The following is a 530,202-nucleotide window of genomic DNA, read 5'->3' as shown; positions in this document are numbered from 1 at the left end:
TCGTTGCATCGACGCGGTCCGCGTTCTCAAAAAGCATTAACGTTATCCTCGTGTTACGTAATATCGTTCACCAAACGTTTCTTTTTTCTTTTCGAAGGAACAACAGAAAAACGTTTAACGAACCAATCTGCTGGAGGAATGAAGTCGTCGTGTCTCAAAGAAGCTATTCTGTGGTACTGTTTCTTGTCGTCCACTGTGTCCATACAAATCTCGTGAGAGTCTTTCGAAACTCACGCTGTTGTTCGTCAAAATAGAGGCATCGCTCTGACATAGTGTAAAAACGGGAAAAAGAAAGAAAAAAAAAAGAAAAGATAAATCATCATCGTACCAAAAAAAGAAAAAGTTCATCATAGACACCGATCACCTTATAAAACCTGCAAATAATAATCACGACGAGTGGCGAATCAAAAGATTCTGTACAAATGCGACGATCACTCGCGAAATCAAAAGAAATTCGAAATCTTGGATGGAAATAAATCTGCAACACATTTGGTTCTTTTTATCTAAGCGACGGTGAACGCAGAAGTGGTCGATGCGAATCCGAACGAAGTGTACGACGTCGAGAACCGAGGCTCCCGACCGTTGGAGAACCGACAGAATGGCGGCTTTTTCGCTCTCACAAGCGATCTTTTTCCCTAATTCGGCCCGTTATCGTTCACCGGCCATTATGTTCTCTTTGTTTTGTTTCAGTTTTTTTTTTTCGTATTTTTTCTTCATCCAAAAATATAAATTTTACTAATGTACAGTACACAATCCCCGTTCGCCGTAGAAAACGTTCAATCGAATTGCGGTACACCAGCTGCGCGTCAAAATCGTGGGAAACGATGTCCTTCCTACCAGACGAGGCACGATTTCTATTATATTTATAATATATTTCGTTCGTGCCTTCGGTCGTTGTCACGATTTCGACTCGCGAATGTCTTCAATTATACCCTATTGACTGCTGACAAATCGTTTATAGCTCGTCATCTATTTAACAAGAGAGAGAGAGAGAGAGAGAGAGAGAGAGAGACTCGACAACGACGTTCTCGACGGTAACGCGACAGTTGCTCGGCAGAAAGCTTCTTCTTCGAGGAGGAGAAGGAGGAGGAGGAAAAGCTGTTTTACTGGAGAATCGGAGAGTCTAATTAAACGGATGTTTGTTGCGTAACACTGATATACACATGCTCGAGGAGTATGCTTCGGCGAAGGGAACAAAACGTGGTCCAGAGTGTCTTGGAACGGCGAAGTCTCGTGACCGATCACGATTCGAGTGTCTCGTGAAATATATCGCGAAACTTTGATCGTTTCTTGTATTTTCTTATTTACCGTTGCTATTAACGTCTTGACAGCCAGACTCTGAGTAAGAATACGAATCGCATATGAATTGAAACCTTGTAAGTAAATGAAACAATCGTAAACTAGTTATGCTAATTGTAAGTAAAAAAAAGAAGTAACTTCTGAAAATCGAGACAAATTTCCTAATTAAATGTTCTGTTTCATTCTATCGATCCTTTGATATAAGAACGAACGAGGATTAGTTGACAAAGCTGAATAATATAATCTACTCGTCATCGGTATTCGATTGACAATATTTTCTCTTCTCAATGCCGGGCGTCACGAAATTAATATTATTATTTAATTCTCATCTCGCCAAAGTCTTTAGGTATCGGTCGTCCCAACCGTGACGATTCAACTTTCGATCATACTTATTTTCACCGCCCATTCTGTTCCGTTACTGTAACGAAACACGCGATATTTTCAACGACACCCTGGCAAGAAGTCGTAGACATGTCACAGAAGTCTTAGACACGTGGAAAAAGTGGATCGGTTTCAAGTCGCCGACATAACACCGCGTAATCCTCGCATCAGGTACGAATCAGCGACCGAGAAGAAGTTCAATCGACTACCAACAAACGCAGCCAAGTACGAGTAGTCCTCTTTTTCCTTCTTTTTTTTCTTTTTTTTTTTTTAAGAGAGAAAAAAAGCGAAACAACCGGAGTAAGAGAGTGAGAAAACGGAGGGTGAAGCGCGTGTTTTCCGAGAGACACGAAGGGGTGGTTGGTCGTTTTATCACGTTCGAGCCGCGTGAAACGGACGTCGCGACCGGAAAACCTCTGTCGACGAAAACACCGACGAAAAATCTCGAGTGGTTCTCGCGGTCGCGCTTGCGCGTCCTCCTCCGTTTTCCCATTCCTTTTCGCTCCGTTAATGCGATTAATTAGAAATTTTATATCGCGTAAAAAGCCTTGTCTCTGAGGTAGTGCATCATATAATATCAAATTACCCTGTACCGTAATTTTCCCACTTTTCGCGACACTTTTGTACGTGTGTACGTGTATAGAAGTACGTGTGCTTCGGATGGCCGCACGGATGGTTGGCTCGTACGTGCTACTGCCCCCCGTGCAAATTTATTTTCGCCGAAAGTTTCGGGCCACCGAGAACTCGATTCGCGCGTCGCGTCGCGGTCATTTTGAATCTTTGCGAATGTTTTAAGCGGCCGGTTGATCCTTTGAACCGTATTGCAAAAGCTTTCTTTTTCGTATCCACAAATTATAATAATCTATGCTAGTAGATTTTGTTCGTTTTACAATGCGGGAGAAAGTTTATGTAGAATTCTATTTTCTATCGTACGAGTCACGCGGAACTTAAATTCATTCGATTCGGTGTTTGAAGGCGAAGCCAAATTTCAATTTGGTAAGAAAATTTTTGCTCGTCGATGTCAATAAACTGAAAATTGTTAAGTGTATCAGTTTTCCCATTAAGGAAACCATACACATCGAAGAATTTATTTAAAAGAAATAGCCGAGAGATTGAAAGACTGAAAGCTTCGAAACTCTTTCTCGAGAAGTATACGGGGGAAATCTCGGTTGTCAAGATTGGTCGAACGATAGTCGTGCATCCTCTGCGAGAAATGCACTCTCGACATGATATCGACAGCAATCTAGATTATATAAAGAAAACTTTATTTGCTAATATTACTGAAAACGAAGAACCCCGTGTAAACCAGTTTGATCGTAACGACCATCGATCTTAAATTTATCGAGTATTGCACATGTCGCAAGAAATTCCATCCTGACTACCTAGTAGCAAAATCATGGAAAAACAATTCTTTCTTATCCTCTTCGGACTTAAGAAACGTTTTAAGGATAAAAAGGAAACACGATTAAGCACCTAAATTGCAATATCGCGAAATCGATTTTGGTAACTCGACAAATATTTTAATTTCCAATCCTCAAAACAAATTTGGTTCCGGGCGAAACCAAGCTTCGATCAAAAAATACCATTTCCGTAGATCAAAGTCTAGTGAACCGCCACCGGCGTAGCGAATCGATCTCTCGAGGCCTGATCGTCGCGGATCCATCCCTAAATCCTTGCACATTAGCGTTCGTGCGATGTGATCGTATCATTCGTTGTGACGCGTCGTCTCGCGTCGATTCGAGATCCGTTCCAAGACTTCCGTATGCAAAGATCGATGTATGTGAAGCGTGAGAAGAACGTATAACGCGGCTTGGCGTGCGTGTGGCTGGAAAGTTGGCTAGCGCAATGGCACGATAAAATAACACGTACTTTGCTAAATATCAAATGACTAGACTTGGTGTGTTTATATATTTCTGGAAAAATGTCCTCGTACGTAATACAATTATTAATATCCGTTTCGTGTAAACAGTTAAAGGTACATAGTATTAAACTGTTCGTCCTAAAATTTTGGTCATCTTATACCACTGTCAGAGAAAGAAATATTATATATATATTACAAATACATAAAAGAAGAAATAATACGGAATTAACATTGCACCGTACTGTAAGATAACGAAATCCTTATTTTCGTATGGAACCGAATTTTATCTTTGAAAACGTGTAAATTCTAACACGTAACCAATTTTCTAATCTCGCTATATCATTTCCTTCCACACAGATTCTACTTGTCATAATATTTAGATAACATCAATCTCTGCTAAGGTTCCATCTCTTCGATGGTATTGAGAAAAATATAATATTTGCACAAATATTCGCGGTCTACGGATAATCGATATGTGAGCAGTTCGACCAATAACAATAGATACACATACGCGCGCTATTTTCAAGCTTGTTCTATTGTATTTGTTATAACATGTAAATTGATCAGATGTATATTCGATCCGCTAGCCAACTTTGCAATCTCAAACGGTATACATTTGCGTGAAAACAATGAGCGAATAATAAAAGTAGGCTCGGGTCGCGTCCTCGAACGCCGATGGACCACTCCCGCCGTCAATTTTTCCACTCTTCGCAACGACAGAGGCGGTCGATCGTCCGTTTCCGGTTTCCAAGGGAGAACATCGAATACACGTGGCAAAGAGATTTCCGTTTCTTTATGTTAGCGTGTGTATGTGTGTATGTGTACGATTTCTATAAAGTGGTATACGATCGAACGGTAACGAAACGACCGTCTTTTCGCTTATCTAAACGTATATACACAGCGTGTCGACGATTTCTGTCTAATTTACATTACAGGCTAAGAAGAGTATAACAAATGCTATTTTACAATCGCCTTTATACAAGAAAATCGACGAGGGAATTTGCTTCGATCGCGGGCAATCGAACTGTCGGTAAAAAAAGGGGAGAGAAAGCAAGAAGAGAGAAAAGAGAGAGACAGTTCGTTTACGAAAGGAAATTCTTTCAACTTGCGATGCGAATGAAGCTTCGTTTCTCCTCGTCTTCGATAACTCTACGTATTTCTTCCTTTTCTTTCGTTTTTCTTTTTTTCTTTTCGTGATAACACGTTTGTGAAACGTTCTCTCGGCGTGACTTGTGCTTCTAGAAAACGTGTGATTCCCGCGTTTACAAAGTATATAATATATATACTCTAAAGTATCCTCTCTGTTCGAGTGGTTCCGCGATCGGTCGATAACGATCGAGCAAATCTATTTTATTTTATTTTTTTCTTATTTCTCCTTCTTCATCTTATGCTCCTTCTTCTTCTTCTTCTTCTTCTTATTCTTCTTCATCTTATTCTTTTCGTTACCAGCTACAGATTGGATTGTCTTAATCTAGAATCGCGTGGAGTTTGGACCAAGGGGTGGGACCACCCCTTTTTCGTACCCAGGGGGAGAAATATAGAGAACGTGCTCGATGGACGACGAAGATATATCGTCATGTCCTTGGTGGAGCATGAGGAGAGGAAAAGAGAGAGAGGGAGTCGGTTTGAGAAACACGTTTTTCTTGTTCGACTAGTTGGAGGAGTCCTAAAGCTAACGCTGTATCTTTGAACCCTTCGTAAAGTCTGCGAGAAAGAGGCTCGGTCTCTCAAACGAGATTACACGAGGACCTACGTAGTTAGAGCGAATCCTGCTGAAGTGCGTTCCGCCTGCGTCTGAACACGGTTCGTGAGACGATCCATCGCGACTGAGCGACGTTTGGCAATTTACGAATCTTTTTGCACAGTTACTATTTAGATTATAGCGAACGTGATTTGGAAATTTTATCATAGACAATGATAATTATCGTAAAGACGATTCTTTAGTTGCTTAATTTAAAAATAGTTGCACTTACGATCGAGATAACTCGCGATGCGACGTCGTCGTTCGATGCTTTCGAACGAGATATCTCGCGTGTCTACTTTTTAAGTACCTAAAAGTAACATTTTATTTGTTAAGTATCAACGTAAAAATATTTAAATTAAAATAAGAAAGAACAAAAATATCGTATGGCACTCTCGAAACAAATACAAATTTTAATTTGTACTCGATAAAAAAAATAAAATATTTCCTTTTTCGTTTTAAAAATATGTCAAAATACATATCCAACGTTTAATTACAGTTAACGTCGTTAAGCCGTTTACGACGCTTTGGGTGAGATATCACGAGTGTTTATTTCCACCGTTTACAACTTTTTGGAATAAACTTTTGGTATAAACCAAATTTTTGAACATCGCCTTGCAAGATATCCCGTTCATAGATTCAAAGGGAAGTTACACAACAAAAGAGTTACACACTTTTCGAATCTTGTTAGAAAAGTATCTACAAAGATTGCTGGACATGCAAGGGTGCAAGATACAATGAATATTTTTTCAAACGTAAAAAAATACTGATTTTTATTTCGTTACATTTTGTCGTTTATAGTGTTAGCTATGGTTAAAAAATTGATTCGATGAAAGACCAAAGCTGACTAACGATTAATCTCTTAAATAAGTATCGAAAGCTTTAAAACATGTTACACTGTCAAAAACATAACGTGTCGCGATGCAAATCCAACGATAGAAATGAAACATTTCTTAGAAAAAGAAAAGAAAAAAAAAACAAAGAGAAATCAATTTCTTTATCGTTTTCGATGAACGAAAATCTTTATCGCTACAAAAATGTTCTCCACGACTTTCGCGGAACTTCTCTACGAATTTCCACTCGACGAGGGAAGTTCGATCTCGTAAGCAGTCACTTTTCCGAAGCAAGTTTCTGGCTGGTGGAACGTTGTCAGCCGACGCCATATCTGCGAGCAAGCGTGATGGCCGGCCGGCGAAAAAAGCCACCCTCGAGGTAGCTATCAATCCCCGCAGCTCCCACCCTTACAAAGGCAGCCAGCTTGGCCAGAACCACCCTAAAGTCTCGCGAGAATATTTGCAGCGGATGCCCGCCCTTCCTCCCTCTGTCTTCGAATCCCTCGAAATTTCCACGCGAATCGCTCGGCTGTCATGCGTACCACAGCCACGCGTGAAAAATTCGATAAACGAATCTTGCCAGTCATCGATCGAGAGAGATATAAGAACGCCCGTAAGCGATAACAATACACAAATGGAAGTTTGAAATTATTTTCATGCTACGAGTAAAAAGACATAATATTCTTTTAGAATAGTTGAAATAAGAATATTTTATTTAATTTCGAAATATCGTAGATTCTATTCGAATTTGTTAGATTTTTTCAGATATCTAGATTTCTGAAACAATGATAGATTTTTAAAGGATTTTTACTTTCAAATTGGTTCCACTTCACTGGCCTATATCTAATTTGGATTAATAGTTTGAACTTTTGTCGAAGATTCCGGCTTTTCAATCGTTTTAAGTTCACAGTCCGCATAAAATTAAGGAAACTGTCGCTATCGATCGTTACATTCGTTGTTACTATAATACGCCAGTTTACCCTTCGATTCATATTTTCCTTTTTCGTAAGAAACATCTGCGTTACAAAGAAAATTGTGTTTCTTCCAATACGTCATTATCTTATTCATCTTTCTAAACGATTCCGTCGAGAAACTAAAATGCAACAATTAGCAGCTACTAACTTATTTGACGTAACATATGCGTCAGTAGCAGCGAATGTGTTACACTCTGTTTCCTCGCAACGGCACTCATAGGAAACGAAGTCATTCTTCAACTTAAAATTTCCAAATTTGAAAATTTATCGAGACAAATAACAAAGAAAATATTAACACCATGCTACTTATATACATTGGATAACCTACTTCGTTGATGTTCGTTCGCTGGTATATAAAATTTCAAATATTATCTTTTAAATGTATATTGCAATACGATATACTTGTAGCATTTCGTACATTGGATCGTCTAACGAACATGTTCGACGCCGATACGTTCATTTGTACACTGTCGTGAGTAGATGGATAATATACCCTGCGTGACCCGGGTCATGCGTATACGTCTATGACCACTAGATTAAACGCGATTGGAAGAAAGGACGATGAGCGTCCGCCTCGATCTTTGATACATCGCGTTCGCGCGACGATCGACGCGATTTTTCATCACTAAAATGTACCAAGTAAACACCTGTTTCAAGAAGTTTAAGCTTACGTGGAGTTTCTGACGCAATGAATGTTCATTAACCCCTCAAATCAGTTTCGCGTAGGTACAAGAAGCGTACGTCGTCATAACTTTATCGTTTATGGCAATTCGATGTATACGTATCAGTTTGTTAATACATTATCGTTTGTCTGTACGTATTTGTTAACACTTTGGCGGGCAAAACGATTGTGATCGTTTCTTAATAAAGATCATATACCGAAATTTAGTACATTATACGATACGATACGATACTGCGGATGTTTATGGGAAAATTCAAATATGATAAAAATCTATACAATGTGAAAAAATACATTTTCTTGGATATAAGTTTTTCGTCTTTGGTTGCGTTCATAGAAATCTGAATTTACATAATATATCCACTATCTAGGATCTAGATAATAATTTCAGTAACACGGTACTCTACTTATTGTACGTTGTATTACTACACAACAATTAGAAATGGGTTTTCAAGCACGTTGCAAAAATATCTACATGTCGGCGAAAGTGTTAAGAAACTTGCTGAATTTAGACGAATTAATTACCGACCGAATAATTCGCACGTTCGTGCGTAATTGCCGACTCGAGAGGTTAACGCGCAAAGTGCGCGAGAATTTGCGATCGTTCGTATTTAAAATAGCGAAAGATATTTGAAAGGATTCTTCGATTTCAATGGAACAACGAACGCTTCGCGCGCGTACTTTCCGTTACGAGGGTGTTTAATCGCAAATTCTGAACGAGAGTGTGCGTACTTGTTTTTTCGGTGACCCAAAGTAACGATCAGCAGTGTCCGCTAGTTGTCGAGATTTGGCAAGCTTCCAACGGGTAATTAATCGAATTAAAGCGGACTCGTTAACCTTTTATTCCCTTTTTTCAACTCCTGTTGCGCTGGTCCCTTAACAAGTTACCTGATCTCATTCGTGCAACCCTTTCCCTGTGACTCTGAGAAAGTGAGAGAACACAACTCTTTGAAAACGAATTATGGCTGAAACGTTGATTCTTTGTTTTTATTTTCTCGATAAACTAGATTACGTGCGGTACCTCTAAATTCGAAACAATAGAAAATCGAATACGTTAGATCATCGTATCGAATATCGAGGATATCGAACATGAACATTGCTAATCGGTATTTATACGTCCCAAACTGTTAAGTAAGACAGATATAGCAAGTACTTCTCGTCCTAGCCAGTTTACTTACTGCAACGAAGAGAACAAACGAATATGTACATCGGCTAAATAAAAGAGAACAGTTAAACTGTATTAAAATCATATTCATAATATGAAACTCGAAAACAAATTCCCATAATAATTCACATAAAACACGAACCTAAAATATTGCAATATGAAACAACGAAAAAACTATTCACTCTATATTTTTAGTAACACATTATCATACGACACCGAAGAATCGACCAGTAAGTAAATACATTCATTAATCGATCCAGAAAAAGAAAACAATTTATTCGAATAGCGCAGCAGTGCCGTATACGTAAGAATAAAATCATAACGTATGAAAAAAAAGTTACTTTGATATTAATTTAAAAACAAAAAAGAAAAAGATCCATCTAGGAACACTGCTGACCCGCTGAACTTGCAAAGTCACAATCCACGTGTGTTCGGAGCGACGCTGAACAAGCGTCGTCGATTATCTCGTTCGAATGTCATCGCGCGCCATCATGACGCGATCGCGATGAACGCAGTGATCGAGGTCGGCGATTCGCCGTACGGCAACGAACCGTCTCGTGTGATCGAGTATCGCGCGCGCGACCATCTCTGCAAGAGAGCGTCCGAAGAGATTGATCGGTTGGTTCACTCACTGGTGTCGGAGGTGTGCACGGGAGTGGTAGCCGGTGTGTTCGAAGGCTGATGCTGCGCTGGCTGCGTCGGTATCCCGAGGGAAGCGAGCAGCGGCCGGGACACTGCACCAGGGGTGGCTGTCGGTGGCGGCGGGCTCTCCTGGCCGACGAGCAAGCTCGCGGGCGGGAACCCGAAGAGCTGGGATCACTGGAGCCTCGGCCAATAGTTGCCGGTCAGGTCTGGTGTTTGAGATGGGATCTGCACGGGAACCGAGACGCCAGCCGATATCACACCTGCAATACGATTGTTTGTTTTCCGATTAAACGATCGATCTAGTTTCGTTCTGTGATTGACAGTATGACGTGGACAAGATTCTTGGTGGAACAGCGGACGTGACATTTACAATGGAACTTCTTAGGAGGCAAGTTGATCAACTCTGTTCCTTGTGGCATTTTTAATTTTGTTCACGCATGTTCACTGTCAACGTTCAATTCTTAAGGAACACTCGGCTTCACAAGCAGATCATGGGAAGAGATTGACATAAATAATGTATGTTGTAAGGTACGCTCAAATTGATATCATATTTGTTTACTTTACTGTCTATGGCGTTGATCGGGTTAGCTTTTGAAGCAAGGATCTGAAGAAAAAATCGAAGATTTGGGTCTTTAGATTTGCGAATCGTAAAATGAGATATTATAGAAACATACAATGGTTCACGAGAGTATTTGAACGCTTATGGTAGAAACATTCTACGTGCGAACTATCTGTACAAAAATTACAAACCGATCATTCTGACTTCAATAACTGCGCCTTTAACAATTACCTAAAAACACTCTTCGCTCTACTTACGAACGAGTCAGCTACAAAACAAACCGATACTTGTTCCACGTGAATCGTGGCGAAAGCGATACGTCAAGAGGCATTGCGGAAACCAGGGTGCTTAGCAATGGAAAGGATGGGACATCGGAACGCGTCAAAAGCAACGTTAACGAAAGCAAGAGAGAGAGAGTGAGAGAGAGAAGAAACACGCGGTGAAAGTTCCCCGCGCTTATGCACGTAAAACGATTATGATGGATAAGTTGCGGCTCGTTCCGCACGTAAGAAGCGAGAGAAAACGAGTAACAGAGGGAACCTGTTCGCGACAGGGGCCAGGAGATGAGGGAGCTAGAAAGGAAGAGGCGGATAGAAAAAGGGGACGAAGGAAAAGAGAAGAATCCGGTGCTAGGGAAGGGGGGAGACAAGAGGAATGCCGGCGCGTGTTCCGCAGTATTCCACCATTCTACGGCGTTCCACTTCATTCCTGTAGGTACGCCGCGCACCCCCGTATTTCCTCCCCTTTGGGTTCGCACGTTATTGAGCGCTCGCCCAGCCGAGGCGAGACCCAACCCATCCACATCCTCTGTTCGCCCCCCTGTATACCCTGAAGAGAGGAAGAGCCATCGAGAGAGCGAGAGAGATGGGTGAGAAAGAGAAAGGAGCAAGAAAGGGAGAGAGACAGGGACAGGAAAGAGAGAGAGAGAGCCAGGAGGGTCGAACCTCAGCGCACAGTTTTCGTTAAACGAGAAAGAACAGGGTGAGAGAGGGTCGTTGGCGGAAGAGGGACAAGTCGAAGAAGAAAGAAACAGAAGGCAAGAGGGTGACGGAGGGAAAGTGAGAATCGGGGAAAATGGAAAATTCAGCAGCCACGTTGTTGGATGGAATGGGTGCTTGGAAAACCACCGAACATACCCGGTCTTCGATTCTGCCCGCTGGCGCCCGTGCGAGATTTGTTTTAAAATCCTTTTACAATTCCGTGGACGAACGGCCAAGTGCTTAAACGAGCTACGGACACTGTTGCTTACCGTTCAGAGATGAGAAGATGGTTAGTACGTAATTTTGTTACGGCTACGTCCACCTTTAACATCTTTGGAATGTTCACTGTTTCGGTTTTTGCACACTTTAACCTGATGTAGTATCAGCTTGGTCCCAGCTACGTCCTTCTAGCTAACCATTTTTTGATCTCTGAACAACGTTCTGTAGCTCTCTAACCGTGCCTTGACAAGACACTTTATTCTGCCCTCGACGCGTAAGATACGCTGGCTGATCGATTTTAGAGAACCATTGATGTATTTCGGAAGATTTCTCAGAGGCTGGTGGTTCTGTTTGCCATTGACTTTGGCTAAACGGATTTGCTCGTATTCTGTTGGGAGCTTGAATTGATTTATTCTAAAAGTTTAGACTCACTGCCGAAGCATTCGAGGTGCAAAGCGAAAGGGATTGTTGGTTGGTAGTTTAGTCGACGTTTGAACGAAGAAAAAAAAGAAGCACGTTGAGGCAAATTAAATGATACGAAAAAATATATCGAAGCAGTTCACGCTTGATGTTACCTACACACGACATTATACTTTAACAATATTATGAACTAATTAAACGATAAACGCATTGGTTTCTGATATAACTGCTCCTATGTATAGAACGTAAGTGTACCTTCTTTCGAAACATCAAAAATGTATTCCTATCGTTAACGATAATTAATCGAGTAAAATAAATTCCCCCCGCAATTCAAAAAATATTTAACGTGCAAAGGGTGAAACCAACTTCGGCAGTGAGAAGGAACGAAGACACACGGTTCGTTAGGAAGGTGTGCGAGAATTTATTTGAACATTTTCCACGTCAATCGTACGGTTTCCGGCAGAACAAATTTCCTCGCGCCCATTAAACGTATTTTCCACTCGTGTCGTTCGCCACGGGTAACCAGAGTTCTCGCGAAGACGTTTATCCTTTTTCGTCGTTTGGCCACGACCGCGCGCACGGAATTCCCGAGTGTACGTAATCAACCGGCAGTTTCAATGTTACAGAATGAGCACGTTTCGCGAGTGCCGCGAGCACGCGACACGAATCGCAATTTTTTCTTCCCCATCGAGCTTCGTTGCCACCACTTCCGGTTTTCGACCAGATCTTTATCCGCCATCGAACTCGAAAGCTCGAACGAATGAAACGAGCGATCTTCAAATCCGCTTGTAAATGGGAAATTATTTCTTCCAGCAGGTCTTCGTGGAAAGTGAAATGTCCGGTACATCGTCCTTTGTTAAATGTTGTCCGAGCTATCGCGTGTGGTCGTGTTTGAAAGTTTTTGAAATATTTGGATCAATAAGAAGCTGTACACATATGTCGATTAACTACGCAAATCGACGAGTAGCGTGGCGGATTGGTTTTGTTAAGTTTACCTTGGAAATTAATATCGTTTATAGGGTGAGAAAGAAAATTGAAAAGAAATGTTCACAAGTCATTTGCTTTGTTCCTATTACGAAGGAGATAGAAAAATTAGAAAATCACGATATACAATCATCAAATAATTACGCGATATATACATATTTAGCTATTGACGTTCTTAACTAACCAATTCAGTTTACCTATAAATTAATCAAGATAGCGTCTAACCATACAGACCATTTACCAGTAACTATAACCTCCAACCGTTTAATAGATCCATCAAGCAATAACATCTGCGTCATTACTCTAACCAAACATCAAAGCAATCCTGTAAATCAACATTCCCTTGGTCTATCCGCCTTGAATATGTCCAACCGCGAGAGAACACGCAGAATCTTGGAAACTGGCGAAAGCCTCGGAAATTTAAATAATATCTCCGAAAGGAACCTTCCAAGCTACTTTCGACATTAAAACTATCGATGACAAAAGAACATGTTAAGAATCCAGTGACTACCAAGTGTGAATAACACACGACACCATCTCTGTTACAAATTCCTGAGAATTTCTGTCTACGTAGTAAGATATAGCAACCGCTATATTAACTACGAATTAAATAAGCCGTTCATCTGTAAAATCGGTTAGCCGCATAAAACGAAAAGCAGAGGAAATTGTGGAAATTACGCGAGATAAGCATCGATGAAATGCTTTGACGAAAAATGTTAAACGTTTCGAAAAATGAAGTTAAACTTCACTTTGACCTGCGAGCGGCACAAACGTACAAACTTTGCAAAATTTAGTGATAATTTGCTAATTTAATACTTATACATTGCAACGATCAACACTCACCAATCATATCATCGTGGTACATATTATCAATAGTCATTCGATTTTAGAGAACCATTGATGTATTTCGGAAGATTTCTCAGAGGCTGGTGGTTCTGTTTGCCATTGACTTTGGAAAATTTAGTGATAATTTACTAATTTAATACTTATACACTGCAACAATCAACACTCACCTATCATATCATCGTGGTACGTATTATCAATAGCCATAGTTAAATAGCCAACAACCCATGTGACCAACAATAAAATGCACCTTTCATTCGCACGATTTGCATTCATCCAGTCGAACGATCGTTTCAAGGTAGCGTACAACCTAGAAAAGAGGCGACTAACCGGAGCCCTATGTATACGATCGGTGGCGACCTTGATCAGCGTTTAAATGCCGTGGTGGAGACGAAGCGGATACCGGAGGATGGCCTTGAAGATTGAACAAGAACAAACAAACAATCCTTTAAAGCGGAAACTCACCAGTCGCGGTCGAGGTCGTCGGCTGGTAGGGTGCACCACCTGGTCCTGCAGGCTGTCCTCCTGGCGTGGTGGGGGTTCCACCATGAGAGGTCGGTATACCACGATGGGGTTGCGAGTGCGCAGCAGTGCTGTGTGCGTGGGAGTAAGACTGCGTCAGAGAGTGAAGAGGCTCGTGGAACACGTACGCCGGATATCCCTCGGCGCGTTGCTGAAGACAGCTTCCACCCATTGACCCGCCCAAGCTGCTCGACATCGAGCTGCCAACAGAGGAACGAGATCCGCGTCAAATCAAAATAACCAACATGTTCGATTTGTCTGAACGTCGTTTCTAGCGAATAGGTTGAGTAGCTTTCGTTATTAATAAGCTGTGGACGTTCAGGCAAATTTATATTGTTGTAGACACGAAGAGGTGGAACAGCGATCTGTTTCGCCTACTTGCAACGACCGATATTTTTCGATATATTTAAATATTGTATACGGTTTTACAATTTACGTGCATTTGGGAAATTTTTGTAACTCTAAATTCGTCATAAATATGTAAGAATCTATCAGGTCTAATTATTGCCAAAACGTGTTTTAAACTTATATAGAGGATAAGTTTCGAGGATTCAGGGGCCAACGTCGAGCTTTTATTCTTATTCTTGCCGAGAAGAATTTCGATTTGCTTTGAATCGCGTGGAAGGTTAAAAATAGCGAACTTTTTGGCAACTTTCGTGTAACGATTATATGCGAATTTTACGCGGTACACGATATTTGTTACGGTAATTTAATGAATATACAACGTAGCAAGTTGAATTCGATATTTGCAGAATTTAATTTGTTTCGACGAATATTCGATATCAAAGAGTCGCCAGCGCCTGGATTATGATGTTTTTGTTTTTGGAAATGACATTCGAAGATAAGCTTTTAGGAAGATTAAATTTTGACAAGGTCAGATATTTATGTACACAGCGCGATTTTCAATGAATCGTGAAATGTTGAACGTGAAAAATACAAGGTATTTGAGGATTGTTTGGGAAATTTAAACTCGACGCTACCGATATCTGTAATCTCTGCAACAATGCAACACCGATTAAAGCGTAGTACAATTGCCAAATCTTTAAACAACGGATCGCAGTTACCATACTATTGTTAGTCTACCACGGTTTACAAATGAAACGTAAAAGAACGAACTACACTCGTCAAAAAAGCCTGCCAATACGTAAAAAAAACATTTACCAATACTACGAGTTAACTTTCATAACACAGACTATTTCAAAAAATGAATCACTATAGAAAAATGCATTAAATTCTTCGAAATACACGGTTCGATAAATTAATTAAAAATCTCTCGATATACTTCAGGAAATCCTCATAAAGGGGCCCTAATTTTTAAGAGACAATAATTAAAAAATAACCAGTGTTGATTATTTAACTCGACAAACTGATAAAATATCTTTGCCTATATTTACAAAACTTTCGCAAAAAAACTCTGACTGTTACAATAAATAAACAACAATTGACTATTCTAAATTGACTACTCTAACTCTAAGAGATCGTTCCACTTATAATCCTTTCACCGTCCCGTAACAAACATCGTATTCAACCTCGACGAGAGAGCTCGATCCATACGCTCTTACAATACACAAAGTCTTTGCACCCCTGTATAACTATACCATACACGTAGACGGTTGGCGAAACAAAAGCGAAAGAGACGGTGACAGAATGATTACCTGTAAGTGTCAGGCATCGTAGCGATCGGCTGCGGTATCGACGAGTACATGGCGTTGAATCCGGCGTTTAAGGGTAACCGTGGCGTGGCAGGGGTCGCAGCTGGGGGCGCGGTGCTGCTACCACCCCCGCTGCTGCCTCCGCCGACTACCTGATCGACGGCTGCTCTCCTTTGGTTCCGTAATTTCTCCTCTCGACGCCACTTCGCCCTGCGATTACTGAACCACACCTGCAACCGACGCAATGACGGTGCTTTTGTCACGATAAGGGCGTCACTCCGCGCGATGTGTTCGCATTATCCGCACCTATTCATCCTCGCATCCATCCTTGCATTCTCTCGCCACCTCGCATTCTACTTTTTTCCACACTTATCCTCTCCGTGTCTCGTTCTTTCATCCCTCTAACCATCCACGTTCCTCTCTTTTCGTTCATCGTCGTTCCCTCCATCATCCATCGTCTCTACACACCCTCTCTTCTTCCCTCTCTTTCTTTCTCGTTCGTTCCTCGCTTCTATCTACCTCTATCGAACCCTCTCTACCCCTTCCTGTTTGTATTCTATCTCTCGACCTATTCTCCTTGTCCAGCCATCCGACAGCCGTAAAATCTAGATACCTTTTTCCAACCTCTTCCCCCTTCTGCCCGCCAACCCCGGGTAAGCTCACGCAGTCGAGTTTGCACGAGACTCTGCCGCAGTTTGTTAATTGCGATTGAGCAGTTGTCGGATGGAAAATTGAGTTACTGTGTGTTCTCAGTGGTGTGTACGTCTGTGCTCGTACGTCTCGCTATCTCGCATCGTTTCCCGCTGTTTCTTTCCCTTACGACCTATCCGACGCGCTTTTAGTATTACACAGAACCGACGATGAGCAAAATAGGAAATTTGTTGTATCGCGAGAAAGTAAGACAAATTGTGAATGAAAAGACACACGTGGATCGATTATATTCGATAGCTTATATTAAAAATTCCTCTCTAAATGCAGTGAGTGTCTTTCGGATCTTTTCACCGTCTGATTTTTAAGGGAAAAGTTTTACAGAATACAATTTCTGAAATACCAATGCTCTGTTTCCTTCCTAAATTCCAACAGAATATTTTGATCATCGTACAGTAATATAAATTAACGTGAAACATTCTACAATATTCGATTCTTTCAATTCAATTTCGACACACAGAGGAAGCTCTCTTTGAGCGATTTAAATTAATTTCAAATGTTCTACAGTATCCGTCTCCTTTCGCGTAACAAAATTTCATCTAAATTACGTTTTCTGGATGAATTATAGAGTCGTACGTAGTTACACTCTGAATATTCAAAATCGAAAACTGAGTGAAAGATCAAAAGATTCGTGACTTTTGGTGAAATTTGTTCACAAATGTTCCGCGTTTAACTGAATGCTGGTTATTTCAAGACGTACAACTCTAAGCTAAGCCAAGCCGCACGTTTAATAAGCTGTTCATTCGAGAAATACGAGGAAACGTTACCGAGGACTCGGGCCAATCGCAAAGTTCAACTTCTCATTGCCAACAAACGGTTAAACGATTCGTTTTCCATCCACATTTCCTAACATCAACAATCTTCTCTAAGTTGTATAATATATTCTCCGCAGATTATGAAACAGAACTCGTAAATTTCATATTGTACTTGTTACTTCACAATCGAATAAGCAGCATCAGTTCGTTGAATAAGGTTTGATTGAAATGATTTCGCGGAAAGAAATAGACAAGGATGAAGGGAAGTGCAATTATTGGAAGATGAAAAGAAAACAAGTGAAACAACAGATAGGTAATGGATGGCGGAATGGATGATGATACAACGAGGAGGATGTTTATCTAAAGTATTTAAAGATAGGAGAGAGATAACGAAAGAATCGATATATTTTTATGTTATCGTAGTTATTTATAAGTTTGTGTTTCATATCTCTTATGTTCCACTTATGATTTATGTTTGTAATTTATGTAAAAGCAAATCCAATTTCCAGGCTGAAATAAATAAAATATAGATACAGAAAGAAATCCAAAATAGGGTAATACTTAATAATTTATAGTCAAATATACTATACGTACATAGAAAATTACGATAAAGTTATATAACGTAAATAAGAAAAGTACGTAGATATTTCGATGCTTAATAAAAGTAAACGTCAATTTCGTCAACGATCTCTAGAAATTTTTAGTTCGTTGTAAAGGCAAAGAATCTGAAACCATTTTATTCGATTTGATAGTTTAATTCGACAGTGTCAACGATAAGATTGGAAACAAATCATTTGTTCCTTACGAATTGTACAGTAATTGTATATCTAGATAATGAAACGAAGAAATTTTCGGAAGATGCAGTTGATGAGTTCGGTTTCTGTGATACTGTCCAAATCGCGATGGCCACCGACGATATCTTCTAGCAAAGATCTCTCGCGCGAGCATCGCGGAAGATGGTCGTAATAACAAGTAATCTCGAGCAACAAATCGGAGCTTAAGTTCTTTGTTGCGCTTCCACGGATTTCCTGATTTCGAAGATACCTCGTCGCGATAAGAGGATTCCCTTTCCCTACGATATGTCGATTTCCCTTCCTGCTACCCTCCAATCACTCGTAGCACAAACACGCTCCGGATTACATCGTAATTTCTTCCCTCTAAATGTCCCGTATCATCCTCTCGTGTATAACAAATAAAATATTTACTCTATAATCGCGTTTATACCAAACAAACAAAGGAAATAAGTAAATAAATAGAACGAAATGAAAAAAAAAGTAGAAATTATATAGAAAAATAAAAAGAAGAAAGGAGGATAAAAGGGAGAGAAAATGGAATCAAGCCGGAATTGTTAAATTATGAAACGACTCGATTGCTCGGCTCATTTGCAAAGGGAGGGAAAAAACGCAACGAACATGCTCTTTCTCTTCTTTCCACTAGCAATGAAGAGACGCGCGCTTTTATTAATAGCTGACAATTGCTACGTCGGCTGTTCCGTTCGCGAACAGCCGCTTAAACGTTCGCGCGATAATGAGAATAACGATATAAAAATTCGATTGCCAACAATGAGCGCAACTTTCTCAATTATCATGCGCCACCGAGAACGCTAACAATAAGCCAGACCCGGCAAGGGGCGTTATTATTTTTTCTCCTCTTCCACCCCCGCGTTTCAACTCCCGTCCACCCCCCTCACTAACCCATGATTCTGACGCTAATTTGTACGTATTCATTCGAGCTATTGATGGAAAATAAAATAAACAGTAAAGAGAGAAGCCATGGGAGGAGGATCAATGATTTACCTCGGTATTGAAGTGTTTCACGGAATGGACAGTTTTGTAAGTGAAAAGTCTTGCAAGTCCTTCTTTCTCTCTAATATTAGAAATATTTCGAAACGATATTATGTAACTACCTTTAACATCATGCAATTTTTGTAATACTCTCGTCGTTTCTTAATTTCCAAAGCATCTCCCGATTGATCGCTATAATTCACATAATTTCTTTTTTCACGCCATTACCTATAACTTGATTTAAAGCTAATGTAACCAAGCTCGGATAATAATATGTTTGGATAGGAAAAAATTTTCCGAAGCTGGGAATCGCTATAATATCGTATTTAATAAGCATCAGAAATAAAACGGAATAATCTTGGTGCCTAAAATAGCCACCGAGAGTAACCAAATATTTTCTTCTCTTCCCATATTATTTCAATAGGCAGCGAGAAAATTCAAAATTCATTTCGCCCGCCGCGAAAAACGTGATCCTGCACACCCGGCGGCCCTCGATTGAACGAAATAAAAAACAGAAAAAAGAGGAGAGAAAAAGTAAAAAAGAATAAATTTCGTGGCGGCAGCGACGTGGCAAATCGTGTTCTAGCGGGCCACCGGCAAATATCCACCATTCGCCCGCAGCGGACTCCTTTCGCCCAATACCGTCGTTCCTCGTAAACTCGTCCTACCGCGTCCCGAAAACTCGTTTGAATCGATCCATTCGGAATTCCACGAACCGGGTACATCGCTCCCGTCCCTCGCGGCAGACCTTCTACTTTGATTGGCAATGTTTAGAAGATGGCGTCGCACGCGAATTTTAAGATCGTTTCGTGAAATTTTGGCTGGTTCTTCATGTATACACGATGCTGCTCCATAAAGTTTCATATATCTAGCGATAGGATTGTAAGAGCTTTTCCTGCTGTGTTAATATTTCTTACGTATTTTTCGCTTGCAATTTTTTTTCTTTTTTCTTTTTCTTTTTCTTTAGGAAGTAGAATGTCGTTCGATTGAGTATTACAGAAAGAAATAAAGAAAATTTGGGTATTATTTTATGTGGAATTTTCTTAATCCGATATGGATGAATATTGCGTTGACATAGCATTTCATTTGCAAGTTCTCTTCAATCAATCGAAATTAATTCCAACTTCGGTTTCAAGGATTTGATCCATGTATTTTTGTCACTATTTACAATCTAATCTAGTTACAATCGCCGTTGAATGGATTAGAATTAAAACACCGACTGAGAAGATACTTTTTTCATTTACCTCCAAACAACACGAGAAGACATTCGCTCGAATATCTTTGGGGCAGAACGAAAACTATCGAATAGAAATCTGAAACTGTATCGATCTACTACAAGAGATGCCTTTTTCGAAATATTCCTTGAGGGAAACTTTAAAAACTTCAAAATTTTCGACAGAGGTGACTTCATAATTTAAGATGGACCAAATGAGAAAAAAGATTTTCACACTTTATACGAAATTATCGATCAGCTAAGAGAAGTTGTACTTCTAAAGAAAGTTGTACTTCTACGGAAGTTTCGAAGACCTTTAAAACGAAAATTTTAAGAAATTACTTTTGCATTTTTTTTAACTAAAGAAAGAGGAAACTTAGACTCAACTCCTATTACTTTCTTGATCAACTACAAGAAGGGAGGATACCTCTATCGAAAGGTTCCTCAACCAAGTCGGGGAAAGTTTTTGGAACTGTACGATTCAAGAAGATTCATCTAGAATTAGTTAACTAAACGGAAAAAGAGAATATTCGTTGGACCCGGTTCATACTCCTCGAAACTATAAGATAACCAGGACCAAATTATACCACTGTTTTCCAACCTTTCTCGGATCGGAATTTCCAATTAGCCAAATGACGCATAAAAAGACATTCTTAATAGAATAATCGTTTCCTTTGATATATCAAATTTCATCCATCGATATATTACGACGATTACAATAGAAAATTACCACGTATTTATATCGAAATAAATAAATCTACAACTCCTCTGCAATAACATTTTCTACGTACAGGAGTCATCCTAATTCTACGAAGATAACCATAACAACCTTGCAGAAAAGACTTCGTAACCTCTTTTTACATCTCGTGTCCCAAAGAAACTGAAAATCTCATAACACGGAGAGAAAATACCACGAAATAATTTTTCCCAACTACCATCTACTACTATGACACATATTCGCGAGCATCCATCAAGAAGCGAGCGAAGATTCTTCTCCACTTCTTTCGATCGTCTTCGTTTTCTCTTAAAAGGCAAATGCCAAGGTTGACCGTGATGATCGAGGGACTTCGGCCATCGCGGCTTCACACGAGGGATTCTCCGCTCTCTGGCCAGCGCCATAGATGATAATCGGGCAGTGGCGGCGGTGTTGCGCGGCGCGGCGTGGCGAAACTCGTGCGAGTATCCAAGGTATAGGTGGAAAAGCGAGGAACAACCAATCAGAGGGCAACCTCCCTGGGGACGCGACGTTGCCATGGTTGCGTTCGAACCCTCTTAGGCCGTCTGTGCCGGATCCCTCACGGCTTGCTCGGGATATGCCGCGTGCGGCGTGGCGTTTCGTATCCGTGGCACACGGCCGTGTCGGCGAGTCCACCACGCCGTGTCCTGGCCAATGCCACGCTTTTGCTTTCTCTCCTCTGCACGTTGCTCTCTACCATACCTTCGTCGTCGTCCATCCGTTCTCCTCGTTCCACCGTTTGTTCGTCCATCCAACGACGTTCGACTCCGCGCTGCTGGTTCAATCGTTCCTTTTAGTCCCCTTTCACCCTCTTTCTCTTTCCATTTATCTCTACCCTTCTTTCTCTCCTTCTCTACCCTTCCTTCCCTCACCTCTTTATCCCTCTCTTTCGCTCTGCCTTTGCCTCTCGCACCGGCACTCCCGGTTTCCTGCACTTAGCAAGATCAATACCAGCCAACGAGGCTTGAAAACATGCGTCAACATGGTCTTGCACTGTTTGTACGTCCACATAACGCTCAGCGCCCGGTTACTACCACCGACGCGAAAGCCCGCCGGCCACTTCACCACCCCCTATCGTCGGGCCAGGTGAGGGAGGCCGGCCGGATAGCAAGAGGGTCGAACACAGGCCGAGCCAGAGGCACGGCGCGGCCAAACAATGTTCGATAAGGCTGCGTACATATTAGCTCGTATAACCGTGCGTCACCCCATGACTCGAGCAACGATGTTATATTAATTAATTACGACACACTCTCGCGCTCGCTCTCTGTCTCGCATCATTTCTCTACGTGTTATGTGTGTCTTGATGACATACATGATATGATTTACATCTCGATACGCGAATTATGAATGGCACGGACATAACGGTGGACCTTTGTCTTTAAGAGGAACAAAGATTTTGGACGATTCGTTTCTTTACGGGATATGTTGCGTCTGCTTAAACCATACGTTGTCTTTGATACTTGGATATTAGTAGCGAATACTACGAGCGTATGGAATTTATGGATAAATGGTATATCGGAATGTTGCTGTAATGATTGATCACGGATTATGATTGTTCGTAATAGTCACACGTTAAGTGTAGCTAACTATAAATCAGGAAATTCATCGTTTAAATTACAAATTCGTGATAATCGCTCATCATATACAGTTAACCACTGATTATGAGAAATCTGACCAGAAAGAATAAGTTTCACAGCTTTCATCCTAATTTCCAAAGACCAAGGTTTCTTTAAATTGTATATCCGGCATTTTAAGAACGTTTGCTCCAATGTATCCAAAGCCAAGGGAAATTAATGAAACGTATAAAAGTTCCAAGAGGAAACTATTGTTAATAAAATATGCTGCCTAAAATTGCTTTAGCCACAGCTTCCACGGATACTTTTTCAAGAATGCAACCAAGAAAAACTTCTCGCGGTTCGTTTTAGATTTTTACGAAACTTAATACACAGACGATGAAACAAGAAAAGTCGAATGGCGTTAAGACACACGGCGAAAAGGGTCTGAGAAGAAGACACGGGCATAAAGACGAAATCCCCCCGGGTGGTCTCGCAGATTCGTCGTCGGAGGTGTTTAACGTCCCCGCGCGTTGGCGGTCACGCGTTTAATGAAAGGGCATCGTCGCACTTAACAGCCGCCCTCTTCGTCGCTCACAGCTGTGTAGACGAGGAGAAGACGTCGCGTCGTCTAACCTCAAGAATGGTGGAAGAGGATCGACACGGAGGACGAGACGCGGTGAAAGAGAAAGAGAAAAGAAATTGGAACGAGTGAAAGAGAACGTGCTGCACGTGTAACGAAGAAAAGAGTAAGATGTAGAAAAAAGAAGAGGAAAAGAGAAAAGAGAGATAGAGAAGGAAGGAGAACGAAAGAAAGGATAAAAAGGGGAAGGGAGAAAAAGGGCGGTGGGTGGAGCGAACGAGAAAGAGGAAGCACACGCCGCATTCGCACATTCACACTCACCTGGATACGTGCCTCAGGCAATCCAATCTTCTCAGCGAGACGCTCCCGTGCAAACACGTCCGGGTAATGTGTCCGCTCGAATTCTAAAACGAAACCAGTTTGCAACAAGTGCTCGTTATTAAACGTGCCTCCGTTGGATAGCTGGCGCGTTTCACATTGTATATATATATATAATATATATTCTACTATATGCGTATGTGTAACGTATAGTATGATAAAAGAAAAATATATACACGTAGCTATACGTATAGAACTACATAATATTTGTTTGTATTCGTATATACGCTCGTGTACATACAATTTTATATTAATCGCGCATAATTTCGATTCACTGCGAGACAAGATTAAAAGGATAATTATCGACGATACTCGAACGCGAGGGCGCGACTTGAATGGCCGCGGATCCAATTAAAGCAGTCGTGCTGCTCCTGCTGGGCGTACGAAGAGAGGAAAGCCCGATATATTCGAGGAAAGCAGTAATTTACCTCGACCGTCTCTGAATATGCATGCATCGCCGCGAAACGGACGGAATATACAGAATCCCTGAGTGCGCGCGCGATCGTTCGACGTTTATATCGTTATTACCGGCTGAACGAAAATGGAGCTTTCGTCGAGGATGAGCACCGATGTTTGTTGATGTTTGTTAACGTGGAAACATGCAATTGAAAATGTACGCGCTACTATTTTTGACTATCTTCTTTTTTTCACTGGTGCTCGTAATTGTATAGCTGGATTTTCAATGATTAGAAGAGAGAACGTACGCGATTCGTAGCAATTTCAGTCGCTCAGAGTTTAAATTACAAATTTTGTACTCCCGTAGATGTTCGGAGAGGGTTAGCAATTTACGTTTTTCGCGGAACTAACTCGTTCGTTTTTTTTTTTCTTTTTTGAGATTTATTTAGGATATGGTGTACTTCGTGCTATTAATACCGCGTATACGTAGAACGTAGCATGTCCGATGATAAATTGAATTTATTCTCGTGCGCTAACCTTTCTCGAGGCTGTCGATTTGCTCGTTGGAAAAGGATGTTCGGTTGCGCTGCAACTTTCGTTTTAGCCTCAGTCGAACTTGCGAGTCCTCGTCACCGGACGAGTTGTGCTCCGAATTTCCATCTGACGTTGTTTCTTGCTGATGCGACAACAAAGAACCTGTATCTGAAAACAAATACGAAAATTCCTGTTTTACGTAACGAGCTCGAAAGACATAAAGACACTGCTCGAAATCCATAATACAAACATCTTTTCTTTGCATTCCGAAACTTCTTCTCTTTCCTCAACCAGCGCGGATAACGTTCGACTAAATTAGGGGTGGCAAGTGATTCCTCGCGCGAGAAGGAGAAAATTCGGGAAGGCAAACGGAGGAGAGAAGGATTCCCAGGACGAGATCCAATTAAGGATCGTCCTATTTCAGTATCGTTCCAGTGATTTTGCGATGGACGCGGACTAACGACGCGACGGTCCTCGACATTCCTAGAAACAACCACGAGCATACCAACGAATTAAGAATGGGACAGAAAGTGGCAGAGAGTAGCTATGGGAGACGTCCGCATAGTCGTCTCGCTCGATCATAGTGATCGTGTTGGTGCGTGTACAGGATGCTTCAGAAAATTGATGCTAAACTTTACAAACACGTAGCACTTACGAAAACAAGCAAAAAGGCTTAATATGTATAGGTCCAAATAGGGCGAGGCAGGGTTGTTTCAGTAGGTAAATTATTTGAGTCGAGCGAGGTAATTTGCTTCGTCCTTCGGTAAATTTGATTATGAGAAATTTTTCGAGCGATTTACAGTTGAAAAAGAGACGCTTTAACCATAATTTTCTTCGGGAACATGCCTTGATGTTATTATAAAAGGTTTGTCCAACCAGCTAATATTTTCAGTTGTAATTTTCGTAATTTAATAGCGCGTGTATATTATTTTATTCCTGCAAATTATTTTGTCATATATTTTATTTAATTTTTATATATACCTTCTTGCTAACTCAAATAATCCTACCATACGCTCTCTCTTTTCTTGCTGAACCTGAAGTACACGATATTTTCTTATTCTTTCATCATTATGTTAAAGACTAATAGTGTAGCACAACAATTTTGACTATATCGCGCGTAGTCCAGGAGTAAATTTTAAGATATCGATGTTCACCTGACTCAAATAGGCTCTATCTTATTATAAAGTCAAAAATAGGAACATTTCGACCGACGTTTATTAAGACTTTTTTTATTTGTTTTCTTGAGTACTACATGACCCTGAAGTTTGATAGCACTTTCTGAAACATCCTGTATGGAGACAGTCTGCTCCTCCAGTCGTCATCGTTGTCGTCGTCGTCGCCGCCGTTGTCGCCGTTGCCGTTGTCGTCTTCGTCGTCGTCGCCGTTGCCGTCGTCGTCGTTGTCGTCGTCAACGTTGACGGCTCCCGGTGAGCCACGATTACTTTCCGCCTCCGCGCACCGAACCCTCGCCTCTTTCCATCCCTCTCCCGATACCTTCCTGCCATTTCCCTTTCCCTCTGTCCGTGTCCGTCCCTCCGTACGCTACGTGTACCTATATATTTGCCCTTACGCTATATACATACGTATATATATGTATTTCTAAGTGTACCTATATATCGTCCGCTCGTCAGCTGCTCGCTTTCTCGTTCGCTCATCTCTCGCACATCGCGCACCCTCTATCTTCTCCACCGCCGCCTCCACCACGATCCTACGAAATCTCTCGCCCACTCCTATCTCTCTAGCCCCGTGGTACCGTTCTGCCAATTCGAAATACCGCCACCTTCGAACATGCTCTGCTTCGAACCAGATTATATTCCAAAAAAGATATCTCTATATTTTAGAGAAAATATTTTCTTCCTTTTTGAGTAAATATTATTCAATTACTGTTATTAATATTAGTACTAGACTCTACCTGGAACGAGAGTATATTTTATATTTTGTACCATTTTATTCTAGAAAATATTTTCTTCTTTTTTGTATTTTTTTTTTTTTTTCTATTTTTCTGTTTCTTTTTATTTTTTTTTTCCCCTTTTTAGTAATATTGAATGTGAAAAACGAGGTATAGGTGTACGTTTGTGTCAGTTTTGACAATTGAAGAAATACTGCCACCCTTGCAAGTATCAACATATGACATACCAGGGTAGAGCCCATCGCTACGACCAAACGAGAGTATATGCAATATTCTATCACATCCTCTTATATGGAGTATTTTCTCCTTCTTTGACTTTAATTTTCTAGGTGACGACGCATGATTGCGAGGGGAAGAAATGGGGTGTACGGCTCGATGACCATGCGAGAAGGTTCAGTGTCGGTCTGGCTACTTTAGACTGACCAGTTTGCGTTCTTGGAAAAGCGGTTTGTAATAGAGATTTTCAAGTGTAATCCAAATGTTAGAATCACAATTGTACATGAATTTATTTAATTAAGGAACCAAGGAAAAATTCGTGTATTAAATTGGACACAATTCCATATTTGATTATCGGGATACTTATTCGAGTGGTTATAAGAAAGCCAGATCAAAGATGGATAAACCAGAGAATTAGTGTTCTCGAGATGATTTACTGCTTCAATCGCTCTAAAACGAACTACCCAAATAATTCATCGATGAAAAAAAGATAACCTATTTTTCGAACGATTTACAAAATTTGATTAATCACACCAGCCCCCACAAAATATTTGTAGAAATTTATAGAACCGCCAATATTGCCTTAACAATTTCAAACAGTCACGATCAAATCGCATCAAATCACACACAGCCTACGGTATTCGTTATTAAAACAACCTTCGACCATCGGACTAGCTTAACAGTTTCGAGAATTTACTTATCTTGAATCGCGGTTACATTCGAAACCATCATCCGTGGAGCAATTTTGGTCATGATCAGGACCGCAAGCTCCGATTAACGTGATCCTATTAGGAGAAACGTCACGATCCAACGACACCAGGTATTTCCTTTATTCCGATACGTAAACCGATCCAATACACCGGTGGAAATACAACGGGACAATACGCAGGTTCGCGGAAAGGCTGTTAAGAACGGGACGAGGGTGTCGCGCGTACGAGCAGATTATAATACGTCGAGGGTGCTCCCTTGACTTCCACCTTGCCTCGAGACCATTGTCGATCCGCAGAAGAAGTGGATCAAGCATTGAGAGGACCTGGTTTCCTATGGCGTCTGATTCTATGGCTTTTCTCGACCGCGTGAAAGGCAAAGGAACCCCCAACTGAAGGTAACAATTCCGTTTATGAAAGGTAGAGGTATTGAAACAAGTTGTCGAAACATTTCGATTGACGAATGAATCTTAAGGGAGAAAAGAACTTTAGCTGTCGATTCTTGAGGATTTGTGGCGTAATGGGATAATTGTGAATAATAGACATTGTAAATAGGATTGGTTATATTCTTAAGTGTTTCGTGATCACTCGTATATATTTATATGTAGGATGATCGCAATAGCAACAAAAGTGATACTAATAACTGATGGTTTTCGTTTGAAACAAGTCTAAATTTTGTTAAAATGAAAGTTAGCTTAAGCTTCTATTACTTTTGAAAATTTCTTCTTCGAAGATCATCGTTAATTTCGAGTCGATTACAAAATTAATTCGGAAGATTGAGTATAAGTACGATTAAGGAGCAACTGCGAACTTTTAACCAGTACAAATACAGTCTCGTTTTCACTTTTGCATTATATGCACATCTTTTACATACAGTCCGTCCTAATTTTTTTTGTCAAACTTTACAAGTTTCGTACCTCAAGCTCTTTTACACGTTATAGTTCCAACGTTAAAAACAATGACAAGAGATGAAATGAAGTCCTTCGAAGCGACACATGAACAAGGAACGTGGGATGTCGTGCGTTACATTTAGCAATTAACGTATAATTGGGACTCACCGCTTCGTTTGAGCAGAGAATCGTCTCGACCATGAAGCTGGCTGCCGGGCAGCAGCGACTGGCCAGAGCCGGGGGTCGCTGCCGTTGGAATTCCAGTGGCCAAGGGATGATGAGAGGGCGTAGCGGAATACCAAGCCGGTGGCCAGCCTGCAGCCTGCCCATTGAACATCCGAAGCTTATCGTACACGCTCTCGGCACCCTGATGCGCCTGCACCGCCGCAGCCTGTTGCTCCTTCTGTGAGGCCAGGTTCCTCAGCACCCTGTTGATGGACGACACCTGCGAATAGTACATTAATTGCTATTAGCAAGTGAGTGGATAGAAGTAACGACAGCTAGCCAAAAAAGCTTTGAAGAACTTTGAACTTGTTGCAGATTAAATGGTATCGTGATGATTGAGCTTCTGGTAAAGATAGTAAAGTATAATAGCAATGAACGGTGAAGAATGCAACGATAATAAAAACAGTGCGAGAGGAAGTAAATTGAGTTTTCAGTTCCTGGTTTTTTTTGAACGGTAATATTTCGTAGAACAGTGTATCGTAGATTGACGTAGAGGCCAGTTTGTCCAGAATCAATCATTAGTAGAACGCAAATATATTGTGGTGGCTAGGTGGTAGACGGAGTTGAAAAAAGTTTGTTCGTTGTAAGTTACGTGGTATCGTTCGGCAGTGGCATTTGATTTTTGATTTACAGGGGAGTATCGTAGCTTGGTACAGAGGATTGCTCGGCAAGGACCAATCGTTGTTAGAACACTAACGCGTAACTGTAACGGTAGTCCAGATTGAAAGTAGTTTGTTTGCTGTAAGTTTGGTCATATCGTAAAACTGATTGGTTTTTGGTTTACCGAATGCTGGTAGTTTTTGGAAAATTGTTCCATGAAATGTTCGACGGCAATCGATCGTTATTAATAAATAAATTAGTTACTAACAAAAATAACGAAATCCATATCGATCGATCTAGTGTCATTCGTAATAACAAAGTGACGATCATTCGATCGATTACCATGAGGTGGTTTATTATTAAACGTGTTGGTTTATTAAGGAGACGAGTGATAAGATTGTAATAGTCAATTATATTAAAATTACTGTAAATACAAGTACAGGAATAGTGTATGCCAGTCATAATCGTCGCTCGCTCAATGCTATTGTTCAGCTATACGCTCGCTATTCGACTATGTGTTTCACCTAGAGAGCACGTTCATCTATTTGTATCAACCGGTGTTATTGTAAAAAGTTCAAATGTAACTCCGGTTGACAATTACAAATAACGGCAATAATATTTTGTCCGGAGTTCGTTTACCTTTGAACCTAGCAAAGCAAAACAACGTTGGTATTCCAAGCCACAATAATATGAGTTTCTCCTGATTCAAATCTTCCGTTGACTCACGTGCCGCTACAACCACAACACTGAGATGCAATTGGCGCCGAATTTATGTCCGACGAGCGAAGAAAAACGGCCAGTGGCAAGCTCGAGCAAGAAACAAAACAAAAGAGAAAAAGATGAGAAGAGCAGAGGAAACTTTTGAAAGTTTCATCTGGTTCTTTGCTAGCCGCTCGCGACAATCATTTCCATAGTTACATCGGTTGTCTCTCGTTCACCGCTTCCCATCATCTCTTTCTTCTGCGTTCTCTTTGCCGACCTTCACGCTGAGGGAGCGACTAGCAGATGAAAGGACACCGCCATCCAATTATTATTACATAAAACGGTTTCCATGGCTCTTCGCTCCCCTAACCAGCGCGGTGGTAACGCGGTCTTCTTCACCTTGTACCGCGACCGAACCACTGGCTAACTCTAAAGTTATAACGAGCCACGGGGGCGAGCCTTGTACTCTCGACTCTCGCACATAATAGTCTCGGTGTTCTACGCGCGCTCAATCTCTCCCGTTCTGCACCCCCCGAACCGCCCCTTGTGTAACCTCATCCCCCAAAACATCGACTCGTCGATGGTGCAGCAAGCAGCGAGTCGAACATAGCCGAACTCTCTCCCTCTGCCTCTCTCTCGCTATCTCTCTCTCTCTCTCTTTGCGCTGCACTTCTCCCATGGATCCCTTGGCTTGCTTCGATGTGGATGGAGGATATCGAGCGGAGCTTCTTAATTACTAGGCTTTCGCTGAAAGGTTCTATGAGAGAGGGGAAAAAAGGAAAGAGAGAAAAGGTAAAAGAGAGAGAGAGAGAGTAAAAGCCGATCCTTCTCGCGTGTGGCTCGACTTAAGACCTCTGCTGGAAATAATGGCTGTATGCCGTCGGGTGCCAACGACGTTGTTGCCTCGAGTATTCTGCGTATGTACTGAAGGCTGTACAGGTCAAATATATGTGTGTATAGGAGAGGAGTACGAGTTATTACGTGGAATAAAAGCCGGTAAATTCAATCGAGCTTTTTGTTTGCCGCCTCGACGAGATCGATGTTGGAGCACGCGGCGATAGGAACAAGTAATCTTAGCTTTGTAACAAGCGAAACACGTTTAACGCACACGATGGCAATCGAATCTTTAAGTGACATGTAAATAATTCAAGTGTAACGTGTATAGAGTCGTTTAATCGGTTAAAATTAAGGGTGTGCTATAGAAGGAAAGTAAGTACGTCATCAGTGGGAAAATTATATTAAGAACATTGGTTGAATCGCGTTAAAACGCTTCTTACAATATCAAAGATTCCACTTAACTTCGATAAAATTCTACATGAGCCATTCACAAGCCATATCAACTGATCAACTCCATATATTGAAAGACAGAGGAATACGATAACGGCACAAACAATTATCTAAATTCACTTTGGAATGTATGATCGACTTTCATGGAAGTAAGTCGTTTATTTGTATTTTTTCCACAAATTGAATATAATGTACCTAGTTCATAAAATTACGAAATTTATGGAAAGCGAACTGATCGATTTCACCTTAGAAGATTCTCTCGCACATCATGCCATAACATAATAGCTTCTTACGAAATTGTACAAATCCATCGACCAGTTCGAAACGAACGAAGCTCGACGTAATACGGAACCGCGTGTTCCTTAACCGGAATCAATCGAACGAGGAAGGAGGGTGGTAACTCGCAGCAGTAGACAGCGTGGAAAGTTCGTATCGCAAGATTCGTCTCAATCCTGCGGAATAATGGCTGCGGGAGAGGACGAGAGGAAAGGACGTTTCTAAACTAACTGCATACAGCATCCAGAGAGAGAGAAAGGTAGAGAGAGAGTTTCAGAGGCAGCCAGGCTAGGCTTTCCATCATCAAACCAAGCAACCTGGCTGTTCTACGCTCCGCTCCACTCGGCTCTCGCCGCACAACAGCCGCAGCACCGATGCAGACCATTACACGCGCGACCGGACACGAATAATTGTGCAACACGCTTAACTGATCCCATTCACCCTGATTCTACCCGCTTCCATCCGCTCGTCGGCGACTAACCCCGTCGCACCCCATTGCCGCGGACGATATGTACCCACCGCAACAACCAACGGCTACCACCACTACCATCATCGTCATTGCTATCATTACTGTTAACGTCGTTGCCGTTTCACGAGACAGTCGTCGTCGTCATCGATGAACCCGATCGAAGATTCCTCTGGAACGACTATTGATCTATTAGTTGTTGAGAGTACCAATTCCGTTTCGTCAATCTCGTTGCCCAGGTTTTGCTTTGGCTTGGTTTGAATTGGTTTCAGGAATTGAATGGCATTGGCTATTGGAAAGGATGTAGAGAAGTTTTAAAGATATTCTTCGATTCAAATGGCTTCAAGTTATGGGTTATGGATGGAATTGTAAAGCATGCACAGTTGGAAGGTATAGGAGAAAGCATGATAAGTTATATTTTGTGCTTTTTATTGGAGAGTAATGTTAAAGTTCGATAGTTTAACAAAGATGTTAGAAAGAAATTTCCTTTTTACGTCGCTATCCTGAATATTTCGAAAATATCGATTATCATGAAATATTTCTTATGAGGATATCGAGGCTTGCTATTGGCGGTTTGCAAAATTTTATGAAGGAGATATTTATTCATATTAAGATATATCGGAAATAGTTTATAGTATCCGATAATATCTTAAGCGATTTCGATAATTGCCAAAAATACTCAATAGAATAGTTTTATGTCTATGCAACGTGAATCTCTAAACTGAGTGATCCCGAGTATCTTAAAAATTGTATACTTGCTACGTAACAAAATATTTCAAATGAAAGCTGGATAATGTCAACGATATAATTTAATATTAATAATTTTCTCCAGAGTTAGTCGTCATTAATCAATAGCATATATGCGATATAAAACACAATCTAGAATAAATCCAGATCGAATTCCAGCATCATTCGCAGTTCTTCCCAATTATCATCGTACATCCACTGCGAGATCAGAGAGATTTTCCTCGAATATTTCACAAAACTGATCGACCGATCAAAATGGTCATACACATACACACACACACACACAATATCGAGATTTCCTCACTCTCAATATATATTCCCTCTACCGTCAACGATTCGACAGACAACAGACAATTCCATCACGAACCTGTTCTTCTACCAGCACCCTGTACGCTACACCTACAGAACCAGACTGTGTGATCATTATAACGATCCCAGCGTTAAAAGCTGAAACAACGTTCCGCGTGTTCGATCGAACCAGATTCCTTTCCCGAATATTGTCGTCGGATAAGCATCGGCAGAAGAGAACGGGTCTCTGTGTGTAACCACGCTGATTGATCACCATCCCCTTCACTAGGTGAACGAGGCAAAGCTCTGTTCCCAAAGAACCGATAGAAACGAACGGTTCCTTCGCGAGCCGACGGATAACGACTCGTACGCGTGCCGTCCCCTTCGGTATTCCTGGCAGACACCCGGAATCGTAAGGGGATGGTCGAGGGAAACGGCGGTTCTTCTTTTCGAAAGAAGACCTCTCCTAGAGGAAAGACACGACTTTTCGAAATATTCCTCGTCACGACAGATCGAACGTGCTGGGGATACATCGAATAAGAGAAGAAATGGTTTCAGAGCTCAGGTTCCCAATTTTTAGATCGTATCTTTTAAACGTGTCGCGAAGTTTGATAGGTGAAGATTTTCCATATATTTAACTATTAACTATTTAAATATTAAACCAAAAATTATATATTTTTCTTCTATGTTCAATATTTATCTTCTATGCATTTTCTTTATCTTACTACAAAAGGTTCTTTTGCTTTTACATTTGGGCAAGGAGTTGCAGTTTGTCTGACTATCATAAAAGGAGGTCGCCAATTTGTTCGGAATGTCGCTACCGATATTTTTTAGTATTTAATTAACACGTTGGCTGTCGTGAGCAGCACAACATGACGGAGAATTCACTGCGGATTATCTATCGCGGTAACCAACGTGTTAAATGTTAAATTTGAAATTATGCGAAAGAAGGTTGGGAAACACTGTTTCAGGGGATTGCGGAGAAGACCATGGAATATCGATATTCGCGAGGGTGGAAAGGATGTTTGGAAGACGGACCGAGGATTCTTGGGAAGAAGAGGGGAAACGACTAGCAGGACCAGAGGGTGGACAATACCGAGGCCCGCGTAATGGACCGATTACCCCTCCCAACCGATCGTATTGACGAGACTTTGATTAGGGTCGAGTGGCCAGATCCGACGGGTAAGTACCGACCCGGCTGCGCACCCTGATAAACCGCCACCACCATACAAAGCAACTCCGTGTCTAAGCGAATGAGCATCCCGTTGCTGGATCTCCCCACGCGAACGCTTGGAACGCGACTCCTGCCCCCGGAGTCATTGCGCTTTTCTTTCTCTGCTGGAATTGGCAGCGGTGCACGGTCATTTGCTAATTGCGCGTTGGAATGAGAGTGGAATAAAAGTGGAATGCTGGTGCGTTTGAGAGTACCGATGGAATGACTTTCGATGAAGTTGCCCAAGTGTTTGTACGTGAGTTGGTTCGAAGCCGAGAGTTTTCAGTTTGAAGAGCAAAGGAAAGAAGAATTTGAAGCTTGTTGCCACTGATTGCACTTGTTTATCGGTCATGCCGAGCAAGCGTTTCTCAGATTGATTTGGATTTCTGCGGATACATTGAAGTTATATTTAAAATATCATTTCCAGATTATTTGAGATAGTTCTAGGTTTCTGAATGTTTTGGAATAATCTGTATGTTGAGATAAATACTTGCATGATATTTCTTATTAATTGTTACATGTATTAAGCTAGTTTCATGTAAGACATTTTGTAACAGGTTCCTTAAAAAATTTCGGAAATTTTTTGGACCTGTGACTCCTTTTTAAATCGCGCCTGGCTATGCTTGAAGTGAATCTTAAGATATTTTCAAGCGAAACTACTGTATTCACAAATATTTTGTACTTACGCTTGGAATGTTGTCGTTGTTGCAAACACCTTCCTGCAGCAGTCGATCACGGATCTCCCAGGCGAAAATCGACGGGCATTCTCGTTTGTAATCGGCGATTTTGTTCACCACTGGTGTGGTCGCTACGCGTGGCTTGCTACCACCGATTGCACGTGGTTTGATCGAACCAGTCTCGTAATACCTAAAGAGCAAATCAATTTCTTGAAAAAATAATTAAAATATTTATTCATCTAAGTTATAATAAAGAAAAGGACAATAATAAAATACAAAATAAAAAAGAGTCAGTCTCTTTCAAAATTATAAGATTCCTAGCCAATTCAGAATTACTTTAATCTTTTGACAATCATACGAATGTTATATCAAAGTTTCTCAAAGTCTTTCGTCTTGAACGATGATCCTCCATGACTGACCTGCCGAGGATCTTGGAAACGCATCCATTGCTGACTTGCAGTATGCGCGAGATGTCGCAGGGCCTAGCACCACTGTGGGCCAGTTCGACGATCTTCTGCCTTGTCGAGTCTGGTAATGGTCGGCCGTTGACGTAAACACCGCCAAGCTGGTTAACCCCGCTGTGTCCTGCAGCCGAGCACCCAAATATTGAGTTCTGTCCGACCATAGAACCCCCGCCAATACCCGCACCACCCCCGTGCATCAAGTCCTCCTCTGTGAATCAAAACGCGCGCAATGTGTATTCTGTCACTTAGCCAGAGTGTCTGGTTGGATAAACACCAACCCATATGTATCCACGCGTACGCATCGTCCACGTTCTTATTAGTCTGATTGCACCGCATGCATCGTCATCAACATCGTCGTGGACATACATAGGCGATGACGAACCGCGTGCTACTGATAATCACCACATTGTCGATTCAATTCTCGATATAATGCGGCTACTAACATCATGGATTCAAGATCAGTAATTCGATTTTCCACTGAACGATTAATTCCTTTCATACGACCAAATATCGATGCGTAGCGGATCTTGTTTTTTTGGAAAGAGGAGGGGGAAAGGAATAGAATTAATATTGATAAAAGAGGATTTCTAATAAACGTTTAATACCTGTGATTTGAAAATTAATGTTTTGTTGGTGATTAATATCTTTTTTTTTATCAAATTTGTAAATAGTCGTTCTGTGGAACGGGTTAAAGTGGTTAAAATACAGTAGCGTGCAGAAGTTTTTAGCCAGATAGATTTCTTATATATTTTTATTTAAATTTCCTAAAGAGAGATATGCAATGGTATATAAAAAAGGTAAGAATATATCTCGATTATAAAATGACACAGACAAAAATGCATGTATTCTTCTGCGTGTTATTCCGTAGTTAATGTTTCTGGAGAGGAAGAATCATGGCGCTTGAAACTGCCTGGAAGATACAGTTGGACCGCAGAAGGTTAATCCTCGTACGTGTACTGTTCCAGAATAATATATGGCGTATACGCCATGTGATCGTTAAAATGGAAGGCAGAACTACAAATAACAGTAACGTTGAATTTGTTGTAAATCGTGTAACAATTTGCATAAGATAAACGCAAATATTCGCGACTTTTAATAATTACAATGCCCATAGAACGCGAGTCAATTGTAGACGATGAATATTTGAAAAAAAAAAAAAAAAGGAGCGCCATTGTTAATTCCGTTACGCAACACAGTCGGAACGATTGTAACTGTCTACAATTGCGGAGGTACAATTCCAAACACTAAAGAGTACACTGGCAATATTTGCATTGGTTAATCGATGAAAATAGCCGAAACCACAATTAACTCGTTTTTCGATGACACGCGTTCGTAAAAATCAATAGACTTTTGTTAAATTTAACAAGATAAACGACTGCAAATAATCAGGCCATTCGCGCACGTACCTCGGCGATTTATCAAAATATATTTTCAAAAATAAAACGGTAAAAATGAATTTATAAAAGGACGGATAAAAAGAACAGGAGACAAAGGCTAGCATTGAAGGACGTTAACATTCCCACCACCAAAGAATCTGTATTTAATAATAACTCTGTGCTATTACGGTGAATGCGTGTTTCAATAAACCACCGTTGCGATGAATGCATCAAATCGTGTATACCATTAATAATTTTTTAAAGATATAATTGGGCCTAAAATGAAGGAACGCAGTAGGAATAACATGACAAACGATTGCAAATAATCAGACTATTCACGCGCGGTACTTCCATCATTAAACAAGATGTATTTTCAAAAACAGAATAATAAAACAAAAATAATAAAAAGGAATTTAAAAAAGAGAACGCTGTAAAAGACAAGAAAGAACAACGTTATTTCGCTTTGCCATTACCAGGAAAACGAAACGATTTGAACGAAGCGCCACCCTCGAAGGACGTTAACGTTAACGTTCCCGCCGCCAAAGAATCTACATGGTTTTACAGGGCACGAAGAAACACAACGGGGTGGACGTGCAAAGTGGGCCTTTTGCTCTTTTGTCGCCCACCTTTCTCTAAATTTACGTGCTAACGCCGACAGCGTGCGAAGAATAAGGGCGGAACGAACCTTGCAGCCGTGACTACGGGGTGCACACGGCTGGGCGCAGGGACTACAGCGCGGCTGCCGTACTTGGCATTGCTGCTCGCGCTAAATGCATCTTGCAATTAACGAATTTAATTAATCTCCTGCTTTTGCGCGGCGCAAAACGACAAGAAATAGTTGAAACGCAATTTGAATGGTTTGCCGTGGCGCTGCGGCACCGTATGAAACCACTTTGTGTGTAACGTCGCAGGCACACTACGCGTTCTCATCAGCCTTTCCCCGGCATCACGAGAGGGCCGAAATTCCACGCGTTTCGTGCTTATTTCACGCTCAAAGTGGGCGTGTTTCCGCCTCTACAACTATCTGTCACTTTTCCTTCCTCGAATACCCTGCCGCTTCGCGATATTATATTACTGCAAACACAATGCCGGAAATATCGCGATTTTTTTTTTATTTTTGAAAGAACTGGCAAAAGACGGCTACAAAGGTACTCGTTTGCTGTTCTCTCGTTTTTTATATACATTTTCCTGGTAGAATTGAATTAATGATAAATTTCAAAGGTAAAAGCACGGAACTTGAAGGAAATAAATATTATTTTCGACTAATTTCTGTTAATACCTGCACGAATGCATTGTATATAGTACTTTGTCGTGTGGCGGTACGAATCATTCTTGGCTAAGCATTTAGATAATTTGCAATCGATCGTTCTCTATTTTCTCCACCTAGCTGTTTATCATGATGAAGTTACTAAATTAGACGTTTGATAAAGTACTTAATACCGCTAAATTTAAACTCTTATCATATGCACGCTATCGAAAGTTGTCTTTATATCGAACGTAACTTTCAAAAGTGAAACTCGTCAAAAAACACACACATAATCGTATGGATTCATGAAATAAAATCGCTAAGGCTTAGTTTATTAATCGTTATCTCGGGACCTTATCTGAACGTATGTCTTTAAGGGGCAAGGCAAACAAGAACTTTGCATAAAAAAATGGAGATATGTTAATGGATAATAGGCATTTCTACAGGGTACTTTGATGACAGCACTGAAAGCGATGGTGGACGACTTTGAATGGAGGCGCAATGTCTATTCAATTATGCATGCCGCGTAAAAGAAACGATAACGACATAACGTTAAGACTTTTTTCTTGATCCGATTAAAATGACGGCTATCCTTCGAAAACCCCGCTTCACCTTGCGACCACTCGATGAATATTCATTCGGCAACCACGCGAATACCCACGTATGTAAGTGTATTTACAAACGACACGCACTATTTTTCGATGCGTGTAACGCAAAAATCATGGGAAACATTTCCTGGCACATCACACGCCATATTCTAACATAACACTGGGTCTGAACATTCGTGTCTGTTACCGGCTATCTAATCATACAGAGTTCTTTCATTCAGCGAGAAAGAAGATTATCTCTCGCAAAGGAACACATTCTTCTTTATGCCAGCAAGATGTTGCCATATAAACCGTTACTGTTATGCGATCGGTTCGCGCATCAAACTGCCTTTGCCTCGCACGATAAATAATTTAATGATGGGCACAACGCACGGTCTAAGAAATCCTCTCCAAACCTCCTATAGAAATCTATCTTAGACAATCATCAACATGTTTTTTTCTCCTAACGTCCTCGGAAATACATGTATTGAAAATCACGACCTAGGAAATCGAGCAAAACTCAAGACTGTTCCATCGATATGGCTGCCCGATCCCCTCGCGGGGCCGCTGCTTTTACTGTGATACTTGTGTGTCGTAAAAATAAACGGTTGGGGGCATCGAAATCCCGACGTCGCGTCGCGTCGCCGCGAGAACACGCCGTCGTCTCCGCTTTGTGGGACGACACAAACCCGCCGCTGGTTTTTCACCAGTTTTAATTCATTACAAAGAGGGTGTGACTCGGACGCATACATACACGGCGAAAGAGAAACCGGCTGGAGGAACGCACAAAGTAGAAGGCTTTCTCTCTCCCTCTACTAGCTCCGCTCCTATCCTTTCCTCCTTGTTTCTCTCTCGTCTCGCGCGAGGAGAGCGAATCGTCCGTAGCACAGCGGCACCGACGACCCGTGCACACGCCGTCCGCACACATTCTTTATATATAATTTCGCGTTAATCTACGCGACGACCAGCGCAAAAGCGAGTCATGCCGCAAAGTGAGGCAAAAAGGTTCCACTTGGCTGAGCGTGAAACGGGACACAGATTAAATCCCATCCTGCCGGCGCACGACGTCGCGGCACCCTTCCTCTCCGTCCAACCACCCCCTCTCAGCTACAGCCCCTCCGTCGCCTCCCTACCTTCCGTTCCTCTCACCCTCCCTTCCCTCTCTCTCTCTCTCTCGCCGCGACCGACCTCCCTCGCCAAACAACCCCTAAACCTACCGTTCCTAACGCTACCGCCCTAGACAAGAGGGGTGGGAGGAGTGAAAATTCTGCCATTTCGTTCTGTTTAAGCGTGGAAATACTTGTGTGAGTCTGCTGTTTGTAGCGTATAAATACTGTCTTCGCAACGATTAATACAATTTCCACTCGTTTTGCACCTCGGAATATCTTGTAATAGCGCTTCGTTTGAGTCTATGGAACTTTGATATGTTAAGAGTTGGAGCAAGGAGTTGTAAGATGCAGATAAGATACGCGAGATTGATACGATTTTGCGATGATGACACTATGCGATTTTTTGACGCTATTTGTTTTTTTTAAAGAGTGTTACACGAGTATGTATACATATACACGTATATACGCGATTCAGTTAGCAAGGATAGAAAGCAAATGTACATATAGTGTCAGCACTGTGAAATCAGAAAAATGTTGCATGCCTCGTTTGTGCCGTACCTATCTGTGGAGCAACTTGTATATACTTGTTTCGGTTTTAGCTCTGTTAATCTTGGAATTTTCAAGCGCAACATTATCGTACTAATGTAGTAGTAGATTACATATTTCGGTGATATTTTTTTTTATGATACTTTCGTCAGAAAAAATAAGCTGATTTATAATTCAGTTTTTAGAAGATAAGCAAGCTGAATTAAGTAATTAAAATAGCGCTAATACATGGCAAAAAACTGTATGTGAATTTCAATTCGCACTTCACTCAACTATGCTCTACGATTGAAATACATGTGTATCAGGATAAAATATTAGCTAACCAACATAAATGACTAATAATTAAACCATATCTCAATCGCAAACATACCTCATCTCGTTAGCTCCTTTATCCAAACTATAAATTCTCCTGCTAAAAACGAGCTATATCCAAAAAATAGTCGCGTTATAGAGAGTACACGCAATTCACATTTTACTAGTGCGCGCGTGTACGGGCTAGAACGCAGGGAAAGTAATAACAGTGGCATACAGAAGGCGTTATCTCTCTACCATGCATTCGCCAGTGCTTCAACGATATCTACGTTCCACTTACGACATTCTTTATTTGGACAACAGTTCCTGGCGAAACTAACGCGAGACTAACGATAGCTTGTAAACCGTCGCGTCGTGTAGCTCCGTTTCGCATCTAATAATGTTCACTAACGCTACAGAGAGACTATGGCGAATTAGCAAATTTCCAGCGGGGTAACAGCGGCGAATGTATATATGCACACTCGTAAACAATGCGATACTAAACGATATATTTCTCCGTGAGAAACGGGAAAGTAAGCAGCAAATGGCTGGAAAGAAACACGATTGATCGTTATCCCATAATAGAAACAAAACAGGCCAGCGAACCGGTTAATACGCCACTTCAATTCCCAACGATGACGGGAACTTTACGTCAGGATGCTTGTTTAATGGAACGCAATAATATTACGCGCGTAATTAGCCAGTGCGTTTTCGAGTGGCATCCTTTCGAACGTTAAGAGTTTTCATGACCGGTTCACTCCATGTCGTAGACCGCACAGAGAGTTCGACACGGTGATATTTCCGACATAAAGTGCCGCCATTCTCGTTAAAATCATGTAAACTCCTCGAGCCGACGACCAATCTCTAGAAAAAGTTATCGAGCACTCCGAGATGCTCCGTTCGTTTAATGAATTAGAAGACTCTTGTTCTTGTCAGGTTTCGTTTTATTACGTTCGATATCGCAGTCTGAGTGTTGTTGATATAACCGTCGTCAATGTAGCATTTTAAGCTGAAAATGTTTTAATGATATACCCACACAGTTATATATATACACACGCATATCTTATGCATTCTAAAAGTTAATGTTCAAGTTAGCGATATTACATTGTTCGAATTAAATACTTTTACATAAGGACACAGCAGATAAAGTTTCATAGAGTTCAGTTAGTACTAGAAATAGCACGAGAAATTCAAATAAATTTTGAAGAACTATAAACGAATTTCATTTAGCACAATCCTTTAGCCGCGTACAAATATTTTTAGTTAAACGTTTACACAAACTTTTATATCTCAGTTCCAAAACTAGTGCTTTTCAGCTGGGAGACTCTCTACGCAAATAAAAAACTTGAATGGCAAACCTCGTCTACCCACCATGGCAGAATTCCTATACGATTAACAAGTTTCCGCGTCAACGAAACCTTCAAGATCAGATAACAGAATTTCCCCCTTTTTCCATCGCATTCATGCACCGTGCTAGAAAAGCGTGCTGTTGCCCCGAGAGAATCGCCCTTCCGTGGCTTAATAACGTTCAAAGACGTAACAAGCGGTAATCCCATTAAGCGAAGAGACCGCGGCGCGCGCGAAGAATATCCCGCGTGCGTGCACGTTCCGCTGGAAATACATATTTTCTTTTCATTCATGCATGTCACTGGCGTCAATGACGGAAGAGGAGAATAAGTAGCGCGAGAAAACCGGCGGTATGATGCGTTTTATTTAGTCCAAAAGAGAGGTAACACTCGTTAAACGTTATTATCACGTTGTCGGGATGAAGGATTGAAAGCGTGAGAGGAGAGAAACGAAGAGAAGAGAGGGCTCGCTCTGACAACTTGCTGGAAGCGTTATTCGGGCTAAATCCACGCCACGAGGAAGCAAGAGTTTCATCTGAGCGCGTCCTACCGCGACATCAAAGATGGCGTGCGAAGCATACATACTGTAATGAGTTGAATCGCGGGCAGAGAGAGATGTTCTACCTGTCCTCCTTACTCTAATGGGCTTAAAACGTACTCCATCTCGCTCGAGGTTCCTCCTCTGACGAATTCATTAAGGGCCAGTATTAAGAAGCAGCGTTGAATTAGCGAAAGCAACGCCATCCTAACGGCGTATACTCATTACCACGCGTCTTATTATTAAAGCCGCGAGGCATCGGATCTTCGTCGGTTTTCACCACCAACAGAAACCACGGAAACGCGCGCCCCCGCCCGCCGACATGGCATCGAAGTTAGTAGTCGGGTGATTACACTCGCGCGTTCCTTAATTATAATTGCGAAGTCGCTGGTAATGTAATTGGTATTTAAATGCGCGCCGGGTAATTTAAAGTCGCTGACGTACCTCTGTTTTCCCTTTAGTTGTCCTTTCCCTTTGCTTTTCTTTTCGATTTTGCTCTTGCCAAGTTGTTATATAGTTTGAGAGGCGTTGAAAGGTTCCGTCTTTCTCACCACTTTTAATTATCTATGTATAATGCTAATGGATATTTTGTTCATCAATTGGTTGATTTAAATATTGAAACTGTAAATACGAAGATTATACGTTGCTAAATATATGTATGCAAAAATTATTGAATAATAAATATTAAATATTTAATCCGAAATATATCTTTCAAATTACGTATTTAATATTACAAAATTAACATTAAATACGGAGTTTGTATGATAGGAGGGCTATTCAAAATGATTTTACGTATAATTGTTCTACTAATGAAGAACCACACAAGACAAACTTGATTGTTACTCGTTACAATACAGCTTCAGAACCAACAACGTTGCAGAATTGTTCTTCTCAAAAATTGTTCTCTCAGTCGTCTCAACTCGAAACTCAATTTCTTCGACTCACCATTATCCGACATCAGAAAATAACAAAACAAGTATACAGTACAGTCTGTCTATATAATGTAACAATTACCCAATTTCTTTTCTCTTCAACTAACTTTTCAATCATTCGAATTTTCTAAAATAAAGATACATACTCGAATATGTTACTTTATTTACGTTTATTGACGATGCGTTTACGTCAATTTCAAATTCTTAAATTTCCAAACATTCAAATATTCAATTATCCAAATATTCAAATCGTCGTTTCGTATTGTTAGTACACAACTTTTACACATCCATTCCATTTCTTGGACTTCGACGAATCCAACACTATGCTATTCTACTTAATTACTATATTGTTATACTGATCCCATCTAACTTACTTATGGGAATTAATTAGTTCCTAATTTACTCAGACCGACATTTTATCTTCCTATGCAAACAAAATTCCACTCATAAAGGGTAAAACCAGTCGATTCTTCGCACAATAGGAGAACTGACCAAAGACCCGGAAGGAAAACTGTTCCATCAATGGGGCTGTAGCATAAATTATGAAACTAACAGGAAATCTGGAGATGCATTACGAGCGATATCCTATTGCCTGGGCATGGATAATCCCGCGCCCTCGACATTTATTGCCCCTCGAAAAGCCAGCGCAGGTAATCTCCACAGCTTCGGCTGGCACGCGAGCCGACCGGCACACGAGCGCCCATAACCATTAACAAATCTTGTAACCTAGCACGAAATAAAGTGCTCTCGTGAATCGGCCGTTTGATTCCAATAGCTACGGGGGCTGCTTTTATGGAAGCAAGGAGAGATAGATGAAGGGGAAACACCGAGCCAAAGAACGAAGAGACGATAGAAAATCGTACAAGAAAGGACGGTGGTTGTGTGCATGTTCGTATGTGTATGCGTCCGCGCAAGCTCGTGCCGCAAGGGTATTGTAGTTGTAGGTCTCCTCTCGCGACTCTCTCCGATGCTCGAATGGTGCCCACACCACCACCCGAAGGGGAGAGAACTCTTCTGTGCTCGAACTCGGGTATTATGATCGTGGAACGTAATACGATCCGACCAAACTTCGGATAAACATACACGCCCCTGGTACAAACGGCCTGACCTGAGACCTGCCGCGCGAATCAATTTTAACGGACTGAAACTGAAGGGAATTTACCAGATTGATGCGTGGTTCTAGGTTTCGGGGTGGTGGAGAAACTGTTGTCTGCTTGTAGAAAAAACTACAATTTGGGGGGCGGGGTTTGAAGATTTATTTTAGCTAGGTTGAGTATGGCAAGCTGATTTTTTAGTCCTGCGGTTTTTCTTTTTGATAGTTTGTATAAAATCATAAGAGGGTAGTATATGTCATATCAAGTATTTTTAATCACTGAAGAAGGTGGATGTGGTATAAGAATAACATGAATATTTAAGAAAACCTAATCGAGGAAAGAAATGTAAGTTATCGATAATACAAAAATTGAACATTAAATATACATGTAGATTGTAACTGAAAGTATGCTTGCGCATTTTCGTCGACATTTATAAACAGAAAATACATAGCAATTAAACTTCAATTAAATACACAATCGTATTGTAAACTAAAAAAATATCAAGCAAGATGTGGAATCAGAACTAAAAATCGCGTAAAAAATCAATACAATGGAAAACGATTCGCGCCCTGAAGAACGCACGAATTAATCTGACCAACGTCGTGCACCGATTTGTAGCAAACAGAGGAGAGCAGCACGCACACAAATAGAACGCGAAACGAACGTTCACAAAGGAGAGACAAATTGGCGGTGTAGGCGCTCCGGTTATTAAAGCCAACGCCTGACCCAGCCTGACCCGAAGCAATACACCCCGATTGTGCCGAGTGTTGTAGTCGGATAGGAGGGGAAAGTCGGCTAGCACCGAATCGGCAGAAGCTTTTTAGGTAAAAGGCGCCACCCTTCGAGCGTCGAGTTCTCCGTTGAAGGGGCTGTTGGCCCGACAGAAGCCAAGGAAAGGCGTGTCGGGTTACCGGCTAACCCCGGGGGTAACCGCGAGCCCCACCTAAGCCCATAAGCGTACACGTATTTGCGCACCCCTTCGTATAACTCATTGCGAAGGTCACAAATTTCGCCCCGAAGGCTGCGGTGCGATCCGAACCACCTATGTGATCCTATGGGCCCACCCAGAAACATCGGCCAACCGTTAGCGGAAAGGTAACAAGATGTAAATTGAGACGCGTTTAGAAAGGATACACTGTTAATTAGGGTACTCCATGTTGCATTAAAGTAAAATAATATATAGCAAAGCTTTGCGGTTGCAGGAATGCTTGAGGATCGAGAATTTCTTAACACTAGAACTACCACACCGGTCAAATTGGCTGATTTTACAATTTTATTTTAAAATTCCTACTTTATGTTATATCCTTTCTTCCACAATGATGTAATGACATTCGCAACGATAACTAAAAGAATAATATAATGAATTTTATTTTGTTTTTTGTATATTCACACTCAAAATAATTTTGTATCAAAGCTACTGTACCAATACCAGTCAAAATGACTGGCACTTGTCAAAGTATAAAAGGGTCCTGCTTTTTGTTTATCGAACCCCAATTAGCCAGTTTCCTCGTTTTGTACAACTTCCCACACGTTTTTTAAATTTTCACTGCGTATCATTCAATATGATGATATCAGATATCAGGAAAATTCCGGATCGATCGCTAGATCGCTAGGTGCTAACACTAGAAATACCACACCAATCAAAACGACTGGTTCTACAATTTTATAAATGTGTCAATGATGGATTAATAATACCAAAAATGTACGACATAACATGGAATTCCTTCTGTAAGAAAGTAATAGGTCTATAAATATAAAAATATTCTACTATTACGTATTTTTTAAAGACCAGTCACTTTCACTGGTTTTGGTAGAATAGCTTCGTGTTAACTAACGGTAGTTCTAGTGTTAAGTATTCAGAATTAGCGACAGTTTAGAATATTTATTGTAGCGAGTACGGTTGGACTTGCACAAAGAAATTGGTTGGAATAAACAATACATTTTTGATAAGTTATGATTGGACTAACATCAGAATTACTGGCACCTAATGAATATTAAGTTAACTTCATTGAAAATATTGATTTTTTCTTATGACATATTTTTACACATCCGAGTATCCCATTTTCAATTGCATAAAAATTTGCAACATAACTCAAATACACAAATATCCATCTAATTATACATACTCAACTATTCCATAAGTTAATTGAAATATTAAATCAATATTATATTAAAGTTAATTGAAATATGCATTTTATCATCAAGAGTCTTGTTCATAGCAAGAATTCAGAAATCTGGTATAAAAATAAGAGGACCTATCTAGGTGGTCAAGTAGATCGAAACATCCAGAGAAGAGCTCGTGTTCGTCGGCATTTTGTATCAGAGCAAGGCTCAGAACTGATTCAAGGAACCGGGCCCTCGCGTCCCGGTTGGAGACAACTCGAAATCCATCCCGAAGATACGACCATCGTTCAACCCGACTGTGTATCGATAAAAAAGAAGAAAAGGAAATAAAATATCCCCGTGTCTCGGGTTTCACGGTACACGGTACAAAGTTGACGCTAACGATCGCTGACAATACGAAAGGCGACCGACGCTCGACCGCATTGTAACGGCCTTCTATTAGCACAGTCAACGAGATACAAGAGCCGGATCGTCCAGATACCGCATCTGAATGACAGATAATCGGCCACCTTTCAGTTTTCTGAGTCTCGTGATTTCCACTCTTTTTCTTATTCCTGCACGAAGAAGAACTTGTCTTCTTAACAGGTTTGAGAGACGTTCGTTACTCTTTTTCCTATGGAATTTTATTGTTGTTACTAAATAATATGTCAATAAAACGTCATGTTGATAAAGAAGAAAATAGTAATGTGGTAAAAATAAAAAATTGCTTTGAAATACGTGAAAGCTTGATTAATATAGCTTGTAAGGAAAACCAAATAAAGAGAAGAAAAGGCTAAACTCTCAGTTCATCGAAGCACAGATTACAATCGAACACTTTGGCGTGGGGATGTTGTGCAACAGTAATTCTATCTGTGGTGAATGAGTTTTGTAATATTTATAAATAGACGTGTATAAAATGACAATAGTGCATTTGTAAAACTTTCGTAATTAAAATTTGTTTTGGAACGGTTACGCATTAAAAATTGTTATACCACAGTAAAAGCAATATGTATGCTTTACGATTGACCTTAACTACTTGTCTTATAATATCGACCAGCCCACGCGATAGGAATTACATTTTAAATGTCAAAAACAGTTGTATTGAGTTTTAATTTTAATTTAATAAATTACGCACTTTCAAATGACTGACTCTAGACTCTAATTAATATAATAACCAAAAATCTTGCAAGATAAAGAATCAGCAGTCAATCGCTTATGCTTAATTCACCGCTCACACGCAAAATGACAAAACGAAAAACACAGAATCCAAAGCTAACTCAACTTATAAACCATAAAATTCAATAATCAATCGACGCTAGATACATAATAGATCTCCTTAATTTTGCCCATACTTCAAAAAAATATAATCGACAAATCAATAATAATATATAATATTATATAATGTGTAGTATGCATACACATATAATAACAATTGATCATATTACATATCAATACAATAAATAAATACCAGGTTTACATTTCCCTAATTCTATCCACAATACAAAGGAACATAACCCCGCATAAAAAAAGATGATAAAAAATATCAGGCAAAAAAAAGTTGACAAAAGCCCGAGAACTTTCGGGTCGTGGTGTTTTTAGCCGCGTAAATAAACAAGCTCGTTTGACCAACCTTTGTGTGGCATCTTCCAGAAGGGCGGTTCGGGGGTGGGCGAGCAAGGGTTAGCCACCCCCGCGCCCAACAGGGTTCTTGCCGCGTGCAGCGCCGCCGCCGCCGCTTCCCTGCTCCGCGCTGCCGTAGCACTTGGCGGGTAATCCGAAGCGCTGTCACTTCCGGCGATGCCGCCACCGCCACCGCCGCCTCCGCAAGGACGAAGGTGCAGGTTCAGCCGACCGCCGCCGACCGTTCCACCGCCTCCACCGCCTCCTCCGCCGCCGCCTCCGCCACCGCCGCCACCTCCGGCCACGCTAACACAGTGCTGAAAGGGAGAAATCAACGATTTCTTACGTCTACCATTGATTAATTGCTCGCGGATAAACGTTTGAGAATTGTTGAGAGTAATATTTGAAAGAAGAGACATTTACATCGTGATTAAGAAGTTTTGTATAAGAGTTATTTAAGCCTTTAGAATTTCTGGGGCAGATACTCTACACAGCAATAGGTCATGCGACACTTTGCATGAGATTTATATATCGTGTGTGTGTGTGTTTTCCTTAAGGCGCTAGATTTTCACAGATTTTGTTACATTTTTGTTTAATATTTGAAAATGTGATTGAGAATTTGTATGTAAAATTTATTCAAGAATCTCTTGTATCTTTGGATAAGATATCGTGCGACGCAATATCGTTCATGCAACGCTTTAGATAAAATACGCATAACAAAACATATAAATAAAAGTATGAATGAGTTTTATCGTAGCAGTTGTGCGTTGAGTGATTACAATACATTATTTTACAAAAATGTCCAGCTCTTCTAGTTCTATTTATAAAATTCATATTACATACTATCTAACTGGAGGGTCATTTACAATTATGTTACCAAGATATAGACAATTATGTACGCAAAAGACGCACGAAAGTCATTTAAAGAATAATATTTAAAATTTTGGCAAAGAGAACAGGAAAATCGGATATATATGCAAACCACGCTGAATGAAAAACAGATTAAATTCGATCGACGATAACGTAGTATCAGAAACAAGACTATTATCGAATATCAGTTTATTCGATAGTACAAATCAATAACACAAAAAATTGTTGAATACGGTTATCTGACATTGAAATTTACAACGTGATCGAGAAAAAGCATTCGAAAATAAAATTCGACACTATTGTGTCAGCGGTATAGCTAACACTATACCATATTTTATCTACTTTACTTTCATAAACTTCCATCGAATACTGAAAGCATTTTTACTCTATGTATATTTACGCGTTGTTAATGAGAATTTGTAATAAAGAGGCACTCTATGCACGAACCACTAAAAATGGCAAAAATTACGTGGAAAATAAGAAAAATAACGATCGCGCCGCAATCTTATAGCATCAACGACAACAGGAAGTCACAAGGACATAGAAGGCTAATGCATAAGATTTACAAGCGAGAGCTTGCACGCCGACGTTTCACAGAAACAACCTGGTGTTTATTCATACTAAACGAAGCACATGCTTCCGCCTTCGAGATTCTACTCCAACGTGAGCACGCTGCTTTTCATACATGTTTCTTGTTTCACTTTTTGTTCTAAATAAAGCAAACCAACTTCATTATAGCGTACAATGTTTTTTTGCCACCCATATATATAAGTATATAGTTAAAAAATATATATATATTCAAATTTGAAATACTACAAAATTAACTCCTTATCATACAAAGTTCACGGGGAAAAGCATTATAAGTATATTTTTGTCCATTTTCTAATTTTAATGATACTTTGTGATCAAAGGATTGTAATATGCTATATAATTATATACTTTATAATATACTATAATTTTAGTATAGATTAATTTTTTAAAAGTAAATAAAAGCTAATAAGTTGAAGTGGTGTTAAGTTGAAGTTCAAAAATCCAAAAAATAGAGAGAATCTTGGCAACATGGGATTGATTGACAACGTATGTATAGAATTTTTAAATTCTTTCCCTAAAAAACAGGAAATGTATATCTCTCCCTGTAGCTGTTACATTTATGATTAACTTCCTTTTTAACAAACTTGTTGAATGAAATTTTGCTGATTTCAACAAGAAAACATTTCTTTTTCAAAATTCGCCATAAAATTAACTCGACACAGAATAGTTCTTTTCGAATCTCGAGTAATATCCCGCTTCATGACTTCTCCTATATTTTCAATAGGGAAAAAGCAAACGCTGCGAACCGTGTTTCGCTTAAATTTCGTTTTCACGGAGGCTCACACCGTGGCAGCACGAGTCGACGAATGTCTCGCGTTTTCTACTGACGACTTTCGTTAAAGCTTAATTTCGACTCGAAGCTGACGGTTAAGCGGACCGTTGGAAACACAAGAATTACGTGTCAAGTGGCCCCCGATGGATTAAACGCGGATGGAGAACGTTAACGTTTGAACAGACTTCTTTTTCTTCTCTTTTACGCCAGTAAAAGCCTGATTTTAAACGAGCATTCGCAATTTACCGTCGCCGAGTACAGAAACAGGCAAAGAAGCGTATTTCCTCGGACTGTTCACACTCTTACACTTTAAATAGTCCGATCCGTTGAGATGCTTAGTTTGAATGTGAACACGGACGCGCGAACGCGTGTCGACATCCAGTGAAAAGCTGAAATAATTTCTTAACCTCGCGATGTTTCTCCAACAATGGCGTTGTTAGCCAAGCGGACGAACGTGAAATGTTGGTTATTACAAAACGCCGCTGGAATTTCTGACACTTCTGTCGACGAGACTTTCCGTTGGCATAAATTAATTAAAACCAGGATGTTGCGTACTGATTAAGTAGAAGATGATTGCCGTGCATTGTGCGATTTCAAGGCCTCGGAAGGGTGAGAGTACCGTGTTTGACAATTGTGTCAACGATCATTAAGAGAGGAAAGATATCTTAACAGAAGGAAGTTAATGAGCTAGAGATATTGACAATCAGGAGAAATATACGTTTACTTTTATGTACCTTCATTCATACATTCATTGTTGTATAGAGTGTATCTAACGTAAGAGGTTGTAATAATGATGATACTATAATAAAACATATTGTATCAAAGTAACTTGTAGAATTTTCATTTCTGACCTGAAGATCTAATACGAAAAAAATTGCCGCAGGTATTTCGTGAACTCGTATATTATTAAATTCGTTCGTTAAGGGTTGATAATAATTGGCTATCAATAAACAAATTACTCGAAGCATTCCTGTTGAAGAAAGATAAATGAAATATGCGAAAATAATTTGAACAAATTTGCATTTCTTTTAATCTCACAAATTTATTAACCTAAGCCAAAATCGACATAAACATCACCTACCCTTCCTCCAGTAAATCGTATCAGATTTATAAACTAAAAAATCCACAGTATTCAGGAAACGCAACAAAAATGTCTGGTCGTAAATCTGTCGGATTGATAATCGCGATACATTAAAAGCACACGTGCGAAACATTCGAAGGGAAAAAAAGTCAAATTTCGCCGGGCGACGGGCCGGGGTTTCGCGTAAAGGCAGATCAATGTTTCCGCATGAAACACATCGAGCCGACTATCAAAAATAACCGGCCGATATTGTTGCGAGCGATTTCATAAGCCAACGGTAAATCACGAGAACTCGATTTGATCTCTGTACTTCTGCACGCTCTTTCACGTGCCCTTCCACGCATACAAAACAGCGGCCGCTTCAAAGAACATAATTCAGGGGATTATCGCACGCGCGCGAAACGGGACAAATATTGGCACCGTCAAAACTGGTTCGCCGAAAGCAAATTTCAAAGTGTACCAGAAAATAAATAACGCTGTGGTGAATAATAAACATCGCGGTGTCGACGGTAAATTTTTCCATTTTTCCAAGCTTGATTACGCCGCGCATAAATTTATCGTTCGTCGCTCTCTACCGTTGTTTCGAAATTGCGATCGAAAAGCGGATCAAAAACACACGCGACGCGTTGTATTTTGCGTACGAAAAAAATTTTACTCGTTACAACGTCAGTTGCTATGTTAACATTATTTCTCATTGTTAGATTCTAATTGTTTATTTGAGGTTCTCATTCTCATCATCGATATGTGTTTGTAAGAGACACTCGCTGCGATATGAAAAACCATCAAATATCGTTACTAGATGTCACTACACTCTATAAAGCATTTTACATAATTGTTGTTTTATCATATGAAGAATCTAGATTAGAATGATCACTTTGATTAGGAAAATCATGCATATCTTATAACACTTATATTATTTTTATTCATTTACAATGTTCTACTAAACTAATAGCAATAAATAATCGCCTAAATTAATGTACATATATAATGATATAACACATCCTATACGAACAACACAACAAAATCAAAAGACTAAAACAAACAGATACCTTTTTCTGTGGATAAAAAAGAAATTCTTTGTCAAGATAAACCAGCGTCCTCTGATCATATACATAGCTATTAAAGTAGCCCTAGTAGAAAACTAAGTATATCGCGAAACCAGATCTGCAGAATTACATTCTAGCCCATTTACAACGCTAACAAAACGTCACATGATGCACAGTTCAAACGTGATCAGCGTGTGTTGACGCACGAAATCGTTTGTTCCGCTGAAAGCAAGAAGAGCTTTTACTATCGACCGTGTAATTTAACTCTTGCACAGCCGAGATGGTTGCGGTCAGCACAGTGTTTACATCGTCGGTAATATGCTCTTTGGCGATCGGAACAGCTCGTCCGAAGGCGAGTTTACAACGCGCGACGCGGACGCACACCTACGCGTATTCCACCGTCGCTTTCGTTCATCACGGTTAATCACGTCGCGGTTACGATAAGTGTTAATTATGGTTTTCGGTCCGCTTCGTAGATCATTAGCTCCTTTCATCTGCATCGCGGGAACGTCACGACGAAGGGGGTCACTGGACGGTTATAGACGACGATCCGGCTCGATCAAAATGTGCAAGCTGTATACCGACATCGACTGATTATAGGTTACAACGCATTGTATCGCACTAAACATCACATTTACTTCAAATACCCAGCGCGACTATCAGATTATGAAACGTAATACGGTACTATTTATCGCGTTCATTGCTCCTGCTATTGAAACTTTGTTCAGCAGAAACCACCAATCCAAAATCCACGAATTAAGAGTAATATATCGTTGACTCTCCTCTATTCCTGTATTACCTCATGATTTTAAATCGCAGATAATTGAAATTAAATATATTAATAACGAATTCGTTAATATATCTCCAATTTAAAAAAAAAAAAAGGAAGAAATTAATCGACACAGAGATACATACCTACATAAATGTATTATTCGGTGAGCCAGAATGCACCCGGTATAGTGTGTTAAGTATAAGCGTGTTTAAATTCTCACAGAAATTAAATCTGCACAAAATTTACTAATTATGTACTCGGTTTCTTCGGTCTCCTACGTCGCGTGTTTAGAAGAGTCTGCGACACATTAAATTACTTCGTTTCGTTAGCCAGTCAGTCTGAGACACTTTACGCGAAAAATTACCACGGGGTAAGGTTTCGTCGCTTTCTCACAACGGGACGAAAAAACAAGTTTCAAAGCGACGGGTCCAACGCGTAACGACATCCTCGACGCTCGATTTGCAATTAAATACAGGTGGGCGCACGCTTTTCCTTTCGGCAAAAACGACTTCCGGTGAAAAATATTTCGCGATTTTGTGGCCTCGTTAACGAGAGATCGTTAAATGCAGAGAGGATTTTTGTACATTAACCTAATGCCTGACAATTTTCGGTTCAGGACGCACAGTAAATAAACATGAAATTACGATGCCTCTGTTCGAGGACCGTCGGACGCGGAATGCGAAGGAAAGCGAGAAAACGAGCTGCAACTACTCTCGTTAGAAGCACACGACCCACGGCTAACTTCGTGCGGTACTGAACATCACATCTCTCCGACAGGTTGCATCTCGTTAGGCGGAATGAACGATAACTTCGAGACGATGCACTGATGGCACGCAAAACAACACTTCCCACGCGCATAATAGACCGTGCTAAAGACCTTCAACGCATTGCAAATTATAAGAAGATAAAAACTAAACTGTCATTATACGCGTGTGGATTTCTCATGGTGATTTTCACGATATGTATTAGACAAATTGTAAAATCTAATATGTTGAATACTTTCTCTTCTTTTCTGTTACTGACTTTCAATGCCGCTTCAGCGCAAATGTGGTTATTAGTGAAGATGATGATGATTAAAAATATTATAGGAATTTTGTTGTAGAACATCGTGAGTTTCAGAAAGAAACTAAAAATTTGTTTTCTCTCAATGAGATTTTCATTTACGGCTTCCCCAATCTGAAAACTAAACTCTGTATATCCAGGGCAATTTAAAAGAATCTATTTAACGACAATTGTAAATATCATATGTTGGTGAGTCATATTTAAAAATTAGATTGCGGTTAGGTTTCTTTGATTTTTTCTACACGCTAAGCCGTTAGTAGCCACAATTTGTAAAGAGAAGAAAGGTGCATAGAATTAGTAAATGATTTGGATCGGTAAATTTCCTGCGACAGGCCGGTTGTCTCTTCAGCCTGGAGCGGTTCAAGTACAACAAAGGGCTTTACGTGAAATCTCAGAGGTAGACGAAAGCGTTTCTTTGTCGAGCACTCGAAAGCAACGAGGGGACATCTGTTATTTTCCGAGATTGTATCACTTTCAATGAGCGCGCGCGATGTTTCTTTTTTCCCCACCTCTGGAGCTCGCTCGCAGACGAGTCGGCGTTCGTGTAAAAATAATAAAGGCGGACAGGTGTTCGCCGTGTCCGCGCGCCATCGTGGCCCGCGATCCCTAATTCCGCCGACGATGGCATAAATTATTCATAAAGGGAAAATTTGTTTTATTCGTTCGAAATATACTAGCACGTTCGCGCACGCGGTTCCGAAATTTTGAAAGTATAATGAGATGAAAATATCAACGGCGGAAGCTCAATCAACGCGAAACGGCGCCGTACGGAAATTCCAACCTGCCATCGTCGTTCCGTCGTTCTACAATTGATTTAACAGCGTGTTGTTCTTCGAAAGATGTCTCTCGCAAAACGAAGGAAGATCCATTTTCAAGATATGAAACGGTCGTTTGCTATTCGTAATACGACGAAGGTTTATTCTTTGATAATTACTAGACTTCATTTTGATACTTAATATAGCCGGCAAATTCTTCAATTTATCTTATCTAAATCACTTTATCAATAACAATCAGAGTAGATGTGCTTTACTTATTTGACATGTAACATCGTTTCAAATTCATCTATGCATTTATTACGTACAGACTTTTATCACATAATCTAGAATTCATTATAATTAGAATATTTAATCTTTAATTCTTTGCTACTTCAGACATTTAACCAAGCTCCTTATCAATGTTGTAACATAAAAAAAAATTGTAGTTTTTCAGCAACGATTTTGATGAAGAACTTTATAGTCTCCCGCCTCGTTTATCTTAATTTCAACGAATCACAGCGAATAACCTTAATTTCCTCGATTTCACGTGAAAAAGGTAATTTGGATGCTCGGCAAATTTTCGCCGGTAAATAACAAAGCGTAGCGGCTGCATTATTTAATCCCTCGAACGGTATAAACCCGATGCAATTCACTTTCAATTGACAGCGTTTTTTCCGCGATCACAATAAGCTACAGGAGTGTTAACAGCGCTATTGTGGCTCGCGCAATTTGTGGCTAAGCGTTATGCCGTCGGCATTTCAAGTTATTACGTCTATTCTGGTTTATTACAGTTTCTCATGGGCGAATCTACGCGAAAAAATTTAGTCCATTGACGATTCGGAACGAGCAATCAGTTTCATTGGCTCAAGGCGTAAAATAAGGTATAGTATCACTTGCGGCTATAGCAGTTGCAAAGCACTTTACTTAAAGGATTTACTGCTCACAGAAATGCACTTCGTTTTACGAACTCAGATCAACTGTTTGGTATTTTCGTAAATTATTAGCTTACGTTTCATCTGTGCTTTTTTTTTATAGAAAATATATCGCGGGATATAGTGAACAATTAGCGAGCTTGTGCGTGACGGTAAATTGATTGGAAAAAGTTGCACAACATAAAGTATAAAACAACTTATATGGTGATGATCGCAAGATTGTATTAATGTAAGTGGTTTAACGTAAAGCTTTGTTACAAAGAAATTTATTATAACGATAATATGAGAGGAAATCAATGTTACTTGAATTTAATAAAAATATGAAAAAATGTGGAAGAAAGGTAAAAGCACTTTGTATTTTTCTAACATATACAATATTATTAATGCTATTTTCTTTCCTTGTAACTGAAATACTTTCAAAGTTAACTATTTAACAACCTAGTAACGAATCCGTCGGCAATCAACGACACAAACTTTAAAGATGTAATTTTACGAAATAAATAACGTTTTATAACTTTTCACTATGAAATAGCAAAAGAATGCCATATCATTCAATTTCTATGTGATAATGTTTACAGAAGAGGAAATTTTTACAAGACATCATTGACCGCCGGATCCTGATAACCGACAAGTTTCATACCATACATGAATTTTTAAATTTCGCGCCTATTTCCAGTTAAATTGAAGAAGACGCAAAAGCAGTTGTAAATGTAACTTGCTTTAGGGATCAGCCGTTATAAGTGTTTGATAATTAACATCAGGCAAACTTACTTTTACATTCTTAAATATTAGGAAATACATGAAATTTACATAGAAGAGATAGGAAATCATATCACGGCTTAATTATGCATATGCATATGCACTGTAACTTCGCGCGTTCTAACCTGTGTCTTCCAATAACGTATGATCATCTCTATGAAAATTTACATTCACGACTGACACATCGAAATTTATCGAACGATTAAAACTAATAAACGTACCGTGTCGAGAATGGCCGTGGTCAGGCCGGATCCAGTCACCAGCTAAAAGCACAATCCGCAGCTACGTGTCTCCGCGGGATGTTCACAACACTTTTTGAACGCAGCTCGACCAGCGGAACTATTCGAGCGGCTCGATTCGCCACGACTTCGAAAACAGATGAATCTCGCTGTACGTATCGTAGATCTTCTTGGAAACGGTCTCACTGATCACTGAGAATTGCACAGTTTAAAACGGAAGTGGCGCGAAATGCTCGTAACGGAATTCACCACTGCAGCTTAGCTGCGAATCGATCTAAAACGAAGATTGCCTCCTGTGTTGCAAATCGGCACAGGGAAAATCGACAACCACGAAACGACAACGACGACGACAATGACGATGAACGATTCGTCGTTCACAGAAACACGAACGAGACCCGTGGTCTGCGATCGGAGACGAGGTTCGACGGAACGTGATAGAATGACCGCGTCGCGAGAACAACGTCGCTCTCTACCATCGGCAACGACTATTTCGGTATTTTCGGGCGGGCGAGTCTCGTATACTGTGTTTATCGGTCGTTATCGCGGCAAGCTGACCAAGGAAAACGAGAAGAGGACAATTGAACGTGAGCGTCGGTGAAGAGGAAAGAAACACGTGCAACTCGAAAACAGGGGTGCAGTGACGCGTCACTGCTGCGGTGCGCGGCGCCCGATTGACCATCAGAGTCTGCCTTCCTTCATGCGAAGATCCCTGCCGCACGATTTCGGCACCCCCACCCCTCACGCTCAACACACTCCCAACCGTACGATCTCCCTCTCTATCGGGCTGTCTTCTCTTTCCTTCTTCGTTTCTCTTTCTAACAGCAGGCTCAGCTAGCCCGACGAGGTTCCTGCGCTGCCGGGCAAAGTCGCCGAAGCCGAGGTGGCTGCGAGACCGACCAGCGTCCCGTTTCGCCTGAGCGTGTCTATGGGTGGAGCTAGCGACACGCTGGCGTGGTCGTGTCTCGTTTTCTCGTACATCCGACATTCCCCGTTTGCACCGATGCCGTTACAGTGGGGGAAATCGAACAAGCAACATCGTGCGACGTCGCAACGTTCTCGAGCCTTCACCAGCCAGTATTCGTGCCACAGAGCCGCTTTCAACGACGAGGATGTTGGAAATGGGCGGCGCTTCGTGGAGGTGGCGCCCTTTGTCGTTGGACCGCGCCACAGGACGCCATTGTCTGTTTGGCGGCGCAGCACCGCGCGGCGTGCGCGACGCACGTCGACGCCCGGCGTCGCGACGCCACTCTTGCACGCAACGCCGTCGCGGTCGTCGTCATCCTCCTGCCTCTTTTCTCTCTGCCTTCAGCTAGCCGCCCGAATTTCTGCGCCGAGAGGTAAGTCGACGATCCGTACGTATGCGCGTGTGTTTGTGCGTCGTTTACATGTTAGTCCTATACAGGTATGTGTGCATATGTGTGAGTTGTGTGCGCGCACGGACGTGAGGATGCGTGAACGAGATTCTCGTATGAACGTGTGTCGCAATTTGCTACTTTATTGCTCCTTTTCCTCCACCCTTCTTCTTTTCTCTGGTCTCTTTCCTACCATACATTTTCCTGTCTGTATAACCGTCTTGTACTGTTTACCCCGTCTTCCAACATAGACAAGCATTATTCTTTATGTACACCGCTTTTCACAAATATTTGTTACACATTGTTTCTTTTATATATTGCACGAACACATGTGGACTAAAGTTTTTTAACGTAAAGGCAACGCGAAGAAGTTTCTTAAACTGGAACTGGCGTCATTCGGAAGTATGCGAGACTGAACAATGTCAGTCTTCGAGTGCCACCTATGCACACATGCTTGTACTTGCAAGTTTCCTACCTTCCTCTAATTTCCTACTTCATGGAATACTGCCATCAATATGTGTATTTTACGCATACGTATACCAAAAATTCGTCCGTCAAAGAGAAACATTTTAATTTCCTACGTACGTACATTGCACTGCTTTCTTTTATCTCAAACAGTTTCTCTGTATGACAATAATTATTCTGTACTACTGATACTTTGTATAAATCGTCTAACCTATGTAAGTACTTACTGTATCATCCACATTGTATATACTTAATTACATAAGACGTGAACTTCAGATCGTGTCACAAGAAGGCAGCACACACGCGAAATAATTGTTCGGACACGTTCGATCGTATCGCGAAGTCGACATCGTTTTGCCCTAGAACAGGTGACTCCAATTACGGTCCAATTACCTGTGCGTTTAATTCTCGTCCGACGCGACGGTTGAGGCGTTAATTCGAGAGCGTGTACTTCGCAAAAAAAGGACAAAAGAAAAGAAAAAGAAGCAAGAGAGAGAATCGTTACCAATGACAAGCAACGTGTTAACACCCATACCAAGTATAATGGATCACGACAGAGTGTCGCACATGCATTTCGGATATAAATCTCCAACGATTGTTCCTTCCATTCGGCGACGTACTCGACGCATGAAAAGAAAAAGAGAAAAAACAGACGACTCCTATGGTCGTTAATTATTTTCGAGCGCGAGAGATGCATTCTCGTGCGTGTCCCGATTTTTCCTACCAATCATCGTTTCTCGTTTCGACGTTATTCAATGCCGGATGAATGGCCGATTTAATATTAATTATTGTTTATAATGAACAGCATATTTTCGTGTCACCTTCTCCATCTTCGTTAGTCTGTTGATCTAATTGAATATTTATAATTGTTTACGTTTCGAGCATGACCATGCTTCTCTCTGCGTTCGTCGGATGATAGATATTAAAGTATTCTAATTATACAGAAAGGATAATATAATGAGATATATTGTATTATGCGTATACTGTTATTTTTATTATCTGATAACCACGGAATAATATTGTAGTAAAATTTAATGACAAAATGAAAATACATATGTACTTTGTACATAGGTAACTACTATAGTGGTATGCAAGACTTTGGGTAGACAGATTTTTCACTTTATATTCGAAAAGATATATTTTAAGAAACTTTAATTTATATCATATGTCTATGTAACAATACTTTATTTATCGTACTATTTTCTTATATCCAGTACTATTCAAATTATTATTATTATCGTCCCCCCAATATTAGTTAACATTCTTCCAGACATTGTTCTTGAAATATGTACGTACAAAGTGAGAAATCTATCTAGCCAGAAAATTTTACACACCATTGTATATATCGTTACGAAAATAAAAATTTAGCAAGGAAAGAAAGCGACAATCTTACAGCAGCTTTTAGAACGACACGAGAACAATGTATGTAAAATTTTACACACCATTGTATATATCGTTACGAAAATAAAAATTTAGCAAGGGAAGAAAGCGACAATCTTACAGCAGCTTTTAGAACGACACGAGAACAATGTATTCGCAACAAGCAGTTTCCACTTCGTTAGTACGAACCTTTCTTTCACGTGCTAAAGAGCAGCACGATATACGGCCGCGACATCGTCTCATGTTTTTTCCTTAAACAGTCGGAGTTTAGCTAAAAAGCCAGCAACCTGCACTCGGCCGATTTTGCCTACACGTGAGTGGTCATACACCGCCCGAACTTTCCGAGGGAAGAACACCGAAGATACACCGCCAAGGACGGCCGATCTCACTAGCGACGCTACTTAATACGTGTACTCGACCGAGTGTGCAATTAATCACCGATCCGTGGGTAATTGGTGCCGGAGCACGGGAATCGATCAGGCCGGAGCATCGACGTGTGCACGGGCCATTCAACGAAAGTTCCGTCACACTATGTCCTGTCCTCCGAGACATCCGGTTGAAAGTGTTTCGTTCAGAGGCTACTGCGGGAAAAAAGGGACCGAAGAGTTCAAAAAATAGACAAGGATGTGACGTTTATACTCTCTGTCCAATGAGAAATCCAATGAGTTAGAAGAGGCAAATAAGATCACGTGACCAGATTCTAAAGAAAACTAGGATCAATTTTCAATTTTGGTATTTTACTTGGAGTAGAGAGTTACCTCTTCAAACTTCAAACTTCAGTTTAAAACTTGTAAAGTTAAAAATTGTAAAGATTATAATTCATTATATAATAATTATAAAACAATTGTTGGAATATCGTGTAATCAGTTATGCTTATCTCTTATCAATTGGATTCATTGGACAGAATAAGAACCTGGAAAATGTAACATAAAGTATAAATTATAATTACGCTTAGAATTGAAATTAATCTTATATAGAAAAAAAAAAAAATAAATAAATTGTAATTGCAGAACTAAAAAGGGAATAAATGAACTACCTTTGAATTATTTGATACTAATCCTTCGATCTCATCCATAGATTATCAACAACAATTATTAACGATACGTTTCGGAAAACTATTTCACGACTTCCTTAGCATAGAGAAATATTTTCCCAGAAACTTTCAACAATAAAATTATGCAAGCGGAAAAATCTGCTTGCAAGCAAAATTCTCGTATCATTTCACTGATCAAATTGTATCTGACTCGATTACGTACATAGACAGTCTTCTCAGATGAAAGGAGGAAACAGAGTACGAAAAGAGAGAGGAGAAGAGGAAAAGAGAGGAAGGTGGACGATTACCAGATATGTAACTAGATTAAAGTAGAACGGGTAGATGAGTAGCGGATAGATACCTATGTATATAATTATGTCTCGACGCTTGAGTGACACTTCTCATTTATTTCGGTCGTTGATCCCACAACTGAGCACCCTCTTTACGCGTGGCTCCCGATTAAAATGCTCCGTGAATACAAGCATGGATCAGACGATTCAAACGATACTTCCGCGTGTACTTCTTCCTCTGAATTGTTTGTAACCGTCTCTATATCAACACAGATACAAAAAACCCCATAATCATCTTCTTTCATTTCTTTTTGCCTCTTCTCGTACAGTTAATTTGTTTCCTAGAAATATTATCCGGGGTCTTTGGAAATGCAGTTTGCCTTTTTAACGAAATACCCATCTTAAGCAAAGTATTTACCATTTAATTCGAAGGATTCCTGTCAACAGGTTGCGAGCTTCTAAGCTTTATCCTATAGGTTTGGGTCCTGAATCTTTAAGAATGCTAAATGGCCATTATCGGCACCGGTTGGCTACAAAAGTGGGTTTTGTTGGAAAATTGGTTAAGTGGGTGAAAAATGACCGGTATAATCCGTATAACAAAATTCTATTCTTATATTTTGATTTTGTAATATGTAATTAATATAAAACATATTTGCATATTGTTCTTTTTGCATTCGTGCGGTGCTCGACTCACTGATAGATGTTGTTCATGTAAATATCATTTAAGTTTGGCTGAATCTTTATGTGTCACACTGACAATATGGAAAACAATTTAGTTTTTGAAAATATAAAAAATGTAGTCTTAATATTAAAGTACGTCTCAGTAATAACGAGGAAATCGCTTGATCCCTTGATATCCTTCCTTCTTTCTCGATAAATTTTCTATCAAAGACGCAAAGCTTCGTTCAAATCGAACTATATAATGGAACAGAAATCAATAGCATTTGTATCGGTAGGATTAGGTGGCTTCCGTGAAACGTGGGGCAGTCATATCGTTGTCAGAATTTCGACGCGGCTCTTTCGTCACGCCCCTCGTGTACCGTTCAGCTTATCCAGCGCGTACAATTGGATTTATCAAGTTAAAGTTGAAATCGACGGGAGCCATGCGTTCCTGTTGCAAACGACGACGACACGTACCATTGGGACGTCGACTGATGCTCGTGAAACGTGTATGTCAAACATCGGCCGTATCGGATAGTTTTGCTGCGGAAATTCCACTTGGCTTCTGACTGAAAGTTTATCTCAAAAGAGTGGGCCAAATCGATGTTCTATGGGTCAGTTGTCTGTAACGCTTCTCAATTATTGTGTTTACTTCTGTTCACCACTATTCATTATCTCTTTTTTTCAAGCTTTTCATAGATGTAATTATTCTTTCTCTGCATTTTTGCGAAGTTTAGAATACTTTGAAAAGTTGAACGACGTCTACTATAAATTGGCAATTAATAATTATTAAAAAGTAATTTTTTAAGATACCGATTTTTATATATATTTTTACATATCTTGTATGAGAAACTATTTGGTAGAATGTGAAAAACATTTAAGATAACATTCTATCAGATTACATAGATGTTACTTTTACTTTTCTACAAAATAAAAATCATAAATCACTATACAGTAGTTCATCTTTAAATATTTCCACCTAATAATCTTGATCGTACGGCATCAATCTAAAAAATGGGAAAAATATGATCTAATCATATCTAGCAAATAATAATTTCTAATTTCCTTTTATAGGCCATATTTCGTCGTGAACGCCACACCGTATCTTCGCCATATTGGCATACGAATTGTCACATTTGCAAATCTCTGGCGGCCGTGTATCGAGTTTTTCAATAAACCGCGAGTCTCGTGCCTCACATTATATATCCGGCGAAATCGGATGGCCGGAGGTCGGAAATGGACAATCTATTGTTTACGCGGATAATCTTATTAATGGTACGTTAATCCCTGTGTCCAGCGGTGTTCAAACAGCCGCGTTGCAGTTCGTTAACTTAATGGTTATTATTAGAATGAAACGCGGCTCGCTCGCGGCCCGACGCAATCCGGATAAGCCGAAAGGCAATAAAGAGAGAATTGTAAATGCTTCGGTTGAAAATGCTGCCAACAATACGAGGGCAGGGACTGGCAACGAGCTTTTCCATTCGCGTTAATCGTTCAAATAATACCCGTGGAATATGAAATTCACCTAGTCGGAAATGCTGATACCCGCCGAGAGTCAAGTTTTCATTCATGACAGCGAGACCGTGCAAATGATCCCCGGAAAAAATATTTTCCAACATCCGTTTTCTACGAGAACCGCCTGCTTTAAATGGCAGCCTCATTTCCTAATTATTAGGCTAATCTCACGGCATGTGAATTCGACATAACAACGTGGCAAATCCTACGAGAAATATGATCCAGTGGCTGGATCGTGGTTCGCTGCATGTACTTCCGGTGAGGACACCGGAAGTTTTCGGTGTCACGGGTAGCTGAATATATGGTGGCTTTGCCTGTTGTTTAGTGAATATTTTTGCATGCATCCATGTCATACGATTACAGATATCGGCGAAAAGACTATAAAGAATAAACTTTGCGCCTTTTTGTACCTTGATCGAATGGATCAGATAGCAACATATAAGATAAGATAAATTTCTTAAGAAAATATAGGGCACATTTTATTTTGGGAGCCTTGACCTACAGTAACTTCGCCCGAAAGAAACATAGTATATAAATATTTCGCCTAATCTCTCAGTGGTTACATAGCGGGCTAAAAGTGGGCCTACTCGGCGACCAAAAAATGTATCAGATTACCGAAAGACGAGTTTCGAGAAGGGAATCGATAGTAACTGACGAGGACATTTCGAATAAGAGAGAGAAGATGATCGGATGATTCGCCTTTCTATACTGTAATCTCAATTATTGGCACAATATAAAATCGTATAAATAGTTACAGGTTAATCGGATAATCAAATTTTTCACGTTTCATATATATATCATCACTTATTACATATAACATATTATATGTAGTATACTATAGTTTGTATTACACAGTATATTTTTAAGCTATAAAATTACAAACCTTTTTTAAACCAATTCCTTAAGATTATTTTTCTTTTGTACTCCATACTATTTGGTTAATTTATATCGTTTACCTAGCATCTTGATCTTTAATGGTAGGTTCAGAACTACAATCTAATCAAACACTAAACTCGTTGATATATAAAGAATATATTTAGAACATTAATTTTGTTTACATGATATCACTTGGAAGAAAGATAAATATTCTAACGATTGAAAATTCGAATAAGCAATGCTTGGTCTACTTGCATGTATTGGGTTAGGCGAATTCGCTCTTATACACATAGGCCGATTTAGCGAGGACGGGAACACAAGGCGCGGCATCGAAACGGCAAGTGCATTTCGCGGCAAACGAGCCTCCCGACATCTCGGTGTAATCAGACACCGATGCTGGGGAGTGCTGCAAATGTAATTGAAAACATTCGTGGTGCCTCTGATCCATGCCGCTCCCTTCTCGTTTTTTCTCGTTCTTTCGCCGCGGCGTACGCGCCTCCCCTCTGTCCCGTAATTAAAAGTCGTTTCCCCGTGATTTCTATCCCGTCCCGTTCCCGTTTCGCGTTTTACCTGTGAAACGTTTCTACTACCTGTTCCTCGTCCCAAACGCTCGTTCTCAATGCTCTTTTCACGATTGTGTTACGGCTTTGTGAAAACGCCAACTCGTTATACGTTCTATCCCTTTTTTTAATCAGTGGTAATACTGGCAGAAGATGGGATTCGTCGTTGAGAAGTCGCAGAAAATTGTTTTATCGAATTTTCCTTTTTACACGTGTAGCATGTTAAAGAAAGTTAATGGCGTTTTTACATACGGTTCGGTAGTATGGCTTTGTGGATTAACGAGCTACTTAATGTCGATAATAACAGGCTGAGTCTCGAGGAAAAAGAATGTCAAATAATACCGATGTATCGATAGGGGAAACATCGTCATGACATTTGTAGTCTGAATATTTTCATATTTTCTAGTGGCTTCAAAAATTTACGAATTTCCTTACTACGAATAAAGGAAACTTCTACGAACGACTATATCTTCATTTAATAAAATATCTAATAGTTCGTCGTCTACATAGTAAATAAATGAATTACATCGTCACATGTAACTAAAAATATTGGGTCGTAACTACAGATATAAACTAGACCAAAAATCTGTATCCGGAATAACCACATAATCTAGCAAAAACATAGAAGGAACGATCTACTCGATAGATCTCGTAAGCTTCGAACACTTGCCAAACGCTAAATAGCCATCGAAATAACCATCCACCGCAGTCTGCTTAAACGAAACAACAATAATACAAAAGGCGTATCATTGGTACCTCCAGTGTGCGCGACACAATACGCTGGGTACGCGCGTATCCGTGAAATCGTGTAACTTTTCAGAAACGGCTGTAGACCGTGCTCTCGGAGAGGAACGCGATAATGCGTTTCCAAGTAGCCGAAAGTAGGTGTAAATACGGGCGGATGATTTTTTTCCCTCGGCAATGGAATATTAGGTGAAAGGAGCCGACGAAGGCGGTTCCCTTTATTGCGAATATTCTCAATGGAAGAAGCTTTTTTTTCCACAAACCCCCTTTGGTGTTTCGTTGTATACCGACATGTACACACGTGAACGATCGAAGTGAAAGAGGAAAAGAGAAAAGAGAAAAAGAGAAAAGAGGAAAAAAAAGGTAGAGAAGAACGAGAAGAGAGGAGAGGAGAAAGGAGAGATCTCAAAAGGTATACGCAGAGTACCGCCTCTGATGAATGCCGCAACCAGTGGCCACCATGTTTTCCCTTCACTGGTCCGCCCTACTACGAAACATCCCCCTGCGCATCCCCCTGGCCGATTTTCCAACCCCTCGCCAAACCGCGATTGAACCCTTGTACACGTTGGTATGCGCATCAGAGGAATACATTTTGCAGACAGGCGGCGATGCACGAACCGGAGAGCGCAATATCGATAATAATTACGCTGCTGGTGGCGTTTGCCGAATAACTAACCGGACCAGCTTGTTGAACATCCTACACGCGTAATGGAACCCGAGGAGTCAACATGAAAGGATTATCCCTTGGCATTAGGCTTTCTTGAATATTTGCTTTCTTTTCCTCACTTTTGTATGTTGCACTTTGTTTTTTGTATTATATGTTGTGTATTGCTGTATTTTCAAAACTTTGGAGCTTTAGTGATTTTCGTGATCTATGTATTTAAACATGTTTGAAGTTTGCAATTAATTTCAACATTCAAGGAAACGTTGTTGAAATATTTTGACGAGTAATATATACAAATGTTAACGTTAGACAAATATCGGACAAAATAAGCATCCACTAAATCGATCTAATCAAATCCTCAGTACATAGTAGTCACCAACGCCAACCAAATCATCTTATTCGTCAAAACAACCTTTTAAAACTAATAAAATGACGGCTTCACTCTTCAATATATACTGTGTGTGCACACGTACGTATATGTACTTTGTAGGATAGAAAAGAAGCAAGCGGCAAAAAGAAAAGAATCGGGCAAGGAAAAAGAGGAAACCAAAGTTCGGATCAAAGCCACATAACATACATATTAACCAGAGACTGGCGGTCCGTTTGCAACGTGAAGCGCGCGCCGCGCGTTTGAGGAAGCGCGGAACGAGGAAGAGAAGCCGCGAGTAGAGGAGAACCGCCTTCAAAGAAAAAGAAAAGAAAGAAAAAAAAAAAAAGAAAAAAGGAAAAGAAAAAGCGACCGATAAACAAACCGTGGCGTTCGGATCGCGGGCGCTTTAATCTTTCTTTCGAGGCATCATCGGCCGCCTTTTGCGGCGTTCGATGAAAAGGAGGAACGGGCTAGGCTTTCTGCCCTCTACATCTCTTGCCCCAAAATCCCCTCCAAGTCCCTTTCCACTCATTATGGCAACATGCGGTAAGTATACTGGTGTTTAAGTCTCGCCGGTACCCTTCGAACCAAGGGTAGTTACAACGAGGGTACGGTGTTCAGTTATATGTATAAGTATATCGGTGCCCTGTAAAAAGTGCCATAGTATGGATACCATAGGCTGAAAACATGGTTCAGAAGCGCGCGCCAGCGTTTGAAGGCCAGAGAGACAAGGACAGGATTGGAAGAGCATCCCTTATTCTGTGGCGGCTCGTTGTACGGCTCGACGCATTCGAATGCTCTCACTCCCCTGATCCTGGGGATTCCAGGTGGTTTCTGACCCCCTCTTCTCTCCTTTGCGCGCTATACGCCCTCTCGAAAATTAGGTAGCCTGGATCCGATGCACACAGCTGCGATCCGTAACAGCGTCGAGGACCCAGGAGGATGCTGCTCGCGGATATCTGCGCGATTCTTTTTACTTTCTTCCTTTTTTCCTTTTTCGAGACGGTTCCGACGGCGTTGTGTTATTTCGTGCGTTTGATGTTTGGCGCCGGATACCGATTGGTCTGCATAAGTTGCGGATGTATTCATAGAAAAAGTAGGAGTTTGTTTAGGATGTAAGCAGGAATACTAATAGATTGAAATGCAATCTGAGCTTGATTACATAGGTTTTCTATTAACATTATTACCAATATTACCATTCTATTGCTATATAATTGATTACATGGTTAACGATAAAAAGTTTGCAAATGATGAGTTTTCTGTTGAACAGCTTATACATCGATATAAAAAGAGTGTCTCTTCGATTGGATTACTATTCTGACATCTTTAAGTTCGTATTATCCATCATTTAGGAGTAATTTATCGTATTCGATGTTACAAAGGCAACGCAAATGCGTAATTCTCACGTTGATCAATAAAAGTGCGATTTCTTAAAATTTACTTCTGTAAATCACATTTAAAAAAAAATAGCAAGAACCAAATGAAGACGCAAGACTGTGTACTCAATGTGTTCAAAATTTATTCTACATTCTCTCATCAGAATACGTATCTGACGAAATACACAGTGAGCGAGACTAAGGAAACTTAGGAAACACCCTATTACCCACAAATATCAGCCATTGTCGCGACCAGTGGGGAATCGAACCAGGTAACTCGGAATCCTGGACGACCTAGCTGTCCAGGTAGGAAAAAAAGCCGGTGTCGGTCCGCGCCGCCCAGAGATAATCCGCGTAGCGACGGTGGTGGGACTTACTTGCCCCATCCCCTCCGTGTGGAGCGGCGCGCTGCGATGTCCAACCCCTATAAGAGGCAACGATACCACGGCTGAAAAGCCGCTGCGAATAACGTGCTTACGCGTGATCATCCGACCGCGATCCTCAATGCCCGTGACAGATCAAGCTGCGCGCGCTTCTTCCTCTCTTTCTCTCCTAGCGAACAATCGTCGTGTTTGCCGACACAATTTCCACGGATTAAAATCGTGAGAGCAAGGAGAGCCGGCTAGAGGTTAAGATCCTTTCTTCGTACGTTTCCACGTGGACGCCGCCGTGTGCATCGTGACGGGAATTTTTCTGATCGCTTCGCCGAAGTTTGACTATTCCGAACTTTGTGAGCTTTCTCGAGAAAGAAGGAATGAGGTGATATTGAGCAGATTCGTGCAACTAGAGGTGTATGCTTACACATACATTACGGAAAGGTAAGTTTGGAATATATAGAAGATTACTTAGGATACATAGGTGCGTAGTCCACCGGCGTGGGCTGGTTATTTATCTGAAAAAGAATATCATATTACATTCTTTCAAAATTGTTGCCATTTTCTCTATAACGCGCCATTCACAAATAATTTTCTATATATTTTCTACATATATACTTTTAATGTTTCCAAATGCATAGAGAATTATATCTTAAAGCTACCTTACATCATCTCTTTAGACTTAATACTTAATACCATCACCTTCTACGCTACCTTAGCTTCTTATCTTAAAAAAAAACCAAGACCATCCACACTTCTTTCCACCTCTTTTCTTTACCATTTCACCAGCTTCGCCGTCATCCTATCTACCGAGGTAGTCTACACGAAAAGAAGAAAACAAAAAAGCACACGCACGTCGCCTTTAGAAATTCTGAAAAGTCGAGGGATCTCTGCGTTGACCACGATCGAGAGAGTCAAAGGCGTATTCGATCCTTCGTGGACGGTTGACGGGGTAACAGCGGACACATTCGATATCAGGGTCCTGATGAAGGCTTCTCGGATGTCGTGTCAGGCACTCTTGGAACCGAGAAGGGAAGAGAGGCAGGAATAAAATAGAAAGGGAGCTGGAGAGGAGGCCACATTCCTAGACGGCTTACCGATCGGTTATCGCAGCGGCCATCGCTCGTCTTCTCATATCCAAAGGTGGCGGATTTGTTTCTTCCTCCTATCCGACCCTTAAGCAGAGGCTTTCGCGCGGGGGTGGCGGTGGCCGCTGGTTACAAAGGCACCCTAGGGACGCAACAACGGTATCATCTTCAGGGGAACGTAAAGCTACCGAATTTTCGAATCGTTCGAACGTGTCGCTCCGGATTTTTTCCAGGCCGATGGCCACGTCCCATGGATATGAAGCTGTCTCGCGTTCTATTGTTTGAAGGCTCGCGCTGCCTTTGGATCCTTCCTTTGCCTCGTCCGATATGCTAAAAAGACAATGCGATCGAATTAATTGAAGAAGACGCTCGGAGAGAGCGGTTACGTTTCAGGGGCTGAGTAAATGTTTCGTTCTTGTTTCAAATTTCATCGGTACAATCACGATAATCGTGCCTCGTTCCAGGGCTGATAAAATCGTTAACAATTTTGTACGACACATATAATATATTTATAGAGGTTTGGATGGTAAGCGTGAAAATAGTTCTGTGAATCTCTGTGTGTCTTAAAAATTATCTTCTTGTTAACACTAGGTTTACGGGCGTTTCTTATATACCTATCTCTACGAGGACCCGTCAAATTGACGGGTAAACGAAAATACGTATTTTCTTTAGAAAATTGATTTATTCAAATTAAGTCTGAATTGAACAATACTAGGCTTCACGTTTAAATAAATTATTAATAAGTAAAAGGTCTTTTTTTTTAATTATCACGGAGATGATAACAATAACATTAACGGCATAGGGTAATTATATTTATTGAGCACATTTTTTACAAATATACTGAATTTTGTTTGTATATTTTCCGCATACGATCTTTTTTGCAATATATACAACAATTATTGCTTCTATTTTTTTTGCAGTAGCCCACTTGGCAACTTTTTCGCACTTCGGACGTTGAAAGTGACAGAAATGATCTTTGGCAAAATATGAACTCCTTTTTAGATAATTTCGATCCAGTGTACTCTTTACATAATATCCACGCGTTTATCGCTGCCAAATCTAAAATATTGAAAAAGAACTTTAAGAGGCCATCGCAAACTCCCTGCTTTCACACTATATTTGCGTGCCATCTGGTCAACGAAGTCCACATCAAACTTTGTTTTATTATAAAAAGCAATGGTTTCTGGAACACGTTTATAATTATCTTCTACTTGTATACCTGTATGTTTGGTGCTTAGAAGGAGGACTTTTACGTTAGGCTTACTTTTATACACAGTAAGCGTGCAGTTTTCTGATTTATATAAATTTGAAGAAAACAAAGTCACCTTGTCCTTTTCTCCCCCGAGCATAGAGTTTCATCTTTCCCCATACGAGGGAAACCATTCAAAATATATTTTGTTTGGACGTCAACTGCAAACCAAAACTTAATGTCAAATTTATGAGGCTTATTCGGCATATATTGCGTAAACTTGCATCGGGCTTTCGTTGGAAATAATTGTTCATCTATTGAGATATTTTCATATGACTTGTAACAAGCCTGGCTATTACTTATAAATCTGTTCTATCTGATCAATGATCTCGCTTCATATGCGCCCCGGGCATATAGAATTCTTAGAAAACTACGTAACTCAGCAACTATGATTGTCCGTCTTTTTTCAAAACTCGATGCGTCTCGGTTTCAGTGCAATCTTTTATGTGTTCCATTATGTGTCTGTCAATTATCAATTCGAAAGCACTAGTTACACAACCCGACATAATATATCTCTTAGCATAGCCAGTAGGTCCTGCGAGGGGTAGATCCTACCCCTAGATCCGCCTGTTTTCAGTTTCATCCACTGTATCCCGTCAATTGCAATTTCAATTTCACCCATTACATTTTGGGATGTGCTTGGAATACTCGTCCTTTCATCCTCGAAGTTAGAACTAGAAAAAATACGCATCCTTTTCTTGTTACGACACACTTTCAAGAAGTTTTCCTCTTCACTACCCGAAGGTCCTTCTATCTCTCCACTTTCAGTGTATTCAGAACTTTCACTGTCAGCTTCGCTTTGGCCTAATTCATATTGATCTTCTTCGGAGGTATCCTCAGAACAATCTTCATTGATGTTGACAATTATGTTCAATATCTTATTACATCTCCTGGATTTACTCATAATTGCTAGAAAGGGGGGGTTGATCAAAAAAAGAAAATACTGTGCCTGAATTCAATTATCCTATTGTAAATACCTACAATAAGCGGAGACAATAATGGGAAATGTCTACAATAACTGAAACTTTTGCAGTCTTTGAAAAACGGTTTGTTTATGAAATCAGCTAGCCCGTCAATTACGGGTTTCGTAGAGATAGGCATACTATATACAGATTTCAAAAATTAGAAAGCCTAGGAAAAAATAATTGTGTGTATAAATTCTTTAGATGAAATGATTAATTTACGATGCAAAATGGTTAAAATTAATGCTATGGTTTTTGAGATATTTCATTTCGAAGTTTGAAATCCGTAAAATTGACGGGTCCCGTAAACCTAGTGATAAAGGTGCTTTTACGTATCTTTCTCACATCACTTTTGCAGTGCTTGTGTTATGTAAACGATCGGCAAGAGAGAAGTCAATTCGCGAATATTTATGAAGCGACGATTACAACGAATAATAGCGAAACGAATCGAGAGAACGGTCCCCCAAATATCGTGTCCCCTTTTTGCCATTATAGGGAACCACCCATGCATGTGGTATTATCATACAAATATAATCCCTGTACGCCCTTACGCGAAATAATATTTGTCCCGATCGTCGTACGACCAATTATCTTAACTTACGCGATATGTCAACCCCTATATATACGTATCTACATGTGTACACGCTTCTATGCGCATATTGCGTGTGTGTAAAAGAGTTTCACGTACTCTTTACATCCTTCGACGTTGTTGACATAGCGAAATAAATAGCAATGACGACTTTTTCCATAGTTTTGACTGTATTGTTAAATAAAAGAATTAAAGATTCCTTTTATTATCGACTATACAGGGTGGTTGGTAACTGGTGGTACAAGCGGAAAGGGGGTGATTCTACGCGAAAAAAGAAGTCGAAAATATAGAATAAAAATCTTTCGTTTGAGGCTTTGTTTTCGAGAAAATCGACTTTGAATTTTCGCTCGGTACGCGTGCGGTATGTTATAACGGATCTCACTGCAGATCCTTGTCTCGATGGAAAAATTAAAAAAAAAAAAAAATTTTATTCTATATTTTCGACTTCTTTTTACGCGTAGAATCACCCCCTTTCCGCTTGTACCACCAGTTATCAACCACCCTGTATAACTAGCATCAAGCTAATACTTAAACCGCAATGCTTAACTCTGCCTCGTTTCTCAAATTTCCTTCTCGTTTCAATAAATAACAGTAAACCCTTAACGTTTAAACAAAAAATTGAAACGAGACATCGACGACGATTCTTTCGTATTTTCTCGATCTTACGAAAATGTTTTACAAAAGACAGAGAAGAAAGATATAGAAGAAATACGATTGACAATAGTCAAAAGGATGTAGCATGTTGCTTGAACTTAAGATATTGTTTAGCAAAGAAAATATAGGAGAAGCACGGTTGAAAATGATCGAGGGGTTTTGGCATGGTTAAGACGTGAGAATGTACGAGGCGCTATAAAACGCAGCTCGAGAACAGAAGGAATCTGTTGGAGAAGGATCATTGAGGGGGCACGTATAGGGAACACGATAACAACAGCGGACCATTCTCGGTTTCCCAACTCTTGGAAAACAGTTGGCTCCCTGATTGGTCATCTGTGTGTGATCGAGCACGTTACACATCGACGTGGAGTCGCACAACGACACGCGTTCTCCGTTTCTCTGTCCACGGGTTCCGCGCGGGCAAACGATCCGTGAAAATCTTCTAAATCAATTTCTGCGCCGGCATTTATCGAGTCGCGTCCCTCAATCTCGCTGGATTTAGGATGAAAACGAATGACCTTCGACGACCAGGATCGATAGACGCTTCTACGCGGATATCAGGCTCGTGCATTTGTCTCGATAGGAGGGAAAACGTCGATCCGAACTCGACTCTATCCTAAAACCCCAACCATCCCCTTCGTTCCTTATGCCCTCGTGGTTTAACATCCTTAACCGTAATTTTCTTGATTGCCCTTCTGCGTTATCGCACGACCACGATTGTAACGTCGTAATATTTTACGAATGAAAACCCGATAATGACATCGCCAGGTATTCCATTCTCGTAAGTTGAATTTAGAGTTTGTTAAATTTTGTGTTAGATGAAGAAATGTATTGCATACGTTTAACATGCTTATGGTTGATAGAATTTCTTTATATTTCCTTATGATTTTAGTTACACTGTTGATCGAATCATCCCTCTGTTAGACATTTCTAAAATCATAGAATTAGAAGTTAGTTAATACGATAAATTAACAACTACTTCAAATGTTCAAATCTTTAGATTAAAAACTGTTTAAATAGTTCAAATCGAACAAATTTTCCCCATAAATACGGTGGAGTCTCGGTTATCCGAGTTCTGTTTAATCGAAATCTCGTATTGTACGAGGTGCTTTGAACTTTACCATAACTTCATCTTTTTCAAATTTCAATTTTAAGTCGTATAGTACGAAAGCGTTAACAGTTAGGCACATCGTGAAAGCAGCGAATCAATCTTTCAACCGATTAAGCAATGAATTACACCTAAATACGAGCACAATATTACATTAGCAATATGTTTTCTATGATCTTATTATACGATTTATGAACGCTAATAAAACTTTCCGTATTATCCGAATTTTCGCTTATTCAAGGTATCTTGTCCGCATCACGTCGGTTACTCGAGATTCTACTGTACTTAAGTGTGTACTCTAACCAATTGGAAGACTTTCTTAAAGTTCCCCGCTATACCTTAACGCGATCTTTCCATACCGTATAAGAACGTTCAAGACAGAGAAAAACCTACTAATAGCCCCATCACCTCGTACACTCATCCCAGACCCAATGATCCACATCACAGCGAGCGTGGTTCCCTTCGTCTTAAGCGCTGCCAAAAGAACGTCCAATCGAGATTTAATTAAGAATTCTTCAAACTAGACAGCGTACGATGGTTTCGCGCGGCTCGCTCTGATATATCTAAAGTCTAAAGAATCAACGTCGCTGCCAGAAACGTAACATCGGAACAAGACGCGGCGCAGCATAGAATCAAAGAGGAACGACAGGAGGAAGACGTTTGGAGGTTCGCGGTTCGGGCCGGTAGCACGAACAAGGTAGCTTGGTTCGTTCTCGGCATCAAGCAAAGCATTCCTTGTGTCAGAACTTCACGACGATCCACCACTGTTAAAGAGAGAATCGAGCAGACGAGAGAAGGAAAGAAAGGTCAGCGGGATACTTCGACGAGGGGCTACTGGTTTCTCCGCGTGGACCTCTAAAACTTCTCCCGTGATTCGTTCCTTCGTCAAAAAAGTCGCTGCGTGCTCCCGTACGCTCGTAACGCGTCACAGCGTGAGTTTCATCCGCTTCTATCTACCACGTCCGTACGAATTTCAGCGGCATTTCGTCAGGTTCCGTATGAAAATCTAGTATAAGAAGAAGAAGAGAGAGAGAGAGAAGGAGCCGTACGGAACGCGGTAAGGCGACCGACCAGGTCGGTGGAACGATCTGAATTTTAAATCGTAGAACGAGAGACCCCGAAACAACATGGAACCTGCGAACGATCTTCCAGATCGTATTGATCGATTTGATTCGTTGAGGGGCCTTTAAAGTTACAGGTTTGGTAGAGCGGTGCTGATAGATTGGGAGGTTCGAATTTGTAGCAGAACGTCGATCTTTGATTGTGTGGTGAAATAGCCATATACGATAGTCGCAAGTGTAGCGTTGGTATTTTATGATAAATTAGTTGTTGTCTGGCATATTGGACGTAATTTTTTGATAAAGCATTTTAGTTGAATTACAACAAAACTGAGTTACGAAGAATTTTAGTATATAAATCTAATGTTGTCGAAGCACTACATCATTGGATTCTCTTTTCATTAAAACTAAAAATCTAACATCACGGAACTTATCAAGAAACAATTTATTGATAAGAAATAAGAGAACATCTCATTTTCCAGCATCGCGAACATGCTCACGACCGATTTTCCTCAATATGTGGTGTGAACACGGCATAAAAGGCACTGGCTGGCACGCAGGACCCAGTAAGGGAGCAGCTCTTCCCAGCTATACGGTCGCGTCCGTCGAATATGACAACAAGATCGGTCAGACCAGTGACAGGGGTGCGTTCGTACGCGTGTGTGTTGCATTCGAGGCGCAGGAAGGGCGAAAGACGCGGGGACGAGCCAGCCTCGTGCGAAAGAAAGAGAAAACTGAGTGGACATGGACAGACGGACCACCCCGTTTGCCGGCGATCATGTCCCGATCACGTAAACTAGCCGCCCCCTCATCCATCATGCCTTCGTCGTACATTGTCATGTGTGACCAGATCGATCTCTTTTTTCTTCCTGTACCTTCCTCCTCGTCCTCTTCGTCCTCTTCGTTCGAGACGCACCGGTTTTCCTCTTGCGTGTTCTCCATCTTGTTCCGCCAAAGGCGTCTTTCGCGGGCCCAACCTCTCGTTGCAAATTGGCAGGGAAAAATAAACCGCGAGAACGCTCGAGGCCGACGTAAATGTACCGAACAGGGGTGGTCAAGGTCTCAAGATCCATAATTAGAGTCAATATCTCCGGTTGTTCGTGATACTGCTTTAGATCGTTTGCACTTTGCTTGGATTAAAGAAGATTCTTTTGTACGAGTATCATTGGCGAGAGAATATTTGGTTTGTATAGAGTAGACTGCAGATGTTTATTAGATGACGATTTGCCATTTGGACTGTCACTCTCTCGGAATAGTTATAATTTCTTCATTTAGGAATCTTCTATTTTTCTGCGTGTCGTTCCATCTTTGTACAGGATGAAAAGACTAAAATCTATCTAACTGGAATTGATTTGTCTTTGATCATTTTTAATCTCATAATTGTAGAAGTTTCTTGTTAAGGGCCAACCCCCTAAAATCTGTCTGGAGTATCTGTACATTAAACAAATATAGTAAAACAATTGTACATCTGGATGAATACAGATTTTATTGATAATTATTACCGATGTGTATAAGTACTAACGATTTAATGATACATTTCGTTCAAGACGAATAATCCACCGAGATAATTTATAATTGTATCATGCACCATGTCCTAGTCTGTTTTAGATTGCACGGTCTGCTCACCCCAGGCTGGACAGTACATAGCTAATTGCTGATTGATCGTTTCTGAATAACGCAATTAATTGAACAAGAATCTTGTTGCTTGTACAAGAACACGAAGAATTAAAACATAACCTGAATTCCTACTTTTTGTTTTTCTTGCTGGCATGTCCATATTTTTTCATGTGACAATCTCGTTACCCATTATTTAACTCTGAATAATTAAATTTATCCCTCCGAAGCTCTCCTCGCAGTCTATAATTTCAAAATATTCTCTGACATTGTTATAACACTTTGCAATGATTAGTAAAATAGTAATAAAATTCAACTCACCAAAGTCACAGATTTAAACTAAACCTGAAAAAAAACACAGCATACATAACTTTGTCATTCTAAGTCAATAAAATTTCATTCGTAAAATTAAGATACACCTGCCAAAAGAAAGATTCCAAGGTATCTGACCCTAACCTGTTCACCAACAGTTTCACCATAACTTAAAAATTATTTACACAACTTCAAGAATCTCTTTTAGAAATCTGTAAATCCTGTAGGAAGGATGAACAGAGAGATATAGAGTGGAAGTACCGATGCAGCGGTCGATCACACAAAGGGTGAGAAACGAAGGGCAGAAAACGAATAAAGGAGACTCCCGACTACGGCACGTGCGAGGGCTGCGAACCGCAAAAGAGGCGGCTTATATTATTATAACCGTGGGCAGGTGGGCGAGGCACTCTATTGGCAGTGCTAACGAGGGATCGGTAATTATTACCCACGACTTAACTCTTAGCTGCTCGTGCAAAGACCTTTATTGTAATCGCTCACCCTTCGTCCATTCTTCTTCAAACCCGAATCTAGTTTGCGGGAATCCTATAACATGACTGTGGCTAAGGAATTAATACGCATTTACGGATAGAATTCCGACGCGCTCCTCGTATTTTCACAACTTCTTTCCCAAGTTCTGTACAGGTATTAGAAATGGGGATTAAACTTTATTGTTCAAGATAATTGGATACTAATAATTGGATCTATTAGTACCATCTTTTGATAAAAATGATCATAAATGGTTCTTCAAAGTTGTTGCGAAGATTTTACGATTTTGAGATTCGATAAAAATAAACGTTAAGTAATATAGCATGACTTAGTATAATTTTATGATGATAAAGATAACAATATCTCTTTAGATCTTGTTTAAATGTATGGATAGATATTGTATGTATACATTTATTCCAAGAATATTCCTTGAAAGATGGGATCTACTATTATTATGATAATAATTTATATAACAGAAGAGAGGAAATAATAAACGTTATTTAGATGTACTTATATAAAGGAATATTTACATTCATGAAGTGTAGAATATTTATATTCACAATATTTATATAATTATGAATATACACATATGTGTATTCGTAATTAAATATATACATATGTATATGTACGTCTATTGTTTATTGAGAACGATCATGTAACACTGGATTTCGTGAATGTGTTAAGGTTCATCGCATGGCAAGTTTGCGAGCAACCGGGTCGAACATCGTATCAGATGATTTTCACGTTTTGATGGAGTTGTTGACCCTTGTAAAGGTATCTGCGTGCCGCCACGATTATACACTTTCAGCGCGTTAGTGTGAATGTACGACTACCTGTCCGGTCAAGGTGGACGATCCATCATCGTGTCAACGGAGCGTTACACTATACGACCAGGAATTTCTAACATTCCCCCTCGTGTACGTATTCGTCCTCTATCGGGTTTAAACGATTTTTTTTTTTTTTTAAGCGGGCCAGATAAAGAATAGTAAAATAAAAAGGGTGCAATCTTATCGCGAACACGAGGATTAAAGGAAAAAAATAATATAAAATTGAAAGTGAAATCGTAAGAAGCACGAATATCGTTGAAACTTGTTTCATTCGTGCGCAGAAAAACGAAAGATATACGGTTGACAAAGAGATAATGAGTCATGACATGAGTGATGAAAGATGTTGTTGAGATTTCGCATCTACATTATTTTTATTTCTTAAACTAGCGATAATGTAAAGTCAATTACTTTTGACAGATCAAAGAATAATATTCCTAACTAAATATTCATGAAACAAACAACTTAATTCTCAAACTTTACCATGCAAGACTTCCAACGGTACTTCATTCTACAAACTCAAAAATCTCACGCAACGGAAGCATCTTTCAATTTTTGGTTAAAACCAAAAAGGATAATCGCTTATTTGTTACCTTCCCTAGGAACAAGCCTTCTGTTCTTGTTGGAGAGCCAAGTATCTGTCGAATTAACGTAAATCCTTTTTAAATAATAAATCTTCCGTTAAGTGTAATGAATCCGTGAAAAACGAGGATGACTGAGAAGTAGAAGGTGCCAGGATACGAGGCGTCTTTTGTAGAGGTTAGGACGACCAGTGGCGATAAACGGTGCCAGTGGTACAGACGTAGCTGTAAAATAGGCCAAGACTTTAGAACGATACTCGCTGCTTGCTGCTTAGCCTCGTTATTAACCAGGACTTGGATATTTGGATACCCTTAATCTCTTTTCTACGATTCTACTGAGTCTAACCTGCCTGACTGAACAATATCAAGTTGCCTACCGCGATGCCAGCGCTTCTCTGGACTCGCTATCTGATTTTAAAGGACACGCCACCGAAGATGATCCTCCGTTGACAAAAGGTGTCAAGACCGAACCTGAATCGTTGTCCGGAATTTTTCCTGAAATTGCCAGCGCCGTTTTACCGGGTAAGCCGGGCAGGACCATTTTTCTGCTGCTCGTTTGCGTGAGTTAGGTTAGACCTTGTAACGACATAAAGGTTTCCTGTAACATGAAGATAGATTTTTGTATTGTTACGTTCTTTTTTTTTTGAGAAACATAGATTTAGAAAATATCATATTAATTATTGTATATGAATCGATCAGGAGCATTACTGTTTAGAAGTTAATTTTATTCTATAATCGTAGATATTACTATTTACACTTGCAAATAATTAAAACAATAAATTCATTACACAGTCCTTCGATTTGAAGGTTTTCCGCTGAGAAAAATTTAATAAAACTTATTTTAATTTTAGATGCAATTGACACACGTGATAAAATAAATGATTGATCGAGTGCTTGCGTAAATATTGTGAAGGATAATAGAGATATAAGGAAACAGGAGTTATACAAGGTGTCTCACACAAACACGTGAAAATACCACGTTTTAATGAAACTTGAAACTACAAATATAATTTTCCGCTATTAATCATCATACCATAACTGCAGCTCGATGCTATGAGGCAAGAGAATAAAATCGTTTAAAACAAGATTCGTATCGACGAAAGTGGAAACCGCGGCAAAGAAACGGTAGAAATCAAGGTAAAAGACGATCACCATTCGCTTTCGTATACTCCCTTCCCCTCATTACTCACAATCAGTCGAACGTCTGCGCGGTTATGCATACGAAACACATAGCTGCGTATATCCTTATCCAGGCCAAGTTCATCAACTGGGAGAAAGAACACTGAACACCTAACAAGACCAAGAAAAAGAACGAAACGCAGAAGGAAAGACAGAAAGAAAAAAATATATACGCACACGGCAGCATCGTCGAGATCCTTCACGAGTCAGTTCGATGAGGAGAACGGCAGAGAAACGATACGCGATGAAGATAGACGAATACAGTGGAATCACGAAGGGAAGAGAGAAAGGAGGAGCCAGTTCAACGAGTTCTAAGGCGGTGGCGGCCTTAAAAAGATGTCGAACGCTTTGATGTTTGCCGCACGTCATCTTGTGCGCTACCTCTGCGCGCTGATCCACGCTACAACCAACGACTAGCGAGGGATTGCCGAAAGATCGCGATCAAGAGGGTAGAATCGCGTGCAGGTACCCTTTAGTCTTCGCAGTTCGCACGAATTTCCATCACCTTGATGGTTCACTCGTATATACTCTTTTTAAAGATGTGTCTTGTCGACGAATAGTTCACGAACACTGTTTGCAAATAGATGCTCGCAAACATTTATATTTATATATATATGTAGTCATGTAGTACACCTTTTGATTTGACCTGCAAGCTTGAGATGTTCGATTAACATTTATGTCCATGTCAAACATTTCACAAATTACACAGCTTAAAGAACTCATCTCGGAAAAACTGTTATTACCCTTTAACATGTTCCAAAAGAAATTTAAATATGTTCAACGAGCCTTCAATCGACTTTTTAACATTTTCAAAATGCATCTTTTTTTAAAAATAATCCCAAATATCGATAACTATATCAATGGTTCAATCATCGATATGGACCGTATTATACGGCCACGTGGAAGTTTTCCGCGTGATGCGAGTTCCGCTAAGCGGTATCGCGGCGGTCGATCGATTGCGAGGACATCAATACTCATTAACGTTCGTTGCATCGGCGTTCGGATCGTTCCGGACAAAGATTTCAGTGACTTGCCCGGTAACCATAACGGATGACCACACGGTGAACGTGCAGGTCTACAAGGGTTGATGACGATGCCAGGATCATTGGTAACACAAATTAAGGCGCAGTAGAGGAAGTTTTCATTGAAAGCTAGGAACCACAAAGAAGTAGTTGGAAAATGGACAAATATCTACGAGGCCATTTTCATGAATAGAACTATCCGAGATGTCAGACTTCTTGTAGCTACATATTTCAATTTCATTGTTCATTCATAGTTGATATTCAATTTTAAGACTTTTCAAGATATTCCTAAGTTTACTGTCGAAAAGAAGCAAACGGCTAATTGTTACTAACGTACATATTTTTACAACATGAACCATAAATTACATCCTCAGATTCATCCAATAACTATCATTCACTAGTAACTTAATACCCAATTTCTAACAAAGAAACATTTCTAAATTCCAGGAATACACAACAAAGATACTAACATATGAATTATACAAAACTCAAATAAATCCAAAACACCATACAAGACTTTCCAAATCACAGCTGGAATAACCTGGGCGTGTGCTTTCGAGGACTTTCCACGATCTCGAGAAATGAAGTGCTCATCGATACTGTTCTCCTGACAAATGTGCACATTGTCGGTGAACAGCGTGCTTCCAACTTCACAATTACACCGTTGCTTGGTTATTCGATGTAAAAGGAGAACCAGGATGCTTTCCATCGATGGGAGCCAGTCCGTTCTGGACGAACGGATCGTTGAATGCCGGCAGATTCTTTTTACGCTTCCTCCCCAGAGGATCGGTCGCTTCCTACGATTCGTCATCGGCAAAAACGTCTCTTCTCAATGACCGAACGTCGCTGAATGTGTCCCGCACGACGTATCCATGAACGGGTGCACCTGTAGCTACTGGCCGCTATTCCCGAAATAATTCGGGCCATAATAATAAGCCTGGAGCCGGAACGAACACAAGGACGACGGCCCATTGACTCCGTTTTTCGTACGAGTGAATAGGAACGAGACGAATTGTGCACACGATGAATCGGCACCATAGCTCTCTCGAAGCTAGTGGCTCCTTGAATGAAGATGTCGTCGCTGTTTCCGCAGAGAAATAACATCGATCCTGCGATTGTCCATAAATTATATCCTCCACTCCAGTTTGCTATTTCCCCGGCTATTCTTTTCTATTGATATTTGGAGATTTTTCCGGTTAGTTGTTTACTTACCTGCGCAGCTGAGTGTGATGGCATTTTTTAGCAAATTGTCAGCGTAAGAGGGGCCTGCGGTTAGTGCAGTCTTATTAGCTGTCTGGCGTTTATAAGGTGATTTTCTGGGTTGAAATTATTTACTTTGTAATAAATTTATTTTATGTATTATATTATATAAAGTTATTTTAATGTATTTATCTTAAGTATATCTAGATAATGACAATTATTCATTCGACTAATGAAAAACGGTTACCTTCCATGAATGTACACATAGTCTAACAGCAACGAGGTAGGAATACGGCTTGCAACGTCTTATTTTATTTGAGACAATCCCAACGGTTGACAATATCGAATAATTGGTTTCTCACATGCTGTGACACATAGCTATAGGTGCACTTCTAGTCGCAGGGGCAGCAGCGTGTAGAGATCTGGCTATTCCAAATTCAAGGTACGGATGCAAAATAATGTATCTGGACCTATGGCAAATAACTGGAGTTAAAGTAACTTTTATTTAGTTTTAGCGAAATGAATTAATTTTAACAAAATTGTTGCCTTATACAGATTTCCAAGTAATAAATGTTCAACTATATATACATATGCACGTTATCAAATTTTCAGCTTTGATTCCTTCTTTGCCAGAACGTCGCTAAAATATCCTAGATCACGCAAGTTGGCGTAACGAGGAAAAAGTCATAACGTTTAACTCCCCGCGAACAAAACATCCTGTACCCCAATATCGATAACTACCCAATTGTGCAGCCTCTGGAGGTTCGTTTCTGATGTAATCAGGGAATACGCAGGGGGTGCTACTAATTGTAATCGTATAATACAGTCGACCGAGGGGTAACGGGCATCGCAAAGAATTGATTCTGGTTACGTTAATATAATCAGAAATTCAGGACTTGCTCGTCCCTGCCCTTATGAAATATGTACCACGGGAGTTGACAATATTCGCGTCTTATTTATTTACCGCCCATAGCACGATCGCAGAAAATCAACGACTCGTTTCGAGCATTTGCTGCACTCTGCACGAAAATATATTTTGGCACGACAGTGGGAAGTTTTTAAGAATCAAAAAAGTGTCCATATCTTTGAAATGTTCGTATTTCAGTGCGTACAAGTGTTTATTCGATTATTGGTCAACTTATATGATATTTTTCAAAGTAATGTTATTTCTAAATTGAATATATTGATTAAATTTTGATTACCATGATTAATTGAGTCCTCTTGCACAGGTATAATACTTGCATAACATTAACAAGCTTTGCAATAAAACAAACGAAGAAACGAATTACACGACTATTCTGTACCATTGTGCAAGAAGCTGCTGTTTTTCCAAAAGCTAGCTATCCTTCCAAAAGAATATAGAACGTTAATGGTAAGAAATCACGAGAGGAAAGACTAATATTAAGCCACAGTTTCTAACATTTTGAACAAAGTTTGAATTCAATTTGTCCAGCGGAACTCTCATAAATTCCTAACCTATAAAAGTCTGACGGTAACCTCGCAATATCTAGTGCAACAAATAGCATGAAACGAGAAACGTTCCGCGAGAGAATCGCAACAAAGTAGTAAGTAGATGCGTAATGTCGAAAGAGGGCAGCTTGGCGGCAGTGTATTAAACATCAAAGACAAGAGTAGGAAAGAGAAAGGGAATCTGAATGGTGAGAGGAGGAGGTTGATAAAAGTGGGCAAGATCGCGCGCGCTTGAAAAGGCATCCATCGGCTTCTCTTTCAGCGGCGCGCATGAAACGAGCGCGCGGTATCGGCGCGGCGATGGAGCGGAGAGCGCGCGTAATCAATCAGTTTCATGGGAGCACGGAGGCCCGGCGCGTTAATGCCTGGTAGAAAACTGAATACACGCGCGGTTACCGCGCTCACCAGACGAGGATTCGGCCGAGTGCAACGCGCAAGATGAATACGGGACCGACTACGAATGCATGCTTGCACCAGCTACCGTTCGCTGCATAGTTGCCTCAATGCCCGGATCCCTGTGTGCACGTGTCTTCGTATATATATGCGGTGTCTCAGAATTATAGGTCAATTAGATTGGTGATGGTAAGGAATGAAATTATAGGAATATTTTTGTCTAAGGAATATGCAATTGATATTGCTTTACTTTCTTAGGAACACAGCTATACGCGCGTTATGGATACGAGTTGATACGTTTGGTAACGAGCATGACCTGTTTGGAATGAGCAGTTGTTAAGTGTGAAGTAAGAAACGGATTATTGTTTGATGATATATGAAGAATAAGAATATACTGTTCTTGCATTTTATTACAGTACTTTTCCAAATGTGATGAGAGAATAGAAAGTTGAGGTGTAAAGTGTTGTCCGTGATAATTGTAGCTGCTACTGGCTGTTGTAGATGTCGCTGCTGGGGTACTACTGATTTTCTTCCGTTTTTAATGCGTAGGAGAAAAATCAGACTCCAGTCGCCGGGATTTGAACCCGGGTTCCGAACGTTCGTAATCTAAGGCGCTAATCACTGCGCTGCCATCGCCCAACTCTAGTTAGTGTCCAGTGCTGGTATTTGCTGTTAAAATTGTCAATTCACGAATATTTGGTATGAAATACTGCAAAACTATAAATTTTACTGATATTTAAGGGACAAAAAAGGGAACAGCATACTTTACATATGAAACAATACATACACAATTTCCTATTTCAAATTTCACTGAAATATCATGAAAACGATCCATAAAGTTACAAAGTGGGTTGCTCATTGGCAAGTGCTCAAAACCTGCGCTCTTGAAGTTTCGTTATTAAAACTTAAAACCACGTTGTATGTATATATATGTACATACGTTTATCAGGCAAAAAATGTTATTTACAACTGCTCTTATCAGCCCTCATATAATGGACTAGTAGTTCTGAAACACCCTGTATATATGTACATGGTATGTTACGCCACTGACGAACGCATTGTGCCAGCGTAGCGAGTAAACGAGTCACGCTGCGTCACGTTCTGGCCCACCACCGCAGCAGCAGCAGCCCTTCTCCTTTTGTACGAACACCCCGCCGCTTTTCAGCCCGGCCAGAATTACGTTACGCCGCTTTACTATCGGCCAGTTTATATTCGAGGTTTATGCGGACCTCGGCTAGATACACGTGAATAGCGTTTTAATCGAATCGCGCCGCAGCCACGTAATGATATTTACTCCCTTCCTTTACCGTGCACTCCACGTTATAGAATGGGGGAAGACTCCCCCATTCGCCCCTTTTCCCCCGTTTTTTGATATGTCTTTGTTTTTTGTCCTCCCTTATTTGTTCTCTGTTCAGTTGTTTGTCCGCAGATTGGAAAATTGAAATCTTTTGGCTAGTTCCTTGGCCTTTGGTACCGAATTTTGAATTCTCCAGTTAGATTGGATATGATAGATTTGGTACTTGGTTTTTAGGTACTTGGATACTTGGTTCCTTTTGCACGATCGAACTAATGATTTTAATAAAATTTTACAAATTATAACTTGCAAGGTATTTATCATTTGATAAATATTCTTGTGTAAGATTAACGAATCTAGTAATAAAGTTAACGAAATTTTACAAGAATTATATAACGAAAAACTTATAAAGCTTCAAAGAAGAAGTCTACAATTTATAACCTATAACTTGTCAGTTTGCTAATATTATTAGTTGGTAAATTATTGTACAAAAGGATTCTGGTGTGAGTTCAAGTTATCACAAATATATATCAAAAACTCCAAAAATAGTGTGCCAATATATTAACTAATAATAACAACTCTATATGTTTATCTTTCTTACCTGATTTCAGCAGATAATAACTCTATACGTTTTTCTAACCTCATTTCAGCCACTCCAGACATCAATTCGTTGGCGTGCGAAAAGCGAATCGAATTCCAAGTTCGAGGACGGAGAAGATGAAAACTGTCGAAATATTCGCACATGCCTGCTCATAACTTAATGGAGTTGACAAGTCGTCGACGAGGATGATGGACTGCGCTAGATCCAGGGGATTCCTGCAACCCCAACGAGGGGCTAAAAACGGATTCGCCACGGGCAGCTGCGGCGACGCGACTCCTCTCGCCTTCTAGCTCATTTTCCTCCTCCTTATTTTTCGAGGGAAATCAACTCTCTCGCTTTCTCTCTCGTCCGTGTAATCGGTTTTTCTGTTGTGTCACTTGAACATGGCAGCCTTTGTGCACACGCGTGTTTTACACGAGACCCATGTCCAGAATTATGCACGGGACGACCCCTCGTCGGAACTTCGAGAAGCGAAAACCACTTTATTATATGCCCGTCGAAATTTTCATTCATACTCGTTTTACTTCGTCATGGTTCCTTAATACCGTTCGATGCTGAAATATAAACGCGAACGTGCGTAACTTATGCGTAATAGGTTCATTGTTTAGTCTATAGAATCTTCCTTGAGTGAAAAGTTAAGTGTTTAATAGATGATAATGATGATGATAGATAGATAGACTTATATAATTATTTTTTTAACCTTACTTCGATTACTCAAAGCATCAGTATAGTATTGTGAGATAGAGACAAACTGTATTAAATTAGTGGAACTACTTTTATGGAATCTGGTAAGCGATGGTTTTCACGTGTTCAATTATTTTTTGCTTTAATAAATGATGTCATAACGTATAACAGTGATATTAAAAAATAAAGATGACTTATATAGATAGTAAACAAAAATTGAACGTGATTTATAATTTTAGGAAGAGGAAATTTAGATCTACCGATATGGAAATGAATTTTGGTAAATTTATATCCGATGGTAATATATTGTTATCTTAGTTACAGTTGATAAAGTAGAACATGCTATACAAGTATGCTCACCTGATATGCATTTTATTCTAATGGTTATTTTAATGTCATTCCCAACGTTACCGATGCAGCAAAGAATAAGATTAGAATATCAGTAGCGGTTGGAATTAAAACTAAATTTTACGTATCAAACTATGAATAAAGTAGATGGTATAAATAAAGAGAAAGGATAGATAAGGATTATCAAGTATTCATAAGTAGCCGATGTAACAATTATCTTTCTACTAATACTATTAATTTATTAATCTTTCCACTTCGCTATTTTTTGTTCTTACTGCTTTTGTATGCGAAAGAAGAAGTAACTGTTAAATACAGTTTCTAGGCTTAGGTCTAGTGCAATTTTGAACTTACTTTCTAAAGTATCATTACATACCTTTACATAAACAATTTACACTAACATTTGATGTTACATTATGATTTATATTTCCACTTAAATACCAATAAGTATTCAATATTAACCATTTTCCTTTTCCAGAGTCACTTAACCCTTATATATAAGCTTATTGCATATTAACATATTCTTACATTCCATCAACCTGCAAGAAGTTCTACGGAAAAAGCAAAAGAATATGTGACGTGTTACGCCACTATAAAAGCGTCTTGCATATGTATTATTTAATTATAGAACTCTTCGATTAGTACGTGCTTCGCAAAGACAAGATCCAGTCGAGCCATACTCGATGATAAATGTAACGTCTAACGCTTGTCTCCAAATTGTATGAGGTAACACCTATGCGACAAGGTGAAACCGATTAAAAGGTGACATTAATCGAGTTACCTCGTGCAGCGAGTGCCTAATCGATCACAGACTTTCAATTTATTACGAAAGCCACGTCGAGGATTGTCGTCTGCATACTTGCGCGTCATTGAACGTTGTAGCGTGAGAAGCACGCTCAAGCGATGATGTTAGAAGACTGCATTTGTGATAACATTCGATTTCAAGGCCGCGAATGCACTCTCTTACCGATGCTCGTGCAACCGGTTCCTTCGGATTACATCGATAGTCTGGCAAAAGATGCGGCGCTTTCGCGTCACTGTTACTCATAAAGAAAAACGAAATTTCAAGCACATTCAGAGATGTTCTCGAAATGTTATTAATCGAAAACCATACGTGAAAAATAGAAGTCGTATTTTGCAGAGGAGTAATTTTAAAATTCAATATGTCCTTAAGCAATTCCATACCAAAATTATCTTTCCATTTGATTTTGCGATTAAACAGGTATCTTTCATTATTCTGAATATTTGGCAAACTATAAATTATTTCAACTACAAACTATATATATTTAACTATAAATCAATTGTTAATTCTCGTTAATCGTAAATTGCTATTTATCTCGTGGGTTGTTTGATAATCGCAAAAATTTTCTTAAGAAATTATAACCGTACTGTGCAAAATTTTCATCACGCAATAATGTCCAAAAAAAAGCGTGAACGAACTGTACATTTATGATCTTAAGTAATAAGAATTGTAAACCAGTACATACGTAAGTGTATACACGAATTTCAATTTTTATGTTTAAACGTAGACTTTCTTGATACATTCCCTGCCAAATTGCTAATGCATTTCGCATAATATATACATATTAGCATTAAACCGGCCCGGCCTTATTTCACACCGGTTGCTCGGCAAAAGGGCCGAATTCACTTTCACAAAGCCACACGAAGTGAAGTGGAAGACTCCTTTCGAAACGTGGCAACGAAATCCCGTCCCACGCCAGGACATAGCCAGATCATTGCCGATTCCATGGATAAGATCGAGTATAGTTAAATTGTTTCCATCAGCAAGGCGATCGTCTTTGTTTAAAAGCCCGAAACATATGTCTGTGAATAACCTGCCTGATGATGTATCGTGCTGAGACGCGGCTGCTCGTGACTAATGTGACCTTCACCCTTGCCTCGTTTCACCGACTGGTCATTTCTCTTCCAGTGGCCAGCTAACTTCTTGAACTAGCACCGCAGCCGGTCCGGTTGCCAATGTTTAGGTGATGGTATCACGAAAGAAGATTTCTTCGTTGTATCGTTGATACTCTGAGAATTTTTTACCGAATAATTTTTATCATAACGACAAACAAGAGGAGAAACGTCGAATATATTTTTATTGTATTTTATGTATCTTCTTATACATTTTATTTCGTGTATCTTCTTTGTTATTGAATAATCTGTTCTTCCATACTATTCTACGAAACAGCAAATACTTTCTAGCGGATCTTAAGCGCATTTTTAATACAGTAATAATGAAACGAAAGAAAAGTAGCAACCTGAGATATTTCTTTGTTAAGTCCTTAATCCTCAAATTTTTTGCTGCATAATTTTTTCTTCTCGAAAGTAATCCAATAACGACGGAACTGTAGACGAATAAGAAATATTTCACAAGATAAAATTAACGTGCCTTCCATAAACGATCCGTTTCTTCGTAAATATTAGAACACATCGTTGATGTAATAAAGACGATGAAGAGGAACAATGTGAAATATTTTACTTCGACGTGAGATTCCATGCTGGATCTCTAATAGCGTGCAGGTCTCTTGCTAAGCAGTGTTCCTTTTTGTGACTGCTGTTAGGTATGCTGCTAATCTGGTAATACAGCTTTTCAAGTAACGTCTTCGCGGTTATTACTGATTACTATCATATACGAGTGAAAGACAAGATGAAATATTTGATGTTCATAGGAGATATAATTTCAGTTTAATGACCGTTTTTCGTTCAATAATTTTTCTTCGATAGTAATTGATGACGCGGTATTACAAGCTTTCGCATCAGTGATTGGTACGTGATGAAATCGCGGAAGAAGAATAAGATGCAATGTTTCGTATATTTAGCACGTTCTTCGATATACATACACATGTACTTAGCTTGATCGTATATCTTTCGAAATTATCAAAAATTTAAATAAACCGACAATTTCTTGACACTGAATCGCACAGGAAAAAGAATTAATTGAAGTATTTAATCGAAACTCTATATAGTGATTATATAGTGATTGATTGGATAATAGATATTGGCCTTTGTAATAGGATTTTATATAATCCTTTGATTTCAAACAAACGCTATATCTTGAGAACATTATTATATGCAACTTTATAGACTATGCTAACAAGTAACCTTGTTTCAAATGATATTTTAATTACGATCTTATAGAATGAATTATGGATTACACTCATATTGAATAAGAATGGTTCATTGAAAATACCACGATCTTTAATAAGCTAGTATTTCCGGACAAATTTCAAGAGAAAATTTCGCTTGCTCGTTGTTCTCAATTTTTAATTGTACGTGATAAAAGTTGTTCAAAATTGAATTAAACACGAACTGTAGCAAATTACAAATAATTAATACCCGATCTATTCTCGACGATAGATCTGTATTGTTTTATATCCTTCGTAAACGTCATAAATTACAACAAATTCAACGTAAAGCCTCGTATATCTTGAAACGCGAAGTATCCCACAAAAGCAAAAGATGCTGCACCAAGGTCCAAAGACACAATGGGAAAAAGAGAAACGAAAAAGAGTCTGAAGATCACGTAACGTCGTTATTCAACGTTATTCAACTCGATTAAACGTGTTCCTTTGCACCGAACCACCAAGTTAATTCGCACGATATCCATAGTCATTTCTTTTCCGGCTGGTCGCGGTATCGGAACTTTCACGCTCGAAATGTTGGCTGGCCATTGCGAAATCAGATGATATTTACAGAAACGTGTCGGCTTTTCGCTTGTTCGCTTTATAAACCGATTATATCGTAGAAATTGTAAAGAACGATGACGCCGACACAACAGCCAACTGCCGGAAGAATTGCAGCTGGTGTACGTGTCGTTGGATGGGTAGTTAGTATTCTTCAAGGTCGCGATCGTTGGATGCTCGGAATACATAGGGCGTTTATAGAGGCGAGATAGGCCTCGAGCGTGGGCGTATCTCACTGCTATGCGCATCTTAATTAGATACGTGTATCGGGCATTGTGGTTCGTGTAAGGAACCCGAGTGTGTCAGCTATTTTTGGCCAATAAATTGAACTTTCCTCGCATCACAATGCCGCATACGAATAAAAATACGCTCCACGGGACTGCCTTGCAAGTGGAGGAATTTTGATGAAGTTTTCGAGAAATGGTTTTAAGGTTGAATTGTATATTGTACGAACAATGACTCACGAAAAAGGTTTGGATACTTGTAGAAACTCTGAACGTGCGCTGTGTACTATATAAAATATTTGAAATTTTATTAGCACTGTAATGAGATACAATTACAACTAAAATTTGATATGGTCTTAAATTTCCGCATCGGTAAGTAGATTTAGTTTACCGTAAAATGTTAATACAATATTTTGCCGTAGCAATTTTTAAGGCACTTGCATAAAGATTACACTCTTTATCTGAGTATTGAAATTCCCGAATATTTGAAATGTATATCAGTTGTCAGAATGGATTTCTCGCGCATTAAGATCTTCCTGATTACATAGACGTAGATACTTTCACAATCAAAAAGATTGACATAATTAACTGTCTCGACGAGACTTCTGTTGTCAACAGAATAGGAATCCCTTTCACCGATTATTTGCGCGCTTATGTAATTCACCACGAAATGTTGGAACGACAAATTTTCTCGGAAAAATTAACTTTTGATAGGAAGGATTGAATAAACAAGGCAACTTGCGATTCAAGCGTTAGGAAAATTAATATATAAACAAATTTCTATTAATAATATCGATGAACTCTCTGTGAACTTAATATTTCCTATATATCTCGTATAAAAATCGGAGTCAATTATTAAACTTACTAGAAAATAATCCCTAGACGTCAAAACGAGCTGCAGTATCCTTTCTCAAGTCAATTGTCTAAACGAGCAGCAAACTAGCGAGGAGGTGACTAGATGAAAAGATCGTTGATTCCATTTAGAATGAACGTGAGACCGGAAATAAGGGCCGAAGGTGCCGCGAATTAGGCTTCATTGTTATCAAAGAAACGACAGGAAGAGGAGCTATCGTAAGAAAGAAGCTTACGCATAATGGGGAAAATCAGATCGGCTGGTTATGAAATATGAGATCGTTTACCAACGTTGTCTTGCAACAGACTCGATGAAGTTTCAAAAGTGAATCGATTACCACATTTCTCATTCCCTGTTTTGTCGTGTGCATATTTACATCGTTTTTGTGTCACCTCGATTGCTACGGTAACACTCTTTCAACGCGTTATCGCCTCAAAATGCTTTGCAAATACATTTTTCTTCTATTTGTATTTAGTTTTCATATTCAATCGATGTGTAACACACGCGAAACGCAAACTGCATTGTTTTCTTCTGAAAGTAAATATAAACAATCTATCAACTTGTAAAAGTTAATAAATTATTTTCATTGAAATTGTGTACAATTTTTTTGGAATAATACATATTTTCTAGAAATATTACTGTGAGATAATAGAAAATTATTTCGATTTTATATCAGGTGAAAATCTGGCATTTCGTTTATATACCGTAAAAGCTTTTATGTAAAATATAACAAAACGTATTCGAGCTTTTATTGTCTTACGTGATACTTACCTTCGATATTATCCTCTTGTCGATACAGACACCTTGAATGCGTAATAGGAAACGATCTTAACATACTCGAATCTTAGTCATATATCTCCCGTTTAACGTCACAAAGATTTCATACATTTTAATCTTGAAAATCGATCAATTATCATAAATGAATTGGCCATCAGTAAAATATAAAACAGGTTATCCTTGAATCTCGCTTATCCGATCTTCTAATTAAAATCTCCTTTTCCTTGAAAATAAACATGAATATCAATATGGATTAAATTCCATCATTACCCACTATCTAGCGTGTATCTCTGACTGAAAAAGGAAACGTGTCATAAACACACTAACTCAATAGCGTTTATTCGTTACACTCAAACGCATAATATCCTGAAGCATCTACAAGTTGCATATTTATGCCCATAATGACGTTTATGTATCCCTCTTTTCTGGTTTTATGTAATCAGTCCGTTTTCCTTGTATGTTTTTCCCGACCAGACGGCCATAAATAACGCGTCTTGTCCCTCTTATTTTCATCCTCATCTTCGACATAAATCGACGATGGACACAGATTTTCCACCTGCTATAAAACTCGTTCTTCCCTGCGGTGCAGCGTTCAAGCGACACAAAATAGAAGCCACTAAGGACACGTATGATTCTGTGCCACCTAAGGATCCATATTATTCAGACAAGAATCGAAAAAAGGAAAAAAGACGAGGATGCATCTTATCTGTCGTTTACCACCCATCGCGAGACTGGAACCTTCATTCCTTCCCTCCACGTTATCCCAACTAGTCCACTTAGTGATCAATGTGTGCGTGAACGATCGTTTATTATCGTTTTATGTATGCAGGATGTTGTATGCAGTAGTGCCTTGTTAACTGACCGCAAGTTGGAAATGAATTTCGTTAATTGATACAAGGCTTAAGACATGCAACACTTAAAAGCAAGGATTCTATGTCAACGTGAAAGATGATAAAGATATTGTGAGTGATATTAGATTTAATCTAATACTATATTAATAATACTACGGAGATTATGAAGTCAGAATTGTGTGTGAAGAGTTGAATGTTAGAACTTGGGACAAGCGAAATGAAAGGAATAGAAAATTAAGGAAATTATGAAAATGAAGAAAAGTAAATCTTTCAGCAAGTCGTTATCAGATAGAAAACTTAAAGTAAGAAATTACCAATTGCTCAATCACTTAACAGATAAGAACTTTCTTTCAGCATTCCATACTAATATCGTTGTATTGACACATATCCCCATTTTCCAATGAAATATTTTTTTATCAGCTCTTTCATTTTTATGGTATTAAATCTTTTTTAGTCATTTGAAAGAATATTATGTACTATCAAATGATATCAAACTTTATATATTTGAACGCTGTACAAATACTTTCTATATTCAAAAATGGTCGTATTTTCTATTATGACTAGTTAAGAAATATGCATCATTTTATGCAGCAAGTATAACATCCTCATCTTAATAAATGCTGTATTTTTAGAATTAATTCTTATCTTAAAATTGACGATTTACTTTTTTAACAAATCCACGATACAATGCTCTGCTATACGAAGTCCCTTCTAAGAGATGGCAGGGATAACTATGGTCAGCTGGCAAGGCAGAATTCCGGCCAGTTAGCAAGGCACTTACTATACACAGGCGCGCGCGCGCATTCACCGGTGATCGTTCGCTCACAGCGAGTAGATACGAAATAGCGGCCGCAGTCGCGAAGGCTCGCTGCTCACGGTGAGATCGTGGTACGTCGGGATCGTCAACGGAGAACGGTGTCGATCGTGATCGATCGATCGATCGTTGTCGGTGGTGAACGCGGCGATTCCCAACGTGACAAGAAGAACGAACAGAAAGACACGCCACACGTGAGAATACATCGTTCAGGATCAGAACACGAAAAAGACAGATAGATAGACAGATAGATAGAGAGAAAGAGAGAGCGAGATAGAGAGAGAGAGAGAGAGAGAGACTGGTGATCTCGTTTTTTATCGATCGATTGTCCTCAAAGATTCGCAACATCGATCGATGGTCGCATTCACAACGATCGATTCAACGCGCGGGAAATAAAAGACCGCGTAAACTGCCGGTACGATTCTGCGCAATGACAACGTCTTATCCGCGCACAAACTATTAATATTTCTAACAAATTGCATGTATGAATTTGAAGAAAGTAAGTGGTAATTGGTTTGAATTTAATTGGAGACTGAGTGACATTGAGTGATCAAGTTTGATCGTTGATGTAATATATTATCAAAGTAAGGTTAAGCGGATGTTTGTCACTTGGTACGAGATAGAATAACTCAAAGTGCACGAGGAGTGTGTCTGAAAGAACCACAGTGGTGATTTAGTAGTGAGAAACGACGAGTCTCGAAAGAAATGCTGATACGTTCTGTTGGTGGATCTATATAGTTGCGGCAAGATTGCAAGAGTAACTGCGAACAAAGAGAGATGGAGAATCCTTAAGACATCCAGGTGAGCCTATCAATTGCTCTTTTTTAAGTCTATGCAGGTGTTGCAGTTTTATCGATTTGACGTCAATATTTTGTAAGGGGAAACTTGACTGCTCGGTCGAAGTAATCGAAGTAAGTCGATGCGCGATAATATCGACGGATAATGTCGAGACCAGGATCTCTTCTTGCATAATAATTTATCAATTACAATACATAATATGTATTAGTAGATTGACAGGTTAGAAGTATGTATTAGTTAGAAATTATTGTAGACATCTTTTTTACAATCTGATCATTTTTTATCAAATGGAATAATGAATTTATAATTTGCCAACTTGACTTGTGAAATTTCATTTGCGTTACTACCAAACAATGTTAATGTCATGCAAGGATACTTATTAATAGTTGTAATTTGGAACGTGGCTTCTTTCGTTAGTTTCATAATGTTAATAGAATTGTGCAAGATGACCCTGATCATTATATAGAATATAGAATAATATCGTTCATGGAAATATTTTTTTTATGTTGCTGATTATTTCTTAACAGGTAGGTGAGAAATTTAATTAAAGCTTCTTTGCTGTATGAGAGTTCGTTGTTATCGTCACATAAATAGTTTGGTCATCAGATACCCAGTCGCCTCTGCGGCGCCATGAATGAGAATTTGAGGGTTTCGTATCTTTTTATTTCATACTCATGTCCTGATCCATCTTTCGTGCACCTTGTTGCTTTTAGCATCGGGGTAAGGTCGGCTCTTGAAACGTATCCAATGTTCGGTCGTTTTCATGAAAATTCAATTGAGCACGAGTATCTTATTCAAATAAGGAAATGAAAGAAAGAAAGGGGACGAAGAAAAATATTCTGTATATGTAATATTGAATATGCTCGGTCGTGAGAATCAATGGTTGAAAAAACATGTGCTGCTTACAATGCATGTTTTCAAACTCACTATGTATACAAAACGATATTTTATTTTGTTAGATATTCTGACGTATAGTTTCGAGAATGATCAAGATAAACAAAATTTATGATAATATCATTTCATATATCCTATGTAAAGTAAATCTGAATAATTGAATCGATGTTTTAAAGTTCTGATAGCATTTTCATATAATTATGTTTGTGATCCATACACATTTGCATAGATATTTTAACTATCTTTCTAGAAATCTTTTATAGGTTTTTTTTTATTGATTTTCTCGATGTATTATTGATGGAACAATTTATGTTAATGAGGATATGATTTCTATTTAACAAAACAAAAACATTACTATATATTTACATACATGTATAATTTAATTATTAGTTTAACTAAATTACGACACAAGCCAAAGATAATTATTAACATTGCTTACGTATCAAATACAACTACGTACACATATGCCAACCAAAATTTTAGAATCAGTAAAGTATATAGTTTTCTATATTCAAATGTATCATTGTTCTCCTGCCAACTTTTGTATTAATTCGTCAATTGCATCAAGTGCCAACTACTCTTATAAACCTGATGTCCTTCAATTAATTTAACTCTAGAAAATTATTATTAAACTAACCTAAAGTCATCAAGTTTCTTCTAAAAAAATTCCAACATCCCTTGCAAGCTGTAGTTAAAAATTTTCTAGTTATTAACTATCTACAAATATAGACATTACACGTTATAAATACAATAACATAACATTAACCTATATTTAGACTCGCACGTATGTCTATAATGATATAAAAATCACTTTCAACGAACACCAAACGATTTCTTCATACGTTTCGAGCTCATGGAACCGATCTGTCAGCCACTTGGTAAAGTAGGTCTCCATTCAGGAAGTGAACTTACCGTCGAAATGAAGGTGCACATGTATACACGAGCTGCACGTGAGTCTACTGTTCGAACATTGCGTATCGACTTACCTAACGCGTTATTTAACCTCTCGCTACGCTAAACGTTGGATTACATTCCGCGGGACCATCGGATTGCATTCCGAAATTCTATCCGAATTGTTTGCGATGACCGATGCTCGAATGGCGAATCAATAGCTGCGGAATCGATTGCAAAAAGCTCGTCTATTAGGTTCGTTTTGATGCACCGTTAGCATTGACTAAAACCGTTAATCTGCGATGCACGCGAACCTTGTCGTATTTAAAATAATAGCAGTAGCCTCGCTACGTTTCTTCGTTCACTTTCGCTTTTCTCACTCAATCGTGTCGTCCTGCTAATGAAAAATGTCTTAAATTTGAAGAATGTACGAGATAACTGTTATCGATACTCGTGAATTTCTGCTCAATTTTACGTTTAAATTTTTCTTGAAATATCGCAAGACTTTTGATTGTTGAAACAAGAATGAGATTCAGATATGTGCAAAAAGGGCCAATTCACAGGAACAATATAAGAAGGTGAGAACGTGATAGTCGATTAGGGTTGGATATTTCAGTAATCGTTTCGTTATTACGTAGTACAGGGAAATTCTATTCATAAAGAAATTTAATTTTTATTACTGTTGCAAATAAATATGAATTATGTATAGTATTTGAACGTTCTATGTGTATGTGTATGGCAGCGGAGAAAAAGCTTAAAGCTTAATATTATGGAAAGCTTGTTATAAAGAATTGTTTGTTAATTTTACAATCTTTTCTTTTCTTTTGTATTGTTACATGTTCGAATTCAATCTCTTTCTGTTTTATCTGCAATAATTAGAAAATTCTGAAAATTATCTCGTGTTTAATAGAGACAGTACGTTTCGAGTACAGGCGTTTGTGAAATTGTATACTATTATTCGAAAGAATGAGCCTCCAAATATCTAGAAATAATTAGCTACTAAGCTGAAGACCTTAGAGCCCACTGAAAGTTGTATTGCGACAACATAGCCTTGGACTCGTTGTACTTAGGGGATTAACGGACTCATTCTCTAGCTGATTTCTATGTTTTCGTGTAATTATAAAAGAATTTCGACGTTATGAATGGCAACATTTGACTGTCAGAGATTTTTCTTTATAATAATATAATAATAATAATAATATAGTAATATATTATGCTACGTATATCAATGCTGCAAACTTCGCAACTTATTAATTAATAAAAATTATTAAATTATTTAAATGTAATGCTTATATATATGATTTTTGTCGAATAATGTTTCATATAGTAAGAACTCTCTCGTAGAATAGTGATTGCTAGAGTAATCATATCTGACAAGAATAATGTCTGGAAAGTTTGCAAGTAAGTCATTAATAATTTCGATTGCTTTCGATTTTCAAATAACAGTGGAGTACTTCGAACTCCGCTTGAGCACATGTGTTTAACACGTGCAAAAACAAGGCTTTTGATTTGAGCAGTAATATACAGATGTCTGGATTTACATGGAAGTTGCAAGGTAGATTAATAGCTCAACAGACTGTGCGAGTAAAATAGATCTTATGAAGAAAGGACAGGATGGGGATAAGCATTCCTTGGATGAAATTGAGCTTGAAATATAATGAAAAACGAGTGGAAATAAATCTTATGACTTATAGACAAATCTTACACTAATTTGCTCACAAAATATATGATAATTTTAACATTGAACGTTCAAAGATTCTTACATTTATCAGATAACACATTTAACAGATTTTTACATCTATAATAATTTAAGTTGAATTTTCTGTAATATCTCATTCAGTATGGAAAATTGCTCGATATGCGAAAGAATTTTGGAACAGAGGTCAAAATTTTCGAAATCGTACAAGGATATCTCTGCTGTCATTCGATAGGTGAATCGGATATGTTGGTCAAGGTAAATGTCTGCACATCTTTAACTTCTAACTAAAATAATATTCCAAAGACGTATTATCTCTAGGTCATTGGTTTTATAAATTAAATAATTTATAAATTTAAGGATACGGTATCTCCAGGTCATTGATAATGATATAAACAAAATGATAGAATAAAATCCTAAATATAATATCTATTTATGCACATTAAAATGAAAACAATTTCCCATTCGACGCTGAGAACTAAAATTCACGCGACAATTACGCAAATTCGTAACGCATCGAGCCAGAAGCAGTTGGTTTCGTAATCAATTATCACGATGAACTTTCATTGCCTTTATTATACTTTCTCCGTGGCAGTACAGCTCGATTAGGGGGGCACGCGCGTCATAATAGAAATTATTCCCTGTGTAAGTTGCTTAATAGACAGGATACGTTTACGGCGAGGCAACGATTTCGTTGACGGTGCTCGTTTGTGTATAAAACAGTATCTGCTGTTCGTACGCATGAGTGTCGTGATAGTATATACACCGTGTATACTTGTAGAAGAAAAATTGAACTAGAACAATGAGTCAGGAGTCCACGAAACCGTGTCAGCGCGAATTAGTTACGCGAAATTGGCAAATGTGAATCTTCTCTTTTGCTAATTGCATTTTTTCGGAAGCTTCGGTCGCTAAATCGCATTAACCACTGTTCCAGCGATTGTACAGAGATATTATGTCGTGTAGAGGTGATGGTACTGTCGGTGAATAGTAGTGATAGTACATGCGACTAGCGCTACTAAATCTGTTACCTGATTCGATATAGAAATAATGATCCATTTGTAAATAAAAATGCCATAAGATAAGAACGAAAGGAAATTCTGGTGTAACTCAAACGACTATGCGGTCGTTGCTGGTTTAATATTGGCTAGTTGTCAATAGAGGAAGATTAATTAAGATGAAGGATATGGAAATATTGACTATAGATTATAGATTCTAAAAATAAAGAAAAGAGATAAGGAGAACATAAAAGAACAATTTTCTAAAGTATACGATTTCAAGCTAATAGCAATATTTCACCATATGAAATTATATGTACTTTATTATCAATTTAAATGGTTTGTACATTACAAGAGATAAAAATTATTGTCATTAACCAAGAATAGAACACGAATCCTGTTAGTGTTGATTTATATTTTTAGAATATTTTCGCTAACTTATAAATTAAATTAAAATATGTGTATAGGTTTCGAGCATTTCTACCAATTTAACGCATTGCATAAATCAACCTGCAATCACTCTAAATCTCTAGCATTTGCGTCACGTGTGCAGATAATAACACGTGTCTACCAAGAAAACCATAACGAAATTGAAAAGAATCGTGCAACTGTTCAACCTTATTTTAATTCTCTTCTAAAACAAAGTAACCTACAGTTTACTATGAATCAACCAGAGTATATAGTATACATGTATAATGAACCAACACTAACCGTCGAGCGTGAGTTCATTAGGATCGACGCGTTATCCCAATCGATTCGTAGATCCGGCGATATGGAACAGCCGCAGGTGCAACAGAAACTATCAAAGAAAGAACGAGCTGTAAGGCTATAGAAAACTCGGACCACACGGTGTTCTCATTGCATTTATCACTGGCATCGCGACGCACTTTCACGCACATTCGTGTACCATACACTACCACATTCTTGCTATTGTACAATACAATGCTGTGTGATACTCCTTATCGTCTATCAAACAGACATTTTTTTGTTTCGACGAACGAATAATAAGATACTCGATGCTACTTTAAGTCTCTCGTTCCTTTTTCTCTTATATTATACTATGTTGTTACATATTATTTTCAGTATTATCTGTTGTTACTTATTCTAACAATAAAAAGTGTTTAATTGAAGAATTATTGTTAATTTTCTCGAAGAACATTGAAGTGATTAGTATTTTCTGCGATGTTTTTATTCTTCTAACAGCAACAGTTCTTTTAGGAACCGTGTCAAATAATTGTTAAATAAACTTTATTTACGATAAACTCCCTTTCTTCTCGCATCTCATTCCAAATCCCATTCCAAACCCATGTGCATGAAAATGCACGCGATAAAAATCCAATACTTAATTTAGAATATTGCGTTAGAATACCTGTTCTACGACTAATTTCTATTTCTAAAAAAAATTATTTCTAAAAAGATTTACAAACTGGGAGAAGCTACGAATAGCTGATATACCATAAAGAGAATATCTGAAGATTCGTTTAAGATTACTATCGTAGACATTTGCATGGTAATGTATTCGTAGTATACACGCAAGTATCAATACATGCGGATGTGTAAGCTCGCGATAGATTAAAAGGAAAAGCGAGACAGAACGATTTATAACACGTGGTACGATTGCGGGTGACCGTCCTTATACCAGTTACCCAGATTTTCAACCAGGAACAAGCGGTCTCGGAGTAGTACCGGCGAGCACGACAGGATTTTGCAAGAAAAATACCAGGAGCTTGTACTTTCAAGTCGTGTTAGCCAGGTAAATCGACGACCTTACGCGCGTCATTGGCCGCGATCGATCGGTTCGTTCGTTATCCGTGAAATATTGATACGGTTATCTGTATCAACATATCGTGAAACCGTATAAATAGAAACTGATTGGATCGCATCAATAAAATCGATTGTTACGTTGCTGTATAGAATAATTGATGAGGCAACAGCGCGATTTAACAAGATGAGTGAATGTTCGTTAGGGTGGTTTGATAATGTTCATACTTTTGTGGCGTTAATGGTTTGTACTGATTGGATGTTAATTGATACGAGGCGCTTGTATGAATTACAATAGGCATTGATTCATTAATACTAATTGCTGTGTATTCGACGTTAATTGGTTCTGATTGCTGATAACACGCGATAGACTATGATGTAAAGGAACGTGACAATTTGATACTGCGACTCGTAGATTGCAGTCTTCGTACGAAAGTAATAGAATTTGGAAGAAAATTGTTATTCTTGTGATTTTTGTCAGATTAAAAAGGATTCTCATGGTTGAAGGAATTAGAAAATGTCGGAAGCATTATTTGATCCTGTTTTATGATCATTGTCATTTTTGCTCGTAAATTCGATCGATAAAAGAGTATCGTGTTTAAACACTGTTATTTGCATATTTGAAATAACAATGTTTTCAAGTTATGTCATTTTCAAGGGAAAGAATTTAATCGATTGAATTATTGGAAATCTTTGCGCTGGAGAGAATGATTGCTAAATCGTTCACTCACTCATCCAAATAATTAAAAAGCGTAAAAAGAGTTAACAAATCTTTTGTAATACAGCGTGGCTATAAAATGAGAAAACGTTGCTCGAATGAACATAGAAACAAGATAAGAGACAATTTAGATGAATAAAGCGTGGCAGATATTATTCATAAATAATCGTAAGACGTACAATATAAATTGTTTTGAGGAAATAAAGAGGAATTATGCGTGTACAGGAATTTAGTTGAGAATATTTTTCGCGGTTCGGGGATTTCCGCTCTGCTTCGTCAGCTGTTACGTGGTAACAAATCAAGTATAAACCGCGAAATTGTTGCTCAACGCTAAAATGACTCGAGGTTAATGTCTCAAAGCCATTCACACCACTCGCAGAGCTCAAGAAAGCATTGTAATCATTATTTCCTCCGCGCTCGACGATTACCCAGTATTCTCTAGTAAAGTAACAATGCAACGTGTATCTTTTGGCAAACTCGTTAGACTCGTTGAATGTGCTAACCGCGAGTTACATTCACGTTATTCTCCAAAATTATCTCCTCTCTTTCCCACCATTTTCCTCTGTTTTTATTTTCTGCCTTTTATCCTTTTACATTCGAAGTTCATTGAGAAGAGTATAGCTGTAATTTATTTAAAAAATGATTTGATCGAACCAACCTTCTAATATCTTAAAACAATTCTTTGTTTTTTTACAATCGTGTCTGTGATAATACGTTTCTATAATACATAACGCAACATTTGTTCTCATTTACCCGTTTTCGCAATCGATAATATATACTCGTACAATATACATAATACATACATATAAGAAAAGCGTTGCAACAAGTCTTGTGAAAATTAGCTGCAACCTCTGTTATTGAATCGAAGGTATAAATATGCTCTCCTTTCAATCGCTTTAAAAAGCTATCAATCGATATTAGTGTTACGTGGACTTGCTCCTGTAATAATTCTCCGAGAGAATTCAATATCATAACGTAATAGGGAGATACATATTCCAATTTTTTTAATTCTCGAATTTTCAAACTTCTCAATTTTCAAGCTCTTAAATTTTCAAATTCTCAATTTTCCAAATTTCGTTTCGTCTTGCGTTTACTTGCTTTTATCCGTTACTTTACTTATGATCGTCAAAGAATCAATCAAATGCTGAGCATAAGATTACCAAAACCATTCAAACATCGATAATCGATATCGTCCGGATTGCACCAGCAGGATCGCAACGAACCTTAATAATCCTCGCGTTTACACAATGTTCCTTGAACAACGCTGAAGTAACCGCTCGGAAGACTAACTAACGGCCGCCTGCAAGACCGTACGAAAGCGGTTTCCTCCGAAACGTTGGGCTCTGAAAGTCTGTATTCAGCCGTTGCAAAATCGCTCGTGTATTCCCGATGGAAACGTGACCACTGACGCGATTGGCTTCTCATGCGGCACTAGATCTTCGCTTCTTCCAGTGCTGTTCCTTTGGAAGAGATCCATGGCGCAAGATGATCGTAAGCGTCGTCATGCAAATGTCACGGGATGTGTTGTCGAGTGGACAGAAGAGAATTGCACGTGCAACCTCGCACGAACAATTTTCTTCTTTTTATCCTTTTTCCGAATAATAACCACGATCGAACACAATGACATCGTAGAATAGCCGTAAACGGTCGAAATTATACGAAAGACTATAAAGGAAATTGACGACGAGGAGATGTGCGTTAAAAGTTGGCTCAAGGTTGACGAGAACTACCTTTTTTTGTTGAAATATTTTAGCAGGTATAAATAGCGATGTCTCATTTTGCCATTCAAATTCTTACTTACTAATGCGTTCTTTATCTTTTTTTTTCACTCGTGAAAAATGTCAACGATTATTGCTTTTTTGCTTTTGTAGGAAGATTGGCAAATCGAGATGTCTATTTTAATATTTAAATTTTTCGAATTTATTGCTTTAAAATTATTAACCTTTTCTTAATGTCACTAATTTTGATACGCGCCAGGCTGCTTTCTGAATTCTTCTCTTATTTACTCTTGTGAAAAATAGCGAAGAAATTTCGTTGATCTTTCCTAAGCAATCGCGTTAATACGATATGAACTAAGGGTCTACAGATGGAGGAGGAGATTGCTTTTTCTTCGTTGGGAGATTCGAAACGGTGGAGTATGCTAGAGTGTATGGATGCATGCAAGTATTCGCGGGAACGAGGTGCTCTTATACTCCACGGTTCTAAAGATACGCTTAAAATGTCTCCGTAAATGCCAGGTTGGTTCCCGAAGATGTAAAAGGTATACGAATATTCTTCTTTCGCCTGTCGTTCAGTAATGACAATGCAAAGAATAATAAGCGAGACTGCACCGTCAACCTGCAAAAATCTCGTCTTGCTTCGACTTTCGAGATAACAGCGAGGAAGATGATTTATAAATTAAGGACACAGTTTAAGACGTAGAAAACACGTCAAAAAGTATTAATATGTAAATAAAATATAAAATTCATTAAAACTGACGTTTCAAAAAATACATACGACGACTACAAGAAGCCACATCCTTATATTTGTTATAGCATCTACGTAGTAATTAAATCAAATACGAATATATTAAATCTCCTGCTATTTAATAGTATAATTTCGTATGATTGTAAAAACTTGATGCTATGAAAATGAAATTTCAATGATAAAAAAGGTCTTCGTTGAAAAATAGGTGTTTATGGCGATACTTTCCGTAGCCGGTGTAATTGCAGTAAAGTACAAGGAAATTTCGTCGCATATCCGAAATCTCGAGCTGTTTAACAATGGCGATATGCTACGGTTCGATGGTACAACGAAGGATATCGCGTAAAGTCGCTGACGGATATCATGGATACCATGGACTCGTTATCAATCAGTTGTATAAACGGTGGCATGTTCAATATTGACGTATGTGTAATTCCTGCGAGCGTGGCGCGTCGTAAACACAAATTGTTAGGATGCTAGCTAATGGATCATGGCTCGTTGGCGACGGATGACACCGGATTCACAGTATTGATTGTCGTGATACGACAACATGGAGGTGCGAAGTCGTTTATCATGGAACATTTAACGAATAATTTAATTGTAAAATAACGATATTGCTGCAAAGTGTATGTTTGTTTATTCGAGGACATATCATTGATAAACGTACGTTTTATTACAGAATTCTATGTGAAAGCGAGACTCGCGTATACGAATGAAAACAGATCGGAAAAACAGAAATATTCGTGTCGCTGAAAATATCATAAAACGTTCCAAAAAGATGTTTTCAATCGCGTTCTTTTTGAATTTTCCTTTAAATACACCGATCGTGCTCTAGAATTTCTCGATTAAATTTCGATAGATATAGAATCATAGTTATAGCATAGATATAGATATACATTGTTTTAAATTTTAGAAAAGAGGTTGTAAAAAAAATGTGGAATACGAAAGAAGCAAGGCTTTCAAAATAACTTACGTTTTATACAATTTCTTACTTCTATTCGTAAAAGAATTAACAAAGCTTTGAAAATCTTTGCAACGCCGTGTAAATATAATCGACTTGATCGTACATTAATATTTAATGTTCGTTAAGGATTTCAATCGACGTGTGTCTAATAGGGATTTTCGAAACGTCTACGAACGAGGTTACAAAGGTTCAGATGCAAGTGTTGCAAGTCACAAACATGAGTAATTTAATAAGTGAACTGCTCCAGTTATCATTATAATAGCGAGCGATTAACGTGGTCGCGTTGCCGAGCTCGAAACACAGGCCGCTGTTTGCAGACTGATTTCCTGGCTGTAAAATATCTATAATTTGTCTTGTCGCCAGATAAAAGGAACATTTGCTTTTCGAGACCGCGTTTGTCTCGCAATTAATTTACATACATACGGTACGTCGGTCGAGTGAATGACCTCGACCGCGTTATCCACCAAATTCTCTTATTCGGCTCCCAATTGAAAATGTTGCGTAAATATCGAGGTCTTATTAATGTTGAACGAACTAATAATAGAATGCTTGATTAGTACGTTTGTTATTTAACGTATCGAGGTTGGATAAAAAATAGAGAGTGGAAACGATGTCACGATATCTACAATTAACATACTTCGTGGATCACCGATGACCCATGGTTATCGGTTGCGAAACTTTCATTAGATAACAACAAATATTTTCTTGCTAGCTGTTTGATTACTATAGTTTAGTGCAATTAGATTTTCTTTTACACTTGACAAGCACACTATCGAAAAGTAAGCAATTCAGGTTATTTTGTTCGGAGATAACGCGAACATAAACTTTAGATGAATACTAAGATTCTAATATAAGTTTTCCTTATCTATACCTTTCAAAGATGTGGAGATCTCAATTGTTTTCCATATAAAGGATATTTAAAAAGTTATACAATAATAAAATTGGTCGAGCTATTAGCAATTATTATTATTAGCAATTTGTGTCAAGGATAAGTTGTGCAATTTTCACGATTATTTAAGGTCGAAGGTCGTAATTCATTTACGAAGATATAATTTGCAGATATAATTATTATAGCAAACAAATGTACGCTTTGTGATAAAAAGTACGAGTTGCTGACACAAAGTGCTGCACGCAAATGACTCCGTTTTAGATATATACGTGTTCCCCCTTTACGGCGTCATATTTCACGTGGCTTCGTGCTGTGATTTTTCCTCGATCTCTTTGCGTATGTTTTGTAATAAAAAGAGAAACATCATATTCTATCAGCCTGGATTCGAGAAACCAATTTAAATGTTCCTATCACGTGAAACTATGTACAAATGATAAAAAAAGTAATTCATTGATTGGTTCTATTTCCGATATATTTTTCCGTATTTCTTCCTTAGTTCGATATTTGTTACTGCGATTATTTAACGTGTTGTCAATTTATTCTTAATAATGTATCAAAATAGATATTCCAATATTTAATTCTTTATTTTTAGGAAAGTAGGAAGTAGAAATTTCCTACCGTATTAACGTAAGAAACTAGTTTCAAGTATATACTTAAATTTAGAATTTATCAGTTCTTAATAAAGCAATAAATTCGAGAAACGCAGAAGTAATATTATACGTTGCAGATTCTGCGACATGTTATCGGAAATTTTAGTCAACGATGCTTCTTGAGTTCATTTGTCAGAGATCATAGAGCTTAAGCGATTAAAAGGATGACGTGTATCGCATATACAATTATATATCATTAAATATGCATATTATTATGCATTGGAAATCGTATGCGCATATAACCTTTAACTTCCTTTCTTTCTGTTTCACATTTGACATTTGAGTATTAATTTTATGACATAATTAGTTATTAACTAATATTAAAACATGCAACCATAGTAGTTTTAATGAACTTAAATTCTCAGCAATCTTTGATTTAACATCTCAAACGCTTTTCTCTCTATTTAATGGATCAACGACTCAGTTCCTTGCAATTAGATTATAGACGTTTATGCATTTATGCAAAACTTATAAGCGAAAATAATAGACAAAAATAAGCAGAATATCGAATGTTTAATAATTATTATGATATTCAGTGAATTGCAACAAAATTTTTCAAGTTTACTATAAAATCGATCGTACAGTGGTTTAACAGAACTCAGTATCTCCATAAAATTATACTATCTTGAATAAAAATTCTATGAAACTGCATAATATGCCTTGACTTCAAAGAAAAGATACAAATAAAATTAATACGTTTACCGTCATACTATCAGCGCAAAGAGATATTACATTTTTTCGTATTCGTAAAAACATAAAATCGCATAAACACACACACACACACAGTTTATTCGTAGTATATCTATGCTTATTATATAACCATGATATAACAATATACAATCAACCTTTTGACTCTAATAAAAAAAAAAACTGGAATGATAGAAAGATACATTCAAGCGAACAATTAGGGACGACACCACAGGATCGTTGGTTCGATGGAATTAGTGCAACAAGTGTGCAGTGGCAACAAGTGTGGCGGTGATTGGAACGGCAACGTCGGCGGCTCGAGTTATCTTTGGCTGTCTTGCAACAAGTATTCAGTCAGTGACCCATAACAATTAGTTTCATGGTGGAAGGGATAGTCTCTACGATGTAGAGGGGAATGTCGATTAACGGAAGTGGAATAAACTTGGGTGATCCGGTAGGGTAAGTCCAGCTGGACTTCTTGACCCTAGTATAATTCGCACACCAACGATGGACATCGAGCCTCTCGCTTTGATTACGTTTGTATTTAAGAAGTTTATTGCAGAAAGAGATCTCCTTTTCTCATTTCAATGGATCTCGACTTTTTTCAACAAAATATTTATCATATTATACAATTGTTACTGGTGTTATTCATAATTATATCGCGGAAGAACTGCATTCGATCGAAACGTTTTCCAACATTGTTAATAGTTAACGATTGATATTAATTATTAAGAAAAGAAGGTTCTGCGCGTTAGCGAGTAAATGTCAAGTAAAAACGACTGAATGTAATACAATAACATTGTAACACGAGAGAAACAAGGCAAAAGTGCAATCATATAAAGATTGAGTAGATATTGTAACATCCCAGGAACCATCAGCGTAACGACATAATAATAGAACGATATTATATTCAACAACATAATGATGCCAACATAACGATATACAAGAATAATACTGCAATATAACAGCGTCCATATTAATAAACTCTACCAATGTAATGCAACGATCAGTAAAAAGTATCATTCTCATGTACAACACGATCGATACATGTAACGATACATTTAACTCGTACGCACAAATCCTACCAACGACACGAGAAAATTGTATCCCAGGCACGGACGCAATTTATTGAATCATCCATCAAACGAATTACCCAGCCGTTGTCAGAGACAGAATACAAGTAAGATCCCTATGCACTTGTGCATTGAAATCATGAATTTGTAATGCGACATTCGCAAAAGTTTTCACACAGAGTTCGTTCGTACATGCGTGCATGAATAAGATCGATCGAACGATCGACAAATAGAAGTAGATCGGTAACGGTGTACGTAAAAATTTATGCAGTTCTTTCATAGGTTTGTCACGTTGCACAATGGTTAATGAATGAAATTTAGTAGCTCAATGGTCTAGAAAGGATGATTTATTGGTTTATAGACTCCATAGATCTATTTTCCAATGAATTTAAGTGGCTCAACTGGCGATATAGTTCTAAAATTGTTAAAGGAGCTTCAAATTTATTTGATTAGATGTTGCCGCTACGCTTTTACACTAAATATTGTTAGTTTTAGAAAATTATTATTTTTTTTTGTTACTAACATTTATTATAAACTTATCGTGATTATTGTACATAAATATAGACTAAAATAATTAATTTTCTATTCTTATTCATTTTTAATATATCAAAACTTATTAGTAGAAAAATTCTGAATTATTTCAGTGAAGTAGTGGTACGAGCTACTTAATTTATTTTAATGCGCGCCGTCTATCTACAGTAGCAGACAAAAATTTAAGACGACTATTTTGAGGATTGTCGTTATATTATCGGTACTAAATAATCAACAATTCGAAGTTATCCTTGTAATTACATATATGCTCGTACTCTATCTACGAACGACCAAGAGACTTTTAAAACGTAAACGGTGCTCGAGAGGATAGGAAATAATTCGATCCTGTATTTGCTGAACATTCAAACACAATGGTAAATTGATATTTAAAATGAAATCTGTCCTATAAATAATCTGAACGTTTGTGTAACAACCATTTAGAGTCTTCATGATTTTCGTTTCAAAGGACATGGTCTGAAAGGTCTGTCCCGGAATAATCCAATATTCAGCCAGAAACTGTGAATTGTTTTCGCCGAAGAACAAGACTGTAGAGAGAACAAGTGCAACAGTATAACTGGACAGTACAAGATTTAGGAAAAGTATTATTTTCCGATGAATCGAAGTTTAATAGCGTATAATAGAATGAAATTCGATAACGAACAATTGCTTATTTGCTCATTTATTATCTACAACGCATTGCTTATTTATTGATTGTTTATTATCTATAATATAGCGCGATAATCTACCAGGAAAGTAGTCGTCTTAAATTCATGTCCGGTACTGTAGGTAAACAAGACTCTTTAACGAATGTCCCGATGCAAGTAGTTGAAAAGGACAGAGCCCTCAGATCTGTATGCGGAATAGACAATTAAACCACGTTATACCTGGCAAGAAACGCCAATGGCGTGTCCTATTAGCGTACATCGCATTTGCGAAATCAGTGACAAGTTTAAGTAATAATACGAGAAATTAAATTTATAACGAATATCGAGTGCGATCGATCGATGATCAGGTAAATTCGATACACTTGAAATACACGTGCAGCCGGCACGCGTCGCTGAGTAATGGCGCGAACGCGTGCGCAATCATTTATGCATTTCAGGCGTATTAGTAACGTTAAGTGCGTTACCGTTAACCAATGGAACAGTCGCCGAGGAAGAAAATTGATCGCGACCAGGTTGGACGGGACCGCGGATTCTATTTACGAATTGCGTGTCTCCCTTTCTAAATCCGTCATACGATAGCAATGCTGAGAATGAAGGGAACACGTCATTTTCATCTGCACCCGTGTTACCGAGGGACGAGATTGATGTGTTCGCCGAAGTGAAAGACAAGGGGCATTGTTGTAAGATGGATCAAAGTATCTTTACAGAGAATGAAGGATTAGATGATATGAGTCGAAGTATGTCTCAGGTCCGATACATGGAATATATACGTCGAATCTAGGCTAATGCGCATATTTATTCAAATTTATATTTTTATTAATGTCATTAGAAATATAGAGTTTAGATGAAAAACTTCTACTTGTGAAAGTTTTGCCTGTTTGACGTTATAGAAAATGCTCTATTTTGCTTGTCGTGTGCGTTTTGTGTACTTGTGTACCTTGAAGATTTCTTATAAATATCATGCTTTATGAGAGATGCCATGATCTTTTGTTATGTGCGTTCCATGTATTTCTACGACATCGAATTTCAATATCGTAGAAAGTACATTTTTGATAGCAGTTACTGATTTGATAAAAAGCAGTAAGGAAAAAGCTGGAAATTCCCTGTATAGCTATGCGTTTTTACGAGTCTGGGAAGTGACAAACTTGACTGTAAGGAATTCCTGGTACGCTGCTTGGAATTCGTGAGACATAACGGAGTTCTCATAATAGAGTTCTTGTAGGTTTGATATATTATACAGGGTGGACCACACAGGGAAGAGTTATAACCTGATATAATTCTGAGAACTTTTGGTGATCCCATGAAATCTTCGATTATTCATGCTTTAACACTATGAGTCACATGGAAGTTAGTGTTCGAAGAATAGGAAGTCATTTGTATGAGATGCTGCGTGTTTGAAGTTATCTACCTCTGCGCGTTTGAAGTTTTCAGGGTTGTCTGTGCCAGAAACCATGAGTTCAATAACTTTGACTCCACGAACTTACGGCTATTTATAACAAATTTAATCATAAAGATTAGTCACAAGAATCTCGTCTATTGTTTAGTTTCTTAGTGTTTTCATTATAATTCGCTTCTGAAGAAATATCGTAGATGATTATGCTTTAATCTGACAACTAAGTATTAACGATTCTAACGAATGAATAATTTAATACCAACATGAAGTTACCAGTAATAAGATAGAATAACATAGATAGACAAAGTAAAAACGAGTTCTAAAAAAATTCGAACAATTTCTGAGTTACACGTTAGATCGATTTAACGTATAAAAAAAGGTGATCTGGAAAATTATTTCAAGTCGCGATAATTCACTTTCAGTGCTTTATCATCAATCGCTTTATTTCCCCAAAGTAGGGAAAAGTTTGACGATTCGGATCGAACCTGTTAGATGAAATCCAGTTTCAACGACCTGTTCTCGTTTCTTTCATTCAGACGTACCATTTTAGGAGTAGACATTGAGAACCGTATTGGACACGAAGTTGATAGACCAGCAAATAACAGTCACGTCGTTTAAAGTGCACGTGCATCGTGATTCACGAGCGCTATAATTGTGACAATCATTTATTATACTTCTCTCTTTCCCTTTCTCTAAACTCTTTGTCTTTTAGAGAACGCAAGTCGCGTCTATAAGCCTTGAGACGTGCATACGAATTGCGAATTCAGTTAACTAGCCTCGATTTAGCTAAATCACGAGAATCGACTTGTTATGCTAGTAAATTAATGTACGGTGATGAAAGTGGGTGCGGGAAAGTCGATAATTATGCGGAGTGTCTAATGTAACGAATAATTTACATGTTTGCGGAGTCGCTAGGAAGGCAGGTTGCTGATTTCTGTAGAACTTCTGAAAAATTTAGCAATTTCGTGTGTACCTTTATGCTGAATTTAATGAGAAATTTTAGAAGAAAGTTCCATTTATTTAAAAATCTTTTATGATTTTGGCGAGCAGCCACATACAGCGGTATACGAATAAAAATTTCTCAGCAAACATAGATATCTAAACACAAGAATAACTATCTATCTTCTGAATCACATAGTGTATTACACTTGGCAAACTCTTCGCAGAAAATATCGCTTCTTTCCACGGTACAAAACACACTATTCTTCCTTCCATCATCCACACGATGATATCAATCTCGATTTCTATACACATTCCACAATCTCGACGTAGAGGAAGCGAAACCATTACAGCATAAACTCTCTGCAACCTAAGTAATTCTCCCATCGAATAACTTTTTATATCTCAACTGAACTAATATTACGCTATTGCTACTAATTAATATCGCAAGCGCGATAGTGCTTCTGCATAAAATACAGGTAGAGATCAAAGAAAGATCTTTGAAATTGCATATCAAAAATACGTAACGATTGTATTGTATAACACATAAGAATCAAGGTAGTCAAAAGTGGTTATCGATGTTGCTCAATTTTTAACAACGATTAAAATAAGATAGATTTCACGAACCAAAGTATTTTCAACAATACGAATGATTTGGATAATATTGTGAGAGAAAAAATGCACAAATACTACGTAATAATTTATGAAAATTAAATATCGTCGTGTAGTATATTTCAATCTATCGCGGTATAGGAAAAAGTATATTTTCAACAATACGAATGATTTGGATAATATTGTAAGAGAAAAAATGCACAAATACTACGTAATAATTTATGAAAATTAAATATCGTCGTGTAGTATATTTCAATCTATCGCGGTATAGGAAAAAGTATATAAAATTCGTGTTAGACGATGGTCGGTGAAAAAGACATCTCGCCCGAGAATAATTCGTCTGTGGCACCGCTTCCGGTGTCTAATTCATTGCGCAAAGATTCCTTTCGTGGTCCCAGCGACCACACGACCACGCTACTTAAGTAATTCCTCCCCATTTGCCTCTACGTCACGTAGATCTCTCGCTTCTTGTACCAACGACAACTGAATCGCAGCGCCCGCGAGCGCTCGATTGTTCTTTCAATCGTGATTTTTTTCATGACGCGGCTGCTCATCGCGTTATTGACGCGCGCGCGCACGGAAACGCATCGAATTTTGTAACGAAGGCTTCCTCTTCGACGATATTCCTCTTGGACTCTGTTGTGTCCTCAAAGCATCGTTTCTTCGACAAGGAAAGGCGAAAGGTACGTGCTTCGAGCGATTCGAGCGATCGTCATTGCGGTTAGGTGCTGTTTCGTATCGATGACAGTCGACACGTTCGTCGTAGTTGCTGTGACGTAAACGTTAGGATTGATCGTTAAAAAAAATTGCGATATCCTGGTTTCTTTTATTTTTACTTATTTTTATTTTTATTTTGAAAAATCGCTTTGCGAGAAGTGTTGTTTTAAAAAGCATCATAAATATACGTCGGAAGACCATATTTAAGATAGGTGAAAAGTTTTAGAACGTGGAAAGCGGGTAATTTTTTCATGACTATCACAACAGTATCTCTGACTTGAGTTTGACAATGTTACCAGATAATATGAAATCATTCGTTGATTCTTGGTACTTTTTTTTTATTATCTGTAACAAAATTCTATAAGAGATAAATATTTTCCATAAGTTTCTTTTATTCGATCGACTCGGACTTTCGACTTTCTAACGAATTACCTGATTCATTGTACGCAGTAGTCTTTAAATAACTCCTTAAATGTCATTTAATTAACATCATAAAAGCCATCGATAGATACGTAACAACGTTTTATAAAACAAATTATTCGCAAATGAACGGTTACGTGCGTATCCTCTGTGTCTCATGTTCAACGTTTCATTATTCCCCCACCGAAACTGCAATTTCTAATGTCTCGTGTGCTGTACCATCGAACGCACATCAATTCCAAGCGATTCTTGAGGAATAAAATACGGCGACACGCACGTGACTTACACACCCGCGAAATTACGAAATGTACCTTTCAGAAGACCACGACGTCGTTCATCTCGCTTTATGTCTGCCCCATACGATCGTTCGATGCATAACACTTATTACACAACGTTTGGTATAAGTATGCCTCTCTTGGAGCAGCATCGCAAGAATGAGCGTGCAGGGACATCCGATGGTGTTTACGATCGTTTAATTCCACGAGACTTTCTAACGTTACGCTCGAACGAAAGTAAATATTTATCGCGCGCCAATAGTCGAACCGGAATTACTTTCCTGTCTTAAATAGTTTGGAACAATAGTTTAAAACCTAACACCGTTACATCTATGACTAGGCAAAGTTGTTTATGATAAATCGATAAATTTCCCTTTCGCTATCCTTGAAATCCAATAAAGGAGAATGTCAATTAGGTTAGTGCACAATGCGTGCACCGTGCGAACTTCACCTGTTTAGTATGTCCGTGAACTTCTAATCATGGTGACAAACCACTTTCTTGCGCTTAATGGAGAATGGCGAAAGTGGAACCTGTTCCACTTCCGTTTCACTAATTTGGAAGCATCGACGTCCTCGACTGGGCGGATGCGCGCTGCATAATGTTCCATTGTACCATTCACGCTGGCTTTACGGCTGTTGAAAGCTGTATTTATACGCTCTTGTAGGCGTTAATTTTGCTTAATCCTATACTTTGCTGGAAATAATTAGAGTATTGCGTGTATCGACGATTAAATCGCTGTATATTACGTTGTTTAGTATACGAAGATTATAGGTGAAAAGTAAGGCACGTAGATTACGGATTTTTATGTACTTATAGGAAATTGGAAAGCGTAAGATTTCACAAAATGCACATACGTAGTATGAAAATATATATCAAATATCCAAGACATAGCGTTTTCTGTAATACTCGATAGGTTAAACAATTTTCGACCGAGGTTTTATTTTTCTAATTATATCAAAACTATGAATTTACATAAAAATCCGCAGTCTAACGATAAGCAATATTTCTGGTCTTTTATAGAAGAACGATTTTAAGATTTAATTTAACAATTTGTTGTCGCTCGATTCTACACCAAAACTATCTTCCCGTTTGATCTCGACGTTGTTTTATAATTTCTCGTACTGTAGAAACAATTTCTAACGCTCATAACTTTCAGTAGGGAGAAATCTCGATTTCTATTCAGTTTCTCTATTTCAAACGCTAGATCTTCTTCGTATCGACATATTGGACGTCAACGTCGAAAAGCAGTGCACTTTCACGCGGCTCGCCTTATTAAATATTAAAATGATAAAGGATGGGGTCACCTTGAGGCGCCGACAGTTCTACGCGATGAACCCTTTGTTGTAATCTTATGAATATGTATGGCAACTTTTGTTTGCAACACAGCTACTGTGAATCTAGGTATGTGGAACGATCTTCCTTTCGAGATAAATCGACAAATAGTTTCCTATTATGTAAGTCTATAACGCATAGGCGTCGATGTTCTTTTATCAAGGAAGGATGCTTAGAATATAATAGGTGACCAATCTTTTGATTACAGCTGGTAATAGTTTCTTCGAGAAGGATACTTTTGGGTAGATGCTTGTTACACATTTTGATAAATGTTTTCAGTAGAAAGGGTCTGAAAGTTTCATTTTCTTTCGATGTCACAAATATACTTTGGATCATTATGTAAAAAATGTTAAGAGATATATGGATTTTGTAAAATAAAAGATTCACGTCGATTTTAGAATGATTCTTATTAGTAGTAGCACAAATTGAGATGATTGATGAAATCATTCTGAACAATATCAGTGCAAAACGTGGAACGATTGTGAATATTTGTTGTATCTTCTTATTCATTTTTCGGCCCTTCATTCTGATATATGTCATCATAATTGCAGAAGAAATATCTAATTTCATATTTGTGTTTAGCATGCAATAATTGGCACGTAAGAAGCTGCTACAAGCATCTCATATAAAATGATATAATTCTGTCGATATTAACGAAAAACGAACAATAATTGCAATATCGTATTGTAAATAAAAAGAATTCAAAAATGCAAGTACACAGTCTAGATATATCGTGTGGAAGATTTCAATTCTACTTTCACTCTCATCTCGCAGTACCCGATTGTTAAGGCCTGTATTCATTCTGCTGTAACATTTTGTTACAGAATGCACTCGTAACACAATAAGTCATCATCGACGATAAATCGTGAACATTATGCTTCGTATTATTTTAATCCTAACGTTAGAACGAAGATGCAAGCGACCCTACATTATGACATTAATTCTATGAAATCTGAGCAACGTAGTATCAAAAATTCAGCGCAGTAGTTAATTAATAATTAATAGATGATTTTATGAACTTTGGATCCCACAGATCCTGTGAGATACACAGAGTAACTTTCGGCACTGAAATGATAAATATCGATTTCGCATAGCCTAAATTATACACCTTGTGTGTTGTATAATTTCTTGTACACTTACTTAACAGATGTTACATAATGGCTTATGAATGTACTCTTTTATTTCTTAGATAATTTAATATTAGATATAGATTTAATAAACTTTTTTTTTATTTACAATACAATATTACAATTATTGTTCGTTCTCCGTTAAAATTGACAGAATTATGTAATTCTATATGAGATGCTTGTAGCAACTTCTTACTTGCCAATTATTGTATGCTAAAAACAGATGTGAAATTAGATATTTCTTCTGAAAAAATGTTAGAAACTATGTTATTACTCAACGGTGGTTTAATTACTTCACGTGTCTCCATAGTAATTTCACTTTGAGATTATGACAGATTCTAAGGTAAAATTCTAATCTTAATTTTGCAAATAACTCCAATAGATGAATTAGCAAAGAGCGTGTCATGCTACTATAACATAGTATACATATAACATAGTAACAATATTAATTTCGTGAATGACATTCTACGACTTTCCGCGTTCTAACGATATCATAAATGCCAGAGATTTATTTTTCGTATTTTATCACGAGACAAATGTAACATTATAGCATAATACGTTCCATGAAACGTTATACTCCAAGAATGACGCTTTTAAACCAGAGAAGTTCTTATGCATTTCCGTTTCTTCGTCATTATGGCTACGCTCTTGAGAGAAACAATCACGTTTTACCGTATTAATTGATGCTCCAATACGGTACTTCGTTTGAAACGTTCTTCCTTTGAACTCATTTCCATTATTCATTTATTCAATACACACGTTTTCATGCAATAGCACCCAAATTCCCATAAATCAATCGGAAAAGAACAGGATTAATATTAAATACTAAAATAGCAACAAAAGTATAATTAAATATCATACAAACATATTTGAAAAATTCTTTACGAGGAATTTAATCCAAACTTAATCCGATTTACTGTTCATATGCAATGTATTTTTTCTCTTATTCGATTAGGAGAATTCTGATTATAAACAAAATACGATATAATTAAAAAGCTCGAAAATAATACGGATGCAACGGAATTAACAGAAATAGATGGTGTTGAAAAGCTACCATTGTAGACACTAAAAAACGAAAACGTGGTATTGACAATTATCTAAAACACGTAGATTTCTCAGATGCCGGGAATAATAGGAAAAGTTCAAATATACTGATGTAATGAAATGGTTTTATTGCGACGAAGACGTCAATAATGATGATTTTATGCAAATAGAAAGAGCAAACGTACGTGGTAATTGAGACGCGCTTCCTCCTGTTAAAGCATTCATGGCATTCGAGGAAAAACTTCGACGGTTCTAAGTACAAAAAGAATGTAAATCTATGCGGTTACTTATGTTGAAAAAATTATGTGACCTAGCAGCCAAAAAGATATTGGATCCATAAATATTTGAAGAATCTGTCAATTAATCTTAATTCACTATTTACTATACTACCATTAGTTTGGATAAGAGAGGCTCTACTATACATAAAAGTTAATGTTCAAAGATTATAAAATAATTTACTAAAACTATAAGATTGGAAACATATATTCACTAGAATTTTTCTTTCCATCTATTATAATCTAATTTTAATTTTTATACTTAGAGCCACGGTATAAATTAGGATGATTTACTTTGTGGATTAGTATAATCATCGAATACTGCATTTGCACATTTTCATTGAGACAACATACTAGAAAGTAGTCTTCCTCCAACATATTCGAGTCACGAACGCAAACATAAAATGTACACCCGAGCCAACCGCGTAATTGTTCACATTCCTTGGACAGAGAAACGTTCAACAAGTAATTACCAGCCGATATTCCTTCAGATGTAAATCGTTGCAAAACATTCGCGTCGCTAGGACGATTGCCAGATTGGAAGAAATCCAAGGGCCTAGCACAACCTTCATTCGTTACGCGATCTATGCATGAGCGAAAGCGTTTAACGATATTACTACGAAGCCTCGTTCTTAAAGTAGCTTTTTCATAGACGTCGTTAAATGGAGCAAAAAGAGGTAGGCGAAGGTTCGACGAATTAACCTTCAAGGCAAGTTTTTAGAGATTCTTAAAGCCTATTATTAGATTATTATGGAAAGTTTGTGGCATAATTAATGTGCTTCCTATTGGAATAGAATATTTTTTGCAATTTGAAAGGATAAAATTTTAAGGTGAATTTTTGTAACTAAAATTATATTTAAATTAAAAAAAAAGAACAGTGGTTGTTAAAGGTGCCTCTAAGCGAAATTAAACTAATGATACGTCAATCGAAAGAACTTGCTGAGAAAAGCATTTCAACAAACTTTTACTACCTTACTCCCATTATTAGGGTACTTATTAACCTAAACATTACAATCTATGTTTGGTTTCTTTTGTTCTACCCTATAAAAAATTGTGAAAAAATCTGAGCTACTATAGCCGTGGTGTTCCAACATTTTTTCAGTGCGGAATCTATTTTTTAAAAATTAGGAAGGATAATTGAAATCGAAAATAGCAATTTTGTATTAGCGTTATTAAATGACAACATCTATGTTTTTATAGTAGAAGCTACCTATAACGTTTATTAACTCATAATTTTTTCTGAATTTCCGGGATGAAGCGTAGTTAAAAAATTAAAAGTCATCATCTTTTATCTTTCCATGCCTGTAAGAGTGATTTATGATGTATTTATATAACTGATTTTTTTTTTTAGTTTTATTTTTATTAAATGAGCGAATCTTAAAGTGTCTCATCTTTTACTAATCTTCGTCGCTGTCAACGTTGATCACAGAATTTACTCGCTCAACATTGAAAGTTTTGTTGAGTATTTCAGCAAAGCTTGTAATGTGTGCTATATATCCAACATGTGATAAATAGTAAATTATCGCAGCGATATGCGAGCTAAAACACAAGAGTGCCATTACTGTTTGCACAATGCACATTCACAAAAGTGACTTTTTATTCTTTAGCAGCCATGTATTATTATTTTCCTTCAAACAACATTGCTCTATATTATTTTTTGAATCCATTACCTCTAGCAAGTATCACACTGCTTGAGATAATCGATCAGATCCAGCAAGAAAGATTTGTAAATTGTTATTTGGAGGAAAGTAATGATATGACACTATTAACACTGTCAACGCTAAATACAGTATAAAACGTACAAGTGCTGCATAAAGCGTATACAGAAAATATGTTCGAATTTATAATTATTTACAGCACTGAACATACCAAACTCAATTGACTGCCCGAAAATAGAAAGACATTTTTGTTCCTCACGCATCGCTGCGATAATTTATTATTTATCGCATTCTATATATAAAAATCATGTCGCGTACACGATAAGGCCTGCTGAAATACTCAACAAAACTTTCAATGTTGAGCGAGTAAATCTTGCGATCAACGTTAACAACGACGAAGATTAGTAAAAGGTGAGACATTTTAATATTTGCACATTTAATAAAAATAAAACTATCTAGAATTGCATATAATATTCATATGATATAATCTTTATATAAATTGTATAAATACAGAAATCTATACATTGTCTAACAACACTAATACAAACTTGGCATTTTTAAACATTTCTGATTTTTAAAAAATAGATTGGAAATAGTACAGGAAAAATGTGGAAAAATTGCCAGATATGTAACGTCACATGCCATAGCATCTCAGATTTTTTTCATAGTTCTCCATATGGTAGAACAAAAAATAAACCAAGCATAAGTTTTAAATCGTGTTTAGGTTAATAACTACCCTAATAACAGGGGCTAGATGGCTAAAACTTTGCCGGAATGGTTTTCCTAAGAAGCTCTTTCGATTGACGTGTCACAAGTTTAATTTGGCTTAGCGGTACACATTTTAACATGCTTATTCCACCATGCTCTTTAGAATACAGAGTGAACCGATAATTTCAATTATTGATTATTGGTCTTTTCAAAAGTTTGGAATTTTTAACATAAAATTTAATTACCTCTGCCAATATTTATAATCGGTCGATAGTTATTTTTTTTTTTTTTAATTGAAAGATTTCCAACAATTTCAGAATTATATTTAGTTAATATTTAAGTTCTTCAGGTTTACGTGTCTTCCTTGTTTTACTAGTTGTAAAATAACAGGATGTTTAGCCGATTTCAATGAGCTGTAGTAAAAGGTTATTAAACATTGAATATAAGAAAAAAAGAAAACAACGAAATTATTTCGCAAAAGATACTCAAAGTGGTATATCTGTTGCAGCAATGCAACATTGCAATCGTCTGGTCGCTATATCACGTACTCTTCTTATCACTTCCGGATTGTTTCAAAGATACGTTCCAATCATTTTTTGCGTCATATCATTAACTTGATTTTTCTCTAAAGATTATTCCTCGAATTTTTTCACCTGATATTTTAATCTTGAAAAAATTCCTCTTACGCAAATACGTAATTTAATAATTACGTCGTTAAACAATCAATAACCAGAGAAATTACAATAACCTGTTACTATCCTGTTAATGAATATCGATGAAGGTCGATCATACACACACACAAACACACTAAAAAATGACCACTAAAAAGAAAGGGGAAAAAAAGAAGAAAGGAAAGAAGGAAAGAAAAGGAAGGGAAGATGGTGAACGTATCAACATTTTACATATTAATTTCGTATTTTCGTATTAACTCATTTACGTATTTTTAATTCAATTTTACGTAGTAACTCATAATTTTTTCAGATTTTCCGGAATGACGCATAGTTAAAAAAATTAAAAGTCATCATCTTTTATTTATTTTATCATGATTTATGTATTTATATAACTAATTTTTGTTTTAGTTTTATTTTTATTAAATGAGCGAATCTTAAAGTGCCTTACCTTTTACTAATCTTCAACGCAATTTTACGTCTTCTCCAATTATCAATACGGAAGTAAATGGTTCGAGGCATTTCATTGTCAAACGCAGTCCGCGAGCGATATACCGTTAACACAGAGCGGTGCATAAATCGTAGCCTGCGTGCATAACGATCAATCGTGTCGCGTGGACATTCATCAAGATGAACGGGCTCGCGTGCACGCGGCCAACCGAGACGAACGATTGACCGCAGCCCGGAACCTTGCATATCCTCCTCGAGCCTGCAGAAGACAAAAAATCTACGGATCTTAAGTTAATTGAGAGGAGGATCAGACCGAGGCTGCATCAGTCTCGCAGAATACGCACAAATGCAAGAATTCGTAAGAACTTGAAAATATTAAGTGACATTCATAACGAATATCTTACGAATATTTTACGAATGAATAATAAATTATATAATAAATGTCGAAGGATCTCAAGTTCAAAGTCTTTAACTCAAAGCTTTAGAAGATATAAATGGACAAGTTCTTCTTCTCTGAGGAAACTTTCTACAGACCAAATGACTAAATTTTGAGAGATTGTTAATCAATGATATTCATCTGGTAATAAAACAATGTTATTAACGCTACAACTACCAATTGCGTAATAATGAGGAGTCACGGGCTGTTTGGTTTCGTAAATACTAAAACTGTCCAGGTATCATTGACAAAATTAACGTTGACTTTTATGACAGAAGCGAATATTTACGGCGAACTCCTTGTTTTGTTAGATTGTCCGAAAAGTGTCTTTCTTTTATAGACACGTGTTTTACAACAACGCATCTTTATAGAAACATGAAACCAAATCAGTCAAACGTTGCGATTTTTATCTTGATAAAACAAAATGTATCGTACGTAATTCGATAAAATAATATAAAACGGAAAATCCTGTACATCCACTATTTCCTTATAAAACGAAAGAAACTTTTGAAAGAAACGACCTAATGCATAGCAACTATTACGGTAGCAATATGATTCGTAAAGAAGGGGTTAGAACTTCTTGAAACATTTGTCCGGCCGATGGAGACCCGACTTCGCAAGTTGGAGAACCGCGTTAGACCAGCGTGTTTGCCCGGTAGACAGGTGGGGATGAAGGCCACGTACTGCTTCTGCAAATGCCTCGACGATGTGCACCTAGACCTACAAAACGAGATAACTCGTGGCGATCTACCGGCGGACTCGTTGCGTCGCGCGTGCACTCGCGGTTTCGAAGCGCCGGTAGATTCCAGCTGAGTACACGAGTTGTTCAGCCACTTGTAGGTTCATTTTAAGAAGGACTTGTAACATTTTGTGTAACTTGTATATCATATATGTATAATTTTAATGATAATCTGTTTTTATATTGAACAAGTTCTGATATCGCGGGATTAGTAGTTTCGATTAATTGTGGCGCGAAACTGTGAATGAAGTTGCCGATGGTGTGAGGAAGTTTGTGTCGTTTGCTACTTGTCTCGAGGATCGGTTCTGTAAGATGTTTCTTGATATTTTCTTTTCTTGATATTTCTATTGATTATAGTTTTTTCTAAACATTTTTTTTTTTGGAACAATTAGACCTTTTAAATGAATATTTAAAATATATTTGAATGCTTGCTCCGTTTTGTACGTAAAATTAATTTCTAATTGTATTTATTTTCATTTGTATATTTATTTATATTTGTTACATGATTGATATTTCAGTGTAGCGTGCCAACTTATATTTTGTAGAAAAGTATATTCAAAATGAAAGAAATTTCATTCGAAGATAAATGTTTAAAGTTTGTTATGTTTATACCTGGTACCATATAATGAGATAGAAATAATTAAGTATCTTAACAAAGAAATATCGAAAGTTTCTAATGAATGTAGAATCCGTATAAAAAGCACTTAGCAAAATTTCATATTCCAGTGAAACATATTTTAACGGTTCCTACAATGTCAGAGATTTTAGCGAAAGTTGTTACGATAAGAAACATCAGCGAAGGAATGTTAAGAATCTGCAAAGACGTTACAAAGCGAAACGCGGTCGGCTTAGGTATCCGCTAAATTGCAATCCTCTTATGTTTTATATTAGTGGAATCGATATTTACCGACGATTCCTATATAAGGAACTCATCTTCTTTCAGAACCACGCGTAAATGTTCATTCGTATTTAAAACTTCTATTCATCTCAGCATTTAGATCTTTGGAAATTTAAATTGTTCATTTTTATTTCCAATTTCATCAGAAATTGAATTTTAATCAAAACCTACTCAACAAATAAAAATCTCTGATCATTAAAGATTCTTTACATTCCATACCACTTTCTCCCAGCTTATTCTACGTATAACCAATTAAGATTCCTGATTTTCAAAAATTCTTTACACTTCCAGTTTCATCATACTTTGTATTCAATATTATCTCATTTTTTTTGTTTTTTTTTTAATTTATTCTCCATACAACTTCTCAATAAATACAGATTCCTGATCACTAAAAATCCTTTATGCTCTCTGCTTCTTCCATTCAACTTCACGCCTAATATTATTTCAGTCCAAAAAAAAAAAAATATATATATATATCCTCCATATAACTTTCTCAATAAAGAAAGATTCCAGCTCGCCAAAACTCCTTTATATTCCCAGCTTCTTCCATCCTAGTTCACAATATAAGATCACGCACTTGATATTATTTCAGTGTTGAAGCAATCTCATCGTATGTTTCCAGGTGGTTTCGCCGCAGGCAGCCGCGAGAGATGTGGTCACGCACGAGATTCTTGCTCCTGGCGTGGATGATCTCGTTGCTGGCTGGTGTACGGCTCAGCAACGGGTCGCAGAGGCCGCGTCTCGGCGGCGCCGTCAACATCTTCAGCCGTTACGGTTACCTCAGCATCAGCATGAGAGTGGTCCCCAGAAACGACACCGATACTTGGATCTTCCGAGAACCGACCCTAGATGTTTTCAGGAATCCAACCCCCATAACGACCAAACAACGCCAACAGGCAGCGGTGTTCGATGGAGACTTTCATATGGAGTTCTGCGATAATGTTCGTCAACTTCTGCAAGCTTACTTCCGGGACTTCACGTTTGAACGACTGGAAAGGCCATGGCGAGCGTTTAGCGCCAGCTGGTCCAAGGCGGCCATTGCTCGTCATTTGGGCATCAACTCGTCGTTCATCACCGGTGAACATTGTTACGTGCTGGTACGCGTTGCCAGGTTCCGTGAGAATCAGAAATTGGCTGTTACAGCAGACTCGATGATTCTGGACGAGGCTGTTCTCCGGGAAACAGAAAACGTCACGGTTGGAGATACTGCCAGCGTGGTTCGGTTCATCAAGCACTTCGGATCGCACTATATTGCTGCTTATGTCACTGGCAATTCTTTGTATCAGGTAAAGATGTTTGTGTTCATTGTTTTAGCGTATAGTTATTATTAAACGGTTTTGTTATTAAACCGTAAAACGTAGAAACTCTAAATCATAGAACTTAGAATATTCTAAGTAATAATTAGATCCTTGATCATCGATCATTTCATCTTACCAAACGTTCCTCCGTTCTTCTGGGAAAAATTACACAGACGATCCTTGGCGTGTAACAACAAATACTTTAGCCTTGGTACATCTCTTCTTGACTACTTGCGCAAGACCAATGATTTATGGGTGCATAAAATTTATTGCTTCAAGCTTTACTTCCGAGAATCAATTTGAATCTCTAGCTAGCACCATCGAACCATCTCCACTCACGTCGCGTTACAAAACGTTACCAAAGAAATCCTGCTTCAGTGGTTATTTGCTCCTCCCACGCAATCAAAATTATAGTCTGAAGAAACAGACGTGTGTACCCTTTTATCTGCCTCTTACCAATGTATAAACCTTAAAGACCACCTTCAAGGTTTACGAATAGAATGACGACACCAAATAATCTGATGAACACTCGGAATAAGTATTAGAAACAAGAACAGGATATGTAAAAATAAGTGGCCATCGTTAATTCGTTGATTACCTAGATTATTACAAACGTAAATCCTACGTGTCTCATACAGGATATGGTATGAGGAAGCAGAAGGCTAGTGATGCTTCAGGGAAAAATAAATTAGAAGATGGCAATAAAATTTGTTCGTCAACGACTTAACTTTCTTTTCTGTAATATTTTAATAAAAGTTTTTAAGTTGCACTGTAAAAAATGTTGATAATCTGAAAAGTCTGCAATTATATATAAGTACTTTCTCTATGTAGATTTACCTTTTTCACCTTTCCTTGATTCCTTGATACCTTGTGCTAAATTATATGTACCTACCTTAAAATTTTTAAAGTGTTTTTATTCCTTCTAGGTGTTCGTGTATACGCAACAAGCATATCTACGTATCAAAGAGCGGCTAAAGACTCGTGGTGTAGCAGATTTATCAAATATCGAGTTGAGCAACTATTTTTCGCCGTGGTACGCGGAGCACATGGGCTCGATACAAGCAGCGAGCGGAAACCGCACCGTCGAGGCTTGGGCGGTAGAACGGCTTCGAAACCAATACTACATTTTCTCGTATGCCAGCTTGCTGAAATTACACGGTGATGCGATGTTGCTAAAGCAACTGGACGGTTTGTTGGAGAACGAAGCGTTACTACAGCTTCAACTGAAGACGCTCGCGCCGATCTTCAAAGATCCTCAACGACGTGAGTGGTTCCTCGAGGTGATCGACAATTACTTTAAGTTATGGGAGGTGAACATGTGAAGTAGAACGAGACATGTCCCGAAAGGAGAACATTGATGCACCTCCGTTTCACTTACGTAAAATTACGTATCGGTATGATCTGTACGTGGAAGACCACGCGTTTACGCGTACATATTTAATTTAGAAGACGTCGGCCGATGACTTCGACGTGAAACGATCATTCGTCGTTGTGAAACGATTCCTAGTGCTCGAAGAGTCGTTAGTCACGGTCCGCTGGAAGTTCACTATTGTTTCTCCGTCAAACGGATGCTAGGTTTTCATAGAGAAACGCCCAACTACTATATTATTATTAAATAAGTATTTATTATATTATAATCGATAATAGAAAACATTTTTATACAAACGTTTTAAATATATATGTACATCACAAGCAATTTTCGTAAAAGTGACTGAAAAATGCGCGACGTCCTATTTCCATGTTTGTCGTTTCGCTTTTGATACCGGTTTAATAAATTTATGTTGCATTCCCGTTTAAGCTCTTCAAGGGCGTAGCGACAAACGCAGAAACAGAACTCGTGACCTTTTTTCTTCTTTCTCGCGTTGATTTTCTTCTCGAGCGTGTTCGAACTTTCATAAACCGATGTTTTTAAAAATAAATCTACGCATTGTGTATTTTATAATACGTTCTATCCTTACGAACTTATGGACGTTACCGTTTCTTTTTTTTTAATCGAAATGAATCGATATGAGTATTCGAGTATAAAAGAATGATTAGTTTGTATGTTTCGTACGAACGAGCAAAAGTTATTTTATTGGCACGATGGAACGACTGATGAATAGAACTTATAGAAAAAGTCAGTTTATTTGATCTTGTTAAGCATTAAATGTTATTATATCTTATTTTTATGGTTGCTTATCTTTTGTCTTTCCTCTTAAAGAACTATAACAATAAACGTAAAAAATTCATTAAAAAATTCCAGAACGTTTAATGTTTTTTAAAAGAAAATTATTTGATTGAAAATTAAAACTACACCTAGGTGTATTGTGAAAATTAATATTTTTATACTAAATTCGATTATATATTCTATATTCTGGAACTGACTTTTGAGCTGACGAAAGAAACTTGAAGAATGCGTACTCACATGTTCTTATAAAATTTTGTAGATACACTATATGTAAAAGTTTCTATTGCTTATGAGATCGCATCCAGGAGTGCGATTAAAATTCTACAAGATACAATCATTTAAATGAACTGCGTTTTATTATGTATATACAAAATTTTATATAAATCGATGAATTCGGATTCTTCAAGCTTCTCTACGAATTAACATATTACAAACAAAATATAACGATACTTATGAACGAAGTTCTGCGTAAAAAGACAGGTTTCTTTTTTAAATTTCATCGTTTCTAACTTGCATGACATTCTTCTAAGGAAATGCGCAACAATTGTAAGTGGATTGACCTATCTCCAGAAATATTGACTGTGGTAAGATTATTCAATTCTATTCATATACTATATTAATACTTAGATTCAAAATTCGAATATCACAATGTCTATTAACAGTGATATTGATTTAAAGTCGAGATAAAAGGAAATCTCATCACTAGCTACGTTTCGCTATAAATTCGTGAACGAACATTTGTGCATTAAGTTCAATCGGTCTTTTTAAAGGTGTGCAATTTTGCAGATGCTTGTTGCTCTCTACCTAATTTTCTTCCATTAACAACCAATATAACTGGAGTTTCGACGCGTATAGATTTGAAGTCAAAATCCTGAAAAAGTATATAGTTGTATAACCGTTAATTTTAAAAGAAGCATATATATCAGTACAATAATACTAACGTTATTGAGATAAGAAAACTTATGATGAATCACACATGGTTCAGGTATAGCAACAGAATCTCCTACGGTTACTCCACGACCTTTAGCAAGATTGTATACTGTTACAGCAATACACATTTTTTCTTCGTCCACGAGACAAAACGCGCTAAAATATTGGATACGTATTTGTTAATCATGATCATAAATTACAATCCTTGTTTTGTTGTAATTAAAGTAAGGAAACTGAAAAACAGACTTACAAAGGTACACAATCGGTGTCTTGTATCCAACATACTACTTTCCCAAATATAACTTTTTCTGGATTTAACCCAAGGACTAGGTCTTTAAGTAATACTAAATCTAATTTTACAGTCTTTTGGCCAGATGTGAAAGAGCCACCTTTGTATGGTCCCAAATGTTTAACATCCAATGCCTACATTTAATCAGAAACCTATAAATATGTATAGGTACCAGCATCATGTATTAAGTTTATAGAATCTTATAAAATGAAACACATCTTGAAATCACATTGTCATTATAAAAACAAATATATTATTTAAAAAATTTAGATACCCTTATCATTTGGTACAATCTTTTTGGTTTTACTCTTCCATTATTATTTACTGAATTTTGTACATCTTTTAAATATTGTAACAATTCATCCCTTTTGTTATGAGGTGTTTCCCATACTGGATCTAGTAGTATAGCCCTCTCAAAAGATTTTAATGCTAAACTATATTCTTCTTGATACTTTAAGGCCTGTTGTTGTAATTTATTTACATGAATACCAGAAATTAAAGTTCATTGATATTGTATCGGAGATAATAAAATGCTTACCACTGCCTTATTGTGAAATAAATCAGGATTACTTCCTGCTACAATATCTTTTTCCTAAAAACAATTTCAATATGTTTATTGCTAGCCAACGATGAAAGTTTAAAATTGTCATAATCTAACTTACTGCTTGTGTATAAGCTGACATGCAAAGTCGTAAAGTTGCAGGATTTTGTGCTATTGTAAAAAAGGAAGACAAATAAGCATTTCCTAAGATTGCCCAAGAAATACCATCTGATGTATCAAGACTGACTGCTTCCTTAGCATATTCCACTCCCTTCTGTATATTTTGTATTCGTTGTTCAGTATTAGGGACTGGTTCTTGTCTGAGTACCATCGATAAATTTCTTAAGGATACTTTATTCCTACCCTACAATATTTATTATTGCATTTCAATTATACGTTACACAATTATAAAGCAGGAAGATGGTAATGGATAAGAATAAGAAAAGAAATTTTACATGGCGTAGAGCTCCAACAAAACAATTTTTTGCTTGCTGAATATCATCGTTTTTCCAATAACATTCTCCTAATTCATTCCATGCTTCTACTAAGTTAGGTTCTAATTTTACTGCTTTTGTTAATAACTCTTCTGCTTGTGGTATAAAACGTTCTGTAACATTTAAAGCTTTTCCTTTTAGGTAATAATATTTTGCTCGTGATCCATCAATTTCATATCCTTTACATTCATCGAGTTTACTTAAAGTATCTTTCATTTCTTTTTCTACATCACCATTCTTTTTAATGGCATCTTCGATAGAATGATTTTCAAAATAGTGATCTCGAAAAAAATATAATGCATTTACTTTTTCCTAAAATAAATACATAAATAAGCGTCACAGAAATAGAAAATAAGGGTAAACGTAAATTTAACGATGAAATCATATCTTTCTATAAATATTAAAGCTCGTTTACTAAATTACAAGGAAACGGAGGAAAAAGGTTATTTTCTGCACATCAATAAAGGAAAAAATATAACTAAATCAATTAATTGTTTAAATTCTGTTATTAAAACGGTGTGTATACCGTCAATGCTACAATGGGGTCTTCTTTAACAATGTTTGCGGATTTCGCTCCTGCAACCACTTTATCATCTATAATTGCGGACATCTTTTAAAATACTTTCATAAACTGCTTATCACAGTAATTTCATTGTGCGTCAGATACACACTGAGTTTCTACTTTTATACATAATTTACAATGTTATACATGCGAACTAACGCTGCAACAGTAGAATACAATCTATCATTCGGAAACTGTCAAAATTTTAACGCTCGCAATACAACGGAAGAGGTTATATCGTAACATTAATGCAAACTAGTGTAAAGTACTATCCACAATAAAATTAAAATGATTCATTAGCGATTGATTTATTCTCAACAGATGAAATCACAATTGCTAAAACCTCAGTTCTGCAATATTACGACAATATCAGTATGATGAAAATAATACGTAAAAATAGTTTTCAATTTATGATTTTTCACATGTTTTTCACAAGTCTCGTTCACATAGTTCTCCTAAATTTAATTTTATAGATATAGTACAGGTATACATCGGGAGTGGCGCTACTGGCGCTTCTCCCACTGCCACCTGTCACGAACGTCTAACGAGTGTGACTAGTGCAATCGCGTACTCTGTGACCGAAGCTTCCCCAGAAGGCTGCATCGTCTCAGGATCGCCATTTTATGTGTTTGGCTCTGAGACTGGGACGGTGGGTGCGTGCGGTGCAAACTACAGAGCGTATTATCCGTGTATTATCCGCAAGATGTTACCCAAATACTTTTCGCCCGACATGTACAAGTAACGACAGGTGTCGGAGTGTGTGATCGGGCAGCGGAAGGCTCGGGCCGAAATGGTCCCGGAATAGTGAGCTGTGCGTGAGTGTGTTTTCATCGAGTAAGTGCGTCGCACACTGGCTTTTCATCGCTGTCATCAGTTTGTTGAATACCTGTGCCATTCGGAAAGTCACCTTTGGGTCAAATTACGGACGGCCTCTGGATTTCCTGCGACCACCCTTCGCCACCATCTACGATGAGTTCGCGCAACATACCCTCAGACAAGGTGAGTCTCTTGTCACTTGCTCTAATATGTCTACCGCACCCTTCCGCCTCCTCTTTCTCCTTTATCCTTCGCATCCAACGCAATCTCCAGTTACCGTTCGATAACCATCGTACAGCTACGTTTTACTTAGTCGTACTTTTATTCACTAAGTCACGGCCATTCGACCATCAATGCGTAAAATTATAGCTGGATCAATGAGATGCCACTTCGCGCCTATCGGCCGCCTTTTTCCTCGATTAAATAACGGATATACAATGTACACTGTACACCCTCGCACTAGCGATACACGTATCTCTTTTGTTTTTTTATTATACTTTATCTGTTTCCTCTAACTTGTTTTACTAGGAGCTATGTATTTCGTTGAAAACATAGAACTAAGATTTAGGCATGTTCGACTAAATGTCGAAAGTAAATCCCGCGCGGTAATTATTCCTATTAAAGAAATCGGAGTGAAAGGTGTTAGGAAGAGATACCACATACTGAAAACGACGTAAGATCTTTCTCCGTATATTTTACGAAATATCGTATACGTAAATCTTTAATAATTTATCTTTAAACATTTATTATATACATATAAATGTACGAGATTACTGAAAAAATTATGAATCTGCCAATTTGACTACCGTAGTAGGGATTCCAATGTTGAAACAGTTGAAACACCGTTGATCGATCGTTGATCGATAGTACGTACTTCGCGTTATAGGTATTTAAATGTATTTATTAACTTTATTCCCCTCGTATGGTCGTTCCATCGACTATTATCATAAACTTCCACCGGCGGCTAATTAATCAACAAAGGATTGTCTTTGATTGCAATCCTCGTCGTTGTAACGAGTTTCGCCGGTTTTCTTTCTTCTCGCGTCAAGAGCTCACGCTGCCGAGCCGTTCCATCCCGCCATCCCCCCTCCCCTCCGTCCTCTTCCACAGCAATGTAAATTAATCGTGTCGTGAAAGTCGTGAACGTTCTCCACGCTTTGTGAATTATACACCTACCATCGCCTACCATCATCGGCGCGGCCATTCGTCGCGTTTTTTTACAAAGTTGTCGCGTTACTCGTACCAAGTGCACTCGTAGTCGGTCCAACGAGACTGTTTAATTGGCACCAATCGCATCACAGGGACGGCTAGAGCACTTGATGCGTCGCGTACGCTGTCTATATCGAAAACGTAGTTTGAAGTCGATTCTAGAGATTTTTAAATTTTTTGTTTCTAGGGAAAATTGAACAGCGAGAGGTAATACACGTATGTAGTGGCCAGTCTTTTCTTTTTCATAGGTTACACGGTTGAAGTAATATTGTACATAAATATTTCGGAAGCTGATAGTTGATTTATTTAGTAACGTTGTTCTACTCAGTTTTTCTTTGTGTATGTATCCTTTGAGATGTTTTCTTCTTTTTTCGACATACTTTATTTATAAAAAATGCGGAACATAAAAGTTGGCAAAATAATGTTTATTGGAATATAACGTCGATTTTGTGAAATGGTACGCTTGAAGCTATTACGAAAGATTTTAGGAAATTAACGTTAATGTTAACATTTCTTGAGAATGCGATATTTCTGAAGAGATTTTTGTTTCTGATACAATCTTCTCAAATTTCAATATCTCTCGAAAATCTTTTGTTAAATGAAGAAATGCAGAATTATTCTCTAAAAAGACACGAAGCATTTGAACATGATGGTAATTATCTTACTCAAAATCAGATAGATTTCGCGCGAGCTATAAATTTCCAAGATAAAAAATGAATATTTCCTTCGGAAAATTATAGAAATAATGGTAATTACTATCCAAAAAGTGTGCTTTTTCTTATTAAATAGCTTTATACAATAGTTTAACGTTTACCAGAAAGTAAATAATAAAAGAAACTTAAAATATTACTCTTTCCTCTTAATAAGTTGTTATCTATGCCTGTCGGAGTAACAAATTACACCAATTAAACGAGACTTAGCTAGAAAACTAATTTTACCCGATTTTCGAATGCAAATATCGCGGTTTGCATAAATCGGTGTCCTTCCGTCTAATATCGATTCGTGTTCTTTCGCTTTTGTTTGGCGTTTCGTATCAAGACTCTCGATATTACTAAATGAAGGCTTGCGGCAAGGAAACGGGGCGCATGCGACCACGGGCTACTAAAGAATAGATCGACACACACGGCCTATTCCGCTAAAAATAGCGCGCATCCAAAATTCAGTAGCATCGATGGTGTGTAAAATAGATGCAAATATTTGCGTGGCCCCCTTTTCCACCGAATTATGCACGCCATTCCCGGCTATTTTCGTGTCCCACCATAACCATCCCCTTGTTTGTGATTAATCGCCGATGCGGTGTACACTTGGTCGTGCTCGACATGGTTTCGCGCGGTTTCGTGTTCAGAGGTGGAAAGAAACGCATTATCCGGTTGCACCTAACGGTGTAGATTATATTTCCTATGTGTGTATTTTGTCGAAAGACTGTCGCGATGACCGTTTCGTATCAGAGAGAGAGAGAGAGAGGGGGGGAGATCGTATTTGAAATTATTGGGTTGGCAACTAAATGATTGCAGAATTTGTCAATGCGTGGTATTGATAAAATCCGCAATCATTTAGTTGCCAACCCAATAATTTCAAATACGATCTCTCTCTCTCTCTCTCTCTCTCTCTCTCTCTCTCTCTCTCTCTCTCTCTCTGATACGAAACGGTCATCGCGATAGTCTTTCGACAATACATACATAGGAAATATAATCTACAACTACATCAATGCGTGGTATTGACAAAATCAGCAATCATTTAGTTGCCCACCCAATAGACAAATTTCTCGGTATAATTTGTCTATATATCATCGGGAAGATATTTAGAAGATACAGTTAGTCGTGAGAGTATTTATTCGATTATTTGAGCTATTTTGTAATAAATTATGATTTGCCAATGCGTATATCATTAGTTCTCGATTATTAGACTAGGTTACAGCGTTGTAAATGGTTGTGTTAAAGTCAAGTGTGTATAATACAAATCGATCGTCCGTACTTTCCGTAGCCGGTACTTAAAATAGACAAGAATTCCGGTAATTTATTCTGGTCTCGGTTCGCGATAATTGCAGAAAAATGAAATGGCAGGCTGTTCCGCTAGGCTGACGGCGAGTTTTCAATTAAGAAATGTTTTCCGCGGAGAATTGCGGGTCGTAGAAGCTTAGTTTCGTTACAATTAATCGTGCAAATTGGAATTCATGGCGAGCCACCATTCCAGCTCTGGATACCACCAGGACAAGTAACGCGACTCCTTTCACCCGCTATCCCGCCAAAGATACTCCGTCACTTAATTATTTCACCCTGTGGCCGACGCTTTTATGAGAAAACATTAAAATCTTCGCTTTCGGTCCGATATTCGTTAGTTTCAATGATATATCAAGATTAGGGTTCTCTTGCGAAATTATTCACGAATTAATAATATTAGCGAATTGACGAGGTATACGTAAGTTGTGGGTTATGGAGTTTTTTTTTTTTATTATTATTCCAACTCTTAGAAGCATTATCCCTTAAGTTTTATAATTAATTAACTTATAAGCTGATTCTTGAATATATTTTGTAATTTTTTAAATATATTTCTAATATATTTCACGATGTGTTTCGTAATATAATAAATTTCTTCTAATAATAAACGTACAACATCGTCTCGTGAAAAGTAGTGATGGATGATTGACTGACTATAATTCCCGATCCTTCATTCGTTAAAGTTATTTGTCGTATGCGTGGAATTTATTAAGTTTGTATCGGGCCTTGTGAAATATGTAAAGGCATGTACATATGTCATAGTTTTATTTAAAACTCGACTCTCGACGGAAAATGTTATTCTGGTGCTGTTTACAACAGCTACCACGTAATATTTACGTTTTCGAATAGCATACAGCAATACAAGCATCCGATAGATTGATTCATTGTATAGGGTCAGCTTTATTTTTTCGTCACCTTTGCAATGTTTATTTTGTGGATTGATATTCGGAAGTTATGTTTACACATGTATTATTCCTCTGTTCTTATACTCCAGTTTATCTTCGATGTATCGTTTTTGTTATGGTCCTTTTGTTATTTCGGATCCAGCGGTTCTTTCATCGCCCCAAAAAACTTTACAAATTTTGAAAGATGCAAACTATCCTTCTGTTACCTTCGTTCTTCTTGAGAAGCTTTTCATTAAAAACAAAAAGATAAAAAATGTGAATTTCCAACGAAACATTGAGAGGCAATTAGTTTTCGCAGTATTTTTCGCAAGATCGAAGCAGCTTTCAAAAATGGAAAACTAATCGATTTCGAAACAGTTGTGCATTATATGACGAAAAAAAAATTGATTCAGGTTTGAATTTGTATTAAATTTTCATATTTATGGAGAAAAAGAAACGCGAAAGTATTCCGATTCAAAGGACAAGAGCAAATTCACCTTCGAAAACTACGCTAATCGATAGATTGCGAATTTTCATGCATTTACGAGAAGATTGAGGATGCAAAAATATACAGGAAATTCACGCGATATGCAAAAATATATAAAACGTCTAAAATATATCGCTTCTTATAACATTCGGTAGATAAAATAATTTTCTACCTAATTCTCATTTTGTTTTAATTATACTGGCAAAAATACGAATTCCTAAAAATATCCACAGTCTACTACTGATCGATCATTTATTTCTTTACTAACGACCGTGCGTTCGTTTTCGAATTTCCCAACTTATTTTTCCAAGCAAGCTCGTATCGCTTTGAAAAAGAAGACCACGCATCCTCGGCTTCCATTTACCGTAGGTGGCAACCATATTTAGGGTCCGACGAGTCTAGACATAATTGGTCAAAGCACCTAAAACGAATGAAGCGTACAACTTGTAACCACGAACCGGCAAACGAACCTAATCCGACCAATTTTCTCTTCTACGTCATTAAAATCACTTAAAATGATTTACGTAGTTTCCAACCGCGCTGGCTACCAATTCTTTCGTTTTTCGCTGAATACGCTGCTTCGAATCGAGGTACGTGATTTATCAAGTTGATTCGAACGTCTCGTTTGGCATCGAGCTCGAAAAGACTCGAAGAACGCGTTCAGACGCGCCATTGTCGTGTGGCTATCGAGCAAAGCACGGTCAAGGTCGATTAAAGAACAAAAAGAATGTGTTTCTTTTCTTACGAGAGAGGAAAATGAAAAAAGAAAAGAAAGATAGGACCGTGGCGTGGAGAATATAGTGGTACAATGAAAATGATGTATATATCTGCAAACTCATAGAATAAACCGGTGGCGAATGCGGTTCCCTCTGCTATAGTTGTTACAAAAGATGTAATAGTGTATGGTCGTAAAATTAGACAGAATTTACAGTTTACGTGTTTCCAGGGCCGAAATAAATAATTTGAAACATTTTGTGGAAGATAAGGGGCTCGAGATTTCGACTAGTAACTATTTCTCAGCTTTTTCTTTTTACAGAACTTAAAGCAAAATTTGACTGAAAGTTACCTAAACCTGTCCAAAAAATGTATTGTTATCAAATTTATAAAATTGAACATTTTGATGGGTTTAGTAGTTGGAATTTTAAAAAGTAAAATCCTGGCTGGTCGAGATTATTAACATATTCTATTGTGCACAGATAAGGTGACTGATAAATGACACGGTTATATGATTACACGATCGTTTGTAAATTTATCGATTTCCAACTGTTTCCTTGCGGATATAAATCCTTGTTTATAAATTTCATTCTACTCGTAAACACGCGTGCTTATTATTCTGATTGTATCGAATCTATCAAAAATACCCATTTTTTTCTTTTTATGTAACCAATTTCTCGTTTCTTGCAATACACGCGATAATTCACGATCTCGTGTATACCTCTTCCGCCGACTATAACATTTTAACGTTTTCTCCTCGTGGGAATACACGTAACTTGCATAGAAAGGCGTGGCGGGGAAGGAAATATGGGTAGAAAAAGATCGAGTTGTCCGACGTATGGAAAGAGACCGTCCGGCAAACGGATCAAGGCGAATCAGCTTTTGTGAAACGTCTAAATCGATTTTCTGTGTCGGGTGTGCTTTTCTTCTCTGAACTGAAAATGTGTGTCGGCCGTGCTTGCGGGCTCGTTTCCTCTACGACGAGCTGACGATTCACTTCGTCCTTCTGAGCGAGTCGAGGGCAAACCTTTTCTGGATGAAACGATTCGATGACGTTGGAGATGAAAGGCCGCGTCGTTCTAGATGGTTGCTTGATAAATCCTTGGATTGCTTTGTGAAATAATATCGGTAGATACGAGTAACTCCTAGTCGATTTTGTTATCTCGGGAAAAATTATAATCGTCGTTGAGCTATGTGAATTATTTCCAAGTAAATATCTTCCAAATGAGATTATCGAGGACCTTTTTTTTTATTTCGGTTACAAAAGACATCGGCTGTTTCTGATATGTGAAAAATCACATGAGTTTTAATCGTAAGTCTCGAGATGAATTAAAAAGAAATATATTTGTAATATCGTCACGTGTGTTTAGTTTGCAACTTATGAATCTGATGTGTCCAAGCAACTCGTGGATTATAATTATAATAGGTATAGGTTCGTAAGATCCAATTTCATCAAGATTCTTCTTATTTTTTTTCAATGAAACTTTATATTTTCCATGCTACCCTTATGTAAGACATATGAAAATGGATACAGAGATACACAATTATATTATGATCTTCGAGTAATCTCGATATTTTTATATAAACGATACAAAGGTGCGATCTAATTTAGAAAAGAAGTGGACAAATATTAGGTTGTCCGAAAAGTTTCTTTCGTTGCATAAAGCGATAATAGATGAACAACAATTTCTGTTTTATATTATTTCACGTTTCGTTCTATTTCTATTATTATGTTCGTGCGTAATTCAATAAACTAATATGAAACAAAAAACATTGTGAATCTATTATTTCTTTGTAGAACGAAAGAAACTTTTCGGACAACTTAATATAAGAAAAAGAAAGATGCTAGTGATACAAGTTGTGAGCGTTTCAATTTTATAAGGATTTTATTAGAGCACCTTTTGCGTAAAAGAATGTCAAACAACACAAGAATTGGAAAAGAAGTAGCTTCGTGTTTTCTCCTTACTGGCACGTTCCTTGTAATGTAATTGAATTTAAAAGTTTAATACAATGCATTAAACTCTGATCGATGTTTCGGGAGAGCAGTTCTACATCCATACAAGGGAATAGAATGTAGTTGAAAAAAAAAATATATATATATATCTCGGCGTAATTGGAACTCGATCCACGCGTTTACGTATAATATATCGATGGTATCCGCGATTATAGGCAACGTATTGCCTTTTTTGAAAAACGTACAAATGCATTTCACGTAATGGCTGTACGATTTTCATCGGTGAATATTTCATAAAGCATCGAACGAATATCCGTGACAATAAAAATAAATGAAATACAATACTATTTCATCCTTCTTGTGTTTCAAATTTCGTTCAAATCACCGCCAAATGTTATTATATTTCTATTACCATATGCTCGAATTAGCAAACTTTGCCTTTTACGAAACTAAAAGTTAAAATTGGAATTCCCCTTTGAACTGTAACGGTCAAGATATTTTCAGATCATTCACATTCTCGTTAAAAAATTTTCAGTATCTTTTGCTTTCTGGGGGAAACAAATTTTCTGACATATTTTTTCGAGAAATAAAAATATTATAATTATGCCTCTCGTTTTTACCTATTACATGCGCTAGCTGCTATTTTAAAAAGCCTGAGAATTATTTGAAATTCGAATCTACGCATTTTTCAAAATAATGAAAGAGTTGGACGTACGCATAAAAAGCCCAGAAACATCATAATATTAAGCACCGGTCACAGTTGTAAAAGTTACCATGAAAAGAGGAAGATAAAAATACATACAAAACAGAAAATCCACCAGATATCCTGCTTTTGCGCTATTTCGAATTTATTCAGCGAATCGTTGCTGTATGGAAGCTGTATTCGATATGGCTGTTTCGTGGTTTTGTAACGTCGTTCTTCAACAAATTAGTAGTAAAAGAATAGTACAAAAAAAAAAAAAAGAAGAAAATCTGCCGAGTAATACCGCTTGCGCTAGGATGAATCAGCGTGATACTTTTTCATTTAAATGCTTTGTTTCTCGAAATTCATTGTTATTTTCGCCAAAGAATGATTATTAATTTTGTAAAGAGGGATATTCAGATACAAAGAGCGAACTTTTTATCCATGACGAAATGAAATAAAATATTGTGTGTTCGTTTGCCAATCTGAATGATAAACGGAAATAATCGGAAATTCTCTGTTAGTATTAATAATCATATTCGTGAAATAAAGCGCAGCTTTCACGGTAAAGAATATCGTAGATTAATTTAAAGTTTATTGTTTTCCTCTTCAAAATAACAATTTCAATAGCCTTGTAGGAAAACTGATTGTTTTAAATAATACGATTTTCGAATGACCTCGTTGCTTAAACGTCTTTTCCAACAGGGGGAAATGGTTTCCTTACAGTCGCCTTTTATGTATTTCGACCAAGTTTCGAAAGAAAAGTCGAATAAATATTGGACGGTGCTTCAACTGTAAAACATCTAAAAGTAGATTCGAACGAGATCCTTTAGTCTTTCACGACCTAGTTAAAACTGTTCGAAACTTCTGAATATAAACTCCCGTCTCTTTTCAGAATAATTCAAATGTTACGCGAAACACTTTACCCCGCTTCAACCCACGATTTTTCAGAAACGCGTAGGATAACAGTACATCTTCACGGTTTTAATAATACCAACTGTATTATCGTAAAAATGTTTTAAAGGCTCATAGTTAATATTATATGACATATATTGTTTCAGTGTTTTTTTTATGGTTTAAAAAGTATGACAAAGAAGAAAGAAAATTTCGATTAGGTTTTTCGTTACTGCGAATGATAATAACGACTCAACAGCCAGTACTCGCTTCATTGTACGGTGACTATAGTTACTTACTCACTATCGAGCGTCTGTCATACTATTTAACAACGATTCTAATAATTATTTACTGCCGAGTATTCTTTGCATGTTATAAGCAGACTGCTGATGTTCATGCATTACTGGGAGATTTGAGATTCCAAAAATCCACAGGGTGCGTATAATATGCAAAAATGTATGGGATATTTAATATACAGGGTGGTTGGTAACTGGTGGTACAAGCGGAAAGGGGGTGACCCTACGCGAAAAAAGAAGTCGAAAATATAGAATAAAAATTAAAAAATTTTTTAAATTAAAAAAATAACGTCAATCGAGACAACGATCTACAGTGAGACCCGTTATAACGAAACGTAATAAAGTGCACGCGTACCGAGCGAAAATTCAAAGTCGATTCTCTCGAAAACAAAGCCTCAAACGAAAAATTTTTATTCTATATTTTCGACTTCCTTTTTCGCGTAGAATCACCCCCTTTCCGCTTATACCACCAGTTAACAACCACCCTGTAGAACACTTACTATGGTATTTATAGTAGATGAAACAAATTCTATTTAAATTTCTATTTAATTTCTATTTAATAATTTCTATTTAATAATTTCTATTTAAATTCCACTTCTCTAGAACCAAACATACGATAATCATTTATTATTCACGTTATAGTACCACACCAGAATAATATACTTATAATTCTCTATGAGAATTGACTGTAAATTACTTCCAAATAAAAAAAAAAAAAAGAAACTTCTTCAATTACGTTCATAAAAACATAAAATTGCATAAATATCAGCAGTTTAATTATAAATCATGACAGTCGTTATATACATAAGTTATTACTTTATTTATCTATATTAAATCTCTTCTCTCCCAATCCGAAGATTGTTGACGAGCAATTGACGAGTGTTTCAAATATACGTATCCCAAGTACATTACGAATTTAAATTTTGAATCGAGTCTCGAGTATCCGTGATAACGAAAAATTACCTAAAGAGGATACGTGTTAAACGAAACATTAAGAATCGCTGTTAGGAGTCATACAATTTTCAGTATCTAGACGTTTGTAGCATCTGTTATATTACATCTGTTATATTGCATCTGTTAGATCGTAGAGTGTAAGCCATGTAACTGTAACTACGTTGATAATTCCATAATTAATACTATGACGACCGATGATGCCACGCTAGTGTCATACGAGTATTGACTACTAGGACACTTATATAATATAAGCGACACATTTTGTGTAACGTAGAACATAGTTACTTTAATACTTGGGTGGTTTACGATTACAAGAAACAAATCACATTACATGCTGGGGGTCGCAACGAACCGGCCAATCAGGTTACTTAACGAACTAGTTCAGAATCTATTTGCAAGAACAATAGGTAGAACAGTTAGGACAAGCATTGTTAGAATGTCTTCTAATACTGATAGACAGAAATATTGCTACTACTTAATAGTTTCCATCGTGTTTTATAACAAATGTGTTTACTGTTCGGAAAAGGTGAGAGAATAAATTTTATAGAAATTAAATATGTATATGAAATGGTTGATTAAACGTTCGTGAAGCCTATTTCTTGCGTCAATCATTCGTTTCAATTTGCCGAGTTGTCTAAAATAATAATTCTAATTATGTATTTTGAACGTTTTGCCATATCGCGCGAATGCACGAAACGAATAATTAAAGTACATGTTGCTGTTACTTGAAATATGATTAAACTAGTAACACAGTAATATACAATTTATATTTACACGTCTCGGCGAGCGTGGAGGAAAATATGAATTAAGGAAACAGGTCGGAAGCTTAATATTAATTAATACGACATTCCTACCATGAAAAGATATTTTTTTCTTTAGAAATAAAGAGCAGGAAGGCATTTCACACGTCACGCTTGTTCTTTCCAACCACCCAGTACTTATTAGCGCGATTCAGAGGTAATTCACATCCTGGAAGCCATTCAAAGTTCATCAAATATTAAATATTTTACCGGATATTAAAATCGTTCGAGTAAATAATCCTTTGATCATAGCGGCGGTCAAGTCTTTTTCTTTAATATCTCCATGATTTCCATCCTCCCACTCGTGACATTTGTAAGCTTTGAAAAATACATTAGTTTAATAACATAAATTCTATTCCGATCTCTGCGATTGAACAGTGTGCACCCGCGCATTTTCTGCTGAATGCACGATCGATAGAAATTGTAGGACGATGAAAAGCAATGAACGAGTTCCAAAATTGTATTAATTATTTATGCCGTAAGTAGAGCAAGGTGCACGAATTTCGTTTCCCGAAAGCTTTTGTAGCATTCATCCAGTACTAAGTCAATTTTTTAATCTGAATAAATTTGCATAATTACCTTGAAAGCTTAGTAACGAAGATACGTAATCAACGTTTTGTACAAGTTCATACAAAATAAATAGTATATATGTATAAGGATGCGTCTTTCAATTGTTAAAAAAGCTGTTCCTTTCAATTTCATCAAGGTTCTTCTTATTTTTTTCAATGAAACTTTATATTTTGCATGCTACCCTTTTATGTGAGACATATGAAAATGGATACAGAGATACACAATTATATTCGAGTAATCTCGATATTTTTATATAAACGATACAAAGGTGCAATCTAATTTAGAAAAGAAGTTGACAAAAAAGAGGATGCCAGTGATACAAGTTGTGAGCGTTTCAATTTTATAAGCATTTTATAAGGATTTCGTCGCCTTAATTTTAGTGAAAAAATATTTATATCATTGGTTTTTTATTTGCTTGAATGTTTTATTATAGAACTACACATACATAGGACAAAGCATGCATCTATACAGGAATCACGTAAAAATTTTTGTATTTATGATATAGATGTGCACAGCTCATGACATCATCTGAAGCACCGCTGTGTATCCAACTCAGTTCTCTCCCCTCGCGTCATTCGAAAATTCATTGCCACATCTTGATCCTTTTCACTTTCACTTGATGACTCGATGACGTTTCTAATTTCGTTGCCGGCTATCTACGTAGGGCAGCGAAATTAGGCAAACAAAGCCATTTTTTTGATATAATTGCAAGTTTCGATCGATAAGTGACGACCAGATTGCCACTTCGTGATGCAAAAATAGAAACAATATGCTACACATTATCAAAAGCAAATGGTAGAATTGCGTACTTTAGACGTTGAAATACTACTTCAGGTATCAAGAAATAATACAATGCGCTATTCGTGAAAAAAACAATGTTACAGAAAACTCAGGAAACGACGAATTCCTTTGTTCTTGCTTTCACTGAATTAGCAGCGTATCTATTTCAAATTCCAATTGTCGCTTACATGCTATAGCACTTAACGACAAAGATTGATCAGCAGGCGAGATATATCTACCTATTGTTAACTTATCGTTAACTAATTATTGTGCGCTTTTATATCGTACTTGTACCTATATTATACTTCGAACATTAATATTGCGCTAGATTATAGGATTATCAATATGATTGTATACTTTCTCTCGGAATTAACGTAACCTTACTGTACAATGTCTAACGTAACACGTAAAATCACCTGTGTTAAAGCCAATGATTTTCTTGTTGGTAATATTTACTTTTGTATTTTAATAATTCACCGAAACAACGAAGCTTCGAATATTATAGAAACAAATGTTTCTCGATGTTAAAACCCTGTGGCGCGTATTTTTAAACTACGTATACCCATTTACTTATAATTTCGTATTTCATTGAAAGTTCGATTCAGATAAAAAACATTTGAGACGCCTATTCGAGGTTATGCTCCAGTTACTAGAGCGCAAAACTCTACGGTTGGAAAACAAGGTCGGATCGGTCATCTGTTCGCGTAAACTTATTTCGTTATTTATAAAGCGCTCAACTCACTTCCAAAGTGTATTTCCCACGTATTAAATCACACCCTATATACACGAAACTTGTTGTTGTAGTCGTCCTTTCTCCCCTGGTTCTATTTTAATGCGGGTTCGCTTTCTTCTTCTTCTTCTCTCTTTTTTTTTTTCTTTTTTTTTTTTGCTCTGCGCACAAAACACGTGGCGTGTTTACACGCGTACTACGGAAAGCTCATTAATGGGGCCGTAGTACACATTCGAGAGGCACTGGTTCGGTGGCCACAACACAGTTCATAAGGAACCGGTCCTGTTTACCTTAAAAGCAAATAAAAACCTATCGCGGCACGCGTTCCTCGCGCGGAATATTCAGAACCGTTTGTCGGGTAAATATTGTAACACCTGCGCGCAGGTTGACAAAATAGTTACATGATCGGTCGGAATTGGGTCTCTCTCGACTCATACGCTTTGTGATTCGTCACAATAATGTAATGGGCTTTTGTGTACATATATGAGAGGAATGAGACGATCGTATGTTATAATATAATATAATAAACCTAATTATTTGAATTTAGGATATATTGAATTTTTTATATTTGTTTCGTATATCTTAGAATGTCTAGATTATCCAGATTGTTTGGTAACAATGTTTATTTTTACGAAATATTTTTAATCTCTGTTAATATCACTCTGTTATTTAATCACACGTTTAGTAGATAAAGTAGCATTTTATACGGGAATTATTTTTTGATATTCATGTTACTTTCATGCCGATAAATTTCCAACAATTCTTACCAATCCACCGTATCTTTCTACCGATCAATGCTTTATTAAACATCGTATCTACTCAACGAATATCGTAATCTACTTTTCCATATAAATCGAAAGCACGGAATAAAGCTAAAAGCGATTTTTTATTATCAAAAAATTACTTTTTTCTCTCCATTCTACTCTTACTCGGTATCGTCTAACTTAATTTTACTTTAAAATGTCGTGATATACGAAGGTTTAGAAAAACATTGATCGTTTTTGATCGGTAAATATCGACTTGCTAGCTCGAAAGCTATTGCGTGGTAATGCAAATTTCGTGAGTTAGGTCCTGTGAAATTCATGATACGTTAAGCATACATTGCCGGACTACATTCAACTGATTGCATCAGGAGCATATTCTCGTATCACAATTACTAGCTCAATTCGTTACCACTACGGGTTGCACAGCGACGGACAGGTGGATAAGCAAGTGGTATTCGCGATCGTTTTCGAACGCGATAATATCCGATATCGTAACGCGGCCGATATTTCTCCAATAACAGACTGGCACAATGAACCTCGAAGATCGTAACAGATGCCATTCAATTGGCGAAAAATGTACATCTGTTTTTCTTCCTACCAACTGTATGTAGTAAAAGCGGAGGAAACAATTGTACATTATCGTGACTATACGTTTCTTAGTTGGAAACACGATTCATAAATGTAGTTCAGTAGTTCACAGTGTTAACATGTTCATAGCAGGTTGGAGAAAAATATCGATTAGAGATTAAGTATTTCTTGCACTTTTGTACAATGTACACTGGCTCTCGAAAGTATTTGAATAATTATCATAGAATATTTTTCTGCATATATCGCGTATATTATACGTATGAGACATTTGGAAATTTCATCAGCTATGAAACCAATTTAAAAAGAGATATATTGTCAGTGTGTATTATACAGGGTGGGGTTGGTGTCGTAGTTCAACCGGGCAGAGGATGAATCTAGGTAAAAAAAAAATAAGTCGAAAATATAGAATAACATTTTTTCATAGAACCCTCTTTTTTAGAAAATTTTTTTTGGAAAATCGAGTTTCACATATTTTTCAAGTATGCTTTAACTTGACTAGATACGAGTGAATAATCAACGGGAGATTGTTATACAGGTGAAAATAGTTCAAAAATGTAAAATAAAGTTTTTCCACTAGAGGCCTCATTTTCTGGAAAATAAAGTTTAACATAATTAAATACAAGTTTAATTACGAACTGGTACCATACGCTCTCGTTATACATTTTCAAGCTGATCTCTCTCGAAAATGAAGCATCTTGTGAATAAATTTTATTCTGCATTTCTCACTTATTTTCAAATGTAGTTTAAACCCCTGTCGATTATTCATTCTTGTTCAAGCCGGAATTGACCAGATTAAAAATATTTAAGTGTACTTGTTGAACCTTCAAAGTCGATTTTCTCGAAGACGAAGCCTCGAATGAAAGAATACTATGCCAAATTTGTTTTTTATTTTTCCACCTAAAATTACCATCTGCCCGGTTGTACTACGATTACCGCCACACTTTGTATGAAACATTTTGAAATTTCATTGGCACTATAATGAGACGCGACTGCCACGATTATATTGGTAAAATTTGAAATCAATCCGAAGACGCGTACAGGACTTACAAGATATTTATCGCAAAGATATGTTTAATAAAAAAATTAATACGCGGAATGAACAATGGTCTTAAACATATAATTAGTGCTAAAAAATAATCCAACTAAATATCGTGGCTTATTAATACAAGGAATAATTGAACGATACTTTGCCGATTCTCTGTAAAGTATAAGTTTTGTAGTAAATAATTCGGAACTTCTATAATATATACATTTTCAGGTACCTTTCAAATTTTAATTGTCATATATATATATATGTATATATATATATATAATCATCAGTCGTGTCTCATTATGAAATTCCAAAATGTTTTATATAGCACACAGTGATACACACTCGTAAAAGATTTCTATAAATGTGCAAACAATTTCTCGTGCTACCATACAGTATATCATGGAATGTTACGATACTTGAATTCCGAATTTTATCGTACGAACGTGTTTTTCGTATTCCGAGAATGAGATTCGAGGAGTCGAAATAAATATTCGAGCAGTACAGAGGAACGCAGCGTACACTTAGAGAAGCGCTGACGTCAAGCACAAAGTCTTTGTCTGGCCAGTTCATCCGCCTTTCTACGTGTCTCTGTTTTCCTATCCTTGCTCTCCCTCGCTCGGTTCTTTTCTTTTGCTCTTCCTTTTTCTCTGGTTCTCGCAGCCGTTACGGTTACCGTTTTCCGTGGAACCACGCCACGATGAATCTTCCTCTGACCTCTCTCTCTTCTTCTTCTTCTTCTTCTTCTTCTTCTTCTTCTTCTTCTTCTTCTTCTCCTCTCGTCATTATCGTTTGCTTTGGAACCTTAAGTAATTAATAGCATAACGGAGATAACCCTTGTTTGTTCTTGCCAAGCATTTCGCTGTACTGTGTTACACTTTGAGGAGATTTCGCTTGGTATTGCGTGAAACATATTTTATACGTATGTAAATAAGAGCATACACGCGTCAGAGTATAATTTATTATTTATAATAGTTGATTATTATTATTGTTATTTATCGTGGTAATTAATTAGTGGGAGAATCTTTCGAACGACAAAAAGATTTTCGGTAGCGAGAAGAAGTTATCAAAGATGTAATGAATTAAAGATAATATAAATATGCTAATTTTCATAATCTCCAAATTATATTTTGAAATATTGTCCGTCATAATATTAAGATATTAAAATTATCTTAATAATTATACGCGTCTTTGGTTTTCATAAAATTGTCAATTTATCAACTATGTTTAAAACACGTACATTTTAGCAGATTCCTTTCGTTTTCAATCATGTTATATTAAAATCCTCCTGCTGTTTAGTCATAAAGTAATTTTAAAGGACGTACATTCTTGTGGCCCTAGCAAATTCTTCTCGCTTTCAACTATGTTATATTAAAGCCCTGCTGTTTAATCGTAATGTGATATTTAAAATAAAAAGTCAATGAAAACGTAGATTCGTAGTCGTAGGTTTTCTACACATAATAAATAATAAAATATATTATTGTAATGGTAGTAATCCCATAAAGAAGCAGTATCGCTTCTAGTTATTAATTCATCGATAATTTTCTTAAAATTAACGTACACTTTGTTCAAATTCACGTATCTCCATGTACCACAAACCAACCCAAATATTTAGATTCTTTTCGGAGCTATTCGGAAATCATATTGCACGACTCCTTATTTACCAATTTACCATTATGTACGTCATTTTCTAGCGATGACTGACCCTATGGAAGTAAATCGTTCGTTTCTTGAAAATTAAATATTAATTCCGCGCAAATGTAACGAAATTAAGGAATAAAGAAAATATGAAGTTGCCCAGACTAACTTTAACGTCTACATATGAACCGTGTAGTATATTTGGAGCTATCTTCGTCGTTGTCTTTCCGTATTTCTCCGGCCATGTGTTTCTTTGGCAACTAGGTTAGCCAAGATTGATAGGGAGGCGACATATAAACACTCTGGTATCTTCAGGTTATAAGTTTAGCGAAGGGAGGTCGCGGATCAGACGTTACGGCTTGGCAAGCAATTTACGAGGGTTTTTGCTCGGAACCGTTCCGCGTCCGCGGTGCAAAACCGCTCGAATTTCGCCCACTGTGTTTCACCGGCGTTACGTACCCGCATTCAGAACAGCCGTGAGATAACCTAAATTTCTTCTTTCACGATCTTCCATTTCTCTGGTATTTACGGGATACGCCGAATTATCCCGGCGAAACGTATTTTTACCTCGTTCTCCGGCCAGAATTTTCAAATTTAATACCCGCCGAGTTTCGTGCGTAGTTGGATTAAAAATTATGCAGTTGGAGAAAATGAACGGGCTGCGATATTTCAGGTGCCTGAAGAGCTTGACGCATGGCCTATTATCATGAGAGTTAGCGATAGCTAATATAGAACTTTCTCTGTGACGTTTATTTCAGCGGTGGCTTGGTTAACTTGATTCGGTGTGTGTTCCAGGGTTATTTATCGATAGCACTGATTTCTTTCTTTTTTTTCTACGTAAATTATGACAGAGCGAGATGGAAACTAGTTTTAGGTAATAATTATAGACGTCTTACTCCAATATTAGATGAAAATGATGGCTTCGTGTTTATTTTGTGCCAACGATCCAAGTGGAAAAATGTCTGTGATTAGCGATTAGAGTGATTATTAATGGCCTGAGGGGAAAATTACATGTTCGTGGTCAAAAGTTGACGCGTTAAGTACTGTCTTCGGTGTATTTATAGGAGTAAAGCAAAAGAAGAAAAAAAACAAGCCAAATAAGGACATTGAAAACGCGTGACTCGTAAATCAATCGAAACGTGCGAACTTTCACGTACGCGGTATTACTCAATAGCACGAGTAGCCATTAGTAAACGGCAACGATGCCGATTCTGTTGTATATACACGAGCGGTAAAATGACTCGTGGTAACGTTTTCATTGCCACAATTCCACGGAAGTTTTTCTACGCTTTCGTAAAAGTGTACCTGACCGCGCACAAAGAGAAAGTGTACGGACTACTTGCGCGGTTCTTGCGATATTTCGATTCTTATCCAGTACGTGGTCCGATTACTTTATTATACGTAATTACCTAGATGTTGAATTACCTAGACGAAATATATAAATTTATAGAAGCATGAAATTGCGAACAAAATTAAGGTAATATTTGAAAGAATCAACATATATTAGATTTGAAGAAAAAGGGAAATTCAAGATAATTTCATTCGCATTATTTCAAGTTTTGGTTCGAATTACAGAATTTGCAAATTTATAGAACCAAAGAATTACGAAATATCAAAGAATACTTTTAAACACGGTAAAAAGGAAATTTACAATAAAATTCTTTAATATTATTTTCGGTTTCAGATTTATTTCATTTTGGAATAATTTCTATTTCTTCCTAATTTACTAGAGCTTCTGGTCTTATTAGAAATATCTAGTAAATTAGAAAACGTGCTTTGATCGTGAAAACGAAACCTAATTGTGTCGCGTCTTCTGGTGTAAATTATGTTCGTCGTCGAAAGTCGGAAGCTTTCTATTGGGATAGCCTGATTCTCATCCGATATTATATTATCCGCGTGGAAATTGAATCTTTGTGTCACAGGTAGCAAGAAGTTACGGCTTGGTATACCTAACCGTGAAAATTGTTAGCCAATATTCGAACGTTTACCTAAATGGGAAACGCTTTGTGTCTAGGGGCAAACATTTAAACTAACTAAACAATGTTACGTGGTAACGGCTGCATTTGTTCGTAAAATATAATTAACGAAACATCTATTAGACAACTTGATACTGAATTCTTTTTAATATTCTATATACCTACGATCGATCGTATCGAATTAATTCGAAGTATTTTTCACTAGAAATATTATTATAATCGAATTCTCTCACGTTTTCTGACGTACGAAGAATGAATTATCGAAAGACATAGCGCGGGAAGACTCTTAATATTCTCCTATTAAACTTTACATATTTCGTTATGTTAATGGATCTCTTTGCTTGGATAAGTCACGGCCGATCGCGTGTATAATTAATCTACGGAATAATTCATTGTTTATTCTTCTGCTTGTATCTATACGATTTGGATTTTGTTGACGTCGTAAATGATTTATAAGAAATAAATTTTTCTTTTTTATTGATCGTAGTTGGTAACGTTTCATTCTTGGCTTTTTCGTATCATACGATAAAATGATAGAATACGTGTAGCTCGCTGTAATTGGGATTAAAGAGAAAATGGGGACAAGAATAAAAGGATTAGAAGCGGATGGGGGCTGGGTGAAGGTAATACTGGTAAAACCTGTACTTCTAACGCTTCTAACGTGACACATGATACGTACGTGCACGGTATCGTGAATTTCACATAGGTCATCGATATTACGTAATAATAAGTATTCGTGTAAAATATTCGATACACCCATCTTAGGTTTTCTGCTTTTTTATATTCATTTTCAAATTTCTTGTTTATATTTTATCAAGTTATCGTTGATTTTTGTTTTGTTATTTTTGAAATCTTTTATCAATTTCTCTATCGTAATTTAGATCTATCGTTAAAATTATCAAGTATGTAGTTGTATGTTGCAATTGAATGTCATGCAGTTTTTATACAACACATCATTAACGTACCTTTTTCTCGGCACATGTTCATTTTTGTTTATAGATGATCATACGTATAGTCTAGTTCTCTCTACATGGTGAATATTTTTTTAGATTAAGATGTTTGTAAGTAGCATGTTGCGGAATCGAAGTATAGAAATATGACGACTAGAAGTATAATATTGAAAAATAATTAGAAGTATAGGAAATTAAATTTCAACTACAGGAATATTGGAAAACAATCATATTCTTCGTTAATTACAATAATACAATTGCGCTAATTACCATTAATCGGGTTAATCTTAATTACAAACTACGTATTTTAAAAACTTCCTGACTATCAATTTTCTACTTCATTTTACTGTTTCCTTCTTGTAACCTTCGTCAAGCTATTAGCAACCATATATCAGTAACTAATTAACCCCTCCTTGTAACTATTTTCATATAACTTAACTACTTAAACAACGAACGTCAGTGTCACATAGCAGTTATGAATATTTATGCCATTCATTGTTTGTTTCGCGAATACGTACAGTAATTTACGAACGTATTCAAACAGCCTTTAAGACAGAATAATATTTTTGATATTGAACCGAACGATCTGGTTGTTTTTTTAGAAGTTAGATAAGTATACTGGGCGTGTGAAAAGAATTTTGAAAAAATTGCAGTTGGTTCGGAAGGAAATAGTACAGTAATGCATTTTTACAACTTTTTTATCTGAGAATGTAATAAAAATTTTTAAGATACTCTTTGTCAGCTGTACGTATGTACGCTGAAAATTTCATGGACATCGGTTGATGCAGAAACAAGGGACGGCCGTTGAAGGACGGTAAGAATCGTTAGATTTATTACGGTTGTAGGCCCAAAACTCGTGAAAAACTGAGATTTTCGCCATTTTCAAACATGTTTATAGCTGATGGCAACGTTAAGCGAGTTCGATGAAATTTTAAATAACTGTCATAAATGTACAAAAAGTATTTTTAAAATTTTCATTACAGCTCGGATAAAGAGATTGTAAAAAGGAGTTTCGCTATTTCCTTCGCGATTTCGGTCAATTGCAATTTGAAAGATCTTTTTTGTACACATCGTCTAGTAAACTAATTCATTTAACTTGTCGAAAAATATACAAGTCGTTTGGTTCAATATTACGAAAGTTACTCGGTGTCAAGGGATGTTCAAATAGCTCAAGTTTTCTGAGTCACTGTGTATGTATACGTTTATGGTAACTGTAGCAAAAGCAGAGAAAGTTCTGTTACTTAAACGCCTCCGAAAACTCGCAGTAATTTCTCCGGTCTGCAATTTCCTGTCATCGTTTCAGTCGCTACGTCCGTTTCCGCTATTGTTTCACGATGAACCGTGTGGTCATTCGTCGCAAGAATGATATATGTGTTGCGTTCTGTAGATACATATTTGCAAATATACATCACTCGGCACATCCTTGAAACTTTCGCCGAAGACCCAAGTTTCTACTGTCTCGAACAGTTTCTAACTTCCGGATGGAAACCATAACATTTTGGAACACTGTTCTATTATTTCGTTGATACATATAACGTTAGGAAAACCACGTAACTTCCATCGCTACGTTTCACGGTAAAATTATAACAAAGGTTGCTTTGGCGAGCAAACGTTAAAAAATTGTTAAAATAATTACTCGAATAATTATATTTGAGGTAGAAAACGTACTGTTCTTTGAATCTAGAGTTCTTTCAGCGATGAAATTTTCCGAATTAAATTGCGAGAAATTAAGCTAAAATTATTATTAACACGTTGTACAGAACGAATCTCTTTTTAGGACGTTGTTATTAAATCGAAGTAATTAACCAAAACATTAATAAATCTAATATCTATCATTCCGAAGTTTCTGCAAATTTATTCTCATTTCTCTGAAACAGCCAGTCGAGTTGAATTGAAATTTCAAACTCCATATTAGAGGGGCGTTGAAATTAATTTCAATAGAACGAAGTGACAAAGCGATAAACGTTACAACTTTATCGACCAATTGCATGCTTCGATTATGGAGATAATCGATCAACAATTGCAAGTTTCGTACTCGAATTACGCACGAACGATTCGATCAGCTAATGGCTATAACAATAACGCAAATGAAGCGGTATTAATAATGTACAAGACATGCCTTTCGTCGATATTAAATGCAGACAGTGGGAAAATTTGTTTGCTTGCTGGATAGCTTAACCGATTAGAGGATTTGACCGACGAGAAAATGACACGGACACGAATTCGGCCCTACTAATTCATTTTACTGATTCCTTTTCGCCGTACATAGTGATTAACATGTTGACTGTTCCGTCTGACTCATCCATGAGTCATGTTCTTCCGGCAGGACGTACACGATCATTGAATTGTGAGCTCGCTCTCTTTTTTCTTTTTCTTTTTTGAGGGGCATGAATTATGAACACGAATGTTACTTTCTTAACAGAAGAAAAATCTACTTTGTTTTGCACATCGAATTACGCAGAAGAAAGAAACGAATACGAAAAGAAAATTAATATAATATGCAATGCACCGTACAGTGCAAAATTACGAACATCTGGAACTTATTGTCGGATATTCTGTAACTGTTGTTCGGATTATTTTTTACTTTTAATCTTTTCGTATGAATCTCATATGTGTGTGTCTATATATACATATGTACATATGTAATTGAAACAATTTTATCTAATTTGTTTTTTGTACGATACAAAATTATTTAACTTATTCATTTTGCAAATGGTGTTTGCTAAATCATTTCACTCATATTAATCTCCTAATAATAATCTCCTTCAATCATACTGACCAATGAATTACATTTATTAATTAATTATTATCGGTATTATATATCATTTAATATCCACTGTATTTATCGATCGATTGAAGATTTAGATTTTTATATAAATACGAAGTGTAATCGTTACGTATAAAAGCATTCTATTTAGAGAATTAAACATTATTCCATAAGTTTATACTATTTTGTAGTATTTATAACTAGAAATTTTGGTTAAAATGACGTGGGAAACAAACTAAACTACCGGTTTTAATATAGTGACTGGAAAATTGCCTTTCAATTTATCCTGTGACAACAGGCAACCGTGTCGTTAATGAAATTACCGAACGCGCCGGTTATTTAATAACATGACATAAAGTCGCGGCGGAAAATTATGAAAGAGAATTACGAGCCGCCGAAGATAATCATCGATCGATGGACCATAATACTATAAGACGGAACCGGATTAACCTCGAACGGTATTTGTAGAGACTCGATCGCATGTATACTCGAAGTACCGTTCCCGTATACCGTATATCGTAACGCTGTGTTGTTATAACGTACTAAGTAGTTCAGCCAAGTCCCGCTTTCAACCTGCTGGAAAAGTTTATCCGTGGCACGCCGCTGTGTTCCAACCACATTCGTCATTTACAGTTTAACGCTCCGATCATTTCGTGAAAAATTAACGAAACGTCGGAGATTTCGACTTTTTACTGGAAAATACACATGAATAAGTAACAGACAACGATGACAAAGTAAAGAAATAGTTAGAAATTGTCACTCTAGCATGGTATTCGCATTGCAAAATATTCAACTAGAGTGACATTTTTTAGGAAATTTTGAGATCGCTGCGGGTGAAAATAACGGCCGTTTTTCACGGAAACAAAGCGTAAAAAATTTCGGTCTACTTGTTGATGCGTGACGTTTTTTGTGGATTTTGACGATACCCTTTTTTCAAATTTGCTACTCTCGCTCAAGTTTGCTCTACTGTCTGGTTCGCTCTGTATGCATTTGAATCGCGAGTATTGGATTGGGTTTGGGTCGGTTTTTATTCTACGTCGTGATCGTACAGAGAGCTGTAAGCGGCAAAATTCGCATTGGCTATGCCATCACCTGGTTCGCCAGTTACCGCACTGTACGATCGCGATCTTACGCGGATTTCTACACTCAACACCTTTATCGACCAAATATTCACAAGGCCGAATTTCCAAAACCGTCTATTTCCCTTAAAAGTGATCCTCGTTTTTGGCTTTAGCAAATTAAAATACTCCCGAAAGGACACATTCAGATAAAAAGTTTTGCAATCCGAATACTATACTTTGTCCAAAATTTTTATTTTTCTTTTTTTTGTATATTGCATCCACGTTTATTTGCCACCTGTTAATCTCTAACAATAAACAAGTCCTCTGGGTAAATGAACATGTACAGCTATGATCGTAGATCTTGTGGCTATTGGCTGGTGTCTTCTTTCTTTTATGGGATAGCTGATAGAGTTAGAATCTCTTACTATTGTCCGAAGATTTAAAGTGTTTGACTTTACGGTTGACTGTCTCCAATCAGTCGTTTTGCGAGACTATTTGGATGGTGTATATCATCAGTGATTGACAATTTTTCTTCTCTTTTTCTTTCTTTTTTTTATTCTGTTAGGGTAGTTTAAAAGTTTTATTCTCTGAAGCATTAGTTTTTAGAGAATTTATTTATCGATATTGGCACTGATATTAGCATACTGTATTTCAATTAATTCAATGGAGAGGAGTATGCCTTTGTAGGTAAGATATTATGTATCATTAAGCGTATAGTTATGACACGTATATGAACAGAGATTGCTTTAGAATTTTAAATTCCGTTCCAATGAATTTTTCATTACTTCTCTTTACGGAGACGGGATAGCGTTACGCGTGGAATATAATAAATAAATTTTTCCGCCGAGAACATTTATTAAGCACAGTCATCTTCTCCCGGACTTAAAATACACAACCACTTCAAATTCAGAAATTTATCTTTCTAAATATTTCTCTGTCCTAGATAGTCAAACAATTTAACAATATATATATACACACATATACATATATGTATACGATTAGGATTAAAGTTAGATGATATATATCACAAGAGATGAAAAAATCATACATAATAAATTCGATCTTTCTTCCCAAAATTCTATTTCCAGTCGCTAGTCTTAACAAAACACCCTCTATTTCTAGTCCGTCAAACTTAATAATTTGACTGCGAATTTTTATACATTTATGGAAAACGTATTCATGGAAAGGTGTAAAACCCCGTAGACTGTACATAGTACACAAAAAAACATATATAAAAAAATCCAAATTGTTATACTGTTTGGCATGCGAAACAAACATCTGCCTAAGTTTTAAGGCTTTCTTTACCTATCCCCACAAAAACATAAATTTCCACAGAAATGCGCATCTCATTAACCACACAGATAACGATAACACAGCCAATAATTATACAAACTTTATACAAATTGTTTCCAAAACGTGCGTCTAAATTTATCAAGATTCCATAAACCGTGATCTCATAGGGGTAACGGATTGATCCAGGCGATCTTAATATCCTGCAGTCGGAAGGGCCAGGCAACATTGTCTGTGTCTCGGCAGTTCGCCACGAGCCTCGGTATTAAATGGTTGACGAGCTACCCGGCAAAGTGACCGCCTATCGCGATAGACCATTCCAGCAGGACGTACACCGGCATAATACCCGGTCGCATAGATGCGTACGGAACAGCATCCTGCGGTCTACCGGTATTCATGGCACGCTTTGCGATTCAAATTCGTTAGACTAATGGCTGGACGTGTCGGTGGAGGGTCGGTCAATTTTGCGGCCTAACGGCTAAAAGTTGCTGGATACACGGGCTGCGTGCACCTTGGAATAAGGGTAATTTACAGGCGGCACAGCGGCTGTACGCAACTGGAGGAAAGTAGAAGAGTCGTTCTCGTGGTACTCTGTACGGTATTGTACAACGCTTGGGAACTTTGGAGTGGTAAACACTTAATTCGCGACAGACGCGTGCCATAGTTTCAACCTTGGTCTCCTAGAGAATTCTTCTTCCTACGCAAGCTCCACGCTGTTCTTTGTAATCTTGATGGTGACGCGGGATTAGGGACGAGGAAGATCGTTACGAGGGTAAGAAATACAGGGGATGACATATTGATGGGGTGAAGCGTACAGAGTGGATTCGTGATCGTTATCTGTGGTGTGCTTCAGAGGGGATTTGATGGGAGAAATTTGGATAATTGCTAGGACAATACATAAGGAATGCTATTGAACTGATCAATAATGGACGAATAATAATTGGCACAAAGAGATTTTCTTTCGCAGCTCGATATTCGCTAATAAATAAACTATCGAATTTTCTCCCTGTTTGTAGACTATTACGTTATTATAAATATTGGATTATTGATACGTTTGAATTGATCACAAACAGATAAGCTAGGTATTGAATCAATAATAAGTACGAATTTTGGCCATTAACGTGAATTACAATATTTCCACGTTAAAATTTAACGATTTTAATACATTTGGTGGGTGGTTAACACTCAACGATATAAATTCGAGTTGTTTCAATATTTAGTTTGTATTTCAACTCTATCAAACATGTAAAGCGTACTCGATATATATATCTGAAACTAATCGTTTTCAATCAAAGAAAACGGAGGTTTAATGACGCATGAGAAAAAGGAAAAATATATAATATATTTTGTTTGTGAGAGACGTCATAAATACTATCGCATAAACGTGTTCAAAGGAAATGTGCGCAACGTAACAGAACCGCTTGTAAAACATATTCTACGATATAAGTTTAAACATTTTTGCTTTATTTTTCCTCTGACTATGTTTTGTGCTTCCGAATAATTTCAAATGGTTATGTAAAATATTGGCGAATATATTAAAATGGAAATCGGCGTTTGGCAAAGAAACTGTTGCCTTTGAACTTGCGTACTTCCTGATTCATAAATTTATGATTTTTTTTTTTTTTAGGAGCAACAACGAAGATGATTGACTTTTACGATGAGATAAATTAGGATATAAATTAGAATCCAGATTCCTGACTTAATCTAACTCTTGATTCTTCTAGGGATTGAAGAGAAGATTACGCGTCCAAAATGAAAAAACTTTCTTTCTAAATTCATTCCCTTCTTTTTTCCTTCGTTCAAACTTTTACTACCTCGTAAACCGTGATAAAGTTGTCTGATGTTAACCTACGTTAAGAGTGTTCAGTAATCTTGGAATTTAATGGAGCAATGGTACAATTTATTGTTTTCGACTTTTGAGAGAACACGTCTCCTTCTTTCTTTTCCCGTAAACGCGGTATTTGAAAGAAAGCTAAATATAAAAAAATAGAATTTTTATAAATTCTTTGCTCAACCTAATTATTTTTACGATCACATCTCAACAATATTTCTAATATTAATATAATCGGAAATCGTAAGATTTTTAGCAATAAGTATACGAATGTTTTACTCGAAAAATGGAAACTCTTCTCAAACACGTTCATCGCCATTCCAGAAAGTTAATAGGAGAAATCTAGCAGGTTCGCGTATTCGAAATTAATAGACGCGTTCAGCAAAGTCTTATTTAAATATTCCACCCATAAAATCCAGTCGAATGCATCTGCCTGTTATTTGAACAAATTTACTTTTCCTCCCCTTTTTTTTGTACTTTTAAAAGAAGAAGGACAGAAAAACAGGAGGAGATCGATGAGATTCCTTCGAACGAATTTTCTCTTCTTGAAATACTTTTTACTCGATGCATTACACAAAGTCGTCAAGCAGAGAAATTTCATGTTCATCTCCCAGTTTTGTGCTCGTTTTTCCTCGTTCGTGAATTCGTGATTCGCTAACGGAATCGCGCGATGCTTGGCATTTTATCAGTAGCTTGTCATTTTCTATTTAACGATCATGTAATTGGAGCGACTCCAAGGTTAAGTGTGTTTCGAAACGACTGAATTTTCCCGCGAATCTTCGTCAAAATGTTGAAAGAAAAGTTAACTTTAATTTTATATAAGCGTGTAACACGGTACTGTTCTGTTTCCACATTTTTTAATAATTTTTACCACTGACCATTATTGGTAAGATTGAAGATAAATTTTAACAATTTTTAAATTTCGACAAATTTTATACCTGTCTAAAAGAAACGATGTGCATTTGTAATTTTTATAATAAAATTTTGTACATTAAAAAATTCGCTCTGTTTGAGCATGTCTTTTTGGAAACATCGTTAAATGTTGGTAATCTTCCTATTGCAAAATTTATGTATACACTGTCCTCTTCTTTCCCTCCAAAATCCATGATACCTGGGAAAAATTCACTATAAATATCATTTTTTACAAATGACAATAGTAACGAACGATATTTTTTAACACGACGAAGATTATTCACTCCTATATATACATTATTCTACTGAAGTAACTGTCGTAGATGAACGACATTCTAATTGATATTTCGTAACAATTTAGAAGCTTAAAAAGCAGATACTAGAAGACGATCAGAATATTGTAATTTTTCTGAAAGCGCAGATCAAAAAGTTACCTTCAAAACAGTGTTCGACATCGCGCTACTCTTTTTACATCAGGCCTGAGCTTTAAACTCTATTCAAAGTCTCCAGCATCCAAATCGAGCGACCATTCAAACTTGCTCCCCTAAATTATGCGCATACCTATCAACCGGCAGTTTTTCTTGCGGCGTATTCTTCGTTGAATATTGAGAGGTATAATAAGTCCTCTGGAACAGAGGCGGTTCTCTCGTATAGACGTTCGAAGGTCCTAGAAAAAGGGAGCCAAAGGAAGTGGCAGCTACCCACTTGGCCGTGGCCAAGAAATCAGGAAGAAAAAGACAGGGAGGAGGAATAAAAGGAAGAAAAAGAAGCGTAGATAAAGAGAGACGAGGGAGAAAAGGTGGAAGGCAGGCCCAGGGCATTAACGAAGAAAGCTTTCCGAGCGAACGGTTAAGTTAGCCTGGAATTTATGGCCGCGCCGAATCAGACGTGAAACACCCACGGCGAAAAGAGGAAATCAATTCGAGAGCCCTCCGACTGGTTCTGGCCTCGAACGGAAGTCGCGAATCCGACTGTTCCCGCAGGCACAAAACCTACGTCTTCCACCTTTCTCTCTTTTTCTCTCCTGCTATTTAAACGTGTAGAACTCGGTGTCTCGATCTGCTACGAAAAATTACCATGAGATCGTTCGAATGGAGAAGAAAGTATACGCAGAGTGGCAAAGAAAAAGTGGACGATATTTATAAAGTGTGATTTTGGATACGAAGAGAACGAAGTGTTTTATCGCTCACGAAGAGTTACAATCGATGGTTAGGTAAGAGAATTTCGTCGAGTTCTTATGTGATGGAGATACGATAATCGTCAGACTGGCAGCAAACAATTTATTGATTGATAGAAGATGGAAACGTGAAATTAAAGCTGGCAAACTAGTTTTGCGTGATAGGTGAGGCAAATGTGGTTTAGATATGTAGGAGATTTTATGGCGAAAGACTGGAACGGAGGCAGTGGTCTTTTATAAATGTTACGTAGACGAGATGTTAGTGAACAATCGGAAAAATGATGTGCCACTAATCAAAGAAAGCGGCACGAATATATATCTACGACTTAATACATTTTGAACGCAAAATGAAATGATGTTGATATAAGAATTCGAATTGTTGAATATTTTAGATAGATAATATTCACTAAGCTATTCGACTTGTTTACTATACTTCCTTTCGCTAAAAATACATTCAGTTTATTCTTAGCTATTGGGCAACGTTTAATTCGAACGATAGGAACGGAAGTGGAGATGCGACCCAGTTTAAGTGGGATAGAAACGGCGACGACGGTAGGGAAAAAAGTTTAACGAACTTAGCCAAGCACCGAAAGTAATTCGAGGATGATTAACTTTTCAAGTTTCCACGCGATGACGCAAAGTGTCGTCGTGTTCAAGTTCTCTTCCTATCCTCTACCATCTCGTAGCGTTCGCTGGAAATTTTCCTAGACATTCAGCTAGCTCTCTCGGTCTGGACAGCGAGTAATTTACATGATGCATCCTCCGAGATCTGTCGGCTACCTGTTTACGCGACCAAGTCTCTTCTGGATATTTAACACTTGCAGATTTCCTGATGGAATGTTAGTTCTAGATGGTAACTGATATTTTTATTCCATTTTTATATTCAGATCTATGGCTAGAGAAATTGCATGCATACATATCCTTCATTGCATATATATAAGTATGATAGATGACAGGAAATGTACATAGATCCATGTATCGCAGGAAATACACAAGAAAAAGAAATTATCTACAGTTTGATATCTTTATTGACATATATAACGTTGAAACGTAGTCGATGAATATGATTTACGATATCAACTTGTTTGCGGTTCGATGATATAATGCGATAATGAGTTTAATCGAGGTTGTTTTTTGTTCTCTATCGCGCTCGATATTAATCAAGGATGCAGTCTGATTTCCTGTTTGATAATATTAATCGACGCTAACGACATTGAGTATATAGAAAAGATTCGTTCTTTATGAATTTCTTTTCAGAAGATATTCGTTGCTACTGTTTCACACAATGTAATATAAGGAAAACTTTCGGGAACGATAATAAGCGAAATACTTTTACGTAATTTACATTTTTGTGAAACATAGCGGTGTCTTCGTCTTTTTATATTCTTGTTATGTTTAACTCTCGAATAATTGTTTCTCAGAAGGTTACTGTCCAAGTTTGCGCAGTAACAAATTGCATTGCAGCGATAAAACGTATTTGAACAACAACTCCCTGCGATAATGCGAGGTGCAGTAAAGTTCGAAGGTCGAATCGCATTCCAAGAACAGAGTTTTTGAAAATGTACCGTGCCGAGGGAAGATTACGAGAAAAGAAAATTACAACTGATTGCGGTTTTTCCATTTAGTCCACGATTGTTATATTCTAAGAAACTATATATATTGTTTGACGCTGCTGTAATCGATAATTATTATTCTAAGAAATAATAAAATAATCGTATGGTGCTGGTGTAATTGCACGTACATTTATTCATTCACTCACGCACACAGGACAAATGAACATAGTTGATTTGTGGCAACAGCTGGCAACAATTAACTGACTGGAAGTAATACTCGTTATCCTTTTATGCGACGTATTGTGCAATAATTTGGCTAGTGATATATCAAACTTAAATACTCCATTCGTTAACAAATCTGATTACATATATACTACTCGAATGAATTACCCTATTCCTTCCTATTCATCTAAATGAGCCTTCCCTATCTCGATCGGTTAAAGATTAAACAATCTGAAAATAAAGAAATAATTAAGCACGTCTATCATCAGACTTAATAGCTACGAACACGATATGCCGAAATTATTATTTCATATTAACAAAGAAAGTCAATATTATCACTTCGCACGCACAAAATGTTCATAATTTTCGAAAATGAAATTATCGTTTGAAGCTATCGTCGCTATACTGGAATGTAATTTGAAAAATTTACGTGACCATAAAAAATATGATCGCTGGCAATCTTTTAATCTTGCAATCTTTCATAATTATCCAACCGATATAACTTTGATGATTGCTTTCAAAATTCTACTTATCGTCTCTTTCTTTATTCCATGACCATAATCTCAAAATTAATCAACAAAATACAGTATGAAACGAGATATTTTTTTTTTTTTTACGAAAGCAACGTAAGTAACAGATGGTAATCTTTATTACACAGAAGGCAACATCGGCTCACGTCGATCATCGATAAGCTCTTTGTAGAACGAATTAATCACACGTACGATTATATGTATATTGATTGATAACATTACATACGTTTAGATTAATCCGAACGAAAAGTTTATCGCGGTTCATTGACGATGCGTTACTCTATACGTTCATTACACCTGGTAATGATATACTAGTTAATAATTTCATCAACTGTTTAACGATAACGCGTTGTTTAATAACAGAGCGACCAGGATGGAAAGTTCACTGTGGATAATCGCTGATATGCAGTACATCATATCACAGACTAGTTGATCGTATCGACGCGTTAATGATATCATGTATCGGTTAATGATACCACAAAGTGTTTCGGGATAGTAAATATCTCTTGATGAGAAAATTATTAATCGACACGAATCTTCCTCATGATTTATCGTTGAAAGTTCAGTAATGAAGGTATCTAAGCGATAAAAATGAAGATTAATGATAGTGTCTAATGACGCTGTGAACTTTTGATTAGTTTGAAATTAACCTTCCACTCAGTTTCATTTTCTACGTAATTTTGCGCATCTCTTATTGTGCAATTTTTAATATTGTTAAAACTATAGTGATTTAATTTTTCTTAGTATTACGTACTGGTCGTTGTGTTATTTTTAACAAATATTATTATTTTCAACGAAGTTATGAAGGATTCCTTCTCTTCATGGCACAACAGGAAATTAGTTTAATAGTAATAAAAATTATTACTAAAAATAATAGTAATATTAAAATATTATTATATATACTAAATATTGCTATTTTAGTAATTAAATACCAGTATTATTATTTTATAGTGATTAAATTATAATTTTTGTTACTGTTATTTTACTATCGATATATGTATTAATTTTGACTGAGAAATAATAATCACTAAAAGATATTTTTTAAACATATCGTAGGATTAATTAGCATTCGCACACTGTGATAACTGAAATAAAACGTGATGGGAATTTCTAAAGCTTTGTAGCTTAGATTTTAACTTCCACGGTACTGGGTTAATCCTTTGTTCCGCATATTCCTTTCTTTTTCATTTTTTGGCCCCCTACGTGTACAAACTTAGTTTGTATTTACTACTTGAACGCCGACAGATGAAGAATGGTAAAATGTTATGTATATAACTTTTACACAACCTGCAGTCTAGCCTTTGGTTGTATAAATTAAAATTAAAGTCAGGATTAAGATAGAACAAATGCAGATTACGTTTGTCCTCGTTCTGAACCAGAATCTAATTTAAAATTACAAGATTAACTCGATATCCTAAAGTCCTGCAGCAAGGGACTAAACTGCTTAACTGCTTAAATACTTTACACGTAACTTAACCAAGGAAACTGAGTTTTATTAAATCTAAAACAACGATTTATGATTTGCCACTTGTGACTTATATAAAATGTCGTTAATAATTTTGTTTCTACTCTTATTGTACCAAAAACTACTAATAATAATTATTAACAATTGTACTAATGTAAACGTAAATCTACTTTCGACAAGATCGAATCTTGAAATATTCCAACTGCACAGAGTCAGAGTTTCTTTTTTTTATCGATTTCATAATGTTCAAAGCGGCACGTAATCGAGAAAAATGACGAAAGGCGAGTATTTTATCGTACTTTATCGTCATATTCGGGGAAAAATGCAACCAAGAGATCGCGAAATCCGTGAAATTCCCTTCGCTTGCAGCTTCGATGACACCAACGAGGATCGCCGCTCTTGCAAATAGGGTCGGCGTTAATCCGACCGTGAAGATAATCGTTTTTCCGTTAGGGACGCCGTTGCTTCTCTTCCGGTATGTTGCATCAACGTGTCATGTAGATCTGATTACGTGGTCTCGCATACAGGGTGACTCCAAATCATCCAACCAAGATTATCGATACACGATACTAGGATAAGATACTAAGCTGCACTATCCACAGAGCTATTTCGAATATAAATTTAAACTGAAAGAATGTTTATGTGGTAATCTAGTAAATTTCTGGATAATATTTTGCAACAAATTTTCATATACGGTGTTATTTATTGAAGGTGATCATCGATGTGCAGTTTCGTTATTGTCTGGTTACGTGGTCCTCGCATACAAGGTGACTTCGCATTATCCAACTAGGATTATCGATACACGATACTAGGATAAGATACTGAGCTACAATATCGGCAGAATTATTTCGAATATAAATTTAGAACGAGAAATTAGAAGAATATTTATGTAGATATTGCAGCAAATTTCTGGATAATATTAGGTTGTCCGAAAAATGTCTTTCTTTTACAGACCCATCTTTTACAACGATGCATCTTTATACAAACATGAAACCTAATCTGTCGAAAGTTGTGATCTTTATTTTGATAGAATAAAATGGATCATACTTAATTCGATAAAATAATATAAAATGGAAAATGTCGTGCATCCACTATTTTCTTATAAAACGAAAGAAACTTTTCGGACGACCTAATACGTTGAAACCAATTTTTATATACAATCTTATTTATTGTATATATATATAACTATGATGTGATGATAATCATGATGCATTTTTATTATTTTTAGAACTCTTAACATTTAGAATAGATAATGACAAAAGGAAAATATCTCATTTCCTTTTATATATATCGGAAGTTTATTGTCAGGTACAGTATTAGGACTTTTAGAACGTGTGTAGGCGTAATATCAATGAGTCATACTATACAGGGTGTCTATAAATATATAGACGCTTAATGACCTCGAGGTAGTGAAACAGGTTCATATGTGCGTAAAATTCGAATGAAATTTGTTCTGAAAATCACGAAAAATTTAATTTTGCTGTTAAAATGGCTTGAAATAGATAGTTAGTCGAATCCAGTAGAAAATATGAACATGTACGGAAATAATATGTATTCTGAAGATGTAGCGTCATGAATACTTTACGAAGAAATGATAACGTGCCGTATGATGAACTATATGTCGATCCATTATTATACTTCACCTTTCATATTTTGTTAGAAGCATTTAATAAGACTCCATCAAACTTGAGGGGTCGAGTACCGCAAGATAGATCGTCGGAGACCAAAATTTAACCTGAATATTTTATTTAATCCGAGTCACTTATCAGTGTCATAAAAAAGACGACTATCGTCCGTAAACCTTTCTATTTCCATTCACAAAATTTTAATTCTTTTAGGGCTACCGTCACACAATCAATAATATCGTCAATATTTCGACGTTCTCAACAAAGATGCGGTTTGTGAATAAATATTGACAACATCATAATGAAACTGTTGCATTGACAATAAATATTGATCCTTTTAGTCGAAAACCTTGAAATATTGACAATATACATAATATAAATAAATATAATCCGATGGCATTAAAGACAAATACATCTATTGTTGAAATTCCGTTTAATCAATAATTTACTAAGGTACAACGTTGTGTATACGTAACGTCAAGCGTGAGAGGATTAATACGTTTTAAATAAAATTTTTCTTACTCTTCGTCATCGAGATAATTCACTCGTATTATCGCAGAAATAAATACAAAAAGGCGCGAAAAAGGCTAAGCCTACGCCATAAGAGAGATGTTCGCTAAATTTCCGTATCGATCGGCAACCGGTCGCTGACCCTCGTTGCAAAAAGCGAATCGTCGACGACGTGGACGCTATAAGCAGCTATGAATTCACGTGGGCGTTCCCATAGCCTGCATTACCACGAAAGAAATATCGTTCTCGTAATCTACCATCGATCTCATCCTCTTTTCTCCTTCAGCCTCAAGAAGAAGAAGAAAAAAGAAAGGACAAAAGAACTCCATTTTATTTCATGAGCTTCGTTAAACGTTCCGCGATAGATGTTTGTATTATCAACGGCAATTCTGGTCCATGTTTCGCTTCAATATCCATAGGTTACTTTTTAAATAAACATTGTTTTTCGTCTTCTCTCCTTTTCGTTATATTTCCTCTACTTTTTTTCTTTTCCATTTTTGTTTTTGTTTACCATCCTTTGTTTTCGCCACGTTGCCCGTAAATTTCTGCCAGTATTTTTGGAAGGTGTATACAGGACGCACGCGTACTTTCCAACGAAACAATGCCTCTATTTCCATCGTGTTTCTGGCACAACACCGGCTTTTCGTAAATTCGAACCATTAAATATGGAGGCGACGCGACGTCTATATTTACGGGGGCCGTGGTGTGCCACCGGTTGCCATCGATCGGACTATCAAGAATCGAATCTACGACAGGAGGCCACTTTGTCAATCGAAACTGTCTTCTAATGTCGAGCCTTGCGTTTCACCAAATATACCCAAGTTTATGCGCGCGTTTGTGTGTCGCGATAGAATACTGTACACTCTGTATCGATCCTGTTTTTGTTTATTTTCTTGCCGCTTTTTCGTTTAGGAAAATTGCGAATTTTTTGTTTCAATTAATTCGAACGTTCAAATCATCCAGAAGTCTATAATAAATGACCGACTTCTGGAAATTTTAATTCCCGTGAATTGTGAAGTCTATATAGACGACAAATTTCTGAAAATTGTAGACTCCGAGAATTTTTCAGCTTTAAACAGAAAAATACACACCGAACGCTTGATTCGATAGAAAGTAAGAAAAGCTTGAGTGTTTTAATGTTATTAAACATGTAACATGTTATTCGTAAAAATTTGAGAAACTTGATAAATTGAAAAAAAAAACGACAAGCTTTGAAAAAGAGTTCGTCATATGGATTTTAATTATAATTGTGAATTATTAATATATATATTTATTTCAAATAAGGAAAAAGAAAATGTAATATTTCGTATTGATTTTCAAGCACGACGCAAGGGACAGTTAATTAATATTTGCTTTAATTAACTTCGATATTTCGATAATTGTCGGAAAGTAATAAGCTACGTGTATAAAATTAAATTCACAGTTATTATGCTTGAGAATTATCGTCTATTTCGTCGAAGAGAATAAAGTACATTATTTTTCATTGTTCGTTTCGAGAAATGAAATTTTCATTCGAAAGAAGGGAAAGGAGAAAGCAACGTCGGTTTCGAAACATAGAAGCTGGCGTTCATCGACGACTATCCAAGCACGTTATTATTATCCTTCTGATTAGTGCCGCGCGAGATACTAAGAATAGCATCGAAAGTAAATTGATCGCGAAAGTTTCAGCGCAATGCATTTCTTAAGCGAGTAAAGTACTTTATCGTGTAAGTTCTCGTCGAGAAGGAGCTCTACTTTCCTTAGAAAGCAATAATAATGGGTCATGTATATACTTTGAAAGATACAAAGATTTGATTGGATTATAGATTTGCGATTCGATCTAATTTGAAAAGAAACGAAACTTAATATAACGGGTGTCCTATAACTATAATTATTGGCCGAGTATCTGGATTAGTTCGCCCAACTATTTTGCATAAATTATGCGAGCATCGATAACACATATCGTTTCTTCGACGAACGTGTTGGGTACGGATTTCGTGTTTTCGATGTGTGGCAGACAAGTACGTATTATGTAAATCTATTGGATGTAAGCTGTAGAGATCTGCGATGACATAACGTCGGTGTGAATGTTTGTTCTCAGAGGATGCAAGGAAGAACATTTACGAATTTGCTCCTGCGTAGTGAAATTTCGATCACGTTACAATTAACGTTGAACACTCGTTCGAATATCCAAAAGAACGCATTTTCAATGAGTTACCAATCTATAAGATTTCTTATATATAAGATTTAAGACAAAGATAATATATAAGACAATATATAAGACAAAGATATAAGATTTCTGTGAAAAATCGCGGACTGGTCGTTAATTCAAACCTATATCGATCATTCTAGTCTATCAAATTTTTCTGGTTGAAAAATTTTCTGGTTGGAATCTTCTAGTTGTAGATTGATAAATCATCGAAACCAATAAAACTTGTGTGAAAAATTAGGAACGGATCGTTTCTAATATGAAACTTCGTTGCAAGTGCTTTAAAGAAGTCTGATAATTCCATTTCCTTGTAGAGCTTTTAAAAACCACTCTTACCCAGTCACTTCATTCCGAGTAACAAAGTAGAACGCAAAGATACGAATCTCTGTCGAAAGGTAGAAAATTCGTGGTAGAAAGCAGCTCGGTTTATCCTCGTACCACCGTGCATTGTTAACGCGAGCTGGGCGCGTTGCTAAACCCGACGCTGCCTCTAAACACCGGATGTTCCGTGCAACGGCTCAAGAAAGCTCGCTTACGAAATCAGCTTGGTCGCGGCGGTTGAATCGGAAAAATCACAGACGTTAAACTCGGTCGACAGGAGTTGGTACGTCTACCGAGAAATTCTCCCTGGTTGCGTAATTCCTTCAACGTGCGTCAATCAGAGTGTCTTAAACCGGCTATAACACGTTCCGTTTTATCAGACTGCGAATGTTTATGCATTTATGGAAAATTTGTCGATGCAAGAATGTACACAAGGGTATATGAAATGCTCAGAGTGTTTGAAGTTATCGTTATAAATTATAACATGTATTTTAATATTTTAAGGAAACATTTTTTGTTTTTACGTTCATAAAGATAGGAAATTGTAAAAATATCCGTGATCTACTTGCTGAGATTATAAAATAATTCTTTTAGAAACAGAATTATATATTGGATGAAAAATTGTTGAAAAAATAATTTTCTCTCTTTATCTATCGTTATTATCGACGTAATTATTTCAACTAACTTATTGAGTGTGTTCGATAATTCAGGAATAGGTATAAAAGATTCGGTTAGATTTCTTCTCTCAGATCTATAGAAAACAAATGTGGAACAGGGATTCATCGAAAAGTTATTCACTCGATAATGGAATTTAATTTTTCAGAGAATTTAATGGAAAGATCGTATCTGAAATTATTCGGAGAAACTTATACCTCAAATAACCTGATTCTTTTAAATTGTGAGCCTCCTTAAAACAAACAATAATTTAGATTATTAAAATATAAATTGGATAAAGAAGAGTCTAGTTTCCAACGCAGTTCAACTTCTTTTGATCAGAGTTTCGTAAAAACATTTCCTAATGCCATCAAAATATCATCGATATAACTACGTATATAGCCTCTGTATCTCCATTTCCGTTTTTTTGCTAAACAATAACGGAAAACAGATTATTGGCTAGAATATTAATGAACGTAAGCGCGATATCGTACGTTCGAACGTTGTTTATTCACAACTTTCGTTTCTCCACTCGCTCGGTTCGTTTCAATTCATTCGTCGAATGTGGACTCGCCTTTAAGCTCGACTATTCGAACGATTAAAAAAAAAATAAGGGGGGGGAAGGAAGAGGATGGATAAAAAGGAGGAAGGAGGTGGAAAACTATTCCACTTTTCTTTATTCCGTGGCGCACGATGATCGTCTCGGATAAGAAAAGTGAAAACGCTTGCTCGCTCTCTCGCCGGCAATTGAAGTGATTCTACGTGGAAGTGGCTGTAACCGGATGGAATGCGTATTGTTGACGATCATCAAAGCCGTTCCAGGAATAACGAACCCCTCACTTTCACCCGTCATCGTTTCTTGCCATGGTTCCCCGGGGATAATTAACGACCAACAGGAAAGCTTCGATATCAGCCAAGCCTCTTCTTCTTTCTTCATCCTTCTACTCTCTATCTTCCCTTTGAACAGGTCCGCGATCTCAACGAGTTAATTATTCGTCGGCGATTGTTAATTAAATAAATTCCATTCCGCCGTGGCTGCTACTCGTCCATCGTTTCTTGTTTTCTCCTTTGAGATTGGTTTAATCGTTCAGCGATTATGTACGTTCGAAGGTTTCTTATTTTGTTTAAGAATATCGTCTTAATCGTTGAGAAATGGGATGGGGATAGGCATGCGTTTGCGTCATTCGATTCCAAGTCGTACGATAGAAGATTTTTCTTTTCTTTAAGGAGATCTTAATTTCGTCATTTAGAAGCTATTCACGATCGCGAATTTTTCTTATTTTAGCTTGCTTTTGTCCTCTTATCAACTTTCGTGGGATATTTAAGATTGATTATTACACGACGGATGATGAAGTCATTTTTCGCAAATGCGCCGATACTTGCAAACCGAACACATTTTTTATCTAAATCTAAATCAGAATATTACAATCACTCTTGCGTTTCGATAAGAAGAGATGTAAAATGCATTCTAAAAGAATTAAAAGGAATAAAAGTAGCTTAAAAATGAATTGTCTGAATGAAAGTATCTTACAAGTTGATTTAAACGAAATTAAGAAAATATCGTGGAATGAGGTAGAAGGAATAAAGCCGCTGATAAAAAACCATACGACTGTCGGGTTATCTTGTATAGATGCGACAACAATGTCGAGAAATATATTACGTTCGTAATTGATCGATCCTTTGATTGTTTTTCAGTAGCAATATAACGCTGTGTCCATGTCACGTTGACATCGAGACACGAGATAAGAGATAAAACGGTTTAAAAAGCGAGGATTAAAAACGTGACTGATCGTAGGATTTCTTTAAACTTCAGGGACAGCAGATGCGGCTATTAGATGCTATTATTTTCTATCTACGTCGCTATGAAAAACAGTTTAACTCGTTTTCAAAAACAAAGATCAAAGGTTAGTCACGATAGATTAGGGAACCATTATCGACGAAGAACGAGAAATAAATGGTTCGATTGTTCCAGGAATATTAATAACATCAGCTTATCAACAAATTCCTTATATGAATTAAAACTCATCGTGACTAATGAGTGGCGTTAGAACATGGAATGACCTTTGACCAGCAATGCAATTCTTTATCGCTATACTTCTAATATTTTTTCCTTTTACCCCATGTTGTTTGAAAATCTTTTAATAATTCCATTTATCGCCCCTCTACTTTGTTCTTCAGAAACAAAGAAACAAAACGAAGAAATCCCTTTATATAAGAAATTTTAAAAATGCAATAAAAACAACCGTCTTGCGATTGTCTTGAATGGCAAGTTTCTTGATAGAACGTGTTCTATGACGCAAATGGCAACGATGATCGTAGGTGACCCGCGTTGCTAAATATTTTCGAAAGATTAAAATAAGATAGATACATTGCATGGGTTAAAAAGGTTTTGATAATGTGGATGATCTGGATAATATGGTCGAAAAACGAAAACGAAAAGGCGCAGACACTACTTATAGTATTTTGCAAAATTAAACGTTGCGGTGTAGCGTATTTGAGTGTACTGCAGCGCTCAGGGCAAAATATGTAAAATTCACGTGGCAGTCAACGTGTTTATATTAAACGACCAATTCGAGAGAGGCAAGCTGTTCCTTCTGCGCTATATGCTACAAATGTGTATCTGTCGATATCGCGATGATACGTAAATACTCGGAATAATAAATGTGGATGTCAAGTGGCACGTTTCAAATATCCAAAGTATTTTGAATATTTGGTAACGGAAAGAATGCGAGGAGGAAACGAGGATACGACGAACGACGCAAATGCGAGCCGCATTTGCAAGTGAGTCTCAAAATATGACGGAGGGTAAAAATGTGATGCCATTAGACAGTCAAATGGAAGTTGGTGAATATTTAAAATATAATAGTGGGATGCAGCGTGAGAGAATGAAATGAATGGAACAAACGCGTTTTTATGTTTTTAATACATGGTTTAATTGCGACGGGAGGAGAATATATTGCGCAAGGCAATGACAAGGTATTTTATTAAATGTCTATGGTGATATAGTGTTCAAAGTAATTAGAGGATCGCTATGTGAAAGTTTCTATTTCCCTAACCAGCTAAATGAAGCGAGAAAGTTCTATAAGCTTAATATTAATTAACGTGTTTCTCGTATGATACTATAATAAACATGGGATATGCGACTATTATTAAAAAATATTCGTTTATCGTATTTCTCTTTTGCTATGATCTTGTGCTTTCAGCGTTACATATCTTGGGCATTTGGAAACAGAGCTTACGATTATTTAGTTTTATGGAAGATATAACGTAAAGGAATTAAATACGGAGTAAAATACATGTTTGCAAATATCCAAAATATGTCATTTTGAGGAGAAACGTAGCACAAAGGAAATATAACAAATTAAACGAGGGAACAAGAGAATGACGCAAATGCAGGGTTTGTTTCCAAATATTTACTAAACAATGGTGAGCGAAGATTTAATTGAAGATACTAAAACACCGCAGTACAATAGTACATGATGGATATAATGCAAGAAACTAACCGATTTAAGATAGTGGATAATGCATGTAACGTAAGCCGTGTTTCCAAATATTCATAAGATGCGATACAGAGAAAGTACGAAGTTACCATGTGAGAAGATGAAACAAATGCGAACTGTATTTCCAAGTATCTAAAATTATAGGTTTTCAAACTGCATTTCCAAACATCTGAGAGAAGAATAAAAATAGCGAGCAACAAATACAACGCATTGAAACAAGTATATGTCTCGAGAAAGCAACGAAACAGTCACAAAATAGCGTGTTTTATCATACGAAGTAAAAAATTCTGGATGAACACTGGTTTCGAAAAAAACGTTGGAAAATACGAAACGCGAATAAACGAAAATAACATGTAACAAGACGAAACAAATGCGAACTGTACTTTCAAGTATCCAAAATTATAGGTTCGAGTTATGTTTTCACACACTTGAGATTACAAAATAAATAAATAAATAGAAATAACGAACAACAATACAACGCTTTCAAACAAGCATACATCGCAAGCAAACAATGCAACAACTACAGAATTCTATGCCAAAGCTGTTGACGAACATGCGTTGCAATAAAACAAAGTATGTGCGTTGCCGTGTTTCCAAACAAAATTCAGTGCACAGCCAACGTACATACAGGGACACACAATACGACAGAATGAGATGGAAACGCGACGTGTAACCGCGTTTCCACGCGATTCGAGATAACGCAAGAACGCAACGCGGACAAATTGAATTAATCCAGAGAGCGGTGAAGACGCATAATAGAGTGGGCTTCCGCTAGGAAGAACGCTTGGGGTCGCATTCAAATCCAAGCGTTGGTGCATCCTAGCTTTATGGAAAGAGCTTCCACTATCACGTGCCATTTATCGATTTATCCAGAGAACGACGCACCAGCGACACGTATTACGGATCGTACGTCTCCTGTAGCACTCGTGATATTTTCTACACGGCTTCTACAAAATCGCCGTCAATCGATTTACAGAGGAATTTCTGGTTGTGTGCGTATTTTTTATTGGGGAATGGAGAAGAAGAAGAAGAAGAAGAAGAAAGAGCAGGAGGAATCAGGAGAAAGTAAAAGTGAAGAGAAATAAGAATTTCTTACTGTCTGCACAATTTTTTCATCCACAAAAAAGGAAGAAGAGAAAGGAAGACGAAGTAAGAAATAGAAAATAAAAGGAAGAAAAGGTAGAGAGAAATAAGTTTCTTCCTGTTTGAGCGGGTTCTCCATCGATGAAGAAAGAAGAAGAAGAGAAGGAGGAGGAAGTAAAAGGAAACTAATAACATTTACCTCTGTAAAGATCTTATCGATGACTCGTAGGAAGATCACCGAACACATGTAAAAGGACAAAAAGTCAAAGAACAAGAAAAAGTATATACAAGATAGAGAAGAGCAGAAAAAGTAGAAATGTCTACCTTTGTGCAGACTTTGCGAACGACAAAAGGAAAAAAGAGAAAAAAGTAAATCAATGATCCGAAGAAAGAACTAGGAAGTAGACAAGAAGGAGCAAAATAAGAATTTCTTCTTTTGCTTTTCAACTAATGCAGGAAGAAGAAAGATAAAAAAACGAAAAAGAAAGAACGAGGGGAATAAAAGATTCTTGTTCTACGGTTTCTTCTCGACGTCACCATGCGGCATGCAGCGACAAAAAGGGGAAAAATCCAAATAAGTAATCTCAATTTTGATCTTTCTGTTCGATGACGTCGTCAATCCGTCAGTAAATAATTTAAATTGTAAATAATAATTCGAGCAGAAATCGATAGAGGATTAGGAAAAATCGTTTGTATCTAAATCTAATCAGTTGAATGTTAGCTCACTCATTCACTGTACATTCTTGTTTGTTAATTCTGTTAATTAAATAGTGTTAATAAATGGTGTTTGTTAATTTAAATATGGAGAGTCTGAGCAAAGATACGTATAATTGTAATTTTCGATTAAAAAGTTTCTTGCTATAAGGAGAAATTTAAAAAAGATGACAATTCAAACCATCCTGTAATTTCGATTGTTCTATGTCAAGAATGTATTGTATTACATTGCTGTATAATTTATTTCGGCAACAAACTGCTACACTGGACCTTCTTTATCTTTGTAACGAAATCCATCCAAGTAACGGCGACTTGGTTGAAAAACGGATTTCTGACCAGATTTATTTCAAGGAAATTTTGATAGTTACACGAAAACTGTTCTTTACTAAATGTCAGCACAGTATCCGACGAAACGGAAGGGAGGATAAATGTTCCCTGTATGACTCTTATGAAAAAATCGAAAGATCGTTCCCAGCATCGGCACTATTTCACTTAAAATATTAGGTTGTCTGAAAAGTTTCTTTCGTTTTATAAGGAAATAATAGACGCACAATGTTTTTTGTTTTATATTAGTTTATTGAATTATGTACGAACATAATAATAGAAATATAACGAAATGGATCATACCTAATTCAATAAAATAATATAAAACAAATTGTTGTTCATCTATTGTCACCTTATGAAACGAAAGAAACTTTTCCGACAACCTAATACAAGTTATACAAAGAGACAAATAATCAAGATATTTAAATTAAGCCAGGAAATTAAACTGAGTCGGGAAAATACTAACAAACATTTGATAAACAGACTTTTCCTCGTGTCGGATTCCCCGATATCGTTTCAAAAAAGCTACACGTTCCTTATACGCGTTCCTTCATCTACGCCCCAAATCCGCGTTCAAACGCCGCGCTATGAAATGCGAGAACGTGGCTTGCAAAAGTACGTACCCGATCCGCGAACCTGCCCAACGAATTTTGATTTTTATCCCGAATTCTCATTCAAACGCCGCACTGTGCGACCATATAGATAGAAGAAGCAGGAAAAGGAAGTAGTAGGAAGATAAGAGTGGGTGGATGCCGAGCAAAGAGATTCGATAGCCTCCAAGAAGGTGTCACAACGTGTGGAGCACCAGATTCGCCCACGTCACGACTACTCGAGCGTCCTGAAATAGCATACTTTTCTTCATCGATCAGTCTCGACCGTCTGCACCAGCCAGCCCTCCTCTCGTTCGCTTGCAACCCCTCTTAACGAGAGAAGGCCGGGGGTCGAGGTTAACCAGTTCCTCACGGTTACTCGCGGTTAGATTATTCGAGAGGACAAGCTATTTGGGTGGTCTTATCAAATTACCCATCAAATGTTCCACGACGTTCCGTGGATTTCCAATTGAATCACTCTTACGTGTCGTTACCGCCTTCCTACTGGAATTTTATCTCTGAAACGAGTTATATAGGAACCACGACAGTCTCCGAATTTTTTAACCTGTTTTTTTTTTATAAGAGATAAGATTTGCAATTTTTCGAGAGATTTGATAAAAATGGAGAAATTGTTAAGCTTGGAATTGACAGATGAAATTGTTTTTCTTCCTTGACGAATATTTTTATATCTTGACAGATTCGCTATTGTCGACATATATGTTGCGTCGATTCGGTTAAGTTTCCGCTGATTTGAACGAAACTACTTGGAAAGGCAAATGATAGTGATACTTTTTATCGATACAAATGGAAATTTAGGGATTGGTAATTGTATTTTAATTGCAGCGAATGTACTTTTGTATCATAATATACAGTGGTAGATGGAAGAAAAATACGTTTAGAAAACGGAATTATATTTGACAAGAGCGATGAACAAAAATTGATTATTATAGTACTTGCCTTTCGGCTTACGATGGTCAGAAGTAAACATTGATATTGACGTATCACATCGATTACTTATGCTATCTTATATTCTAATTCTTATGCTAGTATCTTCTGCATAGTTATTTGCATTTAAAATTTATCGCGCAATGAACAAATACAATAACAGAACGACGAATAGATAAGAATAATAAAAGATGTTTAGTATAAAAGTTGCTAATATTCAAATGCCCAAATACCATTCTTAAAGCCTCTTTTATCTGCCATTATACGTATATGTAATATATATATTTCATTTTCCCTTGCATGAAATAACTTCTATTCATTTATTTTTTATTTAATCTTTACATTTATCATAATCGAGATTTTTTGGGGAATGGAAACGAGGTCAATTCAGAATTCTAACACGATATTTTATTAAATAATACGTTCAGAACGTAAAGAAAGGGATGAATTTAATGGAATGAGCGAAGGCGCAGTATGTGGCTCACAGACAGCGAGTTCGTTGGTTCTCCGTCAGAAAGAACATGAAAGGGACTTGAAAGCGCATTTTAAAGCAAATAAACACGTGTTTGGATGGCAGGTGTCCGTTTTCAAGCAAGTGTACCGGGTGAAAGAGGTCAGGAATTTATTTCTCCTTTCTTTGTGCTATTTGCACGCAGGATGTCGTATTTTAACCAAACCATAGCAAATATCGTTGAAACGTTTAATATGGTGGTTCCACGTAAAATGTAAATCGTACATGTTCTTTCACGCGAATGTACGTAAATTTCATTTGAATTACATTTTCAAGAGGAATAATAATAATTTATCTTTATGCTTGGTGAGATTCTTCTTTCTTTTAGCTAAATAAATTTTTGTTAATGCATGTAGGTACTTTCTCGTTTCAATTTTACGTTAAAATTTTTCTCGAAACATAACAATCTTCCTATTTGTCGAAACAAACATACGTAGTCATGACTTGTTAATATAATTGCTCTAATATTCTTTCGCATAATATCCTAACGCATTAAAAAATACGTAATTCTATTTTAAAGAATTAATGTGACCTCAACCTATGAGAAAACAAAATTATACAAAGTTACGTTCCTCTTAAAACCATTCAACTCTTCATGTGAAACATTTTTTGATATAATTAACGGTATAGTTAATAGTTCTAGTCTTGGGTAACTCACTTTGCCTATATATCTTTTCATATAATGTTTCTTCGCATTAACATCTCATTCTCGTATCGCTTATTTGCAATGAAACTTGTACCTTGTATAGTGCAAAATTTTAATGATAAATGCTCTATATGCATAGATATATGCAACACGCAACTTCCATAAATGTACGTAATTACGTTCCAAATGAAGTCTTCCCAAGATCATTATGTGCGCTTCACGTTACGTAGTATGTACATAAAAAAAGACTTTTTCAAACTCAACGCTGGGAAAAACGCGCTCGGCTTTTAAATTGCATCGTTCTTGTCGTAAACTAGCGTCACGTTGCGTATCGTTGGTAACCGGTGCAGTTGCGAGGTTTCGGTGTTTTACGTCACCGATCGAAACCATCGACGATTCCTCCTTTAAATCTAATTAAAAACTTGGAGAATGTTCGCGTCGTCACGTTGTCGTAATCAGGTTAATAAATTCTTCCACGCAATTTGTGACAAAAGTTGCGACACGCTGTGAATCACGAAAGTATTTCCCTCAGCGTTAATAGATTGTTGTTTCAAGGTTTAGAGTTATTTTATCGCAAGAAAGACACAGTCCTTTTATCTGCCGTCGCATTCGTTCTAACGTTTCGTTTCCATCAATTCTACGAATGATAATTTCATTCAATAATATTAAAATAACATTCGATAATAAATTTTCGAAATACCAGCGTGTTTCAATGAGATCAAAGAATATAACGATTATTGTTCTTCGTTCGACGTTTATAAAATATTCGGACATTTGAAAAAGATGATGCTTTTAATAAATCTACTTTCTCTCATAAGCAAACAATCTTTATCTTTTCGTTACAATATGAACCGTTCAGAAACCATATTGATCAACTCCATAAATTGCACTGACTCAAAGAGGCAATTGAGGTTTCAGACGATGAACAGTCCGTTCTTCGTTAAGTTGATTTTTTTATATTGATATTTTATCAAACTTGATATATGATGGTTTACGTACCTTGGTAACCAAAAAATTGATATACCGAAGAGATCTTTACTTGCGAGATAAAAAGATCTGTTCTAATTCTGCATGTTCTAACCACGGTGCAGAGCAGAATACGCAAAGTATGTTCGTTGGTCGAGTGAATTCGCGAGTACGTGTCAGGTCACCTATATTTAACGTGGAAAGAACGTCGCTAGGAAGAGGATTGGATAGATCCAGGGGTGGCTGAGTTATTGAGAACCGTATCTTCCTCTTCGCCATTCTACTAGTATTATAATACCGCTATAATACTGAAATTCTTTATAACTATTTCACGATCTTATCTATAAACAAAATTTGATTTTCCAACGCTATTGTTAGCCTTACCAACGTCTCCGAGCGACTTCGACGAAGCTTCGTCGTCTCCTTCCGTTAAATGGATCGCGGCAAACACGCCCAAGTTCTCGGAGCATTAATTAAGGGACAAGTTGACGCGATAAGACCGAAGGAGGCTTTTTCTCTCCCGTGGAAAAGGGCACGAATACATAGAAGGCGATCGTCGCTATTTTTAAAAGAATCGCCCACAGGGACGAGAGCTGAAGGTTCGAAGAGGCGTTGAAAAGGGACGGCCTCGGTAGAGTATACCGAGAAGCAATTAGGCCGCTCCCTAAGGACTGCACAAGAGTCAGCTAATCTCGAATCTCGACTTTTTTAAGAGGCCGCGATCAGAAGAATCAACGCGGTTCAGACCTCCACTTGACAGGCTCGCCAGAGGCTTCGTGACACGTTAATTGTACGCCATACATCTATTGAATTATGAACATCCTAATGAATCGTGTTAGCGCCCTTACACTCTCAAATTAATTTACATAATTCCGACTATCCTTTTACGATTTCGTACGACGCAATTCGTCTTGCAATGTCTTGCGACGTCTTACAGCGCGTTTTTTTTCTTTTCTCTTGTTTTGCATATCTGTGCAACTTATATCCTTACGTTGGCATATCTCTTACCTTTTCGAAGAATAGATATTGTTCGTTGTTGTAGCTTTAAAATTGACGGACGTTACTGCAAATTTTGTGAGTTGATATATGGATCTATCTAGCGACGATCTACTAATGCATAATTCAGAATAGCACGGTAATAAATGTGCGATATGACGCATAAAAGCTGTTCACATATAAGTGTAGCACTTTCAAGTTTTAAGCCATGTGGTACTATAGAGAAAATTAGGATATAAAGTAAGATACGCTCTAATATTATAGTGTGTCACGCGATACAGTACGCCAGACAGGGTGTGACACGTTATCTCGTGACGACCAACGTATTAACTAGCTACACTGAACGATCACTCGTGTTAGTTTAACAGTCTCACTACACATTGAAACGAAAAATTTAAGTTGCCTAGTTTATTAGCAAAATGGATTAACTATCAGATTTCGTGAACCTATATAATAATCTTATTTATAGAAATCTCTTACCTTCTACCGGTCGTTTCGTTTCCTCTAAGAACAAATTATATCATACGCTACATTTAGAAACACTAGAATGTCGAAACGTTGATGTATTTTAATTAACTCTTAATTTCGTGATTCGAGAACAGTCAATTTAGAGAGCAACCGGGTTAATAAGTCAGGTAACCCTTGAACTCTTGAAAGTAATGAAACAATGAAAAATAGTAAAAATAGTGAAATAATGAAGATAGTTGAAAATAGTGAAAAGGTAAAACTTGAAAATAAGCAAAGTCTCTAGTTTCATACAAAAGTTCTCCTATGTCCAGTTAATAATTGATTTACCCGCGAAATTCGAAATAGTTGACGCAAGGTGCATAAAAAAACGCGTTGGAAGCAATCACCAAAAACTGACACTATATATTATATAGCTAGTGTCAAGAGAATGTACATTCATGGCGGCTATATCTTAAGGCACATGGGTGAGGAACTCTCGTGTGTTATCGATGTTCGAGAAAAATACAGGATCGTTGATGGTTCGCGTTGCTTCCGAACGAACCAACGTATAATACGTTATGTAAGCTCATTGGCGACACCCTTTCGTCGGCGTGACGTCGTTTCAAGGAGAGATAGAGCAGCTCCGCGTGTTTGCATCGTCGCATAACCGGGCAACGTTTCGGTGACATAACCTAGATGGTACATAGCCGCACGGTCAGTTTTAGAGATGACGTTCTGTTTACCGATCATCTTAGAGAAGACACGGTTATCCTGTTTCGCTGTGGACCGATGTTATTCTCCGACAATAACTTTTTGGGCAAACAGTCTTTCCAAAGACATTATGGGTCCGAGCTCTTTTTGTATTTTTTTTCCTCTTTTTTTTTGTAAAGGTGCTTCATAATACCTGCTTTTATAGGATAGGTACTTTTACGATTTTACTTCAGTTGATCCCTTTTCCAAGTACTTTAGGAAATGGCAAATAAATATATTCGTAATTTCTTCGAGTATATTCCTTATATTTATATCTAATATTTTTAATAAATCAATGTTTTATTCTAATAAAATTTTCCCTTAACGTATTTTCTATTTTTATATATATTTCAAAGCTAAAGAAATATGATATTGGAAATAACGTGACACTACTTCAACTTTACACGTGGCAAAAATCTCAGCGCATTTTCATCAATGAGGATAGTAATTATCGATCGATATTGTCTCAAGATGTTGGAGAAACTGACAAACGATAGCGGTTCGTCCGATTTCATCGATTAACAAGGAGGATCTTGACCCAATTAGGTTGCCACCGGCTTTAAACTGATCGGCTTATCGAACGCTGATTACCTGTTTTCAAACTGAGCAGCTACCAATAATCCGTTATACATTTAACGGCCGTTAGACATTTGAACTTGGACAACATTTAATCCGACCTTTAATTATTATTCATGAACCGAAATGGTCTTTCGTTGTAACGTGATAAGCCATGAATCCTTTTTTAACGAGATTCTGGTTCCGGCTCCCACTTATTCTCTCATCTCTGTGCCAGCTGAAGTTGTTACAGCAACGCTGGCTGTTCATGGAACGATATTCATAGAAAAGGCTCCTTATGTCAGTGCGGATCTGTCTTCGACTCGATTTGTTTGAATTGTGTATTTTGGGGGATTATGTTCGAAACAAGTGTAACACAAATGACAAAATCTTTATTACTCGCATACTTTAAATTTAGTTCTCTAAAATTAAAGACCTTGCGAATGTAGGATTGAAGTTGAACTTCGTGCAATTTTCTCAAATTAAAATTAAGCTTCTGTTGGATCCGTACCGGTATAAAGTTACGTACTCGCTACTAATCACGCTTACGAATATTTCTCGTGACAAGCTCGATTATTCTGACAACCTACATAAATATTTTATATACCTACTAAACTGTGTTTGCATTTACACCGGTGACATTGACAGTTACCACCGGTTGCATATTATTTATTTATTGCCTGCAGTTGTTTGAATTTATTTCTCAATAAATCAGTTGGCCAATACGACGTTTTGTGATTTGTGATCAGGAATGGATTACATAAACAATACAAATGTGAACACTTCCGTGAATGTTCAATAATGTTCGAAGTCGAATGTCGCAATTAATTTTTGAATACGTTTACGCGCTACTACTGAAAGTCGATTAATCTTTTGCACTTCGTTATTGTTTGAAAATTACAATTCAGATATGAAAATAATCCCGATGTTCTCTAAAGGGAGTTATGCATCTTTGCATAAAAGAAACAGCATCGATCACGTTGACGAAAATTTTTACCTTGTTTATTGAATTATTTGTCTTTATCGAAAAATAAAGAATAAGGTGTTCCAACAATTAATCGAGTTTCGCGTTTAAATAGATAAACGCAGATAAATAGATAAAAATGGAACGAAAAGGGAAAAAAAGGAAACGGAAGTGGGCTTCTAGGGATTACGTATAAAAAGATACAAATCGGTGCATCAGAAAATAATATGGCGTTCATTAAGCGACCGGCTCTTTTCCCGACGTCCGTGAAATTGCCAGAGGTCTGAGCTTCCAGAAGAAAAATAATAATCTCTTCTTCTTCCTGTTTCCCCTGCTCTCTCCTCCTCTTTCTCTTTAATCAAGACGTGTCTAATGCACTTCCGCAAGAAAGCCACCGTACTACGAAAAGACTGTCTTTCCTTAGAACAGAAAACTTATTCCGCACGAGGCACGGCGAGAGGAATTCACTTCCTTAAACCTCAAAAAAATGCAGGATCCTGTACGACCAAAAACCAATTTGAAGCCTCCCTTTTAGCTCAGGTGGACACGGACACCGGAAGCTGAGACTAACTATCCTCGTTATCCAGGGATAAGGCGAAGGAGACTCGATACTTGTTGGAATTTCCCTGATACTCGTCGAATTTGATGGTTTTTTGTATTTTTGTACCTGATCAATTTTTTCAAAGGCTTTGAAAAATTTAAATTTAGTTAGAAGGATTGTTACCTGGGAGGTAACATAATTACTAGCCAGCGGATCTTTATTTTCTTAATATAAATAAATAAGGTGGTCCTTTATATTTTCAATAATGTTTATATCTCGGGGATTGTGGAAGTGTTTTTAAATGTAAAATGAACATTATGCAAGATTCACGTATCACATATTATTAGCATTATGTTTTTTGTCGTTATCTTGTGTCGAGTTGAAATTCTCTTTCAAATCGATATTTTATGCACTTTGATGGAATTTATTTTTAGAATAATCTATGTACATTTTATGCCACGAGACGGTAACTGTACGAATACTTACAATAATTTTGTCGAAGCACTGCACAAACATTTTTTACGCTGACCGTATATTCTTGCAGCGATACTCGCAGCCTGTTAATTAGAAACGAATGATAAATAAATAATTCATTAGCAAAAATGTCGACTAATAACTGATCTTTTATTATAAAGATACCAACAGAATTTTGGTGTGAATGAAAAATTTGTGGAGGAAAATATACGTACATATATTACTGAGGATTAAACTAAGCTCCTAAATGCAATTAACGAGTTATTTATTCATCTACATTTCGTTTAGTATTAACTGTAATTTCAAGTCTTCGTTACGTTCATTTATCCCTATAAACATATTAAGGTGATTTATGGATGAGAGCGTACACATTTCAATCAGTACACAATGTTGAAATCATTTATTTAAAGCGCATATTACATCCGTGAGTTTCTACACGTCCATTACGAGGCACTAATTATCTATGTACAATTGTTACATTCAACATTAATTCAATGAGAACTCGATATCATGCATAATCAATGGCTGCTTAAATAAATTCCTACACGTCTGCATTCGAATGGGTAGCTCCTGTTGATACTTCGTTTAAAAATAAGTACGTCGTGTCCGCGAGAAAGTCTCCTGCTATTCTTTTACTAAAATTGACGTTTACCGAAATTTTATTATCGTACATTTCAGACAATTAATATTTGTTATAACAAATTTCTCAACAATGCATTTTATGTATCACCGTTAAAATCGTTCTCACGAATGTTATTAAAATAAACAGAAATACACTCGCGATTCGATATTCGTATGAAATTCGTAGAATGGAGACAATAGAACGAAACATACAGTACAATTTTTGGTTTAACCTTATGAACTATAAACCTTCGACGCTGAATAATCATTTCGTTAATGAAGCTTGCCCATTGGCTGGAAATTAAAACACGAATACGCACACGGTAACCGCGAGACAATTCTCCGAAAAAGTCACCGCAAACGGTTAATATTTCACGAAATTTTAACCGGCGATCGTGGATTAAAGCTTCGTTTATATCACAGCCGTTCGTTGGTTACCGATAAAAATATTTGTCCCCTGGATAGCCGGATTATACTCGCCGTCGTTGTATTGTTCAATGAACATTAAACTCGCCTACATAAAAAAAGAATCTATACAAAAAAGCGAATATGAATTAATACTCACTTGATCTAAAATGGGTGATACGGAAAAAGAATTGAATTACTGTATGGTTTAATATAGACTTTTTATGTTATATATGTATGTAAATATTAAATTGATTTCTTTTTATCGAGAAATAGATTAACTTACCATTTATTCTTCCCTTTGGTTCCATTGACAAATCTATTCTTTTTTCACTGATTCACGTTTTAAATTTATAGTATCGTCGTGGCTGATTATAAAATGATCATAAAAAAAAAAACGAACAGATTTTTGATATAAAAGAGATATATATCGTAACTTCTGTGTTATTCACCTATACTGTGACCAGTGAAAGTATTTGAACATTTATAGAAACTTTTTATGAATACATTATATGTGTTATATATACTGGAATTTTATAAAATGTTTTTACAAATATTCTAACGCTTTGGTGAGCCACTCTATACATTCATTCATCGTCAAACAATTTGATAAACATCTTTCAGTTACGAACAATGAAACCAGCCAAACGTTAACTGCAACCGTCGCAAATGACGTTCGTCGGAACATCAACGTGGTCAGGATGTTCGCGTGATCATCGCCTAATGAATAAAGTATCGGTTAACCATCGCGGAGGCCTTTTATATCTATTATAATCCTAAAACGAAAATATCTCGCGGGTTTGCCTGCCAATCGACAGCGAACAATTCGATTCGATCGTAGGAAACACACTCCAACATACACACACTTGTACGGGTTTTCGATTGATACGGCTTGACAGGTATACAGGCTTTTGACGCATCATCGACAATAGTCTTCGTTTTCATTCTGCTATCTCATGGCGCGTGTGCTTCGTTTGTTGCTGGAAATTGAAATTTTCATGTCGATCCGCGCACCGCGATTCCGAAATACTAATGGATCCGAAAGAGCTGGGATAAAATAGCCGCTGCCTTAATTAACGAACAGCCACATAGCCTTTTTTTATTTTTCTTTTTTCCCCTTTTTTAACTCGCTCCCTTTTTCTTCCTCTGCTTTCCTTTCTCTGTTTTTCTTTCCTCTTTCTCTGTCGGCGCGGTGTTTCGACGTGGAAACGGACGTGGCCCGGTGAAACGAAAGCGCACGATATAAAACGCACAGTTAATTGTCGATTTCGACGGCGAACCGTAATCCAGCAGGGCGAGAGATCGAGCTTCATTTCCGACTCCGGAGCAGGCATCAGGAATCCGGCTAAACAAAGACGGGCCGGCAATTTGGCCGAGAAATCCTGAAGTCGGTCGGGAATCAAGCAGTCGGCTAACTCCATTACGAGTCACGGAAAGAGAAAACCCTTCGTGCAGTGTGTGCCAGCGTAGAATGGAATTTCACTTGGAGATCGAGAGAGATCCAAAGCCGAAACGTGTCGAGGAGGGTTAGGCTAGGAATGCTAGGGAGGAAGTAAGCAAGGCAACGAGTATTAGAATGAGAAGTTGCGGGTTCGTCGGGTATATGGCCTGATAGAGGTTTGCTTTCGTTGATGTCGCGCACGACGTTTCTAACCAGGAATTTCTAAGCGTGCTTTTCTTTTCGCCACGCGTTCCACTTGTCACACACGTTCATTCTCTATTGTAACAGGAATTTCGTGTGTACACGCGAGTATTGTCAAATATTGTCAAAAGAACGTAGCTATGTAAAAGCATGAAATGTTTTTTTACTGATAGAAACAGAAAGGTAGAAGAGAGGCTGGGAATATGTGTGGGTTACTCGTTTCACTCTTCGACCTAGGGACTCTCAGAATTGTAACGATATATTAATAACGAGACACATCATTCAATCGCAGTGGTTTTAACAAAAAGAACAGTAAAGACAACAGCTGTTATAGGAGGTGTTATAGTCTTCGTAATAACTTAATTTCCAATCATTGCTGAAGGCGACAGTACTGTCTATAGATGAAGACTTTAGTGTCTCATATTTCTATCCTACGTCATATTCATAACCCTTTCTTTCTTTCTTTACTTTTTTACCGGTTACTCCATAACTTAACACTAGAACTACCGATAGCTAACACGAAGCTATTTCTACCAAAACCAGTCAAAATCAATGGTCTTTAAAAAATACGTAATAATAGAATATATTTATATTTATTGATTTATTATTTTCTTACAGAAGGAATTCCATGTTATGTAGTACATTTTTTGATATTATTAATCCATTTAGAACCATGATTCCTAAACGAAGGTTGACACATTTATAAAAATTGTAGAACCAATCATTTTGACTGGTATTGGTATAAGTAGCGTTGATAGAAAATTATTTTGAGTTTGAAAATAAAATTCATTATATTATTCTTTTAGTTATCGTTGCGAAAGTCATTACATCATTGCGGGGAAAAAATATAACATGAAATAGGAATTTTAAAATAAAATTGTAAAACCAGTCGATCTGACTGGTGTGGTAGTTCTACTGTTGATAATAACTGATAAAAACTACAACGTGCTTAATATACTTTCATTACTGTTACACGCAATAAATGTCTGAGATTTTTTTAAGTCAAGCATACGATTAATTCATTTATACATGTCAGTTTAAAATTAAATTTAAATTAATTGTTCGAACGCCACACGCGTGTGACGTTGATAGCGAACGTATCGAGTATCATTCGTGACTCCACGATCAATCACCAATAGTCTCGCAACTTTAAAAAACTTGTCCTCGGTCAATCGTTCGAAATGCAAAGGAAATTGCTGCGCCTTTGCGTTCACGGTTCTCCCGGTTCTATTTACGAAGTTTATTCGACTCGATAAATGCCGATTACCCAGCGATGGCCAAAGTGCAGCTGACTTCAAAGTGGCTGAAAGTCACGGCCGACTCGTTGATACGATTTTTTCGATTCCGCCTCCGGCCAAGCCTTGCAAATATTTTGATTGGATCCCAACAGGCATCGACGTTCCCGCGGGTGGTCGCCCCATGCAAATTGTCTTCGTAAACGTTCCTGCAAATAACCGGTACGCGTTTTCCACCGATAACGAACATTCCGAGCTTGACCAAATGTCGTTTGCTCGATGCTGAGTTTGCACAGTAAAAGCATAAAGGAGGGAAAAGAAAAAACCAGCAACAAGAAAGAGTAACACGAGATCTCGATTCCACGCGAGGGTATCCAGTCAGCGGGAAAACACCAAGTTCCGTTTCTAATCCCGGCGTAACAAGCGCAATGCCCGCAGTCTGCAAGTTCCGAAAACACGAAACTCATTCTACACGTTTTCTACATACTACCGTCTACAAGTTCACCACGGTTACCTCTGTCGCCTTTCATTTTTCCTTTAATATATTATGAGAAAATCCGCTATTTTCTACTATACTCAGTATGATGCACATACATATTTTGCATCTTTTACCTCCCTTTTTACGAGAATATCCTGTTTTTCTTTTCTGATCTATGGCTTTATTGAGCGGGAACGAATGCGGAGAAAAAAGTGGTCGTGATGCAAAACTGATATTATTGACCCAGATATTTATAAGTTTCTTTTTATGTTTTAAATTGAATATACTAATGAAATCTTTAGTTTAGTCAGAACAGTAACGTTGAATGTAATCCTTGTACGAGAATAATGGACATATCTGGGTTAATATTAATTAGCGAATTTTTTCTAGTAAATTCTTTTCAATTAATTCGTATCGAATATAGAAATGATTACACGGCGCTTATCTATGATTTTCATTTTGTTTACAGGTAAGAAAAATGAAATCAGTGGACTATTCAACAGTTTGACTTAGGCTTAGGTTGTTTCTTCTTCTACAGGTAACATTTTTATAATATTTCTTGAAAAATTTTACACTGTAATCTTTATGCTGCAATTACAGTCGAATACTTCAGAGTTCCCTCCTGTTCGACTATGGTCCACCCTGTGGTTAAAGATTAAAGAATTATTTTCTTGTAAAATTGGCATTTGTCAAGAATAGCTGTAGAAATAAATTATACAGAGCGTGAAGGTTAATACATACGCCTATGACCTATACGAATATAGGCATTCTTTGCTTGGTACTTAGTTTGTTTATTTTAATCATCGATTTTTACGGATACGCCGCAATTCGTATATCCTATGAAGGATATGCATTTTCATCGTCGATTACTATTTATTATAATCAAATTTCATTTTCATCGATACGGCAAACAGAGCCTATTTGATATTCAACTACGTTAGAAGCTGCCGCTACGAGATTCAAGTTTAGTCTACGTGTCGTTAAAAATTTCTTCTTCTCCATTACGATAATCGCCAACGATATACATACTATAGCATAGCATGAAAATTGCAGGAAATGTCGAAGGTCGGGCAATTTTTCTAAAACCGACGCATTTCAAGAATAGTTGGCAAAGTTAATTACACTGTAAAGGTTACAGGGTTGAAACACGTTGATGGACGTGTACAACGTAAAGTATAAAACAACCGATGACCCTAAACTTCCGGCCGATGGTACCTATACGTATCCATTCACCCTGTACATTCTTCTAGCACGTATAGGAGCTTTCTCTTCTTTCGTTTTTCCTATTCCAGCCATTCTCCGCGGAAATCTTAGGAGAAACACGAGCGCGGTAATGCGAGCGTCGCGCGAAGCCAGACGGGTTGCAGCAGGCAGGCGCTCTCTGGCTGGCCTGTACCCGTGAAACACGAGCCAGACAGAGAAGTATAGAGGGAGAAGGTCGAAGTAGGGTGTGTATCGGAGGGAGAGTGATGGACTATGCTTAGGAGAGTGGGGGTTGACTGCAAGAGAGGAAGAGAGGAGTAGGAGCGAACGCGGTACGATCGATCGGCACTCCGGCAAGCAGCGGGGGTTCCCTGTATATAGACTGAGTTCTTCTGCACCCTGCACCACCACACCCACGCTCTCTACCTTCTTTCATCCTCCCCCATCATTCTCTTCTACCTTTCTTTATCCTTTCGATACTCTATCTGCGTCCTTCACAGTTGTCCCTTTCTTCTCGTAGCTCTTTGCTTCCCTCTTGCATTTTCTTTTCCTTTTTCTCCATAGATACAACCGTACATACGACGACTATTTCGCTTTATCTCTGTCTCTTTCTGTTACTTCTTCGCTCGTCGAAGGAGCTCTGTGACGAACGACGGACATAAGCAGAAGCAGCTGTTCCCAACAGACGTCGCTCTTCTTTTTCTCTTTCGATGTCTACTAGTAACCCCCTCTGGCCACTTCTCACCCCCCTCACCCTCTTCTTCCACACTGTTCGGCTTTCGTCTGCGGCGTCCCCATTTTCTCGGTTCGTCGGCGAAATCTCGTCTTCTCTCTCTCTCTCTCTCTTTAGCTACTCTTTTAGGTCTTATTTGCTCTCTGTCGCGTTGTCTGTCGGTCGGAGAATCGTAACGAAGTCGTAATGAAAGACCCTTACGCTCTCGCGTGTCACGAACCACGCGGAGGGGTTTCGAGAGGGAAAAAAACGCTCGCGGCGAAAAGCTGAAACGTTGGCCGACTAATTCCCCATCCGTTAGAGGGGAAAGAGAGAGGTTGGTTGGTTGGTTGGTTGGATAGTGCCTCCTCGACGATTACCAAATTCTGCCGTTTTTTTCTCTCTTCTTTCGTCCTCTGTCTCGTTCTCTCGCCTGCTTCTGTCTTTTCCTTCATCGTTACTGCGCGGTCGAACGAAACGCTCAGACACCGTGTGATTTATCGTGGCACACGCTTTCAGATGTAACTCGGGGGTTTTGGTTTAACGGACAGGGTAAAATTAAGCGAACAGTATGTAGGGCGAAATGCTTGTTACGTAATCGCTTGGCTTACAGTCTGCTGGTTCTTATAGGGAATAATAAAATGGCGTCCTAGTCATTTTTTGTAAGTCCCTATATGCGTATATGACAGAGTTGTAGGTTATAAATGTAGTATTAGGTTGTCCGAAAAGTTTCTTTCGTTTTATAAGGAAATAATAGATGCATAATGTTTTTTGTTTTATATTAGTTTATTGAATTATGCACGAACATAATAATAGAAATATAACGAAATGGATCATATCTAATTCAATAAAGTAATATAAAACAAATGGTTGTTCATCTATTATCACCTTATGAAACGAAAGAAACTTTTCGAACAACCTAATATATTGGTTTGTTCGCATCTTTATAATACTTTTAAAAAATATGACTTGGAGATACAAAATACTATCGGAAGAATATATATACTCTTTGTCTATAGAAATATCGTATATAAATACGAAGTATAATCTAGAAATACAAATCGCCTTGGAAAAGTTTATATGATTTTTATCTACACAAATATTGGACACCTTCAAAGTAATCAGTTTATATAGAGTCTTTGTTTACAGATAGCATTAATTCCTTATAATTCCACAAATAAAACCTGGACAATCCACGAACGCGTAACGTAGCGAGTGGAAACACGTAGTGTCCCCAATTCGAGCTATAAAACTGTCCTCCTAAAACGTGGACGTAACAACCAGAAATAACCTTAAACCGAGAATAAAGGAACTTGGACATAAAATTCTCTTTGATAAAAACAAAGAATTTGTTCGGTTATTCTATACATGCTTCTACATTTCAATTCTCTTTTATTTTTTTTTATAATATTATTCATCTAAAATATTATTTTCTTTATAATATTATTACATAGATATATTATAAGTCTCTGCTTAAGGGATGATCGATTTAATAGATTAAAATGTAACATCTGTAACACTATAGGTATTTGAAGATTTACTCTAGTCACACGCCATTGGGAAAAGGTTAACTCGATACTCACATCTATCGTACTAAAGAAACTAGCTTGAGAATGAAAAACGGGTGAAAAAATCAAACAAAGCAGACGAGAGTGTAAAATGCACGAAGTAAAGGGAAATCGCGGTATAGTAATGGTATAGGTGGTCGTAAACGCGAGAAATTCGTTTTCAGTCGGGTGGCTAAGGAAGACGTATGTAATAGCTTCTGAGAGAGCCCGTTGACACTGGATTCGCCGAGATTGTACGGAATCTTCTGCCCGTGCCACTTTGGATTTCCGTACTCGTATCAGCGGCTTAGAGGCTAATCCATTTACGCTTTATTGGGCGAGACCGCGTGGCCTTTGGCCGAACGAATTTCCGCTATCGCCGCCTCCGGCCTCAGACAGACGTAGTATGATAACGCGGTCGCGTCGTCTCGAACAAGGAAACGCTGTTTGTTCCTTATTATCTGGTGAAATATCGGGCCGGGAGCCGCTGAAAGCTCGTTACGACGCGATACGTTTGCTCGCCAACGAAATTACCGGTGACACCTTTATAAATGTTTCCATGGTTGTTCAAGCGTGCTAGGACCGCGAATACAAGCGAATACTCGGTCCAAAATGACGCTAGAGAGAGGAGAGACACACAGAGGAAGTTACGTAGTTAGAGAGTTATTTAACACGTTTCACTTGTCCAAAGAAAGACAAACGTTTTGATAGAACTTTAAATTTTTAGACGAGAATGTTTAACCAGAGAAAAGTACTTGTGCCGCGTTTCTGACAGTTACGAAAAGAGTATATTCTTGTTTGGCAAATAGATCTTTGCTTTCGCTAATTATAGTGGCACATGCTTTGCGTTTGACAAAGTGTTTATTAGTTTGGGAAGAATTAACGCTGACTTTCTAACACCCTGACAAGTTTTATGGCGATTATATAATTATTTAAAAACATTCGTGATTCTCAGTTCTTTTCACTCATCCACTCCGAAGATTTCCAATAAATGTGAAACAAACTGCGCATACTTCCTGTTGAAACGTATTTCGGTTTGTTTGTTTCTGTTAATTTCTGGAGCATAACCCAGAACTTCCGCAGGAATTCGTTGGCAATATGTACGGATGACCACTTCTTCCTGTGTTGGCCACAATTTTCTTGTACTTCTCTTCGTTTCTTTCTATCTCTTCCTCTCTCTCTCTCTTCATATCTAAATCTCAGAAGAAAATTTTATTTTATAGATCGCAACTGGTATTCCCTAAACTTCTTACCTTACACTTTGAGAAATTAATAGGTAAATCAACAACATATCCCACGTAAATATCGTAACAGAATTTCACAACTCCGTTGAAACTTTCTAAAAAGTTGTATTAAATTGAAATGAAATAACTTTCGCGTGCATAACTTTCGCAAGTCTAATTATTTTTGATGATTAATTTTTTCAGAAATTTGACACCGTTTTAAATGAAACTTTAAATGAAACTTTAAATGAAACTGCATAGTGTTTTATAAAAATCTTCTGTTACAGCAAACTGCAACGGATTTAACTTAGGCTTCGTTAATTTACACGATGCCATGGCGAAAGAGTCGTAGTTCGTTTTATTATACGAAACTGGCGAAAGAAGCAGCGGTTTACTCTTCGGTTGATTGAACGCAGTCGCGATACGAAACGCCTCGTTACCGGAAGTTCTCCGGCAGAGGCGTGGAAATATTCTTGGAAAGTTCACCGTGAAATCGATTGAATCCTACGAGCGTGCAAGACGAGAGAGAACTTTTCGACACGAATTTCTTCCTTCCCCCACTCTCCAACTACTTCTCCCCTCGTTTCTTAATTAATACAATAATAACTTCGATCGCCCCCGACGGTCGATGGAACTTCTTTTTTCTCGATCGTTCTAATTGAATTTTCCTTCCCATTCTCTTTTTTTTTTACCCCCCGTCTTTCGTCGAGTTCGCGCACTAACAATAAGTTTGACCCTATTCGACGCGTTTGCAATTTCAATGGCGATGCTTATCGAGGGAGAATCGGAGCGAGACTGCGACAAGCCCGCGTGATGAAATATTACCGAACCGATATATCCATTGAATTTCACTCGCTATCCGTTTGAGGAGAGCCGAAGTTTGTTCGAATGTTGGATTTCGAACGCTGCACAATTTATATAGACGCAGAGGATCGGCCATGAGATAGTCGGATTATAAAATCTGTCAACAATCGAAGCATTAGGACAAAGGGAATGAGAAATGGATGTACATAAAGGATAACAAACGTTAGCCAAACCTGTGAGAAGAAATTTTTGATACAGAGTAATTTAACGTAATATACGTTACATAAGCGAATTTATATTTTGTATTGCAGTCTTTGTTTTCTCATTTTCAATTTGTTGAAATAGCAATTAAGATTTGCAGTTTTTAGGTACGTTATTAGAGCCTGAGTAGATGTACAGTTGTTCTATGAGTAACGGTAAGTTGATTTACAGGATTGTTTCATATTCATATAGACTGTTAAAAAATAAAGATCCGATTCATAAAAGACTTGTAGTACTTAAGAGTAAAAGCGCAGGTGTTCGCAACACATTGAACGTATGTAGTCAATGAAAGCGAAATAGCGTTATCGCGGATTAAGCGAAGCATAAAAAAACATACGTTCGGTATGTCAAAATAGTAACACGAGACGATGTTAGTGTTGTTGCAGAGCTTGCGGGACGTGTAACGGTGCTCGTCGATACGAATCAGCAGTGAGATAATTTTCGAGCACTATTCTCGTCTCAAGTTACTCTTTCGACATACCGAACGCGTGCTTTTTCATGCATGACCGAATCCGCGATAACGCTATAAGGAGACTGAAATAAATTACCGTTACATTCAGAAATATTTGTTAAAAATCGCATCTATATTTACTCATTACCGAATCAAGAAAATACGTACAACGCTATTGCAAAACAAATTTCAACTGTCCGGATATTCTTAAATCTTATGTATGTCACAGAAACCACAAGAATCCTATCAGATTTAATTACATCGCATTACTAGGCTAATACTATCTTCAGCTTAATAACTTTCCATCGACTTTCTCCAGATCCATAGATCTATTTCAGATAGTTTCCGATACTTGAATTACTCTTGCATATTAAAATCGGAGCTAAGGCAATGGAGTTGATACTCGTATTAAAGTTGAAACTACTCGTGTTAAACCGATGTTTAGAAAGCAAGCAGAAACAACGAAAGTACATGGTATATAAAACACGAGCCGTAAACGTAAAACGATAAAACACAGTAAACGTGTTTTTTTTCTTTCTCTTCCTTTTCTTTTTTTTTTTTTTTTTTTTAAGTACGACAGTCGATCAACGAAAACAACGATCGCGCGCGCCACTTAAAACCGAATCGATATTCGGGTCCTCGTAATTCGAGTGGCTCCGTGATCGCGGCGCTATGTGGAACGTCGTTTATTCCTTGATTCGATTGCCGAAGCAACGTGTCGGTGGCTGTGTTAGCCTCGTTTCCGTCAAGAACTTGGGAAAGGTCGGGTCTAGGTCGCGTGCCTAGATTCGCGCGAGCGATCGAGCACAACTCGTGTCGTAACATCGACTTTTAATGAAACGTCTCGAACGCAGCGCTGCGGCTCGCTGCACGATTCTCTACTCTTAAGGCTGCCGCACGTTCAGTTTAATTTAACGTTACATTTTACATCCTCATTTTGCACAGTAGAATCGCCAATGATTTTGATCCAGGAATTTGTTATTTAAATTGTCATAGTTTGTGAGGGCTGTTTTACACGATTATGCAGTGACAGACAATAGGATGTTTGAAAGATAAATTATACGGAGAGACAATAATTTGTAGAATTATAATTGAGGAATAAGAGCAACGAATAGATATAGTATATATCATTAAAGAAGTGATTATATCGACATAATAGAAAAATTTCTAATATTCATATACACGAACATAAATTTCAAACTTTATTTTGCCCGCCATTGTATGTATTATTGTATGTAATTACAATATACATAGAATTTATATTTAATGTTTTTAATTCCAGACATACAATTACAAAATGTTACAGTATTATTTCGTACGATATACCTACCGACTTACAGTTTATTATGAAGATATCCGACCACGTTGCTATATTATTATTTAGTTATTATATTTCATTTAGCATATTTTGTTTGAAACTATGTAACAGAGAACAAAAAATAATTCTGACAAATATTTATCCTACGTTGAAAAATTATATTTTGGGAACTGATACAAAATATTTGGATAGTCAGATACCTTTTCCTTTCGGTAGCCAATTGTACTATGTGATTATTCGATTTGATTTTCATTCGATGATAAATCTAGATATTGGTTCAAACGATGTGAGACATCCTTTGTGGTTATTCTTTCTCTTTGGATGTCTACTAGAAGAAAAGTTGGCAGCTTTACGTTTACTTGCGCGCGATCATATTTACGCGATGAAAACATGAAAAAACTACGTTCAAGAAACAGTAAAGATGTTTCAGGAACCATATGCGTTGACGTAGATGCTTGTGTTAAAGAAAAGAAAAATCGGTGTTAAATCGGATTAAAATACCGTGTATAGACAAGTTACTGTAACAGCAACAAACTTGAATTTTGTCGATTCTAAGGCGCGCGAGAATTCTTACTGAATTCTTTAGTAGCAGGGACGTAGAATAATGACGTAGGATCATCGAAAAGCTGTTATTATTTTTATAAGCATCGGTGTAGGACTATGTAAGTAGCTTCGTGAAGAAACTAGCAGGTGAACATGTGTGATTTAGACATTGAAAACCTTTCATTTGATCTTGAAGGTTAAAATACTACTTGCTGTTGCGTGCTTCTGCAATGTAAAGCGTAACACTTTATATCTATAGCGCTATATTTTCTCGCAAAGAAAATATTTTCCAACCTTTTAATGTGATATTGTTAATGTTCCATAAGGTCTAGTTGTTGCATCATTTGCATTTTTCGTTTTACATTTTTCTAGCCTTTGATAGTATCAAACTTATATGGCATTGGGTGTTGTAATTTCATCTAACACGTGTGTTAACATTACTTTTTCTAATTGACAAAAACTAGCCTAATTATGTGACGACATTTTCTTCTTTATGATGTCACGTAACTAAAAAAGAAAAAGAAATGATATTCAACGTGTGAACATCCTTCATCACCCAATACCTGATCCTTTCTTTTTCTTAATATCCGGCCGTCGTCGGGGATACACGATGACGAACATACCAGCTGGTAGTGTAGTTCCTTAATACCGCCATAGTGATTCACAAGCTACCAATGCGTAAAACAAAAAACACATGGTTCAAGGAACTGTAGAACGATGGCTTCGTGCTTGAAATATTCATTGAAAAATTGCCCAACCAAATTTACATACGTTTTGTACACGAATAGAAACAGAATAATTCTTGGATATATACATTATGTTTTTATATACGTAACTGGGAATGTAGGGAGTAATCGACTAATCTAACAGGATCTGTTGGTGCACATTATTTACTCCCTTTGCTAAAGAAACATGCATATTCACGTTCCTTGGATCCATCAAACGTTAAGTAGTCAATGAATATTTATGTACGCACATTTCATTGGTGGCTTGATAACGCAAACTGGTATCTCGAATTAAGTCACTGGCTATGTGCCTCTTCATATTTCTAAATGCAAGTATTGTTCTATCGCAGACTCTGATTACCTTTTTCTTCCTTCTGTAGCAATTACGTACATTTAAATTGATTCATGATAATTATCTAAATGATAATTAGATCGTGAATATTTATGAAAATTCATATCTTTATGAAAACGACTAAAAAATTGAAATGTAAGTAGATGAAGTATTCTAAGGAGAATTCTATCTTGGATGTTTTATATATTCTTGCGTATTGCGTGTGCATCCTGTTTATTGCTGAATATTGAAATTTTCCATAGATCCACAAACACTCGCTGTCTGGTAATAACTATGTAGAACCAGTCAGATCATGTTTTTATCCTACATCTTACATTTGTAGAACAAGTAACATATTATACCTGCAGGCGTAGAATACGTGATCAACTTGTTATGCAAAAGAAGACTTGTAATGCCAATAGTACTCAAAGGATTAACGTCGTCGTATTTAACAAGACTTAACGTGCGCATTAGAGGCTATTCGCTAATTTTCAGAAATATTTTCTTGCTCAATATGTGCATATATTATTATACACAGAACTCAGCCTTCGTTTCAAACATTTTGTTGTCGCTATTTCTACTTTCTACATCTTTTAAACATTAAGCTTATGCAATATACGACTATATGGAATATCAGTACGCCTCTATATGTGTTAATTTAATTTTATTTGAAACAATCGTGTATTGCTAGCATTCAATGTGAAATATTTGCATGTAAATACAAATAGTCGTGCTTGTCTATCTTGACGCCAATATTGAATATACAAATAGGTCGTGCTTGTTTATCTTGACGCCAATATTGAATATACAAATACGAAATGTATGAATTTTGCACCAGAAACACCGATAGATCCATCGATTATGTAACGCATTGTAGAATTATATAGACGGAATTACAAGTTGTTGATTCCTCATAACGAAAGAAATTTTTAAGTTCTTTAACATTTAGTCATTTTCATTTCGAGGATATAAATATTTACTTGAAAACTTGCGCTTCAACTTGCAGAAAATAAAAACGTTCTACTTTGAGTTAGGAAACGATGAAAATGATACTTCGCCATTCTTAACCTCGAGATAGAAGTCTGTCGAAAATACGAAGCACGAAACTACATAATTAAAAAGAATTTGTCAGTTTCTTTTGTTAGAATAAATTAATATGTATACTCCAATTTCATCGTTATATTTATACGATTTAGATTTAAATATATATAATTATATCGTTTTTCCTAGTTCTCAATTTCTTCGCTATGAGTAAGATTAAAATTCGAAAAATGAAATTTTATCGACAATATAGGATTAGATTAATTAAATTCGGAAAATTACTTCGAGGAAAGGAATAATTTGCAATTGTGTGGCCATGGCTTGACATACGTTAAGACACCCCTGTCTTTGGTAGCGAGCACGTATCGAGTTCTTGGAGCTTCCTGTCGGTCGAGAGTTTCCGCAGAATTCGGGTCGCAATCAGGACGTATGAAATTTAATATCGAGGCATACGTTACGATGGAAGTCTATCGGATTTGCATGCGATAGCTGAAAGCCCCTGTCAGCACACTTCCATTCTGGCTATAAGTAATCGACCGAATGTATCGCGTCGACGTTCAACATACGATAAATATGCGCATATTTATGATTATGGATATATTAGATTTCTAATATCTGCACGTCGGTGTTCAAATGCAAAGGAAATAATAATCTTAAGAGATCTTTAAGAAACTCGTAATACCTTCGTGAATCGTCAGATTAAATCGAAAAAGAGATTTAATATTTATATCTGCGCTAATGTAGCGGGGAAAAAATTTATGATTCAAGTTAAATGAAATTTAGCTGGATATAATAATATTGAAATTATAGAAAAGTATATAGTCATAAAGAAATAAATGACTAACTTGAAGAAGGTTATATGCATATGAAAATATTTACCATGAGTTGCTCATGTAATCTGTTTAAGATATCTGCTGTATATTTTATCAGTTTCAATTTGATTATAATGCAACTAAAGAAGGATACTTCTGCTACACTTAATGTGTACAAGAAGTCAGACTACGAAGCAGACATGACAAGAAGCTGTTCGATAACGCTTGACGTCTACAAGATGAAATTGATCGCAGGAAAATTTAAATTTCCTTTCTAGAAGATCTAATTTCTTAGTAACAATAAAAACACCACGGCACGACTCGAGTATTATATAAAATTAATTCAAGTTCGAATGTCTCGCACCGCGAAAGAAAATAAAAGCATGCTCCATCTTTTCTTCTTGTAATAACATAACACTATCTGTACGTCTTTTAAACTGATTACGAGAACACAACGAATTCAAAGGGATCCTTTGCACCGCAAAAATATAGAAATAATAGTCATATTTCTCTTGTAATGATATAATACTACTTTAATGTCTTCCGAACCAGCCTCGAGAACTTTCCCAAACAAATCATAAACGCAGCTCACGATCAGATTCTCAACAGCTATAAATAACAGCGAGTGCGCGAACTTTTTACAAGAACAAAAATTTTCGACGCCGGTTCTCCGATAACAGAGAAGTTGGTTACGACCCGGCCAACAGCAGTCCGGTATCTCGATCGCGACAGTAATTACGTTTCTCCTTTGTTCGTCGTCGAGTTGTTAACTTAATCCTCCGAAGGACGATGTAGTCGGTAAGCGACATTCCGTTCTACGTGTTCGAAATCTCAATGGATGGGGACAATGTAAGTCGGAGAAATTAAACATCGATATTCGAAAGGCACGTGAATCGTAGCCCGTACGATAATTAACTTCGTTCGATCGTCAAACGAGGCTGCATTGTTCTCTTTTGTATTCGGGAGGAGAAAAAGATGAGGAAAATGGCAGAAGGACAATGAGAACGTCACGATGGATCGATACGGCGACCGTTTTGAAGATATCTTTCGATTTTAACTTTCTTTACTTGGATCAGGTTCGGTCAGTCTCTTTGATCTATTAACCGAGTAGTTGTTTGCCCGCGAATCACCTTTATAATCACGAAATTGAAGATTACCAGAGTAAATATTTTCGCGAGGAGAAAGAAGGATGGCAGATGAACGTTGGAAGAATTCTAAGAGAAGAAAGGAAGGGAGAAAGATGGTTGAAATATAAAAGAGAAAAAGAAGAGGAACGGAAAGAAGAAGAAAGAAATTGATTGGTGATTAGTTTGCTTCGTGGGTGTTAAATTTTGTAAAATTTACCAGGGTTAGAAAGTATAGTAGAACTGCGGTTTATCACGGTTGTGTATAGACTGTAGATTTTGATGCATTCTTAGGTAGTTTGAAAGTGCAAAATTGCACAAAATGTGCATAATATGACAAAATATATGCAATATGCAAAGTATAGTGCTTTCTATAATACTTGGTAGGTTTCAACTATATTCTCAAAAATATGAATTTGCATGGAAATCCGCAGTCTAGTTATATAGTTATCAGTTTAATGGAATAAGTTAATAAGTTTAGATTTAGATAGCATAAATATGTATGTATTAGGAGATAGTATTAGGTTGTTTCAAAAGTTTCCTTATATAATATATAATAAATAATATACAACAAAGAATATTGTACATCTATTATTTCCTTATGAAACGAAAGAAACTTTTGGGACAATCTAATACAAAGGGCATCTTGTAGCGTACTTAATGGAAGATGGCTAATTTGTATTCAACTAAACTTTCGAAAGATCTGAAACAATTTTGGAACACCTATTGATATATTTATTACGTCATGAAATCAGTTTTTAAGGCAAATGTTTAAAAGAATCCCCAGGAAAAATAAAAGTTCGTATCGAAGAACAATCGCGAATGAATAAATTAATAAGGACAAATCAATTTCTACTAGGTTTTAATTATTGTAAATGTAAATAAAAGCCACGGATGAAAAAGATGAGGCATTTTCTCTATCTTTTACAGAGAAATGATTTCAAGATTCGAAATATTCTAATCAATTTCACATATACACATCTATTTTCAAAAGGCTTATGTACATTTTCCAATATCAAGATATTCCGTTCTTCAACTACTTCACATTAAAATATTTCTTTTTAGTCAAGTCACAGAAAAGTCAGAAAATTAAACATACAAATTTATATAATTTATTTTCGATAGAAATGAAACGTCAGGTAAACAGATGAAGCACTCCAAAATAAAGGGATTATTATATTTAATTCGTTGACATTGTCTGCGCAAATAACGAATTAACTAGCCTTTCGCGGTTAATAGGTTAAACTTTGATCAAAGATAGACGGTGTCGCATATCGGCCAATCCTGTTATATAATTAAATATACATACAACGTTAGCAACTTCTTCACACACTCGACAAAATTTCTACGGCTTTCGAACGTAATTTATATCGTTGCACTTCGACAATACGTTGTAATTGTTTTCGTTCTCTCTTTCTGTTTGTTTTTTTAGCCCGTGATGAATAGGAAACAAGAATGCAGCAAAATTACAAGCTGTTAACCCTAATTGATCTCTGCGTTTTTGTCACCACGCACTGCTTATTAGCGACACTTCTAAGTCGAGTACGGCTGCACTCGAACACCTCTGTTGGACAACTTTGTTTTCTCGTTAGAGCCGCTAATATTTGAAACGATAATGAGCAGAGGCAACGAAGATCGTCGTTTTTGAAAACTTCCTGTATAATGATGAAAGTTGCAAACGTTCGTGTTACTAACATGCAATTTTAAGAGACGAATGGTTATGAATTAGGAAAATTAGAAGTTTTAATAGAACCTTCAAATCAGATGAAAGAGTTACGCGTTAAAGATTTTAATCTTGGAAAGGAAGGAAATTCGTGAAATTTGTCATACTTTTATTGCGTGCTACAGAGATATTGCTTTTATATTTCCCAAAATAATAAAAATCTACTATGCGTTCAGGCAAATACGATGGTACAACATTTCCACCATTTGTATTACTATTTACAGATATAACACGTTAATTGGTCGTATCAAATAACCAAATACTCGTGTTATTAAAAAAAAACTGCAGGACGGATAAAACCGACTGTTCTACGAATTTGTTAAAGTCGCCGATTTTTCATTTTTACCTTTTTCCCTTTTTTAAATTAATCGCGCATGTTAAACGAGCATTGTAGTCGCGAAACGGCCAATTCTATATCATAAATATTCCGTGGGATAAAAAATGGCCAAAATTTTTCCGTGTATATCGCTGTTTGACAGTTTGATCACGCACGCATCGATAAACGCAGCCGAATCGAAAGTCACGCTATGTGAACGAACATATTCGCCATCAAAGTACATATACAGCGAACAATTCCACGTGGGATAAAAAAATATCGATCGACCGACGAAATACAAATTTGGGTCTCCGGGACGTTGGAAGTCAGCCAGAAAGTGAAACTACCGGTTCTTCGGGTTGCCTATTGGCCTATTCGCCAGCGCGATGTTTTCAATTCGGATAATGGCGGTGTTCTGGGGATCGCTGGAATATTTTAGCCACAATGGCTCTGAAAACGCGTGGCAAGTGAAATCGGCCAGACCATTGTTTGTACCGTTATGGCAGAAGATTCGATTAGCGTTATTGCGTTGTGTTTCAATTTCCGGCCACCGCGATGTTCTGATTTTTCAGGATTGCTTACGTTTATTATTTTATTGAAAGCAAGATTGACCCAACTGACTTGCTCGCTCGAATTGGAAGGAAACTTACTCCAACAAATTACTCGCTTTTACTCGATAGAAAATTGTTGCGCGATTTACCACGTTCTATTTTATCGCTGTTTTTCTAATAGCGTGACGTTCGAATTTTATTTATGCGTTTCTGAAACTTCTTATTGGACTATTAAGGACTGTGTTAAAATTTCTATGTATTATATTATTTTTTATATTTATTAAATCAAATTGTACATATTATACTTATGTGTCGAATGCTTGAAATTGGAAATCGAAAAGGTCGAGAATCGTGTTAGGAATTGATATCGTTCGATATTTGTTCCTTCGTGTCATATTTAATTTTATTTTAACACAGATACGTAAACTTATTTTCAAGATGCATATGTATGTGTCAGACGAGAGGGATTACTCGTCATTTCGAACTGAAGTTTAACTTAAATTTTTGAGCTTAATTATCGATGTTAGTGATCGATAACTGGTCACCTTCAGATTCTTACAGGAAGTGTAAATTTCCTCGCATCATCACCTTGAGGGAAATTATCGTTCGTTACGAGGCTTAGTCGATTGGCCGCTGTTGGCAAGCGACGACCAGCACAGAAACATTCATACCGGATGGGACAGCATTAGTATTTATTAACCTAAGGTCGTTTCGTAATTGACGTAATTACCAGCTCGAGATATTCCGCGAAGATTGGGAAAATTACTTGTATCAACCATATCTACACTTTGTCACTGAGTCATTAAGAGACCGTTGGAATTTGATCAATGACAATTGAACGACACCTTCCTCCGCACGATTCTCATACCTCACATGATCTTCGCTCTCTTTGATTCTCGTCATTAGTTATTCTAATTTTCCTTCATCCTCTTAACGACCCAATTAATATAAACGATATTTATAATACCGTACGAATAATTCGTCGTAAGTGTAATAATAATCGACGATCAATTTACTAGCAGCGTCATCCATTTGAAAATGGCTTGCATTAAAAATTTCCTTCTTCGTTCCATCACCAACCAGCGAGTCGATAGATGCTATCAACGATTTCCTATTTCCAATTACCAATTAACGCATAATTTATATGATAATGCAACGATCGAGAAAGAACAAGCACGGTCATTCCCCTCCTATTTTCCATCCACTCTGTATTCGATTACCGAGCCTTCTCTTTTTTAACCTCTGCCCAGCAAAATTGCCGTATATCGTAACAGCCTTAATAATATCAACGATAACTCGCCAGCGTTCAAAAGTACAACGCTATTATTTATGCATCGACAACGAGTTAAATTCATCTCATCGTCTATTCCTATTTTGCTCTCTGTCTCTTTTTGTCTATATTTTGTTCTCTATTCTATGACCATAAATCATACACACACCACGGGAATCTAGAGCCGAATCTCAATTAGCGAACTTGCTCGCGAGTTAATAGCACGCGACATCGGTAGCCACTCTTCGACGTGTTCCTCGGCTGGTAAACGACATTGTCGTCCCACGTGATAATAAATCAGGCCCGCGGCCATCATTCGTAGCCGTTAGTTAACGTACACGGGAACTACAATTATTTTAATGATGCTGCCTACCGGCTGCCAATCCCATCTGGATTATTACCACTAGCGTGGCCATCGATGCCCGTGACATCAACGGGCTGCACGGGCCCCATCGATAATCTCGCAGCTAGATGGAATTTATTGATAAAATGCTTACTCGCGTGTATTCCGCCCCGACCAGATCGGCAAGTTGTATCGGCGCTACACGTGTATAATCCCTTGTTACGAATCGCTTGATGATTGGAGGGAGGCGGGGGACACGATTGCAACATCGTGTATATTGTGATGCGTTCGCATTAAAACGATCGTGGACGCGCTCGAAATGTCCAGGTGATCGATGCTCGCGCACCGTCTAATTTACACGCGTGCAACAAGATAATGGAAGCTTGTCGATATTGTCGCGGCTCGCGAGACGAGTTTTGTTTCGAGTGATAACGCCAGATTAATGAAATTGCGTAGGTATTGAGATAGAACGATATAGGTTGTATTAATTGGGCGTTGGCACCTTATTTGGCCGATTATCAAGCGCGGCGCATTGTTATCCATTAGTCACGGCAGACTTGTTACGTTTACCATGGACGTAAATGAATGTTGTAATTACAGAGATTTATTAACGGCGTCCTACGGCGTTTTTCGAATTTTACTGTTCATGTTTGAAATTAGCGAGCGTTCTATCACTTATAGTCGTGACTGTATGTATATTCTTCATTAAGGACAAGTAAGACAGGGTTACCTGATACACCTGTTAATATTACATGCATAAACATTAGTTACTCACGAGGTTAGCACCGAGAACTACTGATGAGGACAACGATGACCAGCTAACGAAGCTAAATCCTGGCCAATTATTATGGTACTATTGTACTGGAAAGCTTCTAGTTTGCCAGATTTGCATACGAATAACACCAAACAATAACACGTAGAATAACAGCAAACTTACGATCGCAAGTCTTCATTCCATTAACGGGAAATCATGTTCCATGCCGTAAAGAGGCATCCACAATGCGGATTGTAATAACGTCGACAACAATGGCCGTACAACATTTTTAGAAGCTTTCACAAACGGTCGGATCCTTCCTTTTGGACGAAAACCTACCCATTTCCGTCAATTGCTGCTTTCCGTTTCGCTGGAGCTGCGCATCAGATAATATCGATTATGCGCGCAACGTTAAACGTTTCCCTCTTCAAAGCACCACGGAGCTATTCTCGAGGCACTTTTCATCGGGAGCACGCCGAATGTAATCTTTGAGTGCATTGAAATCTAACCTTAAAAGCGTTTGGTATTATACACGGTGGAATTGCAGGCGCAACACGAGAGGAAAATTTCTGTCGCTGAATAGAAACGACTCTAATGCAGTTAGCTTGCTGTCGTTTCACGCTGGAAACGACAATTCCACGTCCATACACTACTCTGTACCGATCTAACTATATCCTATTCTGATGCATCTGAAACTGGGATTTTTGAAAAGGATACGGGTTTGGTTTATACGGCCAGGTGTTACTGGTCGTTTCGTGGAAAGCAGCCGTGCGGAGAACGTAACTCGAGTCGCTGAAAATCTGACCTGGTCGCCAACTCAGCTTCGTTTCCTGGGATAATCTCCACGAAAACATTTGTTCATGGTTCACGTTGATTGCTCGCTGCTCTTTTCGTCCCGCCTCTTTCACTGCTTTCGCATACCTACGCTTTGCGTTCAGTCTGTATCCCGTCCCCTTTTTGTTTCTTTGCCCGACGTTAGTCGTTGATGACCCCTCAGTTAGCTACGCCCGCTTTGCGGGATTCCGAGAAACATCAGATACACTCGCCATCGATCTGATATAACGATTCGCTTGAAATCTCTAAGCTACATGCGAGTACATCTTGAACTCGTTGCTTGCCTGGCGATAGTTGATTGCAGCTTTAGCAACTGCTAGAACCAGTTAGTTCATAGGATGAAAACGAGTATATTTGTTGTTTAACGTATCGCTTAACGATGCCTGTTACTTAACCATGGAGAAATCTTAGAAAAAGGTTTTTAGATCGGAATGCACAATATGAAATTGGGAAATAAAGCGTATCAGATTCAATCGATAATATTGGAATGGAATTAAAATGACATCAAATTTAGATGAAATAGAAGATTGAAACATCGTTTGTCATGAATATTCGGATAGAAAGTGAGAGATACATTCAAATAGTTGGCAGTGTATTAAAATAGTCTTCTTGGAGCTACGGTTGTGATCTGGCTTGGCTAATTTTATGTGATTTTCTTGAAACTGGCTACAATGCGGTTCTCTTACATTCGCTGAGCTTATTGAGTTCATTAGCGTATTTAAATACGGAATTCAATGTATTTGGTATAATCTTAGTTGAAATTATTTATGGTTGGGAATTCTTTTTCAGCATGGCGAACGTATAATCTTTTTTATTATACCTTTTTTATTCCCCACTCCCTAATTGACTAATAGTTCGTTACGCTTTAATGAGAAAATACGCGTACGATCATTACTGTCTGAAAAACGGCTTTTTATGCTAATTATCTGCGAAAACATTTTCTAAATGCGATAATTCTACAGAAACTTACCGTTTTATCTGGATTTTTATTTTCTCGAATTCTTTGTTCTAAAGTAACCTATATATTTAATTCTACAGAGTTGTCATCGCTCGTGAAAGAACAGCGCGTGAAAAAATGAACACCAAAGAAAAAGAGAGCCGCGCTGTGTAATAGTTTCGTTTTGTATGAGCATGATAAAAGCTTGCCGGTATTATGAAACATAGGAGCGTATCATCGTTAAAAAAAAAAAAGTATAGTACAATTGCCCCAGTATGTTACTTCTACCTCAACAAGGGAGTACTATATATATGTTAGAGACCACAACGCCTGCATGTATGTATATAGTGTGACCTATTTCAGTCTTTAATGAACCTTTCTTTACAAGTATATCGAACGGAAAAAAAGAAAAATATGCAGTCATAGTATTTCAAAGGGAACATTTTCAACTTCGCATAATGCTGAATATATGAATTGAAGTCACTTGAACGAGGGATGATTTACATCCATTCGACTGAACTAAAAATAGAAATAAATAAATTTTAAATACAAGTCGCCGCGTAAAGAACTTTTGCACCAGATGCGAAGATGAAATTTTTACAACAGATCTGTGCCAGGATCATTTGCAAAATTCTTGTAAGATACTGGCTGATAGCGAGCAAGCGTTTACACCAAACGTGGAAAATGAGATCTCTACAGTAGATCTATAGCAAGATATTTTTTACGAAATTCTTGTCAAAATATTGCTTACTAGGCAGTGAATGAGCAGACTTTTACACCAGATGCGAATATAAAATGCGTAAAATAGATCTGTACCAAGGTAATTCTTGTGAAATTCTTGTAAAAAAGGTGCTACTTAGCAGTAAATAAGCAGACTTGTCGTGCAGATATGTAGATAAAGCCTCTTAATATAAGATAACACGTCGGATAAGAGAATACGCCTGTTCCAGGTTTTTTTTTTACAAAATTCTTACAAAGAAAAGTAGCTACTCGGTGATAAATTACCAACGATAAACAAACGTATTTACGCCAGATGTGAGACTAAAATTCTTGCGATAGGTCCGTATGGAGATAAAAAGAATCTTTTAGAAATCCGCTACCTATAGGAGCGAGCAATAAACTTTTGCACCAGTGGAAATAAAATCCCTACAGTCGATCCGGCACAATCTCAATAAATCCAATGTAATTCCTTCCTATCCTTCGTTAAAACTATGTCACGTCGCGTCGTCGCGACGATCAGTTCCGATGGCGACGCGTCGATTACTTGGCGCCTGGTATTCACGGCGAAGTCTGAAAGAAGATCCGTGAGGAAGCCGTTGCGAGCCACCCTAAAGAAGAAGTGTAACTTCCACGAACAATGGCCGGTTGTTATCTTGACCGGCGCTTCGCCGTAATTTCTACGAAAGCCTCCACCACGCCAGTCGCTTATTTTTTTTCTTTTTTTTTTTCTTACCGTTCCTTTTCGCGTTTTGCCTTCTCGCCGCAGGCACGCATTGTGTTCGCGCCGTATCCTTTCCGTGAACACGATCACCGCAACAATGCGCTGCCATTGACTCTTCCCTCGATCGTTCGACCAGGATGTAAGAACGAAGGGCGAACAGAGATAGAGAAAGAGAAAGAAAGGGAGAGAGAGAGAGAAAGAGAGAGAGAATTTCGCCGAGTGTTCAACAGCGGATTCTCCACGAGTTTTCTAGTGTTCGGTGCACGTTGGGATAGTTCACCGGATTGCTACCATTTCGTGGAACGATTCGAGGCTGTAACGGATGCCGGTGAATTCTCGCGCAAATTCGCGCGAAATCGCGGCAAAGTAACTTCCTGCTTTTAATACTTCTCTGACTGGAGTGGTTTCGAGTGTGGATGATGGCGTTTAGATTGGATTCGGCTGAATCTCGAAATAAATATATGAAGCCAAGGAGTACTGCAAGGAGAGCGAAATTGCAGCTGTAGCTGGGAGATACGTGTATGTGTATGTGTGATGTTCGTTGTTAGGTTACGTGTTGAGATAAATAGAGAAAATCGAGGGAAAATATGAAATCATAGCTTTAAAGGTGGGATTTCTTATCAACGTACGAGCACATTCGGTTGGATACTACCGTTAGTTGCAGATTTCCTAACAGCAGATTACGCATGTTCACGCATCTATGGGAAATTCGAATGTGTAAAAATGCGCAAGTTTGATGGACAACGCGATGTATCGCTTTCTACATATTTCTTTTTTTCGTTCATTGCGTTAGAATTTTATATATAGTTTCTTAAACAACCAGTCGATTATGAAAGGAAATTGCAAGTATCCGCGTAATATTTTACTACCGCTGGCTCCATAATCTGTTTAATTATTCGATTACAATGGTTATACGAAGGTTATGAATACAAATCTGGATTTAAATTTAGATTCGAACGCTCTCAACTGCATTTAGAAACTTGGACTTAGAAACTCGGTGAAAGAAACTAAACAATCCTGGCACCTCATAGGCGCCTAACAACGTTGACGAAATAGATGGTATAATCGAGCTCATAATGCCTGTTAATTGTAATAAAGCATACTGCCGTACGGTAATTAGCATGCATGACGATCGTTGTACGAGACTTATGAAGATAATCAAGAAGCAAGGTTGCAAGTATCGGGCTTCACGGGTCATTAATTCGTCTTTGTTTATATCGCCATTATCTCTGTGCCGCGTATCTGCAAATAATGTGCCATTGTGCACGGATAAATCAGCTTTATCGCGACACGTTGAAAGGATTTCCATTTTTACCATCCTCTTCTCTCGGATAATAACACGTTGAACATCGTTCTGCGTACGATTATATTTTTCGTGATGCTCCATTTAGCCGCGTTTAATAACCCACGGATATTATTCTTCGAGGATTTCGAATGAGAAAATAATAAAATAGATAGATAGAGGAAAAGTGATCTCCTTAAAAAATATGACGATATCGCGTGAAATATTGGCCGAGATATCGCGAGCACGCTATCATTCATTTCCACGTTGGATCCCATTGTCCCTCCTTCGCTTATCTACCGGCCATCACCATATCACCCTGTGAATACGTACCGTGTTACTTTATTAGATCCGACTATTTTTACCGTTCACCGGAATAACCGTGTCCGTTACGTTCGTTATTAATTTTCAGGGACGGAATGGTGGCGATAAAATCGACGCGGATTTCTCCGCCGGATTTATTTCGTTCAACCGACTGATTTCAGTTAGAACGACTGTCTCGACTTTAGTGACGGAAAATTGATTCGTCATCCGCAGCCTTTTTATATCCGGTATATACCAATGTTTCTTTCTGCATTTTTATTGGTATCTATATTTTATTATACTTTAGAACGTAGTTAGGATGTGAAAGTAATAGAGGAAATTTCTGAAAAAGAAGCCTTTAAATCTATGATGGATATATTATTCATATGGAGATTATAGAGAAAGAAGGCGATAAATCAAATTTCCTATCTTTCGCAAGCAAGTAGTTTTAAAAATCAGTGTCTTTCGTCGATCAATCTCGTGTTATCAAAATTCTACTTTTATTTAGTTTTGCTAGAAACTTTTTAAATTCTTCGTCGTAATATTAATATATTACTACTTGAGCCAATAGTTACGTCGTTGGTATCCACGAAAACTTTAACATTTTGTCAATTATTCACCATGATATTAAAATATTGTTCGCCTTAATAATTACGTATACCTTTGGTACCTACAAAATTTTAACAAGTTATCGGCAACTTTTAAAAGATTTATTTATATCTTCGAGCTGAACGAGTTATTTTCGTTTTCAATTATTAAGATCAGTCATTAAATTAATATACACGTGCATTAAGTGGTTTGTCCGCGTTACCACGAATATTCTCACGTATTCCTTCTTTCGTTAATTTCCTTCCTTTCGTACGTATTACTTTGTATTCTCTTTATCTCATTATTTTATGCATTATCTCATTACTGTTCATTAAAATTTACCATTACAAAATCAGAAAGCTGCTTGCACAAACTCTTCGTTCAAAGTCGCCGCTTTTTAAACGATCGTGTAAAGGCGCTTCCGTTTCGCAGTTTCACAATCCAATTACAGTTTGGAATCAGCTATAGCGACTGCGATTAAAAGCGGCGTACTTTGTGCGTCGCTAACAAGTGGTGCCATGCGAAAATCTTCGCCTCGTTAAAATTACGTCAAAGTGGCTACTACTACCCTTCCTTCGACGTCGAAAATGAATTCCTTATTCTTGGCCTCGAGAGCAATGAGGCTTCTTCTCTCTGCGAGTTGAAAAGTTCTTCGCCGATACTGCGAAGTCTGGACATTACCGAGAAAATTCTTTTAAAATTAAATATATTAATAATAATTATTTTGGTAGAAGTTATTGAAATAGAAGTTTATAAATATAGTCTTTTAGAATTTTAGGGTAAAAAATAAATAGACGACTTATAGTTTGTAAAATTTACTTGTAAAATTCAATTTCATTATTAACAATCTTGTTAATGTTATGCAAAGATATTTATTAATAAGATCTACTAATAAAATAAGGAATACTAGTTACGGTATTTCTTTGAATTCCTTGTAACTTTTAACTTGTGAAATTTTGCTAATAATATTAGGTTTATAATAAGATGGCTGAGAAAGTAGTTCTTTAGATTTGTAACATAGTTGCAATATTTTTATAGTTCTTTCTCATGACGCGATGTGCGCGTCGGTCTTACAGATATTTTTTTGGAAAAGAACACATTTACATTTTCATAAACAAACACGTCAATTTTGATTCATAAAATTGTTTGACATTTCGATATTGAATTATCAATGAAACAGTGGCATAACGTGATATACGACCAACCATTAGCGAAGTATTATTCTATATTACGATATTTTTTCCCTTGTAAAGCCGACGATCAGTTCTCGATGACTCGTTGCATATTCGATACATGAATTGACTCTTGTATTGTTGATTCATTGTATCTTCGTAACACAACCATGTTGAAACCATGATTCGTTGTGAATCACGATCTTCTTGACAGAACAAAGAAGCGTATACGAGTCGGCTAGTTTGAGAAAGTTCATCAGTCGAAATTCCAGCATAGTGCCTCATCATCTTCCTCATTTTCTTGATCCAGCCAATCCCGATATTCTTCCTACCCTTCGATTCATCAGAATTAATTTCGTTATGATAATTTGTGATTTAAAAAAAATGGATCTTATAAATTCTTTGCACAATTACGGCCAATTGAAATTATTCATTTTACATTCTCAATCATCTACATAGTACGTTGACACACAAAAGAACAGAATTACTTATTCAGTTCTTGGAAACATCAAAAGTATCATTTAATAATTATTACTTATTTCTATTAAATAATTATTTCGCTAATAGATATGTACACATTTTGTTAGCGTCGAATTCTCATGAGAAAATTAACACCTTCACCAACGTGTAAACAACTAGATCCACGCTGAATTTAGAAAATAAAATTATAATAATATTGGAAATACTTAATAGCCAGGATAGTAATACAAATTTTAAGAGCTTCAGCTCGCAAAAGAACCAGCACAAGCGTCAAGTTGCGTTAATTTTTCCAAAATGAAAGAACACCTCAAGGTAACCGAGCTATAATCTGCCTTTCCAACCTCGTTACTCCTACAAAAAATAACCAAATAACCAAAGGAAGGAAAACAAAGAAAAAAAGGAAAAAGAAAGAAAACGCATTCATCGCATAGTTTTGACTCGCATCTCGTAAAAGAGCGTGACCGCAATAAAAAGCGACGCGCCGATGCATCCCTGCGCAGCAGTAAAGACGCCGGACGAGATATCCGACCAGGGAACAACAAACTGTTGGGATATTTCGTTCCTTGCGGAAGTGTGTCGGTGTTATCTCTGGTCGCTGGCCGACCGAGCCCAACCACGTTTGACTCCTGGCGACTTTCGTCTGAATAATTCCTGATATCTCGTTGACCCATCTTGGGAAACGCACATGCGAGAGAAACAGGGACACGGTAATGCGTTTGCGCGACAGTCTTCTGTGGCGCCTTCGCAGCGCAAGGAAAATGAGAGATCAGAGGCTGATCAACGCGCCACGCACTTTTTTTGAAGGAGTTTCACGTGCCTTCACGTTTCGTATCGTGGAGGACTGTGGAGTGCTATAGGAAACACTGCAATAATTAATTCTGCACCGGTAATAATGGGATGCAGAGTTCCAGACGAAATTTTCAATGTTAAATTCAGATAAATAAATGCGTATCAGACTCCGTGGTTTCCCCACTGAAAAGGACTCGCATCTACGAGGCTTTGACTGGCCAAATACCGTTTATCTCGTTTATCTCGTGCCTTTGGCGACCCGTATTACCGCCCACGTCAATATTTTGGTGACACTATTGCGAAAATTGTACGTTATAAATATTCATTTTATGTATTTTGTAACGTTTAGAATTTTAATAAATTACTTCTTAGGATCTTTTGATTCACTTTTATAAATCATTTTGAGATTTATTTTTCAAAATATTGCCTCATTTTCTAATAACAAATAACCCAGCCGAGGATCGCGAAAATTTAAGTTTCAAAATAATTATACTTTTCTAGTATAACGCATATAATATACCATCGAACTGTACTTTTTCTTATTTTTCTACTTATACTTACTTTTACTTACTTTTCTAATTATAATTTCTTTATATTTTTGTTCAGAAGATCATGGTTATACGTTATGAATGAAACCCTGCAATAACACTTTTTAGTATTTTTTTATTGCAAAACTGTGTACTTTCAAACAAATTACCATTTTTTTTACAACTTTCCGTTAAATTTTTATTTCCATTGCGAAAAAGCTTAAACATTCGGCAAAAGTATCATTTTTATAGCAGATTAGGGACTATAATAAGTACCTCAGCATTTTTTCACATTTGTTTAAAGCCTAAGACAATAAGAAATCAGGCCAGGGAACGAGAGACCCGTTATACAGACCACATTAATAAAAACCCATATTGCCAGCGAAGGGTTGACATGTGACATGCTTTTGTGGTCGGCATACTTTTTTGATAGCACTACCAACTAGTCGAAACAAGTTTGGGTTAATAAATATTTACCGCGCCATTCTACTTTGGAAACAAATTTTAAATGCTACCACTGTGTCGACATCCGATTGCAACGTGTTAATAATACAAAATAAGGATAGATACGAGTTGTTGAAGTTTCGGTTTTATATGACAATGTATATATTTTAATAATGATAAACCTGGTTGAAACTTCGCTTCCCTCGTTTAACATGAAAACGAGTATACTACGATAACGATAGTCCTGAATTCTTGAACTTTTGATTTCTTGATTTTATATGGCAATGAACGTGCTATAAATGTTACAAAGATGGAACTGAATTTTTGAAACTCTGGTTTCTTGCTTTTGGAATTGGATCACAAAAAGACGACGATAAATCTGAATTATCAAAGTCTTAGTTAAAACCTTACTAAGTCTTCATGATACTTCCAAATTCTGAAAGTTTTGATTTTGTTCTTATTTTATCTTTATTATCTTATTTATCTTTATTTGAATGTATCACGTCACATGGCACGTGCAAATTTTCGAAATACACTAACTGTTCGTTTTATAATCGTACAGAGAGCTAGGATGTAACATGAGATTAATCAGAATTACGAACGATATATCCAGTCAGCGTAGCCTGCTTTTGAAAAGGTTATTAAAACACAAAAATGAGTACTGGGAAATAAGGTCAAGCAGCGTATATATGCTCGTACGAACTTTTATTTTATTGTTCCTACATTTTCAGTGCTCTCATAATCCAGTGCGTACACGTTATGTGTATCGAAGTTATACATATTCACGCGGAGTATAAATCATGATAAATTATAATATATCGCAATAACAAGGTATAGTAATAGAATTTGTTATTTACTTCACTGATACCTACGTCTTCAATTAAAACGTGCGTCGATGTTGCAAGATGATAAGCAACAGAAATAGAAAAATAAAATAGAATATTCATACACCCGTCGTAAATCACTTTATGAATAAGATAAAACTAGTTCGTTCGAAATCGCGAAAACAAATATTTTGCGTTGCCCGAATGCTTGTCCTCTTTGGTGTATCTCTATATTTTCTCCAACATGTTTGAAAATCTTAGTCTAGAGATCTGGAAAATCCTAATCGTGTTTTCCGTGACTTAATAAAAAACAATCGTATCGAAATACATATTTCGATGTCGTCATTATAGAAACGTCTGGTTGAAAGATGACCCGGTTAAGGTGGAAGAGAGAAGGAAACAGCCTCTTTGTATTCTAATACCGTCTAAAGCGAGAAAGCATTCGAAAATCAAGAAAGTCCTACCTCGACTACTCGTCTACTTCAACAGAAACGAGAGTGGAATTCTAGATCCCAATAAAAGGATTCCTTTTCTCGAGTTACGTCAACAAAGCCTCCAGCTGTGACGTAGCACAAGGTCCTCGGCAATAACTTCTAGCGAGGCTCTCAATCGATAAAGCCTCCCACCTCGGTCAGGCCGAAAACCCCGTTCCCAGGATGCTATACTTTCTTGCCTCTAATAACAATTTCAGAAAAATTCCGCTCGCGATAATTCGCCTACGTTTTAAGTCAGCAGAGCGAGATTCCGTCTTTTTTCCTCTTTTTTTTTTTCTTTTTTTTATTTCGCGCGTTAACGTTTCTCTCGACGCGCTCGCTGGAGGGGAATATAATAACGTGAACGCGGCAGCAACGGCAACAGCAACGAGGCAACGGTACAGTAACAACGATAACGATGGAGAAAAAAAGAAGGAAGAAAGGAAGAAAGAGTGAAAAAAACGTAACACTCGAACGAATGTCGTATGAAATTATAATTGCATTCGACAGCGGAGGCGCTGCTGCCTCTCATTTATTAAGCAAGGCGCGCATTGACGTCATACGACTGTAGCTAAGCTACGGAAAACCTAGCTTCCGCAAAAACTTGACCGTACTGGCTGTTTCAAAGTTAACATTGGTTATTAGAGAGAGATACAGGATTCTTTATCAGGATCGGCATTGTTAGCTTATGGATGATTATCTTAGATTGGGTTATTGAGTATAATTGGGATTAGATTTAAATTGGACCGATTAATTTTATGGTCTTTTATTTTTTTGTTTTATATGTCTAATATTATCTTTTATTTAAGTCACGTTCTATGTCTTGTTTAATAAATGTCACTGATAACGTTTGTTAAATTAACTACAAAATACGAATTAAAATGAAGTATACTTTAAAATTTCGTAGATCTCTCATCGAGATCAAGTTATTATTTTATAAAATATCAAGCCACGTTTGTATTACAAATTCCGCACGCAATGCATATTTGAAAAGAGGAAGTTTGCCCGTAACGTTGAGTTCGAATTTACATGGTCAAGGGCGGTGAGGCGTCGATTAGAAAAGTGCATCTATATTTTTGCTATGTGAATGTTGCTATTGTTAAAAATCAAAACTATATATCCACTCAGCGAGTTGATAAAAATTAACGCGACGAGAAACAAATTGTGACGTGTTTCAAATCATATTACCTTCCCCAAAATGGACACAATATCATATTCACTGAAAAATAGAAAGTCCGTAGAAAACTAGATTATTCTTTCTGCAGCAGCGTAGCAAAATATTGCATCGTACAAAAATTAATCTCGATATACGAAAATAAAATAAAATCGCGACAACGACGTTTATAATTTAACTGCTCAATTTGGTCTGCTCCTAATCCACGTTTTGTCACGTCACATTTCGTATCTCGTTCTCGTAGGAGAATTTCTAGGATACTTCCACATAAAAAATACACACTTCTTTTACGATGCCCTATCATTCTACACTTCATCGACCCGTTTTCCCCTCGGACATCCCGCAGTTCTTCCATCGAACGCACAGAGGGATGATGATACAGCAGCGCGGCGCGCTTCGCTGTCCGCTCGTGCTGGGAAATCCCGAAGGTATCGACACACATTCACCGGTACCGGGTCGCGTTTTTCGACGAGCTTCTTCGACGGGCTGGTCCGTTTCGGGCGAAGGACGAGCACGGACACGCGCACCCGCGTCCCGAATCTGGGTCATGCCGTATGCATATGCGCATAAATGCACCCGGTTTTGCACCCGAATGCCCCAATGACCCAGTTTAGGAATCCCGACGTGGTGCGACGTAGCGTCGTAGCCTCGGCCCTGTGACGCGCGCTCTCCTCAAATCAAGGTAAACCACCCCCGATACAAGCTCCTACTCGCTATTAGGCCACTTGTCTCTTCTTTCTTTGTTCGCCGTTTGCTCGACCCATCCACCCGTAGAATCTCTCCGCGGTTGAGAGCAACATCTTTACCAGTGTCGCGATATTTGGTATACATATACAGCGATTACGAAATATTATGCAGAGTTTCAAAGGTGACCAAAAGGTGGTACAGGGGTAAAGAAAATACATATTACTCTCTCTCTAGCTTATCATCGCGCGTTATTATTGTACATATATTACTTATACACGGGTCACTTTCGACCAATGTTTCTCTTTGTGATCGTGTTCCTTTTCGCGTGGTTCCTTTGTACAGTCATTATTATATTCTGAATTGTATTTGAAGTTACTTTGTTAATGTAACATTTCTTTTTACAGGTTCTACGTTTTATCTTTGTAATACTTAATTGTTACAGTGCAATAATTACAAGTAATCAATAATTGTGTGTAATTTTATTATAATATCTTATAGCGTACAAAGGACATCTTTGACATCTTCATTGGTTTCAACAAATCAAAAATCTGTCTAACGATTATACCTCGGGAAAAGTGTATGAATCTTCAATTCACAATCATCTTATATTTAAATATTTAAAGCTATATTCGTTCTAGAGAACTATAAAATGCGTATTGCTACGAAAGGCGCATACACTCGAGTATTTATCTTCTCGCACTATTTTTTTCCGGCGATGGTAAAATCGATTAATCGAAAACCGATTGGAATTGTTATGCGCGATCGTTGTTCTATCCACACTATGTGTACAGGTTGTTAACGGTACACGTTACCTGTTTCCGCGTGAAACACCCTCTTTCTCCCGAGTATTTACGTAATCACGCGGTGACCTGTTTCAGCCGGCGCTTAAGTATGTAAATTGCGCGGAATTACTATTGTGCCGGCCGCGTTAAGCTTCTTATTCAAATTGTTGCTTTTAATCTTTTCCCGCTGGCCGATCTAACACGTTTCGGAACAACGCTGTCTCGATTAGTTTCTCGTAAGCTCTAGCCCCGTTTTCCATTCTCCGTTTCTCATATCTGACATCTGGATTTTGCTTCTTACGCCTCGATCCATTATAATGGATCTTGTAGTGGAACAACGATAATGCATTCTGATCTTAGACCAAACTGGATCGTATTTTCAATCGTTGCATTCTCGAGAGTGAAAATAGTGTATTTTGCTATTCGAGAACAGAAATACTAGCGTCCTGCTATTAAAATTTAGTTTAATAAAAATATGATGAACTTGACCGTTTGAAGAGATATTTGACACAAAAGTATGAAAATACAAATTTCTTCTGTAAAGATTAATTTATATATAAATAATTATTCTAATCATCGAACGATAATCTTTTTAGATACTACAATTAATTATCAGTTCGTTATGTTACAAACGTTTGTTTTAGTTTTCACTTGGAGGAAATCTGAAGGATCTACAAAGATCTTATTTACGATATTAATTATAAATCACGCATTACTTTTAAAATATATTAAAACGCGACTGATAATCTGTCTGAAAATACCACAATTATAAATCATTCCTTATAAATATAGTCGCCATTAATCTAGCACGAGCTACTCTACTTTTAGCGTAATGATTTATTGCATTTCACTCTCTGTAAAATTCGTACGTATTTTATTCCTGTTACCAATGAAGTACACCGGGTAAAAGTTCAAAAGGAAATTTGTCGATCCGCGCCGAGTTAACGTTTAAATACTTCTATAACGTGAAAAGTCAAACCTTTCTCTTTGAAGTGAAAGCAGCGAAAGCCAAATAACACGCTTTGAGGAAGATGATCAAATAGAAATGATCCGTACATGGATCAGCAAAATCCACTGACCATAATCAACTAGCACCACGGGGAGTTTACTTGTTATTCTGCTTGAAGTTTTGCTCGCATTCACTTGCGTCAGCAGGTTGTAGAACCAATGCAGCTCATATTGAAAATTGCGTGGCTTCGGACACTATCCGTAATTATCTTTAATGAAGCGCACCAATACATTCTCTTTAATTACTTTTTAATAATAATAGCGTTATTCTAATAGAATAATACCATTATTCTCTTTAGTTTTATATTATAATTATAATTATATTTATATTTTATATTTTATATTATAATTATATTATAATTATAATTTTTTATTACTTTGTAACATTAAATTCTGAAAGAGAAGAATATATTACAAATGATGAATATAGCGGTATCCTAACGTCTTAAACGTATCTCATTTTTATAATACGGTTATCTTTTACATAAGAGAATCGACATACTAATCGTTGACGAAACTTTACTAAACAGTAAACACTTTCTGCAACTTGTCAACCCTAAATGGTCAGATGAGTAGAGAGCACGTCTCGAGCCTTGAATGTCAGCGTGTCAGCAACACGATGGCAACATCGTGACATCGTCCGCGAGATACGATGAAAAACGATATCTGAACTTACCGAGCGAAATAGTGTCGCCTAGTAGCCAACACAAGCAAGAGCGACTGATTCTTGCATTGGCGTTTTACACTTCAAGCCAAGCCACTGTTCACTGTAACGTCTCGCACGAGTGCAACTCTCTGACCTAGAATTTTAAAGACGTATTTCTTAGATTTACCACTCTAACGTGACCATAATAAACCATAACCTTCGCGCAACGAATTCCAAAATAACGAAGCTGGTTTTATCATCATGAATCAGTTTCGTTACCTTGGATCTATTACAATTTCGCTACACAAAAGTTAATCATTCTCAGCCCACTACGGAATTCTGATCCACAACTGACTACCTTCTAACTATTTTTAACTCGATAAAAAGCAGCATCGTTGCTATTTTTCTTATGGAAAGTAAAGTAGGAAATAATTGATATCACAATAAAATATTTTAAGAATAGACGATAATAAAAGCTTCGCTCACGTTCTATTCTTTATTTTAAGATGTATACTATTTTAAAGACAACAATTTCCTAATAATAAGAAATAGCTAAGGACCTAAGTTTAATCGCCGATACACCGGTAACACGTGGGTTTGGAGCTATCCTTTCTCCCATAACTCAGCTAAGGATTATTTCACGCGTGTTTGCTTCATGGTTGAACGTCTTAATGGATTCACTATGCTTCACGCCATAATTAACCCAGAGAGGCATTAAGGATGAACGACTGTTTTGAAAGTGGCTTTGAACAGATGTCGAGTGAATTCGAGAAAAAAAGAAAAGCGGCGATCGGTATCAGTTTACAGCCGATCCCCGGACCACCGGTGTTTTTTCACCGAGAAGTAGGAAGATGATGAAATATGAGCCGTGCTTCTAGCCAGGTTACGCCTACGTCTGGTCGACTAAATAGGGTGATCCTTTGCGCGACGAGAGTCAAAGTATCATTTGCCAGTCAATAAAGGGAATTTTTGTAATCTTAATGAACCGGTTACACCCATATCCTGTGTAGCTCGATAGTTACACTGAATCATCCTTATTCTTCGAAGTTACGCTTACGAAATGCATTCGTTTTATCTCGGTATTATCGATAATAAATCAACGTTGAATTAATAATGCTGGAAATCTACTAAATTTTTTGTAAATTGCGGCTTGGTTTTTATAATATAGTTGTCAAACTAGTAAGCTAGTAACTTTCAAATGCTGGAGAAAGGAAATTTTTTCCAGTTCACCTTGTTTATTAGCGTGTATGTTAATTGCTAACAAGAATGATGCAAAAACTTAGGGATAGTGAAACTGAGGATGTTTCTTTGTTTTACCTTTCGTAAGTGCTGCATCCTGGATAGGCAAGTAATAAAGAAATACTAGGAGAATAAACGTCAGTTGTCGCTCTAATAATCCATACAGCGAACATTTGAACAAGGATTTTCATGTTTTCGTATGATTGAATTTAGTGACGAATGAATGATACGGGATACAGATTGAAATGTGTTCAAGTTTTTCGCTCGAGTCTTTATTTTGAATAAAAATACAACATTTGTTATAAAAGTTACATATGACAAAATGAATATATTACATCTTTTAACCTCGATTCACAAAAACGAATCGGGAATTTTCAAAAAGAGTAAAAATTAAATGGCGTAGTACCATGTCATAGATAACAAAAACACGAAAGGGGGGACAACATTTCTGATAATAGAAGTTACGAATTCATAATTTTTCCTGTCTCTCTCGCATCATTTTACGTCTTACTTTTGTTGCGACGAACGCTTTTCACGAAAGCAAATAGAAAAGGTATAACGAAGCGCGCGGCCACGTGCTCTGTTCGTTACGTTCGCTTAACGAGTGCTTTAACACTCGAACTGTGTAACGAGTACACTTAACTTATCTGCATTGATAAGCGGACCGTTAGATTTTTGCAACCTTGATCCTAATAAAGCTGATCGCGGCGCTTGCATCTAGTGTCGCGTTCGCATTGACCAAAATTGATTGCGAGCTTGTTCATTGATCATGAACTAGGCAGCATCTTAAGGCGCGTGCTCACTGGCGAACAGATCATAAATAATGAGATAGCCAATGCGCGATACTTTTTCGCGTGTGCTACTCTAATATGCTACTCTAATATGCTACTCTAATATGCTACTCTAATATGGAGCACATTCACCAAATGAACTAACCAGATAAATGGCAAATTTAAGTAAAGTAGAAATCCACTAATCCGAATTTCATTTACTTAGACGAAATTTTACTTAATGTCCGATTAACTGAACTTTTGCTTAATCGAGTTCACTTATCTGAACACGAGCTGTTATTATACGAATCCCAATTATAATAAAGCGTTTGTTCGCCGACTAGTTTAGAGTAGCGAATTTCTACTGTAATAAGTCGTCATCGAAAAAGTGTTCGCGAACAAGATTTTACGTCCGCTCTACGTAATAAAGTTGTAGTTTACAAACAGTATGAAAATAAATGACAAACAGAGCGAACAGAACAGATAGGAAGATGCATCCTCGATATGACAGTAGATGTAAAATATTTTTGTAGATTTCAAACTACGTAAAGTTCTTATGCATTTTACGAGTTCTGTTCACGAATACTGTTACATATTTGTTAGTGAGCACGCGCCTTAATGTACCGTCCATTGAATGAATGGCATCCGCTGATCATCAACTGGTTTGCAATTTACTGTCTACAAAAGTTTCCGCATTACCGACAAACGCAGTTTCACGATCCATTCGCGAACTAATAGCGCGCATCAGTATGGACGCGGCATAAAGTGCGCAGGAATTCCATTGAAAATAATATTGCAAAGCGTGTCACCTTGTAGCGAAACGTTTAACCTGAATGCTTCGTGGAAAAAAAGAAAATCGGTTACACTCGTTACAGAACGTTCGCAACAGAAAAATATTTCTACCGTGGCCCCGTTGTCTATTTCGAATCATCTCTCTCATTTCCGTCCCTTTTTTTTTATGAAATCTGTATTTCACGTCGCGTACCAGGGATGCGATAGTTTGTAACACGTTTGTCGTGCTCCATCGAACGCCTCGTGCGTGTTATCGATAAAAACGGAACCGAATATATCGGCCGAACATTATAGATTTTTTTTCTTTTTGTACACTAGACAAGAGACTCGAAACACAAATGGTTTTGCTTCGTTTCTATTTTTGTCGACGAGAGAACGTATTTATTTGGTTTTGGAAAATTTTAAAACGATCTGAAATTGCACAGTGAACAAAACGTTACTAACTCGTTGGAGTTCGTTACTCTGTTCTGTATACGTGTTTCGTGCATCGCAAGTCGTATCGACGCGAAATGGATAGAGTGGGCATTGGTTGCGTTTGACACGCTGAAATGCGTGCGAATAATTTACAGAAGAGCACGTATTGTGTTACTGTGTCCAATGTGATACTGAATACGCCAGAAGTAGAGAGATTGCATGTGAAAATGAAAATCTCTCAAAACTGCGAAACGATCGAACGATATTTTTTGCAAATATAAAATAGTCAATTTAAAGAGCTAAGTTAAATTATAGAAATAATCTAACAGTTATATATTCAACGATAAATATATACTCGAAATGATTAAACACGTAACTGAAAAATTTCCCTGTTTCTCATTTTATTTTATTGCTAGTAGCTGATCGATCAAACTGTTTATTCGCTTGAGTCTATGATATGAACGCAATCTATTTATAAACTCAAAAAGATCATTTTCCACGTCGAAGAGAATGCTATTTTATAGCAGATTCGTGTAATCAATTGAATACTGACCAGGAAACAGGACCGAGTTTTCGATTGTTAGGATTCCTGGTTCGAAATTCAGCTTCTGCAAACAGACCCGGGTTCCGTGTTACATGCGACAGCAAGGACGGTCATTCGGAATCGGTGCTCACGACACGATGCATAATACAAATTGGTGTTCTCGCGTCTGGTTTCTGGTCGACGAGTTCTCGCGACGATCGATGGTCCATGTTCGATTGTTCCCTCAGGACTGGTGCCACGTTGTTATTACAAACGACAGCTACGGGCGAGCTGTTGCTGTCGCTCCCCTTAATTAGTACTGGAATTGGTTTAAAATAGATTCCTCTATAATTCGTTGAAAACATTCCATAATAACGTAAATTACTATTTCTCTACTACTATTTCGTACCATTTCTTTTTCATCTCCTCCGAATTTTGTTTCTATATTAAGATATTATCAATCTGATCTCTACGACAAAGAATGGATTTACTATCGTTTTATTTTATTTGATTGACGTGTCATCCGTTTTCTGAAGAACTGTTATCTTGTTTTGTTTTTTTATTAATGTTTAAAGATAAAAAAATGTCTTGTTACATTTATTTCGACGATGGAACAAAAGTGTTCCGATTAAATAAAGATGTATTACAATATCAAAGGAGGATTAAGGAGTATGAATGAACATACACCAGTAAGCTAGGGTTTATCATACTTATCATAAGAACTCTTGATTCGTACGTATTAAGATTAAATATAGGATCTAAAGAATGATTTCAAGTGATATAATTATCACTGAATGAGTTCTTAATTTTTATAAACACGGGTTGCACCTTTTCGTCGTTCTCCTTTTGCAACGTTTAAAAGTTTCGCAGCTATAAATCGAGAAATCTGTAGTCACAATTTTTCTTTATAGCAATTTAATTCGTAAGAAATTATTTTATTCTCCGATATGGATGTTTTGCGTGTTCTTCAATACGCTTCACGATTCCAGCCACTTGACGCAGCGTATTCACGATGAATGCGAATGAAAGATATCCATCAATTGCACGCGAATGCACAACACCGCAGAAAAAGCTCTATTCTCTCGTTCCGTGGAAAAAGAGAGAAAATGAATCGCCATTCTCCTGTATCCCGTCACGATAATTAGGCAAAGGAGAACGGCGAAGAAAGAGAAGGTACCGCGAGTGTCGGGTTCGAGTTGTACGCTTCGCTCCGGCTTTCTTTCAAAGCTCCGAAACTCGTCGCGCAAATAAAGAGAAGGGCCACGACAAGGACGAAGGCCGCCGCTACGCATTCATCTTTTAAAGCGGCACTTTTCAAAGCGTCACATTACGAGCCATCCAACTGCGTTACAAGAACGCTCATTCCCTGTTTGAACATCACACGGAGGAAACACGTGATAAGTCAGATTTTTTTATTTTAAAATTGTATATTATCAAAGCCATTAATTTCGTTAAATTTTAATTATAGGCCTCTTTCGAGAAATATCTACATCAAAGCTATTGATTTCAATTTTCCGGAGAGATATTAATTTCAAGAGTATTCGTTATCATTCTACTGCAGAGGTTTATGCAAACGCATACTTCTATGAATACAAGTAAGAAAATGCAACTTAGAGATACAGAGCTCTCCACTCTCTGAATATTGTAACGGGTTCTTTAATATACTTTTGCATATTACATATCTACATTATGCACATCTTTGAACGTTTAAATTTCCCATAAATGCGTAATCATCCCCAGTTCAGTTATCATAGATTATATATTAAATATACCATTAGCTCTTTCATAAAAATTGTTCATAAAAATTCCTGGATTTGTCGGCTACTTTTAAAGTACACCAACATCTTTGGACATGGTTATTTTCCTTTCCAAACTATTGTATATCGCATGAAAATACACATAATACGTACAACGAAGCGCCTGTTTCACCCTTTCGCGCTACGTCCGTAACAACGACCACCGGCTACCCGCGTGCTCGTCGATATTTCCCATTTTTATTATTAATCTACAGCCTCGTTCGCCCTCGCTTGCTCGCCTTTTCTTAACAGAACGTACTTACACCCGTCCATCCATATTTAACGTCGTTCTCTGCCACGTGGGATACACTTCACCCTTCCTCCGTCCTGGGTAGTCGTTTTATCTTTGAGAACTAATTGTTACTGAACATGCGGTTGAACTTCTCCACGCAGAGAGGAGCCGGGAGGCCGGAAAGTGTTGTCAAGCTGAAACAGCTTTTTTCCCTCCACGGCTTTTTAAAAGCATCGAGTCGTGGATGACGCATCAGGTAGCACAACACGCTCCTTCTCCCTTGCACTCTCTCTTTACCTCGGTACCGTCGTCTAGCGAGCGTGTGCACGGTAAAAAACCGAGTATCGAATGCTACCGCATGAATAAGTCCCTTTGAAGTTTCCACCACCCACGGCTTCGTTCCGAAAAATCTCGCAGCTTCAACCCCTTTAAAACGACGCGTTCTCTCCGCGTCGACTACAGGTCCCCTCTGCGCGCCTTTAAGCTGAGTTCACACACAGGTGCGGCCAAGTTTATCATCCTCCCCTGTGATGCTTTCGTTCCACGGAACAACAGACTGAAACAGGAAGAGAAAAACGGTGAAAGAGAGATGCGGAGGTGGTGCACGTGTTTGAAAGTGTCGCGTGGGAGACGAGCTTTTGTTCGGAATTCCAGTAACTCGTCGTATCGCTAGAAATATTTGTCCGAAACCTGTCGCGCTAGCCACCGAGCTTCCGTTTCGTACGAATTAATTATAAAGTACGAACTAACGGCATTAGCGCGTGCCACTACCAACTTTTGCATACCATTAAATTCTATTTATGACCGCGCCGACTCTGACTGAATTCAGCACTTACCACGCGCTTGATTAATTTTCCATTGCCGCGCCGTCGGGACTGCAGAATCTCGGTAAGTATCTGTGATTTGTTATTGATCGAAGGATATTCGTAAATGTAGCTTCTTCGTGGGAGATTTGACGGTGCCTAAAATTTATATTATAATTAATAATTGAATAATATAATTGATAATTACGTATAATTCATAAATAATTCATAACGATAGTTGTAGGAATTTATTAATTGTGTACGTATTTATGTACAGTTTATTGATTATTCTATATATGAGTAAAATTTGAAACAGTGTTAATTAATTTTAATGTTTCGTTCATTGTTAATAATAATGTTAAACAGTATAGTAGTATAGAATGTTTATCAAAATTGGGAATGGCCAATTAAATATACATTAAAAATTAATAAATATGAACGTTTCCAACTAAAATTCAAATTGTCGTTACAAAAGAAAGTAATTTTTTATCGATCGCGTATCAATATCAACATGATATCAATATGATGTTGTGGAAAGTAACATCCGATGAGAAGTACAAGCTAAGTATTATAATAAATAAGCAGTCTGTTTATATTTTGCTTGTCCATCATTTGTATTGTTTCCCTTCTTTTTCTATATTTCATACAAACAACGATTAACTTTTTATTATACTCTGCTGCAGTTCCATGGAAATCATGTTTCGAAGCACAATTTAAAGTCGTGGAGTTGCATTGAATACTTATTACTGCAGTTGAATAAGAAACATGGAAAGTGTAACAGGAACGGTAAAACGCGATACAGTACGCGCACAAAAGAACTCATTGTAGAGGAAAAGGAGTACTAAAAATAAAATACGATGGAGTATTATTGCAGAAGAACACCATTGTAAAGGGAACGTTCAAAGAATGTTAGGTGAAATAACGTTATGTCGAAGCAATGAGTGTATCAGTGTTCGCACAAAGATCGATGCTTTTCGATCGATCCGTAATTTTTTTTTTTTTCTATTCTGATAACAAGTCGGCACGAGTCAGACTTGAATATTTAAGCAATCTAAACTGAGTCTAAGTCAGTAACATTTCTATACATAAAGAACCTACTGACTATACCATAAAGTAGAAATTTTGTAAAATATTCATCGAAATTAATCGGATGGATACGTGGTGCCTTCTCCTGTCGGAGCATTCGTGGCATTCGAAGAAGATTCTCGATAGTTCGAAGTACAAAAAGAACGTAATTCTATACATTCAACTCACCCAAGAAGATATGGAATCCATAAAAATGTAAAAAATCTGTCAATTGATCTAAATCTATATTTGAGAAAGTGAAATTTCATATTGGAAAATCGATTGTTCTATTATCCGAAAATCCGATTATCCGAACAATTTTATTCCTCTATTAGCTCGGATAAGGGATTTATAATAAATCAGTTCTCAAAACTCCTCAAGTTCTCGTTAAAATTATCTACAAACCATTTTCCGCTACATTATTATGCATTTATTTAGCTACCGTTTGCAACATCATCACGTTTCTTTATTCAATTTATGTGGTTGACCCTGTATGATTGCTAAACGAGTCGTACAATGTCGTACCTCGATAAATTTGAAATTTTCCGCGTCAGGTTCGGCGGTACGGAGAACAGGGGCGTAGTCGTAAGGGCACTGCTGTGGAAGGCTCACGTGCCAACGAGCGATTATTCGCAACCAGGTGACAATGATTTATGTCGTAGCAACGTTAGCGGCGGATTCTTGCGACCGCAGAAACCGCGATGGGTCACGAGCTGCACCCCCTTCCCTGTCTTTCTATCTCTTTCCCCGGATGACCGCACCGATCTGGCTTCGTCGGTAATTATTTATGTTGGCCGGTCTTCGCGCGAGATGGTAATTGAATTTGCGTCCGTAGAACGGCCGCTGACCGTAATTTGTCGACTGGTCAAAGGGAGAGAGGAAGACAGAGAAACGCAGACGATTAATACTATCTTAATTGTACTCGTCGCACGAACGAAACGTGGCTGCTGACGCGCTTAAAGAGCAATTGAAGTCTTTAGGGCAATCTTCGATCGCCTCGATGTCTGAATAATGAAGCTCTGTCGCCGATTTTTAGGAGAAATAATGCGAGATATTTTACGAAGGGTACCTAGCTATCCGTTGGAAATTTCGTGGATGGATTAGAATGGTTCGTTAACACGTAAATTGGTCGTAAGATAAATTTTGTGCTCTGCTTCGTGCATTATAGAACATTATAAATGTTAAAACACGCAGATACGTTTGATAAAACAAATGGCGATTTTTAAAAAAATGGGAACATCATTAATACATTTTTTTGTCAAATCGCTTTGCTCTTAGTTTATGATATTTTTAGATAGTATACTGCATTATAGGTCAGTAACTCTAGCGTTAAAAATGATTACTGGGCTGCGTTATTTATGTCCATCTATTCCTGTGACGACATCCCTCATCCAACGAAAACTGAGCGAAGAACCATGTCTAAGAACTAGAATTGATAGTTTCCAGCGGTGCCGAAGCATCAACCTAACCATCCTATAACTTATCTAAAATAAATTTACGTAACATCAGGCTGTCTCCGCTAAAAGTTGCAACATCGTCGACCATTAACCTCGCGTAAAATAAATCTCTTCTATAGTAAAAAAATCCGAACACCCATAACAACCCTGGAGTCAACTCATACTTTTATCGCCCATAGAAAAATTTCGCTTTTCCCTGTGTTTACCGCCTAAAGGCTACGGCTACGTGACCGTAACGTAAAAGTCAGGCTCAAGGGTTTAGGACAGAGGAGCTGGGACTAATTCCCTTTCATACCGCGTGTCCCTACGCAAAGATAGATAAGAACCATATATGTGTACTGTGAACAACCATAAATACCACTCGTGGCCCTTTCCTCCTCGGCTTTCCCCCCTCGACCAAGCTTTCTTTCTTCTTTTCGTTTTTCAATGTTATCCGAGCGTGTACTCTGCCTCCTCTTCTCTTTTCTGTCTTTGTCTTTGCAATGGCAAACCAAGCAAAGAGGAGGCGGCCTCTGTTGCGAACCCCTCGAAGTAAGAGAGATACGCCACGGAACGGGCGCGACATTTGCGATTCAAAGTGTTCGCAGCGGGGAAATGAAGATTAAGGGCGGAGGGTTTAAACGAACGAGAATTACGACACGTGTACTCGTGCAGTAGAGCACGAAGGGTGCTACGGATGATCTATAGCCGCCGCCCGACTCTTTTGTCCGGGTTCGTTTTGTAAGTCAATATCGCAGCCAGAGGCAAAGAATCGACCTCGTACTTATAACGCTAACTGGACAGCGACTCGCGTTCCTCCAAGTGTTTCGCAAACGAACCGATTGACAGATTAATGAAATTGTTCGGATCGATCGTAGTCGGATTTTCGACCCCTTGTTATTGGGAATCAAATGTGTACTCTGCGCGATGTGTATTCTTGGCTGTTAACGTTCTTACAGCGAATTTGTATAGATTATATTTATACATGTTCGATGATAATTGCATATACTCGTCACGGATATTTTTATTATTTTTTCTATCTTGTCTTTATATGTTCATTACTATCGGATTATTAATCTCGATTAGATCGTTGCGAGGATATCGAAGATTGCGGATGAAGAAACCTAAAAGATATTGGTTTTCTTAAGAATAATATTGTAGTTGTATGTATACTTATCAGAGATGTTCTGATTATCTTTGTAACTTATATATGTTTGTTTTTTATCGGTTTATCCATATGAAATTGAATCGTTGCATACTTAGTGAATTTTCATATTTGGCATCTTTTTAAAACCTGTCCATCCGTTTTTCGAAGTATTCTTACAGGAATCGATCACAAATCGCTATTATCGATATAATTGTTCCAATTGTCTCTCATATTGTCGTACGTTTGTAAACGAATTAAATAACGTTAACGAACAATTTACTTGGGAGTAATATCACGAGCAACGCTTGTTGGAAAAGTTCATAGAAGTATTAACAGCTATGTTTCTCTGTTTGCAGATAAATCTACGCCTCATTCTTGTCAGTGGTAAGACAAAAGAGTTCCTATTCAGTCCGAGCGACTCTGCGGGGGACATAGCGCACCATGTGTTTGAAAACTGGCCGGAAGGTACGTTTATTATTGCACTTGGCCCGAAGCGTATAACGAATCTGTATTCACTCATTAATCAGCAGTATTCTACATTTCCCGCAAAACGGTGTTTTCCACCCGAATAATAAAAAACAAAACAAACAAAATATAGAAGGAGGGTATATAAAATAAGATTCACGAAAATCAGACGATATTTGTCAACGACCGTCGTATCGTGTGTTCACGAGATAGTCATCCGAGATAATCGTGGAGAACAATGAACGCAAGACAGTCCGATTAAGCGTCCTGTCGCGTTAATTTATCACTCGAAACTTCCCTCGGCATGATGTGTCATCGAAATTCCCTTATCATCGAGAAACTCGATGGAAATGTCGCGTTTGTCAAGACTCGCTCCTACAATTATCCAAACAATATCCGGACAGTATATACCCAGCGTGATATATTAGAAGAGCGTATCTTTCTATCGATAAATTAAACGTAGTTTATTGTTCATCCGCACTATACGATACTATTTTACGCCTGTATTTTCATCGTCTATCACTGTCCAGCCACGTGAAGCATGAAAGTGCCGGAATTGAAAACACTCGCAGAAATATATAGGCCGTGAAACATCGCTATTCATCGTGAGATATATCAGGAGCACCGAGTACAATTCAATTAGGCATGGAAGAACGCGAGATGGTGAAACGAAAAATTTCGAAACACAGTGAGAAATTTGTTACCGTGATTTATCGCGCAACGAGATTTTCCTAAAAATTATGCCTGGTATAAAAGAATGAATAGCGAAAGGGAATTGATTGATGAGCGAAGTTTCGAATACACGAATATTATTTCTGTTATACTTTTATTATGTTTTATGACTGCTTTGATAGATTAACGAAGATAATTCGTTAATTGAGGAGATTCGTCTTATTGAAAATTCATCAGTTTCACGAAATTTATGCCACGTTGTAAGAATATAGAAAGCATAAAAGTTTTATCGTTGGTATAAGAAAGCGATCGATACTTTTGCGATAATCATCGTTAAGCCTATTAATTACATTCATCATTACTCGGTTTTAATTTGAAACGTTGTTTAGTAAAATCAATTTGAATTCAAGTACTTCACTGAAAAAGAAATTCCATAGAATGTCCCTAATTGAAAGTCAAATGTTGAACATCCAATACTATATATGAAATTTCCTTTTTATTGTTACTATCTTATCGCTTTTTCTAAAGCGTAAAAGGAAACAAAGCCACATGAGATATCTCGGCAACTAATATTACTAATTTCAATAAGCTTGAGTGAAAGAAAACCATCGAACGGTATAACTAGTAAAAAGGTGATCTAAATTCTTCCTTTCGCTTTATTTTTATTTTAGCATTTCTTTGCCCTCCTTTCTTTATGAACACATGATCCTCTTATACACATAGACGTTACTTACTCTTACATCGAAACAGAAGAGAAACAAAATTGGCTTGGCCTTTGTCTTCGTGCTTTAAATACTGTAAAAGGCGAATCAAGTGGACTTCCATTCTTCTAAGTAGCGTGTTTCAATGCAAATCTCTGGGATACTTGGCAAGTAACCCGTTTAATATTAAAATGCATTCAGCGACCGCATCTTCTGCTATCTCGAATTGTCGCGCCAGAATTACTTTGGTCCTGAATGGCAGGAAAGAAAAGTTGCATTACCGTTAATACAGTTTCATCAACTTAGGTGGCATTGCTCAGAAGTCTCGTAATTACCTGCCTTAAATTTCCGATATGTTACATTGTGGTCTAATTATTGTACCTTTCATGGAAATCTTCTTTTCTCCTCGATATCATTCGATATTTCATTATTATGTGGAATTACGTGCACGTATTATGTATCTATGTATATCAGTTTGTCTTGTGTTTCGTTATAATTTATTATTCATTTCTCCTTTCGTTATACTTGCTAGATTCATCCTCTGATAGAATTAAAAGTTTTACAGTAATTATGTAATAATATTCAAAAATGTTCATATAACACCAAATATATATAATTGTTTAAACACTATAGAATTTAAAAGAACCATTCAAAGGGACAAAAGTAATTTCTATTTTTAATTTCTAGTTCGAGACTACTACAATTCTTTGCGCATCTTTAACGCTAGAACTACTAGCGGCTAAAGTATAAAAATTGTACTAAGGAAATCAAACTCAAAGGTACATGAAAAATCACATGATGGAAAGGAAGATTTTACCAAACATCGTTCAAATACCCAACAACGCACTGTTGTAAATCTATTTCCCATGAAAAATTATCATTATTGATCATAGTTAACTACAGTTGACCCTTGAACAACGCGCGGATTATGGGCACAGACACTCCTCATAATCGAAAATCCACGTATGATATTTGATTCTCTGGAAACAGCTATATCTGTACGCATATGTATATAACAGTCTATTGAAAATTTTATTTTGCCCTACATATGTACATACACGTGTTATTGCTGTATTTTCGTAATAAAAGAAATCAAAGAAAAAAAAATGTTATTAAGAAAATTATAAATATACATATACATATTACAACATATACATACTAATATATACTTATATTATTTATACATATATTATATTTATACTGTGCTGATGTGACGATCGACACACGGCTGATCTCACGACAACGTCAATAATATGAGCATAGTCTGACCCGATAGTCTTTTTTTTTAAACGCTCTTCATCATCATCTCTTTCATCATCTGGTTTGTTACAAAGTCATGATTTATTACGCGGATTATGTGAGTAAATATGTATCTCCTACAACAACTGACCGAGAAAATAATCCGCGTATAATCAATTTCTCGTTGTTTGACGGTCAACTGTACTCTGGTAGTTCTAGTGTTAAGAAACCCAAAGCTACAAGTCCATTACAATCCGCCAAATACCTTGAAGAACCACGTTGCGCCATGTCACAACCGTATCCTTCACAATAGAGCCTCTCCAATTCCCTGTGCGTTCTATTCTATGCTCTGTTACATCGTCGTCGAGTAAATCCAGACGACGAACGGTAGAAAGAAAGTCGAGGGAAGGTTCACGTTCACGGAACGTGTGCCAGAAACCGGCTGATGGGATTATCAACGCGAAGCTTCCGCGTTTTTCGGTACAGCGGGCGCAGTTATATTTTTTTTCGCTTCGTCGTCGTCGACTCGGCCGATGAAAAACGTTGAAAATATTCGAGACAAGGTCGTAGCTCCGATATCTACTGGCGTCCATTTCTTTTTTCTCTTTGTCTTTTCAGATTGGGCGGAAGAGGCAGTCGCTAAAGCGGAGATCCTGCGGTTAATCTACCAGGGACGTTTTCTGCACAGCAATGTTACGCTCGGTGCTCTTGGGCTTCCTTTCGGGAAAACCACGGTGATGCATCTGGTCCCACGAGAGAACCTTCCCGAGCCTAATTCTCAAGGTAAATCATCGAACAGCCGGTACCGTGTTTACCCTATCGGGGGGGGGGGGGGGGGGGGACGACGACAAGCGATGCTCTCCACCTAAGGGGAAGAAGAAGAGCCTTTGTGCTATCAGCCAAGATTGAGCACGGTTTAATCCACAAACGGTGAATTCTCTCGAGCGAATATATTATAGTAGCAGTCGATCGTTTCAATCTTCAACAAGAGGTTTATTAGGGAAACTCTCGGATTTTTCTAACTATGGTTTCTCATACTTAAGGTATTTTATTATTTATTATATTATATAGGGCGCAGAGAGATATATTTATTAGGTAGTTATAATTATAGCGATTTTATGAAATAGTTGATTGTATACGAATCAAACGTCTTGCAAATAATTGACCGAGACCCAGTAGTATCAGATAGATGTAAATATGTCAGTTTTATTAGAATTACGATAGAGGACTATTTTTCGTTAGTACTACATCGTTTTTTTCCATTTCTTCTACAACATATCGTGGGGCTTATTGCTGAGGAATAGTTCTTTCTGGTATATTTATGTGTCCATTGCTTGCGATTGACTGTGATGAACGAAAGGGAATGAAAAGGCAGAAAAGAGAAGAGAAAGAGGGGAAAAACAAAAAGAAAAAAATAGAAGCGAAAGTAAAATGGAAATAGAAGGGGGAAAAGAGGAGGAAAATGAAGAAGGAGAAGAAGAAAGTGAAGGGAACTGGTAAGAACAGACGGGTAGAGAATAGATGGGATGAGAAAGAAAGGGAAGAAGAGGAAGGCAAGCCATTACTTTCGTTTGCTGTTTCTACTCGCTCCAGGGGTCGTGTCGTACGTAATATAAGACTGGTATATTCCGCTGCCTGACCTCATTTCGTCTGTTTACAGATCTGTAACTATTAAAACATTCCAAAAATTATAGCCAATTAGATGTATTATTAAATTAATCCAATTAATTTAATAACTGATACGACATATCATTTAATCCATTATACATTCAATTATCAAGTTGAAGAATGAAAAGTTTATGGCGTTATATAAATTTCAGTAAAATTTAAGTTTTATTTCCTCTCGATGCATTTTTCTCTATTTTCAAATTTGTAAGGGATGCATAGGTATCTTGTTTCTCATGGTTCAAGCTGTACGATATCAGACAAGTCGAAACGGGCTGATATCCGCCAGATGGAAGGGTTAAAGAACAGCCGTGAATACGCGTGCACCGTTACTTTATTTTATTGTACGCGGCTCACGTGCCTCACGGAATAAACATGCAACCCTGTTTATACACGCTCCAACTCATTGTTTTTCTTTCCCTGGGGCGTCCTCGTTAATCCTGTTACTTTTGTATATCCGGATGCATCCGAGATAAAAGCGATATTTTACGTTCTCTATAGCTACCATGTAAATTTCTACTCCTATTTTTCATCTTTGATTTTGTTAATCCACCTTCGTTTCTAGATTGTATTTTTAGCGATTGCTCTTAACGAATATTGTGCTTAGATTTGATGTTACGCAAAGCTGAAGTGTACAACATCGTTTACATGAATCGTTCGAGATTTAAGATCGTAATGTATATGTTGATTTTTGGTTTATATCGATGAAATCTATTACTTTAGGTAATAGAGATATCGAGTTTGATTCGATTGTAATAGAAAGGGAAAAGGTGAAATAAAATTGATTTTATCGCGATAGATAAAGAAGAGATGCAGCGAGTTCGAATTTAATAAAGAATATATCACGCATGGAATGAGGTATTCATTTATATAATTGTTGGGTTTACAATTTCAAGAAAATGTGCAACAGAGTATTTCATTGTTAGATTGTAAATTATAAGATCAATGCATTTGATAATCTTTTTATTTCTTGGAACTAGATCTAGATAGATTTCCTTAACACGTGAAAAAACTTTATGCTTAAGAAAACACTCCATCTTTAGGAACAAGAAAATCCATCCAAGAAAAACATCTATCCTATCTTTATTTCAAAATCTACTGCAATGCAAAGACGTATTAGTTGAAATTGCTTTTCTTAACTCTTTAAGATTTCATTCTTTCTATGGAAAGCTAGATATATCATTTTCATTCTCTTAATTTCGTTCTGTTAAAATTATTTCCAAATACTTGTTCCCAAGGCGTAAAATAATTATATTGTATATTCCATATCATAATATCACGAGCAACACCATCGTCTAAAGATCCCAATCTCATTTTTCCTAATTACAGGTCTTCTGCCTAATGGCGGATACATGCACGTTCAGCCTGACAACACTCTACATCCCGAATATGATTAACAAAACGTTCCAAAAAAAGAAAAAAAAATTCAATTCCACAATACTCCAAATCCCAGTGCGTGTCCATGATCATCGTTCCTGTACATCAATCCCTTCGCTATCTTGAGAAAAGAAATTACATGGCAGAACTCACGGTACTTAATTGCTGTTTACTTGCAGGTATTAACTTTGTTATTGTCGACGACACAACAAATATCATTTATGGTGCGGTAAGCACATACTTAACCCGTGTTTCCTCCGTAGAGAAATGAGAAAAAGGAAGAAAGAGAATCGAGCGTCTCGCTTTACGGTCCGCGGCCGGAAGTCGAGGACAACGGTCCTTTCGTGCACGCGGAAAAGGATCACGACTCTCTGCTTTTATGTTACATTTAGCTAGAAATGACAAACGTGTGCGTCACGCTGCGTAACGCGGATGTTAAACGTAAATCCGCCTGTATTCTTTTCATTTTATATTTTCCTTTACGAGTCTTGGAATAACCGTGTAATTTATCATCTTATCAGAAGGAATTTTTTATATTCTTTCTTTCTGCTTATCTGTCATTATAATAAAAAGGTTAATATATTTTGTTTTATGAAATGTTTTTGATATGAGTAATTTGTTTTTAATACAGCGGAGTAAATATTAGATAGCGATTAAACGTAATCAGTTTCGCTGAATAAATGGCGCACAAGATTATTTAGATAGGAGAAGAATAATCAATTAGTTTTATAAAACGTTTTTTTCATATAGTAGAGCTAAAATGGAGTAACAATTAAATTTAACCAATCTTACTAAATGATTTAGAAGATTATATACAGGGTGGTTGGTAACTGGTGGTACAAGCGAAAGGGGGTGATTCTACGCGAAAAAAGAAGTCGAAAATATAGAATAAAAATTTTTCGTTTGAGGCTTTGTTTTCGAGAAAATCCACTTTGAATTTTCGCTTGGTACGCGTGCACTTTATATCTCGTTATAACGGATCTCACTGTAGATCGTTGTCTCGATGGAAAAATTTAAAAAAAAGAAAGAATTAAAAAAAATTTTATTCTATATTTTCGACTTCTTTTTTCGCGTAGAATCACCCCCTTTCCGCTTGTACCACCAGTTACCAACCACCCTGTATATACGAGACATCTTCTTTAAGTCATATCATATAGTTTGGAGTTCTCTATATAATTAGAATGTTACTATTCTTCTATATATATATGTATAATATTCTAATTATATAGAGAACTCTAAACTATATGATATGACTTGAAGAGAAATCTTCTTCAAGTGGTATCATTTATTCCGAAACGCTCTATTTGATTAATGTACGACTGACCGAAATAACTTATCGATTTGAAAAGAATCAAGACGTAGTTTTCGCATATGGATATTGGGAGAGTTCGAATAACAAATGCGTCGCTTCTCTGTTACAGATCAGAGGCAAAAAAGTAAAGGTGGCGGGAGTAGTTGCTGCTCAGCTTCCTGTTGCATACTTTAAAGAAAACGTTGGCTGCCCTGGATATATTTTGAGGTCGTTCCGTGTGAGAGCCAGCTCCCACGTTCTTCTAGCTGAGCCATGGTTTCTAAGGTTTCGATGCTGATGTATCACTGTTAGTGGCTGAGCATTGTGAGCAGTGTAGCAAAACGAAGTTGTCGCACCCCTGTTGCTAATTCATCTAAATTACAAACGAAAGAAAAAGAAAGAAAAAAGAAAGAATTTACATTGGTTTGCCCGCATGCTAGAACGATGAAAGAGAAAACATCGTTCATCGTCCCAGATGAACAAATTCTCTCGTCGTCGTTAACATAGAAAAAAACATAAAAAGGAAAAAAGAAGAAAACAAAAATTATAGTGAAAATGTCTTGAAAGGCAAGATCCATATGTTCATAACGTCGCGCTAATTGGAGGAAATTTAAACGTGACCAATGCTAAACAATATGACCTACATAAAAGCTACATCCTATTTTGTTCGCTAGTAACCATGTACTCTTGACCGGTGTGTTTACACTGAAAATCTATTTATAATCCATCTCGCGACAGAAGATCGGCAAACACATTTTTAGGGATATCGATGACCCAGTTCAACTATGGACATTGGAACGCGTGACGTTGAGAAGCCGTTCAACCCTCCATGATCGAGAAAATCAAGAGGAAGTTACGCTACTTGTGGGGCATCGACGATTGATTCGGCTCTCGAAGCCTATTAATTACACGTGTAAAATGGGGCAAAAAGATAATTCCATTAAAATAAATTTTTCGTTGGGAAAGAGATTAGGACACGGTAGAGCCTTTCGAAAAGAATGGAGGACGATGGTACGCGTTCTTGAACGGCGCTACACGATGCTTAGAAACTCAACCACTATCCGATTATACTGCAGTGTTAAATAGTAATTATTATTGTAGACGGTATCCGTGTGTGTATGTGTGTGTGTGTGTTGCGTACGAATGAGTGTATTACGTTTGAAAGATCGACGGAAAGCGAGAATGACTGGAAAAGAACGAAAGAGAGAGAGAAAGAGAGAAAGAAATTTATGTTGTGATATGCAGGTAGTGAATATAATTATATATTATACATACTATTATTAAAATTATATATTATATATATATATATATGAAATTATATATATAAATATATAATGGTATGAGACATGTTGACAAGCAGTTAAACTCTCATACACAGGATAGACTTTATTATCATGAATTTAAAGTAATATTATGACGCCACTTCGAGAGTTTAGTATTCTGGAATAAGATTACAGAGGAAAATGAACATTGGATCTCTAATGGTAGTTATGATTAAATAAACACTCAAATATATTTCCTGTTAGCTCCTTCTTCTCCATTCCTGTTCCCTCCATTGTTTCCTTCGTCCTCGTAAAACCCCTGTTCCTCCCTTTATCCTCATCCCTCAGCCCGTTTCGATTCATCACAACCCTCTCCCTCGTCACTTTATTCTGTTTCCACCCGTCCATTTCCTCTTTTTTCCCTTTTTTTTTTTTTTTTTTACTTTTTTTTATATCGATCGGGCCTAGAAACGTCATTCATAGACCCAAACGATCAATTCATGTTATAGGTGAGAGTATACCCAATATCGCGAGTATTGATTATAGTTAGGTCCAACCAAACCATTTTACGATAAGTTGTAGCCTACTCTGTACTCAACTATACTACTGTATAATGTACTATGACTCTTACCAATGCATAATACGTGTATATATAATGTTCTTATGTAGTGAAATTCATCGTGAGGCGAAACGATGCCGGATGTTTATTTAATTTATTATCGTATGGAACGTCGACGGACAATGCGTTTCTTTACACATTCGAGATCGTCGGTATCTGCTTGACTCATAAACCTGTGTACCATAGAAATTCAACTTGGCGCATGTGTTTCTTAATTCATTATAGCCATCTTTTCTGAAAAATATAATAATTCTAAGGATGAAAAATTACGAACGAAATTGTTGTTAGTTCGAAATGTTCTTTACGATTTGCTTATCGCGTCTTATGAAATTTAAAGAAAGATTTTTATCACGTTGTTGACTGGTGACATTGAAAAATTAAAAATCGGATATATAGCAATCTCGGAAGGAGATTAGAAAAAATGATATAAAAATATCGTTATCGCACATAGTTGCTTTCTTATTCGGCTTATTCTTTCATATTCCTCAAGTATGTAGATACATAGTTCTTAATCGATCGAAACACGCGCATTTTTCCTTGTATAAGAAAATAATACGCCTATTTAAATAATTGGTACGTTGAGTGCATGCAGATACGATTATAGGTTTATGGGGATGGCTAGCACTATGATTTAGCATTTTAATGTCTGATTTCGCGATCGACTTATCATCAATCAATGTGTCGTCGTTTTCGTTTTTGTTCATATTTCCTTTCCGATTCCTTTTCTCGTCTTTTCTTTTCCTTTTTTGGTTTAAGTACTGTTAAGACATAGATTATCCGTATGAATGTTGTTTATAAAATTAACAAATTATTTAGCGAGTAAGTTTGAAAAATTGCGAATAAACACATCACACGTACACGTACACACTCATGAATATGGACTATACAGAAGTAAAACACGATGCCGATGGTACACGATCTTTTCAACTTTAATCAAGGAGATCGATCACAGAACACGAATAATAATTGTACTGGTGAAATTCTCGCAAAGGCGAAACCGATTTCCATTTATTTCGACATCACGAGGTAAAACGACACGTGTATAGAACACAGGAAAACAAAAAAAGGAAAGAAAGAAAGAAAGAAAGAAGTTGCTCTGTAATAAGCTTGTTGTATAGTTCCTTTGACGTTACAATATTACTTTAAAGTCTCGCTAAAGAAGAAACGAAGCGTGTTTGTTCGAAACACAAGATGAAAAAAAGATAACAAAGAAACAAACAGAATGGAACTCTGTCGTCGAAGTTAATAAGAATAGGACAACTTTCCCTCTGCTAGGTGAATCGTTCGAAATTTTACCTCGTCTATCGTAAGAGCTATTTTGAGCGTTGTGACACGATATGAAAATCGAACGCGCGATATATTCTTTGTATAAAAAAAAAAAAAAAAGGAAGGTGTTCCGACTAGGAAGAACATTCGACGACGAACGAAAACCCAGCTTTTACCATCTCCCCCCCTAAAAAAAAAGAACAAAAACGTGTTTACAAGATAGTTAATCACCATCGTCGCGAAAACCACCAAAAATCACTCCGTCTCTTTCTCTCTGTGTCTAAATATCGATGTCCGTTGTTCTTGTTTTACGTTCGTCGTACTTTACGAAGATGATCTCACACCGAACGCAAGGCGAATGAAAGAGAGAAGAAAAGAGAAAGAGAGAGAGAGAGAGAAATACACGTATCGCACCCACCACGAGAGCCGTATCGAGTCGAGAAAAAAAAAGGAAAATGGAAATGAAATTGTGAACGCCATGGAACTTCCGAGAGATCGCGAGGAGGGGAATTAATTGAAAAAACAAAAACGAAAAAAAACAAAGAAACTGTAATAGTGTATTATATATAAAACTATACGCCTGACTCTATTTGCTGTTTAAACGAGAAAGATGATAAATGAAAATAAAATGGTATTCTTAAATACAAAAAAAAAGTAATAATTATAATATTAATAATAATAATATTAATAATAATAATATTAATAATAATAATGAATAATTAATAATAATAATAAACAGTCTACGAGGAATATAACTTACACACACTTACATCATATCAAAATTTCTAGCGGTTAAGAATCAAATCATAGATTTATTTCTACACATAAACGCGTCTTTTCCGATCGAAATGCGAGCGCATAATACCATTGTACAACCAACGTACAAAAAAAGAAAAAAAGGAAAGAAAACACATTTTTGATTCTTCATTAACGAGCATCACGTGCATCATAACCGAGCAAAACTATTAACCAGTTGGCACCAACGCGAATATTCATTATTTACGACGCGAATCGTATGAAACTCGGGGATCGTTCGCGATCCTCGACTCGTCGTTTTCTCGCGTAAAATGAGCTGATTACAGGTTTTCATCGCGTATAACGTGGAAAACGAGGCTAGAGACCGGGCTGGAAAATTGTTGTTATTGTCGTATAGAATGGAGCAATGCGTGAACACAGCGAGACCGAACGTGATTTTACTCGAGATGTTCGATAATCTCTGATGTTTTGGTTTCTTTCGTTGTGTTCAAGCATAGGCGCGAGCGTGCCGCGGAGAAGAAGAAGAAGAAGCGGAAGAAGAAAGCTAGTTTGACGGAGAAGAACGGAATTTAATAAACCGTTGCGAGACCGCCAGGAAGATTTTTCATTTGCGAATCGAAAACCGTAGTCAATTCAGTTTACCACGAATTTCGATCAGACGTTGCATGCATTGGGATTTCTCGTCTCTCAGATAGAGCATTGTTATCGCTAGTCAGACAAATTTTATCGACCGCGGGAGCATATTGGCGGATCAACGAAACGATGATAATATATTAAACGCCGTAATATTCCAGATATTGTAAAGAACGTTATAATTTTATCGCTGTTCCGGCAAACTTAAAATAGATCGTTGTAAAATGCATCGATTAAACGACAAAATCAAAATAACATAACGATCGTCATATACGCGGCAAACAAACGGGAGTTTTACCTGAGACGAAGTAAAAAAAGGGGCGGAACAATGATCGTGACGAATATTAAGCTTCGTTCGTAAGCAAACATTCCAAAAATATTAAGAAAAAAGAAATCGAGTCCCACCTTCGTGTTTAAAAAACGTGAGCCCCCTGTCCCTCCCCCCTCTTATAACCCCCTGTTTTAATCAATCGTCCCACTTAAGCCGTGTTAAAGAAGAGAAATCGTATTAGAGATTCCGTGTTATTCGATGTTGAAAAGTAATCGTAGCACTTTACGATGTGATCGTAATCGATGGAACGGTTGTAATTAATGGCTGAAAATAATAATTTAAACGCAGGTGAAACACACGTGCGTGAATTCTTCCTCGCATGCCGTGTACACACGATCTTTATCGACGTCGAGATTCACGATTTAACGACAAAGATAAAAAAAAGCGAAAAAAAAGAAGAAGAAGAAGAAGAGAATAACGAAATGTACAAAGCAAACTATATAATTTTATACGGAAATCGGGATGTAATGATTTTACTTGAGATCCGTGAAACATTAAAAAAAGAATAATAAATTTCGTGCGCGACACTGAAATTCTACTTTAGAACCAAACGACGTATTGTTGTATAAAATTATTCTCTGACGACCTCTAAACTCTCTTCAAGTGACAAATAATCCTAATTCTTCGTTGCTTTGACGTTTCACAGTTTGAAAACAGTATTTTTCTAGGCAAATCGTTTGTATTCACGCGACACACACACACGCACGCACACAACACACACACAGACATGATCACATACGAATGCGCGAATTCGTGAAAATCGATTTCGAAGGAAAAAGAAAGGAATGCATCCACGCGATTTCATTAAATATATATTTTTTGTTTCGTTCCATATATTCGCTGAAATTGATCATCGATTCTTTCGTTTCGTTTGTTTTTCTGAAAAAAAACCTCTCGTTTCTTTCTTTTCTTTTCTTTTCTTTTTTTTTTTCTTTTTTTTCCCTGTGTATCTAGAAACTGCGTGAAATTTCAAAAACGATTGAAAGTTAAGAAGAAATCTACTTCACACGTGAGAATGTTTAATTTGCTCTCGGAGGGAAAACAGTTTCGAGCTAAAAATGTCTTTTAATCCTTTGACAAGAAGGAGATGTATAAAAGGTTTTCAACTGGCCGTCCTACATAGAATATGGCGAATGTTAAATATATTATTTGAAAGCTATCCTACGAATTGCCATAACTTATTGATGCGTGTAAATTGTAAACAAAGGATCCAACATTAACTAACGTTAAAGGTGTAAACAAAATGTAACACGCAATAATTTTTGTAGACCTTACGTTAATAAAACCGATGTTAATGAATTCTTCCATAAATTCCTATTGATTCGAATATGTAAAATAATTTCGAAGAAGGAAGTGGTAAATCTAATTAAAATAAAGAGGAAAGGGAAAGAAACACTAAACTTGTACTGACGATTAATTTACAATATCTGCGTGTTAATTTTACGATAATGTAATAGAAAAGGGGAAAAAAGAACGTTAAGAACGAACAATAGTAAAATGACACACTCATTTAATGTCTCATACATCCCTATTCTGTTTATGTACTTGCTGTACGAAGTTTCATTTTTTGCCAAGTGTCTCTATGTAATTGTATCATTTTAAACGCAGTCAAGTATCTTATCATACATGTAACATAGAATAAGGAGTATATCATGCCATAAAAGTGACAATGGTAAACGTTTCTAAACGAGAAATCATATAGTGATAACAACCATAATCATTCACCACAAGGATATCATATAACTGTGTACATGACATTCATTTCGTATTCTAACGCGTTGCTATTAAATTAACTAGCATTTCAAGTTCCATTCTGCTTTCTGATTTATAATGTTAATTTAAAGAAAAAAGAATTTTGAAACTATTCATATAATTAATTCTACTATAGAATAGATGTTACCTATTTTACCGCTACTTTTAGGTAACTAATTACATGTAAATAGTGTGACGAACAATTAAATTGAATGACAATGGATCTTAGACTTTTTTCAACGGATTTCGTGAACAGATACATATAATTTTGTTATCTGTTGCGCAAAGGAGAACAACCAATTTCTTACAATAGGGCACAGCATAATATATTGCAGCGTGGTTGGATATTTCTATACAGTAAAGTAATTTCTACGATATAGACTTGGTGTGCACTGTGAAGAACCGTCTTGTAATTGTTGATAATTTTTAATGAGAGTGGATGATAAGGTATATCCACATACTGTGCCGTCTTGTAATGAACTTGTCGATATAATATCAAATTTTTGAAAACTTATTGTTAAGCTTGCGTTACACACCTCATTTGTAAATATTAGATCATATTTTTGTCTGTAGCATAATGAGGATTTTAACTGCAATTTATTTAGTTCATAGTATAAGATAATAAAGCTGGAAAATATAATGGGACAAAAAGAGCGTTATCATTTCTCTAGTTTCTAATTACAAGTGATGTAGTTCTACATAGAATGGGATAACATTTTTTTATTATATATTCAGATCATTTTATTATCCTCCGAAGTTTTATTACTTCCCTACTATCAAATGATAAAGTTGATACTTCAAAACGATGGAAAGTTAAGGTTAAAGGTTATGTATAATAAAATACAGTTATACATAAAATTAATCATGTTTTTTATTATTTGCATATACTATTAATATGTATATTCTTTCCTAGCAAATAATAAGGAAAGTTATTAATAATTATATTCCATCCAACGAAACCAGTCGATAATATACAAAACGTAATTACTGCGGCTGTAGCTACTGGCTGTCGGTTAATAATACTTGAACGTTGCTTGTGTTACTAGTCGACGGCCAATAGGAAACAGGAAATGTTCTAATTTCACAGTACAGGTGGTGCACCATGCGGTCAAGTGCTGAAGCTGATCGACGCTAGCATATACAAGAACCAAAAAATTAGGGATCTGCCCTGTTTGGTTCCACATTAGTATAGACAAAAACCTGTTTAATTTTAAATTACTATTATATTATAATTATAAATTAATTTTACGGAAAAGTTCTTTTTACGGAAACTCTTTTATGAAAAATTTACTTTTCTGTCCGAGATAAGCAAATATGAGAATAACAAAATTGCGCAATAATTAAAGTAATTGCAACTTATTTAAGAAAGAGAAATTATTTACTTACTATATTTTTTTTTAGAGAAAAAAGAGAATATGCGGCGAATTTTCAAAAATGTACTCATATTTGGTAAAGTATAATATTTTGGCATAATAGTGACATTGAGATCATATTGTCACATATTTAGATATATTACGAAAAATGTACATCGAATGCTGATGAAGAACAAAATAAAATAATTGGCTGTACCAGAGGTTGTACTTTACTTTAGGTTACATAAAATTATTGACTTGTTTTTTACATATTATTACAGTTTTCGACGCGCAGAATACAGAAATGAAAATCTTAAGCTTAGAAATCTGGCGGTTGAAAAGTTATGCGTGTTAAATTTGATCCAAAACATGTCTTTATTTTCTCTTGTTATTTCTATGTTAATATTTATTATCGTATTCGCGTAAACTCACTTTTCTATTATTATCTAAAGTAAGAAATTCTAACTAATCAGATGTTACTTGCATAAATGATGCCAGTTGTAAACTTGCCAACATATTAATATGTGTATTCTGCCCTGCCTAGTGCAGTATTGCGTATCAGATCTAACGATCAGATGAATGTGGTCTCTCCCTCTCTGTTAGGATATAATAATACGTATCTACTTCGATCGTATGCCTAGTGCATTTTGTTGTGCTCCAAATATTAATTTCATATTTTGTGAACTCGAATAATACAAATTATTTTCAATAATATCAGAACCTTAAATATTTATTTCATACCTTTCGTCGAAATCTACGTAAATTCTATATTATTATTGGTAAGTATGCGAATTCTGATATGTATTAAAACTATCCATTACCGGTATTACGAACATTGTATTTCTTTTTCTATTGTACATATCAAAAAATCAAAATGTATTAAAAGATCAAACTTTATTTAAGTCACATAAATTTTTTGTATATTGACTAATCATTCGACATACATAATTGATACATATATGGTTATATGTTGGTCGTGTTTACTTGTTTGCTAGAATTTTCTTTCATATTTGTGCAGCATAAATGCGCATAATACGTTTTGTATAATTTATTATTTTCATTTGTTGTTTTAGGTAGCAAAATGTCTGTTCCTTTAAAACCAGAGCTTCTTGCACAATTGGAAGCATTTTTCAATACATGCATGATAAATCCTTCTTTGTTAAATCAGCCAGAATATTGTTTTATAAAAACGTTCATTGAATTTTTTGGAGGACGGATACCAAAAACAAATCAGCAATCAAGTAATGAACCACCAAGCAAAAAGTCAGAAGATGCAAATGCATCTAAAGAACCTGAACCAGAACCAGAACCGGAACCAGAAAGCGAAGAAAGTGATATTGATCTTGATATGAGTGGAGTAATTGGTAAAAATTTATCTAAAATTTTATCTTAATTTTCATTAATTTTTGTATTTAATCTTAATTTTTTGTATGCATCTTTAATAATATTGAGATTTAAATAGAATTTATATTAATATTTAATAATATTTCTAAATTACAATTGTAGAACCAGATGAAGATACTCCTCAAAAAATGGGAAATCCTACTTTGCAACCAACAGAAGAAGAAATTGCAGAATCTCAGGCTAAACGTTCCGAAGCTGTATCAGCTTTTATAGAAAAAGATTATGAAAAGGCTATAGAACTTTATACAGAAGCTATAGTATTAAATCCACAGGCATCGTTACTTTATGCCAAACGTGGACAAATTTTCATGTTAATGAAAAAGCCTAATGCCTGTATTCGTGATTGTAATCGTGCTTTGGAACTAAATCCGGATAGTGCAGCAGCTCACAAGTTTAGAGGAAGGGCCTATCACTTGCTTGGAAAATTCGAAGAAGCGGCTACTGATTTGAGACTTGCTTGTAAATTTGACTTTGATGAGCAAGCTGACGAGTGGTTACGAGAAGTTACACCAAACGTAAGTATCTTCCTTTTAAATCGTTACTATCTTTCTCATAATCTAATTTATTATTTCAATCACTTTGCATATTTTTCAAACTTTTTATTATTGAAAAGATTGCATGCTCACTTAATCAGAATACCTATCAATTAATCATATTGTAATTTTTCTTATAGTATTATTTTATGTAACTAAGATCAGTTAAATCCTGTTTGTTATATTGGATTAATATATCATACTTTTAGTTATCTATTAAATCTTATTTATTATATATATAAATAATCTGTATTTGGGATTGAGAATATCACATTTACACAAATGACAAGTATAATTTATATATTCCTATTTGAAAAATACATAAATTAAGTCTATTAAACCTCAATACTTAACTTACGTAGAATAACATAACAATTTGCTTACTTTCAAAAAAATCGATCACACATGTGAACAACAATAACAATGCAAAACAATTCATGATTTATATGAGGCATTTAATTTACACAAGGTACATTAAAAATCAAATTTTTTACTAAAACAAACAATATATTCATTCACATTGAAATATAGTTTATATATCAACATGGGAAGTTATTATCGAGTAATTAATTAATTTTTTTTAAATAAATATTTATAACTTTTAATAAGAACACGATTTGTAGCTTCAAAAAGAGATCATTCTTATCTCTTTCTTAATGGAAATATTTTTATTTATTTTATTTTACATACTTATAATATGTAACTGCTCTCATCGTATGTTGTTCTGATGGCTGAAAGTGTCACAGCATTGTGCTACAATTAGCACAACCATTACACTAAGTTCCAAAAAAGTCTATCGCGCGAGTTCACTGTATTTCCAACTTCTATATTTGTGTGTTAGACAATAGGACCCACCATTATTGTGATATGTTTTCCATAACTGTGTAATCAAAGCTGTATTGGAACACATTCAAAGGAAACACACTATTCTTTTCTCAGATTGGAATGGTAACACTCGTCCTATTTTCCAAACACAGGTTTCTTGAAATCTTCAATTCATTCCAATCCACTAATACACTTAAATATATGTTAAGCATATCATTAACCAACCGTATCATCTTCCTTATTGTGTCATTAGTACCCATATTATTTACCTACAAAACCAACAGTACATTTTCATACTTCACAGTATGTCTTCTCATCCTTAAATAAACTATTTAATATTATCGCGCAAAATAATGTTCCAGGAGAATTCTGTTTAGGTCTTGCATTCTCTTCTCTTCATGTATGATCCAGTTGGACTTTTATCTGAAGGCGATCCAAACCTAAGTTTTTGCTATTTCAGGAAAGAAACTTCTCTGTACTGCTTGAAGTAATGAACTTACACCAATGTTCGTTTCCTTTCACTCTTTCTCTTGTTTGTTTTGTACGATTTGCTCTCACCTCATATCTCATGTGGCATCAAGAGCTTTGTTTGAGAATGTAGGATTACACTCAACTAGGAGGACTTGTTTCATACTCGTGTATGACTTGCTCTACTGATTTCTTGTATTTGCCTACGAGCTCTGGCAAATCGTAAGCAATGGCAACATCGAGTCTATTGATCGGACATCCACGGAAGTACGTGCACGTAGAGCTTAGTAAAGGGAAATCATAAAGAGGATTTAATCGGAAGAAGTCTCGATAAACGTCTGGATCAGGCAAGTCATAGCGTGATATATTCTTCAAAGTACTTAAGCCCTCGTAGATATGGTAATCTTGTGGATTATCGGTAATCTTGTCACTGATCTCTTTTTTGTTTCCAAAGAATGTCTTGTGATTGTAGTACGTGGTTAGGTAGCAATCTACCATTTTAGCATGATTGCGCACTCGTACCTATAAGCATGAAGAAATATTTCATATTTAATCACCGATCAAAGACAACAGATTAAGAAGATGAAAAATCATATTAATGAAAAATCGATCGTAATAACTTACAGCGAATCTTCTGGCGCTCGCTATCTTATGCTCGACCCGTTTGTCGATGGCAGTACGTAAGTCACGTAGGAATGCACGTTCCTGAGCATACAATAATCTGGTAGGTGCACCAGCTTCGTATGGTAACGACCACAATGATGTGGAGTACATTATCGGTGGCTCAGCGCTGGACATCAGCGGGGATATATTCCAAATCAGAGCGCCTTGCACTCTCATCAGTTCTTCTGGTTTTACTTGATCAGCTTTGTTGAGAATGATGCGTGTCTGTGTGGAAGTTCACATTATCCTGGTGTTAACAGTGTCCAGATTTTAATATCGAAGCTTACCTGATGTTCCCTTCCTTTCAATTGATCAAGGATAGCCTCTGTTTCTGGCCCAACGTCTAACTTGGATGGATCGTATACTAGAAATATTATGTCTGCGCGGTCAATGAACCATTGACACGCATCGTTAAACGGGAACAAACGTTGGACTTGTTTTCGAATTTCTAAAATTCCTGGTATCTCGACGATATTGACCTATTAATGTAAAAAAATACATCATTGAAATAACAAATTTTTATAGAATGAAATTATTTAAAGAATATATTTACTTTTTCTAGCAATTTATTGTCAAGTCGTAAACCCTTAAGACGATCGAGCAATCCTTGGCCGAATTTTTGTAATCCGGAGAAAGTCCAGTCGGCGGCTAGCTGTGTGCCATCGAGGATCTCCTCTTCCTCTCCGTGCATAATAATATTGAAGTAGGCCGGAGATGGCTCGGCTCCTGTGTCATTTCCATTTGGCGTTTTGCATTGCTCCTCAAAGCACTCTCTCAAACCACCTAAACACTATCTGTATATTCATGCTCCTAGCATGCTTCTAGCACTAAATCTTTACATCAGCATTGTTTTACTATTTGAAGGCGTGATCACGGCCGACTTAGTTAAGCGTCAATATAAAGTAAGTCGAAGCATCCTCGCACAACAAATTCTCACTACTTTCTTCGTTTTCTCGCTACTTACGCACCTGTTCTTAACGATGTCTGGCTGTACTCGATATCGAGCAAATAGTTTATGATGGAAGATTTCCCACCGCTCCACGGACCCATGAAGAGGACTAGTGGCTTCGAAAATATTTCCGGATCTATAAAGTTAATGTTACATATTTAAATAGCGAATATTAGTACTTTGGTATTAGTAGTATTTTTGAATATTACTATTTCAAGGAATAATTTTTTTATCAATTAATAGTGACCTATCTCATTTTGTTTATTTTAATTATGCTTACCACCAAAGTGTCTATTGCTCAAGTCTCTATATTTATACAAAGACTCCAATGGTTGGATGGCATTGTCATAAACCCTCTTCAGTTCCTTTAGTATAACATCCGCGTGTTTCTGTATTGCTCGTTCTTTCTCTTCATTTTCTTCATCCAGTTTTAACAGCTGATTAATATGATCACGCGGTCGTAAATTCTCCGGTACCACTATCTCTCGGATCAAGTCTTCCTCTGGGGTAGGTTCTTCTTCGCTTTCTCCTGGTTCCTTCGAGCCTTCACCATCTCCTTCGCTTTCTTCGCCTTCTCCTACGCCTTCTTCTCCGCCTTCTTCTTCGCCTTCTTTTCCGCCAATTTCTCTCCTAGCACGAGACTTCGGCTTATCAGTTTCTTCCTCTGCTGATTTAGCTTCTTCTTCAGTTCCCTTCTCCGTCGACTTCTCCGCTTCTTCTTCTTCTTCCATTGATTTTGCAGTTTCTTCTTCCACTGATTTTACAGTTTCTTCTTCAACTGATTTTGCGGTTTCTTCTTCAGACTTACCTTCTTCAGCTTCTTCACTCTGTTTTGCTTCCTCCTCTGTTTGGCCTTCTGTACTTTCACCTTCACCTTCACCTTCTTTACTCTCTTCCTTTGCTTCTTCTCCGCTTACTTGTTGCTCCACTGATTGACCTTCCTCTTCAGTTTTACTATCTTGGTCTTTTTCACCTTCTTCTTTAGAAACTGCTTCTTCTGCCTTTTCCGCCTTCGAATCGGTCGCATCGTCTTCGGTTTTCTCTTCGTCAGACTTCACCTCCTCGGTCTTGGCTTCTTCGTCGGATTTCTCCTCGTCGATTTTCGCTTCTTCAGTCGATTCTCCTTCGGCTTGTGCTTCGTCGGATTTTCCATCGTCAGCCTGCGATTTTTCCTCGGATTTTCCTTCATCTACATCGATTTCAGCATCTCGTTGTACTTCTTCTTCTGATTTTCCAGCATCCGCTGGTTCTTCTTCCTCAGACTTTTCCATTTGTGCTGCCTCCTCCGATTTTTCCTCTTCACCAGATTTTACATCCTTATCCTCTTCAGTTCCTTCCTGAGCAGAATCTGCACCACCCTCTTCCGCTTGTTCCACAGATTCCTCCTTATCCTCCTCGGTTTCTTTGACTACTTCTCCGGACTTTTCATCTGGTTGCTCACTTTCACCTAGAAGCAATAATATGTTTTTTAATACTTTGGGAGTAGTAATGAATCTTGAAAGAAGAGACGTGATATTGTATTCTAGCTTCCTTTGTTTTATGATTCTACAAAAGCTCCAGGAATTTAATCTAATTTGTTAAGGTAAGAAATTTTATTGAGTTAAGATACTTTATTTAAGATAAGAAAAATTATATAAAAAGGCAAGAATAATTAGATAACAATCAAAAGAAGTATCTATGCTCATAAAGGAGCAGTATTGAGTATACAGTATTAGCTTGGTGTAATATTAATTACCTAACTTGAATGAATTTATAGATGTAAGAAGAAGATTAACAGGTTGATGCAAATACTGATCCTTTAACATTTACCTCCTTCTGCTTCACCTGTTTCGGCACTTTCTCCAGGTTCTTCTCCAGCTTCAGCACTTTGCACACCTTGTTCGGCACTTTCTGCGCCTCCAGTTTCTTCTACCGATTCTTGTTTATCTTCTTCTGTTGCCGCATCTTCCTTTGAAGGCTTACCTTCCTACAGCGAATGTCAAAAAACATTTTCGTGATCTTCATACATTAAAATGATAATTATTGATTTTAGAATGAAAAAGATACTTTGTCTTACTTCTTCGCTCGCAGGTTTTGCTTCATCTTCTTGATTCTCTTTATCGACGTCGGTCCCGGCCTCGGCACTGGTCTGCTCCAAAGATCCTTCAAACGAAAGATTCTAGAAATCGTTGTGCTCCAGTTGAATATCCCTCGACATTTTAACATTACCTGTACCGAGATCCTTCAACGCCTTCTCTATATATGGTCGACACAGATCCTCTGGCGGCACTTCTAGCTCTTCTTCGCTTTGCACTCCTGAAAACACGAGTTCAGTCTCAAAATTACTACAGGAATTTACGTATTTATTAGAAGAGAAGAAGTAGTACTCATGTTGAAAAGTGTAAAAGATTATTACTACGAATATTAGTTAATTATGAATTTATTGCACGTTTGAAGGAGCACTTGGTTTCCATTTCAAAATTATTGGAATTTCAATTCCTTTTCTTCAATTTTCTTTTTTTTTTTTTATTTATAAAAGAATAGATTGTGTATCTGAAATATAATATTTTATTGATACAATAACACTAAAGAACCATTGGTATATCCTGATGATCATTCATGAACGTATATGAGGTGTATATACAATAACAAGAAATGTTTATATGAAGTATTTTTCTTTTGTCCGAATTTTACACAAGATTTCACGGTTGGCTTGGTTCTATGCCGATTCTTTGAGTGCCAGGAATTTTCGTCGAGAGTTCTCACTATGCTAAACACGCGGTGCCAAAAGAAGGTGCGGAGTATTAGATAACCTAGCACGGAGCTTAGCAGGAGAGTTTAACGCCACGCGACCACCAAAAATATCTGACCCAGGTGACGCAAGATCTTGTCAGAGTCATTACACATCGTTTGGGTTGAACGCGTGCTCGAACAGTGACAGGTGTGCCGAAACAACAACCATGCTTGATCGTGATCTAAGCAACTAGGAAAAGATAAGTATCGTTCCTAAAAGATATTAAAAGTCCAATAGTAAAAGATCATAGATTTCCAAAGTTTGAGACGCAACCCACTAATGGATCAAATATTAAAATATGAGAGTAGTTTACATGTTTATCAGGAAAGTTTTACTCATCAAGAATCTTCGATAAATAATTTTAACTGAAAGAAGAATATCCGGTATATCCTATGGAATGTAATTTCTTGTCCAAGTAGATTTATTGCTTGATAAATTGAACTTGAACAAGTACAAATATTTTGATATTTAGAATGTTCAACGTGAAGTTCTTTAGAAGAAGATGGCTTTTGAAAACAACATATGAAAATAATAGTTCAATAGCCATTGTGAAAAGAAGAGGAAGATGATGAAAAGAAATGTACAATAATGGGAACACTGAAGATGATGATAAAGAATGGTTTTCGATTAAGAATGATGTTTTTAGAAATCTATTAGAGTAAGTAGATTTACAGAAGAGAAATTAAAGAAGAATGCAAATGCTGCCAAGTAAAGTTTTAAGAACACAGCAGAAGAGAGTTACCAAGTAATTAATCTGTGGTAGTACCTTGAAAATTTAAAGATGCATTAACATCTTGAATATATTCCAAACTGCGACGTTTTGATACCAGAACAATTATTGAGAAATATGGGGATCAGTTACCAGTTAGTATCCTTGTGCGAGTACAACAGTAAAAATTAATTGGATTAACTATCAATACCTTTATTACTGTAAATTATTTGACAGATAGAAATGTGTCAAAACGTAATATACAAACTGAAGGAAGATTTTATATACACATACATTCACTTTTACTACTATTGACAATTATTGATTATGTACTAAACATCTAGATCTAAGGCAACTAGAGGAAAATGAAGAAACTTCTACAATCTAAACATTACAACAAACCCTTAGGATCCATTAGACTAAAATTGTACTTCACATGCTGTGAAATCATTTCCAAATTTATTGAAAGGGAAAAGGACACAAATAAGCACAGTGTTTCAACGTTGAAGACTATGAATCCTATGAATAATGAAGATGACTTCAAATGAAATGTGTCAATACCCTCACACGTTTGTCTATGAAAACATGGTACGCCAGGATCTAGTTTTGGTGTTATAATATGTACCACCGTATATAAAATCTCGGTCGATGAAAATGTCGATATCATCTTTCTAGGCAGTACCTGGGAGGCCGGTTTCTAAGTTTAGCGACGAGTAGGCGGCTTTGAGCCGAGCAACACTTGAAAATATTTATATATTGGATGAGCGAAACGTATTTTTATCGGTTATTCGCAGCGAAAAAGTACAAATACTTTAGCCGAGATTCTTCGACGATACAGAATTCATTGATACCGTCGATGATGATATCAACGCATTGGAACAACAAATTGAAGAGCAACATCGACAGAAGATATACTAGTATACTAGAGATACTGGATATAATAGTTAATGATTATATAGCAACCAACGATTTCTTACTATGAAATAACTATGAAGAATTTATATGGAGTCAGGTTTCCTGTTCCTTAGTCGATGATGCAATTTTCAAAGTGAAATTTAGTTACTCTGTAGGTATAGATGAAAAGAAAATACGTAGCATGTATTGCTCATAAATTTTCATCATTACATCACACGTGTTGGTACTCTTGGCACGAGATCTTATCATTTTGCACGCTTTAGCCTTTTGTCTCCCACAAAATCAGAGGGAATCTTAACAAAGTTCTAACGATGCTTAATTATTTATTGAATTTTAACTTGACTTTACGAGACTCGTTAAATTATTTATGTAGCTTTTCTTCCTCTTTTATTTGTTTTTGTTCTATAGCGGATTTCAAGATTTTATTTTGATTTAGATTTACTGTTTCGTTACTGAATATTATGAGAACAAACAAAGAAGTAAATTATAAGTGAAGAGCTGCTACCGCTAATTTACAGGCGGAATATTAATTTTAGACTTTAGCGATCTGTAAGATAATATGTTGAAATTATGTATGTTGCAAAATAATCCTCGAAAATGTCAAGATACGGGTAATGGAAGTAGAGGTAAGCAGCTGTCGTTTGGCACAAGCATAGCCACCAAGGATAAAGATAGATTCTGAAGTCTTGTTCCGCGCACTGTGGCATGTATAGTCTTTAATCTTTTTGCTATAAAAGTTAAATTTACTTGAAAAGTGCATTGTTCATTTTTTCTTGACTTGCCATTGATCTATTATATTACTCTAATCATTTTTACAAGTACTCTTTCCTTATGAAAGAAAATTTTCATATAAAGATTTTTATAAAGAAATTAAATTGCTATTTAAAAATAATAAGAAAGATTGTGTTAATTATTATATTGGTTGATATAGATATAATTTATTTAAGAAATTGCACCTTGGTATAATACTATATTCTTTAATAATATTAATAGTGTCATGGCGTAAATGCACGTTTTTTTATAGTAATTTGTAAAAGTTTCAATATTATATGTTTACCATATATTTTACGAGCATGTCAATATATTTGACGAATATTAATTTATGAACTGTTCGTAAGTGGTAAACACGGATTCTGATTATCCTTCATTGTCCATTGCCATCAGCAAACATGTTAAGGTTTAGGTATCGCTTTAAACGGAATTCACGATCAAATTTGTAGAATTTAGAGCGAATCTGGCACGGATTTATGCCTGTTCTTATGTAATTATTTGCAAGTTGTTGACAGTCGGTTTCCATCGATTCCTAAAATAACAAATCCTTGAATCCACGATCAAAATCGTTTACTCGATCGTCGTCCCATTTCGCTTCGTTAATTTGACCGCAATACCATTATCGTTGTTCTCCAACTGCATTTCACATCTACAATAACCATTTCATATTGCATAAAAAAAGAAAAAAGAACGGAAAGAAAAAGAAATAAATAATAACCACTAAATGCCTAACATTTTAAATAAATATTCTTTTATATCTATCAAAACTATCGAAAACGAAAAATTTAGTTTATTTAAGAGATTAAAAGAGAACATAATAACACGTAATTCCTACCACTTCTTTCATTTCTTCAATTTACAAAGTGCAATCATTTTGTATTCTTTTTGATATAGATATATATTTATAATGTTTTTATAATATTTTCAAGAAAATGATTCTATTTTATTAAGAACCATTACTGATATGACGTATATGTACATAATTATTGGTACTATTTTAAAATGATTCTATTGCGTTAAGAATCACTATTGAACTATCGATACTATTCGAAGGAGTTTGTAAGACGTCACGATGTATCAAGGAAATAAAGTTAAACGTTGAAAGGAAGAACACGTGACGTTGAATGGAGAAGAGATGTTCGTTAACGGTATCGGCATAACAAACCAACGATGATGCAATGGATCGTAGGTTCATCGGTTCGATCACACGTTTGCTCGATGCTGAAGAGGCTTGACAAGCCAGGCAACCGATGACGCAGACCAGTGACTTTACGTAACATTGACCTTCATCAATCGTCACACGTTCGTCAGCGCGTCATCCATATCATCGACCGCTAAAACTTCTAGAAACTTGACCACACTGACACCTACGCGCTTGAAAAATCGATGATCTAGATCAATCCTAACAATTGGAAACGATAAAATCAAAAGATTCTCAGGTCCACGATCATCTTCACGAATAATATCGTGAATCATACTCGTGCAAAAGCAAGGTGTTGCTCTTCGTTTATAAAATTAACGACGAATAAACGTCGAATAAACGACGTCGCGTAGATACATTCTAAAAAAGCGTCTCGTGACAACTCGTTAAAAATAACGCGAAAACAAATGATGATGTCAATGCATGGATTTGTTTGGCAGCTCTGTTTCCGGTTAGAATTGAAACGAATCGATGGAGAAAATTCCGTAAAGGAGATTATGAATATATATACGATGAACGAGGTAGTCTCTTTAGAGAAAATCTTGGCACGAACACTTGGTTTTGAAATTCTACGAAACGATGCAACAATGAGGAGAAGAACCAATTCTCTTCTAAAAAGTTCTTGTTTAATTTCTTTTGTAAATTGGAAAACCGTTAAGAAAATCATGCACGAAAGAAAAAGAAGAATAGTACACAGAACATCCAGAATTCCATTAATTTTGAGTATCATATTTAATCGTCATAAAACATAGAACAAAATTAGAACCGGAAGCAGAGATACGTTGATCACTTTCTGATATAAATTTTTCTAAATAAAAACTTGGACGAGAAACTGCGTCAAAAACACTCAAAATAGATGAACTCCCTTGAATCAAACGATTGCGGAAAAATTGAAAAACAGGGATGAAGATGGTTCAAAGTCTCTTCCTAAAGGGACGATAAAACTTTGGAAGATAAACTGTATCAGATATAAAGATCAACTTTCTCAAATCGAACAATTGCACAAGAATCGGAAAACATGGATGATGATGATGATGATGATGATGATGATGATACAAGATCGCTTCCTGAAGGAACGATGAAATCTTGGAAAATAAACCGTAGCAGAAATACTCGAGAGATTAATTACTTCAAATGAAGCGTTCACGGAAGAATCGAAAGAGAAGAATGATGATACAAAGCGAACAGGGGAAGAGAAGCATCCTTGGAGGGAAGGGGCCCGATCGAGGGCTACTCACCCTGTAAGGCGACGGCTAGAAGGGCCAGCAAGAGGCCCACGAAGTACGCGGGTCTCAGCCGCGAGCCCGTCATCTCGTTTCACTAGGCACTACACGATGAGCCAGGGCTGGCAGCTCGTCTCACTCGATAGTCGCCTTCGACTCCAACTCGCCCGCGAGGAACTGGCATTGTCACTACCGCCAAACCCCGAAGTCGCCCCTCTACTTCTCACCCCACAGCCGGGACCACGCGAGCCATCATTTTCTCGTTTTTTCCCGCCTGATCGCGAGATTCCATTCGCGTAATTTTCGAATACCTATTGTTTTTGGTATTTGCTGGCAAGAAGAATTGCATGTTAAATTCCTTATGGAATTAGCGTTAAATGAAATAAAATTAAATTTCAATCGAGAAGATCTTAGTATGTCCGAAGGAAGGAAGAGTGTTTCTTCACACTTTCTCTAAGTGTTCTAGAAATTGGAGACACTTTTAATATATATATTATTGATGGAGAAAGGATATGCGCGTGAAGATTTGGATTATTACTTGGACTTTGTGTAATTAATTACGACGTGATGATATAAATGGAAGTAAATGATTCTATGCTGCAGAGAAGATCTAGAGTACATACAGGTATACTCTATAAATAATTACTCGATATTTGATGGAGTAAACATGTTTGTTTCGAAAGCGTTAGGAGAGAAAAAGAAGTGAATCTGAGCGAAGAAGATCGAAATCTTTAATGTTGATGTTGCTGATTTCGTAACGCGTTGATAGCGAGGATGATAGGTTTGAATAGAAGATACTATACTAGGATTTTAATGAAAGATTAAACCTGAATTGAGTTCTTTTGACAATTTACCAGGTTCCTTCTCTACTCGACTTCTTTACTCAAATCAATAGATTGATCAAAGCAACTCGTAGAAAGTTCTATAGTTACGAGATTTAACCAAAAAGTACGTCTTTTAAACGAGTCCAATGAAGCGTTGCTTTTATTCGAGGCTAGCAATAGTCTACAAAACGACAATTTGGTTTTTCTTGAAGTATGCAGAAGATGCCTGAGCACGACCACCACTGATTCACCGAATCATTATCTCGTACAATCCGTAGATACTGGTCGTAGAGTGGCAGTTTTAAAAATACCTCTTGGCGGCCCGGTTTTCTCGGGTTTGCAGGGTCTACCTGGCCGACAGACCGCTAAGACATTGACTAGCGACCGTGCACGAAGATCCTGCACACGTTTCGACCTGACTATCACGTCATCCTCAACCTCGTTTTCATCGTCGTCGTCTTCGTCGATCTTTTCTTCCTCCTCTTCCTGCGTGTTTTTTTTTTTTTTTTTTTTTTTTTAATATATGACGAAAGTCTGTCATCGACCGTTTTTCTGTTGCTATATTTTCTCATCGATGGTCACAGTATGTTACCCCCAGAATTTGGTAGGCCAGGTGAAGGAAAGTCGATGACGGAAATTCATGACGAGTATAAAGATAGAGGTTTATAAATAATCACGATGATCTCTCGCAGATATATTTTCTTTGTCTTCGCAATGAAAATTACGATGCTTTATCGAAGATCAAAGTTGTGTAGTTACTTAATACGAGCCAATTATATGCGCCGCAGTCGTAGAATTCCTAAAATACATGTGTGATATGGGGACAAGGTCGTCATGGAAATCGGCAGAAAGTTAGATGTTGATGAAAGTAGTACATCTTTGATCTCGAGGAATGTGTGTTGGTTTTGCTAGTCAAAATAAATCGAATATCTTAATCAAATAGTACCGAAATTGTAATACTTTGAGTCTTTAGAAAATAAGCCTCTGTGATTCTTATTTAGTGCATAGGAATTTGGAATAATTCGATTGTTTAATTTTCCATTTTCAACTTCTTTATATTGTTAAAGGTAGGAAAATCGAAGTATAATTTCATTCTCATTGAAAAAATTATATCCAATACATTGTTATATTTGATAATATGCTACGTAACTTATTATAGATTTTCATTGTCAATGAAAATAGCGTTATATCAAATAAACTCTCCTCTTGAAATATTCAGGATGCACGTGTAATAATTCTCAGTAGCATATACGCTACATCGTATACTCGCATTTGCAAATTCTGTATAACATTATCAAGTATCAGTGCTTGTATATTGTTATAGTTATATATATATATATAGTTACTTGTATATAGTTCCTTATAAAACTCGGAGTTTTATACAATGTACAAACACTGAAGCTCGGAATTTCATAAAAAATTCCCAATATATATATGATTAATATATATAATGTATAATAAATAATATACAATAAATAGAACATAAAAGATTATATCGAAAGCATCGTAAACACATAAGAGATAGTCAATTCTCAAAATTACAATCAAAATCACATATCAAATAACAATTTACATCTTCCTGGCTTCAATAACCAGATTAATACAAAGTACAAAAATAATTTTAATTGCCTGAATCTAAATTCCTAAAGCATATTCTAAAGTATTTTAAACAGATATAATACAACATGATATATAAAAATCTATTAAATTCTCCAATTATAATAGCAAAAGTCAGATCAGGACAAGACTTTAAGGACTCGTTCTATTAACAAGAACTCAAAGGCGCCATCTCCACCAATTTTTCAATTACTAAAATACTCTGTACTACTTCGAAATCACTAGAATAAAATTTCACATAACGTGGGCAGCAAGCTTCCAACGAAACGCTTCGTTCTGAAATTAAAGAACCGTGAACACGAGAACACGAAAGGTGGAAAGGGGACAAACTTTTGTGCGACGTAATATTAGCGGAATTCCAGACGTCTGTTATCGACGGTCCCAACGAGAGAACGTGGCTACGGCGCGTGTAGCAAAGAGAAGAGATTCACAGCGAAATGCGTGCTCGTTCGGACAGAGAGAAGCATCGAAACGACGGGCGCCTTTATATTTAGAAGCCCGGGTCGCCGCCGTATAAGGTGGTGCTTCCCTCGTGCAAAAGTTCTCGCGTTTGCTCGCTATCTCCCGTGCTCTCTCCTTTATCCTTTCTTCTTCTTATCTCTTTATCTTCTCTTATCTATAACATTATTCTATCAGGTTATCGATCTTATAGTATTGTTCAAAGATTCTGTCAGTTTAGGTAATAAAAATATAACAAGTGTTTTTAATATCTTCGTTTATTTCCTTATGTCTATGTGTCGTCTATTTAATTCTACGATTCTTTATATGAACTTTAATCATGGATATCTTTCCACCTTAATTATTATTGTCATGACAAAGAGTCATTTTATTTATTTATTGTTGAAATAAGACATTCGTAGTTATTATATAGAGCTAGTTTCTATTTAAGTCTATCACAATGTAGTTAAGAAACAATGCTATTGATAAGTAACGTAGAAACTGATAGCACTTCTGCATCCATCTAATTATAAATCGTTGTTGTCCTTTCTTCTTATCTTTGTATTATAAATGGCTCGTTACGGTCAAACTTCCATATTAAAATATAAATGTTGCGCTTCTATGCGATGGATAATTTCCATTATAACATTGAATATTTCTACCTATTATTCATTGATATTTAAATAAACTACGATAAAACACTCTGATTTGATATAGTTCCTCTATTATAAATATTCCTTCGAAACAGAGATTTCAATGTTTCATTATTCGTTATGATTTTGCGTAGCACGTGAGACAATGTAAAATTCTTTTCATTGACGCCAAAACGGTGGAATGTTTAGGTACGAGCGTAGATTTCATCATTGTAGCAACGATGGGGCATAGTTTAGTGCACACAAAATTTTCATGGTCTATTCGAAACGCTAACTGATCCTTGCCAAAGATAGGAGCTGAAGTGTAAAACTGAATTACAAATGGAAAGCTGTCGAGTATGTATGAAGTGTAAAAGAGGGAAGTATAACGAGAACGGGAAAAGTATCGATTTGAGAAACGAAGTTTACTGGCCAAATTGGCCGGTACACGATCTATAATAAGCTCGTAATCGTATGAGGTCACAATACGGCTTGGACAGACGTGTTTCACGTCATTATGATTTAGTATTTGGACAGGTTCCTGAACCTGGACAGATCCCTGAGTTACTCCTTTCACGGAACATAATGATTAGAGTACTTTGTTTGTGTTAGATCGCAAGCATCGTACAAAAATTCGTTCTTTTATATATTTTAATTAAAATAATATTCAAAATATATAAATTTAAATTAGACATTAAAAATAAAGATTCTTTCTATGTATTATTTTTACTTACTGTATTTATTATATTATTTTGTCTATTACATTCTGCGATAAACCGGTGTATTTTATATCAAATTTTCCTTTATAGGCTCGGAAGATCGAGGAACATAAGAGAAAGAAGGAACGCAAGATACAAGAAAAATTAGAGCGTGAGAGACAGGAAAGATTAAGGAAAGCTCGAGAAAGTGCAAAAGCTTATGAGGACAACACCCGTACTTCCCAAACTGATCATCCCGGAGATAGCCCTGGAATGGGAGACTTTTATAAATTTTTAAATGATCCAGACGTTCTCCAAGCTTTCCAGGTAAATATCTACTAATCAGTCCATTCGACGATATCGTTTATGCGTTAAAATAAACTTCTGTATCACATGGTTATATAGAAGTTAAATTATATAATTAAATTAAAATATATAAAACTCGTGATATCACTGCACTAATATAATTTTTCCTGGTAATTTTTGGAGTTTTTATAGCGTGGATTATCACTTTCGTGTCAGAACGAAACCTATTCTGATATTGGTATTATTAACTCCTCACTAAATTTTTCAATTAATTCTTCAATTAATTTTTCAGTAAATTTTTGAATTAATCTCTCGATTAATTTTCTAACTAATATTGATTTTTCTTTTGCAGGATCCTGAAGTCGCTGAGGCCTTCAAAGAAATTTCTACAAACCCAGCAAATATTTTGAAGTACCAAAACAATCCGACGATCATGGCGTTTATTAATAAGATGGCTTCGAAATTTGGCGGAGCTGGTAATATCCCAGGTGGTTTTCCTGGTATGATGGGTGGTATGCCCAGGGCCCCAGGAGCTGGAGCTCCAAAACCGAAACCACAGGACGACGTTGGCCTTGATTAAAGCTGGTGTGCTCGAAATTCCTTCTCAATTTACCTTCAGATGATTTGCAAGGCTCTGAATAATTGAGCTAAAGCGACCATTATATGGTGTCTTATTAAACTAATACTAACAAATTAACCGTGAGTTGGATTGTAAAAAGATATATCTTTGTTGCCATAAAGAAGATTTATTCGTTTCTCGATAAACTTGAGAAAGAAGCATAATTATAAAAATCCTATATAATATAGCTTAAAGTTAGAACTGTATTCTAAATATGGAATATATCGACATTTGTTATTCTGCAAACGTCCAACTGAACTTATAGATAATAATCGAATAGCATATATTCTATATCATATTAGTCTGCCGAACGATTTTACCATTTTGATTTCAAACTTATTTGATTGATTTTAAATTTGCAATGGAGAAGGAATTACTTTATGCCTTTTAATGCTTCTTTCTTAAATAATCCTTAATTTTTAGTTGTTCATTATATGGAAATGCATTCTAGAGTAACGAGTGATACTAGAATTCATTTCTATTAAACGTATACGTGTAGCTTTTTCATTTTTTCAAGTTTAATATTTTATACATTTAAGCTAATTGTCTACTTATGTTATAAAACGTTTGTTCACACATCAACGAAATATGTCAGCGTGTGCTATCACTTAACTCTAGATTTAATTTACATTATTATCTATGTTTAGTATTTTACGTATATAATAGGCATTTTGTTCACTTTGCTCGATAAACAGCTGATGCTTGACTCGATACGGAACGAATACGATTTCATATGATATAATCATAATGTTATTATGATATAATCATAATCATGAAAACCAATGGATTGTTTTTTTTAAGGCTAAATATTATATGCATCAAGTTAATGTGAAACGTAATGCTAGATCTCCGCTAGTCCTTGAAAAGTACAGCAGATCTAAATTGAATGTATGTATTGTATATACCTACGAAGAGAGAGACAAAGGAAGAAAGAAAGGATGATTTTTGGCAAACCAAATATCGCGAAGCAGTATGATATAAAACTAGGCACTCGCAATTACTCTATGTGATTTAGAGTTTTCCTAAGAGCTGAAGTTTTAAACGAACTTGATTAATCTGTTATGCAAGTTCGTTTATATATCGTACATATTAAGAAGTCCATTAATTTTTAAAGGATTTCTTTTAGTTATTAACCAGAAAGATTCTTTTTTCAATTATGATCTGATGAATATTGAACCAACAGTGTGAGTTGAGCAGTCAACAAACAATATACCGCTTCGAATGTGCATTTTTTAAATATAAACTGCTATACGATGTAACGCGAGTTCAATAAATGCATCATACAGTTCTGTGTAAATATCAACAATTCTTATTTACCACAGAAAAATTGACAAATAAATATGTACAAAAATGTTCGGATTAACGATAATCACATATACTTTGTTTTAAAAAGAAAGAGAGCTAAGAAAACAAGAAGAGAGCTACATCGTTGTGTCTTCGTATCTAACGATTTAAAAGAAAGGGTAACGCAATCTCAATGGCTAATAGTAACGCACTATTCGCATGACTTGCACAATAAATAATTTCCTACGCGTAAATTCTTATAAAAGATAATATTGCACGTAAAATGAAAAGGTACTGCACTCTTAGGGATAATTGATTAGAGATAATTAACTCGCTTTGATACACGTACAATTATACTAGGAAGTAATTTTTTTCCAACATCTCCAAGGTCAAATAATTTTCCTCATCATTTTAGCTAGTAACATATATGTATATCAGATACATAAAAAAATATTCTATTTATTGAATAGAAGTTATATTTCTATATTCACAAATCTACCAAATGCAATAATTTTGTAAAGTTGAAGACTAAAAAGTGTATAAGTAAGCTATCTAAACATTTACACTTGTAATGAGGGAAATAAGAATTGTAATCTTGAAGATGCTAAAAGTCCAACTCTCTACAATAAGATAAATAATGCCTCATCGTAACAATCCTTCGAAAAACAAGGATAAAAATAAAAAAAAAAAACGAGACGATCGATCAACTTATACGATATTTTCGATAAAACTCTTGCTCCTTTCGTATCATTCTAACGATCCAGGTTTGCGTCATTTTATCGTGCTAGGTTCTTCTAATTTTGAGCATGTGCAAGTTAGGATGCCATGGCACTTTCCTGAAAGTCGACGTTTTCGTCTCGTCAGGGGATGGAACTTCCTTGTCGGTATCGGCTGTCTCGCCCTCCTCGATTAATCTAAGTCCAGTAATACCCGTATCGTAGCTGAACATTCGACGATGTCGTTTTACATCTTGGTTATCGGCGTTCCAATCTCTTGTACCCGGATCGCTGACCACGCGTCGATGCTTTCTGTGATGATGATGGTGGTGTCGACGATGAGGATGATGATGATGGTGATGACGCATTTGCCTGGACGATCGTATAACGTGGGCCGAACATTGAATATCCACGGCTGGTGACGCGATGCAGAACAAAGAATTCGGATCGAAGTAGAGCCGATTGTCGACGAAAGGAACGAAACTCACTGAATTCGTCATCCACGAATTAGGACAGATTAATTTCTTTGGGCTTCTCTGGATCGTAGAGGACCATTCGTTGTCCTGCTGCAGGTTGATAGTTACCTTTCTGCGGCAATAAGAGCGACGCGATCTCCATTGCAATCTGTGAAAAAAATTATTTACCCCTTTTTATGAGGGAAAAGTTTGTAACGGATACCCTTTGGTGGAAGAAGGATATAAAAGAAGATTAGACTTCAATAAATATGAAATCAAACAATTTCTGTAGCATTTATATAGATACTTTAAGTTATTACGTAATTTTATGCTAAATATACAGGATATTTCAAAATTAAAATCAATATCCAAATACAAACATCGGGTTTTCATCATAAAAAAATTTCTTATATATAAAAATAAATATATTGCAAGATCCAATATAACTAAAATTTTTAGTTTTGAACGTATTTATTTGTAATTAGTTAAAATAATAATTAACAACACACCTAGAGGAACATGGATGTAGCGGTCTGTGTCGTCAGTTGAGCGGATGTTCTCCCCTTGGCATCCTATAGCATTTATTCCACGCTTCCAGTAGCAGTACACAACTATGAAACCGATAAAAAATCAACAGGGGCAACCCAATCCTGGATATAATGCCCCAGGCGAGAACCCCGAAGAATCTCAGCTGCAGTTCTTGCGAGATCCAATTTTGTGTGATCACAGTATCAAAGGCCCACAAAACGGAATTACTGAACAGCAGGAAAGTGATCACTTGCCTGGCTGGTTTCGCTATTATTTGGAAACGAGCTATGCAAGATCTCTTCGATGCTTCGGCGATCAATGTACTTTGAGCGAAACATTGGATTAGTTGCAGAATCGATGCTGTGAGTAGCATGATGTGTCTTCCTTGTGTTTCGTCGCTTTCGTCCTCTAGAAGAGCCAAGGAACAGGCAGAAACAACGATCGTGAAAATGGAGTATAATTGAACTCCGAAAAGAGCCACGTTTGATAATAAATTATCTAAAATGGCTGGTGCCCTTGACACTATGGACATCTGACGAACTTGAACAAGTCCACTGGCTGTCATTAAGGTACTCAATATTAAAATGCTGGTCAGTGTGCCACAAGTTAACCAGGATAAAGTCGACGAAGGAAAATGTTCGTCTTCTCTTACGACCAGAAATATCAGTATAACTACTATGCCAGCTACCATACATAGTATTCCTAGGAATAAACCTTTGCTGGAGCCATCGCAACCGACTTTGGTATGACTCGTCAGATCTTTGCTACCGTGGAACTTCTGCTTGTGTGACAACCGATTTCGACCCACGTTCTGACCCATTACAAAAGTTACTGCAGCAGCAATTAAACTGAAATCAAATTGGAAAGAATATAAAATTCAGATCACTTAAGATGTAGATTTTGTTTAAATATAGATTTTAAGGTATTATGATCTTGAATTATATATGGATCAGCGATATAAAATATACCTAAATTGCACAATAAACGGATATAAAAATGGCATGCTCGATGTCCATAATTGTCCGAGAGTGTTTGTATTCAAACATTCTTGTAATGCAATCACTTGGGAGATTTGTTCGTTCGAGATAGGTTGATATGGTTGGAAAACTTGCTTTTCTATTGGAGAATGATCTGAAAAAGATTAAATAAAAAATCAAAGAAACATATTTTTATATCGTACATTTTATAAATTGATATAATTTTTTACATGCACATTTATAATATTTATTTTCACATTAAAATAATGTTCATTACGTAAAACATACTTATCAGATCTCGAGAATGCCTTGTCAAAGACTCCGGAAATCCTCGAAGATTTAACGGAGAAGCAGAATTGTGGATACCTCGTTGAGCTAAATGAACAAAATATGTCCATTCTTGAGCAGAATCCCAAATCACTAGACGAACCCAGACAGCAATATTCGTGGCAGTTAGATGTATAAATCCAAACCTCGCTGCTAAACCGAATCTCTCCACAAGAACCTATAAATAAAATATAGTCAATTCCATCAGCTTGTTAATCCTACTTTCACTAGTTTATTTTGCACCGTGATAGTAAAAATTCAAAGACTTAAAAACATTTGGGTCAATTACGAACAGCTACGTATCTTGTTAGTAATCGCTGATAATCTTTAGAAATTGATATCTTCAAATATCGTAAAAGAGAACGTTATTGGATTTTCAAGAAGAAAATGAACCTATAAAAAATTTAGTAAAATTGCGTTCCTTTTTTATAATCGAACTTTCCATAGCTTAGTTCTTAAATTAGAGAGTTATAATTTACTTGATTAGTTATTACTGGAATACGTGCATTTGACACATTTGTTACTCTGCTTTTAAAAAACCACCTATATAAAATTATCCTAATTAAAATATCACATATTCATAAATATTATACAAACGAATATCTTATGTCACTAAAGAAATATGATACAAATCAAAGGAGCGATTAACTGCCACACGAATTTTATGTATTTTGTCGTAAAAGTCGCCATATATTGAAATATACAACATCATAACATTTAATTTATGCAAAATATTATATTGTATTTACACACTTTCTCTAACAATGTTATCTAAGTCATATATATAGGATGTGTATGCACATCGTTAAAAGTTGTTTAGTCTACGAAAATTCTAAAAAATTTAGTAACGAAAGTCACCGATGATCATCGTGTTAGCAAGCATCGTATTAAAGAAATATGTAAATCACTGTGGAAAACTTATTTCTAGTGAAAATATTTATCTCAAGTTAATTCATCTAATTAAAAATGGCTTATCAACAATAATTATCATATATGTAGATTGATATATCATTTACGTTTGATACCTTCGAATCAAACAGCAAAATGAAAGTAACGCATATCAGAAGGATGAACAACTAAAACGAAAAATTAGAAGTATCACCTCAATTAATCTGAAGATTTCGCTTTCGATAGCCTCGACCCAATTGATTCTACACAAACATCAATTAAGATCTGCTCACCTGCGAGTTTACGAAGAGAAAGTGCATCTGCAGAAACGTAAATAGCCCATGAAGTACCGGATGTACAAAGACAACGTCGCTCAAGCATTCCGCCCCTTGCATCATGGAATGCATCGCCATCTCTAAACCGTTGAAGACAAGAGTCGCCAAACCGAAAACTGTTCAAACGTGTTCATTTTTCAATGCTATCTTCCCTTAATCTTTTTTCGTATAAAATCAACATTGCCTTATAATATCGAATCACACTCCTGACATGAATTAACTCTTTTGCTATGGTTCCTTTAAAATCGAGAACTTTCAGCGAATAAATACCTTTGTAGATATTAGATTATTAATAAATAGTTTTATGGATATGTAATCTATCGATAGACCGTTTTTATAAACATGGAAAAATAAAGTAAAATACGCATGAACGTTTTATTACTTTAAATAATTAATTGTGACGCAATACGTATAGCTGGAAATAAAAATTATTTTAAGTTATAAGATGTATTTATACGCCTTTAGCATACGATTACTCGATATTTGAGAAACTCATCTGCGAAAAAGTTAAAAACTAAATACACAGAAGACTGACTTTTATACTTTCATCGAAGTTCAATTTTACAACTCTGACTTCTGTACTCCAAATGACAACTGAATACCATTAGTTGCTGAATGCAAAATTCTATCTAATGTTTCAATATAATGTTTCGTACTAAATGTTGCATTAAAGTAGTAAACAGTTGATCGATAAGGCAAAATGTTGATGGGCATTGAAGTGGTCAAAAACACTCACGGAGCGCTCCAACCCGAATGTAGAAACTTGTCGGTGCTGTTCTAGATCGCGAGATGTGAGCACGTTTCAATGATCCAAACCTAGTTAAAGACGCGCCACCAAGTTCCGCATCATCCATACCGGTTGCACCGGTACCGAGACTCCCGCAGCTGTCTATCAATACCCAAATATAGATACTGATGATCACTGCTATACTTCCTACGTACAAGTACATCAGGAATACGCCCTGCAAGTTCAAGTAGTAAAATAAACAAAATTACATTGAAACCTTAGAAAATATACATTTTTACACAATGTACATTCTACACGAATAAATGGAAAAGTTTGGGGAGAGAATGATATAAATTTGGAAAAGAATTTTTCGATATTTGAAGAATTCCCTTTTCTTAAATAATACAGGAATTGATTAATATGAAAGAACTCTGAAAGTAGATTCTATTAATGAGTTAAGAGTTAACAATCTAGAGTAATTATAAATGAGATAACAACAACACGAGTTATCACTTAAAAGACCATAGATCATTAATTGTATCTTAATTAAAACACAATTATATTGGCCCTGAAATCTATTTATATCTTTCTTTTATTAATAAGCTTGAAAAATTATATGTTTAAAAATTCTATGATTTTATAGTATATTTTACACGTTAATTTCTAAAATATTTCAATTGTCGCCGATATCAATGCTCCACTCATGAATACCATTATGATTCATCTTCGTCGCCAATATTTCTTTGACTAAAAGACTTAATTATCGTTATGAACTATGGTATAAGGAAAAGAACAAGAAGGCACATCCAGGAATACGAAAGACAGGTAGGAAGATAGAATACGGTCCTCGATACATCGTAATTCACAGACTGTAAAGCTAAAGAAATACATAACTTCACGAGTTCATCGTGCGCTGAAATACGGTTTGTGTCATAAGCAGCTCGGAAATCGTAACTACAATGTGGTTATCGTATGACGGTTGCCGTAATAACACAGTGTTTCAAGTCAAACTGATTCATAATTTAGTCAAGAGAGCATAATACAATTGGCGAAATTAATTACGAATGCCGTTTGAAATGAACAGAAATGACAAAAATGGTGACAGTAATTCATGTTTCTGTTCTCGATAGATTCATGATGCTTCCTTACGAATCGCGATAGTGCATTTTATTTATCGATATGACTATATCCATGATCATATAATAATCCTTGAGATACTATATATTCATGATTTTTGAATATGAATATACGTATAAAAGTATATGCAGGATGTTCCAGTCTTTTCCGGCTATACGTTATCGGTATATTCTATAAGTCAAGATAAGAAAGAAATATGATAGAAATAGAATATGATATAAATATGATATATGATATATGATATGCTAACGGAGGTATTATTAATGAGTTGTAACAAAAAAAAATCAATATTCGAAATGAGTAACGAACGTACGTTACTACGGTACTAGATATGAATAGATCAAATTAGACATAACACTTCTACGACTTCGACCTCAAAGAGTAATAAACGACAAGTTCAAAAAACAATAAATTTTATTTGTTGCCGCAGCCAATCTTGTGTTGACGGGAATAGTGAACATTTTGAAATGGAGTTGTAATTGGAATTGTAGAAATATTTTTTATACGTTTATATGACATTTTTTTCTTGTCTTAACCCATAGAATATACTAACAATGTATGGTCGGAAAAAACAGGGACATGCTGTAGTGTTTAATTCTATGATTATTACTTTCCTATTTTTATTACATCTTTACTTTAATTACTGCAAGAGTAATGAATTTAACATACAATAGCTATAATTCTCTTAAATTCTGTCTCATTTGAATTGTTTTACAGTATATCTATAACTATGTCGAATTAAAACTAAAAATTAAATCTATCTTTAAATGTATTTCACACGACGTAATCCATAATTATACGAATCACAAAATTATAGAAGAAAAATTATTATTACGTATTTTAATATGAAGAATAAACCTCGTTACTTTGTACAGAAAAACAAATTACAAGTATGGGATATCGTTTATTAGTAGAAGTATGTATATAGTAACATTTTTCATATGAAGATATTTACTTTCAAATAAATTTAAATGTAAAGGCAAGACAATTTTGTTACATATACATGTACCTATCTGATAGTACTAAATAATCAAGGGATCAAACGTTAGCTTAATATGAGAACGTGGGAAATTATTTGCAATCACGCTGAGGAAGTGGGACTAAGCCGCAAACCACTCAGAGGTCATAGAATCACATGGAATACAGGATACATTGTCATGGATCACCCTCATGTTGTGAGAACAAGCAAATCGAAGGGTCATATCACAGATCATCTCGAGGTCGTAAGATCCGCCTTTGTACACGATTATACAAGTCCATAGTCTACAACTCTGTAGATTAATTTCAGCAGCATTATGAAAACAAGCTGAGTAAATGGTACATTCATCATCATTCTGGGATTGTGAAACTATTTTTGGGTGAAAGCATATATAACACAGACCATTTTGATGTTGTAGAACCATTGAAGAAATTGGTCTTGGCAAAATTTGAAATTGCAACCGTACTACTTTGATAAAAATTTAATACAAAATAAAATTTCGATATTTATCTTTCCATCTTCGATGGAATCAAAGGACCATGTCACAAATCATCCTGATATCCTAGGACCATGGAACTTATCAAAATTTGAAATCGAAACCCTGTTACTTTAATAGAGATTTAACGCGATATGAAATGTCACTATGTATTCTTCCATTTCCTCTATAAATATTAATTCACACATGTGCAACTGCAAAACCATTCTATTATTTAAACCTCTAACGATTCAAATGAAAAATCACATGGGTATGTGTTTCACAGCTGTAAAGACGCAGTAATTGACTTAACTATCGTAAAACCTATAAACGTTTGCGTTTATAGCGTATTAAGAAAGAAACGTGATCTAGGATGAACAGTTCACCGGAATTATCCCATATTTAGCGTTATCGTACCGTTATCTAACCTGGAAATTTCAAAAAATCTTACACGGAACGATCGTAAAATCCACAAAGCACAGAAGAAAGTTCACTAAGTTTTATGTCTAACGACGTTATGGGAACGAACGTATACGCGGAAGAGCTCAGGTAAAAACTAGAGACTCTACATTCTGGATGCGACAGCAACACTAAAATGATAACCCAATGACGCACATGTTTCTCGGTAGCTAAATGAAATACTACCGAACGTGGTATGTTTATTTCACATGTTCACTTCGCAATTTGTCCCTTGCTATAATATTCGTATTTTATGGCTCGAATGCCTTCAACATCTGTTACTCTTTGACGTTTAGGATAAGTGCTAAATTTTCCAATTTTTATGATCGTAAGTTATCTGCATTAATAGTGATGCGTTTAGATAAATGAGTAGTCTAGATTAATAAACAGATCTTATTTAATATTGCCCGGTCGTCGAATTTTTATGTTTCAATTCTGCTCACATTTCAACAAAAGATTTCACGAAAAGATCTTTAATATTCGAAGAAAGATTTCGCATAAAATTGGAACAATATATACGAACAGAGATTCTCTCATACTTTCTTTAAACTCGAAATTTTGTAACACTAAGAAACACAATTAGATCGAGAGTGATCCAAAAAATGGAACAGGGTTCAAATCTAACGAATCCGTTTGAAATTAAAAAATCTCTCTGCATACCTGCAAACTGAGCAAAGGAACAGGAGTGTCCATGACCTCAGCCAAGCACAGAGCGATCATCAGCACCACGACAAGCTGGCCGTAAACGTTCGAGAGAATGATCCATAGTTGAGAACTGTAACAATCACCATAAAAATCGAACCGTCGACCGCGAGATCTTCACCTCATCATTTTTCACCATAAACATGAACTCCATTCATCGTGAGTTCATCATAGCCAATACTTATCTCTGCCTTCTGATAAATTACTGTTACCTATCTCGTATAATGCGCGGAACGTATCGTAATTTATAAAATTACAGTGTTTACCCAGTGAAATCGAAGACAACCATTACTTATTCCCTTTTTACATCGTTCGAAAATTAAATGTGTATAGATCCAATAAGCTGTTTGAGAAGAGAGGTCTTACAAGGGTTCAGAATGATCCAGTAGATCGCTCGTAGATCGTGTCCTAGAAAGGATCCTGGAGACCAGAGACCTGGATGGAGCGGCCCTTGTTGCTTCTGCAGTGTTTGTCTCGGCCTCGGTGTTCCTTTCACCCCTATTGGGGGCTCCTCCAGGTGCACCCTCCACGGTGCCACCCGTCGTGCTTCCTGTCTCGTTCAGGCTGTCCTTGTCGTGTTGTTCATTGCTGGCTGAAATTGTTAAAGAAAATCAATGAATGATCAAGGATCTTTAACGTATCGAGTGCGGGTGACTCCACAGTGATGTCATGTCATGGCTTGGGTGCTCTCGGAGACAGGTAACGTTACGTTGTCGCGTTAAGAAAAAATTTCACGCTGAGCGGCCACGTAACTTTGACTCCGCGACGCGTTAAACGACGTGTTAAACAGTATAATTTAGTTTAATTTTTATATTATTATAGATAATAGTTTAAATAGTAGTATATAATTTTTCAAGCATTCTTTTTAAATCGTTTAACAGGTAACTGTCAATAGTAATTGAGAATTCTGATGTTAAGAAACTCTCTGTTACATTTTGATATGCTGTTATATATTTATATTCGTTCAATATATTTCAATTATCTGCATACAAGAAAATTATTTTTCTTTTTGTTTTTTCTGCAGATACACTAAAATAAGATTTTTTAAATAATTTCATAATTTTTTCTGAAATATTCGATTTATTTTCAGAAATTTCTTTAGTATCGTATTGTTCATTTTCGTTCAGAGACGCAGGAACTAAGGATCGAAGAACACTAAAAAATGTACTTATTTGCATACAAAGCACTAGATACATAATTAGCAGAAGCTTGTACAATAATATATAAATATATAAAACGTATATATGTATAAGACATATAAATAATGTATATATAAGACAGTAACATATATCCAGGTGGGAAAGTGTAAATAAGAGAAACTGAAAGAAGAATGGCCACGAAACTTGGGGAGCATGAAAAATGCATCAGATTAGGCTACATACCATCAAATTACTACAGATTCGAAGAGTTGTTGATCTCAAATCTTTTTCAAGTCACATAAACAGACTGGAACATGGCCTTTTCACTTTCTTCATTATACAACTTTACTAATTAAGAAGACTGATGAAATTGTAGATCAATGAACCATAATATGCATACAGATGCTTGCATAAATTTTATATAATACGTATAAAGATTCTGATAATAAGCTAAATGGCTGCCAAAATTTTGGGAACTCTCTTTCATAAAAACATACTTTACATAATTAGCATTAAACTTGTCATTTTTAAAAGAATTCTCTACCTGGTGATTTTCTGTTGTGTAATCTTTTTCTGAAGTTTTCTATATCTTTTTTTTCGTTTTTATTACAAAATTTAGATTGTCATAACCATTTAGCTTCGACAATCAAGGTTAGCATCATATTGTTATTAACATTAAGCTTATTAGAGTTTTTTATTAAAGTTCATTATCGTTAAAGCTTTAAGATATTAAACTTATAGATTATTAAAAAAATGAAGATAATAGTATCAATTAATTAATATTAATATCAGTTAATGAATATTAAAATAGTAAAGTAAATAGTAAAACTTGCGTATTCAAAAGAAAAATCATTAAAATGTTATTTGTTACATCTAAACTCAGGTATTTAACTAAATATTCAACTACTTAATTTGTTTGAAAATTCGTGATTTCATTCTGCTCTTCTTTAACGTATCGCTTACTACTTTGCCCTATTTACTCATCATTTCAAAATTTATCCTGAAACCGAAATAAATTTACTTTTACAATGCTTAAAAAGGACTCTTGAGTTTAATTTACATAAAGCTACCTCTTTTTAAAATTTCATTAGCTTTAACAGTTGTATGTATAACACAGTAGCAAGGAATTATCATCATGATACACATATTTAAGATAAAGTGGATTTTCGAAACTGTTGCCCAAATTCCATTTGGAGACTCGTTAACTGAGTCTACTCTCCGTGGCCTTTTGGGTCAGTAGAGTAATACGAGCAACTTTCGCTAGAGGAATTCGTACATCCAACTGTTCCTTCGGTAATTTCGACTCGACTGATTTAAAAACGTTCTAAACGCGACGAAACGGATCCGAGAGTTAGAAAAGTCGATCGCTTTAACGAACAAGGTAAATAAAAAATTACTAATGTATTGTAAGCTAGAAACAATTATGACAGGCCAAAAGTGTAATGATATTCGTCATAACAGATAATATTGGAAATTAAATGATATTGATGATAAATCGAAATCTAAAGATATATCAAGGATTAGGAATGTAATTGTGACAAATCAATAGTATGTTATAACATTATACCTCATGATATTAGGTTGAAAAATTTGTAGCATTTCTGACAATTAATATCAAGTTTCATTATATGTATATTTAGCTCAGATGAAAGAAGATTGTTTTTATCTTAGAAGCTTACAAACACGACCAAATTTTTTCTAAAAAGTGATCATAAATCTACATAGATGAATATAAGTAAGCACTACATAGTAAAAATTTACCACTAAATATTCCTAAAATCGTAGAATTCATTAAATTGTCCAACAGACGATATAAGAAGCTAAATCCATAAAAATATATTAGCCGTGAATTTTTCTCAAATACCATCACCACTAAAATAATCTAATAGAATATGTCATAATAGTTGGAATTAAAAATCACAGCACTATTTCACGATTGAAACGCAAGTGACCATGAAGCGTTGATAAATTAAAGGAATTCATTTCTTTGAAAGCCGCATCGTAAATTCGTTAATTGATGCAACTACAATGCAAATAATTGTTTTCCTTTACATTTCTTATTCTTACTCTGATATCGATGTACATATATAGACGTTCTCGAGATTTGTTAAATCACTGGCAATTAACTGGACCCGCGCTACCGTATAATTGAGTCGTTTAAGGCAAAAGTGATGTAAGCCAGTTTTTCGCGTACTTCGTTTAACACCACATCTTGAAAGCGTAAACTTAATTCTAGTTTATGCAGAAGTGATGTAAGTATATCTTCATTGGTTTCCCGATGAATAGCAAATTAAGTGAGAGTCGCCCACTCGATCCCTTACAGGATTTTTAATTTATCTTCACTATCAAGTAATCGACTTTTTTGACTTACAATTAATTCCAAGGAAAACTGACCGTCTTTCTCTATACACATAAACCTGCTCGAGTACAAGAGAACGTCACTTCATTACGATCATAGAAATACATAGTTGAAATACTAATCTCACCTCCATTCACATTAACCTAACGTCAAACGATATTCAAACGATATTCCAGATAGATCATCTGGATTCTTATTGTTCCCCGACAGAGATTGAAATCGGTAAAGTAAAGAACGATCGTCGGTGGTTGTAAGGATTGTTCATAATGATCTGTAATAAATGGACAGTCATGAATACCGACTCGTTTCAAAATGTTCGATAAGCATATTCGCCGAAGAATATTCCGTTACTTCGTGATATAAATTATTATTACTTTTTCAAGCTGTAGGCGGTCTTCGTAAACAAATCAATAGTGCTATTGGTAGACTTCTACAGAGATGAATTCATGATTATGCAACGTCAGAACCTGAAGGTGAAGAGTCAACATTCGACAATTATTTTACGAAGATCATGAACAGTAACTCTGTATTCACATATCCATAGTACCGTTAATATTATTTTGCGGTACCATATACACTGGTCATGAGAATAAATAAAAATAGAGTATATGTTTAAATGATTGAGAAATACAACTTTGTCAATATAGCCTGTAATATAATTACTTGAAACAGATTCAGATCTGCGACTGGATAGTCTTGACCTCATTAATCCATTGGTATACTGATTTTTTCGCTTTAAACATTCCTATGTATATCTACTATTTTCTCTAAATCAAGATTATTATTTATTCTTATTAATAATAGATAAAAAATATTAAATGTTTGAGTTACTAAGAATTGAATTAAGAATGTAGACAAAACTACAATGTCTTAGACCGCCTGATAAATTGCTATATTTGTTAATGCGTTAAAGAATTACCAGAGAAAATAAATAACAAAAGGTTGCAATCTCTTAAAGATAACTGAAATAAAAATTGGTAGAAAATGCAGTACCCTACTATAATATCCTATACAGGATTAAAGAAAATGAGGCGCAGTGAGAACTTGATAGCAGTGACACGATGATGAATGGGCCAAGAAGAATAATACGAATTGGAAAGAAACACACAAGATCATTTGAAGTTTAAAATTAAAAATAAAAATTGTACTATATTATGAACGTAACTTTTATTCAAACGAAAGAAATGTAACATTTTTTATCGTAAATTGTGGATGCTATTGAATTATGAAAAAACTTGTTCTCTTTAATTTATAGATAAATAATAATTCATTATAGATAATTGATACCTTTGAATTATGGAAAAATAACACTTGGTGTGCTTGATTTATTGCTACATAATATGTACAGTAATGTATAAATGAAGAAACTTACAAAATATGTTAAGATATTCGAAAAAGCGTATCATTGGATTAGCGCGATTCTAAGTCGTAAAATATATATATAGAATCAATCATCAAAATACGCGGATATAATTTCAACGGTGAATTAGATTCGATGGAAATACTAAGAAAAGTTGGTATGAAATCATTGGCCTATTTAATCAAATGGGTAACAGAGCTCGGTGAAAATTATTTATCATAAAATACGCCCGTGTGTTTTCACACAAATTGTTATATATAACTAGCAATTAAAAAGTTCTAAGATATAGATATAGATAGTCATAGATCTTAAACGTTATGGCACAATAAATTTGCGGGAAGTAAATCCCACAGAATGTTGTATGGAATTAAATTTCTTTAAAAAGAATATTTACATCAAAATGGTGAGGTATAAAAAATATGAACAGAAACTGTTTCTTTAAAGAAAAAAAAGAAAGAAAAGTTAGCATTATAGAAAAAATAATGTTTATGTTGAAATATATCAGACTTTAATATTTTGTAGGAATTAAGTTAACTGTTATGCGAGAATAAGCAGATATGAGTATCTTTTTCAAACTGAGTATAAAATAACTAATCAATACCTAAAAATATATATTAAAATACTAAGAATTATTAGTAGAATAGTTATAGTAAATAAAGTAAGAATTTATAGTTAAATATAGAATATATTATATAATGCGTTTTATCGTTTTTGATCCGTTTATATGGCTTGGAAGGAATCGTCGGTATTATGAAGTGAAATGTGAAATTTTGTGACCCAGCTGGGTAGAAAAATTAGGTCGATACCGCGTAAATTTGAGACCTTACGGTTTATCTTGAAACACGGTCTGTCATTACGCTGTCGGAGAGTTGCAAAAAAGGTAGAAACTCGTCTGTCAGCTGGCAGAAAGATTCGAGAAATTCATTTTCTTTCTAACACCATGCTTGCAAAAAAATAGATTCTCCAAAGTTTTATTTCTATGTCATAAATCATGAAATCAATTGGCGCCTGTTATTAGCATTTTTGACAGCTTTTACAGAAAATGACTAACGATTCATTCAAATCATTTTCATTTCAATACGAATGATATTATAGAATAATTTTAAATAAAACAATAAATAATTCAATAAGTATACTGTTAAAAACACATAAACTACGTGTATTAAAATACATATACGCTTAAACAGAGCAAAGATATTAAATCATCCAATTACTAAGAATAATACATTTAACAAATAAATCTCAACTAACAATTCATTCGCTATTGTTAATATGAATGTTTCAGAAAAACAAAAACAACAAAAATGAAGAAAGATCGTTAAGCATAAACTCACAATCACATCATCAACATATGGCATACTACGTCATCAACTAATAACAATAAACTATCAATTCGACATTTATTATTATAATTCACCATATGCACGAGTCCAAGAGAAATCTATATAAAAAACAAAGAACCCGTTACTTACACCAACTGTTCGCGACGTTAATTAACATACAAAAATTTACCTCGCGGGGCTTTCTTAAAAGAAAACAATCGTCATCACAGGCACGCTTGAATCATCGTCCATGATAAACGTTGACGTGCGTTCCTATAGCAGAAGACAGGCAGCGTGCACCACGATATGCAACTGAACAAGAGAGATGTGCTCCAGAGACTACCACCAAACAGAATGGCTTGTAACCCAGAAACATGCCAGGAACATATCGACTGGTCTGGGACACAACACGGTGGTGGTAACCAAGATGATGATGAGAACTATGATGATAATGAAGATGACCGCCAGGATGATGATGCCGTTTCTCGTAGCCTCGTTTTCAATACTTCGACAAGACTATACGATCAACGTGTGCCGCTTAGCTTCTGTTACTTTGATATTTTCGCAATGATGGTGGCGGATACCGTAGGATATTTGAAATTTCCCGTGGAATTGGACAACGACCTGACCTAGATGCATCTTCACAAAATTGAATTCACAATCGGATCATATTATTTCTTTGTTTCGGCGAATAAGACGATATTATTATTCGTTATTCCCTTATTTCTCTATTTATTTATTTATTATTCCTTTTCGTAGGGTTTCTTGTATAATGAATAATTCTGATATTATTATACGAGATGTCAAGAAGGATTGGAAACTTCAAGAGTAAAAATCTTCAGTCAGATGGATTTTTCTGCGATTAATTTAGCATTCATAAAGAAAGATTCAGTTCTTATGCTATTAATTTATCTATCCTTGTTTTGATAAAAAGAAGAATGATCTTTCTGATTGAGTATTTTGGAACAATACTACGGCACATATGCGATAAAGAAATGTTTTATGATGTTTATTAATGAGATAATAACAAAGATTATAAAGGTCTGTTTGATTCAAAGATTGTAAGGTCTGAAAATATGCTCGATATAATTAACTTGCAATATCATTGTGTAAGGACTACAGATGTTTATGCATTTATTTAAAAATGCACAAAATGCCTATAATGTGCAAAAATATATAAAACCAAAAAAATAACATATTCATTAGACCACCTAGATTTCATTTCTTAATTAATTATACACTTATAAATGTATGAATTTGCATAATCATCCGGAATCAATTTTTCGTGTTAATCCACAACTTTCTAAAGATATCACTTCTAATACACAAAATTTTCCTCTTCTGACATCCTTTTCTAACGATTGATTTATCCACCGCTACAATAATTTGCATTCACTTCCGTGTTTATAAAGGAATTCCCTGTTAATATTCCACGCATCGAACATTCAATTAAAAGATCGCGTTTCGCGAGTCCTCTGTAATTTACAGAAATACCGTCCAGCACGTATGATGGCCAACCAAGCGGATCGAAACACGTTTGATATCATGACGATCAAGATGCGCGGAAGGAGCGATTAAAAGATCGTGTTGCAGGACATTCGGCGGTTTTGACACGCCAACGCGCACGAGTGAACCGAAGGCGACTTCTAGAGATTAATACGATCACGAGCATGCGATCCTGTTATGATCCGATTAATCGTTCGCCTCTTACGGCGTGGCTCACGTGAAATCTTGACTTATTACACCATAATGCACAGTTCATGACACAAGAACGCTAAGAGTCGAAAGTATTCGCCGCAGCCACCTGTTGTATGAATTATCGGTTCCATTCGTGACTCGAGGTCATCCACCTCTATGTACATACATATCTCGATTTCTTAACTTGGCTAATGCATGCTTAACAGATCTCATTAGAGGTATGAGTATGATAGATGTAGGAAATTGATAGGATGGAATTTTATATATATAAAACTACTATATTATATACTACTATTATACTACTATACTACTACTATAATACTAATATATTACTTTTTATATATATATATATATATATATATATATAAGTAACTTTAATAATAGAGCAATTTGTAAAAATCGAACGATCGATCGCAAATAAAAGATTCATTTATTCAGTTTCAAGCATTATTGCGTTAAGGCGTGGAAGAGCGGATCTTTAATAGTCTTTAATAGTCTTTAGAAAGTGTAAAATGATGTTTGGATTTTGTAAAGATTAAATGATAATATTTACAGCGGTAGTAAGGTGTAGCTGATCTTCAATGTATTCTTTGACCTTGATCAGGCTCTTGTTGAATCAATCATTCTGTTTAGAGAAAGCTGAATGAACAAATTCGTACAACCGAAAAGTGAGCGTTTTGGCAAAAGTTTAAATTGAAGTGGAAAAGTCTATAATTTAATTCATTAAAAAAGTATTTAATTGAAAAGTATGACAAAACACGTGTTCATTCAATGAAAGTTTTAGTCTGTTCACTGTTATATTATATATTGTAGACTAAGAATGTAAAGTCGTCATTAAAGTAAAAAAGGTTATTTACGTCGATGAAGATGAACTTAACAAAACGTCTAGGTTGACTTTCCATCAATTTAAAACGCACTTTTACTTCATGACAATGAGTCACTCATCGCAAATACCTTCGTGAAAAATAAAGAACCTGTTTTCTGTACCTTTCACTTGGTCACTTGAAAGTTCAAACCGAACTACCGATAGTATCTAAAATTTCTCTTTTCTCGATTCATCTCGCATAAAAAGTGACTTTGTGAATCGACTTCGAATAGAAATAAACTTATATGTTTATGGAAGTAAACAAGAATACTACCTCTAAGAATTTGCATTTTATAAATCCAAAATTTTAATGCCAGATAAATTGCTATTATACCTGCCAACTATAAGTGCCATATTGCCAAATATTAAACGATAATTTTCAATATAGATCTCTAACATCGATTTATCATGAAGAATCAGAATAAAATCTGAAGAATCTGAATTTCTCCTTTGGTATATGACATATATCTTCGAAGGTGTCAGGAAACTATGAAAGAGAATTTTCCACGGTATACACCAGCCTCATAAAATATCGTTCCAATCTCCTCAACTGATTGTATCTTCGCGGATTACGTGTTCCCTGAAAGGATGCCGATGATAACGCTTCTACTTTTCCTCTTTTTATACTTCAGCCATGCGAGACTAATCGTCTCGTTTTACGGCGCATAGAACTGAACGGCTCCGTGATCACCAAAAAAAACGACGACTACTACCCAATTTGATATTCCTCTAATTAAGATGCATTGCTTGTCAAGAGAGAAACAAAAATGGAAAAGAAACGAAAAAAATGTGGGAAGATGCAAAAGTATGTGAATAGTTGTTAACACTACAAGTAACACTAGGAAGATCATTCCACTTCTTTCGACTAATCATCGAATCGATAAAAGTTGTTATATTTCACAAAATTTTTACACTTGAAAGAAATACGTTTTTTTATGTTTTATATAAAATAATAACGTATTGTCTTTAACAAATTTTCGAAATATAGGACGGTTCTTTTCTACTCTTAAGATAAACATGAAAAAAGTTCTGGTAAATAAACGTAAAAATTTCACTTTGAACAAAAATATGAATGTTCCTTTCTGTTTTATACAGCAATTGATTTTTAGACAGGAGAGAAGCAATACTTAAAAAGGATATAAAAAAAAGAAATTCTGATATTTCTAGCGTTAAAATTCGATACCAAAGCGTGATAAATAATCGTGAAGATATAATAGCCTCGATAAAGAGGGAAAGAACCAGTTCCGACGTGTGACACGTGAAATTATGTTCGAAATTCATTTTCAGCGCTCAACTGGTTTCTTTGGAAAACGATCGTTCGCCACGTCGTCGTGCATCCGTTCGCAGGATAAAAATTCATGAAAGTTTGAATGAACGAGGCAACGACACACACGTTAAATCGATTTGGCCGCTCTTCACGATGCAACGAATCTGCTTTCACGCGACTTGCATCGATCGTGTGTATAAAGGACAATTTGTCGTTGATCAGGAAACGAGCGTTTCAATGCGATTTCGAAGCGAAAAATTGCGCTACTCCATGGAAAAGGACATTTTCCACGGATACCTTTCACCTCGTTTTACTCTTTGCTTTCACGATGTACGCATCCTTTGTGCGTGCTTCTGCAACGTATTCTCTTGATCGTAAACTTTGCTTGAACGAACGTATTCCTACTAAATATTGTGGTAATTTTATATTTCAAAATCGTTGGATTTCAAAAATTGTTGGATCGAATATTAAATTTGGAAAGTTGCTGAATGTGAATTAAAAAGCGAAAAATATAATATAATGTATTATAATGTATAAAATATGAAATAAATATATATCTAATAAAATATGATATAATGTATTAAGATTTTCTTATACTCGAATGAATGACTCCAACTAATCTTATTGGAATTATTGGAGTTATTCAAATATCAAAATACTGTAGTTAGAAGAATCGTAATTTATTGAATTAAAGTTTGAGGTATCTATAACATTATATCGGTCTGAAGACATCCAATTACATTTACTAATGAATAAGATCTGTGGCAGCTGAAAGGATTTGAAATGGGCACAAGACAAAAATTATGCGACATATAGAATATATGTATTTATGAGGACATTAGAGAAAGTTCGGAGGGAATTTTGGACGGCATTCACAGCGCGTGGAGTGTCAAATGTCATCCGCTTAATTACGTCCTAAACGACAATTAACGGCTAGAAAACACATATGTTACTTGTATAACACCTAATGCACACAATTAATTTTTCTACTTCCTTAACAACTTGTTCACAAAACTTTATCTGTGTTCATCGCGAAGGCTATGTGACATTTAACGCAAACGAAAACGGTATGTGGTATTAGATTAAAAGGCACGTTAACAACATTAACAGAAAAATCTTGAACATTCTTAAACCTTAATTCCTTCTCCTTCTGTTGAAAAGTTTAGAGTACGAGAAAATTTAAAGAAGCTTAAAGATGTTTAACGAAGGTTGAAATAAAAATGAATTCATTAAAACGGGACATAATCTCGTACTTCTAAACAATATCTTCTATTGAAATGGAGCTATCAACAGTTTTATTTCCAGAAAAAATAAAAGAATTTAATTGAATAATGAGCAAATTGCAACAATGCATGAACATGAGCTGATTTATATTCAGAATTTTCTTTTATTATCTCGTAACCAACATGCAATGAAAAATTATGCACTGAATAATTCATTAATATCCATACTCGCTTATGATCTAAACGAGATTTCCACGAATCTAATTTCGTAGATTTCGACATTAAATTTGACTTCAGCAATGCTAAAAATCACAACATCTAAGAAATATTTTTATCAAACGAATTAATCGTATAATAATAATATTCTCATGAGAAACTAAGTATCAAGTACAAAAAATTTCAGAGAACAACAACATAAATAATACCGAACTCACTCAACTAAAAAATTTATTTTCAGCAAAAGAATTACAACCGTTCAACAATACCCACATGAAACATCAAGCAAAACGGTACAAGAATTAAAATTCTCATACTTCGACTAACAGGAAAACGAAATATCACTAACAGCACAATACAGACGGCTGGAGTGAAGGATTTATCACCATTCTTTCCCATAAACGTCTCTAAAAAATGTTTTTCATCCGTAAGAAAATATTTCTGCAAAGTCTACAGACTCTCGTGTGCAAATGCAATTACACTGTTCTGGCACTCGAAAGCAATAGGGGACTATGATGCGCGAGCAAAAGTGGATAACTGTACTGAGGAAGCCGGTTACAGTAGATGGCAAAATAAAGATACAAATCCCTCGAGATGCGTCGTCTAACAACGGTAACGTGGTAATGTGTAACAGCGACAAAGCTGTCAGAAGGCCAATAATCACGGCGCCACATGTTGGATAAATCGATGTAAGTTTCGTGATTAATGATCTGGCTGATACATACCACTGTGGAAACGAAGTGGAACGAGAAAGTAAAGGGTCATCGAAGACAAAATGCTTCTTTGGATCACGCGTCAATGTTTCGTACAAAGGACACGTTGCTCTCCACTTTCTTTTCCATGAAACGAAACGCGCGAAGATCGTTCAACTTTGCGCCATTAACGACCGACGACATTCGTTCGTCATGCGAGATTATTCACGAGCCACAATTCACAAATCCTTGAATTTAGATTTTGTAAATTACAAATTTCTATTCATTCTTCCTTTTTAGAATTTTAGAAAGATTATTATATTTAATTATTTCTTTATTATTTATTAAATATTTATCTGATATTTTTCTCACCGAGAAGACCTTATTATTTCGACTTTGAGTGAATTATAGTTTATGTTACATGTTATATTACTGTAATCAGTATTAATTAGAAGAAAAAGATTAATCTCTCATTGAGCGTTAACTTTGAATGAATCGAGAAACGCTCGAGATTTTCTAAAATCATTCGTTCTACGCGTATCACTGTTATTCTCCCTCGAATATAAATAAAAGAAAGTCAATACGACATCGCATGGCTGGAGAAGTTGGGAGAAAATATTACCTGATAATTTAATATATTTATGTTAAAAGGTACTAAATCAACTTATTTTCTCGTTAAAACGATGTCTGTTGTCTTATCTCGGAAAACTATCATCTGTGGATCTCAATAAAGAAAGTTGGTACTGGAAGAAAACAACCGAAATTCATTTCGATAGTTCTCTTTCATTATAACATTTTTTTTTTTATCAATCCTTTCATCCTTTGAATGTAGCTGTCATTTATATTTACGCTACCCATCATATAATTTAATTTCATCATTAATTTCTACGTATAAAAAATTCACTAAACGCCATGATCAAAGATCCATGATACTTATCATACACGTCTACACCATAAAGGGGAGGAAAATAAGACAGATAAGGTGCAAAAACAGCGAAAGTTGAAACCGTCTATTCATTACCGCAGACAGCGATAAAAAGTACTGGAACTATGAGATCCATGAGAGCCATTCGACGTATTCTCAAATAGAATCCTCGTCATGGTGAAAACTCGATTACTGTGTTCCACGGGGGAAGATTGAAACACGACATACGTGCGACTTTAATCCTTAACCAGCGGTATGAAAATACCGCATAACAGGCAGGATGGGGTTAATAGGCTCTATGGCAGGCTTATTTGAAGAGTTTTTGCAGCCACTGAAAAGTTAAAGACCGGCATGTACCGTGAGTCATCACCGACATGCCATAATGCAGGTGTATTGTACACGTTAATTATCCATCAGTTAACAACGTTATAATATGTTTCATGGTACAAACGGTACTCTTTAGCAACGAAGATAGTTGGTTGACTAAAATGGAAACTCTTCTGTAGATCATAGTTCATCCACGCTACAGCAATTTTATTACATTTGGTAAATTCAAAGTCACAGAGTTGTAAAGCCAAGATTTTGCGAATTTCAATTTAATTTCTATTTCGATTTTTAGAAGTGTCATCTTTATAGCTTCATAATCGATTTAATTATAATTTTATTTTCTGAAGGAAAATAGCAGTAAGGAAAGATATCGATCGAAATAAACACAAATTATATCAATTCATATACGATAAATTCTTTATACTGATCCACGTACAAAATAATATTTTATTAGATTTATTTTGATCAGTTTCAACATCCAGATTCATAACACTGTTGCTGCAGAATAAATAAAAAATTTCCAAAAATGAAATTCACCTATCGCAGAAAACAACTGCAGCTCTTTAAAAAGGAAAGTAGGTTATTCCATTCGATCTATAGAAAATTAATCAATTGGAGAATTAAATGCTATTCACACTTCCAGCCTAGATTTCATCGAACACCTTGCCAGCTAGTTCCAATAACCGTTAACCATCGATCGAATTAGATATTAGTATCGAAAACAGTCCGACAAACAGAATATTGGTTAATGAATGCATCGCTAATAAAGAAAACCTCGCACGTATCAAGTGGACGAGACGCGTATACGCACGATTCACGTCGGATCTACCGCTAACTATTTCTTTTGGTCGCCGACCCGATACCGTACAGTGTACAACGACTAACGAACAGCTTGCATACAAATTCATCGCGTCTTGACAAACGAAACTATGTCGCGTGCAAAGTGTTATACCGTTGTACTTGAACAACCATCGTGTCGGATGATCTCACCGCAGTTGCATCTTTCACTCAACCGGATCACCGGAGATCGAAGAGATCACCGACTGAGAAGAGATTACCACCGATTTCCCTCTACTAGACCGAAAGTATCGTCGAATAAACGGCTGTATTAGCAGAACAGAACATGAAGAATCGGTCTCTCACCCTTTTTATCCATTGCCGAAGACGTGGAAACTGTTGAAGCTTCTTCAGGCACATCCACTGCTCGTTCCTCTTTGCCAGAAACGATTCCACCGATATTTCCCTTAAAATCCTCCTCCTTCGATATCAACGCCTCGTCGTTCTTACTATAATCAATAGTAGTTTGATCGTCAACTTTCTTCCATTCCGATAAATCCTTGTTGTCCGCCTCTGTAGCAAATCCCTCGAGACCAGCTATGTTCCGAATATCAGGCACCAGGGTCTCCTCGTCGTCCTCTCTTATCCGCCATTTAGCTCTTTGATGGTGTTCAGTGGTCCCGTTGTTCTCGCGAGCCGCGATTTCACTCACAGAATCCACCACCTCCTCGACCAGCTCCTCCTCCTGAAGCATGTACTCTCTTCTCTCATTCGGATTCTGGTAAACACGGTAAGGTCCTACCAAACCGACGATTCCTCTGGGCACCGCCACGGTTCTCTTCCAATCCGCATGCAGCTGATCAAACTCTCCCAAGTGGTTCGTGTACATTTCACCGAGACTGAAGAGACGTCGCGGTTCCGGTAGCTGTCGAGACGCGACCTGTAACCACCGGCGAAGTTCCTCTTGCCGTGAACAAACCTCCAGCTGTGCTTGCCTTTCCTCCGACGATTGTTCTTTGATCGGCTGCAGTTTCCTTTCGAAACAACACGTTTCGTTTAACTGGACTTTTTTTGGTTTTTTCACCACGCTATACAGGGGATCCTCATCTTCTTCGAGTATCGTCGAGTCTTGAAACGTTAATTTACTGTCTGTCGGTAGCCAAACGTATGGAAGCCCCCTTTGCTCCACTCGAGATACTTCGCAACCGCTTTTTCTTGGTTTTTCACTTTTCACGGCGCTTATCACGACCACTTTATTTTTTACGTTAGATGGTAAGTTGTTGGCAGAATCGTTGCTGTCGAGAACACTGTATATAGGCTCGCGAGTTGCAGTCTGAATCCACTTCGGTCTGTTCTTTGATTTAGTCGAGCACCTAAACTGCTGCGGATCAGCTGTTGGTGTCTTTCGTTCTGCGTTTGCAACGGGAATGTCAGTTAGTTCGGCCACCATGGTCAGGTGTTTCGATTACGATCTAGGTGATCAGGCTCGCCGGATGTCACGCTTAAATCGTGACAAACATATTCGAAGGCTATTCACCGGTCTTCCAGATCAAAATGACTTTGGGTGCGACCTGAACGTGTCAGCATTTACAGGACACCCACGATTAACGTGAATTTAGCACGAACTTATTGACATACAAAGTGCTTCTGATTTAAAACTTGAATGATTGATCTACGAGTAATTGCAATTTTTGGATCAATACACAGTAGCTCACAATAATATTCGAACACTTACAGAAATCTTTTATATATAAATTGTATATATTATTTTAATGAGATACTTTACCGATATTGGTAAAATTTAGTACCGATAACTCATTGTTTAAATCCTTTCCTGATCTCTAAGAAATACATATATACTTACACTAAATGTCTTGTAATTCCTACGTACAATTTCAAACCTGTTTCCAATATAGTTATAATAATCGAATCTCATTACAGTGTTAGTGAAATTTCAAAATGTTTCGTATAATACATATAATATATTCATAAAAGGTTTTTATAAGTGTTCGAATACCTTCGTGGACTACTGTAAATATAATCTTTCAAAATTTTGATAACTTTGATCGTTGCACTAAAATTTAAATCACCAACTAAAGAGACCCGTAATTGTAAAACATATGTTTCTTCGATGAAGCGAATTCCAGGTTCTTCTTTAGCAATTTCTTGCCAACTCCTTAAACGATTCTATCGATGAAATCGAGGCGCTGGAGACACTAACAGACACTTTTATATTTTTCTCGTATTTCTAAGCATTTTTGAAAGCTCCGTCTTCGACGAGTGCACCCGATCAAACACAAAAGGTAAATGTCGTTTCTTGGCTTTAGTTTTACCAGAAACAATGTCCCGTGGTCGTGGAGGTGGCTGGAGGTCGATCGTATGGATCTGGCTCTTGTTCGTGACCAGAATGACGAAAAAGGTTTCACATCCTTCATGGGAGCGATAGCTTTTACCTTTTCCATCATCTGGGTTAGGTGATTTTCCAGAAAACGTGTTTCGTTGACGTAACATCTCATTAATCAAGCTCGTCGTGGTTACGGGCCATTATCTGGATAAAATCGCTGCTTATATCGGCGAGAATAATCGTTACTTTAATAAAATGTTCAGCAACGATGACGTTCAAGATATCTATTTTATTCGTTCGTTAGATGTAATAAAAGAGAAGAATAATGGAAATTTGAGATGATATGATGATACGAAGAGTGATTCTCAATCTTAATGTAGATCAGAGATTCGCAAATTTGTTATAAATACATATCCCCAGATCATCAGAACTGATTTGAGATAAAATCTATATCTTTACTGAGTAGATAGTAAGTAAAAAGTTATAAAAGTTAATTTGCTGCGAATTTCTATCTATAACACGTCTGTTATATTTTACTTCGTGGCAAACAATAAAATTATAACTTAGTTAATCATAAAATTAAAGGAATGATACTTTTAAGAGTTGAAATACGTGATCAAATTCTCAAAGTTACGAATTACAACATTACAATTTTCAACTACCATATCTTTCCAAATTATTCAATCTTTTTCCAGAGCACCCTGTATATTCTTACAAATCTATCACCTCATCATTTGTTTTTCTTTCTATGTATTCTACTTTTACACACCAACAGCCACATAGGCATTTCATTCAAGGCAATTCTCACAAGTGGATATCAAATAATATATTACCATCCTAATTACAATCAAACCTAAAAATTAGTAAGTGCGATTATGTTTCCAGTATTAAAATATCTGCAATTACGATGACATATACAATGTGTCGTTTTCCTATGGAGAAGCAACTGTTATCATCGGAAAATTGCAGACAGAAGAAAGACCGTTAACCCTCGGTACCGATTATGGTAAAGTGGAAACACGGATTTTTCACGTGAGAACCATAAGTTTAGAAGAGACGTGACTGAAACTTCGAGACCCTTTATCCACGGGCAAAACTAACTTAGAGAAAGAGAGAGACGAGCCTCTAACAGGTGTTAGAGGTCGGAGCATTCTGCCCGATAATCACTAGCTAGCTATACCGATGTTCCAACGGCAAATTCTTCCGCGTTTTGCTTTAGGCGAGCATGTTCGTTCGTAAATAGCTGGACAGTAGATAATATACCGCTAGAAAAATTGATAAACGTCGGCCATTGTAGAAACTCGCGTATCATCGTGACAAGACGCTACACAGGGTGACCAATAAATTACAATGCATTTATTACAAAGATGATAGCACTGCAAGATGATACAATAAAATAGACTAAATTTATTTGAATGTAATTATTAACGTTAAATGAATAAATAAATTTTCTTCGTTCGTTCTCCCCATGATTACATAGGTAACATAGATTTACTTAGATGCAACTATTAAATTAACGTAACTGCGAATTTTTTGAGAATGATATAGTACTTTTTGAATAACGATGATGAAAATGCTTGACAAATTATGTCAGGTTTGATAACACATTTATATTATATCTAATATATCACAGTGCACTAACAAATATCATTACGTGTTTAAACTACAATTTATTAAAACGAAACAAATAGTTGATATAAATAATCGAACATATATTATCATAATCATTGGTAAGAAAGTACAGTAATAAAAAATGTATCGACGCGTTGTCATTACAAAGAACTTATAAGGACCGAATAGTTCAAAGAACTGCATTCCAATGTCACACTGGGAGACGTGCGATTCTTAAAACTCGCAATACAGTTATTGGTTGTATATTATAACGTCATGGAACTGTTATTTCAGAAACTAAACAACTTCTTCATTCAACACGACCTATGCTTCCAGTTCTATACAAATATCTCTATACAAGTAAGTAATAATGATTTCATATTTGAAACAATATTTTTCATTTATTCGATCACGAGAGTTCATTATCATGTCGATTATATCGTAATTTAATAAATACTTTGTGCGCAGATGTTTAAAAGTCCGTCACAATTAAACGCGTGTAACTCAATTAAAATTATTATTTAATCGCGTCGTGTGTCCACGTTGAAACAACAGCGTGACGGTAAACCTAGATTCGCTCTGCTAAACTTGGTAATTGTTATTCTCGTTTTCTATTTGATAACAGAAACTTTTTTAGACTGGATGCTCGACATTCGAAGTTTCTCTCTTCTTCACTTTTCTTTCTTAATCAAATTTTGGTAAAATAAAAGAATTTCTTGTAGCACCTATCCACACTTTGATGCAGAATTGGAAAAGTGGCTATGTTCTTATATAAACTTCAGAAATTGATTATTTTTTATTATATGAACTCTGCAAATTGACAAAAAGTTTATATAAATTAAAATCAACAAGGGTAAAGTTCGAACAAAAAAATAAGCAAGGATAAGAAGAAGAATGAATACAACAACATATAAGAAGGATAGGTCAGTGATTAAAAATCGATTGAAATTACCACGTGCCAAATCATATTACGCGACGAAAAACGAACACGTTTCTAGTTTAGTTCGGCTCGCAAAGAAGAAACCCGTTATGATTGAGGACAGTGTTGTATGAATTTCGAGAGACGTCATTATGGGTACCACTCTTAAAAACTGGACATTGAAAGACTTTCAGAAAGTTCTATAGAACATGGCTATCGTTACATTAAAACTAACGTCGTACGTTAAACACCTTCTGTCGGCGACTTTCGACGTTTACTTTCTCGATCAAACCTGATCACAAGACATAGCTAGATATTACATTCGTGAACACAATATTACTTTTATTCCAAGCAATAATTGTCTGAGATTCATTTAACTAACCACGTCAATTTGATATTTACTTATTTCGTTACTTAAAATAAATCTAAATTAATCTCAAAGTGCCACTCATATGAAATACTGGTATATAGAGGTACATAACGAACGCGTTCAGCATGACGACACAGTATTCTTATCAGGCATTGAAATCACTGGCATTGTATATCGTTAGTGACGTTAACATTATAATACATATTGCTAATACAATCATAATAATGTTAAAAATATTAGTCTTAATATGAAGAAGAATATTATAATATTATAATAAAACATTATAATACGAGATTAGTGAATGTTATTACGAATGCATAAAATACATGTTACTAAAATTTCTATTACCTCAATATAGACGCGGACAAAAATTTCAGTTCCTCCTAACGATTATTCAGAATGTCTTATAAACCAAAATCGATATCATAACTATTTTCAACCCCTACTTCTCATATTTTGCAGAGGATTGAATAGAGAATCATGATCTTTTATCAATTCACACAGAATTTTATGAGATAAGTTAGTCTGCACCAATACTTCTATTCATTACTCTATTTTTTTATTAATTTTAGGTTGAAAGTTAGGACAAACAAGAAATTCATCGTGATATATCGATCGTTTCGGTACATTGGTTCGATCGTGGCGATCGATCGCGCACGAGTGAACAGAAATTCTGAAAATAAAAGTCGGAGAGAAGCAAGCAAACGGTATATAACGGGCAAAATTCATTCTAGACCGATTATTTTCACTTCCGTGGAAAAGAAAAGGGAAAGTGCACGTCATTTCAGAACAAGAAACATCGAACATCTGTAATACGTAAAAAGAGATTCTTCATATGATCCGTTAAAATACACTCCGAAGAAGATAATTTTTCATTCATTAAAAACGATTACGAATAATCGTTAAGAATAATTTGAATTACATTTTTTCAAACATTTCCGTCAAATAAATTATCTCTTTATATGCCATATTCTATTATTATCATATTAAATTTATTAATGTAGTGAAGTTAATCTAGTTTTCAAACCATACAACGATTCACAGAATTATACGTACAGTCGAGAATTAAAAAAAATATATGAAATAATAAGATAATAATTTTGTAATGTAGAAACATGTGTATTTAATTTGCATACGAATAATTTCGTGGCTCACTGTACGTAGCTAATATCTATGTTCTACAAAATTGTGGCACTATAATAATATATAATATATAATAATAGTATATAATAAAATATTTTATTGACCGCAATGTATGAATGTATAAACTAAATATATAAACTCACTTGACTTTCCGGAGTTACATTCCTGGATGGGATGGAGAGTTCGTGGCATCGTTAAGTGAAATTTCTCGAATTTTTCATAGAACGGAATAATAGTTCACCAGCACTCGCGTTTGTAAAATCTATCATGAAGACATTCAAATTAATCGTTGTTCATCCGCGTTGTATCACAACGAATCTTCTGTCAGAATCGCTTAACTTCTGTCATTTCGACAACCATCACGAAACATCATATTTTTCTTGAAATTCTTGCTTCTCAATTCATTGTTTAGAACTCGAACGTTACTCTTGATTTACGTTGCTCTTAAAAATTTTCAAATTTGTTAGATTAATTTATATTTTGCAACATTACACTTAATTCTTCAACTACTTGAATATATGACTAAAGACATAAATTTTTATTATTTATTTACGCGTTATGAATTTTCAAGAGCGAAAATAGTAAAGTATCGACTACTTGAGTATATGATGAAGTATAAATTTTTACTGTTTATTTGCACATTATGGATTGTAAAGAGCAAAAGAAGCAAAGTATCGAAACGTCAAATTGATGCGTGCCACTAACGCACGTGCACTGACTATAGTCAATCAGAAATCACGTGCAAACTATCTTGCGGAGGAACGACCTCCGAGACTACGGCTTCCAATCTCTTGACTACGAATGATCGTCCTTCGGATAAATGGCGGCACTCGTGAACGCTCCGTGATCACAAGTGTTGACTACACTGAACTACGATGCTAAGATGAACCAAGTAAAACGGTCCCAGAGTTTAGTTCTAGGTAGGAGGAGCCTACATACTTACTTGCTTTCAATTCTCCTGGATACCTTCTCTCTTGCAACTTTAGAAAGAAAAAGAGTGAGAATATACCTAAGTGTGTGTCGAATATGCATGTGTGCGCGTGAAGGTAAGCTGCGAGTGGATATTATCTTCCTCTTTTTCGAAGGTAAGATAAGGAACGAGAGATTGGAAGTGCAAGAGAGAAAGTTGTAGAAATGATTACGATACAACAGCGAATATTTCAGAGGCATCCACTTTCGTTTTATCAAAAATTTGAAACTTGCTATTTATCGTAAACTTCACGTGTACAATAATGTAAATGCAGTTTTATAAACGACAATAATTCCATGTATATAAAATCTTGTACTTTTATTGACAAATTACAATATTGTTTAAATAATGTTCATTACATTGCTGGTCCAGGAAAACTGTAAATACACTTCATAAAGCTTGACTTTAGTATTGCAGTAAATCTAGAGTACATTAACGACAAGTGACCCATAAGGCTAAAGCTATTTCACATAATTTCCATAGTGATTTTACTGTTTTTATATACTAAATCAACATACTTTCATTGTGTTAGAAAATGAATTGCTGTTCGTTATATCAGATATAGATAAAAATTATCTTTTCATTTAAACACTGGTCATGCAAGAAAAAGGAAATAAATTAAATTATATTGAAACTTAAATATTGATATCAAAGATAAATCTTTATAATAAGATCAGTCTTTTTTATCCATGATCTTGTAGTGTTCAATGTTAATTCTCAAATGAAACATTTCTTAAGAAATTAATAACACCATAGTCTTTTCTTAAGATACATCTTCAGAAGGCAATTTTTCATCAAATAATCCGATAGTATCTCATTGTCACTTTTTTTTAGAACCAAAACCTGAGAAACCCATTATCGCTGCCATTTCATCTGAAGGTCCACCATTATCTTCATTTATTTCTTCAATTTTTCTTTTCTTGTCTTTCCTCTTCTCCTTTCTGTACTCTTTTATCTTCTCTTCCTGTGGACAATAAAAAATATTTGATTATGAAAAATTAGGTAATAAATAAAGTATACTTGCACAAAAGGAATACAAGGGATAAAACAAACCTCTTCCTTTAATTCTTTTACTCTCTGTTCTAAATCATAATCCTTCTTTTTTTCTTCTAATTTCTTTTTGTTCGTTGCAAAGCGTGCTTTAACCTGCTCTAATGTAGATCGTTCTATTTTCATTGACATACCCAAATTACGTTGATCTGAAAAATAATTATTTAAGCAATTAATATCTATTGAAGTATACAAAATAACATAATAATGTAGTAAAATACAAAATAATGTATATAATTGATTACGTTTTGTGCCATTGATGTGATCTAAGAAATTAATAGAATCCTTGACAACACAATCGCAAACATTGCAGTAGTACCTGTAAGTATAATACGTTTACAAGAATTACAATTTTATATCTCATATTTCATATAAAAGAGACTTTTTAAAATTTATTTTTACCCTCCAGTTTGTGATGATGGTGTATTTTTATTAATAACAACACTTTTTCCTAATTTAGATTCAAGATCAACTTTATAATCCCTTTGTTTGAGCAACTCTCTTTTTACTGCAGGTTGTTTTGGAATTCCCAACTCTTCTTCAGCAATTTCATCCTGAAGACGCTGAAGTGCTATTCTTTCGTACTCTTCTCTGTTCCATTTTCTCCTATGATCATCAGGTCGCTAAAAAAGTTAATTTACTACGTTACTTAAATAAACTGATACCAATAAAGCATAAAAGACATATAAAATCTTAGTTATGAATATGAAAAATTGTGCACTTTCCTTATATATATGCATATAAACACATATAAATATAGATTATAAGCTGTATTCATGATTTAATTTCCCTTTTTTTCTCATCATATCGAAATTAATAACTGCGTGTTTAAAATATTATTATTTTTACTACTTTAACATGAAAGTTAGGTTAGAAAATACAATAAACGGTGTTTTTAATCGAAATCGTACAAATTACTTTAATGATAGAAATACATTAACGGAATTTACTATGAAACTTCATATGTATGAAGATTATTTAAATCCTTACCATAGACATTTTCAAAATTCTTAATTTCAGTCAAGTCTATTACACATAGAAAAATAAATTATTTTCCTCACTTCGTTTTACTTGCACTAAGAGCACACTTCTATTGCGCCATTTTGTATTTGAGTATTCGTGAATTTAAATACACCTGCTTTTATGAAAAAATATTTTATAACATTTTATTATACTTAAAGCGCAGACATGATTAGAAATTCATTAACTTTCTCCCTTGTTATATTTTTTGACTGACAGTACCTTCATTAAAATTAACTTTTTACATATTCTGGAATTAATAGTTTATTGATTAAAATAAAATATTGAATAAAATAAAATAATATTTTGAACAATACTAAATTTTGTATTTATTTTTTTAATAATTTCTCACTCTTTTTTCAATAAGATATTGAAACAATATAGAAATAAATACCAATCGAATATGTTTGTATTTAACCTTAAAATTGTATAAAAAAAAATTACTTTAACTGGATTAAAAAATGTCTTATGATTAAAAATGAAGAGATATTTTCCAAAATAATTTTATTTGTAAAAATAAATTTGTACAATACTTTTGTACATTAGTTTTTATAGATATAGCATCTTTCCCAGTGTATAATAATCTTTATCACCTAAACTCTTTGTTTAAAAATTTAAACTATAAGATTTTGTACAATGCAATATGACAAACATTTATATATCTGAACAATGTTATACATTTTGTTCTTTTTATTTATGTTAATAGAAATTTTTTAAAGATATTGTATTCTACCATTTTTAAAATACAATTAACAATATAAGTAAATCCCTTGGCACCAATCTATATGATAGATATACGATATGACTTTTTTCACAATAAAAACAATGATTATTTTTAGATTTTATAAATCTAACATTGATATAACATATTAAATAAACTAAAACTTTGTTTCTACAACAATCGTATAACAGTTGTAGATAAAGCTACAATGTAGTTAAGATGTAAACATAAATATGAAGCTTTATATTTCTATTATCACAACAATTCTTTTTCTAATAAAACTCTGAGTAAAAGTTACTTGTAGAATTTCACATGAGATGGATAAATATTGTTTAATGATAAACCGTCTCGTTCGTAATAAACATTGTTATTCTAATAAATCTGGTGGTACATTATCTGGTAGTGTAATACCAAGTTTGGTTACCATAAATGATGCTACTTTGCAACCATATTCTAAGCAATATTTTGGTTTCCATCGAGCTAAAACGCCGGCTAGAAAACCAGCTGCCAAAGCATCACCAGCACCTGTAGTGTCTACAACAGGAGCCTTTGGTTTAATTGGTTGTACCTGAATAAGATATAAACGAATTTTCATTCAATCTTGTAACTTAGGAAATTGTTTCTCTCTTTGTAACATACTTGAACAGATTGACTTCTTCCCCAAACAGTAATTGCTGGAGCTGAGCCACCTTGAGTCATAACAAATACTCCCCCATGACGCAACCAATCTTCATTGACTGTATTACAAACATTAACTGTAATTCTCTTTAAACTATTCAGTAAAAATGGTATATCTGTTACATCTTCATATGTAACATTTAATGATTGAGCCAAAGCTTCCATTTCTCTTGCGTTACCAAATACAATATTTGCATATCCTACCATTTCACAAATTGCTATGTGATGATCCTACAAAAGTTGATTTAATATTATTATTAATTTCTAATACTATTACCCTAGATGTAATAATTTTGTCGTTTCATTGATTGAAACTACTAGTTAAAATTTAGAATATTTACGTACATTAAATATATATGTTCCATTTAAGTTGAAAGCAATAATTATGTCTCTCTCTTCTGCTTGTTTAACAAGGTCTTTTACTAAAGGAAAACTGTGTGTTAGGAAAAATCCTTCAATATAAATTATTTTTATTGTATCCAATGATAAATTGGTTTTCTTAAGGTCATCTAGAGTATATACACTAGCAGCTCCTATATTGGCAACAAGACTACGAGTTGATTCACTTGTCAATGCTATACAATGTCCTGTAGGTAAAGTTGGATGTATTGCATATCTGTAAAAATATGCACATTTAAAAACATATCATAAACGGAATAAACTAAGACAGAATATTTAAAGCATCTACAAACCTGACATCCACACCTGCTGATCTAACTAAGATCTCCAACATTTTCCCCCCTGAATCATTTCCAAGTCCTCCACAATATATAGTATATTGATTTTGATGAGTTTCATCGCAAAGCCATTGTAAAACTCTCATTGAATTTTGTGCTGATCCTCCAGCACTGAATCTATGTCGTGATCTATTTCATATATATCATTAATGACATTTAAATTGTTAGTAATGTAATTGTGTTGTTTTCTTTTATAATAATGATACTAATAAACAAACAATATTAATTGAATTAAAAAAATTTGTAAATAAATATTAAAGTGACAATGTTTGCACTGTATATTTTTTACACAGACAAATCAATTACATTCATATTTTGATTTTTAAACCACAGGAAAAGATAAATACTTGTATAAAATATACACAATGCAAACATATAACATGTATTAACAAATATACTTATTAACTCTAGTGGTAAATCCGCCAGCAACTCCTGCATTTTTTCAACAGGAAGTTCTATTTCTCCATCCGTAGGAAGATTGAACTTTTTCAACAAATCATCATTTTTTATTGTTACATAAACATCCAGCAAAGGATTGCCAAAAGCTATAATAGCTGGACAATCCAGTTTTGCAATAGATCTTCTTAATGAAACTTTCTCAACCATTTTTTATAAATATACTACAGGGCTACATTTATAAATAAATTTCAATAAATCATTTATAATTAACCTATGTCATATTTATGTATGTTATAATTATAAATATTCAACATGCACTTTGCAGTTCTTAAAAACAATAATATTTGAAACCAACTGTAATATGTTTATGATAAGAAGTACAACTAATAGTTACATTATTTATCTAAAAGTACTTTAAGTAAATTAAAAATATATTCTTAATATTCACTTCATATAATATAAAAGTTCTCAAATATTTTTTTTTATAAAAATATTCATGTTTTTATTAATAATATGTAATCGTGGAAAAAATCAATTACGTGTGATATGCTTTATATATTTTTGCTCTACTTAAGATCCACGTAAAGATTACTACCCTTCAAAATACCTTTAAGTATATAATTATGCTTCCTGCTTTTTATTAAATAAATAATCAAAATCTTTGTTCGTGTTATAATCATATACGTATAGTCAAATTATTGATACCTGAGTAAAGAAATATATAAATTTCACATACTATTCAATTTTAATATGAATCGAGTCTAAATATTTAATTTTCGTCCAATTTTAATCTATTATGTATTTTTGTAATATAATTAAATTTGTAATATAATTTTATGGCTATAATTTTATAGCCATAAAAATTAATGATTTTTACACTATTTATTTTTTATAATAATTAAATGTTTTCATAAAAATATGTAGTGACAATTTATTGTACATGTGGGTTAACATTAAGGATATAAGATAGATGCGCGCATTGTGATTTAAATGTACACTGTGCGTACACGTGTGTGGTACACGTTTTCGAATAAAATTGTAGACAAGAGAGAAGCATTTTATCCTCAAAATGGTTCGAAAAAAGATAGATAATCGTGTTCGTGTTTTAATTGAAAATGGTGTTGTTACGGGACATAGAACAATGTTTATTGTTATTGGTGAAAAAGCACGAGATCAGGTTAGTATACATTAAATTTGTAAATAATAAATATATAAGTGTATAATTAAATTTCTATTATATATTTATGTTAATTTATATGTGTTAATAAATTTTTAAAATTTTAAAATTACAATTTTTTATTAGATTGTTTTACTACATCATATGTTATCAAAGACTATTGTAAAAGCTAGACCTTCCGTTCTTTGGTGTTATAAGAAAGATTTAGGCTTTAGTAGTCATAGAAAGAAGCGAATGAAATCCATACAAAAGAAAGTTAGATCAGGAAAATTGGATGTGAATGAAGATGATCCATTTGAATTATTTGTTGTTTCTACTAATATACGATATTGTTATTATCATGAAACACATAAAATATTGGGGAATACATATGGCATGTGTGTTCTACAAGTAAGATTTCCTTTTATTTAAGTTGGATATAAATTATCACTTTAACAGAAAATAATTTTTCTTAGGACTTTGAAGCAATTACTCCAAATTTGTTAGCACGAACTATTGAAACTATTGAAGGAGGAGGACTTATAGTATTTCTTTTACAATCAATAAACTCCTTAAAACAATTATATACCATGAATATGGATGTACATAAAAGATTTCGTACAGAAGCACATAAAGTATATCATTAATTTTTATTTTATTAGTTTATAAATAGATTTGTTTAATTTGAACAATAGTTTTAAGTAACTTGTAAACTAATAACATTTTAACTAACTTAAATAATTTCTTAATATTTTTTATCTAATTCTAGGATGTTGTTGGTCGATTTAATGAAAGATTTTTATTATCTCTTGCTTCATGTAAAAGATGTTTAGTTGTTGATGATCAATTGAATGTATTACCATTATCATCACACAATTTAAAGATTGAATCCATAGAAAAACCAACCTCTTCTGAAAATTTATCAGAATTAGATGCATTGAAAGAAAGTTTAAAAGATACACAACCTATTTCTTCTCTTGTTAATTGTTGCAAGACAATTGATCAGGTTTACTACATAAAATAAATAAATATGTATATTTTGGTAAAATATATGATATATAAGATATATTAATATTTTTAGGCAAAAGCACTTCTTAAATTTATTGAATGCATATCAGAAAAAACATTAAGATCCACTGTTTCCTTAACTGCAGCCAGAGGTCGTGGAAAGTCTGCAGCATTAGGTTTAGCTGTTGCTGGTGCCATAACATTTGGTTATTCAAACATCTACATTTCAAGTCCAAGTCCAGAAAATTTGAATACGCTATTTGAATTCGTTTTTAAAGGTAAATATTAAAAGGTAATGTCATATTTCAATATAGTAAAATTTTATTTTATATTTTTAGGATTTGATGCATTAGGATATCAAGAACATCTTGATTATGGACTTGTACAATCTACAAATCCTGAATTTAATAAAGCTACTGTACGTGTAAATGTCTTTCGAGATCACAGGCAAACAATTCAGGTATACTTTTGATATATAAGATCAATTTGTCAAAATAATAATGTAAATATAATTAACAAGAAATCTATTTTTCTTAGTACATTCATCCTACTGATGCCCACAAATTAAGTCAAGCTGAATTACTTGTAATTGATGAAGCTGCAGCAATACCTCTCCCCTATGTGAAAGCTATGCTTGGTCCTTATTTAATATTTCTTGCATCAACTATTAATGGGTAATTATATCTTATGTTTCAATTATCTTTTTAATCATGGTTTAATATTTATATACAACTTATACTTATATATTTTTAATAGATATGAAGGAACAGGTAGATCTTTATCATTAAAACTATTACAACAACTAAGAAGTCAAACTATAGGCTCAAATAGTCATGAAAAACAACAAAATGAAAAGATTATTATTGGAAGGCAGTTACATGAACTAACTTTAGAGGAATCTATTCGTTATAAACCAGGAGATTCTATTGAGCAATGGCTGTGCGATTTATTATGTTTAAATGCTACAACAAATACACCTATATTATCTGGATGCCCACCTCCTGATATGTGTCAGTTATATTACATAAATAGGTAATTAAGTTTTTAACAATAATTACTATTTTGTATAATGTTTAGTGTTTCATATTATTACATTCTTTTTTTTAGAGATACCTTATTTTCTTATCACAAAGCATCTGAATTATTTTTACAAAGATTGGTAGCTCTTTATGTCGCCTCGCACTACAAGGTAAATATATCCTTTCATTCCTTTAAAGTTTGAAAAGACACAGAATTTCTAATAATGTTTCAGAATAGTCCAAATGATTTACAAATGATGTCTGATGCGCCAGCACATCATTTATTTTGTCTTTTGGGTCCAATAGATTCAAACAAGAAAACGTTACCTGAGGTATTAGTGGTTATTCAAGTGAGTAATATAATATGTATATAATGTAACTTCGATACTTCTGGTAGTTCTAATATTTCTATAATGCGTAGATTTGCTTAGAAGGTGAAGTAAGTAAAAATACTATAAATGATGGACTAGTTCGAGGGCGTAGAGCAGCTGGTGATCTTATACCATGGACTATTGCGCAACAATATCAAGATCAAGATTTTCCAGCGTTGGCTGGAGCACGTATTGTCCGCATTGCAACACATCCTGAGTATCAGGGAGTAAGTGTATATCATTATATAAATCAATGAAAGTAATTTGTACTCAATAAATATTTTGATATAGATGGGATATGGTGCTAGAGCATTGGAATTATTGAAACAATATTACGAAATGAAAATACTGAATATTAACGAAACACTGTCAGAAACATGCACAACACAAATATCAAAAGTTCAAGATGAAGAAGTGAATTTGTTAGAAGAAAGATTAGGTAACTGCACAAATTTATTGTACTATATACTAAACATTATATAATTTTAATTTATCCTATTAATTTTATATTAATTATCTTTTAGAACCTCGAGCTTCTCTGCCACCACTCCTTTTAAAACTAAGCGAAAGACGCCCAGAAAGTTTGGATTATATTGGAGTGTCTTTTGGGGTTACTGAACCCCTCTTAAAATTTTGGAAACGAGCTAGTTTTGTACCAGTATATTTAAGGTCAACATTAATGTTTATTAATATTATTACATCATATATTAAACAAAAGTAAATATTTATTTTTTCTTTCTTTAGGCAAACAACAAATGATATTACAGGTGAACATTCTTGTATTATGTTGTACAAAATAAATTCTGAACAAGATGTTAAGTGGCTACAAGCATACTGGAATGACTTTCGTAAACGATTTATAAATCTGTTGTCTATATCATTTAACATGTATTCGTCCTCATTGGCTTTAAGTATATTGATTAACAAATCAGTTTCATCAGAGATTACAAGTTAGTGCATTTCTAATGATATATTTGCCTTGATGTTTAAATTTGTCTCTATAATATATATAATTGCTTTCTTTAGCATTGACGAAAGATATATTAGATATTTATTTTACATCTTACGATCTAAAACGTTTAACCATGTATAGTAATAATATGGCGGACTATCATTTAATAATGGATTTATTGCCGTCATTAGCACGTACATACTTTTTAAACATGATGGATGATACTAATTTATCGGCAGTGCAATCGGTATTTATGATGTTTATAATGTCTCTAATAACATTGAAATAATTGTATTTAAATATAACTTTTTATGATATTTATTAATGTTCCTATTTTTATTCTTAGGCAATTTTATTAGGATTAGGCTTGCAACACAAAACTGTTGATAAATTAGCAGAAGAATTAGATTTACCACCAACACAGCTACTTGGTTTATTCAATCGTACAATACGTAAATTTGTACAGTGCCTCAATAGAATAGCAGAGAATTTTATTGAAACCACCATGATGAAAATGGAAACTGATAATGAAAAAATACAATTGAATCCCATCAATGGACAAAGTTTATACGATGAATTAGAATCTGCAGCTAAGGTTTGATTATTTTCTTTACAATATCAAATATATTAAATATTTTTTAATATATCTATAATAAAATTTATTATATTATATAAATTTAATTTTAGGAACTAAAAGCAAAACAAAAGGCTGAATTGGAAAAATTGAAAAGAGAAGACTTAGAACAGTATGCAATTAAAGGGACAGAAACTGATTGGAATGATGCACTTTCGGGAAAGAAAAGTAAGCATCTTATATCTATAAAAAGTGGAGAGAAGAGAGGAGGAGAAGATGATAATGCTTCAGAAATTCCAGAGAAACAATTTAAGAAAAAAAAAAAAAGTTCTTTCAAAACTTAATTGGTGTAAATATATAACCTATAAAATTTAATAAATGATTATATATCATAATATTCATTTATCCTTGCTCTATTTTAATAAAAGATGTATTTTGATATAAAAGAAGATAATTAACAAATATCTACATTACGGATTAAACTACAAAATTTTAATCAAAAAAATTATTATCTACTATATATTTTATACATTGGCAAATTAAATTTCTTTCATGTTGAATAGATCTTGAAAGTAATTTTTGCAATAATTGGGACGTATATGGTTGTTTCTTATTTATCGTTGTATTTGAATTTCGTTTTACTGTAATAGGCAGTTTAATCTTAGAAATTTTAGGAACTGTATCTGTTGACTGCAAATTATTCCCAACAACTTCATTTTTATCAACAATTTTTTTCATTGCACTACTTTCTTCTATTATTATGTCATTATTTAATTTTATTTGTTTAAGTGGTATTTCTTCAGGTGCATCACCTACAAATATTATTTTATAGAACTTATATATAAAATATATATGAACATTAAATAATAACTTCTCCATTACGAACAATGAGTTTATTATAAATTAATATAAATATACCTACTTTCCTCAGAAGCACTTCTGTAATCTGCTACTAAATTGGGTATACTACAAGTAGCAATAGTAAATTTTGGTAATGCAACTAATGTTTCCTCTTCATCAGAAATATAATTATTATTTTCCTTGTAGTCATCTTTAATATCATTATTAGATTGATCTTCTGTTTGCAAACTTTCATTTCTTAAGCTTACTACAAATATTATTCATACAAATATGTTAAAAATGAAAAAAGAATATTAGTATATATATATATATATATATATATATATATATATATATAAATTACATGAACACAATAATAGAATGCTCACATGTTCCAGAAAATTGATATACACCCCTGTATTTCTCTTTCAGTTCTTCAAAATTGTTAGATATCTTGATAGGTTCCTTCTTTATTGCTGTTTTTTGATTATTAGAACGTACAAAATTTTTTCTTTTCCGTTTAGTAACCTCTTGTTTCTGTTTAATTATTTCTCCTCTTTGTATCTTTTCCATTTCTTCTGCCTTTTGCAATTCAACATTAGCTTTTGTAGGATATCTCCTACAATATTATTAAGTATCATACAAATCATTCTTAATTATTACCAACTTTAAAAATTATTATAACTTACCTTTTTCGCTCCATTATCCACTTCTCAATCTCTTCTGGAGTTGATACATTTTTTATTTTATGATACAAACCAGTATTATGTTGCATAATAATGTGCTTTTCAATAAGTAATGGATGAGCAGAGAAGGTACATCCATCAATACCACAAAGTTTATGTCCCGTTTTGTGTTCAGAAAGAGCATCTTCTGATGAAAAATCTTTATCACATATTTCACAATAAAATGATTCATCATCCTCTGAACTGATGTAATTTTCATCTCTTTGATCATATGGTTCTTCATCACTTGGATAAAGATGAGCCTAAAAATAGTTACTTCAAATATTTTTTATACATTGTTCACATTCAAATTCAATGCAAAAATACTTCTTGAGGTACAATTGTTAATGAAAGTAGTAATATATGAGACTTCGCTGACTTCTTTCAATGTCTGTTTTATACATTAATTCCATGGTTTCATAATTTTTTGTTTTGGTACCATATAATACATGAATATTTACTTGAAACTCGAAGAGTGTTGTATTTTTTAAAATAATTCTTTCGTTTAAGGCATAATAGATTTTTAGTTTGAATAATAAAGATGTTTTACATTAGTAGATAATGTAAATTATTTCTTAATTGAGATATCTACATTCACATACCTACATTCTCAATATAAAGTTTGTAGAAAAGGATATTAAAAATTAATAGGAATTATTAACGGTACTGTAACATTTATAAGATTATAGAAGTATTTTTTCATAATTATTTGAGTAAAATCAATATTTGATATATGTATATAAGTAAATATAAAAATGTATTACAAATAATGATTATTTGTATGATTGCTGTTATATGCAACTTTTGCTTACACTTTACATTTTAAAATCTTTTCCAGGGTATTCAGAAATTCACTTATTAAGTTTACATAAGTATTATAAACACACATTTATATCTCATATTTTAAATCAACAATTAACATAGGATAAATTTTGTGTATAGTTACAAAAAAAATATTTTATGGTTACCACAAATGTATAGCAGTAGAAAGTAATTTGTAAAAAATGTAAATATTATAGTCCTAAAATATAGAATTAGATTGGCAGTATAAAAAGTCTTTCATTAAAACTTTTAAGCAATATAATAAATTCTTATTTTAAATTGTTTTGAAGTAAAAGTATATCTAATATTGTAGATCTAATAATTTTACTTATCACATAATATTAATTAAACAAAGTATATCTTTATTATATGCGATGATGTAACGTGTAATTGATCAAAATTTTAGGAAGACAATACTTTTATAAAAGTTATTTGATGCATGAAATCTAAAAAGATCATTTTCATATTTCAGAACGATTATTGAACGCATATTAGAATTCTTTTTGTGGTTTATAGAGTAATTGGGGACACCAGATTTAGAACTTATAGAAATACGATTTATTCTTACAATACGTATCTTAATTACAAATTTATCTTGTTCTGAATTTATATTTTGTGGAAGTCATGTATTATTGAAATGAAAATATTCAATACTACGGCACATAATAACAAACAATCACAAAAATTGTCATATCTTGATACAGAGCCACAAGCTATGAAGAAAATACTTAAGAAAAATTTTATATTGAATGAAATTTGTATGTCAGAGAATATTTAGCGGTTCCACAAAATTTTCCATTAAGAATGTTATAGCTTGCAGCACTGTATACTGGCCAAAGAGCAATTAAAGAGCTTTATGATAACAGAGTTAACAAAGGCCAGATTTTTATATAGATATATTGGTGTGAAAAAAAGTTAGATATTTAATACTTCTAACGTGAAAGTATATATATAGGAAATATACAAAATTTTACATTTATATATAAGCATATATTAATGATGTAAGAAAAAAAACAGTTTAATTTTTATAAGTATTACTAAAAATAAGAGAATATCTATTATTCAAATGTTATTCATTACTAAACTCTACTTTCTCAAAATATTTTAGCATGATAGTTTAACATTACACACTTATAATATAAATGCTAAGAATGAACTTATATTGCAAAGAAATGATATTTTACAAATGACAAAAAAACGGATAATAATACAAATTTTGTAATTAAAAATGATACAAGTATTTAAACTGCAGTGTTCTCAATATACTGCACATTGAAATAAGAAAGAATCAAATCGTTCTGAAGTTTGAAAACAGAATACTTGTGTAATTTCAACTGTTCAATTGTTTATATGGAGGAGTAGCCTGAAGCTTAAGACTGTGCCTGTTCGCTGGAAGGCTGCATCTCCTCCGTTAGCTCCATTTGCTCTGATTGCTCAGTCGCATTCTCAGTTTTCTGAACACCCTCGGATTCGATCGTATTCTTATCATCTGTTTTTTGACCACCCTGTAATCAAAGCAATTTGTCAACTATGACAGGAGCCAATTAAATGATGCAAATAATATTTATCTTGTACATAAATAATATATTAGTAGTATTATTATCAAAATTAAAAATTTATTATTAGACAAATGTAATTTTTTTAGGATCTTCTTTTTATAAAAATACTTTTATTATGTTTTATAATTCCAAATATATTATTTTAAATAAAACAATTAATACAAATGAAATAAATGAAATAAATGTATCTACATATATAATTATTATAATGCAATTAAATATTGTCAACTTGTAAATGATTTGAATATTATAAAAAAGTATTTACACTTATAAATTATAACTATAACTGTTTAGCTTGTCTATACATATATAAATGATCTCACAACAAATAAATCTAAATCCTTATATTATATATTATATTAATACCCTTAAATCTTAAGAAATGTTCTAAAAATACTTAGTGCAAATTGCTAAAACAAATGAAGTAGAATTTTATTGTACCTATGATATAAGATACACCAAATACAGTCTTTGATTATTATGTTAATACTCACAAATAGTAGAAGAATACAGATATTAATTGCATTGAAAGCATGTACAATTACTTGTTACTTATTTCTACAGGGTGGTCTACCTCTTTTGTCCTCTCATTATAATTAAATATTTATTACATAAGTAATAGTAGTAAAGCTATTGTTAAAACTATTAAAAAGGATGTGCTACAAGTTAGTGTATTATACTCATTTTTTACAATAATTACTGATTATTAGAAATGTGCAGAATTGTCTCAAGACTTGGAAACTCAAAAGTCTTGGAATCCCACACAGCCATACAGATTACCAATCCTGTAACTGATATTTTACAAACTTTTTTGATTGTATAAAAGTATATAACAAATCTTTCTATAGATATGAAACTGTAAATGGTGTTGTATTTTTAATCGTAGTATAATATCTATAAACATTATAAGAAAATGTATAGTACACAAAATATCAAGTTATAAATATATAAAATATTGACTCTTCTGTATTAAAATAATTTAAAATTTATTATGCAGAAAATAAAATGATCAAAATTGCAAACTTAGTTACTGTTGTAATTTTTCCTATATTGTAGGGCTACTACTTTAAATATAAAAATTACACCTTCTTCTTCTTATATAATTTGTACATAACATATTTTAAATAAAAGATATATGAAATAACTATTGATCAAAAAAGTATAGTTTAATCTCCCTTAATAAATTGTTAGTTATGAAAAGAATATTATTTTATACTATATGTACAAAAATTAAATGGAAAAAATACCTGTTCTGGATGTTTTGCAAGATAATCATTTTTAGCATCTCTGATCATCCTTGTTACTTTGTTTCTTAAATCCTTAAATTCTTCCCATTCTTTTGCATCTTTATTCTTTTTTGCTTTAGCATACAACTTATTTTTCTTTTGTATTTCACTTCGAATTTCATCAGTCATCCATGGTTTCTTTAGTTCTAATTCCTAAATAATTATAATATCTTTTAGTCAGAATTTAAATAACTTCAAAATTTGTATTCTTAATTTCTTTTTATATATCAAAGCATATACATGTATATGATAAAACAAGTTGCTGTTTATTGTCAATCAATACATTAAATTTTATCAGAAATGTATTATTAGGCAATGAAGAATTTTAATAATTATATCTAGAAACATAAACTTTTCTCCTTCATGTGTTTTATAGTAACTAAGTTTAGATTGATTCATAAATCCATTTTATTTAAATACCACAATCTGAAATAAGTGACTTCAAATACAAAAGAAGATTTAGAATAAAAAGTAGATAATTATTTCCTTCATAATACTACTGAGACTAAAATACAAATAAATCATATTTAAATAAGGAAAATAATAATCAATAAATTAAATAAATTCATTGCTCATGCCTTCATTCTCATGCAGTTATTACTACATGTTTTGACAAAGTAATAGAATTATTATTTGCTCAACTCTACAAATATCAAGATGATTAAAAAACTTCATACTTACTTCAAGTTTACTGACTTTTTTTACATTATTCAGTGCTTTGCCTTTTGCATTACCATTGCCAACTGAAAATCTTGGTCTCATATGAGATAAAATCTGAGGAGGTAATGCTCTTCTATGCCAAGGCCTCATTAATGGTCCTCTAGGTCCTACACCTCTTAAACTAATCGGTGGAACCATAGGAGCAATACCTCTGACTCTTGGACCAAATAGTGGCATTGGTCCATTTGGTCGATTTACTCCAACTGGTCGTGGTGGTGGTGGTAATCTTTGTCTTATCGGCCCAAAAACTGGATTCATTGGAGGTGGTGGCATTCTTGGAGGTAAACCAGGAGGTGGAATTCTACCACCAAATCTAGGAGGTGGTGGAGGTCGTATACCAGCGGGTGGGACTCTTGGCCCTAGCAGAGGTCCTCGATTTAAAGGACTCATTGTTATTTTCTTTGATGTGGATCTTTTTCAATCACTTTTACAATTTTAAGCAGTATATGATTGATATACCGTCGAATACGAAACGTTATTTACGAGGTTAAGACTCTAACTTCACACACTGTTTATACGAGAAATACGTAATATATGTCGATATTATGCACTTCTCGATATTATCGTAATTAACTTTGATTGCAAAACCAATCACGGTATTAGTTGTAGTCGAGAAAATCGTGAAAACATTACGAACTTGTACGCAAATAAACCTTTTATACGGCAAATAGCAATCAGTACCGATAAGCTTGCTCTCAGTAGTCACGAACAACAAACTTCAAGATGTATAAATCGATTTGAAATTCCGGTATCTGAAAGTAAAAGATATTAGAAAGTTGATCTGAAATATTTTGTACAATTTGAAAATTTGATATTGTATAATTAATACTTATTTTGCTATCTGATTATTTTACCAATTATTCCCTTATTTTTACATTCCCTTCTCAACAGAATTATATTTCCTTATTTTATACTGCCATCTTCAGTGTAAATAGTATCTATACTATACTAGAAGAAAAATAAACAAATAATACTTATTTCATAATTAACTTATAATTTATATATTATTGAATTTAGAAAAAATACGATACATATCATTTATTTCATTTTTCTATATAATAATTTTGCCACTTTCATTTTTCAATTCAAATAATTTTCTTAGTAGTACAACTTTTCAACCAATTCAATTTTTAGCCAATCAATTAAAATACATTATAAATAAATTATATAAAAAACTATATCTCCTTTTTTACATAATACGATAGTAAATGCAAATATCAATCATTAAAGTATGGCTTTTACATTTAGTTATCTACATTCACTTGAAATAGCTATATTATATGATGAAACTAAGCCTTAATAAATTTAGGGATAATTCATACGTTTAAAAATGTGTATAGATAACAAATTTTTATATTCAAAAAAGTTTTTTTATCGCACATTAATGTGTATATCCGCCTATAAGCAAGGATAATTTTAAAGGCGCAAGTTAACACGTTATTTATCTGATTGGTGTATTTCCAATTTATAAGAGACATGCTCTTCTCATTGGTCTATTTGAGCAACGCTTTTAACGTATCGCCAGCTGTTGAAGTTACGTTTGTTTGAAATCAAACGGCAACTGAAGTTTGTTGGGTTGCTTAGAGCTTCGAAATTTTATCTGCCATGTATGGACAGTAAATACTCTTAATTGCAACAAGAAGAGGGCATGCATAGTGTTTAAAAAGTAATAATAATTTAGAAAAGGAGAAGAATCGATTTATATATAAAAGATTTGGTGTAAAATTGGAACTAAATAATGGCCACGATTCGAGTACACGAGGATCAAGAAAATCGAATTAGCGATGTTCGTCGCGGCAAAGAAAATATTTCCGTGCCTCTTCAAAGCCAAACATTGCAGCCAACAAAACGTGCAGTTTTAGGTGTTCTTCACAATAATTGTAATCGTAATACGAAACCAGTATGTATACATTTCGTAATCATTCCTCCCGCGTTTTTCTACACTGGAAAACTTGATATTTATTATTTTTATAGTACACATTAATCAAACTGTAAAAAGTGATTTTTGAAGCTGTACAACATTTTTATGACCTTAAAATCATTTATTATCAATGTTAATAGTGAAATATATAATTATATCCGTTTGACTTTGTGTAGGAAATATACAAGGATGAAAAGTATCCAAAAACAAAAGCTGTTATACCTACACAGTTTGAACCTTTTAAAATTTATGATGAGAAAAAGGAGGAAGTTACATTTAAAATCTATGAAGATAAGTTAGAAGAAGAAACTTCTGTTGCACTTAGAGACACAAAGGATAAGAAAGAAATAAAAGAGAAGGAAGATGTGAAACCAGAAAGAGAGAAGCCAAGGTTAGAAGTGAATCCTATGACTGTCTCAAATTTACCAACATTTTATAATGCTATTGAAGACATAAATAAAAAGAAAGAAAATGATGTCATTTTTTCACAAGGCAGTCCAATGTCTTTAGAAAAATCAATTTCTTATTTGTCTTCTTCAAAGAAAAACCATCAAAAACGAAGAAAGTCTATTAAAGAATTGAGAATGAATTTTTTTGATGTAGATGAATATAGAGCTGATATATATAATTATTTACGTGCTGCAGAAGTATGTATTTACCTAAAATTTTTTTTCTAAATTTAGAGTAATTAATAGATATTAACATATTGTTTTAATAAAATATTTTATTTTAGACACAGCATAGACCAAAACCAGGCTATATGAAGAAACAACCTGATATAACATATTCAATGAGATCGATATTAGTGGACTGGCTCGTAGAAGTTGCTGAAGAGTATCGGTTACAGACTGAGACACTTTATTTAGCTGTTTCATATATAGATCGCTTTTTATCATACATGAGCGTTGTGAGAGCAAAATTACAACTTGTAGGTACAGCAGCTATGTTTATTGCTGCGTAAGTTTCTTTTATTTATATATCTATTTAATTAATTATATCTAGTCCTTAGTTTTTCAAAAAATAATATTATACTAATAATTTAGAAAATACGAAGAGATTTATCCACCTGATGTAGGCGAATTTGTATATATCACAGATGACACATATACGAAAAAACAAGTATTACGTATGGAGCATTTAATATTGAGGGTTTTATCTTTTGATCTAACTGTTCCAACACCACTTACCTTCCTTATGGAATATTGTATTAGTAATAACCTTTCTGAAAAAATTAAATTTTTAGCAATGGTAAATACATTACATATATTTCCTCATTGTGTTCTCAATATGATATGTTAATTTTCATACAAAATTTTATAGTATCTCTGTGAATTATCAATGCTTGAGGGGGATCCATATCTCCAATTTTTACCTAGTCATTTAGCTGCATCTGCAATTGCACTTGCACGGCATACATTGTTAGAAGAGATGTGGCCACATGAGTTAGAATTATCGTCAGGGTATAGCTTAAAGGATCTTAAAGAATGCATTTTGTGTTTGAATAAAACCTTTTGCAATGCATTAAATATTCTACAACAAGCCATCCAAGAAAAATACAAAAGCAGCAAGTAAGTTTAGATATTTAATATTCAAAGTAATTCTTTTCTTTTTATCCTTTAAATCAATGATTTTATCATTATGTCTAATATATTTTTATTTAGATATGGACATGTAGCATTATTATTACCACGATGTATTGATAATGTTACACTGAGCTCTGAAGATGAAGAAGAAAATGCCTAATAGGCATTACACAAAAATAGAAAAATCTAAAAATCTATACATATTTGGAGATAACGAACCTCCCGTTGTAAATCCCGTGTTTTGAAAGACAAGGAGGGGATTAGGGCAAGACTGAGCTATTCTTTCACAAATGAAATGAACGAGTTACTTCTATTAACATATGGTCACTATGTTTAGCCTAGACAAGCATATTGACTTTATTTTTCATATCCCACCACCACCTATACGTTTTATAGGTTGTAGGTAAATTTTAATAACTGTTTTTAGAGCTCCGTCATTATATTAACGAATGAAGCTCTAAATTATGTTATTTAGGAATTTGTATTTTTATATGCATTTTTTAGACGATTGTTAACAGAACACTTGCTCTACATACATGATATCTAAATTTTGTTGCCAGTGATCTGTCATAAAATAATAGGAAGTGTAAGAAACAATAACTGTATTTATTATTCACATTGTACTAAAAATATACATCATTGTGATGGAAACGCGTCTATGTATTAAAATGATTACAACATTCGTCTATTTTTAGGATTTTGACATAGCTATTTATTTACGATCTTTTATGGTGTAACCAACAAAAGTAATGTTATTAATCACTTTTCTTCATCTATTTCTGAAAAATATATTGTACATACATTTCATAGATCATGCTATTTTAAAGACATTTCTGTTTATACATACACGTACATTTACAGATAAATTTTCATTTTAAAACATACATTATACGAATGTTCATATGGATATTTTCGTTAAATATTAAAAATATATATCATATTTTATGCATGATCTCTGAGCAAAACAAAAGTATTCAAGTGTTTGATACACTATGCGTGTCTATAATGTTCATATTAAAAAGGGATATACACATAATTTTGTTTTTTGTTGTATTTCGATTATAATATTGAATGTTTTAATTATAATATTTACGATATATATAAAGATACATCTCATACGATAATTGTGTAATGTTTTTAAAAAGACATGACGAAATCAAATTGTTATGATAAATTATATACTTTGAAAGCAAATTAAGCAGGAAATTAATAATTAAATAACAATATTCAATGTTAAAACGTTTAGACAAATTTAAACAAGAAACTTTGAAATGGGTGTTTCAGTAGAATATTTTTTTTCATATGCTATGACAAGAAGAATTAGGTTATTACTAATATTATTCATAAAATAAACAATGTTATTAATTTCATATATTATGACATGTGTTTTTTTAAATACATAAAACATTTGAGTATTCTTAAAGATATTCTCTTCATATTATTGATGTTGGTAGTACTGATTTCTCTTGCTTAGCCATTATATTTAATTGTGCGCATGTGTGCGTTGTGCTCTAAACTAGTATTGACGTTGACAATTTGTAGTTGATATTTAATAGAAATCTAACGAAAAGACAGTTGTGGGAGTTTCCCGAGATAAAAATTACACATTCCATAATATTATTGAGGTATAATATTTGATTCAACATTTTCTTACGTTTATCATTAAATAAATATTCTCATTTTATTTCGCATATTATACTCAATATTTTCGATTTTATACAATTTAATCATATCTTAAATGAATAAATACATGCTTTTAGGTTACTTTTACTTGTGTTTTTTGATGGATAAACAAATTTATTTATAGGATTTTAATTTAACCTATAAAATGAGTAATATATATTACATTGATTTGAAAGTTAATGTATTAAAATAAAATGAAAGTGAAAAATGTTAATATAATAGTAAGTAGTTAATATAATAGTAACAGTAATATATATTTGTCTCCTATAAAATTGATTAACTGAATGTTATACAATAAATGTATGAGAATTTTGTATAAAATAAAAGTTTATATTCATAGGGTTTTTTTATATTTAAAAATATTAATACAAAGTTTGTCAATTTGTTTGATATTCTTATTAGACAAAATGGATATGGCATTTGGTGACAACTTTGTCAATGAGCAAGAAGTAGATCCAGTGGCAGAATTTGTAGCAAGGGAACAGGATCAGTTGGCAGGGCTTGAAAATGAAATTCCACCAGTTGCTATGTCTGCTCCTACAATGGCATCTAATATAGATGGTAGTTAAATTCAATATATGTATAAGTAGAAGAAAAGTTATCATTTTATTGTCTTTTGTAATATTTGATTTAATATCGACAAAATGTTTCATTTTTATACTATATATTAATATACACATAATGAAACAAATCACTATAAATTACAAATATATTTTTATTTGGGTAATTCTAATTAATTATCACAAACTTTGAAAATTTAAGTTGGCCCAGGTGGTGATGCTGAAGGTAGTTTTGAAATAATAGATGCAATTGGACAACCTTCTGAAACACAAGCACCTCCAGTAATAGGTAAATCATATTTTATTGCTTTTTTATTAAATCATTTATAACTTATTATGGGATGTTATATTTTTAAAAATATTTTCAGAAACTGCTCCCAAGCCTCCGCCTGTAAAGGAAGAACCTGAAAAAATACGAAAATGGAGAGAAGAACAAAAAACTAGATTAGAAGAAAAAGGTAAATATCTTCTTTTAGCTAGATTCCATTATATAACATTCGTAATTTTAATATTTAATTATTGTTATATGTAATTTATTTAGATGCAGAAGAAGAGAAGAAAAAGGAAGAGTGGAAAGAAGCTGCAAGAAAAGAATTAGAAGAATGGTATAAACATCATGCAGAAGCTATTAGTAAAACAAAAACTACAAACAGGTAATATTTAAAATTGCCATTCCTCCCTCTCTTTTAATTTATTTAATTTTGTTTTATTTTATATATTTTCAATATGTTTTTTATAAATATAACTTTTAATCGCATATCTGTAGATGCAATTAAAAGTCTTATTCTGTATAAAATTATAAATATTTTATTTAAAATATGTACTACATACAATTATATTATTTTCATTCTGCTTCTTAGGGAATCTGCCAAGTAAGTTATACTATATTTTTTTGCATGTATAATTGCATTGCATTGCTGTATAATATAGCTTGCTTATTCACTTTATAAAGCAACTTGCAAATGGTATCGGAAATATTCTCATATATGTTAGCTGCTTTTTTGTAATAGTTCGTATATTTTGTGCTTGATGCAATTATACTTGAGATCTCATTGTTTCAAATCATATCATATGTAAGCCACACATTTATTGACTTTAATTACATTAGAAATTATCATTGATACATATTAAAACATTATAATATTTTATAATTTTTATATCGTTATATTTTGACATAAATGTTACAACAATTAAATTTTAACAATTTCATTATCAACTATATTAAAATGTTTCAAACATATAAATACTATAGGAATTATTCATTTCTATATTGTATGTATACATTTAATATAACATCAAATTACCATATCTCTTATGGTAATTTAAAGTATGGTAAAATTACCTAACTTGTTTATCTAAGAACGGATACAAAAATATAAACGTTTCCTCTTTATTTACGATTTTCAGTTTCATAGATAGAATTATATGAAATATTTGTATCAATTTTCGTTACGTAGATTATAACTTTCGTGATACATTTTATCAGAAACGAAAACAAGAAACAAAAAGCATACTTTCATGTGAATAAAAATTATAGAAAAAATTTCGAATTTGCGTCGCTGCACACATTATATGTAAGAAACGAAAATAAAATTATCCAATACATATACTGCAATGTCATTAGTGCATTTAATGTTCAAGTATTGTCGCATTTAAGTTTTTATACGTTGTAACTTATGTAATATAATGGATTTATCTCTAGGAACGCAGAAAAACAATTCGTAGCAGAAGCTGATGAAGTGGAACCAGGAACTGAATGGGAACGCATTGCAAAACTTTGCGACTTTAATCCCAAATCTTCCCGCACTTCAAAAGATGTTTCTCGAATGCGTTCAATTATTTTGCAATTGAAGCAAACTCCACCAGCTCCAGTCAGTCTTTGATTAAATTAATAATTTGGTATGGATTATAGATATATGCATATATATATATACATATATATATATAATATATACACATACACTCACATATGTATGTATAAATATATCATGAAACAAAAGAAAAGTGTATGCAAGTTATAATAATATCATTTGAAAGAAAGATCATATATGGTCTGTTAAGAAAAAATGTAATATTATTGTGAATAAAGATTACTGATAGCAAGTACGTGCATAAATATTAAATTTAAAAAATTAAATGTGTAACGTAATTACTAATGTCGTTATATATAAAGATATACATAATAACGCCCTTACATATATAAATTTAACGATAAATGGTAGTTTACAAAACAATATATAAAATTTTCATAAATTATTTTAATCATATATAAAATTTTATGAAAATATATCGCTTTTTAGTACACTTAAAATAAGTTTTGAAGTATATTAATGTTATTTAACAAATAACCCTTATTATGCGTAATATAAAAATTTTTTATAGTTTTAATTTTTACATCGTTTAACATCTTGATATCTCACATATCTAAAAATTCATAATCAATTTTCTTCTAATTCCCCTTATGCTATTTTTTCTGAAAATAACAACACATTAGATTGTATTAATAATTAATACCTATGTAATTAGAAAAATAACAAATTATAATTTGTATTATATTATTGTAAAAAATATAATATTAGTTACTTCTTACAAGTATAGAAAGATAAAAGATCGATACCTATGTAAATCACGCTTCATAGCAAGTTGCATGTCATGTTGCCAACGATATATGTTTGGATATGTAATGGAATTAAGTGATGTTGATACTGCATTATAAACAGCATGATCTAACTTTGTTGGCACTGGCCTATAAAATAATAAATAACGGAAATATATATGTATAGCAATTATAATGTGTTTATATAAAAATAGTTATTTTGCTAAAAAAAATATTTATTTTCATGTGATATTTTACCCTTCTAGAAATGTCCCATGTCCTTCCTCTGCATTTTGCATTTCATCATCTGAATTATCTACCGTTAATTTTGGTGATGATGGCGGTGTAAAAAATTCTAGTTCGTCTAAAGAAAAAAATAAAACGTCATATTTATAGATACTTTTTGTTGCATACTTTAATATAAATTTTAATTATAAAGCATTGTAGACTTACCTACATTATTTTGTTCTTCATCATTTGATGTAAGCAATGACCATGATTGTAATTTATTATATAAGTAATCTATTTCATCAATTTGCGATTTCGTTTGTGAATTTTCGTTTGAATTAATTAGGTTCTCATTTGATGTCTGTGAAAAAATTATGTATGAAGTATAGTAATTTTTAATGAATGTTTGTTACGTCGGGCGACACTCTACCTAAACCAGGCCATACACTGCGGGCCAGACGGGAACAGATGTCCGCTCATCCTTACTACGTACCCTCAATAGTCTTAAGGACCCATCATAAGTCTCAGTAATTTGCTAGCTAAGGTCCTTCAGACCGAACAAATATCTTTGTTTCTAAATCATTTTCTGTAGATTATTGTCTACTACGTCTTTTTCTGTCTTTTCCTTTATCGCGACATCAAGACGTAGTAGACAATAATCTACAGAAAATGATTTAGAAACAAAGATATTTGTTCGGTCTGAAGGACCTTAGCTAGCAAATTACTGAGATTTATGATGGGTCCTTAAGACTATTGAGGGTACGCAGTAAGGATAAGCGGACATCTGGTTGACGTCTGGCCCGCGGTGTATGGCCTGGTCTAGGTAGAGTGTCGCCCGACGTAACAATATTAAAAATTTAATGAATATTTGTTGTACCTGGTTATGGTGAAGTAACTGATTCTGAAATTTATGTTCTAAATATTTTTCAAGTTTTACTAAACCCTCCTTAGTACGAAAATCTGCAAAATCGTTTAAAAATAGCCAATATTCCTTCCACGATACTTGGTACTCTTCTGCCAAGTCTCTAAAAATTAAATTGGGTTGCAATTCTCTTTTTTAATCTTTAATGATTATGATAAATCTTAAAATTTACTATGAAATATACCTTCCAACTCGTTCAAGTCCCTTTTCTGCATCTTGTAATCTTAAAGCTAAATTATTAGTGGGACTATCTATAGCATTAGATTCATCATCAGTTTTTTTAATAGGAGTCATACGAAGACGGGGTGGCGTTTTCCACTTTTTTCTAAATTCTAATGCCCGAGATTTTGTCATTGGTCCAGCAAACGCACGTACTTCTAAACGTGGACTAATTGGATCGGTATTTAAACTCTACAAAAATATTATCCACATAAAATATTATAGACATACAATATAAATTGAAATATTGTAACATACCAAAAGATTAGTAGGAGAGAAAGGTTCCCCAATCACAGGTTGTAATGTATTATCATCTGATCTTAATACAGGTACGTAATACTGATCTTCTAGTAGCAAACGTATTTCCTTTTTTAATCCTTCATCTTCTTGACATGTTCTAGTACAAATTATCTGTAATATTAACACAAACTAAATTAACATATATTATAGAGTGGTAATTACAAAAATATATAGAAAATAATAAAAGATGATAAATCAAAAGCAATAATAAAAAAGTTTTAAATATTTTATTACGTACATCTATTGGTAGTTGTTTATATTTATTTGGTAATGTCTTTATACAACATGGATATGAAACAAGAATTCGAACTACATTTTTTAAACCAAATTTGACTGCAAAGTGTAATGGGGTTTCATTTAATCCCTTGTCAGGTGTGTTTAAATATAAATCTAACATAATTTGTGCACGATCCACGTAACTCTTGCATTCATCACCATAAAGTAACTTTATGAAGTCTGTGTTTCCAACAGTGTTTAATATTAACTCACACATATCAGGTCTGTCTGCCCTAACTGCAATATGTAATGCATTATAACGGCATCCTTCCTATAATAAGTAATAATGAAAAAATATAGCATTATATATGCATATTAGATAATTTATACCTTTCTTAAACATGATTATAAATTATAAACTTACTTGCAGAATTGCAGGTGTATCTCCACTACCAATTAAGTATCGCGGATTTCCCCATACTGTAGTTTTTACAGCATATAAATCTCCATCTTTAATTAATTTTTTAAAACATATCAGATCTTGAGATCGTGGAGCTTTAAAATTATTTGATTTTTCTTCTATTACAGGTACAGTTGCATTTATTAAGGTACTATTCACATAATTTGATTTCTCAAAGCCAGTTTGAGCATACTCTTCAGCTTCTGATCGTTTTTTAAATGATTTCAGACGACCAGTTTTAAATTCTTTAATTACTTTTAAAGCTTCACCTTTGTCTTGATAAACTCGAATATTTTCTATAATAATTAAATGTGAATTACTTACTTCATTCAAATAATAGTTGCAAGATTATAAAAAAATAACAAGATAACTCTTTATTTTTATATATTTACCTTTAATACTGTTCTCTATTGAAGAATCAATGTTTTCTTCAGGTATGTATACTGCATGATAAATTATTTCATTTGATACGTTGGAATTTCCATGAATCCCATGTAACGTTTGTACGTTTTCATCCATTGTATTCAACTTTGTTTTTCTCTCAAATTATTTTAAGTCATATAGTCATTTATTGGTTATATTGTTATATGTCACATACGAAAATGTCAAAACACATACACTGAAACTGGAACTGCTTAAATTTAATGCGATATTTATAATTCGGTATGCAATTTCTTTTGTCTTTTCTCCTCTCTCTTTTTTTTCTAATCGGAAAATTTCATGTACTATTAATGTCTTCTTTCTTTGTAATACGCAGTTTGTTTAAAAATCTATATTGTAATTTTTAACAGTTAGTTAAAATTTATATGATTTTTAAATATCAAATAATCAGTATTAATTTTGAAATTTATTTTTATAAAGTATCCTATTTAATATATAAAAAGCTATGATAAAATACATCAAGCATTTTTTATCAAACATAAATTTTCAAGAAACAAAATAGGAAACATATATGGTACGCCAAGTAAATTCAAGGTTAAACTTAATTTTCAAGATAATATACAATTAAGCCGTAATTTAAGAAGCGTTTACATTAAAAATACTATATTTATGAAATCAACATAATTCATAATATAAAGTATAACTTTCTTACGCAAAATAGAAAATGCTTAAAAACCGTATCAATTCATAATCAACTGTTATTTACAAAACGAACCAATCCTAAATAAAGTCTAAATGGTTGACCAATTACAAGACCAATTACAATTTAACCAAGTACAAGATAAAATAAAATTTTATTTATAATATTTTGACTATTTATTTTTAAATAATACTAAAGTTAACTTAAATATAAATCTCCTAACACCATTTGTTTAATACATACATTAATTAACAGCATTCGTGAGAGAAATTTTCTCTTTGATAATAATCATTTTCAAATCTATATTTTTCATTGATTACCAAAACAAATTAGGAGGTATCTGATTATGATTGTACAGTTTCATAACATAAAATTCCATAAGTCATTTAACTGTTAATAAGAAATATTGGGCTGGCAACTATTTGCCATTAGGTGGTATTGACAAAATCCGCAATCACTTAGTTGCCAACCCAATACATTCTCTCATATTATAATATTTCTTATATTATTATATCTATATATTAAAATTAGTATTGTTATATTATTATAATATATTATTATAATATTCTTATAATAAATATAATATTCTCTTGTACCATAGACTTTATTCAGATCAATTATTTATTATATTTATTAGATTAATACAAATAAAAATTCTATTTTTATCAATTAAATTCTATATTTATACGTAAAAATCAAAAAATTGCTAATAATTGCTTAACATAAATACAATATTTAAAAAAATATATAAGAAAGAATATTTTATATAAAAAAGGTCATTAATTGTCATTTTAGCAAATTTTACTTACATTAAATAATCATAATACGATTTGTCAAACATTATTTATTAAATGAGCATGAACGCATTTTAAGACAATCATATTGTTGGGAAAACACGTGCACCTGTAGAAATATGTATTACACATTGAATGAGTTTAAGAACGCTGAGTGGGCGGGGCTATCACCACACCATTGGGATGTGATTAAAATCGACCAATCAGGAACTTGGCAAGTATTTACAAACCGTACGTCATCAAATGTGTATTATCTCTCTGGCTGTTTGTAACATCATGTATTTTTTTTTTCAATCGTATTGAAGATTAGACTCAAGAGTTTCGGGAGACTATTGTTGCTGCTGCAAAGGACTACTAATAGTTGAAACGTGGACGTCGTGCGAAGTACGTCGTTCATACTGTCTTTCTTTATGTGCGATGTTCATAGTGCCGAAGAAAGGGAATCAGTATTTTTTATTTATCATATGATTATTCTTGACAATCGATCTAAACGAATTAACAATAAACGACATAAAGTATAAGAGAATTCCGAAATGAATTTATCGTTTGCTGGTTGTGGTTTCCTTGGTATTTACCATGTTGGTGTAGCAGTGTGCTTTAAGAAATACGCTCCACATTTACTTTTGGATAAGATTAGTGGTGCATCGGCTGGTGCTATCGCTGCTTGTTGTCTTCTTTGTGATTTACCCCTCGGTAAGTGAACTCCTTTGTTTATATATATCTACCAGATATATAGTATCTTAAATAATTAGTTTTTTTCAATGTTATGGTTCGATTTATTGACTCTGATATTACACGATCTTACGTTTTGTATCCATTGCGCGCATGTTAAACAAATTGTCCCGGTGGCTCCGGTAATTTCACGCTGTAATTAAACTGTAAATATCTTTATTCACTCTTTTAATATAAAATATGACGATGTTGCAACTCAATATATACTTAAGGCCATGTTCATGTGCTGTTAATGTAAAAAAATATAGCTGTCAAAATTGACTTTCGTCAGTTTTTATATTTCCTAAATAAATCTTAAATAACGATTATAAATTTTAACATTTTTCAAGCATCATTACTAATTTGTTATATATATATATAGCCCATATAAATGATTTTTTGTTACTTATGTGAATAAATGATATAAAATTTATAAAACGTAATTATTGTAATTATATTTTAAAATCTCAAAATCCCTATTTCACTATTTGCAGCTAAATATAATTTATTTCACTTCTGCTTGTCTCTATATTACATTTCCTATTGTTTATAAAATTTCAAAATTATTGATAGAAGCTGTATGAACTTGGTAATGATGGAAATGAATCTCATAATTAGGTCAAGCATAGAATAAGCAAATTGGAAGTAGTAACAAGAACACTTATCAAATGCTTTTCTTTGTAGTAAGCCTGAGAATAAATATACAATATAATGGAAGCAATTATAACAGACATATTGGCATTAGTTATTGCGCATTACTGAAAATTTTTTATTATAATAAAAACTTATCACTTTGTGTGAAAGAGAAGTATTCTTTATTTTAGTAAATCTCACAATGGTAAAATATTTTATCAAATATTTTTAAGCTGGAATATAAAAGTAATTTCATTTAATCTTTTAATCAAAACATTGCAATAAATTTCTATATACTCAAAAAATTTAAAAGATGAAGATTTACAATTGGTGATAAATATCAAAATAATCATTTGGAAAACTATATAAATGTTGTTAAAAAGTACTCTCTGATGATTTTTAATATAAATGGGGAATAAATATGTAAGCGCACAGAATATATAGACTGCGAAAATTCTTAATCGTTTCGTATATATATATCCGCTTATAAATTCACTGTTGTGTTTACGTCCTATCTTGTAGTACAGTACCATGGCCAACTAGAAATCCGATGCTTTCGTAATACATAATATTTTGTAATAATAATAAATAACTGATAACGCATAGTTAAATATTTACGATTAGTATTACATAGTTGTTAAAACATTTTAAATAATAAGAACAACAAACATGGTACGAATAAAATGTATTATAATTTTATATATCCTTTGGAAATGTTTTGGAATAAGTATGTATTACGTGGAACATTTTTTATAGACGACACGGGTACAAATATGTTTTACATATAGAGTCATTAAAACATATGTACGTCTTATGACATATATGTAATATACATAAAATGCTAATATATATGTGCGAAAGATTTGTATGAAATATCCAATGTTAAAATGGAGAAAGATTAATTTGGTTCACACACATATTACATAGTTTACGTCTTATGTGTTTGCATCTTTAATTTAAAAAATATATCATTTATTTGATTAAATTTCATTTCCTTCAATATACATCATATTTATTTACCAAATTAACAATATCGCCTGATATCTCTTTAGCGTCATTACTTCCGTATCACTCTATATATAATTATAATACATATAGATCAAAGACATACTTATACATATACAAATCAGTCTCGATATTAATAAGTTAATATTAAATCGCAAAAAGATAGATGGTATTTTCCTATTGTTTCGAAACGATGATTCAAATATGTATGTATATTATTGTATACTATTACTATATATGTAGCAATCAGTCATATCAAATTCCATTGTTAATATGCTTCTTTAATAAATGAATCCAACATTTTCGAAAAAATTATTTATTCATATTTTGAATTTTCTCAATATAGATCATTTATGTGTAATGTATATATGCAATCAAGCATTAAATATTATTTTGATTACAATATATGATTTTTAATTAAAGTAACATTTAATGTTCATTCATATGTATTTAAAGAATCAGTATTAAATAACTCGATCATATTGAAAATATTAATTAAGTCAATCACAATTTATGTATATATATATCCTCGTAATTTTAATGTGTGATAATTTTATTACTGATACTTATGCGTGACAGCATTCTATAATCATGTGCATAATCTATGACGTAAACGTTTTCACAATGTTATCCTACCGAAAAGACACATTTAAGGTCGTTTTCAGATTAATGCAACTACTACATAACGCGTATATTAAATATACATCAATACGTTTGTAATAAGCGATAAGTGATGCAGCTATGAAGCATTTAAAACAATATACATACATATCCTGGAAACGAAACATGTTCGACAGCTAGTGCATAATACATATTTAACACTTCAGATACAGAGAAATAATGAAATATTGGTTCGTATACCTAGAATAAGAGTATAGCTATAGAGTAAATTAAGAAATGATTGTAATTCTGTACTATTTGTAATAGGTATACTACTTTTTCAATATTCTTATATGAATATGTAATGCGGACTTTTATTCATCTATGGAAAATTTGAAGGTGTGACAATGCATAGAATACACGAAAATATGTAAAATACGCAAAACGTAGTACTTATTATAATCTTTATTAAGAAAAACAATTATGTACTTCAGTTTCATTTTTTTAATGATATTCATAAAATATGAATTTGCATAAATATCCATAGTCTAATAATATGTAATTGTACCTAAGTATTTATGTATTAAGGTTATTATTGAAAAAAATTAGTACATCTATTCAACTTATATAACTACATGGTCTCTAAAATGCATATTTGTTACACGTGTTATATAAACTGTAACATGTCTTCAAAAATCGAAAGATGCATATTTACTATATTTGTTATATAAACTGTAACATGTCATTCATGTTTAGAAAAAAATGGAAATTTTTAAATTAACTGTAAGAAATATAAACGCGTGGTATGCAAACAGCTCGATAATATCAATTATTTCCATTATTCAGGATTTTTGTTATCGCGAAAAAAATGGTTAAAGTCTAATTAATATCAGCAAATACAGACGAGTAATTTGATATGAGGATTGAACGCGGCTGGTAATCTAAAACTGCGTCGAAATTTAAAAAAACAATGACCTATTATTCTTGTTCTTTTTTATACTGAGATAATCGATATGTCGATGATATATCTCGATAAATTTTTTATGAAGAAACATCAAGACATTTATTTTAAAACGAATAAAAGAATGTTTTTCTTTAAAAAATAACATCTTTTAGTTAAAAAGATTATTGTAGTTTCTCTCATTAAAAATGCCAATTATCAAAGTGTTGTGATTTAAGTGTCCTAGGCAGAAAATAAACTATTCCCTTCTGGTATTGATAACATCAATACCAACATATTAACATATTATATGCAACATGTTAAGCAAACAAAGGAATGTTTGTTTTTGTAGAAAGGCAATGCCAATTCATGTGATAAAAGATAAAGCTATATATATAAATACATAAGAATTGACCACTCTCTTTTACAAGATAATGCTAATCCACGGAATCCGTGAAATTGATGCGGCTGCATCTATTTTCATTAATCACACAAAATTATATTTATGTTATAAAATATCGAACTATCTTTTATATTATGATCTCTCTCACAATCTCTCTTTCATGTTACGATGTTAGAGATTTTAACCAGGTAGTTCGTAGTAAGAAATCGCTTCAAATTTTATATTGTGGATCAGCAGCTTAAAAAATTTGTTTTTCTTCGTATAGGAGTATTTAAGGGCCCTATTCAGCATTGCCAGAGGGTATTTTTTAGTATTCCCAGAAGGTAGATTTTATAATCGTGTAATAAACCGTTTTCCTTTCTATCCTTCTATAACTCTAATGCACTTTACAATTTGTCCAAGAAGGACATTTGGTAAATTGTTTTAATAGTGTTTTGAATATTTATCATGTAGATGCTTTCTTTTTGGTAGCTTTCCAGAAGAGTGAATAGTTCATGTCTTCATTGAGTGATAATTTCATTATGTATTCGTAAAACTCTATATTGCAATGATTTGGGATTAATTGTTTCACTTCTTTAATGATGGCGTTTAATCTGCTTTTGTTGAACTGTGTTTTATGTTTTTGCCAATTACTTTTTAATTTACGTTTAAACTTAATTTTCTGCAATGTATAAGCCGAGAAGGATAGATAATTTCTATCATTTTCTACTGGTTTGGTGGCTATTCAACTTGCTTCTTGTATTATATCAGTGAAGTTTATTACTACCGATTCAATTTGTTCAGATGTCTCTAAAGGTATATTATTATTTATTTAACTTCTAGGTATTTTTTAAATTGAGCCTAATTAGTGCTATTGTTGTATAGATGATTTGTTACGTTCGTGTACATTGGTTTGGATGGAAGGTCTATAAGAATCGTATAGCTTGTTCTAACATTTTATCTGCGGTGTGTTAATTTGTGATCCCCATAATTTATGCTTGACATTATAATCCCTAGCAGCAATAAATTTATTCCCTAATGATTTTAAAAAGTTTTCATACTGGTGTATCGTTATTGGTGTAATAAACCATAGATTTCAAACTGGACATTTTTCTGAATTTTATAGGTTTAAGGTCTTTACTTCGTAAGATTTTCTTATCGTGTTGTCTTTGCCGATCTAAGATACATTTGATAATAATTTATCTGTAGCTTCTGAAGAGTTATCAGCAATGTCAAATATTTTATAGTTCGAATTGAATAGGACTTTCTCAATCTATTATATTTCTGTTTTCTTTTCGTAATAACCCAATATAAGGAACTTTTATTATCGTTTTTAATCCTATCTGTTGGTCTGTTGGTTTTTAATCCTATCTGATAGTCACATTCTATCTACTTATAATAAAAATGTTCACTTTTAATTATTATCTTGCACTCAACGTTTCGTGCATAGATAAAAATTATGTCTATTTTATTTTCACAATTTCTAAATGAGATATTAAATGTTTAATGTTATGAACAATTTTAAATGGTAATTTTAAGTACATAGTAAGGTAATTTTAAGGGACATAGTATAATGAGTTTATAAACCATGTAATAAATGTAGGAAGTATGTCTAACTTTGAAACTGTAAGATAATTTAGGTAGATTCAACGTTGTATAATGGAAGTATAATGTAAAACGATGATAGAAGCTATGAAATCCTACATACAATCTGTATTCATTATGAGGCTTCATAGCGTTAAATCGTATAAGTTGGCTGATGTATTAATGCTAAATAAATATGCAAAAATATTGATTTTATATTCTTATAATATTAGTTAATTCATAATATAAATTCATTCATTTTTCTGACCCTATATACATATATTTTTTTCACAGCTTATAAATGAACACACCCTATAGATATAATTTTGCGTGTACTTATATTTGTGATATAGGGATATGTACATATCACAATCAATTTAATCTTGATATAATTGAAGTATATTGTAAATTCGGGATAAGATAAATACATCAGTGGTATTTGCTTCTTATTTACGTCAGGTATAAGAATATACTAAATTTATCTCGAAAAATATGTTAAGTTAATGTAATAAAAACTTCTAACGATTTTTGAAAAAAATAAAAATATGTGTAAATATGAAGCTGTAAGTGAAAATATCAAGAACAACTCAAAGTTTCTTATTTTTCCTATCTTATAATTGAACAAAACAATTTATAGCTTTTTCCCATTTTATGATAGAAAAAGACAAATTTAAATGAAATTTCTACTTAAACGGAGTTTATGCAAGTAAATCTTAATATAATTAATTTTTAATTAATGAGATTTATTTCTATAATTTACTTTAAGTTATTCCTAGTTGTTGTTCCCTATAATAATTATAAGCACACATTTTTTATAGGGGAGATTACAAGTAACGTATTACGCGTTGCGCGTGAAGCACGACAACGAACTCTTGGTCCATTTAGTCCATCATTTAATGTACAGGAGATATTGTTAGAAAGTTTACAGAAGGTACATATCATTAACTATAATTTAAAATGAATATAAATATTCGAATTTTACAAAAATAACATATATAGTATTTATACTTTTAAAGTTATTAAATGCAACAATAGACATTTCTAAGATGAACTCTTGTTGTTAATATTTTAATACATAACGAAATATTATCTTTGTTCCAGCATCTGCCTAATGATGCTCATATTCGTGTTAGCGGCAAGCTTCACGTTTCCTTAACAAGGGTATACGACGGAAGAAATGTAATTGTTTCACAATTCTCGTCTAAGGAAGATTTATTGCAGGTAAAACAATATTTATGTTAAAATTTATATAATTTATATAACTAAAAATTTATATAAATTTGAGTTTGTAATATTGAAACTTTTCTTTTATAGGCATTATTGGCTAGTGCATTTGTCCCAATTTTTTCTGGTCTCTTACCACCAAGATTTCATGGTGTTAGATATATGGATGGTGGTTTTAGTGATAATCTTCCTACACTTGATGAAAATACTATTACAATTAGTCCTTTTTGTGGGGAAAGTGATATTTGCCCTAGAGATGTTTCTTCCCAACTTTTTCATGTATGTTACTTATGATTATTCAGATAATTTACGAAATATTTAAATTGAATAAATAACTGTTCTTGCTAAGATTAAATTACTAGATTACTAAAGAATAGATTACTAAATCGTATGTAAAATATAATAAATGAACATTTATAATTAATAGGTCAATCTTGCCAATACAAGTATTGAGCTTTCAAGACAAAATATATATAGGTTTGCAAGAATACTTTTCCCACCAAATCTAGAGGTAAGTTTATATGAAGTACTTGTAAAATAGAGAGGATATCAAAGAAATAAAATAACATAGATAAGATATCATAAAAAGGATATTAAGAAATAAAAATTAACAAAATTATATAGATAAGATTTAAACATTGATATCATAAAGAGCTTTAATATTATTAAATAGAACCAGTTATATTAGTTATTAGTTATAACCAGTTATAAATATTACCAGTTATATAGTTTTATATTAATATTATTAAATATATTATAAATACATAATTGCCTTTACAGATGCTCTCAAACATGTGCAAACAAGGTTTTGATGATGCATTAAGATTTCTTCACCGCAATAATTTACTTAATTGTACCCGATGTTTAGCTGTACAGTCCACATTTGTAGTCTCAGAAACTCTTGATGATAACATGGATTATGATCCTGAATGCCTAGAATGTAAAATGCATAGACAGGTATAACTTTAATATGTGCAGTGTAAGTTACAATAAGAATATTTTTTATACATAAATGTACACATATATTTTGTAGGAAGCGCTAGTATCTAATTTACCTGAAACAGTTATGACCATATTTCAAGATGCAATTGATTCTGCTAATAAAGGCCTCATTAATTGGTTATTTAAACATCGAAGTGTAAAACTTTTATCATTACTTAGTCTACCATGTACACTGCCAGCAGATGTAGTATATGCAACTTTCACAAAGTAAGTATATTATTATGCATTGCATCATTTGTTTTTTTCTTTTTGACGAATCTTTTATTTTTAAAACAATTAATGTATATATTGCATTTGTAATGTTTACATAATTTGATAGAGTTGTGTGTATCAATGGAATAAGAAACTAATATGCATGATGTATTGCTTGTTTAAAACTGCATGCTACTAAAGTAATAGTGTAATTAAAATGATTTATAATTAAATTAAAAATTAATAATATATATAATACAGACTTGTTATTGTAGTAAAATTAGTAAGTATATTCATATCTTTTCTATCTATTAACTAATACTGGTTATTAATTTTTATGGTTAGTTATCATTAGGAATCAAATTTATGTTTTTTCAACCTTTCAATTTCACTCTATGTAATATTGCTTTAAAATCATATTTACATTAAAATTCCTGTAATCATCCAAATTGATAAAACATAACTTAATTTGTCTCACATTCTAATTGTCTGATTGAATGAATTTTTTTTTATTTATTTGATATTGTGATTATGTATAATATCATATTTAACATTATGCATGTGGTCATAGTCTGATTGGTAACAAGATAGAAAGTCACACCTTGGAATACAATATAATTGGCAATATTCTTCATACATCTCCACAAATGTCTTGTGCTAGACATAATATGACATCTTCTTGGTAAGCTTTGCATTTCTTATGTATTTGCTATATAAAATGTCTCATATATATTACCTGAACATACAATTATGAAAAATGAAATTGGAAAATACATAAATTGAAAATACTTACTATAAATAGAATTCTTATTACTTTGAATAAGAATTTTATAAAGTTTCATTCCATATATTCACATATAATGCATTATTATTTTAGATCTCTTTAAATATAATAAATGTATATATATATAAATTTTTCTTAAACCAATTAAGTATGGTATTTCTCAAACTTAATGTCTAGTACTAAGTGCCACAGACTATTAAATGTCAGTTAGACATTACATACATGGTTCAAGCAAATAGAATTTTTTATATTTATTTATTTATTTAAGTTATTTATTTAAATTATTTACATTTAATGTCAAAAATCTTAACTTTCTGCTTCTATAACTTATTCTTTTTGCTATGCGTATACTTTTTTAGTTTCATAACAGTTGTCTATGAATTAATATTTTATTTTATTTTCAGGTTTATTTTGAATGTGCCTAAATTGCGAAGGAACCTATTAGAATTAAGAACATTTTTATTAAACGAATTATGTATGCTATTTCCTAAAATCAATGCCTATTACCAAGTGCCACAGACTATTAAATGTCAGCTAGACATTACAGAATATGGTTCAAGTAAATAGAATTTCGTTTATTTTTTGTACTAATTATAAAAAATAAAATTTTCTTGTATATTAATCTTTCTCATTTTTTAGACATATATGATATGGAAGTAGCAGACAAGACTGATAATTTATATAAAAATAAGAAAAATCTAAATTTGACATTACAATACAATGAATTGTAAGTTTATAAATCTTAATAGTATTTTAAAACTTTTTAATTAATAAATGATATTTCTTATTTTAACTTATATCTTTCAGACAACCATGGGAGGATAATAGTAATACGTCAAATTGTGTTATAAATATGTCCAATCTTTCAACTGTCGATAATACTTTTGAAAATATTCTTCAAGTAAACTATGAACATTTATTAATGATTATATATAATCAATATCAATACAATGTAAATTTTCTTCTTAAATATATAGGTAACTTCTGAGCAAGAAGCTGTAATGGCATATTATTACATGGATGATAATAACAAAGTGCAAGTGACAGAGATATTTGACGTTACAGACTCCGACTCACATGCAATGTTATCTATAGAAGAAATTGAGAATAATACAAAATTACAATTTGATGAGTGGGATACACCCACATGGTTATCTCAACACACCCTCAATGATAGTAAGTTATTTTAACTACTAATTATTGTATATATATTATATAAATAGATTACACGTGAAATATTTATCTTTTAGCTGTTACAGAATCCCTATATACTGATGCAGATCAACAAAGCATTGAAAATTTATCAGAAATGTCTTTAGAAGATGATATTTTGGGTGTGTTAAATACATCTTCTGATCCAGAGAGTGAATGGGAAATAAGTAAAAATTTACAAACAACAAGAGCTTCCAACCCACCAATTTTCCAATCAGAAATGGATTAACAATGATTAAAGATTTAAAGTAAAATAAATTTTTTCTTATGATAATTGATATAGACAATGAGTATCATCACTATCTATAGTCAATTATATTATCAGTTATGCATATTTTTGTAGTCAATAATGTTGGTGATATTATAGAGAGAAATAGTATCAGTGTGCTCAATATTGATAATTTTTTATAACATTTGAAGAACATGTCGTTTAAAGAAGTAAAGAATATGGATGAAAACACTTTTATTAAACAAGAGCAGTCTGTGTTATGCACTGATAAATATAAGATACAACACAAGTAACCATATAAAAATGTGATATATATATATATATATATATATATTATTAATGTAATAATATATATATATATATATAAGAAGTATCTTCAACAGAGCATACGCAGTATTTTATTATTAATGTATCATGCTAAAACATTTAACATCATTATTCAATACTTGTAAATCAAGTATGAGTAGATCTCCAAAAAAGAGGCTGACTATGATGGAAATGCACATCATAAAAGATATTTATCCGGATTTTATGTTGAGTGTTGTTAGAAGTTTCATATGTTAACCATAATGCTTCTACACTCCTTGTCAAAAAGATAACCCAGGTGTGTTATCTTTAATTTCTCAATAACGCGTGTAAACGTTTTTCGTTTGTAACGTATAATATCAAAACATTATGAGCTCAAAATATGCGGTTCGTTGAAAATAATTAAAAATATTATGAGGTTTAGTGTGTAACAAAAAAATTGTCTTATTTTAAGAACGAAATGATAACACACTCTGTTAATATGTTTAGAAATTGCTCAGTAGTTCATGATCTATCAACGAGTAAAGATTATAATACAATGTTATATAAATTTGTAAGGGACGTGGAAAGAGATTAAACGAGTCTGAAAAAAAGCAAATTCTTGAACTAAAACAGCAACGGTTATCAGTAGCAAAAATATCGAAAATAAGAAGAAGAAGCCGTAAAGTAATACACAATTTCTTAAAAAATGTTGAAGATTATGGCAAAAAGAAAAGTACTGGTCGGCCGTCATCGTTATCCGATCGTGATAAGCGAGCAATCTTGCGCGTAGCTTCCAACTCGCAGTTAACAACGAAGCAAATAATGGAAAAATCTAGTGTTAGTGCCAGTGTTTCAAGTGTTTGTCGAGTTTTACTATCTTGCAAAGATATTAAGAGGCTAAGATTGAAAAAGAAACCTTCGTTAACAACGAAACACAAAGTAGAATGTTTACGCTTTGCAAAAGAAAGAATGCATTGGAAAAAGAAATGGAGAAGGGTACTATTTTTAGATGAAAAAGATTCATCTTGGATGGTTCTGATGGGTTTCAATATTATTTTCATGACATAAGAAAAGAGATAATGTTAGCAATTCGACGACAAATGGGAGAAGGCAGCGTGATGGTTTGGGCCGGCATCGGTTATTTCGGCAAGACAAGTATCAAGTTCATCGTTGGGAGAATGAATAGTGTCCGATACATAAATTTAATCAAAGAACAAATAAATGATTATGCAGAACGCATTTCTGGACCTGATTAAATCTTTCAACAAGATAATGCACCTGTACACACATCAAGATTGGTCCAATCATATTTTAATGAAAATAATATATCTATTTTGCCGTGGCCTGCACGCTCCCCGGAACTTAATATTATTGAAAATTGTAGGGTAGAACTTGTTCACGGCGTATACGCGAATGGAAAGCAGTATCAACAAGTACAAGAATTAAAAAATGCAATTATACGCAAATGGGATACGTTAAGTCAAAATTATATCCAGAAACTATATAAATCAATACCAAATCTTATAATAGAAGTAATGGAAAATAAAGGGGGATGTACCCATTATTAAATAAGTATATATGTTTGATAAGTAATTATTGTTAGTTACAATTTATGTTGATTATTATTTTCTTATTGTACATGTGTTATCATTTCGTTCTGAAAATAAAACAATTTTTTTTGTTACACATTAAATCTCATAATATTTTTAACTATTTTCAACGAACCGCATATTCTGAGCTCATAATGTTTTAATATTATATGTTACAGACGAAAAACCTTACATGTGTCATTAAGAAATTGAAGATAGTACACCTGGGTTATCTTTTTGACAAGGAGTGTAAGCATGAGAGCTAAGTAAATTATTTTCCCCATTTTTTCTCCTTTTCTAATTCTATTATACTTCTTAGTAAAAATATTAATGTAGATATTTTCCAACACAGAGCAGTGCCAAATTATTTGTACGGTTCCTATTTGCAATAAATACTTAAACAAATAATGAAATTAATTATTTAAATTAGGATAAGAAAACAAATTTTGTTATTGCATACAGCTGGAACTGAATGCCAACTAATATACAAAATTTTTATACTGTTTGTTATTGACGTAATCACTGTTGAGGATATTTAATTATGGTTAAAGTATGACATTTTTGTATCATATACTGAATTAAATATCATTACGTAATAAGTGACTTATAGCAGTAATTATAAAAAGCACAAGTTATACATTTAATTACATATTAAATTGTATTATTATTAAAAAAAAATTGCTGTGTTTATATGTATATGTACTGTACTATATGTTTGACGTATGTATTAATTTAGTATAGGTATAAGAACATCCTAGATTATTATCATGTAACTTATATGTAAATGTTATATATGTATTAATTTTTATATGTTTAAAAAGTGATACTGTATATTACTTAATCTATCTAAATTGTACATAAAAAATGTTTTATTGTGTTAAAAACTGTATATAGTTACATAATTGAAATTTATTTATTTTTTCGGCTTTATTATTCGACTTACATATTTGTAACTTCCACTCGGTCCCATACATAAGTTATGTAATTTTATTTTAAGATTAATTACTAATTTGGATGAAAGATTTGTTGTATTTTAACTTATTATTTCATTTCTGGATATCTTCTTGAGTACTCTCGTATGAAACTAACGGTTCACAAATTTTGTTGCAATTGTTAAGAATATAAATGAAACTTCATGCTTATTTTGAACTATGAAAAATTATTTTGAAAGTTGTTTCAGTATTTGTAATTATAAATAATACTGAAAATAGCTATCTTCAAGAGTTTATATATTAAATTATGACATGTTAATATGTATATAATTAATAAAATAAAAACATTAAGACAAAACTTAATTTACTTTATCTGTTTATGATTATTGACGAATTAACATTATGAACTTGGGATAAATTAGAATTCAGATGGATTCGGGCAAGATCCCAGAATCTTGAGAAATACGAAAATATCGGAATTCCACTCAAATTTTGATGATTCATCTCGAATCCCAAGTTGATTCCCTAGTCTCGAGATAATCCCACACATTTTTAATGATTCTAATGTGTAATGTGTAATGTGTAATGCATGCATGTGTAATGCGATATCGCTGCGATCATATATCTTTATTTGTTTTCCCAGTTAACAACAACGAAAACAGACATATGATCAGAGTGGTATACTGCGGACAAAGTCGCTCGTCTGCGCTAGTTCTAAATGTGCAGCTAGCAGCGACCGATTTTTTACGAAAAGTGTATATCATAAAATATTTTTATTTGAAATAAATAACAATAATATAAAGAAGGGTCGAGGTCAATAAAAAATGGAATATTTATTATATTTTTTAATATAAAACAAATCATATTGTATGTATAAGTTATATATACAATAATTGAAACCATCCTCAAAGTAATATTTTGAGGCAGAAATTTTTTTTCGTTTTTTGTAGAAATAATTTATTGCACATGTGCACAAGTATGTATTATGCTGATTTTTATAAAATATGTCTTTACTGTTAAACATTGATCGTTCATGAATAAAAATTGTATAATTTACAATTATAATTGCATGCATAATTAAAATTTTCAAATGTCATATTAACTTAATATATAAAAACCTCATTACATTCCTTATAGGCAGGCTCCAATTATTTCAGTGTGATGAAATATTAATTATTTGAACATGTTCAGGCTGGATCTTCCCCAGGGCCAGATGTAGAATTTCTCTGAGGCTCAATTTGAGTCCTGTTTTGCGAATTGCCAGTTGCAACCGCTACTTTATGTTGTGTAGTTAAACACTGTAACTGTTGGAGCTGTACAGGTTTAACAAGAGTTCTCTGTAACTACAGAATAAGCAATCTTTGAATTGTACTTATAATTTTAAATAAATTCGAAAGTATATATATTCTTTTATATTACATCATCTTTTATAATATGTAATTTTCTTCTCTTAACTAAAAATTTATACTAATAATGCAAAAATACATACTTGTTGTTGTGATAATGTTGCCACTCCAAGACTTTGAGTTTGCTGACTGCACTGCCCTGTAGAAGCTCTAGCATGCAAGGATTTTGTCAATAATGTTTGTTTATTTGCAGGTACTACTTGGGAAGAAGATGTCGTCTGGGACGCCATAAGCACTGGTTTCGTTGCTGCTATAAAACATGACACTATCCTTATTTGTTGAAAAAAAATTTAATATAATATCCTAAACATGAATAAATTAAGCATCTTATATAAAAATATTTATACATATTAATGTATAATAGAAATTGTAAAATAATATGGAAACAATAGAATTTGTTGTTACTGTCTATAATCTATTTTTAAATAACAATATATTGTGACATGGTATCTATGGTAACTTACCCATTATAGGAGTTAACACCTGTTTATTACCAGACAGTATTAACTGACTGGCTGTTACTGTTTTAGCCACAGTTACTAATTGATTTGATAAAACAGTTGATTTAACTTGATTTGGTTGTACTTGACGCGTTATATGATTAACTCGTGGCCTTTGAGATCCAACAAGTTGAATTGCCTGTCCACCCTAAGAAGTAAACTTTATCTCATTTTGGGACTTTAATAAATTATTATGTAAATATTATATAACATAATATATAATTTATAAATACCTGTGCAAGGGTAACAGAATTACTACTACGTATGTTTTGTTGTGATAATCCTTTGACTGCTGAAGGTATTATTTGGGCTACAACATTTATTGTATAATAAAATACAGATTATTCCGTATATCATAATTGAATCACAGTTTATATAAGCATAAAACATTTACTTATCTTTGTTAGTCAAACATTAATATATTAAATAAAGTAATTTAATATGAAGATTAGAATCAGTGCATTAAAAAGAAAAAATTCTTACCAATTGGTAACGACAAATGAGTATTGGCAGGATTAGTTATTACTACTGTTGGTGTACTTCCAGCAATAGCTGTTGTAACAACTGTAGTAGCTACCATCTAGAAATAAATAAATCAATATTTTAGAAAAATTTTTGTACATTTTGTGTTAAACTAACCGAAATGAGCAGACGCGTGAAATACAAAAAAACTAACACTAGAAACCGTGGTGCAAGTATTAGTTGCAGATGATATAGGCAGAGAAACAATAACTCCTGTAGGTGTAACGGAACCCGTCGTTGCTGACACATTTAGCGACATCGTAATGGGTTGTGATAGTCCAGGAAATGATACCTGTTGTATAATGAATAGTACAGTAGTATTTCATCTTCTACGCCATATGTTGAAATAAGCAGCTCTCCACAACCTGAACATTTTGGAGACCATTGATGGAATTCGACAGACTAGTAAGATTTACACCCTGCAGGTTTACATTGGTTGATGGTGGAGTACTCATTGACGTTGCAGATTGATTATTCTGACTGGAAGAAGCAGTTAACCGCTCAAGGAGAGAAGAACCAGAATTAATTCCTGGTATTGGATTATCTGCAGATGGCGTCCCTATAATACATAATTTTAATTATGTTCACCTTAAATAAGACAGAATAGAAATAATAGAAAAAATACACACTAATTGCATCTTGTGTGTATCTTCAAATATTTACCTGCTAACAAAGCTGAAAGTCCTGACATTGATAATCCAAGTGTTGAATTAGGATCTTGCACACGAGCTAATTTCACAGCTGTTGCTTTGACTGGTTGCTGCTTACAACTTAATTGTCCTGTTAAAGTTGAACTTAAACTCACCCTTACCTAAAAATATATTTCTTACAATTTCAGAATATTGTTAAAAACGTATAAGTACAAGCTTAATTGACTTACTTGACCAGTTGTATTAGGGACATTAATGACATTTCCATGACTAAGAACTCTAGATGGGATGGAAGCATTCAAAGAGATCCTTCGTGGCTGGACTTTCTGTTGCGTCAAATTGGCAGGACTGCTATTTAACAAACTAAGGATCGCAGCATTATTTGACTTGTTTGTAGTCTGTGCATTACTATTCATAGCAGCAGCAGCTGCATTTGCTGAAAGAATGTTTAATAAAATACTTTTATTTTTAGCATTTCTTTTATTTTGTATTACAGTTTATATCAACGTCATAACAAACCTGCAGCTTGCTGTTGAAATTGTTGAGCAGAATTCATGAGAGATGTTACAAGTGCTGTTATCGCGGGATTAGTAGAATGTTTTTTAAATGGTATTTCATTTTGGCTCTGATTAACGGTTTCCGTAACACAATTTTGTGTTCCAGCTTGCAATTGAGCTTGCTATAAATAGAGAAATATGTAAAGTTGTCCGAACATCAAAATATAATGTTACACATAATTCATATAAATTCATGTATAACTCCTACCAAAACTGGAACATTTGTAGATGTAGCATTATTAATATTACTGTTTAATTTCTGCTGAAAAACTAAAATTCCAGATCCATTACAGGAATTGCCATCAGCAACCGACATAGTAGAGTTGTCAATCTGTACAGATGTGGAGGCATTTGATCCACCATTAGTTAAAGGTTGTCCTGGACTCATTGACGTAGTCTCAGTCTGAGCAATAACTTGCGGAATATTTGTTGCATCTACGCATGTCAAGTTATTTTGTGCAGAAGTAGTGGCTTCTGTTATAGTTTTCATTGAAGCTACTTGACCAGCTAGAGTATTTAACTGACCTTGAGCTCTTGATAAGATCTGAAATAATTATTATTAAATATTAGTTTAGTTCAGAACAGTCTTATTAAGATTTATTACATTTATTAAAAGTATAATAATTTTATTCAAATATTTAGCAAGAAATATTTAATTTACCTGCTGTGCAACATGTTGAGATTGAGCTTGTTGTAAATGCTGAGCAACTAATTGCGCTGCTTTTGCTTGCTGCGCCTAAAACAAGTTTATTAACCAAAAAGTATTTATTTAAAAATGCATATAATAAGAAAAAAATTTCACTTTTGTAGTATACATACTTGTTGATGTGCTCGTTGCATACCGGGTGTACATGTTACGCGAGGGACCTGCCCTGGTACAACATGTTTTATTCTAACGTTCTTTCTACCCTCTTCCGTAAATATTTCCGTAAATTGTTGAATGTAATGATTTGCCAGAACTCTTGTACCTAATGTAAATCTATAAAAAATTCCAAATATTTATTTGTCCAATCAATTTTTATAACTTCAATAAAATATAAAATTCTATTTGATAAAAAGAGAATGATGAGCAAATACTCGCCGGCATGCAGATCCGTTTTTCTCTCCTTCACGATGATTCTTATCCATATAAAGCTCTCCCAGGTACTCAGAATTAGAAGGTCTTTGTAGAATTGAGAGCTTTATGTGATCTATTTCACCTTGACTTCCTCCCGTTTCTAATATATATTCTTCTATAACATGTGGCAAACAGTCTTTTGTTTCTCGCGGGCGTTCGTATGCTTTTGCAAATCTATCATACATGAAGCATAAATTTGTACTAATACATATAGTGACGTTTGATAAATAATAGTAACTTTTTACTGAAATGTACCTTAAAACATCAATAGGTGTATTTGGTGGAAGTAGAGGAGGATTTGTAAGAGAAGGCGGTGGACAGGCAGTGGTTGTAGCTACTCCTCTCTTTGCTCTTAATTTTTGCATTAAATCTTGTATTGTTAATCCCTCTGGTTGTGCTAATTGTTCCAATTTTCTCTTACGATTAACTGTAACCTATAATAAAACAAGGTAAAATATTTCAAATATTAGAATTAGGCATGATATAATATATTTAAAAACACAAGCAAACTAAATAGAAATCACAGTTGCATTCTAATCCATTACAATTAATTACCTGTGAAAACTTTTTGGCTTGTCGCATAAGTTGGTGATCAGTAAGCAAAGATTTAGATTGCCTTAATCGTGTTGTAGCTATGCTAGGAATAGGATTTGGATCAAGACAAAGAGGTCCTTGGGTAGCTGCGACTAAATGTGATTCTAACATTAATCGTTCTTCATGACTCCAATCACCATCACTAGTTAAGGTTGATACATCTGAGAGTACACTCTAAAAGATATTAAGACATTATGCTGATTAATTTAAATTTTTTAGATAAAACTTAATTATTATTTTATTTATTATCTTATTTTGTCACTTATATTAGTATTTCTCAAATTTCATTTCTAGTGAAAAACTAGTTTTTTTTTTATTTCTCACTTGTGTTGTAGGCTTAAGAAGCACATGGTGAACTTCAGCTTTAGTATGAGGAAATGCTTTTCGATAATCTCGAACTTCAGCTATTATACAACCATCATAAAATAAATGAGAATGATTAGTTTCTAGTTGCTCAGCCAACATTGCAGGCAATTGACCATTATCTATACATGAAAGCAATTCACCCTGTTCGTAACCCATCAGTTGTGTTTCAGCTAATATTGAATTTTTATCATACTGATTTCCCTTATCACTATGAAATTAAAATTACTTATTAATATACTATTATTAATTTAGTTTCCATTAACATATATTTAATAGAAAAGTATAATATATTTACCTATTTCTTACAGCTAGTGAGTATCCTTTATTACCAGCATAGAGATTAACGATTAATGTATATAGACCTTCTCTTTGCACCAATCTTCCCAAAAGGTCACATTCATTTTCTAGATTATTCTACATAAGTAAAAATATTATTATTAAACTAATTTATTAATCTATATTAAATTTTTTGGAACATATTTAATATTAAGAATATTAAAAATATTATTTCTATAGAAGTATACATACCAACACAGAGTCAGGAGTTGCATGAGGAACTTTAGTAAGTTCTTCAAAATATAATCTAGTCAACTTAGACTGAATGCTGTGTTTAGAATGATTCTGTTCTTTTTTTTGAATAGATGATTTATCACAAGCTAAACTTATAGAATTTTGTCCTTGAACATTTTTCCAACATTTGGATACCTGATTTATCATATCCTGGATACAAAATGTAAATATTTAAAATTAAAAAATTTACTTGAATTAATTAGAAACTTATAATAAATTAGAAAATAATAATAAAATACTACCTGAGCCTGCCGACACGCATCTTCTAAACTACAGGCTGTATCAATCATTTTAATTTTTGATTGCTAAAACCATCTAATGTCATATCTGATATAATAATGAATTTTCATAATCTAAAATAATTTCATAAAATATTAATATTATGATTTTTATGACACAAAATTTGTATTATATTAATTTAATAAACATTCATGTCATTATGTTTAAGTAAATAAAATACTTTACTATAAGATATCTCTTTTATAATTTTTAAAATTTTACAAGATTTTTAAGATTATTACATTCTAGAAAATGTGTTTAATATAAGACATAAATTGCTAATATTACTAATTTATGATATTAGTTATATATATAATCATATATAATATAGTCGGATTAGTATAATCTATGAAAGAAAGAGAGAGAAAGCAAAAGGAATAGAGAAAGTATTTTTTATTCGTCTAAATAGGTTATCCTTAATATAGTTTAATTATCAATAACTGAATTTATATATATATATTAAAAAATATAAAAATTTGTGTAATGAACTTTCATTGCTTATATACTAATAGAATAAAACATTTGTATCACATTTATAAATAAAATTAATTTAAAATTATATATCAAAACATTACATAAAGCTATATTCAATATAATACAATAATATGATATTAAGTAGATAAAATATATAAAAAGATATATATACAGTACAAAATAAAAAATTATAACGTTGGAAAAGGTTTTAGTTAAGTATAATAATTTGATAAAGAGTAAGAACATAATTTGTTATGAATTGTAAAAAATACTAATGTGAAATATTTTACAAATGCATTTTTTATTACATTTGTTTATCGATGAGGCTATTATGTTTTTTATCTCACCTTTTGAATATTATAACAAGTATTTCAAACATAATAGTAAATTAATGCAATTAGAGAGTATCAAAAGGTAAAAAATAAGATCAATAAATAATATTTATCGAAATAGAGGGTTATGTACAAGTTACAAATAAATATGAGAGAATATGTTTTAATCATAGCGTGAATCCACCGAATGTCAAAACAAGCACGCTACATGAGAGGTTATGTAAATGTTTATGAATTAATACAAATCACATTTAAATCTTTCGAATAAAACATAAACAATAGGTTATTTACCTCTAATGGATCCAAAAAGTAATCTAATAGTAAACATTGGACACAGGATGTGACTCAAGTTAATTTTCTTATCATAACCTCACACGAATTGGTAAATAATACACAAGTTTACAGATAGCGAAAATTTTTGTCAACGAGTTCTTATAATCAATAAAAATTATTTAGTGTCAAATAAATAATATTTACAAGTAAGAAACGTCATTTTAGAGGACACAATGTAACCTATTATACAAACACCACACAATCATAGACTGGAAAATTGACCACATTTCTCTCTAGTGAGTTACTCAATTTATAGTTCGCAAGCTCGACTAGCATTCGAACAACTAAAGACGAATTTAGTGTTTCATGTCGAACACTGATCTCGAATAAAAAGAAGATAGATCTATCGGGAAAGTTATTAATGTAAGAGAGAAACAGTATTAAGAAGTCTAACCAGCTTTTAGCAAATTTATTTATGAAAAGGATACATAAATAGTAGTCTGCATTAATTGATTAAAATTTTATAAGAATAAAAATTTTTCATCCAAGAATCATATATTAGCTTTAGATTTTAATCTTTTTATGAAAAACTTATATTTATTTAATTTGTATAAATTCGTTTTCATTTATGGTACAACTGTACTACTAGGTACTACATTAAAATACCATTACCAATATAAGAGTGGGATTCCATTCTTTAGATAAATTGTTCATGTTCAAGATTACGATAATCCAAGACTAAGTTCAAGACGTAGACATTTTGTATCGAAGATCGATATTTGTAAGTATACAAGCAATGTCATTTTGCTAATTACAATGTTATGTTAATGTAAAAACCATCATAGTGTTGAGTGAGAAATGTATGGAATTCAAGTCAATTTAAGAAAGCAAGTCTTGCTTCCAAATTTTCACAACAATTCTTACTCTTAGGTAAGTGATATTTTAATACTGTCATTTAGAAGAAATAATTGTAAAATTACTTAATATTTGATTATTTCTTATTTATTATAATCTTTATAACATTATAAATTACATTTAAAAAAATGTAGAAATTTTTATCTTTTGGTAGCGTTATATACTTAATTATTAAATTTGATTTTTGTAAAATATTTTATGGGCATATAATACGTATATTCAATCTTTTGAATACTATATTAATCTTAATTTTATTTTAGCATAATAGGTTTATATATTCATATATCCACTTACATAAATACGTATATATATACATACACATATATTTTATATTAATATTAATTAACTATGTTTATAAACATATTTTTTATTTTTAATCAATGAGAAATTATTTATTAAAAAAGAATGGTTTGTAGCTTTTTAATTATAAGTTTTATATGTTAATGTAGTTTTTGTGAATTTATTTAGAATATTACGATAACAATGTATAGTTCCATTGTAGTAAAGGTTACTAGTTTATAAAAATAATAATTGTACACATAAGGCATAAGTTATTTTATAAAAGTACTATGTAATTGTTTTGTTTTCACAATATATAATTTTATATTATACATTGTGTTATATCGCGGTGTTTTGAATAACCCGCCATTTAAACTGTAGTTAGTTCATTTGACTCAAGAGGGTATATGATCTTTAATCGTCGTTGTAAAGCTCCTGTCTACGTAATCGTGCTAGTGATTTAGTATTAATCTTAACGAAGATTCAGAAATATATCGTTCATGACTATTAATAAATGAAAGAAATATTGTGAACTAATTTTTCTTCACGTCAAAGAGAATTTGCGCTGCAAAGTGTTTTGATGCATATTCTGTGATATATTGTCTCCGTTAAATGATCATATATCGTAATAGTTATTCTAAGTGTTAATTTATCGGGTCTGTTGTTTTGATTTATTAATGACATTTGAATTTTAAAATACAATCAAGAATAATGGGTGTTGGCCTCAAACCATTAGAGTTTACGGATTGCTTAACTGATAGTCCTTACTTTCGAGAGAATCTTCATTATCATGAGCGTGAATTGGAGAAGACCAGCCAACAAATTAAACGGCTCATCAAAGAGGTCAAAGATCTTTTATTAGCTGCCAAAAGTAAGTCTATTTGTCACAAGGTTGATAAGGTTCTGTGTACACATGTAACAGCTGCTCTTATTTTATTCTATTTTACTTTCATGTTTTCCAGTAACATATTTTAGTTACAAAGTTATAACATTGAACAATTTTTTAATCAACTATATTAGTTGACACTAAATTTTTTCCAAGGTTTAGGTTATTTTTTAATTTATGATGTATGTCATTCATATTTTGTAATATAAATATATTTGATTTGTGCTACTATACATATAGATTATACTAAATTTTAATTTTGTTTATTATTTTTGTCATATCATAAACTATGTTATAATATCATATGGAATAATGTTATATTTCATTATAATTGTATTTTTACCATTTATATAATTGAAGATACAAGTAATAAGGTTCTGAATAAATATATTTATTGTAAAATCTATTATCATGAAAATAACAGCTATTAACTTATTTAGATTTGTCCAGAGCTCAGAGAGCATTTTCCAAAACATTGCAGAATTTTAGTTTTGAATGTATTGGAGAAACTCAAACTGAGGACGAAACTCACATATCACAAAGCCTTAAGGAATTTGGTAAACTTATTGCATCAATAGAGGATGAAAGGGATCGCATGGTATGCAATGTTTTTAGTATATAAATATGTTTTATATTTATTGGAAAGACTATCCTTGAATGAAAGCAATTCATATTATAATATTTGTTATAGTTTTATTAATTTGTTATAGTTCAATTCCATAATATTTAACAATAAAAATTAAATTTTATGTTTGGTATAAGAAATCAAAAATTATAATTTTGGTAAAAGTTTACCATAAAAGTCCTAATACAATTTTATGTACCATATTTTTTATTAAACTAGTAACTAAAATATTTAAAATGATATATTTTTTTTATATTTTCTGCAAAAAGACATTGTTGTGTATGATTTATTTGTTTATAAAAATATAATAAGTGTTACTATATATAAAAACTCTGTTTTTATAGAAGGAGCACATCCTGGTTATTTAATGGTATATCTTTTGAAACATATTTTCAACCAAAGTTCTTTTTATAATTAAATTATATTTATTTTTTCAATATTTTTTAAAAGTAAACAATTTAGTATATTACAATGTACATATTTCTTGTCATGTTTCTGAATGCACACACAAATAGCTTTTATTTTTGAATTACAAAAGAGCTTTTAACATTTACATTAATATCTTCTTCAAGGGACAAGTAAAAATTTTATATATTATTGCATGTAACTGTTATATACATATAACATATTTTTATAAAATGTTTCAAGCATTTAATGCATATAAAAACAAAGATTAAGTATTCTTAGCACTACTAACATGTTAGTAACATTCTTTAACAAGTTATATATTTAATAATTTTTAATGCATTAGGTAAGTTGCATATTTAATTATCTGTTACAAAAAATAAGTTGTTCCCCAAATAGTGAAATAACAGAATGCTGTTATGCTTGTTTTTCTATAGCAATGTCAATGCTTGTGTGTATGTGTGAACATAGGACACATACATGCATTTGCATTCATTTTTAAACAAGGAATGTGTCTTAGTAACTCTTTTATAGTTCAATAATTTTGTACTTAATCTTCTATTTTAGTATTGATATGGTACAAGATTTTAGGATGTTTAGAATAAATAATCAGGATTGGATGATTGAATCTAGTCCCCATTCTGAATATAAAAACACAATATTGTTCAGTTTAGTATTTAGTGCTAAAGTAGTTATAATAAGCTTATTCAGGTAAAGTGCGTTAATAAGTCATATATTTTCTCTTACTACTAATGTATGTGTGTGTTCATGCACATAAATACATAAATGTTATGATACATAAATGTGTAATAAATGAAATAACTAAGTTGTAGCTTAATCATCTTATTTACATAAATTGTCTACTTCGTATTATATAAATCTTTTTATGTTACTATTATTTAATGAAACATATTCTACATATGACTTTTATATAAATACATATATTAATAAAATAATTTCTAATACATTTCATTTATGTATCAAAAAAGCAATTATAAAAATTTGCAAGAAATTGAAAATCTGTAGTTAAAAATGTATTCTAAATAAAATGTCAACAAAGATTAGAGTTATTATAATCAGTACATTGTTTAATATCCTTAAAAAATTATTTGATAATCACAAATTTTAGATAAACTATGTCTTTATCATACGAGGATATTATTGTTATCACCTTAAATACAGAAAACATGTTTATTGTTTCAGTTTAAAATAAACGTGTATATTATTTATTATTATACAGAGCACTCTAAATCTCTTGTGGACAATTGAGTGGGAGGTGATTCTACATGTGAAAATGAATCGAAAAGAAAGAATATTTTCGTCCAAGGCCCCGTTTCCGAAAAAATCAAGTTTGAAAATTCGGTTAAGTATCGACTAGATATGAATAAACAATTAGCAGGAGATTATTTGTTATTACGTGTGAAAATAAGTCAAAAAAGTAAAACGAAATTTTTCCGCTTAAGGCATTATTTTCAAGAAAACTAAGTTTGAACATGCTTAGTTAAGAACTGGTCTAATGCACGCGCATGATACATTTTAAAATTTATTTTTCTTGAAAACAAAGGATTTTATACAAAATTTGAATTCTACATTTTTTACTTATTTTCATATATATTTCAATCTTGTGTCGATTATTATTATATTTCTGTTTAGTCCGCAATTAGTTAAATTCCGAAAACGGGGCACCATATGAAAAAAATGTATTCTTTCTTTTTGATTAATTTTTACATGCAGAATCATCCCCTAGTCGATCGTTCACGAGTTGCAGAACGCCCTGTATATATTATATAATATTATTTTATGTTTTCTATAATGTTGCTTTTGTAATAAACATTGGCTGTATATCTCACAATATAATTATTTAGTTTCTCTGTATATATACTTGTATTATGATTTAATTTCACTTTTTATTGTTTCTTATTATGATTAACTTTATTTATATGATATATGTAGTTGTGCATATATGCACATATAATTCCTAAAAGTTATATAATTTTATTTCTGTATGTATTTATTTCAGTACAAGACAAGATCACTGCTTACTGTGATTCAATGAATTTTAAATTTATTCTTTTATAAAAATTTTACTTTATTCAATAACTTTTATTTTTAGCTTGAACGTGCTTATGATCAAATTATACTCCCTTTGGAAAACTTTAGAAAAGAACACATTGGAGGCGTCAAGGTAATGTAAAAACTAGTAAATTAAATTTCAAAGTTAATGTGTATAGTACAATCTTTTATTTATGAAATAATATGAAACTAATATATTAATAGGACGGAAAGAAGAAATTTGAGAAACAAACTATTAAATTTTGTCAAAGCCAAGAACGCTACTTGAATTTGTCTACCAAAAAACAAGACAATGTTCTTCAAGAGGTATAAATATTTACATATTATAAAAGCAAAATATTTATAGTACTTGATCTAATAATATAATTACTTTTAGGCTGATGCAACACTGGAAATGGCTGAAAGACATTTTTGTCAAGCTAGTTTAGAGTATGTGTTCTTGCTTCAAGAAGTACAAGAACGTAAAAAATTTGAATTTGTGGAAACTGTAAGTTTTCTCTTTTTATATGTTTTTCATTAAATTATTATAGATTTCAAATCAAGAATAATTAAATATTACAAGTTACAAATAATACTATTTTTTCCAGTTACTAGGTTTTATGTTTGGTTGGTTAACATTTTATCATCAAGGACATGAAGTTGCAGAGGATTTTAAACCTTATATGACTGAACTGCAGCTAAAAATACAAAAGGTTAGTTCTCTCTTTACTTTGTATTTCATTGCTTAAAAATATATGAAAAGCATTAGAAGCACGATTCTAAAACTGATTACTTACATTAGCACTATTCAGATGACAACAAAGTTGCTTTGTGCATTATAACATTGATTTATATAAATCTATGAAATACATTGTGCATTGTTGTTTCACATTCTATCTCTTATATATCTTACAATTTATTTATTGAATTACTATACAAAATTTGGAAATGAAAATTTTATCATTTTATTATAATATAAATTACTTTGTTAACTTATGTTATTATAAGAATGTGGTACAACATATTCCAAATATTTTGAGATTATTTGGGATATATAATTTGGGTACTTTTAAATGTCTTGTTATGCACTTTGAAGTATTTTAATATTAGTAATTCTCTCATAATTGATTTGGTTGTTAATGTTCAACTACTTGTAGATATACTTAAATGTAACTTCTTACTAAATTATTGTGTGGTGCAAATATTATTAGGATAACAGCATGATAAATAGCTTACTAATTTTCAATTTTATGTGTGTGTGTGTGTTTTACAAGACTAGAGAAAATTTCCTTGCTACCCGGGATAAAACAGAATCACTTATGAATAAAATGAAGGATATGAAAAAGGTATGTGATATATTTTTTATTATTTTTATCATTTAATTTTAATATACATCATTGTTATTTACAATGCATAAGAAAATGTGTTATTAAAGCATAATATGTAAAATTGATTAATTAATTCTAGAAATGATTGAATTATGAAATGAATGTTATTGTATAATGATAAAGTTAATAGTAATATATAATGGAAATACTAGTAATATTTTCATTTTGTAGTCTGCTGTAGAAAGTGGGGTCAATAAACTATACACACGTGAAGGTTATTTGTTTCTAATGGAAAAGAGTAAATATATAAAGTTTTATGTAGTTAATAAATGGAACGAATATTTATTACATATTAATATAATCATAAATCTTTATAGAGGCATTTGGCACAACATGGACAAAACAGTATTGCACATATCAAAAGGACAAAAAGGAATTTACAATGATACCTTATAATCAACTTACAGGAAAGTTTGTAAGTAAACTTTAGGTTTTCTAAAATGAATGTTGTTATGAATGTACTATCAAGAAAAAGCATTCATCAATATTGTCTTAACTTAATAGAGTAGCAAAGAAGTTTTTACATTGGCATCTTGTGTACGTCGTATGTCAGATACAATTGAAAAACGATTTTGCTTTGATATCACCACTATTGATAAGTAAGTTCAATTCATAATAATCCATAATACAAATATTTTTACATTACATTTACAATTCTTTTATTTTCTTAGACCTAATGTAGTATATACATTCCAAGCGCTTTCTGAAGAAGATAGAAAGTTATGGCTTGATGCCATGGATGGTAAAGAACCAGTAAGTAACAATTATTATTGGATTCCTACTGCATTACTTTTTAAATCGAGAATGATTGAAAAAATTGATACAGTATGTATATTTATCATTCCAGAATTATCCTATAGTAGGTGTATCAACCAAATCTGAAGAAACCACCTTAGATGAAACTGGTTTCATGTTCGTATCAAAATGCATTACAACGCTCGAAGAAAGAGGTAAGTTTGAGGTAGCAATTTACATATTTCTTAACTATCTTATTTTAAAATTTCATCAGAAAATTACTTTAATATGATGTATTACTGTTCTAGGCCTTGAAGAGCAAGGTCTCTACAGAGTCGTTGGTGTTGCTTCCAAAGTAAATAAACTTTTAGCTATGGGATTAGATAGAAGGAAACTAGAGAAACTTAATCTGGATGATCGCTTTGAATGGGAAAGTAAAACTATTACTAGTGCACTCAAAACATATTTGAGGACGCTATCTGAACCGTTAATGACTTTCCGATATTATAATAGTTTCATTTCAGCTGCGAGTGCGTATAGGTATTCTCTATAATATTATTTTATTTGAAATCTTTAAATTAAAAATACTATCTTTTTTATATTAAATTTCTATAAATTAAAAAATATATTTTTTAATTATATTTTTCATTTTTATTATACTTTTCAACAGAACAAGAAATCAAAGAAGCACGTATCAATGATATTCATAATCTTGTTTATCGACTCCCAAAAGCAAATTTCAATATGCTAGTGCTTCTTATTAAACATTTGTACAGGTATATTAATAACAAAGTCAATTTTATTGAATATTCAAAATTGTGTAATTTTTTAACCTAACTATATGTTGTAGTGTGGCGAAAAAAAGTGATAAAAATTTAATGACTGTCGGTAATTTAGCGGTATGTTTCGGGCCATCCTTACTGCGACCAGAAGAAGAAACAGTAGCTTCTATAATGGATATTAAATTTTACAACATAGTAGTCGAAATTTTAATTGAAAATTGTGAGAGAATAATTGCTGGTCCACCACAAGATACTGTACGCTCAGCACAAAATACCATTCCCTCTCGATCACAACGTGTTAATGTAGAAGATGGGTCAACATCTTCTGGTAATGGAACTCCTTTCCTAAGGTATCCAGTACATGCTAATATATCTTCACCACATGGACATGTAAGTTATATATTAACTGATTTTACGTTTCAAAGCATAAAATAAACTTTTTGTCGATTATACGATACATACATTATTCGAAATCAAATTATTTATACAGCTTGGTACTAGATCATACTATGATAGCCCACTAGCAGTTGTTACTAAATCATCTTCTATAGATGAACGAAAAAATGGCGACTACGAAGAAACAGAACATACAAGTCACAGAATGCCGACATATTTAGATAGTCGAAGTGGACGTGTTAAATTAACGAATGCAAATCTTATATATCATTCTGCAGATAAAGGTTATTTTAATTCTTTTTCAAAATGTATTTGTTTATCTGCATGATTTATAATTTAATAATTATAAATAATTATATAAATTCAGTATTAACCAGTGGCAATACGAGTAGCTCGAGTGAATCAATCGCTTCTGATCCACACTCATTTTCATCTGACTTGCCAGTAAAACAAAAACGTGGTTCTATGATGTCTGTACATTACCCGTCGGGTTACACTCAACGAAACAATCCATCGGTATCTGTGTAAGTGCCTTTTTATTAACTAAACATTTTAATTTCTTACTTGAATGTACTTTTAATATGCATATAATTTTATTTGTAGAGTTAATACATCACCTAGCAGTGGACGTTCAAGCCCTGGACAAGTACCTGGTATTTGGTAAACATAAAATTCTTATTAAACATGTTCATCACAATTTGTTATGTATATATTTTCAATATATTTTCAATTTGTTATATATATATTTATATCAATATTGATATCATAATGAAAATGATATCAAATAATGCGTTATTTAAGAATATATTTTTTCTTACAGGAGAGTCCGCACTTTGTATGCTTGTGTGGCCGAAAGCGATGGAGAATTGTCATTTGAACCAAATCAAATTATTACAAATGGTATATAAAATTTAGTACATTTAATGATTGCACATTAGAAAATTGCTTTACGAGTAAAGTACTGACATAATATTTAATTATAGTAAAGGCCTCTTTGGAACCAGGATGGTTGGAAGGTACATTAAATGGTAAGACGGGATTGGTCCCAAAGAATTATGTTGAACAATTGCCTTGAATTTGGAAAAGCCAAAGAGTGCCTACATTGTTTTTACATTGCATAATTCGTAGGGTATGTTTAGTACTATTGCCTACTGAAACATATGTTCACGAAAACGGGAATGCTATGCAATGACATTTGTGAAATATAATGTTTTCTATTTAAATTCCTTTGGGTACAATTTACATAGTCAATTACACACACGTGCGCACGCGTGCTCACACATACACACACATACAAACATCTTTATTTATTAGGAGCCTTTTTGCTCAAAAACGTCTATAGTGTATATAATCACTTGTAGAAAAATTTATATATATCTACATATATAGTGCTAATATATTATATGATATTTAAATATATTTGTACTAAAAGATATTGATCCAGTATATAGCTTTTAGATCTCATAGGCAATAATATTTGTTTATAGTGCGATAATCTCCATGCGTAATGTGCACGTATGTGTACACACATATAATATCAAAATGTGATAAAATAAATAAATACCAAATACAATCAGAATTTTTAATAAAGATTTTAATAATATAAAGACTACATTAATTTATAATTAAATATATTACAAAAAAAAATGTATACGTATTTGTAGTTTCCTAAATAATAATCTTACGTTTCAATTTTAAAAATTAGATAACTTATGTGTAAAACTATTAAATAAAATAATGTAAGGAATGTATTTAAAACATCACCTTATAAAATATGTTAATTTATTCATTACTGACTTTTATCTTTAATAGTAATTAAAATAGTATATTCTTGCAAAATAAAATTTTACATAACGGAATAAGTTTTTATCTTAAAACACTCTTTTAAATGTTTTATAACAATTAAGTTGTAATAAACACAATTAACAGAATAATAGTTAAAATGATGTTCGTTATTTAATTTATCAATTAATGTAACAAGATTTTGTAACTTATTTTTTCTTTCATTTTTAATATTTAATATCTATTAAGTACTTTTTATTTTTATTCCATATGAAATTTAGTTTAAAAAGGTATTATAATTTATTATCTATATAGAATTGAAATTATGTGATTTTACGAAGTTATATAAAAGATAGTTAATGCATTTTAGCCAATTTATAAAAATGAGATGTTTTATATGTTTTTATGCTTTAATTTGATTATTGTCGCATAATAATATAATACTGAGTATATTAATGTATGTAAATGCTATAATTCATTAAGAATTACACTTTTTTAGTAAGAAAATATACTCTTATTAAAAATGATACTATTTGATTCTTTTGATTTGAAAAATTATAGAATAATTTAAAAAGGAAGTTCAAATTTTGAACTATGTTCTTGCAAAATGTATACAAACTTATTTTTTACATAAATTATTATTTAAATTTGCCAAATAAATTTCCATTCCTAAACATCCCGCTTTCAAAGCATTTGTTTCTACGCTATTCCATAGAGAACACATAAACAAAATATAACATAATATTGCTGTTAAAAAAATACGTATTACATTAAGTCCAATAGTTACATCGAGAGATGTAAAGGAACAGTCTAACCCCATAGACCAAACAAGTGGTATAATTAATATACAGCCTACCAATAGATACCAAAATCGCCGCCGACGAACCGTTTTCAATGACGTTTCACATATACTTATGGCTTCCTTTATTGAATCTTTGACATCTACATTTATAGTTTGAAATTCACCTATAATAATAAAGATGTAAATTAAACGTAAATGTAAAATTAAAGATTAAATGACTTACCATATATATTATTATTATACATATCATACATATCACTATATTTATTAGCTTACCAGGAATAAATTTAAAAGTTGCCATAATAGCCTCATGATCAGAATAACTAAAGTCTTTGTAAGGTATCCGTTTTGGAAATGGGTGTTGAAAATTTGTTACCTCTATCTACGAATAATATATTATTAATATGATTATTTCTAGGCAATTTCCTACGAAAATAACTAACAAATAAAAATAATTTAATGCACCTTAACATTCTTTGAACCTTGATATAAAATATGATCTATACGTTTCCCCTCAGGACAAGTTCTTGCAAGTTTTGAACTAGTATAACTATTATTGGCACACTCATTGGTCCCTAAATTACTTGAAATATTTGAGCAAGCATCTGCCAAACCAGCAACGCCACAAATGATTTTATAAGCTAAATCTTGAGGTTCTGCATTAAGGTCACCTCCTAATATTACAGAATCAGCACCACCAGAAGTCATTCTAATAAATTGGGCAGTATCAAAAGCTTGTAGAACTCTATGTGCTGTGTATTCATTACTGTGATTATTGTATTCTGCATGTAACTAAAATATTAAATATATTTAATACTTATCGATATGTTGAAAATTATATGAATAAAAACTACAAATCTCAATAATTAAATTTACATGTGCAATATAAACATTAATGTTCATATTATGAATTTGAAGTCTACAGAGTCCAACACCTTTTCCACCAAACCAATCTCCATGATGTATTTTATGTACATATCCATTTAAAGGCCATTTATGAAATATTACATCTTTAATAGGAAATCTAGATAAGATACAAATTCCAGATCCAAGAACTCCACTACAATGCATTAAATTAAAATTATTAGTAATAAAAAGGCAAATTTAATAGTACTATATTAATATAAATGAGATATTTGCCTGTAAAAATAATGTGAGTAAGGTAACTGTTCTTCTGTCTTAGCTCTTATCATTTTGAAATCTTTAACAGACCATACCTCTTGTAGACAAATGATATCATAATTTTCTGTAGCAAATTTTTCTGCAATTGCTGTCATACGAACATTCCTATTTTGTGAAACATATGGTATCCCCCTAAAATATAAAATGTTATGAATATATGACAGTATGTATACTTATGTTAATTATAATTTTGTATTCTAGGTATAGAAAAATATTTATAAAAAATATAATTGGTATAAAAATAATTAATTCTAAACTAGATTCAAACTGATAAAAGTAATCCTATATTACATCATAATGCAACTTACCAACAATTTAAAGTTAGAATATTTATTAACGTTTTTACATTTGTCATTTCTATATCATCTTTTACGTCTGACATCTTTTATGGTTTTATTGTTTCAAACAGATTAATGCAAATATATTTTCCCGCAATCAGATCTGCAATTGTGATATAATATGTACTTCTTCTTATTAATTCTTTCCAACGTTTATCAATATCATACTTTATACATATATATGTACCTCATATATGAAATTGTGATAATAATTTTCTTTAACCAAAATTACAAAAATATGAAGAGAATGATTTTAAAAAATTCTGACTTATTATTGTTCTTTTTATCACAGATTCGAAATTTAAAAGATTGAAATAGTGGCAATAATGCCTTCATGGTCACGCTAGAACTTATCACACAATTTGTTCTTCGATTGTTAGTAATAAATTGTTATCTATATATATGTTATATATATATATATTTTTTTTCTCTTTGCTAGCGTATTACGAATTTAGTCTCTACACTTAACATGTATAATATCTAAGCAATGGTTCTCAACTTTCTTGTATGAACAGCAAATTTTTAATTTATTTAAAAATGTTTCTCTTTATAAATAACGGAATTAAATGTATACATAATGCAGTTGTTATAAAATGTTTAATAAAATTTAGTAGAATATGAAAATATTCTATAAAACTTTTTACAATATATCATATACAAAAAAATTGATGCAGTAACAATCACTGTAGTCAGCGTAGTCATCTTTGTAATAGTACTTACTTTAATCTAATATAGTCTAATATAATCTTACTTCTAATCTTTTACTTTGGTATTTATAAATATTTTAACTAATTAATTAACAAAAATGGCTATATGAATCATAATCATGAAAAAGTAAAAATATTTAATCATCATATAACATTATTGAAATTAAATCTTAATCTTTAAGATATATATATTTTCCCGAAAAATATAGTTAATTAATAAAGTTGCATTGAATTAAATACATATTAAATAAGTTTAACCAACCTTTTTAGTATAAATTTTTATTTTAAAAGGGTCAAGTATGTAATTGTATGTAGTACTTTGTACCACTCTGTTAGTACCTAAGTATTGTTGATAGGATAATCATCTTATGTTTTCTAAGGTGAGGGTGGAGTGTTAAAGATATAATTGTGTATAAGGTACAATTAGAAATTATTGTACTAAAATGTATTGAATAAATTGCAAAATAATCAAGAATCATTTTGCTTTATCATAAAGAACTCGAGGTTTTAGCATACTTGTCTCTAGAAACGTAACCTCTATAGAGGTAAGTTAAATTATAACTGTGATTTTGATAAATTTTTATGTCAAATTTTAATTTCTGTGATTATTAACTTGCCCCTAGACCTTCATTTAAAATTCTTCCCATAAATGTTTCTAAAAAATAAATTAATTGTATATATTTTTAATACGATTTTATCATTAATAATATGTAATGTTTTTATCTAGGTTTATACTTAAGTTGTAATGGCTACTGATAAAGTAACTTTGGGTGATGCTTTATCCAATGTTGATGTACTTGATGAATTTACATTACCTGATGAACAACCTTGTATTGAAGCACAACCATGTTCTGTAGTATATCAAGCCAATTTTGATACTAATTTTGAAGATAGAAATGGCTTTGTTACTGGGATTGCTAAGTACATTGAAGAAGCTACTGTTCATGCAAGTTTGGTAAATAAGTATCTGATATTAGATAACTCTATCTTTGTGCTATCAATAGAATTATTACATATATAATCCATAATTTTTAATTTAAAGAATGAATTATTAGAAGAAGGTTTGAAGCATGCTGTAATGTTATATACTTGGAGATGTTGCTCTCGTGCAATACCTCAGCCAAAATCAAATGAACAGCCCAACAGAGTAGAAATTTATGAGAAAACAGTAGAAGTATTAGCACCAGAAGTAAATAAATTATTAAATTTTATGTATTTTCAAGTATGTATAGTAAAAATATCTAATAACTTGTTATTATATGCATATTGATAAAGTTGTATTTATTACATACAAATAATAAATGAATGTTAATCTTCAGAGAAAGGCAATTGAAAGATTTTCTGGAGAAGTGAAACGTTTGTGTCATCATGAAAAAAGAAAAGATTTTGTTTCTGAAGCATATTTACTCACTTTAGGAAAATTTATCAATATGTTTGCAGTTTTGGATGAACTTAAAAATATGAAATCTAGTGTAAAAAATGATTATTCCACATACCGAAGGTAACTATTACTCTTTTTAAATTTATTAAATCATTAAAATTTTTATTGAAGATAGCTATATTCTCATTTTAGAGCTGCTCAGTTCCTTAAAGTAATGTCTGATTCTCAAACATTACAAGAATCTCAAAATTTATCAATGTTTTTAGCTACACAAAATAAAATTCGTGATACAGTAAAAGAAAATTTAGAAAAAATTCCAGGATATGAAGAATTACTTGCAGATGTTGTTAATATATGTGTTCATATGTTTGAAACTAAAATGTATTTGACTCCAAATGAAAAACATATGTTGGTAAAAGTGATGGGATTTGGTTTATTTTTAATGGATAGTGAGCTTTGCAATATCAATAAGTTAGATCAGAAAAAGAAATTAAAATTAGATAGAATTGATAGAATTTTCAAAAACTTGGAAGTAGTACCATTGTTTGGTGATATGCAAATTGCACCTTTTAATTATATCAAACGATCTAAACATTTTGATGCTTCAAAATGGCCATTGTCTTCTTCATCAAATAGTATGAGTCCACAAGCAGATCTTATGGTACATCTTCCACAAATTAGGGAAGATCATGTTAAATATATTAGTGAATTAGCAAGGTGAGAATAAAAATATTTCCGAAATTAAGAAAAATGCTAACTTTTAAACTTATAAAAATATATTTGCTGTGATATAGATACAGTAATGAAGTAACTACGACATACAAGGAATGTGGCAGTGATGCGGAAAATCGAGAAACCGCAGAATTAGCGTTACGTGGATTACAATTACTTTCTCAGTGGACAAGTGTAGTAACAGAACTTTATAGTTGGAAACTTCTACATCCTACTGATCATCATATGAATAAAGAATGTCCCCAGGAAGCTGAAGAATATGAAAGAGTAAGACATATTATTTATTATTTCTACTAGCTATATGATGTATACTAATACCTTTTCTTTTTATCAGGCTACGCGTTATAATTATACAGATGAAGAAAAATTTGCTCTGATAGAAGTAATTGCAATGATTAAAGGATTACAAGTATTAATGGCACGTATGGAAACAGTTTTTATTGACGCAATACGTAGAAACATATATGCGGAATTACAAGATTTTGTTCAACTTACATTGCGAGAACCATTACGTAAAGCAATTAAAAATAAAAAGGATCTTATTAGGAGGTTTGTATATTATTTTTTATTTATATGGAAGCGTGCTTTTCTTTTTTATATAAACATAGTTTCATATACCTGTTTAACGATTTATAAACGTTTATTATATTCTTTAGTATCATTGTGTCAGTACGAGAAACTTGTGCTGATTGGCATTTTGGAGTAGAGCCATTAGGAGATCCTGCATTAAAAGGAAAGAAGGATCCTGATAATGGATTTGGTATTAAAGTACCACGTCGAAATGTTGGTAAGATTAAAAATAAATATAATTATATTTTTTAATAGTATACTTCAATACTTTATTAAAAGATGTATTTTCTCAGGACCCTCTTCAACACAACTCTATATGGTCCGTACTATGTTAGAATCATTAATTGCGGATAAAAGTGGCGGAAAACGTACTTTGAGGAAGGACATTGATGGCCAATACCTTGTGCAAATCGATCAATTTCATAAAACTAGTTTTTATTGGAGTTACCTCTTAAATTTTAGTGGTTAGTATAATGAATTAGATATAGTTACATTTCATATTAAAATAGGATATTAATAGCGTTATTTTATTTCAGAATCATTACAAGATTGTTGTGACTTATCCCAATTGTGGTACAGAGAATTTTATCTGGAAATGACCATGGGTCGGAAGATACAAGTAACTAAACATTTGTTTAATATAGTTTAACATAGTTCCAAACTCTAAACATGTTTATTAAAGTATATTAAACATAGTTTATTAAAAAATGATAGTTGATATTATTGCTTCATTTTTTACTAAATACCGGTAAATATTTTGTATTAATATATGTATGCAAAAGATATTATTAAATAGCGTTTTGTGTGCTTGATTTCATGACTAGAAATGCCAAGTTCGTCACCAGCATAATGAAGAGTGCAGCGATTTGATTACCATGGAGAAACGTATTCAAGTATGTTGTTAGACACAAGTGATGTAGCAGTTATTTATGCTTATAATTTCTTGCAATGATCATAGTTAATATGGTTTACTGATTTCATTATTATTATTATGATGTTTCTATTGTATAAATTTTAACTAATACATAGAGAATACATGTTCTACGATTTTTTAAGCATTGAGTTGTTATAAGTTTATTGTTTCACAAATAGTGTGCATTAAATAATGAAATCAATGTATGTCTGTTAAAAAATTATTTTATTAGTACAATTGTACAAATTATTTAATGAAAATGTATAATTATTATATTATTAATGTATTAAGATCTATAATTGATAATATGCAAATTATGTTATAAGTTTTAAAAGCTTTTAATATATGTTTCAGTTTCCAATTGAAATGTCCATGCCATGGATTTTGACTGATCATATATTACGAAGCAAGGAACCATCAATGATGGAGTAAGTAAAAAGGAAATATATCATTTGGAAAATATTTTGTAACGTAATATTTTGTTTTTAGGTACGTTTTATATCCACTTGACTTATACAATGATAGTGCATTATATGCTTTGACAATATTTCGTAAACAGTTTCTTTATGATGAAGTAGAGGCTGAAGTAAATTTATGTTTTGATCAATTTGTTTACAAGCTTAGTGAACAAATTTTTGCTCACTATAAACAACTTGCTGCAAGTATATTGTTAGATAAAAGATTTCGAGTAGAATGTGTTGCATTAGGAGCGTATTTGCTTCCATATCCTCGTGCTAACAGATATGAAACTTTATTAAAACAAAGGCATGTTCAGTTACTTGGAAGAAGTATTGATTTGAACAAATTGATTACACAACGCATTAATGCAGATATGCAAAAGTCATTAGATTTAGCAATTAGTAAATTTGAATCTGGAGATATAACGGGAGTTGTGGTAAGTTGAATTATTAGATTTAATATGTTGTACTTGTATTTAATTTGCATCCAATATGTATTTTAATAACCTAATATCTTGTGTACTAAAGGAATTGGAAGGACTTTTACAAGTGAATCGTCTTACTCATAAACTTTTAAGTAAATGGCTTGCATTAGATGAATATGATGCTATGTTTCGTGAAGCAAATCATAATGTTTTAGCTCCATATGGAAGAATCACTCTTCATGTATTTTGGGAATTGAATTATGACTTTTTACCAAATTATTGTTATAATGCAGCAACGAATAGGTATAATTGTGTTATAAAGTAAAACCCAATTATATAAATACATACAGAATTCATAATTATTTGTATTAAAAATAAAATATATTTATAATAGGTTTGTAAAATGTCGTGGACTTCAATTTGTACAAGCAGTACATAGAGATAAACCTCCTCAAATGTCTCATCATTATCTTTGGGGAAGTAAACAATTAAATTTAGCATATAGTACACAATATGGGCAATATTCGGGATTTGTTGGACCACAACATTTCCGTACAATGTGTAAACTTCTTGGATATCAAGGTATTGCAGTAGTAATGGAAGAACTTTTAAAAATTGTGAAATCTCTAATTCAAGGAAGTTTACATCAATTTACTAAGACATTAATGGAGGCTATGCCAAAAGTTTGTAAACTTCCAAGATACGATTATGGATCCCCAGGAGTTTTGGGATATTATCATGCTCAATTAAATGACATTGTGCAATATCCAGATGCTAAAACGGAACTTTTTCATAATTTTCGCGAGTTTGGTAACACAATCTTATTTTGTCTTTTAATGGAACAAGCTTTATCACAAGAAGAAGTTTGTGATTTGTTACATGCAGCACCATTCCAAAATATATTACCAAGACCATATTGTAAAGGTAATATTTTCAAATTATATGTGCAAAACAATCTTATTTTTGAAAATATTATAATAACTTCAATTCTAGAGGGTGAAAAACCAGAGACTAAACAGAAACGACTTGAAGCCAAATATGCAGCTTTACAAATCGTCCCCAATGTAGATAATTTAGGTACAGCTAAAGTAAGTAATAAAATGAATATACATATTATGTAACATATGCAAATAATAAAAATATATAAGATGTTTAATTGTGTTGTAAACTTAAAATTATTTTAATCATACAGCAAGCAATGATTGCCAGAGAAGGAGATTTATTAACCCGAGAACGGCTTTGTTGTGGTTTGTCTATATTTGAAGTAGTGCTCAGTAGACTACGTAGTTTCTTAGATGATCCTATTTGGGTTGGTCCTCCTCCTGTAAATGGAGTAATGAATGTTGATGAATGTACAGAATTTCATAGATTATGGAGTGCATTACAATTTGTATATTGCATTCCTGTTGGGGAAACAGAATTTACTGTTGAGTACGTAATATTTAATTTTACTATTAGTAATAATACAGGTTTTATCATTTAATACCATTTTCATTACAGAGAACTATTTGGTGAAGGTTTACACTGGGCTGGATGTGCTATGATTGTATTACTTGGTCAACAAAGGAGATTCGAAGCTCTTGATTTTTGCTATCATATTTTGAGAGTACAACGTGTTGATGGTAAAGATGAAAATGTTAAAGGAATCGTAAGTATTCATACATGAGTTGTAATATAATCTTTTCGATTATTAAATATTTAATCGTTATTCATTTGAAATAGCACTTAAAAAGAATGGTGGATAGGATTAGAAGATTCCAAGTGCTAAATTCACAAATTTTTGCTGTATTAAACAAATATTTAAAGAGTGGAGATAGTGACGTAACAAGCGTTGAACACGTTCGATGTTTTCCACCTCCAATTCACCCCTCGCTTGCTCATGTGCAACAGCAACACTATCATACACCAGAATATTTACGTCAAATGAATCATCAGTGAAATAATGTAAGTATTATAAGCAAGAATATTCATAATTTAGTATAATCAAGGCTGAATCTCACTTTTTAAATTACTTGTAATATGAGTTTGGAACATTTATCTAAATTTTCTTAAGGTAACGTATGTTACGTTTACATTAGTGCATATAACGTTGAAATAAGTCAATTGAAATCATTAAAATTTGTTTCATTTTTCTGTAAAAAGATATAAATTCTTATATATAATTTGTAATAATATTAATATAATGTTAACCCCTTAAGGCCCATCTTCGTAATATTACATTTAATATATTATGCAAAGCGTTTTTTTTAAACACATTTTTCTAAAATTCAATGAACCCTTAAGGAGGTAATATTCAATATATTTATTAATCAATAAGAATATTCATATATCTCATATTTTATTTAAAATATTTCCCAATCTTATATTTTTTATGTAAAATAAGATTTTCATTATTAGTAACTTCTTATACATATATGAGTACGAAAGTACGAATACTTGGAAATTGCATAAAAATTTCAAATCTTTAAATTAAGAATTATATATCTTTTAGTATCAGTATTATTTATCATAATATGACAGCAAATACATTATGAACTCTGGCATTACAATCCATTTTATATATTTGTATTAAATTCATTTCTTTTTACAAATTAAATGTAAATTATAAGAAATACTTGACATATTTGTAATCATTGCTGAATATCTCGTGAATATTTTTCAGTCATTTCTGTAAACATATTTTATATGTACAAAAACAGATGTAAGCTTACATTTAGTAGAACTTTAACATTGTTTCAAAAACATAAAGCATTGTATGGTAAGCAAATTTTATAATAGATATCTACTAATTAAATACTGTTCTAAAATTTATACTTCGTAATATTTTTTTATATGACTTATATTTTCTGTCAATTTCCTCATGTATGTTTTATGATAATTGTACAACACATACGAAAGAATCAATTGTTTGATATCAAATCTAGCTAAAATATGAATTGAGTAAGTCACAAAATTTAGATATTTATTTGTTATTTATGGTTAATTTTCAAAAATATTTTTGTTATAATGAACATATAAAAATAAGTATAAATGGTTACTAAGATTTATTTTTTTATACATATAATTCTTGTTTTATAATATTAAAAATATTAGAAAGTAACATCAAAAATATTTTAATAAAATATTTGAAGCAATGTAAATATACATTCGAAGTATGTTTTCAGGTTGCATGAAATCTGCTTGATTTTTATCAAGCTTCTAAATTTTGACAAATGTAACAAAATACAATAAATAATGATAAATGTAGCTTAAAAATTTCACATGTAATTCATTAAAATATGTTTTTTTATTATTTTTATCTTTAAAAAGTATAATTGTGTTCAACTTTTTGTTATACATATAAACTATGTAATATGTGTGTACATGTTATGTATGAATTAAGAACATATTTATATGAAAATATGTAATCTCAGTATTATATGTGAATCTAATAATTTAATCATTTGTAAATTTACAATACATTCATAATAATTTATTACCTTTATTGAAGATCCGAAAAAAAGGTAGATGCATTATCAGTTTTACTACTTGGAAGATTATGTTTTAATTGTCTCTGCTTTCCACCTTTTATACGTTTATTAACGTCTAAAGTTTCAAAATATTGTACATTCCAAAACTTGATATCATTATCATGTGATGAAGATGCAATTAAAGTACCATCACTGTTAACATCAAGTGCTTCAATAGAAAGATTATGTTCTCCTACTATTCCAAGATGATGATGAGGAAACAGGCTGGTAGCCCTGTACATTAATACATACAACAAATACATAATTATTTTAATTGATATATAAAAAAAGATATATAATAAATCTTAAACTATACCTAAGTATTCCATCTTCTCCACCTGTTATCACAACATTTTCAGTAATTGGAATCATACAGTTTATAGCTTTTTTAGTTAAATTCGGAAACTCATCTGAATGAAAACCAAAGTCTCCCCAATTATATACATACATTTTTCCTTTATTTGTACCCACCAATATTTTTGTTTCAGATTTAAATAAACCAAGACATGTCAGTTCCTCTTCATATTCTTCTGACTAATGAAATGATTATATATATTTATATATATATAATTATATATAATTAGATAACATGATATCTATTTACACATACTTGAACATGTAGTCTCCTTCCTAGTATATTAAATGTAGTAAGAGATCCATCTCCACTTGCGCAAACTAAGTATCTCTCTTCTTTGTTTGTTACTATAGTGCTTACATAATCCTCCATTTTTTTTATTGAAAATATAGGTGTATTCCCTCCTTGTCGAAGATCCCATACTTAAAATACTTAAATATAAATATAATGGATTCAATGAAACAGAAAAGAGAAAGAAACAATAACATACGTTTTACTACACCATCATCGTCTCCAGTTGCAAACTTATGTTCTCCAATTAGAGTCATTGTATATATTGGCTTCCTAAAATAAATCAAACATTAAGTAATGGCACTTATATTTTTATTTATATTAACTATAATAATTATATACATACTCATGTGCATTTTCATAATGTCTTATTAGCTTTTTTGTTTCTAGATCAGTGATCATTATACATAAATCCTTAGCAGTAGAAAATAAAGTTGTACCAGAGTCATTGAATTCTATATCACGACATGCTTTAAGATGCAATTCTAAAGTTGATATCAGTTCTGTTTCTGTATTATTATATTTGTATCTATCAGATAAAGAAATATACATGTATACATGTATCAAGCTATTCAAAATTATTAACAACATATTAATTATATGATATTAATAAATATAAAATTTACAAGTTTACATCTCCTAGAATATTAGCTACAGCGATCATGTTTGAATTAGGATGGAAACATATATCTACCACATGATCTTCTGTTGTAATAGGTGGAGGATGATTTGTATTTATATCTTGTGATATAACTGTTGCTTTTGCAACTTCATCTTTTTCCTTTTTTGCATTTAATAAAGTTGATTCTCTGTTACCTTTAAAAAGAAATAGAAATATTACCTTTCTATAATATTACAAGTAATAAAAAACATATACCATTATATTAATTTTCATTACAAAAATTAATTAAGTTTAAATTATTTAAACATTAAATTTTATATAAAATTTACTTGTGTATGCATTAATTAAACTTATAAGTTCCTCGTCTTCTTCACTACATGTATCATTTAAATCATCACTTTGTGAACTGCTGCTGTTTTCTGACAAAGCATCATCACTATCAAGATTATTATTCTCTTCATTATCAAGAACAAAATTACCTAAATAATACATATATTTAATTATAAATAAAGAAAAAAATCTAAGAAATATAGAAAAATTGTGCAATAATTATTAATGAATTAATTCTTATTAACTACTGTTATTATGTTAATAGTGGAATTAATTTAAACATGTGCAAATAATATTAAGGAGTAAAAATAAGAAATAAATGATTATTTATTCTACAGTAATATAATATAAAACGCAAAGCAAAAATTCTTTTTATTTAAGAAAGGGTACCTAAATGTCCCTTACCTAAATGCATGTTTTAAAGATTCTAATTCTTTTTGATGATATTTATGAGGTTTCGTGTATAATACAACACACAATATGTATGACTTGTTCACTGTACGAAAACTATTAAAATTAATATTCCCTATAGATTGCACTATATAAAATGTGTTGTTACAAATTTATAGTGATTTTTCAGGAAATAGGAATGTGGATTGGTACCCATGGAGCGCTGATCTGCTCTGTTCGCTAGAGTGCGGAAAATATTCAAATGAAGATTGTTAAGTTCTATCGAAATGAGTACTTTGATTCATAAGATCATTCTGATAATTTTTGATACAAATGGCGTGTCGCGATCCTAGATTGCAATGACAAGAATCCTGATAATTTTTGTTTCTTCCTTGACTCGTAAAGTCCCTTCCAGTTTTTCTCCTAGAATCTGGATCCTCTCAGATCCTAGTGGACTAATCGAAAAATAGTTTTCACCCTGTAGATCAACGCTTCATACCCTATACTAACTTCACTTTCCGATCTTCGTTAGTGGATGGTAGTGGGAACGCAAGACTGATGTAATCGACAACGTCTTGTGTATGTGTGAAAGAAAGCATGCACTTTGCGTGGCGCGCAGAAACTATCCGTTGAAAAAATGTATGGTTCTCTTGGGCTTTCATTGAGCTAACTTAGCCGAATGCTTTTAAGATACAAAAGCAGAACGTTTAAGCATATAGTCCTAAATCTCTAATTCTTTGAAACAAACATTCTGTCGAGAGAACCTGCGTGACTTTAACTGAAGCAGTCAATTGATTGCAATTCTTAACAAAATTTCTCAAGTTCGCTAAATAAAGTATTTTTGTTCCCAAATTTTAACTTTCCCATCGTCGTACTACGCATCAATTCTTTATACAGTTTCTAGATACATTTTGTCTTTTAGACATACACGACGATTAAAATTGACAATTCAAATTACGTTCCACATGTATATGTCGATCTTCTTAGATTAAGCCCATACTGAAGCTATATTCGAGACAGGTAATTAAAGTTACGTTCACGCGATAACATAATAGTATAATATATATTCTATTGTCTAAATAAATAATTAATTAATAAAAGAGAAATTCTATACAATAGTTCATTATACTACAAAATTTTTATTAATTTCTTTCCGTAATATTAAAAAGATATTTGGTTTATTATTAAAATTACCAAAATATCCAGAAATATCAAAATCCCTATTTCAGAGGGCGCCATTATACGTTGCATCGAATTTCTTGCCTAACTATAGTAATTGCAATCAAAGTGGAGTGTGGAGTATGTAGTGTGGAATATGTAGCATGGTGGACCATGGCGCTACATGGTTCAAGAAAGATATATTTTCATAAGATATAAAAACGATTGTTGTGTGTAGCCACGTTCATACTTTGATAATTTTAAAATGGAAACTCGGACGAATGAGTTGTTAACAACCGGTCCTATAGCAACGATTAAAGAAGAGCCACTTGATCAAACTGGCGCGAAGCAAGATATGCAACAATCTCAAGTGCAGGGCGTTTGCATTGAGGAAGAGTGCGAACAGCGTATCGAGTGTACAACTGAGGGCCAAGAAAATGAGACACGTGCATTTTTATCGAAATGTGTGTTCTGTGGAAAGACATTTACTTTCGGTGATGATCCAAAACTTTTAGAATGTTTACATGCAGCATGTTCGACATGTGTTAATAGTAAACTCAGTGATCACAACACATCGGTCGACGTGGATGTTCTGTGTAAGGCTATGTTATACGTCTACATTTTGCAACTTTATTAAATTCTGATTCCGCGAGTTTTTCTTCTTAACATCTATAGAATGAACCTTCTAGCTTAATGATTTCAAATATCTTGTAAATTTCTTGCTGTATAAAAAAATTTCCCAAATAGAAATTGACTGGGATCAAAAAGAATATTATTTAACATCATTAGCTTTTCTATGGGTGGATATAAAGGATATATGAAGATTAACTTAATGCATTAATTTTTTAAATGCATTAATTGATGCAGCAATATTACACGTAGAAAAAGTAAACTAAAGAAAAAGTATTATAAAATGGTACTAGTATTTGAGCTGTATCGATTAATGTATTAAAAAATATATGATTCCATTTAAGTATTGTAATTCATCTTTGAAATATGAATAGCATTAAATTATATCTGTCTCAATACTATTTACTAATCTGTATAATAATATTCATAAATATCAAAACATCTTATTTATATTAAACGACAGAAACAGCTTGAAACAACTCTTATGTTTATTTGAATAAATTTTTAGTAGTATCTTTATGATTCAAAATGATCATTTGATATTAATATAATTTATAAAATATTTATGTTTTTATATATAAGTATATTATATCATATGATAATTAAGCCATGACTTTAAAACATATATGTCATTGCAGTGGAAAGTAATGTAATTGCTTGTCAGATATGTAATGTCACCACACAGGCAGAAAACTTAATCGAAAATCGATTCCTATCAAAATTTATAGAAGAGGATAATAGCCCAGGTACTGATGATGAATCTAAAGAAACAGAAGAAGAAAAAAAATGTACTAGCTGTCATGATAATGCCAATGCCACAAGTTGGTGTGTAGAATGTGAAGAATTTATATGTCAAAACTGTGTTATGGTAATGAAAATATTACTCAGTAGAATGTTTATTAAATATATTTCTTTAGAAATAACGGCAATTATTTTAAATTTGTGTTTCTTAAAGGCACATCAGAGATTAAAAATAACAAAGGATCACACAATTAAACCAAAGGATGAAGTTGCCAATGATAGAGATAATGTTAAAAAAAGCAACAAAAAAATACCTGGCTATTTATTTTGTACAATTCATCCACATGAACAATTATCTTTATTTTGTCAAACATGTGATAAACTTACTTGTAGAGATTGTCAGCTAAGTGAACACAGAGATCATAAGTACAAATTTATTCATGAAATTGCTACTGAAACCCGTGCTTCAGTGTCAACTTTACTTAAAGAAGTGAGGTAATTCTTCTGTATTTGTATTTTTTTTATTTATATATTTTCTATAAATATTAAAATTAACTTTTTTATATTATGTTTAAAATCTCTGTTTTGCAGTTATAAACGAGTTTTATTAAAAAGTGCAATGAAAGTCATAGAAGACAGACAAGTTCTTATTTTAGAAAAAAAGAAAAATTTAGTGCAAGACATAACACAAATGGTGGTGCAGTAAGTTATTGTAAATTTTATATTTCAAGTTTAAGAGAAACAAAATTATTTAACTTATGTAATATTTTTTCACACAGGTTAACAAATGCAATTAATACACGAGGAAAACAATTAGTTATGCGTCTAAATGAAGTTTGTGATCAGAAACAAAACACATTAAATGAGAAAAAAGTTGCTTTAGACCAATTATCTAAGCTTACTGATCATTGTATCCAATTTGTAACTCATGCCTTAAAAAAGGGTTCAGATATGGAATTACTTTATAGCAAAAAGTATGTATTTGAAATACTAAATATATGTATATAAATATAATAAATATAAATATTCCATAATTTTTTTTGCAGATCTGTTACAAGTCATTTACAAAGAATAAAAAGTAGACGAGCTGACATTCCAAATCCAGAAATACCAGTTAGAATAAATTTGTCCTTGGAGAAAGTACCAGATTTGATAAAAGGTTAAATTAATAATAATAGGTGCTTAATTATATGTTATTAAATAGGTAGTTTTATTGCTACAAGCAAAACTGATTTCCTTTTTTTTTAAATTAGTCATCTAATAAATATTTGGTTTGTACAATATTAAATATTTTTTTCTTTTCTTTCTTAATTTTAGTGGTTTCATCTATTGGAGGAATAGTAGTGGATGGTAGAGTATATCCTTCAATATCTCCACTGGGTGGAGTAAATACAACACCATCTATGCCATATAATGAATCACAGACAGATCAAAAGCAAACAACTAATCTGTCAAATGCACATATGGATGGTTCTTCCATAGCTGCACAATTACCTGTTGCAACACAACAATCTAATAGTATGCAACAAAATTCCTATCAACAAGTGCCTCTTCATATAGCATCTCAACAGCAGCAACAAACACAGTCGCAAAATTATATGCAACATTATCCTATGAATAACATGCCACCTCGGTCATCACCACAAGCACATCAACCTCGTGTACCATATCCAGTCAATTTCAATAACAGATTACAACAACCAATGATGATGCAACAACGTCCTTTGGGAAGCTGCCATCAACAAGTAACATCGTCCACGCATCCTCATCAACAAGTTCACATAGATCAACTCGGTCAGAATACAAGTTTACGTGGACTTCTTGCACATAATCCACCACCTTTCCGATCTTCTACAAATCATGTATCATATCGATTGCCACCTTATAGATATCCTCCAAACAATTCCCAACGACCAGTACCACCACCTGCATATCAACCAACAAATACATCCATGGTATCTGGTATAAGACTTCAGCAATGTAATCCAACTTCTCCATCCGCGCAACATATAAATTATCCTATGCAACAACCACCTACAGCTCGTTGGCATATACCTCAAAATGTCAATCCCTGTCTTCCTTTTTATACTTCCCGCCATCAATCAAATACACCTTCCATGTCAGTTCCTACTAATGATACCTACAAGATAACGTTAAAAAATCAACAATCAAATGCAAATCAAAAATATAGTACACAGACGACTATTGCTTCTGATACTCCACCTCAATCACAAAGTTCAGTGTCTGTTGGTCATACAGTTAGTTCGTCAGTACCTAAAACGCCTAGTCCTGTGCCTCCTGGAAAATCAGATGAAACTGAAAAAAGTTTAGACAAATTTTGCCAAAAATCTTTGAATGATCTAATGCTTACTATCGCAAAATTAGATAGCAATGGAATTGTAGTAATACCAGAAGCTCAACGAAACCAATTAGATTCAGCCCAAGTAGATAGTTCAACTGATGAAGGGTTGAATCCAATGGCTGAGAATTCATCAGGTAATTTAATTGAAATAATAAAAATATGTAATTGTTATTCAAAATATTGGTTAAATATATATTTTGTATGTATAAAGTATAAGTGTATATGTACAATTATGTGTTCAATAGATAATTCAAAAAATGCTGCAGCATCCATGGCAAAGGATGATCCAAATGAAGACTGGTGTGCAGTATGCATGGATGGAGGAGATGCAGTATTATGTTGTGATAAATGCCCAAAAGTCTTCCACTTATATTGTCATATTCCTAGTTTAAAATCGTTTCCTGAGTAAGTGTACGAATAATATAGTGTAATAATATTTATGTTTAATAGCTAATGTCAAATTTTGTTGTGCAATAGTGAAAGTGAAACATGGCAGTGTATGTTATGTACTAATGTACTAGACTGCTCAGATGATCCACCAGGAGAAAAAAGACCAAACACAATGAGTGCAAAAGAATTACGAATTGCACAAAGAATTGTGTTAGAGCTTTATTGTCAATATGAGCAAAGCTTACCTTTCCGTGAAATAGTATCTAGTGAGGTAAATTTATTCTATCCAAATTTAAAAAGTATATAAAATATATTGAAGGAACATAAAAGTTATTATTTCATTTATAATTAACAGATAGTTGATTATCATCGTATCATAAAAAAACCAATTGCACTAGATGTAATTAGAGATAAATTAAAACCTGAGCATGCAGAACATTACACAGATTTAAGACAAGTAATGGCAGACATCAGATTGATGTTTAAAAATGCTTTTACTTATAATCCTGTAAGTTCTCCATTGAAGAATTTATATCATATAAAATATGATACAAAATTGTTATAAAAACATTCATTCATTTTATATAATCATATACTTTTTTTTATTTAGGTTGAATCGCAAGTGTATCAAGAAGCACGTAATTTAGAAGAATTTTTTGAAAAATTATTATTAAAATGGGCACCAAATTACGCATATGACGATCCTTTTCTTTCGGGCGACAAGGACGAAGACGAAGAAGTGTTTCCTCCTAATAGAAAATATCGTCGTATACTTACAGACTAATTTTCACTTTCCGTAATTAAGCACATAAACAAGTATATTATTTTTAAAACACATAGCAGAATTATATTTCCATATAATGAACATTTCTTAATTATATTTAATATTGCTTTTCGTGTTTAATTAATTAATAAATGTCTATAAATACTTGCGGATACTAACAATTGAGCAGACATTTACAACTGTAGTATAGACTTCTTCACATTTTATGTTCAGTGAAGAAAATTTTACTTCTTGCTTAATATTGCGAGCTTATTGCATGAATTTATAAATTAAAGGTGATCACAAATTTAGTTCATAAAATATTTGAGTGTGTTGACTATTTCTTATAAATTTATCATAGAATCTGTTAGAAAACCTATCATTTAATTATATCAATAATTGAATTACTAAAAAATAATTGCATTAATTTTACAATAAAATATTTCAGTAAATATATAAGTATTTTTTTACAAAGTATTACGACTTTATATACATACATATATGTATGTATGCATATAATATATACACAGAGTGTTCCATATGTGACAGTATTGCAGAGTTGAGTTGAGGATATAAAAATGGAAAAACAAAAATTCAGATAAACATATGAACTATTTTTGTGTTCTCAATTTACTTCTCTAATATACTCACATAGTACGAAACATTTTGTATATCTGTATTATCATTTTAATAAAACTATAGAAAAAAATGTTGAATTACTTGTTGATAAAAAATTACAGTTAACTATGTAACATATTGACTGAAAATTTTATAAATTAATATCATTTTTAAAACGTTTTGCTGTAAGAAAACGGTTTAATTGTTAATATTCCAATGTATTTGATAAGTAAATACATGTTTGTTACACGGAAATGAACAAAAGATTGAAATATATTAACATTTGAATTTTCATGTTTATTTCTCATTTTATTATAATTAATTTTATTATTTAAATTCTTATATTAAAACGTTTTAATGCATTTACTTGGTAGCATCAAATGTAGACAACTATGTTGTTAAATTTCACGTTAATGTATTACACCAAATGCATGTAGGATGTACAAAATAATCTTACATAAAATATACGGAATGGAATTTTTTAAAATTGTTTTATCGTTTCCAAAATTATAATTTGTAATACAAATTTTTTACTCTTACAAAATTTAATATTAATTAAATTACTTTAGTACAACAAAAAGATTAACAATTTTAAAATATATTGCATCATAACTTAAAAGGTATATTACATATCAGAATATAATTTTACAATAAAGATGAAATTGATGTGTAATGATTTTATAAGTACAATAAATTTATGTAATATTGCATGATACTCTTATATATGTATATAGTTACATAGTAATTTCTTTTCATTGTGTGGAAAATTCATATATTTATATTTATGAATATTTACATCTTAATTTTATTTTTCTATTTTTATAATAAAAATGCTAATGAAAAGTTATTTTACATAGTGTAATTTAATTCAATAAATATTTTCTATTTATATTAATCAATTATTGTTGATAATTTATTACTTCTAAATGATTCCAAATATAAAAAAGATGTATAATATTGAAAACTTTATTACCTACTTACTTTACTACTTAATGGTTGTATTGGAAGACAGTTTCGTGGCCCTTTTTCCATTATGAAAAAAACATTTATACGAGTAACCAATCGCATGCTTGTATTCAGTAGTCAGTGTTAGGTAACTGTCTTATAACGTTATGAATTCAAATGTATGATACCCGCATACATATATATGCATATTACTTTTAAACTGTCAACCGGGTTTTGTAGCAGAAGAAGTATTTCTGTATTTATTTAAAAACATATTATGAATTTGACAAATTTAATTTATAACGTATCTTTAATCGCTTTTGTAACTTTTCTTTCTTTAAAGGTGAAAATATAAGTATGTTAATTTTAAATGATCAATTAATACTTTTCGTGATAATATATACACGTACATACCTACATGTGTGTTTATGTGTATGTGTGTGTTTTATGATTATTTAAAGTTTTTTAATAATATTCAGTAATTCATAGTTAGAATTTTGAATAAGAAATAAAATAATATTTTTTGTTAAAATGAATTTAAAAATTTTATATATATCAAAAGAATTTAATAATGTCATATGAAACTAATAATGTTATATCCTTAAAAATGTCATAATATAATTTACATTTTCCCGTTTGTATGTGTTAATATATATATTTATGTATGTAAATCATTGGAGTGTTTATACTTCTTTAATATATAACTATATTATAAATGAAATTTACATATTAAAATTATTATACATTCCATGCCCATTCAAAAAATGGACTTAGAAGCAACTGTAGTTAAACGTTTACAAAAACTGAGGCAGTGGCAGTTAGAACAGCAAGAACGATTGTTGAAACAGCAAGAGATACAAAGACAGATGTTAACTCAGAAACAAGATTGTATGTATAAAGCACTTGAATTATCAATACAAGAACTTGATCTGGATAAAGATATATTAGATATAAATAATTCAAATGAATCTGGTAAAAATACTGGAATTAATAATAAAAATCTAATTATGTTACATAATAAACCACAAACGAAAGAAAATTATACACAAGCAATAAATAAGAATGACTCATGCGTTGATCAAAATATAAGTGGCAATTTTGAAAACATAATTTCACGACAAAAGTCCCCGACACAAAGATTCATTGAAGATGTAATTAACATTGAAAGCCATATAAGAAGACAGTCAAAGGATAAAACAGGTATAAAAAATGACATAGAAGAAGAAAAACAACTAGAACAATTTATTATGGATGGAGTAGCACCATTACCACCTGATAAAATAGTTGTTCATCACATTTCTATTGATGACGTACCAATATTTTCTCCGAAAAAGGATTTTCATACATTGCTTGAAGAAAGATTGAAAGACAGTGAAAATGAACCTCCTGAAAAAAAGTCTAGTGCTAATTCAGAGAATAAAATAAAAAGACCATTTCTAAGAAAAGGAGAAGGTTTAGCTCGATTTAAGTTGAATCAACAATTACAACCTTCTACATTGAGAACAAGATTACATAGTATATCATTTACCAACAATACACAATCTGGTTCTAAATGTCCTAGAAATGAAGATAAATGCAATAAAACTCAACATTTAAAGAATGCACAGTTATCAAAAAAGACACATTGTATAAATGTAGCTCAAAAACATTTATGTCTAAAAAATGTTTCATTACCAAAGAAAAAAATTCGTAGTACGCCTAAATCTAATACCACAACTACATATTTGAAAGATGATATTAATGAAGTGAAAAATGCAGTTGAATTAAATACTTCAGATTTTCATTCTGGAACTCAGAAAGAATTAGAAGAAGTAAGAATATTTGAATTGTTAGAAGAAAAAGCAGAGAATTCTAGCTTTTGTTCTACATCTAGTGCAGTTACTGCATTCTTACAACAATCAACACCATTTAAAATAAAAAATGCTGAATATAGAATGGACAGTAGTGTGCACAATGCAAAACAAGTTACTCCAAGAAGTAACATACCTAAAGAACAATCGATTGTAAAATCTAATCAAGCATATAAATGTATGAAGTCCAATAAGGATACTGATACTCACTGCGATTTCTTACCTTTTATAAATCAGAAGATTATTCATGATGATATACATAAAAATATAATGTTTTTGCAAAATACTAATGAAGACAATAGAATAAAACCAAATAGAAATGGATACATGTCATTAAGGGATCAAATCAAATCTATACATAATGAACAAAATATTATAAATAGAATTGATGTTCCTGTTGCTGAAGACAATAAAGAAGTCAGTCCTCATGTTAGATTTTCTGAATTTAATGAATACAAAACAATTGGATTAACAGATACCTCAAGTATATCAACTGAATCATTAGTAACAAAAAGCTTTTCAGATGAAAAGGCTTGGAGTGATTCCTCAATCCTAGAAACATCTACTGTACAAACATTATCAGTGCCATTTGAAGTATCACAGTCTCCTGTAATAATGAAAAGTAAAATGCATAAGGCACAAACCTGTAAAGATATGACAGAGAACAATGATTCTACTTGTAATACAGATGATATGTACCAAAATGTTTGTCATAAAGATGAATCAGAGTTAACAGATACTGAGGATTTAACTTCCAATGATGAAGTAAGTAATTTACATAAATGTGGACAAGATAATTTAGCACCACAAAAAATTGATAACTTTTATGATATTGGAATATTTAAAAAAAATATGAAATTTTGTGACAACAAAAAAATAGATGAATATGTAGATAATCATAATAATGTAGTTGTAACTGAAGATCAGGAAAATATAAAATACTTACAAGAAGCAAACGAAACTATTTTTAAATCAGAACTTTTAAAAGCTCGTTTATTGGAACTTGAGCAGGAAATCAATATATTTCGTAAAGAAAATGCAGCTTTATCTATGCAGCGTAAAAAATTACGTGAAGATCATCAAAGTTTACGCAAAGAGTATGCGGAAAAAGAAAAAAATTTTGCAGAAAATAAAAAACAAGTAGAAGAGCGTTTACAAGAAGAAAGGAAAAAACTTGCACGTGAAAAGTCCGCATTAGAAAATAGAATGCGAGATTCACAAGAAAAAGCTCAACAAAGTAAATTGGAAAGACAGGAAATCCAAAATTTGAAGCAAGAAATAGAACAATTGGTGCAGGACATGCATATAAAGGAAAGTAGATGGAATGCAGCACAATCTAGACATAGATGTCAAATGAGAATATTAAAATCAGAAAATTCAAAACTGAAACAAGAAGTAGAGAAATTAAAGAAAAATAATATTAGGAATAAAGGAAGATCTGAAGCTTCTGCAAATACAAGAGCAATTCATCAAATTAATAAACAAATTAACATGCAGTATAAAGAATCTAAAAAAATTAATGATGCTTCATCAGATGATGATCAAAAACTGACAGAACCAATAATGAAGACAATAAGTATAGCTAGTGAACAGGATATAGAAAAAAGGAAAGAATATAATTGTAATAGTAATACGAATATTATGAATGATAAACCACCAAAAAATCAAACAACTATAATAGATATTGTTAAAAAACGAAATTTATACGAAAATTTAATCAAAGAAGCAACATTAGATTTAACAGAAATTCCAGAAAAATTTGATGCTCTTGAAAATTTAAGTAAGTCTAAGTCAGACTCAAACAATGAATTGAAAAAAGTAAATAGTCAAACAAATGTTACAAATGCTAATTGTAAAAAATCATATAAAGAATGTGATACACCTTTTAATCATAATGGTATTAATGACAATACTCAATTACATGTGCAAAATGATTATAAATGTTTTAATGAAAATTATACAAAAGATTTAGCATCAGCAGATAAACTACCTAATATACACATAGAGAATATATCTTTGTCTTACCGAAGTAATACTAGTACTGATAAACAAGGTATGACACAGATTGAACACCCTGATGGTTCTATTGAATGTCGATTTCCAAATGGAAATATTAAGAAGATATTTCCCGATCAAGGTATAACTAAGTTAATATATTATAATGGCGATATTCGTGAAACTAATAGAGATGGAAAAATAAAATATTTTTATGCATCAACACATACATGGCACACAACAATGCCAGATGGTTTAGAGATTTTAGAATTTTCTGAGTAAGCTTTATTCATCACTTCATTTTATTATTTAATTTTTAATTTCAGCATATGAAAATTTATTATTCAGTGAATATTACTTCTTCTATTATTTAGTGGTCAAGTAGAAAGAAGATTGCACGATGGTACAGTGGAAGTATTATTTCCAGATGGTTCAGTACGAATCGTAAAGTCAGATGGTATTGAAAAATGGACATTACCAGATGGAACAGTAATGCAAATTTTTACTAATGGTGAAAAAGTTCTTACTTTACCAAATGGACAACGTGAAATACATACTAGTACTCATAAGGTAACAAGCAAGAATATTTCCATAAAAATATATATTCCTTAACTTTTTATAAAATACATATATGTACAAAACATACTTATATTATACATATTTATACTTTAATACTTTTATATAAAATTTAGAGACGTGAATATCCTGATGGGACCATTAAACTAATCTATCTTGATGGCGCACAGGAAACACGATATTCAAATGGCAGAATACGTCTCAAAGATAAAGATGGTAATCTTTTAATGGATTCCTATCAATAGAAATTATATCACACCTAACAAAATTGAGGATAGTATCTAATGAAACAATTAAATTTTATTTAAAGTTATGCATATTTAACATAAATATATTTTTAATAATAATAAATAAATAAAATTATAATTAGGTATATTTGAAATATGTTTTAAGTAAATAAAAATAAAGACTGAATCTTTTACTGTTAACATAAAGTGTAGTAGTGTTTCCAAATTATGAATATCTCTCGCATAACTAGAGTAGATTAAATAAAATTGTGATCAATGGTACATATTGCCTTTTTGAGGTGAGGAGATTACCCTGAATTATGCTTATATATGTATATATATGTATATGATCGATCATAGAAACTCATCTCTGACAGACAGGTCTCGACACTCGCTAGGGATAACCACCTGAAAACTAAATTGTGATTATTGTGAAAAATCAATATGGAAGATAACAAAGTTCGCGTTCTTACAAGGTAGACAGAGGTGAGTAGACTGTCTCTGTCTTTGTCTAAGACAGTCATAGTATATCACGCCTACATAGAACGAGAACATTCTTATGTTCCATGTTAATTTTTCACGACTCAACTTTCAAATGGTTTCTTTAGTGCTTTTAATATGGGTATGTCTAGACTTGTTTATATGATTGTGTTATCTGCAATTTTGACGTTTGAAAAATGTTATTAATAACTAAAACATTAACTTTATAATTACTTGTTTAATATTACAATGTGGGCATGATACAGAAAAAGATGATAAAAAAAAGAAATAAATGACATGAAAGATTCCACCGCTGGATAGCGCTACTTTACACGGAAACTCCACGAGCGACATTTTATAGTGCAATATCGTTGTAGTCATATGTCTACCTTTGTTGTTCTTAATAGGAAAATAAAAAAAAGACATATGGTCGTAGTAGAATCACGCGCGTACGAAAATGTTGCTCGTCTACATTTAGTCTAAAGTTGTCCGAACAAAAATATATTTTTATGTTGCTATAACAACATAATCCGGTGTATACTTGGATCCGATAATGTCGATTCAAATCAGTTAAAAAATTTGATTGTTAATTTATTATAGCGATGCCTGTACGTCCAAGTTTTAAAAAATGGGTTATAGGATTTGGCGCATTAGGTGGTGCGATGTTCTTTTATCCACATGATAATGATAATAATAAATTATTGCACACGGACAAATCTAGGATATCTTCTTCATCTTGGGATTATAACTGGGATAGGTTGTATTCATTGTTATTATTGTTACCAATAAAAATGTCACTGGCTTCGCAATACGATGATAGCGTACAATTAAAATTCTATTTTATTTCCCCTTTGTTATGTATCATAAATAAATAAATAGAAGAATTTAAATGTTTTCTTAATAAGTAGTTGATAGATTAAAATTAAGAGCATTTCTGTTAGTTTCTTTCTAAATAATGCATAATTCTTTATTCTATTTGAGATTTTGACATTATTTTATTGATATTTTATTAAATAAATGTATGTGTTAAATATTTGTTATTCCTTATATTATTTGATAGTATATTGATATTGCATTCTGCTTTTGTGTATTTACTTTTGATTCATTATTTTGGTTCTTTCATTTGTATGATTTTATTTATAGGAGAGATCCAAAAAGTTTAGTGAAACCAATGAAACCAGACAACGAATCTAATCAAAATACATATCATAAACAATTAATAAATAAAACGGCGAAAGCTACACGTCATATAATTTTAATTCGTCATGGACAATATAATGTGGAAGCTAAGACAGATGCAGATGGGACACTTACAAATCTTGGTTAGTATTTCCAATATAAAGCATGTTTAGTTTATTTGTATATATGTTATTAATACATGAATTAATAAATTAATTCAATGTTTTTTTTATATTCTTATTTAAAGAGATTTCAATGCTGATATAAGTTTTTTTAATGGAACTCAATCAACATTCAATACATCTCTTTAATTGTCTACAAAGAAGTACTTGGGTCAAAAATGATTACTTTAAAAGATGTTTCAATTTTAATCATGCAAAACTTATTGTATGAAGACAAGGAAAACATAAACATAAAAACATTTGTTGTCTTTTCATGTCTTTCATATGATAAGCTTTACAAGATTAAAGTTAAAATTGATCCAAGTACCTTAGGACTTTTTGTAGAAAATTAAAAGGCGTATTGAATACTGTACAAAAAAATGTACAGTTCCATTTTAAAAAGTTACATTGGTACTGAAATCTCTTTAAATAAGAATATAAAAAAAACATTGAATTAGTTTATTAAATTTCCCCCATGAAGTCAAACTTTCATATAAAACATTCTTTTGTATTTTCAATAGTTAAAGAAATAATTGTGTGTATACAAATGAACTAGGCATATAGTAAAATGTACATTTTCAATAATTAAAGAAATAATAGTGTGTATGCAAATAAACCAAGCATGCTGTATATAGCAAAATGAACTATTGTAATTATAAGCTGTTAAAATATTATAAAGGTAGGCAACAAGCTGAGGCAACAGGAAAACGACTGCAAGAATTAGGTTTTCCATATACTTTTCTTGTACATTCAACAATGACAAGGGCTCAAGAAACTGCTAAAATCATAGAAAAATCTCTTAAAAATATAAAGGTAAAGTGTGATCCAATTCTAAATGAGGGTTCACCAATTCAACCTGAACCTCCATCATCTAACTGGAAACCTGAAGTAAATGTAAGAATATTGCTACTTATATGAATTTAAAACTTCTATGTATATATTTTTTAAACTTGATATTGTGTTTAGTTAAAATAATATTGAATAATATTAACACATTTCAGTATTATAGAGATGGACCTAGAATAGAAGCTGCATTTAGAAAGTATTTTCATCGTGCAGATTTCAGTCAGAAAAATGATTCATATACAATTCTTGTTTGCCATGCAAATGTTATTAGATATTTTGTATGCAGGTACACTACTTTATATAATCACCCTCATAATGGACTTGTATTAAACGTTTTTCCTTTAATATTGATACTCATTTCAGAGCATTGCAATTTCCACCCAAAAGTTGGTTGCGATTAAGCTTGAATCATGCTAGTATTACATGGGTTACTATTTACCCTGATGGTATTGTAAAATTATGGGTGTTTGGTGAATCAGGACATATGAAACCACAACTTATTTCATAACTAAATTGACCATAGCATATCACCTTATTTAATAAAATACACTTACGTTATCTACATTTGATATCATTTTAATATATAAATTTTACAAGAACGTATTTTTAACCATTTATTTTATCTATGAAAGCTTATAATTTGTTAATAAAAAACTAAGAAATACTTTTTTAATTATTAACAATCAAGGACAGCACATTTAAAGACTGACGAAAAATACATATTCTTATATTTGCGATAAGCCTTATTATTATAAACCTCCACCTAATCAAAATTTATGTCTCTGGTAAGATACTCCCTTTGAAACAAAGTATATAAATCCTATTTGCAAATAAATATGCAAAGTGTATAAATATTTATATATACCACGTAAAAACTATATATTACTATATATTACTACGCATAATAATAATTACTATGTATTACACCTATTACTCTGAAAATATTGTGAAAAAATATGTACTTAATTTGATTGTAAAATTACAAATATCTAATATACATATATATGTATGTATTATATATGTATATCCGCGAATCTTATATGGAATAAAAATAGTTAAATTATATTCCAATTATTAAATTCATGTTAAAATATAATTTGAACCTAATATGAACTTAAACAATGAGTCGTTTTTATAAAAAAAAGGAAAATTGATTTAAGTGCCAAAGGAATCATTTCAAATTTCCCGGACAAGAAATAATGATTTTAAGCGGCAGTAAGCGGTTACTATTCAAATAATTTTCAAAGTATGGGAAAATTCTCCAATTTTATCTTTCTGATCTCATCACTGATATTGAAATAGCATTTAACGTATCTCGCCTCTTACTAAAACATATTTACTCTTTTCATAACTATTATAAAAGAAGGTATATAGATAGCGATCGCGTAAATACGTTCCACAGATGAGCAGTATTGGTTTAAATCGTTAAAAAAATTTAGTCGCTACAATTTACTACAATAATGCCTATACGTTTAAATTTTAAAAAATGGATCGGTGGATTTGTTGCGATAGGTGGTGCAGCGCTTTTTTATCCAAATGAAAACGATCATACTCAATCATCAGAAAAACAATCTTGGATAATACCTCCGTCATCCTGGGGCAGATGGGATCATAATTGGGATAGGTTATATTCTTTACTGCTATTGTAGTTATTTATAAAAATATTATTGATTCTACAAATTAATAATTATATATAATTAAGGCCCTCTTTCGTTCCTTTTTCTCGCGTCAAATTAAATAAATATCACAAATAAAATTCCTGTACTAAATATACTTTGTATACATGTATATTGCTAAAATAAATATTATTCCAGTATTTGTAAATTTTCATCTACTTCATATTCATTGGATAGTACAAAACATTTTTTTTTCTTTGTTTAGAATTTATTTCTACTATTTAAAAGTTCAATTTATAATTTGTTGTATCTATTTGTAGACGACATCCAGAATGGCTAGCAAATGTAGCTAAATTAGACAATGAAAGTGATAAAGAGTCACGTAAAAAGAGATCTATTACAAACGACAAACAACAATCAAATGTTAGACATCACATAATTTTAATCCGTCATGGGCAATATAATACAAATGGTAAAACGGATTCAGATCGAACACTTACAACTCTTGGTTGGTATCTCTCATGTTATTTATGTATTATTATGTCATATATATTAATGTTTTATAATTTTATAAATGTATTAAGTTTTATCATTTACTGTGTAAAAATATATGTTACAAAGGCAGACAACAGGCTGAAGCAACAGGAAAAAGATTACAGGAATTAGGATTACCATACTCCATGATTATACAATCAACAATAGTCAGAGCTAAAGAAACTGCTAAAATTATAAAAAAATATCTTAACAATATAACAGTTAAGGAAGATTCTGTTCTTAGTGAAGGTATGCCAATTGCACCTGATCCACCAATTGATATTTGGAACTCTGAAGTCGTTGTAAGTATACTATGTTATTATGGGAATTTTTATTTTTTTTCTATTATATTATAATATTATGTAATATATTTTAGGTTTATGAAGATGGACCTAGAATAGAAGCTGCATTTAGAAAATATTTTCACCGTCCAGAACCCAGCCAGGAAAAGGATTCATATGTTATTCTTGTTTGCCATGCAAACGTTATTAGATATTTTGTATGCCGGTAATTATTCATAAAAAATGATATTCGCGTAATAGTAACGTGTTTGTTGCCCAGTCTGAAAATATCGTGCAGTCGGACTTTTAGAGCGAAATCGCGGGCTAGGTAGCGAACGTATTAATACACAGAATTAAATGCTTCTTTATTATGTGTTTCAGAGCATTGCAATTTCCACCTGAGGGTTGGTTGCGTTTAAGTTTAAATCATGGAAGTATTACATGGGTATCTATTCGATCTAATGGGAGAGTAACACTAAGAAATTTAGGTGATAGTGGACATATGGAGCCACAGCTTATTTCATCTTATTGAAACTGAATGATATAGCTTATACCTTTGTTTAGTAATGAAATATTTAAGTTATGCAATTTATAATAAGTAATATAGGAACAAAATATTTTTAGTTATTCATTTGTAAAATAAGTAATATCATAACTTCATCATAAAAAATTTTTGCAGGCATTTATTAAATATCAAAAATTAAGTTTAATATTTGAAATAGTTTGAAAATTAAGAAAAATATTTATGTTTTCATTAATGTATGTTAATATTGTAGAATTTAAAGAGGTATATTATAATTATAATGTGCCATCATTTGTTTCTATGTATAGAAATTTATATTTTGTAATATTGAAAAGGCAGACGTTTTTCCGGAATACAGTGTATCATTAATGCAATTTCTATACAATTTTATATTACAAATGCTATATTAAAAAAATTGTATCATACATATAGTGTAATCGTTTTCCTAAACAAAAGATTGCTGAAATTACTTAGTACTTAAACACACAGATACATAGACAAACAATTCCTTCCTTGTACCACACTTTATAGTTACATTAAATTATACAACTGATAACCTCATAGATTTTCTAGCATAATATCTTTGCAATGCTGCTTCAAATACAGGCCCAACTGTTCTTTTTTCCCAAATCTTAGATCTCTCTCTTTTCTCTGCTTCTATTTTTTCTTTTGCACTAATACTTATTTTTTCAATTTCATCATTTTTACTATTTTCTAATATTTTTTCCACATCTTTTGAATTTATGGGATTTTCTATTTTGGTCTCATTACAACTTTTTTCAAGTTTAGCACTTTCAGTTTGTTGCTTTTGTTTTTTAACATCAGGTTCCTCTATTCTTTCAGATTCCCTTTCAACATTTTTACGTTTTTCAGGTACAGGAGTTTTTACTTTATTTTCCATTTTCTGTTGAATTTCAGTATCTGTATCACTATCTTCTTCTATTTTTCTTTGCCTATATTGTCTATTCTTTTTTATTTCTTTATTTTTCACCTGGTCTTTGTTTGTGACACTGACATTTATTTCTTTATTTATGTCCTCTAAATTGTTATCTAAATTAGTTTTATTATCATTGGTATCATTCTTAACTTCAGATTCCTCTGAAGATTGAACAACAGTCTGTTCATACAAATGTCTATAAAATCCTGAAATATCTTGCTGCTTTTTAACATCTGCAATAGCTTCTAATTTATCCATTTTATTTTCCTCTTCTTCCATTTTCTTAAATTCTTCTAATTTTGCTCTATAAGCAGAAGTAACAAAACTTTCTTTGTCTGCATACATTTCTCCCTCTGCTTCGCGTTCTTTCTGAACCATTCTTTCTATTCTATATTCCTGTTCTTTTTTTCTTCGCTCTGCAGCTTTTAAAAGATTTTGTATATACCTTGGTTTCTTTTTTTCATCTTTTGCAGTTTTGGACTGATCTTTTGTCCTTTCCATGTCATCATATACTTCATCATATTGGAATATTGTTGGGTCTTCCTTTAAAGCTTTTTGCATATTTAATCTTACTTGCTTTTTTATTTTATTTTTTTCTCCCTCTGCCTGAAGAGCCTTTTTAACCCAATCTGTACCATCTTCCTCATCCGAATCATTATTATCGCCAAATACGTTGTTTACCTTTGGTGCAATACGTTGTTGCTTTTTAGGTAAAATTAAACCATACCTAAAATTTTTTGTAATAGTGAATGATCTTTTATTTTTCTATTTTCTTTAATTGGTTATTAATATTTTTATACAACTTACTGTTTTTCTTCTTTGCTGTTAGACATGTTTCGAAATATTATTCACTGAAGTCATACAAATTTTTATCTACTATTACATAAAATAGTTGTGTACATTTTGTAAGCAATCGAATAAAATTCGTAGAAGCCAGATCATAACCTCTCTTTGACAATATTTTTCTAAATAATTTTCAGTGAAATTACTATGTTTCTAATATTCAAACAAAGTTTTATCGTTATATCTAACAAAAGATAAGAAATAAGAAACTTAGAATATATGAAATAAACTAACATGCATTTGACTTTCCCCTATCAATTATTTATTCAATATTGTCTTTAGAATTTAATTTGAATTATACCAAGATATCTTTAAACTAAGATTTCATATAAATTAGTTATAAACATCCTTTTACTACTAACTCAAAATTATATATTCATATACATATATATTTAAGAATATCATTAGTAATTTATGAACTATTTCAACTATATATATTATGTATACATACATATGTACGTAAGTACTTAGTATCACAAAGGAAAAGGAAGAGAAAAATTATTCTTATCAAAAATTTTTATCCATGTACAGTATGTTATATGCATACAAATAAAATGTTTCTTACTATGTTACTTACACATATACAAGAATTCATTTTTCTTTCATTACAATTTCTGTGACTTTTTACGAGAAATTGTTATAGAAATTTAAAAAATAATACAGAAGTTACACATGTAATATATATATAGAATAATTGACTAATAAATATTTTTATTCTCAATGAAAAATTATACATATAGATATATCTATATCATTCCTAGTAATCCTCTACCCTACTCTGCCCACTTGTGGACGTCATCAGTACTTTTATGCTATATTGACACCGACATCGTGAATTGTGTAGAATGTTTCGTTAAAGTCAAAAAAGCTTGTTATATTCTTACGCTAATAAATATTTAAATATGGTACACGCACGTATTATCTATAACATCGTGCTACTTTTTTTCTTAATTATTGGAATTATTAATGGTTTTGTGATAAATTCCGACAACAAATTAGATGAGGATTTTGTCATCCCACATTACACAAATTATGAAGAGCTTCAACAGTTGTTTAATTCATTGGTTCTAAAATATCCAAATTTGGCAAGAGTGTTTTCCATAGGAAAATCCGTAGAAGGCAGAGATTTGTTAGTTATTGAAATTTCTGAAAATGTTAAGGAACGAAAACTGTGTGAACCGATGGTGAAATATGTTGCTAATATGCATGGTGATGAAGCTGTTGGTAGAGAATTATTAGTATATCTTGCTCAATATCTTTTGAAGAATTATGGGAAAGATGAAAGAATTACAAAATTAGTGAATAATACTGATATCTACCTTATGCCGTCAATGAATCCTGATGGCTTTGAAAAATCAGAGGTAATGTTTCTATTTTTTGTTATTATTTCTCTTTATGATTTAAGTTAATTTAAATCCATGCATATATTGGTCTAATATTCTTTTGAACTTTTAGGAAGGAAAATGTGAATCGAGAAAAGATTTTTCTGGTCGTGAAAATGCAAATCATGTTGATTTAAATAGGAATTTTCCAGATCAGTTTAATAGAAGAACCAATTATCTCCAACAAGGTGGCACTATATTAGATGGACGTCAGAATGAAACAGTAGCCATGATGACTTGGATTGCTACAGAACCATTTGTATTATCAGGAAATCTTCATGGAGGTGCTGTTGTAGCAAGTTATCCTTATGATTCTGGGTAATATAATAATAAATGCAATTATAAAATAAATTATGAAATTTTACTTATTATTTTATAAAAGTTATATACTGTATTGATTTTTAGCATTCAAGGATCTTGTTGTATTGAAAGTAAAAGTCCAGATGATGAGTTATTCAAATATTTAGCACATACATATGCAGATAATCATCCACAAATGCGTACAGGTACCGCATGCAGTTCTGATGTTTTTCAGGGTGGTGTTACCAATGGTGCATATTGGTAAGCATACATATCTGAATTCTTTGTTTTTGGAAAGTATTATTTGTGAAGAAAATATTATTAAACTTTATCTGTTTTAGGTATGAAGTTGTTGGAGGAATGCAAGACTTCAATTATGCTCGCTCCAATGCACTTGAGATAACATTTGAACTTAGTTGTTGTAAATATCCATATGCCTCAGAAATGCCAGAATATTGGAGATTAAATAAGGAATCTCTTATAAAATATCTCGAGCAAGCCCATATTGGAGTAACAGGTCTTTAAATATTCATTAAGTATAATTATTTATTAATAGCGATGGTATATATTAATTTGTATTTTATAATTTTAGGTCTTGTAAGAGATATAAATGGGCAACCAATAGAAGGAGCAACTATTATTGTGCATGGAATAAATCATAATGTATCCACTACACTTCATGGAGAATATTGGCGTTTGTTACTGCCTGGAACATATAACATTCATGCAGAAGCATGGGCGTGAGTATACATAACGTTGTTACAAAACTAGTATTTTGTTTAGTAAGGTTTGATCTATATATCAACTTTTTATGATTTTAGATATCATCCAAGTGAACAAATAAATGTCACAGTAAAATCAGATGAACCAACTATTGTCAATTTCACTTTAACACAGGATACTTATGATGATCAAGGTAATCAAGATGCTCCTTTTGTTCATACACTCCCACTTCCTAATCAGAATTTTGCACTGTATAAACTAATACCATCTTATGATGATATGAATTACTAGTTATATTTACATATACGTAATTAAAGAATTTTCTTGTCTTTTATTTGTTTTCTCATAAAATCGAAAATGAAACGAAATTATTATTTTTTATATTTACATATGAATTTATTATTTGTTTCATGAATTAGTTTTATCATCATTCTTATTTTCATTTTACAGCACTGATATGATTATATCACAAGAGTATGTGATACTGCCATTTCTATACATTTTATTATCGTTTATGTCCTTAATATAAGCAAATATAAAAAAGATACACACAAGGTATGGAGAAAAAGATAAAGAAACTTTCTGATTTGCACAAAAATAATTATTTACAGTGAAAGTTATTTACTTATGAACTAATTGGAGCATAAACATATGTTAAACATAAATTTTTTAATCATTTTTATTATTTTTATGTTTACGTTTATTTGTTATATTATTTTTTATTTGTTTTTTAAATTTATTTGTCCTGTATTGTATCTAAGGAAAGATATTTTAAATGCAAAAGCTTAAATTTATAGAGAAATGTTATGTTAGTTAGATATAGAAAAAGAATGTAATAAGTTTATAATTTTAAACAATTGGTCTAAATACTTTCATCATATATCATCATCATATATGATCATATATGAATTGTGAGAACTAAGCATTACTGCACATCAAAAACATATCTTCTTGTAACACACATTTTTGAGGTGAATAGCTTTTATGTTATCGAACAAATAGCAAATCGTGATTTATTTTTTGTTTGAATGCTCTCTTTTATATTAGTGAACAATTATAAGAACAAATAACATAACAAATAAAGTTTTTAAAAATAATTATAAACATATTTTGTAGTATCTCTTCCTTAAATTTCATGTGTTCATTTAAATGTTCATTTAAAGATCTGTATTATAAACTTTATAAACAAGAAAAACTATACACTAAAAATAGAAGGTTTATTTCATTAAATGTAAAGAATATGTTAATCTCATTTTTATGAAGTAAATGAGATACATATATAAGAAAATATGTATGAATTATGAAAAATATATCCAAAGATTTTTAGTATGAAACATAAATATCGTCAGGTAATTTTATTAATATTAACAAAAATATGTAAAACACTGAGAGATGTTTATGATCATATTTGTAATTTGATGTATAGCATAATATAATCAAATTGAATGTATAATGTCTAAAAAATTAAAAAATAAAATACTATATTTGTTTCAAACAGTGAGTTAGTTTTCTCAAATGTTTTCCAGCCTTTTCCTATATTTTTTATCCATCAAGTAGTGATACATCTTGAATATTATTATAATATATTATTTATTATTTCTTTGGTTTTTTGTGTTCTCTATACCTTGTGTTGTGTTGTAAATGTTGTAATAGTTGCATATTTTTTAAATTGTTAGTTTCATGTTTTTCATGATGTATTTTTGTCTTTTTAATGCATATAAAAAGTTTATTAAAGAAGATATATTTACATATGTACTTTTTGTTGAACTATTAATTTTTTTATTTAAGATTTTTTATTCTTACAATACGATAGTTTTAATTGTTTTGTAATATTATGTTAATTTGTAGGAAAATTAAAGTCAGATGAAGTTGAGGAATTTATTAGACCTACTGACAAATATGGTTTTTTCCATAATACGGAATTCAAACATCATAATTACATAGCAATGGAAAAATTCTTGAAAGAATTAAATTTAAATTACCCAAATGTCACAAGGCTTTATAGTATAGGAGAGTCTGTTAAAGGACGTCAGTTATATGTTATGGAAATAACAGAAAATCCTGGTAAACATAGCCAAAATAAACCTGAAGTAAAATATATAGGAAACATGCATGGGAATGAAGTTGTTGGCAGAGAAATTTTACTAATGCTGTTGAAGTTCCTTTGTGAAAATTTTGGAAGTGACAAAAGAGTTACGAAAATATTAAAGAATGTCAGACTACATGTAATGCCAAGCATGAATCCAGATGGTTATGAAATTTCTAGAGAAGAAAATATATATGAAGGAAGAACAAACGCTAAAAATGTTGATCTCAACAGAAATTTTCCTGATCAATATGAAACAAATAATGTATGGATTTCCACTTTTTCATTGTTTCACTTTTGATGGATTTAGCACATTTTATGTTTATATCTATTAAATGTTTATTGATTTTATAAATTTAGATTACTAGTTATATTTTTATATTTTCCAGTATAATAAAGAACCAGAACCTGAGACGAAAGCAGTAATGAATTGGATTGCAAGTATTCCATTTGTACTTTCTGCTAATTTTCATGGAGGAGCATTAGTGGCAAATTATCCATATGACAATAAACCAGAATACATGTATGATAATGAAAATCTAAGTCCGGATGATAAAGTTTTCAAAGCTTTAGCATTAGCATATTCAAATGCTCATCCTCGTATGCATCTTGGAGAACCATGTCCTTCATTTTTAAATGGACGATTAAACACAGTACAAAATGTATTAGAGAAAAGCTTTCCAAATGGTATAACCAATGGGGCTGCTTGGTATTCTGTCAATGGAGGCATGCAAGATTATAATTACGTTCATAGCAATGATTTTGAAATTACGATAGAAGTAGGATGTACAAAATTTCCAAATGCAACTGAATTACCAGAGTATTGGTTACAAAATAGAGAACCTCTCCTACGTTTAATTGAAATGGTATTTATGTATTAATATGTATAGCATGTTACAAAAATAATTATTTCTTTCATTATACTTATACATTTTTTTTTTATAGTCTCATAAAGGAATACATGGAGTAATACGTTCATCAATTGGAAATCCTATACCTCATGCTAAAATATCTATAGAAGGAATTAAACATGATATCTATACAGCCAATGATGGAGATTATTGGCGTCTTTTAGTCCCAGGCAAATACAATGTTACAGCCAGTGCAGTAGGGTATGAATCTCAAACGCAAATTGCAGTGGTATCAGATGATGTTAATATTGGAGAAGGAGTAGTATTGGATTTCTCATTAATGCGAGATGATCCTCAACACTGGTATAACTATATAATATATAATTTTATGATTTTCTTAAGACTAGAAAGTACTTTAATATAATTCTTATAAGCATTGCAATTTCCAGAATAATGATACTTATATATTGTTGAATGTTAAAAAGGATTGTTTTTGATAAGGAGTTATACAAATTTTATTTTAGGAAGAAATTTAAAAACTTCACAGAAGTAAATATTTTAATATATTATAAAATATATGTCGACTATAATAAAGTAAATTACAATTATATTTTAATAGAAGCAGAACTGATTATTAGAATGCTTTATTGTATAATCATTTTATGTGTTTCTTTATCATCAAGTATTTTAATGAATATATCTTTTTTAATTACATATTAATTTTTTCATACTTAATATGAAAACAAATTTTTGTTTCTTAATTTGGTATATATTCGTATTTTATGTAATAATTTTCTATTTCAGGTCATCTGCTTATGATTTTCGGTTAACGACAAACTTAGACAATGTTTATTTAACAAATGTCGAGTTAAGTGATAAATTTAATCAATTACAAAATGATCAACCAAACATTGCAGAATTTCAAGCTCAAGGGGAGTCATTAATCAGTGTAGATATTCGTTCTTTAAAAGTTACACATAATGTGAGCATATCATTTAAAAAATATATAGCCATTTATTCCAAATTTTACGTTTTACGATTATAAAAAAATAGTTACAAATTTATTAATTATAGATGGGTGCACCAGAAGAAAATAAATATCATATTGGTTTAATTGGGGGTCTATTTGCATCTCAACCAATTGGTAGAGAAATGTTGTTACGATTAGCAACTCATATACTGAAAGGAAATCAAATTGGAGATCCCCCTATAGGAAGAATATTGAAAAACTCTGTATTACATTTTGTACCCTACATAGATCCAGGTTTTGATAATATAGTACCAAATGCTCAAGAGTGTAATCCTATCGTAGATGATGAAATAGGCAAAAGGCTATTGCTACAAGATAATAATGCTACATCAGATAAATTAAACATGATTACTAATGCATTTAAAACAATGTTATCTAATGAAAAATATGATGTAATAATAATATTAGGAAGTGGAGCACTTGAAGTCAGGTAATGAAAATTTAAGTTACTGCTATAATATACTAATATATAGTATATTAAAATATATTTACGTATTTATTTATTTATTTATTTTTTTTTTTTGTTATATTATACGATCCAAACTTAAAATAGTATAACATAATTTAAGATAATAATACCTTATATTCTTATTTTAGTTATACAGATGATAGCTTGAATGTGTATAAAACTCTGGCCAAAAATTATGAACATTCAATGCAGAAAGAAAGTTGCAGTTTTATTAACAATGATGTTAAAAAAGTACAGAGTTATATTCAAAATCAGTATAAAATACCAACAGTAAGCAATATATTTATTAATGTATAAAATCATTTCTAGTTTATATTATTTGTATATTAATCTGTTACAATCTATTATACTTGTAGATAAGTATCAACATGGCTTGTTGTAAATATCCACTTCCAGGATCTATTCCAACTATTTGGCGTGAAAATTTATTGCCCTTGAAGCAACTTATTCAGGGTCTGATAACTGGTGTTCGAGCAGTGGTAACAGATACTGACGATGCTCCCTTAAGAGAAACTGTAGTTAAGATTGGAAATAGTTACCATGTTTCTAAAAACATGGCTTATTTTAAAATTATTCTTCTTCCTGGTGAATATTCGTTAACATTTGTTTGTGAAGGTTATATAGAACAGTCTATTAAAGTTCATGTAGATGATAAAAATATAACTGATCTTCACATTAAATTGACGAAACGTCATGTAGAAAAAGCAGAACACCAAAAATACGATAACGATCAAAAGACAAATGTCGTAAATCAAGTTTTGATCGATCTGAACAATAAATATTCACAATTATCAACTTTACATATTATTGGTAAATCACAAATGGGCACTCGAATAATATGTTTAGAAATTGGAACTGAAGGTAATTACAAACGCATTGGTCGACCATCTATAGCCTTCGTGGCTGGTATTTCAAATGGTGCACCTGTAACATCTAAAATTTTACTTCATTTTGCGACCTATTTACTAGATCGTTATCGGAAAGACACTAGAATTACAAATTATTTAGATAAATTTACGATATACATTGCACCGGATTTATCTCAAAATTCTAATGATAATCAAACTTGTGATTCATTCATTGTGGACAATTTACAATTTCCTATCAATGATAGACTAAGTACTGAGGCAAGTACACTAATTAATTGGTTCAAAAACATTAATGCTGTATTAGCAATAAATTTGAATATTGGTTCGCAACATATTGAAATTCCATTTGCGGGAAAGTATGGAAAAATATTTGAACAGATATATAACACCGATGATAATGATGTATTACAAGATTTAGCATCATTATATACTAAACATAAGATGAATATGACTTTTAAAAATCCAGAATGTGATCACGATTTAAATATAGATTCTAATGGAATTATTCATGCTGGCATGGGTATAAGTGGAAAAAGAGAACATTCTTTAATGGATTATCTTTATTTAAATACGAGTACTTTGATGCTTGATGTATATGTTACTTGTTGCAACACTGATGATTCAAGAAATATATGGGAAGATAATAAGGCTAGTTTATTAATGATGATAGAAAAGCTTAATGAAGGAGTAAAAGGATTTGTCCTTAATGAGAACAATGAGCCAATTGAAAATGCTATTTTATCATACAATAAATCAATGCATCATGTTAAAAGTGGAATAAATGGAGCTTACTGGTCTTTATTCAAACCTGGTACTCATATTATAAGTGCTAGCGCATCTGGATATATTCAACAGACTAAATTGTTTATAACATCAGATGTACATAGTGTTTCGCATTTGATATTCAAATTAAAATATGATGACAACTTTCTTGGGATGCCTAGAATTGTTTTTATAGTTCTTATAAGTAAGATAATCAATATTTTTATAATATATATAACACATAGGTCATAATGTATTATTAGAATATAATTTTAAATCATATTTTTGCAGCCACTGTATGTTTGGGAATTATTGCATGTTCTATTTTTATTTGTGCTAACTGTAAATCTTCCAAAAATTTAAAAAAAAATAATTGGAATGGATATGCGTTTAGTCTTTTAAAAGATGGAACAAGCTTTTTTGATGATGATGAAAAAGAAATTGAAATATTTAGAAGACCATTGAATGGTAAGTATAATAACAAAGTGATGCATATAAAAGTCTTTTAAATATTTATTTTTTAAATATTTGTAAAAATTTAGAAGGCAACTATTTGCAGTTTCTCTTAATATGTGGAATGACAGAGTTTTGAAATATCTATTACAAATTATTAAATCAGGATCGTATTATATTTTTATTATGATTAATTATATAATTATTTGTATGGTTATTTCATGTATTTTTTAGGACATATGCAACCAAACGAAGTTACAAAACCATATTTTGATGACGATAATATTTCAAGTTCTGAGGATGCTAGTGACTTAGAATTTATCAGGCCAGGTAAAGAATGGGAAGAAGAGACAAATAAAGAACATAGATAATACAGTATTAATTTTTAAATGAGATGTTTTGTTATTACATTTAAATTATATATGAAAGTATAAAAACTGAACAAATAATTACTAACAGAGAAGAAAAGAATAACAATCCTAAAATGGCAACACGTACTTTTGTTTAACTTAAATGTTGAATCAATTATACTTACTAAATGATAAAATGATTTTTTCAAAAAATACTGTTCTCTGGAATAGTCAATCTTGATCAAGATAAAAAATAATAAAAACAAAAAAAATCATTTTATGTAGAAAAACTGTTGTACTTAAAGTAATATAAGGATAAAGCAGGATATGTATAATTAAACATCTATATATTTAACAATATAATGAACTTTGTTCCAAAAGAAAAAAAGGTATGTGTCTGAAAAACTTTAGCTAACATTTTGCATTCTATATTTTTATATATAACATAAGATTAATATTTTATATATGAATATGAATTATATACATTCCAAAGTGCTTATTTTGTATGTTATATATATGTGATCTTAAAATTTAATATAATAAAATGATGTAATTTTTTAATACATATATGAAACAAGGATTTTTATGCATAATATCACATTTAAAAAAAAATCATAATATTAAATTCATAAATGTGTGAAACATTTCACGTATTTTTTACAGAAATTTTGAAATATGAAAAATATGTTTATAAAGATATTTATTATAATGACATGTACTTTATACAAAAATTTGAATAAGAATATATCACCTACTGAAATAACTAAAATTTTATTTTAAGTTATTTGGGTATATTAATTTGTTTAACAAGAATGAAGTTATTGGTATATGACTACATATATGTGTTGTAATTTATAATATTATTGACGTAATATATTTATAATTCTAATATATCTAAAAGATCTAATAAGTAATATGACAAAAATAATATTTATATATATAAATCTTATTTACAATAGATGATATATACAATCAATTTTATATTTATTTGTTTTTGATATTAAATATATATATGTTTTTGCCGTTGTCTGGGTGTCTAGCGTCTATGTATATAAAGTACAAAAGTACTTTTATGTTTGTTCGCTTATAACTTTAAAGCTAATGAATCGATTTGAATCGGATTTGGATCGTTCGGTAGAGAATATTCTAAAAGTGGTGTAGTCAAAATAGCATTTTATTTATTATCTCAAAATACTAAAAGATTCAGAACAAATAAACTGTACATTGAATAGTGACGCGACGGTGAGAGACGGCCCGAAGAGACCGATTATGATTCTTTGGTTGTGCTTGGAATAAGTTTGAGCACTGCATGTAATAGCGGAGAAGATAAGGCTTACGTTTTAGAATAAAGATAACCACCGTGGGATTCTTGCGCGAACGGCCACTCATACCAATTCATGGTAATCTATATGAAAATATATAATTTTTATGCTTTATTTATTATATATATATACACAAATGAATACCAAAAAAAGCATTGTACATAAAGAAATATTATAAAATTATTAAATATGTAATTTCCTTCAAACGATTGCTATCTACTTCCTTTTCGTTCTAACTTATTCTTTATTATTTCTATACTATTTACTATTCTGTACTCTAATATTAAAATCTATCTAAAAATTCAATTATTAAGGACATTCATCCGGTCAAAGCCCATCAGTTAGTGTATATATATATATATATATATATATATACACACGCGCACACACGCGCGCGCGCACACACACACATATTGTAAAGTATTGAAGTCATTACATTTCAAACTGTTAATTAGGTTAGGATGATGCAAGTTTTGTATTCGAAGACTAATTATTTATACATGAGGTTTACTTCTTTTTTTACATATGGTTTATAGTTAAAATAAATAAATTACTTTTACGACAAACAGTACAAATATTATCACATCAAACTGTTTCTTACAACATGATATTAAAGATTGAGTAGAAGCATTGGAGATCGGAGATAACAGAAAATTTAGACAACGTTACAATGTGAACGCTCTTTCTACACTGATATATACATGTAACGATTTCTTCGTGTCTTCGGATATCGAACGTGAATCATTCAAGAGTTTAATGATAGTTAATGTGAACAGTATTTTATATTATTTAATTAAATTAAGAGAAATATATTAACATTAATACTAAATATCCTATACGCGAATATATTGAAAAAGTAATGTATGTGGAAACAAGTAAAAATTTGCAACAGAATTCTAGACACGTGATATTTATTTGACAATCTTTCTTTGTATATTTGTGTAAACATTTCTTTGAAAATAATTGTACACAAAATTTTTGTATCGAAATATTTTTGAGTAAAACTTTTCATATAGAGGTAAGTTTAATTGTATACCTTTCATTTTCTAGAAGAGAAGTAATGAAATAGATAAGATATACTTTACAGTTTTCATCACTTTTGGATATTTCCAGTTTCTAGAGATTAAAAATGGCAAAAAGGTTACAACCATCGTGGATGCCACCAGAAAGAAAAAGCAGCTCGGTTCTTAAGTTATACAACAGCTTAACTAGGGAGAAAGAAATATTTGTCCCTCAATTTGGAAATCATATATTATGGTATAGTTGTGGACCTACCGTTTATGACGCATCACATATGGGACATGCTAGGTACAAAGTTGCGTATAAAATTATGTATTTAAAAAATGCATATTATTTTATTAAAATGCTATAGATAATAATATTTATTTTTTATATATTTGTTATTATTTTTGTCACTGTTTAGATCATATATATCTTTCGATATATTAAGGCGTGTCTTATCTGATTATTTTGGGTACGATATTTTATATGTGATGAATATTACTGATATAGATGATAAAATTATAAAGAGAGCTAGACAAAATTATTTATATGAGAAATATATAGAAGAGAATCATGCTCTTGATGAAATCCTGGATGATGCAAAATATGTAATGTGTATTTTTGAAGATACAGTGAAGAATACGAGTGATACAGATAAAAAATGTATGCTAGAGGCATTGTTGTGTAATGTGGAAAAAGCTATTGAAAATTTGGAAAACGTAGTAAAGCTTAAAGATGAAGAAAAAATGAAAGAATATCAAGAAGTATATATATTTCTTTCATATTGTTAGAGTATAAGTAATAAATTTATAAGTAGAGATTATGTAATTTAATATTAATAATATTCTTATTAATTTTATGTAATAATTTATCTAAAGATACTATCTTTGTAACTTCTATGGATACAGTTATTATTAAAAGAAGCACGAGATCCTTTGGCAGAATGGTTGGACAAAACGAAAGGAGCTACAGTTACAGAACATTCTATTTTTACCAAATTATCACAACATTGGGAAATGGAATTTCACAAAGACATGGATTCTTTAAATGTAATATTAAGTATATTTTCTTGATTTTAACTATATATATTTATTAATTATATTGAATAATTCATAATGAAATTTTCATTAGATATTAAGGCCAAATGTTTTAACAAGAGTTAGTGAATACATACCTGAAATTATAACATTTATTGAAAAAATTATAGAAAATGGAATTGCATATGAAAGTAATGGTTCTGTATATTTCGATGTTGCTACCTTTGATAAGCAGGATAAACATTATTATGCTAAACTCGTCCCAGAAGCATATGGCGATACATCGAGTTTGCAAGAAGGAGAAGGTAAAAATTCTCTTTTTTTGAAGATCAATGTGTTCATTTTTGATAACTTTTAATATTTTTGTTAGGAGATTTAAGTGGTTCAAAGGTATCTGAAAAAAGATCACCAACTGATTTTGCACTTTGGAAGTGTTCAAAGGAAGGAGAACCTTGGTGGGAAAGCCCTTGGGGTAAAGGACGACCAGGTTGGCATATAGAGTGTTCAGTTATGGCATCTATAATTTGTGGAGAAAGTTTAGATATTCATACTGGAGGGATAGATTTGAAGTTTCCCCATCATGATAATGAAATGGCACAAGCAGAAGCATACTATAATAATTCTAATTGGGTTAAATATTTTCTTCATTCTGGCCATTTGACCATAGCAGGATGCAAAATGTCAAAATCACTAAAAAATTTCATTACTATACAAGATGCATTAAAAAAGCACTCAGCAAGACAACTTAGGCTTGCATTTCTTTTGCATTCATGGAAAGACACATTAGATTACAGTGATGATACCATGCATATGGCCATTCAATATGAAAAGTTTTTAAATGTAAATATAATTATTTGTTATATAATGTTTTATGAATATTTTAATTAATATTATTTAATTTAACATTTAATAATGTAATATATGTACAACACCTTGTTTGTATTATAGGAATTCTTTTTAAACGTAAAATGTAAAATTAGATCTTTGGGTTCAGAGACAAATATTAATACTTTTACTAAATGGACTAAATCTGAAGTGGAATTAAATGAAAAGTTTTATCATGCCAGGGACTTAGTACATAACGCATTATGTGGTAAGTGAACGTTTACAAATATTGTGCACTGTAATTGTACAACTAATATATATTTTGCTATTATGTAATTTAATATATATATATTATATTATTTTGTATGTTAATAAAACTTACGATACATTTTATTATAGACAATATTGATACAAGGAGTGCGCTTGATGCCGTTAGGGATCTTGTGACGTATTGCAATATTTACATGAAAGAAAGAAAACAACCAAATACACTATTACTTAGAGATGTTGCAGTTTATATTACAAAAATGTTTATTATATTTGGGGTTATATCATCGCATGATAGTATTGGTTTTCCAGTTGACAGCAATACCGCGAATTTAAATGTATGTTTTATATACATTTATTTTCTCTTTACTTATGTTCTGACTCCTTATTATAAATTTTATTAAAGGTTGAAGAAATCGTTATGCCCTACCTTGAAATTTTGGCAAATTTCCGTGAGAAAGTAAGAAATCATGCTAAAGCTTTGAAAGCTAGTAGTATTCTTGAGGAATGTGATACATTACGTGACGATATTTTACCAAATATTGGAGTTCGTTTGGAAGATAGTAATGAAGAAGTTTGTAAAATTAAATTAGTAAATAAAGAAGAACTATTAAAAGAGAAGATTCATAAGAAGCAAATGGAGTTGGAAAAGACGTTGGAGAAGGAAAGAAGAAAAGCGGAAGCTGCAGCGAAGGAAGCGCTGAGAAAAATTCCTCCTTCTGAGATGTTTAAGCTAGAAAAAGATAAATATTCTCAATTCGATGGCAATGTATGTAAATTTATAATAATAATACATTCCATTTTCTAACTAAAAAACTGTCTTGTTTAGGGTGTACCGACGCATTATATTGATGGTACAGAAATCAGTAAAGGACAGATGAAGAAGTTGCTGAAATTGCAGCAAGCCCAAGAGAAGAGATACAACGAATATCTTGCTTTTACCAATGATGCTTAACACTTTTTGTCCGCATAGCATTAATCTTGTATACTGGAAAGTTGGTTATTTAAGAAAAATATGGTTTCACCTTTTTAATATATTTATTTCAACATTACTTTTTTATCATTGCAATTATGAACGTATTACGTTTATGAACGTATTTATGCTTACATAATATTTATGTTTATGTTTGTACAGTACTTAATTGAAAAAATTAATTTTATTTTGGCACATGTTCCCAATATTTTATAGGTTGCTTATTTATCGTTATACGCATACTTTCAATATCAGTCATACTATTGTATTAAATCAACATTTAAATATTATATATGATATATATTAAATAAAAATTTATTAAATAAATTCCTCATTAATATTAAATTAACGACCTTCACCGATGTCATGAAAATGTCAAATTTAATAATTTCTACATTTTTATTGTAATTTTATGTCTTCAACAATTTATTACAATAATCATTTTTATAATTTTTAAGCTTTTTTATAAGCTAAAACAAAATTTACGCTTTTATGGTACTAGTTTTTGGCTTAGAACTATGTTAATTTGCATTAAATTTTAATTACGATGAAAATAATTATACTATAATTGTTATTTATCAGTGGTTAAAAATAATCACTCAGCCTAAAGAAAAAAAGATTTACCTATGTATATAGTATTTCAATTTCTAGTAATTACTGCCTTTTTGGAATTGTTTCACAAGATTTTTAATTTTTACCGAGTCATCATATCTTATAACAATTTATAAATTTGTTTAATTTAATTCTAATATAAGATTATATTAAAGTATTGTTTTAGTTGAATCACTGATTTAATTACTTATGTTATTTTATTTAATAACGTCTGTGGTTTGTTTTTAATATACGATAGCATTCCATTTATTTAAACTTGTCGTGGGATAAATAGTTCATATATGTAATAAGATCATACTGATTTTCTTTACTGCTTGCGATTTGTCGTTCATGTAATAGTAGTTCACAATCAGATAAATGAATTCAATTACCAGAGGTTTATTTAATCGAGCATTAATATGTTAAAGTTTTATTTCAATAACAGAGCAGGTTTAAACGGACTAATTACACTCGGCATTATGTTACAAATTGTAGGAAGCGTAACAAAACCTCTGAATAGTCGGTATTACAGAACATGTGGCACAAAGTTCCGTAGGTAACAAGTTCATTTTTATCGTTGAGTCGAATACAATTCCCATATTTGCCGTAGCAAATCGCAGAGGGCGTAAGAAACACTGATCTTTTTCGAGGTCGGTATTTCAGACCGTGAGACACGAAATCTATCCTGATGATATCAAGTCTATCCTGCATTTAGTCAATGGCGAAGATGAGGGAGTAAAGAACAATCGAAAGATATCTTAGAATGCAAGCAGATAATGTCATTGTTACATATAAAATTATTATTTTCGATCGTGCAAAATGTTTTGTGACACGTTGCGATTGGAAACACCAGAGTCCTGGAATGAAATAAACTTTGCACCATTTCCATCTAACCGGATGAATCTGACATGTGATGCTGTCCATTATTAAAGCATAATACCCCTTTCACAATGACGCATGAGTTGGTGTGTGACAGCTTTATAAATGTAAAAGCGATATAATGCTCGACTTGCGGCGAACCAGACCGATATTCATCCCGCATTCAGAAAGTGTGAAAACGCGCGGCGTGGCGAGGCGAGACGAGAAAGGCAAACGGGTCGTGTATCATGCGCTTTTCCAACTCGGGAAAATACGTCGTCCGATAATGTCTCGTATCAAAAACCTGACAGAATAATTACAAAATATCTTTCGACTTTACATATTTCTCATATTATGTACATATTGTTTTTAATTAAAAAATGGCGAAGCAGTATATAGAGTGTCCGCACTATTAGCTTCTATTTCTTTCGTATAACAGGAGTTTGAGAAAATACAAACAAACGAAGTTTTACTAATTTGTATGCGTAATACGATCGCTTGAATAGATTTTTTATATTTGTCATAACCTTCATTTAATGACGAGATTGTGAATGCTTTTAAATTGGTAACTACAAATTTCTCATACATTAGATAAAAGTGGATATAGAAACGTTTTTAATGATTTACGACACAATAGAATTTAAGATTGCTGAAATACGAAAGTTAACCGAGTGTTTTGAAGATTTTATAACATTGTATCTATTGGGAACGGTTATGAAATTTATATTGTATACTATATTGCTGAATTCGTTGCTAATGATCAAATAATCATAGCAAACGAAATAAAATAAACGAAATAAAAGAAAAGATATAAATGCAATTATTCCTGAAGCAACCGTAATATATCTTCCTAACCCTTCGAATCACATTGTTCAAAATTCGTTCACCGGGATCACACGATATTCTAGCGAAATTACAAAATTCCTGTTAGCGTGTACTGGATTTTACCAGACGGTTTTCTTTTCGTTGCGACGCATGAAGAAAAAAGAAAAAAAAAAATGCGAATGAGAGAAAGAGAAAGTAAAAAAGACGAGTAAGTTGACGTTAACAATGCGTGACGGTTGGCGCAAAAAATATGCTCTCGAATATGAAGTCAAGAGCGGTAAAAAAGCAAACAGACTTTTCGCTCGAATTCTTTCTTTTTCACTCGCCCCCTCTTCCACTCTCTTTCTCTTTTATACCCCATCTCTTTCCATTGGTGGCGGCGTGAATGAATACGTAAATTTTTTCGGGAGAAGTCCGATTTTCACACCCCAAAGTCGAAAGGTCTCGATTCTTGATTGACACCTGAATGTTCTCGTATGCATATATAAAGCCACCCTCTTTCTCTACTCTTCACCCTCTTCGTCACACTCCTGACACGCGGTTTCGTTTCGTTCGTCGGTTTCTCTTCACTGCGAAATCGGAGTTCGGTAACTGTTGTAATTTAACGAGCACCACTTTTCACTCGTATTACCAACGTGTTCATACATTTTTTCCTTCTCCTGGTTTTTTTCACGCGTTGCCATTTTTTCTCCTTTTCCTCCACTTTCGTGACGCCACTGATCAGAGTAACCGAACGATATAAAAGAACAAAAAAAAAGAAAAAAAAGAAGAAAAAATACATATAGAATGGTAGAAAGGTGAAACGTTATTGTATCGAGAGATCGACTTCGTATGGTGAATTGAATCACGTTGGTAAATTAGAATAGCACCCTGGGCTCTGTAATCTGAAAGACCTGTATGTTATGCTGATCGCGGCAACGGTTTTTCTCGAATTCGTTACGTAGAAATTTGTAAGATTGATTTCGGGGGCAATGGCGAAATTAGTGGAACAAGGAAAGAACAGACTTTTCGCGGAAATTCTATACGTAGAAATATTGTTGATCATCGTACGTGTAACGTTTCACAGGTTTTGTAAAGTCCAGTTTTTAGTTATAATGTACTGTAAATTAAAAACCATTGGAAGATTGATCAAGATATCTCGAAATTATTTGAAGATAACTCAGAATGGAAGTTATCAAATTCCAAAATTGTTAGAAATTGATAAACATCATCGACAAGAGTATATTGAAAATATTAATACATATTTTAAATACTAATTAAATACTAATTTTATCGAAGACCTTTCCCCAAGCAACCTGAATGGCCTTTCTAATTTTCTCTAATTAATTTGATTCCTTCTTTTTCAATTTGTACAATGTTTTCTTACTCAAGTATATGATATGTGCATATGTACTTAAATGTTTCATTGATTAATATATTATATATACATATATCGCTAAGCAATGATAGATTAGAGTAGAAGCGTGAATTCTTTGGTATCACAAACGAATTCCGATACTAGGAAGATAACTATGAGGTAGACATAAATAATGCATTGTTCGGTATTCGAGGACAGGCATCCCAGTTTGTGCTCGTGCGGTATCGGGGTGCGTTCGAAGGGGTGGCAGGAGGCCACGAAGCCCACTTTTATAACTCTATCGACGATTTTCAGCTACCCTCTCGTCGGTTTTCGATTTACACCGCAGACTCCACCGTGCTCTTATCCTTTTGTTTGATTTATTCCTTTTTTCCCGCGGAGGAGTGATTTTCGAAACTTTCCTAGTAGCCCAGCCGATTATTGCTATTGTTGCGCCCTTTCGGCTGATCGGTCACGTTGAAACGTTCGAAAAGTCGATGACAAATTGCCGATAGACTGTTCATCGGCCTTCTTTTATCTATGTTACATTTATGTTATTTATGTTCTCGGTACAAAAATTATTATGGAAAGAATGGAATTGTTTTTGGAAATATTATGATTATATTTTTCACGAATTATGTTTATTATAATTCGTATTATATTTCATCAATTTCTATTCGATTACAACAACTAGCTATTGCATTTCCCGTATTAAAATCTCTACAATTATATTTACATATGGATACAGTGAAAGTTATAGTTACCTATATTCACCATGAAAAAGCTATGTTTTAGAAAGTTCCAATATTATCGAGGAAAGATGTCTCCTATGTAAGAAATTACCACTGTGCATTTAATTAAATTATCGTCATATGATCTCTAACATAGTTACTTGGAATATCAATATAACTTGAAAAGCACGAAACGGTTGATTGAAGATTGAAGATTGAACTAAGAAATTGAATTTTAACCGAGGAGACCGATATGTATAGTGCTTGCATAAGCGTTAACCGTGAGAAGCTATCCGACGAAATCGACCATCCACCATCCACCATAATTACTCCAGAATTGCTTTAAGCAGCTATAGACGCTACTTGATCGTCTGTATCCGATCTCATGGGTGAGGGTCACGTCGTGCCAGTGTGTGTTTTTCCAGCGTAAAAACAGCGCATAAATACAGCTTGTTAGACGAGTTCACCTCGAATCCGATTGCGTCTCGCGTCGTGTAATGGTACCCTTTTATGTTAATCGGTAACCCTTCCGCGTTTAACCAGCTGCGTTCGCGCATTGTCTCGGCTAAGTTTTTCACGTGCTTTTTTCTGCCCGCGTGTTTTTAATGAAACAAAACGCACGCGCCTATGCTTTGCCTGACCCACGTGTCGACTCGCAGTTAGGCTACGTTTTAGGGGTCAGTTTTTGCCGTAGTCCGCGATAGTAAGGATGGAAAAAAGAGGGGGAGAAGTAACCAGAAAGAAAGGTGGCGGAGGGTGAAGATTGGCTTGAATTAAATGAGAGCGAAAAAAAGACAGAAGGAAAAAATGTCGGGCTTGATGAAAAGTAAGAGCGGTTGCAAATGAACGTAACGCGCTTTCTCGCCGCCTATAATCCGCTCAACCCTTCGAGATACTTATTTATTTTTATTTTTAGACTTGACGAGGCGTTCCTGCGAGTACCGTTATCCGATTAATCACGAAAGGTTCGCGTACTTTTTTTCCTTACAGTTTCCCAGTGCTTCGTTGGTTGAGACTTTTATTAATAATTTTGGTTGGGATGCATTAAATGAGATTAAAAATGAGCGTCTTTCGTATATAGCGACTATATTTAATCTAAATTCTCGTGAAACAATATTTTGTATTTTCATGCCTCTTCTATCAATGCTGTCGATATCGATTTTGGTAGCAATAATAATTAATTTTTAATTTACTTTTTATAAACTCGTTGGGAAGCTGTTAGACGATCTAATAAAAATGAATGAATAACCGATGTGGGACGAAAGAGTTTCTATGCGTGCAACAGTATCGTCGTGAAATAAATCAAAGCGAAGGTTTAAACAACCCTGAAACAAAGTTTCAAAAATGCAAAAGTCCTACAAAAATTCATACCAAACAGAAAGTAGGCAAAGAAAGAAACGATAATTCTCTAAGGGAGAAATATGGTAGGAAGAAATTACAGATCTCGAAGACCAGCCTTCGAGCAAAGGGTGGGCAGACTTTAACCCTTTCACCCTGAAAGGCATGCGCACAGGAAAGTCTGCAATGCAACCTCGGTAATTGCTGCACCCGAGACAAAATGGTAGGCGCTCGTAGCGATGGCGGAATCGCTGAATCTGTAAACCTTACCAACACCTTAGAAACTGAAGATATAAAAACTGTTTTTTATCTTCTGTTTTCATCGAATCCACCACTTTCCCATCGATCGTCGATATACATACAACATACCTATATCTGTCTTCGAGCACACGAGCAACTTTGAAATTCAAATTTGACGTCGTTTGACTTTCGACTGAGTCTCGTCTCGTTCGTTTCGTGGTTTCTGATAGGCCGATAGCGTCTTCGAGGTTGCACTGCTACGCGTAAAGTCATGCTTCGTTGAAAGGAAGCAATTACCAGAGAGATTTAAGGAGGGCAAAGAGGATCACAGCGTCTTTCCTCTTTCTTTTCTTCTTCTTTCTCCAAACTCCTTTTTCTTCCTTCTACTTGGTCCAGTCTTCTTCGGGGTTGATGGCGCGGCTTGCTCCGTAGTTAGCGGGGCGTGTCTTCAGTTTCTTTGAATTAAACATCATGCCTGCTTCAATCAGCCCATCCCCTTCGCCTCTTTCGCTCCTTTCCATTCCTTCCTCGCCGGTCCACGAGCGAATCTCGTCTTCTCTTCGTTGCACAGGCCTCCGTTCGACGACTCGTCTTCGTTCACGAACACTTCGAGCGGGGCAGGGTAAGAGGTCAAAGGTGAATCCAAAGGGCAGCGGACCCCTCCCTTCTCGGGACACGCATCGCGAGATATATCTCTTTATAAATTTGTAATCAGTTCTTGCACCGGATTTCCAGTTCTACGTTCTTTCCCTTCGTCGCGTTCCTCTGCACTCGCGAAACCTGTTTCTCGTTTCATCCACGCGACTCTCAGATGTTTCAGTCGCTATTAAACGAGATCGAAGGAAAATTGTTCGGGAGGAACGAGAATTTTAAGATTTATCGAAGACTCTTTAGAGCAAAAGATTCGTTTGAATATTTTGCGTTTCAATTCTTTATAACGGCTTGGATTTATTTAGGAGGTAAATTATGAGAGATGCAAGAAATACGGTGATCTTCGTTAATATTTGGACACCACGGCGATTGAGAGATTACTGCCTTATAATAATATTATAATATTAATATTAATTTTCTAATATGTTAGAACACTTGTTCTAGTTAGTCGAAACATTAATTTTATTTATTCAACGTACACATTTTTCTACTTAGTAAACGGTGAATTAAATAATGGCAAAATTAAATAATGGATTAAACAATGGACTAAATAATAAATTAAATAATGAAATCGTAAAAGTATTCGGACAGTAAGTAAGTTACCTTACTTTTTTATATTTTTTCGAGTTTATTCATCCCGAAACTCATTCGACGTTCCACTCTTTACTTTTTTGCTTTTCGTTGAAACGCATTGTTATCGCGTTCCCTGTTTACGCAGATCGAAATGTACGATATTCGCGATTCTTCGTTTTCATTCGACAAAAATATCTAAGAGAAAGAATCACACGGTTCTCTCATTAGTACTAATACCAGGGTTTTTATAATTTACCATAGTTGGAGTTACTTAGATGGCACTTTCTCGAGAAGAATGGGACCGTATACATAAATTCAGCGTTAGAGCTGGAACGTCCTTCCACAAGCGTACATAATTCTTGGACTCAGGTGGTACTGGCTCGACAGGATGTTCATACCGCGAGCTTCTGGCACTCTGCTTTTACCGAAATTTATTTTGTACCGCGTTTTACGAGTCTTGTAAACGGGAAAGGAGTGGAAGCAACGTTGGACGCGTCAAAAAGTGTAATGTAGAGGGTGTTTCGATATTTAGACAGTCGTTAGAGAATAGTTTCTTAATAAATGTGGATTCAAAAGGTTTTTGATTCGAAGATACAATTATTTAATGTGAGTCGGTCGATTTGGTGAACAGAGAATTAGCTGTTTTTTAAGCTTTGTTTTAAAGAAAATTATTAAACACAATTGTGAGAATCTTCGATGCTAAGACGTCTTGTTAATGCAAAAGCAATATTCTCGATTGATCGTGAACGAGATTGATTGATAACGTAATGAATGTTATAGTTACTTTTCTGTAAAAAATTGGAAATTATCATTGTTCTTCCTCTTACGGTTTTCGCGTATGATGGGAAACACGAATATCTTTATTAGGGTAAAAATAGAATTGCACACAGTGTCGTTGACGATTATCGAAATAACGTAGAGCAAATGATTAGCCGCGTCGACACGTGTTATGGAGATGAAGTGTCACGAAAATGATTTCAGGGTGGCTTTCGAGAGGTGTACGCTTTCACAGGATATCAGGCTTTTTGTGTCAAATCGATCCGCACTCGATTGAGCGAGGGTGTCACGGCGGTGGACGGATACATAACACTTGGGGCGTTCCAAAAACGATGTTAAAGGGTGTCTGTTGCCGCTGTGTGTAAATTTTGTTAGGACTACACGCGTAGATTAGCGTACACACGCGTGTATATACCGTTCATCGATCGGTTCTTTGCCGTTATAGAATTTTTAAACGGCGATCACCGTTCAATCCTCGCGGGGATCAACGACGCAATGTTTCACACTGACTAGTCCTGTCAATTTGTATGCTTACTATGAAAACGATGATGCGAACGAAAATACCAAAAAGTATACAGATCATCTCTTTCAAAACAGTGAATATTACATAATAAATGAAAAATAACAAGTACATTTCTGTTAATTTCTCCATTTCGAACAACTTGTTACATTTGGGCATAAATATAAGTCTCTTGAAAATGGGTGATCAATTTATACAATTTTATTTATTTAAAACCATTAAATAAACCATTAAATAAAAAACCAATTCTGGAATGATCAATAGCGTGCGAAAATACGCAGGAAAAGTATTCGAACAATAAATATCTAGCAGTTCCTATATATATTTTCCGATTGATTTTAAATTTGATATAATCACGATGATCGTGTTTTATTATAGCGCTAATGAAATTTTAAGACGTTTTATACAATGCATACAATATGAACGTAAAAGGTTTCTATGGCAAGTGTTCGAATATTTTCACGAACCAGTGCACGTAATTTCATAAGCAATTCAAAGAACAGTTTTGATAACACGGAGTTGATTATTGAATTTTAAAATTGCTCATCATATTTTTCACCTGTAGTCTTCATATAAAAGCAATGATCTTTGATACTGCTTTAAAAAAATACGAACGAATTTATCTATAAACGCGGTCGTTCTTACCGTTACCACTTACTATTTCCATTGATAAACGAGTTGACGAGGAACCTTCGCGTAAAGTTCGACGAACCCTTCTCAACGGAAGCGGTAAGGTACAAGGAGCAGGCACGAGGCGAAAGGATTCATCCCTTCCAGCCGCGGACCCACGGATCCGTGGTACGTAGGGGTTGAAAAAAATGGGTTGGGTGATCGTGGGTGAGTCACTACTATCGGCTAGGGTGATAGCGGCTAGGGTGGGTGCAGACTTTTTATCTATAGGGATTTGTAGCGAGCCTAGGTCCGGTTGCACCCTTATACCTAAACCCCGCGAGCTAACGTCCGATCGACCCACAGAACTCGACCCAAAGCGAAAGAGAAAGCGAGCAAAAGAGAGAAACAGAGAGGCGATGAAATTATTCATGAGATGCGCGTAACTGCTGCATCTCTCGATCGACCACCGATATTGGGAAGGGTTGCCGGAAGGAGGAAAAAAAGAGAAGAATTTGTCCCGGGGACACAGAAACACGTTGCATCGTTACGCTGACACGTTGCAAAATTCAAACGACACAGCGGTTCCAATTATCATATAGATGGAAAAACTAGAAGGCTAGCTGGCCTGTTTAAGAAAGAAAAGGGAAGGAATTAAAGGCACAGGCGTGGGGGGCTTTCACGTGCCAGCTACAGTACGAAGCCAATGAAATTAATGAAAAAAAAAGAAAAAACGAAAATCCTGGCAATGATCACCGAGGGGTGGCAGGACGGAATAAAGAGGATCAGAAGAGGAGGCTGGCTGTGATTGCCACTTTCCGCTGACCCAGCCGATTCTTCCACGACCTTTGCTCCGGGGCCAATTGCCGGCACGAATAAAATTTAGATGAATAACGAGATCGGCGATGCCATTTAACATTTTATAATCAAAAGTAATCCTCGCATGTTTTAGAAAGACCGCTGCCTCGAACGAAGAAGGGAAACCCACTTCCCCATTTTGGTTTCTCTCTTCGTTACCTCTTCAAAGTCTTCTTCTATAATATATTCTATTCCCGTTCAGTCAGTAGAGAAAAAAAAATTAAGAAAAAAGAAACGTGCACCCCTACGATATTTTACCCCGCTGACGGCACGAGCATCGCTGACACCCCCCCTAAGAGCTGTATATCCCTGACAGGTCTGAACCGTTAGTATCAGGCGCTGGTCGCGGCGCGTTCGCCCGGGTCTCGCAAGTAATTTCGCTTAAAAACGTAATTAGTGTGCGTGGAGATGGGGTTGAAGAAAAAAATCGTTAGGGGGTAGCCAAGTTTTTTTCATAGCGCTTGGGGTGCGGCGGGCCAGGCGCTTCGCGAGGCCACCCTCTGCTCCGGACGAGAACTAGGGGACCCACCCCTCGTCCCTCGGGCCACCCTTCGCCCCTCGACCCACCCGGGACCGCGTATCTTTTTTTCCTGATCAAATCTTTGGGGTGGACTTCTCGAGTGCTGCGGAGCAACTTGGCCGTAGGGTATCGAGCCGTACATCTTCTCGCTGCTCTGAAGAAGTTGAAAGGATAAGTAGGAGGAAGGGTGAAAAGAGAAAGGGAAAGAGAGATGAGGAAAGAAAGTAGGAAGGATGGTCGAGCGGATTGATAGGCAGAGAAGGAAAGAAGCGTTACCGGGGAACGGGAAACGAACCGGCTTCTTGCAGATAACTTCGCCGTGTTATTTATATTTGACTTTGTACCTCCTGCAAGAAATCAAAGACGTATAATGTGTATGATTATGCTGCGACGGTTTACGGTGGATTGTGAAAGTGGATCGACCATTATCATAGAAAAATTTGACGTTGTATGTATATTGTCTGTGTTATGTAAAACATTTTGAAATTTCATTCGCAATGTAGTGAGATACGATTGATCATATTGATCAAAATTCGAAACCAATATGAAAATATATATTAAACTTACAAGACAATCACGGCAAACATATACTTGTACCAAGTACTTGTATTAAATTTCTTGTAATTTCTATATATACCTTCAGATTTGTAGCAAACTTTATCAACATTATCATGATAGTCGACTTTCATTACAATGCTAATGAAACTTCAGAATGCTTTGTATAACACACGTAATATATAGATTAAAGATTTCTACGAATATTCGAATATTTCCAGGAGCTATTGTATGTGCAGTTGAAATTTTATTTGAAAAACAACGTTTCGCGCGTGTTTATAAGTTCGGATCATAGAACAGGAAGTTTTCATCGGAAAACGTCTCGCTTAGCCAGCTGGGAAGACAATGGGAAGCTTAACAGTAGATCAAGACGTGAAATGTTGGAAAAGTGAATCGAAGTCAAAGACGGACAAAGTGTTCTATAATTGAACACCTTTTGTATCTACTAGGACACTTTTACCAAGATATCCGCTAATGGGCTCTCATCTGACCTCGCTCGCCTCGTGTTACTCCTTCGGTTTATTATTCATGGCCCGTTACTAAACCGTGAATATTTTCCCTCTGCCGTACCCTTTTTTGGTCGCAAAAGCGGGCGTCGCCTTTTTACGCGCGCATTATTTTTTATGCCTTATGCCGAGCACTCTCTTCACCCTGTTCTGTCGCCATTGGCTCACCCCCTCCTCACTCAGCTTCGTCTTTCTTCGCTACCTTCTCGTTTGTCTCTTCCATTTCCGTCTGTCCTCCTTCCGCCTTTCTTCGCCAAGCAGACACTGTTCAGGGGAAATTGTAATTTTAATTTTTAATTTTTTTCCGCCGATCCAGCGCATTTACCGAGTCTTTGGAACAGCGACAAGGGTGAAAAGACATGGTGTGAGACGAAATTGTTCATGGTTATATATGTAGACTTTTCTGGATATTTTGATCATTGTTTGCATTGTCTAGTCGATTATTTAGTCTAACATCATGCGCTGCAGAGGAGATCTTTTGTTCTGTAGAAGAACGAGAATGGAGCACTAGAATGATGATACTGGAACATAATAAAAAGTGGCTAAGAAAATGGTATGAGAATTTGACAGTATTATAATGTGTTGTATATTCTACTTGTTATCATAACAACCCGTTTTTAATTTAAAAACAAAATTCTTAAAAACAGGGTGTATGGAATAAATCTGTCAACAGAATGAGAATCAGAATCTGCGTTTATTAACCGAATTGAATATCGAGGATGTATAAATAATTAAAAACATTTTAAAAAATACAACGGCGTGTCAATATACATACATACTTTCTGTATCCACATATATATATAAAACTCAACTTACTAATAATCTAACAACTCGATAATTCAGCTCAATTACGCGGAAGCTATAACAAATAATGTTACCAATAAAATTTCGATATAATAAACACCCCAGTATCTCTAAACCAGCCAGTTTAATTACTATTTACCCTACATCTATCGGACATCTAATTAATCTGCCTACATGTATACCACGAAGCATCCAGGAGCAGATCACTTACCCTCATTTACCCCACAAACCACACAACCCCGTTACGACAGGAAGTAGAAACTTCTGTACAATAATTGGCAAGCCGCGGATCTGCAAATTTATTTAGTCCGAAGAATTGCGTAGCGAGCGTTAACAAACTAATTTCGCTTCTTTTTCCGACCCACGAATCTGTTTTTGTCATCCTGCTTGTCTGAACTGGAGGTACTCGGTGAAAGGAGGAAGATTCCTTGAAGCGGACGCAGAAGGCGAAGAAATAAGGAACGAGGAGGAAATATTTTGACCGTAGCCCGTGGTGCTCTTCTCCTTCTGGTCCCTTAACATCGACGATGCGACGTTCGCTGGGTGTGGGTGGTTTGTGCGCAAGGATAGAGCAGAAAGAAGGGTGAAGAAGAGAAGGGAGCGGCACGGTAGCACGCGCGATCCCCCCTCGAAGAAGTATCTTGCGTAATTAAGCAACGCAGCCGTAATGTATCCAGTGTGCAGGGGCGGCGATATTGCCCCCGGTGTGGGCCGACGAACCGAGGAGAGGGAGGTTGGAGGCCGCGCGAATCGAAGTGCCGAGGGTTGCTACCGGCAAGAGAAGAGATGGAAGGGTGAAGAGAGCCCTGGAGAAGAAGCCGAGCAAGACGGGAATAGACTGAGCTGGATATAGCGAGAAGAAGAAAGAGAAAGAGAGAGAGAGAGAGAAAGAGTAATGGTAAGTGGTACGAAGGGTAAGGGGAGGATCATTGGTTAGAGTGAGGGTAATGATATGCCGGAGCACCAGCGACGACTCCGACCCTTCATCGGCCGGAGTAGGAAGAGTAGAGACCAGGAGGGGCCGAGTCGCAGGCTCGTTTCAGCGGCTTTTTCTTTTCTCCTCGACCTCGTCTTATTTTCTCCTTCTTTTCCTCTTTTTCCGCTTTCTTCCTTTTTTTATTTAATTCGGGAGCAGCAATTACAGCCACGAGACACTCGTGCCGCGATACCTTCGTCTTGCGTCTCCTCTTCTTTCTTTCTCGCTTCTACTCCGGCGTATCCTCGCATCATCTTTTTTCCCTTCCTTGTTTCTTCTCTTGTCTAACCCCTCTTCGACGGTAGGTCCATGGTCGTTGGATGTCGTTGATGTTGAATCATTCGCGGAAGAATTGTAATCAAAGTTCCTTGGGAACCGGGGGATGGTTTAAGGGAAATAGGTTGAACGAGTGGACCATTTAAGAATAGGGATCGATCAGGTAACAGGGATGAGATTTGTTTCGGAAACTGTAGCTATTTGAAAGTTTAATGATTTTTGGGTTAAATTTAATTCATTTCAAGTTATTGGATTTGTTTGAAAAGTTAAAAATAACGATATATTCGAACATGTTACTGCTCTTAACTTGATAAATTTAAATGAGAGAATTTAGTTTAAAAAGTACTCGAAAAGTTATTTGTGCATATCTAAGAAAAGGAAGCATTCTCAATTGTATTTATGACTATACGACCCTTCATCATCAAAATTTAGGCGCCTATTTCTCATATATTTCACCTATATCCCAAATACTGAGAACTAACTTTGCGTCTGTTAAAATCTTCACTGTTCTACTGACCAGTGAAATCGAATACTATGCGATCGAACTGTGGAATCAGTCACCAGCTGCACCGAGTTTATCTAATTTATGATGCTGTTAAGGGTGGTGATATTTAAACGAGACCACCTATTCGCTCGTTCATGTTCGTTGAATTAATCTCGGAATCATTGGGCGTGAGAGGCAGCGTCGAATCAAGTTACATCTGCTCGTCGCACGTCACGAATAAATCACGCCCTTGATTCGCTTAAATGATTTGCATACGATTAATTATACCGGAATAACGATCGACTCTATCCGTTCTTCGATTAATCACGTCCCACCACAAAATGATTTGTTTGTGTTTCGTAAGAAGAACGGCGAAATACAAGAAATTGCTGGCTGTTACGAAATGTAGGAATGTGTCCGCGCATAAATCACGATGAGTCGCGGTTACGTATAGGTGTTCGTGTAAGTCGTATGCTTCGGTATCGGACACTATTATGTAAATCAGCCTTGGTACACCATGGTACCCACCCATAAACGATAAAATATCCGCTATACAAGCGTTCCATTGTGAGGAATTCATAGCGGGCCTTCGAGATACGCTGCAGAGGAGAGAAGACGCGGGAAGGGTGTGTCCGACCACCGATCACTTGCAAATCACACGTAGCGAGAATTTATTTAAAAGGAAAGAAAACTTCTGTGATCCGTGACTGTGGAAAATTTGAAGTTTGCAAGGATCGCGGAATTCGATTCTTTTAATCTTTGGAAAAGTTTGAAAGCTACGCTTATGCGATTTTATTCTTTTAATCTTTCGGATGCAAACGATCTTTAATCTTTGGCGTGCAACGACCGCAGAATTTTATTGCTTTAATTTTTCCGCAAACTCGAATTTTCCAACCGTTGTAGAATATTATTTTTCTTTTTTTGCTTTCTGAAAGTTTGAAAATTGAAGGATTGCGGAGTTCTATTCTTTTAATCTCTGAAAAATGTAATACTTGCGACGATTGTGACATTTTACTCGTCTAATCTTTAGGAAGATTGAAAATTTTTGTCGATTGCGGAATTTTATTCTTTTAATTTTTTTGGAATGCTGCATCGATTACAAAAGACTGAGAAAAGTGTCTTTTTTTTGTAATATCTGTTTTTCGTAATTCTTTAATATCATTACAGTGTTTATAAATATTTGTTGTCGCTCGAAACGTGGATCGTTTTAGATTAGCACGTCGCTGTTTTTTTTTTACATTTTATGAATCTCGAGTACCTACGAAAACTCCATTTAATAGAGCGAAGTTTTAATTAATGTCCGATTAAATAAACTACAGACTGAATCTACTTATTTCAACGTAAACTTTTTATTATATGGGCGAAAAGTCGAATGTGCATACAGTGAATATATGTATAGTGAATATATAGTGGGGAGGATCAGAAATATTCGTTCGCTTTACAGACTCATAGCTGTAGTAGTCCCGCAGAAAAAAAATCAATGGCATCAATTCCATCGACATGCACAAATGTGTTCAAGTCCAAGGTCAACAACCGTTTTGAAATCAATCTCTTCACAGCGAGAGCTACAAGGAATTTCTGCTCGCGACGTTTCCTTTTTATTTCAATATTTCATACGTTCTTCCCTTGTAATCTTATTTTAACAATGACATAGTATTTCATCGAAGAACAAACTGCATGTAATATTCTTTCTCTTATTTTCAAATAATTGATATAATTTTTTTTAGTTATAGATATAATTACTTGTTTTTAACGCGATGTGTTTAATATTCTTAATATATTAGATATTTTAAATATGTTGTTGAAATTATTAACGGGGTGAGTGTTTGAGATTGAAGTTGCAGAGTTTCAAAGGGAAATATTGTAAAGTGAGCATCACCCCTTTATAGATGGATACGCGTTAACCAATTGAAGGTTGTTGTTGTTTTTAAAACCAGCCTCATGTCCTTTGTTCACGGCCTGTGGCTTCGAAACCATGCCAATGTCGAATGAGAAAAACAATGACCTGTATTCTGGAAATTAATCAGGATCGTTCTACTTGAACGCAATAGTTTATTCAATTTGAGGTTGTAAAGTATAACACGTAGTACAAAGTAACGCAAAAATAATATCAAGTTAATTTACCTAACTTTTATGCAATATATACGTGTTAAACCTCGAGCAAACTTTCCTTAATAAAAGGCGTACACACTCTAACACACATGAAAGGAATAAACTGTGATCGTTATAGCATCTGCTTTCGTTATAGCATCTGGCTTTTATTAATAAAAACTGTTCGCTGTGGCATATTCTACTGTATTTAATACTCGAACTGTCTAGAATCCTTTACGTCCACTTATTGTAATCTGCATCTAATGTAAGTTTATTGTATGTGTATCGTACAAATCACTACAACTATGCTGATATTGTATTATAAAAGGCAAGTAGATATAGCAATGTTTCAGTATTCCAATAAAAGTATGGTAGAACGTCAATTTGCTAAACTAATTATGACACGAGAAGAAAGACAACTTTGAAGTAAAACCGTAACTCTGTGCCCCGGGAACAAAAATTTCCTTCGAATCAATGCTTCGATAGTTCATCATACCTTCATCGCTCTATTATACCCTGCATCTCAATTACGCGCGATAATTATAAAACCACCAATGCAGCTTCCGTTTACCGATACCAATTCATACAGCAATTTTACACAAAAATCTCTATACCCTTGTCAATTATTATAAAACTATTAATCCAGGTCACGCTATTCTGCTCGAAATCACAACAATTGATACCGATATACCAAACCCGTAACCTCTAACAAGCAATTACATCCGCGCGTCTCATTCATATCGTCCTCTCGAAATCCATCTGTTCCTTTTTTTTCTCCTAGAACATTCTATCCCCAAATAAATTCCAAGACGACGAACAGCAAGAGTGGTGAAAATTCGCATTCTGTTCGGTTATATCAACGAGGCGAGGCGAGGAGCTGCGGCACCCCTTTCCCTCCTCCCCCATAAGTGTAATCCATAAAAAGGATGCTCGTAGGGAACCGGCAAGGAAATAGATCAAAACTAGGCCACGCGTGATCGCGCGAATTTACTGCATATTGGCTCTCTCGGTCTCCCGTTTCTGCCGCGTAGCGCGTTCGCGTTCGATTTCGAGACCCCTGACCGATTTGCTTAGCGGTGCTCGTTCTTCAAGGTGGAAACTCAAAGGCCGGGTAGTTAGTCGTTGGTCAACCCTGGTAATTGCGCGTAACCATGGAAATGCCTGTTTGTTTGGGGCTCTTTTGGTCATAGAGGCGAGGGCGCGCGCAGGGTGAAAGGGTACGCTTTTCGAGGCCACTGAATGCAAAGAAGGGTTGCAGAGGGTCGGCCGCGGAAGTCAAGGACGCATTCACTGACTTCAAGAAACTCGGCCACCGTTCTGCTCTCATTTTTTTTTTTAAGGCTGATGCTGCGTTATAGGATGATGAATGTGCGTGGAGGGTGTTTCCACTTCGTCACGTGGATTTTTCTGTTTCCTTCTTATGCTTAACGCTTTGATAGGATTTAAATTATAATTCAGAAGCTTTCTGAAAGAAGGCCATTTAGATCCTTTTCTTGTCAAGTAGCTGAATCGTTATGAGGTTTTTGGTCATTTCGTAAATAGTTAACATTAAAAAATTACTGTAACTAAATGTAATGGGATCTACTCAATTCATTTGAAATTCATTTTGTTTTGTGAGCCACTTTTGCAGAAAGTTCCACAATTGCAAGAATTTTTGAAACAAGATATTTCAACGTAAGAGAAACTTTGGAGGTTTCCGTGTTGAAGACGTTTCATATGAATGTGAATTTACGACTATTCTGTTTGACGTTTAGGTTTCTTGATGCAGGAAGAGTGGCTTGAATTTTTCAAGCGTATGCATACAAAGTGCATATCATTTTAACAAGTCTCTGATTAAATAATTTAAAGTACTCGAAAAATTCTCCTTACATTTGGTAATTCATAAGATTATTAAATTCGTGGATTCATCATTCGAATTGGTTGTAGCAGAGACACGTGTCGTTATATTTAAGAAACGAGGAACAAATTGTATTTCACTATTTGGTATATTGATAGGTTCTTTGTGCGCGAATCCCTCGTTGGCGGAACATCGGGATACCAGGCAATACATCAATCTTTATCGAGTATTTTGGACTGCGGCACACTATTAAATCGCCATCCTTTACCGCTTAAATACGTGTTGCTCGATGCATATATATAAACATATCATTCCATACGATCGCATTTTTCACTCTGCGCTCACATTAAAATATCTCTTCCTTTTTCCAATATTTCGAGAAATTACTTTACTGTTAACCCAACTTCCTACCAAAGAGAAACCAATTTGCAGTGCGATAGCTATACTTAAAAACGCATATAATCAATTGTCGAGAAACGCCTGTCAATCGCAGCTTTCGCGTACAAATTTCCAAGGAATCCTCTTACAAAACAACGAATCAACGAAATGAAATTACCTGGAAACCTTTAAGCTCGCAACGTGGAACGTAAAAATCAAATTTTTCATCAACGACATTCTGCTCTCAACGGATAACCTGATAACCATCCAGAGCACAACAAGCATATCGAAGTCGTATCGGAAGAAAGTGGAAGAAAATGGAAGAGAAGGATGTTCGTGCTCGCTAATTTCGTATTCGTGCTGTTCGGCCTGCGGAGGAATAAGGAAGCGGTGCGTGTCGTTGGCGGGACGAAGAGGACCTACGAAGGCCCATTGGAAGGGTGAAAAAAAAAGGGTCGAAAATGTGTAACAAGAGCAAGGGAGAGCGATGTGGTAACCGAGAGAGAGAGAGAGAGAGAGAGAGAGAGGAGAGAGGAGAGAGAGAGAGGTATAGAGCGCGAAAAGGTTAGGAAAAAAAAAAGAGCGGTACAGAGAGGGGTAAAAACCGAGGCATCCCCACCCGGTGGGCCATCCGCCCCTGAAAAAAGAGTTAATATTGATCCGTTTTTTTATTTGAGTCACCCCCAGGTTTTTCACCCTCGCTATTTTTTCTTCCCTCGGCTGCAGGGATCGCCAAGCGCGGCCCGCTGGCACGACAGAGACGGAATTAGTGTTTCTATAGCAACTCTCTACCCCGTCCGTTCGTTTCTACGTCCGTTCGTCAGTCCGTTGGTCCGTTCGTCCGTGGAACGTCCGCTGCTCCGAATTATCCCTCCTTGATTCCGAGGCATCTTCAGCCTTTCCCATTGCCTGCGCGATAAGGACGCGAACTAACTGCGAAGAAATCGCGGAAGTACACGCTTAGGCTACGGTTACGGTAGATGTACAGGGTATGATTAAGTTGGCAGAGTCGAATACGTAGATTCTTACGAGAATTATATTGGTCTTCGGATATTTTATTCGTCGAAACAATCAAATATTATTATACACTTTTTAATTCCGTTACATTTTCTTTAGAGTATACGATCGGTGCGCGATACCGTAGAAACGAATGATTCGCATGTATGAGAGATCGCAAGCAGATGACACAGAGGATAGCAAATTCTAGGAGAAATTGAGAAAAGTAATGTTTGTTGTACGAATGTGGCTCCTGAAGTGTTCATATACGTAGACATTCTAAGATGGCACGTGTCGCGATTAATTCTGACAATTAATATCTGACCGTGTTTTTCGAGAATGTCGCGAAGTCGAGAATGTTACGATAGTTTTAGAAAACTCTGGAAAACGGATCTACGATAAAACAAACACAAAGATTCATTGTTTCTGCATCTGTTGTTTCGTAATATCAATAAGTTCGATTAAACCCGATAGTCTCCTTTATTTTCCCGATATATAATATCTTATATTTATAAAACCCAATATAAATTTAAGAGACACTTTTATAAAAGAGATATACCATGGAATGGGAAAATTTGCGGATACAGAGGCGCGATCAAGCATGGCGAAATAACGATAAATTACAAGTTTCTCTGATCCAAGTACGCAATATGGATCATTTATAGGGACTGATAGACGCGTAAAGTCTTACCTCGGATATCTGGTGTACGCAGTTTTCTTCCGGATGGAATGCAACCTCTCGCGATTCGGTAGAGTTAAATTCACCCTAAATCAGGAAATATGAGGCTCCTCCGATCGTGCTTTTCGTATATATTCTCGCGGGAGGGTTGGTTCCGTTGGAATATCCTTCAGACTGGTAAGTCGATGCATATTTCAGAGACTCAGCCACTCTTTGTTCCGGAATATGCTCTGGGCGAACGTTCTTCTCTTCTCCTCTCTCGTTCTTTTGCATTCCCTTTGACCAGTTCCCTCCAGCCTAATAACACCCTTTTACCACTCCCTTTCTCTTTCTTTTTCTCTCTCTGTCTCTCTTCCTTTCTTTGATACCCTGGAATCTGTTTAATGCTCACGATATCGGCTCTTCTGCGATGAAAGCGGCCTCAGAGTTTTTCAGTCTCGCGCAGTCCACAAAATCTAATTCACAAAGGACGAGATAACCTTTTAAGCAACGCGTCGAACTCGATAGTCTTCTCCGCAGTGTCACGTCTCTCTGTTTGCATATTTTCCTTTCCTTCTCTTTTTTCTCTCCTCCTTTTGTTTTTTTTGTGCTGGTAAAACGTACTCGAAGCTGTTTGTACCGTTAATTGTGAAGCAAAGGGGAAAAAAAGGTAACCAGGTCTTGTCGGCCTGTTTGGAACAAAAGGAGGTTGTAAGTGCGGTATCGTATCGATTAATGGAGTAACGAAGAGAAACCGCGAGCTCCTTCAAGAAATGTTTGGATACTCCATTCAATTCCTGAAAATTGAGATTATATTGTAAATTTACGATAAATTTACGGCCTGTTTGGAACAAAAGGAAGATGTAAAGCGCGGTATCGTATCGATTAATGCAGTAACGAAGAGAAACCAAGAGCTCCTTCAAGGAATTTTTGGATACTCGATTGGATTTCTGAAAATTGAGATTATATTGTAAATTTATGGTACTATTCACGTTATTCTGCTATACTAAAAACAGTTCTCTATTTCTTACCGAATTGTTTCTCAGTTATTTCTCTAATTCAATATATCAAGCTTATTGTGTATCACTTTTAAAAATACATAAAAGATTTATATAGATAGAGATGAATCTTATTTTACATTACTCTCTTCTACGCTTGCAAATTTCTAAAAATATACTTATCCAACACGAAAGCACAGCTTTGCTAAGACGTTTCAAAAATCCTCTTCACAAATTCAATAGAAATACATCTAAAATTGGCTTTTAATATTTTGGTCGATCTTTCCTTAGGAAAATAACCATCGAATGAGAGGTCACGCGATAAAAGTTATCGAAGACTAAAATTCCACAGGGCAACGCTGAATATACATTTTTGAGGAATCAACTTCTATAAAAATCACGATCAACAAATCTTTTCTCATTAACAGAATCAAATCCTAAAATCCACTTTCGATATTCCAACGCTCAATCTCTTGAAGAACCACCAAAAAAAAGGGGGGGACCATGCAAGAACATTATCGAAAAATGAAATTCCACATGGAAAAGACGGCGTCCAACGTCGGACACGGGTTCGGCGTTGCCATCTTGTGAAATTCGGTTACTGTAACGCGATAAAGAAACGCGTAGGTCCATTCGGTCCGATTCTTATAGGGGTCTCCTTGCACGGAGCCAGCGGAGGAACATCGGAGCATACTGGGTTGCAGGCTGCAGGGGTTACTTTCACGGGGGTGGATCTCGAGGGGTTTGACAACCCTTGGCACGGTGGTGTCACCTAAGCGGCCAACCCCTTGGATCGTTTCATGTTCGAATCCTCCTTTTTACGAGGGCCGAGCTTACTTTTACGCGGAACTTTGTGGAAGCTACCGGCGTTTCCCACAGCTACGTGATTGCGTGGCCAAACTGCGTTGTAACGCGCCCGGGATGTCTTTAAAATACAAGTCTTTACGATGTCTCTGGTGATTCCCCAGCTTTTCGAGTCTCTTTCCGTTGATTCGTGCGGTGAATTCGATCGGACAGCGATCGAACCGCTAGAGAGACGATGGGTGAAGTTTCGAACGGAAGACAGATACCTATAGGGGATGTTTGTTTGGTTACCGCGATAAGAATTATTGCTTTTCAATTAGATTTTTATGAGCAGGATTGATCGAGAATTGTTTTTTTTTTTTAAAGATCTAGCAGAACAAATATAGCTTTTTTAAAGAACGAAGCGAGTAACAGGAGGATATGAGATTCGTGTTTAGACGATTTTTTGATGAATTTAGATGTTTTTATGTGTACTTGAATAGATACAGATTTTTCTTATCGAAATTTAACTTTACTTATGCTTTTCTCAGAATGATAGCGTTTATTACTCGTACAATATTTTCTCTCAGGAAGCAACATTTAATTCGGATGAATGGTAATATTTTAAACTTTAGAAGGCGATATGTTTCAAGAATACAAATTTCACGATTAAATATTTTGATAGTAAGAATAAACTGATATAGATGGAAAATGGAAAAATTTCGATTAAAAGTGAAGCCAATAATAATCAACGGATTCTTCATTAATTTCGAATCGTATTCAACAGTTTCCATTGGTTCTTCGATATCGGTTTGCAAACATGTCCGAACATGCCTGATTTGAAAGATATCCGTTATGTATTCACCGTCCGTTATGTATTGCAAACGAAATTAAAGCTTATTACCCGTGTGGTGCTATTTTCGAGCATAACCGAAACGATTCTGTCTAGAATGTGGCACCTGTCACTTAGAAAGGTGGATTCTCCGTAGGCATTAGCAGACTAAGATGACAGGCGATAAATGCACACACGTATATAAACTAATACAGTGGTAAAGATAGGAAAGCAGGTGAAAACCAATGGTGGACTGCGGTAACCAAGCGTTTCTCTGATTTTATCGGATGAATTTTCTACGTAAGTGGAAACCGCGCGCTTCTCTTTAAACTCGTGAAGCGGACAGCAACCGTTCGAACCTAATTTCCTGAGAGCGTTTGCGTTCGAGCCATCAGATCTCGTGAAACGATGTTTTGGATTTGATTATCGGTTCTTGTGAAACGACGCTTTGAATCCGATTTCTCGATATCCAAAAGAATATTTTTAAATCTGGAATTTTTTTACATTTCTCGTGAACATTTTTTAAATATCGACTACTATTTAATTGGGTCAAAAATTCGTTATTGAAAGTACGATTAAGCGAATTAGTCGAGATCTACTTTCTTCGCTGAAGTTTAGTTCGTTATATCTTGACGGGTAATATAAACGTAATATGACTTTGTTTTCTGCGAGGATACGAAGGAATGAAGTTTGTTCGACGATACTTTCTCAATTGTAATTATTATACTTCGATAAGATGCATACTTTATTTCTGCTAGTTATTTCGTTGTTTATTTTCCTAATTTTTATATAATACTTCCTCGCAGAGTCAAATAAACCTTCGGAGAAATTATACGAATCATTTTCCCATTATTGATTTTTCCTCTCGCTGGACCTAAAGAAAACGATATTTCCCTATTCTTAATTAAGTTGAAAAATAATCGCGTCTCAAGATGTACGACAAGTTTGTTTGTTCATAACTGGATGTTAAAATGTCGAAGTTTAGATGACTCAAATCACCCTATAACCACAGTGTATAATATCAGGATCGGTTCGTGACGCGAAGAGTTCGTCCGAAGGTCGTGCAACTTGGTGCCTGGCGATTTTGACTGGTGGCAAAAGGATTCGCCATATGGTCTTCTACTTATCATTAGATGTGCTACGAGAAGCCGAAGAGCATTCGACTGCCGAGAGGCAACGGTGCTTTCGAGGAACGATGCCCATTTATTTGGCGTGTGCTGTATAATTAGGACTCGAAACCGGGCCTCACCGGAGCAGCTCATTGTCCTTTTTTTTCTCCCGCTAGCTGGAAAACGAGTTTCGAAAATATATTGCTCGGCTCCCCGTGCGGTCCTTCGAATTCGAATCCGCCACTTCTCCATCGTCCACTCGAAACGTACTTCCGGAAGTATCCGGTCATCAGTAAATGAAACTATTTCGATCGAACATATACCATATATTTCTTTCTCTCATCTCTTCTTTATTTCTCCTTTTAGTCTTGCCAGTTTCATATATATTCTTTACGTTTCTGTTTTCTTCAATCATAATGGGTAAGAACAGAGATATTTTATATATGTATTATTGGATTGTACAAATATACGTGTAAATACATACTTTTATGAAAATAATAGGAAAATTAGGACTCAGACAGGGATTTGCTGTATTTATTAAATATTTGTGTATTATGCCTGTTTTTGTGAATTTTTGCATTGTTCAACATCCCATAAATGCAATAAAAATCCGTTTAATATATATGACGATTATAGAGGAGCAAAATACATTCTATTTCTTACGGGAGAGCAATTTGACAATTCAATACGTTGTTGAATGTGTTACCAAAAGTGTCTTTTTGTTTAGTTCTGGAAGTCAAACAGTTTCGTGCAAGTAACTAAAAATACACGGATCCAGAGAATTCGTAGAAGCTCGAAATGAACGTAAAATTGGAATATATTAGTCGGAGCGCAGCGTCACCCTCTCCACCCTCTGTTTCGGTTCGCCTCTTAAATTCCGTAAACAGCCTAAATTTAAATGACTTCCCGTTTTACGGAAGTCGGCTTTATTCCCGACATATGGCCCAGGAACAATGAAAAAAACGATCAACGCCGCTATTTCGAACATCGCACGAAACGGCGATCTCCTTCGGGCGTGACTTCCATCTCCGGGCATTAAGTTCGATTTCCATGCAAACGATGCCACGAAGAGAACAAAAAGGAACAAAAGAACGAAATTGGTGAAGTTTTTGGATGTTTATTGCCCTGAATGGCTTGTCCCATGGTCCTCTATACCTATTAACCCTGCTGTTTTTCTTTGGGCTATATAGCTCGAAACGAAAATTATATTTTAATAGATATACTGGCACACGAAAATATTTCAACACAGGCTATGGAAAACTTGTATATTTATATTATGTGTGTTATATAAAACATTCCAAAATTTCATTAGCACTGTAACGAGATACGACTGTTGTGATTACGTCGTTCGAATTTAAAACCAATCTGAGAATATATGTAAAAGTTACGAGATATCTACAACGAACTATATTTAATAAAGAATTAATATGCACCGTGAATATCGAGGTTTATAATGAATAATCGACTGTACAAATAATAAATACCTTTCTGATTGCTACAAAATATTTACTTTCATTAAATATTTTATAGCTTCTATGCACATTTTCAGATTTATGTTGAATGTTGAATGACAGATGAGTCTCATTACAGCATCAAATAAATTTCAAAATATTATATTTTATAAGTATTAAAATACTTTCACGAACCACGGTATATAAGAGATATGGAAAATCCATTTGCAGATATTAAAAAATGCCCTCTGGAAGATTTATAATAACCGACTAACTTCCGTCCAAAAAAAAAAAGGAATCTGCAAAGGAGGGGGTGGATCCGGTAGCTCTCCACTATCAATGTTGAAACATCGTTAATGGAAGTCCTCCGGCGATATTTAAAAAGATCGAGGACGATCTTTGAACTGACGTTAATGGAGACAACTCGACGAGGAAATTTTCGAGAAACGCGCAACTAGTTCGCCATAAATTTTCCATCTGGTGCACTGGGGGCAGAGAAGCATTAGAGAAAGACGTGAAATAATGACGTCGTGTGCACGCCACGCGTCCTACTAAAAGCACACACGATGAACTGAGTGAGAAGAGGGCAGAAGGAGACGCTGATGTAACCCCTCTTCCGCTATTCCATCGGCCAGCCTCCTTGTTTTTTGTCTTTCTGGTAAAAAAAACGCTCCTTTATAGGGGCAAAGCGCGCGTGCTGTCACGAAGAAAGAGAGATGAAAGGGATCGTGGACTGGTGGCACCCTCGGTCCTTAGGTGGCCCACCGTTGACAATGCGCCAATCCGATGCAGCGCCCCAAGAAATGCGATACCATTTACTTTTCGGAGAAACCCAAAATTACGTGAAATCCAGGCACGCATAAAAGTGTACCGTCGCTCACGGGCTTACGATTATTTGGAAGGTGGAAAAGCAGTCCACAGAGTAGATTTTCCTGTGGAATTAGAGCATGGAGTTTAAGAATGAGGCCTGGTGAGTCGGAATTGGGAGCTATTTATTTTCTATTGTTTCTTTAAGGTCTCTAGTATCGTGGTAGAATTTTTCAACCGTTTCAAGGTTTTAAAAAACGTTCGAAAGTAAATGACGGATCCACAATGTTTCGTAACGTGTAACATTAGTTTAGTCCTTAAATAAAATAAGAAGACTGTTGATACAGAATTTTAAAATTACGGGTCGAATTTGAAACTTGTTCTTATAATGAACGAAAGTTTATCGCTTTCACTTATATTTTGCAATTTTAAGCATTATAAATATAAGCATTTTATAAAGTAATAAAACCAATACCTTTTTAATAGCTGAGGCACAAATATTTTTATATTTGTGGTACTGAAATGTTCCTTGGTTTACAGGTCTAATAGAGTCAATATATTCGAATTAATAAAAAATATTGAATGTGCATAGTTTACCTGCTAGAGTTAAGCCAGTAAGACAGTCGGTTTATTGCTATATGTAGTTACTACGGGTCAGTTTACATATGTTTATTTATTTTGTACCAATATTCAGGTAGTAACATAACGGACAAGAAACCTTTCAGTTTTCCGGAGCTTGACCTCGAAAACAGTTTTTCTCTTAATGTGTACGAAAATGAATGCTCAGCGCTTACGAAATTTTCTTCGTGCGTTCATGGTGTTTTTTTACAAAAGGTTTGCTACGTCAACAGTCTGCATAGTCCCGGTAATATACAATTGGTTGCCTCAAAGACGAACAAAAGATACAAGACAAAAATAGAGATATACCAAACTAAATACTATAGTTTCAACGTTTCCTTTTTTCAGACAGAATTATGATTTCGACAAGAGCAATAAATAAATATAATGTATTTATCTTAGGATGTATCGGACGGTACAGATGCTGCACCGTTATCAATGTCATATATGTCTAGTGTAAAAGTATAAAAATTTTAATCTTCCTTTTGTCAACTATTATGTACTTCTTGAAAATATATTTTTGTGATATAGCTATTGTCAAGCTACATTTCCGTATTATGGTGAGAATGATACATTACTTAACCGGCTATAACCGAAATTTCACTTGCTAATGAGCAAAGAAATTACAAATAAATTGAGTTTCTTAATTTCAGCTGCGAGCGAGAAGTTAATAATTATCGTGATGTAGCAAGACGATGATAATATTAAGCGAGTAAAGTTGAAGACGTTTTGCAAAAGTACTTTCTTTAAATCTTACTAGTTATACATATAAATACCCTAGTAAACCTACAATTTATCTATAAGGTGTGAAAATTCTCGAAATCTTACTCTATAAACTCAAATGTTTTCATGTGTATAATATCCATTTTGGATACAAAAGAACCAATATACCCACAAATTTGCATACATGCACGCGATATTTTTCATTCGATATCTCCACGAACGAATGCAATCGATATCCAATTCCATCCCTCAGTCGTACATTAAAGTGTCGTTTAACAATTCCCCGAGGACAACGGTAACTAATACCCAGAACGTGCAACTAATCAAACGAAAATGTCTGTCGACTCATCTGATCAAAGGTAAGGAGGAACAAACATCTATCCGGACGAAGCAGGCGGACACAGGAAAGGAAACTGCGCGCGGACGGATTTCACCGATCCATCGAGCCAGACTCGATCCTCTGCATCTGCCACGTGCCCCCACATTACGGCATAATGTGTCACTGTGCCACGGCCGGCTCTCTTCCCTTCTCTCTCTCGAACGATTTAACAGCGCCGGCAGCCACTCTTCTCTCACGCACACCGAGAATCTCGTGTGTGGAATCCTAGATTTTGGAAACTCGTCGAATTGAATGGCGCGCAGCTGAATGCAGCTCGTGCAGCAACGTTTCGCTCGAAAAACGAGCGAAATGGATGCGAGCATCGGAGGTGGAAGAGAGACGCGGAGTGGTTCACGGGTGCAGTTTTTCAGTATCCACCCCTTTTCACCCTCTCTCTCTATGATTTTTTTTTCTTTTTTTTCGTTTTCCTACAATATCGGGCGTTGCTGTTGCAAGATGCAACCTCGGATGAGTTGTGAAAATATTGACGCTTTGTGGGCCGCGACAGTTTATTCGGGTCCTTGCCTCGCGGTCCTTCAGGGGATAATAGACACTGGGTTTTTATCGATGGGTTCCCGAGAAACATCGATGGATCGCCGGTTCCTATGGAATCTGTTAACTTTACTCCGCTATGGTTCCATGTATGGCAGATTATACCGACGGCGACCGGTTTCGTTGAGCGAAGCGCATCGAATATATAATATCGATGTTCGGACAATTGAACGATCAAATTAAATACATTTGCGCTTTGACCGAGTGGAGCAATAGTGGAGGATTATCTACTTACCATGGCCACAGTGATTCGTCATCGTGAATGTAGTATCTCTAGATCGTGTATTGGAAGAATGATTAAACAATTAATATGCCATGCTCATTTTAATTCTTTGTTGAGTACCGAACGAAATGTTAGTAGATCCAGCTATAAGAACTGTTACTACAATGTGATGATTCTTTCCATAAAATATTAATCAGTAAGAATATTTCTTAATACTTACGCACTTATGCCTGGTTGAAGAACTTGAGAGAGTCCATCTTGACGATCTATTCAGACAGATAGGTGATGTGAGAGAAAAAAGAAAAAGCGCGAGAACGATTAAACAGTGAGTTTTTAATAATAAAAATATTTTGACAGACGTCAACTCGATGGGAACATTCATTACAATGAGTGGCGGTGGTTTGCGGTATGATTCGCGAGAAATCCGGCATAGACTTTTGGTGAGAGTTAAAGAGGGGGTTCGTGTGATTTGGTAGGATCGATAAAATTACAAGTAAACGCCATTATAATACAAAGAATCTGTTTTCTGTTTCGTTTTCCTATTTCCAAGGTAGGAATTCGACGACCGACAGTGAAATAGCGCAGTATGATCATGACGATGACAATAATTAATAATAATTAATAATGTTTAATAATAATAACTACGGGTAAAGTACTATGATTAATTATATTACTTAAAAAACGGTCTATTCGTATTTGTACGCGCAATATCTTTCTTTATAATACCCCGTTTCTTCTTTCCTCTTTCTTTATTTTACTTCTTCTTTCCACTTTAGTTTCTCTTTTTTTCCCTCTTTCCTTATCTATTTAGGAATACTATTAAAAATCAGTCTTGTGGTTCAGATATATTAGGTGTCTGGTGAGGTAGTGTCAGTTTCATAGTATACATCGAGTGCCACTTGATTCGCCGATACGCCACGTGTTTTTGCTTTTTTCTATTTTTTTATTTTTTTATTTTTTTTTTTTTTTTTTTAGAAAAGAAATCTTCGATCGATCGTACACGACGTGTCTCTTAACGAACAAATTCTATCTTCTTCTCGCTTCTATTCAATGACGTGTACAGATATACAAACATTGTTTGCAGGCATGTGTTTACGCGTGCAAAATTTCTATTACAGCAAATCTTTATAATAAACGGTTGCTAGATCGAGTTAGTAAATCTCTGCAAAGTTTCGTGCACACAAATGACAAAATATCGTAATTTTGCAACGAGATTATGTGGTTCGACAGTTTTCAATTTCCACGCATACATGTACACACACACGCACGCACGCACGCGCACACACACACATACACAATGATGTAATACATACATGCTATCGTATGATTCTAATACTAAAAATAAGAAATAATTGCACAGTGTCATCACTGTAAAATTTCCACGAATTATTGTACGTCAATAATAACATTACATCGTGTAACGACGTAACGAATATGATATAAAGTAGAAAACATTTGGAAATGTTGTAAATATAACTGTAATTGAAAGACGTTAGAATATACAACACAGGATATAGTAACTTGTATAGGATGTTTATGAACGGTGGCTACAGACTGTTTGCTGTCATTGAGAAACTTTGTATGCCTTGGATACACGCCTGCGAACAATGTTAACTTTAAAGCTGGTATCGTTAGGTAAACTTTACAATAGTTTGGGTTGAGTTACTTGTTCTTTGAGTATATATTACATACGTAAATTAATCCAGTGACTCGTCGAACAAAAATTCCAACATAGATTTAGATGTCATGTGTTAGAACTACATTGTTAAAATCATTGTATAAAGTCAAACGAAGTTACAGGTAGTATTTTTCTAGAATTGTCATGAAACAAAAGATAGTTATCTACGAGATACTGATATATTTAAAGACACCAAACCAATTTACCTAATGATCCTCATTGACATTCACCACGTGCGATATAGTACAAATAGAAAATAGATCAGAAACAAAATCTCAACTACTACATTTATCTGTAACTTAACAATATCAGATTCGAATAGTTTGTCATCTTTCGACGTATCAAAGATCAAAGGATGTCCATAAGAAACGTGCACAGCGATCGACATTTCGAACGGTATACGTGTATCTGGCGCCTAATCTCAAGTAGCCTTCGTTTAATTAGAGTAGCGAGAATATCGTCTATCCGTAAATACCGCGGAACACTGTTAATCAACGTTTATAGTAGTAGTTTATAGGCATAAAATTTGAATTTGTACCGTGTGTATGGCGACGTTCGCGCGCGCGCGTGTGTTCGAAGCATTTTCACATGGTGAAAGTATAGAGACGATACTCACGTTCGTTTGATCACCATAGAGAATAAACAACCCGCAATAACGAACATCGAGATTAATCGTATTTGAATTTGCGCGCGAACGATCGACCGGCTCGTGCATACGTGATTAGCGTCTGCGTTGACTGTACAAAATTATAACTATATACGTATAATTCTAGTTACATAGATACAGAGAAGTATACACCATAGGTACATAATTTTTAATCGAGTATTCGAGCGATCGGAAGTGACAGACGCAGACTCGAATACGTTTCCCTCCAACTTGCTCAATCGAGTAATAAATATTAAATTTTTTCGTTAGTCATATCGTACAGATATTACTACGCGTTTAGTACATAAATCGATAATGATATACATGATCGCTAATAAAGATTATATTATACAGATTAGCCTCTAGTCGTGATAAATATCGTATGATTTCTCGTATTAATGTACATTGTATTCGAGTTTCACTTCCGCTAACTCACGATTCCCGAACTTTTTCTTTGCGATACACATCGTATTCGACATAGTGTTATAGTATGACACAAACATATAGTAATCATATGTATACGTACGTTCTTTTTTTCCCTTGTACATTAAGATTAAAAGGACAACAACGATAATGATTATTACGACAGTAGGTAGGACAAGCGATAATTCTATTTGTTTCTTTAAATACAAATAGGTACTCGACGCGAGACTTCCGTTTTTATCTTTAATCCATTAATTCTCTTTCGTCTCATCTTCGGCTATTATTTTCAGTGATTCTGGTCTGTTTACAAAGAAACATAGAAAACAATTGGCCCGTATATATGAACCGATATATAGCGGGCCGACAGGAACGTAATTTCACCAGTATCAATTCGGAACTAACAACCATTAACTAGGAATCGATCTCTTTCAAGGTACCATGTTTCAGAAATCGTCGTCGGGTAGAATCTATCGTCCACGAATGGAAATTGACTGGTAAGAAGAAAAAAAAGAACGAATCATACGATTTTACTTTATTCCTTTTCCTGTTTGCCCTTTCCTCTTATGGTATCAATTTTTCGCCATTTGCTTCGTGGATTTTATCTATTCGACGACGTAAATTCTACAGAATGACGTATATAAAACTAGGATAGAGCGTAGTTTGCCTCTCGTTACGTTACTAAACTTCCATTTAAAATTCGATTTTTCAAACAACTGATCGATGTCGTGCAAAACAGAATCGACGAGCGTACCGTGCTCTTAGCTTTAACTACCGAAAGACTATTTATCTTTTGCGAATATATAATCTACTCAATGGCACATAATTATAGGAAAAACAAATGGCAATCAAACGAGGAACATGATATTATTGCGGTACTGCGTAGTTTAATGGAATCTATGTTTAGTATACGTTTATTTTAACACGATCAATAGTGTGCAGGTGGTGTAGATGATTTCACCAAAATAGCTATTTTAGTGATTGTAAAGGTTTCCTAAGAAATATTACAATTTTTATATTAACCTTTATCATGTATCATATAATTAATGTATAACTTAAAAACGATCTTATTAAAATGCAATTTCTCAATGATACTAAATTAATTCAGTTTTAGATTATTTTCTAGAAATAGACTCATAATAAGAAATTAAAGAATTCAATATATGAGAGAATTCTTAGCCAAGAATTATTTTACATTTTTATTTTTCCTTTTTACCTCTTCTATTAATAGAGAATGAACCATCTCACATCAGAAAACACATTAACAAAAACAAGTTATAATACAAACTATTTTTCTAACTATTATCATCACAAGTCACTGTTGCAAGCATAAATCTTTATATGCAACGACATTCTACTTTTATATTCGCTTTTTGAACTGCTATACGATTCGGTAATTAGTTCGATTAAGGTAAAAGCTCACGTTGATTTTCAATGACAACGACATTGGTCCTTCATCCATAGATTATTATTACTAGGCTGCGAACTTTCATGAGAATTTATACTTTTATGAAGAGAGCTGTAAAAATGAAAATTAAATAGGAGAAAATCATTGTAAATTCTAAATATTCTAAACAATATTTATACCTTTGTACGTTATAAAAATTCGTAGCTTAATTGTTATATAAATGAGTGTAAAATTCAGTCGAAAAACGAATTGAAGGATTAACGGTACGCTCGTATATTACAAGAAAAACCGCAATTTATAATATTTTTTTATCTTGTATATCGCTTTATTTTGAGGTTGGGTCTCTCTAAATATACAATACACCTGGGATTCGGGGTGGTTTTTGTTTTTCTCCGGGGTACGAGGCCGGAGCTTACTGACCTCTGTCGCTGTTACTCGAATAGCTGTCGATGTTAAAATCAATTGACGTCTATTTAAAGACGAACTAATGGACGAACAAACGGAGAAGAAAAATATCTTTTATTCAAAATAAATGGAACATTCTATTTCATTCGAAACGATATATAAACAAATACAGCATGATAGAATTAATAGATTATAGCAGTGATACTTATTAATTCGACCCGTTTGGAAATTCCTAAATTTCATTGTTTGGGTACATGTATCGATTTCACACTCACGCTTTTCAAAAGTGTGACAAATTCTGAAATACTTATTAGTTTTTACGACAATTGTCTTATTCGAATAAAAACGGAAATTCAAAGGAAGGTAATTTAAAGATTTTTATAACGTGTCAATGACCCGATGCGTTTACAGGGTATTAGAAAAATGAAATTACTTAAGAATAACATCCTTATTTCTTGTCGAATTGTTCAGTAAGATATTTGGTTGTTTTCTGTGCAGTTCAACCAAGTGTAATTATACATTGATGGTAAAAACATAAATCCATGAAATATGTTGTATAGTACCATTTATCAAAAAATGTATATGAAACGTATCGCGTCGGTCTGCTCTCGACCGTAATTTGTATCACATGTGTCGTAATAATCTCAGAACTACAATGCAAAATAAAAAATAAACAATGAATGATTTGAAAGTTCTTACGTTACATAAACATTCTCCTACACACTGTAGTGTAAGCCGTGAGTTTTTTCTATAATTTCCAAAGGATAGGAAATTTTTGGTACGTAGAAGCAGTGTAATGAGCGATCAAAATGTTTAGCTGGAAAGAGCTCGAGAGATGCTTCGTAACACGTGTATAAAAGGGCGAAAACGCGCGGTCTCAAAGAGGAAGGAAGAGGCAAGTGGGCTGGAAAATGCTCCTCGAAAGCTTGGAACGTGAATAACGAGTGAAAAGTGCGGATGAGTCGGGACCTTTGGGAAAGAATGTGGCGAAAGTGTAACGCAGCGGCTATGGATTCTGTTTCCCCGGTACGACCCCAACTATATTTTCACTTTCGAAAAGAGAAAGTCCACCGATTAATTTCCAAACTTATTTCTTCTACGTCGATGCAGTTAACTGTTTACGTTTGCTTTGTGCTTCGATCGTCGATTACCATGTCTCGTTGATAATTATGATTTTAAAATATAGATATAAAATCAATTCAATTCAAAGTTTAAATTAGAGACACATTTTCAAAAACATATGTACCAGTAAATTTTATCTCTTAGTAAAATTATCAAGCAAAATCTCATTCTTGATATGCTAAATTATCTTCAAACGCTATCTTCAATGATACAAACTATTTTTATGGAAAAGAAGGAAAAAATATCGGTGAGTATTAATGTGCACTCGGTTTAAAAGACGATTCTCTAGATCCGTGGAGAATCTACATCTTAGTCTATATCCTAGGAGAAATGAAAGAAAACTTTGGTATTTTTAGATCAAAATAATTCATTTACTCAAAAAAATCTTATTAACGTTATTCATCGAAAAGTTAATTCTGAATTACGAGATATCTAACACAAAATGATGTGAACGCGAGATTTAACAAAGATCTAAACGAAACAGAGTCGAACATCCAGTGAAGAAATTGTTCTTCGCACCAGCCGGACCTTTTCTCTAGTTCCTTCTCTTACAAAGTGGTCGTACGAATCGAACGGAAGCGAAACGAGGGCAATTTGTGTGCCCGGGAGTGTTTCGTGCGGCACTTGCAGAAAATGCAGACGAGGGTACCTACTTCTCTTGTCCTTTTATGTCATCGAAAAACCGAGCGCTATACAGAGTACGTCGTGTTATATTACGCTTGGCTTCGGCGTTACAATTTCAGAAACAACAAATAGGGCCCAGTTAGACCCGGAAGAGGGAGGATGAAAGATGTTACCACGACCACTTCTCGCGTCCCCAAAAAGAGTCCTAGGACTGACCCATGGAACAATGAGTCGAAATGGCCTCGAACCACGCCGATGAAATTTGCATGCTGACCGGTGAACATAAATCAGAGGACCATTGAGGCAAAGTTGGCACAGGCTATCCGCTAGAAAGTCGACGACGGATGGAGGGATGCTTTATCTCGTTTCGAAGACGACCACCGGCTGCGAATTTTCGGCACGCGGCTGTGTGTATCATTGCGAAAACTGGTTCGCGCGAAACAGACGGCCGCCGTAGTCTAAGCAACAAAAGATCGTTCTCCTTCGAGCAACCGGCTGCCTGTTAGAAAAAAAGATGGAAATCGGAGAAGAAAAGATGGTCCCTGATTGTACAACGAGAATGAACAGAGAACACGTATCCTTCGTGAAACGAAGGATTCTCGTTCAAGGATCCACTCGCAGGCTTCGATCATTGTATGGATTAATGCGAATCGAAATCACGCTGGAAGATCGTCTTACGGGTTGAATTTTTTGCGAAGACCAATGTAAATCAAGGCTGATTCGGATTTTTTGATTCTTTGCTCTTGCAAGATGAGTTTTGAACTCTGATGTGTGTATTCGCGTATAGAAGAATACGTAGAGTGATTTCTGCTACATTCCATAAAATAGTGTTTTGCTATTTATTGTTACTGAAAATTCAATGCATCTTTCTAAGTTATGAAAGCATATATTAATTTAATTTATTGTGAAGCTAGACGGATGACTCTTAAAAATAGAAATCCAAAGACTTAATTAGAAGATTTTTAAGAAATTAAATTCAAATTCTCGAAATCTTAACTTACCTTACTATGACTTTTAATTTGCCGTATAGTGCAAAAATTTGTGGCTATTTTCTCGATTGTTAGTTGGGAATCGAAGAAGTGTATGTAGATATAAAGCTTGTGAAGATAGCGATTGATATTCCATGAATTTTAATAAAACTCTAGCGTTAAATGTGTTCTAATATTTAAATGCAATGATAGTGCAATATTTAAATATATCGAAGTCAATCTTTTGTGTCACAATTCTCTTACTTTAATATGAAATGAAGTATCTCGTTAGCGAAAGGCATGATGCTAGAAGTATACGTTTGAGGGTGCAAATCAGAAACAATCTCGAGCTCGTTCTCGGTGCTACATAACAAAAAATCACGCTGATACCGTCGCAAAGTATGAGTAGTTCAAACAGTTATGATCTCAGTTACACGCGTACGTGTACTTCAGATAACTTACTTGTGTGGTACCGTTACAGACAAAATTAACTTAAAAAGGGCATTGTAAAAATGTCTTATACATTGCATAAAGTTACATTTCTTATAAAAAAAAAAAAAAAAAAATAACGGAAGGAAGACGAGAAATTGAAAATCGACAAAGAACGCTGAGAAATATAAAAGAATTAAAAAAAAAAGAACAATGGTGTCGACAGCTTGACAAATCAGTGAAGTGCGAAAGCGACAGAGGACCGACGAACCGATGTCACTCCCCCCCGCTACTTTTACTGTCAGAGGAACTTGTATACCAATACATTCATTCTGTAATTTCTAGTTTTATTTTTCGATTCTCTCTCCAATCATTCACACGTGCACATATGTACATATGTGTCGAACACAGTCACGCTCACATTTACACGAACGGAGACACATGTACTTGCAAACTACATATAGCTTGCTTCTGCCTCTCATATTTTTATAGATACCTATCTAAGTAATAATATCTATCTAAACTCATTATCGCGGCTTTCATTGAAAAACGAAACACGCGAAACTACAGCGACCAACTAAATACACAATTATCTCTCAATTTCTTTGCTGTCGCGTAATTATGTACACGAAGGAAATAAACCAACAGCTCAGAAAAGAAAATCCTGGCTGCTTTTCCTCTCGTATCTATAATATCAATCAATTTTCTTCTTTTTCTCATTGCCAAAAAAGATTCACGTCCCTGAATGTTTGTTCCATTTTGCGGTATAAATTACACGTTTTACGTAGAGAATACTCGTAAATCTGCCAATACGCTCATACATCATATCAATACATACATATCAATACGATCTGTTAATACTCGACATTTATCTTTCACCCCCCCCCCCTGCTTCGTATAGGTACAGTAATAATTAATAATCATCTATAATAATATAATATATATATCTATAAAAAGCATCTTAACAATAGTGACTGTGAACCGGTGCGTGGAGGATTCAGTGTGAGGATTCAATTCGATTCGTGAGCCTGTTGGGACTCGATTCGCCTTGCTATCCAATATAAACGAGAAACTCCATTTTTCTCCCTTCTGACGATCTCTTTCTATTTCTTTCTCCCCTTATATCTTTTCCTTTGCCCACCCTAAAAACCTTGGAGTAGCGTTTTTCCTTGGGTAGAAGCGTCGAACCGAGATAAAGTACAGGATGGCTTTTCTACAAGTATTATGTCTACGTACCCCTAAAGACTCCACTAGGACGCGTGGCCGACATTAGTCGCGGCAGTGTTTCCAAGGGATGCGAAGTGTGTGTATTTGTTGTGGTGATTTTGAACGAAAACAGCATTCGAGCTGGACGTTTCTGACATCATATCGGTATCATCCTCGTCCTCTCCGTGAATGGTGTCACTGCTTGGGCTACGACTTAATGGTGAGTCACTGATGCTATTTGACTGAGAATGTGGTCTGCACTGAGACTGCATACCAGTTGACATAGATAAGTCTTCTGGTTCTGTTTGCTCTGGTAGATCCATAGGAATACCGGCTAAATTCAATGGTATGGGCATAGAATTGCCGATGACAGGACTTGCTAATTGATTACTTAACTGCTGCACAGGCCTAACTGAAGCACTTGTTTTTCTGCTAACCAATGATGATGCTTCGGCTTCCTCTACTTCTACGTCGATGTCAATGTCGATATCCTCATCTAAATCGTCGCTTGCCAAGGACGGAGAGGCAACCTGTGTCCTCGTTACTTGTCCAGAGTTGATGCTGGTGCCACACTTGTGATGTATCAGGTGGTGCCTTCGTCTGAATCGCATCTGACAGTGCTCGCATTCGAACGGTTTCTCGCCCTTGTGGATCAGTAAATGAGCTTTCAGTTGATTTGAGTCACTGAACTTGGCTGAACATAACTCGCACGCGTATGGACGTTCACCAGTGTGCACGCGCAAGTGACGACGCAGGTTGGCTACTTGGACGAATTGGCGATCACAGTGGCTACAGTGGTAAGGCTTCTCGCCCGTGTGAAGTCGCATGTGGGTCTTTAGATGATGGTCCCGTGTGAATCTGCATTACAAATGTAATGATTTCCTTCTTAATTTTGGAAGATTTGACTCTGGATCTTTTAATTGGACAATTGGAAGTTACGTGTGCACTTCTGCTAAAAGGTGAAAGGACACGGTAAGTATAGGATAAATGTAGTATATTGCGTTTGTAAAAATGTAGAAAAATTTTGATGTAGGATAGTATGTTGAAAGGGTTCAACCTTTGGGCAACGGAATAAATATTATGCACCTCAAAGCTGGTATCTTGACTTTTATCTGTATCGTTTCCAGATACGTTTCAAATGGAAATATCGCGCCTGCAGATTTGCATGTTCAGAATTCTGAATAAAGAATAGTAGCACAAAGTAAACACGAGGCGAAGAAATAAGCAATGTACGTCGATGGGAAAGAATTCACGATGAGTTTTACTTTTTTAATGCTTTAAGGCTTTGTTTTAAAGCTTTTTCAAGGCTTTAAGCTTATTTCGTTTTCATTAAATCATGCAAAAGCTAACTAACGTTATATTATCTCGAAGAGATACGAATGGGATTCTATTCAAGAATAACACTGATCTAATGTCATATATTCATCATAGATTAATATCATTACTGAGCATCGCACAAAAATTGATATTTTTGAAACAACTTGAAAATCAAGTGAGACATTTATATTAAGATATATAACCACCGAAAACATTTCCGAGAAAATGTTATCGTACTATGTTTTTGTCATTTTAATTTTCTTAGTAATGAAATCTTTATTCTTGCTTTCTGTCGTGCGTCATTGATGACGCAGTACGAGACACATTAACATGATTGCTTAACTTGTTTCACTAAAAATAAGATCTTCGCACGTGATATTTTATATCTTATATTTGATATCAATGCCAGTCAACATTTTAACATATCCAGATCACGATCATCCAGAGATTCTATTGCGTAACAAAAGTTATAATTTTGCGATGATATGAAGTGCTTCGATTGTTACATAAAAAATGTATATAGTCCTAAAGTCCTGTATAAATGTATATAGTCCTAGTTAAGAAGATATGACCTTAGAAAAAAATGCCTTTCAGGGCAGGAATTCATAACATTCGTTATTACAGACCAATCAATTTTGTTCTGATATAATTTTTTATATCGATGAGAGAAACTATATAAGATGTTAAGTAATCTAAAATGAATTTAATACTCATTATATTAAAATACGTATGAAGAACAATCATTCTCTTTCTAAACTCACCTTTTGTGACATTCTGGACATTCGAAAGGTTTTTCACCGGTGTGGGTGCGTTCGTGGTTTTGCAGCACGTGCTTATAGCCAAACGATCTGGAGCACACTCCACAGGTGAACACCTTGTCCCTTCCGTCCTTGCCCGCTTCGGGACTGATTGAGCTTGGTGGACTTAAAGGCGCTGAGCCCTCTAACGGTTGCTGTACAGTATCCACTTTCGACTTTTGCGATTTCCTTTTGGTCGTATGACCTCTCTTCGTGATTTTATCACCACTACTGCTTACTACGCTGTTAATATTGTTGTTGTTATTTGTGACGCCATTATTGGCGCGTTTGGACGTAGATTTACTGCTCAACGCGGGTGATACAGGTCCTGGTGAGTGGTGAAGCGGTGACGGAGGTGAGGATGCAGTAGGTGGAGCCCAACCACTGAATAAAGTTTGGTGGTGTCTGTACAGAGACGGGCTGGAGGCTAATGTCGCGTGCAACGACACGGGAATCCCTGCAGCCATCAGAGCTGCTGTTCTACTTGCAGCCAGCAATTGCTGAGGTGTGAGCATAGATAAACCTGGCGATGTGTTACCCATTCCAGGGAACATCACTTGCGACGTGTTGTTCAGCGATGATGACAACGGTTGCTTCTCCGATTCTTGCTTCATGTCGAGGTGCTGCCCGGCTGCAAGTCCTGAAATATTATTGCCGTACTAATATTGGTTTAAAAGTAATCGTTGATCGTATGTAGAGGAAATTTCGTCAATTTTTACAAATATGGATTTAATATGTAACATTATGACCATAACTGATATTGATATCAATATGGTCTATGTTCAAATTTGAGAAACGTTTTCGCGACCTTTCGTTTGTGTTATACGATTCATTAGCAAAAGAGAAAGATTTCTTGAATGGTAATTGATTACAAACGAGATAATTACGTATTATAGCAGAGAAAGTTGAATACTAATCCTGAACACTGACAAAAATAATTCTGCTTTAGTTAGGACATATAGACTTTCAAGTGTTTCTTATTTCTATACTATCATGTTACAAGAACTTCAAGAAAGGCATACACAAACATTGACCTTCATTTTAGATAACTACTACATTAAGCAATAACCATGAAATTCCTGTTAACTATTATTTCCTACACATCTCTCATAATATATCAAACAAATGGATAAAACGAATTTAAAAATGTCAGTTTTGATTTTCGATTGAAAATATTGATTTTATAAAATACTAGTACAAGATAGCTATCTTCCTAGCAATAAAAATTAGAAGAAGTCGACTTCTGGATACAGATTTTCGCAAGTTGCCTGACGTTCTGACGAATAGCGTGGCGTTTCACAACAAATCGCGTGGTGTGGCCCGTTGGCTACGAGAGACGCGAATACGATGCGCGAAAAAGGACGAGCGTTTGTACGTGTACGGAATCGTACGACGATCTTTTCTCCCGCGTGTTCCACAGTGTGTCTGTATTTTCCTCCTTGTCACTCCCTCAAAGCCCTCCCACACACGTTCCTCACACGTGAGCGAGAAGCACGGTCCTCCTCCATTCACTCACACTCTCGTACGGCGGCGGTTCATTCATAAGCCTCGACTTCCCACCCACGTCACCGCGATGTACCCGCCTCTCTTCGACTTGAGGCCAACGACTCTGTGAAAGTGCAGGCCGTGCCTGCATTCTACGAACATCTCCACGTGGTTTTCCGCGTACACGTCGGATTTTCCACGTTTTTTCTTTCACGTACAAATGGAATTCTCGCGGATTTCCGCGTAAAAACTGAATTTCGAAGAATTTTCAGTGTAGGAATTTCTTGGCGCGAAAAGCATGTTTTTTTTGGAAGATCTTAGAGTAGAAATCTCTAAAAACGAACGTCTTGGGGTTTTGGCATAAAAATTGAATTTCAAAGAATTCAAGTAGAAAACCAAATTTGTGGAAGTTGTCACGTAGAAATTAAATTTTTGGGAATATTCAACGTCGAAGAATTTTTCCTACAGGGAACGAAACTTTTTCGAAGTTCTCACGTAGAAATCGCATTTTGAAGATTTTTCACAGAAACCGTACTTTCAGGACTTTTCATATAGAAATTGTATTTTGGATCTGTTTCTACAAAGAAATCTAATTTTTTCGAGATATGAAATGTATACGGTCGTATAAGACCTCGGAGTTTCAGTGTTTGTGGAAAATCGTGTTTTCTGCTTAAGAAACAGTGATACTGGAACTCTGTTTTTGAATGTTAAAAAATAAAGATTCTTAGCATATTCTTCTTTTAAAATAAAGCAATTTAAGTGAAGAAGATATTACGAAAGATAATTTTAACATCCTCGAAAAAAAAAAAGAGAGCAACCCTCGTATTAGGGTTACACCTTCCGATGATTGCTTATTCGCGTGATTGGCAAGGCTCGACGAGGTAATTGAATTAATAAGAGGCTCGCTTTACGAAATTAGCGGATGCAAGAGATATTATGATAACGACGAAATAATAATTCGATGGTGCATTTACATCGGAGAGTGATCGTTTTCTTTCGAAGTTTTACTTCTTATTCGCAGAAGGAATAAATCGACATCGGGACTTAAATCGTAATTATTCGAAGACTTCTGTCTAACTGGCCACTTGCAATCTACATGCAAGATGAGACGAAGTTTAATTTAAGGAAACAATGAATCAACCGGTCATGGCGGTTCAGCCCGCCACTTACTAATTAATGGACCGTTTAGAAGGGGAACTGTAATGAGACCCAGTTGAATCAATAAGGGCGAGTAAGATCTATTCTCTTTTCTTCTCTTACCCTAAAACCTCCCTTAACGTGGCCTAAGATTCTTACAGCCTACAATCGCCGTTTCCCGGCAACACGACCAGAAGTACCGCCCCGCTCGCATCCCTACCCTAATTGGTCGCAACCCCAATATTCCATTCCGAATCCCTTTCCCTTAGGTCCGAATAAAAATTTCTTCTTCGCTGCTAGCCTTCTTTACTTCTGAACATGGAACGTAATCTCAATAAAGACTGAAAAATACATTTATAAAATCTGGTCGATTCTATAAATAAAGTAGTATGTAGTTTTCTGTTAAACCATTATCTTAATTTGATTTTAATAGAATTTGAATTCTACTTAGCGACCTTTTAGCTATTCAGAGGCTGATCAAGTTCATAAATCGGAAAATAGAAAAATGTGATATTACAAATACTATTTCATAAAATTTTCCTTCAAAGGTACAATAATTTTTTTATTTTCTTGCAACAAATAGTTGCAAAACAAGAAAGTAATTTCTTTTTTAAGAAGTTCAATACCAAGTTTGATTATACATAACTGAATATCAAAATATTCAAATGTACATGATTCTTGGGCAATTTTTTCTCTTACACCAGTCTGTTTATCTTTCTACATATTCATTAAGCAATAACGAATGGCGTTGACGTTATATATATATTATGAACGATAGTACGTGAATTATGGAACCTACAGGAAACTACTTCTAAGAATAAATTAAATAAATGAAGAAATATACGAAACTGTTTGCTGTATATGGTAACCGAATAATGATGCTATAAATAAGTCCGTTTCATTTCCTTTAAGTTCCTTTCATTAAAAGAATTTCACGAGATCATACATCGAGAAATAGCAACGAGAAATCACATATTATTCTATTAACAATGATTTTTTCATACTTATTTCTAACTTAAGAATTTTGTACAGGACAACAAGATTGGCTAAAGAAAATATGATTGGTTAAAGACTAACCTCAAGATCATACTTCGATTAATCGAAACGAGGAATCGTATATTACTACATTACTGATCTACAAATCTACAATCTAAAAAATTTCTTAATGATAGAAGAAATATAATTATGTACGTTAAAATAATAAGCAAAGATTAATAAGATATAAATTCCATTCAAAATATCATTTATCTAACAAACTTACATGCGAATGACCGTTAGCTAATCGAATGTCGATTCGATTCAATCTGATTCTGTAACTAAACGCGTTAGTCGAATGCGCAACACAAGTTGGCGCGCGCGCGTAGAGAAAATATACCGTTGCACTTTGTTTATAACCTAGAAAACGTGTTCACAACGGACGCCGGCGGTGCACTTCACGTTTTCGAGCATTTTCGTTGCAATCACACGGTGGTATGGTTATTTTCGGACGACGGTTGCAACCGCGAAACTTGTCGAGTCTCATTTTCATGAAGCGAGCTCTCCTCTCCCTTCCGTCGAGCAATTTCACGTCTTCCTGGCTTATCGATGTTTACAATGTGTCACAACACGACTGTGTCGCCGCAAGCACTTTTAGACTTTGGCGGTATGCCAGTTTGTCGTTAACATGTTCCTTAAGCTAGAAAAACTTTATTCATTCGTCTTTTTTCACGATTGTATCCACTTCGTGGAACATGGTAAATACATAACGCGATTGTGTAACTGCACGTCTCTTTTGGTACAAAACAAAGAAAAAGTGGTATCACCTTGGCCGTGTGTCAAAACAAACGCGAAACGAGAAACTGCGAATGCCTTTTGTTTTCGACCGGATGTGACGCGGTTATACGCGATGAAACTCGTATTTATGAAACATTTAGATTGGGAATTGGCTTGTGTGGAAGATGAAATAAACGTTGGTGTCGATTGCAATATCTTTCCAACTTGGAAATTCTACCACAAACATTAAACTTTTCATAGCCACAATTGAAGTTTTTGCCAAATAATAAGACTCAGTATAAAGCATTAGATAGAACATATGTCTATTTTAGTAAAACCGATTTAGTCTTTCTATTGTGTGAATTGGTACATAGAAATAGTAAGGATTATAGTTTTTATGAAGAAAGTATCTTTGAAAATTAATATTTGTCAAATTTAATCCTTGTTTTTCTATATGATATATATATATACATATACATATATGTGATATATATATATGATAGTTGTACAAATAGTCGAAATCATACGTGTGATTTTAACTGCTGACGAAAATAGTTTTTACAAAAAGTGAAAGAGTTGATGGAAGATTGTGTATTAAATAGTGCGCCACAGAATAATGGGCTTATTGACAAGTGGGAATTCATACCTGCATTAACCTGCGCCTCTTGAAGATAAGACAGTGCCATTCTATGATCCGTGTTACGTGTTTTCACTATGACACTCCATCCACTTCTGTACACAATGCGCGAACACTTCCGACGATAGCAGAGAACGAGATGTATAGACGAACGCTTATACGTATAATCTAACAAACAGCGACACTGCACAAACAAAGAGCGTGGTCGAATGAAACGAATGGATCGTTTCTAGATGTTCCTGTTTCCAATATTTCTTCAAAATCAATTCTTCCTTTCGTCTCGGGGTCAAGGCAGTTAAACGCGGAGAAGCGACGCGAGAGATCACCGAAATTTTATTCATTGAACTTACATCAAATATAATGATATATTTCTCTTGATGACCGTCGTTTCTGTCGACGTTCTCGACAAAACTGGCGCGTGTCCCGCGAAACCGAACGTCCTAAAAGAAATGAAGAGCAAAAAAAAAGGAGGAAAACAAAAACAGAAGAGAAAACAAGGTATGTAAAAACGTGATACTACTCTACTATAAACAACGAATGTCGCCGTTCGACTACAAGGAACGACGACAACCAACGATGTTACTCTGGGCTGACCTAACCCAATACTAACTGACAATCGAGTCGCGCTCTCTGTAGTCAAACATCCCCCACCGCCTTACTTCCAGTCTCCCCACTACCTCCTGTTTTCCCCTACTATTCACAGACTTTTCTACCCTCTCGAATCGCAACCCTAGATGCGCGAGTCGCACCAAACGTGCCTCTTTGGGGGATAAGGCAAGCCTAATGCGTGTTAGACGAAGATGCATAGAATGGAAGACGTAAAGTGTAGCGCGAGAGAAAAGATATACACTTGGAATACGTACTCGGTGAAATGATGGACGAGGATAGAACGTTGCATAGAAAGAGAACGTTATATTAGAGCGTTAGGTTCAGAAAGAGAAAGGAATAGAGTAAACGAGAAACGAGACAGGGTGAACCTGCGACCGTGATCTTTAAGGGTGGGAGTAGTTCGGAAGTGTAGGGAAGACTGTATATTTCTCTGTCGTGTCAGGATGGACGAGTACGGCCACAGAAGGCGCGTAATTGGTGAAACCTGTGCGAGAAGAGGTAGGGAGTGGACGTGACATGAAGGAGAGGGAGCAAACAGAACGCAACGATATTCTGCAACTGTAAACGTCCTTACCCACCCCTTCGGATTGAGAGTTGCAAGAACGATAAAAAAAAACAGGTGGAAGGGTATAAAAGGAGATTGTTACAAAAGGTGACCTTTTTCCTGCGTGATAGCCATTCTCTTAATGCATATTTTAGCTTTCCTTTTTGTCGTACAGAGTCGTCTGCGAAGGAAAGTTCTTCTTGTTTATCTTTCCATGCTTACTTTCGTTTCAACCTAGAAAATTATTATTTTTATTCTTTTTTTATGGGAAGCATATTTTTGGTTATTTTGTTCTTTTGTGATTAATTGTGCCTTTTGTGATATTTTTGGTAAAAATGTTGCAAATCTAGTCATGTATGATAAATTTTAATACAGTGGAGGCACAAGGTAATTCAATATTACAGTTTTGAGAATAGTATCTTGTTTTTTCGTATCTATATTTCACGTTGATTTTTGACGTTATTATTACATAGCAACAATATACACAGAATGTTCAGAAGGGATACAAAAGCGATAACAAAACTTCTAACAACTTGAACATATTCGTGTTTCTATTATTTCACGAAACCATGCATATACGAGAAATGTATCCTTTTCTGAGATACGGGCTAGTGCTTTAAGGGATTAAAAGGGTTATATATTTTTGTCCTTATTTGACCGTTGTAACACCTTGGTCATTATTACTTGAAATCCATAAATCACATATTGTTCCGTGTTTATGTTAATTACTGGTGGTAAGAATCGCATCGTTAAGTACGGTTTGGTTACAAAGTGCAGTATCTCATTAAGTATTTACAAACATAATTAACTTATACCTGCATTATATAGTCGATCCCCGATTTAATCGATTACATAGATTTTTATTAAGGCGAGGTAAGTGACCACTAGGTCATTTTACTGTAACAGACAAATTTAAATTAAAACAGCAGAGAATATCGATTTTTTTTTAAAAAGAAAATTATAATAATTATAACGATTCTGTTCATTAACAACCGGTAAATGACAATTGCTTGAGTATATATTAGTTTATCACAGTTAAGTTAAGCGTGAATCTACTGTACCAATAAAAAAAAGTCGAGAATGGGAGAAAAAAGAGAAAAAGGTTTCTCTAACCGATAAAAAAGAAATAAACAAAAATTCTCGTTATTCGCTCGTTCACGGTTTCTCGACAGGCTTTCCACGTAGCGCGTCTCTTTCAACAATCAAACGCGCGCCGTGAACAATACAATTTACGCAAGCGACGCGACTCGATGCGACGGTGCGCGCCGGTGTCGCAAACGAAACGCCGGGGATTTCTCGTTGCTCGCGACTTCCGTCCAACGATAACGTGCATCGTACAAACGCACAATGGTCCAGAAAGCACAGAGATCCTACTGTTTTCCGAAAAAACGAATTCTGTCGAAACACACCCCTCTCTTTTCGCGCTCGAGCACCGCTACCCCCAGGGTTGGAGTTTTTTTTCTTTCTTTTTTTCTCTCGGGGGTGAAAAGTACGAGACACGCGTGCACTCTCCTTCTCTCACCTGCCCGTGTCGAGCGCGTGCCTGCAGCCAGAAACTTACGGGGCCACAGCACACGCTCGTGCGCGATAAAAAACTAGGAAGAATGCCCTTTCTGTATAGGCGCGGCCTTTCAGGTGTGTTTACGTGTGTATGTTTAGCGTGTATATATGTTCGACGCTGTGTAAGTATGTTTGATACGTGTACGTTCGCGGGAGCACGCTCTCCATCCTGTCAGTTTGTTGTCGTCCTCTGGATAGAGACGGAGATTCGAGATATACTAAGGGTTGGAAAGAGAAGAGGGCCAGTAGTGTGTTCCGATCGAAAGACGGAATCACGATACGCAGTCGACGAATTAACAGAGACTTCTCTCTCTTTTTCTCATGATTTGTTCATCTTTTAGGGGGGATGTATAGCATTTTTTTTCTTGGATGTGGTTATTGGTGTTGGGTGGGGTGTTTGAATATGCGTTGTAGAATTGTTAGGTCGAAGATGGAGATGGAAATTGTATCGGAATGGGAATATACAGTAGTTGTGACCGAATCGATTGGTACTGTTTTTATGTTGGGGTGAAATGATCTCCGTAAAGTATTTTTAGATTATCTGTGTTTTTATGTTGCTATACGACAGAAAGCGAATGGATTGATTTTGCGTGTGTGATGGTATATATAGGAATGTGGAATGTAGAAAGTGAGGGTTAATTTAATACTATTTGTATGTTTTGTATTGTAGAAGTTTCGAAGGTATATTATTTTTTAAAAATATAGAAAATAGAAAGTGTAGCAGATACGTTACGTAACGATCGCAACGTAGATCTAGAGAATGCGATTGTTTCTTATAATTATAGATACTTGCATCGATTCCTCTATTCTTAGTATCGTTGCTAATAGACAGAGACACGAAGCAGACTTTATCCGCAAATAGCGTTAAATACCTTAATTCCTGAAACAGGCTACATAAAATAGTAACGAGAAGACTATCGAGCAAACTTTTGGAATATTTCTCCATGCTCGAATTTAATGGGACGAATTTCACAGAATTCAGCTATGTGAATTGACTAAAAGGAAATTGTAAATGAAAGCTTGCGTTGATACCTAGTGGGATTAAATAAGAGAAAAGACGAGGAGAAAAAAATGAGAGAAAATTAAAGATTCTTCATTCTATCTTCGAATATTTCAAATTTCTTAGCACCGAAATATTATGTCATTTTTACAATGGTAAAAACAATGAGAACAAATAGAGAAAAGATGCTTTTTAGACATTAGATACGGTGTTGGATACGATGAACGACTATTTACAATGGCCAAATTGTTTGCAATTATTACGACGCTTAACCTTTTGACGTCTGATGAAAAGGGTGAACCCTTAACCTGATGCTTCACCCTTGTAATCCTTCCGGAAATACCTGCTGTGCACATTACTCCGTGAATCGATACAAAGTGAAGAGCAAAGTTACTACGCGTTGTGATGATTATAACCGTGTCATGACTTCTTCTTGTACTTCGTGTTTGGCTTCTACCGTAGTTCGGGTCTGTACAGTTTGTTTTATAAAGCGTATTTGAAGTAGTTGTTGAATTTAAACGTGTCATTATTATAATCCTTTGTCTACTGTTGGCACCTAAAGGCGCTTAGTAAATTTATGCTTGTGATACTGAACAAAATTGCTTTTTTGATACTGTTGACGTTTATAGATGCTCGGAAAATTGTATCTACCATAATTCCAGCAAATCTCATTTGAATCAGATGTAAGTGAATGATAATTGAACGATTTCATATTCATTAGTCATATATTATTTAAATTATATTATTTATTTTTTTTTATTTATTAAAATTTACAATCAATTCTCGCATTGAGAATTTTCAGTAATTATTTAAATATGTTTATTTCACAATTATTTTTATTTTATATTCTTAAAATAAAAAATTGGGGTGATAAAAAGATCAGAGAAATTACATGAAAACATGAAACAACAAATGATTCATGTTCTGATTCTGTGGAAATCGCAACACATGTTTCTCAGCTTTAACCTTCATCATTTTAACGTTTTTCCAATGCGTTTTGCCAAAAACTCTCTCATAGAACCAAGGAACTGGTGCTAAAACTCCAAATTGGTTTATTGTATAATAGGAAAGGTAGAGAATTTGGAAGATCCTAAGGTAAACATTATAAAAAAAAAAAAAGAAATGTGTTTCAAAATAGAACAGCGGTTGGTCAATATTTCGTTGGCAATAAAACGAAAGCAGGGCTGTTGAACCGTTCACTAAATATGAATATACTACACTAAATGTCAAACGTACTTAGACCACCCTGGTTCCAACCTTCGAGTACGTTTTACTATCCTAAAGTTCATTACTATTAAAGGACTGTATACATGGATGAATGCTTGGTAGAGAACTTCGGGGAAAATACGTTGGTGATAAATACGAGAAACACGAAGAGGAACGTAGGACGAGAGAGCGCATTATACCTGATAATTAAAATTATGAGACTTGCTCTAATTTTCCGTAAGTAATGGCCAGTAAAAGTGTAAGGACCTTTTTCTCTCATCAAGAAATTTTCGAGGGCGCGCTAGTTTTACCGTGTTCAGGACGAACTAAAAATATTGGGGGTTGTTCAGAGTTTCATAATTTTACGAGTGCAAATTATCAGGTATGAAAATATTTGGGGCTAACTCAGGGTCTTCAAAACGACAGTTTTCGATGGACAAAAGGTGATCCTTCTTTTCTGTTTATTTGTCGTACGTAAAACAATATTGAATTCTTCTGGAATAATTCTTCCACTTGGTGATGGTCGACTATATTGCACACCTTTCTTCCACAATGAAGACACCTTTACGAATAACGGCCAACTTACCGTTTTAAAATTTCCTAAAAATTTTAAAGATGTGATTTTTCGTTTCCGCCAAATAAACCTGTTGTTCCACTGTTGTCACTTAGACACTTGACAGTTTCCGTTTGGTGGCTTTGAAACTTTTAATTATATTTATGATTACATTCTCTTTTTTACTTTGATTTCTTATCGGTACTCTGTAATAATTTTATTACTAACGGTATATGTAGATGTAATGCTTTTCTGCATTTATGAGAAATGTAAATGTAAGCGTTTAATAGATAAAACAGTTTTTAAATAATATTTGATACATACAACTGTTTTGCTACTGAATCAACGATAAAATTGATGAACCAAGAGGATACTGAAGAGCCTTCATTGTCACGAAAGACCCATCGGATATTTACGTTGTAAAGTCATAAGAAGCTTTGCGTTTGATACTTGGCAATAAAAAAACTGCGGTGTAGTTTACAGGTCCCTTTTAAGAGGATTTCTTCTGTGCCCGTGGCGATTGATTCTTTATTTACTTGCATTGTGCAATCGTTGAGATTGATGCATTCGATCGGATATATCTTTGTAATTTTATTATGATTGCGATTTTATTGAAGTAGAAAGAAAGATATGTATCGAATATATAGGAGCACTTACAGTACTTACGATATTCTTACGATCGTTGAATTTTAGTTTATGAATGACTTGAGAAAGTTTATGAGACATGTATAAAACGATAGCGAAGATGTAAGTTATTTATTTCTTATTTGTAATGTAATATAATAATTACATGAATAATTTTCTTTTATCTTTTAGTTCTTCTTCTTAGGTTCTGGTATTTCTTCCCAATGTGTTGTCTAGACAAAGCGACACGTTCGACTAAATACCCGTTAATGCGCAACTCGATGTTCTCCAAAAATATCTGCTCCGTTTGTCGTGGCATAATATAAACAAACTAGTCTTCCGTCTACCTAATCTCGATAATCCAACGAGCTGGGTGAAAGTAACGTACACTTCGTCTCCGATAGGAGATAAAAATACGCAGTGTCTTCTTCCGTATTCTTCCGTTCAGATTTTTATATACATATGTATACCAGAAACAATATACCTTGTTTGCTACACTTCTTAAAGATAAGACGCGTCTGCGTAATATTTAAATTCTATTGAAGCATTAAATAATCATAAGAAACAACCTGCTAGGGGTATGAAATCTGTGATGGAGAGATGTCTTGGTGGAGAAAGTCAGTTAGGCATTGCTCATTAGCTGCGCGTTAGTTGCGAGTGGGTGGGGAGTTAGTTACGAGTTAGCTGCGAGTTAGTTATGAGTTGTGAGTTGTGAGTTGTGACTTGTGAATTGTCACTCAGAAGTTAAGTAGTTGTACAAATTTAATTGTTTTAGTCGTATTACATTACAACATTAAGCTCTAATTAAATGAAATAATCATCGTTTTCCTGTTTCAATTACTGTAAACAAATCCATCCATCAAATAAAATAAAGTCACTATAGTAATGTGTTTGTGTGTTATAATATTGTATTATGTATAGTATTTTTGTATTTGGCTTATAATTCTTCGCTAGGGATAATCCTTAGCAGATTAAATATTAAGAATAAAGAATACCGAGATAATTAAAAATCAAGAGTCAGTGTGAGAAAAATAAAAAATAATTATCTTTCTCTGGTTTCAATAAATTCCTCTCTGAAGAGATTAAATATGTCAAGATTTTTATTGCTCGGCATACTTCGTTAGAATTTACTACAATTTTCTAGAATTATACAAAAAATATCACCACACTCATCCTCCACAACTGTTGCAAAAGAAAGTGAACAAACTTGTAGAAACTATCAAAGTTAAGCATCGCGTTTCCCGAAGAAACGGTTCGACTGGTTTTTGCGAGCGCTTTTTCACGTCGAAAACGGAAGTTCTAACGGAAAGTGGGATACTAGTGCTGGTCCAATTTATGCAAACCAATCTACCTTGAAATCTGTCCATTGTCAGACCGGAACCGCTTTACATAGGTAGCAGTGCTACAGATTAAATCGATATCTTGATCTGTGGTTGACGAGCAACCGTTGGTCATGGTTTCATCACAAAGAACTCTACGAGTCAGTTCGAAAATTTTCCGTTGCATTTCTCGAGTGGACTTCTCTTTTTCTCCTCGATCGTGACCGTTACGACAGATAAAAATCGCAGAGCTAAACTTTTTCCATGTATTTAAATATGTCATCTGGGATAATTGAAACCCCACTATTTCGCTTTCTTAATGTGGTAACGTCGATTCGAACGCGATTCGAATCTTCGAACGCTCATCTGCTCTAAGAAAAATTCGTTGTTGTATTTCTTTCAAAGAAGTATCTTTTCGTTTCTGTAACGACTCTTTGCAACGGTCAGAAGGCACCTGTATTTTTTGTGTATGATTTAAAAACTTGTATTGCATGAAATTTGGATTCTTTCACTCGGCTTTCTCAAAGGAAGATTGAACGTTGCGATAGGAATTGAAGGTTGGGTGAAGCGATTAGAATGTTTAATTAGAGATACATGACATGTGTATTGAACTTCTGATATTTGGATCCTTACTACTATCTATCTTACATAAACTGTGTGCTAAAATATATATACCTCCTGTTTGTCTAATAAAAGCTTTGTCCCAAGTGATTGCTAAAGGCTATGAATGGTTCGTGCGATATGAAATACGTCGGCTCTTTATCGTACACCGACATTTTATTGGCTCATAAAAGAAAGAGTTATAATTGATTACAGTTTCTGATTTTGATCTAGAAATCTAACTACTTTAGTCCATAATTAATGAGATGGATTCTATGAATTTCTAGAAGATTCTATTTTTATGACGATTTGGCAAGTAGATATCGTTTGTTAATGTGTAATTTAATGACTATCAGTGTACATATAACTGACTATACCATCTTTTGTCAATTTCTGAATATTTCTGTTCGCGTGATAAAATAACCATCGTACTAGTTAAAGGATAATAGTTGTTATACTACGATTACTAAATAAAGTGTCCAGGTGAAACTCGGTGACACACTGATAAACTACAATGTATGTATACTAGTACGTAAATGAAATAAAAGCTAAAAAATACATTATAAGTAAGTACATGAATACATACCTTGTTGAGACAAATTTTCAACCACTGCAATTGGATACTTCTCCAAGCACGAAGAACGACACAGTGAAGTCCAGTTAAAACGATTCACTCGAATAAATATTTAAGAATAGACTAATGGGAGTCCATTGATAAACTGTATGTTTGATAAAGTAAAAAGTTGACAATTAGGGAGACGGGCTAAAGTCCCAGGTCGAGAATTGTTGTCAACGGTGGACGAAACAATTGCGTTTTTATAATGAGAAATAGACGTCACAATGTGTTTACTTGAACCTTAGATACCAAGATAGGAGCGTGTGCCATACACACAGAATTCTTCGCTATCTTCTTATTATCGATCAAATAATATTTAGCACAACCTTATTAGAGAGTCGTCTAATCATCCGGTTCCGATGCCGCCTAATGACTGGACCTAATAATACCGATCCCGTATTAATTTCGTGTTCATCCACCGAGGAACATGTGGTGTGCGAATAGACTCGAGGAGACGAGACTGGACACACCAGCTGGTCTAGGAAGAGCGTCCTAGCTTTCATTTTTTCGCAGAACCTTCTATGTTGTCCTTGTATTAGGCGTACATTAACTCTGCTGCAATTTTCGAATGTTTTCGTTTAATATCGCTTTAATCTTTGTTAAAAAGACCTTTAACCGGTTATTGAAACGAGATATCACATTAATTATTAGCCATGATTCTTTCATATTTTCTACAAATTTCTAAAGGTGCGAGCAATTAAATATTCGTAGCAAAGGTGAAATTGCAGCGTTTCGTACCGAAGTATGAAAGTTTCGTTATATTTCTTCGTATATGTCGTCATATTGCTGTATTGTATTGCCATGGTATTGTATTCCTTCTGTTCATTAAAAAATGATGATACGATTTCAAAGAACGAAGTTATACAAGATTTAGTAGAAGCAAGTATAGAAAAGGGAATAGGAAGTAGTAATAAGAACTTAAGGTCCAAAGGTAAAGCGTAACTATATAGTGGTATGAAACTACCTTTGATAAGAGAATAGAATACAAGAAAGGGGTGAAATAAGAAAGTTTCAAACAGAAAGTTTCTTACGAAAGAATCATTGAGTCGACACAGAAAAGAGAAAAGGAAGAAGCTACTTGTATTTCGTTCCTTTTAGTATCTGGTATCATCCAGTAGTTAAATGGAATATACTGATCATTAAATTGAAGCTGTCGTAGCAATCGAATAAAACGCACAATTTGTGCTCTTTCGTGATTTATCTTTTTCCAAATAGATAACTTGACTTACGTCAACTACAAACTTACTTGTTTTATCGTTACTCTTATATCATTCTTAAATAGTTTAGATTTTAATCAATTGCTTGTAAATATTTTCTTATAACCAAAGAGTACATAAAGAATAAAAAAAGAGTAGAAAAAGGTATCTACTAAATCCAAGATATCTTCGTGTTCAGGCATCCTCGGTATATCGATGCCTCGAGCATCCACAAAAGAATTATTTCGTGCTGGTTTACGCGGTGTGGCATCGTTCTTTAAGCGGATAGACGCACCCTAAATTTTTTCTTCAATCCTCGAAGATCCCTTCGTCTTTCCTCGCGTCCACTCGCGACTTCCGATTAATCGGGGATCTGTTCTATATGAAAGACGGGTCAGGGGGATGAAGGTACGCGAAAAGGTCGCATAAGGTATCCAGAAACGTAACAGTTGACCGGAGCACACCTGGCCACAGATCCATCGATCTGGATTGGGTTTTAACGCGACGAGACCGTTGGTCAGTTCTGTCGTTTCGCTGTCACAAATTGGTTCAGAAGGAAGGCAAACAAAATTGTAAATACGTAGTCGGAGTTGTTCGAAAGAAGCATTTGGGTTTTATAGAAAGAGATTTGAGTTTTAGGAAACGATCTGTCTACTATAAGGAATATCGTAAACAGTTTCGATTGTCAAAAGTTAGCTGCCACGAATTCATTAAGAAACGATCTATCCGCCATGGATATCGGGTAAACAGTTTCGATCGTCAAGTTATTAATAATCAGAAAGATTCGTTGGTGCTTCAAGTTGATGATGCGTCACTGTCCAATTAACATCGAAACTTTGTATGAACTGGATGTCCTAATCGAACTGTTTGAAATTACAATCGGACTGTTGTTTTCCATATTAGAGTTCACGACGCTCGACCTGTAACTAACTGTCTTATCATCCGTACACAGCTTGTAGAAAACATTAATGAAACGGACGAGTCTCCTGGGAACGATTCAGTTTTATAGACGATTTTTTTGTCGCAATCAAAAACGAATCGAAAACTTATTTTTCCATGGCACTTCTTTGCCTCTATGTTTACATCTTTTTCTCATAGATTTTTCTGTACACGAGCATTTACCCTCGTCGGTAGAAAGCACTCACCGAAACGGACTATTTTCACCCGGAAACGTATGCAAGACGGAAAGAAGTACGATTAGAATCGTGCAGCCCTCTCTTCTTCTCTTCTCCCTGCTCCAGATCTGTCTCTCTCTCTTCTTTCCGGGGTAACGTGCTTCTGCGTAACAAGGGCCTAACAGAGCTGTCAATCCGTCGATAAATTGAATGGAGGACCTAAAACCACCCTACATTTTCTATCGTCCTTCACCCCCTTTCATCTCTCTGTACCGCGTGCTCTTACACCCCATCGGCGGTGGTGGCGGCGACCCGAGGCTCTCGCACGATATTTTTTTTTCTCTTCTCTTCGTAACAAAAACGTCTGTCTCTGCGTTTGACGTGTGATTCGGCTACCCCTGGCGAAGAGATTTAAGGAAGCAGAAAAGTGACCGAACGCGAACTGATGCGGTGGCATCGTTCCGAGGGAATCAGCCGGATCCACCGGTACGTTGGACGATTTTCAATTTTAATTGTTACCAGTGGCTACACAAGTATCTGAATATGTATACAAACTTTCTTTTAGTATATATTGCGCGTGTAATAGGACGAAAGATTTCGAGATTTCATTGATACAACGAGAGAAGATAATCGTGGTTATATTGGTGAAATTTAGAACGTATGTGAAAATGTATATAGAAGTTACAAGATATTTGTTACAGACATACACTTCAGTCAATTGTTCATTGCATTAGTAAGCCACGATATCCAGCGAGATTATCTTTAATTGTAGATTTAAGACCATTATTCGTCGCGCGAATCATTAAACGTAGTATTATAAATTGTGAAATTTCAGTAATACACGACTATATGTATATTTCGCAGGGATCACAAAAAAGTAGTTTTAAACAGTCGATCATCCATTACATTAACGAGCTTCAACATTATAATGAGACTACCCTTAACAATTGTTATATTCTTAAGATGGCTGTTCGTGTTAAATACCAATTTTTTACTAAATATATACGTATTTGTAATAAATATCTCGTAACTCTCATATATATTTCCAGAAGTGTTCAAATGCTTTCGTAAGCCACATAAATTCTAACGAATCATCGTCGAACGAGTTTTCCTCTCATTCGTTCCTTCAGTACCGCCGCCATCGCAGCTGTAACGCGACTCGCACGAATTAGTCGTTGGCGTGGCACGAATAAAGCGATCTCGCTCTCCATTCCCCTTTCTTTTTACCTTACCCTTCGGAAATATTGGTCAAACCTGCCCCACCAGGGAGGGTGATGGAGCAACGGGGGTGGAAGGCAGGGTGCTGAAGGGTGCAGATCCTAAAGAGCAACCCCTGCACACGAGCCCGCACCCCGCCTCGAATTACTCACCAGCCTTCCCTTTACCATCCCGATTTTACCCGAAAAATCCAAAAACGAGGGGATTTGTTCGTGTGTGCGGAAGGAGCATTGCGTGGGGTCGTTGCCTACCTCTTCGTCTCTTTCTCGCTGCCCTGCACTCTGCAACCCCCATCAGGGACCAACAGTTCCTCTCGTAACTGGGGCTCTTTCTCTCCTGCAAGTTATTTCGGATACGAACTCGCTATCGATGACTCTTTTTCAACGTGATCGCGAACTTACGTGGGGTAAGTATATGTATCGTTCGATAAGGAAATCGAGAGTGTTTTCCTTTTGCAGGATTCTGTGGTATGTGGAGAATAGCGTAGAAATAAAGGATGGAAGATAAAGGGGATGAAAAAGATGTGTCGATTTTAATTTTTCCAGATTTAGCTGAAATTTCTCTTCGAGTAAGTAGATATAGAAGTATTCAGGGTTTATAGGCCAGCTGGTTACATATAACATATAGCATATAATTTAACGTAATTACAAATTAAAAATGTTGTTCTCATAAAACTGGTTTGAATATCTTATTAAAATTATAGTTTTGCTTAAAACTATTACCCTGACAAGTTACATGGAAATCGGTGAGGATTAAATCTGAAGCAGACCAAATTAAGATCTTCCTAACACTTTTGTTGCAAACTGTACACTTTTTACTGTGATCAATCACATATTTTACCGCCATTCAACAGTTTATCGAATACCAATTAGCGTCAATATGACGCATCGTTCCATAAACACCACAACCTTCTTCCATCGACACCTGTATACCATCTTCATTATCATACCCATCATGCTCGCTCAAGATTAAATTCTATGAGCTTTCTAGCGATAGTCGACACGAAATTATGCAGTGCCTGTATTCATTCCCATTGACTTACGCCCACGGTACAATAAATTAGATTCCATAGTGGTTTCGTTCTGGCGTTTACTTGGATTTATGCGCCATTAACATAAGACAGGTGCGTGTCTCGTTGCGCAGAGGCCCCTTCGAAACTATCGTATATTTTCATCGAGAATTAATAACACGTCTCCGTAAGATTTCAATGTTAGCAACGTCGAAAAGTCTTGACAAGGTGCAATCGCATCGTCATGGTCTTTAACGACTTAATCGGTGGTATCGATTCGCATGATCGATGCTTTCACCCGCAGCGAAACGGTGTCACTTGTGTGGTCCACCCTTGCGTTTTTATCCGCTTGCACTGTTCGTCTTTCCATCGTCTTTTTCTCTTCCTTTTCGCATGGTTTCTTTGGCAGGCTGCCGCATTGTCGCACATCCATGGGAAGAATGTGAACCCGCGGACGAAACTGGCATGGTCGATTTAATTTCTCGCTGATTTGGAGTTTCGAAAGGCCTACGTGACCAACCTCGGGTTTTCGACTTTGTAACGAATTCGCGCGGAATCGACCTCTCCGAATTCGAATTCGAGGAATCGTCAGTGGAATTTGTGGAAATGATAGGACAGAATTTTATTAGCTTTTCTTATTTTCTATTTATTTATTTCGCGCATTGATATTGTATGATAGTATTAATATCATAGTATTGTCGATATTTGTTAATTCGAAGGATCGTTGGTAGAATTTGTGGGAATGATAAGATAATATTTTGTTAGCTGAATATAACGTTATATAAAAAAAATATAATTAATATCGCATTATTAATTTTGGTATAACGATGCCTGAGAAGTGCAAAGATTTAATATTTATCATTGAAAACGTCTTCTTAAGTACTCGCATTGACAATGGCCTTAAAACACAGGAAAAATAAATATTCCAGAGTTTGTCCTATCGATGATAGAAAAATCAATATATAAAACTTTGCAGTTTGCAAAGGATCCATAAATATAACGTTTTAAAAATGAAGAGAGCAGTAGAAATAAATATTTAATATGAAAACCAAGAAGCTCAATTTCAACGTAAAGAAAAAGAAAAAAAGTTGTATATACGAAGAATGGCGTGATATACATTTACGCATCTATCGGGTGTAACGTTGATAAAATTAACCGGTTGAATGCACATCAATGAGCCTCGTCTACTTCACTTTCCACTTTTTTTAATTTCAACGATTTCAATGAGTGACGGCTTTAGAATGAAGCTTTGGAAACGAGAGAAAAAGAGGGACACGCAAAAATTGACTTTCGAGGGAACTCTATTATTAAGTTGGATCGGACAATGTTGGTGTAGTTGCGCGAGACAAGTTGTCACTGTCACAGTGTTGCATAGATCGTCAAAGATTCAGCAAGTAGGAGAGGAAAAAAGTATTTGAATATGTTGGAATTGGAGCGGGGACTGGCAAAACGAGTTCGATCCCGGCGATCTCTTCGCCTTTGGATGACTCTTATTGAAGAGAGAATCGACATTCGTTATTTCAACGTTCTTCGAAATGGGAACATATCCAAGTGGGGAAAAATGGTTTTTCCATTTATTCTATTCGATTCAACTTCGATCAGCTTTAGTTATAAGACTTTAAGCAGTTAAGATCTTCAAGTCTAATCTGCGAAACATTCGTGAGACCCTTTTTGATTGATGAAAAAGGAATATCATTGTCAAAATCATTTTTCTAGGGCAAAACATCCAATACAAAACCCTCTCGAAACCATTCTTTAGACGCTATAAAAACCACGCAGAGAGTCTACTCGACGAGAATAACGCTGACAGAAGCAACGACAGAGCCTCGAGGTACAAAAGTAGAATGCGAAGGTGTGGAGGACCAAGCCCCGGAATCCTCCGAGACCAGCATTTGTCAGTGTCCATTAGTTAGGCTGGCAGGATGACGTTTAACGCGACACAACGCTAAAGAGTTGTGTATTTGCGAAGTTAAATGAGCCTTGCACCGTGGGCGACGATTGTGCAGCTGCGAGAGTCGGTTGCCTCTTCTTTCCCTTTCTCTTCATCATCGTCGCGAGAAGAGGCGCCTCTTGAGGTGTGCCCATGCGAGAAAACTGTTAAGCATCAAAGGTATCAAGTGGAAGAAAACCAAAAGGCAAGTTCACTGGGCATAGCTCTTTCGGCGTTTATAAATAAAAGTAACTTCCACGGAGTGCATGGCCACTTTCTTCGCCTTAAGCATCGTTGAAAGGGAAATGGCAGGTCGATTGAAAGAAATTGTTCGTGCAACGCATAATAGAAGTTCGATATGTTCGCAACTGAGACTTTGTGGTATTTTGATTTTTCAATTGCTAGCTGTTCAAGCAGTTGAAAGATTTCTTAAGCTTAAGGAAAATATAGAAGAATTGTTACTGACATGATATTTTCTGATCGAGATCTTTTTTCAAATATCGCGAGTCTTTACATTTGTTGAAACGGGTGCAAGATTAACGCGTGAACGTCCAAACATTGTAGCGGAGATAAGAATTGTTCGAAGTGAAATTGTCTTAAAGGGACGAGTTCTGAGATATTTGATTATTTGGAAAATTCGTAACGGTTGATACATTTTATTGCGAATTTAAAGAAATCGATGATGATTTACCTGCCAGTTCCAATGACAAGTTTAAAAAGTTCTCCAGTTCTTTAACCTCCCTCGAACCGACAAATCGACTTCGATTCTCAAAAACTGGCAACAAATCGGCCAATATTCGTCATACACGTTAACAGACACATATCAGCATATACGCGAACGACGAGTCTTGGTTTCCGCATCGTCAGTTCGGAGCTGAAATTCGATCGTGCAGGGGCTACCAGATAAAACATGAAACGCGTTTCTTTTCGAACGACAGAAAAGAACAATATACATGGTGAGAGGGACGGCGTTCCTCAAACGTTGGATCCTCTAAGCAGCTACACGTTGTCGGCCCTTCCCACTCACCGACTCATCCTCCGAGTCTTTTCTGTCGTGCAGCCGGTGCACACACGCGCGCACCCGACGATCCACGCGACCAGCAACAGGCTGTCGACGTTTCTTTCCCTCCTCCAGGATCCCGTGGCCGTATACTCGTGCCGATGGATCATTTTATTGCGTTCGTGCTCTCGGAAGCAGAAAGCCGCTGGTTCTGTGCACGCCACCGGTTATCGGCTCTTTCTCTTTATCCTCTTCTTTCTTATATGGGTTCATTCTTTTTCTTCTTCCTCTCTTCCTTCTCCTTCCTCTCCTTCGACTATGTGCGTAGTAAGACGGCGCTTATGTCGCGTGAACACTCTCTGTTTTCACGAATGGGACAGGATAGGACAGGATGGGATGAGATGGGTTTTCAGGAGACAGGATGAACTTCAAACGAGCCGGACCATGCTACTTTCCCATCAGGAAGAAGTCGAGTGGCCGTATGGATCTCGTCGAACTGGCTGATTTTTTGGGCAGACCAACTTTCAAGAAACGTACCGGGTCTTTTATAATCTTATGGTAGGCGAAGGAGCCAGTATGCTTCCAGAGGACTCGTTTCGAGTTCTTGCTTTTGGTATCTGATGATTTTTCGTTGGATTTTCGAAAGAGATTGTTTCTGATGATGAAAACGGTATGGATTACCGTTCAATAGATTTACGATGATTCTATCAAAGGTGGTTTGAGTTCATTTAATTAATGTTGATAGCTTTAATTGCAATGTTGGAATCCATTCGTTCTATTCATTGAATTATCGTATTACGCACATATATTTTTGTTTCTACCAAATTTTCTCAGTAATGAAAAGTCGAATAATCGTAAGACACGAAAGTTTGCAGAAACTACACGAAGTCACTGCTGAAGGAGACGAATGGTCGTTTGAAAAAGTAAAGCTAATCGATAGTATAGTAAAAAGAAGCGATTGAAAGAAGCATATTGGGAATAATGAAAAATAAAATATAAAATATAGAATATAAGCTGCTCTCGAATAATTCTAAGAAATTCATGACGTTAAACAGACTTCTAAATATCGTTACTCATCCTGTATCCTTTATTTTGCGTTTCACTTTGTATTCCACTTCGACCGCGTCTTAAATCCATGAAGCCGTCGCCCCCACAAAGAAAAAGGAAAAAAATGTAACATCACAAAAAGAACCGAAATATCCAGAACGATGGAAGGAATACATTGCTCACGCGTTGCATAAATATTATTAAGTTTGATCATCGAAGCATGCCGGCATCTGGCTGATCGGCGGATTTTCGAATCTTCAGATCGGATATAAATTTGACAGTATCGGGGATGGAGCTTTGTGATGGTTTTTTTACTCGCTTTTTCCTGTATTGCGGGTCACGGTCTGAACACGTGCCGCGAATACACTTCATTGTTACAGAAAGGTCTCAAGAGGAAGAGAGAGAGAGAGAGAGAGAGAGATAAGTGGAACGTTCGATTCGGTGACTCGAGCAATTCCTTCGTATCGAAAAAGCACTTTTTTCTATTTTTTCGTTTTTTGATCAGGTTTAACTTTCGTCTTTGGGATTAAACGTCTGGGTATAGGTACGTTTGCTATTATTTTTTATTTTTAGACATGTAGGTATTATTTATTTACTTGTAATATATTTAATTATGCTTTAATTGTTTGCGACTGATAGTTTATTCGAATGCTAATCGTAAGAAGATAATTTCTCGAGAACAGAATATTGAAATATCCGCGTTAGACCTGAAGAACATGCGAAAGAAGATCTTGATAAAGTTGGGATCTCATTGGAAGGGACAAATGTACTTAAAGGCACTAACAGATTTTCAAGTTATTTCATCTACCAAATTATAACGAAAACTTGGAATATTTTATGTACTTCTGCATATCATGTGCATTTTATATATGTTTATACATTTCAATTTCCCATAATCGCGCGAAATCCGTAGCTTTTAAATACAATGCCATTAACAATCCGTAATACCGTCACGCGATTCCTTAAAAAATTCAATATACACATTTTATTCTCGTCCGAATGAAATATTCAGCGCGATACGTGAACTCCGTCGTTAAAGAAAGAAGTCAAAGAACGACAGCTGTCAATTTGCCAAATACAGACATCACGATCTGCTGTCGACACGCGATTCAGAAACGCGACTCGTCACAAAGGATCCTGTAACGCGACCTGACATTACGTAAAATTATACCAAGCCGGGGACAGGATGCGGAAGCACGAATCGCCTCTGGTTAGATCGTAGATCGTAGATTCCACGTGCGTGGGCGATTCTAAATCCAACACAATGCAGCTCTTGTGGCCAACACCTGCTTAGGTGCGAATCAAGAAACAAATATTAACGACTCTGTGGAGAGACTCGTGCGGCGAATAAAACGATGCACGCTGGTTTCGTTCGAGTTTACAAGAGGTTGCAACGTGTTCTGATAAGAATTTCAAGACAAGAATCTCCTCATTTTTCAAGTTGGAATTGAATGGATATCATGTCTTGAATAGCGTCTTGCCCATTTCGGTCACTAATAATTCATGTTTGTGGCTGTTTTGTGAAACGATTTTCTAGATCGAGATCGAAATTCCGATTGTCATTATTGTTTTTATTAAAATCTCCTTGTTATTGCCTTTTTATTGTTGTTTGTTAATAATAATTTTTTAATTTAGTTATACGTATGTCTAAACAAATGAACCTCTGTCTTTATATCGAACGAAAAGTGTTGGATATTAGACATATGATTTTGCAGAAGATCTCGATCAATCATATGATCAATGTGTGTGGCATAATGGTAATCACGTTATATATATAAAAGTCCGTGTACTTCGTTATGATTAATTAATAATTCCGATCGATAAATGTTAGTAGCTTTCTTCTTCTTCTTTTCGTATCTTTATATTTCACTTTATGCTGATAACATCAAAATTGATTTTTATAAATCAAGCAGATTATCAAATCTGACGTAGAGAAGAGAAGATCGCTACTAATTTTACGAATATTTGTAAGATTTTTCGAAACAGGACCCTTGATTTCCAAAAGAGTAAAAGTATATTTAAAGATAAAAAGAGCTTTCTATTAAAACAAATTCTAATAAAAAAAAAATGAAGAAAACTGATATTCTGTATTAGAAAGGTTGCTTCGTAGGGAAACATCTATAAAGCACTGTAGATAGAGTAATCGATTTTAAGATGGCCGATAAGCAACGTCGACTCAAGCGAACCCTTTGCTCGTGCTCTCTTGTCCACCCTACTTTGCTCGACCAATCAAAGCGCTTCGATTCAGTTAACCCTTCCTGAATGCGTGGATCCCAACTTTAGCAGCGCTTTCCAACCCTTTGCAGCATCTGTCGAGCTTCTTTTTCGATGTAATTATGCATGCCAGACGAGTTTTTGCCGCTGGATTGGCTAAAAAAAGGGAAAGGGGCGTGCACGTTTCACCCCTTCCACCTGCTGCAGCGGCGCCTTTCGTTTTAGTCTCTGCCGCTATTAACTCTTTTAATGGCAATCCATTAAATAGTTCAACATTTCGATCTTCCAAAGTGTTTATCTACTAAAGAACTTTATGAAACTGAAGATCTACTACATTCGTAGCAAACGATTCTCTTTTTCTATCATTATCAGACTGTGGAAAATGAGTTCTCCTTCAACGGTATCTCAAAGTTTCCCTCGAAACTTATTTCCTTCAGATTTTTAGAGCACAAAATCAGTTTGTATTTTATTCGAAATTTCGTATGCAAGTTTAATAATCGAAATATATAAAAATAGAGACTTTACGTATCCAAAGATAGAAACCTTAATGTCGAAGTGTATAAAGTTTTATTACGCAATGCGTGTTGCATAACAGTTACAATTTCGATCAAGTATGATCATATCTACGAGTGACGGTAATTTGAAAAACTGTTGAAAATATAGATAAATATCGCGGTTTCGTTTGATTATGCTAATCTTCGTATTTCATCAAAGGGATGTTGGTTGTCGTCTCTACCGCGAAAACGCCGGGGAAGCTACATAAGCGAGCGAACTTACAGAGATCGAGTAAATGGTGCTTTAAAAGTTTTCGGTATACGGCGCTGCAAAGTTTAAACCGGGGCACATGATTAATGATGTCTAGATAATCGCGGCTGAGCCACTGGATCCGAGAAAGCCTTTAAAATAATCCCCATAAAATTACACCCTAATGCCGCGTCCATTAATCCTCCGTCTTATTTTCCAAGAGGTATCTGGCGCGAAATTTCATGTCGAATTGTTCGAGCCAGCGAAACTGAGATTAGCGATTTTCATCCCGTAACAATTTTCCGATCCCCTTTCTTTATTCGCCTTATTATGTTCGTTAAAATGTTATGTTCAATTATTCGTGTTTTTACATTTAGTTTAGTTTTACATTTCTTTAATAAGAAATTTTTTTGTTCATAAAGTTTGAAGCGACAGCTTACTTTTCCATATTACGAACTGTCATATCAACGATATATTATAATTTAGAAATTCCTTGAGGAATCGCGTTAATGTTAGTTGAAATAGATAATAGAGATCATAAACATAATGTTTATATCCAAAATGATTTGTTTCAATGTAAGTATGTGAAAGTTTGTACAGCTATCGATATCTGAATTATCATTTTATTTCTACTTCTCCTTCCACTTTCTTCATTAGGATGAAACAACTCGGTAGATCTAATTCTTACGAAATTTACGATAACGTACAAGAATATATATTACTTTGTCGGAGATGTAGGGACATCGGGCCTTTCTTTTGCAATTTTGGGAAGATCCCCAATACTTTGATCTAAACTATTTATTATAACTGTACTTAAATAATAGAACTTAGAAGTAGTTGTTGTGATACGATCTGATTATGTTTGCCCGAGATTTGTGACAGTGGCTTGGGCTCGAGATGACACAACTGGTCGCCGAACGTAGCCACGGTCACGGGATGAACGTTTTTACTTAACAGTAGAAGTGCCAATATTGAGGGACACACGCTGTATTAACAAACAAGCCCCGGGCAGGAGCAATGACGGCTCTACGCGGGTCAGCCTAGTAACGGCGCCTGGAATTTTGTTGATATTCCCGGTCAATATGCGAATGACAAATGTGGTCGTATCAGTCCTTTATTCTTGTGATCACCGTGGAGAGTTTACACACATCGTCTTGTCTGTCAGTCAGAAAGATACCGTGCGTCACAGCTAACGTCACTTTGTGTTTCAAAACATACTCAATTGTACAAAGAGTTTTCCCGTTGACCGTGGATTCGTTATTGAACCTAAGAACATTGTCTTTACATTAAGAGTGTCTAATTACCACGATTAATTGTTAAACCCTGTTAAATCAACACTTGTACATATAATTGTAAATATAATCTCCATTGAACAACTACTATGGCTTGTCCTAATGAAGATACGCAACACGCACCTAAGACTAACGCCACCCGACAAACCCGACAACTTTTTAATAGTTGAAATAAATCTTTATCCGATGTAAGTTATATCTTTTAATGTTCATAAAAATATAAATTCGCGTAAAGACTGTCAATATACTAACGACGATAAGAAGAATTTATACGATCAATATCAGTAGCGATATTGAAACAAATTGTCTATAATTCTGTGCAACGAACTCACTAGCGTTGAAATATAGCTCGATAATGTTCTACGACCATCGATTAGAGGAGCGTTGAGCAACGTAGAGGTCGTTGGAAATGGAGGAGGATCTCTAGACACGTTTCTGGCATCGAAGTTTTTCCTCCCCAACGCGTTTAAGCTGGCGGCACTGCCGGAATTAATTATTTAGGGGACAGAAATGGCACCCCTGTCCACCCCCTCGATTCTTTCTCTCCCTTGTCCCTCTGTCTCACCATTCTCGACCCTGAAGATCGTGGATCGAGCCTAACCCGAGGGCGAAGATATAATTATGGGTGGTGGGTGGCCTTCAAGTATTCATGTTTTCATTACGGCATGTGCCTTCTCAGTAACGTTCAAGACGAAGAAGACGAACTGGAAGAAGAAGGGATTTTTCTACCCCAACACCGGAGTTTCCTCTTCTTCGTCCTTCTTCGTTGCCCTGAGAGATTTCCTTTTCCTTCTCTTTTCCTCTCCTTCTAGTTGGATTTCTTTCGTGTTGACACGCGTTTAATCTGCCCGTTTGCAATTAATTTCTGTAGAGTTTGTCCGCTGGATGAGAATCGGTGTACATTACGAACGAATTGGAGAGAGTAAATGGCTCGCCGTTTAAAACAACCAGCGCTCGTGTTTCTGGGTAATTTGGTAGGATACATCGAGCACTGTTTACTTAATAGGAGTGTTTATTTAATAGGGTTTTGATGCGCGGAGTCAAGTTATTGAATAGAGAGAGAGAGAGAGAGAAAGAGAAAGTAAATTCGTGCGGATAAAGTCCTGCGATTACATGTTTTCAGCGCCATAATTCACGTACAATTTTCTATCTAATTCAAAATAAATGAAGATATCTGTTCAGCGAATAAATTTACACGAACGAGACCTTGTAATTTTATTGAACGTCATAATTCACGTACGATTTTCTACCTAATTATTTAGCTTGAAATAAATCGCCGATAAATGACGAATTTAAACTGCAATTGGGTAACATCGAGAGCCACGAAATGCGCATGAAGTACAGAGACAAGTTCGTCACCTCTCTTGTTGATAACAATTTCTAACGTAAAATAAATCTGTTTGTAGGTCGAAACATAAGTCTCGAACGAAATTTCTGTACGCGAATCTCTTTCGTCTAGGATAGATTCCACATAAACAAGAGCTGATACACAATACACTAAAGTGACCAAAATATACGCTACTAGCCCTTTTCCTTCCCACGCTTTTTGTTTCTACATCCACAAAGTAGCTTCGACGTAAAAAGATGACGAGAATATTTTACCAAAACCGCGATGTACGTGAAACATCGTTCTTTGACCGCGTAACATCCCCTAAAATATCGCGGTACGAAGAAAACGTAGGTTACCGGTTAGTGGGCCAATTTTTCTCACCAGAGACGAACGCTTTGACCAAGGATGCTGCGGATAGGCAAGGGGTCCATCTCTTTCCCTACGCTGCCGGTGTTTTTGCCAGGGTCTGTTATCTGCTCTTTGTTCCACCGTTCTCGCACCCTTTGTCTGGATCCTCCCTTTTGTAACTTTCGAGATCTTTCGTCCATTGTCTCCCGGACCGGGGTTCGCCTCTTTTTGCAAAACGTCGCCGCTGCTAAATTAATCGACGCCGTTTTCCTTCTATGGAATGCGTTGAGGGGATCAGCCATTAAAAATTCCTGAATCAGTGCCTGCTTGCCGCTGATTAACGGCCTATCCGCCACCCTTGCTCGACGATTCGGGGAACGTCGGGAAGATGATGTTGAAGAATTCTTGACAATTTATGACCGACGAGCAAAATGCCTCGCTTATGTCGCCTGAAAGAGATTCTCTCTTTGACGCTGATAACACAAGACGTTCTTCTCTCGGTATTGTTCTTTCCTTTACATTTTATTTCTTTCTAAGAATCCTGTGATTTCGTTCTTTTTATCATTTCTGTGATTACATATATTAGGAATTTTGTCATTTGGACCGATGGAATTCGTTTTGTTTAATGTTTACAGTAGTATTGCACGTTATGGTTTTAGTCAGTGAATATAATTTACTGTGATCTTTTTGAAGCCAGTCAAAAGTTTGTATAAAGTTTCTTCTTATCGTCGTAGATAAGTACAGATTTGAATAAAATTTTAATTTCGGTTAATTTCTTGCACCTTGGGATTTTCTACGGTATGTGCATAGGTACCAGGAATGGCAGATTTTCTTGTATCGTACGATTTTTCCAGACGGCCTGCGAAAGTTTTTCAATTAACCCAAGGAAATGATTCAAAGCGAAGAAAAAGAGGAGAAATAGACTCGCGGTTTTAAAAAGATGTTCATTTTGCGTCGTTGCACTTTCAGCTGGCTCCTCCTCGAGATAACCGCTGGGGGTTTCTTATTGAAACCAACCACCCGATTTTGAGTTTTCGTCAAATCTTGCTGACGATGGCACATAAGCAATTCAGATGTAATTAACATTGGGCGCCATAGAAACGGCGCCAATGTATCGTGGAGATCTTTACACTGTAGCTTATGTCTGTCACGAAATCTTTACGTACAAGATTGTTCTTTTTAAAAAATGTCTCATGGCAAACCATTACCTTGCCAAACACAAAAATGTCATACAACTATGTTCGATAATGTTTCTCAAAAAATTTCTTATCCGATATTCAATAATAAATATTCGATCCACTAAATTCATTAAAAATCCATTCTATAAAAATACCCCATAAAATCAAGAAAAAGAGCAGTTTACTAACAGAAAGTCATACAGTTACATTTAGTAACTTCTGCGAGAAGATTCTTCAAAAATATTTTAATTAACCAAATCAATGGAAATCCATGATACAACAGAAATTCAACAAAAGGAACAGAAAAATATTCAACCTTGCAGAACGCATATCTTCTTTTTTCATGTTGTAAAATCGAAGTCTAACCACTGTCGCTGTCGTTAATATTAGACAAGCGTGCTCGATATCGTGACCACCAATCTGTCTCTCGATACCAGTGAAACTTTCCTCGAGAACGTATCATTTGCTGGCCATGAGTTTCGTGCAAAAGTAGTGTGTGTGTGTGTGTGTGTGTGTGTGTGTCGTGGCCAGAGAAACAGGCTAAGTGTGGAAAAAGCGAACGAAGATGGTCGTATTGGATACTGTGGCTATCGATCGCGTAGGCACAGGCACGAGGGGTAAGTTATTGGTCAGTTGCATCGTGCACATCCCGTCTGACGAGGGGGTTAGCCGCATGGACGATGGGGAGATCGTAGAAGGGGGACGTAACACCATGGCAGCGTTGTGGGATGTGCCTAGGACGAGGTTCGCTTCATTTTCTGGAATTATGGCTGTGTTCGACGCTACGATTTCCCTTTTCTCTCATTTTCCTTCTCTTTCACTCTCCCCTTCCCTTTGTTACTTTGTTGTGCGCGTTCGTTCGTAACGTTGCGTTGTTCTTTAATAACATAATTGTCTTACGGTGAATTCGTTCGTTCGACGTTGTATAGATTGATTTCTGAAATTATAGTTAATCTTGATAGCAGGAATAAGTATTTTGATTGCTTTAATATTACTTTACGTAGAGCACCAATTAGGAAAAATGATGGAAACGATGTTTCCCTTTTAAGGTTGATTCTAGATGGAAAATTTAAACGAGAATCATTCGGCAATCTTACTCGACCATACCAAACACTCGACATCGTATTAAAAATATTCGTAAAACCGGGAGAACGATCTTTCAGAGGTTGAGACTCGTTCGCGGCGAGGAGACAAGGCGTTGGAAAGTTGAAGGTAAAAATTTAATACGGAAATTTTCTGGTTTGCCCGGGCGAGTGGTGGCCAAGGTGTACAAAGCCGCCTCTGAATTCATAGAATATTTGATGCTCTCGTAACCGTCGACGAGTCCATCGTCGGTTTCTTCCAACTTTTTCAAAGTTGCCGCCCGAAAAAGGGAAGAAACGTTCGAACGAACGTGTGCAGAGGGAAAGAAAGGGAAAGAAAACACGACAGAGAGAAGGGTCAAAAGTTTCCTGACCCCCGTGATACGAAAGTTGGAAGGCTCGCCGTGGATCGTGACCGGTGGATATTTTCGGATCAAGGTATATCTCTGCGCTGCATTATTCCCCGCGAGGGACCGTCGCGAAAGGGCGAAAAGATCGATAGCCCACGGTATCGTGAACAACTTTTGTTTCTCGGTGGAACGGATAAAGCACCGAGGGAATAATGGCGTTTCAACGGCCGCTAGACCTCTTCCTCCGCGTCTCTGTCGCGCCATGTTTCTTCCCTGGGATCTGACGGAATTAATCCCTGCTTGGCGACCTGACGCGCTAAAAACTTTTGCCCTCAACAAGCGACGATTTCCCCTTTGATCTTCGGCTCGTGTCGATAGCTCGAGGATGGCAGGCTCCCTTCCAATATTTATCGCTTCTTGTAAGTAAATATGGGTCTTGGGATGGTTGAGGAGGAAGGTGTAGGGTATTAGGGTAGGATGCGTGAGATTGGGATGGAAGACTAGAGAATATGGGGAGTTAGTGGTCGTGGTGAATAGTTCATGATAAATGAGAGGTGGAAGATCGTAATCGAAGAGTATATGGGAAGAACGTGACAAGTGTATGTCCGTCAATTTTGGCCGCTTGTCACTCCCTGGCTAAGATGGTAAAAAAGGATAACGAATACTTTTTGATTTTCTCTCGTTGGATACGAACAATCTTGAATCGAAGAATAGAACGTATAAATCGAGTATTATTCTGTTATTACACGATATAAATCAAATAAATTCGCGATTGTCTAAATGTTCCCAATCTTCTTATTAAATGATCGTTTCAGCAAAGAAAGGAAAGAATATTTCGATCGTTACACATAGCAGACTTTTCCATTTCGCCAATTACAATGCAAAACGAAGAACAAGAAGAGAAGAAATAAAACGATCGTACCGTTAAAACAACCGTGAAGCGAAAGATACTTTGAAATGGGAGGACGCTCTACGGGTAAACCGATTTGTTACTTGATGCAAAAGTTTCGGGGCCTATGAGTGTGCATTTCGATGTTCTGAACAACAGTTAGACGCGCGTGAAGTTTGGTTAGCCCATTGGGATACGCGGTGTTTCCTCTTTCCTTCTGGTAACGTTCGTGGTATAGTTGCAGCATCACGTTCGAAAGGATCGAACAACGCCCCGATGGTGTTAGCTAATTTTACGCCGGTGTTTTCTTCCGTGATTCCGAGAACTGAGAAGATTAATTGGTTTTTTGGCCGGCGGTTTGCTTAAAGGAAACTCGTCAAACCGTTTCCGCGGGTTGGAAACGCAGCGCTTAGAAGATTAATTAACTTTAACATTGCCGTGAACGCTACTTCCATTTTCTCGTGAACAAAGTACCGCGTGTGAGGCAAAGATCGTGGATTTATACTTGCGTCTTAGGTCAGTTTGTAGGATTAAATCGTTGGAAGATTTATCGTAGTAGAAAGTTGTATCTACGGATATTTTCTTCGCGCATGTAGTATTGTTGTTGATTAACATATTTGATATATATAGCGCGTTCGTGAAAATATGAAACTACTAGAAAGGAGGTGATTCTTCGTGTAAAAGTTAATCGAAAATATATGAACAAAATTCTGTCGTATAAACTCATGTTTTTTGAGGAAATTGAATTTGAAGATATTCGAACACGGTTTGTCTTGTTCGTTCGATTTTACTAGGCGTCTCCCTGTTTCTGATTATAGAAATCTCAGGATTTAGATATAATCTTAGAAGGTAGCAAGTAGCGAGAATAAAATATTTCATCTTTTACGAAAGAATCGATCCATTTGCATTTAAAATCTGTTTTTCGTACCTCAAATAATTCGTCGTGTGAAAAATGACATTCCTCGAGAACGTCGTAGAAATTATTCAGCGATGAAGCAAAGAAGCAGTCGTTGTAATTCAATTTGAGGCTGAACCTGGAAGCTGAAACCGCGTCGAGAAGCAGTTCAACGAAGTATAGGTAGTTTTATTTGCGCCAAGTCGTTTCTTGCTGGCCAGTCCAGGCTTACGTGTAAGACTTTGAAGTTAGAAAGCTTCCCGAACGAGATTACGCGAGCTGGAAGGAGCTTTTCGACACTTGTGCGGTTTTTTCCATTCCCGAGTTTCAGCTTGACTCCAACCTTCTCCCCCACTTTATGGGCCCCTGGCGTCGATGTTCCTTAACGATCACGCCATTCTCTTACCTCCAGTTTTCTAGCCTTTTCCCGTTTCCTTTCTTTTTTTTTTTTTTTATATATTCCGCGACATGGATCAAAGGGAACAGTCGGTAAGTGACCTTTCGCTAATTACAAAGAAACGCGAATATCGGATAGCGTATTTATGGCGGTTGTGGTTAAATGTCATTGATACGATCGATATTAAGTGAGGTTTGAAGAAAGAACGTAGGATCTTTGGATATTCATTACGGATAATTATTTTTTAAAAGCTAAACTTGAATCGTCGAGGTTCGTAATTATTATCGAATTAAGTCTGTCTATTAGAAGTTAAAGTTGCGTTACTGTTCGTGGAAGTTTTAATTTCAGACGTTCAAACAACCAAATTTTCGAATTTCCTTCGAAATTGCAAATTTTCAAATCTTTAGACATTCAAGTTCTTAAATTTCCGATTTTCCGAATTTTCAAATTTTCGAACACCCAAGTCTTTAAAATTTTCAAGCTTACAAATGTACACATTTTGAAACTTTCGTGTTCACAGAGTACCAATTTTCAAATATTTAAACGCTCAGATCCCGATATTTCCAAACTTCCAAATGTTTCACTTTTCTAATCAAAAACGTTGTTCAAAAGTATCCGAGAAATCCTATTATACAGCGTTTAACTCGCGAACGAATTAAATCCGTTTGCAACAGCGTGTATGGATCTGCCGCGAATAAACGCAGCCACGCGTAATGCCGACAGGTCACGTCATCGATTCGAGACCACCGGTGTTGTCAAAACTTTTCAAAGAACGGTTTTCCAGGAACGTTATTCACCGCAAACCAGCTTTCCCGATTTCTCCTACGGGAGGACTTACGATTTCTTTCATCTCCGTGGTTTTCCCTTTCCCTCTTGCGTTTCCCTCTAACTCTTCGTCTCTCTTTCGACTCTTCTTGTCCCTTTCTTTTTTCTTATCTGCCATTTTAGCCCTAATATCCGTGCTGGACGTTGGAGGAGGAACACAGACCAGCGACCTCTCATTATCGGTACCGACTAATTCACCAGTCCACGTGTATTTCACGTTTAACGCATGATTCCGATGACCGCCGCAGCCTTTCATCCCCTTTTCGTGCGGACTTCGTTTAAACGCCACCTACTTCCGCTCGATGCCGCAACGATCATCGCGTGCACCGATAATTATTGGCTTTTAGCCGGCGCTCGAGTTTTCTAAAACCACCACTGATCCTTCTCTGCTGTGTTTTCCCAGGCCGACCGCACGCCACGTTCGAATCTTCATTGTTGTGTGTATCGAATGTGATTTCTTGAAAATTGCGAGCTTCGAGATTTGACGTCTTAAGAAGATTGAACATGAGAAGAGGAAAGATTGGTAGAGGATCATTTCGATTTATCGTTGAGAACGATTCCATTGATCAGAGGGCTAGAGATTATGTCTGGTTTCCGATTGTGGATGATACGCTGAGTTTTAGGGTGTTGTACGTTGTAGAATGGATTGGAACGATTTCGGTCAGTTTAATTATTTGTGATATTTCCGAGGATACCTCTTTCTTTTTCCTATTTTTCCTTTCTTTTCTTTCTATTCGCCAAGAACTTGACGTTTTCTCTGTAACGTGAAACTAACTACGCGATAAAACTAAAGTATCGTTAAAATAATCAAGACGCGATCACATCGTGCTATAGATAATTAGAAACAGGTATGTAACGCTTGTAGAAATAAAGATTTAACAAAAAATAGTCAATGATGATTCCAACTAATAAGTAATTAGAAATAATTGTGCAGTAATATACTAAATCAAACATAACTTACCTGAAAATTCCCAACCAATTATCCGTTCACTACTCAAAGCCGCACTCAACGTTGCTCCAAATCTCACCGTACACCATCTTACCTACGACCCTCCTTCACGGACTAGAAATCACGGAATGTACAGGTAACCCATCGGGAGTTTAACCGATCGTGAAAATGGACCGCGAAAAGAAAGAAAGAAAGAAAAAAGGAATCGGAAAAAATAGGGATCCCATAAAAAGAAGAATTTTCTAGGTTACGAGCAAACATTATGAAAGGGGTTAGAACCCAAAGATCCTAACCTGTTCCATCCAGTTTGCTTTTCCTCCCTTATGAGGTGAAATAACGATTAGCGACACAATACTAAACTTGGGTAAAGGGTTGCCTCGCATTGTGCGACTTCGACACAGTACAAGGTGCTAGTGTGCACGTCGTATACCTGCCTCACCGCGAGACAAGGGCCCGGAAAATAGAAAAGGATAGAAAGAGAAGAATAGAAGATAGAGGAGAAGGGTTACGGCCCAGAAAACGGGAAAAGGAAGGATAGAAATAGTGAAAAGGATAGAACGAAAGGGAGCAAAAAGGGTTACCAATGTCCCAAATACTTTGGATCTCTCACCATTTCGAACCCTCTGTCTGAACGCTTGTGACCCCATAATGTGCACCAATGTGAGTAACCGGTACCCAGTAACAGGTGCCCTGCACACACATCCATCGAAAGAGAAATCGAGAGGGTTATACCGGAAGTGACAAAGGGTTTATGACCCTTTGGAACAGATTAAGCTAATCGTAACGTTGATAGAGAACAGTACCTTGCCCACCATAAAGAGTTTCGTGACTGTTAATTATGAACAATTATTTATTTAACGGTAACTTTCTAGCGTCGAAATATAATTCTGTATCCCTATTTTACCATATACAAGGATTGCAGGGACTGACAATTCTGGCTATTTTACTTTGTAATGTGCTGTGTTGAAAATCTATTATCTAGTATTTTATTTGCACGAAAATTCGTGTGACATTTATGGTTTCTAAGGATATTTGAAGGGGAATGCGAAAATAAGTAATTGTTTGGTATCTTGACAATGGGCAATAAATATATAGACTTCTGTATCTATAGAAAATTTCATTGTGAAAAACTTAAATCTGTAGACGGAGCATAAGCCTCAACTCGTTTAATTATCATATTGTTAAATAGTCAATGAATACGGGAGTTAAAATATAATCCCTATAATGATCCCTGTATAATAATCCCTAACGTAAATAAACCTAGACAATATGTCAAATTATTATATTACGAAGAATTTTCCAACGATATAATCTTCCTCGGAGTTAATCGAACCCACCTGAACGAATCCATTACTTTAATTAAACTCAATATATCTCTGGTAATTGACAGAAGCATCGCACTAAACGCGTTAATAAACCGACTTCATCGTGTAGCTCTTTATTTCATCGTTACTTGACGACGCGTCGTAAATACCCGCCTTTTTATAGCTGGTTTCCAACCTGTCAGTATGTCTCGTTCCACTAAACACTTTTTTGGGGCCACGATTTCGGCCCACTTCATAAAGCATCGATTTTTATCGAGTGGAAGGATATATCGCTTTCCAATTACGCGTTTTTCTCGGGGTGTGAGCAGCCCTTACGAAAAAAGATAAATAAAGAGAAGATAAAAAGGAGGAAAGAAAAGAGCTATGAAAGGGTCGACGGGGGTACAACCCTATCGATTCTGAACGAATAGGTTAAATTAGGTTTACGGATAGGTATTTTGAAAAGCCAGATCTTGCTGCTTCTCGTATGGTGTCGACTACCATAAGTGTCCTAGCGTCCCACTGTGAGAGGAGCAGGTATAAACGCATCCACGGTGACGATGGTAGAGAGAGGGTTGCGTGAAAAACGTAGGGTAGGTCCTGGGTTTAATCCATTACACGACATATTAATTCATCTGCGGCCAGGAGAGGTGATCCAGGTAGCGGCTAAAAAAAAGGGAAAAATCCAAAGAAGAAACGTGCCACGCACGCGTTCAGGTAGTCTCAAAAGGGGTCCGCTATGAGGCCCACATAAAAAAGTTGAGTTAGAAAAGAGGGAAAGAGAGGGAAAAACGTGTAATTGTACGTAGCAAAGTACCTGCTGCTGGAACTATGTTCCTTATGGTTTAGTAAATTTCATTTTTTGGTAACCAGCGTTCCGTTGGAATGGACATTCGTGTGTTGATAAGATCTAAGTTACAATGAAGTATTATTGTAGAGTTTAGTAGTGTATTATCGCCGTTAAAAAATTGGGACAACGATTGTTGTTGTATTTTTCATTCAGTTTCGTTTATTCGGTTTATGCGACATGTTCTTCATTCGGAGTATGAATTTGCCGGGCTTCTATAACTCGTGAAATGTTTACTCGTTTATTGTTAATTATTGTTAAGCGTATTAATTCTAATATCTTTTCTCTCAATATTATTAAACATAGAGAACAAATTTTTCAGTTGCAACATCAAATGTCTTGCTTTATACGTAAAAGGCATTGTTTGCAGCAAGATAAGTCAATAAATCGTTACTTTTATCCATGCGCGGCTCGGCTGAAAGTTTTCCCAGTTTTATTTCAAACTTCGCGCATAAAGAGGAATATTTAGAATTGGATTGTTCAAAAAGCCGCACATTAAGTCTTTGAAAACGATAAAAGCGCTTTCTTACAGCGTAAACGGGAGAAAAAAAGGAAAGTAGGGAAACGAAATGGTCGTGCCTCGTGGCGGAAAAGTTGTTTCCGCCAGACACAGATAAGCAGAACAGTTGCTTCGAACGTAGGCAAGGGAAGGCCGTGGAATACAGAAGTGGGAAGATATCTAATGCTAAAACTTTAGAACATAGAAGAGAGTACAGCTGCTCTGACTCATTCCGCTGGATCTCGTAAACGACCGCCATTGCTGTTTTATCTGTTACTCAACTTCGTATAACCGAAAATGCGATTGTTTTGCCAATTATCATACCGTGGAGATTTATTTTAATCACCTACGTTATATAAAATTATTACATTTCTTCAAGAAATAAAATTATACCAATGAAATAGAAAACATCGCGTGTTTTCTCTATAAACGAAGATATTCACGAATGTATTACCAAATACCAACGTACAATTTGACGCTAAACGACATCTATGCCTACGACAGTAAGTAATCAAAATAATTCATTTGCTCATTCAAATTTAATCTAAAATCATCCTAAATCCTCTTGCCTCTCGTTGTTCCGACAAAGGCAATAATCACTCAAAGCTACCAATAACATTTCCATCCCGCCAATGTCTAATACGTATCGCCATATATCATCTAAACAATTAACCAAAGCGATTATCCACGTTCAATGCACGGCAGCTCATTCACACGTATGTACATAGTTCACGATGCAACAGATAACATCGTCGAATGAAGCCACAAGCGTCAAGACACCAATGCTCCCACATAAATCACGATCATCGGTGACTGCATGCAGATTCGACGCGCGTCGATCCTGCATATCGACCAGCTTTCGGCGATAAGTTTATCTGGAGGGATGGTAGTCTCGATGTCTCGCAAGCTTGGTCGAAATCACGAGCGACAATGGCGGCGGACAGACGGCCATTGAGCTTGGACAATGAGCAACGTTAGCGGCAACGCGAACCAACCCCCGATCACAGTGGTTGCCAGTCTCTTCCTCTCTCTCTCTGTCTCTTTACAGTAGTCCCCTTTTAGGCTTGTCTCCACGGTCAGAGAAAGGAGGGGTTTGCGTGCAGATTGCACAACCGTCCAACGCCAGCTGGCCAACCCCTTGACCCCGACAGGGTGGACGTTCGAGCTGATCGTAAAGGCCCTACACGTAACCTGGTCCGATCTCACAGAAAGAGGGTTGAAGAAGAAAAGGTGTCCACTCGGCCGTTACTTTTGCCACTGACCGAATGTACCCTGTTCTGCCATTAAATCGCCTTGGAACGCGAATGGACGCGATGTGTGAGAGATGAGCGAAGAAGGGTGGAAGAAACGAGATTGCCAACTCGTGAAACTCGTTGCGTCGATGGACGAGGGATACAGCTGGCGTACCAACGATAGAGGTTGTCTCTGGAGCTTGTTGGTTATGAAGATGATTGTTAAGAGACGTTAGGAGACGGAATTGATTGCGTCTATAGGAGTTGGTGAGATTACGAATGTGCCACGTGGTCTGTGTGTCGAACTTGGACATTTTTAGAGACGTATTCGATCACAGTAAAACTCTGTTTATCTGCACTCCATTTATTGAAACGAAATTTATCTGAACGTGAACTCCTATTACGTGAAATAATGGGTAGTGAGGAAATTGGCAAGCTATCGAGTTTAGATAAATGGAACTTTACTGTAAATGTTAATTAAATTGAAGTTCGATTACGTGGGAAATAAAACAGAAATGCAAAGAATTTAAACTTTCTTTCAGAACAAAGAAAACTATCTATCTTTAACAACGATATATTTAGTTCAACGTCTCTTCGCACATCTTAAATCATCTTAGTTCATCGAAAAACAAAGAACGAAAATTTGAGATAACAACATTAAGTGCAAGTCGTAAATTTTGCGTGACTTGGTGGAGCACCGTTATAACGGAAACACGTGTAAAACAAAAGAATGTCGCGAAAGATTCGACGTCACTGAGAGCATCTTAAACAGGCGGAGATCTTATTAAGCAGCCAGGTTCGCACCTTTCCTGTGCGGAGGTGACATTTCCGGTGAGTTACGAGGTCCGTTCGTTGATATTTCTAATGTTTCGAAATTTATGCCGCGGCCCACCAACGGATATAGGCATTCCCGGTGACAGGAAACAAGTCACGGTTCTTCCAGGAATATTCATGTCTAGAAGTAGATTGACTTCGCTATTGTTCATAAAGCTGGAAGTTGGAGAAAGCAGGAAATGGAGGAACTATCGCGGAATATCAAGCAGGTCCTTCGGAATCTTCTCTCCAATGATTTTAGTCTTATACATTTATCGATGAATCGTTTTAATTTGTTAATCGCGTAAAAATATTAACACCGAATTAGTAGCATAGTTCTACTACGTTAATGCCGATATGACGCTCCAAATTCACAGATTTTGAATTTTTCTTTGAAGAATTTTTTTTAATTTATTAATGGATCCTATGGATCCTATGGATCCTATGGATCCTATGGATCCTATGGATCCTATGGATCCTATGGATCCTATGGATCCTATGGATCCTAATGGACTTACGTATTTTATTAAAATTTTCACTAGGTTGTTTTCTAATTTCAAACAAAAATTTCAAAATTTCCTTCAAGAAATTTTCATTTCAACCTCATTAACGAATCACATAAATTCGATAGCATAAGAATTTTGAAAAGTACATCCTATTATCTATTACGTTTCTACTTACATAATACAAATTATGCTAGTAATGTAATAATGATTTTAATCACACTAAAAACAACAAAAATAATTTTAACATAATATTACGGACAAATTGATTACGTAAGCCTATACCACCATTTTGTAAGGCACACCGCCATCACTGTGATTCAACCCTTGCACAACCCTATCCCTCGAAGGGTCTCTCATGTTCAGCCACGTCCGCTCACCCCTTTATTCAAAGAAAGGGCGTTAATTCGTGCCGCTGTCACAACACAACCATTCGTGCATCAATCTGTTCCTTCATTGGCTAAAATCTGGATCGGTTTTCATCCAATACTCGCATCCTTGGAACACACCTAATTAATTACAACACAGCTGCCACGTTATACATAAGATCGTCATATATAAAATACTTATCTGTACATTTTATTTTTGGTTAAAATCTGATTAAAGTCAAACGGTAACGATCACACGTTACAGACGCTATTTTATGTTGGGAAGTGTCGTTAGTCGACACGCTGTGTCGTTATTTGCCTGATGTTACATAGAAGCGAAAGCCGGTTTTCGATTTTTATGTATTATACGGTTCCTGTATTATGTTCTTCACACGTGTCCTCGAGAATTAATTCTTTGTCGATCCGATTCCGACCTCTGCACCTGAAGATTCTTCCGCGCACCTTTTCCTTTCTACCTGTCCGCTCGTGCAACGATATCTCGATATCTAACAAGTTTCGTTCACGTTCGAACGTGCGAAGAACGTCGTTAAATTTGTGGCGAGTGGAAACTAAGGACAGAGAAGCGACTTTGAAAAAATGGTCTGGTAGTTTCGAAGTAATCTTATTGATAAAATCTATAAGTTATTATACAACTAATTATCACGTTGTTTATGATTGCGTTGGTTGTTGATGATTCATATTTCCCTCCAAAAAAATAATGTTTAATATTTCGTCAAGCTTTTAATTTACTTTCAATTGAAATTTTATTTTTTTACCTTCTTCTATTTTCTATTTCTATTAATAACCTACTATTTCTAACCTACTATTTCCTTGTGCATAGTAATTTAATAAATAATCAGTAATAATAATAAACTGTAACTAATAATATTAGTTTTGTGGTAAGATAGAAGTTTTAAATTATGGTTGTGATCTAAGAACAGTTCTTAAAATTTAACAATTTTATATTTTTAAGAATTTTTGCACACCTAACTATGCTACTGTAATTATGAAATTAACTCGTAGAACTTTGCTTCTTTTACAAAGAAAGTTTTTCTTTCGTATAAGGAAATTTAACACCGGTAGTCTGAAGTTCGTGACTTGAAAAATTTCACTAATCAAGAAAGTTTCGTTTCCATCGGTGATTAAATAACAGTGATTCCGTGTTGAGGGACTCGATCAAACGTATCGAAACCAACACAATGACCGTTTATTCGAATATACATGTATGTCATCATACACAGAAATGCAGTTTCTCGTAGAGGGGCGGCAATTCACATTTTATGGCACATAAAGTCGATGTTTGCTCGTCGATGCTTGATTGGTTACGCAAATAACGTTGTACGGTAATAACGATCTCAATTAACAGCAGTTTCGCTTTAAATGTTCTTGAGTTTAACTCTTGTCGATTTATCATAAAAAAAAGAACAAAAAACTGGAACAAGTTCTCTCTCTCTCTCTCTCTATTACTTCTTGCTAAATCCGTTAGTTGAAACAATTAAGATAATTACATCAAAGAATAATTAATCCGAAGAAAAAGTCTACAGAATTTTTTCAACCTTGACAGCGAAAAATAGGTCCAAAAAATCCTTTCAGAGTTCCCTTACTAACCCAGTGTCTAAATGAAGGTCGGTCCACAACAAAAAGAGGCAACGTCTCATGGTGGCAGGATTCGATTGCCAGCGTGAAAGAATATATCACGGATAGTGGTTTTTATACGCGGTCACCGATAGTTCCACAATCGATGAAAGAGTTCGAGATATTCCCTCGTTGTTCCCGCATGCGTCCAGTGTAAAATAAAAGAACGCTCTCCCTTTGCTCTTGCTGTGCACTGGTGCCTGTTAAATTTTCAGTTCTTTTAGAAATACTCTTCATCCCCGTCGTTCCATTCAAACATGGACAAAGGTTGCCATTTACTCGAGACCGTATCGTGATTTTGGAAATTAATAGAATTAGCATTTCCTAGAGATTATTTTCTGCTTAGGTTTTGTTTAAACTGAAAGGTAACGGTATCGTGTACCGTACAGTATAATAGTAACAGAATTATATTTTAGACTGATAAATCGGAAATCATTAGAAAAAACAATCTGGAATTAGCAAAATTTACTTGTTAAATATTATTTGTTTTTACCAGTGAATTTATTATTGTCGTACGAAGGAATTTATTGATACTTATAATTTACAACTTGTGAAGTTTCACTAGCATCAGTTGAGTTCTACAAGCAAGTCCTGGGTAAAGAATAAAGATAACATTATTGACAAATAAGATACACCCCAATAGCAATTTCATACATGACCATCGATGATTCCACAATCGATGAAAGGATTCGAGATACTCTTCATTGTTCCGCGCGCGCCCAACGTAAAATAAAAGGCCCCGCCACTTCTCCCTACGTTCCTCTTCCTGTGCTCCGGCCCCTGTTAAATTTTCACCTTTTTTTGGAAATAGCTCCCATCCCCCTCGCTAGTTTCCTCCGACCACGTATATACGCAGATGCGTGGTTTTCCCTTTTTCGAACTTTCGATCCTTCACTCACGTTTCTCTCTCTCTCTCTCTCTCTCTCTCTCTCTCTCTCTCTCTCCTTTTATCCTCTCACCCTCTGTATTCAACTTCTTTCTTGCTCGCGTAGATTTTTTGGCCCTGTGCATAGCGACGTTTGCACGCATCGTGGAACGACCCTCCCGCGTGTAACGAATCCGCGCTTTTTTCGCCCTTTTTTCCGACCAGAAATATCCAGTTTTTGGGGTGTAGCGCGCGTAGCACGCGTTGCGCACTGAGAAGGACAAGGTTGCCGACGTGGAGTAAAAGAGACACAGAGTGAAACCGCAACGAAAAGCTGGCTGGAGGGAACACGAGTGCCGGATTTGAAAAAAGTGGTTAAAAATATGTAAACCGACGTCCACGAGATACGTAGCACGTGGAGGACGGGGAAAATAGGGAGACAATGTGTCATTGGCACGCGCTTGTCTCCTCGTGTCTCGTTCTTTCGGCTTTTCCTCGATCGAGAATGCTTTTTATGGGACACGACTGCTGGGTTACGAGAATCCAAAGGGATTCTGGCAGAGGAAACTGAAACTTAGTTAGTAGTGATACTTAGTTATTGGGATTATTTGGTATTACGAGGTATTGCGATTATTTTCTCAATTGAGAATTTTTAAGTAATTACTGTTTTCTGTTAGTGTTTAAACAGCAGACTGCGAAATTTACTTTTAGAAGTGCGTTACGTGGTGCGTAATTAAAATCAAGCGATGACAAGTATAAGAAGGTAGAGGAAACGCTCCTATTATAAATTTTACGAAAAAAAAAATAGAGCAAAACGAGAGAGGATTACATTTTCATTCGATAAAAAATTAACGATTCATCGTTGAAAAAAGGTATTGTTATTAAAAACTTAAAAATTGCCAAAAAATAATAAAATAAAGCACACGATTTACTGTATTTCTGGGAATAAGCGATATACGCGGTAAAGTACAAAAATGGGGATGCATTGGGGAAAATAATCAACCCAATTTGTAAGAAGCAATACATTATACGGAGCATAATCGATATACGAAAGAGAATAATCAAATGGTCAAACTTTTTTTTTGTAAAATACATGATAGTTTCACTGGAAGTATAAAGGAAACATGTCATATAAATGTGCTTTTGTGCTTGAAAATTTTGAGTTTTTATAGTAAATAGTAATATTTCATTTTACACGAAGAGTATACGAGTCAAACGCACTGCAATAAAGTTAGATAAAGTGGCCAGTCGAGAGTCGTTTAGAGATCGATTGTTTGAATAATTACTCGAAAATCTTTCTTTATTGCAGTCTTACTCTAATATTTGAATAATATTAATAGTTCGAACAATTACTCATAAATCTTTCTCTACGTGAATGTCTTTCCGATTTTTGAAGAATGTTGGTTATTGGAATAATTATCCAAAAGCTCTTCCACATTCAAATTTCTTTATGGTTTTGGTTGATAAGTTTGATTATTCATAAAACTATTAAGAAATCTTACTCCTTTAAAGTTTTCTTCTAATTGTTATCTATTAAATTTCTTTCTATCTCTGAATAATATTCGAATAATTCCACCAAACTTCTGCTCCGCTGAAACTTTCTCTCCATTTTCATATAGTTAGTCGTAATTTCTCTTCCTCTAAAACTTTCTTCCGATTTCTTAATAACGTTACTTGCTCCAATAATTATCCACAGTTCTAAGTAATTACCGATAATATGCAAGACTCGAAGCAAAAATTTTCTACAGAATGCAAACATATTCGCAGAAGCGTATAAGTTTTATTCGGTTACTAATCACGTAAAAAGGTCCACGAACCAAGCAGTTTCTTTTCCTTTTTTTAACAGTCGGTGATCAACAGCGGTCGCGGACGGACAAGGCCGCTAATTATCGGAATTAATGACTCTCACTCGTTACGAGAAACACCGATAGGATAAAGATTAAGAGTAGGGGGCTGTTAGGACGCTTTCATGGATTTTAAGGTACTCGAGGAGAGACTTTATAGCGGGCGTGGTTGATGGGGGCGTTCGAGTATTTTTAGTCGTCCGACACTGGCACGCGCTCTCTTTTTTAACACAGTTCAAGCATCTGCCCTTGGTTAACGTCTCTCCCTTTTTTCCTATACGTATATAGATGTACTTATAATGGATATATAGGGACATACACAAAGTATGGTGGTTTATTGTCTCGGTTGGGAAATCGGATTAAGTTACTCGTTTAGAAAAGCGCGGCCACGCGTATACATATAGAGTAACGAGAGAACAACGCTCCTTTATTCCTGATTCGTGTGTTCTCTTCTTAACTGAAAGATCAATATTATTCGCGCACTAACTTTTAATATAATACGAAATAGAGATTTCTTTTTGTTTGTTCATTTTTCAGATATTCTAGGATTTTTTCCCTTTTCTTTTTTCCTAAATATATGCATTAATAATTAGATCGAATTCACGATATCGGGCGACTAACGAAGAAGGAAGACGAAGAAGAAGAGGTAGAAGAAATGATAATAAGAAGAGACACGACAGGTTTCGAGGATGCATATCGCGAATCGATTAACTCGATGTCATCGATTACACCGTCCTCGGACCCTCGAGTGTTCCCTATTAGCCGAATCCGATATATCATATAATTACTGGCAGGTACCGGTGAATGGAAATTATTCGTCTGAAGTTCGCCAATTACCAGAAGACGTCCGATGAACGATCGGCAGCCGTGCAACCACTTGAGAAGGCTAGGGTTACCTTAATGGACCATTCTTCGTGGTCTGATCATTTGCTTCTAGCACAAACTCTTATCCGATTCGTGAGATATTTATCAGGAACGTAGTTACCTAGATCAAGGACTTGCATTCTTGAATTTTCGATCAATTTTAGAGGAATATAATTTGAGCAACGTTTATCTGATGATCACATCTCTCTTTCTTTTCGGGTTTGTCTTGACTCACTCCCTGAAAATCAAACAGTTGCCTAGGTGCTGTCGGATATGGACATAAAAATTGAAAGTTTTGAAAAAAGTTAAGGTCCGTGAATGTTTATTCTTTTACTTTCTATTACTATAATATACTCTTTTATCGAGTATAGCTCGGTTGAAATTACTATAAAAAAGGCACCGACACACTAACCATTTGATAATTGAAAATATAGAATAATTGAAATAGAAGTTAAATTATAATATGGTCGTTCACGGTTAATCTGCATCACTGTAATAAAAACAAGAGCACGTTAAATGTTTCATAGATTAAAATAAACATTAATTGACATAAAGTGATAGGTTAATAAATCTTCTTAATAAAATTTCTTCAAGAATGATTGGTATCTATCTGCCGCGATTGATATTTTAAGATAGAAAATAAATTTAGAATATGTACGTTCGAGAAATGCTTATCTGGTCCTTTTCTTCGGCAGTTCATCTGTACCTGAATTATCCTATCTCTTTTAAAGATGTTGCCAAATAGACCGAAAAGGCCGACGAGCCACGCGTGGAACAGGGGAGGGAATTTAGATAAAACAAGGGGCGGGCCTGTTGTTCTCGGATCCCTCGTGGAAGAAGAATGAGCTGTGGTCGATGAGAAGCAGCAGAAAAAAGAAAAAAACGGGGCGAGAGCTCGTGCTTAGCACGCGTTGATGGCGCGCCCCGAAGACAAGATGACGATGATCATTGGGGTCTTCGAGACCACACCTTGGTACACGAGGGTGAACGCTCTTCTGGAAAAAAGCATCGGTAATATATGCCCACCAGAATCTCGGTTGTCTGTTTCCTTTCTTTGCAACGACACGATTATCTTTTGACACGTGAATGATGCTTCTTGAAGATAAATTTTTGAATGAAGGTGGGTATTAGGAGGGGTGGGTGAGGAATATTTAGAAAATAAGGATGTGGTTTTCTTCGTTTCAATAATAATAGATTCGATAATGCGTTGATTAATTAAAATGAACTGTCATTGACATATGCAGACGATATTGTGCTGGTGGCGGATAGAAAAGAGGAGCTAAAGGAGATGTTGAAGAGATTCAAAAAATTTCTGAAGGAAACCGATTTGGAGCTGAGCACGGAAAAAACCAAAATAGTAGTCTTTGAAAAAAAGAAGGAACAAAAGGAGGCAAAGAAAATGGAAGTGGGGAGAGCAAGAATTAGAAGAGGTGGACGAGATAAGATACCTAGGGTATATACTGCAGAAAAACGGAAGTGATGAGAAGCACATGCAAGATAGGAAAAAGAGAGCAACAATTGCAATGAAGAAAACATGGAGCGTGGGAGAAAGAATATTCAAACAGGACTACAAAAGGAGAATGAAGATGCTTGGAGCATTGGTAGTGAGCGTGGCGCTGTTTGGAGCAGAGGTATGGAACATGGAAGAAAGACTGGACAGAGTTCAAAGGGGATATGTGAAATGGATATTAGGCTTAGATATGACAACACCAAATTATATACTGGTGGAGGAATGCAAATTAATAGAAATGAAAGAAAAAGCATTAAAAAGAGTAGCAAGGTATGAAGAGAAGGCCCTAGAATCAAAAAAGGAACTAGTAAAGGAGTGCATAAAGGAAAGAGAGAAAGAATGGGGGAATGGTCAGAAAGGGAAAAGAGCAAAAAAGAGAAAGAAGGGACTAGAAGAGGTGACAAAAGGAGGGACGCAGATAGAAACAGGAGAGGAGCAAGAAAGGATGACAGCAGATCAAATTATAGAAGAAAGAAAAAAGAGAGAAACAGAGGAGAGGGGGAAAAGGATAAGGGAATCCAAGTATAAATATACACTACAGAAATATAGCCAAAGAGAAATTACCAAAGTACTTAGAAGGAAGGATGAAGTGGAAGGACAGAAGAATACTGGCAAGATTCAGATACGGAAACGAGACCAAAGCAAGGGAATACTGGAAAGAAGAGGGGGAAAAAGATGCAGACTATGCAGAAGGAAAGAAGAAGACCTAAGACATGTATATAGAAGAATGTGAAATAACGGGAGGACCAAAGGACATATGAAAAACGCTAAACGAGATTGGAGAAGGTTTAGCAGAACTGAAAGCAATAATAGAGAAGAGAAGGGCAATCGACAAGAAGGAGGCACAGCAAGGAGGCTAAAGACCAAAGTTGCAATAGTTTTTTAGTCATTAGTTGATAATTTATATTTCTTAATGTTTAGTTTTTAGAAGTAGAATAAGCAAGGTAGTGCAATAGAATAGAGTGGAAAAGAGGAGAGGTAGACATATAAGAAGAGAATTAGATGTAAGAGATGTAAAACCGAAAGTTCGTCCAAAGCCGAAAGGCAGGGACTAAACAATAATAAATAAAAAAAAAAATAAAATGAACTGTTGATTAATCGAAATTGCTAAGTAAAATAATACGAGCAGATGTCAGAATAGAAAGTTAGCTTAGATTCTATTTCCTTAGTTTTGATCACAGAGATATGAATTTGTGTACATATCCGCTCATTACCAAACGCGTTAATACAATCTCCAATATTATTTAATATGCAAAGATACGCAGATTCGATACTGTCTTCGTATTTAGTATTGAAGTATTTGCTATAACATTTAATGGGAGAAATATATTTATATGTAGGTTCCATTTCTCTAATTTAGCATGGAATTGCATAAAAATTCGTACTTTACTAATATACAATAATCTACCCAACCTACTCACGCGACACTTCCATTCCTTTCCACCCAATGCATTCCACATCTAAAGCAAGACTCGCGTTTCGTCACGGACGAAAAGCAACCACAAGAGAAAAATGGTCCCTTGACACACGCGGTTCGTAAAGATTCGATGGCAGCCATGTCATACGGTGCTCCCCGATATTTTTATTACCATGCTACGATCTGGATTGGTCGATATCCCCGCGACGATCACACTGTGGCCGATCGCACCCTTGCAATCGGCGCGAGCTGTGGTCCAACCGGAATCGAATTCGCGCCAGCCGCGCAATAAATCCCGAGTAGCTCTATCATAGATTTATCATAGTCACGCACTCGCGCTTGGTCTACGATAATTGCCGGATCGTGGCGTGGTTTTCGTTCTTCCAAGTGTTTGGGGAACCTCAAAGGGGGAGGACGTCACGAGGGTGAGAAAAGTAATGATTCCGGACATTTTTCAATAGATCGAGGGCGTGAAGGGCAAGGAGTGGAGGTTTGGAGAAAGGGAGAGAAAGAGAGAGGAATTTGATTCGGCGATTCCTAGTGGACGTCCGTTTCTTTGTGATGACACGTACGATCGCGACATTGTCACACCTGTCCAGGTGGATGCGCAAAGGGGATGGAATCAAGGTGTTGCTTGTGATTAAGTGGAATTTGTTTTTAGTTCTTTGTTTGTCATTCGTTTAGTTGTCTTTGGATTGATGGTTTTGATTTTTGCGTTTATTTTTGGATAAGTTAGTCTTAATTATAATTATAGAATTCTTGTAGCCAGTGTCTAGAAAATAACGTTGTTTACATAAGGTACCATAAATTAGGAAATTGATGAAATAAATTAATAAAGAAGGGGATGTACATTCTTGTACAATTTTATACTATTTTATTTCATTCACTGGTTGTCTGATGAAAAAATCTAAAAAACGATAAATTTTGTTTATGGACCGAATAAGGATTTATAATTCATCCTATTAATCGTCTGTAGGTAAACATATTTTTCTATCAACGTCTCTACTATGTCACATAATACAATGTTTTACAAGCTTTCTCAATAAAGCTAAAAATTCAGAAGGTGGAATGCAAGAATAAAATTTTGTTTTGTTTGTCAGTATTTTGTAAGTCGAGGTTTAGTTATCAAATCATTAGACTACACACCGTATCGTACCACGATGATATATCCTCAATCATTCAATAAACGCAACATCCTCAAGCTATAAAATTTAATTAAACCTCTATCACTAATTCCCATTTTCATTGCAATTGGCGCGTTATAGCACGATTCAGCGCATCCTATCTATTTACTCGCGAATAGCTTTTCCTCCAACGAATTAACTCGGCAGACTAATAGCCTCAGAAAATAGACCGTGGATCGTAGATCTTTCCGAATGATCTTTCGGTGTACCTAGGACCCTCGACGTTCATGCTGCAATTGTAATGGCTACAGCCCCGTGCAATCAATCGCCGATGTTTCCTGGGGTTGCAGAAACATCGTCTTTATTTCCACGTGATTCACGTTGATCGCGGGGAACCAAGCGTGAGATTAAACGTTCGAAGCTTAGGATGAACATACTTGGGAATTTTCTCTGCACCCTTGGAAATTATTTCTCTTTCGAGAAATTCTTTTGTCTATCAAGATTACTGACTTGTGGATATTTTTATGGTAAGAGTTGATAATATCCCAAATCATGTTTTAATCGATTCTTGTTTTTCACACAATTTCTCAATATCCTCAACGCTGTTCATTGTTTCTATAAAAATCTAATTGATATTGGATGCTCCACAATCAATTAATCCGAACTACAATAAATTTATCGATTCATCAAAATACATTTCATTTGCTTTTCAAACAATCCACACATCATTCACCCTCAATATATATATATATATAATTATAGATATAAAATATATCTCATCTGCTCTAAAACTAATCCACACTCAATTCAATTTCCATCCAATTTCTCATATAAAAATTCCTCTGTATGCTCAGCGTTATTAACTTTATAAGAGTCTACAACAAAAAGCAAGTAGTCCAAACTAAACTATATTGGTTCGTCAAAATATATCTCATCTGCTCTACAAACGATCCACGCTAAATTCAATTTCCATTCAGTTTCTCGCATAAAGATTCTTCAGTATCCTCAACGATGTTAGCTTTCTATATAATAATCCATATAATAATTGACGTTCCAAAAACACTTAGGCCAAACTAAGACATATTGGTTCATTAAAATATATCTCATCTGTTCCACATACAATTCATATACTGTCCACCCTTCACCCAATTTCTCGCACGAAAATTCCTGATCGTCGTCGCCCTTTCAGCTTCCGTTTCCACTGCGACGCTTGGACCTCAATGAATTCGAGCTGTCTATACGACCTACGCATAATTTTTCCGTAATACCATGATAAACCGAGAGGGATGAGTCTTTCTCTTCAACGGGACTTGTCAAAATAATGTTTGTCTAGCTAGAAGGTTCGCGTACAAAGCTTTGTCGGCCGGTAGTCTCGGCCAGGACAACTCCACCCACGTCAGTTATGAGACTTATGGCTGTTATGATTGTCATGTTTTGTCAACTCCTTTGTCATCGACAAAAGGGCTGCCAGCCAAAGGATCATGATCTTTTGCTGTATGGTCGAATAGTCGAGCGCCGTGAAGTCGACGCACAAAAGTGTCAGCGGAAGTTTTCTTGGTTCAAAATTCGATACGTCATTGCTGAACCAATCTCTGGTTTACTCTTCCTCGCGCTGAATCCTATTTTTCGCAAGGTGACCACGATGGATGAATGTCCTTGCAGTTGAATGTCACTCACGTTGCAGATATCGTTCTGGTAGATTTGACGTCTACGATTTACAATAATATGAAACAGACGAGGAATGGATAGAGATTACGTAGAACCGTATTTGATAGATGAATTGTTCATATTTACGAAATTTTATATGTTTACGAGTACGATTAATGAAACAAATTTCACTAAATATCGTAACTACCCTACGAATATTCATGCAACGTAATAAAAAGAAAAATGAAAGCTGAATAGAGGCTAAATATTGTATAAATATTGCAATGTATGAATACCAAATATTATAATATGTATTTGACTCTGTAAATGGACAACTTTTCGATAAATCTTCTAGGAGCTTTAACTAATATTTGGTAAAAGTGTAAGGCGCAAGTAAAGCAAAGTACTGTTATACATGTAGGGTGTTAAAAAAAAGGGTCCGATACTTTAAGGGCTTGTAGTACTCACCAAAAGGAGCAAAAAAGTGCCCGATCAATGTAGGTGCTGCAATCAATCTTTTCGACGTAAAATCGATTTTTGTCACTTACGAACATTCCATGTCACGAGCGAATTTCTTCCTTGAACATGAACAAAGAGATTGATTCAGAAATAGGTTAGTTCAAGCTCGTCAATGCAAAATTATTGCTAATTTCAATAAAGATTACCTTATAGACGCAAACGAAGTAAAAATCGTCGAGAGGATTGATCGTAGGACCTACATCGATTGGATATTTTTTCCTCCTTTTGATAAGTCCTTACAATTGGGCATCCTTTTTCAGCATTCTGTATAGTTATACGGTATTAATTAAAATTCTTTAAAACATCATTTTTGCCACCCGCGTCTCCGCGAAGCGTCGATCGAAGCGAAGTCAGAGCGAAAGCTGGATGGTGGACACGTTAAAAGGTTTCTTTACGAGGTCGTAACAAGGATCACGCTACCGGGCCCACAGTTCACGGGGCTCTGTAATCATAAACCGCGACATAATATCGTGGAGGAGAAGCGAAAGCCACGCATTATCTCTCCTCTTCCTTTTTACACAATTCTTTCGCTCCGTGTCGGTGTGTATTCGTACATAAAATGTTTTTAATACACTAAACATGGGTGGACTTGCCACAAAATAAAATCTTCCAGGTTTAATCTTCCTCTCTTTGATACGACGAACATTATTTGTCCGAGATTCGCGCAATGCTTCGATATTTTCCGATCGGCAATTTGTTAATGTGATGTAATAAAACAGCCGTAGCATAGACACACACATACCATATATATATGTATCCCACGGCTGTTTTATTAGTGTTGAGTTGTTTAAAAATGTAATAGAGGATTTTTTTGTTTCGTTTGTCCGAATTCTGAGACGAGGGTAGTGGGTAAAGTATTATAGTAAAACCTCTGTTTGTTTCTTTCGTGAAAATTTATGCCTAAGAAAGGCAAGTCGAATAATCGCTTAAGGATGTACCAAATGATTTTTTTGGACGAATTGGTGTTGTTCAAAGGTTGTAAATCTTTGAAGGAGATTTATAGTGCTATAAAAGAAAGACGGATATATTAATAAGATTTACAACGGTCACAGTTAATCTGTTATATAACTAATGCAGTAACTAATGCAGTAAATTAGAATTTTAGGAAGTATTTTAAGTCGTTGTAACGAAAGATGAATGTAGATAAACGTAGAAATTTGTATAGTAATTCGGATATTCCAGATTTATTCTGTACAAATTTTTTATTCCCATTTTATATTCTATATTTTATATCTTTTTTTATACATGTATATATCGTACAGGTTAGAATTTATGTTACAATTCGATACTTCACTTATTCCTATCACAATAAAAATCGTGGACATGAAGTTTTCTCAACAAGTTTACATTTTCACAAAGCTCGGTATATTTTTTCTAGCGGTATCTATCCTACGTTCGCCTAACTTTTGTCCCTTCCTGCCCGAATCTCAGAAATTTCATTTTGCACATCGACATCAATCAAACGAGTATTTAACACCGTCTGCTCTGGAACGTGCGCTTCGATAAAATTATACAGAGCGAAGTTACATCAACTCCTCTCGCGTCCTTTGTCCATCAATCTTTCAAGCACCTTCCATTATGATTCGTTTCTTTAATAACGAGTTTCGCTTCGCGTTTTCCCCTCCGCCTCGCGCCTTCTCTTATCCATTCACGAAGGCGTTTTATCAAAGGATAATGCGATCTGTCGTACGACTTTTCGTCGTTTCTTTTCCTTTTCGCGTGAAAACTACGCTTGCCGAGGTTCATACCTGAGCTGTAATGTTGAAAGTTAACTGTTTTACCAGTCTACAAAAAGGCCATTTACAGTCTGAATTATATATTTTAAAATGTCTCTCGTCCCTTCGACGAGTTGTTGGATTTGCATGCTTCTTTTTTTTGGGTCCACGACCTCGAATTGGTTCGAAGGTCCCATCGAAGACGACCGCTGAAAGATGTTAAAATACTGTTACTTTATGACTTTATGCTTTTTGTATTTTAACGTTATTCATAACAATGACTCCAACTGACCTAACTGTCTCGACCAACTATGCTTTCACCTATATTTTTGGAACACGAGTATTTTATTCTTTACTCGATGGTTGTGCCTCGAGTCGGACGCACGCATAAAATCTCTACTTTTGAAAAGAAGTAGATATTCTTTTGCATTTTCTCCCGCACTTTTTTCTTCTAGCCATGGAAAACGCCTGAAGGAAGGTTGGAAGAGAGTTCAGTGAACTTCGGTGAAACTTCGTGATGCTTTTTTTTTAAAGGAATTTTTAATATCGCATTCTCGTTCTATCCAAATGAAAATTTTTGTTAGCATAGTTTCTGAGCAATTAAAGCAATTGAGCAATTTATATTTGTTATTGTTGTTTGTGCGTATATTTTTTTAAAATAACGGTTTTCAAAGTTACAAATCAAAATATGAATCATGTATTTCGTTTTATTTATCGAAATTGTTACCTTCTTTTCTCCTTCGTTTTAAGTTAATTTTAAGTCAAATTAACTTTCTCATACTCATATTTTAATCATCTCAAGTTTCTTAACTTTCTATAGGTTTTTTCAATCTTAGGAAGTAATATACTTAGATTATAAAATTTGAGAAAGTTGAGAAGTAGCAGCAATATATAACTAACGAGATCGAGACCAAATCTGTCGATCTTATTTTTTATTCCTCTTCTTTTAACGACCAAAAATCGCTATCGTTTCATCTCCTAAGCAGAACAAAAAGACTTTGTGCCTGGGACGTAGGCGACAGTTTTCGACAAAGTCGACCTTCATGTTTCAAAAAATGTTAAACCATACGACAATTTGCTAGACACGTACCGGTCATCGTTGATTCATCGCGGGCCTTTTTTTGTTTCCTCTAACAGCCATGAAAATCTGGAGCAGTCCCGTTCTTTTTCCCCTAGTTGTGTCTGACCATCGCCTTCACGGTCCACAAGAATTATTCTTCTTCTACAGGAATTTCTGACTTCTCGTGTTGCGGAAAACGTGCGGAAACATGAAATACCACCCATTGACGACATACTTCTTTGCATATTTCCTACAGAGATCGGTAGAGCGAAGTAGATTCGTATCGTTACAAGCCAATGTTGTAGAAACCTTGTACTTGTCGGATAGATTTCAAAGATTTAACACGCTGACTGTCACGATTCTCATCGATGATTGGTATTGTTATTAAAATAAAACCAGTGTCATCGACTAAAACACGTCGATGAACGTAACGTAAGTAACGAACGTAAGTAGATAATATTGTGAAAAAAAGAATTGGTCTTTCGATAATAAAAGATGGTTGTTACAACGTAAAATGAAATATTGTAGTGAAATTATACAGTAACATTTGAATGCATTGTGGTGCACAAAGTGAAACATAAAATTCGCCTGGCAGACAACGTGTTAAAGAAACTTGAGAAAGATCGGAAAGATTACATTGTATTGGGTTGCCCTGTTTCTACATTTATTATCTACATAAAATATCAAGATGTATATACAGTTTCACAGATAAGCTGTTACAGATCTCCTGATACTTTGATACTTAGCATACAACCTAGGAATGTAGGTATATAATTATTTTTCTAAATACGTAAGCCTCATTTCTAACTCGTTCCTTTCTTCTTTCTCTTTCTCTTTAAACTCTTTCCATTCTTAAAAAGAATATCCTTAACAAGTATATAACGTTATTTAACCTGATTTAACATGAAATACGATAATTCGTATAATCCGGGCATAAAAGTTGCACGAGTTTACGGAAATAATATGTTTCCATCTTCAAATATTAAGTCTTTTCTCATATAAAGAGACGCTGCAGAAAGAGAATCAGGTTTCTAAATCAGTTCTGATTCGGAATAAAAATGCCGGAACGTGCTCATGAAACGAGTTCATCCAAGAGGGCGAGTACGTCGCGAGTTTCCCCGATGATCCTATACAAGCAACGCGTGTTCCTCGAGATGCAGAATATCTTCGTAAGCCGTAAGCCAAACAGGACTAGCCGGCAAACCACTCGGGTCGTGCGTTATCTGTTTGCAAGCTAAACCCACGGGCACAAAGCGTGGCCAGAGCTGGTGCTTGCATCTTTTCCAAACGATAATATTGCGACAACGGTGCACAATATTTGCGTGTTTGCCCCTTTGCCACTTGGGCGTCTCGTCTCTTCCTTTTGCACAACAGATCATCGGCACTCGTCGTTACTCTCACTGGAGATTGGACGAAAGTTTGGCGTCAGTTTGATGATAAAATTTCCCGTAAAAATTTCTATTCGAGATACGTTTGAATTTTTTGACATTTCATCGAAATAACGTGTTACTTGTATATATAGCATCTCAGGAAAATAGTTGAATATTTATTATAGAGAGGTTCTATGTTATAGATTGTGTGTGTTCTATAAAACATTTTAAAATTATACCATGATGACTGTGGCAAATAATGAGAAATAATGGTAACAACAGATAGTTTGAAATCTACTTTTTGAATTCTACAAAACCGTGCAAAACTTCGAATATCATATTTTTCTCTGTGATAACATTCAAATTCCAGGAAATTTCAAAGCTGCAGCATCACGTAGTCACGGAAAAACCACCGTATCACGTCCAATACAAAAATGAAATTAAAAAAGCCAGGAGAGTTGCGCCCGAAAAAGGGCAAGGAGAAAAAAGAAAACGAAAAACAACGATTGGGAACAAGCTCGAGTATCGAAAACAGTACAGTCGTACGCGGTTAACAGAATCCACTAGTAGTGCGTTTCTATGAACTATCGTCGCGTTTCCTTCCTCGATTATACAGACGAATCTCGCATTTTCCGGAAAATAGTACCGTCACCCCATTTTATTTTTCCATGGCGACGATAAGAACTCGTACAGACGTGGAAATCCCTCGTTACATTTTTACAACTCGATACTCCGCCATGCCAGACGTCAGACAGTTAAACAAGACCAACTTGAAAGTCATTTCTTTAAAATAAAAAATGAAGCTGTTTTTACACCAAATCACCTTAATACTATTAGTAGAAATAAACTTCAAGTCAGGTAGTGTCTCTTCCTTTCCCTCCTGCCCTTTTTCGTTCTTTTTCTATCTTCCTTTTTTTTTTCTTTCTTTTTATTGGAGGTAGACGAGTACTGTAAAAACGTCAAGAATTTTATAGTTAAAGGGGCCACTCGTATTTTAGTTCTTCTATGTTCTTCATCCCTCGAACAAAGACGTAAAATAGTAAAATCATTTATGTCTTTGACTTACACGTATCCTTGCCATCTTATTGGTTCGATTCACATTTTTACAAGACTGAAAGACCGTTATCATTTCTTCTCTTCCGTACCGATCCTACCGTATTGACCGTGTGTAAAATAATTTCAGAGACTGAATTCTGACTACCTCCTAATACTGTCTAATCCCATGGTAATGTTGAAAAATATTTGTTTGTTCAAATGTAAATTGCATCCAGCTAGATTTGTCTTGAAACAAACATAAAGAAATGTCTATAATTCTTTCATTTCTACAATTCTCTTTCCTTTTTTCACCTTCCATTACTGCGGGTATATTTCTACCAGAAATATTTCTAGATGTGTATTGTGTAAAGTGTATTTTAAGTTCTTTGTTTTTTTAATATGTGAGCTGGAAACTTTTGTGAACCATCGGATTATCTTATTCTTGTCTCGAATCTCAATTGTCTTACAGGCAATATAATTTTTCTTACGTAATACCTTTGAATCTTCACAACTTACGCTACAAATTTACCAAATAACTAAAATCTGAAATATATCCTTTTTGTTACTAAGATCAAGTAGTATCTTTAAATATAAATATCTTGTATAGAATTTCCGTGTAAACAGAATGTCAAACGAAGAAATCTATACGAATCCATTCAACATCTGACTTTAGACCAGGGCATTTTGATTTCAGTGAATATTTACCATCTATCCAGGAAAGAATCCGATCTCAGAAATGGTTTTCCATGAATTGAGAGGAGCTGCAACTCTTTAAGCCTCTCTCACGGTACTATGTCATGTCCCTAGGGAAGTCGAACAAAACCGGAACATGACTCGTGGAATGTTAAAGGATTATCGGCCATTTCGGTCTCGTACAGAGGAATCTATCGGTTTTTGCCTATCCTGTATAGAGATCGCTAACTGATTGTCACAGCACGAATAATCTTGATATTTTGTGACTGCCGCAGGGTTCCAAAATGTTATGACATACTAGTTGCAGATTCACAAGGATGCATTTTTGGGGGTTCGAATGATATTTTTGTAAAATAGGCGGATGAAAGATTGTTTACTTCTTTGCGTTACATTTTTTTATATTCCTAGCGGTAGTTTTAGAAACATTTAGAAACATTTTTGATATTTACATTTATTTGTGTTACTGATATTGTTGGATGGTTAGAATTAGAATGTACAATTTTAAACAATTGAGAAGCTTAGATTTTCGCAATCCAAATCTAAATTTGTAATTGTTACACATAAAGGTACCTATTTGGATTTAAGTTGCATTTTCAACATTCTGTTACTGTCGCTGCTAGTTTCTTTTAGGACCAGTTCACAAATTAACATCAAGTTCTCGTGTATAATATTACTTTATTAATTCGTATCTGAAGAATCTTAGAATATTGACGAAACACCATATAGCTATCATAATTTCTATTATAACAATTTAATTCAATTTCCCTATTCTATCGATGACAGTACTGGCTACAATTTCTTTCATTACAGAAATGTTAATACCGTTTAATTGAAGGGAAATATAATAAATATTCTACGTTTTTATCCGAAGGCCATGATTTTGCAGAGACGAATACAGAAAAAAATAAACAAATTCCAAAAATAATGTTGCTCAGTCGGGAGGAAATTCTACAATTTGACAGTAGACCTGTATTTCTCCTATGTCAAAGGAATGACTTACGTAGTGTGCTGTAATAATTTACCTTTCTTCGACAGACGTTGTAGTACGAGGTAGAAAATTCAATTCGAACATCAGAAATTCATTGAATGTTTGCGTGAACAGATACGAAACCTCTAACTGGTTAAAAAAACGAACCAGAGGTCGCTAATTGTTCACAGTCATCGTCATCGAACATCATCGGCCTTTGAACTCGAGAGCGCGGTCATAGTCTTAGGGCGCTGCCATAAACATATAAACTAAACACCAATAGCCAAAATAGCAATACTGCAGCAAGTAAAATAAACTGAAACACAGTTTGAAAATTGTCCGTTTGAAAATTTTGCCTAATAAAAACTCTCGTACTTACTTAGTGTAAAAAAGATATCCTAGTTTCTTCCTTGCCAATTTTTAACGATCGCTCGGTCGAAGTGTACAACCGTACGATAAAACAATAATATCCAGGAATAGAGGACTTTTTCACTTTTTTCATGGCCTATCACGCAATATGATTACTATACCAACTCTTTACTTGTGGACGCATCACGGACTTCCGTGAAGTTTTTTACCTGGACACACACATATTTAAACAGCACGAGCTCCATTACTACTTTTATATACCTTAAAATAAATATAAAATTAGGGAAGATATTGAAGAATGTCGGTTGGTAACAAAACAGTGGAGATAAAGGCAGAAGGAAATTAGAGTAAGATTTAGACCGACTGTAGCAAAGTAAAGAAAAAAGGTTTATGTATAAATGTATTTTTGGAAATAATTACGAATGTTAATATATACAGATGGAAAAACCGTGAGGATTCTTTCGAAGATGATGGAAACGAGTAGAGAGAGTTGTTACAGTTTAGTAAAAATTCTAATATAAAAAAAAGATAATGAAAGGATGGTGTTAGAAATGGCAGTCTGAATTATACCGACTTTTTATGGCATTGTGAACTTTTACTGTCCAATGTATAAGATATATTGTGTAAAGGATAAAATAGCTAGAAATGGACAGCTACAAGGTTACAACTGCAGCTATAAGGTTAAACGCTACACTGTTATATCATTATTACCAACGATCACTCTCTTTCAACTCTCTAATTCTTCTATTTATACCGTTTTATACCCAACCTCAATCGTTAACTTAATTAATTAACTTAATTAATTAATATCGTTACTATCGTTACAATCGTTAACTTAATTAATATTTAATTGTTATATTCAACCTAATAGAAAGATATATTTACATAATTAAGAACACAGGAAAGAGAGAAACACGCTGTTTCTCCCTGAGAAATTATATTGAGAAATACTTCGGTAAATTGGATCGAGAATGATCGCAAACATCTTCGAATTCTTTAACGATTATTAATCGTTCGATGTAATATTTGCTTTACGTTGAAATCTTTTCTAAAATTCCTTTAATGCTCTTAAAAATTCCTTAATCGTTTCAGAAAACTGTAGATTACCTGCATAGATGATAGAGATTTTATTTATTCCTTTCTTTGTTATAATTTATTATGTTGCACTTTTTTCGAATTTCATGAAACCTTTTATAAAAAAAAGTTATTTATGAAAATAAAGAATATAATAATATAATATATTGGAATAATTAAAGAAGCAAAAAGATCTGCGGATGTGTTTCTTTAATTTTTTTTCCTCTTAGGAACATATTCCAAAAAAATGGCTTATTATGCCCACAACGATTATTCGAAGAAATTCGATACTGGTCTCCCTTTAGTGGGCAGGTCGGCTAGTTTCCCAGAGTTTACGCAATCGCTGCCCGGTTGTTACCTCGTTCAAAAGCGATGGAAAGGCCGGAAAAGCCGGACTACCGATGTTCGATTTATTCCCCCGGAGAAATGGTCAAGCAGCCGTAGGACGTAGGTTGAGTAATATTATATTTGTTAATTGTGAAATACAATCCTGCGGACCGTCTGAATTCTACCTGTGCTACGTGGGAAGTCGGTTGGATCTTAGAATGCGGATTTCCAGTGTTCCCGTTGTTGACCCTCGAGATCTCAGATACTGTCACATCGCGTCCTCGGCACATCGTGTCTAGCTTCTTCAAATCAGTAAAAATGATCGACTATGGGATAGGTAAAAAAGATCGGGAATGTCAAATATGAAGGATAGTGGAGCAGAAGTTGTTTTTTAGAAGATACGATTTTCTTGAGACACAGAATTAACCATGTTAAGATCTTCCAACTTTATGTCTCGACTTTATGCATCTAAAAAAAAAAAAATATTTTTGATGTTTGAAATAAGTTAGCAATGCTAACAATGACAATAATCCACGACAATAACAAGTTTCATAGGAGAATTCAAATTACAAGAAAATTATCCCATTCGTCGTCTGATCATTTCGTTTCACGTTATAATCATTATAATCTACGGTATACATTTCTGTAAATACTATAATCAGTGCGGTAATCATGACGATAAATTGTATTGTAGATCGTATCATCGTGATTCTAAATCCGACTCGATTAAAGCTTATAGTCATCACTTTGGTATAGTCATCACACAAAAAATACCGCACACTGAAACTTTGATTGATCCTTCGCATAACGAATTGCAATCGAATTACGATCGTTCAAAAAGATTCATAAGTTGAAAGAAAAATTCTGCGATACATTCAATCGTGTGTGTCTATTGAAAGAAATTTTTCTACTTCTCTTTTCGAATTGGCCATCGATTTCACGGATTAATCGCGGATCTCCATCGATGTCTTCCGAGATCCATATCCCGATCGATGAAAATCCTATTACGTTATATAAAACGGTAATAATGCGATCCATTCGAATACCCTTTACGAAGATTCTGAAGGACGATCCACCGTCCAGTAGAAGGGAATTACGTTTTGAAAATTATTGGAAACCAGCTGAAAGGCCCCTGTCCATTCTGAATGCTAAGCTGTCTAATTTCATCCCCCGGTGTCTAGATAGTATTTCATCTTCGGCAAATCCCTGGAACAGGTAAAAATGGGGGTGAACCGAAGCGTTCGATGTTCCCACGCTTCGGGTTGCAAAACATCGTACGAGCCAGCGAACGGTGCGCTCTGAACGTGTTATTTTCACGGAAAACTGTTGCGTGCGCCGTCCACTCATATCCGGTTATGGACCACTATATCGAGCATCTATGATGGTGTGTGTGTGTGTGTGTGTGTGTGTGTGTGTGCATTCAAAACGCGGCTTACTCGAGTTTCTTCCAGTTTTCGAGCAGACTAGTTTCAATTTCATCCAATTCGTTTAGCTCTGTTGAGTTCTCGCGCTATTTTTCTAAAATGTTTTCTGTAGTTTAAAAAAAAAGTAGCGTGTTCTCCTGTAATTAATTTTTCTTACTGTCGGTATTAGTACGAATGGTATGATATTGATTATGCTCGTAAATTGTTTGCAATTGTGAGCCACGAGGAGGTCTAATATTATCGATTATCCCTTGATTGTCCACACACGTATACACACATCTGTATTAGTATTGTAGTATCGTGGGCGAAAGGCCTAAGAGATATCGGGCGAACTATAAACGATGTCGCGAGAAAGCCGAAGTGGCGACGGGACCAACAATGTATCGTTGGTCCTTCAATCGAATACTTTCGCAGAAAAGGCCTGGATGATCCTGGCCACGAACGGTTCCGGAACACGTGCGTGGTGGTGCTAAGACAAAAGACAAGGGGTTACTAAGGGACATAAACAAATTAACATTCATTGTGAGTTGAGAAGTCAGAGAGTGCAAATTGCGTTGTCGAGAGAGAGTTGGATCCATGATGACGGGAGTTGCGAATTAACTATCTAGTTGTCTTAATTATAATACGTTATTGTGATTAGTTCATGTTAAATAACCATCGTTTCCTGTTTAACCAACATCTGTTTAATCCATTTATCGTAAATAAACTAATTGTAGTATAAGATCCTACAATTTTATTACAGACATTTAATATAAGGTAAAAAATAGATAAGAGGCAGAAGAAAAATAAAATTGTATAGGCACGTATCATTAACCGATGAATGATTTATAAGTTTCAACCAGATTCATCTAAACCTATGTTTCACCAATTTCAAACAGTGACCGAGCTGAAAATCGCGAACTAGTAATAAATAGAACTAGTTAGGTGGTACATATAACATACAACTATAAATCAAAATTTTCACCGATTACCTGGATCTCGTATTTAACTACACATCAATTTACCATTAATCCAAATAAGAAAACTACTGTCAACACACAAAGAGAGAACAATATATCAGCGTCGTGCTTCCATTGTGTAAATGCAATAAAAGATTGGCGTAACCCTTTACATTTCTAGGCAAAGTAGTATCTGCCAACAAAACGGACACGTAGCAACGTCTTATGTAAACGACCATTCAAATATCGATCCCATTCGTGTTACCTGGCCCGACCTGGGAAACCGTGAAATGTCCATTGATGGATGCAATTTTTCGGAAATAGAAGGCAGAAGAAAGAGAAACGAACTGTGTATGCATATACGCGTAAACCGTGGGATCGAGTCGAACTCACTCCTTTCGGAATGCACAGGACGAATCGTTGCGTCGCTCTTCAGACGAATTTTCATCCCTACATATATTTGAATAGAGGGAAATCTAACCGTGGGAGTGTTAGTGTGGGCGAACCGTTGGAGAATTTCGTAACGACCGAATTTTCGCAATCGTATAGTAAAGATCACCTGCGTGGCGATACAGGTAACAGCAAGATGACACGATGGATGTGTCAACCGGACTGTGGGAACCGTATTCCCCTTTTCTGGACCATTATGACCACGATTATATTATATCTGGAGAAGTCTGCGACTCGATCCAGCTGAGAATGAAATTGCTTTTTTCCTTTTCATATGTTAGAAAGCAGTCGGTAACATTTCTTCGTTGATTGAATATTTTACTCTTTATGATCAACAATAATTCGTAAACATATTTGATGAAATACGAAATATCTTGCCTGGTATACACTGTTTTTGACACGTAATAACGTTGTGGTAACATGCTCTGCACGTTGCTTTATTATTTCTCAATCGTGCGAACCATATGAAGTTATACAGAAATTTCACGCGTTCATTTTCATCCGAGGAATGTGCAAATTTAACTATTCATCTCTTCGTTATCATCGTGTCAATTCGATACCAAATGAAATTGGGAAAATAAGGAGTGAATAGGAATTAACACTGACACGTGTCAAATGTTGTAATAAAATTTTTTTACAAGAGATCAATCTTTTCCTAATATCATAGAACTCAATCTTTAATTTCATTTGAATTATTAATAACCTTTTATAGTTGTTGACGTGACTGTAAATAAGCTTTTAATTGAAACAAAAGTTCAAAGGATTAATCAAAATAGAAATTCTGAGAATCAATTAAAATAAAAATTCTAAGAATTAATTAAAGCAAAGATTCTAATAGTAGTCTTTCTCCGTTATAAAATTATTTCCATGAAAAGATTTCACGACACCTGTTATCACGAGATTATACATCATTGCACCATAAAGGTTGCCCAAAAACCTGTGAAATCTGTTTTACGCATTTACCCTCACGCCTCGTTAATTTCGAAATTTCCACCCTGTTGTTTATTTTCGTTGCGTTTAGTGGTTTCCGCAGCGACGCTTCTTTCGCTTCTTCGTCTACAGTGTCACTCGACACTGTTTACCCTCAACCAGTCAAGGATGAACGTGGTGAACGATCTTCCGCGAACAGTGTTCGAATCAAAAACCAAGGGCTGCTGGAAACGTGTTTTCTGATTTTAAAAATAAAACGTTCTACCACCGGACACGGAACACTGCGAAGTTTCACACGGCGTGTCATGTGGCAGTGGACCTGCTTCCACCCTCTCAACGCCCATCCGGTCACTTTTACTCCCGGACGTGTCTAACTGCGTATTTTCTCAGGAAAGCGATGTGTATAGCTCGAATACTCCCCGGAGATTACGCTGCGAGCAACTTGTCCCCGAATCGATTGGATGCTATGAAAAATCTGCGAAAAGAAAGTAGAGAAAAAATTGACACGAATGTTTACGTTCGTATCGTAAGATTGATGTGTTCAGTGTGTTTTTCATTTTGAAACGTGTGACCAAATTTAGATGTCCTAAAGTTTTATTGGGAAATTAATTGCAATCTGTAAACGATCGAATCGTTAAATATTCTAAAATTTTATTGGAATTGTAAAAATGACATTAATTGTAATCTGTAAATTAATGAATTATATTGCGAAATTGAACATAATTCTCAAGTGAATTAAATTCTTCTGAATCCTGTTGCGATTACTTCCGTGAAGTTCAATTAGAAAATTAAAAATAATTACAACTGTAGGAAGATGTTCGACGTTACTTAAGTATATCTTCGCGTCAGAATTTATTTCTGATATTTGATCTGTGAATCAGGAGGGGATGTATATTTACGTACGTTATATCTAAAATGAATGATTAGAATTTCTTAAGGTCGAATCACTATAACACAGTCAAGAAGAATGATATCTTTCTAACAACGAATAAAAAGATATAATAAACAAACTTGATCAATTTTTAACGATTATAAACTATTTTTAACGATATAATCTATTTTTGACGAACGTTTATCATCATTTTGAGATACACAAAGATCGACAATGTTTCATAGTTTTCAATATGGTCCAGCATCTGGGCTAAGTAACACTTGAAGGAGAAAATATCGATAAAGATGCCTTAGTCTTCTCTTTATATTGGCTCATTATCGACGAGGCTATTCTGCTACGCGAGATGATCGACGAAGAATTTTTACAACCCCGGATAGGATAGAAAGATCGTAAGGTTTTACGAAGAGGCTTCATCTCCGTGAGGAGAGCAGGATGGCTTAGTGTGTAGCTTGTCACGGAAGGAACAAACCACATTTCGCCCTAAGTAAACAGCCGCGAAGGGACCACGGCTCGCATTATGCAACCTGATGTGACTGGACCATGGATATTTCCTTTCGCCTCTTGAGTACCAATATATTCTTTTTTTTTCTCCCCTTCTTTCCCTTTTCTTTCCTATCTTTCCCTTTCTTCCGTCTGAAAACTGCGGATACTCGCTATTATGCCGGATACGTTTGTTTTAATCTTGTCCCCTCCTCTCGCAACGTTATAGAAGAGGAAAGGCAAACAAGCGACTGCTCGAAATGAATTACAAATTTTAACTGAAAAATGTTACGATAGAGTGAGATCGTGACGATTCTTATCGATGTATTAATGACTAATGGTTGTTTTCATAATAAGCGATAAATAATGGGAAAACTTAACATCGAAAGAATATTCGAAGGATGAATAAATTATACCAAGTTTATATATGGTATGTGTGTATACAGGGTGGTTGGTAACTGGTGATACAAGCGGAAAGGGGGTGATTCTACGCGAAAAAAGAAGTCGAAAATATAGAGTAAAAATATTAAAAAAAATTTTTTTTTTAATTTTTCCATCGAGACAACGATCTACAGTGAGATCCGTTATAACGTACCGCACGCATACCGAGCGAAAAATCAAAGTCGATTTTCTCGAAAACAAAGCCTCAAACGAAAAATTTTTATTCTATATTTTCGACTCCTTTTTTCGCGTAGAATCACCCCCTTTCCGCTTGTACCTCCAGTTACCAACCACCCTGTGTATTCTATGTAAATGTTTGTAACTTGCAATGTTAAATTTCGCCATAGGAAAAATGGCAATTAGAAGCAGTGCTGCTTTCTTAATTTAGCATAGAATTTGCGATTATTCGTGGTGTATTTTCGTGACAAATAAATTTATGAAAACAAAATTTCTTTTATGAGATATTGAATATCAATTATGTATCCAGATAACATAAAATTAATAACTGTGTAAAAAAATAGAGTAGATCAGTTCAGCGTTTGAAAGGATCGTATAATACTTCATCCTTGCTGTTTATCTATTTTTTATTTTCAACCTTCGACGAGCCTTACAACGTGTCTGTTTAAAAACATTTACAACAAGATTCCGCAAGTATTCTTCTTCTATCTAAAATCATCAATAATCACATTGACAGTCCTCTGTTACTTCGACTTATTTAATTTCAACGCTTGTTCGTGTTCTTTACGTAATATGTACTCTTGTTTTCCGGGTTGATTACTTCTCGAGTGATCTCTGATTTCGTGACTCTGTCGGCGCGGTATGCAGCTATGCAAATAGTATCTGCGAACTAGTCCATCTCTTCTCTGGATCCTACTATAGTTTAAGTTAAGGAGATGAGCGTTACAATTATTTAACTCCTAATGTCTTATAATTTAACTTCTTCCATCCGTCTTTTTCTTAAATATATTTATATTTTCTTATTTTCTTATATATGTTTGTCCGTTTTTGTTTACTTTGTTGTACAACTATTTTTCATTATTGCAACTTCCTATTTTCCTTGTATCATAGTGCTTGTAGCCGTGATTTGCCAGATAAATAAATGAAGGTATTCGCCACCTCAACCACGACCTGTGCAGAACTTAAACCTAACTGCTCGATATCACCATACGCATCGAGACGATCATTCCGTGCGTTACACGAGGGTATGCCGACGTTTATTTCCGCAAACGGCCGATTCACCCGTTTCCTCCGATAATACCATATGCGTTAGGAAACACAGAGTAGCAGTTTAATATTAACATCGAGTGATCGCAATTGCAGCTCTCACGTTCTCCGCAACGATCGATACAAGAGACCAAAACGAAACGCGTATTACACGAGATAAATAATTAAACGATGCAAACGATACACCTGACGCCACGTACCAAGAAAGGAAATCGTTAATACGTGTGTTCGGAACCAGTTGAAATTAATATAATTTACGGAACGAACGAAAGGGATGTTCTTGATGGACGACCCTCGACGTGGCGTCATCATTAATTCAATCCTTTCTTGACGTGCTCGATCGACCAAACTGTATATGGTTGTGGCTCGTGGCGATTAATACGAGGTATCTGCTTAATTAAAATGTATACAATAACGAAATGGAAAGGCATACCTATTACCATAGCAATATGGTTGATGACCGACAACGGGGTAACGTGAACAATCGCACGAATATTAAAACTGTATCATTAGACACGTCAGGTTGATGGATGCCTTTATACGCTCGTACCATGCCGCATTATAATATTTGTTTTTTCATTACGATGAATCGTTGTCTTCACTAATGGCTGAACATATATCTTCATTATATATGTATGTAGTAAGCTTATGCGCGTTGATGATCAGTAAATTTTAGGTCAGGATTTTTCTATTTTTTCCCGAATGGCCAACGAGATTCGATCGATGGAGGAACAAAGAAATTTGTTATTGTCTCTTTGATTTTTTAAAATAATCATTTCTTTGGTCTCGTGTAATAATTCGTTCGTGGATAGGAGAATTACCTATTGATTGAAAAAATAACAGATTTATTTAAAAAAAGTTAGAAAGTTTGGCGATTCAGATTCATATCGTACCATTTTTATATTCTTACATCAGAAGATATAATTTTCGTAAGTCCAGTGAAGTATCTCGAGAGTTTCTTAATATAAATTACAATATTTCCATTATCTTTCTTCCCAAAACTTAGCTTTAACTATTTTCTACCAATCTTCGATCAATCTTATTCCCAATTCTTACCAATTCTTTACCATTTTCCAATACCGGGAATCTTCCGGTTTCTTTGTTCCTGCTTGAAAAATTCCCCGATTCCATTATCAGTGACGATTCTCGAAATTTCTTGCGTGTTACTCAACGAAAACTCGTTATCCAAACGACGTATACAGGCTCAAAGAGTTCGCGTACTCCTTTCTTGTAACAAACATTCCCCGAGGAATGTTCTCGTTTCTACGATTACCCTCCTAGTTTATGAGCGACTTACGCTTGAAAATGGTCCGCGTGCCTTTTTTTTCGAATGCCTGGAGGAGAAGTTGGCGATAGTCAGGCGAACGAGGATAAGGTTTATCGAGTGTACGACCGTGTACGGGCGGAAACACGATGGTACTCGCGCGCGAGTAACGCGCTGTTACTCACGCCGCTCGTAAAGTAGACAGATAACGGGGAACTTTAGTCGCGGCTACAGAGGTGATTTAAATGGCCACTTTGCCTAATTGCGTTATGTTTACGAGCCTCGGAAATCGTAGGCCGAAGTGATACCACCGTCGCGGAAGCGAGATACGCACGCACCTCGGTGACATTTTGCAATGTCGCGATGGTAAACGCAAATTTGGATATTTTCCCCGGTAATATTTTACAATTTGGTCGGTACCTCTGATTTCTTTCGAACTTCGATGTATCAAAAAAAGCTATTTAAAAAGGTAAAGTATCATTAAGGGAAAAAGGTATTGCAAACAATTTTTAGTGACTTTTAATTTTAGATTAAAGAAAAAAACAAACCGAACTTAACACTAACAACTATATGAACACGAATTAAGTGATAGAACGTCAGCAGTGAACAGTTAAAAAGCAAGTTTAATTTAATAAACTGGTGAAATAACGAAAAAATTACAAAATAACATTGAAAAAATTTAACATTTGGAATTAGATTTAGCTCTGGTGGACCAATCGCGAGATAAAAATGACGAAATTAGTCATTGTTACCTAATTGTTTGACTGAGATTATGTTTAGGTAGTTTCAAAGATGAATTAAAATATTTTTATATTTTCCTTATACAAATAGCCTTTTTCGATATATCAAAGTTTGAAAAAAAACCGGAAATACCAATAAACTTACACAGTATTGTATTTTTTTCCTTCCTTGAAAGAAGGAACTTTTATCGTGGCATTTTTTCGAAGATAATGTTACGTTTTCGTTTACGTTAATGTAACTGAAGAAGATGTTGAAAACTGTGAAAGGGGACACTTCACCGTTTTCAATGGGCGTGAAGTATGTTGTCAAAATCAACATTTTGAACAATTTTTTTAAACAACAAGAAGAAACTTCAATTACATTTAGTTTCCATCGTACTTCATTCTGGTCGCATTTTTATATAATGTTTTATATAATTTGCTATGCTATGCTAAAGTTAACTCGTCCATGTCAATCAGCTTCAGTATAAATAGTATAAAATAAAAGATTAAACTGGATTAAAATAAAAGATTAGTACGATTCATTATTACTCATATATACTAAATATTAAATATGCTTTTGTATCTAACTGGAAAACTAAGATCGTGTATGGTTGTCATTAGGTTTTATACAGGAAACATATATATGCTGACTCTAATTATTAATATGAACATATCGAACAGACAGATAACGTTTTACATATCAATAGGTTTATTGAAAATTATTTTACGCTCTAATAGGCTCTAGGCTACCGGGTGTTATTCTATCCCACACTGTAACCCATCCATTTTTTTTCTTTTTTATTTATACAATATCTAAAAATAATTACCTCTTTCATCGATGAGTTAAGACTAGGTTGAACGATATAAAAATGCATCCGCCTACTCCAGAATGAAATGTAACAAATTGCATTGAAGTTTTTTGGGAATTAAGGCTGAGCGGGGGTAACATGTATAGGAAATAGATCAGAATGTTGACCTTGATGATAAATTTCAAGGTCATCAAAATCGGTAAGCCGTAGCCTTTTCTATATAATTACCAAAATCTTTAATACCACGATATATTTTTGGAAGACGTGTTATTCTAATTTTGTATTTTTGGTTTCTTTAATGAAAGCTTCACTGTGGTACTTTTTCTCCCTTCCTTTTTTTTTTTTAAATAATTTGATCTCTCATTTTATATTTTATTAGTTTGTTGAACTTTTCTCTCTTTTTTTTGGAGGAGATAGTTTGGTTTCTTATTACATTTTATTAGTTTGTTTCAATACTTTAATTTATTATGAGTTTCTATATATTTTCTATCTTTTATTTACCGATTTCTTTTTGTATTTGCGCATCGATATAATTATTCGGCCATTTCGAGTCGCTCGAGGGTGATTTAAACAAACTAATGACGAACGCGCGTATTCGCGGGAATACATTTTAATTATCGTCTCTATCCTTGTTCCAATCTCGCTGATGAGATGTATTGAAAGGAAGAGGAGGCAGGTGCCGCTTCTTGAATCCTAAAACACTCGATTGGCCGTCGATTTGCCTCAACCTGTTATTTAAGAAGATAATAGACATTAGTCCGCTTTAACTTTCAAGTACTACCTGTAACTTAACTATCTGTGAATGAATCAATATATCGTGGTGAATGAATCATTTTTCTATTGTAGTTTTAACGACACCTGTAACAAGACAAGACAATTTCTTTTTCATGCGTTAGAATCGAGTAAGGGCTGATTACTTCGTTTATTCTTACTTCGTTAATTATTTCATTGATTCTTTATTATCTATAATTTATTATCCAAATATTTATATTCATAACGAAAAAAATACCATCGCTAGCATTCTCCGTGACCTAACAACAGAATTCGAAACTAAATTCATTCCTTAATTACAATCGATTATAAATGAATGAACAAGTGATGTAAATAATAAAACGGTATCATTAAAATTCAATTTACTTTAATTATTATCTGATCATTTTATACGCCGATCGATCGTTCAAAATTGCCGACATGCAATCTTCTTCCCTCTTCCCTCATCAATTATAAATGAATGGACATCCTTTGCGCAAAAGTCATGTAAATTATAATCTTCAAATCAGCATAAAGAAAATAATTGCTGTATGCTGTCATCGATCGTTCAAAATTGGCGTATCAGTTTGACAAACTTGTAAACGTGAAATTGAAAGATCGCCGAAAAAGGTGAAAATAAAGAAAGGAAAAAAAAAACAGTGAAAGAGAGAAGATAATTACAAAGGTTTTAGAAAGCCGTAAGGGCAGCTGTGCTTACCCTCACCTGGCCCTCTTCTGCTTGCACCATCGGCGACATCGAAAGCTGAAAGATATGGCGAGGAACCAATAACTCGAACCTTGTTCCAAGAGGATACCCCAAGAACACACAGATACTTAACGATGAGATAATTCTCTCAGGTTATTGTTTGTGCTACTTTATCATAGGCACAGCTCGTCCACGTATACCTTTGATAACGGAAAAATTTATTCTGGACTCCTTTTTGTGCTATCTAAGCGAAAGTAACGCTGTTCTCCCGAGGGATAAATAATTTTATCCTTTCAAAGAAAATTGTGAAAAATTGGAGATGTATTTTAAAAGTAGTTTTGATAGAAAAAGATCTGTTTAATTCAATAAGCAATTTTTTATATTTACAAGATTACAGTGCAAACTTCCATTCACGAAAATTCTATTTGTTCTAGAATATTTTAAATTATCCACAATGTTTCGTGTAGACGTTAAACGTCTGTCGAGCATCGACGTTAACGAAGTGGTTGCACAAATCAACGATCGCTTTTTCGAAATTTATCGGTATAACAGACGGCGTTGATGCACATTTATTGCCTAATTAGCTGGGTTATCCGAATGACACGCGCCGGTATTTTAGTGGCGTTGCACATCTGCGAAACTGAAACAATAGATAGAGCGATGCAGCTGTTTCAAAAAAGAAGGAATCGCATAAAAGCTGTTCTGGAGGAACAGAGAACGATATACCTACATATGATGAAATCATTTTATTATCTTTGTTCTCTTCTCGTCAGCTAATTAATATAATATAAGCTTGTAAATTGATACGGCTCACGCGATATAGCTTTGACTGATTATACTTTACATTAGCTCATTACGAACCAAGCAATATCATAATATTATAACGTTATAACGTTACAAATATCTACCTCGTCTTCTCTCATCTTTCTGCAATTATATAAAATAAGCGAAAGAAGTAATGACAAAAAAAAATATCTAAGTGGATCCTTGGAATTCCCCGTTTACAGTCGCAATTAATAACAGATTAGCAACAAATATTCGATAACAAAATGAAATTTTAATGCAACGTTGATTCTTAATGGATTTTAAGATTCGTCTTAACTACATCAACATGTCTTGATAACGCGCGTATAGTCACTCGACAAGCAACGAGCATCCTGTTCGACAGCTTAATACGGCGCGCGAGATATTTAATCGGACAGGGCTTCTCTATCCGACTCGTTCATGCTGTCGGATCACATTTCTCGTAAGGTAGCGATCGTTATCACGGCTTGATACCTCTCCCATAGCAAATTACACGGTTAAACACGAGCTGACGACGAGTAGGGGAAAACGATCGGCGCTCCTTTAAAGATTCCAATCTCATCGACAGTAACGAGTTGCGACATGCTCCGTTGCCTCTTCACACTCTCGCCAATCCTTTAGCAACAACGAGAACACCAAAATGGAGAAGGGATAAGTCGTTGCTTTCGAAATCGTTCGCTCGTGCGATCCAACCTTAAGGATAACGTTTCAACGCGTATTCTGTATGCCGCTATTCCGATGCTTTCAAACGGAAGCTGGATAATTGCACGGTTTCCATGTGTCTATTGTATCCAAGTGGATTAACCCGTTGAGTAAGACGTTTTCTTTTTTTCGCCTATGAAAGATTCTACGAAGATAATCCGCGATTCTACACGAACAGAGGAGATACTCGCGATTGAAGATACGAACGAATCGATCTGTTTGAAAGACCTTCCGGGCTTTGTGGTCGCAAAACGATGATTTCGTGATGGATAGACTGGAATTTGACGAGAATTGTTTCGACGAAAGCTGATCTAGCCTTTGGGTTACATAGACGGACGTACCTTTGTTTTTCAGTATGTTGGTGGACGCGATTTCATTTTGAAAATTGTGATTCTGTCAATTTGTAGGCATTCAAGTTCGTCATTCACTTTTATACGCGAATTTCCGTGCCGTAACTTGTTAATCGGGTCGCCTCTTAATTAGAAATTTGCATGATCACGGAGTTGGTTGTTAATAAAGCCGGATCAATTCTAATTAGGTTGATTTTAATTCTTGTCAATGTAGATGTGGTGTAATGTATTAATAATAAAAATGAGATTAGGAATCTGAATGAAAATGAATCGTACATTCTAATTGTATAGTCTTCTTGTAAAGAAAACGAGATTATAACTATCAATACATACCTTAATTATTTATGAATATCAAATAACGTTTCATCGAATTTCTGGTCTAAAATTGATCATTTATAAAATTGACATTTTATTGCAAAAGTTATTAAATCATTATTCAAATAAAAGAGGATATTGTTTCATATAGAAATATATTTATAACAAATTCGTTTTATTTCAAGCTGTAAAGAATTAAAAAATTTGGAGATTATTCCATATTCAATATCGAAAGTACCATATCAGATAAGTCGCTTTGCCAGATACAAAGTGTCTTTTTTGCTTGATACGTGTGTAAGACATAATCCTAATTGTGAACGAATTTCTTTATGGCAGATACACATCAGTTCAAACTACAAATGCAAGGCTTTTCAGGTATGAAGTACCATACATTGTATTGCGTCACAGGCATCAGGTTTGCGTTTCTGCTTCGCTTCACGCGATCGTTTCTCGATTGAAATCGTAGCTGCACAGCAAATTCGTATTGTGCTACGTATTTCTAGAAACGAAGCTTAAAGCGGAGGTCTCATTACATTGGATTCTTTTCCATCCAAACCTATATTCCTATAACGTTTTAAGCTAAACGTTTCGCAATTTTCTATTTCATTTTTTTATTTTCTATATATCTTAAATGTTATGACGGATGTTTGTTCACGTCATGGAAACAGTTTTATTGAAATGCTTGTGAAAATTTTATGTAGATAAAATACAAAAAATACGATATTTCGAGCGAATATTTGAGTAAATATGAAAAAAATTGTATGGGAAGCTCTGTGTTTAAATATTATATATAAAATCGATAAGTAATTTCGTCTACTATATCGTATATTATGAATCAAATTTCGATGTTCTTCAAACCATCCGATTTATGATACAATCTATTTATTCAGCGTACGCTGCAGGATTCTTATATTAACAAAATTTTTATACAGTTTTTCGTATGTTCTACCTTTTTACGTGTCTTTTTAGGTATCATAACTAAAACACACGTGCATAACGTTACGGTATTCTATAAATTATTTCAATCTATCCTTTTTGATAAGATCAATATCAAACTCAAAGCCAAATATTTACACAAACTCATAAATAGTATGGTCTATTCATAAAATTTCATATTTCTGTATTTCTTCGCTAGAAGCACTAATTACAATTAATAAACTAACTCTAAATTATTACTAAAATATTAATGAATTAACTGTACAGACACATCTGTACACATACATCAATTTACTCACGAACAGCTCAAAGTGATGTACTATCACAACCAGACTTTTTAACCATCTCTCATATTACACCGCAAAATATTAGACACATATGACCGAAGAAGTCAAACAATCTCAAGTACTGTCACAATCAAAGCCTTTAACCATCCCTCAGCTGATGTTTGATGATGTTTGGATGGATGGTTGGATGGATGATGGTTGGATGATGAACAAATACCACCAAATCTAACCGGAAAATATTAGAAAAGCGTCACATATGACCAAAAAAGTCAAACAACCGCAAGTACTGTCACAATCAAACTTTGTAACCACCTCTCAGCTGATGAACAAACACCACCAAACCTAAGCCCACGGTATTAAGAATGAAGCATAAATGATTAAAGAAGTCAAACAATCTCAAGTACTGTCACAATCAAACCCTTTAACCATCCCTCAGCTGATGTTTGATAATGTTTGGATGGATGGTTGGATGGATGATGGTTGGATGGATGATGGTTGGATGGATGATGGTTGGATGGATGATGGTTGGATGGATGATGGTTGGATGATGAACAAATACCACCAAATCTAACCGGAAAATATTAGAAAAGCGTCACATATGACCAAAGAAGTCAAACAACCGCAAGTACTGTCACAATCAAACTTCGTAACCACCTCTCAGCTGATGAACAAACACCATCAAACCTAAGCCCACAGTACTAAGAATGAAGCATAAATGACTAAAGAAGTATATATGACCAAAAAAAGTCTAACAACCTCAAATACTATCAGAACAAAATTTTTTAACCATCCCTCGGCTGATGGACAAATACCACCAAACCTAACCCCGAAGAATAAACAACGAACTACACGGTTCTCGTTCGATCAAGAAATCTTTATGCACCCTCTATAATTTCCCTAAGGCAAAGCAGAGAAAACGAAAAGGAAAAGAGAAAGAGACTAGGCTGGCTATCAGGGAAACTCGATCTCGCGTCAGGTAACGACACGTGACGAAAATAGTAATACCGCCACGAGCTTGTTCGAATTGGACCACATATGGCGCGAGTAACAAGCGAGAACCGACCAGGAGGGATTTCTTCGATATTGTGCGCTCTCTCTGGAACGGTGTCCACTCGACGTAGGCGGATTACGGGTGGCAAAGCTGGAGACGGGGGTGAAGAGGTCGCGGAGGGTTAAATCCTGATCGCGTTTCACGAGCTACCACCTTCGAATGTTGCGCCAACTTCCATTAGCGGTACCTACGATATCCCGTCAAAGAAAACTTTCTACAGCGGCGCAAACCATCCATCGTTTTGTACCGCCCAAACACGACTCTTCTCCTCCCTGGCTTACGTCGATTCAAAAGGGTTTCTCGCCTCTGTTTTTTTCTCTCCAACCCATATAGCATTACCACGTCATAAAGGACCCGTGATTCGATGGTTCTTCGATTGTGTACACTGTGTATATCGCCAGCTACGTTTCACTGGCTGAACCACAACAGACATTTCCTCGAATTGTATAGGTGTAACGAAAGAATTCTCTTGGCAAAGGGTTTTCTCGGAGGCTTGGATTACCGATGGCGATGGACCTTTTTAGAGAAGGGGAAGGGGGTTTACTTATGTGTAATTATGTGTTGGTATAATGGTATAGAAACGAGTTCGTGGATAAATAGAGGATTGAGAAGTTGGGCATTAAATGCCGGATATAACGAAAATGACTTCTACTGTAATTTTTCTGAAATTCTTCGCTTTGGTATGGTTAATGTGTATAAGGCAAAGATGTCCATACGTAAAGATGTACGTTTGTTTTCAACACGTAAATGTATCTGTAAGAAAGAAGACGAGAATTATTTCTAAAAACTGTTCAAGAATTCTGAATTTTCTTTGATGATATAATTCCCATTAAATATGACACGCTACGAGACGTCGAGTCGTACCAAAGTTGATTGTCTTCTATTCTAAACTGTCAAATACAAAAACTCGCACGATAGCATTTGCATATTTATTTATAGAGAAATTTCATGAAACATTTATCGTGATCGTATGTATATTCATCGTCGTGATTGTACATATTTTGTCCGGTTTCTATGTGTTTGAATACTTTGATAATACTATGACAAAGGAAGCAACGCAAGGAACATATTCGTTCTGGTATCGGTCTTTCCTAAAGTTAGGAGACAATGTACTGATAACATATATTATGCATAAGTAAATATAATAGTACAGTGACGAAAAGATACCAATGGCGATGGGAGACACCGAGGCTGGTTTCACCCTCGCTCCGGAAAAGAAAAGCTCTACATGGACCAAGATCAGCTGCAACCCATAAATATCTTAGCCCTTTCAGGTTGCTCCACACTGACCATAGACCGGCCTGAATTATTGCGTCCCACCAGTTAAACTCTTTACAGGCAGCGGAACGTTAGCTCACGGATGCTGCGTCGTTACCGCTCTTTAGATCGCCCAGAAAGTCAAGGCTAGCTGTAAGTTATAGAGCCCGGTGTCGTCGTTACCGCAAAGTAACGTCCGTGTAAAACACATTCTTGCGTTTCCAATCGGAAATGGAACGGATGGCGCGCGCACTATTCTTCCTGGCAACCGGCGCGCGCGGCAAAGCGATTATGCGTCCTTTGAAACTGTAAAAAAGGGACTGTTCCTTATTTGAAAGCATTGATGGGGAATTTTGTTATTTTATATAAAAATATTAATATAATTTTTTGTATAAATATTTTATAAATAGATTACAGTTAAGTAATATAGGAGATGCTTTTTTATTCTTAACACGCAGAAAAAAATTGTATAACGCATGAAAAGCCACACGATCGTAAACCGTAAACTATATTCTAGAAACATTACATTAATCTTTTTTATAAAAAAATTTCGTCATCCAGCGTATTTCATTTTGTACGAATATTGAACTTTTAATCGTTAGACATCTGTTGTATGAATTATCAGATAACTTTTATTAAAATTACAACACAGGAATATGGAATTTTATTAGAAAACAGTTTTTATCGTTTCAGAGTCAAACGTACAAATTTCATTATCTATTTAGAATCATACTGAATATTTATATTATGTCTATCATACCTTACAGATACTAGATATATTAAATCCGGATCTAGCATCTGGTGGCAAAAACGCACGAAGAAAGAGCAACATTTCCTGTAGACGCTGTATTACTGAACTTCCGTGTTATTGATAGAGTGATGTATGTCAAACAAAACAAAATTAACACACACTTGGACCAGTTTGTCCGTTGAAATTTCGGCTACCGATAGGTAATCCTTGGGGATTCGACACGTTCGAATCACATGTTGGGAAAATAATCACCGCTCCAGCAAACGGAGAATCAACTTCCTGTGTCTTCGTGGCATACGTCCGATCTGACCAGTGGTAACGTATTTAAATGAGATTGATGTATCGTTTCCTTTTAAACCACCGCTGATTACGAGAATTCGAAAAATGGTTTCCACGTTCGGTCACGTTTAGACTAGCCTCAGGACTAGGTTTAAATAACAGATAAGATGCTTTAGCAATTTTGTATTTTCAAGATCCATATAAACCAATAAGATACATTTCAAATATTATATGAAAATATATCGAATTATGAGTATTCAAACTTTATCATTTATCAAGCACGAATATTTTGTTAATATCAAAATATATCATCGAAACACAAGAACAAAATAAATTTCTATTTTCTATGCTGTATCACCCCAGGAAACCCACAAATGTGTATGTACGTATTCTTTATTGTAATTCATGATATCTCCTATCACAAATTTGTCAATCTCATGTATGTTGCAAAGTTGAACGTTTTACATGCAGAAATAAACGTACATCCGCAGTCATTCAAATATACACGGAGATCTAATTAACACGGGAAAAATCACCGATTACAAGATACCAAGCATCTCTCAACATTCTTATGTGGCTCTCGTTCTTCAACACGTGTTCAGTGTTTTAAAGGGGATCAGGCAACGAAGACGTCATCAGATTTTGTGCAATGATGGCAGATTCGGATCTTGGAAGTCAAAATTCCGCTGCTGGAAATCGGTTTTCAAAAGGCGGACAAACGTTACCGATAGGGTCAGAACCAGTTACAAGATTCCACAGGCTAACACGAGTCTGATTTATTGGCGCACGGCAAAGAGTCGCTGCGGTCCTCCCTCGTAACCCTTACTTAAACCGAAGAAGCTCTCTGGTTATTCTCTAAACGGTCAGGAACCGCTGTCGTGGTCCAGAAGCATCGAAACCAATAACGAGAACCATTTGGAAAGTCTATTGTCGAACGTTTCTGTTGCATCGAGTTCTCTTGCAGTTTCAGTTTTCGGAAAGGAAACCATCATTTTTAACCCAGCACGGAGGAGGCAACCTTTTGTCGGTGGCGTACATGTGTCTAAGAATTGCACGAATGTGGGTCGAGTTTTTATTTCTACGTTCGAGGAACACCGCGTGATCTCGAGAAAGAACGCCTAGTTGTTTCAATGAGTTTATAGTACTCGTACGTTGGAAATTTGTCTTCTTACTTTGGATGGTTCTATTGTCTTCGTTCTTCTGAATGGTTCGATGTTCCAAATTCTGGTCGAACTGTGAAGCGACGAATTAACGAAGGGATAGAGGATAGAATATACTTGAACTTCTCTTATTTTTAATTTGAGAAGAAATACTTCTTGATCAGTAAGTTTATGGTACGTCATTAGTGTACGTGAATCGTAAATAAGCGGTTGCTGAACGTGTGCATGATGGGGCTTAAACAAAAGATATCAGACAGAAGATAAAGGGTTGCTAAGAGACATAAACGAATTAACGGCAGTATGAGTTGAAAAGCCAGAGAGTGCGGATTACGTTGTCGAGATAGTGTTGTTAGCGTTGTTGAGAGAGAGTTGAATCTGTGCTGACGAGAGTTGTTAATTAATTATACGTTGTCACGATTAGTTTATGTTAAATAACCATTGTTTTCTGTCTAATCCATTTATTGTTAATAAACTAATATTATTATATTTACGATACTACATTAGTTCAACTTTTTGCTTTGGATATTCAATGGGTTCCATCTTGAAGATTCTAGGGTAGTTGTGAAGTAAGAATATGAAATGTTGTGGCAGGTGAAATTGGCTTTTTCTTAGTTTTAATTTGAGAAGCAATTCTTTTGCATATTTGTAATTTTTATTGGTATAGGATAAGAATAACGCACGAATGTCGTGAGTGTTTGAAGAAATTTACTTGATTAGGTGTTGTAATTAGTAAAGTAAGTGAGAATGATGAAAGAGTTGTAGGAAAATCTGGAGCTATCTAAAAAAATGGGAAAGATAGAAAGAATACAATTCCACGAAATTCAAGACGATTCACGATGAAATACAAATTGTAAATACAGTATTGTAGCGTGCAACCAGCATTGCAACATCTGTCATCAGACCACTAACAGACTGACAGGCTAACCACGCATTTGCACAACTGTCGTCGCTTTCTCGGCCGGACCGTTTAGTGTAAGCTGTCGAATGGTCGATGATAACGATAATTTTCAGCTCCCAAAGAGGTGTCACACAGATGTTACACCGCTATCAAACCATATTATCGGTCACGTTGCATAGAGATACTGTAATGAGGATGGTTTACACGAGACGCAGTGTAGTTGAGTTTATATAGCCTGTGCTACATGGATTCTGTTGAAGCATTGCTCTGGTCTCGTGTATTTGAAATTTGTCTCGTTTGATAAGAATATATCATTGTAGACACTTTCGTGAAATATTTTCCGAACCAAATTTGATATTGTATCACATATCTTTTCATACATAATAAGTACATGTACAATATCCATCATACGTGTTAAAATATTAGATTGTCCGAAAAGTTTCTTTCGTTTTATGAGGAAATAATAGACGCACAACGTTTTTTGTTTTATATTATTTTGTCGAATTACGTACGATCCATTTTGTTTTGGTGAGATAAACACCGCAATATTTCACAGATTTTGTTTCACGTTTGTATGAAGGTGCATTGTTGTAAAAAACACGTTTGCGAAAGAAACACACTTTCCGGACAACCTAATATGTATGTTTAATATTACGTACTCAATGTTTCATATTTAAAATCCATATGTGGATTTCCGCTTGTAATCGATACAATTTCTAGAATAAGTTTTCGAGAAGAAAGAACAGTGATTTAGGAAAAGAAAATGATCCTTGAACTGAAACTAAAAAGCTGAATGAGAATTACGAACATTTAACTTTTATAAAATTCACGATATACATCGTATTAGAGAGGAATGGTCCAATGATATTTTTGTAGCTGCTTTAAAAAAAAGTAATGGAAAACGAGGCAGTGCCTATGATAAAATTATACGTTGCATATCGTCACGTTAGAACACACTATCAATCACAGAGGTTATTAATTACCGGTCCCTTTTAATTTTGCACGGGATTTTTGCGAGAGCAGGAGAGTTGGCAAAGACAAATTTATCTGACGAAAGTTAGGCGTATACGAGACACGAGTTCTTAAGGGGAAAATGTAGCTCGAGGATAGACGCAAAGCTGTCTAATGGTGTCACCTGAGATCATAATGGATGGCAGCCGAGAATAAAGACTTACTTATGCCATCGAAACGACGCGACGTGTTCTCGTGCATTCCTCTCAGCTCCGCGATGAAACAACAAGTAAATAAAAAATGGATGTGACGACGGCGTTTCTATCCGATAACATAATATTACATGACTCAATGATCGATCGATGTGCCATATATTTATATATAAATGTTCCATTTAACAAAGTAAAAAAATAACACTACGATAAGATGAAACAAAATTGAGCAAATAATAATTATAATTCTGTTTGTTTCCACATATTTATGAAATTTGCGATCTTTATTTATCGTTCTTCCCGATTTTTTATAACTTATTTCTACAATTTTGTTTCTATCACACTGTATTTTGCAAAATTTCCGTGAAAGGTATTTTTCCCTTGAGAGATTTGAATTTCTATCTTTTACTCCTTGTAGTTTTCTACAATTTTCAAGTATGCTTTTTGTCGTTGCAAAACGACGCCGTGAGACTTAAAGCTTGACTTATAATTTCCTGTCCCCCTTTCTTCTGCCACCAGCCCTCTATGGTCAAAGGTTCCGACTTTTCTCCACGCATCTTTGAGCTTTTCTTCCTTTCCCTTGGTTTTTTTGTCTTTTTCGAACACTGTCGTCGAAGAAATTAGACCTGTCTCGTGTTTCAGCCATACGAACATCCGGTTCGTACGAGCAGTTACGCCTCCTTGACCTATGCCAGCCTTGTAATTTCTTACGTTTCCTAAGAAACACAGCGTTTATGTCTAATAGCAAACTTATTGACTAGAGTACGACTTCAAGAACTCTTTTCCACGAAGAGATTTTCAAATTGAAATTGGAAATTGGTGTTTTTTGATGCTTTACACCGTGGATTTTCGATTCATAGTAACGTTAAGTTAGATATTTCTACTGTTACTCTACTAATTTAAGGGATAATTAAATTGATATTTTATCCAAATTAACTTAAAAAGATAACTTTTATAATTAATAATCCTCTGTTAACCTTGATGCTAAATATATCTTTAAGAATATACTTAACGTAATTAAATAATTTTATATTACTCTACCTATAAATATATCTACAGGGTGGTTGGTAATTGGTGGTACAAGCGGAAAGGGGGTGATTCTACGTGAAAAAAGAAGTCGAAAATATAGAATAAAAATTTAAAAAAAATTTTTTTTTTTAAATTTGTCCATCGAGACAACGATCTACAGTGAGATCCGCTATAACGAGACGTAATAAAGTGCACGCGTACCGAGCGAAAATTCAAAGTCGATTTTCTCAAAAACAAAGCCTCAAACGAAAAATTTTTATCCTATATTTTCGACTTCTTTTTTCGCGTAGAATCACCCCTTTTCCGCTTGTACCACCAGTTACCAACCACCCTGTATAACGGTGGATTGAAAGCTACAAATAGTATTGACACATACTCTTATTTTCCAATAATACGCTTTCTTATTAAATTCTAAATTTTATTTTTCTAATCGTACAGAAGAATTATTAAACGATAATATCCTTGGGCCTAATTATTTGACATATAAATCCTATAATAAATACATAAATAGTGTACCAATACTCCTTGTAGCCACAGTATCAAGGTAATCAGAAAATCAGTCAAGACGGTTAACGTGTAAACTTTCATTACCAGGTTGAGAATTTCATTTGTTATCCATGAAATTGCCTAAAAACTACCCCATGCATATATCGACACATTCTTTGTAACAAAATCATCTCCAAATATCTTTGAACTCAAAAGCATTACGTAGGAAGAAAAAAACGAAACGTGTTCAAGGAAATATCAAAGAAGGAGTACGTGCATAATCCGGTCTCGATGGTTGCGGATAAATTTCAGTGGATTCTCGAACGTATTCTTTGGGGTAGCTATAAAAGTGTTACGAGTACGGCTGTCAGCGGCGCCATAATTGAAGATTAATCGTCGGTGTGGGTGTCAAGTCTGATCGCCAAAGTAAAAAAAATGCAGGGATAGGAAAAAAGGCACGTTGGCAGGTCGGTCAGGTCCCGGAGACTCGGCCCGGTTTTCCCTTTTGTCCCCGGGACAATTACTCACAGATTAGAGCAAGAATTTGCGAGATGAAGGCAAAAGGAGGGGACAATCTCGCTCACTTGATCTTTACATTTACGATAGGAGAGCTCTTCTATTCAGGGACACCGTGAAATATCATCGTCTTACCAGGAAAAATCGTAAAGCGAGGCTTCCTTTCCGACCAACGAATCGGAATCGAACGATCTCGAGGTGTCACGTACCTCACATAATTATGAGCTTCAAAAGAAAGTTTTTCAGGTCAATGGATAGGTGTATGGTATATGTGCGTATAATGTGCAGTTGTGTGTAGTTTGTGTATATATACATATATAAATGTATATGTAATATAGTTTCGATACCTGCAAATAACTATTTAAATTTATTTGTTGTTGATTAGTAATAGATTGCAAATATTTGTGTATATTATTACCTACAATATGCGATACGGATTACTATTAATTACTTTTAACATTTTGTATTTATAATCCTTTACATTTTTACATTTGTCGATGCTTATCAACTTTTGCCTTCATAGGTCATATTTAATATCCATCATCGTATCTACTAACACATAAACAAATAATCAAAAACCAGTCAAACAGAACTACGAATCTCCCCATCAACAACTGCGGCAAACCTTAATTGAAACTCCCCTTGTTCAAGAAATATTTTTTACTAAATTTCAGGAATTTTCTACCAATTCCCTGACTCGCAATTTCCCAGACGTTGTCACCACCACTACCACCGAAAGTAGAAATTCTCGCCAAAAAATATGTTAAAATAAATTTCAATAATTTTCTATCGACCTTCTGGCTGGCAAAAATTCCTGAAACTAGCCCTCGGAAAAAAGAAATCTTTCTATTCTCTAGAAGATAAGGTAAACAGAAGAAATTCTCGTCCAACATATTCTTGAACTAAATTTCAATAATTCCGTATCAATTTTCTAGCTCGCAAAAATTTCCCAAACTACATCCAAGAAAATAGATCCTTCTTCTCTCTTTCGTTCCTCGCCCATCGACTCGACTCTTAATCATCTGTTGACATTGTGCAACAGAAAATAGCGTCCTCCGGTTAAAGGAAGGGTATTATTTCGTTCATAGAGGGAGGCAAGAGAAAAAAAAGAAAAAAGAGAAGGAATCCCGAGGTAGGATAGCAAGGGCGATCGGGTCACGGATGATCGAAGGACTACGAGGCAGGTATTGGTCCTCGAGGTGGCGTCATTTGTATCGGCAAAAATATGTGGCATCCGACGCGAGGATATTGATGTGCATCGGGAGGGGTTGTCATTGTTGCGTCGCCACCCTCTCCAACCACGTTTCGTCCTCCACCTCTCCTTAGATGCTTCCTGAATCGTCTCTTCGTTCCTCTTCGACGGGGCGAAAGACTGCACTTGATATATTGGAACTTTTGTACCTTCCTGCGAAGAGGCTTTGCGCAACACCCGGCACATCCTTTTATACGCGCCTCGAGGAGGATCCAGACACGGTACGCGATCCACGGATAACTCACCTGCCTTCTGCTTTTCGTGGAAGTTAATGCACTGTCGAGCAGTTCTCTAACGTGTATATGTCTTGCGCGAAATCGACCTCTCGTCCTGTGCAAGGGATCACAAGCATGATTTTTTCACATTGTTACGGATAACTGTGATAAATAGGGAAACATATTTTTGATGGCTAAAGATTAATGAAATTAGTTTTTGTTTATGGATTTCTGATATGTTCTTGTTGAAAGTAATATGTGTTCTTTGCGGATATGCACTATAATTTTGAGGATGTTTTAGTTCGTAATATGAGAATTAGAATGCTGATGTTTGTGCAAGTTCATGTTTTCACGAATACAATTAGAGAAGCAAAGTTCGGGCAAATATGTTTCACCTACTCAATGTTATGACAAATATGTATTTCGAATACCTTGTGTATTTGAACAAATCACATACATTCTGTGAATTTTACCGTGAAATATCTGCCGTCTAATATACAGCAATATTACTTTAGAAATAAATAATACTAGAATTTAATGGATTTTCATCGAAGAATTTCAACTACTAAAAATAGTCAATATATTTCTGGGTCTTTCATCATTACCTAATAAGACAAACTTTGAATAGAATACAACAACGAGGATTCGGTAGAATTAATAGAAAACGATATAACTCTAAACAATTTTTAAACAAATTTATCAATACGCCATCACTACGAATTTTCTCCGTTAATCTCAATTTTCCAAAATATCTACTTTTTTCAGTACGTATTCGTATAACAACATCACTTCCAAACTTCGAATTCTTCATCATCTTCTCTTCCGATACCCTAAGACCGACGAAAGAGGAATTTTCGCAGCAGTGAATCTTCTGCGCTTTTCGAATATCCAAAATCATATTCTCCAACGTAAAGAATCACGGACCATATGTTAGCCGTGAAATCTTAAGCGCAGCTTCCGCAAGGTGCGCGAATGACTTTACGCTTTGAACTCGCGATACCGCCTCATAACGACTCAGAACACCTCCACGGAGGCATCCATCATTTACGTGGAAAGTATCGAGGCAACGTGGTCCAGAACGCGTGGGTGAACCGTCTAAAATCGCGGTAGCAGAGAAAAACGTATCATGGCCCTCCCTTGGCCGTCCCTTTTTCTCGCTTAACGATGCGTTTTATGCCGGCGTTAAAACGTTTTTCGCAAAAACGCGGTGGCTACGTCAAAGAGAAACAGAAGATGGGGAGGGTAATGATGTTCGAAATGATTTACAGTCTACGCCGGTCAGGTCTTTCTTTCTCCGCGTGAAACTTTGGTTAGTCATGTGGTAACAGTTTCCTCTATCTATATCTCCGTTGCTATTGATGAATCGCGCAGAGATGTTCATAAAGGAAGTCATTATCGAAAAATAGAAATTAACGCAGAGAATATCTTTCTGTGCGCGATTCTTTTTCATCGCGAACACTGACATGGTGGTCCGAGATGTTTCGTTCGGGAAAAAAACTTTTTTTTAGGAAGTAATATGTTAAGGTACTCTTTGACTGACCGACGAGAATTGTTTCGATCGTGCTGACCATATGTTGATGTAATTTTGTGTATTTCCTTTGGAAAGAATTGGAGAACATTCGAGGAAGAAGATATTTACGGTATTTCTCATAATCGTAGTTTGATTTTAGGCTCCTCCAAAGATATTTTATATCGTATCAAATTTGTTTGATAAAATTGCAATTATTCCATCGTTTTACTCTAGTCATTTCTGTGTACAAACTACAAAAAGCAATTTTTATTTACTTGTACGGAAATCATTTAAATCTCTTTTAAGACTAACTGTTTATACAATACTCATCTTTCCATTCGACCCAAACCTATGCTATTTTCTTTGTCAACAAGCATGAACGCCAAAATTCAAGCATTCATACACCAAACAATAGACAGAGAATCGTAAATACCATTAAAAAGACAAGAAAACTGCATTTCATCGATTCCACATCTTTCAGAATCTTTCTGTATCGATTAAGGACGCGTCATTGTCCCGTTCTTAACGTAAATTGCAAGTCAGTAGTTCGTGTCCCCGGAGAGTATCGGCTAATTCGTCACCAAAAGCTGCGTCGATCCGCGTCGATCTGTTTCGAGAATCGAAGCAAGGGATCGAGGATTTCGAGAGGCGTAACAATAAAACGGGGTGCAGCTGCTTTTGAGATCGCGCGGGTGCATGAAGATCGAAGCGAGCCACGTTGTACGTGCTGGAATCGAATAAATAAGAACGCGTGTCTCAAGATGCTGATCGTGTGGGGAAGACACATTGTGGCTCGTGGCAGTCCTCGCGTGTTCTTGCTGCTTCACTGATTTTTCTTTCCAGACGCGTGCTCCTGGATCTCTCTTCCGGCTTATGATTTATAGTATTGGAAACTGCACATTACAGTAACGTCATATTTTATAGGATCATTAGGTGATAATATACATGATAACGTAATAGGATATTGTTTATGTAATAAAAAATATTGTAAATAATTAGGGGAAATGATTTATAGGATTGGAAACTGCACATTACAGTAACGTCACATTTTATAGGATCATTAGGTGATAACATACATGATAACGTAATAGAATATTGTTTATATAATAAAAAATGTTATGTAAATATTTATTGGAAATTTAAATGTACAGAAATAAAAAAAGAAATAGTGCGCTAATGTTATACGGTGGTAACATACAAAAGTATACAAATGTTTTAAGCAAACTGGTACTGATGATATCCCCAAAGAGGAACGAACCGATTGCGAGTCAAAGGATCGAAAGAAGAGAAAACTTAAGCAAAACACATTAATAAAGGCTTGACCAAGCAACGGAGACCTTTCGAAAAAGATTCGAAGAATAGAAAGATTACTCGAGGTTTCTTTCTCCGAGTCAAACCATGGGCCGAAAGGGTCGTGTAACCTGCCAATTATATCATCCAACTACAAGCAAGGATGCTGGGATACACTTTCGGTGTATTCTACATCAGATAATAACTAATTTTCTTCCGTTTCTGATGACTTCGACCTGGTCTAGACAGTCAGTCAGTCAGTCGAGCCATCAGCCAGGTAGAAAAACGCTTTTCGCAAAAGGCAATCTATGGATTAACTCGTCTTGTCTCGCGGACGAGACGGCGCACGTTTTACTATTTTCCGCTTTTTTTCGTATTTTCGCATGGAAGGATTCGGAGACAAAAGAAAAATGGAGAACGCGACTTCAGCTTGAAATTAGGGAACAAAGAACGCGAGCACCACCGTAAACATCGTACATGGGGTTATTCATTTTGCACTAATAGCCGTGAAGTTATTTGCCTGGACGTTTGAGAAGATCCTCCAATATGAAAAGTGAATCGTTCAAAGTTTTGCGAGAATATTATGGTTGGTTTGAGGCAAGTATGCCAGGATGAAGACGAGAGTTGGGAAGATAGAATGTTCGAAGGATTGATGTGCATCCTATCTGTAGGGAGAGAAGGATGCTGAGGATTTAGGAGAAGAGTATGATTCGATGATTCTGCTTTTTAGAGTCGAAAGGGATCATTTTGGTAGGTCTTTTGAATGTTGATAAGCTCTATTGTGAAAAGATTTTTTTTATATAATCAATAAATATTGTCAAATTGTGCTTACATTTTAGAAACTTCTCAATTCTGACACTAGAACATTTGGTTAATGTCTTACAAAATAATTGGTTTTAATAGGGATAATCAATGCATTTGGTTAAATCTTTGTTTCATAGGTTTCGCTTTAGAGTATAGCGTCTTAGGACATGTAGCGGTATATGCGTCTTAGGACGTCGCGATACGAAGATGCCTCACACAGTTGTTTTACCACAGAGGATTAACACTGTACGACGCACATAATGTAATAAACAAACTCTGGACAAAGCAATTTCGCTGCAACGTGTAACCTACCACCGGCGACAAGTTCAAACCTTCCGGTACCCCCCTCGACCAGTATAAATAGGCGACCAAGTTCTCCACGAGTAGTAGTGCGAATGAATATCAGTATCGATTCAGTCTAACGAATCAGCATAACGATTAGTATCGGTACCGCAGTATCGCGCAATTTTATAACGAATATTATCAAGCGAACAACGCTTGCGATTAACTTTGTATTCTACATTTCAAAATAGCTGTAAATATAGTTAATTAAATTAACTCGTCTCATTATTGATTTAACCAACAAAACGTCGCACCGTCCACCACGGGAGAGATTATTTTTATTCATTTTTAAAAAACATTACTGATAAGACAAAAATATTCTTAACGTTCAGATAGATACATCATACAGATATAAATCATAATGGAAACTAATTTTTCAATCCAATTTTTTATTTTCAGTGTTGATAAATCAACGGAGATTGTATTTATATTTATCGAATTGTTAATAACAAAAGCAACGATCTATGAACGAATTACATATAATACTGTAAAAACACACGCAAAGGACAAATTCTCAGCCAGCCAGTTAAAACGATTTGCCCATGATCGCAATGTTACAGCTCGTAGGCGTATCTATTTCTGTGGAGAATTGTTCGCGCGCTATTTTAAGAGCATGCAACCAACTCTGTGTTATCGTTTCCTTCCTCTTGACCAACACCTACATAACCTTTACCTGTTCAACCCTCATTTTTTCAATTTCTCTGGTCTTTGAAATCTCCTTTTTTCTCCCTGGGCTGCCACATCTTTCAAAAACCATTTGTTAGGATGGAGAGGAACTCAAGCGGGTATAATGCAAGAACCTAGAAGGCACGATTCGCGGAAACCACTCCGTTATACGATTCCTCGTCTTATTCAACATTGAACTGAATTCTCCCGGTATTTTGCATTCGATCGTAACTAATTTCGTATACCCAGACTTATATATATTTTTCTCGTTCACCTTCTATATTCCAGTGTTTCTTTTATCATCGTTTCTTTAAAAGAAAACGAACAGTTGGATGGATTTGTAAATTACTACGTTCCAATTGGCACGATAATTTTGTGTAATTAATCATTATTTTACGTATTTAATAATATCAAAACATGTTACCCGCGCGGAAGGGCCTTCAAATTTATAACAAAATCTTCCAGAAAAATACAAAATTAAATACTAAAAATCCAACTATTCGATTATCCGATACTAAACCATAAAAAGAATATAAATATAATATTGTTAATCCATCCCCAGAACAAAATGCAATTTTTTCACTCAATCTCTCGCTCCTTTTTCTCATAAACAAACAAAATTCGAATCGTAGAGGCTTAATTTTACTCGTAACTGTCCCTCTTTCTTTCTATGGTACATTACGAACATCCTCGAGAATCGTCATACACACGCGTGTACCACGAAAACGCGTAGAAATGTAGGGAAACGCAAGGACCCTTTTTATGAAGTGGCAAAGTCATAGCTCTCGATCGTGCATGAAATCTCGACGGCGCATCCTCGAACGAGAAACGAATTTAATCCTCAGCCGAGTCTCCAGGAGGGACCTCGAGAGCAGATGCGTATCCCGGAAAGATTCGAGATTCGAGATATCCCGCCAATTTCTTCTGCGGGTTGTCAATATCTGTAAGGGCCAGGACAATGGGTGAGGGGTAGGCAAGGTCTCTAAGATACTCACTCAACCTGAACAATAACATATTGCAGAACTCCGTAGGTATTCGATGATGCAAGTGTGTGTAGATGTATAGACATATATATAGGATGTATACCTCGAAAGCATCGGCATGAACGAGAAAAAGAGAAGACGAGGGTGTGCGCTTCTGTAGCCTGTTTTCACTACGATCGTAACTGTTGAAAATAATCGAGAATATGCATGAGAGGCGATTTTGAATTCTGAAATTCCTGATAGGTGGACTAGATCTATATGCGATTTCATATTTTCTCAAAGAAAAGCTACGAAATGAAACCTACGTAGTTATTTGTTTCGCCTGTTAAAAATTGTAACGATTAACGCACTT

At 34.9% G+C, this 530,202-nt stretch overlaps 29 protein-coding genes and 7 long non-coding RNA genes across 62 annotated transcripts; 17 read left to right on the top strand and 19 right to left on the bottom strand.

Annotated features, from left to right (window-relative positions):
* Positions 1-6,796: 6,796 nt before the first annotated feature.
* On the bottom strand, positions 6,797-48,138 carry toy (paired box 6 protein twin of eyeless). 2 transcript variants are annotated; one of them, XM_069131925.1, is made up of 9 exons: positions 47,863-48,138; positions 35,020-35,272; positions 34,610-34,790; positions 28,288-28,564; positions 24,401-24,565; positions 23,411-23,493; positions 15,761-15,987; positions 14,049-14,305; positions 6,797-9,838 (listed from the first exon to the last, which is right to left on the bottom strand). In XM_069131925.1, exons 1-9 carry the CDS (start codon positions 47,873-47,875, stop codon positions 9,750-9,752), a joined length of 1,545 nt encoding a protein of 514 aa, XP_068988026.1. In that variant the 5' UTR covers positions 47,876-48,138; the 3' UTR covers positions 6,797-9,749. The 2 variants fall into 2 exon arrangements, with proteins under 2 accessions (XP_068988026.1, XP_068988025.1); XM_069131924.1 differs by having other exon boundaries at positions 23,423-23,493; positions 47,863-48,112.
* Positions 25,729-27,184, top strand: LOC138189776 (uncharacterized). The gene is made up of 3 exons (XR_011176114.1): positions 25,729-25,824; positions 26,636-26,752; positions 26,825-27,184. It is a non-coding gene; the product is annotated as an uncharacterized LOC138189776 (long non-coding RNA).
* Positions 48,139-68,775: 20,637 nt separating the features above from the next.
* On the bottom strand, positions 68,776-84,648 carry LOC138189774 (uncharacterized). 3 transcript variants are annotated; one of them, XR_011176110.1, is made up of 4 exons: positions 82,564-84,648; positions 79,293-79,513; positions 69,488-69,808; positions 68,776-68,908 (listed from the first exon to the last, which is right to left on the bottom strand). It is a non-coding gene; the product is annotated as an uncharacterized LOC138189774 (long non-coding RNA). The 3 variants fall into 3 exon arrangements; XR_011176112.1 differs by having other exon boundaries at positions 79,387-79,513; XR_011176111.1 differs by having other exon boundaries at positions 68,828-69,407.
* LOC138189775 (uncharacterized) lies at positions 79,368-81,828 on the top strand. Its single transcript, XR_011176113.1, has 4 exons — positions 79,368-79,437; positions 79,767-80,052; positions 80,169-80,559; positions 81,564-81,828. It is a non-coding gene; the product is annotated as an uncharacterized LOC138189775 (long non-coding RNA).
* A 9,665-nt stretch (positions 84,649-94,313) lies between the features above and the next one.
* Positions 94,314-126,680, top strand: tsl (membrane-attack complex domain containing protein torso-like). Of its 3 annotated transcripts, none has more exons than XM_069131710.1 (3): positions 94,314-95,109; positions 124,298-124,961; positions 125,900-126,680. In XM_069131710.1, exons 2-3 carry the CDS (start codon positions 124,326-124,328, stop codon positions 126,293-126,295), a joined length of 1,032 nt encoding a protein of 343 aa, XP_068987811.1. In that variant the 5' UTR covers positions 94,314-95,109; positions 124,298-124,325; the 3' UTR covers positions 126,296-126,680. The 3 variants fall into 3 exon arrangements, with proteins under 3 accessions (XP_068987811.1, XP_068987813.1, XP_068987812.1); XM_069131712.1 differs by lacking the exon at positions 94,314-95,109 and adding an exon at positions 96,855-96,950; XM_069131711.1 differs by lacking the exon at positions 94,314-95,109 and adding an exon at positions 122,793-123,084.
* A 604-nt stretch (positions 126,681-127,284) lies between these two features.
* On the bottom strand, positions 127,285-130,408 carry LOC138189631 (tetratricopeptide repeat protein 5). Its single transcript, XM_069131708.1, has 8 exons — positions 129,921-130,408; positions 129,356-129,706; positions 129,022-129,264; positions 128,898-128,951; positions 128,634-128,819; positions 128,321-128,493; positions 128,082-128,226; positions 127,285-128,011 (listed from the first exon to the last, which is right to left on the bottom strand). The coding sequence occupies exons 1-8, from the start codon at positions 130,002-130,004 to the stop codon at positions 127,892-127,894; spliced, it is 1,356 nt and encodes a 451-aa protein (XP_068987809.1). The 5' UTR covers positions 130,005-130,408; the 3' UTR covers positions 127,285-127,891.
* A 102-nt stretch (positions 130,409-130,510) lies between these two features.
* UBL3 (ubiquitin like 3) lies at positions 130,511-242,410 on the top strand. Its single transcript, XM_069131714.1, has 4 exons — positions 130,511-130,955; positions 229,179-229,287; positions 232,518-232,682; positions 236,363-242,410. Exons 1-4 carry the CDS (start codon positions 130,926-130,928, stop codon positions 236,425-236,427), a joined length of 369 nt encoding a protein of 122 aa, XP_068987815.1. The 5' UTR covers positions 130,511-130,925; the 3' UTR covers positions 236,428-242,410.
* A 2,342-nt stretch (positions 242,411-244,752) lies between these two features.
* On the top strand, positions 244,753-261,895 carry LOC138189632 (putative protein FAM10A4). The gene is made up of 5 exons (XM_069131709.1): positions 244,753-244,982; positions 245,277-245,567; positions 245,710-246,122; positions 260,958-261,173; positions 261,505-261,895. Exons 2-5 carry the CDS (start codon positions 245,285-245,287, stop codon positions 261,730-261,732), a joined length of 1,140 nt encoding a protein of 379 aa, XP_068987810.1. The 5' UTR covers positions 244,753-244,982; positions 245,277-245,284; the 3' UTR covers positions 261,733-261,895.
* On the bottom strand, positions 246,424-256,830 carry LOC138189630 (neurofilament medium polypeptide). Of its 2 annotated transcripts, none has more exons than XM_069131706.1 (10): positions 256,653-256,830; positions 251,254-251,340; positions 251,102-251,187; positions 250,855-251,011; positions 249,326-250,492; positions 249,065-249,181; positions 248,650-248,879; positions 248,384-248,575; positions 248,058-248,321; positions 246,424-247,955 (listed from the first exon to the last, which is right to left on the bottom strand). In XM_069131706.1, exons 1-10 carry the CDS (start codon positions 256,723-256,725, stop codon positions 247,575-247,577), a joined length of 2,754 nt encoding a protein of 917 aa, XP_068987807.1. In that variant the 5' UTR covers positions 256,726-256,830; the 3' UTR covers positions 246,424-247,574. The 2 variants fall into 2 exon arrangements, with proteins under 2 accessions (XP_068987807.1, XP_068987808.1); XM_069131707.1 differs by having other exon boundaries at positions 248,650-248,822; positions 256,653-256,829.
* Positions 261,896-262,578: 683 nt separating the features above from the next.
* On the bottom strand, positions 262,579-264,521 carry LOC138189723 (uncharacterized). Its single transcript, XM_069131853.1, has 2 exons — positions 264,508-264,521; positions 262,579-264,395 (listed from the first exon to the last, which is right to left on the bottom strand). The coding sequence occupies exons 1-2, from the start codon at positions 264,519-264,521 to the stop codon at positions 263,840-263,842; spliced, it is 570 nt and encodes a 189-aa protein (XP_068987954.1). The 3' UTR covers positions 262,579-263,839.
* On the bottom strand, positions 264,262-287,494 carry LOC138189629 (proton channel OtopLc). Its single transcript, XM_069131704.1, has 9 exons — positions 286,297-287,494; positions 272,127-272,352; positions 271,719-271,833; positions 268,018-268,243; positions 267,240-267,397; positions 266,020-266,236; positions 265,723-265,885; positions 264,736-265,602; positions 264,262-264,395 (listed from the first exon to the last, which is right to left on the bottom strand). The coding sequence occupies exons 1-8, from the start codon at positions 287,378-287,380 to the stop codon at positions 264,768-264,770; spliced, it is 3,024 nt and encodes a 1,007-aa protein (XP_068987805.1). The 5' UTR covers positions 287,381-287,494; the 3' UTR covers positions 264,262-264,395; positions 264,736-264,767.
* Positions 287,495-293,565: 6,071 nt separating this feature from the next.
* LOC138189634 (zinc finger matrin-type protein 2) lies at positions 293,566-295,532 on the bottom strand. The gene is made up of 5 exons (XM_069131713.1): positions 295,328-295,532; positions 294,740-294,960; positions 294,583-294,656; positions 294,341-294,486; positions 293,566-294,251 (listed from the first exon to the last, which is right to left on the bottom strand). Exons 1-5 carry the CDS (start codon positions 295,334-295,336, stop codon positions 294,108-294,110), a joined length of 594 nt encoding a protein of 197 aa, XP_068987814.1. The 5' UTR covers positions 295,337-295,532; the 3' UTR covers positions 293,566-294,107.
* An 866-nt stretch (positions 295,533-296,398) lies between these two features.
* LOC138189456 (uncharacterized) lies at positions 296,399-298,620 on the bottom strand. Of its 2 annotated transcripts, none has more exons than XM_069131504.1 (6): positions 298,500-298,620; positions 297,900-298,163; positions 297,449-297,622; positions 297,102-297,372; positions 296,718-296,987; positions 296,399-296,646 (listed from the first exon to the last, which is right to left on the bottom strand). In XM_069131504.1, the coding sequence occupies exons 2-6, from the start codon at positions 298,097-298,099 to the stop codon at positions 296,446-296,448; spliced, it is 1,116 nt and encodes a 371-aa protein (XP_068987605.1). In that variant the 5' UTR covers positions 298,100-298,163; positions 298,500-298,620; the 3' UTR covers positions 296,399-296,445. The 2 variants fall into 2 exon arrangements, with proteins under 2 accessions (XP_068987605.1, XP_068987606.1); XM_069131505.1 differs by lacking the exon at positions 298,500-298,620 and adding an exon at positions 298,248-298,461.
* A 262-nt stretch (positions 298,621-298,882) lies between these two features.
* Positions 298,883-303,367, top strand: l(1)G0020 (RNA cytidine acetyltransferase l(1)G0020). Its single transcript, XM_069132231.1, has 17 exons — positions 298,883-299,069; positions 299,196-299,459; positions 299,525-299,683; positions 299,818-300,054; positions 300,130-300,334; positions 300,395-300,516; positions 300,594-300,730; positions 300,813-301,088; positions 301,164-301,245; positions 301,309-301,425; positions 301,497-301,673; positions 301,738-301,885; positions 301,971-302,115; positions 302,191-302,396; positions 302,473-302,645; positions 302,745-302,993; positions 303,086-303,367. The coding sequence occupies exons 1-17, from the start codon at positions 298,962-298,964 to the stop codon at positions 303,314-303,316; spliced, it is 3,036 nt and encodes a 1,011-aa protein (XP_068988332.1). The 5' UTR covers positions 298,883-298,961; the 3' UTR covers positions 303,317-303,367.
* On the bottom strand, positions 302,556-309,649 carry LOC138189924 (FMR1-interacting protein NUFIP1). Its single transcript, XM_069132235.1, has 6 exons — positions 308,886-309,649; positions 308,166-308,357; positions 304,502-304,800; positions 304,202-304,431; positions 303,895-304,080; positions 302,556-303,784 (listed from the first exon to the last, which is right to left on the bottom strand). The coding sequence occupies exons 1-6, from the start codon at positions 309,312-309,314 to the stop codon at positions 303,465-303,467; spliced, it is 1,656 nt and encodes a 551-aa protein (XP_068988336.1). The 5' UTR covers positions 309,315-309,649; the 3' UTR covers positions 302,556-303,464.
* An 806-nt stretch (positions 309,650-310,455) lies between these two features.
* CycA (cyclin A) lies at positions 310,456-313,174 on the top strand. Its single transcript, XM_069132236.1, has 6 exons — positions 310,456-310,824; positions 311,022-311,492; positions 311,579-311,802; positions 311,889-312,093; positions 312,166-312,413; positions 312,507-313,174. Exons 1-6 carry the CDS (start codon positions 310,663-310,665, stop codon positions 312,586-312,588), a joined length of 1,392 nt encoding a protein of 463 aa, XP_068988337.1. The 5' UTR covers positions 310,456-310,662; the 3' UTR covers positions 312,589-313,174.
* Positions 313,175-313,890: 716 nt separating this feature from the next.
* Clc (clathrin light chain) lies at positions 313,891-316,777 on the top strand. 2 transcript variants are annotated; one of them, XM_069132237.1, is made up of 7 exons: positions 313,891-314,053; positions 314,514-314,672; positions 314,874-314,960; positions 315,040-315,129; positions 315,213-315,324; positions 315,532-315,543; positions 316,374-316,777. In XM_069132237.1, exons 2-7 carry the CDS (start codon positions 314,519-314,521, stop codon positions 316,552-316,554), a joined length of 636 nt encoding a protein of 211 aa, XP_068988338.1. In that variant the 5' UTR covers positions 313,891-314,053; positions 314,514-314,518; the 3' UTR covers positions 316,555-316,777. The 2 variants fall into 2 exon arrangements, with proteins under 2 accessions (XP_068988338.1, XP_068988339.1); XM_069132238.1 differs by lacking the exon at positions 315,532-315,543 and having other exon boundaries at positions 313,894-314,053.
* Positions 316,778-316,909: 132 nt separating this feature from the next.
* Positions 316,910-320,581, bottom strand: Ankle2 (ankyrin repeat and LEM domain-containing protein 2). Its single transcript, XM_069132234.1, has 10 exons — positions 320,005-320,581; positions 319,577-319,908; positions 319,175-319,483; positions 318,895-319,047; positions 318,602-318,828; positions 318,373-318,520; positions 317,721-317,856; positions 317,526-317,631; positions 317,289-317,417; positions 316,910-317,144 (listed from the first exon to the last, which is right to left on the bottom strand). Exons 1-10 carry the CDS (start codon positions 320,129-320,131, stop codon positions 317,096-317,098), a joined length of 1,716 nt encoding a protein of 571 aa, XP_068988335.1. The 5' UTR covers positions 320,132-320,581; the 3' UTR covers positions 316,910-317,095.
* A 1,117-nt stretch (positions 320,582-321,698) lies between these two features.
* On the top strand, positions 321,699-332,306 carry bmm (brummer). 2 transcript variants are annotated; one of them, XM_069132232.1, is made up of 13 exons: positions 321,699-322,180; positions 328,161-328,273; positions 328,444-328,563; positions 328,657-328,845; positions 328,994-329,077; positions 329,347-329,523; positions 329,600-329,775; positions 330,332-330,442; positions 330,949-331,103; positions 331,184-331,271; positions 331,352-331,445; positions 331,522-331,720; positions 331,795-332,306. In XM_069132232.1, the coding sequence occupies exons 1-13, from the start codon at positions 322,021-322,023 to the stop codon at positions 331,983-331,985; spliced, it is 1,857 nt and encodes a 618-aa protein (XP_068988333.1). In that variant the 5' UTR covers positions 321,699-322,020; the 3' UTR covers positions 331,986-332,306. The 2 variants fall into 2 exon arrangements, with proteins under 2 accessions (XP_068988333.1, XP_068988334.1); XM_069132233.1 differs by lacking the exon at positions 330,332-330,442 and having other exon boundaries at positions 321,709-322,180.
* Positions 322,138-322,683, bottom strand: LOC138189927 (uncharacterized). The gene is made up of 3 exons (XR_011176159.1): positions 322,427-322,683; positions 322,293-322,352; positions 322,138-322,226 (listed from the first exon to the last, which is right to left on the bottom strand). It is a non-coding gene; the product is annotated as an uncharacterized LOC138189927 (long non-coding RNA).
* A 3,302-nt stretch (positions 332,307-335,608) lies between the features above and the next one.
* On the bottom strand, positions 335,609-342,756 carry LOC138189618 (transcription factor SPT20 homolog). 4 transcript variants are annotated; one of them, XM_069131685.1, is made up of 22 exons: positions 342,453-342,756; positions 341,319-341,429; positions 341,035-341,226; positions 340,802-340,920; positions 340,465-340,714; positions 340,102-340,314; positions 339,802-339,980; positions 339,511-339,720; positions 339,249-339,408; positions 339,091-339,165; positions 338,955-338,973; positions 338,638-338,864; positions 338,392-338,551; positions 338,103-338,308; positions 337,886-338,033; positions 337,588-337,781; positions 337,377-337,514; positions 337,184-337,280; positions 336,934-337,010; positions 336,665-336,848; positions 336,284-336,450; positions 335,609-336,137 (listed from the first exon to the last, which is right to left on the bottom strand). In XM_069131685.1, exons 2-22 carry the CDS (start codon positions 341,364-341,366, stop codon positions 335,982-335,984), a joined length of 3,219 nt encoding a protein of 1,072 aa, XP_068987786.1. In that variant the 5' UTR covers positions 341,367-341,429; positions 342,453-342,756; the 3' UTR covers positions 335,609-335,981. The 4 variants fall into 4 exon arrangements, with proteins under 4 accessions (XP_068987786.1, XP_068987784.1, XP_068987783.1 ...); XM_069131683.1 differs by having other exon boundaries at positions 336,284-336,447; positions 338,638-338,973; XM_069131682.1 differs by having other exon boundaries at positions 338,638-338,973; positions 341,319-341,381.
* A 440-nt stretch (positions 342,757-343,196) lies between these two features.
* Graf (GTPase regulator associated with FAK) lies at positions 343,197-352,612 on the top strand. Of its 6 annotated transcripts, none has more exons than XM_069131688.1 (21): positions 343,197-343,364; positions 344,336-344,499; positions 344,955-345,112; positions 347,658-347,729; positions 347,822-347,923; positions 347,994-348,104; positions 348,205-348,309; positions 348,871-348,942; positions 349,156-349,222; positions 349,302-349,399; positions 349,489-349,583; positions 349,656-349,737; positions 349,811-349,934; positions 350,028-350,249; positions 350,390-350,495; positions 350,570-350,891; positions 350,992-351,181; positions 351,265-351,421; positions 351,501-351,557; positions 351,718-351,797; positions 351,881-352,606. In XM_069131688.1, the coding sequence occupies exons 2-21, from the start codon at positions 344,340-344,342 to the stop codon at positions 351,970-351,972; spliced, it is 2,472 nt and encodes an 823-aa protein (XP_068987789.1). In that variant the 5' UTR covers positions 343,197-343,364; positions 344,336-344,339; the 3' UTR covers positions 351,973-352,606. The 6 variants fall into 6 exon arrangements, with proteins under 6 accessions (XP_068987789.1, XP_068987793.1, XP_068987792.1 ...); XM_069131689.1 differs by lacking the exon at positions 343,197-343,364 and adding an exon at positions 344,056-344,253; XM_069131692.1 differs by lacking the exon at positions 343,197-343,364 and having other exon boundaries at positions 344,054-344,499; positions 351,501-351,550; positions 351,881-352,612.
* A 390-nt stretch (positions 352,613-353,002) lies between these two features.
* Positions 353,003-356,596, bottom strand: nSMase (neutral sphingomyelinase). 4 transcript variants are annotated; one of them, XM_069131699.1, is made up of 7 exons: positions 356,524-356,596; positions 354,972-355,104; positions 354,622-354,795; positions 354,358-354,541; positions 353,947-354,273; positions 353,758-353,863; positions 353,008-353,645 (listed from the first exon to the last, which is right to left on the bottom strand). In XM_069131699.1, the coding sequence occupies exons 2-7, from the start codon at positions 355,043-355,045 to the stop codon at positions 353,299-353,301; spliced, it is 1,212 nt and encodes a 403-aa protein (XP_068987800.1). In that variant the 5' UTR covers positions 355,046-355,104; positions 356,524-356,596; the 3' UTR covers positions 353,008-353,298. The 4 variants fall into 4 exon arrangements, with proteins under 4 accessions (XP_068987801.1, XP_068987800.1, XP_068987798.1 ...); XM_069131697.1 differs by lacking the exon at positions 356,524-356,596 and adding an exon at positions 355,971-356,070; XM_069131696.1 differs by lacking the exon at positions 356,524-356,596 and adding an exon at positions 355,189-355,399.
* Positions 356,083-362,962, top strand: Sra-1 (Cytoplasmic FMR1-interacting protein Sra-1). The gene is made up of 19 exons (XM_069131678.1): positions 356,083-356,253; positions 356,436-356,663; positions 356,751-356,930; positions 357,028-357,209; positions 357,282-357,806; positions 357,884-358,088; positions 358,156-358,370; positions 358,478-358,608; positions 358,685-358,855; positions 358,928-359,010; positions 359,216-359,284; positions 359,659-359,732; positions 359,794-360,199; positions 360,291-360,490; positions 360,582-361,111; positions 361,181-361,275; positions 361,380-361,618; positions 361,688-361,835; positions 361,910-362,962. Exons 2-19 carry the CDS (start codon positions 356,454-356,456, stop codon positions 362,123-362,125), a joined length of 3,879 nt encoding a protein of 1,292 aa, XP_068987779.1. The 5' UTR covers positions 356,083-356,253; positions 356,436-356,453; the 3' UTR covers positions 362,126-362,962.
* Positions 362,963-363,454: 492 nt separating this feature from the next.
* Positions 363,455-365,839, bottom strand: LOC138189722 (WD repeat-containing protein 55 homolog). The gene is made up of 8 exons (XM_069131851.1): positions 365,685-365,839; positions 365,294-365,443; positions 364,969-365,158; positions 364,689-364,871; positions 364,542-364,615; positions 364,307-364,473; positions 364,013-364,230; positions 363,455-363,930 (listed from the first exon to the last, which is right to left on the bottom strand). Exons 1-8 carry the CDS (start codon positions 365,707-365,709, stop codon positions 363,669-363,671), a joined length of 1,269 nt encoding a protein of 422 aa, XP_068987952.1. The 5' UTR covers positions 365,710-365,839; the 3' UTR covers positions 363,455-363,668.
* Positions 365,840-365,973: 134 nt separating this feature from the next.
* Positions 365,974-372,146, top strand: LOC138189619 (E3 ubiquitin-protein ligase TRIM33). 2 transcript variants are annotated; one of them, XM_069131687.1, is made up of 12 exons: positions 365,974-366,704; positions 366,914-367,438; positions 368,111-368,340; positions 368,428-368,708; positions 368,805-368,915; positions 368,993-369,187; positions 369,260-369,372; positions 369,531-370,709; positions 370,842-370,980; positions 371,053-371,236; positions 371,321-371,473; positions 371,576-372,146. In XM_069131687.1, exons 2-12 carry the CDS (start codon positions 367,108-367,110, stop codon positions 371,747-371,749), a joined length of 3,090 nt encoding a protein of 1,029 aa, XP_068987788.1. In that variant the 5' UTR covers positions 365,974-366,704; positions 366,914-367,107; the 3' UTR covers positions 371,750-372,146. The 2 variants fall into 2 exon arrangements, with proteins under 2 accessions (XP_068987788.1, XP_068987787.1); XM_069131686.1 differs by having other exon boundaries at positions 365,975-366,704; positions 370,821-370,980.
* Positions 370,225-373,743, bottom strand: LOC138189627 (uncharacterized). 2 transcript variants are annotated; one of them, XR_011176086.1, is made up of 5 exons: positions 373,320-373,743; positions 370,804-370,958; positions 370,585-370,694; positions 370,437-370,511; positions 370,225-370,353 (listed from the first exon to the last, which is right to left on the bottom strand). It is a non-coding gene; the product is annotated as an uncharacterized LOC138189627 (long non-coding RNA). The 2 variants fall into 2 exon arrangements; XR_011176085.1 differs by having other exon boundaries at positions 373,328-373,734.
* Positions 373,744-373,784: 41 nt separating this feature from the next.
* Positions 373,785-379,702, top strand: Sas-4 (spindle assembly abnormal 4). 3 transcript variants are annotated; one of them, XM_069131680.1, is made up of 4 exons: positions 373,785-377,414; positions 377,511-377,706; positions 377,829-377,928; positions 379,563-379,702. In XM_069131680.1, exons 1-4 carry the CDS (start codon positions 374,041-374,043, stop codon positions 379,580-379,582), a joined length of 3,690 nt encoding a protein of 1,229 aa, XP_068987781.1. In that variant the 5' UTR covers positions 373,785-374,040; the 3' UTR covers positions 379,583-379,702. The 3 variants fall into 3 exon arrangements, 2 of the variants coding, with proteins under 2 accessions (XP_068987781.1, XP_068987780.1); XR_011176084.1 differs by lacking the exon at positions 379,563-379,702 and having other exon boundaries at positions 377,564-377,706; XM_069131679.1 differs by lacking the exon at positions 379,563-379,702 and having other exon boundaries at positions 377,829-378,082.
* On the bottom strand, positions 377,999-378,694 carry LOC138189628 (uncharacterized). The gene is made up of 2 exons (XR_011176087.1): positions 378,413-378,694; positions 377,999-378,347 (listed from the first exon to the last, which is right to left on the bottom strand). It is a non-coding gene; the product is annotated as an uncharacterized LOC138189628 (long non-coding RNA).
* On the top strand, positions 379,602-381,531 carry LOC138189626 (serine/threonine-protein phosphatase PGAM5, mitochondrial-like). The gene is made up of 4 exons (XM_069131703.1): positions 379,602-379,741; positions 380,443-380,653; positions 380,761-380,891; positions 380,969-381,531. The coding sequence occupies exons 2-4, from the start codon at positions 380,516-380,518 to the stop codon at positions 381,111-381,113; spliced, it is 414 nt and encodes a 137-aa protein (XP_068987804.1). The 5' UTR covers positions 379,602-379,741; positions 380,443-380,515; the 3' UTR covers positions 381,114-381,531.
* Positions 381,532-381,850: 319 nt separating this feature from the next.
* Positions 381,851-384,122, top strand: LOC138189625 (serine/threonine-protein phosphatase PGAM5, mitochondrial-like). Its single transcript, XM_069131702.1, has 5 exons — positions 381,851-382,229; positions 382,542-382,729; positions 382,843-383,057; positions 383,132-383,262; positions 383,418-384,122. The coding sequence occupies exons 1-5, from the start codon at positions 382,066-382,068 to the stop codon at positions 383,566-383,568; spliced, it is 849 nt and encodes a 282-aa protein (XP_068987803.1). The 5' UTR covers positions 381,851-382,065; the 3' UTR covers positions 383,569-384,122.
* On the bottom strand, positions 383,945-385,676 carry LOC138189624 (nuclear speckle splicing regulatory protein 1). The gene is made up of 2 exons (XM_069131701.1): positions 385,304-385,676; positions 383,945-385,223 (listed from the first exon to the last, which is right to left on the bottom strand). The coding sequence occupies exons 1-2, from the start codon at positions 385,327-385,329 to the stop codon at positions 384,101-384,103; spliced, it is 1,149 nt and encodes a 382-aa protein (XP_068987802.1). The 5' UTR covers positions 385,330-385,676; the 3' UTR covers positions 383,945-384,100.
* A 443-nt stretch (positions 385,677-386,119) lies between these two features.
* Positions 386,120-395,229, top strand: svr (Carboxypeptidase D svr). Its single transcript, XM_069131677.1, has 15 exons — positions 386,120-386,700; positions 386,795-387,039; positions 387,127-387,282; positions 387,363-387,538; positions 387,614-387,761; positions 387,843-387,937; positions 389,593-390,095; positions 390,220-390,696; positions 390,776-391,044; positions 391,486-391,663; positions 391,756-392,141; positions 392,309-392,450; positions 392,537-394,016; positions 394,103-394,279; positions 394,499-395,229. Exons 1-15 carry the CDS (start codon positions 386,242-386,244, stop codon positions 394,633-394,635), a joined length of 5,028 nt encoding a protein of 1,675 aa, XP_068987778.1. The 5' UTR covers positions 386,120-386,241; the 3' UTR covers positions 394,636-395,229.
* Positions 395,230-396,367: 1,138 nt separating this feature from the next.
* Positions 396,368-400,385, top strand: CysRS (cysteine--tRNA ligase, cytoplasmic). 2 transcript variants are annotated; one of them, XM_069131694.1, is made up of 10 exons: positions 396,368-396,954; positions 397,050-397,244; positions 397,360-397,702; positions 397,847-397,987; positions 398,070-398,280; positions 398,346-398,815; positions 398,924-399,068; positions 399,200-399,405; positions 399,474-399,836; positions 399,897-400,385. In XM_069131694.1, the coding sequence occupies exons 2-10, from the start codon at positions 397,066-397,068 to the stop codon at positions 400,020-400,022; spliced, it is 2,184 nt and encodes a 727-aa protein (XP_068987795.1). In that variant the 5' UTR covers positions 396,368-396,954; positions 397,050-397,065; the 3' UTR covers positions 400,023-400,385. The 2 variants fall into 2 exon arrangements, with proteins under 2 accessions (XP_068987795.1, XP_068987796.1); XM_069131695.1 differs by lacking the exon at positions 396,368-396,954 and having other exon boundaries at positions 397,111-397,251.
* Positions 400,386-424,835: 24,450 nt separating this feature from the next.
* On the bottom strand, positions 424,836-445,122 carry Kr (krueppel). 2 transcript variants are annotated; one of them, XM_069131518.1, is made up of 4 exons: positions 444,544-445,122; positions 439,488-440,163; positions 437,440-438,267; positions 424,836-424,940 (listed from the first exon to the last, which is right to left on the bottom strand). In XM_069131518.1, exons 1-3 carry the CDS (start codon positions 444,581-444,583, stop codon positions 437,454-437,456), a joined length of 1,530 nt encoding a protein of 509 aa, XP_068987619.1. In that variant the 5' UTR covers positions 444,584-445,122; the 3' UTR covers positions 424,836-424,940; positions 437,440-437,453. The 2 variants fall into 2 exon arrangements, with proteins under 2 accessions (XP_068987619.1, XP_068987618.1); XM_069131517.1 differs by lacking the exon at positions 424,836-424,940 and having other exon boundaries at positions 437,079-438,267.
* Positions 445,123-486,346: 41,224 nt separating this feature from the next.
* LOC138188721 (uncharacterized) lies at positions 486,347-487,534 on the bottom strand. Its single transcript, XR_011175629.1, has 2 exons — positions 487,224-487,534; positions 486,347-487,163 (listed from the first exon to the last, which is right to left on the bottom strand). It is a non-coding gene; the product is annotated as an uncharacterized LOC138188721 (long non-coding RNA).
* Between the last annotated feature and the right edge of the window lie 42,668 nt (positions 487,535-530,202).

This window comes from Bombus flavifrons, chromosome 2 (genome assembly GCF_040668555.2).
Source record: "Bombus flavifrons isolate JBK064 chromosome 2, iyBomFlav1_principal, whole genome shotgun sequence".
Taxonomy (NCBI): Eukaryota; Metazoa; Arthropoda; class Insecta; order Hymenoptera; family Apidae; genus Bombus; species Bombus flavifrons.
The sequence above is the reverse complement of the archived record's forward strand: the minus strand, read 5'-3'. Positions and strand labels throughout refer to the sequence as shown.

Excerpts from the sequence above, each read along its gene's own strand:
- bmm (XM_069132232.1), top strand. The coding sequence starts at position 322,021 with ATGAATTTATCGTTTGCTGGTTGTGGTTTCCTTGGTATTTACCATGTT. Across the intron at positions 331,446-331,521 it reads CTTTTGAAAATATTCTTCAA|GTAACTTCTGAGCAAGAAGC; the intron begins GTAAACTATGAA and ends TTAAATATATAG. Across the intron at positions 331,721-331,794 it reads TCAACACACCCTCAATGATA|CTGTTACAGAATCCCTATAT; the intron begins GTAAGTTATTTT and ends TTTATCTTTTAG.
- LOC138189625 (XM_069131702.1), top strand. The coding sequence starts at position 382,066 with ATGCCTATACGTTTAAATTTTAAAAAATGGATCGGTGGATTTGTTGCG. Across the intron at positions 382,230-382,541 it reads TGGGATCATAATTGGGATAG|ACGACATCCAGAATGGCTAG; the intron begins GTTATATTCTTT and ends ATCTATTTGTAG. Across the intron at positions 383,263-383,417 it reads ATTAGATATTTTGTATGCCG|AGCATTGCAATTTCCACCTG; the intron begins GTAATTATTCAT and ends TATGTGTTTCAG.
- toy (XM_069131925.1), bottom strand. Across the intron at positions 34,791-35,019 it reads GTTTCCAAGATCCTCGGCAG|GTATTACGAGACTGGTTCGA; the intron begins GTCAGTCATGGA and ends TTTGCTCTTTAG. Across the intron at positions 24,566-28,287 it reads TTCTCTGCTCAAACGAAGCG|ATACAGGTTCTTTGTTGTCG; the intron begins GTGAGTCCCAAT and ends ATTTGTTTTCAG.
- LOC138189629 (XM_069131704.1), bottom strand. The coding sequence starts at position 287,380 with ATGGTGGCCGAACTAACTGACATTCCCGTTGCAAACGCAGAACGAAAG. Across the intron at positions 272,353-286,296 it reads TTCGGCAATGGATAAAAAGG|CCAGCAATGAACAACACGAC; the intron begins GTGAGAGACCGA and ends TAACAATTTCAG. Across the intron at positions 268,244-271,718 it reads TTCCTTTGCTCAGTTTGCAG|GGCGTATTCCTGATGTACTT; the intron begins GTATGCAGAGAG and ends TTGAACTTGCAG.
- LOC138189456 (XM_069131504.1), bottom strand. The coding sequence starts at position 298,099 with ATGGTTGAGAAAGTTTCATTAAGAAGATCTATTGCAAAACTGGATTGT. Across the intron at positions 297,623-297,899 it reads CTGGCGGATTTACCACTAGA|ATCACGACATAGATTCAGTG; the intron begins GTTAATAAGTAT and ends TATATGAAATAG. Across the intron at positions 296,647-296,717 it reads GAAGAAGTCAATCTGTTCAA|GTACAACCAATTAAACCAAA; the intron begins GTATGTTACAAA and ends TATCTTATTCAG.
- LOC138189624 (XM_069131701.1), bottom strand. The coding sequence starts at position 385,329 with ATGTCTAACAGCAAAGAAGAAAAACA. Across the intron at positions 385,224-385,303 it reads AACAGCAAAGAAGAAAAACA|GTATGGTTTAATTTTACCTA; the intron begins GTAAGTTGTATA and ends AAAAAATTTTAG.
- LOC138189632 (XM_069131709.1), top strand. The coding sequence starts at position 245,285 with ATGTCTGTTCCTTTAAAACCAGAGCTTCTTGCACAATTGGAAGCATTT. Across the intron at positions 245,568-245,709 it reads TGATATGAGTGGAGTAATTG|AACCAGATGAAGATACTCCT; the intron begins GTAAAAATTTAT and ends TTACAATTGTAG. Across the intron at positions 261,174-261,504 it reads ACGTTCTCCAAGCTTTCCAG|GATCCTGAAGTCGCTGAGGC; the intron begins GTAAATATCTAC and ends TTTCTTTTGCAG.
- LOC138189634 (XM_069131713.1), bottom strand. Across the intron at positions 294,657-294,739 it reads CCATCATCACAAACTGGAGG|GTACTACTGCAATGTTTGCG; the intron begins GTAAAAATAAAT and ends TTATACTTACAG. Across the intron at positions 294,252-294,340 it reads TAAAAGAATTAAAGGAAGAG|GAAGAGAAGATAAAAGAGTA; the intron begins GTTTGTTTTATC and ends TATTGTCCACAG.
- UBL3 (XM_069131714.1), top strand. The coding sequence starts at position 130,926 with ATGAGTTCGCGCAACATACCCTCAGACAAG. Across the intron at positions 130,956-229,178 it reads GCAACATACCCTCAGACAAG|ATAAATCTACGCCTCATTCT; the intron begins GTGAGTCTCTTG and ends CTCTGTTTGCAG. Across the intron at positions 229,288-232,517 it reads GTTTGAAAACTGGCCGGAAG|ATTGGGCGGAAGAGGCAGTC; the intron begins GTACGTTTATTA and ends TTGTCTTTTCAG.
- CycA (XM_069132236.1), top strand. The coding sequence starts at position 310,663 with ATGGCCACGATTCGAGTACACGAGGATCAAGAAAATCGAATTAGCGAT. Across the intron at positions 312,094-312,165 it reads AAATTAAATTTTTAGCAATG|TATCTCTGTGAATTATCAAT; the intron begins GTAAATACATTA and ends AAAATTTTATAG. Across the intron at positions 312,414-312,506 it reads GAAAAATACAAAAGCAGCAA|ATATGGACATGTAGCATTAT; the intron begins GTAAGTTTAGAT and ends ATTTTTATTTAG.
- Clc (XM_069132237.1), top strand. The coding sequence starts at position 314,519 with ATGGATATGGCATTTGGTGACAACTTTGTCAATGAGCAAGAAGTAGAT. Across the intron at positions 314,673-314,873 it reads AATGGCATCTAATATAGATG|TTGGCCCAGGTGGTGATGCT; the intron begins GTAGTTAAATTC and ends TGAAAATTTAAG. Across the intron at positions 315,130-315,212 it reads AACTAGATTAGAAGAAAAAG|ATGCAGAAGAAGAGAAGAAA; the intron begins GTAAATATCTTC and ends TAATTTATTTAG.
- LOC138189618 (XM_069131682.1), bottom strand. The coding sequence starts at position 341,366 with ATGATTGATACAGCCTGTAGTTTAGAAGATGCGTGTCGGCAGGCTCAG. Across the intron at positions 338,974-339,090 it reads CTCAACATGTTGCACAGCAG|ATCTTATCAAGAGCTCAAGG; the intron begins GTAAATTAAATA and ends TAATTATTTCAG. Across the intron at positions 338,034-338,102 it reads TCCCTAATACAACTGGTCAA|GTAAGGGTGAGTTTAAGTTC; the intron begins GTAAGTCAATTA and ends ATATATTTTTAG.
- LOC138189626 (XM_069131703.1), top strand. The coding sequence starts at position 380,516 with ATGACAAGGGCTCAAGAAACTGCTAAAATCATAGAAAAATCTCTTAAA. Across the intron at positions 380,654-380,760 it reads ACTGGAAACCTGAAGTAAAT|TATTATAGAGATGGACCTAG; the intron begins GTAAGAATATTG and ends AACACATTTCAG. Across the intron at positions 380,892-380,968 it reads ATTAGATATTTTGTATGCAG|AGCATTGCAATTTCCACCCA; the intron begins GTACACTACTTT and ends TACTCATTTCAG.
- LOC138189631 (XM_069131708.1), bottom strand. The coding sequence starts at position 130,004 with ATGTCCGCAATTATAGATGATAAAGTGGTTGCAGGAGCGAAATCCGCA. Across the intron at positions 129,707-129,920 it reads ACCCCATTGTAGCATTGACG|GAAAAAGTAAATGCATTATA; the intron begins GTATACACACCG and ends TATTTATTTTAG. Across the intron at positions 128,494-128,633 it reads GATTGTACCAAATGATAAGG|GCATTGGATGTTAAACATTT; the intron begins GTATCTAAATTT and ends GATTAAATGTAG.
- Sra-1 (XM_069131678.1), top strand. The coding sequence starts at position 356,454 with ATGGCTACTGATAAAGTAACTTTGGGTGATGCTTTATCCAATGTTGAT. Across the intron at positions 356,664-356,750 it reads CTACTGTTCATGCAAGTTTG|AATGAATTATTAGAAGAAGG; the intron begins GTAAATAAGTAT and ends TTTAATTTAAAG. Across the intron at positions 361,276-361,379 it reads ATAATTTAGGTACAGCTAAA|CAAGCAATGATTGCCAGAGA; the intron begins GTAAGTAATAAA and ends TTAATCATACAG.
- LOC138189722 (XM_069131851.1), bottom strand. The coding sequence starts at position 365,709 with ATGCATTTAGGTAAGGGACATTTAG. Across the intron at positions 365,444-365,684 it reads TTTAGGTAAGGGACATTTAG|GTAATTTTGTTCTTGATAAT; the intron begins GTACCCTTTCTT and ends TGTATTATTTAG. Across the intron at positions 364,474-364,541 it reads CGATGATGGTGTAGTAAAAC|TATGGGATCTTCGACAAGGA; the intron begins GTATGTTATTGT and ends AAGTATTTTAAG.
- Ankle2 (XM_069132234.1), bottom strand. The coding sequence starts at position 320,131 with ATGGATGAAAACGTACAAACGTTACATGGGATTCATGGAAATTCCAAC. Across the intron at positions 317,632-317,720 it reads TGAAGAACAAAATAATGTAG|ACGAACTAGAATTTTTTACA; the intron begins GTAAGTCTACAA and ends TTTTTTCTTTAG. Across the intron at positions 317,418-317,525 it reads CATGGGACATTTCTAGAAGG|GCCAGTGCCAACAAAGTTAG; the intron begins GTAAAATATCAC and ends ATTATTTTATAG.
- svr (XM_069131677.1), top strand. The coding sequence starts at position 386,242 with ATGGTACACGCACGTATTATCTATAACATCGTGCTACTTTTTTTCTTA. Across the intron at positions 387,539-387,613 it reads AGCCCATATTGGAGTAACAG|GTCTTGTAAGAGATATAAAT; the intron begins GTCTTTAAATAT and ends TTATAATTTTAG. Across the intron at positions 392,142-392,308 it reads AGTGGAGCACTTGAAGTCAG|TTATACAGATGATAGCTTGA; the intron begins GTAATGAAAATT and ends TTCTTATTTTAG.
- LOC138189619 (XM_069131686.1), top strand. The coding sequence starts at position 367,108 with ATGGAAACTCGGACGAATGAGTTGTTAACAACCGGTCCTATAGCAACG. Across the intron at positions 369,188-369,259 it reads GAATTACTTTATAGCAAAAA|ATCTGTTACAAGTCATTTAC; the intron begins GTATGTATTTGA and ends TTTTTTTTGCAG. Across the intron at positions 371,474-371,575 it reads ATGCTTTTACTTATAATCCT|GTTGAATCGCAAGTGTATCA; the intron begins GTAAGTTCTCCA and ends TTTTTTATTTAG.
- Kr (XM_069131518.1), bottom strand. The coding sequence starts at position 444,583 with ATGGCACTGTCTTATCTTCAAGAGGCGCAGGTTAATGCAG. Across the intron at positions 440,164-444,543 it reads AGAGGCGCAGGTTAATGCAG|GACTTGCAGCCGGGCAGCAC; the intron begins GTATGAATTCCC and ends ATAATATTTCAG. Across the intron at positions 438,268-439,487 it reads TGTCCAGAATGTCACAAAAG|ATTCACACGGGACCATCATC; the intron begins GTGAGTTTAGAA and ends TTTGTAATGCAG.
- Sas-4 (XM_069131679.1), top strand. The coding sequence starts at position 374,041 with ATGCCCATTCAAAAAATGGACTTAGAAGCAACTGTAGTTAAACGTTTA. Across the intron at positions 377,415-377,510 it reads GAGATTTTAGAATTTTCTGA|TGGTCAAGTAGAAAGAAGAT; the intron begins GTAAGCTTTATT and ends TCTATTATTTAG. Across the intron at positions 377,707-377,828 it reads TACATACTAGTACTCATAAG|AGACGTGAATATCCTGATGG; the intron begins GTAACAAGCAAG and ends TATAAAATTTAG.
- CysRS (XM_069131694.1), top strand. The coding sequence starts at position 397,066 with ATGGCAAAAAGGTTACAACCATCGTGGATGCCACCAGAAAGAAAAAGC. Across the intron at positions 397,988-398,069 it reads AAGACATGGATTCTTTAAAT|ATATTAAGGCCAAATGTTTT; the intron begins GTAATATTAAGT and ends AATTTTCATTAG. Across the intron at positions 399,406-399,473 it reads GCAATACCGCGAATTTAAAT|GTTGAAGAAATCGTTATGCC; the intron begins GTATGTTTTATA and ends ATTTTATTAAAG.
- nSMase (XM_069131699.1), bottom strand. The coding sequence starts at position 355,045 with ATGTCAGACGTAAAAGATGATATAGAAATGACAAATGTAAAAACGTTA. Across the intron at positions 353,864-353,946 it reads AAGGTTCAAAGAATGTTAAG|ATAGAGGTAACAAATTTTCA; the intron begins GTGCATTAAATT and ends TATTATTCGTAG. Across the intron at positions 353,646-353,757 it reads AACTTTTAAATTTATTCCTG|GTGAATTTCAAACTATAAAT; the intron begins GTAAGCTAATAA and ends TTATTATTATAG.
- LOC138189924 (XM_069132235.1), bottom strand. The coding sequence starts at position 309,314 with ATGAGTCCTTTAAATCGAGGACCTCTGCTAGGGCCAAGAGTCCCACCC. Across the intron at positions 304,432-304,501 it reads TGGATAATGGAGCGAAAAAG|GAGATATCCTACAAAAGCTA; the intron begins GTAAGTTATAAT and ends ATAATATTGTAG. Across the intron at positions 304,081-304,201 it reads ATATCAATTTTCTGGAACAT|TAAGCTTAAGAAATGAAAGT; the intron begins GTGAGCATTCTA and ends TAATATTTGTAG.
- LOC138189630 (XM_069131706.1), bottom strand. The coding sequence starts at position 256,725 with ATGACGGGCTCGCGGCTGAGACCCGCGTACTTCGTGGGCCTCTTGCTG. Across the intron at positions 251,012-251,101 it reads CAAAACCTGCGAGCGAAGAA|GAAGGTAAGCCTTCAAAGGA; the intron begins GTAAGACAAAGT and ends CATTCGCTGTAG. Across the intron at positions 248,880-249,064 it reads CCAGACATCGTTAAGAACAG|GTGGTTTGAGAGAGTGCTTT; the intron begins GTGCGTAAGTAG and ends GATAGTGTTTAG.
- Graf (XM_069131688.1), top strand. The coding sequence starts at position 344,340 with ATGGGTGTTGGCCTCAAACCATTAGAGTTTACGGATTGCTTAACTGAT. Across the intron at positions 348,105-348,204 it reads AATTTGAATTTGTGGAAACT|TTACTAGGTTTTATGTTTGG; the intron begins GTAAGTTTTCTC and ends TATTTTTTCCAG. Across the intron at positions 349,935-350,027 it reads TACAACGCTCGAAGAAAGAG|GCCTTGAAGAGCAAGGTCTC; the intron begins GTAAGTTTGAGG and ends TTACTGTTCTAG.
- tsl (XM_069131710.1), top strand. The coding sequence starts at position 124,326 with ATGTGGTCACGCACGAGATTCTTGCTCCTGGCGTGGATGATCTCGTTG. Across the intron at positions 124,962-125,899 it reads CTGGCAATTCTTTGTATCAG|GTGTTCGTGTATACGCAACA; the intron begins GTAAAGATGTTT and ends TATTCCTTCTAG.